The 537126-nt window shown below is 43.6% G+C and overlaps 14 protein-coding genes across 32 annotated transcripts; 7 read left to right on the forward strand and 7 right to left on the reverse strand.

The window, feature by feature from the left end:
• The first annotated feature begins 211 nt into the window (after window positions 1-211).
• Window positions 212-92255, forward strand: CECR2 (CECR2 histone acetyl-lysine reader). 2 transcript variants are annotated; one of them, XM_072360198.1, is made up of 19 exons: window positions 212-426; window positions 46624-46718; window positions 68126-68309; window positions 69032-69171; window positions 69674-69778; window positions 70429-70478; window positions 72857-73026; window positions 73751-73828; window positions 78540-78696; window positions 81698-81827; window positions 82106-82143; window positions 82230-82321; window positions 82561-82687; window positions 84098-84528; window positions 85710-85838; window positions 86066-86876; window positions 89283-90672; window positions 91551-91650; window positions 91940-92255. In XM_072360198.1, exons 1-19 carry the CDS (start codon window positions 244-246, stop codon window positions 91943-91945), a joined length of 4416 nt encoding a protein of 1471 aa, XP_072216299.1. In that variant the 5' UTR covers window positions 212-243; the 3' UTR covers window positions 91946-92255. The 2 variants fall into 2 exon arrangements, with proteins under 2 accessions (XP_072216299.1, XP_072216309.1); XM_072360208.1 differs by lacking the exon at window positions 73751-73828.
• A 12672-nt stretch (window positions 92256-104927) lies between these two features.
• On the reverse strand, window positions 104928-114686 carry ATP6V1E1 (ATPase H+ transporting V1 subunit E1). The gene is made up of 9 exons (XM_072326712.1): window positions 114095-114686; window positions 112222-112287; window positions 111166-111275; window positions 110635-110701; window positions 108803-108892; window positions 107497-107565; window positions 106967-107061; window positions 106096-106183; window positions 104928-105559 (listed from the first exon to the last, which is right to left on the reverse strand). Exons 1-9 carry the CDS (start codon window positions 114125-114127, stop codon window positions 105497-105499), a joined length of 681 nt encoding a protein of 226 aa, XP_072182813.1. The 5' UTR covers window positions 114128-114686; the 3' UTR covers window positions 104928-105496.
• Window positions 114665-155029, forward strand: BCL2L13 (BCL2 like 13). The gene is made up of 7 exons (XM_072326711.1): window positions 114665-114854; window positions 119561-119747; window positions 128217-128327; window positions 129253-129409; window positions 132281-132350; window positions 137883-138026; window positions 148980-155029. Exons 2-7 carry the CDS (start codon window positions 119627-119629, stop codon window positions 149787-149789), a joined length of 1413 nt encoding a protein of 470 aa, XP_072182812.1. The 5' UTR covers window positions 114665-114854; window positions 119561-119626; the 3' UTR covers window positions 149790-155029.
• A 179-nt stretch (window positions 155030-155208) lies between these two features.
• Window positions 155209-172368, reverse strand: BID (BH3 interacting domain death agonist). Of its 2 annotated transcripts, none has more exons than XM_072326713.1 (6): window positions 171957-172368; window positions 160831-160897; window positions 158784-158997; window positions 157876-158021; window positions 156413-156616; window positions 155209-155942 (listed from the first exon to the last, which is right to left on the reverse strand). In XM_072326713.1, exons 2-6 carry the CDS (start codon window positions 160837-160839, stop codon window positions 155931-155933), a joined length of 585 nt encoding a protein of 194 aa, XP_072182814.1. In that variant the 5' UTR covers window positions 160840-160897; window positions 171957-172368; the 3' UTR covers window positions 155209-155930. The 2 variants fall into 2 exon arrangements, with proteins under 2 accessions (XP_072182814.1, XP_072182815.1); XM_072326714.1 differs by lacking the exon at window positions 171957-172368 and adding an exon at window positions 162332-162380.
• A 2136-nt stretch (window positions 172369-174504) lies between these two features.
• On the reverse strand, window positions 174505-333841 carry MICAL3 (microtubule associated monooxygenase, calponin and LIM domain containing 3). 12 transcript variants are annotated; one of them, XM_072361551.1, is made up of 37 exons: window positions 325494-325862; window positions 278022-278397; window positions 273575-273782; window positions 272353-272469; window positions 271561-271662; window positions 270833-270988; window positions 270199-270299; window positions 269329-269586; window positions 268640-268755; window positions 267225-267351; window positions 266669-266762; window positions 265478-265625; window positions 264537-264733; window positions 263586-263698; window positions 263054-263116; window positions 262149-262322; window positions 260879-260971; window positions 245685-245871; window positions 242711-242790; window positions 241797-241884; window positions 223000-223195; window positions 216947-217185; window positions 215765-215854; window positions 212618-212755; window positions 210549-210611; window positions 207483-207587; window positions 206739-206861; window positions 206263-206354; window positions 202808-204656; window positions 201817-201911; window positions 196196-196303; window positions 195393-195486; window positions 191116-191166; window positions 182846-182911; window positions 180455-180554; window positions 179549-179622; window positions 174505-179464 (listed from the first exon to the last, which is right to left on the reverse strand). In XM_072361551.1, the coding sequence occupies exons 2-37, from the start codon at window positions 278283-278285 to the stop codon at window positions 179280-179282; spliced, it is 6354 nt and encodes a 2117-aa protein (XP_072217652.1). In that variant the 5' UTR covers window positions 278286-278397; window positions 325494-325862; the 3' UTR covers window positions 174505-179279. The 12 variants fall into 12 exon arrangements, with proteins under 12 accessions (XP_072217652.1, XP_072217643.1, XP_072217641.1 ...); XM_072361542.1 differs by lacking the exons at window positions 191116-191166; window positions 210549-210611; window positions 325494-325862 and adding an exon at window positions 333780-333841; XM_072361540.1 differs by lacking the exons at window positions 191116-191166; window positions 210549-210611 and having other exon boundaries at window positions 325494-325861.
• Window positions 333842-349504: 15663 nt separating this feature from the next.
• Window positions 349505-356378, forward strand: PEX26 (peroxisomal biogenesis factor 26). The gene is made up of 5 exons (XM_072344821.1): window positions 349505-350188; window positions 350476-350616; window positions 351461-351774; window positions 352813-352959; window positions 353568-356378. The coding sequence occupies exons 1-5, from the start codon at window positions 349935-349937 to the stop codon at window positions 353669-353671; spliced, it is 960 nt and encodes a 319-aa protein (XP_072200922.1). The 5' UTR covers window positions 349505-349934; the 3' UTR covers window positions 353672-356378.
• Window positions 356379-357118: 740 nt separating this feature from the next.
• On the forward strand, window positions 357119-361288 carry LOC140256340 (tubulin alpha-2 chain). Its single transcript, XM_072344806.1, has 5 exons — window positions 357119-357299; window positions 358003-358216; window positions 358896-359044; window positions 359456-360136; window positions 360995-361288. The coding sequence occupies exons 1-5, from the start codon at window positions 357297-357299 to the stop codon at window positions 361286-361288; spliced, it is 1341 nt and encodes a 446-aa protein (XP_072200907.1). The 5' UTR covers window positions 357119-357296.
• A 3527-nt stretch (window positions 361289-364815) lies between these two features.
• LOC140249804 (tubulin alpha-8 chain) lies at window positions 364816-371091 on the forward strand. Its single transcript, XM_072331998.1, has 5 exons — window positions 364816-364878; window positions 368050-368272; window positions 368764-368912; window positions 369474-370154; window positions 370543-371091. The coding sequence occupies exons 1-5, from the start codon at window positions 364816-364818 to the stop codon at window positions 370828-370830; spliced, it is 1404 nt and encodes a 467-aa protein (XP_072188099.1). The 3' UTR covers window positions 370831-371091.
• Window positions 371092-373503: 2412 nt separating this feature from the next.
• On the forward strand, window positions 373504-384876 carry USP18 (ubiquitin specific peptidase 18). Of its 2 annotated transcripts, none has more exons than XM_072345810.1 (11): window positions 373504-373722; window positions 376299-376511; window positions 377553-377649; window positions 378123-378268; window positions 379345-379424; window positions 380254-380400; window positions 380911-381006; window positions 381561-381731; window positions 382215-382346; window positions 382800-382849; window positions 383363-384876. In XM_072345810.1, exons 1-11 carry the CDS (start codon window positions 373656-373658, stop codon window positions 383409-383411), a joined length of 1248 nt encoding a protein of 415 aa, XP_072201911.1. In that variant the 5' UTR covers window positions 373504-373655; the 3' UTR covers window positions 383412-384876. The 2 variants fall into 2 exon arrangements, with proteins under 2 accessions (XP_072201911.1, XP_072201919.1); XM_072345818.1 differs by having other exon boundaries at window positions 373538-373722; window positions 382258-382346; window positions 383363-383522.
• Window positions 384877-403318: 18442 nt separating this feature from the next.
• LOC140251541 (aldo-keto reductase family 1 member B1-like) lies at window positions 403319-412161 on the reverse strand. 2 transcript variants are annotated; one of them, XM_072335467.1, is made up of 10 exons: window positions 412000-412161; window positions 411292-411459; window positions 410720-410836; window positions 409585-409662; window positions 409095-409217; window positions 406108-406214; window positions 405871-405952; window positions 405250-405333; window positions 404432-404514; window positions 403319-403946 (listed from the first exon to the last, which is right to left on the reverse strand). In XM_072335467.1, exons 1-10 carry the CDS (start codon window positions 412063-412065, stop codon window positions 403904-403906), a joined length of 951 nt encoding a protein of 316 aa, XP_072191568.1. In that variant the 5' UTR covers window positions 412066-412161; the 3' UTR covers window positions 403319-403903. The 2 variants fall into 2 exon arrangements, with proteins under 2 accessions (XP_072191568.1, XP_072191578.1); XM_072335477.1 differs by lacking the exon at window positions 412000-412161 and adding an exon at window positions 411643-411936.
• A 4650-nt stretch (window positions 412162-416811) lies between these two features.
• LOC140251568 (aldo-keto reductase family 1 member B1-like) lies at window positions 416812-423285 on the reverse strand. Its single transcript, XM_072335513.1, has 10 exons — window positions 423072-423285; window positions 422504-422671; window positions 422097-422213; window positions 420837-420914; window positions 420161-420283; window positions 419580-419680; window positions 419346-419427; window positions 418752-418835; window positions 417919-418001; window positions 416812-417465 (listed from the first exon to the last, which is right to left on the reverse strand). The coding sequence occupies exons 1-10, from the start codon at window positions 423135-423137 to the stop codon at window positions 417423-417425; spliced, it is 945 nt and encodes a 314-aa protein (XP_072191614.1). The 5' UTR covers window positions 423138-423285; the 3' UTR covers window positions 416812-417422.
• Window positions 423286-424519: 1234 nt separating this feature from the next.
• On the reverse strand, window positions 424520-430627 carry LOC140251550 (aldo-keto reductase family 1 member B1-like). The gene is made up of 10 exons (XM_072335488.1): window positions 430497-430627; window positions 430050-430217; window positions 429038-429154; window positions 428411-428488; window positions 427661-427783; window positions 427143-427249; window positions 426903-426984; window positions 426603-426686; window positions 425552-425634; window positions 424520-424977 (listed from the first exon to the last, which is right to left on the reverse strand). The coding sequence occupies exons 1-10, from the start codon at window positions 430560-430562 to the stop codon at window positions 424935-424937; spliced, it is 951 nt and encodes a 316-aa protein (XP_072191589.1). The 5' UTR covers window positions 430563-430627; the 3' UTR covers window positions 424520-424934.
• A 4203-nt stretch (window positions 430628-434830) lies between these two features.
• On the reverse strand, window positions 434831-440666 carry LOC140251559 (aldo-keto reductase family 1 member B1-like). The gene is made up of 10 exons (XM_072335500.1): window positions 440527-440666; window positions 440080-440247; window positions 438922-439038; window positions 438450-438527; window positions 437721-437843; window positions 437215-437321; window positions 436971-437052; window positions 436371-436454; window positions 435914-435996; window positions 434831-435310 (listed from the first exon to the last, which is right to left on the reverse strand). The coding sequence occupies exons 1-10, from the start codon at window positions 440590-440592 to the stop codon at window positions 435268-435270; spliced, it is 951 nt and encodes a 316-aa protein (XP_072191601.1). The 5' UTR covers window positions 440593-440666; the 3' UTR covers window positions 434831-435267.
• An 8008-nt stretch (window positions 440667-448674) lies between these two features.
• BPGM (bisphosphoglycerate mutase) lies at window positions 448675-466840 on the forward strand. Of its 4 annotated transcripts, XM_072347748.1 has the most exons (6): window positions 448675-448819; window positions 449239-449331; window positions 450901-451015; window positions 453637-453854; window positions 455558-456210; window positions 463701-466840. In XM_072347748.1, the coding sequence occupies exons 4-6, from the start codon at window positions 453814-453816 to the stop codon at window positions 463877-463879; spliced, it is 873 nt and encodes a 290-aa protein (XP_072203849.1). In that variant the 5' UTR covers window positions 448675-448819; window positions 449239-449331; window positions 450901-451015; window positions 453637-453813; the 3' UTR covers window positions 463880-466840. The 4 variants fall into 4 exon arrangements, with proteins under 4 accessions (XP_072203849.1, XP_072203868.1, XP_072203860.1 ...); XM_072347767.1 differs by lacking the exon at window positions 453637-453854; XM_072347759.1 differs by lacking the exons at window positions 450901-451015; window positions 453637-453854 and having other exon boundaries at window positions 463701-466839.
• The last annotated feature ends 70286 nt before the right edge of the window (window positions 466841-537126 follow it).

Genomic DNA, 537126 nt, shown 5'->3' on the forward strand with positions numbered 1-537126 from the left:
CGGCCGCCCGCGGCAGGGGCAGCAGCAGCGCCCCCGCCGGCCCTAGCGCCCCGCCGCTCCGAGCCGCCCCGCGCGCGGGCGGCAGCGAGGGGGCAGCGCGGGGCCGCCGGGGGGCGGCCGGGGGGCGGCGTGGCGCCGGGGGGCGGGCGGAGCGCGGCGCAGCGCCGAGCGGCGGCGGCACGCAGCCGCCCGCGGGGTGAGGCAGCGCTGAGCGGGCGGGCGGGCAGCCGGAGGCCGCGGGAGATGTGCCCGGAGGAGGACGGCGGCTGCGGCGGCGGCGGCGGCGGCGGCGGCGTGGCCGGTACCGGCGGCACTGAGACGGCGGCGGCGCTGGACGAGCTCCGCTCCTGGTGGGAAGTCCCGGCCATCGCGCACTTCTGCTCGCTCTTCCGCACCGCCTTCCGCCTGCCCGACTTCGAGATCGAGGTGAGACCCCGCGGCCCCGGCGGCGGCGCCGTGCGGAGCGCTCCTGACTCGCCCCTCAAACTTTCCTCGGCCCCGCTGCCCCCGACGGGCCCGCATTGTTCGGGGTCCGCCGCGGCACACAAAGGTGGTGGCGGCGCGGGGCCGCCGTGGGGTCCCCGTGACCAAAATGGAGGCTGCGAGGGGCGGGCCTCGACCCCCGGGGTGCCCGGAGCGGGCCCTTTGTTGGGGCGCGGGGGTCCCACCTGGGCGGACCCCGCCCGCTCCGGTCGCGGTACCGCATTGTGCTCGCACCTCCGCCCGGCGCACGCCGCGCTCCGCAACTTTCTCGTGTTTTTGGTTTGGGGTTTTTTCTTTGGTCGTAGTTGTTTAACGCGCGTTCCCTCGGTCCTTCTTGCCGTGCGGGTAGCCGGGGCTCCGTGCGCGTTTCCTGCCTCGGCTAGAAGTGTTGAGGACGGAGCGCGTCCCGGTGGGAGATGCCCCGGCAGGACCCTTTTGTGCCGCCGGGAGCGGCTCCGTGCGGGCACCGCACCGTCACGCGGGGCTGCGGGGCAGCGGCTGAGCCCGAACGCGAATTCCGGAGATGCTCCGAAGTTCCGCGGGATGCTCGAAGAGCCCGACTCCTCGGTAGGGCTGCGGATCTCTGAAGAGGGGGAATCCCTTACGCGGTGCGGGAGCTCGAAAAGGAAGAAGGGCTCTCAATGATGCAACTTCTGGCCGACGGGAACTCCCCTCCCCCTCCTATTGATGCAGACCCATCGCGGGGAAGCGCGGGGCTCGGAGGAACCCGAACGTGCGGTGACCGCGGAGCCGAGGTGGTGCGGGGACCCCTCGGGCTCCCGGCGCACGTTTCGGGGGTGGGGGGGTTTCCACCGCTCTGTTCCCATCTCTGGGACGGATCGCCCGGGACGAGGAGCGCCGGGTGCTGCCTCCCCGCTGTAAGCTTCACCGGGAACGCGCCCCGTAAGGGATGGAGTTGGAGACCACAGCTCCCATCGGGTTGTGTGAGCGCAGCTGTCAGGGGCTGTCTGCAACATACGGGCAGCTCCTTCCTGTTCCCCGCAGCCCTGCCTGGCTGACTGTCCCCGTTGTGTTCCCTCCCATCCAGCCCCATCCGTGGCACTGAGGAGCTCTGCAGTGGCACGCGGAGCCTCTCTGCCGTATGAACCGGGTGGCTTTCAAAGGGGCTGCTCGTGCGGTTCTGCTGTGCTCTCAACGAGCAGTGCTGCACGTGGCTTTTGGGTTCACTTCCCCTTTGGGTTCGAGCCTGCTGCCCGTTCTGGTGTCTGAGATGGGCTCTGTGATTTGGGGTGTCCCAACCAAACGGAGGTGGTCGTCTTCCCAGCCACTGGGGAAGCAGAGCAGCCAGACGTGGAGCGATGTTACGCACCAGCAGCACACCCTCTGTTCAGCTTTGGTGTGTCTGTGAATACGCGGGGATGATTTGTGGTATCCCTTCCCCAAAAGCCACCGTCCCTTGGCAGGGGTGGGACTTGAGCTGCAGCGTGGCAGTGCCCAAACTGAGATGCACAGTGAGGCTTGTGCAGCCGTGTTCCTGCATCCCTCGGACAGATGCTACCAGCTCCCTGCGGTGGGATCTCCTTGTCCCAGGAGAGCAGAGCTCTCCTCCCCTCACACCTGGCTCTGGTGGCTCTTCAACATGATTGCAAAGGCAATAGTTCTAGCACTAGTTTTAGCACCCCCCGATGCTTTTTGTAACAAGAACCCTCCTCAGCCCTCCCCCTTGCCCTGGTTTTACCTTAAGGTTCTGCTGCATCGATCTCTGCAGAGCCTCATTTTCCAATATGCTTCAGTGAATAAGAAGGTGCCGTTATCTTTTGTGCTGATGGCTCTGCTGGTTGGCCTGCCTGTGTTGCAAAGCAAAGGCCATCTGAATCATCTTCCTGCACCTAGCAGGTTCTCCAGTGAGAAGTTTGGGGACTTGGTTAAAGCGAGGCAGCACGGAGCTCTTACATACTCTTGTCTCTCTAAACACAGCCCTTATGCCCAGCGCTTGCCGTCCCAAAGAAAGTGAAGCCTCCAGGTGCGGACTGGCCTTTGCAGCTGTAGACTTGGCTGGCAGATGTTTCTCCTTTTTCCCTGGACTAGAACAGCCTGAGCTCCCTTGAAGATGCATCCATCAGGCCGGGCGCCGGGCATTGTTCGGGGTAGGGGCAGCCCCCATGCTGGCTCACTCTCGGCAGATGCAGGCGCCTGGCGAGCCCGAGGCCCCAGCGCTTTTCAAACCGGGCTGGGGAGGGGGCAGCCGGCACCGGGTCAAAAGTTCAGTGGGGCAACCTCAGCGTGCCGGGACGCAGCCGGGTCCACCCGTGGGCCTGCCCGCATGGCCGGGAGCGCGGCTGTCACCGCGTTGTGTTAGTAAATTCCTTCCCCCCCCAACCCCCTCCTTTACATGGCCGCCTTGTCAGCCATCTGCCGTGCCAAACTTTCACGCCGCTTCCAAAGTGGGCTCTTGGCTACGCTGTGCTGGTCACGGCTGCTTTCTGGGTGGCTTTAGAAGCCAGCGTGGGTTGGGTTTATCCTTGCCTACTGTAGCAGCTCTCTGGGGGGAGGAGGTCTGTCCAAACAAGCCATTTAAAACATATTATTTTTTGTATTTTTATGGCATGCCTTGCCCCGGTGGGCAGAAGGGATGCGTTCTGCAGTCGGGTCGGTGCGTGTGATGATAGGAAGCCATTTGTTTTCCTCTTCAGGACCGTGGGACACCTCCCGTGACAAAGTGTCTCCTGGCCACGTGCCCTCCCTGCCGCGACAGAAATATCCTCCTGGCAGCTGCAGGGATGTTGGGGGTAGAAAAATATTGGGAGAATATTTAGCAGTGTTTCAGCACAAGTTACAGAAGAGCTGGAGGGGAGCCAGCGTGGCATGGCCACCCAGCTCCTTGTCGTGCACTGCTGGGAGCTTCGGCCTGGGTAGGTTGAGGGGAGGTGAGTTCTGAGAGCGTGCTTGGAAATAGTCAAAACACTGTTGTTAACTGCGTTTATTTGGAAAGGGGGAAAAGCCACATTACATAGGGAAAACATAAATCTTTTCCTGTGGTTTTTAAAAGCGCCTTTGGGCAAATTGCCTCTGCTGCCGTCTTTGCTATGGCTCTGAGATGCTTTTCCTTCCCTTAACTCATAGTTTGGGCTCCACATCTTTCTGTCAGGAATACGATGTGGCTTCCACACATCAGTGGCTGCTGCTCCCATGGGTCCCAGGGGGAGGAGGAAGAGTGTGGAGAAGAGGGGATTTGTGCTGTGGCTGTGGAGGGAAGAGCACAGAATGAAGATCTGTTCTGCCTCCACAAACCAAGCAGAGCTTGAATAGGCAACGTTGTTAAACTTGTTCAACTTTTGGCACGTTGGGGTTTTAGCGCTTTGGTAAATGTGCCCTTTTCTAGGATGGTGTAATAAACCTTGACTTCCACTGTCCCATCACGTTAGGTCCTATTTGAAACTTCTCAGTGGAGCCCCATGCTCTTTGATCTCTATGAATGTCCTTTGTGATTCGTGGCACCAAACTTCACGGCCTTCTTGGTGGTCAACCCTTGTGCACAGCTACCAAAACTTTGTGCTAAGTCCTCGCCCCTCCATCCCAGTCCTGGTCCAGCACCGCATTGTTTTTGGTAGGACAGCAGCAGCTGCAGCACCTGTGGGTGTCTCGTTGTGTCCTATTGGTAGCCAGGTAGCTTCTGATAGGAGAATTTAGGATCTGAGATAAATGCAACAAGTAGGCGTAACGAGTTGACTGAAATGTAAGTGATACCGTGCGGGTCAGCTCTACTCATGCAAGGTAAGTCGGAGCTGGTTTCGTGGCCTTTTCAGTAAAGTAGTTCAGGCACGGGGATGTGCCTCTTGCCATCTGCCCATAGGTGGTACGTGTCTTGGAAACTGGAATACCAAGTGAGGAAATAAATGAAATGCTGGGTGAGCTCCGTTTTATTGTTCCTTCTGCCTGCCCCATGTGCATGTGTTGGACTTTGCTGATTCTTCAGCATCTCGTTGCTCTCCCCTCATCCCTTCCAGCAGCAGCCCTTACTTTGCCTGTCTTGGCTTTCGTTGCCTTCCTTATTCTGTTAATAATAGAATCATTAGCACTCTGAATGTCAGTATCGGGCTCTAGAGTTCATTGAGATTAATGGACGGGGAGGCAGAGAGATACTTCTCAGAGCCGTTGTTTCAAGTGGTCTGTAAATTGGAAAGCATTACATCGGTTTACGTTTCAAACGCAAGGCACATTTTTCACAACCACAGATCTGGAACTTTTTAACAAGTGTTTACATTTTCTATGATGAAACTGTACTATAATTGGACAAAATAAGCGGGATAGGTGGTTCAGGGGGCTGGTACATGCATTAAAACGTTATCTTAAGCCCCTGAAAAGAAACAAGAAGTGACTGAGCGCAGAAAAAAAGGCTGCCTGAACAATGGGGCAAGGAAGGTTATTTTGACAGCAACATTTTGAATGGCTCTGACTTAGGTGACAGGGAAGTCAGAGAACGACTGCATTGGTGGAAGGCAGAAGAGAAAGAGGAAGCAAATAAGAACTTCAGAGATTTGGATACCATAGGCGGGGTTTGGTAGCGCAGATTTGCTGCGGTGGTTGGAGACAACTGCCTCTCCCGGCTGCACAGCTGAGTGGAAGGAAATCCTATCTGTTAGCTGCCGCGTTTGTGCGCCCGCAAGTTAAACGCTTTAAGCTGAATTTGTTTAAAAACCAATTGAAGATAATCTGGTGTAAATCTTTCCCCACTAGGAAAAAAAAAATACGTCTGTGTGTATCTATGTTCTGTATAGCAGCTTAAATATGACTTAGCGGTTTGCTTTGTTTACAGAGCCTTGACTGCTGCAAACCTGTACCAGTTTAACGAAGCTGGTGCAAACTCTAAATGAGTCGTGGAGTTGGTTCTGCTTGGAATTTGCTACAACTAAACCGGCTAAAAGTAACACCTTAAAAGTGTTGCAGCTTTCTGTGCGGACCTTAACTGCGGGCTTTCTCTCCTTGCAAATAATACCGGGGAGCTGTGCCATTCTGCCCCTGGCATCTGTTAAGTGCCTGCATGAAGGGGGAAGAATTAACTTTTGTAATGGCAATGGATGCTTTCATAGACTTCTTTCAGGCAAAATCTCCCCCAAGGAAAGGGCTGGGGAGAAACGGCAACGGCAAGGGAGGTAACAGTTCCCAAATTAAAAGTTTCTAGTCTAAATCTTATTGTAGGTATTTATGAAAACTATTTTTCCTTCTCGTTACCAGCAGAAACAGCATCTGCCGTGATGGCGAGAACAATGCGGCCCAGTGATTCCTCCTTCCTTACAGTAGAGAATCCTGTTAAACACACAACACTGTGCCTTAGAGTGTATCCTTTCAGCAGGCTTGTTCCTTTTAATGGGTGCCCATTCCTGGGGTCTCCATTGTTTCACCAACAATGGCACTGGGGGCAGCTGATTTGGTTGACAGAAAATGTGTTAATTTAACAGATCTATTCCCTTTAGCAAGTCTCCTTCCTATTGTGTCCCAGTTCTCCCAGTTCCTCGGAAGGAGGGCTGGGGAGCGGGCTCTCTGTGGTGGAGTGCTCCTGCAATTAGGGGGGGGGGTTGTGGCCTTTTGTGTAAGGAGCAGAAAACAGCTGATGGGTAAAAGTGATTTTAGTGCATTTTGCTTGCTTCCAGAAGACACGTTTTCACTGTATTTTCCTGCTTTTGTGTGTGTGCGTGCTTTTAAGTTGGCCTTTCCTGGGGATGGGGTAACAGCTTGGCGCTGCAGGCCTAGCGTGGTCCAGGCCTTTGCTTTGGAAGCACAGCTCAGAGGTGGCCGAGCAGCCTTGCAGGGCAGCTCCTTTATGAACTCTTTGCGTTTTATAAATGCCTAGCTGAAATACCAGCTTCCCAGTGGAAAAATAGCACTGCTAGTATAATTCAGGGCAGCAAGCACTGAAAGATGTGAAATATGAGGGGGAGGGTTTCTTAGACCACCTCTGTTCTAGGACGGGCCACTGGCTTGATTGAACACCACAAGCTCTGGGTGTGCTGAAACTGGTTCAGCTTTTAACAGCACTGATGTAGCTGAGTGCCCTACAAACAGTGTAGGATGGCATGGGTACTGCTGTGCTGGGTGGGTCCTGGAGCTCTGGTGCCACAGGTCCTGTTGCCACCAGGGAGGTCCCCTGTCCCTCAAGCTCTTGCTTTGCCCCAGCATTGCTTCAGGTGCTCTGTACTCTTGGTGTAGTTTGAGTGCTGGGGATGGGGGTGAAAGAAAGAGCCTTGGGAGATGATCTTCCTCCTCTTTGGTAAAGCCATTTGTCCGCTGATTCTTTCCTGTCAGGCATGGTCTAAAGGAGATGGAACTTTGGGCTACAAAGATGGGGAAGGGTTTGGAGGGCAAAGTGTGCAAGGAGTGGCTGAGGACCCTGGATTTGCTCAGCGCAGAGCAGAGGAGCTGAGGGGAGGCCTGATGGCGGCTGCAGCTCCTCAGAGGGAGCGGAGGGGCAGCGCTGAGCTCTGCTCTGTGTGACAGCGACAGGGCCCGAGGGAACGGCATGGAGCTGTGCCAGGGGAGGGGCAGCTGGGGGTCAGGGACGGGGTCTGCACCACAGGGCGGTGGGCACGGCCCCAAGGGCTGGAGTTCAAGAAGAGTCTGGACACTGCGCTCAGTCATATGCTCTGATTTTTGGGTGGTCCTGTGTGGAGCCAGGAGTTGAACTCACTGATCCTTAGGGGTCCCGTCCAACTTGGGATGTTCTATGATTCCATGATTCTGATTCTTTGCACAGCTTAAGGACTGGAAGGCAGAGCTGTTTTTTTTTTATTTGTGGTAAGCCTTGTGCACTGGGAGTTGTGGCAGCAAAAAATAAAATGTTTATACAGCCACAACAGAAAGCAAACAGGGTTTGGTGGTTGCTTTTTCTTTTTTCTTGCATGGGTTTTCTATTTGTTTTAGGAGGCAAAGGGTGAGAGTTCAGTTTAAGAACTTGACTTTTAATAAAGCTTGTCATTGTTACTAATATAGAACAAATGATGAGCATGGGAGAAAAGTGTAAGACTCCCTCTTCTGGTGTGCTCCAAAGGTTTAAACACTAAAAACCAAGTTGGGAAGGAAAGGCCAACAAGCAAGACTCCTTCCATGTCTCTGTGTGGTATTTTTGGACCTCACTTAGGCATAACCTTTGCTGAGCATAACTTACTTCATGACATTTGCATAACTAACGTGAGGACACTCTGTGAAAGTGAAATGTGTTTTCAAATACAAACCACATAGCACTTAGAAGTAAAGTATGTAATGATTTCATACGGGTTTCCAGTTTGAGCATGGAGGGCGATAGTCTTGTGTGTCCTCACAGCCAACTTCTCTAGAGCTCCTTTCTGTCCTCCTGCCAAGCTCACAGCTCATGCCAGGCAGCTCACCTGCCAGCCAAACCCTGCACACGAGCACATAAATGTGTTTGAGCTGACAGGAGGAGCCGGCAACGGTGAGTGCCCCGTATGGAAACTGTGTGCCCAAGACTTGTGCAATCCCATCACTTTTGGTTGAGGCAGGCAAGAAGGCAAGAGTTATCGATGGGTGATAGATGGAGAAGTGCACCCAGGAAGTAATGCTTAGGGGTTTTGAGGCAAGCTTTCTAAAAATCTTTATGTAAAGTGTTGTGTTGAGTACCTTTGACATTCAAAGGATTTCAGTGGAGTAGGGGTGTGACCATTTTGTTGATATATCTAGTGGAACCTGAGGCTGTGAGTTTTCAAGCATCCCGCCCCTGCTCTTTTTGCTAATGGTAGTAAAATAACTCACCTGGATTAACAAATAATCAGTAGTTTTTCTTAGAGCTTTGTTGAACTGGGACCAGTTCCCCAAGGTGTTAGGTGCATAGCTTCACAGAGGGCTGTACCACCAGGGGGGAAACAGTGACACGGGAATGGAAACAGGCAGTGGGGAGGGGAAGGGCTTTTTATAGCAGACTCTTCTGCTGAAAGCAATGCTTATCACCTCGCATTTGGGGCAGCAGGTGGAGCAGAACTGAACAGGTAGTAAGAGGTCATGCAGCAATTGGGTCACCTGTGGAGGAGCCTAGCAGACCTCTCTGCAAGGTTTTGGGGGTGTTTTCTAGTACTAAGTCAAAGCATGATGTATTTTCTGTAGTTTCTTTTCTTTTTGTTAGGGAACATTCTGGTTAGAAAAAGCTTAACTTAAAAGCGGATGGTCATCCTTTAAACTGCTCTTTAAAAATTCAGATCTGACCACGCAGTTGAAAGATGAAATGAACTGATTTAATCTCTCTGCGGCTGACAAGCTATTGAAAAGTTTGTCTGATAACTCTTTCTTAGAATCTCAGTTTTTCTATTCAACAAAGCAAACCCCCAAATCTTTGGGGTTTTGTTTCCTCCTGGATTTCTCCTGGGCGCTGTGACCCAGCACATGTCAGCATCTTTCCATTGGGACTTACTTGCTGTGCTGGAGAGGCCTGATTGTAGGACAGGCAGCCGTGTAGAATAAACACGGAATAGCAGTCTCGGTTTCTTTTCTTTCAGCCTGATACAAGGTGCCGAGGCACAGAAGACTATTTTGCCCTTAAGATAATTGTGTGTTGGAGAGGATCAAAGGGCTTGAGGGTTTTTTTGGTTGAAAGGGGATTTTCTCCATGGACAGCTGCAGTAGTGCATTAGTCCTGCAATGGATTATCTTTCCATGATCTGTAGGATCTCGACCAGCTATCAGGGGGCCCCACTGAAGGCTGTTGCTTGGGGGAGGCAGAGTGAAAGTCTCCTGTAACAGGGAGCCCCACAGTGCCGGGCAGCTCGGACCGCTCGGCTCCCCCTGCCCCCGGCGGACTGGTGCTGGATATTCTTAGCCTGCAGATAGTGTCTGGAGCATGGAGAAAGGGAACGCAGCGCTCGGTTATGATTAACTGCAGCTGATGCCCTACATCCACCCCACTCCGCAATGGAAGTGCTTATTAAGGAATGTGAGAAGGGAGCCGATTCCAGCTGCTGCGGTGTCCTGTAAAGGGCAATGTGTAATTTGGGAGGGTGTTACGAGTCCCTCGGTGGAACAAACTACTCGCTGTAGTAAGTGGCTGACCTGCCAAATGCCTGGACTTTCTCATTTGGGCAAGTTTTGGATGGTGGCTGCTCCGCAAATAGCCATAGCGTATCAAGGGAGTCCCTCCATGCGTGCAGATGGGGATCTACATCCCATTCCTCCCGACACGCAGTCGGGTTGGACAGGGCTTGGACAGGGCTAGGTGCTATCAGAGGTGGGGATCAGGTCACGCTGCGCCTGCCCAGCCTGCTTGCAGTGCTGGGGGAGCTGGGCTGGAATGTGCCCTGGCACGGGCTGCCAGCGAGCACTGGTCCCCAGGTGCAGTTGCTTGTGCTGAAGTCAGGCTCAAATTGCATCTGTGTGCTGGTTAATGAGTGGTGGAGTGGGACCGCCTCGCAGGGCCTGTTGTGTGCCTTGCCTGAGGTTGCAGGGTGCAGGAGCACAGGTTAATAATACTATCTTCATCAGCAACAGACTCCACCCTCAGCATCTTTAGAATCTTCGGCTAACTTCAGTGACACGCATTTTATAACTTCTTTCTTTTTCTTTACGGAAAAAACCCAGCTTTGGATTTCTGGGCTATTTTTTTTTTCAGGATGCGTATTTAGGAAAACTCGTCTTTTTGTAGTTGCAAGTAGGACTGGTTTCAGAATTCAAGGATGAGCGTGGATGGCCATATGATGTTGTGCTGTTTTTCCTTGGAGGAGTAACTACAATTTATAATCACTGCCGAGGCTGCAGCCAGTTGGCAGGAAGGCTGTTGTGAAGGGATTGATTATTAGTGGATGCTTCACTGTGCTGTCCAAGCCTGAATTTCTTGATCTAACCAGTTTCCTTCGCTTCGAATGGCTGCAGTCAGCAGAGAGGAGAGAGATGCATCTTCCCATTTGGCAGTCCTATTTCTTGTTCATGGGATATGCTCGGGAAAAAAGGGTCAGCGAAAAGTGTCAACACTTCAGCGTTCTCATAGAAAGCCAGCTGTCTAGCTGACTGTCTGGAGGCTGCCTGCAATTTTTCTGCTCCCTCTTGGGATTCTCTCTGTAAATGCATTCATTTTAAGTGCGGTGGCTTAACAAAACTATGTCTGTTTGGTGCGAGCATCCTGGAGGCTGTGTTTCTGTTCCTGGGTAATGCGCCAGGAGAAGTGTCACCAGGAAGGTGATCTTGCTTTCAGAGACGTGTACCTGCCCTGCAGAGCAAAGGCACGCTGGCAGCTGCAGCAGCAGGAGCTGAGTTAGCATTTATACTGGCAGCAAAGGACATGGAGAAGTACAGTTGCAACAGCAGAGACTGGGACTCTGGCAGCATCATCACTGGCTTCTTTCAGGAGATACTCTGGGGGGGGACTTGGTCACGCAGACCCACACCCTGCTGCAGCTAGAGATTAACCTAGGCTGCCTAATTAAAGGTTAGCATGTGCACAGTTGTGTGCAAAGCAGTGGTGCTGCTGTGGCAAAGTAGCAGGGCTTTGAGAAGGAGCAAGAGTGCAGGGCTGCTTGAGAACTGTCCTGTGCCATGCAGCTCACTGTAGCCAAGCTTCTGGCCTAGGGGAGAGGCTGAGCTGCTGTGGCTCAGAGAGGACAGCTGAGCTAATGCTTAAAGAACAGAGACTCCATGCCAGGGCTTGGAAGGACGAGCCTAACCCTCTGCTTCTCCTCCTGTCCTCCCCCACTGCCAAACCCCCTCTTGGGCTGCGTGGAAGTGTCCCAGTTCTTGCAGCTGTGTTAATTGTAATGGGTCATTTAGTCCTGAAATCCCTGTTTAAAAGGGGCAAGTCCTTGCCTCGTGTGACAGCTGCCGCCTTGCGCTTTTCCCCAGGCTGGAAATAACTGCATATGACACAGAAGCAGAGAGCAGCATGGGGGAGGGAGGAGGCTTTCTGGCTTCCTCTTAGTTCTCTAATGGCTTTGCTGTGTGATTCTTTTCCCATGTGGACCATAGCAGAGTCATGCCCCACATATTTAGCAGCTCTCTCAGTTGGCAGTGCCTAGGTGATAGGCAAAGGGCCCTGCGCTCTCTGGGTTCCTGACTGATATTCTTGGCCATCTGGGAGCACAAGCAAGGGGCGCATGGTGGTGATGCTGGACACTTGCCTGGAGCGTTGGGAGCCTCTCTGGAGCCAATGTGCTTGCCTGCCTGGAAGGGAGAGCCGTGCTATGTTCTGTGAAATGGTGAGAGGAAAGGCTGAAAGATTTTCCTACTGCCATCCCCTCCCCAAAATCTCAGAGCCTGGAGCCCATGGAAACATGGCCAGCTTTTCCTTCGAACTGAAGGGCTGCCTCCTGATTGGAATGACAGCTTTGAACTGGAAGACATTATTTCATTAGCGTGCTAATCAGATACAGAGATTACCTGATTGGCTACTTAATAATTAAATGAAGTTGCCTGTAATTCTTTGAGCACACACAGAACTAATTAAATTAACCCTTCACTGCCCTGTGTGCCTGGGGTGCACTTGTGTGAAATGGAGAGGGCAGCTTCTTCAGTGTGGGGACTGCAAGCAGGAGGGGGCAATGGTTGTAATGCAGCTAGGCCTGGGCTGCCAGGGTGGCCCTTTCTGGTCAGGAGCCTCACAAGGAGGAGTAGGTAGGCAGTTTCATCCTCCAGTTGAGCCGGGGCTTTGTCTGCCTGGCAGCTGATCAATATGGATGGATGGTAGTGCTCTACCAAAAAGTTTTATCTTCTAATAGCCTGAAGAGCACACTGAGTTGATGCCCTGGTGTGTGCTGTGAGCCAGCACGGCTTTGTCTCACACGATGAGGAGCCAAGCCTTAGAGAAGAATGATGGACTTCACAGTTCTTTAGGAGAAACAGTCAAGTGGGGATCAGCAAATGTTCTCCTGCACCTCCAAAGCTGCCTTCCCTCTCCTTTGCTGGCACAAAGCCCCATGCAGCCAGGTTACCCCCCTGCATTTTACAGTATTCCACTGACCAAACTTCGTGGTCACCCATTTCTCTCTGCCACTTCAATGGCTGCTGGTGTAACTGCATTTTTCACGTGCTGACAGGAATACAAGCATATCTCCTGCAGTTTGAGGAGTGCCCGGTCATATTAATGACATGGTTTTGTTAAAGATTATAAAGTGAGTGTGAAAAGAGTAGTAAGAACATTTTCCAGCCCTGGTGCTGCACCTGATCTTTCAGCTTCTGTGATGCCAGAGGTGTGGCACACTTTGGAATTGATACTGAAAGGCTAAATTTATAACTCTTGCCTATACTTGTGAGAATATCCGTATGCCAATCGAAGACACTGTGATTATTTCATTGCTAGGTGACCTGTGGGCATCTACGCTTTTCCTTTCAGCTTTTAGCCCTGAGTGTTGGGTTGATGTAGCCACCTTATAGTAATGCAATGCTGTTCTCTTGCTGCTGTCGCCTTCTAGACTTTGCCCATACATGTTAAAATGAAACTGTCAAATTAAGCACGTTTCACTGTCATCCAAGACTAAACTTGGCAGAAAAAAAGCCATTGGACCTTCTGGCCCAAGTTAACCACGGCTGGCTTCAGCTACCCCGGTAACAAATTGCTGCTCTCCCATTTGGGACATGTAGGATGGCTTTTTACTTTCCCGTGGTCCCTGTTGCAGGATGTGTCCCCTTCCTCTCCCCTAAGGACTGATGGTAGCAGCAGTGCCTTCGGAGTCTTTAGTGGAGGGATAAATAACTAAGCCACTGCTTTGTGCTTAAAATCCAGCCTCCCCGTGATGAGCAGCCTGAGATGCCAGTGAGAACGGATTGGGAGACAGGAAAACAGGGATGGTGCAAAACAAAAGGGCAGCACTTGGGGTAATGAGGTGGCTGTGATGCCCCGTCCCATCGTGAATGGTCTCCTGTGAGACCAATGATCCCCCGTGTTGGCTACCTATAGACTTGGGCTCGCTGATGGGGTTTGAAAGATCAGGATGTGCATAGACTAGTGCTGGTGCAGCAACTGGCTGGGTTTGAGTGTTATTAATATGTGATGTTGCTTTGTTGTAAAAGAGAAGTGAGTAAGGCTTGGCTGGTCTGTTGTTGCAATAAAAACTGTTTTCTGAGGAGATTTCTGAAACAAAGAAGATCCTGGCATGTGGTGGAAGTAGCCATTTAAATGCATCTGGCCATAAAGACGGTGCCTGCCAGCAATGTCGATACCAGAGGCGGAGATGCACTCATGTGGGTGAAATCCTGCTCCACAGGGCAGGGTCTGAATGCCAGAGATTGGGCCTGGGGATGGAGCTCAGGGAGGCTTTTTACTTCTTCTGGCCTCCTCTTTGTTTTTGTTTATGGGTTTACAAAGTCAGATTTGCATTTCAATGCCGTACCTCTGAGGCAAAGGCCCTTGGGGTGCCGTGGAAGGCGGTGGAGCCGAGATGGTTTGGGATTACTGGCTTGTCCTACAGAGGTGCTTCCTTGGGGCTGGAAGAGCAGAGCCCGAGGGCCTCGTCTGTGCTGGGAATGGGCCCAAATTGCAGCCATCCGTCCAGCTGCTCTGTTGCCAAGTCTTAAGGTGGATGGGCAATGTCACCCTGACCTCTCGTTGGCCTTATTTTCAAGCAAGGAGTTCGGAGGAAAAGGCAAAAAAGAGCTGCAAATCCAGAATCTGTTTGCTTTCTCCTCCTATAGTTGCTGATTTTATAGAAGACTTTACCTCTCCACAGATGTGGCCTTACTTTAATCCTTGGAATCCCCCTTCCACAGTCCTATTACTTTAACAAAACTGGGCTGTGAATGAAGCAGTGATGTTTGCCCCTCTCTTGCTCTAATGAGGAAAGCCCATTTCAAAAACCTCAGTTTGCAGCTATCAGGGAAAAAGAAAAGAGTTTAAAGCCTGAATTTCTCCAAACTGGTTTCACTTTTTTGGTTGTGTGCGGTCCAATGCCTATGTCTTCATTCCCATGTAGGATTTTGATAACTTACTGCTACGTGCTGCCTCTGCTCTGGCTAGGACACCTTCATCCCTGCTTCCCTCTATGCTGCTGTTTGTCTGCTGTCTGGGAGAGAAGTCATCCAGGGTGCTGCTGAGAGAATGGGGAAAGATGAGCTGGAGGTATTGTCCTGCTGGAAGGTGTTAATTGGTGCTATCAACCACTTGTTTGATTTCTAGACAATCGCAGCAGTGCTTGAAGTTGTGCCCGAGCCAAACAAATGGCGGGGGCTCTGTGCGTTTCTCGTTTCTCTTTTGAGTGATTATCTCCCCACAACCACCCCAAATAATTAAACTAAAACCAGCAGTGCTGTATACAGGTGAGCCAGAAGATGTACCCTGCGTGGTGGCTTGGAGGGACTGGCCGTGGAGCACAGAATGTATAGGGGATGATGAAATGCATGGAGCTGCTTCTGGCTTCCTTAGAAGCAGAGGAGCAAACGAGAGTGATGTTTTCTTCTGTGACGTTTCCTGGCTATTGGACAGATGCTTGACATTATCTAGGACAGAGCCTCTGGTAGGAGAAATACCCAGCTGCCAAATAAAATCTCTTTATCTGTCCTCTGGGACTCCTGCCCAGAGGGAGGGCAAGCGAGAGCCTCTGTTCACCCTGCAAGAAGGGGTACAGGTCTGACCTGTGTCTCCAGAAGAACAGCTTGCTCTTCTGCAGCTGAAGAGGAGAAATCCTGTCCCCTGCTGGTCTTTCTGCCAGACAAAGCTACATCAACCCCGATTTCCCAGATAATTTTTTCCCCCCACTTTCTGAATGCAAGCAGGTTGGAGAGTGCCGTGTGGTACAGCTTCTCTCCGTTTTAGCCTGGGTATATTCATGCCTCTTTACACCATCAAGTTGTCCAAAGTGTCTTGGATGTTACTGAGCCACACCTCTTACCATTCCTATAGACACATGCATCTAGCTCCAAGTGCTTGTTCATCGTGCTCCTTCGATCATGGTGGAGTGGAATATTGCTATACTAGTGTCCTATGGTGGGCGTAATGGCTTTGCTTTTTGCTCAACCTTGACCCTGTGTGGTGTGCAGATGGTTTTGCGCTATGTCATGCATGGAGAACAGACTGAAAGACAGCAGCTGAACAAAGAGAGGCAATGCTAAATGGAGACTGAGATGCTGGTGGTGTAAATGATCTGTGGAGGGCAATGTTACTAGAAAGCTGTTCAGGACTTCTCTCCTCAGGAAAGACTGATAAGGAAACCCCCATTGTAGAACCAGAGAAATACATAGGAGGTCAGACTAGAGACTTCCAGAGACTCCTTCTATTTGGATCAAGACTGTTGCCAACAGTGGATCAGGTTACCTGTGGTCTGGAGGATATGTCGTGTTTTCCCATGTACTTTTTTCCTTCTCCCACTTGCACAAAAAGAGAGCTGAATTGTTACAGAAATTGTTTTGGAAGAACTTCAGCAATGCACAATCTAGAACTAACCTAAAGTTCAGGTTGGAATGGAGAGGAGCTGGATTAGGTTTGGTTGGGATGGGGTTTGGTTCTGAGGCGGTGATACATGTTTGGCTGGTGTTTCTTGAAACTCCCTGCAGGCTGGGATTGGTAATAAGGGGCAATTGTGAACTACCAGTTCCTTTTCTCATTCCATGGGGAATAGCTTGTCTCTGAGGGATGGTTGTTGCCTATGCACTGGCACCTCACTTTGGGATTGTCACACAAGTACTCAGAGCAGGACTTGTGGGTAAGGAGCACATGAGATTGCAGCGACTGCCTTGTCAGAAACATTGTGGACCAAACAGGAAGATTTTTATTCTTGTAATTGAGAACAGATAACCCAAGAATTCTGGCTGTTACTTTTAGTCCCAGCATCACTCTTGGCACTTCTCAGGTGTGCACAAATGTTTGTGGGGCCACTCTTGGGTAGATCAGGGAACTGATATGGCTGGTGGTATATTAAATATATATATATGTGTGTGTGTGTGTATATATACACACCCTGGATTTAGTTTTGTGAGCTGGCTTAAAAGAGTGGCACAGCAAACAGTTGTGGTGCCAGCCATTGCATGGTGTAGAATTTGGAATAAGTTGTAGGGATGAGAAAAGGGGCAAGAATAACTTAGTGTTGAAAGTGGACTGTCATGTCAGACTGATTGTGCAGGGTTTTGTCACCGTCAGTGGAAAGAAATTGATCTTTGAGCGATGAGGAGAGTCTATTTTAGACTCAAATGAATCACTCCGAAGGTGTTTCTTTCTGTGGGGGTGATGGAGAAGAACAGAGTGCACCAGCTTAGGCTAGACACCCAAATGCAAGCCTCACCTTGTGAGTTTTAAAAACGGAAATACCAGCATACCTTATTAATGTCCATAATACCTCTCCTTCCTCACTGTTATTGTAAGTATAGGAAATGTCACCAGCTAGAAGCAGAATCCCAAACTTCCAACAGGGCAGGTACAAGCGATAATGAAACCATGAAAATTCAAATGCTAACTATAATGTAACCATGTGTCAGCTCTGGGGAGGAAAAAAATGTCTTAACTACTTGCCTTTGGGTGGGTTGCCCATAAAAGGGGCCGTTCCTGCATGCTTTTCAGCATTTGTGTCCCGTAGCGAGCGCTTCAAAGAGCAATATTCTCTGCATGCCTGCTAATGTAATTTGTACTTGAGCTCAAGTGGTAGCAGCAGTAGAGAAGGTGTCTGTTTCAAAACACTGCCGTGACATGATAGCAAGGGGTTTATTGTGTGTTATTGTTTTCTGTGTTGAAACTGATGCTAAATGATTACAAATTCAATTACTTGACAGGAAACTATAGATTTACAGTTGTCTGTGCAACCTTTACTCCATCGTCTTGTACCTGCAGATGACGATCGTTTCTAATTACAGGGTCACATGCTTTTTCCATGGGAGAATGGCAGAGCTCTCTTTGTAGGACAGATGGTGCTGAGAGTATAAATCAAGGCTGAGCACTGAATGAAGCTGTTATATGGTTCTCACCTCATTTACTGAAGAAGTTTGAAGGTGGGCAGGAAATGAGAGGCTGGGGCTGCTGCAGGAGAAGAAAGGACTGTCTTTCAGTTAAGCGCAGGCACAGTGCCATGGCTCTTTCTCCAGTGGCAAAGCAGCTTTGAGGTCCTTGTCTCTCCCCTGTTTTGCTCCTTGCCCGAGAGATTCCAGCCTCTTTTTGTCCACCAGTATTTGTATAGGGAGGAAAGAAAGAAAGATGACCCAGGCTCCAGAAGCAAAGTTCCTGTTTTATTTATTTATTCATTTTCACTAACTGGAAAGCTTTTGGTGTTCAACCTTGTGCTGCAGCCTTCAAGGGAATGAGAGATGTAAAGGAGTGAGTTCTGGTTTTGCTGACAGAAGCATACTGATACTCAGTCTCTGCGCTGCTCTGTGTTGCAGGTTTATACTAGGTAGTGCTTGGTGGCATTGCTGCTTCAGTGCTAAACTCTCTGAAGCATCTCAACTATGTTGGTAAGTTCTAGCTTTAGAAAGCACTGAGGGCTTGCTACTGAAGTTGGTAATGATAGCCGGAGCCTGCCTGTAGTCCTCTGAGCAGCTTTGAGCAAGGTGCCTTTATCTCCCTTGCACACACACTGGTGTGTGCTGCTACCTACCCAAGCTGGAAGAACAACACTTAAAAGTCTGTGCAGTTTTAAACGCTGCCATAGAACTGCCATGCAGGAGGGCTGTGGGTCTGTTTTTGGGTTTGAAGAAGGGGAGACCAATCTCACACTGAGGTGCAGTGACTGGCTGCTTAAATTGAGTGGTGAATTTTGTGAGCATCAATTGTTGGTTGTTTTTTTTTTTTTCTCTTTTCGATTTCTCATCTGTCAGATCAGATTAAAAATCATTAACTTGTAAATGGGTTGAGAAAAGAGTTCATGCTCATTTGATTGAGATACTATGCGGAGGGCCACCGCAGGAAAAGGTCTATGAAGCGATTAATAGCTTATTTGGTGGCCGGGCTTGGAAGCTATGTAGCAAATTGAACATAGGGATACATAAAGAATGAGAAGGATAAAAATCAATATTGAACAGCTGTCTCTCCTTCCTAGTCACACTCTCCCGTGTACTGAATGAAGTGTAATGGAGAGGTATGTGATTACTCATTTAATAGCTATTATAAAGGGTATGAATAATGGGACAGACCTCAGGTTGTTTTTACGGTCTTTAAATGTAGCTTTTGCTTTGCACATTGTCACCTGAACTGCTATGGAGAATCGGCAGTCTGTGGAGATGATGCAGAGGAGGTAATAATAAGTGAGACTGAATGGAAATGTAAGAAACAAACAAAAATACTCCCAGTTAACAACGACTTAATAGCAAAGTGCAGCTTTGGTGTTTTTGATAGGTTTTCTGATAGACATACCTCAGATCTTGCAGTTTCTTTTTAATAACCTTTGTAGCCTCAACAGGTCTGTGGTTTGGAATAATGCTAATTTCCACGTGTCTGATGGGCTAGGCTGTGTGGTATGGATGTTCTCGACAGCCTGGCTAGTGCTGGAGCTGCTCTGTCGCCTTGGAATAATAGGATCTGGGAACAATTAAGAGGCAGAGTAATCAGTTCCCGGGGGCAGCAGCGTACCCTCTTGCTTTTCAGCATTCCCTCGTCTGACTCATGAACTCTGTTGATTGACTTGGGAAGCAAATGAATCCGGCTCTCCTCCGCAGGAAAGAGTTATGGAGGCAAGGTGCTGAGAGGAATACATCACATCTCAGGCAGCTCCTGCCCTCTCTCCTGTGAAATGTGTGGAATTTACAATGGCTACTTAGCTGCTGGAGGAGCAAGATTACTTATTTATTTGTTTATTTTTGGCCTTGAAGTTTTGTCCAGCCTTTAAATTAAGGGTTGTAGCCAGGAAACACTTGAGTGGAGAGGAAAATCTTGTCAGTTTGCTAGAAAACCAGTTGTAGCTAACAACTATAGTTGTGCGAAAGTAAAGGAGCAATAAGGTTTGCGAGTACCTCAGATACATCTTGGTGGAAGAGTGGAAATGGGTTGTTAGAATTTGCAGCTTCCTGGGCGGCTTTCCTCTTATTCAGCTGTCCTCGGGCAGGCAGCGATCTCTGTCTTGGGGTACAGGTAGATGTACCCGGTGTGACACACCTCTGTATGTCTGCACTTCTTTCCTGCCAGGAATGCTGCTGGTGCTGGTGGTCGGTCAGCGAGTGTGGCAGTGCCCTGGGCAGGTGAGGTGCAGTGCGGTGGGTTATGTGAGCTGCCACATGCTTCCTGTGTGACCTTGGGCAGCTCACAGTACGAGCCAGATCATCTGCCTTCCAGTCCTACATGTGTAAAACACAAGAGCCTTTACAGCATGAGAGCGCTCAAAGCATCTATTTTTTTTTTCTCCTTTAACATCATTACTTAGTTCTTTTGCCAAAAGCCTCTTCCTTTTTTCCTTTTATTTTTTTTTAAATACTGCATGTGATGATTATACGCTCTAGAAAGTTACTTGTTTCTCATGCACATGGTGGGGGGGGGGAATACACCGTGCAACAGACCAAAGCACATGCAAAGAAGAGACTAACTGCATGAGTGGGACTTGCCTTTAACCAAATTTGACTTATGATATCTTAGGTGCAGGGCTGATAGAAGAGGACAGTGGTAAATCTAACTCCCTGAGCCCTAGTTGAGTGGTGGCTGGGAGAGGGAGAAGAGGCAAGCACACAGAAAATCAATTCCTGCTCTCTGGAAAACATGCATGCAGAATGATAGTGGGGCAGGCGTGGGGGCGTGCAAGCAAGTAACATCCCAGAAGCTGGAAGAATAAAATGAAAAGGCAGCAGGATCAGCACACAGATGAAAGGCAGCCCCTTTAACATTTGCTCCTGGACTCTGGCAACTCTCAGCAGTTGGCTGGAGACTAAGCTGGACGGTCCTGTGGAGCTTCAACAAAGGGACGAAACAAACCCCCGTCCCCCGGGGCCCCCCTCCCCGACAACGCGTGAAACAACTTGATAAATGATTGCTCTGTCAAGGGACGCAGGGATGGAGACGTCTGGGAGCGCAGGGGGAATGCGTCCAATTCAGGCTCATGGGGAGCTCGGGCTGGGAGAGGGAAGAAGAAAGAGGGGCGGTGGGATCCCTAAGTATGCAGGGGCACCGGTCCCCAGCAGGGCTCGGGGCTGCATGAGGGCTCAGCCCCCACCGCCTCTGTAATGAGGGTGGCAGGAAGCACAGCCCCCCAGTCTGGTTGATAGCATTGAAAGCTAGAGGGGAACTATTCAGGGGAACATTAATTACCCTAAAACAAAACCAGGAGGAGTTCGCAGCTGGGGCCCAACACTTCACATTCCCCTCCCTCCCCGGCTGCTCCTCTAAGGTACGTGTGCGCCAGCCCTCAGCTCGGCCTCCTTGCTCACACTGTGGAGCTCAGGCATGCAGTCCGTCGGTGGCTGCCTGTGGGTCTTTCAGAGGTGTTGATGGTGTCCATGAAAGAAGCCAAGTGCCGCCACCACCACAGAAAAGTGATGGCAGCCCTCCGAAGTCTTGGTTTCCTATGTCGTCATTTTGTGGCCAAATGTAGGAATCATAGCAGCTGAAGCCAAATGTTGTCTTGCTTAACCTAAGATTCTCCACCAAGAACAGGCAGTGGGGCTGTGTCATTCTCATTCTGTCCTGCTGGCCTTCAGAAGGGGTATGGCAGCATTGGTGTGGTGTTTCCTCCCTCCTCCTATGGGACTGGAGCAAAGGACTTAATTTAGAGCAATCCTGAGTCACTGGTTAACAAGCGCTTGATCCAGGGGGCAGCTGCTGCTACCGCTTGCAAGGTGACCCGTAGCTCTGCTCCTGCCTGTCCCAGGCCGCTGATCGTGAGAACCTGTTGTCAGGAATAGGGAACCCAGCAACATTTATAACTACAGTGAGTTTAGGGCAAACTTCTATGTCCAGTTAATGGAGAGGAAGGGCCTGAGCTACGTTTTGTTCTTGTTCTGGGTATCAGGTTACTGTCACCTATCCAAGCAGAAGCTGGCCCCATATCTTGCTTTTGTGCCACTTTGGCAATATGTGTTAGCAAAAGTGACTAAAATGTGGAGCCTGCATGTTGGGGCATTTGTCTGGAAAAAGGCTCACCTATGGTGACAGCATGGCATTCATTTCATACTGTGAGATGTGGAGTCCTCAGTGCAAGAGAGACATAGACCTGCGTGGAGTGCATCCAGAGGAGGGCCACAAATGACCCAAGAGATGGAACATCTCTCCTATAGGGACAGGATGAGAGAGCTGGGGCTGTTCAGCATGGAGAGAGAGCAGGAGGTTCTGAGCTGACCTGACTGCAGCCTTACAGTATCTAAAGAGGAGCTACAAGAAAGAAGGGACATATTCTTTTGCAGAGTCTGCTGTGATAGAACAAGGAGAAATGGTCTCAAGCTTAGAGAGGGTAGATTTACGTTAGATAGAAGGAAAAAGTCTCTTACAGTGAGAGTGGTAATGCGCTGGAACAGGTTGTGCACAAAGGTGGTTGATAGCCCATCCTGGGACACTATCAAGGCAAGGCTGGATCAGGCCCTGGGCAACCTGATCTAGCTGTGCATGTTTCCTGTTCGCTGCAGCGGAGTTGGCCTAGATGGCCTTTAAAAGCTCCTTCCAACTCTCGGTATTCTATGATTCTGTGTGATTCAGGCTGCTAACACTCCAGCTTGGCAGTAAAGGTAGAAGCTAAAACTAGTGTACTCAATGCGCTTTTGCACCTCCTCAAACTCACCTTGTTTCTACAGATAACTAACACATTTTGCCACAATTTATAGGAAGGTTATTTTGGAATAGCTCTGGATATGGCAGGAGAGCTGTGAGAAGTGCCACTGTGCAAGAGTCCAAGCAATTCCTGTGTAACCTTGCAGGGTAGGCACTTGTGCTCATTTGAGGCTAAGTGAAATGATGTTCCGCTGAGTTAAGTAAGGACCTATTTATAGTGTAGAGAGACTGGTTCCTAGTGCAAGCACTGCTGCAGATTAGGAGGATAGGTGATAGGGAATTAGTCATCCCTTTTAATGCACTATCTAGCAGAGAGGTGGAACTGCTGGTCACTATGTCTTCTCAGTCCTGCAAAGACAGTTGTCGCTATGGTGTGTTACAGAGATGATTTGCAGCTCTGATAACTTAGATTTAACTTTTGGAAAGAGGGTACTGTTTGCCAAACATGCCTTTTATTAGGGGGGGAGAAAAAGGCATTGTCTAGATAGACTGTGTTGTATGGGTGGTTGGGAAAGGAAGGGGAATGCTCAGGCAGTAACGTTCCACAGAGGGACGGAGAAGATAACTGAATACAACAATTACTCTTCAAGCCCCTGAGATGTTTTAGCACAAGTTGTAGCCTTACTTAGTGGTAGCGGTATTTTGTTTTGTTTCTTTCTTTTTGTTGCTGTTGTTTTGGTTTGGACTTTTTTAAGGAAGTAATTTCCTACACAAAAAGGAAGTATTTCTTCACGCAAGACATAATTAAACTGGAATTCATTGCCACAGGATGTTGTGGATGCCAGAAGTCTAGATGGGTTCAAAAAGCAATTAAACAAATTCATGGAAGAGAAGTTCATCAAGGGCAATTAAACACAAAGATACAATCTCTGGCACAGGAAGTCTTAAGCCACAGCTTGCTGGAAGCTGGTAGGGGGAAGCCTTATGGTATTCTTGCGCCATTACGCACCCTCTGAAGTATTTGCTGCTGGTCACTGTCTTAAGACAGGATGTTGGGCTACATGGACCTTTGGTCTGACCCAGCGTGGCAGTTACATTTTTACTATGAAAATACAGCGTTCAGGGATTTGCGTGTCCATCTGGAATGTCTCAGCAAGTAAAATGCAGAATGAAGGCAAGGTCTTCTTGTGGCACAGGACAGAGCTACCCTTGGAAGGGAGGAAGGAAGGGAAGCAGGCAGAAAGCAGAGGCAGCAATGGGGAAGGAAGGAAAAGCAGGCCACTGCTCAGCCACTGTCCTGCTGCCACATCGTTTGCTACCCCAAGTGTGCAGTGTGATGTTTGGAGACAGGCTGCAGGCACTTCACATACCTCTACAAAATGTGCGTCTGCACGAGGCCCAGTCTTCCAGAAATCTGCCCTCATCTGCCAACTGCTTTCTCTGTGATGTTCAAAACAGAAGCAGTGTCTTTTATAATGCACTTAAAATGAGACTCAGTGCTGATTAACAGGATGGAGATGCATAAAGTTTAAACAGAGAACAAGAAAGATTTAGGTTGGGTATTAGGAGGAGATTTTCCACACAGTGGGTGGTGACGCACTGGCACAGGTTGCCCGAGGAGGTTGTGGATGCCCCATCCCTGGAGGCCTTCAGGGCCAGGCTGGATGTGGCTCTGGGCAGCCTGGTCTGGTGGTTGGTGACCCTGCACATAGCAGGGGGTTGGAACCAGATGATCATTGTGGTCCTTTTCAACCAAATCCATTCTATGATTCTGTCATAAACTAAGTATTCACATGGAAAATAGCTTGAGTTTTAGCCTTTCCTTTAGTTTTATGCTTCCACTAGTTTTCTTTGGTTTGGAAATGTAAGTGAAATGGTGATAATACAACATTGTATTTAGTGCTGTCCTTCAAGCTAGATAATGCATGCTACTTTGTTAGTAGAAAACATTTGATTTGTCTCAATAATGTTGCCTAATTTATGTACAGAACTGAAAAAGCAATAACCAAAAAACCTCAGATCCTCCCTTCCTAACCTGAGCAAACCTGTAATTGTAAGCCAGGCTGCACTGTGAGAGGATATAGCTCAGGGTTCCACAGGAACGAGAATTAATTTGTCTTAATTTCACTAACGATTCAGAGAAGGAAACAGGCAGCGTATTAATTAAATTCATGGGTGCTTAAAATACTGCACGTGTGCTGCTCCAAAGTTCAAGAGCTCAGAGAGATTAAAAGTTAGATAAAGAACTTAAGGTTGGAAAGCCTATGCTATCATTTTTGGATGTAAATAATCAAAACCAGAGGTGGCTGGTGGGGACACTCGATGTGTCAGAACGAATGTGCCACATCTTGCAACTTCTGGCCAAAACCTTTCAGCACGTAACATTTTACTTGATGTTTCACTTCTTGACGATGGTGTTTGAAAACATCATCTAAATCATAAGAGTCGTTTGAGCTGGAAGGGACCTTTACAGATCATCTAGTCCAATTGCCTTGCAATGAACAGGGACGTCTACAGCTAGGTTACTCAGATGAACCCAGTGCTTATGATAGTTTAAATAAATAAATAGAAATCTTGTGAATCTAATAGGTAACGTTTTTTTTTCGTAGGCCCGACACTATATTTTCAATGTTTTAGGGCAGTAAAGCAGACAAGCAGTTCTAGAAAGGTTGTAACAGCTTGATGTTACATGATGTTTTCTTCTTAAATCTGTGCTAATACAAAGGAAAGCTACTGGCTGCGTATAAAGGGATGTTGTACTGTAATATGTATTAATACTGGCAGTAACCCCTGCCCTTTTCTGTGACCACACATGTGATGTGCCTGTTTCTGAATACCTTAATAAGAAAAAGACATAAAAGCTTGATGGAAGTCATAGAGTATTAACAGTAATAACAATGGAAGAATGATCCTATTGTAGAGGAGGATTGAAAAGCCTCAATATATTCAGTGTTCACCTGTATCTAAAGGATGCACCAAGGGAACCAAGGAAATTGGGTGATAAGAATAATAGGCTGAGCTGAAGGAGGAGAAAATTGGTTCTGAACATGAGAAGGTGCTCCAAAGTAGAAACTTGTGAGACATTTATACTGAACAAATATGTTAGGGAGAGAAATGTGGCTGAGAGTATCCCCTGAACAGTCCTGAGTCTTGTGTGCCTTCTGTCTCTCTGAATTTTGTGACTGAGTGAATTTGGAAGCAGGGGATGATTAATGTTACGGATCAGTGGCAGGTACAAATCAGCAGGCGTTGGGTTTATTTGACCACATAGAAGAGTGGGCACACTTCAGACATGCGTTATTTTGGCAGAATTGGACAAAGTATTAAACAAGTGTTTCTGGATTTACTGGAAGAGAAGGAACTGGACAGCAAATGCACTGTGATCTGGCTGTGTGAGTCAGTGCTCCTGGCTAGCTGACTGTGCCCAGTGATGAGTTTTTGATGGAGATATTTTCCCTCACCAATACTGGAAAAAGACCAAATCCTCAAATTCTGGTGTATCCCCCATAGCTGAGTGGCTGTCAGGGGGTTAATCTTACACCCATCTTGCTCTTTGTCCACTGTGCTGATGTTGGCCACATTAGGTGACCTGCAGGGCAGACTTGCACCCCTCTCTCCCACACTATCAGCCCTTCACCCCTTTAGCACCGTGACAATGTCCACTCCAAGTTGTATCTATACATGATGTAGTTCAACACCAACTCTTCTGCTATGCATTCTGATCTGAATGAATGTGCAGGTCTAGGCAAGACACAGGCAAAAAGAAAAAAGCATCTGTTTGATTTGGATGGAAACACTGGTGACAGCAACAACAGAGTTGATATCACCTCCCGCTACTTCCAAAACCAGGCTGAAGGTTTTAGAGTATTTTGTGTCTGTTTCTCAGCATTTTTTCAACTAGTCTGTGGTGACTTAAGCCATCTTTTCCTTGAACGCAACTCACACAATGAAGTTAAAACCACGTCTTCTCCATTTCCTTCCTCTTTCATTTTGAGGTACTTTCATGTCCAGGGTTTGTCCGCCTCCTGGCATTGAACTTTCTAAGCAGGTTCTGGATGGGGCCACTGGCCCAGCTTGTTCTCGTTTCCTGTCCTGAGCAATGCCTAATATTAGGTATCTTGGAAGAAAGATAAAATCCTGCAAAGGCAAGTGGGAAAACTGCAGAATTCTCTTTACTCCAATTGCTGACATTGTTGATGCTTTGTGGTTTTTAATCTTATTGAGGTTAGTGCTTCAATAAATACCTTGCATAGAAGAGTTGTGTGGGTAAGTTCTGTCTGTATGGGTGATTTTCTTTCATCACTTGTAAATCTATTGTCTCTTATTTAGTTGGACAACTGCTTGCCTCTGTCTTCTTGGGAGAAGAGGAGGGTGGGAATGGAGAATAAGTGCATCCAGATGGCTTTCTTTTCCTGCTTTATGTATCATGTGCTTGGATCGCTTCACCTCTTACTTATCAGCCTTGAACATAGCCCAGAAATTTGATAATCGTTAACATTCTTATTCAACAAACTTTCTGTTTTTTTTTTTTTGTTTTTTTTGTTTTTTTTTGTTTTTTTAATGGATTGTAGGCCATCCAAATTTACACGAACTGGAGTTGAACAAGCCTGTGTTTTCTAATGTGTGTATTTTGTAAATAAAATTAGAGCGGCTTCTTTCTGGAGCTCTAATTTTTGTCAGTTCCTCCTGGAATTCTTATATTTCATATTTATACAAAGACAGCTGGGCTGAATGTAATGTTTGAGACTGAAATCGTATTTTCCATATGATTGTTTCTCTCTAATACAGAGCTACACATCTGGTTTGTGGTTTTGACAATGGCTGGATACTAAGCAGATGTTTTTGCTGTGCTGTCCATGAGGGCACTTAGATCTTTGTCCGAATGGTTGCAATTAATGTAGAACCCATCCACGTCTACAATGAGCTCCAACTCCTCTTGCCAATTTGCATAACGTTGTACTTGGATATACTGAAACGCATTTGCTCTGACTTGGGTAGATCCTTCACATTTCTTTATATTTTTAAATTCTCCCCACTTTTAACCAACACAGAAGAGCATCGTCAACCATTTTTTCCCTATTTCACGTTGCGTGTGCCCCTTTCCAGATCATTTAATATATTAAATGTTGATCATAGTATCCGCCCCTGGGACTTCCCCCATTAACCCTCTTGAAAACTGGCCATTTATTCGTGCTGTTCGTTTTTCCTAAATTGGCTTTAATCTATTGACAGATGTTTACCTCTCACCCCATGACTGGTTTCCTTAATAGGCCGCGGTGATTAATATTACCAAAGGCTTTTTGAAAATTCAAATTAATTATACCTACGAGTCTCAGTTCTCCTCATAGAAAATATGGAGGTGCCCATTTTTCTTATGTAAGTACCATGCTAATCTGCGCCTCCTGTACTGCATTAATATAACTGTCATAACTACCCTGTTGAGCCATTTTACCAGGTACTAAAGTAGGGTTTATAAGTGTCCGTAATACCCAAGCCCACTATTGCTTTTCGCTCATGGATGTATAGCATTGCCTGCCCTGCAGCTTTGTCACCTCCTATTTAATTTTAACGATCAGGCTGCCAGCAAAATATGTAATGTGTGGCTTCACTCTTACGTTATTTGAAAGCCGGGCAAGTCCTACCTGGGCCAGTTTGTTTCCAATTTAAATTAATTTTATGTGACTCCAGGCAACAGAGGCAGGCTGCCCTGTGCTTTTTACAGCTCCTGCTTTGGAGCTGCTGGCTGCAGGCAGCACGGTGGGGCTCTCAGCAGCACGCTTCCCTTGTGCTGACCTGGTGGGCTGAGCGAGTGCCATCTTTCTCTCAGGGTTCTCATTCTGGATGTTATTCAAAAAGATACTCTGAGCAACTTGGTAACCCCCTCTTTTCTTCACATTGTTGGGAAGATTAAGCAGGCTTGTTAAAATGGTGTGTTTTCCTTTCCTAATTTAAACAAGAAATTCATCTTAATTCATCATAAAATATTTTAATATTTTAAAGCAATATGTGCATTTAATATGCATTTATTTGGGTTCATTTTAATAGTTTATGACAAAATTATAGCCATTTCTTCCTGTTTCCAGAATAAATTGTTGGTTTGATATCTTTGTGAAAACACCATTGAATGGAAGTTTCACTTAATCTCTTGAAATTTGTTTGGTGATGTGGTTTAGGGCTTAGTAGGCATAGAATCACAGCATGCCTTGGGTTGGAAGGGACCTCTAAGCCCACCCAGCCCCTACCCCCTGCCATGGGCAGGGCTGCCACCCAGCAGCTCAGGCTGCCCAGGGCCCCATCCAGGGCCCTGAGAGGATGGAGCACTGCAGCTTCTCTGGGCAGCAGTTCCAGGGCTTCACAGTCCTCTGAGTAAAGGATTTTCTCCTAACATCTAACCTGAACTTCCCCACTTTTAGCTTCAAACTGTTGTCCCTTGTCCTATGACTGCACACCCTGATAAAGAGCCCCTCCTCATCTTTCTCGCAGGTCTTTAGACACTGGAAAGCTGCTGTAATGTCTCCCTGGAGCTGGACCTCATCTCCAAGCCTAGCTTTCTCGGTCTGTCTTCATGGGGGAGGTGCTGCAGCCCTCTGAGCATCCTCATGGCCTCCTCTGGACCTACTCCAACAGGTCTGTGTCCATATGCTGGGGGCAGCAGAGATGAATGCAGTGCTCCAGATGGGGCCTCTTAAGTATTAAATTATTAATGAGCCAGGTGTTCCTTACAGTGCTTTGCACCTCAGACTGATTTATTGCAGTTAGTCAACTGACCTGCTTGGTTTCGAATCCTCTGGTCCTCAAGGCTGTAGGAAGCCAACGGAGAATCATCTTAGAAGGATATTATTATTCAGAAATTGATAGGGGACAGTAAGCTTTCAGTTTGCAGCTTACTGTTCTCTTATGTATTGAGTTGGGTTGCCGCAGGTGGCTGTGAAAGGAGTATAGAAAGGCCGTAAAGCACAGTGGAGAAAACATGACCAGCTGGTTGGTTTTAGAAGTGAAAAACTGGCCAAGCCTGTGTGTCAGCAGCATCAAGTCATGGGGAGACAGGCAGAGGAAGGTCGCACCAGCCTGGCAGTGCTGCCATATGGTTCCGTGTGGAACTTCAACCACGATGGGAAACAGGCAGAAATGTAGTGTGTACTTCATGCCACGCACAGATGGGATCCACGTTTGTCAAGGCTCAGCTGATCCTACTGGGAAGGAATCTTCTGGACTCTGCTTTTCTGTTTTCCGCCTGCTCAGTCTGTGAGTCTTTTAACGCCTCTTGGCAAATATTTGTTTTTGGTGTTCTTAAACATAATCTTAAATGGCTGGGAGTAGTCAGGGAAAGTTTTGGTACTTTCTGGTTAGAGCCATTTCATGTTTAGCTATAGATAGGTCCAGTTTTAAAGATATTGTTCTATCTCGGGTGCTTGAGTACAGTGCTTCAGCAGATAAAAACAGCCTGTATTGCTGTTTTCACAGCTTTTTCGCTGCTTCTTGGATTACAGTCAAGTCTGTTTGTATCTTTTCAGCTCCTTAAATGCTGCCTTATGTTTTGTCTGTATCAGTCAGTATCTGTTCCCTGTGCACCTTATCAGCTTTCATTTCCCTGGGTCCTGAGATGGCATTGTTTCCCTTCCCCTCCGCTCCATGCTGGGGCTGCAACCTGTGCTTCATGTGCTCCCAGTAGCTGGTGGTCCTGGGAATGCCAGTGTTTGATGCTTGCTATCCCAGCTATTCTCCTGCAGACACTGTGGTGCATTTCAGATGTTTAAAGAATTCAGCCTTACAGCTTTCCCATGCATTAAGGAGATGTTTTCTTAGTCTTATGCAACAACAAAGCAAAATACCCAACATTGTGAAGAAAGTGTGGCAAGGGGGGAAATGAAGTCTAATCTCCCTGAGCCTGTCCAGCGCCTTAATTATGTGCTCATCTCACTGCCTCATCTGAGATTTGTCTCCTGACATTGAACAAGCACGTCAAACTGCATTTTTCATCTTTCTCTCATCTCTACTCGTAGCTCAAGGCATTGGAGAAGAGTGGAGTTCCTACATGTTGGGAATCTCCTTCAATATCATTCTTTTATCCCCTCTTTGCCCTCTCCTTTCTTACATCCCAAGTGATGTAAAGTCAGATATCCATTCCCTTCTGCATCTGCATCGAAGTTCTCTATGTTCATACATATACACGCTGTGAAAAATTCCATCCCTACCCTCAGTATTAATACTGCTGCAGGAGTTTTTTGGACCTTGGTGTTTTTCCTCCTCTGTGACGCTCAACTCCAGGCAACCAATGTTTTCTGCATTTGTCATTTAAGTCACATTTTTTCCTGTTTGAACTTTGCCATCCCCAGCCTGATTCTGTACGGAATACAAACCCTTTTCTGCCCCGTACACAAGAATGGATGTGCAGGGTTAGATCAAAGGTCCGTCTAGCCCAGCATCCTGTCTCCTATTGTATGGTGGATACCCGGGGAAGAGTGTCAGAATAGGGCAGTTGAGCAGTGATGCTTCCCAAGACTGTGTGCTCAGCCTCTGGCTCGTGTTTGCAGCTCAGTAACTGCCTTTTGTATTGAACAGCCCATGATGGATTATTTTTTTTTTCCTGACAATTTTCTTGTTTCTTCTGTGAACATGTGTATAGTTTTAGTATCTGAAATATACCATGGCAAAGAAATGGACAGACGATCCATTGTGTACGTGAAGATGTGCCTGTCTTCTTCTTTAACCTGATACTTTTGTCTGATGTCTGTCCATTCTTTTCCTGAAGGGCCTACAGGCATTTATTAGCTATGCCGTTCCTGGTTTTAAAGTCTTTCGTTGTTTTACATAATTGTTTTTCCTGCAGAAGCTTTTATGCTTTTCATCACTATTATTGCCCTGCTCTAGATTTCACAGTTCTTTTTTATCCCCCAGATGTGGGGACAAGAAATGCATGTGTTACTCAAGGTGTATGATACACTTTCTTTATACGGAGGTATAATGATGTTTGACTTACCTTTCCTAGGCATGCCCACTATTATTTGCCTGTTTTCAACAGCTTCTACTATACTGCCTTTTCTTTCAGAATAGCACATGCTGCTGCCCAAGCTATATCTCTGCTGAGACTTCTCATGTACTTTTGCCTTTGGTCTGGACTCCTGAGATACTCTTCCTTCACCAGAATTTCCTATTTCCTCTGGTTTCTCTCTTTTTATGTTTCCACTGTGTCTGGAAGAGCTTCCTTCCTCCTGTGCTCCTATCCACCTGGATCTCTAAATTCCTGCCAAAGATTCATGCTATGAAGCCCTTCAAAAGCATCTGCTCTTTTTTCCCCCTTATCTAGTGTACCAGCACTGTCAGGCAACTTTCTATTATGCTGGAAATAAAAAGTGCCTCTAAGATTCAGCCAAGCTTGCAGGATGAAAATCTACGTATGTATATCCAATCCACTCTTCTTTCTTCTCCTTTTCTCTTCACCATCTGTTTTTTAATCTGGTTTCTGTCTGCATTAAAGTATAATTTTACACCAGTGCAGATAATTTCATGTTTAGCTCCAGTTTGTACCGTCTGAAGTATCTTGCATTAATAAAGCTTAATCTGATCACACTGGTGGGTAGCATCCCAGGGAAAGCAATTGTACAGGTTTCTAAGCAGCAGTCCAGGGGAGTCTGGGGCCTCTTCTATTCTTGTCTGGGAGTTTTTAGAGAGAATTCACTCGGATGATCTGTGTACCTTATGCCTAATAAGCCTGATGCTTCTTGTCTGTGTTGGAGCCACATCACCGCTGATGTGCAGATGTACAGTGTATTTGTCTTCCAGACACATCTGACTGTATGTAGCCTCAACAAATGGTGAGCACACACGCAGGGGCTGGAGGTGCAGCAAGTGCATCATGTTTGCTGCTTACATTTGTCAGCAGGGAAGTGTTAGTCCAGGGTTGTCCTGGAGGATGGCACTGGAGGAATGTAATGGAGGAATCTGCCATCAGGTGCCCTCCTTCATAAGTCCTGGGTTGCTTTAAGTGCTTTAAGTGCAACAAAGGAAATGCAGCATGAAGTTGCCATATTCCCATCGCAAGTTATGAAATCACCTCGATGCCTTCTGTTCCCTAATAGTGTGGCATCCCTTGCTTTTTCAGCAACAGGGAGTTGCTATGGGCCGTGTGTATTCGAAAAATTGGGTCTTGTGCTTAAGAGGTGCTCCCATGTGGACTTTATAGCTCAGATGTCTTCCTCTAATGTGTACCTTCATACCATGTCAATTTATTTATTCCAATGTAGGCTGAGCGTGCAGCTGAATGAAATCGAGCTACAAGTGGGTTCATGCAGCAGTCAGAAGCCTGGTCAGTGAGTTGTTAGATACAGTTTTACTGCTTTGCATTTGGCTTCCTGTGTGATCCCGGGCAATTCACTTAGCTTTGCTGTGAGAAGTCCCCGTGGCTGATGTGAGCTCGAATACCATAAAGACACACAAGGTCCTCTTGTGTGTATGTCGCTAGGCTTATTTGGAGACTGATGATGAAGTTAATCAAACTGACCCTTTTGTCAGCTTTTTTGCATCCCAAATGATCTTTATGGCTGGAAAAGAAACACACTTTGAAAATTTCCATATAACTGCATCTCAGTAAGATCCTTGCATAGGCTGTGCTTGAATAAGCGATGTTAAACTTGCATTATTAGCTATTGAATCTAGTGTTTATGATGATATTGGCAGTGTGATCTGCATCTCTAGTAAACAGGGTGCAGAGCCATTCTGATGTGAAAAAGGGGACAGAAACAATTGGCAACCCCTGCTGCCAGGCAAAGGAAGTATGAACAGGACAGAGGGAATGGACAAAAGCTTAATCTTTCTCTCTGTTTCTCTAAGATTTTGTGCTAATCAATTTTAACTAACACAGAAACCAGTTTTAACTAACACAGAAACATGGAAATCATGAATCTATTCAGCTACTACACGACTCCCAGCAAAATAGTTTACAGGCTGTTTGTGCCTTAGCTGTTCTCTTCCATGCTATGTCACACCTAGCATTTATTTCACATCTAATCCACTTCTGTGATCTTTGCAGGTTTAACAAAAATCGAATTACACTTGAGACATTGGGGCACACTTTCTTTGGTTACCTCCTTTTTACGATAGCTGTAGGCATAATATGAAATCATAGCAAGGAAGTCCAAAGACTGGTGATAGATACAGTCAATACGCTCATCCTTCTCCACCCCCAAACCCTCCCTAGGAATTGGGACTCCTGCTTGCTGCTATTGTGAGAATTAATCCTTCAGTGTTCCTCCCTGCTTTACCTTCTCTATAGCCAATAAGCACACAGGGGCCAGGAGGTTGGATGTGTGTTGGAAAGAATGAATAGCAGTGGATCAAAATGCTGTCACTCTTCTACAACTGCTGTTGGTGGTGGTGGGGGAAGTAAATTGCTTTCCATTTGAAAAATAGGTATGGTACCTTAGTTTATACCAGTTAGTGTGACTTCTTTGGGATTTCAGTTCCTTAGATCGTGGGGAGAGAGAGCAGGCAAATTCCTGGCTTTGCACCCCAGCTAGAAGTCAGTGTGGGAATAGGAAATAGTTCTGAATGCTGATCCTTGACTGCCAGCTGTGGATATGCTTCTGCATTGATTAAGGCTGCTCGTCATAAACACATGGATCTTTAATTCCAGGACTTATTTCAGGGGAAAACAAAGTAACAAAGTGTTGTTATGCTGCTGTGGTCTGATAACTTTCTTCTGCATGAATAATTCTGCAATGAGCAAGTTTTGTAGTTTGAATGTGATGTTGTTGTTGTTGTTGTTACCTTTTTCTTCTCCTTGGATTGGGTAGAAGTGGCATGGAGGTTATTGGGTTAAAATGGCTTCCTGAGGTTTCAGTATGCTAGGAAGGAATGAGTTGGGAGCAGCTGTTGGCACTTATATTGCTGGAGTCCTATTAGTGAGGCTGATTCATAAGAGATGTGAATCCCAATTGGATTCACCTTTCAATACAGCAGGATTCAGCCCTCTGAGGGTGACCAGGTCGCAGTCACATATGCCTGTGGGCAGGTAGGTCTTTGGGGCAGAAGCAGAGTAGGAATGCATTGATCAGAATGTTGGTGTAGAACACAGCTGTAGTCCATCCTGAAAGACGCAAGTCTTTGAGATGCTGTGTTGCGTAGCACAGGTAAGGCTCCATGCTCCCTCATTTAAGGGAGTTTGGAAATGATGGGATTACTTTATACCCAGGTGTTCACCAGGAATTCTGTCACATTTTAATCAGTCCCAGCTCCATGCAGCATACAGTGCAATTTCAAACAAACAAGGTAGTGGCGCAAAGGCAAACCCTTGTTTTATTTGCACGTTTTAAACAATACTAACATGTTGAAAGCACCGTGTGAAGGATATGTGAATTTGCTCAGTTTTGCTCCTTTTGAATGCCTCCTTTGGGCAGAAACACCAAACAGAATGAGACATTCATTGCAGAAAAAGAAGTCATTTGTAACGTTGTGATTTGGGATTCTTGAGCATATGAGCTTCCTGATGCTGTTGTCTGTGGGACGTGCTGTTCGGAGCAGGCCAGCATAGAAAAGAGTATGCCTGCTCTCCTGCTTTGAGAGCTATGTAAACAGCCAAGCTGATTCTCGCTGTCTTACAAATATTAAGCTTTATTCATCTCTATTTTGTGTGTATTGAAAAGCAGAAGAAGATTGTCAGGTGGGTTGCCTGAAGTCACTCGGCCTGACAAAGCTGGGAATAGGTTTCCTGGCTCCCACTACTGCACTTTAAACCACAAGATTAGTCTTTTTTGAAAAGGATAATCTGTACGTTCAAAGAAGGCTTTATAAAGCTCCCATTAACCCTGGTGCCATATACCTAGTGAAGAATCTAATTTATGTTCTGGCAAATGAAAGCAGTTTCCAAGACCTTAGTGCCGCAGGTCACTGTCAGACCTTCAAGGTCTGTTGCCACCAGTTTAATTTTTCTCCCGCTTGGATTTGCCTGTCTGTCATTTCTGGGAAAGGAGGAAAAAACTGTTCTCCTGAGGGAAGGTTTCCAGAGACACCCAGTTGCAGAGAGCTGAGGACAAGGTCCGCTTGTGGTTTTTTGCTATGGTTAATTAACATACAGAGTGGCTGATGTTTCCATTTGTTCCTTAAAAGAGAGAAAGAGATGCTTTCTGGCAAAGTTCTTATTCTTGCCTTTTATCACTTGATTGACATCCAGAGATCTGAATTGCAGTAGCCGACCTCTGGAAGTGTCCTTTCAAACTAAAACAGCTTACGAGTTTATCCCCAAGTCCCGGTGCTACCTTATCTGGACACGCTGCGGAGAGGTAAAGAGTTCCAGTTTTATTCTGTTGTCTCCATTGAATGCAGTGTCTGAGCACTAGAGAAGTATCAGTGCATCAATCTCAGTGTTGCTTTACTCAGAGTTTGCCATTGCTTTACATGGCTGGGCAAAGATTATCTGACTGGTTGGTTTGGGGGAGGAGAGAGAGACAAACAGAAGCGTGGCTCTCATCGCTGCTTTCATGAAGTGAGAATAAAGGCCACGGCTTCCCTGCTCCCGTGCTCTACTAATAACACTAGTACAAGCTGGTTATGTAATTATCTCTCACCATCATTTTCTCCCGCTTTGGGCAGATCCCCTATTTCATCCAGCTGAAGAATTCAGGAGAAAAGAAAGGCACTGAAATGCAGTCCGTAGAATAAGTGTTATGGTATTAGACCTAAGGTTCTTGTGCATCTGGACTATCGTTCGCTGGCCTTGCTCTCAAATGTTGGCGCTGCTTATAATGTCTGTTTAAGAGTGTAGTTAGCATTAACATTTATGAACGTAATTATTACTGCGAGCAATAATTTTCTGTTTCTGGCTAATGATTATTATTGCATAAATAGCCAGCTGTTTGTAGCAGCCTGGGATTTTATTGGCTGTAAAGGCAGCATTAAGTTAAGCTGGAGAAGAATTCCTGTATGGCATGTATGTTGAAGACAATTCAACAATCTGCGCTTTGGAAAGACAGAGAGCTACAAACACTCCATCGCCTCTTTTATAGAGCGCTGGTGCCAGATGTGGAGTAAAACACAGAGCGTCCATCTCCTGAAGGCACGAAGGGCTCTGTTTCGTTTCCCTTAGCTAACACAAACGTGAGCTGGGCTCCTTCCAGACCTGGTAGTTCATTGCCACATCTGGCCAAGGAGTTTTGCTCCCGTCTTTATTAGTGTTGAGTTATTCAGAGTATGTCACAAGGAACAGCACTCAAGGCTTTCCGCTTTGCTCAACCACCTAAGAACCCTGTGATGCTCAGCTTTTCACTTCGTTTTTCCTAGCAGACCTTTCTCCCTATCACCATTCCCTTGGCTGCAGTGAGTGGGATGTGAATTCCTGTGGGTCCGTGGCTCTTGTCTCAGCTGCTCCCAGCAGCCACCCCGATCACTAGGCAACGCTTCTGAGTCCCTGTTGGGTTTTACACCAGCATCCTCTGGAAGATGAGGGCTCAGTGGAGCAGGACAGGTCTGTGCACTGAGCAGGAACGCTGTAGGATTTCTGCTGGAGCTGAGCGGGTGGCTGAGAGCGTGTGCTGGATGTGGGCTGGGGAGCAGTTGCAGGGGGAGGGATGCCTGGAGCTCAGTCAGGGCTTTAAAAGCACAGGGGTGCTTTTCCAAGTACCTGATGGAATACAGATGTTAGGCTGGGCTGGAGGGAGAGTTTGAGGACTGAAAGAGGTAACTCCTAGTGTACGTGGTGATACTTGAATTCTGCAGTGACGCTTTAAAAAGATGGCAGAGTTGTATAAGGAGCCGTGACTCACGTTGCAATAATCAACACTCAGGACACCATTTCTGGTGACCAGCCTGTCCCCTAGGGTATGCAGCCCGCATTCAGACAGCGGCATCTGTTTCGTAATGTAACTTAAAACTTGCTTAAAGACATTAATTTTTGTATTGAAGCTTGTCTGGACTGTGCAAGCTTGGAACAAACTCATGGATTCCCTCAGACAAGCAAGGGGATGCTTTTGACTATCCAGAATACTCCTAAGACAGGTATCTTAACAGTGTAAAAGAGGAGTATCAGTTATATTTCCACAAGCTGATAAGCAATAGAATACGTGCGCATTTTTAATACTTATTCTTAGACCTAAGCCTCTTGCAAGCAGGCAGTTTGTGCATCTGCGTGGCTGACTGACCGCATCATCTGGATGGATATCAGTAGGCAAATTGTGTCTCTGCGAGTTTTTTCTTTGCTAAATTAACAACAAAAGGCTGGGAGTTGGATTTCAGTGTGCCACCACCACAGAATTCATCTTTCTGTTATGTGCAGCGGTAGAAATCCGTGAAGTACCTGTGCATAGCTATAGGCTCTCTCCAGCTGTTCTTTTGTTTGACCCCAAGCGAGGAGGAAGAATTTTTCCTGCCAATAGCACTTTAAGGCCAATCTCCCCGCTGAGCCACAAGCCAGGGTTTGTTTGCACTGGGTACTCTGCGGACTGCACTCAGCAGCTGAAGGGGAGTCAGAAGAATAGCTGGCTGGGGAGATCAGATGAAAGAGAAAAGCAAGGCTTTACGGCCTTTTTTATCTTAATGCGTTTCACCATTTCATCCTGCTTTTTCAGGGAAGGTTGCGCGGAGACCCTTTTTTCCTCGTTCAAAAGCCAGGCTGTTGTTTTCATTCGGGGGGCAAAAGGGATGTCAGGGAATCACCTGAATTCTCAGAGGAGGATCTGTGCTTTTTGTTTGTTTCTGCACAAGAGAAGAGAGGTTTTTCACAAGGTGTTTATCCTGGAGCAGCTCATACCACCCTGGCAGGTGGGGGGAACCCTGTGAAAAGCCAGAGCACTTCTCCTGCCTGGGACAGGAAAGCTTTGATGGTTCCAGTGTGAAACAGCTGCATAGCTTGGATGCCATGCTGCATCAGCAGCGCGTGGTGGCAGAGAGGAAATGCCTGAGGAGCTGCGGGTGTTTGTGGGCTAGAAAAGTGGAGGTTGGTCATAGGTATGTCACTGTGGAGGTAGCAAGAGTGTTGGAAATTCCCTTTAAGAAGTTATTTTCCCAATAAGTCTTGAGATCTTTGCAGGAACTTTCGCCAAGCAATCCATTCCAGATTTTGGCATTCATCCTTTCTCTTCCCGGTGCTCATGCTGAGCAGATGAGCGCAATGGCCAGACCTAAAATGAAGAGCATCTACAGTCTGATCTCATCCTCCCTTGCTGCCTTTGGCTGGAGTGGAGGAGGAGCTTTGAAATCGGATTATTACTTCGAGCCTCTTGGCTTTGGAACTACAGACTGTTCACTACGTTGCCAATGGGCTTAAAAGCTTAGCAGAACTCCCACTAGGTGCCCAGGAAGCCTCTTACCCTCAGAGGCGGTGACATCGCAGGATCAGCTGTTCCTTATTTATCGTGCAACAGAATCATCTGGGGAGGTGTCTTATGAGCCCGGTGGTGTTGTTTCCAGAAACAACATCAAGAGCAGGTAGCTGTGCTGATGCTGTGCCTGCCCATGTGATTGCTCTCAGCCAAGGCACAGTGTCAAACAGTTGCTAAAATTGTTTGTCTTCAGCCTCTGGTGGTACTTAGTAAGTGGGAGCATCAAACCCAGCATTTATGGAGAGAGAAGGGTTGAAGGTGTCTAAAACACCACCCTACTGGGGGGACTTCTAGCCCTAAAACAGTGAAGTCTACTAGTAGGTTAGCAGTCTGAATCATACCTGTGCAACTACCAGGAGAGATTCTTCCTAGGCAGTAATAAATGGTATCTTTCTTATGGAGAGGCAAACAGGATGCAATTCAAGTGGACTTTGTTTCCTCTCACACTGTTGTCTTTGGAGGTTATTTTCAGATAGAGGAGTTGAACCTGTGGTTTGGGCAGTAGCGATCATTTATTTTATGGGAGTGTTTTCATTTGTTTTGGTGGGGTTTTTTGTTGTTTTGGTTTGGCTTCTTTGGGAGGGCATGATCCCAGTACTGCTTCCGTAAAAGGCATGGACCCCTGATTAGAAATTTAAGCAAATCAGTGCTGAGCTTGCCTTGCTTAAATGCCTTTCATGGGCTTCTCGGAAGTCTTCCATGGGGTTTGCAAGAGGTCAGCAATCCATGGGCTGGTGACCATTGGTTCAGCAGAGGCTGAAATTTCTGTCTCTCTACCATGTGAAGCCAGCTCAGTGCCCAGTGTGATGCCTGCTCCTCAGCCAGCATAACTGGCTTATGGTAAATGGTGTAGATTATCTGCTCTGAAGGAAAAGGGGATTATTTTGAAAGGGAGAAATGATCCTTTGGAGGGGAAATAGCTCAATCTCCAAATGCTTTGTCTGCTAATAAAACCGCTTGGAAAGAAAGATGATGGCAGTGGCATCAAGTTTTGAGCCTTGTGGGCTCTCTCTTAGCCTTGCCACAGAGTGAAGTATGCCCTTGGTAATGGATGTGATACTTTCTCCATCTGTAAAATTGTCCTGTATGTGGGTGTGTGTCCCCACCTCCCTTCCTTCACAGGTGCTGTAAAGCTTTATTAAATGTTTTAACAATGCTTTGATGCTCAGGCATGAAAGCTACTCTGGAGGTATAAAATACTAATGCCTAACTATTAAGCAGAAATGAATCCCTTGTTACATCAGAACATCAGATGTGCCCTGTCCATCTGAAAGGTTACTTTGTAGGGGAAGAAACTGAGCGAGCAGCAGTTTTACATCTAAGTGCTGACAATGCATAAAATTTGTAACAAATGTAGTTCTTGTCCCAAATCGGTTACCCTGCAGGCAAGATGATCTAGAAGGAGAGGAAAGCGTTATTATCACCAGTAGGCTGCCGTGGGTCATGAAGGAAAAGGACCGATCGTTCTGAAATCTCTTTTCAGTGCAGTTTAGCCACCCAGTGTGAGCTGCTCGCATTTGTTTGTATTGCACAGCAGTGAAAAATCCCAGTTGCAGAGCAAGCTGCAGCGTGCTGTGTAAACAGGGGAGGGTCCCTGTCCCCAAGGGGAGATCAGAGGCAGCAGGTTAATGTGGATGGAGTACAAGACACCACTGTTCTGGCTGCAGGGTAGGCAACAGCACAGTGGTCTCAGTTCCCCAGCAGCCTGATGCTTGTGCTGATTTTTAAGCATTCTGATAGAGATGCAAAAGAAGGACAAAAAAGCAGGGTTTGTTTATAAATCACACGTAGAAAGTTGTAGTTGTACCATGACAAACATCATCAGCACTGCAGAGGGTTTTTATTTTGAGACATGCATGGGACAGAGTGAAAGGAATCCAGTGTTTGTGCGATCCCATCCATAGCCAAAAGGAGCTGCTGGGAGAGAGGAAGGCTTATGCTGTCTGCACGGCTAGCACCATGGGATTTGGTCTTTGCAAAGAGTTGTAACATGGAGGCAATATGATAAATTCTCCCCGGGTTTCTGCTTATAACAGTCTCCCTAGTATGAAGTTGTCGTCTCACACCTCTGCTTGGCCTTGGCATAACATTATGTCCCTACTTACAACAGGCTTGAAATAGCCTTCAAAGACTTCTTACAGAAAGCTGAGGGAAGGACTAGAAGGTCTCAGAAAGCAGTGATGGACATTAAGGACTGAACTGAAGAAAAAAGAAAAGGGAAGCCCTTTGCTGCTCTAGCTTTTTCACCCTCCCCACATGACAGTCCCTTTCTAAGTGGGCAGATTTTCTCCTCCATCAGGTGTGTGCTTTTCGCCATGACATCTCAGATGCTGTGCAGAGGCTGCTGCAGCAGTGAGTGTCACTGAACTCCTTCACCTTGTGCCCCTGGAGTTAACAGAGAATGCCAGCTCAGCTTGTGGTCCCCAGGAGCCAAGGTGAAGATGATGATGTTTCTTTGAGGAGAGCTGCCAGTTCTCCACATGATGCAAATACAGACTGGAAAAGCCAGGGGCCCTTTTCACATAGGGAACCATACAGTCCTGGAGCACCACACAGAGAGCCAAGCATGCAGGCTACACCATTGCCCCCAGGACTGGGGCAGCTGGGAAGAGAACATGAGGCTGTAGCAGTGATGGTCCCAGCACTGCAGAAATACCAGCCCCATTGTGTTGCCAAGCTGTCTGTTGGGTCTGGGGAGTTGCGAGATATGCAGTGTGTCAGGCTGGGAGTGTAATCTCCTCTCAAATATTTGGATAACGGTTGGTGCCTCCAGCCAGCCACTGAAATTGAGATAATGTGGCTGGGAGACTCCGTCAGGACCAGGAATTGTAGCTGCTTTCTATGGCTTTTCTTGCAGCCATCTAGACCCACCGCTGCGTGAGCTACTGGGGCATGGGGCAGAGTGCAACACACTCTGCCTCCTCAAGCTGGCAGCCTCAGTAAGGTTCATGTTTTGAACCTTTACTTCCATACAATCTCAGCAATGACAACAGGCTGAGTGCTCTGGCTGCTGGGGAAGATGATATCAAAAGGGAGCTGAGTATATCTTAGAGGCCAGCTGCATTGACAGACCCAACAGGCTCATTCCCTTTGCTCTGGGACTGCGTCTTGTTTTTTTTCTTGTGCTGACCTCTTTTTGTTGCTTTGGTTGGATGGGCTGGATGTGCTTTGCACTGGAAGGAGGATGCATTTGCTATGCTCTTGCCCAGTACCAGTGAGGTGAAGGAAAAGTCTTGGCTCCATTTAGCAGTAGTGTTGCAGTTTCTGTGCGTGAGTTAGGGCTGGCTCAGCACAGCCCACGGGTGGCTTTCTGTGATCTCCTAAACCCCTCAGCAAAAGCCTGTTGAGTCACTTGGGAGCATTGCAGTAGAAAGCTGATAACAGCAGCAGTCTAGAAATAGAGCTGAAGGGATTGGGTTTTTAAACTGGTGACTAACCTGGACAAGGCTTAGCCAAGCTTAAACTGGTTATGTCCCATCAAATTCAGCCACAAATGATTTAGCCCCAGTGCAGAGCTGAAGTTTGTGTGGTCCTGCGTGGTCCTGTGCTGCAACACGTGTCAGGCCTCCCAGCAGTTTTGGAGCACATCTCCTAAAACCAGAGCCATCTTCTAAAACAGAAGGCTAGGGGCCTAGTGAGGCCTCCTCCCAGCACACCAGGAGCCAGAGCCACCCCTGCCCGCTCCTTTCCCAGGGAGCAGAGGAACGGGTTCATGGCCTCTCGCCTGGCCCGGCTCACCCCGCTGCGGGCCAGCGCTCCTCGCGGGCAAGGTGGTCACCCTTGCTCCTGCGGCCGCTTTTTCCCAACAGCCACTGCATGACTCAGAGGGGATTTAGTCGAGGCTGGGGGAGGGAAAGACGTTAAACAGGCTTTTCCCTAATGAGGTGTGACGCCAGCTGGAGAGGGGGAGAATCCTGCTTTTCTCCTGTCTCTTGCTCTCTCCAGCTACGGGAGGAGGAGGAGATGTGTCCCCCCCCCCCTTCCTCTGCTGATTTGCTGCCTCTTCTGTTTCCTTTCTGTTCTGTCCCCAAAGCGTTTTGGCAAGGTTCAGATTTCTGCGCTCACAGCTCAGTGCTCAAAGAGAAAGGGGAAAAACAAAAGGGTTGCAGGCGCAGGGGGGAGGGATGATGGCAGGGAGGAAGCCCAGGGCCCGTCTGGAGCGCAGGGATGGGCGCCCAGGGGCAGGCCCTGCCCTGAGGACCGAGGCCTGGTGGCCTCTTTCTCCTGGGAGTCCCTTACCCTGCTTCACCCACCTCTGTTCTGTAGACTTTGCAGGATGCTGTTGGAGGGGAGGGCTGGGAAAACAAGGTTAATTCTTCCTCTTCCGTGATCTGGGCTGAAGCAGTAGGTGCAAACCCAAGAGGATCCCAACTTTGTGGTCCAGAAACATTGAGATCTACGTGTCATGTTCTCTGGCACTCCCACAGCAGCCTGTGCGCATGGGGAAAGTCCTGCATTCAGGTGTTCTGGGGGTAGAAAGGCAGAGAATTGCACCTAGGTAGAAAATAGTAGTGCTGAGTTGAATGGGGCTCAGAAAACTCCAGGGAGACCTCACTGTGGCCTTTGAGTACATGAAGGGAGCTTACAAACATGAGGAAGAACAACCTTTTACATGGCCTGAAGTGATAGGACTAAAAGTGGGGAGATACAGGTTAGATGTTAGGAACAAATTCCTTACTCAGGAGGTGGTGAGAGGCCCTGGCACAGTTATCCAGAGAAGCTGTATCGCCCCATCCCTGCAGTGTTCAGGGCCAGGTTGGATGGAGCCCTGGGCAGCTGAGCTGCTGGGTGGCAGCCCTGCCCATGGCAGGAAGTTGGAACTGGGTAGGCTTTGAAGTCCCTTCCAGCCCAAGCCATTCTGTGCTTCTCCGATTCTCTGACCTTTCACACTGGGAAAGTACATCTCACTGCTCCTGCCCTGTCACAAGCAGCAACCCAAGAGAAGCAGACCAGAGCTTGATAGGACAGTATCAGTATCTTTCTCCAAGGCTTTGCAGGATAGAGCGTCCTTATCTTTTTCCAGGATGAATGGCCACCCCTGACAAATAACCACTGCAGAGGTGGCCAAGGGGAGGCAGGGGAGGCTGATCTGCCCTGTGTGCCCATCCTCACCCTGCACCTCAGGAATGTCCCTTATCTCCCTGAGCGACCTGCAGGCTCCCAAAATGTAAAGGTCACTGCTGGGCCTGGAGAACAATCGTTGGCAATACAGGACTATCTGAGGGGATTGTGGACGCTGTTTAATGAGTGCTAGTCAAACAGCAGGCTGAAAGGGCTCACGGGAAGCAATTTAAATATCCCTTCCTACAAAAGGCTGTCACATCCCAGCAAAGGCAGGCTAGTGACTGACGGCTTTAGTGCACAAGTATACTATGGCTGAGAGAAAGGGGGAGGGATATCCTCAGTTGGAGGCTTACTGTTTTCCCCTTTCTTCTGACTCCTCACATATCTTTTGTTTACAAGGTCCTTGTAATAACTTACCTTACCTGAACATTTCTAGAGGTGTCTTAGCACATCACATACCTTTTTTTCTTTTTTTTTTTTTCTTTTTTCCTTTCCCTTTTCCTTTTCCTCTTTTCCTCTTTTCCTCCCTCTTTTCCTCCCTCTTTTCCTCCCTCTTTTCCTCCCTCTTTTCCTCCCTCTTTTCCTCCCTCTTTTCCTCCCTCTTTTCCTCCCTCTTTTCCTCCCTCTTTTCCTCCCTCTTTTCCTCCCTCTTTTCCTCCCTCTTTTCCTCCCTCTTTTCCTCCCTCTTTTCCTCCCTCTTTTCCTCCCTCTTTTCCTCCCTCTTTTCCTCCCTCTTTTCCTCCCTCTTTTCCTCCCTCTTTTCCTCCCTCTTTTCCTCCCTCTTTTCCTCCCTCTTTTCCTCCCTCTTTTCCTCCCTCTTTTCCTCCCTCTTTTCCTCCCTCTTTTCCTCCCTCTTTTCCTCCCTCTTTTCCTCCCTCTTTTCCTCCCTCTTTTCCTCCCTCTTTTCCTCCCTCTTTTCCTCCCTCTTTTCCTCCCTCTTTTCCTCCCTCTTTTCCTCCCTCTTTTCCTCCCTCTTTTCCTCCCTCTTTTCCTCCCTCTTTTCCTCCCTCTTTTCCTCCCTCTTTTCCTCCCTCTTTTCCTCCCTCTTTTCCTCCCTCTTTTCCTCCCTCTTTTCCTCCCTCTTTTCCTCCCTCTTTTCCTCTTTTCCTCTTTTCCTCCCTCTTTTCCTCTTTTCCTCTTTTCCTCCCTCTTTTCCGCTTTTCCTCTTTTCCTCCCTCTTTTCCGCTTTTCCTCTTTTCCTCCCTCTTTTCCGCTTTTCCTCTTTTCCTCCCTCTTTTCCGCTTTTCCTCTTTTCCTCCCTCTTTTCCGCTTTTCCTCTTTTCCTCCCTCTTTTCCGCTTTTCCTCTTTTCCTCCCTCTTTTCCGCTTTTCCTCCCTCTTTTCCTCTTTTCCTCCCTCTTTTCCGCTTTTCCTCCCTCTTTTCCGCTTTTCCTCCCTCTTTTCCGCTTTTCCTCCCTCTTTCCCGCTTTTCCTCCCTCTTTCCCGCTTTTCCTCCCTCTTTCCCGCTTTTCCTCCCTCTTTTCCTCTTTTCCTCCCTCTTTCCCGCTTTTCCTCCCTCTTTCCCGCTTTTCCTCCCTCCCTCTTTTCCTCCTTCCCTCTTTTCCTCCTTCCTTCCATTATTCTTCTCCTTTCAAGTGTATTTTGTTAGAGGGCAGGAGATTGCCAAAGTCCTTTACAAACAAAATAAGTCAGTGCCTCCAAAATACTAGCTGATTACCAAGAGAATTCACTTGGTGATTATTATTTACATAGCATGATTGCTGTTTATATAGCAGTAACATCACTCCATCTGAGTGATGGCAAGCAGTAACTGTACTTTTTGCATCAACTTCTCATTAGGCAGAGTAGTCATCTCAAGGCCAGAACTGAGATTCCTTGGACATTTCCTATCTCGCAGCAGGGATGCTGTGTTAGGCTTAGGCTGCCCCTTGTTCTTTCTCTGCCTCATGATTTCCCGTAATAGATGTGTTTAATACATTCCTCACAGGGCAGGTGTCAGGCTTCTGTTTATTGAGCACCCTGGGTACTCTGCAAAAGGTAAATAAGAGTGGTGTTCATAATGAAAATATGCTATTAATACATTTCCAGTTAAAAAGAAAACAAACAAACAAAAAACCCCTATAAGCAGCATTTAATCTGCAATCTATTATCAATAATTTTATTACTGTCATTACGGAGGTCTAATAAAAAAGCATTTTCCCTTCCTTATTGGGTAAGTGCCAAAGCGTTTATCCTTTATTCTTTGGTCATTAACCTTTACTCTGTAGTCATTAGTGTAGCCATTTGTGTCTGTTGAGTAACGTTCAAGTAGGAGTTCGTATTAGACTCGTTATTTACTCTGAAACTCAAAAAGAATAGCTTCTTATGGTTATTTTTCCATATCCAGTCTTGTTTCTAAGTTAACTGCTGGTGATCACTTCAGTAGGAACTGGATTTTTCAGACTGTGAGTGATTTTCTGGAAAACGAACACAATTGTAGCTAATCTAGTGACATTTTGCAAGTAAAGCTTGAAATCTCTTGGTGAAAACCACCCGTTTTGCACATATTAAGAGACTGGCTGATTGGTTGGACTAAATGTTTCTAAAGGTATTTCCAACCTCAATGATTCTATGAATCATTGAAAATACCAAATAACTACGTTTCAGAATATTATCTTTCCAATCAGTGAGTTTATGCACCACACCTTTATGTGACCTCTACTGTGCTGAAATAAGCTGTAGTACTCTCCACTGCACTGTCAAGGGTTGGGGGCTTGGGGATGGGGTTGTGAGGTTGGACATCTCTCCGCCCCTTCTTTCTATGTTCTTGAAAAATGTGATGAGAAATAAATTAAAAACAGGCATTTTGATTCTTTCTTTGAGGAATTTTCTTGCAAACTTTCAGCCTTTTCTGCCTATCTGTCCAAAATTCCTCTTTACGAGTGGCTTTTTGGACCATACTTAAATGAACTCACTAGTCATAGCGAGTAGAAAACAAAGAACGAAGATGCTGATTCACATCCTTCAGCAGAACACAGAAGAAGTCACAGACTTCTATTAGGCCATAGCATCTTAACCTGACTGAACCATATTCTTCTGTTTCCAGAGGAAAGCTGAAGAGTGTCATTCAGTAGAACCCTTTCAAGGCCCTCATGTAAACTCTTGCAGTGAAGAAGTCATAGTAGTACTGTTAATGATAGGGAAGTTTGGCTTACCCAGTGTATGCCTTCCTCCTGTATATGTGCTTTAGGCTGCATGGCTCTTGGTCCTGATAAGCTAACAGTATATTTTGAGGAATTAGTTTGATGGCTGGATTTTTTTTTCTCTTTTTTTTTTCACTCATTAGGAACTGGAAGCTGCTCTTCACAGGGATGATGTGGAATTTATCAGCGACCTGATCGCCTGCCTTCTTCAAGGTTGCTATCAGCGCAGAGACATCACGTGAGTAACCTCGTTCCGTGGCTTAAGTGCTTTGCATGGGAGCTAATTAACAGAGGCAGAGGGATATTTCACAGCTTTGGAGTGATGAGATAGCACTGATCAGCAGTCGCTAGCAATCAGGCTGGATTCTTCACTAAGTGAAAGGGAATTCTGGTTCTTCTGGGGCTGAGTTGCAGGTTATTGATTTTATGGACCCATTGTTAAGCAAACAACTTTGGGAGAAAAAAGATATTCAGATCATATGCAAACCTGTTTGATGCTCTGCTGTGGTGCTAACGCATACAGAGAATGTCTGCTCTTGTGTTCCAGACTCTGTTTGGTCAGTTTAATGATACCACAGTGAGTGTTTAAATCATCACACATTTGAGGGATGTGGTTCAGTGGGTGTGGTGGTGATTGGTTGATGGTTGGACTAGATGATTTTAGTGGTCTTTTCCAACCTTAATGATTCTATGATTCCATGTTTTCAATGTTTTATATGCGTTGCTTAGAATAAAACTTGCTGCTCCACAAGCCGTTTCACTTGCATGGGAGACCCCACTGCATTACAAAGAGAACTGTAATTTTCTTGGAAATAAGAGGAGCTGGAAAGTGCTTTGACATGTCTCTGGATGTTGAAACATCAAGAGAACACTTTGTCAGTGTCCACTTAAAGTAGCTTTCTGAAATGAGACTGTTGTAGAACATCGTTCTTTGAAAGGTCGCTGGCTCCCACAATGAAATGTGCTCCCAGTGATAACAGCGCTCTTTTATTTGGTCTTCTACCGTGAATCATGTTAATAAGAAAGCATAACTGGGGAGACAAAGGCAACTTGGCAACAGTTGCTGTTGCTTAGAAGAGGTACTTAGGCAAATACATGGGCATAGCCATAGGTGCTTGTACACTATTTTTAATCAACTGTGTATGTATATATTTATATATACTTATACCATATGTGTATATATATATGTATATATATATGTAGTAGTCTTGCACTGCTGGGTTAACAATTGGCCTATGTGGATTTCAGGACTTGAACATGGCAACTGTACTGTGTTTAGAGTCTAAACGAACTTGATGTAGTGAGAGGCTTGATTGTAAAGTGACTACAATGACATGTACCTCCGTTATCAAAGTAGTCACGGAGCAATGTAGCCCTGCTTATAAACATGCCAAGTTTGTTCATGTGGAAAACACTGGAAAGTAGTAGTTCAAGTGCATTGCTTACCTTCATCTGCTCACCTTTGTGAAGCAGGAAGATTTGTCTTTGATAAACTTGATGAAATCAGCATTCTGAGGTTCTCCTAAGCTCTCAGTACCTACAAGTGTTCACTTAGCAGTTGCACTGTTTACCTGACTCCCCTTTCTCTTGTTATTTTAATTAAGAAAAATCAAGCATGATTCATGAGTGAGTTGCTGGCAAGCTGTTTGTCTTCTGGGGAGGTTTGCACATGTACACGTGTGTATGCACTCACGTACAGTAACATGACTCACCTGGCAGCTTAGCAGCGTGTAGTGATTCAATATTGTGTATGGGTTCCACTTTGTGTGCATGTAAATATAGGCTTGCTTAACTCTGAGCTGCAAAAGATATAAGAAGGTAATGCCACTGCAGAAAAAAAGAAGTGGTAACCCAAGCATGTTTTTGTTCAGCCTAGTACCTTCACAACTGTTGCTCTGTCCATCTGCATATAAAAGGTGATGTAGGAAATGGTGAGCTTACCCCTTTCCCAAAAGATTGTGCTAAGGAGAATATGAAGAGGAAGCCAGCTCAGCCTTTCAACAGCACCTCCTGTAGAATGGGGTAAATGAATAGACAGGGGAATAACAAGAAAAGTATTTTTCCCAGAGGAGGTGAGGAATGGAGCACAGAAGGAGCAGAGCACTGGGAATGGTGGAAGGAATGTATCTGGAAAACTGGAATTAATGGACCTCTGGGAAGGAGGGTTCTGAAGCATAGGAGAAGCAATAGGAAAGTAGGCTGCCTGGAAACAGAAGGAAAGGTGTCATATGCAAAAGGATGCTATGAATAAAGAATCATTAAGATTCAGTCTAAACCTTAGGCTTAATCCTAGTCTAGTTAGTCTAATCTTAGACTGATTTTTAGCCAGAAGACTGTAGATAAATGAAAAACGATGGTTTGGATATACTTAAATAAAGTTGACCTGCTGCTTGTTTCATGCTTATGCTTATGCAACCAGCCATGGTGTACTTATTCAAAATAACCCTGTGTTTTTAAAGCCTCTCATTGTTCCTTAAGATTCATTTTGATCACCTTTGTTCTTTCTACTCAGAGCTCAACTCCGCCAGTGCACAGCTTTTCTAATCTACTCAGTTTGTCTCTAGTTAACAGTAAAGAGTTGAGCCTCTAATTGGCCTTTTCAGTGCTCAGTCAACAAAAATGTGCAAGTGGAAGAGGCAGAACTTATGTGGAAGATCAGCTTAGATCTGTCTTCTTATGATAGACTAGCACTCCATATTTTTCTGTTACAGACAGCTAGGAGGTGTGCGTGTGTTGCGTGGGAAAAACCAGCAGTCTCACAGACCATCACAGTGGCATTACAATAGCAATTTCTGCAGTCATTTGTGTTCTGCATCCTTATGCTGAAACCCTGAGCTGTTAATCTTCAGGCTGTAAACATTGCTCCCTTTTGCACCTAGGAGGGGAAGGTAGGAGCTTGCTTTCATCCTCAGTTTGGGGCTGGAACACTGAGGCATAAGATGCTTAATAAAACTTCATGTAAAATGTAGTTTACCTGCTTCTCAGAGGGTTTTTGAGGTTTAATTAGTTTTGTAGTCTTACCTCTTTGATGGCCAAAATGCTATCTGTCTATGCTTTCTCACAGTCTGTCTGGGAGTAGATTGCAGTCCTTGTCACATCTGTTTTGATGGCATGCAGAACTTACGGGTGAGCCGGGTTGCCTGGCTTTAATCATGCATCATAAAGGGGTATAAAACTGTCACATACCTTTGCTAATTATAACGTGCTCTCAAGTAATTTTGTAAGTGGAACCTAGCAGAGAGTCCTTCTAATACACAATTTAACATACTCTAATTTGATTTGCTTATTATTGAGGGTAGTGGGGGGTGGGGGGGGTGGAGAACAAGATTAATAATTCTATAGGGTTCTGTGATTCTTGGTTTTGAAGTAGAGCACTGTGTTTGGCAGCTTTTCTTTGGTTTTGATATTCTTTATGACAGAATTATATATATATTTTTAAAGGAATTGCATACAAGAGGGACTGTTTTTCACTTGGCTTGATGGTTAAGAAGTCTTGACTCTCTGGTAACTTACAACTAACTTCCTTTAAGGATATCTGCATTTCGCCACTGAGGTTATTTACTGGGATGCCATATGTTAGTCTTTAAATTGTTATTTATCATAATCACAGCAGTTGGGAGTGCTCTTTGTTGACCTGATTCTCAACACATTAAGCTTTGTAGAAGTACAGGACTAAGAAGATGGTAGCGTGCATTTCTGTTTTCCAGCATCTTTAGCAGTGACCCAATAGCTGTTCTTGTTTGGCAGCAGGCAGGCAAATCACTTGCCCAGAACAATTTCTCTCTTTCTCTCCTCCATCCCTTCTGATCCAAAACATTTTTGTGTCATGACATGCAGCTTTTGTTGTTTTGTAAATGCACTTAATAGCGTTCGCATAGCATCTATACCATCTGAGTACTAACACCATAGAATAACTAACACCCTTGAAGCCTTCTTCTATGATCTCTCTTCCCAGTCTTATGCTATAGGCACAATTTGGTTTGATGTCAGCGAGTTTACCCATACGTTTTTCCAACCTTTAGCATTTGTGCACGGACCTTGAAGTGTCTGTATTTCTTTTAATTGCTTCAAAATGCAGCTGCCTGGAGAGCGGGGAGTGGCAAGGTAAAGAACTCTTTTCTTTCTAGAATTTGGGGTTTGTACAGCAAATTTTTAAGGCTGTTTTTAAAAACAGTCATGTTTGCTTCAGAATCTCTTCGATACAAATTGGGCAGCTGCATAGTCCCTAGGGGCTGCCACTTTACTTCCAGCAGGAAATGTGACTTGATGACTTGTATCAAGACAGGAAGATCAGAGCTTCAGCTAACAGCAAAGGCCACAACAGGAGCCTTCTGCAGCTGTTTTAAAGTCAGAAGCGACGGTGTGACATGGTTGTGTACACTCAACTAAAATAATCTAGAAAAAAACTCCCACTGTTCAACATTTCTTTAGGTGAAACAACAGCTCTGTTGTTGCACTTTTGCTATGTTTCAACGCGATGGCATAAAAAATTTCAACAACTTTATCATGCTTCTCATTGGGAAATGTTTTACGTGCAGTTGTATTCTCTTGAAGGAACATTTTAATTACTTTTTCTTATAGCATGTGTCACTTTTTTCAATGTGGACAAAGGTGCAAGAAAGTGAGGAGAGGAACAAAACAATCTCACAGCCCTTGCTGTGCCCCATGAGGCTTTGCTTCTTTTATCTTGGAAGACTGGTCCATCACAGTTGCTGAAAATTAGATAATTGACTCATGGCACCACGGAAGTCCTTTGCTTACTTAAGAACCTCAATTATTATTTCTTATTTGCCCTCCTAATGCACTGGAATTTCTTCTTTCCAAGTGGATAATGTGTTTTGTACCTACCTTCAGTTCTTTCTGGATCTGTAGATTAACCTTGGAGTCTTTGGCCTGTAGTTTGTGCTTGCTTTGCTCTAATGAAGACTTTCCGTAACTCCTTCCCTGCCCCCATTTTTCTGAATTATTCCTCTCCTCTCCTTATTTTTGAGGCATTGAGACTCCCAGTGTGATGACTGAAGAACTATATTCCTTCTCTACTGAACTGACAATTCAGAACACTGCCTTTACTCTTACTTATTTTCTAATGCTTGTTCTGTAATCAGGTATTTGAGTGATCATCAGAAAAAGAGAAGGGATAATCTGAAATCATCTAACCCATCGGGGCAGAATGCCTGCTTTTGTGTTTAATAAGTCTGACTATTTCACTTCTTGTTTTTGCCATGTCATTTTCTGTTCACCCTCGCTCTTTATTCTATGTGGACTTTGTCTTTGGTAAAAGTGCCTTTGGTAAAATGCCTTACCTCTTGAAATTGCTCTTTTGCAGATTTTCTGTGAGCTGCATCCTTACAGAAACTGCTGTATATTGGTTTGATGTAGGGAATAAAGTTGCAGATTGTCTGGGATTGCTGGTAAACCGGTGTCAGGTTTTCAAGCTCATGGATATTGTGATGAACCAGGCTGCAGAAATAGCTAAGCTGAAGTACCGAGACAGTCTGAATGGATCCAATGCCTCAGTTGGTGCCGTAATATCTGGGGCAGACAGTCTCAGCCCTGTCACAGTAGACTTGGGGAACAATACCTTTTGGAAAGAGTTTACAGCCAATGCTTGCATTTGTGCCAGTGACCTCGATTACAACAACTGTTTCAATGGCCCAGTCACAAACCACCTCACTAACTCAGAATCATATTCATGAATGCCAAGTGAATATCAACAAGATCAGCATTATTTACTGTCTGACTTTTAACAAGTGCTGTGTTGCATACATCATGGAGATTGGTGGATGGCCTCTCAAATTGACCCAGTATCATCAGAGCAGGAGATATCTTGAGGGGGCAAGGGAGATGAAGTGGTTGCATTGCTCATCTTGAATCTAATATTAGCATTTATTATACTAATAGTCAAGCCACGCGAGGTGAGGCTTTTAAAGGGTAAAAAGTGAAAATGAAGCAGCTGGCAGGTATTGGGAAAGGAAGGATGAGATTACAGCAGTAAAATAACATGGTCGTTCAGAGATTAATGAGTAGTACAGTAGAATAAAATTAGAGTTTGAATATAAATAAAGCTAAGTAAATGATTCTCAGGTGGGTAAAATGAATCTTTAAAGAAGAATCTGAAGAAAAGTTGGTTGTGTGCTGTGGAAGTGCTACTCCATAGGTGTGATGAAGAAAGAATGAAAATGGAAGAAAAGACGGTGTGTGTGAAAACTGCATTATTGTCAGGGCAGATGGATGAGAGATGAATAGATTGGATAGCTGCAGAGAGGGAGTTATGCAAAGTATTGACGGGAAGGAATTAGTGGCTAAACTTTAAAAGGATGGATAAAGAACAGTCGGTGAAGGGCTCTGGAAACTGCAGTGATGTCATAACGCTGCTGTCATTGCTTGAAATATGAAATGGACAGCTGTGTGTTTAAGTTCTTGATGTTGCAAACCAAATACTCCTGAGAGGAGGAAGAAAGCGATGACAAGGAAATAAATTGAGAAAGCATGTGGAAAAAGTCTGATGTTCAGGCATAAAGGAGCAGACAAAGAAAGAACGATGGAGAAAGAGGAATGGGATGTGGAAGTCCTTTGCATAAAGCCTTTGTCCTCACTTCTGAGACTTGCGTTTCAGGGTAGCAGTGTTCCAAACCACTGGTGTAGGATTTTTGCTCCAGCACATCTGTAGAGTTAAGCCACCTCCCAGCACCTCAGCCACGTTCTGAAAACAGTCTTTGGTCCCAGGATAAAAGTTCTGAGATTGTCTCCTGGAGCCTTTTAGCCCCAGCGAGCTTGATGAACATCTGAGGTAGGTACTGGCCAGCTATGAATCTCCTACAATCGGTTTCTGTCCAAAATCAGCTTTGCTTTTAGTTTTACCTTGTTTTATCTTCTATCCTTACTCAGTTCCCTTTTTACTCAGCCAGCCTGTGTGATTTAAACTTTTGGAGAAAAGAGGCAAAAAGAGGAAAAGCCTGTTCTGAAATGAATACACAGAAAGTGGTCCTGAAGATCTATCTGTATGAACTTGTTCTTATTGTCCCCCAAAATACTGTAGGGCTGGTTCTAGGACAGGAGTTTGGTAAGCTTGTTTGCTTCAAGACCACCCCTATGCCAGGTAATCTTGCCTCTCTTCTTCTTAATTGTATCTTTCTTTGAGTAGCAAGGCAAATAAGGATTTGTTTCAAACGGATTTGTGCCATAACACACAAATGTGTCCTATTTCCCACAGTCATCAGCACAATAACTCCAGCTTCTTCTCCCCAGTGCTCATCATCACTATAATACCCTAAGGTCCTCTCTACAACTCTTAAACAATCAGAATAGTTTACAGTGCAGCAGCACTGTTGAGCATCCTTATGGCTATAATTTGGAAGTATCCTTTCTGTTGATGAGCACTAGGAATGAACAATGCAGCATTAAGCTGGCTCCTCCTGTTCTTCAAGGACCCAGGAATGAATAGTAAGTAACGATCCCCTTCCAGTCTGAATGTGAAGCACAGTGAGCATCATTCTTATTTGCTCTTGCAGAATATAAGAGATATATCTTTGTCTTTCTTAAGCTGATCAGCTCCAGCTCCCAAGAGTTTTAACTGCATCTCTTTGGAATGAGTGTTACTATCAAATAGCAGTAGTAGAAAGAAAAAGGTACAGAGATGAAAATCAGAAAGCACAGATGAAGCCTGGGGGGTGCTTTTAAGGTAATTGGTGGGAAAAAGCGAAATGCCACTACAAATGGACCAAAGCCTTTGCTGTTGTATCAGGTCAGCAGGTGAAAGTCAGGCTTTAGGTATGTTCCATTGACCTTGACCATCCAGAAAGTTGTGTTCATCCCTACTGAGACAGGAGGTACTATGCCTTAATCTTCATTTTATCACTTCTGGAGCAGCTTGTTGTTGAGCATGCGCAGTGTGTGGTTGGTTGCCAAGGTCACAGAGTAAGCCACAAAAAGGAGAGGAAATAACTCGATAATTTAAGAGTCAAGCTGTGCACCTGGAGACAGTGTGGCCAGAGCACGGCGATTCTCACACATAATTGTGTCTGTGTGACAGCAGAGATTCCTGCCTGAAGGGCTGCATGTCTCTTCCAGGTCAGATAAGTAGGCGGCACTGGCTATGCACCTAGCCTATGTGAATCAAAGCCTCCCTTAGGCAAGCCCTTCAAAGCCATAGCTGGTGGGCCTCCCACTCTCCCCAGCATTACCACTGACACCAATGGACTGAGCTAGCTTTCCCAAAGGCACTTGTTTCCCTCTTGAGCACCCAGATCCTTCTCTCTCCCTTTTTATTGTATCTAGTAACTTGTGAATAGTTCTTGGGTTAGTTAATAAATACTTCTAACACTGTTTCTTTTTTCTTCTTTTTGATCCCTCGAGGGACAGCCTTTTGTTATTCAAAGCCCAAGGTACTTGACAGAGGAGCAATGCAGAAGCCCCCAGGCTTCAAACACTTGTCTTTGCTGTGGCATCATTATGCCTAGGAGTGATTCCCTCCTCAATGCCTGATAAGCCTGAGATGGGGAAGAGCTGCCTGGAGAAGAATGTAGCATTCCAGACTCCTGAAGGGTGCTGGGAGGCAATCATCTGTGCTGTGACTGGGGGAGTTTCTCTCTTACCTGCTCTCAGGTCAGGGCCTTTCAGGATCAGCACTCCACCCTTCCACCTTTGTCTGACTCCCTTTAAGAAATCCAGCCTATTTGCAAAAGGTAGGCATCTTCCTTTGTTGAGTTGTGCTCAGAAATATATGGGATAGTTTTGTTTTGAGGCATAGGAACTGCTCCTTAAGCTCTAAAACTAACCCTGGGAATTGCCGTATCTCAAATTTATTGCCTTGTGAGCGTGTGCTCCAAGGAGAACCTCAGTTCCTTGCTTTTCAGTTGCATCCAAAGAATGACATAATTTACTGATACCGTTAAGTCTGTCAGTGTCATCAAGCCTTCTGCCTGCTGATGTGCTTGTAAAGTCTCCAGTTTGACATCAGTGCTACTTAATCTTCTCTTGGTGATCTAACATTTCACCAGCAGACCAGCTGTGCCCTTATAGATTAGTGTATTCTCTGCCTAGTGCATCCATACTCAAATCTAAGCAGTAGTAATCTTGGCATTGCATCGCTTACTTTTCTGACCATTGGTACCAGCACGTGCACTAGTGCCTTTAGCACACATCCTGGTGCTGATGCTGATCCTCCAGACATCTCTTCGTCCTCTTGACATTTTGTTACGTGGTTTCTGATTTTGAGCCTGGCAGAAGAGTGCACTCTGGAGGCTCAGAAGATTCCTTCCACTTTATCTTAGCATGCTGTCAGGGAAAAATTATGTTCCCAGTCTAGCTGCAGTGATGGATCTCTTCGGGTAAGGAAGCATTGACTTCTGACTCTCCTCAGCTCTCCAGCCCTATCTGCTAGCATACCAGAGAGTTCACTACTTAATGAAAGCCATTTTCCCTGGCCCTTCTTTAGCTGAGATCAATGTCATCATATGATAAGAGATGGCATACAATTAGGCTTTTCCCTGGAGATATCCCTCAAAATTACATGTCACCTGGACACCAAGCTTCCTTCAGGCATGATACAGAAAAATCTTCTGTTCTATCATTAACCTTCTGTAGGGGCTTGGGTGAAATGTCATTCTCTGGTACTTTTCCACCTTGAACATAGTGCAGAATGGTATCACACTGTTCTAGTACCAACTCTACTTTCCTTTCTGGGTAAAACTTTGGTAACTGACACTGCCTCTTTCTTGGGCTCCCTTGGCTAAACAGATTGATTCTTCAAGGATGGTAAAGAGCATCTGACACTGTTGGGGATGTGCATCTCATCTCCTCCATGGCTGAAGAACTGACCATCAATGTGATCATCTCATGTTATTCAATGCCTAATATTCTGCCTCCATCAATTAACAGACTTTTTTGGAAACAGTTATTTTATAATATCCAGCGCTCATTTCCAGGAATGATCCTTGCTCTTAGTGCAGCTCCTGACAAAGAAGCAGAAACCATTCATTGCTTGGCTGATACTCAAGTCGTCTTCCCACTTAAGCAGGATATCTGCTAGACCATCCTTCCAGGAGTTTTCTGAAGGCCCGTAGACGTTTCCGGATGCGTAGTATTTTAGAATCTCAACCGTATCTCAAGGAAATGAGATTTGTATTTCTAGGCAAGAAGAAGAAAAAAATAGCTTCAATATTATCTATTTTCCTGGACATGCCGGAGCGGTTTCCACGTTTACCACGTTTCAACATGGTGGTAGGCAAGTGCATAGTAGTGGCTGTTGAGAGTTGATTTCCTCTTGGAGTTTAAACCTCTCTTTGCTCATCTTCTGGCTTGTACCTCACACTTGAAGGCAACTGATTTGTCATTGCAGCTTTTGGTTAATGATTTCAGGGTTGTATCTTAATGGTAAAACTGAATAAACTATGGAGTACATAATATCTATGGGGTTAATATGGCAAAGCTGAGCAGGTGGGTTTAAACACACCTTTGGGTTGAACATGGTCAACCTGAATCAAACTCAGGAATACTTGTGGAAAATAGCACAAATCAATCATATTTATGCAGTATTGCAATAAATGGGGGAGAAAAAAGATTTTATTAAATTGTCTCAAATTACCTCTTTGTAAAACTTTATGGCCAATATACTCTCTTTCTATCTAATGCTACTCTGAGTCATGTCTTTGCATGTTCACATAGCAATTACTATGTGCTCAGCACAGTGAGGTTTCAGGATCTTTTATCTAAATTAGTTTATTTCCCCTTTTCATCCCAGTTATCCAAAACCATTGATTTGCTATTATAAGTTTTCAGTCGAATTGCAGCATCAGTAATGGGGGAAGGAGTTCCTGCTGTCTGTACCTCTTTAGCAAAATTCTGTTTGCATTGAGAGCATAAATTTTCCCTTCATGTAGACTCAGTCTTAGCAAAGGGTTGAGCTGGCAGTGAAAGAGGTATGTTTTAAGTAAGTTTTACTTGGTCTCATTAATATTCTGTTACTTGGTCTGGGCAGTATATACGTTCTCCTTCTCATCCCTTCGACACCCAGAACTTTTCTTCCTTTGCCACCGTACACTTTCAGCTATTGTTTGGGATGTTTATGGCTGCTCTGATTTTGTTGCTGTTCATATTCTTATTTGTTCCCTTCCCTAGTCAAACAACAAAAACATGCTGACAAACCCTGTTCCTGCCTAAAGTTCAAATGCAGCCAGTGTGTATATATTAGCCGTATATGTATTCCTCATCCTTCTGGTGGGCATAACCCACCAGACCTGAATAACTCTACCCTTCTGTCCTTTGGTGCTTCACATCTTCACACAAACTGCTTTCTTTCTCTGACTTGGCCAATTAGACTGCTGTTCTATTGAGACAGAGAAATGGATGCTGGGCGTCTGCTTGTTTTCTTATTTTTGAAGTGGAGACAGAGCAACAAGGAGGCAGATAAAGACAGTGAGGAACAGGTTGGCATATATGTAAGAAAGGCCATAACTGTTTGGATTGCATTTCCTTTATCAAAAAGCACTTTTACCTTCTCATATGGAAGGAGCTAGGGTGGAGATACAGCATTCCTCTTCGTTGTCTCCCTGTACCTTGAGGTGCTAGCGGTAGGACAACTACACGTAACACTTGTGGCCTCTCCTGCTGCTTCTGGGGTTGGTGATGAAAATAGGGCAGCCCTGACTCACAGAAGGGTGCTTGGAGCTGCTGCAAGCAGGGAGATGGAAAATGGCAAGCCAGTTCAAAGTAACAGGTATGTGTGATTTCTCTTGCCAGTGCTGCCTTTCTCTCGCAGCCCAATTAACAGGGGTCACAGAGCACTGATTAGCTGCCTTGGCGGTTTGTGAACATAAAACAGTGAGAAACCCAGGGTGAATGGGGGAGAGAAGATCAAATAGACACTTATCTCAGCACTCCTGCCTGTCCCCAGCATTTGCCAGCCAAAGGGAAGAGCCTTTTCAGAGCTGGCTGATACAGGACAGCATTCTATCAGTTCCAGTATCTCTTCTATCTTCTCTAAGCAAAACAACAAACAAGCAAGTCACTCTCAGCTGTTGTGTTGTGCAAAGGGTGACTGCTAGATAAAAGCAGAATCACAGGAAAAAGCATGGGACTAGAGTCAGCTAAAGAAAGCTAGAATATGCCTTATTGCCATACTGGCTCGTGAGGTGAGTCCAGCTCTTACATTTGACTTCCTCTTTGAGAGAGCAGACCTACTGTCTCACGGTTCTCACATGAGGGAAAATGAGTCTATACAAGATAGAAGGCAGCACACGTTGGCTCATAGTGGGTAAAAGGGTGTCTCCATCTAATCCATGTGTTGGTGACTGTAACACTAAAGAGCCCAAGCTGGAAACTTGCTCAGTTGCCCAGTTTTTCAGTCATGCCTAGTGTGAGAAGTCTGCATGTGCAGACCTGGAACCTTCCTGGAAGGGGTAAGCAGCTGTGGTGACCTTGTGGTTTCTCCCTCTTCCTTTGTGCTCCCCTTTTTTGGGGTAGCAAAGCAACACACACTTCTGCTGTTATGTCCAGGTTAAGTGGCTGCACTTGCTTCTGTCAAGCCAGCACATGCTCCCGTGGTGTGATTCTTTATTAGACTAGACAGCCCACATCAGCTCTCCATTCTCTCTGCCTCCCTGGAGACATTGCCTCGCTCCATAGCTGTTCCTATTCTGCTTCTCTGAGGGATACGGCATGTCTGCCAGCTCACCTTCCAGCTTCTCCAGTGTTTATTCTATGCAAGATTGCTTGAGGTAAGATGGAGGAAGATGTGGAGCAGGACTGGAATGCTCTTAGCTACTGACAGCCTTGGTTTTTCTGAGCTAAGTCTTCTCCTAGAACCATAGAATATTCCAGCTTGGAAGGGACCCATAAAGATAATCAAATCTGACTCGTGGCTCCACACGGCATCACCAAAAATCAGACCATATGTCTGAGAGCTCTGTCCATATGTTTCTTGGACTCCAGCAGCTTGGGGCTTTGACCACTGCCCTGGGGAGCCCGTTCCATGCCCACCACCCTCTCTCTGGTGCAGAACCTTTTCCTGATATCCAGTCTTGAAAACAAACCGTTAAGGATTTCAACTGGGAGGATGGTAGATTCTGTGGTATCCAACAACGCCAATTAGATTTCTGTTGTAAAATCAAGCAGCCCTTCTGCTGGAGAACCTCTTGTCCTAACTTTGTGTTGCCATGTTGGGCGAAAGGTCCTAAATTACACCAGAACCTTGCTGTCTCCATTAAGCATTTCTTCAGCCAATTTGTAATGGTGGTCTCAGTGCCACATTAGAGCTCCGGAGAAAGGTTGTGGGATGGGCAAGTGAGTGGCAGGGAACAGGAATTGCAGGGGTGCTGACCTTACTCTGCTGTCCTTAACTTCTGTAGGAGTCTTATCTTTTAGGGATGTGGAAATCTCCAGCAACTCATATTTCAGACTGCTCAGTCCAGCAGTTTGACCAGACTATTTTTTACTGTCTATTTTTTGTTCTTATGGTTTCAAATATAGCTATGTATTACAACCTGTAACGTAGAAAGAATGGCTTCCCATGTTCAGCAAAGGTAAAGACAGAGATCAGAGCACTGCGATTCTTCTGTTTTCTTTTTCCTCTCCTTCACTGCCAACGCTCCTGAATGGCCACACAGGTACACCACAGAATTGCTCGGGGTTTGGGCAGCGTCTGCATTCAGAAAACTTGTTCTAGCTGAAAGTGAAGCAGAGAAGGCAAGCCTATACGTGCATCACGTTGGCCTCGTACAGCAGTCTTTGCTCTCTTTTTGACTGTGGGAGTATGAACTTCACTCTGGAGGTGTGATCAGTCCAATTTCTTTTGTTTTTCCTGTGTTGTGGTCTTATTCAGGGCCCATTAATGTAAAACGTCCTCCTTTTCTTTGTAGCCCCACGTAGGTCAGCTGGTTTTCTCGTGGTATGATACCTGGGAGAACACTGAAAAGCAGGGCAAGGCTGGGTGTTTGTTTCCTCTCTCCTGGGGCTCTGCAAGGGTTGGACCTTGCTGTCACCAATTCAGTGAGGCCAGGAGTTACTTCTTCCCTCATGACTGGTCTTGGCTGGATTTCACAAGGTCAGTCCCCACCAGCAATGCAGGAAGCTGCTGGCTGGATTGGAAACAAAACATGGGCGTTAAAGCTTGAGGTCATGATTCATGGATCTCCAGCTCCTCGGTCATTTTGCTCTGCTGCAGTGAAGTGCTCAGAGGGGAGGCCTTTCAAGGTGCTTGTTGCCCTTGAGCCTCTGCCAGGCTGATCACAAGCTGGCCAACAGTTTGAGGAATACAAGCTTCATGTTGGCTTGCACACCTTCTGGGCGAGCCGTGCGGGGTCACAGGGCTTGGAAGGACGCAGGGCTTGGAAGGAAATAGGCAATATACCAGTCTGACCCTTTTTTTCATCCCCAAAGGATGAGGTAGTGTCTTTTTTCCCCCTGCATCGTGGCTGACTAAGTTTCTGAGTAAGGTAAGTGGTTCGAAGGTAAAGTGCAAGCTGGTCCATAAGCCTTCCTCCCCCACCTCAGATAAGAAAGCTCATTAATACAGTAAAAAAAAAAAGTCTCCATTGTTACATGAGAGCTCAAGGTCAGGCTGGTAGTAGTAACTCATATTGCTTCTGAGGTCAGCCTAAGCTTTCTCTTTCTGACAAGCCGGGATAGATTGATCATGGGGGCCCTAACATTATTTTTTCTTCTGAAATAGGCTTTGCTTCTCCTGACCCTGTTAATGATGTTTGACTGAGGTCATCCCGGCAAACCCTGAATCCTTCCCATTACCTTCTACTGGACTTGCCTTTGTGCTGAAGCATTGTATGCTTGTTAAGAATTAAGCTTTCCTGATCTCTGCTGCAGCAAAGAAGCTGTCTTCTGTGTGGGAAGGGGGAGTGGGGCTGTGTGGGGAGAGGGGGGGGAATATCTTGAATGCCATCTGTCAATTAATGCTCTCATTAGCACCTGAGTGACTCCCATCACCAAGTCAGTGCCTTCTTGCCAATTCAGAACTTAAAAGGTGCCAGCCCATAAGGTGAAATATCTTCAGTCCATAAAATTAATTCCATGATAAAACGTCTGTTCTGATGAGACCTTGGTTTTTCTTGTTTCTTTTAACTGAGAGGCAAATAATAATAATCTCGTTCACTGTGAATTAGATGCCCCAAAAGTCTATTTTCACCTTGTAAATGCAACAGTTATGGTGGGTGGCTGAGGGAATCCAAGTCTTTTTCAGCTTTTAAAGCTTTTACCAGATAGAGATAGCACTTCTGTTATTTTTCTTACCAGCTAACTCTGCAAGAGGAAACACAGGAGTAATTCTGTTCCTGTTTAAATACTCTTTGAGGAAAAAAAAAATTGAGCTCTCCCAGTCTTGCTTTCCTTTTTCTTCTTTGAAGATGTCTTCAGTGATGGAGGAGGTCTATAATTGCTGTCTGTCATCCTCTGGGTTGGTCAGGGTCCTTGGTTTTAATCTTGGGTGCAGAACACACTCTCTGGGATAAGACATAGGTCAGGCTTGCCATTTTACCAACCCTTGTAGCTTAAGAGTGTTCCAGTGTTTACTCTCCCATTGCATTTTGTAAATTAAATGAAAGGAGACTTAGAACACTGTCAACACGATAGATATCCTAACTAGTGGGTCCTGGCAATTATTCAGCATCTGTACTTTCACAAGGCTTATCTATGTGTGCCAGCAGTATCTGAGCATCGGTGAGAGATTTTTGTCTCCAGTGTTTCCAACTCCTTATCCTAATGTTTCTTTTAATCCAATATTTACTCTCACAGGGTTGGGGCTTTTTTTTTGTGTGCTTTATTTTTGAAGGTTTGTTGTTGTTTTTGTTGTTGTTTTAATTGGAGTGGTGAGGGGGAACAAAATTGGCAGCAGTTGACCACATAGGGAAGCGTGCAGTGACAGTAATTCCATACTTGGGCCATGGCACCCTGCCTGCGGGAAGTGCAGATTGACACAAGGACTCTCTTACTGAATCAGTGTTTGTTTTTGCTTTTGTTGTTTTTATGGGTTTGGTTTTTCTTTTTTTTTTTTTTTTTTTTTTTTCTGGCTTGATTTTGTTTACAGTTTCCCAGCCAAGATTTGATGTACTCCGTAGACTTTAAAGCTAAAAGCACAAGTGGCTCTGCTTCCTTTTGAGATGAGGATTAAAAAAAGACAGCAAACAAACCCCAAACAAATAAGTGTAGGTGTGTATTTCCAGCCCTACTCTTCTTGGGTTTGCTCAGAAGGGATTTCAAGTTGAGTTTGCCCTACAAGGTTCCCATGGGGCTGGGGTCCACGGGGACAACTATCCTTTCCCAGCTGAGCTCACCAGGAGCTCCAAATTAATTTTTCTCTGCATCACGTCAGCCCTGTGAAATGTTCACTTCGTCCTTTGGCAGTGTCCAAAGGCAGCTCTGCAGGAAGCATGTATGCCCTGGGAAGGGGCTCATTCTACACACTGTCCACACTGTCTTTCTGACAGCAAAGTGTGACCCAGTGCAGCAAAACCCCAGGCAATAGGAAAGGTGCCTTGAGGAGTGGGACGAGCCCCAGCAGTGGCAGACTGCTGAATTGGGATGGCTGGGTGGAGGAAGGAGTGCTCAGCTCCCATTTCCTGGAGAAACCTCCATCTTCTGGGACGGAGCTGGTCGGCAGATGGCTGAGCCGCGGCACTGGGCTCTCTGGGGGTGTATAATTTCTCTGACTGTTCTGGACGCTGATACCCATGTTGGAAGGGAAGCCCCTCCTTAGGCTTGCTCCCGACGTCTTTATGCTCTCATTTTTTTGCAGCTGCTGCTAAAGATCACAGGCAACTTAAGCCAAAGCCTTGCCTGGTACTCTTGTGGATTGTCTGCAGTTATTTCTCCCCTTTGACACTGATGTGCTAGGTCACATCCTTCCCTGTGCCCCAGATTTCTTTTTATGTGCACAGAGGTCCACAATGTATGATTAAAATTTTCAACCGCAGGTACAATTCAGCTTGACCTCTTTGCTAATCATTGCAAGAAAAAAATAAGGTAGGGACCTCTGACAACAGCTCAGGGGGTTCAGAGCACAGTCAGGGATGAAAAATTACATTGGGCTCATGAGAGAAATCAGCTACATCCACTTGGGGCGTATTGTGTAGATAGTCATGCAGTCATGTATTATTCCACCACTTCCCCGCTACAGCTATCCAAATTGCTTTACATGTTGGGTGGCAGCTTCAGAGTAGGGGATATTGTAACAAGTGAGGGAAACTGCCTTGGTTTTCTGAAATATTAAAGGTGCTGCAGCTAGTGAAGTTGGGATGGGGAAGAAGACTTGATGTATGAAGGAAGAAGTTTCACAGTCTCAGAGTGCTCTGAGGTAATTAACTCTTCTGACCTTTTGTAGGTGATTTCTTTAATAGTTTTCTTTTGCTAATGAAGTGCATGGGAGAAGCTGTTGCTGTGTGGCAGGGGAAGGGAGAAGGGCAAGAAATGGTGACAATCACTGCGTGCCATGGTCGCTCCCTCAAACAGTTTCTAGGAGCACCATCTTACAGAATCACAGAATCACAGAATGACCCGGGTTGGAAGGGACCTCAAGGATCATGTAGTTCCAACCCCCCTGCCTAGCAGGGCCACCAAGCATACGCCTTAACTAGATCAGGTTGCCCAGAGCCCTGTCCAACCTGGTCTTGAACACCTCCAAGGATGGGGCATCCACAACCTCCCTGGGCAGCCTGTTCCAGGGCCTAACCACTCTCCTAGTAAAGAACTTCTCCCTAACATCCAACCTAAATCTTCCCTCTTTTAACTTAAAACCATATCCCCTAGTCCTGCTATTATCAGCCCTTTTGAAGAGTTTACTCCCCTCCTGGGAGTAAGTTCCCTTCAGGTATTGAAAGGCTGCAATGAGGTCACCCCACAACCTTCTCTTCTCCAGGCTGAACAAACCCAACTCCCTCAGCCTTACTTTCAGTGAAGAGCTGATTTTCCTTTGTATACTTGTTTCTTGAAACAGAACGTGTCCATGTACCAGTTCACTCCTGTGTGTTATTTGTAGGGAAAGGACATTTGTCACTTAATGTTGCTTCTGTTGATTGAGTGCTGTTACAAGTCTCAGTGATGCTGGGAAGTTTGGAAGAAGACGTATCTCTGTCTAAACTCAGTGATCTCCCTGCCTTCTTCTTGCCTACAAAAAGGGGGTTTGAAGGTTCTCAACTGCAGCAGAGACACCTAGGACTGCCAAAAGTGCAGGTGTGTCTTGGTCTTATTTGGAGCTTTAAAGAAAGGTATTTGACAACTGCATCCAGGTCATTCCACTCCAGGACCTTGTCTGTCTGATTCTTGTGTTCTGATTTTATGGTTAATGCTAAATGATTAGTCTCAAGCATTTATGTTTTATATGGGGAAGCTCTCCAAGGTCAGAGGTCTCACAGATGGCAGTGCTCCCTGTAGATTTTCTCTTCCAAACCAAGGGATCTGTTTCAGAAACCTTTTTCAAAGGGAAATTTAATGGAGACCAGCCAAGAGGAGACCATAGGTGTGGCAGATAGGTTGAAGACGAGCACTCCACATTTGTCTGGAGAAAAGAAGCCAGACCTCTTGAAGAGGGAAAATATAAATTGGGTAAGATTGAGAGTGATTGGGAATGCCCTGGGACATCTGGTTCCCATCTCTGGTTCTCATTTCTATCCTTATTCAAAGTGACAAATGCACAGTAGCCGTCTTTGAAAATTGATGGGGGTAGGAACTCAAAGTACTCTTGAGAACAGAGCTTGTAATGTGTTGGACACTGAGTGGATGGCGGAAATTTCTAGTGTTAGCCACTTACGTGAAAGTCAAACTCAAACCAAATTGGATAAGTCAACAGAGCCAGTCCCCAGAGAGAATGAGAGTTACAGAGGCAAAGATTTCAGATGATCTTTTGGAATTGTGGGGCTTCCTGGATCAGTTTTCTTTGAGAGTAACTAGTATGGTAAAGCAAGATCAATGAGCTCCTGTGAGTAGTAAGAGAATCTGTCCCTATTTTTTGATGGAAGAAAAAATTCAGCCAGAAGGCTAACAGGTCAAAACTCTGTTCCCTTTGTTGCTTCTTCCAGGCATGCTACGTCACCACTAGGATCCTGGGAAAAACGTGGAGGTTTTTTTAGTCAGTTTTACTGTAAATAGACAGGTTATCTATATCAGAGCTAATGAAATAATCTTCTGCCTGGAACTCAGGGTGCTGGAACTGAGATGCTTTTGGAAAGCTCATATTCCCCTTCCACAATGGACTTAACATCTGAATATAGGTGTTGGTCTGCTTTCAGGAGTGGATATTCCAGTCACTGTTTCTATTCTGAAATCTTGAGTTGAATCTATATTTCTTTCTTTCTTTCTTTCTTTCTTTCTTTCTTCCTTCCTTCCTTCCTTTCTTTCTTTCTTTCTTTCTTTCTTTCTTTCTTTCTTTCTTTCTTTCTTTCTTTCTTTCTTTCTTTCTTTCTTTCTTTCTTTCTTTCTTCCTTTCTTCCTTTCTTCCTTTCTTCCTTTCTTCCTTTCTTCCTTTCTTCCTTTCTTCCTTTCTTCCTTTCTTCCTTTCTTCCTTTCTTCCTTTCTTCCTTTCTTCCTTCCTTCCTTCCTTCCTTCCTTCCTTCCTTCCTTCCTTCCTTCCTTCCTTCCTTCCTTCCTTCCTTCCTTCCTTCCTTCCTTCCTCCCTTCCTCCCTTCCTCCCTTCCTCCCTTCCTCCCTTCCTCCCTTCCTCCCTTCCTCCCTTCCTCCCTTCCTCCCTTCCTCCCTTCCTCCCTTCCTCCCTTCCTCCCTTCCTCCCTTCCTCCCTTCCTTCCCTTCCTTCCCTTCCTTCCCTTCCTTCCCTTCCTTCCCTTCCTTCCCTTCCTTCCCTTCCTTCCCTTCCTTCCCTTCCTTCCCTTCCTTTCCTTCCTTTCCTTCTTTTTGAATGTAGTACCACGCTTCTTGCCAAGTCAAAGTCATTGCTGTAAGTTGGATTGGGGTATAATGAGGAAGAGGTAGTGGGAACACGTGGCTACTTAAGGTAAATGTATCATGCTTGAATATTTCAAAGAAAAAGCATAGTTTCAGTATTTTTTGTCCTATTATTAGTACTCGAGACTGAACAGACTTCACTTCAGGGTAGTTCTTCATTGTGTTAACTAAACATCATATGTGTAGGGAAATGTTTCAGGTTGTATATGCTTGATTGCTGGTATTAGTGGGACAAAACGATTACACTCAAATTGGAAATACCAATGATCTGCTTGTGTCATGCAGAGGAAACAATCTCTGGGCTGCAGAAGGCATTAGATCTGGCTACATTCAAGCATCTGTTGTTAAACACAACCAGGAGGCTGATAAAACTCATCCGGTGAAAGGAGTTGGCTTTGCGAGGTCAGCTTCCATTTGACGTCAGAAAGAAGCAGGCTGGTGGGGAACAATCTGCGGGGTGGTAACATCAACTTCTCTCCATCTGAGGAGGGAGGGAAACGCTGCCAGGTGGACGTGGCTTGAGGAATCGCGTGGCATCTGTTTCCTTGTTCTTGCAGTCGTTGTCCCATCGTGGTTGTTGTAAAGAAGTCCAGTCTTTCCCAAATGCATTAACTCTCCCTGTCTAATAGCTAACTTCCTATTGACTTTTAACAATCTTCCAGTTGGATCCTCCTCCTCTGTCTCTTTGCGTAAGAATAATAGCTTTTGTAGTAGTTAGAAATTTCTCGGGCAAATGCAATTCTGTAGTGCTGGCACAGTTCCATTAATCATATAGAGTAATGAGTTTGTGCCAAAAACCTATCAAGTTGAGCTGCCTTTTTGAGAGCTGGTGGGAGTGTGTACCCAGTGGTGTTCTTGCCGGCATATGGACTTCCCGTGTGTGCAGGAATGGCCGGGGTATGGGAGGGGGAGATCCCCTTCTCTGTGCTCAGGGCACAATGCTTAACAGACTAAGAAAGACTGGATAGTCTCGGGTGTCAAATTGATATAGATAGATCTTGAGAAAATTTTGTACGGGCACATGGGGCACATGGCCTCACCAGCCTTTTCTTTCATACCCTCCCCTCAGATTTTCAGCAGTCAGAATAAGCTTTCCTTAAAATACAGGCGGGAGCTCTTTGAGCTTTAAGTTCCATCAGGAGCATGTGTCAGATAGGAACATTTATCCTCAACACCAGATGAGGGTAAGAAATGCATTTCCTTGGATTATGCGGTGAGCTGCTGGCAAAGAAAGGGGGATTTAATGTGGCCTGGCTAGCAAATGAGGAAGATCATTTTAGGGGTTGGTGTTCAAGAAGAGCTCAGATGTTCAGTTTGATCATTCGGCAGACTAGGGAGGTAAGTGCTCTGGTCTGAACCTCACTCAGAAAGCACACGTTACCCTGCCGGGATTGCTGCACAACAGGCCCTGTGTGTTAACTGGGCCCTGTTGGTGTAACTGGAAGAGGGATGGGCAGGAAAAGGAGGCACCTTGGAGTCCAAGGGGAAGAGAAGAGGGGCCATGGCAGGAATATAGGAGGTGTATGGCGGCAAAGCTGAGAGGAAATAGTGGTGGTGGAGACAGTCAGCTTCTAAAGTTTCAAGCCACTGGACCAGTGCGTAGAAAATGATTGAAGGGACAGAGGGAGGAGCCTGGCTTATCGATGGCAGATGTGAGGAGTGAATGGAAAGGTGAAGAGTTGATTGTTCCAGGTGTTTCTGTCATGGCAAACTACATTACATGTGGATGTTTGTTTCCTTGGTTAGATCCCAGACATTTCACAGCTACCTGGAGGACATCATCAACTACCGCTGGGAGCTGGAGGAGGGGAAACCCAACCCTCTGCGAGAGTCCACCTTCCAGGAGCTACCACTGCGCACACGAGTCGAGATCCTGCACCGCCTCTGTGACTACCGGCTCGATGCAGATGATGTCTTTGACCTCCTCAAGGTACACTGGGCAGCAGGAGTGGGGACAGAGGGAATGGCCTGGCTGTGGGGTAGATTAGGGAATTTTGGGAAGGATATTTTGAGGCCAGGATCTTAGTGGCAGTGCCATGGGTCAGCAGTCCCCCATCTTGTTCCCCAGCTCTCACCTTGCAGAGGATCCAAGGCAAAGATGTAGGACTTACTTCTGAGGCTCTTGCTCTGTGGGGATGTGTTTGTAACACAGAAGTCACCAAACAAGTTGGCTTCATTAGCTACTCTTTCTGAGATGACTGAATTTGGAGATGCTCCAACTGCAGTGGCGGGGCTGAGCGAGCTGGGTCTGTGTTGCTGAGGGATGGTGTGAGATGAAAGGATAGGACTGAAGTGCACTGGGGGATGGGGGAAGAGTGGTGGAGAGGGGGAGGGAGCTTCTCAAGGCTGTACATGGCTGTCGCCAACACTAATTAGACCTTCACTGTCAGGAGCACCAGAGATGAAATGTTAAAACGAGAGAGGCCATTCAAATTAGATGCCAATCTCAATCCCTCCCTGGACGGAGAGCGAACGTTGCCTTCCCCCTGGAGAAACATTTTCCCAGATCAACCCGGAGGAGCAGCTGTACTGCTGTTGTGGCATGGTGGGAGGGAGGGAGGTGTTTGCGGAGGGGTGTCATCATCTTTTGTGTGACAGTGTGGCTGCTTTTCAACTTGTCACCGTCTGGTGGGGGGCTCCCTATGGGTGCAGGGCTTGGACGCTGACAGCCTCCGTGTGGAGCCGCTGGGTGAAGACAGCAGCGGGGCTCTGTACTGGTATTTCTATGGCACACGGATGTACAAGGAGGATCCAGTGCAGGCGAAAACCAACGGGGAGCTGGCTCCAGACAGGTAACGGACCCTCAAATGCCCCTATGCACAAGGCATGGTGGGAGGGGGGCAGCACAGCCAGCTTGGCCGGAGGGGTATCCGTCTGACTGCTGTTGTCACGGGAGGGGGTGGCTGGGAATGCAGGGCTGTGGCAGCGTGGGGCAAGCACGAAGTTGCCAAGCAGACTGTGAGCTGCCCTGCATGGCACAATGTGCTGGAGCCAGCCTGCAGCCTTTGTGGCACCAGCAGAGCCTGCTGCTGAGCGATGTCGCCCGATGTCGCCCGCCCCGCCACATTCCTCACTGGCTGCCCCGCACCACACCGGCGGCTCCCACAGCAAGCTCCCAGCAAGGGGGAAACCCTCATCTTCTCCTTTCCCTCTCTGTCCTGTGGCTGCTCTGATTTAATCCCTCCTTTGCTTTGGTTCCTCGCAGCTGTTCCAATATCCCTGCCCTTCTCTGTCCCTGCCAGCCACAGTTCCCGTGCTCAGCAGATATTTCATGGTGTTTTTGCCATTCTGCAGGGGATGTGGGGGACAGACAAATACCCCAAACGTTCCTGGGAAAACAGGCAAGAGACGAGGACGACCCCCAAAGCGGAAAAAACTGCTGGAGGAAAATTTGCTGAGGTATGGAAAGATAGCTCCTACAAGAGACATGGGATGCATGTGTTCCCAGAGGAAAGTCTCTCTGATACTTCTTGCAATTAAAAATATGATGTGCTTCTGGGGTTCCCCCGGTAAGTATGTAGATGTCATGCAGCCATAATTTCAATGCATCTCTGAAGTGAAGCAAGCTCAGGCTTGGTGGATGCTTTGATCACTTTCCAAAGAAAATTCTGACAGAGCTGGAAGCCAAGCTTGGTGAAACACTGGGTATCGCTCTTCCAGCTGCCTCACTTCTGATGCAGTTCCTCTGTGCAGTGTTAGGGGATATGCTCCTGATAAAGAGTACATTCACTGTGCAGCGCTTGAAGCCAAAATCTTAGCCACTTGAGTCAGTACACGTTTTGGGGTACTTCCCTTGAGTATTAAAATACTGCCCTTGCCAAATTCCAGCCTGCATCCCTCACTTCTTCAATTTTTTTAAAGCTATGATATGTGTAAGTATGTATGTGTGTTTCCGTATACATATGCATTTAGAACAAGTAGGTTTTTTTCCATGGTTTTGCTGTGTTGAATCATTGCTGCAACCTCATTCTTCTCTTCAGAAGCAGCTGCGTTTCAGTGATGTGAAGTAATGCATTTATTGTATAACTCCTTCTCTTTCTTTTTGGTAGGGAGAAGGCAGAAGAGAACTTGCTAATCCACGAGACTCAGATAAGAAATGGTAAAGAGATTTTTGTGGGGTCGGGGTTGATATGATCAGCTAACACAGCTTTTAAATTATCAAAGCCTGGGGAGATGCCTTTCTTGGGAAAGGGAGAGTCCGTCTGTCAGTGGTCTGGCAGAGTCTGGAAGGAGGGTTAGCGTTACAGGCTGCCTTGCAGCTGGGAGCCTGGGCACCTGACTGCTTCCTATCTTATCGTGGATTAGTTTGGGATGAAAAGATGTAACTTATTGGGTTACATGAGGCCTTAGGGGCCCACCTTCTCACTCAAGTTGATGGAGACAGGCTGGGAATGGTCCTTGCCTCTCTGGGGGTGAGCTGAACACAAGCCCCTGTTTATAGCAAGCACATTTTTCTTTCATGCCACATGCACGGACTGGGAAGAGAGTGAGGTCAGTGATGCCAAGACAGGGGAGAACCTCTGATTCTCCTCACCTCTCCCTCCTGATGGCTGTTGGTGGCTGAGCTCAGTGCTGTAAGTGCTGACTAGGGTATACCCAGCTAAGGGTTAATGAGGCAAGCAGAAAAAGAGAGTTGGCAACATAATGTGCAACTGAGTCTGAGGGGGCCTGTGCTCATTTGTCATACATGAGAATCCCTAGGCTTCCACATAACTCACAGGCTCAGCCTGCCTGTTCCACCACAATAAAAGGCAACTGTGGCATTGTCTTACCGTGCCTCATTCCCTTCTGCTTTTGTGCTTAGATTTCCTGGCTGCTGCTCTGGAATCGAGAGGCAGAGCTGGAGCTATGTGCATGAGGCACCGTGGGTTTTATCATATCATTGTTTACTGGCAAATTGTGCCATTTTAGCTGTGGAGTAATCTTCTGGTGGCACAAAGCAGCACGTTGGTCCTGGCTGCTTTGGAAGCCAGCGAGCCACAGGCAGCTGGCAAAGGAAGGGAAAAAGAGGGGGCAGACTTGGGGGAAGCATGCAGGTAAGCCCCAGTAGGGTTGGCTGTAATAGCTTGAGGTGTCACAACCCTCGGTCCTCCTCTGTCTCCTTTGGCCCAAGGAGACGGCGTCACAAAGCCAGTGTGACGGAAAGTTGTGTGAAGTTGCTCCTTTGCCATCTCAGTTACATGAACGTGAGCTGCAGCTGATGGCGAGTTCAGCTGTGTGCTGGCTTGTGACCTGGAGCTGCCATGGCATTAAGGTGTGTGACCAAGGGCAGGGGGCCAGAGGGAGGCCACAGCTCCCTAGCATTCCTGGGGCAACCTAATAGCTTGTGTACAGGAGCTGCTGACAGTTCAAAACCACAGAGGGACCAAGGTCAGGTTCAGAGAGAAAGAGGCTCTGGTTTTTGCATATTTTTACTTTTTTCACTGTTAATTTGCTTGAAGATGCAGTGAGAAACCGCATGACGTCTTCCGGTGGCAACTGTTGCTTTTATTCCAGTAGCCAGACATTAGCCTGGGTTTCCTTGAAAACCCCTCAGCCCAAAAGGATTTGAGCCAGTGTTTTCCCCCTCCCCAAACGCAATTCATCAGTTCTCTGCCTAGAGAGTGTCTTGGGGCAAAAGCATGCAAGTCGTAACCCATGAGGCTTCTCTTCTCTGAGTAAACATTTGTGCAGCAGGAACCGCGTTGCCTCTTTCCAGGTGGGTGTTCCAACCCCTGTGTGAGAGCCTTTCCTTCACCATTAATATTCAAATGTTTCACACAAAGCAGAATGGTCCCGAATGTCTTGGTAGTTGGGACATGCTTCAGAGCAGTGGGAGATCTGCTTCAGATCTGACTCTGGATCAAGCAGGGATGGGATGTGAACTGTAACTTCCCCCTCATCTGGCAGCCCGATGAACCCCATCCTTCACTTCCTCTTCAGTTCTTTCAAGTGCCTGCAAACAAAATGTTTCATTTGGGTAGGATGGGAGGTTTCATTCACCGCAGCAAAGGTTTGCAGCGCTAAAAAAAAACAAAAACCAAAAAGTTGGCTTATTTCAAATAACATTCATTTCCAGTGTTTTTATTCTGCTGCCAGACTAAATCAAGCATTTGCATTACTCTGTGTCCTGCTCTGGCTGACAGCCTCACCCCCTTACCAGAAACAAATGAAATCCTTTCCTCCGGTATGTCATAACTGGAACAGAGGGTGCCGCGCTGCCAGCACTTCTTCACCTATGTCATTCCCCTGTCTTGGCATCACTTGCAGTGTCACTAGGGGAGGCAACGGTACTTCAGTGGGTCAGGAGTTTTGGGTCTACAGCAATGATTATTTGTTCTCGTTGATGGCGCTTACCCTGCTAGAGCAGGTTTCCCATAGCAGTGACCCTGGACATTGTCTCTTGCTCTTCCCAAGCCCTGAGGGCAGGAGAAGAGAAGGGATAAAAGTTCTTAGCCATAACTGCTGTGGAGATAACATCCTTTCATGTTGTTGAAGGGTCCCAAGGGCCAGGCCGTGGGACATGGTGGCTGCTGTGCCAGACGGAAGAGGAATGGAGGCAGGTCACCGAGAGCTTCAGAGAGAGGACTTCCCTTAGAGAGCGGCAGCTCTACAAACTCTTGAGTGAAGACTTCCTGCCAGAGATCTGCAACATGATTGCACAGAAGGTGAGGAGACATGACATCCTGTTTACCTCTATCTGACCACTTCCAAGAGCACGGACGTTTGCTGACAGAAGGAGAGTTGACCGTGCAGACATCACCCCGTCCTGCTCCCACCTCCAGCTTGCAAGCGCCCTGGATACAGGGGCTGTCTAGCTTACCTAAAGGGAGAAAGACTCTCCCTGATGAAGTGGTAGGGCTAGGGATCTGATTCATGATTGCACATCAGCATTGGTAATATGGCTGAAGGGGTTACTGTCTTCAGCTGTATTCTGTGTCCCTTTCTTGCTAGCGGGGAATCTGTCTGCTTTGAACTGCTGCGATTTACTGCCTAGCTATTCTATGCAAACTGCCTCTGATTTCACTTTTACTGCAGTTTCTCTGCTGGCTCTACTGCAGGGGCAGTTGCTGCTTTGGCTGTCCTCTTTAAGTCTGCTTGAGATAGTGTGTCAGAGCCTTCAGACTCTGATGGGTTCTGTCCACTAAAGGAATGTTTTCAGATGGGTCAGAATGGAAGTGGGTTCCTTCAGCTGGAAGGCTTTGTAAAACTGGGCTCTGCAGGCAGCATGGTACTCTTGGACTGAGTTCAGTGTGTTTGCTACCCTTGTAAAGCTGACAGGGATTTCATGGTCACTTCTCGCCCCCAGAGTTTCTCCTGCTACTGTCACTGATGTGCCCCTAATTTCCTCCACTCTCTTTTTCTTTCCCTCAATTCTCAACCCTGTTTCAGGAGAAGCGTCTACAGCGGACAGAGTTTTCTCCCAGGTGGATGTCTGACCATCAGCCCATCAAACCAATCAAGCAGGAGGTGAGGGGGGGTGCGAGGGGGAGGACGAAAGAGGGAGGTGAGAGCAGATGCCTCCTGGGGGAAAAAATAAACCACAGCATCGCTATTCAGTGGGAAGGAGCCGTTTGAAAAGTGCTCGTGCTGAAAGAAAGATGGGTGGTAACGCCGGTCAAATGCAGGCTGACACTCAGGGTTTCTATGGCGAGCAGGGAGGTGCTGCCCTCTGGATCACGGAGGTAACCGGCCTTGCCGCAGAGGCTGGTGCAGCTGCATATGGAAATCTGCGCTCAGCCTGGGGAATTCCACTTCAATGAAAGTGCTGGCACATTCGAGGCAGTTCAAAGAAAAGTTGAAGAAGGATGAGAGGGCTGGAAGAACTGGCTTACAAAGGGAAATGACAGAAATTCAGCCAAGGGAAAAACGTGAGGCCGCAAACACATGAGGGTGTAGATAGTGCGGAGAGAGAGAATGACTTGATGCAGCGCAGAGCTGAACTAGGAGGAATCAGATGGAAACAAAAGTCACAATTTAGGCTGCTTAAGGAAATGCTTGTCAGACCAGTTCAAGCAGCTCTTTCCCTGCCTCCTCACCCTCATCTCCTCCACCCTGTTGATGGCATAGCGCTGCTGCTTGTGTGTCTGTGCAGTGAACCAGACCCAGGAAAACGACTGGAGTTAAATATAACCTTTTTCTTTGGTCGGGGTTATTTTTAACGTAGATCAGTTTTCCAATTCAGTTCACCACGCAGCCCCCAACAGTCACGTTGGCACAGCCAGGGGCACGGTACGGCGGAGATGGGGGGTCTTTGAACTGGCAACTGCTGCCCAGAGAAATCAGTCAAGCAACACAGGATTAGCTTTGGAGGAAAAAAGTGGCTTGGTTCTATCAGGCTGTGGCATAATCCCTCAATGCAGATGTAATGAAAGCGCAGTTATCTGGTGTTTTGTCCCAGAATGCTGTCAAACCCTGGGAAATAGAATGGCAGGGAATATTCCACGTGTGTCAGGGTTTCCTGCAAAACAAAGGAGAAAGTACAGCTCTCCACAATAAATATGATTACTTAGAATACATAGAGGAAGGAAGAGCCTCTCATCATGCTGGAGATAAAAGCCTGCAGAGAGGAAAATAAGACCCTGGTGATGGTCAGTTTGGGGCCAGCGTTGCTCTCTGCAAAGCCCCCCATCCAGGAAGCACAGGGCCACATGTTTGTTCGCAGGCAGCAGAAATCCCAGTGGAGAAGGGGAGTGGGAAACACATGGAGCCTGAATGATGCTAATCAGTACCGCAGGTGCTCCAGGTCTGTGGCTGCAGAGGGTTGTTAATTGCTGCCTGTGGGCCAGTGAAACCTTTTCCAGCAAGCGGGGGCCCTTCCAGCTCCTGCCCTGCTGGTGAGCAGGGAACCAGGCAGCACCAGGGTGGTGAATCTCCAGACGGCACTGCCAGCCTCCTGCAGAGAAGTGGCATTTGTGTGTGCTGCAGGGAGCCAGGGAAGGTGCCAGCATGTCTGATAGCTCACTGAGCGAGGGGTGGGCAGCAGGAAAACTTCTAGGAGAAAACCCACGTCCTGTGCAGGGGTAACCCCCAGCTCCGTGAGGTGGATGCCACGTTTGTGTGAGATACAACTGCTCCATAGGCTCCTAATCCTGCGGGGGTTTCTCAACAGGTGGTTCAGATTAGCTCCTCATTAAGGAGCTGCCTGAGCAGCACCCTCATTAGAGCAGTGCTATAGAAATTGGAGCAGGGAGGGTTTGAAGGGCAAGGGGCATCTGTGCCTCCGGTTCCTCCTGAAGTCTGATACCCACTGTCTGAAAGCAAATGGAAAGATAGAAAATTTGCCCTTTTTGGGGTCTGGGGGAGGCAGCAATGTTGTGTCCTGGAGTGCTCTCTGGCGGAGGGAAGGAGATGGTGATGCCGTGGTTGCAGATGTGTGGGTTGTTTCATGAGAACGTGAAGCCAGAGAAATGTTCTTTTCCACCTCTTCTTTCAAGAAGAAAGTTTAACTTGTGTTAGTTTCTTGCAATTGTTGTACCAGTAGTTATCTGCTTCTCTTGGATCCAGTATGAGTTTGGGACCTCCTGTCTAATTTTGTTTGGTTTTGTTTGCTCTATTTTTTATTTATTTTTTAATCCTGAGATATGAGCCCTGTCAGCTCCAATGGGTGTCAGTGGGGCAGCAGGCAGTAGGTCCCTCTGAAAACCAAGCTATTTCTGCATCTGCAGTGCCTTGAAGTGCCCATCCCAGCATTGCCACTGCTGCACGTGCTGTGACTGTGGGCATCTGCTGCAGCCTCAGATGCCTTCTAGATCAAGTTTGTCATTTCTGCTTTTCCTTTATCTTATGAGATCTGTTAGGATGACATTGTCTACTTCGCCTGGAATTGACTGCCTGCTTTGTGAATACCACCTTTGTGGTGAGTCAGTCTGGAACGTGGCGTGGATTCTGTATTGCGCCATTACAGCATACAGTGCTCAGTGCACCCAGCGGGCTTGGAGAGGTCCCGGTGTCACCACTGCTACTTGGATGTTGTGTTTACGATTCTGTAGGTATTGAATGATGGATGCTGTATGAATCTAGGGAAAGAGGAGGTCTTACCTGTGTACCACCTGCACAAATCAAAGTGGCGTGCCAGGCTGGCTTAGGTTTACTGGCTAGAGAACCTAAAGGCTGATGGTCACATCCTTAATTAAATCCTTTCTGTGCTGACTTCTGGTGACTGGTTTCTGCTCTCCTCTTTCTCTTCCGAATGGCTTCAGAACACAAAGGGTTTTTTTCTTGTTTCTATTATAATGTAAGGATTGGACAAGAAATTCAGAAGAAAACTGTTCCAAAACTGTCGGGATCAGCTGAAAAGCTATGTGCAGTGTGTGAGTAGAGAATAGGATAGTAGAGTGGTTAAGGAAAAGGTGAAAGGAGTAGAAAGTGAAAATGTAGAGCCTAATTCTCTAAGTTCTTAATCTCTTGTAGGTGATGTACCAGTGTCAGTAATGGGAATCCTGTTGTTTATGTATTGATCAGTAGGTGAAAGCAGCTGAGAAAGACAACTGGAATGATTAGGAGTCTGGAAGGATTTCTTTACAAGGAAACATTTAACCTAAGTACAGAAACGCAGAAGTTTTGTTGCAAGTGTGAGGAAGCCCATAAACACTGGAATGTGGTTGAAGAAGAGGGACATTTATGTCAACCCTGCAAAGCGTAATTAGGCATAATTGGATGGAATGAGAGGATGAGAAATTAACTTTGGACTGAACATGGCTAACCTAAATGAGTGTGGGCTCACAGAACTGCTTCCCTAGGAAAGCTGTAGAAGCGTTAAGTACTGATAGCTGGCAAAGATCTAAACAGGGAAAGAACACAGGCGGAGTTCCCTGGTGGTGAGATCATGCTGTGGGTTTTGCCTAAAAAGATCAGCACAGAGTAGGTGTTCTTGCTGTCCAGTCTGTCCCTAAATGCAGGGCATGGTCCTGACATCGTGAAGAATCTTGTGCTAGGCGATACTTTTTGTAACTGCTGGTGGTGGGAGCATAATTATCCTCCAGTATTTCTACTGGGGACAGTTAGATAACATGCAATGCTCATTGTGGGAAGCTACAGGGGGATATTGTAGGGTAGCATTCTGTAGGGGGAGGAAAGGCAGAGAGGGAATGAATGTATGGTAAAACCAGACAACATTTCTAGGCATTTACCAAAACACTTTGAGGTTTCCCTTCTAGATAATGAAACAAGTACAAAATAGTAACTATGGTGCCAGATTTCTTTTTTTTTCCTGTGGATTCTAATAGGCCTGGGGAGGTTGATGGTCTGAGCACCAGCCAAGGAACTCCAGCCGATTGCTAATCCTCAGGAAATGCCTTCTGCCTAAGTGACAGTTGCTGGTTAGTCACTGAAAATGAAGGTGAACAGAACTGCACGCATATAGTTCTTTTCTAGTTGACATTGCATGCTGATCAGGCACACGTACCTTGATCTTGCAGAAGTCAAAGAGTTTAATTAAATTAAACCAATAAAGGTTATTCCACACTGTCGTATACGTACTTTGCACTTTATTGGAGAAACAGGAGCAGGCAATTCCTGGTCTGGGAAGTGCATGGTTTTAAGTGGGATCAAACACAGCCTTACAGCCTGCTGGGCACGGGGAGGTAAGGAAGTAGGGCAATAAAGAACCAGGCGTGCTTGAATGAGAATGCTGGCCAGGGGACTCAGTAGAAAAAAACTGCCCAAATAAACGAGCAAGAGCTAGTTTAGGGGAGATTAGCATACAGAAATACAGTTTGAAAGGAAACACAAAAATACCTTGATGTAGGGCCACACTGGCCTCTTTTTTTGTCCCAAGTACTGTGTATTTTATAGTAGAGCCAGGTTCAGCAGAGTAGTTTTTTCTGCTTGTTCTTGTAGCTCAAGACTCGGTTAATGGAAGGAGTAGAAGGTGTTGCATAGAGATATCAGTAGCTAAAATTCTTTGCCCAGAAGGGAAATATGAGTTATACATCTCTGATGGAGCAGCAGTTTGTCTAACCAATTACTTCTTCCTTCTCCTTGGGTCAGTAGGGTTTCATTGCTTGACAAGTAACTTTCCTTTACATCTTGCTTTTCATCTGAGAATTCATATGTACAAATCTTTTTGTTGTTGTTGTTCCAGCTGTTCACTGTGTCTAGTACTCAAAGTAAACCTGCCTCTGTTCAGACTTGAATAAGACAGTGTATTACATATTTTCTGTGCACTGTTTTGTCACAGGTAAACCCAAATGTGCTCAGTTCAATGGAGAAGCAGAGGCGCAGAGAGGAAGAAGAGGAGCGTCAAATCCTTATAGCAGTGCAGAAAAGGGAGCAGGAGCAGCTGCTAAAGGAAGAGAGAAAGAGAGAAATGGAGGAGAAGGTCAAAGCAGTGGAAGGTACGTGCAATCAGCGTGAAGCAGAGCTGGGAGATTTCAAAGCTGAGACCAAGGTCTCGAATTAAGAACTACCATTTGCATTCCACTCCTGCAAGACAGGGAGATATCTCTTCTTGGACTTGGCTCATACAAATTGGCCTGACAGTAGTTTCGTTTTGCCTTGTCTTCCGTCTCTGTGTTGATGACTGTTGTCTTAGTGCCTTTCAGTTTTGTTTTCTTCTTTGAGTTATACTCATTTTCTCCCACTATTCATAGTTTTCCTCTGCTTTCTCCTTCCGTCTTCCTGCTGTGGTCCTCATGTATTTCTCTGTGTGCAGGATTAGCTGACTTAACTCTTGCTGAACAGCCATTTGTCCTTTTGGCCTATTGCGTGATGCCCTTTTACAGGGCAACAGGGAAGGGGGCGACATGGGAGTAGCAAGAGTAGAAGTTTTATATTGCTACTGACCTCATCTGCTAGAGAACTGAAGATGAGAGGACCAGACTAAACAGAGCACTGGCAAGTGACAACTTCAGTTCTTTTTTGCCACAGTGGTTGGCTGGGCTGTTGCAGCACCAGGGAAATGCAACGTCTTCAGAAAACTGTTCTCATTCTGCATGGCAGTATCAGTATGGTGAATCCTTACATTGATAAAGAATCAGAAGGAGATGGGGAAAAAAGTTCTTGCAAGCTCCATAAACTTCCCAATATGAAACAGTTTGCTACCAGATGTTTGGTAGCAGACCAGATGTTATCTAAGAATAGCTTCTTTTACCTGCTTACTTTCTAACCTTTTGAGAATCCAATTACTTACTTGGCCCTCATATATTTATGGTTGCCAGTCCTGGCTAATCTGGTGCTCTAAATTCGGAGTCATCCAGCTTCCAGATCTGCCACAGACATCTGTTTTACCTTGGCATATTGCATATTCTTTGTACTTTAATTCTCTACCAGTGGAGACAAAATTAATCTTGAAGATCCTGAAGATCTGCAAAGACAGATGTGATATTCAGTGTTGGCCTGGTATTGTTTTCTTGTAAGCTGTGTCAGTTTTTGGGTAGACACAACTACTATGCCATCTGATGTACTAGGGCTGCTCAAGATACTGGCATGGGGCTGGTCAGTAAATTGTTTTAAGCTGTTTCGTATTCATTAGTGCTTCCCTTTATCGGCATGCCTGTATTTTGGTTTGAGCAGTTTCTTTCAGTCTAGTTCAAATTTTTCCCCAGTAAGTTTAAGTCAGCTAAGTCAAGAGAAGTCCACTTTTAAAGTGATGCAAAAGTTGTTTGGAAAGGTTATTTAAATCATTTGTTCAGTTAAAACGCTTCAGTATTTTTCATCCCTAGAAACGGCAGCTTTCCAGGAAAAACTCTGGCTTCTTAACCATCTTTCCTTATTGTCAAGCACATCGACCATCAGCATAGCACTGTGATAGTTCTTACGATGAACAGAAAGTCATTTGAAAATGAAGTCATTTGTTTTGCTTGGCTCAGACTGTTTTTTAAACTGGACATCCCCTGACTGAGCTTTTAGGGTAGCAAAGATTTTATTGTGTTTTGCCTTCTTTTGTTAAATCCCAAGCGATTTTCCGAGGTCTTTCATAGAGAGCTGATATGAAACACAGAATGGAATGTCTGTGCTCTTTGAGACTTCATCAGCACTTCACCTGGCTCTCGTTTTTGGATTCTGTGCCTGTTTTCAGATGACTTTCCTCTTTCCAGGATGGGATTTCACTTCCCTCTGCTCCAACACACAGCCTATTCAGTGACCCTCCTGCTGGGCCCATTTGGACTTTCCTGACTTTAACTTAAGCAGTTTTCTAGATTTCTACCAGAACAGAACATTAGTCTTCGAGTTCTCTTCCTAGATGCTGCTCAAACGTTACCTCTCACATACCTGACTTCCTAGCTGTCTGAGGTACTTTTTAGGGCATTGGTTAGCTTTTTATTTAGCAGCAGAATGTCTATGGAAGTGGTGACTCTAATGTTAGAGTAAGAATTCTAAGAGCATACAGAGAGAGCTATTCTGGAGATGCCCGTTTCTAGTTTTCTTGTCCACCTGCTCTCCATCTCAAGCTTTCTTTTGGCAGAAGAGAGGAAATTCATACCCTTCCACCAGAGCAGGTGCCCCAGGTGGGGCCTGTTTTCTGGGGTGTTTTTTCTGTATCATCTCTCCTTGACTATTTTCATAGACAGTTCCGCTTCAGCAGAAGGTTGATAAAATTGCAGGTGTTTAGCAAGTCAAATGAATTCAGATTTGCTTTAACAAAAAGGAAATGAGGGTCATAAGAGTCCATAAACTATATATTATGAAGCAGTCTGTTAGCCAGCTGTCTGGTTGCAAACCACAGGTTATATTACTAACATTGCTTCTTCCTGTCTCTCACCTCTTCAATGAGGCCTGTCTCAGTGGCCTTCCAGTGTGGTGGCTTACTTGCCCTGGCTGTGAAGGCCCACCTGAACAATCTTCCCAAAGCTAGCTCTGGTGATGGAGAATATTACTGACCCCAGCTACTCAGTGCTGCCCAGATGGGAGAACTTCACTCATCCTTCAGCACTGCTCTTTATCAACCTCAGTGCAAAACCAGCTGCCTTGAGTTCACGTGGCTGAGGAATAATTGCTCCTTCTTGACAGCATGGGAATAGCAGTGAACAGCTGCATGGATGGTAGCTTAACTAGCCAACTCTTTCTATTGAACTGATCTGTGCCTTAGTCTGTCTTTTGAACTTCTCCCTTTGTACCATGCCATGGTCAGGAACTTTTCTGGAAACTGGCTAGGAGAGCATCTGCGTCACAGTATCATGCCAAAATTGCTGATGGTATAGTCAAAAAAAAAAGGGAAGAGATGTGTTTGTGGTGCATGGAATTCTCGCAGCTCCTCTGTTTGTTTGCTGTTTTTACTGAACGAACATTTCAGTGGAGCTCTTGAGAGCCACAGGAGCTGCCTGAGATTTCCCAGCAAAACACTGTTGTCAAGGAGTGCTGAATGGCTTCTTTGCTCATCTCCCCTTCTTGCTGCAGAACGAGCCAGGAGGAGGAAGCTTCGTGAAGAGCGGGCCTGGCTGCTGGCACAGGGAAAGGAGCTCCCTCCTGAGCTTTCCCACTTGGATCCCAGTTCCCCTACCAGGGAAGAGCGAAGGACCAAGGATCTGTGAGTAGGCAGCTGTGCATGCAGCGCACCCGTGCAGTGAGGCATTTGTAGGGAGGGGAGTAGTGTGATCATTCATGTAAATGAGGAAGGAGAAATGAGGTTGGAGTGCAGCAAGGAATAAGGTGAGAAACATCTGGATTTGTTCCACGCTAGAGGAGTGTTCGAGATGAGGCCTGTTAACATCATGGCACTGCATCTGTTGTGGAAGGGAAGATGAGGCAAAAGGAAATACTTTGCATGTCCTAAGCCTGTATTCACTGTTGTTTTTTCAATTACAGTTTTGAACTGGATGATGAGTTCACAGCCATGTACAAAGGTTAGTTGTCCTGTCCCGCTTTTCTTCTTTGAACGACTCCCCTGGGCACGCGTGTCTAACAATTGCCTGTCTTTTGTGACTACCAGTTCTAGATGTGGTAAAGGCTCACAAGGATTCTTGGCCTTTCTTGGAACCTGTTGATGAATCGTATGCTCCCAACTACTACCAGATCATTAAGGTAGGGAAGACAATCCAGCTTGCCTGACTGATGCTCTTTGTTGACTGGGGTGCAATTATTTATTAGTGCTTTGAAGTTCTGTGGGCTGTGTTATCCTCAAAGTCAAGGTGCAGGTGTTCCTTTTGGTCTAGGAAGTGTGCACTGAGAGTCTCTGCCCTGCATGCCTTTCTGTGAAGAAGCTTGTAATTTATGTAACACTGCACTCACTGTAACTTAAGGGAAGCTTTGTTGCGTTGCAGGCCCCCATGGACATCTCTAGCATGGAGAAGAAGCTGAATGGAGGTCAGTACTGCACCAAGGAGGAATTTGTGGGCGATATGAAGACCATGTTCAGGAACTGTCTTAAGTACAATGGTGAAGGCAGTGGTAAGAGCAGTAAGATGTTAAATTCATCTATTTTCAGTGCTGAGTCAAAACAAGTACTGATCTCTCCCTACTCACCAGAACTGGATTTATGCTTACTCTTTTCCAGGGTATTTTTGAGAGTCTGGAGGAAAAGAGTAGGAGCTCCTGAGTAATAATAAAGCCCGGGGATTAGGTTTTTAGCACAACTGCCATGCTGATTTGTGGTCTGACACAATGGGACTCATGTGTTGGTGGATAGTGAAGATGGAACGTACAAAATCTGTTTTATTTTTGTGGGGTTTTTTTGTTTGTTTGTTTGTTTTACAAGGTTGTTCCTTTGAGTGCCTGCATATGTTTCTGTGCTTCTTTGTCTCATACTGTCTAACATATACTGTGAAGAGCAGAGGAGTCTGGTCAGTCCCTGATTGCAGAGTAATACAGAAATCTAAGAAATGAGCCTTTGGGATGGAAAATGTATCTTTTTGTTTAGCTCCCTTGGATGTTGAATGAATAACATGAGTCCACAAATGGAAAACCCTGAGTTTAATTGCCATGCCAATTAAAATTCTGCATGTTGCTTAGGTAAGAAATGACTTCCCATATGGTGGGTCATCACTGCACACTGTCTTCAAAGTGAAATTAGCTCGAGCTCTTTAGCTTGTCACTGTGGGCCCCGAGTAAAAGCATTCCTGTGCTGCCACTGGGAGAGCTGTTTCCCAAGGAACTTCTGGGCTGCTTCAGTAGAAACAACTGGAAAGTCGTTTGCTTCAAGCCCTTGTCATTGACACCTCTCACATGTCTTTTTTTATTCTTATCCACTCCAATGAAATGGAGCCCCTCTGAGCAGAACTGTACCGTGGAATGACACAATTATGACACCGATATTTGTAATAGCTTTTTTCTGTCGTGGTTAGCAGATGCTTTAAAAACTGCACATGGATAAAATGTCTCTGTTGAGTTTATATATTTTTTTCCTCTGCCCTGTAGCATAAGCAGAGATCTGAACTGGTCCAAGAAAAGCCTCTAAAGATAATCAGATAGGTCTGGAAGTTAACATTTCTTCTCTCAGCACTGCTGGCTAGCTGTGCAGGTCACACATCTCTGCAAACAGAGGTGGTGTCCGTCGTAATGTAATTCTTGGCACTATTCTGGGACATTAGCTTAACGCTGACTGTGCAAGCCGTGCCGCTAGCGGTACTTTGTCATGCCTGTGTGCCTGTCCTCTGGTGGGGTTACTGAACAAATCTGACGTTGCGCTGCTTATCAAGTTTAAGAACATAAACCAAAGTCAACTAGATAGAAACAGAAGTCTTTCTCTGAAAAAACTCTGTAGAGATCAATTGGCTGGGGAAAAAAGGAAAGTCCAACGTTGCTTAACTGTTCTCCTCTATAAAGTCTGTCCCTGACATTGCTGAATTTTTTTCGTGGCAGAATATACCAAGATGGCTTACAATTTGGAGAGGTGTTTCCACCGAGCAATGATGAAGCACTTCCCTGGGGAAGATGGAGACACAGATGAGGAATTCTGGATCAGAGAAGATGGAAGGCGGGAGAAGAGGAGCCGGCGGACTGGCCGCTCCAGTGGTGGCAATGTTTGGACTCGGTCACGAGACTCAGAGGGACCAGGCAAAAGGCAGCAGCGCCTGGAAAATGGAGGGAAACCTCCACCATTTCGAGCTACTTCTAGGGCTCCTGCTTCTTCCTCCTCTTCCTCGTCCTCCTTCTCCTCATCCTCTGCGGAAGATCCAAGTGGAAACCCCATGCAGCCTCCTCGAGAAGTGGGCCCTTCCAATGGGAGAGGTTTCCCCCGCTCGCTGCAGTATGGCGGCATGCCCAGCCCTGTGCCACATCCTGGCCAAATGGTAAGGAGTGGTTTCTGATGTTTTTTTATCCATCAAGCCTGTGGAAGCAGGGAGGAAAAAAAAGAGAATAAAACTCTGTGGAACGTAGGAAGGATATTTTCCCAGAGATCTGAGGGCGATTTCTCAAACTGAAACTTTTTAGCCCTTAAATTTTACCTGAAACAGTTGAGTCTTACCAGGTCTCCACATAGTTGGTTGGGGAAAATGGACAGAAAATAGTTACTGTTAGGACAGTATGTTGAAGCTAGAAGAGTAGCTACTTCAGTAACCGGAGGCTGTTCCGGATTCCTGCCACAGTAGTGAGGAGCGGTCTGGTAACATTCTATGTCAGTAAGTAGCCACATATGCTTGGTCAGCCTCTGCTCCCCCACTTCTATTCTCTCTTCAGAGAGGTACCCCATGTGCATGTAAAGTAGTCACATTTCCTCTTTTAACCTCCAGTTTATGATGCTGAGCAAGGCAGCCTTCTTTTGTCTCAATTGTTTACAGATGCCTGGTAACTTTGTGCCATCTGCGTACTATTGCATTTCGTGCTTTGAGTATTCATAAAGGCTGTAAACAAAACCACACACAAGGCCACCCTGGGCTGTAGCAGTGACCTCCCTTTAGCCTGACGTTTCTTCTCTGAGGACCACCTGTTCTGCCTGTTCTATGGGCCTCTCTTCACCCATCCTTCACTGTCTTTTCCATTTTAACCAGTGATGTCTTGTGGTGCAGTGTGACAGCTGCTCCTCTGAGATCCAGGATACCCCCCCACTTTTTAGCTAGGAATCAAGTAACATTTTTAGGGCCGTTCTTGTGATGCAAGCGGTGGAAGCAAGTAGGAGAGCTGGAGTCAGCTATTCTTTTGAAAGCAATCCAGCACGTTCCCTGCCATTCTGCTCAAATGCTCCGAGGAGAGGAACACTGTCCCCTCCAGTCTCCTTGTTTGCTCCTAAATAGCTGGGAGTTGGGCAAGTGTACCGCAGCTTGAGCCCAGGGACACGTGAGTGAGAAGGAGTGGGGAACTGTCATCTCATGAGAAAGCCTATGGGTTTTTCATGGTATCTCCAACAAGCCCGTCTGCTTTTCTGAGTGGTTCTTTTGATCTTGACTTCTCCATGCGTGGAGCAGCTCTGCTGCCTTTTTACATCTCACAAATGGTTTTATTTCTCCCTCCCACACGCCTCCTTGTTCCCCAGAGACCAGCCGTACCGGGAACATTTGGACCTCTGCGAGGATCGGATCCAACAAAACTCTATGGCTCTCCGCGAGTGCCGGAGCCCCATCCTGGAGACCCGGTTCAGCAGCACCAGCACTTTGCTATGCAGGTAAAAACAAACAAGTGGGAGAAAACAAACAAAAACCCAAACAACACCACAACCCATAGCTTCCAGAAACGCTGCTATTTGCTTGGCTAATAACGAAGCAAAGGCACCCTGCAGGTCCTCATTGCTCCCCTTGGTGCCTCTCTTCAGGGCAATTTGCTGGCACACTGGTGATGGTGCTTACCTACTTTCCTCCACCTGATACTCAGCCACTCTCTCTCCTTCCCCAGCCGGCCGTGGGACTGAGTGAGCACCGTGGGCACAGGCTGGCCACTCCCGAGAAGCAGGTGTGTGCAGGGCCGACCCACATCGCTGGTCTTGGACCCCGTCCCAGCGCCTTGCAGCTGGGATGCATGAGTGGACCCCCTCCTGATGCCGTCTACTCACCAGCGCAGTTCCAGCAGGGATTCCTTCCTCCCAGGCACAACGGGCCTCCAGTGAGACCACCAGAGGGTTCGGAGATGCCACCAGGACACATGTACCGGCCCTACAAGTACCTGAACCGCGGGCACCCTGCCCTGTGGAATGGCAGCCATGGAGCCAGCAGCCAGAGTGCAGTGGGGGCAGAGGAGAAGGCACCCATGGGGCCAGCACCCTCGCTCCAGCCTCGCACCATCGGCCATATGATGGAGCCCCGGGCCATACGGCCACCTCTGCCTCCCAGCCAGTGGACTGAGCAATCAAACTTTCTACCTCATGGGGTTCCTCCCTCAGGGTATATCAGGCCACCTGGGAAAAACACCAGCCAGAGGATGCCACAGCCACCAGCTGCTCTTTTCGGGGGACCGCCTCAGGTTCAAAAAGGGTGCCAGGGTGGGGACTCCATGATGGACAGCCCAGAGATGATTGCCATGCAGCAGCTGTCATCCCGTGTGTGCCCGCCAGGCGTGCCTTACCACCCTCGCCAGCCACCCCCACCGCACCTTCCTGGGCCGTTTCCCCAGCTGGCTCACGCTGCCTCCACTGGCGTGCCACCCCCAAAGCCTGTCATGGGGAATGGGAGCTCGCAGGATCAGACCATGGAGCCGGAGAGCAACCAAGGTAACACCCCAGGGCACTGACCCGAGACCACCCTGCAGCTTTTCATCTGTCCTCGCTGCTGCCAGGGACTCTGGATGTAGAGGATACAGAGGATCCTTCTAGCTGTAGATGTCTGTTCATTGCAGGGAAGTTGGATTGATGACCCTTGAAAGGTCCCTTCCAACTCAAAAGATTCTATGATTTTTGTGCCTATGGAGAGCAATGAGCTGTGCCCAGTGGATGGGCGCTCACAAGGAGTAGCTTTACTGCTCCAAACTCTTGGCATACCAAGCATAGTTGTGTTGCCAATGCACAAAGCCTGTATCTGCAGATCTGGTTTTATTCAGGTTTGCACCGTTAAAGAAGTAGGAAATATGTTCTTTCAGACTCACCAGAGATCATTTTAAACACTGGCAGAGGCTCAGCAGCAAAAGCGAGTTTTAATTCTAGAGATGAATGAAATTACTGATCAAATAGTTGTGGGGCACATCGTTTATACGCATACTTTTTCTTTTATCTATTTTATATATTTCCTGCTTCAGCCATCACTTAGGTTTTCCTAAGATTTTTTTTGCTTCACTGTAGCCTGCCAGAGGTCTCCTCCTTCCCAGTTATACCTGCAAGTTATCAGTTTGCCTTTGGGTGCAAATGCAAAGCACAGCCTGTGATGCTTCTTACAGCTCACTTGGATTTAATATAAGAATTGAGTCTGCAGAGAGTTAGGTAAGGAGAGTAGATGTTGTGTGAGTAAATGGTTTAAATACACTTCTTTGAGTATCTGTCAGTATGACTCTCTGAAATGCACATGTGCCTCGTGAGCTTAATGTCTCAGTACCTTCACAGAGGAGGACTGCCAGCAAGGCGCTGAGCAGCCATGTCAGTTCAGATGGGATGGCGACCTGTCATATGTGCCACCACAAGTTTCTTTCTAGTGGAATTTCATTCATTCTAGCTGGTAATGTAGAGATCAAAAAAACCTTGAACCTAAAGTAGAGATCAAAAAACCCTGGAGATCAAAAACAAATATTTCATTAATTCTAGCTGGTAAACTAGAGATCAAAAACCTTGTATTTTTTATCAATGCCTTGTGTGCCTTGCAGTAAGAAGAAACTCTTTCCTTGTGTGGCATTGCTTAAAACTCATTATCATTTAGCTGTGCTGGATGTAGAACAGAGACCAGGAGAAGAACACTGGGTGATTTCGTAGAAGAGTGGCCACATCTTTTTACATAGTAAATAATGAATAGGACAAGGGGGAATGGCTGTAAACTAAAAGATAGGAAATTTAGGTTAGATATTAAGAAATAATGCTTTACTCAGAGGGCACTGAGGCCCTGGCACAGCTGCTCAGAGAAACTGTGGATACCCCCATCCTTGGAGCTGTTCAAGGCCAGGTTGGATGGGGCCATGGACAGCTTGAGCTGTTGAGAAGCATCCAGCCCATGGCAGGGGGTAGGAACTCGAAGGTCCATTACCACCTCCGCCTTTCCGTGTTCTCTGAATCACAGTTGGTTAAAACATGGCTGTGATCAGCTTTTCAGTACCTCAGTTTCTGGCAGTGCTCTTGCCCAACTGCAGGCAAGCAGGGTTTGTGGCCCAGAAGGGGCAGTACAACCTGAAATCAAAAAAAGCCCCAGCTTTTAACTCACTTTCTTGGGGAACGAGCAGTATTTTCCAGCGCTACCTTTCCGTGAGGCAGCCTCTGCATGCCCATCTGTTGTCAGACTGAAGCCATGTGTGCCATGTTACACTGATGGTGATTTGCTGACTACAGTGGGGTTGTATCTTAATGGAAATAACAAGGATTCAGTTCACATATGCCATCTTTCACAGAGAGGTGTGTACCCTCGTGAGTAGTTCTAAAAAGAGCTCTTGTGAAAGAACAAGCTCTGAAGAGGTTGCCCAACTTTACAGAAATGCCCTTTGGGATTTCTAAGGGTCTGTGAAAGAACAGTTCTCCGTTGGCTGTGGGCTACAGGCCCACAAAGCTCACGTTTATCCTGGTGCTGTGTTCTGGCCATCATGTGAATAGAGTTGAGTAGGGGTGAGGTATTTTAGGCTTTGAAGTACTTTGAAATCTTTGATGGAACCATCTTCATGACTTTAGGAAGTCATTCCCTTTCCTTTTGCACAGTTCAGCACCTTGGGGTTCTATCTCCATCCAAACGTTGAGGATTTGACAGAGCTACCCCTCAAGTTTTTGCTGAGGCTTTGTGTCAGCAGCCGTAGAGGAGGGAAACCCATCATTAATGATGCTTCTGTTCTCTCTGACAAAAGTAGGCCCTGGGAGGTTGTTTTCGGTCGTCTGTCTCAGCTGGCAGGAATTACTTTTTGACCAATTGAATTTGGGTGGGCATGGGTGTGGGGTCAGGAGGGCTGCCTTCCAAAACAAGACCAGCACCTGATGTTTCCCCCCCTTTTTTTCCAGTGGAGCCACTGGCAGGCGTGGAGGAGAAGGCTCAGTGCATTGGCATTCCCGACAGGGCCTACGCCAAACTCCTACCTCATCCCAAGCCTCCCCTGCCCATGGAGTGCGCCCGGCGCAACTTGCCCCCAGATGGGGAGGGAGATGGCTCCAGTCTGAAGAGCGATCTGAAGGCCAACCAGAGCAAGGGCACGTGGCCAGCCGAGAGCAGCTATGCTGGCCCAGGTGCCCAGGGGTGCATGAGGGACCTGGCATCCACTCCTGAGCGAGGAGGACCCGTGTCTGAGAACGGGGCAGTGGGTGAAGGGACAGCAGAGAGCAAGGGGCTGGCTGGAAGCCTGATGGAGAAGCCCCTCTGCAGTGGGGGGAAGGCTCTGCCCGAAGCGGCTGTGCCTTGCATGGGGCAGGGCACCAGCCTTTCTGCCATGGATGCTGGCACCGTGGGGGCTGCCCCCAACCAATTCCACCCTCTTTACATGCCAGGTCTGGAGTACCCAAATTCAGCCGCTCGTTACCACATCAACCCGGGGCTGCAAGGGTTCAGCCCGGTGATGGGCGGGAAGCCTCCCCCAGTGTCCCATCCACAGCATTTTCCTGCACGGGGCTTCCAGCCAAGCAACGCCCACCCCGGCGTCTTCCCTCGCTATCGACCGCACCAGGGCATGCCCTACCCCTACCAGCCCCAGCCTCAACCTTCCTATCACCACTACCAACGGCCACCCTACTACGCTTGTCCGCAGGGCTACTCGGACTGGCAGAGGCCTCTCCACCCCCAGGCCAGCACTAGCGGCCACCCGCCCTTGGCCAGACCCCCTTTCTCTGAGCGGGGGAATGTGAGCAGCTTGCAGGGCTGCGAGGCGCTGAGTGCTGCCCTGGCTTCTCCCAGCCGCATGGACGTAGCGAGTGCCAAAGAGGTTTCTCCAGGTGATGGGCGGGATCTGGGGCCTGAAGATGAGAAGTCTGAGGAATCCCAGGAGCGGCCAGAGAGTCCCAAAGAGTTCCTAGATCTGGACAACCACAATGCGGCCACGAAGAGACAAAGTTCAGTGGCAGCAGGAGAGTTTCTCTACGGAGCTCCCTCACCTCATCTGGGTTCGGGAATGGGATTTGGGCCATCAGCTTTCCCTCCCCATGGGGTGATGCTACAGACTGGCTCTCCCTACGCATCCCGGCATCCAGCCAGTCATTTCCAGCCCAGGACGTATGGATCACCCATGAATGCCCACCTGTCTCATCATCCAGCCCCTGGCCAGGCTAACGGCCTCTCTCAGGAGGGACCCCTGTACCGCTGCCGGGAGGAGAACATAGGTCACTTTCAGGCCTTGCTGATGGAGCAGAGAGGCAGTGGAGGTGGCATGGGGGGGCCACCCCAGGACTTGTATAGACCATCAGGGTAAGAGCATGTTTTCTGTGAGAAGATGAGGTGGGAGGGAGTGATGCCTGTGTGGCAGCATGTGTTGGGTATCCTTGAAAGGCTCAGACTGAGGTCTCAGGAGCTGGCAGGTACTATGGAGGGCTAACAGATGGCTCTTGGGCCCTTAGACCTTTTCTGTGAGCTGCAGAGTCTTACTGTGGCTTTTTAAACAAGTAACGTTAACTATCATGGAGACCTTTAGCTTGTCCTGTCCATTTCCACACCAGGGCTTTGTTTTATCTGATGGTATGTTGTTTATGTGTTGTCTGGTGTTGTGCATCCCTTAATCAAAAGGTCTCTTACCATTTTCTTGGCAAGAATTTTATTGCATCCATTTGTAGCGGGGGGAGTAGCTAACTGAAGTGCAAGTTAGCCTTGTTATGAAGTCTACTTCAGTGTCACCCCTTTTTCCTCTCCTCTTCCTTTGCCCTTCCTCTCTGTCTTATACTTCCCTTAAAGAAAATGAATTCTCATAGAGATTTTGCATGTTACGTTTTATTCCCAAGTGGAAAAATTCTACTTGGAAAATCGCCTGTTCAGGCTTCATAAATGTGCTTTAGCTTTTACTACTTTGCCATAGCTCCAGCGTGACTGAAGCAGCAGACCTTGTGAGGCAGGAGAGAAAAACGTGCTAAAGAACTTTTTCTCCTAGTACTGAGAGGGCTCGGCTTACAACTAAGTCATTGCAGGGTGGAGGGAGGGGATTAAAGCTTGTGTTTTGGGGAAAAGGCATAAGGGAGAATACAAGCGAGATGCATGATTCTGTGTGAATGGTGCATGTATGTATTCATCCAGGTAGATGGGGTTTACTCTCTATATTCGTGTGCTAAAACTCTCTCCATTAAACCTGACTACAGAATGCAAATGCATCAGGCTCCTTTCCCGAAGATGCCTACAGCAACCATGTCACGAGAAGATCTGACGCCACAAAAATCATCAGCGTTGCCTCTGGATCAAGTAAGGGCCAGCAAGGAGAGCAGGGCTCAGATGAGAGCCTTTTTTTGCTCTGCCAGTTAAAAGGAGTAAAGTATTTGCTAGCAGTGGGAAGCATTGGAGGAAGCTGGGAAGTGAGCTTGCTGAAAGGCAGAGGAGCTGGGGATGTCTGTTTTGTCATAGTGAACTGTGCTGACTAGTTGACGATCAGCATGGGTAGTGCCAGCTTTGAATTAATAGCATGAAATTGTGAGGTTGCTCCTTTCTAAGGCTGCTAGTTGAAGGTCTCCAACTCCTCTTTTTCTTCTTCCAGAGCTAGTCTGAGGAAGGAAGGATCTTACGAAGATGAAAGCCACACGTAATTTGGACAAAGGGGAGGAGGGACAGGCCTTCCTCCCGCTCTCCCCTCACCCAAGCAGCATGTAGCTTCCCGGGTCCATGGATCACAGCATCCCGATGGTGTTTGTGCTGGAATCCCGGAGTGGTGCTGGGCCCCAGCCGACCGGCCAAGCAGCCAGCTTGCCGGCGCAGGGCGAGCATCGCCAGACTAGTGGCTTTCTGTGACTGGAGACTGCGTCTCATTCAGGGTTTGAGGGATTTTGGGGTGGGGAGGGTGGGGGTGGGGGCTGGAACTTTCATTGACTGCTAAACTCAGGTATATTTTTCAGGGTGGAAGAGGACGATGATGGAATTTTACTTGTAGTATTAACGTGTGTGTTTTGGAGCTGGATCCAGTTTACAGAATTTAACCTGTTGCCTTTTTAAATAAATTTCTGTTGTTGGTGAATGTATTGTACATAATGGGGGAGGGGGTGGGCCCAGCTTGTAGTGGGCTTAGCACTGGAGGAATCCGTAACTGTTTACAATCATATCACACTGAAGTCTTTCAGGATAGGGTGAGGGTCTGGGGGAGCGGGGAGAGGTCAGGGAACATGCGATGAATGACTTGCTGTCCTCTGCAGCTGAGATGCCACCCGATAGTTGTTTGGCTGAATATCAGGAATTGCTCAGGAGCATAACGTGTCCTCCTCTTCTCCTCTTCCTCCTTCAATCCCACCCCTGCTTCTGCCCCTCAGGATCCAGGGCCTGAGTGCGCTTCCAGCTCCTGTCATCATGGGAGGAACAAGGAAACCAGGACCAGGAATTGAAACCGGCACAGGATGCTCACAGTGTTGTCCCTTCTGCTAGTGTAGTACCCCTTTCCCTGCCGTTCTCATAGGATTAGTTTGTGCTCATGGAAACAAAATAGGGTGCAGTTGGTCATCTTGGACTGCTTTTGGCATAACCAGTGCCTGCTGAGTGCAGAGCAGCACCACAGAGCAAGTGTTGTGCAGGGCTGTACTCCCTGCTGCCAAGGGGGGGGAACTGCACCCCTCTTTAGTTTCTCTGTCCTTTGCTATATTCATCTCTGGGCAGCAGCAAAGCAGAAAGTAAGCTGAGATCCCTGACATCTCAGTTGTCTGTGGAAGTAAGAGCGTGAGATTGGTTTGAGGGAACAGTTTGCTACAGCGTGAGCTGTTTGTTGGCCTGAGGAGTTGGGTTTGGTTATAGCAAGTAGCAGGTGATTCAGAAAGCACCAGTTTGAAATCCAGAGTTGACAGAATGGCTCAGGCAGTGAGAGACAAGAAAGCTGTGTGCTCAAATGGAGCCTATTCTCCTCCGTCTTTGATGCTGTAGAAGCAAGTACCACAGGTTGGTGGCAGCTTCCCTCCAAGTCAATACATAATCTGCAGGGACTCTCCACCAGCAATGGCACTGCACGGAGGGACCCCTGTACCCCAGTCTTTGGCTGGACACTGAAGTTCAAGTGTAGGTTTGACAAGTAAGTTGCTTAGAAATCCCATCTGCAGGTGTGCACCTACATCTTAGAACTAACATAGCTGACTGTCTTTGGGGAGAGCTGGAGTAAAGCCAGGTAGAGTTGCTACACTGCAAAGCTGGGCAGAAGGATCTGTTAGAACAGCCCCAGTGCAGGCTGCAGTTGGCGTTGAAGGGACAGCAGTGTTGAGGGCAGCAAGCTTAGGACAAAATTGAAAACTGTGGCTTCTCTTTGTAAAGCAATCTTTACAGATCTGGAGGATCTGTACAGTTTAACTCAGAGCAAAGTATCTGAAATGCTGGGAGCGTGGATGCGTGTTCTGCAAACAACCCTTGCCGTACTTCAGCCTGTGTCTTCTGCATCACGGATGGTTACCTAAATACTTGGAAGTGCCTTTCAGCTCATGGTGAGCTTTGTGGAATAGGAGGTTATAGATCTATTAAAAAAAGTCAAAGCACTCTTGATCTTCAGCTGGAACTGGCACTGAAAACGTGGTCGTAGGGGGCACGGCATCTGGATGAGTACCAGCCTGAGGTCAGAACAGGAGCAATAGGGAAGGCAAGGATTGCTTGTGGTCTCCCTGGAGGAGGGTAATGCAGAGCAATGTATTCATGTCACTCAAAAAACTATGGGAACGCCATCTTTCTCATCCTCTGCAGTGCTGTAGAACAGTGAGTTACCAATTGGACCTTCTTCAGAAGGGATATTGGGTAAATAACTTTGCAAAGCTTCCTGTAGGTATTACTTTTTTCATTACTATTTTTTCATGTGGAAGACGTGTTTTGTAATTGCAGGTGTAAGTCACTCTGAAAGTAATGCCTCCTGTTTATTTCCTCTCTTTTCCTGCATGGAGGAATCCAATTCTGCACTTCTGCTTCATTCGCACTTCCATGTCAGATGCCCCTCTGTCAGACTGCCCCTTTGCTGCCATCTGTCACACGGCAACAACGTGTGACAGAATATTGGTGGGAAGGTTTAACCCCTACTGCCGTACCACCAACATCCAACTTCATTTTCCCAGATCCTACAACTGGCATTGTGGGCCAGCAGGATAAAAAAGGAGGCATTACTTTCAGAGCAGCCCTTGTAGGTTTCAAACCGGGATTGCATGATAAAACAAACACAATGTTGAGCATGCCGGACTCTCCCAATGCTCTTGTGGTACAAGTGGCACACGGTGCTCAGTCCCGTTCTAAATGCAGTTGTATCATCATCTGCTGGGACTCTGGGAACTTTTGGCATCTTCGTAGCCGTAGGGCCCTGGCAATTGAACCAAGTATTTTGGGCAGATCAGTAGCTGAGGGTTCGCAGGGATTTGAGCCACGTCCAGCAGAAGGCTGCAGTCTTTAAATGCCGTGGTGTGACCAAAGAGTGTGGTGGCAAGCCACGGCACCAGCCTGCGATGAGAAGGACAAAAGAGGAAAGTAAATTGGAAGTTTCAAGGCCCGGCTGGTTTGATCTGTGACTTTAAAGTACGTGAAGACACTTTACTTGGAACAGCTTCCAGTTCTTTCTCATCTGCCGAATGCCTTTGCCATGCACAATTCTGAAGCAAATCTCCTGTGTGTATTTTTGTACGTGTAGTTTCTCGGGGTCTTGGAGAAGCTATCAGCTTCTTGATGTCTTATCTGAAAGCTCAGCACGGGGGCTGTCTCTCATTCTGCTGACTGAGGCAGCTTCTCTCTCTTTACAGCCACACTTCTCCATTTAAAATGAAAGTATAATGAGAGAACGACCCGCATTTGTCTCCTCCACTGATGGCTGTCAGCTTTCTGTGCATTCCGCACCCAGCCAGGGCTATCGCTCTGCTCTCTGTGGCTTTGCTCTGCTTTTCCTTCTTGAGGAGACGCTCCAGGCTTAAATTGTTCGTTGTGGCGTTTTGGAGAAGGTGCTGCGGTGTGTTGAGGGAGAATTGATGTCCCAAGGGGTGGAACAACTGTGGGCTCTGCAGCGGTGTGGCTGCTTAGTCCATGCATACTTTTGCAGTGTGGGTGTACTGAGCTGCACGAGGCCTTGCCCATGTCTGTGGCTGTTGGCTTCCGCTCACATGCAGTGCTTGAGAGTCCATGGGTACTTTGTAGTTGTAATGCTGATGGCCTTGTGTCCACTTGGGCTTTATCTCCTTGTTCTGCAGTGGTGGAGGAGGTTTGGAACAAGTCTTTTTCTTTCTAAAAAGCAGATGTCAGAGGAAGGTGCATGCAGAAGAGAGACAGAACTGCATCCAGTAGCAGAAAGGGGAAGGAGGGAGCAATCAGGGCTAAGGAATCATTGGGATTGTCACCATCTCCAGCAGGTCCCTCTGTCCATTGCTTTTGTTTGTTTGGAATCACGTGGCTCACTGGCAAAAGGGCAGTAATTGGGAAATCTGCACCTGAGTAGAAGTGGAACTGACTGGGTGGTTTCCTCATTGTGGGCAGCATTGGGCCAGGGGCTGCCTGGGTCTCTCTGGGATCTTCCAATCTTCCAGGGCAGCTGGAAGTCATGCAGCAGCCCCCTCCTGTCCCAAGGCAGCCAGGCAGTTGCAGGAACCAGGGTGTGGGCTTTTGCTTTTGTCCCCCTTTGTGTCCTGCACCAATGCTTCCCTTCTCCTTGCTGCCCAGTTTTCATGCTCCTTCCCTCTGTGCTTCACCATGGCTGTCAGAGGCAGAGACATGAGCTCACCGTCCATGGAGGGGCAGAAGGTTCAGCTCACCACCTGTCTCCTCTTCATATGCATACAGAAAGCAGGCAGGCAGTGCACATCACCCTCACTGTGACATCAGGGTGTCCTCAGCATCTGGCAGTGCCCTCCTACCTGCTGGGCTCACTGCATGGCGCCACTGCAGAGTGGGATCTGCTGAGTCTACCTCTGTGGTAGCTTTGGTTAACACAAAAATGCTGTGTACAGCCCTGAAACCTGTTACCTCTATTCCTTGCAAGCTCAGTGAGTGCTGCTGCCTGATTTCCTCCAGTGATAACAGTGTGCAGCAGTGTAGCTCCCCAACCTTCCCATGTCACGGCAGGGAGGGGATGGCTCCAAATCACAGCGCAGGGCTTCAGGATGTGGTTGGGAAGCGAGGTGCTTCCTGCAGCCCTCACTGCCACATGGCTGCTTTCCCAGTGACCAATGGGTCTGTTTAGGTCAGGAAAGGAACAATTGGAGCTGAGCCCGGATTCAGGGCTGGCAGGAGGGGTGCCTGTCGCTGGCATACCCTAACTTTATGCCTCTGGGCCAGGGGAACAGCCAGAGCTGTCTGTCTTGGCACTGGGAGTGGGAGAGCTGATTTCACTGCATCCATTTTCTGCAGTTGGGTGATGTTGGGTGGGGTTGGTTTGCTTTGTTGGTTGGGTTTTTTGGTTTTGTTTTTGTTTTGTTTTCTTTTTGTATCATTGTAAGTTTGTAAAGAATGTAATCTGTCTGTCGGGGGCTTATGGAGGACACGGGGGCCGTTCTCGTTCTGGGTGAGACTGTTTTGAGAGTTGCTGTGTGTTTTGGTGCTGGGTGGGGAGGGGCCCGGCAGCCATGGGGGCAAAACCTGGCCCCGTCAACCCATCAAGACTATTATGGGGCAGCAACCTCCCAACCTGAGTGTGGAAACCCTGCTCTCATCCTCAGGCGGGGGGATCTGAGCACGCAGGGCTCTCCGCACAGGAGGGCTGAAACCAGCAGCCCCAATTTCTCAGTGCAAGAACAAACTTGAGCTGCAGCTGCCACCCCACACCGGCCCTCGTGCCCGCCTCCCTCCCCATCCCATAGAGCACAGTGTCAGGGATCCTCCTCTCTCTCCTGCTGCTGCAAGGTCGTGTGAACTTTCCTGGTCAATACTGGAAAGGGGAATGCTATTTATTTTTATATTGTGTATATTTTGTCTTGGTCTGCTGATTACCTTTGTTCCCCAGAGCGACAGTTACCTCAATAGTTAGTTTAATACTGTGTGTTGGGTAATTTTTTTAAAGAACTTTTTTAAAAGCTTGATCCTCGGAGGTCTGTAGATTTTATTTCCATATGAATTGGTTATTTTGTATAAAGTACCTTCTTAAAATAGCAATCTCCCTGGCTGTGCTGTGTTTTCTTGTCTTCCTTTGCAGGGGCAGCGGGTGGGCCGGAGCTCACAGGCATGGCCATGGCCAGGCAGGGCCATACTGCCTGTAAGCCATTTCTTTCCAACCCAAGGTATCGCTGCATGCCCACCTGGGTTAGCACTGCTGAGAGCTCCCTCTGGCCCCAGCAGGCTGCCAACAGATGCTGCTGCTCACATCTCCTGCCTAACAGCCTCCCAGGGCCCATCTGCCCTACTGCAAAGAGGTGCACACAAAGGACCTCGTGCTCACAGGCCAAAGCAAGACCTCTTTCTGCTGCTGTAGCTCTTCTGTCCCTCTCTGTGCCCTAAGACTGGCTGCCAGCAAGGATAGGAAAATAAACCAAAGCAAATGACCTGACCGGGAGCTGATGATGACTCCCATTGTGTCCCCGCTCCCCGGGTGTTTTGGGAGCCCTGGGGCTGGCTTTACTCTCTGTCACATCTCCTCTCACGCCCGGAGTGATGAGAGCAAGCTGTCCAATTTAGGCTGGGAGGAATGCGGCCGCTGCTGCAGTCCCAGGAAGCGTGGGTCAGGGGCTGGCAGGGCGCTGCTCCTCATCCTTGGGCGCTGACATTAATTGGAACCAGTCCTGATGGGGGGGGGGGGGAGGGGGACATCACTCAGTGCCCTGCAGCTGCGGCCAGGACAAAGCCCATCTGTGCTGCAGGAGCTGCCATGACCCAGCCTTGGCAGGATGCTGGCAGGAGCCCCACAGGCAGCAGCAGGCCGGCCATGTACCCCTCCTTCCTCACCTTCCTTCCTAACATCTGTCAGCACCAGGCTCATATCTCCCCTTCCCACCGTGGGTGAGGAAACCTGGTCCTCAGAAAGAGCTTTTTCTGATGCGTTCAACTCCTGTCTTCCTTTCTAACCCCATTTTCCCCACAAACTAGGATGCTTGCCTCCCTTTTGTCCAGCCCTATCATGGCAATCAGCAGCTGGTCCATGTGGGTGCGGATCAGGGGTGGCTGGACTCAGTCAATCCAGTGCCATGGGGATCAGCTCTGCACATGGAAACAAATAGCTGCTCCTGCAGTGAGCTCCAGCGTGGGATTTGCATGGACAGACATTACAGGATAGCATTGCTAGAGCTAACAGGCAGCATGCCCTTGGGGTGCCCAAGGAGGAAGGAAGAAATGGAGTCTCCCAATGGGTGAAGCTTCCAGCCCCAGGAAGCTGTGTGTTCCCAGCCTGGTGCCTGCTGCTTTTCTGCATATTCCTTTCCCTGTGTGACTGCCAGCATGGTGGGATCACAGAAGTTAACCCCCCCCCCTCTCAAGTCATGACTGCACCACTCTTTCCGGGGCCAGTGGGCACAGGTTGTTTGCAATTTCCTCAGGCCGTGACCTTTGTCTTGGCCGTGGCAGAGGAGAGTCCATCCATCACCCTGCTGGGGCTGGGGGCTGGGGCAGGGCCACATCCTGCACGGCTCCACAAGGAAAGGCCCAGGCAAAACAGCTTTGCTGCTGCTACGGGACATTTCCAGGCCACAGGACTTGGTGTTTCATTAGGAAAATAAGCAGCAAGCCATATCCCTACCCCAGGATGCAGCTCCCACAGGTGCCTGACTCCACACTCGGGTTCCCAAGGGGAAATCCATCCCAGAACTGCCGGGGTGTCCCCTTTGAAGATGTCCCTGCATACAGAGCAGCATTCCCTGAGGACACAGTCTGTGCATGCAGGGCAGCCCCGCACCCCTTGGCTGCCTGCCCTCCTCTGATCTCCGCTTCCCCAGGGAGATGCGTCCCGACCTGCTTCCTGGCCTCCAAACACTGCTTCCCTTGGGAAGCAGCCCATTCTGTGCTCAGGATGGATGCTTTCGGGACATCCCACTGCCCACATGTCACTCCAGCCACGGGCTTCCAGCACCTCAGTGCCTGTACCTGCACCAGGAAGGAGCTGTGTGCTGACTCCCAGGCCGAGCACTGTGCTCTATGCTCCCAAAGTGCACCCTGGCCCATTCCACACACGCTTCACGCCATTTCCCAGCACGCCGATGGCTTCTCAGGCCCACGGGAACAGCGGGAGTGGGGCCAGGTGCCATTTTGCCCCCACCATATTCTGTAGGGCTGATGCCACCTGCCTGCTTCGGAGGAGGGGGAGCAAGGAGCATGGGAAACAGCTCCACTCCTGCTATGGGTTTTCACCCCTCCCGCAGTCACACATGTCCCCAAGCCTGCCCCGCAGGCAGCTGTACAGCGGATGCCCACATGCCAGATGTCCTGGGAGATCAAAGTTGCAGCTCGCCGCATCCTCATTCACACACACACCCCTGTGCCTCCCCAAAGACTTAGAACTTATGCTCTCTATCTCCTCTCCAAGATATTTCCCTCGCTCCCTTTGTTTGCTTTCCAAGCCCCGCTCCCCCCTGGCACGCAGCAGTGGGGGAAGCGCCCTTTGCCCTGGCTGCCAGCACCAGGCCCCAGGGCTGCAGTCATGCAGCCACACATCCCCATGAGGCTTATGGGGGGGGGAAGGCGCACAGACCCACCAGCTCTGGGCTCTCCCTGCACTCCCACCCCATGCAGCCACAGCTCCAAGCCCTAAACAGTATCGGGACCCCACTGCCTTTCCCACTGCTCATTTCTCTACCCTACTACTACTGGGGGGTTGAGGCACGGCTTGGGGGCTCCAGACCGCTGCCAGCTCTGCCCTCGAGCACACGCAGCCCGTGTGTAGTTGAGCCTTAATGGGAAGGGGAAACGCGAGATGAAAAAGGAGCGATTAGCAAAGAGCAATAAAACTGATCAGATGCAGGCAGATATGTTAGCAATATATTAAATAAGGAACAGGACCAAGCCAGATGGTTGCACCAACTTACTTTACAGCTCCAGACGACTTAGCAAGAGGTCACTTAATGGAGCTGCAAGACAAATGGTTTGGGCTTGATGAAAGCAAAAGCTTTGTGCTTCCCTCCTCATGCAGATGGGGCTGAGGGACATCCTGCTGCAGGACAGCATCAGCAGAGCCCCAGCAGTGCCCCAGCAGTAACCACGCTTTGTTTTTGGTAGGGTTGCATTGTTCTCTGCACTGCAGCTGCTCTGGGATGAGGAGAAGGATGTTAGATGAGGGGTTGCACGCAGTCAAGAAGAAACATTCACAGAGGTATCTGAGCAGCATGGCTCAGAGCTGATCATCAGCGCTGAAGGCAGGAGAGAACTTCATTTTGTGATGTGAAACTTTGGGAGCACTTTGAGATTTACGCTAGGTTTTTCAGTGCCTTTTGCTCAGAAACGCTGAGCAGCAGCATATACAGCCTGCTGTGTGTGTGTTGTGAGAGTGATGTTTCTCCAAGGTTCCAACTGAGACTGTTCCGCACTGCAAGGTTGCTGTGACCATCTGGGTAAGAGTGACCTTTGCTGGCAAGAAAACGTTGCTCCTTTAGACCACGTCCAGCCAGACTTCAAGGCACTGCCTCAGTGTCTGATGCCTGCAGCCATGGTGAGCTCCAAGGAGCTGCAGAGATACATTGCTACCCCAGTTCCCACCTTCTAAACTGCCCACATCAGGGCTGTGTGAAGAGCAGTCACCGGTGAAGACTGAGGCAGAAACATTGCTGAGTAGCTCAGCCTTCTCCTTGTCCATTGTTACCAGCTTGTCTCTATTGCTTACTAGGTGGAAATACACTCTCCTGGACTTTACTGTACTGACTGACGTGCATGTGCTCGCTTGTGCATCAGTCACACATTGTGTCTCTCTCTGATTAATGTTAATAACTCTCAGTGTGAAAACTAAGAACCAAAGGAAGAGTTTTGACTGAGAGGCGCAGTAAATCTCCAGCACTCTGTGGCTTTTTCTCCAGCCTTATTCAACACCTTCGTCAATGAACTGGATAAAAGGGACAGAATTCACTCTCAGTAAGGCTGCTGATGATACAAAGCTGGAAGGAGCAGCTGGCACACCAGAAGGTTGCACTGCCATTCCACAAGACCTGGACAGGCTGGAGAGAAGAGCCTGATGAGAGAGGAACTTGATGAGGTTCAATGAGGGTGAGCACAGGGTTCTGCACGTAAGGAGGGACATCCACATGCATCAGCAGACTAGGGGCTGAGCTGCTGGAAAGGAGCTCCACGGAGAAGGACCTGGGTGTTCTGGTGGGCAACAGGCTGGCCAGCAGCCAGCAGCGTGCCCTTGTGGCCAAGAAGGCCAATGGTATCCTGAGGTGCACTAAAAAGAGCGTGGCCAGCAGCTTGAGGGAGATGTGATCCTCCCCTCTGCCTTGGTGAGGCCACATCTGGGGGCAATGGACACAAAACAAAACATAAAAGGTTCCACACAAACACAAGGAAAAACTTATTTGAGGGTGACATGGAAACAGGCTGCGCAGATTGGCTTTAGAGTCTCCTTCTCTGTAGATGTTCAAAATCTGAATGCTTACCATGCAACCTACTGTAGGGGATTTTCTTTAGTGGAGGGTTGGACGAGATGATCTTCAGAGGTCCCTTTCAACCCCCATGATCCTGTACTATTCTAAGCCTTCTACTGATCACTTAAGAGCCAAATTTTCCACTGCCAACTATGCAAAGTAAGTGCATCGTTAGCTCTGCTTCCTTCTTACCAACACTAGACACAATCAGCCCTGTCCACTCATTCACAGTCTGCTTCTGCCATCACTATATTCCTTTACCCGACTCTGATTTAACACATCCTTTGTTCCCTACTTGTCTAGTTTCTTAATGTGCTGATCTGGCACAGTGTGTATTTACCATGCCCAACTGGGATACTTTGCATGCTTACAAAAAGCTGGATAAAGATCAATACTCTCATTGATTTGACCTCAGTCATCGGGTTGATCACTAAGAAAAAACAAAAAACAGCTGTGCATCCTGATTTGTTTCCATCAGCAGCGCAGTTCAAATAACCAAATAGTGCTGCAGCGACACCTCAGCAGGAACTCCAAAAATCCACCTGAAATGTGGCTTTTTATTTCACTTTTTACTTCTAAAAGCCTGCATCCAAACGCTTGAGAGGCTTCAAGACAACAGGGTTGCAACCTATACTAGGTAAGCCAGGATTGGATATTCCCCTTTCTCTGCTAAGATGCTAAAATTCAATGAGATGCAGGCTAAGGATGCTGCAAATAATGCAGACATTGCTTTTTCTAATAGAGTTCTGTTATGTGTTTGTCTCATGATTACAAGCAGTCAGCACTCCTAACACTCTTGGAGGGAATTGCTGGTGAAGTTCTTGTCATAGCTGACACGGCCTAAGTGCAAAGTGCCTGCAGCTCTGTTAATAAAGGAGAGTAGGTGCTTCAGTTACCTTGAGTGGTGGGTACTGAACTCCGGGCTCAGACTTCAGATACAATAAAGTACTCGTTTCATTTCTTAAGGGTCAGCTTTGAATCACTGCTGCCCATGTGATTAACTAACAAACATCTTTCCCCCAAACGAAAATCATTCCTGATGCTGCTTTTGCTATGACAGTGGTTATTTCCTTCTCTTTCCTGCACGGGAAGATACAAAAGGGAAGATGCAAAATGAACAGAGTATACTGTAAGCAGTACATCCAGTATCTTCCACTCTGAGCTCCACAGTCAGACAGTAAGTTTTCATTCTGCTTTTCAAAAATAGGCAAGATTGGGGTTTGTGAAGGTTTTACTCCTTCATGAAAGGAGCAGACCAGCAAATACTGTATAAAGAATCGCTTTCTGTCACAGCAAGGCATGTTTACGTTATCAGTGTCAGAGATGGTCTTGATAATTCCTCATGTGTTTTTTCTCCTTGAATAAAACCTACCTGAATACTACAGTGTTGTCCATCAACATGGGGTAACATACAACAGAGCTGCCTGTCTCTTTTGTGTGCTGATCTTCACTTTATTCTGCCCGTGACTTCAGCTACACGCATTGCACTATTGCCTGTATCAGCATTCCCTGGAAGCAGCAGCACTAGGATAATGTAAATGCCACCTTTTCAAGGCATGATGGACAAATCTAAACCATTCACTTCTCCAGCAGTCACCAACAGACCTGCCTAAAGTTTTCGCATCAAGTACTGATGAAGAAACTTCATTGTAGACATTGCCTATCAATGTCAAGAGCACTAACTTCTCATCCAGCTCTTCAAGATTTTGCTTCGATCCACTGTACTCTATTTTGACACAGAGTTTCTCTTCCTAGCTTTAGCTATAGAGAAAATAAAGACCCAAGTAAGTTCAACTGCACTATCAAAGCGCTGGTAGATACCCAATCAATGAGCTCAGTGAACCCATTGGAAAGAAGAAAGAAAAAAAACCAGGTCTGTTCTGAACAATACTACTTGAGGCAGGAAGCAACGCAGTGAAGCATGCATGCACCCAGCTTTTCCTTCACTACAGGTATGTCACAAATCCACAGCCCAGGGCTTAGTCAGGGCGATGAATCACTGACAGATGCAAAGATGAAAGCTGAGAGGATTATCCAAGTATCTAGAAAGCGCGTAACTTTAGTCTTGTTGCCTAGTCATAGAACCACGTAACAAAAGGCAAAGCACTGCAAGAATAAATACCGTAGCCACGTATATGGAAAACAAGAGCTGATGCCTAAACACAAAAGGACTACTAATAAATAAATTAGAATTTTAAAGAGTACTTTACATGTACATTACTTTGCATGCCCCTCAGCTTGAGAGGAAAGGGCCTCAGGTTAAAAGTACTGCACAATGCAGCGTTGCTGCAACCCTGACAAGTATTCTTCATGGTACAACACAGAATCCCTTCTACTCCTGAAGCATTGCAGTACCTAGAGAAAAAGACATCAAAAACATCCAAGCTGTAATTTGGGCTGTTTCTTATTCCCAGGCAGTAAGCCTCACAACTAAACACTAGTTGAGGAGTGAGGTACTCCAGCAGAGGCTTTTCAGTGTGGCAAGTCACCTAAAGAAACTTTCTGTCCTACAACATAGGAGGTGGAGACAATACCAGCCAGCCCTGCAGAAGGAAAGAATGAGTAAGCGTTAGCAAAGCCTAACAGGTTAGGAAGTGAACACAGTTGTGTTACTTCAATGTGTAAGGTGTTAAAGGTTAAGTTAACGGAATAGTTGTAACACGCAGCTGCTGTTCCTGAAGTCCTCAAACATAATTACTACAGGAGCATGGTTTGGATTTTTGCACGGAAGCAAGAAATCTGTAACTGGCAATAGATAGTTATATCTCAGTAGTGCAGGGGTGTTACTCTCTTGTGAAAAAGATCTGAAGGATCAAATAGCAAAACTATTGGCTCACTTTGAAGAAAAATCAAGCTCTTACCAGACTATTATGCAAAAGGCTTGCCTATAAATCCCATATTATTTAATCAATTAGCCTTAGAGTACTCCATATACTTGAAATCTAGCTTCACAGAACAGCGTTTACACAGAACCCCCAAGCAGTAAATCCTCATATACACAAGGTCACTTTTCAAAGGTTGCTGCCAATCATCCAGAGAGAAGCCACAAGCAACTCCATATACACACACACATTTTTATTTTAATAAATAGTGTTTTACAGGCTCAGGCTTTTTGTTGTTGTTGTTTGTCTTTAAAATCACATATACAGAACAGAAAACTGCCTGACCAAGTAACAAGAACTGAGCTACTAACCCTGGGAAGGAATGCATGCCCTCTATAACACTGGAGACCTTAACTGAAAGGGGACAATCCCATGGGCAGCAAGGTAATTTACATCACAGATTAGACAACTTGAGAGAAATGTGGCCAAAGTAAAATGAGCGACCATAAATGGACCACTTGTCTTTACAGAGCCACAACAGTGCAAGGAAAGCAAAGAGCCCAAAAGCCTCCATCTTCTAGTGTCACCCCTGGATGCACATACACGTCTTCACATCCTTTAAGCTATACATTCTAACCACAAGTGGAGAGGCTAAGCACAGCAGGTACGCAAAATCATTCCATTGAAGAAGTGATTGGATGACACAGTAACGTTACATTTTGAGATTTTAAATTAGCAGATGCTTTTGCATTCCCTCAGTATGGCAGTGGAACAGATCCCACCTTTTATTATTATAGAGGTTTAGTCCAAAAATTTCCTGTTGGCATTAGCACCAAAGAGAGCCACTCTGATTTCTGGCATCATCTGTTGAGAAAGGGTACATCAGTTATATGCAACACAATTGCTGAGCATTACCCACTACAGGAATTGTGCGATAGCTAGGTTAGTCTTCAAAACTAAGAAGGCAATTCAACTGAGCTTCCTGAAGCTTTCATATTGCCTGCTAGCCTGTAGACAAAGGATTGCTTATACTGCAGCAAGAGGAAGAGATGTCACAGCTAGTATGTCCACTAGGATATAACAGCATCTGAAAGCTTCTCATACTGAAGCTAGCTTCAATAAATAAAGTGAACCTCAGTATACCAACATCTTGTCTACAGAAGCCTCTCAATACCATCTCTTCCTGAGTTTTATGCTCATGCTTAATCCGAAAAGTATATCTTTGGGGAAAAGCCATGTTTGTACTTATTGTACAAGCAATAAGTAATCATGTTTCCCTTCAAAAAAACAGCTTCTTGTTATCCACGCTGAAATCTGAACCCACACAATATTAGGATTTAATTACAAGACAACACCAGTTAATTATTCCTCTTCTCACTTTAGCTGTGAGAGAAACTCACCTGCTGGGCTACGAGATCCAGCCGACTTTCCAGGGTATTAGAAACCTTAATTTTACCGTCACTATTGTAGATTTCAACACCTCCAGAACTAGAAAGGAAAAATAAAAGGCATGAAATCCAGGACGTATCCCAAAGATATAACGTGGCAAAGATATTATCCCAAAGGTGCACTTATTAGTGAGCCAGAGGTATAGGTAACTTTCTGTTGTAAACAATCATTTTTTGATCATGACTTATTAAGAATCAACACAAAGTGATGCAGTGAAGTAGTAGAGCAAAGCATCTTCACAGCAACTGAGCACACAGCTACATACAACGATACTCATTAGCGTGATGTAAATACAAGCAAGCGCTATGAAATTTGGCACTTCAAAACAGTTTCAGACTTTGTATTTTATTATTAATAACGTGCTTGCAGGTTTGGGAAAGTGAAGAAGAGTACCTGAAGTTCTGTTTGCTTGTTCATACATAAAATGATCAGTGATTTTCAGAATAGGCAGCTCTGTTCCATGTTAATTATAATTATCTATGGAAATAAAGCCTAGCAGGCCTAACAAACACAAACTACATGTGTCATTATCCTGCAGCACTATGCCTTCCACCTTAGGACTCAGTCTGCTTCCTGGCTACACTTGCATACTCCCACTCTAAAAGGCCAACAGTTAATCAAGCTTCTACATACAGTTATTCTACACTTCAGTACTGTGCAACAGGCTTGAGGTAGCAGGAAGCTTTTATTAATAGTTCTGATCCACTAGAACAGCAGTAGACACTGCAGGGATGTTACACTCATCACTTTCTAAGGTTGTTCCAATAGCTGTATTAAGTTTGGGCTCAGTAAAAAAACAAAAAAGACTCCCATTTTCCTTACATTTCCTCTGGCAGGAAGTTGTCTTGGTCAATGTGAATATCCACATCCCTTTTTGTGGCATTTTTGTAGATAGGAATGCTCTTCTGTACAGCAGCCTAGGACACAAGATAAGCATCCAATTAACATGGGTAAATGCACACCATTAGGATCTGGTTGCTTATTCATTCGGAGTTAAAGAAAAAAAAGAAGGGATTGAGGTGTTTTGTTTTGTTTTCTAATTAGGCAATCAGTACAGCTTTTGAGCCAAGAACAATTATTATTATTATTACTATTGTTGTAGTGGTCTGTAGTTTCCCAGGTAACACCCAAGCAAGGAAATGATACCCAACTTGAAATGTATATTCATTTATTATGGGGTCCTTTTCGCTCTTCACTTTTTCCTCTTACACTGTAACTGCAGCAGAAGTGCAGCTTAATGGCATGCTTGCTTGTTTTCATGTCACACATATGGGATCTGAGCAGCAAATACTTTCAGCCAGGTCTCAGCCTTCATGAGCAAGGATACAGTCATACCACTGGTGGTGTCTTACCTTAACCATAGGGAGATCTTGTTTCCTGCACCGGACAACTATTCTAGGCTCAAGCAGCTGGTAGAATCCCTGCACAAGATAATCACCACAGTATCAGAAAATTGTCATTTTAATTGTCCCAGAATTATTTAACCCCCAAATAAGAAAGGAGCTGATCTATTTGAAAAACAAGATCTGACAACGCTAGCCTGTCCCAACAAGTACTTTCCTTCTAAGCTCACCCTATGCAGGTAACTCTGAGAAGGTGGCAATGACATCCAGGAAAGCTTTTAACTACAGATGTGCTCCCTGTTGGCCTAAAGTTTGGAACTCAAATGCAACTAAACGTGCATACCATAAGATTGAGTTGCCCAGATAGTATACATGATTATAAAAGGTTGACCACTGTCCAATCAAACTGAGCAAACTGTCATTTTCCTGTGCAGGTCCTGAAGAAGACATGTTGTCGTTTCAGTTCAGTTCCTGTATCTCCTGCCTTGTAGTGCCTGTATTAATACATGACTACTGATCCTTCAGCAGATCAATCTAACAAATCAAGATGGACGTGGCTACTTTGAACAAGTAAGACAGGTTTGTTTCATACACAGCTAAATGTGGCATGGAAACAAAAACAGGGAACTGGAAGCACCAGCTGGGAAGACTATTAAAAGCACTCTGCCATTAAGCTGCAGACAGGAAAGTTTGTGGCCGGTTTCTCTCAGTTTATGGCAAAAGGACTAATTCACACCAGATGGTGGCACTAGTGGCTGCACAAGTGACCTTGGTCAACACTTCTACATTTTTAGCATATAAGTTCGGGAGCTAGAAGATCGTATTGTAGGTAAAGCAAAATTTAGTTTCATGCTTTGCATGTGTCACAAACGTATACAATACTGCAGTGAGTACATCAAAGCCAGGACTAGCTTTGCAGGTAACTACTGACTTCTAGGCTTGAAGAAACAGCTTTACCCAAAGCTTCATCTGAGTGGTTCATTTCAGCTAATTACCACAAAAGCTTAAAGCATGGATCCTAGACATGCACATTACATACAATTTATGCATGCACATCTGCAATCATTCCTATAACGGGAGCCAGATGCCTGGTATACTATATTTTACACTTCAGAATAAACTACAGCTGTACCTGTTCAGAATCTAAGATCAAAAGATATAGCAGAAGTGATGTTTAAAACTCAAAGATCATCCAGCAACGTTTGATCTATAGTAGCTGTATCCAACTGTAACCTCTAGAGTTGGTTTCATTTGAAGAAAGACACCTAAGCGAACAGAGCTGCAGTCATTTATTTGCTATGATTTAAATATATACCTGTAGAACTAGTCCATCCAGCAGTATTTGGTACCTGGCAGTATCCTTCACCACCCTGGCAAGTCTTAGCTTGGCCTCATTCAGCAAATCCTGCATTCAGAAGAAAAATCAGATCAGCAGAGCCCATCTGTTTGGCATTTGGTTTCATGCCTACCAACTTTCTGTACTCCTATTATAGCTATCACACCCTGCCAACACATAAATGTACACTCCAGCTGGTGTTCATCCAAGCTAGACCTTCATCTATGTGCATGGCACAACATCCTTCCCAAACAGTTCCCCACTCTCTGCCCTGATCTGAACCCAGTATAACCAGAAGCAGCTCTTTTTTTCCACGAAAAAGAAACCTTGGTAGTAAAAGGATGGTATTCATATTAATTCACACAGCACCTGCGTAAGTTATAACTTGTTGTCTAATCTAAACTAATAAAGTTGCCCAAATCACTATTTTTTCCAGCTTTGTGATCAAGCAAAGAAGTCTAACCTATATTTTTATCAAACATTAAAAAAATAACCCACACAAATTTTGTAACCAGTGAGTTGAAAAATCAAAAGTCAAAGCTTATTTTTAATTCAGAGTAGATGCTCTCGAATGTCTTTGTTCTGTAGGTCAGTATCAGAAGAGATCGATCACATTTCTTTAAGATTCAACTCAAAGTCAGCTCCTAGAACTGAACCATTCCTATAATTACTTCAGAAGAAGCAACCGTATGATTGGGTACAAAACCTTCCCTACTGTTCTGCCTTACAGTGTTTAGTAGAAAAGTGCACTTTAATGCAGTCAGTTGTAAAGCATAAGACTATCGCAATTCAACATCGTGGTCAAAATACAGTTAACACTACCGCCTCTAGAGTAACACAGCATTTCTGGAAGGGATCAACTTTGTTCTTCGTGAAGAAGAGTAAAGAGCCAATAAGGGAAGGAAGAACAACTAGCTTGTGACTCTAAAGGGCTTTAAATGAGGAAGAGCGTTATGTATTACTCAGAAGCATGAGACTGAGTCAGCTGATACATGAGGAAGAGATTACCCAGCAGAGACACAATACAGCTAGTTCTTTAGCCGCCCCCTTCCTACTCACTGTCAGTACAATCAAAAACTTGAAACTAGCTCTTTTCTTCTGCTAACTCTCCTTTTTCATAGCAGCGTCGACTCAAACATTACCAAACGTTTTACATTTGACCTGCTTATCCTACAGCTCAACAGCACCACCTAGCTAGAACACAGAACGCTCCAACTGTTGGAGATGGGATGAGAAAAGTGGTGGTAAGTAACTTCAGGCTGCACGATGAGCAAAATAAGGATACCTTGCACAGAGACACTAAACAGCAGCCCGCCTTGGTAAATGATCACTCACCCTACACATCCACACAGAGACCGGTTACTTACTTAGCAGAAAAAGAAGCAAACTTTTCCATTTACTAAGGATGAGAGAAAAAACAAACTGGAAAACAGCGCATTAAGCCACACCAACCTTAATGGCAGCAAACAGAACTTCAAAGCTCTACGGTCTGTAAAAGAGAGTCCTTTCGAGTCCTTAAAAGAAATCAGCTATTGTCCCAACAGTAGATAAAACAGATGCCTGTAATGCTCCCAGCAGAGAGCTGTTTCCCTTTTAGAATAAGAGGCAATAGAAACTGTGAAAACAAGCTAAAGCAGATTAGTAAAAAGCTGGATCATCATCATCAGTGACTTTTCAGTTTACCTGGGAAAGCCACCTCCGTATGTAGATGCAAACATTACTCAATCACAAACCATATTTTATTTCAGAGAAAGAAGCTCATTTCCCAACATGGGATCAAACCTTGGCATGTTTACTGCAGACATACTCACAGAAATAAGGTCATCCCTTGCTTTGAGGACCTTCAGTCTTGCCTGATTCATCAGGTTGGACATCTGACTGCAAGTTGCATGATAAAACTGAATCAGCCCATCAGGCTTTGAGTACAGACAGAAAAACTACAACACTTAACTGTATACATTTAAAAGTAGCAGTAAAACAGTGCTGCTTAAATATTTAACCTGTGCCTGAACTCGTGTAAATGATTACAATGCAGAACCCCATTGTTCAGCAAAGACCCACCAAAACTAAGCCTGACACAATCATTTGTGCCGCAGTAACAGTCCAAGCTGCACCTTTAGACATACATGAAAAACCAAAATAGATTTTTTCCACCAAACCTCCAACCAATTACACAATTGCTGCTCACCATTGATAATTAAATGCTCAGAAAAATTAGAAATTCGCAATTAGAACTCACTACATTAAGCTGCAATTTGTCCACTTACCAGAGCTTCAGAGAAAATCAGTAATAAGAGGAGAGCTCAGGCTCTGAAGCCAACCACCTAGCCTAAGCAACTTACATTTTCTTTTGCTGCTCAATTTGTTTCTCTTTCTTTTCATAATACTCCATGATCTTCAGCCTCTGCGTCTGAACAAGGCGACCCTTCTCAATGTTGAATTCTTCTTCGGCCTATAGTAAAAATTACAGAACTGAAGTGTAAATTGATTCTACGGGCTATAAGAATCAAATGAAATGGCCACGCGTTAAGAACACGTTCGCAGATAAACTAGGATCATGTAAATTATGGCTCCCTATAAACAAAACATCAATACTCAACCAATACTCGAGTCAAAGAGAACCTTACTAAGATACAGTTTATTTCATCAGTATATGTGTGAGAATGCCAGAATTCTACAAATAATTCAACCCATGCCTTAAACATAAATGTATACTTAAATATAAATGTATGCTTTTGTTCCCCTGTATACTTACTAACACACATCTACAACTGAGTCTGTAGGTAGCTACACAGGCTTAGTACAGTTACAAACCTGTTTACAAACCAGCTTTCACCAAGGTAATTCAAATAGTTAACTTCCATATTTTTTTTTTCCCCCTTTTTCCTTGCAAGCTCGATCACAAACATCCTTGCTTTGATTTCCTACTGACGTCTAAGCCTAGCATACACTGGAAGCCAAGCCAAATTCAGAGTAAGAAAGGAACAGCTTGCTACAAGAAATCTTAGCAGAAGTCTAAATTATGCAGGAAATTTCCTCAATTCTTTGTGTTGTCAAGTTATGTAGAAGAGCTGGGGAAAGCGTTCCACTTACTCCAGTCTGTTCACATTGCTATTCAGCTCTCCTGTTTGCATAAATGTATAAGTGAACGAAAATGTGAATTTATTCATATCCAAGAACTGCTAAGAAACCTGGGCAAAAGAACAGCTCCAACTGAGTTACCTTTGTAAACAGATAAGAAACATAAACTGCATTTGGTAGCATCATTTTTGTCATACAATAATTCTTAAGGGAACTACAGAAAAGTTTCTTAGGGCTGCTCTGAGTGCAACTATCAAACTAGGATATCAGAAGCAGTTCCCCTTTTGCGCTTACTGACATTGAACTTCCACTTTTACCTTTGCATCTATTTCTTCAGCCTTTTCATTGGCTTCCTGCTCAATGAAAGCCATCATGTGCTTGATCTGCAATGAGAGAGAGAAAAGGTATCTTCTGTTAGAAAGGATTTTGATGAGAAGCGTATCCTTCAGAAAGGCACAGATGGCACCTGAATGAACCCTGCTGACAGAGACCACAGCAAGCACACGACAAGACGTTTAGAGACTGGTATGCATGCACTATCATATTCAAATGTAAGATACTTTTTGAAACTGCTTTACAGGACCAGCAGCTCAAAGACATACAATCCAATTGTATTAAGTTCTGCTTGTTTATTTTACACCATTTTGTGACCAGGTTTAAGTTTTGGTTCAAATCTAGAGCAGACTATAAGGAATCATTGCCCAATCAAACTGCCATATACGTGAAAAAACAGATGGTAAAAGGAAAGCGGAAGATTTTAGGCATACGCTGTGGAAGAAATGAACAGGTTTCTACATCCTCAAAATGAAGTCAACCATTTTTATTTCAATTCTGCTTTGCAGCACTCGGGATTGCAAGTCCACATACAATGTCAATGTCTTATCCTGCTTGCCTGACTTGGATGGCTGATTGAATTAAGCTTTAGTTCTGCTTGTATTAAAGAGAGGATGAGAGAGGCGGATAAAACATGGACATGTATTCAGCGAACAGCCTTGTATTGACGAAAATTATTATCCTTTCTATGGGAAGTCCTAGATGTCAGGATGGCTTTAACTACACGTGACTAGCAAGGTAAGACAGAAGAACTAAACATCACTGCCAAAAGAAAGCAAGTATATTATTGAGAAAAATCTCTTACTTACAGATGATTTTCAATGTGAAAATTGTTGAAAGCATCGTGGCAAGTAGTTAAGAGTTCAGATGCCCAGCAGGCAAATTCATGCCAGGATTTATGTGTAGGCAGAACCACTGTGCACTGCTTTTTTCCAGTCAACAAGATCACCCTAGTTATGTTCAGTAGTGTAATACAAAAGTTATAGGTGTGAAAGTCCACTGACACTGTGTGTTTCACATATCCACAAAGCCCAGACTAACCCATGAAGTCTATCACAGAACCACAGAATGGCCTGGGTTGAAAAAGGACCACAAGGATGATCCAGTTTCAATCCCCCTGCTATGTGCAGGGTCGCCAACCACCAGACCAGGCTGCCCAGAGCCACATCCAGCCTGGCTTTGAAGTCTATGCTCAAGTTGAGCAAGGCCAACACGAGGTCAGAAGGAAAGAGAATAAAACCAGAGAGAACGCAGTGCAGCAATTCTCCTTTTGGAGAAAAGCAACCCACTGATTTTACTTTCAATGTGATGCTTCCCTGCCAAGAGACTATGTTTACTGAATGAGAATGTGAGACACAAAGCGCTCATGATGCAGAGCACACTCAGGAGCTGCCAGGTCCGCCCGCTGCCTGCAGGACCGGTGCTGGCTGGATCTGTGCAGCTGCTAACTGCACACACAGCGCCCAACCTGGTGCCGGGCAGGACTCTAGGCAGGGGCACTATTTACTGTCAATAAGGACACAGCGCTCTGGCTCAGAAAGAAACGTCCAATGTTCAGACTTCAGCCTTGTAAGTTTCCATTGCAGAAGCAGCCCGGCTTGCACCACTGTGCTTGAAGGTACAGAAGTGAAAAGGACAGAGAAGCGCTCAGTTCCAGCTAGCTCGAATAAGCACAGCTAAACAGCAGTGCTTATACAAGGGCAACGTATTTATCAGCCTCAAGGCACAGTTACGCGCTGAAGACAGCAGCACACCCGGGCCGGCTTCAGAGAGAACCCAGCTACAGCCTACAGGCCGCTGTTCCGCCGCCGCCACCACTACCCCCAACCCGCCGAGCCGAGCCGAGCCGAGCCCTACCTGCTTCTGTACGTCGGCATCGCTGAGCGCCATGGCGGCGGCGGGCGCGAAGGAAGGCGCTTGGAGCCCGAGGAGCGGCGGTGGGAGCCGGCGGGGAGCACGGGCGGAATCAAATCCGGTTCGGGTCACAGCTGCCGCTGTGTCACCGCGCCCCGCCCACTCTCCCCTCCCGACCAATAGGAGCCTGTGTTTTCGTGACGTCACCGAGGGCGGGGCATGGCGTGAGGCAGGCTGCCATCTTGCGGCGGCGCTGGGCTGTTCTGGCGGGCAGCCGGTGGGTGTCCGGTTGTTTGGAGCTTTGCGACCGCTGCTGGTTTATGGCACGGCTTGGCGCGCGTAGCGCTTCACGCTGACAGGCGGGGAGCTCCTCCTGCCCTTCTGCAGCTGCGTTTACTCAGACAAACAAACAAACAAACACACACGGCAGCTGTTGGTTACGCGCTAACTTCCCCCACAGCATCGCCGCTACCCGCGCCGCTTGTTCCTACTTCCCCAACCGAACCACGCCTTTCCCGGCCTCCTCGCCCTTGCGGCGGCGGCGGGCGGTGACACGGCGGTGACGCACCGCCTCCCCCCGCCCCTCCATCATGGCGGCGGCGGCGGCAAATTAGGGCAGAGCGAGCTCTGCCCGGTGCGCGCGCGCGCGCCCACCACCCCCGGCGGCTGCGGCCCGGCCCGGCTCAGCGCCGCTGCTCGCCCCGCCCGGCCTGCCCCTCTCCCTCCCCTCTTCCTCCTCCCCGCCCTTCGGCGGCGGCCGCAGGTGAGGAAGGGCCGGGGTTGCGGGGTGGGGGGAGGCGGGCGACGTCCGTGCGCCGGTTTATTTCGTTATTTTCTGCGCCCCCCGCCGGCCGGGAGGCGTGCGGGTGGGGGGAGGGGGCGGGCGCGCCCCTGGCGGCCGTCGGGCTGCGGCCGCTGAAGGGCGGCGGGAGGAGAAGCGGCCGCGGGGGGATGGATGCGCGCCCGCACCTGGCCCCGCACCCGGCGAGCGTGCGGGATGAGGGCTGCGGAGTGCGGCCCGCCGCCTCCTGACTCATCCCGGCTCCGTGCTGCCGGGATATAAATATCTCATTCATCGCCGTAGTAACGGAGTGGCTTACGCTGCGCTCCCGCAGAGCCGCGCGGCTGCTCCGACCCCGTTTTGTGGTGCTGTGGGTGCCTTCGGGCCGAGGGGCCGGTGGGGAGCGATAGGAACAGCGATCCTCACCCGTTAGCAAAGCTGTGCAGAAGTGGCTTGACAGGTGGCTGACAGCTCTGAAAACAGAAGCTTTTCAGAGGACAGCCCGCACAGGTCTTGGTTTTCTTTCTAAAGAGCAATCAAACGTCGTGCCTAACATGCACACTTAATTACAGCTCCTTCTAAGGTCAACCAAAACCACCGCCCAGGTACATGGCCGTCACGCTTCCCAGTGCTACTATCCATTACGTGACACTGGGGACCAGTAATGGATACAGCATTGATTCATCTCCAGTTGGGATCGGCGTGTTTGGACTCAGTAGTTCTCAGCTTATTGAAAGCAATCTCTTAGTCATGTACTCTTGGAAAAGTAGGACGAGGAGTTTGTCTGCCAGCCAGCCCGCAGCCAGGTGCTGTGGAGGCCCTGCCTGCTAGGGGAGGTGTTTATGAGGCAAACTGCTGCAGGGTTGGACCAGTCCGCGCACGTATCTCATCCCAGTCCCCTACTCAGCCCTTCTGGCGAGGTGGTGGAGCGCTGGCTGGTTTCCATGAAGTTGGCGAAGGTTGTGGATTTGTAGCTGCACGTCTTGCAAGCAGCTCCTCACCGCTGGGTATGTCTGAAAAGCAACTCCCGTGTAAATGTGAGGCTGTGAGTTAGAGACACGTGTGGCCAACTGCTAAAGCTGGGAGCAGTTACCTGTCACAGAGAGATAGACCAAACCCGTGAGCTTCCTTAAAGTGACTTGAACTCCAGTGCTGCAGGTTTGTAGCCTCTCTAAATCTCAGTGTCTGTGCTCGGCTCAGCAGTTGCCGACTGAGACCATGTGTACTTTGAAATAATTCCCCAACGGCAGGAACTTTACTGAGGTGAGATTGTAGCTGGTAAGTGAAGCCTGACAACTTACTTCGAATCTTGGAATGACTCTTTTCGAGCAAGACTTAGGTACTGTCATTGCTGGGGCCTTAGTCTTAAAAATACAGCAGTCTGTACTGTGCTCTTGGTTCTGGATCTGTTTTTAGCATGTTACGCAGAAATTGGTCGAGGTATTGATCACCTGTTATTTATATAAGCATACAGCAAAATAGTTTGCAAGGCTACAGCTCCACATGCACACGGCATGTCTGTGATGTGCAGCAGTCAGATGTGCGGCAGCCCTCGGCAGCAGCTGCTGAGTTGTTCTGCTGTGCAGTATCGCTGCATTTTGGCTTTTGAATGGTGTGTAGCAAACGTGGCTAGAGGCACACTGGGATTTTTCATGGGAGGACTGAAATATGGCCGAGTCCCCTCTCTAAGGGATTATGTTGGCCGTGTTCATGGGTAGATTTGCATCGCCCTTTAACTAACATGTAACTCTTCTGTGGATTAGGACATGACAGATTGCTTGAGGAAATGCCAGACTGAGTAGGGCTGCCGTGTTCAGGTCAGTTGAACGGCTCAGCCCACATAGAACAAGCAGCATTGGTTGGTTAGAGGAATAAAGGGCAGCAACGGCTTGTCCAGGGGTAGGTTTTTCTTCCCCAAGGGTGCAGAATTAGAGATCTTGTGAATTACTTCCTGCAGAAAAAAAATATCGCCTCATTGTGGTCTCCTTAGTTTTTGAAGAAGCAGTACATAAATTTGCTGAACCAGAAATGACCTCCTTGCTCATGTTTTGAAGGGCTGCGTATTCCTGCAATGCCTTGTTTCCTCTGATCCACTACATCTCCCAGGCAAGATTTTTGTCTTATTCTCTTAAATCATTTCTGGCTTCTTTTACATCTTGCTCCTCTAGTGGAAAGCTCTCCTCCCTCTGATCTGGCCGTTCAAGCTGTGTGTCCTTTTCTAATCCCACTCATTCCTGAAAAATGGTCTTTTCTGCAGTACTTACAGTATCCGAGCCAGTATTTGTGTCTTTTTGAAAACAAAAACAATAGTTAGTAATTGAACATGAGTAATTTGGTTATGGTGTTCTCTGGAAGGAAGACCAGTGAGTGATTTTATTGAAGCATGATTCCAGTCTGATGTTCTTTTTTGTGAAGCTTAAGATAGTCCTTCCGTTCAAGTTCCTAACTGCACCTTGTCATTCAGTATACAACTACCTCGCAAAATACATTTGCCCAAGGGGTTACTTTTTCTCAGTTGAAGTTGTTTTCTGTCCATTGCTTTCCCAGGGAAATATTGGCCACTGTTTAAACAAGCTGTGACTCTGACTCTCTTCCCTCCACCCCCTCCAGAGGTGCTGAGCTAAGCATGCTTCAATGTTCATGAGCTAGGCCTCACTGCTGCATGTGGATCACTGTGCTGGTATAGGGTCTCATTTCTGTTTCAACACAATTTTTTCTTCTTCCCTTTCATTTTCTCTGAAAATCAGTTTTAAAGGCTAATATTTATGATACGTTCAGAGCCGGTCTTTGGTATGCATCACAGTGTCTGGATTTTTGTAGACCACCCATCAGGCTGATTCTTTCTGGACAGGTCTGTACAGGTTGGCTTGAAGGGCTCCCATTCACTGTGTAGGCACTGCAGGGAACGCTTTAGTTTCAGGACTGTGGATCTCTGTGAGCAAAACAAAACTGAAACATATTGAGATGCTTTTGCTTTTTGGTGAATGGCATCTTTCACATCTGGTGACGCAGAGGTTGCAGCTGGGGATCTGGCCTGAGGAATACATCTATTGTTAATGATCCTGAAGTCTCCTGAGTATTTCTTTCCAAATCTCTTGTGTTTATTAAAAGCTCAGTTTGTGATATTGGCTGAAGGGTAGCTGCGTATCGTAGAAAAGTCATGTTTATCCTTTGCTGTAACTTCTTGCGTTTCTGAAGCATGATATGTCAAGTGTTTTCTTGAGTTTTTGACATTGATTCTTCCTGTGTAAATCGCTGTTTCAGTCCTAGCTGTAGCGAAGACTCAAGTGAATGTTTCTGGTAAAGGATTTCAAGAATTTGAAATACACGAGAAGAGGAATTGCCTCCCAGAATGTAGTCTTCAGGAAAGTATCCTCCTCTCTTTACAATAATGAACAAATTGCATAAGGTGGAGTTCTTACAGTTTAAAGAAGGAACTCTTAGCCGATTTTCCACCAACTCTTTTTCCCGTTACAGCTTTAGGTTTTAAACTTGGCTTGAATATTTCTTCTAAACATAACCACACTCTGAAGTGTGGTTGTAAATTGTAAATTCTCAAACTCCTTCAGTATCTGTTACGTTCCTGTTCTGTAGTGTGAGCGTTTCTGTTGGCCTTCCAATTGGGCATCCATTCTGATGGCCAGGTGTGAGCTGCTGCTTATCTTGGAGTGACTCTTTGAAGTGATGGAGAGCTTGATGTTGAAAATTCATTTGAAAGCTCTTGTTGCTGTTGGGTTTATCAGCTTGATTGGAAGTAGTTATCCAGGCTGTTCCTTACATAAAATGCTAGAACATGTTGGTTAGTCTGACACTTTGTTTCAATCTGCTGTGTTGCTTTTTCCTCACTTACATGTTGTCTTTTGGGATTTATTTAATTTTTCCTTGTCACTGATGACTGTTTCTAATTTCTATTTCCCCCAGCTTTTCCCGCTGTTCTTATTTGGGTGTTTGAAGAAGCAACTATACCAATAGTGAAATAAGGTCATTCTTTGACCAGATGTTGCTGTTAGATACAGATTTCTATTTTATGAGTATTATTGTCTGGTGAGAAATCCAGGACACACGGCCATCTGTTCTTCCAATCCCAGCAATGAACATAGAGTTTTCTGTGTTGACCGTGTGTTTTCCATTGCTGTTGGAACAGTAAAATGAGGTTGAGACAACTGTGGTTGAGACAGTTCTCTCTTTTCCTGCGATCATTTCTTTTTTGCCTCGTAATATAGAATCTGAGAAAGCAAAGAGTGAGGAAAATACCCTTGTGAGGCTTAGGGGAAGGGAGTTTCCTCTGAAGTTGTCCTTTTTATCTCTAACTGCAGTTAACTGAGTCTTCAGAGACCTTCAAACCTCTTTGCATGACTACGCCTGTGTTTTTGTATGTGGTTGGGTTGGGAGGTATTAGGAGGCAGATACGTGGTGAGGAACTCTTCAATTTGCTTTAATGTGAGAGTATGTATGCCAGGCAGGAGTGAGAAATTCCACTGCTAACTGCGGTCAGAGCACTAGACTTGAAGGCATTTGGTTTTACTCTGCATAGTTTTTATTAAAATAAGAATGCATAGGATATAAAGGCAAAACTCTGGATATTACTTTATGATTGTTACATAATTCTGTTATGTATGAGTTCATGACCTATTGCAACTTTATAAAAAAAGAAAAGAAAAACAAACCACTCTCCTCTTTCCTTACAGTGTTCAGTAACCCAGAGAAAACCCTCCGTGCCCAATAAGAGCACTGACACGTTGCAAGCCAACCCGATGGCGTCCTCTACTGCTGTGCCTGTAGGATTTCACTATGAAACAAAATACGTAGTTCTCAGCTACCTGGGGCTCTTATCACAAGAAAAGCCACAGGAGCATCCTCCTGCTTCAACTCAAGGTAATATTTCACGTGCCTATTGACATATACAACTGTTTTTGCAATTAGCACTTGAGCTATTTATGCATGTATGCAGAATGTCAGCCTGTTTTGTGTTGTCCGTCTCTCACTTAAATGAATAATAAAGTGAGCAGTAGGAGGTTCTGATCGGAACAGAGTTGTTTTGTTCAGTTTACTGTTTTACTTTGAGCTAGGCCAGGGCTGACTGGCATTTATGAAGGTAAAAAAAAAGTTTTATTAGCTGTCTTCAGGTTAGGAAGGATAGATTTGTGTTACCGTTGTTGAGCAGTGTTGGGAATCTCAGGCCATGCTTGCTTTTTGGGAAAACAAGTAGAATTAATGAGGGGTGAGGAGGTGTTTACTTGCATAAAGCCTGAGTGGTGACTTAAGCAATCTCATGTACTAAATAGTTTTGCCCAGTTATGTTAACACTTCTGTTGTTGTCAGTCAGTGGCAGTGTAGGGATGTGAGACTTAATCTGGCCTACACTGCGTCTACTTATTCGTTTATTTTTAAGAAGCCGAGGACTGCATGGAGTCAGATGTTTCTTCCAGAACAAGTTTATATATGTACAGGAGGTGAAGCAGAATCAAATAAGTTTGACAGATTGCCTTTCATGTTCTAGGTTGTGAAGCTTCCTTTATCTTGTGTTGGCAAACGTTTAAACAGCATTGTGTATCCAGATTTTTTTGCTGTTCTTTGTGATGTATCTGTTCCTTCAGAAGTCCTGATGAAGCCACATTTAAAGAAAAATATTGAGCAAACATTTGAAAATATCTACTCTGTTACTTACTGAAGTTACCTGTCGGAATTGAGAAATGCTTGAAGAGAAAAGAGAGCATCGGAGTTAAGGCAGAAATAGTGGTATCAGTTTGGCTCTGTAACATATGCTGGTTATGTGTGTAAAAATAAGCTTTGTATATGTGAGATGTGTCTGTTTCTTCCATTGTGACTGTGTCTGCAGCCCATGAATGGAGAGACACCTTCATGCCAATATGCTGTTTCACAAACCTATTTGCTGGAAAAAGGGGTTATTTTAGGAATAGCGACTCATACTGAATAACCCATCTGGGATAGCTTCTATAACTGGTAGTATGTCAAGTAAGTACAGAACTGCAGCGTGGAAGAGTCTAAATCTATAAATGAAAAGTTCAGAAAGGAAACATAGTCTTAAAGATTTCTTTCTATAATTTGGTTCTAGTTCCCTTTGGAAATGGGGAGGAAACCAAACGGTTTGTTAGTACTGAAACCACTAATAAATATTTGAAGTCAAGATCGGTATTAAAACTGCATAGAGAGGAAGCTACAAACGCTTAAATACAGTTTTTCTGATCAGTTAATGAGACTTTTAAAGTACTGAGTAAAGATAACAAATCTACTGTTCAGACACGATTTGGATACGTTAGCTTATGTGACAGCAGAGTATGGTTGCATTTGCTGTTAAAATACTCAAAAGTGTTGATAGTTTCATCCCTTTCATTCATTGCTCTGAAACTTCTCTTTAAAGAGGAAATTGTGCATTTCCCTTACCCAAACTCCCTAACCCTGAAAGTCAATGAAACTTTTCCTCACTGTTATGAGATCTGTCTCAGTGATGTTATCTCTTTATGATCAACAAATGTGGATAAAATATTTTTTCCTTCTTTTTTCCACCTGTCTCTCATTGTGTTGACAATGCCTTGGATGGACTTCATCCTCTTACTGAACTAAGTGTCAAGACTAATCTTGTGTTTAAGGATTTGTTTCGTTCTTTCTGAACCAATTTTTCCTGTTGCTTTTCTGTTTTCTGTGTTTCCAGCACCTTTCGTTTGTCTGGCAATTACTTTTGAAAGATCTTTTCTCCTACTTCTTTTCTCATTGCTTGTAATTGAACAGTCAGCTACACAGGCTGTGTGTGGCAGCAGCTATTTGTCTACTTTAAAGAGCTGTATGCATATTATTTGAATATCAAGTAGCTACATGCAGCCTGTATTTTTTGTTGGCTAGCATGTGGCTGGTGTCTATGAACTGAAAACTGCCAAAGCAGTGTGCTCTGTATGCTTGTCCCCTAGGGGGACAGTGAGAAGAAGAAGCCCATAATGGATGTTACCTGTACTTCCTAGTGTGCTGCTGGAAGACAGCTGGGCATTACAGTTACAAGCGTGGTATAAGCGGCCTGCTCGGAACAAGAGATGTGAAAGCCAGTAAATGAAAATGAATGGTTGTTGTTTAGGATCCCATTGTGAAGAAGAAACTTCTGTTTTTCGTAAAGAAAACACGAGGCATAATAAAAATATGACATTACATCATGCTTGCTGGTGTGTTTTTCATATGTTGTCATCAACCATAGAAACAGTACCTCGACTGACCCCCAGTTCATTTCACTGATGGTTTTTGTGGTACTTTAAAACACCATTCACTAATCTTTCTATTCTTCAGGGCTGAATGCTTTTATTTACAACTTGAGGAGGTTCTGATACGGAGTACCTGGCACTGAATCTTATTTTGCCTTAGTTTGCTTACTATGCTGGTAGACCTTCCATGGGCGACAATTTAGAAAGCGATGTTTGACTGTTGCTTGTTTGTAGTTCTGTTGCAAAGCAGTTATCTGTTTAATACGTGTCGTTCTCGTGAAGTATTGACTTTGGTTTTTGATTCTCTCATATGCATTTCTTTTAGATCTAAGTCTTTACTCTTTGATTTCTTCATCTGTCTATAATGTATGAGGAGTATCCAGAAAGGCTGACTTCACCGTTATTATGTTAATCTTTTCAGTCTCCTTTTTCCAGTGGAGGGTAACACTCCTCTAGAGCGTGGGTCAAAGCAGGATCCTAATTATAGCCAGCTTGAATCACTCATTGGAGGATCTTCTCTCTTTCCATTACATACAAAATGCCAAAATATGAATATATGTATATACCATCTATAGTTAGCATTTGTAAACCTTTTAAGAATCTACTCCTGCACTGGTATCCCGGATTTCAGTGGAACTTCTACACTCCAGTTAAACTAGAGTCTAATGGTGCTACTTCATCTGCTACAACTGATAGGAGAAATTGAATGCATTTGTCCATTCACCCGCTGCACTCATCTCCCTAAAACCTCAGCTTTCTTGCATATCGTATTAGAGAGTTCTTTCTCTATGTCTTTCTATTCCAAAAACTCAGATAACAGTGAAATCTTTAGGATACTTGTTTCTCATTTTTTTTCAGACGTATCTTTTCTGGAGTGATTATTTCCAGAGAGATTTTATTTAGTAAAGAGAAACCTCAGACAAATTACACGGATATCTACCTCACTGTATTTCCTTTGGGATATTTTGACTGGTTTAGGGTTTGTTGCGAGAAATATGGCTACAGTTACAGCTAGCTAAAAAGACTTCTGGCTTCAGACAAAGGTGGACATTTTTAAAGTCGATCTCTGATCACTAGCTTGAACATTTTATTCAGATAACTGCTGTTCACACGGGGACTAAGAATAGAACCGTCTGCAGTTATCTGGGCTCCTGAAGATTCATTGGACATAATCTTTTGTCATTACGGCTCTATGGTTATCCTACAGTTGATTTCAGTGCAATGCTCTCTAGTAGATTTTGGTGTCTCCAGAGGGAAATCCAGCAAATTTAGAATTGAGACGTAATTTTAGAAGTTACTTTTCATACTGTTTTGGCAGAACAGTCATTTTGCATAGCACCCAAAGTCAGCCTCCTTAGAGCCTATTAGCGATGAACTCTGCTACTGACTGGTAGGTTTTCTTATAGGTGAATAATGTAAGTTGCTCCAAGAAACCTGATGTAGTATACATGGTAAAATACTGTGTAAGTTCATACGATCTGAAGCAACTGGTAAGTGTAATTATATGTGTGTGGAAGCTGTCAGTTACCTGCTTATTAAATCGTGAGGAAGTGCTTTTGTTTTTCCAGAACTCTTCTAGTGTCTGTAAGCACTGTTTCAAACACTAAAAATAATAACAACAATACCAAACACTGGGAAACATTTTTACATCTTTTCACCTGATTACAAAATCTTTGCAGCTGGTCATAGTTCTTACTTTTTGAGTGAGTTGAAATACTTTGATTTTGTGATTGATTTATATTATAAATGCTTCTTTATGTTTAAAAAAGGAGCGATTTTTAGCATATTTTCTTTCTTAATCTACTTTCCCATTATTTGACTTCATTCCATGTGGTAAAGATTCTCAAGGGAAGTGTTTTTATCTGTTTGTTTTTTCTTTCCTCGACTGTCTCCCGAATAAGAAATCTTAATGTCATCCCTTAACTCATGTAGCACGCAAGAGATTTATAGTCAAGGCTGTTATTACATGGTAGCACAGATGACAGAAGAGGTGAACAAAACTTAGCCAGTGTTGTGGTTTCCCTGAGATGCATCTTATCCATGCTACTTTTAATCCAACTATTTTGCACTATGTTTTGTTGCCATGCGAAGTGCTCTAAATATTCAAGCATCGAAGCCATTGCAATCATATCCCACACACAAATCTTAAAGCTGAGTAGTGCTGAACTGGGATAATGGAAGAAATTGGTTTTATCTTTATTCTCTTCAGTTTGAAGTGAGTTCTGTTGCATCTCAGAAGATAAACATATAGCTGTACAGAACTGATAGGCTTTGTGCATTTTGGGTGAGCTCAAGGCTCCTTAGTGGCCATCCCATATTTAACATTACTATCTGTTTTATGTGGTATTGACCATCATGATCGGGTACCTGTCGCAAGATTTTCTATCAGCAGTCGGCTTTTGGAGTGTCTTTTGTAGACTATCTTGGTTTTCTTTGTACTCTTAAGTTCTTAAGTATACCCTGTATCTTCTTTTAACCTTTGTAGTGCCCTGTTGGTCTATTAGGAGTTAGGGGAGTTTTTGAGATATTTTTAACTTAGCTGTGTGACTGATTTCTTAGAAACTTTCCTGTCAGGGCAAAACATACATACTTGAGCTGAAGGGTCAAGGTCTGAAAAGATTCACGTTGTATGTTGGAGCAACTCAGTGGTAGTGGGGGAGGAAGGAAAGGGAGCTTTTAGGATATGACTTAGAAAAAGAATGAGACAGTCCTTCCAGGAATATGAGTTCTCACTTTATTAAGACTCTCAGCCAACAGTAGACTGCTAATTTACAATGTCTCATGTCGGTTTTGGTTCTTCTTATTTTTGGACTTTTTTTAAGTTTAAGTAGAGTCTTCTTATGGCTTGTAAAGAGCTGCTTTTAAACATCTAAAATCAAAGGCTTCCTCTATGTATGGAGGTCTGTTCTGTAGAGTTTGCAGAGGTGATGCATATGCTTTCCTAAAAAGGAAAAAGGCAAATACATCTAGAAAGAGATTTGCTATGTTCTTGTCTCTTCTCAATGATTGCAGAAATTTTAGGTACTTTCTTGTTGTAAAAAGTCTGAGGTATTAGAGAAGTATTAGAGTCACGCTGAGAGTAAATTTGTAATTGAACGTTGAATATATGAAAGTTTGTGCAAAATCTTAAGAAAGAACTCAGAAATGGAGTAATTGTTAAATTAAAATGGCTGGCACCACACAAGAGCAGTCTGTGACAGGCTGTCCTGTTGAAAAAGAAAAGAGGTGAAATGCCTTTAGTCTCTCCTTATAGCTACTGTTGTTTTGCTAGCTTTAGTTAACACAAACACTGTAGAATTAGTGCTGGTTCTCTAACTAATGAATGGCTTCCCATCCCTCCTCCTCCAAGGCTGAACCTTGGGGAACAGGTTAGTCTTGTATTGTTACTAAACTTCCAGAATGAACGGCCTTACTGGCAGAATTTTACTGCACTTCTGCATTTGTTGGTAGTGGCAACAGTGTCTGAATGAGAGCCGTGCTGTGCCTGAGGGACTTTTTGGACATTTTTTCTCCTACTTTGCATGTTACCTCCATGTACATGAAAAAGAAAATCCTAACAACAACAGAAACCAACACTTGTGCAGAAGGGAACATTTGTTTCCTAAATAGAAACTAGAATGCACTTCTTGGAAGAACATGTAACAGAAGTTTGCTCCGTCTTTGCATTGGAAAGGGGCCTTTCAGAGTCAGATTAGCAAAAGCCCTTAGTAGGCAAACCTGTAATTTGAGAAGCATTCAGTGTTTGTATATCTTACAAGTGCCATTTCTGGTGTGACTGTTTGCAATATTAAAGAATGAACATCTACCAGGAGCTATTTTTACTTCTTTCTTCTACCTATTTGCCTACTGACATGGAAGTTGTCTTAAAAAAAAAAGAAAAAGGTGTTGCTTGCTTAGGAGCTTTGCAGTTGGAACACACTATTCTCCCAATACTGCGTGCATTTTTAGTTGTCAGAGTCAATATACATGAGATGCAGAAAGCTGAAGTCCAGGGATAATTAGGGTAATAAACAGAGCAAAGTCACTCTTCTGGGAGGGGTATGGTTTTGGTTTTTTGGCACGACTGTTTAGTCAGGTGCTATTGGAATCAGCAGCAGCTGCAGAGTTGTGGGTGTTACAAGATGGAAGCCATTGACTGCTGTACTGATTATCTAAACAGCTCTTTTGTATGCTGGCAGCCGTGGAATTTCTCTTCCTTCCATTTTCCGGGTGACTTATTATAAAGTATGACAGCTTGTCATGTGTGATCATCATCACATCAGTCCCGTGAGAACAAGTGCTCTTCTGAATACCCTCGTCCTTTTGGTATACAGGGTGAAGCACAGGTTAAAATAAGAGTTTGCGCTTGCCTGGACTTGTTGCACTTGACTGGGAATCAGTGGTATGGTTTTTCAAAGAGAAAACGTTAAAGGGGATTGACAAGGTGTCAGTGGGTGTCTGTTCATTAACCAGAAGGAGGAACAGTTTGCTCCTCTCTGGAATGTATGGCTCAGAGTGATAGAACAGACTGTTTGAGAAGGGATTTCAGAAGCAGAATGAAGTTATTCTGGATGTGATGATGGTGATATAGTTGTGAGGTTAAGTAAAATAGAATTTAACTGACTATCTGTTGTTCCTTTGGACTGTTCAGTTAAGGAAACGTAAACGTTTTACACTGACCTATGTGTTAGCTGGCAAAAACGTGTCTCACAGCTATGTGTTGAAATCACACTAATCCCAGAAGGGAATTCTATGCAACATAGAAAAGTAAGAGAGCTAAGAAACTGTGTTTTGGGTAACTGTTGAAAGCAAGAGAGTTCAGGGCTAACAAGGACTGATTATCCAAGCCCAAATTATCCTAAAACTTAGGGAAGTAAATGGCTGGAAGTGAGATTAGCAAAGAAAAGTTTTGTGACCAATTTTGATTCATGTATTTCAGGAGTAAGTTGATGCAGAACTCACTTTTAGGTACATGTGGATACAACATTTAGCTCTAAGTAGGACGTTTAGACTAACCTCTGCTCCAGTACCTGTGCCTAAAAGCAGCCAGTAATTTGCTGTACTGCCTTATACTGAAGGAGTTGACAGTTAGAAGGCAACTCAAATGTTCTAAAATACTTGTGCCTGTTTAGAAATAGATTGTAGTTCCTCTTTATATATATATATTATATATATATATATATAATATGTATATAGGTATATGTGTGTGTATATATATATATATGCACAATGTAATAATGAAGATGATTGAAATTATATATAATCTTGAACGATATGACTGAAACAATTTCTTGTGACAAATAACACTGAAGATGTACTTGTGATATTTGGGAATGTGCAGCCATTTTGTGTCCTTAAATGATGTAACTAGGAAATGAGGATTGACAATTGACTGACCATTGTGGGATCATTTGCATCTGCTGTTACTTATGAACCCGGTACTAAGTGATTTAATTGTGGCCTGCGGGCTCCCGACAAACAATGAATTGATGTACAATTGATGTCAGGTCAGAACTTTTCATTGACAAAGCAGAGTGGTGTCACCTTGTATTCCAATATTATTCGTATTTAGTAAAATAAGTTCTTTCCTTAGATTGCTGCCATTGTTTTTGTTCATTTCCCCCCTTCTAGGGGCAGCAGCCTCTATCACGGGTAAATCTAGATAACCCGATTACAGTGGTTTTGTATGTTTTGCAGAGATCAATGTAAACTTTGTATTTTGCTATTTAAAATAAACAGCAAGCTTAAGTTAAGATTGGGAGCACCTACATTGTTCTGCAGTTTGATAATGAGTGAATTAGTTTTCATGATGGCTTCTTCATGTGTATTTTGGGTTGATTTTGGTCTTGAATTCAAGCTAAGTTTGTTTTTAAAGCTGTTACGTACTCTGCGGCTTTACAGGTCTGAATTTCTAATTTATTATTATTATTATTATTTAAGATTCATATTCTATCTTCCAGAAATCTTGAACTTTGTGTTTCGTAGTTCATATCATAAAACTTACTTAATAAATGCACTGAAGGCGTCACATATCGTGCTGCTTTCTGAAATAACATTTCCACCTTGAATTCCTTTACTGTTATTATTTCAAAATTGTGTTCCATTATCTACTTTATTTGAAATATTACATTGGAATGATTTCTCTTGTTTCTTCTAGGGACTCCACAACAGCTTATGGCACAACATGCTTCAGAGAAAGAGGCTTTGGAAAAGATTAAAATAGAAATCGAGGAGGAGCTAAAACATCTTGATGAAGAGATCTTGGAAGGTGATCTTCAAGTTTTTCCCTTGCGAGTGATAATTTCTATGCGGTATAATGGCAGTTAATTTGTAACGAGTACTCTTGTTAAAGAGATACTTGGACGCGTTGGAATCTCTTTACATCCTCCCTCCAGCTAAGATTTCTGCACATTGTCACATGAAGTTAAATGTTACTGTGTGGAGTGGTGCGTTCTAGCCAAAGCAAACAATTGAGCTGCATTTATTAGACTGCTAGAAACAATGAAATGTAAACAGCCCTTAAGCTGCTATGTGACAGAAGTGTAAATGTACCGGAAGGACTGGAATTCTGGGGAGTGTGGACTGCAGCCATCAGATTTCTCACCTCCACAGTCTGCTTTTTGGGGCATGCTTGGACTGGGAGGCGTGGCTTTAATGGGACTGCCAGCAAGAGTCAGTTTGGAATCAATCTGCTTTGCATGTGTTTCAGATGGGGAGTATGAACTAGAATGATTCTGTATCTAGTTGTATTAATCCACATAGGCCTTTCTGGGAAATTCTGAACAGAGAAGACAAAGGTCTATGAACAGCATTGTTTTAAAGAGAAATGTTGTAGTACTGCTGCAGAGGTCCATAGGTGGGCAGATTTTAACATGGAAGAGAGGCTTTTTCAGTGCTCCATCAGGACTGGCTTAAAAATTAGCTTAAAAATGGGAATATTTGCTAATTTGCTGGTTAGTTATGAGGTAAGGGGAGAGGCAAGAAATGTACCTTACAATCACCTATGACTTGGAAGTATCTCTTCCAGAATGTATTTGGAACATAATTGTTTTACAAGAATTTGTTCAAAGCATGCTCTGTCTATGGAGTTTTGATTTCTTTCTCCATCACATGAATTGTGTTTAATTGGTGGGATGAGAAATCTGAGACTGCTGTTCTACTGTCTACTTTATTTTGTATACTTTTTCTTTCAGCTTTTACTACTACAGGATTTGACTGCCACACTTCCCCAGTGTTCAGTCCTGCCAATCCAGAAAGCTCAATAGAAGATTGCCTGGCTCATTTAGGGGAGAAAGTATCCCAGGAATTGAAAGAACATCTGCACAAAGCACTAGAGAGCTTGCTTAGCAAGTGAGTTTCCATTTGTTTTTTCAAAAGGGAGGGTGTTTTGATTTTGTATCATGATTGCTACTGAAATGCTAAACATAACACTACATTCTGTACTGCATTTCTCTTTTTCGCTGTCCCTTTATCTGGTTATGTGCTTGTTTTGTGTTTTAATGTGTGAATGCTTCTTTGGATTAATGTAAATTCTGAAAAATTTCTAAGCTTTTATCATTGAGCTTCTGAGACCAGTTCAAGTATTTTGAGTAGCTGGTGAAGCTAGCAGCTGAAAACTGCCAATTGCCATTGCCAATTTCATGAATGCTGGGCTGTGCCCGTATTAACCTGCCCTACCTAGTAGTTAAGAGCAGAGCTGGAGGCTTAATAAGTAGTCTGACCCAATCTCAGTGGGAGAATTGTCTTGAAGGTAAGGTGTGTAGATGCTTTATGGCAACCTTTCAGGACATGCGTCTGAAGCAAATGTGACTCCGTGAGCTAACCTTGGGGCATTAGGAGCTGGCCTTCCAGTTTAATTTTACTGTTTGAATAGCACATGTACTTGCCGTGCTAGTGTCTCGGTTAATGTCGTTTGTGAACTTGTAAAATTGCTGCTGTTGCTTGTTTTTCTAATATGAATTACTAGCCTCGTTTAAATGGATCCACATGAAGTACTCCTTGCTGTTCTGAATGACTTCCAGAATGTATTTGTAGAGAGCTGGAGCTGTGGAGTGCTACGTTAGGACAGTTACAAATGCAGTTGTAAAGACAGCATTATCAAATAGCAATCTGCAGCTGTTTTATGGATTCACTTAATATGACTCAAAGGAAGCTGAGAATTACTAGTATTATTCTTTCTGCTGTTCATGAAGTGTGTCCTAGATATCAGTGTCTAGCAAAAAACTCTGGTCTCATAGATGGGGTTAAGCATATACCATATGGGCTTTGAAGAGGCATCTCACGTTCTTGTGAAGGTAATTCCCTTCATGGCAGACTTCTGCAATATTATTGATTTGAAAGTAATTCCCGAGGAAACATCTTTAACTGTCAGGTTTCTGAAGAGGTTTGTGGAGTCGCTGTCCTTGGAGAAACTCCAGAGCTGTCTGGGCTTGGTCCTGGGCAACCTGCTGTAGGAGATCCAGCTTCAGGAGGGAGTTTAGACCAGATAACCTTCAGAGGTCCCTAACAACCTCAGCCTGTGATTCCTTAACTAGCTTGTCTTATTGTAGAAGCTGTAATGGTTGTTGACATTTGATGTCCATTTCTATTTAAGACTGATGAACTTGGACCTGGATTCAACATCAGAGGTCACGCGTAACATCTGGCTAGACAGATGGAGGAGGCAGTTGTCTCTTTTCAATGACTCATCCACAGGAAAACTCTTCATTTAACTTTCAGCAATCGATACATATACTGTCTGTTTCTGTATATAGGTTTAATAGGGTCAAAATGCAAGTTTAATGTTGTGTAAACTAAAAATCATTTAACATCAAAAAACGCCTGGTAAGGTGCAAGTTTTCCTTTAAGCAACAAAAGCTGTGTTAGTATGTTCCACTGGAAATGGCAGACACGTATCTGGTTTAACAAAACCATGCATTTAGATGTTGTACTGAGGGATATGGTTTAGTGGGAAATATTGGTGATAGGACAGTTGGACTGGATGATTTTGGAGGTCTTTTCCAACCTTAGTGATTCTGTGATTCTATAAGCAGATATATGAAGTCTGAAATGCCTATGAAAATGCGGTGGCATGCCTATTTTTTTGTGTAGTGAATGTGTATTTTTTTGTGTAGTGAACTGTCCAGACTCTCAGGAATATCCTTCCTGCAGCTGTTGTTGCTCTTCTTATCCTACTGATTCATTTGGATTTGCATTCTAAAGGGATTAATGTACCAAGGAAGTTAAGAGAATGCACTTAGAATGACAAGCTCAAATCATCTTTTTCCCAGTGTGCTTCGGTTTTGTTCTTTCACCAATGTTTCCTACTATATTTGACAAAATACTTCCTTATTTTGCTGGTATTTCACATTTTCCTCTCACGTGTCTACACACAAATACCTTTGTGTTATAATACAGCAAGCCTGTTAGATTTAGTAGTGTTTTTGAAGTTCACTAAGCAGTTAGCATTTCTTCTCTCCATCATCAGATACCACTTTCTCCCTTAAACTGAAGTCTAAAATTGCCTTCTGTCTTGGTCTGCCTTCAGGACAAGACAACTGCTTTTGAGGCAGTACGTCTTCTCTTATCACTTGTCAGAAAGTCTTCGTTGTTGCTGACTGTAAGATACTGTTTGATCTTGGAGGGAAGAGAGTAATTTCATCATCCCGATTCAGGGAACCTAGGGGTGTGATAGATTTAAAATGAGAAGTCTTGTTGAAATGTCTACTGAAATACAACGGGGTTTTTTGTGTGATCAAAAGTGCTCTATCTCTTGCAACTAAATCCTTGAACTCTAACATAGTGTTAATGCTGCCAAGTGTTTGTTGGTTCATAGTCTATAGTGTTTATAAAAGTTTTACTCTGTATTGAGCCCCATTTTATATGTGAATTTCCTAGTGGAGGTTTATTTTATCTTTAAAGCCTTTGATTATAAAAAAGAATATGAGGGAGATGAAATTTTGGTCGCGTGTCATTGAACCTACTTATCTTATGTCCTTTAATTTGTAGACTATCAGATTGTTTTAATTCTCACCTAACCAGTTATTTGAAGTTGTGTAACTGGGAAGAGGTGATGCCTTCTTGCCCATCTGCTGGTGGCGAAAGATGAGAGTTTTTAGCTCTTGAAAATTACTTGCTGTGATATGTGTGAAAAAACCTTGTTATCTGAAAACTGAGAATTTGATTTTATTCTTGTTCTTTTGTTTCCTTTTATAACTTTCAGTGTTGGTTTAACTTCTGCAGGCCAGTAACATATCAAGAATATCGAGAGCGCACACAAGAGACAGCTGCGCATGCCAGCGGATGGAACAAGGTACTAAATAAGTGACTTTAACTTTGATATCTCTTGCATCAATTCGATGTCCACAGTGTTTCTTGCAAGAGGCAGCTATACTTCACAGAGGGCTAAGATTAAAAAGAACTCGCTTGATTTTAATGCAAATAATTTGTTCTTTCTTAACAGGGGATGTAGACGTACTGTGTAGTTTTTTAGATAACCAAGCAGAAGTGATTTAATTGAAGCATTGTCAATCTTCTTTTATAGTGAAAACAACTATGTAATCTGGTTCTTGAGGAGGTGCTTTAAGATTCTGCCTTTTACAGGAGGTGAATGGAGCTTTGTTTGTTCTCTACTGCATCTCCTCTTGCAACTGTAGCCCTGCATAGATTGATTTGGAGACTTATGATTCAGCCTCCCTTGCTGTTGCATTTGTGCAACCTGCGTGCTTGAAGATAGTTCTAGTTCTCTATCAGCTTTTGATGGAGAGAATTAGCCAGAAGGTTTCTTTATCATCTTTACTTACCTGTAACATTTGTTGCAGTCTACAAGCAAACCTGAGTGGAAATTTTGTGTAATAGTACAGAATCTGTTCATATTCTTTCTGTGGTAGCTGGATGCTTCAGGAATGTTTAGCAGTTCCTTTAATAATACTTGTTTTGAGGAGATGGAATATATTTCTTGGTTTAATTTCCTTTTAAATTCCTTTACTGTCTTAAGCAGAACCGTGTTTTATAACAGAAGAGATCTATGTACCTTTCCTTCAACCTTAACGTAACTTAATTTTCAATCTAAAGGAGAAGCTTTTAGAAAAAGGTGGTAAAAGTAGCAAGAAACAGACATGCAGTGTTAGGTCTAATTAGCAGGCATGTGTAGCAGCAAAATGAAGTAGTGCTGGCCTTGGGTCTGTGGAGATCTGAAGAATATGTATATCTTCTATTGCACTTGTTTTTGTCAGCTTGCTAAGAATGACACAGAAAAACTTTTCATGGTTCCCCGATGATCCTGGACATGACATATCCTTTAATTGCTTTGTTGGAGCAGAAATAGAAAACATACAGTAGTTGTGGCAGATAAGAAAAGGTTAAAAATCAAGAAGGGTTTTCCCACAGACCTTCGGGCGGTACATCTGTGATGTACAAAAATGGTTATACTTTTAGTAGCCTACAAATGAGAATCTCACTTTAAATTTCTGACTCTTCAATGTTGAAAAGAAAATTGTATGGCCCCTTTAAGCAACTTGGACTTGGTGAGAAACTTAAGTTAGAATTAACTGATTTTCTGCTGTGATTTCAGTTGTTATCAGATCTTGTATATGTTTGTGCGTGTGTGTGTATAGATATCTTTCACTGTGCGTGTTTATGTCAAAAAGCTCTTCCTATTTAATACATTGACTGAGATGTGTTCAGAGAGCCACATCAATCCCCTAATGGCACAGTATCTCTGTGGCACAAGGCAGACCCAAAGCAGTGTTTGCAAATTTTACTTGAAGTTATGTGTATATGAGACACAGCATGAAGTAAGCGTGTACTTCTGGGTAGGTGTTGCATTAAAATAGTGACGTTAGTTAGTTGCAAGTTGAACGTGAACAAAGGCTTGATCTGCCTCTTTTACATTTGGGAAGGTGTCATTTTTAATCTTAATTTCACAGAACCTGTTCATTATGCAAGTTTGAACATAAAGAAGATGATTTGAGATGTAGCTGTTATTTTTGCCGCTTAAAAATGTGGACCTTTTCCAGAGAGCAGTGGTATGTTTGAACTGCTGAAGGGTTATGATTAACTTACAAGAGCTTGTCGTTTAAAGGAGGGATATTTTCAGTCACTAAAATGTGAACGTTCATCTCGATGAGAAAATATTGCTGGGTGAATGTATGCACAGGAGCATCTGTTCATCCACTAACATCACACAGCAGCAAAGTTTACCTGTAGATATTTGAAGCACTGGTTCTCAGTAATAGAATTTCAAGAGGAAAAAGAAAAATACTTCGTGTGTTCCTCAAAGTTATGATGTGGAAGTAACAGATACAGTGATGGATTCTGTAAAGAAAAGAATAAGGCTCTCTTTAAAATAAAACCAAGCTAATACCACACCAAATTTAGAGGGATTTGTATTTCTGCAATAAATGTATTTTGAAATCCGGTAGTGAAATGCTTCACTGTTGAGTTTTTATGCTTAATATTGAATATGATGTAAATACTCTAAATAAACAATCCCACTAGTTTGCATCAGATAAAAGGATGAGCAGTACCAAAGCTGAGAGTCAGCGGAGGCAGTAGGTAGGTTAGCAGTCATCTTACTGATCTTGCATTTTTGTTTTACGAATCCTTGATTCCCATTACTCAGTAAGAACTAATTTAGTAAACAATTAGGTGAATTTTTCCATTGAAGCGGTCAAAAGATGCACGGAAATGGCAACTACTTTTGATGCAGCTTCCTCAAAATCTTTTTGGAACGTTGTGCTATTTAATTTTTGTTGTGCAGACATTTAGGTTGCATTACGGTAGTGCGGGATTGCAGAAGGGCAAGTGGCAGAAATTTTTCCTTTACACAACCAGAAATCTTCTGATAGTAACTGTTTAATGATTCCCCGGAAGTTTTCTCCTGCCAGCTGTTTGCTGGCTTGCTCCGCTTGGTTTTGTCTTTGTGTTTCTTCAGTCAGAGTATACATAGCCCCTAGTACACTTTCACGTGTACTTTTCATGCAGTTTGCAAACCTGGTCCTGCTACTTCTGATCTCTAAGATAGAAGTCTTGGTAATCTCAATGGGAAAGAAAAAGCAGTCTGTGTTTGTTGGTCTGCACAAAACTGAATATCAGTGTTTGAATTTGGTCCTTGGTTCTAAAGGCCTACAAAGGACTCTAAACTGGGGGAGGAATGAATAGATTTAGATATTTAAGTTGGCAAAGGAAGAAAGCAATAGTTTGAGCTCCTTTCATTTCCTAAGCAGCCTCTTTTTCTTTTTTGCCTTTGATTCTTTTCCCTCCAGCTTAAAGTAAATGCCAAATATTTTGATATCAAGATGTTCATGCTGTTGTAGAATTAAGTGGATGCCCCCAAAGCTTACCTAGTCCTGACAGCATGTTTTCTTTCCTTTAATCCAAAAAGACTGAAGTTTCCTCTGATGCTTACCTCACCTTGACCTGCTGCTTATGCTTATTCATGTAGCTGTAAGCCAGCAGCTTTTCTGTCTCTGGTTCAAGATTAATTACAAGAAAATAAAACAAACAAGCAAACAAATAAGCAAACAAACCACAAAGCTTTCAAAATTCAAGTGCCATCTCATTTCTAGTTAAGCGACTGAAGCGTTAACTGTTTTTCACAGAAGAACAGTAATATAACCTGTCCTTTGAGTATTGGACTCTGTTATTAATCAGTTGGAATGTCTTAAATTTATCAGATAACAGGCATTTTTAAGACCTTATCTATTTTTAGGGAGCCATCTGAATGTGACTCCACCATGGATTTAATACAAACGTCAAACCCAGCCAAGTGCCCGCTCTTCTTATCCTTCCTCCTCCAGCTTTGAATCCCAAGGTGTGATTTCTGGGAGTAGTAATGGAAGATATTTACACAAAAGAAGATCAGGCTGAAGGAGGTGGAGACTGGAGAAGGAAGGGGCATTTGGAGTTCAATCTGAGTAGAAGTATTAACCTGGATCTACCTTGTGTGGGCAGGAAACAACATTCTGATTCGCAGCATTCTAATGATCCTCTTCAGCGTTTACAGAGAATAGAAGTACAATGCAGTTTTCACAAACTAGATGCAGTAAAATTAATAGTACTTTCTCTTGTATGGTAATAAAGCGAATTCAGATGCTAATGGCTTCAGTTCATACCGGTTTTTCCCAGACTTGTCTGTCAGTGGTTTATGGGCCGGTTCAGGCTGGTTCAGCCCGGTTCTGTGACTAGTGGGGCAGAGGGATTTTGCAAAATCCACGCCTCCAGAGAAGGGAAACGGGGGGGACCCCAAAATAATTAAAAGCATCGGCAATGATCTGAGGAGAAACAAACTAATTTGCTAAATACGGTATCGGAATGCAAGGCAATTAGAATTGAAGCTAATAAAGCCAAAGGAAAGCAAGAGAGCGTCAGATGACCCACCACTACCTTATATGTGTTCCCCCCTGTGCAGGAATGATATCAGCACAGCAAACAGTCTTCTGGGGAACATAGTGTCTTCTCTTTGGTGTGTGGAACTGGGGCATTAGCACTTTAATTCCCAGTGCACTACATGATGCGATGATGTGGAACGCTGATGATCATAAAACCGTGACACTGTCAAAGTACCGCATGAACTTTGCCCAGATGGCCGCTTGCATGAAGAACAAATGTAGAATTTAAAGGTTCAACTGCGTGTTGTTTGGGCAAACTATAACATAATTTCAGAAGGAAGTGTCTGGAGTTATGTTATATAAAGGAGGTGAATTACTGCATTTTCCAGAGGAATTCACATTTAGGCTGTGTGTTCTCTTAAGCTCAAAAAAAGATGCAAGGAGAAGAAGGGGTAGGAAGGGAGGTGGGGATTTCTGTACAAAGTAAATTTGGCAAAGAAGAGAGAGTTCAGTGTAGAGAGGGCTGTGTATTTATTACTTGAATTAGGCCTGTAATCTTATCCCTTCCTTTGCCTGGTGGCAGTGCTGGGCCTAATGCACCGCAGGGTGTGGTTGGCTTTCCTAACTGTCAGGGCACATTGCTAACTCCTGTTCGGCTTGCTGGCAGCCACAGCCCACAGTCTGTGGGGCTGCTCTCCTGTCTCTTGTTCCCCGCTCTCTACATACAGCTGGGATTGCCCTTTCCCAGACTCAGAACCCAGCGCTTGCTATTATTAAGCATCATACAGTTGCCCTCCCCTCCCATTTGTCAACATATCTCTGCAAGGCCTCTCTACCCTCGAGGGAGTTAACAGCTCCTTCTCATTTAGTATTATCCACACTTACTTAGTGCGCATTTGAGTCCTGTGTCCAGTTCACTTATAAAACATTAATGACAGCTAGCCCTAAAATAGAATCCTACAGAAACCCACTAACGTCTTGCTGCCAGCTTGATGTAACTCCATTTTTTTATAACCATTTGAGCCCAAGTTGTTCAGTTACATCCTATCTGAAAGCAGAATGTAAACTTCTAAGAAGACTGTCTTATGCAATGCATCTATTAAAGAATGAGTATGAATATGCAGTTTGTAAGCAATTTGGATGCATAGCATTTTAAATAATAACATTGTTTTTTGTCTCTTCTGATGTCAAAAGTTCTGGACCTATTTTTGCTTCTTTTACCTGAATCTTGTGTTGTGGAAACATGGTACTTAAGAAACCACTGCTGTCCTGTTCTGTTAAACTGTCAAGTTACACCGTGATGTTTTGCTTTATCAGATTTAAGTGCTCCTTTCCTGTTTTGTATTGTATTTCTGCATCTTGCCTTCACAACAACGAAACGTATAGTGCCCAGATACTTTGAACTTCCAAATTCAGACTGTTTCTGTAGGCCATGTAAGTTCTTCTGTTTTACCCGTCTCAGTAGTATTCATAATATTTTCTGAATTTTTTTTTGTAATTGGTTTATTTTTAAGGTCTTGGTGCCCCTGGTTCTGCTACAGCAATTTCTGATGGAGTTAACCAGAAGAGGCCAGGAACCACTGAGTGCGCTTGTGAACTTCGGGGTGACGTATCTAGAAGACTATTCTGCGGACTATATCATTCAACAAGGAGGTTGGGTAAGAAGATCAAGTTTAATTTCCATGTTTTGTTCAAAGCTTATTTCTAAACACGGTGCTGACATTGAAAGATAAGAGGAGCTGATGGGAATAAGCCTATGAGAGGATGCTTCAGGAGGTTAGAACCATATTGTTCATGCAGTTGGAAAGGGGTCTCAGGCAGTAATGTATTTCACCTCTCTACCCTAAGGCAGAATTGACTTTTACCCATTCATTGCTTTTGTTGACATTAAAGATCTGTGTGACTGGATGTCACTGTTTCCCTAGGCAGTTTGTTCCAGTACTTTGCATGTCTGGTTTGTTGAATTGCTGTTGATATAGAAGATGTCCTTAGTAGTTTTCATACACTGCATGTTGAGATGCTGATACACTGCCACATGGTTGAGCTTTTGTTTGAATGCTCTTTCCTGTTAATACATAGAATTGTGTTTACGTGCAAGATACTCTTAACAAAAGAGATACTGTGCCTGAGAGCATCATCCTTTTAATCTTGTCTGAATGCTACAGCGACTGCTGGAAATGGTATATGCTTTTTTCCCCCCTCTTAAATTTCAGAGGGTTTTTAGCAGATAAGTAACTGGGGAGCATCTAGTACAGAAATGCCAGGAAGTACAAATTAATAATAAGCGACAAAGTAACTAACTTGGAATGAATTTTACATAGGAACAATCAAGATCTTTTTGTGCTGCGTTTCCTTGTGGAAATCTTTAGATTCACGATAAAGCAATGTTATAGCTCACAGATGTTGAGCTGTGTCTTAAAGGGAGAGCTGTGGTAAAGGAGGTTGTGCTTTAGATTACTGGGTTTGAGAGGGATACCAGATTTGAATGGAGTTAATCTGGGATCAGGAAAATGCAAGTTGATTTATTATGAAAAATAAAGCTCTTCAGGAAAACCCAGTGATTAAAAAGCATTAGTAGGAAAAATCTCATTTGAATTGCATCTCAGTCGTGAGTTTACCTGAAATTTTCTGTAGGAGTGGTTAGATCCAGCATTTCTGTGTGTCTGTACCTCCTGGAATCCTTTCACTTCTTGGCAACTGTGGGTAATAGTTTTCAACCTCTTGAGGGTGGGGTGGGAGGGTGGAGTGTTTAAGGGACAGAAAAACCAAACAGCATGCATCCCACTGACCTTCAGTCACTGACAAATGCATTTCCATTTCAAAGTCTTTTTCTCATGGGGAGGGCACTTTTGATGGTTGTGGTCTGAGCACCGCACAGTCTTTTGCTTACTCCCTCCCCTTCCCAGTGGGGTGGGGGAAAGGGTCAGGGGAAAAAAGGGTAGAACTCATGGGTTGAAATAAAACTATTACTAAGGCAGAGAAAAGGAAAATGATAACACTTATGACAATTTATATATGTGTGTCTGTGTGTGTATATATATATATATATATATAGCAAGTGTTGCACAATTAATTGCTCACCACCCCCTGACTGATACCAGGCTAGCCCCCCTGAGCAACAGGAGAGAGAGAAAGAGAGATGAACCCCCAACCCCTTCAAAACTGCTTCCACATGATATTGTACAGCATGGAATATCCCTTTGGCCAGTTTCAGTCAGCTGTCCTAATTCTGTCCCCTCTGAACAACTTGGGTCCTTTGCTGAGAATGGCCCTGGCTCTCTACAGCACTGCTTAGCAGCAACTGTAAACACTGGTGTGTTATCAACATTGTTTTTCCTCCTAGAACCAAAATATAGCATCATACCAAACACTCTAAAGAAAAGAGTTCCATCCCAGCTGAAACTAAGACAACAACTTTAAGAGGAGTGGGTATTAGTGTTATTTTGCTTTTGTGGTTTGGTTTGTTTTTTACCTCAGGAAGGCAGTGATCTGTTTTCTAGCCCCTATGTGAGGCCTGCTATAAACATACTTAATACAGCACAAAGCCTCTAAACACAGCAGCTTTCCAGCATGGCCTCTGAGGGAGGGGGATGTGCTTTGTGTTTGTGTGACTGTGCATGTATGTACAGATCTGGGTAGTCTGTGTTTAATGGGCTACAAACTTGTCTGTATACATCCAGTCAGGCATAAAATCAGACTGACATAAGCAGTGCAGCAAACAAGCCAGAGCTATTTTTGAAACAGCAGAAGAGGCGAGGAAAGAGGCAAGGTGATGAAAATCCTTTCCAACCGAATGAACATAGCCACGCTAACCCTTTGTGAGTTGCTGTGGGTGTGAGGCTTGGGGCCTACCTTGTTTGCAGCTTTACTTGGAGAAAGGGAATGTATAGTTTTACTGTCTTCTGTTTCCTGTAAGAGCGTTCATTTGCATAAGGGTGACATGCTTCTCAATTCGTTCTGAATCTGTGGGATTGTATTCTGGGAATATCCGTGCGAAGGGCAGGGAGTGGAAGATGCGTGTTTTGGAGCAGGGCTGGGGGAGAGCTGCACAGCAGGCTGTTAGCTGTTACGCAAGTGTTTTGAATTCTTAAGAGAGGCATCTGCCACAGGAGCGCTGTGTGCCAGATCAAACTGTCGGTAATTCTTTGCTAGTGCCGTAAGGGCAGTGTATAAACCTAGGAGTCTCTGGTGAATTACGGTATTATGACAGTAAGAGGTTCAGGTTTTCCGTTACTTCAGAGCGGTCCTTCTTATGTATGACAAGTACTTTTGCTTAAAACTGAAAAGATAACAGAACAGCCTACCTAGTATTTTGTAGATGCGGAGCAAAGGAGAGCTTTACAGGAACCTGTTTTTCAACGGTGGACTGAAAGAAGTCTGTAGGCTTATCAGGTTCTCTTGCATCCCTTGGCACCATGTAATTTGGAATTGTGCTCAGTTTTTTGAGTAAAGCCTATCTTTGACAGAAGAAAAGTAGCCAGTTAGAAGAGCAACAGCTATCTGAGCCTATCTTCTTTCCAAGCCACTGTTCTGCAGAGTCAGATTATTATGGAGTTGCATCATCCAGTGGGGCTATTTGCTGTATAACGCTGTGCTGCTGCTGTAGCGCTTGAAGAGCTCCCGAGATTCTGCCTGCATACAAGGTTTCAGGCTATTCTGTGGGCTTGAGAGCCTTGCACGTCCAGGAAAGCATCTGACCGAGGACGATGGACAACGGTTATGAGAAGCAAAATTGCTAGCTCAAGGGAATAAAGGCCTGAAAAAATCAATAGTTGGGAAATAGATTTCAGTAAATGAACGTGGCTTGTGAGAAATGGGGAACCTGACATGCTAGCGGTAAAGCCTCTAAGGTGAGAAGCATCTTCTGGATTTTTTTCCCTCTGTCATGTAGAGATGTAGTGATAAGACAGTGTGTTGAGCACTGAGTGTTCCCCTCCCATTCTTCCTTCGGGCACTATGATTTTAATTCCTTTCATTGTTAATTTTAAGGAAGAGTGGGCCTGGGTCGTGCAATGATTGCTTGGTGGGAGAATGGCTGGCATCTCTTCACTCTGAAGTGCATATCGTATTTTGATATTATGATTCTGGCTATTGTGTAAGTCTTCTAAAAGGGCTGCTTGTCTTCAATGTGCTGTGTATTGTGTTTGGATGCAGCTGTCACGTAGATGTCAATGAATGAAGAGCTGAAATGGCTACTCCATCTGGGTTACAATCACACAGATTTGCAGGTAGCTGCAAGCTGCGTTCAGAAGGCTGTAGGAAAGCAATGTAATCTTGCTTTTCTTCTGGACATTCTCTGTCTCATACTAACTGCAGTGAAAGGTTTTGCTGCAGCACTCACATTTACTCTGCTTGACTTTAAGTATGATCTCTCTTTGGAGCAGAAGCATGTTTGGCATTTCAAGTGCACTGAATAGCTATGTGTGAAGATACACATTCCGTTCTTCTGATGTTGTTTTGATCCCAAATGAATCCTAAAATCCCGTTTCCTGATCGTTTTGAACCACCACAAACCAATTCCCAGCTTGATTTGGCAGTAATTTCATTCTTCTGTTTCCAGAGACCAATGTTAGGGCTCGACAAACTGACGTGCAGCGTACACACTCTCCCCTCCCATCTCCTCCTATCCCCTCCCTTTCCCTCCCTTTACTTCCCCTCCCTTTTTCCTCTGTCTGACTTCTCCAGGACTGAATGCTGCTGCATCAGAAGCAATTCATGGTCTCCTGCAAAAGTGCACAGTAAGGCCAGTCAGTTGGTAAGGTTTTTTCTTCTTCCTTCCCATCCCTCCTCCCAAATCATTTATTTCTTCTCAAGCTCTGTATATTCTGATTTTCAGCGGCTAGATTTCATGTATCTGAGGATGCATATAAAGAAGTATAAGATTACTTGGAAGCTAGGTGCTTTTTCTCAGGTTCACTCTCCTGTTACAAGCCCATCTGCTTTTCAGTTGCTTGAAAGACGTGAAATAAGTGCATGGTAAGGCTCAGCTAGTAACCTTCCTTCTCTCGGTAGGAGGCTGCTGTTTGTATTTTGGACCATAGCTGAAATTGTCTCTGCCCTCCCAGTGTTTGTGTCTCAGGATGTTCGGATCTGAATTTGAGTTTAACTAGTCGCTGCATGTGTTGAAGAGGACACATTTCCTTGGAGTACGTGTAGTGTTAATAGTTCCCTGGCTTTGGAAGGGCCGTTCTTTCTCTCCTTTGTTTCGATTTGGGCTTTTTTGCTGTTTTTGACGTTTTCTTTGCTGCTGTTGATTGAATAATCAACGTGCTGGAGTCTGTTAACTATCTAGACAAGGGGAAAGAGGCACTTGTCATCCTGGGGAAAGGAGGCAGGCAGCTTGCGCAACCGGAGCAGCAGTCCAGGTGTCTGCCTTGAGAATGACAATGCAAAAACAGACAGACCTGCTACGCTGGAGGAAAGATAAGTCAATTTAATATGGTAGAGATGCAAGAAAGGGCAATCTAATTATACGGGAGTTTTCCTTTCAAAATAATTATACTTTATTTCTGTCTTGGAAAATGCCGATGAATTATACACTTCTGTTTGTGTGTAACTTCTGTAGTACAGGAGCAGATTTTTTTAGGCACTGTGGCTGAAAGAGAAGGAACTTAAACGGTGAATGACTGAGCAACTGGGTCTCCTTTTTTCCTTTCAACAGCTTCAAATCAGGCTGTCTGAAGAAGTCGTCTCTAAATTACTGATTTTGCTTCAGCATACACAGCTAAGACTAAAGCCTTATAAGCCGTTGCTTTGGAATTGGCACTCTGCAGGTAGTAGAGGTTATGCTGGAGGGCAGGGAAACGTAATAGGATCATTTCTGTAGGCTGTTCTAGCCAAAACAGACCTTGAAGGGGATGAAAGTAGTGGCTAAAATATCAGTGTGATATTATTTGGTTCAGATGAACAACTGATTCTCTTTTTTCCCCCCCTATTCTTTTAATAGAAAGTTTCAAGTCTGATACAGTTCTGTTTGTGTATTCTGCTCTGTTTTTCCTGTCTCCACCTATCTTGAGTTTTGTGAAGATGAATTCTACAGTGAACGAATGTCTCGGGGGCTTTTAATACTACTATTATTTTTTGAACCATTTAAGACCTGAGGTTTGTGAGCTCTTGGTTTTATAATAGTCCATGTCTCTGAAGGACTAGCACAGTAATGCTGTCATGCCTGAGATCAGAAGGGATCTGAAGAGGCATGGCATAGCTGGGCTGAATCCAGAGGTAGAGGCTGGATGCATTCTGTAGCTTGAGTCATTGGGTCGGTTGGGGGTGAAGCCGTCCTGACTCTGGTAGCCATCTGTGGCACAGCCATTGCCTGCCTAGCCCTCAGAATGGGTGGTGCTTCCCCAGACCAAGGGTAAGGCTGCACCTCTCTTAGAGCTAGAAATCATGACAAGCGTACTCTCAGCTCTGGTGAAACTTGTTACTGTGGGAAACTTGCTTATTTCATCAGAGGGAGCTCTCTTGGGATTCCAGGATGTGGGCAAGTTCGTAATTCATTGCCTCCTGTTTTTCAGATGCTAGATTATAAGCACAAATGCAGCTGATGGTTTCCTATTACTTATGTTGCTGCTGTGACACTGATGTGTGGGAAAAAATTACTGAGCCTCATCTCGTTTCTCTTTGATAAGTTATATTACAAGGTAAAGTGAAAACTCCAGCCTGAGGAACTTCTTAGCTATGCTGAGCATTTTGAATTATTTTTGTCATAGTAAATATTGCTGTTCTGGAACATTCCACTTTCTGACAGCATTGTTTCCAGTACTGCAAGGGGTTTTCTTGGGGATTTACATAGAATCTCAGAGTTACTTGGGTTGGGCAGGACTTGAAAGATCACCCAGCCCCCTGCCCATGGGCAAGGCTGCCTGACCTTGAGTGCCTCCAGGGCACCCACAGCTTCTTTGGGTATCCTGTGCCAAGGCCTCGCTGCTGCCAGTGTGAGGAATTTCTTCCTTTTATCCAGTCTGAATCTATTGTCTTTTAGTTTAAAACTGTTGCCCCTTGTCTTCAAGGGGCTTCAACCAGCAGCGGAAGCTCTTGTGAAAGGTCTTTCCATATTTCTTATAAGCACCCCTCAAATATTGGGTGGCCGCAGTGAGATCTCCCTGTAGCCTGACTGAACAAGCCCAGCTCTCTCAGCCTTTACACTTAGAGGAGGTGCTCCAGCCCTCTGATCATCTCTGTGCTCTCCTCTGGACCCATTCCAACAGCTCCACGTCTTTTTTGACATCTTTCTTGTGCTGTGTTTAGGCCTGGATGCAGTACTGCAGATGGAGCCTCACAGGGCAGAGCAGAGGGGGACAATCCCCTTCCGCTCCCTGCTGCCAGCCCTCAGTTGATGCAGCCCAGGATGCTGTTAGCCTTCCATGAGGCACACTGCTGCCTCACGCCCAGCTTTTAACCCACGGCAACATCCAAGTCCTTCTCTGTGGGGCTGCTCGCAGTTCATCCAGTTGCAAGGAAAACAGGAAAAAATCAGGCAGCGTATTGACAGAATAGATTTCATTTTTCCCCCCGCAAGGTGGCACTCCTCTCTGACCCGTATGCACAAAGTTTTGGCCTGTTCAGGACAAAATCAAGATCTATGGTGTATTGCTGGATTGCTCGGCTCTACAGCTTTTCTGGGGTCCTTTCTGTATTTTTGAGGCTTAATTTCAAATGATTTGCCCGCTCAAATCATTCCCTGTGTGAACAGTTAGTTGTTAGTACTGTAGACCAGTCAAGCCTTTCAAGAGCATTAAAACACAAGTAAAATCGTTGTGTTTAAAGTTAACGGGAGGTGATGTGAAGGAAATGGTGTAATGCTAGTCAAGTTGGGGATAATCTGGAGGACTTGATTTTGTCTTTCTGCTTGCCAGTCCTTAAACACCTCATCTCCTCGCAACTAGTAATTCCTACTCACAGCTTCCACAGCAATTAGAAACAGGCATTTCAGATGCATTTACTCTTGTGGACTTACAAGGCTGGGCTTTTGAAGCATTCTCTAAGGTGCAGTAAGCGCTCCATGAGATGCACTAATGGGTATCTCTGTTCTTTAACAACACCTCCATTACAGACGTAACACTATTTTTGTAGGGGGAAAAAAAAGAGTTATTTTTATCCTTGAGACAGTCCGAATTTTAATTTGAACACCTATTTCCACCGGAAACAGCTTCACATAAAGGAGATTGTAGATCATCCTCCTTGTGTTCAAGTTAAGAGGGGAACTGTGTGGTTCTCCTTCCCCTTACCATGACTTGTGCCAACTCTTCCCTCAGGTGGCAGTGGTTGGAATTGGGAGTGGTGGTGCAGCGAAGGATGTCCTTGGGCTTCTGTGGGCATGTGTGACACTGCTCTGTAAGAGTGCTGGAGGAAAAGCACTCTGAGTTCACAAGTGTCCCATCCCTCGTTTCAAAGAGCAGAACTTGGATTTTTCTGGTCTGGAGCAATACATGATCTCTTCATTTACAATAGATGAAGCAGATAAAGAAGGACATCATACGTACATTATTTACCATTAAATCAAAACAGGGTGGTTTATATAAGGCCCAAGGTTATTAAAAATCCTTCCAAACGTTCCATCCTGACCTGAATTAATCTGTTTGTGGGAGCTTTGCTTCTGGGCCACATCTGTAGATGAATCAAGGGAGCCGTCCTAACTGTCATTCAGTTTTTATTGCAGCTGCTTTAGAAGAAAAACACAACACACACACACACAAAATTCAAACCCCAACCAAATCAGCAGTAAATCCTGCCTTTATCCTCTTAATTTGCTGAATTAACTCTTAATTCAGCTCAAGAAACATTAATCATCTGTCCTAAAGAATGCCCATTGCTGTTGGACTTCATCAGCTTGTAATGAAATAGTGGAATTATGCACTGACGCTCAAGATGTGGGCTTTCCTTCTGCTTTTCACCATTGAGCAGTCAGTTTCTTCAGGCTATGGGAGTTCTGTCCCCGAGGCACTGACATGAAAGTGAAATTGCCTGTGACAACTTGCTGCAGAAAGGGCTCCCCTGAGCTTCATAAGGCTCTAGTTTATAGGGAGACAGTGGCTGAACACTTCCTTTTCAGTAAAGCGTGGGTGTCTTAGGCCCATCCATTCTGATGAAGGCAAGGCGGTTGTGTGGTTTTTCGCATGAATTAAGGAAGGCTTTGATGCCCGTATTCCCACTATGCTGTCCCTTCTTCATTCCCTGACCCTCTCCAAAGCAGTTTATCTTGTTACCCCCAACACGTGCACAGATCTTAGCTGTGTTTCATGAGCTGTATCTCTCCAGTTGAAAGTGCTTCAGCAAACGGTATGGCATTTAAAAACTGGCCCAACATGGGAGTAACTAGTGCCTCATCCTTACATGTCGGCATTGCTTCCAGCAATCGTATCACACTGAGCTAAGGTATTCTGGGGGAGCTGCAGGTCTGCATGGTTTCTGTGATGGTACTTTGTGTCATTTGTTCATTTAATCTTTACCAAACCATTTGTGGGTGCCCCATGAAGGACAACTTCATCGCAGCTCTCACCAACAGCATTCAGGCCCTGTACATCTGGAAGCCTCTGCCTTTACTTCCACTTCTTGGGTCTTCTCTTTCATTGCCCTTACATTACAATGCTGCTTGCTTCTTCCTTTGTGGCAGAGCTGTTTTGGTTTAATGCTGTGCAGTGCATTTGGAATAATGGGTTTCATAGTGAAGCACAACTTTCGAGAGGGTACCAAAGCATTGAGTTTCAGTCACTGCTGATAGAAGAGCACTTGCTCTGGATTTGCTGGTGTATGTGAGGTGTACGACCACTTGATAGATGTAATGCTTTATTACTTTATATATCCTTCTGAATCAAGACTTTGTGTCCATCTTTTAACTACGCAGGAAAGGAACTCATCACTTTGAACCTTCCTTCTGAAGATTGATGTGTAGTATTTCTTTGTAGGGTTTCTTAGCTTGTTACCGATCCAGGTGATCTGCATAGATACCCAAGCAATTTAGGAAGATAAGTTCCTATAGCATCCTGCCAAATTCTTCTTTTAGTGCATAATTATCTTCTAAAAGTCAATGGGCCGAGGAGATGAGATTCAGATTCTTCCCCTGCCAAGATACATTGTGAAGTCTTTATGTTCCCAGTGCAGGATGTAGTACAGGATGGCACTGTTGTACTGAAGGGTCCGGAAATGAGACCATTGAATATGGTAAAATGGCAAGGTGTTGTTGGGGGATGAATAGAGAAACCTCACTCCTAAGCTCACTCTGAGGTACGCTGACCCCTTTTCACAAGGTTTATTGATGCGATGATAATTCATGCCATGAGAGATTAAAACATTACTGCCCGTGAGCTCCCCAGATCTCTCAAGTCCCACTTTAGTGCTTTAGCCAGAGGTTTGTTCCTGCTTCATTTGCTCTTGCTTCAGTTAGTGCAAGTGATGAACAGTGTTTGCCCTTTTCCTCCTGTGCCTGCATGCTCTGTTTAGTTCTGTTTTGTTCTGTTGGTGTGGAGATCCTTCCCCCTTCCAGAGGCTCTGTGCAGGCTCTTGCTGCTCAGGGAAAGAGCGCTTTGTTTCTGGCCTTGCTGTTATCAGCTCTGCTGATATGCCCACTGAAGGTTAGAAACCATTCACTTGTAGGCACTGAATTCCTTGCATGTTAGGAACTAAATGATGACTGGGAGTTACCAAGGTTGAAATGCGTTTTCATTCTCTGGAAGGAGGAGGGCATTGGGATAGACAGAGCGTTGTCTGGCATCAGTGTGAGCAAGAGCAGCTGCTGGCCTCCATCTGCCCTCAGTCGCACATTGGAGTGTCTTGGCAGACCTAACTGGAAACTGATCGGGGTTAAAAACAACTCACCAAGATAAACAGTGTGTTTATTTTTAATTTGGATTTGTTCCTCATACAGATCACTGCTCGGATCCACACAAAAGCTGTGGGATAACCAAGGAGGTGTCTCAGTGCCATAGGTAAAGGACAAGCAGAACCAAAACCCAAATTCACAGGTGGCAGAAAGGGTTTAAAAAAGAGGAGGATGGCTGCCTGGAGTGCTTTAGGAGAACTATTGGTTGTGGAGTGGAGAAGGGAGAAGGAAAAGAAATGGATTTATTTTTTTTCCAGTGCTTCATGTTACGATGGGACCATACGGGAAACCTTGATAATTGTGAGAAGAATTTGTACAGGCAGGGCTGCGGTACTGTAGGAACTGGCAAAACATTCACACTGGTTTTGTTAGGAACAAGGGGGTAATCAAATCTTTGCTTCTGGTTTCACAGACGCTTCCTGTGTGGCATAGCAAACTCTGGGGTTCCCCTCAGCCCCTACTTACTGACCGCTGTTCCTGTTATCACACCCATCTTAGTTTCGTCTGCACGTATTTTTCCGCTTGTAATTTTCACCTTGGGACAGATCTCTTCTGTGGTACAAACTCAGCAGCCCACCCGTGGCTAGTGGCTCTGTTCTCTGGGTGTCCCAGTTGCACTGGCTGGGTTTTGTAGACTCTTCCAAAATGTAAGTTAGATGAATCCTGCTCCTGCTGAGGCCCACTCATTTTGCTCTTGGCTTCATTAGATTTCCAGGCCTCCTCTTCCTTCCCGGACAGGGCACGTAATGCTGAAGCCATTGCTCACATGTTGTGTCCTTTTCGTTCGTAGGGGACGGTCTTTAGTTTGGAGTCTGAAGAGGAAGAGTACCCCGGCCTCATCGCAGAGGACAGTAATGATATCTACATCCTGACCAGTGACAACTCAGGCCAAGTGAGCCCCCCGGAGTCCCCAACAGTGACCACATCGTGGCAGTCAGAGAGCCTGCCCGTCTCTCTGTCAGCAAGCCAGAGCTGGCACACAGAGAGCCTGCCTGTTTCCCTGGGGCCAGAGTCCTGGCAGCAAGTGGCCATGGATCCTGAAGAAGTCAAGAGCCTGGATAGCAACGGCGGGGCTGAAGAAAGGAGCGAGAACAACTCTTCCAACTCTGACATCGTTCACGTGGAGAAGGAAGAGATACCGGAGGGGATTGAGGAAGCAGTGGTGCCAGCGGTCGCTGCAGAGAGCGTGCAGGCAGCATTTCCAGAAACCCCAGCTTCTTTACAGGAAGCAAAACCTCAAGCTGAAATTGTTGCCGTAGAAAAAGCACATCCCTCTGCACGTCGTACGAAACAGGAGGAGAAGGGAAAAGCGGCCGAAGAGCTTGTTGAACCTGAAATCCCTGTGTTAAGTAAACCTGTCCCAAAGTTAACCCCATCGGAAGAAAAGGCTGCACCAGAACCTGAGAAAATACTGCTTCCGGGGGAAAAAAAAGTAGGGAAAGAGGGCCCTTTGGAAGAAATAGAAGAGAAATCCTCCGCTGCAGAGGAGAAGCCTATCTTACTGCCAGAAGGGAAATCGATATTGCTGTATGGTGGGGCTGCTGCAGTGGCCATATTGGCTGTGGCAGTGGGAGTAGCGCTGGCGCTTAGGAAAAAGTAAAAGAGCTCTCTTGAGGAGGTGGTGGGAGAGAGAGAAGCGAGCGCCATCCAATTGTTGTAGTTGTGTTACCTAAAGGTTGAGCTGCCTGCTGTGTAATTGGACGTTTGAGTAATGGTGACGGGGTGAGGTCGTTCAATAAGCCTCCAGCTATGGACAATCACATTTTTAGTAGAATTGGGGCGGGGACTGGTTTTTCCTGATTAAAGTACAGGGGTATTTTTAAAAACAACAACAAGACAAATAATAATAAATTCTGCAAATGTAAGAACTGAAGTGCAGGTGCTGAAGAAAGGGGTGCTCGTACTCGAGGAACTGGAACAGAGAATCCCTGGGGAAGGGTAGAGCCAACTGCTGCCAACCCCTGGAGTTTTTGGCTTCTCCGAGCGACTGCTGCTGCAGCTGTGCTGTCCTGTCACTTCCCCGTGCTTCCCGAGCCCTTCCTAGCCCAAGTCCTGCAGCGAGAGGCTGGTCTCCTTCTGGCTCAGCTTCCTCTCAGGTACTGCACTGCTCCTTGTAACCTCGCAGGTTCCTCTTCAACCCCAGCGGGAGAGTGCTTATCCTTACCTCTTTGCTCCCACCCCTTCTGGCCCTTAACAGTTTCCGAAGCCCCCATGCAGATGTTGCCTCTCTGTTGTAGCGGTACTCGCTCTGAGCACCCTGTGTTCTGCAGGGAGAGGTGCACACAGCGCCTGCGGCTGTCGGGCAGGGTGGGAGGGCCGCTGTGCTTGGCTGGTGTGGGAATCCATTTGCTGTGCTCCCGCCCGCCTCACTGCCGCCCTTCAGATAGCGGAGACGCACAGCTTATGCTGGATGTGGTGCCGTTTGGTAAGCACTTGGATACCAGAGTGTATTCAACAAGGGGGTGGCAAAACTGTGTGCAAGGAAGGCCGATGCCTCCTGTTTGATTCGCAGGTTCAACGCTCTTTTGTCCTGTATCATGCTGCAGTCTGTGTTGTCTTTCACAGGGTAAGCGTAGGGGGAATGTAGTCCTGCTGTGGTCTTGGCTGCGACAGAATCCCGCGTATATAAAGCAGTGGATTCTGGTCACTAAGCAAAACAGCATTAAACACCTTTTCCTATTCGCCCGTTCCCGAGCCGACCCAGAGTGTTGTGCGGTGCAATTTCTTTTGCGACTCTGAATGTGTAACAGTTAGCGACGTTTGCAGGTTCACAAATGATCAGGACGTAGCTTTGGAAAAAGCAAACCCCTCTTCCTGCAGACAGAACGTTTCAGGAACGTGCAAGGAGAAGCCTTGAAGGCACAGCTGTACCAACAGGCCTGGCAGAGCTGGTTGCAGGCGTTCCTTTTGGAGCATCTTTGTGTCCCTCCTGCTCTGTGCGGCAGCTCTGTGGGTAAGGTCGCAGATTGCCTGGGCAGTAGGACTGATGCATCTCTGAGGGCTGATGCTGGCACTGTGGCTTAGAGCAGGTGGAGAGAGGGGGAAGGGGACTCAGGATAACGTTAAAATCAAAAGGTGAGCTTACAGTAAGCTTACTCTTCATAAAGCACAAAGACAAGGTACTTTATCTCTAAACAACCTTATCTAGAGTATTTCCTGCGATGAGCCCGTTTCTTATGGCATCTGATAACCCAGAGGTTTTTAGCACATTCTCTGTCTCGGCTTCTTGTTGGTCCCATCCCTATCGCACTCACGCTGGTAAGTCAGTAAGAAGCTGGCAGCGTCCGGGGAATTCTCTGTATAAGGTTTTTTTGAGAATGGATTTTGTAGGAAACTTCTCAGGTTTGGATCTGTGTGACTCTGAATGCTGAAAGGAAGGGCTGCTCTGTGGGTAGCCCTGCTGGGAGGGGAGCCCCAGCTCAGGAGCTGCGAATCAGCGGTGTGTGGGTCAGAGATGGCTCTTCTGTGTTTAAGAGGGAGTAAGCTGGCCTTAAGAGTTAAACAAAAAGCAACAAGAAGAAGAACCAAAACACGTACTGTGTTGCAAAATGGAATTGACTTTGTATGCTCCTTTTGACGTGTAAGAATGTGTACAGTTTTGCTTCATTTCACATCCCACAGTGTCCACGGATGAGTGATGTGATACATGAGGGCAGCTGCTTGTTGCCCTGTGGCAGGGGCTGCTTTGTGGTCCCACAGGCTGGGATGGGGTTTCCCCTCTTAACTGCTGCTCTGCTGACGGCTGTTCTGTCCATGCTGTTCCCTGTGGGCGTGGGGCTGCTTTAACCCCAGCTGCATCCTCTCTGTTTTGAAGGCAAGGCATTGACCTGGGGGAAGATGCTCCATCTGCAGCTGCTCAGCAGGTTGTGCATTAGTCCCTGGATCTGCTCTGAAGCAGAGATAGATGCTCTGGACATGCTGGAAATAACCTGTGTGCACGTGAGGGTGTGAAGTCATTCTTTGGCTCTTCTCTTGAGGTGGTTATGTTGCTAGTAGTGCAGGAGGTGGGTGCAGGGCAGATGACAATACGTCTACCAGGGAAACATCCCTCATTGACACCAAGGGCTCAGTGGGGCGTTAAATAAGAAGTGTCTTCTTTCCTATACAGCAGCAGCAGCAGCAGTAGGGAAAACAAATGCTTTGGGGATTGTTTTTGAAGCATTTTCATGCTGGGGTGAAAGAGCCAACTAAGGGGTATTGTGCAGCATTTAGCGGAGTGCCAGCTGCATTTTGGTTGCTTGGCTCCTTCTTTACATACTTCCCATCTTTAGGGCCGTAGAGAAATATCTGACAAATCAAAAATAACATCTACCTTCTTCTTCCCCCATTCCTTTAACCGTGTGTGTAGACAGGAGGGCTGTCATGTGTTCCCTTTCCCTCTAGGAACACTCCATTAGCTGGAAAGGTCGCTATAGACTTGAATTGTGAGCCTGTTGTTCTTGGTCAGCACTGGAGCAGGCCCTGGGGGAGTCACTAGAAAGAAGGTTGTGTAGCCTTAGTAATGGTGTTCTTATTGAGCTGGGTGCTGGGCTCCTTGCCCCATTGCAGGAGTGAATTAGGGAGTGGAGGGGCTTTCTCCTATCTTCGAGCACTCTGAAGCAGTCCATAACAGGCGGTCTGAGTGCCTCGAACTGGGTGAGGCAACCTCTGTTTAGTGGATCTCTTGCAGCTGGCGGAGGCAGTGGGCTGTCTACTTAAAGAAAAGCTTCTAGAATTGCTCTCACTTGTGTTATTTACTTACTCCCTTCCCAAAAGTGCCTCAATATGTCCTTGAGTGGCCTGTACCTTAACAAAGGATCTACCTTCGACCCATTTGTTCTTCACCTTATCCTTGTCTGCAGCACATCCTCAAGCTGAGATGATAAAACAAAGGGCTGGACCTGCAAAACGTGTGAAACGCTGCACTCTGCGTGCCTCCGTGCACAGCTGAGACCTGCTGGAAGCCACAGGTAGCACAAATAAGGAGCTGTCAGGAAAAAGGCTTTCGAGATGAGCTGGAGTGCAATGAGATGCAGTGGAAGCGTGGTCTTTTCCATTCTGCTTCAGGGTTTGGACAGCAGCAGCTTAACTGACTTCAGGATGCTGTGGTGCTGGCAGCTGGCTCTTTCTTTCCTAACCTGCCTGCCTCTTGTCCTGGCTGGGGCTGTGCTCTGGGGGTGAAAGCTGTAGCGCCAAGTGCTTTTGCACAGGGCAAGGTCTGTTGCCAGAATCCCGTTTCCTTTTAATGCAATGTAGCTCTGAGCACAGCTAGGCTGACGATTTGGACTGTATTCTTAAACTAATCAATGCTTTCCAATGGTCACAACTGGAAAAGTGTTCAAGTTAGGTTGGAAAGTTTACCCTTTCATTGTAATGACTTAGTAAACAAAATAATTGAGGTCATAAAGGCTTCCTTCCATTGAACCCACAGGGGTATGGCAGTCCTAGCAAAGCCCTGCTAAGGCAGGTGTTACTATCAGTCAATCAGGCAGAAATCAACACGCTTCTGGCAGCACAGTTGTTCCTTCACCAAACCAGAACAAGCTCATGCTTTAAGATTTGTCTCTAAGAGTGTAAGTCAGTTCTAGATTGTTAAGCTGTGAATGTCTGGGAGGAGGGGAGCAGTGAGCACCCACCCCATCCCCCATGGGTACATATAGCCCAGGTCTTCCATTGAATGTCTCATTCTAGGCACAAAACACACTGAAGGCTGGCTTGTCCTGTATGTTTTCTACTCCAGTAGGTCACAGACAGGAGAATGTGTTTCCCAGCGAAGCACGGAGCAGTGAGGCGCTTTACTGCCTGTACCTATTGAAGGCAGAAGCTGTGCATGTTTGGCTCAGTCTGCTTAACTTCAGTACTAGGAGGCTACAAGAGCAGCAGCGCTTTGACTGTGTGCATCTGTGCTGTGCTTCAAAGTGCAAGCTATGTATTGCCATTACAAACAACCCAACAAACAGGGTGGGAGGGGGTCACATGTACTCCACCAGCAGTCACTCTGGTCCCCCGAGCTCAGACCCCTATGGAGCAGGATGTACAGCGCTCGCTTTATGCAGAGGCTCTGCAGCTGCTTGTGGTCATGGCTAGAGAACAAGAGCTGCAGCGTTACCAATACAGCCAGGGGAACCAGAACACATCGCTCAGCTTCACCTCCTGTGTTAAATGACTTGGTCACTTTTTTCTACTTTGAGCTGACCCTCCTTCAGTCTCTTAGGTAGGCTGACTTGCTTCCTCCTGGGTAGTTTTAGGGTATGCTGTAGGAGAGAGGGAGCTGCAGTTAGCTTCCAGTGGAAGCTGCTTTTGATCTCCCTGCAGTATCTGCAGGGGAGACAAGGAACACTATAGAGTTGGGCAGAACAAGCTGCAGAGGATGCATCGTATTGCTATACCTTTAGGGGGTCTTTCCCCATTTTTATCTTGCGTTATAAGCTTTTATTCAAGTGTAAAGCTAAAACCCACTTGAGTTCAGTAGCAAAGGCTAACGGGATGGACTCCACGTGCATGACCAGGGAGGTCTGCCACCAGGCTTCTGCTGGCTGCCAGCAGGGAGTGCAGCTCCTGTTCCGGAGAGACCGGCCTGGGGGAAGAGACCCAGCCTGGGCTGAGGGCAGCCCCTGCCTGCCCCAGGAACTGGTGGTACTATTCCTTTTAATATGCAAGTGCAGCTCTGTTGGGGAAAGCTATCTAAAGCTTCTTGTGCCATTTGGTTAATACAAGCGTTTCCACCTTTAAAAGAAAGTTCTTTCCAGCTTCATTGTTCTAGAATCAGTTGAAGTGAAGGGGTATGTACATTTTTCCCTCTGCCACTGGGACACTGCTGTACGGCCATGCCCCCGGGTTGCACTTTAATAAATGGTACAGTTTTCAAAAACACGGAGGTTGTCTTTTCATTTGTTTCTCCTCCCCCTTCAAGCTCCATTACCAGCAAACAGTGAAGGTGGGTCTCCCTCTGCTGCATGCAAGGCTAACAGCGAACAGCTCTGTCACCAGCAGCAGCAGCGTAGCAAGAAGGCTGTGAAGCTGCTCATGTTGCACATGTATGTCATGTCCATTTTTATTAAAAAAACCAACAAAACACTAATAAAAGGACATTATTCACATGATTTCTTCAGAGGCAGCTGGATCACAAGTAGAGCCTCAGCCACCATTATGCGATGGTGCATATATCAAACAACCTGAGTCCAAGTCTGTTCACCAAACCTGAGATGTGAATACAACGTGCTACTGACCAGAGACACCAGGTATCCTCATTCATGGCTGGCATCTTTTTTCACTCCAGCAAACCGCTCTGAAGCCAATGACCACCTTCCCTCAAGCCTGTCTGGATACTAACCCCCATCCAGAAATCCACCCTTGCACCTTGCCCAGCTGCAGCACAGAAACCTGCAGGATGCAGCAGTTGGTGAGAAATACTGACAAGGTGGGCTCAGCACCCAGTGCACTCCCCCTGGTGGTGTGAGCCAGGGCTGTACCTGCATTACATCTGCTACCAAGAACGAGAGGGAAGCAAAAACAAAGAAAAAGAGGAAAAGAAAAAACACCTACTTTGTAAAATGGAGAAGAGTAAGCACTATATCTTACAGGTGCTGGCAGACCAGTCATGCAGCTCTCACTACCATTGCTACTGTGCTAGTCTACAAAAGCCCACCTACAAGCTCTGCCTTCCCTTTCACAGCTGTGTCTCAAAAGTTACGAGCAGAAGAAGTTTCTGAGCAGATCAAGAAGTTCAAAAGTCTTCAGGAAGCCAGCGGCTGGAGATCTCTCACTCCCGCAGCTAGGAGGAAAGAAACAGAACCAGCATTAACCACAACAGCATCTTCTTGCAGCCACAAGCCCTCTGGCTGCCCACCCATGGACTTGGGCAGCTGCCAGGGAGGCAAAGCAGCAGCAGCCTGTGCACCCACAAGGGCCCCTGCGCTCTACACAGAACCATGCCTCAATGCTGCCACCTGCTGCGCATCTGTTAGCCCTCTGCCCTGCATTCTGCGATAGGACTGGCTTTAGGGGGGGGTCCCAGGAAAGCGAGCAGAAGCTGATCACTGCCCTCAGCCTCCCTCCCTCCCTTTGAGCATCAGCCTTCAGGGCTCACAGGTACCAGCAGCTCTTCCCTGCCCAGCCCCCAGAGCCCCAAGCATTACTGGAAAACCAACAGGCATCTGGCTGTGCCCTCAGGCAGTAACCAGGGCCAGCAAAGAGACCCGCTGCGACTTGTGCTGAGCTGCAGAGCTGTTGGATAGCACTCACCATTCTGACAACATAGTTGTGGAGGTGTTGGTTGATGTAGTTCACAGTGGTGCTGAAGACACGGTGTAGAAGGGAAGGCACTTGATTTGCCACTTTCTTAGTTAAGAGCATTGCTAGCACCAACATGGCCTTCTCTTGCTCCAGATCTGATGGGATGGCTCTGGCAAGTCCTTCCACTGCCTGTGACAGGCACCGTGTTATCTCCTGCATAGAGGGAAGAGAGAATGTCAGTGCAGCAGCTGCGCACCTGTACAGACCCATCATAAGCTGCCACGCTCCTTCCCAGGCTGTTACACACACAGGTGGCAGCAAGGATGATTGAGGGTCTCAAAACTCAGCTGCTCACCCCAAAACCAAAACCCAAAGAAACAACAGGCAGCACTGGAAAATATAGTTGAGCGCCTTGCACACTCAGGGTGCAGCAGCTCAGAATCTGCATCTAGACTGCCAGGTCCTGAAGTAGCCCAAGAATCCAGGGCTCCCAGGAGAGGGGAAACCTACCTTGATCTTCAACACAGTGAGTATCAGGGCTACATGCCTAAGGGCAACCGGCATGGAGAAAAGCTTCACAGAAGAGTCTTCACATAGGCAGGAACTAGAGAAGGGGTCCAGGCACAGAACTAACACACTTCAGCTTCCTCACTCCCCTCCCCACAGAATAAAAATCACTCCAATCCTGCCTTTACAAGCCAAGTAGACACTCAAATGAAAGACAGCACTAACTTCATCACAGGCAGAGAAAAACAAGCAAGCCAAATATCCAGTTACATAGTTTTCTCTTGAAGATGCCAAAAGGCTCTAGGGAAGCAAATTGTGGCTGCTGATTGAGATGTAGGTACCTCCCTTGCAGAGCAGTGAGGCACGTGAGATGCTGGACCATGGATGCTAAGCCTTATCCCATCATAAGCTGAGAGAGAACCTGCATTGAAGCAGCAGATGTGCCACCCAGAGCGGCCTTTTCAACAGGTAACCCATCCCAGCACAAACCACTGCTACTCCCAACACTGACAGCCTGTGAGCCAGAGGATTAAGGAAGCACCGGGTCTCACTGTTTGCCAAGTCTCAGCATTCAGCAATAAACACGAGCCAAACTTCTGCCGGGTTTGTCCACCTGCCAAGCAGCAGACATTCAGGACCCAGCATCAGAGTTCAAAGATCTTAAAAACCAAATTACCTCTGGAAGTCAGCCCTGCTCCAACAACCTCGCCTTCCCTGCCTGCAGAAAGGGACACAGCCCAACCAGCTCACTTCGCAGGGCAAAGGCTGCTGCAGCATACAGACTCACCGTATCATTTCCTCTAACAGAACGTCATATCAAATATTACCATTTCAGATTAATTTTAGAAGTGCAGTAATCCAGGCATCAAACTAGCAAAGGTGTTGCAATCTTACTGCTGCAGCCACAGCAGGAAGGACTCAACGTTTAAAAAGGGGAGCTACCCATCAGGTTACTTTTCACTCACCTCTCTAGGCAGATTCTCATTCAGAAAATGTTGCACTAAGTCATTCACATCTTTTGCTTTGATTTGTTTATCCAGCTGGTCTCCGATCTCAGCGAGCTGAGCAGCAATGGTCCGGACAACTTCTTCATTCACCTCAGGGCCAAGCACTGCCAACACACACAGCAGGATTTGGTTCACAGGCTGCAGTCACACCGGGTTCAGCATAGGTATTGCATTTTGCCCATCTCCATTGCCAACCTCCCTGCACCCCCTACATCTTCTGCCAGGATCTGTGCCACGAGCACCATGTAAAACTTAACATCTCCTTTTGGCAAAGCTTCCCGTTGTCACTTTGGGCCGTGAAATCAATCCATTTTGTACAATGAGGTAATATTTACTATAGCAGTTACTCCCTACACTGCTTCACTACATCTATGTGCCAGCTGGCACATCGTGGGCAAGGTGCAATACCCAATGCTGCTTAGGGCTAGTGATGCAAAAACAGTACAAGGAACTATTTAAGAGACTGCCTCTGCCACGTCAGTACAGCACAAGGGAATTAACTCAGTACCAGAAAAAGAGCCGCTCCTAAATCCTAGCCCAAGTGCTGAAACAAAACTCCTTGAGGAGCAATGGGAAGCTTAAGATCACGTTACTTAAGGACAGAAATGATTAGTACCAGATTTGTAGCCCTTGTCTCACATGCTACAGACTGTGCAGCAGGACAGGTGAGCAAGGGAGCTGCACTGCCAAGCATTAGCTGTCTTACCCCAAGCAATAAAACCCCAACCAATTCAACCACCAGCCGTGAAGCTTCTCAGAGGGAATATTGCCAACTATCTGTCACAAGACAGTAAAGAGAGAAGGGGGTAGAAACAAAGCCCACCATGCTCCCAGAAGGCACGTGGGAAAGAGAAGCGAGCACTCACCTAGCTCACCGTTCTGCAAGTGGCCACTTCGATTCCCATCGGTCTGAAGTTCCCCATCACTGTCGTAACAGTGAAGCTCTTTAACAGAACACAAGATGGCCTGGCTTCGTAGGAGTGGCAGCTGCTCTCTGAACTCACAGCCAGAGGACTTCACATCCAGAAAAGCAAAGAGCAGCATGCGTTCCATGTGGTTAGATCCATCACTGCAGATATCCTACATGGAAGAAGCAGCACTGTTAAGCCCATGTCCTGCTGCGTAGGTTTGTACAGATGCTGTTTTTCTTACAGTGAACACCTTTTCCTGGTCTCCTTTGGGTATGCTGCATAATAATGCCCAGTTTGCACGCCCTGAGCAAATGCATGCTAACTCCTAGATGCAAACACACAACTGTGCTGGTTAACACTGGCTGGCTCTGGTCTTACAAACCAGCAGTTGAGGTGTCAGTTCAGCTCTTGAGTGGCAAGGATAAAAATCCCTGATCAGGACTCCTGAAACAAAGGTGAATACTCTGCACAAGTGACCCACTTCTCTAATCACACATCTGTTTCAAAGGTTTTCTCCCCTGCATTTGGGAATTGGGCACTCGACTTCCTGTACAGAACCAAGCCAACGGTTCTCCATTTAACTTTAATCAGAGCACAGCAGTAACAAGGTGGGGAGCAGAGATAACAGCTGCATAAGCCTGCAAAAAAAACAAAACAAAACTGAAGTCTGCATTCCTTTTCTCTCTTGAATGGGATCTAGACAAGCTCCATAACAAACACTCAGATCACTGCATGGTCAGGCAGCTGCTTGCAACAATAGCAAGACAGCAGACCACTGGTGTCTCATCTCCATTCACCTGCAGTAAGCAGGCACATGCTGTCCTCCAGCAGGGCAGCACAGTCCACCCAGGTGGCTTAGGCTGAGGACATCCAGCAGGTGGGCTGTGATGGATGCAAGAAGTCCTATGGGAACACAGGGCCTCAACCAACCAAGGCCCCTGCAGGAAAGCATTAGACTGTCCAGTAATCCCAATGAAGCAGATGATGGAGCATGATGTGTAGGCACAGAAATGAAGTGACCAAAAAAAACAATCCTTACTCTCGTGCCCAGAGTATCTGCTCATGCAATAAGGAGGTGCTGAGGCTTGAACAGAACTACCTAAAGGAATCAAGGTGAAAAGAAAACTGCCTTGCCTATTGCATAGGGGAATGGGTCATCAACCAGGATGAGCCTAAGAACTGAAGCAGTATACCCTTGAGTAAGTGGAACCTTCCAAGGCCTCTCCATGTCTACATAACTCTTAACAGTACTGTCACAAAGTGCAGTGATGGCCGACACAACAGTAGAAAGATTGTGATAAATGTGTTAGAAATAATCAAGGACAAAATGTTTGCAGGGGAGACCAGGCAGAGGAAGGGCAGAACAAGGGCAACAAGCCCGGAAGCAAAAACAAGTGGGAAATAAGGTATGATCAAAGATAAAGCACACCTTCCACCAGTGAAGTATGGGTGGCTACAGACTATAGTGAAGGTCACTGGGGCACCACATTTAACAACCCATCTGACTTACCATGTTTCCTTCCTCAAGGCTCATTGTGGGAAAGCACAACAAAAAGGGTCAGAACTGTGCCTTACAACCACGCTTAATGCTAGAGGGTGACAGATGTTTCAACGTATTTGTGGGGTTTGCAACACGCATATGATAAAACAGTAGCTCTGAAATCACATTTATTACAGTGCTTTGTGCAACATTAATTTGATCGCAGTGATGGGTCAAGCAGATAATTTGATTTATTAGTTTCAGTGGTTTGCTACTTAATAAACATCATTGCCTCTTAAATCAATTGCATCTCACGCCTGCAGTCTAACGGGAGCAGCTTGCAAACTAAATGGTTCCATCCACCTTCTGTCTGTATTCGTGATGGAGGGGTGCAGCATCAGAGACTCCAGCAGGAACTCTGAGGAAGATGAGAAGGGCACAAGCCAGTACTTTTTGAGACTCAGCCCCTTCCAGGTACTTCTGAACAAGCACATAAGTGAAGTGACTTCATTTGAAACTAACCTGTTCCATGACAGATTCAGAGATAGAACAGCTCCTCACGGTCTGCTTCAGATCAGAAGTCCTTGTCCTGCAAGAGTAAGAAAACGGTAAATGCAAACAATAAACCCCAGCACATACATACCTTCAAGCAGCACCCACAAGTACTGTAGAAACTGACCTTTCTAGAGATACATACATCTCTGGAGAGAACTACACACAAACAAGGCTGGGAGAATAGCAGCTGTTCTGGCAGGAAGGGCCCTAAATCAGGTGAACCAGGTAGGGGAAAACACCTACCTGCCATTGATATGCAGCAGATACTGATGCAACATGACCTACAAATGGGGCCAGAAACTGTGTAGAAAGGGGTGGGGAAGGCCCTTTGTAGTGCCAGGGCAGGAAAGTGGGGTTATCACACAGAAGACTCCAGCCCTGTAGAAGTAATTCATGTCTCTTGGGTCTTCCAAGTTCCTGATGACCTACTGAGAGCCAGTGAGCTGCTCAGATCTGCGTGCACAGCCGTGCACACTCCTAAGTGAAGTATCCAGGTGGCATTGCAACACATCTGTAGGATTTCAAGTGCCCCCACCCCACACACCCAGAGATATTTGTGTACACTCAGGCTTTGTTTCCGTCTATGTTCCTAGATATCTGTTGAAAAGGAAAGGCTGGATGAAGTGCCAAAAGCTTCCAGTCACATCAACAAAACTAAGCCTGCAGAGAGGTTTGATTAGAGGATGATCACCAGCTACCCGGACTCATGATAACACACTACATTTTAGAGCAGTAACCCTCCACAACTGTGTTTTAAGCAATTAGGTGTGCAGGTGGGAAAAGAGGGAGGAAGTGAAAGCAGAAGTGCATTCAAACTCTGAAGGAAGCCACAGTAACAGCTTCAAGAGACCAGGAATTTCCCAGCTCTTCAAAGACTCCTAGAAACCCCCAATGCCAAAACACAACCTGAAATACATCTAAAAAGCACAAGGGCCCAGAGGCAGCCTTTCAACCATGAAGTCTTTTTCATTCAGTCATCACGCTAAGCTTCTAGCTTCCTAAAACAAATTCAACTTCTGCTGCTTTGCATTGCACTATTTCTGTGCTCAGTTCAGATCCCAATTGCTGCCACTCACCCCTACCCCAAGGCGCATGCTGGCTGGTTAGAGACACTCAGTGGGGACCTGGGACCTGACAGGAGCTCTGGAACAACACAGGACTACCTTTCTCCTGGCCTTTGTCTTTGCTGGAGAATAGATATCTATTAAGGTTGGAGAACTTAACGTTATACCCCCACTTCCCTCTCGGTCCCAGGGATGCTTTGTCAGGTCAGTGGCAGGACTGTGGCTCTGCATAATAACTCAGGAGCTGTCCCAGAAGCAGCTACATCACCCTCTTCCCACAGCACAGATGCAAGCGTTCTGCAGCACTGACGGAGGTGCGACGTAACACAAGCCACTACAGCTGCATGCAAGCAACTGCCCAGATGTACAAGTGAAACTAGCCGAGTAGCTTTCCTCTTACAGACCTTTACAAGAAGTGGACCGCTGCTACCCAAGCCCAAGCAAACTGTCAGAGGGTGAGTGCCTTTTTCCTTCTTGGAGGGGAATTCCAGAATGCTGCTGGAAGGTCAGCTGAGCAGTCAGGGGATAAGCTGCCAAGGAAGAACACCATGCACAGACAAATGGAATCCTGCTTGAAGAGGGTGGAATGGAAATAAGAATTAAGGCACCTCTTTGTAGCGTTTGTCATCTGTCACAGCCTCCTATGGAAAGCTCAAAATGCTGCTTAAAAACCCCAAATTCCCTCATTTTTATTCATGCTGCTAGGAAACCTGTTTGATTCAATCCAAGCACCTATGAAAGAAGCAATCAAAGGCAAATGTACCATTGCCTTCTCCCATTCCTTGCTCTAGAAGACGAGAGGCAGACTACTCCAGCCCAAATGAAGGAAGGGAAGATGGGCATTCTACTCTATTCTCAAATCAGCAAGTATAAGAACTAACAACGGGGAGATCCAGATCTATTCTGGGCACACCCATGGGCACTTTCCTTCCCATGCAAGTCCATAGGCATTTTCCTGGGTAAGGCTGGAAAGGCAGAGCATAGGAACTTCACACAAGCTTGTGCAAGTGCACTTTGTGCTTTTCAAAGACAGAAGGTGTTAAGCAGCCCTTGCCCTTGGCTTCAGATTGAGATTTTAAGACCTCTTTCAGTGGATGAAAGAACCATTGAAATGAATGAATGAACAGAAGATGTAGTACCAGAAAACAAACAAACAGAAAATGCCTACAAACTCCATCTCACAGTAAAACTAGATAATCTAATAAGGCTGCTTTATAGCTGCTAGAAGTCTTGGAAAGTATTCACAGGATCATTTCAGTTGGAAGGGATCAATAATGGCTGTCAGGCCCGACTTCCATGCAGTGAACAAGGACACCCACAGGTAGATCAGGTTGCTCAGAGCCCCATCCAGCCTGACCTTGCATGTCTCCAGGGATGGGGCATCTACATCTCCAGATAACCTGCACCGATGCTTCCATATCCTCACCGTAAGGAATTTTTTTCCCTATATCCAATCTAGATCTCACAGCACACCCTGCTAAAGAGCCAGTCCCCTTCTTTCTTAAAGCCCCCCTTTAGATATCGAAAAGCCACTAAAAATTCACCTCAGAGTTTTCTCCAGGCTGAACAGCTCCAGCTCTCAGCCTGTCCCAATAGGGGAAGTGTTTCATCCCTGGAATCATTTTTGTGGCCCTCCTTGAGACGTGCTCCAACAGGCCCACATCTCTCCTGTACTGATGACTCCACATCTGGACACAGTACTCCAGGTGAGGCCTCATCAGCACAGAGTAGAGGGGGCAGGATCACCTCCCTAACCTTCTGGCCACACTTCTTTTGATGCACCACAGAAGTTCACTAGGTTGGTCAGGCAGGACTCATCCTTGATGAAGTCATGTTTGTTATCCAATATCACCTCCCTCTCTCTCCAACAGTGTTCTGCTCCATGACCTTACGTGACACAAAGTAAGGTTGACAAGTAGTCAGTTCCCTGGGTCACCTTTTCTACCCTCCTCAAGAAACGGGCGCAACCTTGCTTTTTTTCCTCCCCTCCATCACTAAGGACTTCACCTGACCTCCATGGCTTGTCACATATTGAGTGACGTGGTGACTACACCAGCCAACTCCTTCAGGGTTCTGGGATGCATTGTTACTATCTATACAGTGACAGATCTTTACCTTCTTGTTTCATCTCTTTCCATACAAGTGGCCACTGTCCGTTCAGTTATTAAGTGAGCATTGAAACAGTGCCAAACAGGTAGAAAGGAATTGCTGTAACTTGAGGGAAGGTAACATCTATGTTGGGGAAGAAGAAAACAAGCAGGCAAACAGTAACATGGAAAAGAAAACATAAGGAGATAAATGGTTCGGGAAACCCCTCCTGGATAGTAAAAAGCTGCTTCTATACATTAATGCAGAGTGTACAGTGTGCCTCACCAAGGCTTATTCAAAAGCAGAGAACAGCAAAGTTAATTGAATTCCTCCTCCTAAAAGTCACCACATGCTACCACAGGCCTGCAAAGGACACGACAAAACAAGCACTTCTCGTAAGTGAAAAGTGACCGAACACTGACAGGTTTTACGCAATGAGATTGACCTCAAAAGATGAGCTCTGAGAGTCTAAAATAGCAAGCTATCACTTCCCTATAGCTCTTGAACACAAAACTGCCTCGGGAGAACTGTTTGAGGAGTAACCAGACCAAATTGAAGTTGTTCAAATCCTTAGAGGTTCATGCAACACACACACCTTGGGCTTCCCCTGGATTCTAACAACTGGAAGCTACCAAGGTGATGGTTTACACTTCATTCTTAAGCTCGTACTTCACAAGACATCACTTCTGTCACAAACAAGTAACTGTTCATCTGCTATGACACTTCTCTATTCACTCCTTTCCTGCCTCCATACTGTTCTGTCTGCCTAACCAGCGCAGGCTGCACAGACGCCACAAACACAGCAGCAGTCAGCAGTATACCCATTAGCACAGGGTACCAGCACTTATTGCACTCTCACACACACCAGTTCTTGCAAGAAAGAATGCTGTGGTTGCTGTCTCCAAAGCAAACCTTCCGGGCTTCCTTCCATGCACACACCACTTCCGAGCTGGTGTTAAGTATATTCTGAGTGACACTACAAGAGTTACTAGCTCCATAAGGAGAGCTGTTGGGGGGAAATTCTCCATAGCTCTGCAGGCAGTCATAGAAAAGCAGGACCAAGAATCCCTATAGCAACAACACTAACCTAACCCAGCTTTCATCCCATCTTCACACCCCCAAGACAGCTCAAGAAAGAACCCACACCATGAATAATACCCCTGGCTTGCCACCACTTTCCCTTCAGATCTTTCACCTCTCCTCACAGCTCAGACAGCAGTTACTATTCTTAGCCCTATCAGACACTGTCTGCTTATGAAAGCAGACTCCTCAGCAGCAGAGCCACATGCCGGTAGGACTGCCTCCTTTAACAGCTTGTCTAGATGCCAAGACACATCCTGTACAAACACCTGGACAGCCGCTATCAAAGGACTTACTGTGAGCTGTCAAGATATTAATCTTTGTTTCAGTTTTGGGTTAGGAGTGAATTCAAGTCTTCAAAGCAGAATAATCCATCAGTCATTGAGAAGAACACTTACAGCCAGCGCATTCATTTCTCTGTCTGACAACTGCAAGATAAGCACCTCATTTTCGGTAGTCTGAATGACATCATCATTGGAGTCAACTCTACTTGTCTCACAGGGAGACGTTTCATTGCTGAGCTGCAAAGCTCAATACAGAAGCAGTTCACAGACAGGGAAACCAAAGCACCTGGAGTTCACACAACTTGCTCTGCCATTTGACAGGTTAAAAATCCCCACTTGAAACCATGACCACTGTATTTCACTGTGTTCCCAAAAGCACGCCGCAGGCAAACTGCTTTACATGATGAATCAGCAGTACTGCAAAGTCATAAGAAAACCATAGCACGGACCTACCAAGTTCCTTATTTGAGGACTTGCAAACAGTACCTGACTACCAGCCTTAACCCCTCCAACAGACAGAGCAAGCAGAATCCACATCAAACAGCACGAAGTCTCAAATCCCCATCACCTTGCCACACACTTCCTAGCCCAGCAACCCAAAAGGAACCACAGAGCCCAGCTGACAGCTCCTCCCCCATACTTTTCTAATCGTGGAAGAAGCCTGACTGCTCACATGGCAGTTGCATACCCAGTTCAGACTCAGCAAAGAGGGAGAGAACGCACAGTTCAAGGGAGATAGCTTGAGGATCTGCAAAAAGAAGTCTAAATGAGGCAAGTGCAGACGTTACCAACTAGGATGTTATCATGACTATCTTACTATGTCTAACCCTTATAACTACTCAGCCCACCAAGGGTATGCCAGCTTGCACCAGTGCCCAAGACTTTGCCTCTTCCGTGACCCCCCGCCCTCCTAGAGAAGATTTAACTGTAGGCTTAGGAAAGAAAACTTGGGGTGAAGGGAGGGAAACAAAGGCATTGCTAGGTGAAGGACAGGCTGAACAAACCCTTTTGTGCATCTACAGGTGCACGTGTGCTGCCATGAAACCAAATGGCTGGTTTGGTATCACCTGGTTAATACCAAAACAGCTAACGTGGAGTTTCTCAAGACTTGCCTATCACAGGCAACAGCTTTTAAAGTGCAGGCATCCTCCATGCATTTGCCTTAGAGGGAGGATGCAGCATCACCTTCATTTCAGATGTGTTAAAACTCTGAGGGGGAAACAATCCTGTGGCCCAGCACAGGACAAACCCCATCTCCCAGACACTTGTGATTTATTTGCTAGACACTTAAAGATCCCCTGCCTGTCAAGAACTGAAAAGGCTGCTCACACTCACCCATCCCTCTCACTCTCAAGTAGGGGCACTCATTGCTCGAGGCTGTCAGCTTTTGTTTCTCTTGCTCTCAGCTTCAGATTGCTTCCTCCTTCAAGATGTGTGAATAATGCCACCTCCAAGCAAACCAGCATGGAACGAAACCACACTTTGCTCATAACATCGCTGAAGGAAAAACACTCTGAAAGGTGCTGAATACTTCCTGCTCCTAACAGCTTCATTGCTTCATCTCCCAGTGTTCAGTGGCACTAAAATGGTACACAAAGACCTGACACCAACAAATGCTCACCTGCCAACCTCCTTTGCTAGATCAGTTTCATATTCACTTCCTTAGTACAGAGGAAGCATCACAGCCTGAACAGTTGAAGCACGCACTGTGAACTTGAACTCAGTAACCCCTAGCAATTTGTTTGATGGGAATCTTCTTACCCCCTTTTTGAAAGCAAAATGGGACCGCAGACTTCCAAAGACATTTTGGAACGGCCTTTTCATTTAAGACATATTTAGTCCCCCCCACCCTAAGATCTGCTGCTGTTTCACGTTATTTCTAGTTCTGTGCATTTGGATGGAGACTCTGCTGTGAATCACAACAACCCTCTCCTTATCAGATGCAATAACTGGACTTCTTAGGAAGAAGCACCACCCAGCTTTCTCGACAGCCTTCATTTTCGTTTGGCTTAAAATACTCTCATCCAGTCCATAGGTGGCACATCAATGACAAGGAAGGAACACAGGTCCTCTTTAAAGAGTTAAAAAGAAAAAAAGGCATGAGCTTGCAACCGCTGTGGTTTCTGTATCAGATTGGGGCTGGAGGCAGCAGACAACACTTCCTAGCAATCTTTAGAAGCCAGCCTACAGATGCAGCTGGGCTGAAGTTCGGTGAGCAGGAAGCCTGTAGATGGAACTGCCACAGAGCTCTAAGCCAGGGCTTGGATTGAGTCAGCTAGAGCAGGATCCAAAAGGAACTGGTATAGCCACATCTCACAGAAGGTGCAAGATTTAATCTTGACGACAGTGCACGCGTTCATTCTGAACTAGGATTATGTATGGGCAGACCAACTTGTAAAGTCAGAGACATAAGAGTTTTCATCCAGTTTTAGAGGATGTTTCTTCTGGGGCACAAGCTTGCACTGCAGCATGTCTTTACAGCTGAGCAAAGTGCTTGCTCCTTGAGAGGGCAGACAAATGCCACCTGACAACAGCAACTCAGAAATAAGGCGGCACTTGGATGAGATCAGACAAGAGCTGGTAAGGAGCTGGGATCGGGGCGCTGGGCACCGTAGCTGCTGTGCCATCTAGAGGACAAAAACATCCTCCTTATTTGAAATGCCCATACTCCTGTCAACATCACCAGACAAAAGAATAAGCAATGCCACTTCGCACTGTAACAATGCAATTCATAGCTGACGTTGGTAGTAAAGCAGAACATGAGTAACCAGAGTTTTCTCTCCCACATTAGAGGTGTGCAAGGAAGGAAACCAACAAGGAAAGAGCCTCAGGGACACGGGCAGCACTAACAGCTCTGCCTGTGGTTACCTTCAGACCACATGGTCAAACAAGAACTATTCTTGTCCATGCTTGACAAATACCCGGCCTTGTCTCAATACCTCAGAGCTTTCCCAAAGCACAGTGCTTTTTTATACCTGCATCCTTCCTCCTAAACATGAAGCATATCATAGCTGTAAATGTCTTTCTTTTACAGAGAGTCACGTATAAATGCAAGCAGACCCAAGGATGATTCCCCAGGAGAAGAGCCTGATGCTGTTCCTCTGGTGAGGCTGGATGTGCTGGCTCTCAGGGGAACTCTCCTGTTGTGTTGCATTCCCAAATCTTGCTCCTGCTGCAATGACTGCACAGATGGAGCCAGTGGAAAACAAACCCTAAAGGAACCTCTTAGGATGGCTACTTGGCACTGCTTGGGCTCCCCAGCTGTAGGCCCACAGGCACAGTGGAGTTGTGTGGATTTTACACTGAGCAAAAGCCTGACTGTGCATGCAACAATGCAAGCCATTTCACTTTCAGTTTAAATGGAAGAGGAAGCACGAGCTATTCTGTCCCAGAAAGTGAATGTAAAACTAAAGCGCAGCAACCAGCTGATCTAAGTGAGTTTATACAGCTGTTGAACTACGGTTATGGCACCAGCTACACCAGACTAACAGAGTTACACTGACACAATACTGAAGAAATAAAAAAAAGGCATTTTCATCCATTTAAGAGATGAAAGAAACTGCCCAGTGCATTACAGACATGGCCACTGCCCACTCTCCAGGAAGCTGCAGTGAGGACGCAGCAGAAACAAGCCAAAGGTCGGGTGATGTCAGAAAATACAACACAGGGTTCACTGACAAACAAAAACGCCACAGCCAGGTGAGCAATGACTGCACGCAGTTTAGCTGCCCTGCTCATGCCTTAGCTGAAGCTGACTGGAAGGTCTGAGACTTCACTTGAAAGTTAAAGGAGTTCGGAGCCACACCACCACCTTTCCCCAATTGCAGCAAAAGTAACATTCCACAGCTTCACTGCTGTGTACAGCCTTTTCCTTGCACTCATCAACAAGCACAGCCCAAACCCACTGTGACCAGGAAGCACGACTTGTCACCTGCAAGAATCACTGTCTGGATGCAAAGAGCCAGGAAAGCCTGGATCAAGCGCCAAAGTTACTAAATGCCCAAAGCAGTCCCAGCAATACTTCAACTAGACCACAGGGCTGCTGAAGGGAAAGGGGACTGAAGGATTCTGCTGCAAAACCAGGCGCTGTGCTTCACCTTTCTCCTCCAAAGACAGGGCAGGGGCGACCCACATCATCTCACCCAGGAGAAAGCTGGTGCCTAATGCCCACCACCACCAGCTCCACAGTGCTCTATTCACTTCCCATCACAGCTGATATGAGGTCAGGACACTGCTCCTATAGACATCTGGTACAAATCTAAGCAATCACTGAAGCTCAGGAATAAACAGCTTTGAAAAAAACAAAGAATGAGAGCAGACACCCCACATGATTCACTTTACCTTTCCTTGGCCTGCGTCACAGTCAGACCCAATCTCTGTGGTGAGGACCAATGAAGCACACTCTGTAATCATTAACCAGTAATTTTTCAGTAACCCATCCCACCCCCGCAACCCCAAGATAAGCCAGCCAAAACTAACAAGGGATCCAGCTTTTAAGCAGGAGCTTTGCACCTTCACTCAAGCTATGAGTTCAACTTCCTAAATCAGAAACATCGGCGTGTATTTGGTTTTGTACAGTATGCAGATATGAAGATTGTACACTATGTGGAGCTGCACTTATCTAACACAGACCAAGCCACAGCAAGCTAAGAGAAAAACAGAGGAAGGTGCTAAGCAAAGAAATATCAGATTTGCTGGTAAGTTCTGAGGAACTGCTAGCTGGAGGAAATGAAACCTGCTCAATTGCCATCAATTCCCTCCAACGGAGGTAACCAGAGATTCAGTTTATTTCCCTACCCCCACTGCTTATTAGTTCATACCTGAAGGCAACAAAACTGTTTTATCAAGGAGCCTACCTCAAATAGCTGAGACACCACAGTTATGTCAGCAGGCTCTGCACACAGCTATTATGCCCCTACTCTCCCACCAACACCCCATAACCACAGAATCATAGAGTAGCCTGGGTTGAAAAGGACCACAATGACCATCCAGTTCCAACCTCCCTGCTATGTGCAGGGTCACCAAGCACCAGACCAGGCTGCCCAGAGCCACATCCAGACTGGCCCTCAATACCTCCAGGGATGGGAATCCACAACCTCCTTGGGCAACCTGTTCCAGTGCATCACCACCCTCTGAGCCACAGCTTCCAAGTGTCAGGTTGTATCATAAGATCTCCAGAAGCAGCAGCCATAGGATTTATGTGCCTGCCTGCTCCCAGATTAAGCACCTTCACTCTATCACGGAGTAACTTCTTGCTCTCCCAGCTCCTGCTCAGTGTGGGTGACTTCTGTCATCCTGTTACACAGAAAAAACAATACACGGAAGCAACATGGTATAACTGACCCTATCTAGAAGTGCTCAGAGCACACACGCGGCCTTCCCCACTTAGAATTCTCAACTCTCACTGCTTTGGGAGTTTATTTTTTATAAACCAACACCAAGCTGAACTCATTGCCCTCAGCTTGCTGAATCTGGGTGTGAGAAATTAGTGAAGGGTGAGCAGGAACCCAACAAAACCACCTTGACCAGGCGTCTTATCTTTCCTTCCTGAACACAGCACATATCACCACATAAACAAGGATGAGCCAAGCAGGCAGGCAAGATTGCCACATCCATACTCCCAGCAGCAGGCAACCAGCCACAGCAGCCCTCTCCACCTACACTCATAGGGCTGGCTGGTCCCTGAGTCTGGCCAGCCAGCTCCTCATGATGAGGAGTGAGATCTAGGAGGAGAGGTTGCAGAAATTCAGGCAAACGTGTTATTACCAGCAGTTTATAGGACACATTCCACATGGTCATGTACAATGCCATCAGCACAAAGAAGGCAGCAAGGAGCGGATACTGACTTCAGAGAACAGGCTGGAAGAGACCTCTAAGATGATCCAGTCCAACCCCTGCCATGCCCACATCCCTCAGTGCCACATCCACACGGATACTGAACACCTCCAGGGACAGCAACCCTACCACTTCCCTGGGCAGCTTGCGCCAAGGCCTCACCACTCTTTCCGAGTAGAAACGCCTCATAACATCCAACCTGATTTACCCTGAAGAAACCTCTTGAAAACGTTTAAACCTGACATCTAAGTTGGCAGGAAGAGTTCAAAGACCACACGGAAAACCCTCCTTCTCCACGAGGCTCTCCCACATAGATACGCTTCCTCAGACACCTGAGAGCTTTGCCGTTCGCTTTCATTTCGTTACAGAACCCCCGGCCCGCCGAGCGCCTTCCCGAGGGCCCGGCCCGGCCCGCCCCCCCCCAACGCGGCAGACAAAGGAGCGGCGCGGCGCCCAGCGAGGGCTGTAGGACGGTGTCGGCAGGCGGACCGACGTGAGGGAAGCACGACGGCACGGCAGGCACGGCACACCCGGAAGAGCAGCAGCGACGGATTGCGGGAGAAAGTAAAAACAAGCAAACAAACAAACAAGGGACCCGCTGAGTCCGGCGAGCAGAAGGGAGCGCTGCAGGGAGACGGCGGCATTCGGTACAAGCAAGAAGCCGCTTCAAACCCGTTTCCGCCCCAGCGCTCTCCCCGGGCCGCTCCGGCAGCAAGAAGGCGGCGACCGCGGCCGTACTTACCGGGTGTAGCGCGGCTCTCCTCACGGTTCGCGCCCGCCTGTATTTCAAGGCCCCGGCTCCGCCTTCTGCTGCGCTTGGGGAGGGTGGGGCTCGGGCTTCCCCGGCCGGATGGAGTCGAGAGGGATAGAGAAGGAGGGCGGGAGGGAGGCGGCAGCGTGAGCGCCGAGCAGGGCAGGCGGGAGGGGTGAAGGCGGCGGCGCGGTGCGCGGGTAGGGGTGGAGAGCCGCCCCGCGGGGTTGTGAGGGGTTGCAGCCTGCGGCTTCCGCTCCTCCCTCCCGTCACTTGTGTGTCTCTATACGGCGCATCCAGCGTTTCAGCTTTTTCTTGTGTAGCTGTTGGAAGCCAAGCTTGCTGCTGCTCGCCGCCGTTTTCCTGTCGCGCTCGGTCGCCTTGCAGCGTGCTGAGTCACTGCACCCCAGCGCTCTGCACGTTTGGAAAGCCTCGCTCCCTGCCTATGGTTACACCGCTGCTAACGTGCTAGGAGGAAAGTCTCCATCCAGCGCTATCAGTAACACGAAGCTGGAGTCTTCCCCCCTACTGCCGATCATAGAATGGCCTGGGTTGAAAAGGACCACAGTGATCATCGAGTTCCAGCCCCCTGCTATGTGCAGGGTCACCAACCAGCAGACCAGGCTGCCCAGAGCCACATCGATGCAGCCTGGCCTTGAATGCCTCCAGGGATGGGGCATCCACAACCTCCTCGGGCAACCTGTTCCAGTTCCAGCCAAATCCCAACATAGCTCTCTCCCCATGCTCTTCTTGGAGCCCACAGCGTGTTTGCAGTTTTACTACATCAGCTGCCAGCCCTTTCCTTAGCCAGCAAAGCCCCAGGGGCTGGAAGGGGCCCGGCTCCCTGACCCACACTGGCCTGGCTCTGAGTGAGGCGGGCAGCCTGGGGTGTGAGGCAGCTTGGAGGGAATGAAAGCCTGAGTGTGGCAAGGTCGGAAGTTCCTGGGGGTGCTTTGGTCAGCATTGGAAACTGAAAGTAACAGCTGTGCCACGCCAGACTCTGATGACAGGATTTGCTTTGTTAGGGGGCCTTTTCTGGGGTTATTTCCCTACCACACCTGGCTAATCTGCACAGGAAGCGTGACTGGCCTCCAGGGTCAGTGTAGCTTTTTGCTGAGGCGAGCAATACAGGATGCTCTCTCTGTGGGACTGGTTGTTCCATTCCTAGTTTATAAAGTGGGAGAATCTGTGGATATCTAATTGAGATCAGACATCTTTTGTGAGTGCTTGGTGGGCACAGACTGAGAGGAATCCCCTGAGTGTGCAGTGTAATTAAAAAGGCAGATGAAATGTTGCAAGGCTGACTTCCTTAAATATGATAGGGAGCCTCCTGTGTCCAGGGGTCCAATTGTCACTTGCCATATAGCCAATCTTTTGGCACCGAGACTAGCAATAATTATTGCTTTGTGATACCGGGGTGATCCCTTTCAGTTAGCTGCAGCTTTCTCTCATTATTTTCGAAAGCAAGAGACCAAAAAAAAGAACATGAGAGCTGTCAGGTTTGGTGTGTCCTGAAAGAACAGCCCGTGTACCAAGCTGCAGGAATGAAGGAGCACGGTGTCACTACTGCCACCCTTCAGCACAGCCTGGCTCCCAGCCAAAGAGGAAAGCCCGAGGCCCAGCATCCCTTTCTGTGACCGCAGTAGGTCTGCTTTCAAACAACCACTTCACAAACACCAGTTTTTCCTTTGTTTTGATGGTGGTTGGGCAGGCAGGCAAGTAAGATTCATCGTTATGGTTTTCCCCGTCTGGGATTTCCCTCCACATCCTGTGTGTTCTCTGCGACTCAAATGGCACACTTGAGTCTTATGATTTGCTTCACGTACTTGATGACAGCAGTGCTGCTGACTGGATGCTATTCCTCTGGGCTTCAAGTTCCTGGAGTTTGCAGGACACAACACCCAGCACCTGAGCTGAACATCTGTTCTTTTCCAACAGGAGATTTTCAGATGAGGCATTTTCTTGACACGTAAGCTGGTGAGGTTTAACATCTGAATCCTTCCAGTCTGCTGACTGGAACCTGCTCTGGAGCTGCAGGTAATATATCTTAGCTAACTTTCCTAAGCTGCCACCCTGCATATAAAACACAGGCGTGCAGTAGCAGAGGCTTAAAACAATGTGGAAAGTCAATGGAGAGGTGCTGATGTCAGTCCTTGTTGTTTTAAGCCCAGCTATGCCAAGGTTCGTGCAAGTACTACTTAGGCTAAGGAAGTGAACTACAACTACAGAACCCAAATCCTAGTTCCTACAGTCGCCTTCACCCCTTTGTGGTATTTATGATTGTTTCTTTTCACAAAAGAGGCAATGTACAATTGGAGAAAGGTGTGTTACATATGGGGGCTGTATCAAGATCCATTTTGGTTTTATGTCAGATAACTCAGATGGGCTCTAAGTGTTCCAACAGTAACAAAACGAACCCAAAATGCAGCGCTTGGAACACCTGGACTTTGATCTCAAGATCGCCTTCCTCCAACTCCTGGCTTCCTCACCAGCTGTGGGAGTGGACGCATGGGAAACAAACCGTAACTCCACGAACAAAAAGAAAAAATAATTAATGACTTTATTTTTTTTTTCCTTTTTTTTTTTTCTTTTTTTCTTTTAGTTCAGTTGGCCGTCTGAGGTGCTAAAATCTCAACACCAACGAAGCAAGTGTGCATAAAAACAGATGATCAAACAACCAAACAGAAAAGAGGCTGGAACAGTTTGGGCTTAGTTTGTTTTTTGTTTTTAACAAGTAGGGTAGATATGCTTTTCCGCCAACACTCCATACATGCCAACCATAAAAGCCTTGAACAATCTGAATATCAGAGTTCACTCTCATTCAAAAGGGAAGATGCCAAGGCAAAAAAGCCCTTCACCTGGAACAGACTTCACACACACGCACGCATGCACGCACAGATACAGAGCATATTTAAATTACTGCAATGCCATCACAACTTGGCATCCTCCACACCTACTTTCAATGACATCCTCATCTGCCCGCTACCCTGTCCATAGCAGTACTGTGAGCGATCCAAAAGTGGAGGCTTTTGGAAAGCTTCTAATCTCTTTTACTTTACAACAGTCAAGAGCAAGTGATCTCTCTCTGCCAACTATGTACAGGCTGGTTACTAGTTTGCTTTAGAGTTCTCTTTATTGCAGACAGTGATGATTTAAATTCCCAGACAGCCTTGCTGTGGCTTTTCAGTTTGCACTCAGGAGATTCTGTGATGCAACACCTTTCTTGTCCGCTGGCGCTTGGTGTAAACATTTAATTGAAAACTCATTTGAAAAGAGCGTTAACCAAACAAGGTGTAGCTGTGAACGTTTTAGGAACAGCTGCTATGAAAATAGAAATGCTGGCTGCTCTAGATCATGCAGTCTAGACCACTTATAATAATACTTCATAATGTTCAGGATTAGGATGTATAAAAATATGAAAAACCACCAGAGTGCACACAAATGTGGTGACCAGCTCTACGCAAGCACCGTGTTCTAACAGAGGCCTAGGCATTGCACAAACTCAGGTTCTTGACCGCAGGGGTAACCCATGGATCCACCGGTGTCTTTACATACAAACAAATATTTACACAAAATGCAGAGACAGAGAGTAGCACGGACTACTAAAACTTTGTCGTTTGCTCGAAAATATGTTGAGCGACGCAGTTTGTATCATGCCCTAGCGAGACCATGGGGTTTTGGTTAGCTGGGAAAAAAACCCAAGGAGAGTGTTGGAGCTGAAAGATGCTCTTGTCATCTCCCCACGCGTAGTTCTCTGAAGCTCAGGATTTTACAGCCGTTTGTGAGCTCACATGAAAAGATGGGAAAAGGAACAGAACAGTATTTAAAAAAAAAAAAAAAAAAAGTATTTGTACTGTGAAAACAGCAGATTGAGTGTTTTGGCAGTCTTTGCTCCCCCATCCCTACTTGCTTCCTGGGTGTTTCCAGGAGGTGATATCATCTCCTCCTTTCCCCTTAGGGGACTGAAGTGCTTGCCCCATCCTCAGTGTGCCCATTTGGAAACTAGCTCTGTGACTCCTCCCATGACATGGAAGAAGGAACCAGCCCCTGGGGACTGTCACACAGGGGTGTACAGGCAGATGCCTAATACGTAATTCTAAGAGGCTGAGAGCCTTTTCACTTCCCTCATGTGCATGATGGACACACGTCATTGAATACACATGGCTGAGTCATGTGCTGCTTCCCACCTGGATAGCACAAGGAGCTAGAACGTCCTACTTGGATTCTTATACAAATAAGGGATCTTGTGGACACAAGAGCCTTCTTTAGCTTTAAAAATACAAAGTTTGAATTAAAAATATTCAGACAGTAAAAAAACCCAGTATCTGGTATGCAAGTTATATTCTTAAAGTGCAACTGAACAGCAAATACAAGTTGTGCCTTTTAAAACCATTTGATATAAAAAGGCTTTTTAAGATTTCCTTCCACGTACTTTCAATTACTTTGTGTGTGCGATGTTAGGTCTCCGCTTTCATTCTAAGTGCTGCAGGGTGTCAGCACAACTCAAAGAGTTCAGTTTTAGGATACGCATGTTTCCCCTGCAGGAGGGCATTCCACCCTCATGTGATATGACTCAGGCAGTGAAAAACTCTGGCCCATGTCCCCCAGCACGAAAAGGGATGGGTATTAACCTGGTATGTCTTCTTTATACAGCTCACATTCAGTGATCTTTTGGTTAAAATTAAATATGGTCCATATGCACTACCAAAGGGACTGAGGCCAATTCTCTGCGCTGGACAGTTCACTGTAAACTACTGAGGTTCCCTCTTTCTTCTCATCTCTGCAGGTTCCACTGGCCCCTCACGCAGACTATGTCACCTACTATCATTACCAGTTTGACTCCTACAGCTGGCCTCTGCACTGGCAAATAGGGAATACTCTGCTAACTGAATCCTGTTAGCAGGCCGACGCTTCTCAAGAATATTGTCCAGTGAGGTTAGTGTAGGGCTAGGACTTTCTAGCATGCATAGTTACTAAGTAGCACTGAAGCTGCCAACCTGCTTTGTTTCACAACCAGTTTGTAGTTCATTTGTATTGCCTTAGCTGACAATGGGAAGGAGGGAAAAAGGGGCAACTCCTGAAGTGTAAAAAACAGCCCCGCTCACACACCTTGGAGACCATCCTACCCATTCTTCCTCAGCATGAGATACGTTCATCCATCAGAGTTGACCTCAGCCTGTAGACTGCTGGCCTCTTTGAAGGAGGCAGAGAGTCAACAGCAAGAAACCATGATAAGAACATCTATCCTGGGGCAGAGAATTAAAGGATGTTCAGCCCTGCTTGGGCATCCTGCACCAACAGTGTATGTTCAAGCTGAAGGAGCCACCATGCTGTATGAATATGCTTGGGAATGGAACACCTTTCCAGGGCTTCCTTAACATGGAAAGAAAATAGGCAACAACTTAAGGGGAAAAACAAAAATGAATCAGAAACAATTTCTTAACACATCACGTTAAGGATGGGACACAGACCCCACACACAGTGCTATTTCAGCTCTGTGCAACAAGTTCAGGATGTAGCGTGCTCCTGAATCTGTCCAACAGTGGATGGTGCTGAACTGCTAAGTGCATGACCTGCGCATTACTTAACGTACAATTATAATGAGTACCCTCCTGGCTTAAAAGCAGCAGCTTCACCAGCTGAGCCAAAAGGAGCTTCTTCCAACAGATGCAGCAGGAAATGTGCTATTTTTGTTTCCATGAAAGTCCCTCTCGCTGTATCTCAGGAGTATGAAGGTCCCCTCCTTCAGTGAGAAAGGGACACGTGGGATATTTCTGCCTTACATTTTTGGCTTTCTCGTTATAAAAAAAAATTAAATTTAAATAAATTATAGGTTTATTAGTCCAACAGAGGGGTTCTGGGATGCAGAATAAAAGTATGCTAGGAACGCAAAATAGATTCTTACAGCTCCACAAGTGTGCAGGATTTTATCATAAAGGAAATCTTGCTAGGGCAGGATGCGTCCATGGGGTCCATAAAGACTGCCCTTGCTCTGAAAGAGGGACCAATCCGCAGTAGTGTCGTCCTCTAATAGAGTTAAAACACTCCCCCATTCCCCCTCGAATATGTGTAACATTAAAATTATTATAAGAACACTAATAAATAGCCACAGGTAACAACGTCCAGTAATTTAGAAGTGGAAGTTGTAGGATGCAGCAGGCACACACACCTATCACTCATCCATTATTTTTTTTTTTCCCTAAAAGATACAAAAATGAATATTCTTTCAAGTATTAAAAAAATAAGTTAATCGACATAAAAGGGTCAAAGTGACTGAGGGCCCAGGCAGGTCTTAAGCTTCGTTTCCAATGTGCAAAAACAAAATATAGAGGAAAAAATAAAAACACTGAAAAGTCTTAATGGTGGTTTGAGTCACTTAAGGGCTTCTCCCTTTTAGGAGCTGAACAGCCAGGGAATGCTGCTTGGTAACACCCCTGTCCCAGTGCACACTCAACACTGTCCCACAGTCAGTTTTTCCAGTGTCAAAACAGTCGCAATAAAAACAGAACGAAGAAGCCCATCAGCCTCTGAGCTGTGGCCAAGAAGATGAAGGCCAGCAGCAGCCGTCTCTCCAGTGTGTAGCAAAGCAGAAGGGCATCTTCCGTCTCTCTTCTTCTCCCCTTCTTCCCCTCCAATAAAGACTTAGGAGACTATAACAGGGAGTGAGTCTTCTGATGCCCAAATCTCTTTAAAAGCCGTGAGGCAGAGAGTTCCATCACGCATAACTAGTAGTATCTTCTCTGTCTTGTATTTCTTCATATCCATGCATAATGACCAACTGCAGTTTCTTTGGTGGGGAGGAAGACTAAAGCAAAGAAGGTGCTGCTCTGGGCTTCTGGAGCTCTCCTGGATAAATGACTCCACCAAGCAGGTTGCTACAGGCTGCTGTGGTTTTCCAGAGAGGGTTGTTACTTCCCCTCCCTTTTATAAGAACTGCTGTAGTAAAAATGGGAAAGGAATGGACTGCTATAAATCCAGATTAGTTAAGGGTTCTTCTTCCCTTAACCTCCTTCCCCACACATGGATTATTCCTCTCCCAGCTACCAAACAACAAAAAAAATGCAGTCAATTGTACTGAACCTCAAGGAGACTCCACAGACTCGACTCTTCAACATGGCTTGCAGACATGTAAAACTTAAGCTTCTGGAACCAACACACTTATCAAAAGGCTTCTGAGTGCTTCAAACTGAATCACTGCATGCTGTCAGACCCTTTGGAGATTTCCCCTTCAACATTTTCCTATCCATGTAATTCTGGCGAACTCAGGGTAGGCCAACTGGAGAACACAAACCAGAAGAGGTAAATGTGTCGAGCTCAGGACCAGTTCAAGCTAAATCCTTTGGAGAGCATGACTGCCTCCAGGTCCTTGTCTTCCTCCTTTTCTCGAAGCCGTTGCTCCTCAAGGAGAGCCACGAGAGAATCTCTCTGCTCTACTACTTCTAGCATCTCATTCAGGATCCTCTTCTCCTCTGAGAGCTCCTCGTCTGTCTTTAGATGATCTACAGAGATATCAAAAACTGTCAGCACACGCAAGACAAGAAATATGCACATACAAACGATGAGGTAATCTTTATTGCTCTCACCTTCCACCGCCATTCTCTCCCGGAGTTCCTGTTGTAATCGACTCTGCCTGTCTTCCAGTTCTAGCTCCCGAGCGCTGGAAGGGAAACACAACAGGAGTCCAAGTTCTGGGTGTATTCAAATGCTCTGTACAATTGCTCCATAACCGTTCTCAATTTCTGCCCACCCTCTAGATATCTGCTATGCATTTTATCAATCTATTTTAGAAGACCATTGAAGGTACCTAGTGTATAGAACTAGATTTTTAAAGTACAAATCTAAGACAGTGTGAAACACTGGGAACAAGCAAAACTGCAATCGCTGTAAAACCATACAACATCATCTGCTATTTGCCACTCCAAAGACAAATTACTTCACAACTAAGGTCATGCCAGGTCATTACCATTTCAATTTGAATGCAGATGACATCTTGGGACTTTTCTGACTCAAGCACCAAAAAAGACACCAAGCTTCCACACTGCTCAGGCCAGCTGCCTGAAAGCTCCCAGATTTATTAAAGGAGAAAATCTGTTATGTGAGCCCAAAGGAGAAGCACTGGAGTCCCACAACAAGCAGAGAAAAGGGGCCATATGACAAAGGTAACAGAATTAAGCAGTTTGGCTACACTTAGAAGCCATTCGTTTCTTCTTCGTCTCTCAGTAACATGTGAACAGTATGTGTTTTATCCAAAAGCAGCTTGGAAAGGGCTCAGAACTGAACAAGTATCCTTACTGCACACATGCAAACAGCTGGAAATTTCATTCCTTATTTCTTCTTGCACTCTTTTGAAAGTTTGATCCCTGTCTCAAGCCAAGAATCAAACTGGAAGACTGCTGACCTTCAAGCATTAATAGGGAAGACGGTACTGACAAATCTTCCACTGCTACTTATAAAGTAATCCCTCTTTTGAAGTTTGCACATTGACTTACAAGATCATCAGTTCGGACTCGTAGCGAACCAAGGCATTCTTCTCCTGCACCAGCTTGAACCACTCTTGCATCAGCTTGGGATCATCCTTCTTTCCCATGCCTGCAAAAAAGAAACTTGGTAAGACTGAGGCAAAACACCACACAATCCTCACAAGCCCAAATGGCAAAAACAACAATGGGGCAAAATGTGCAAAGAAAGCCGAGCAAGATGCTGCCAGAGCACTCCCAAGTCGGGTCCATTCAGTTTGCCTAGAGCGCATAAAAGAGTGGAAGTCATCTCCAAAAGGATTCTCTTGTCTTTGGAGTCTGATTTGTATTAGTATTTTTTGCTTTCTCATTTTCTTGTGATTGCTTGTTTCTTCCTCACATTCACTGCAGAAAGCCCACACTTCTGTACGTCACTTTTCCTTTCATTAGAAGAGCTTTATAGTTCCTTGTGCCAGCTACTTTAGTGTGCACTCATCAGAAATTGAATCAATTGCCACTCTACATCTTATTTTCTTCAACTGTACGTCCACAATCTTATATTTTACTGAGAGAAAGTAAAATCTCATCTTTTTCAATAGCTAAATGAGTGGTTTTGACTGCTCCTCCTAGCCACATGCATCTATCCTCCTTGATGATCCCCTGTGCACAGTAAGCACAGAAACTACTTCAACTGTATTGTACATCAGTACCAGAAAGAAAGAGAAAACCCCCCGACACATTTGCTAATGTGAAAGTGGAAGCACCACATCTTGGGCCATGGTATGTCTTGGTTGGTATTTGTTTTTAAACCAACCCATGAATTTATGCAGTGGAACACTGATCAATCTCACATCTGTCAGAAGTTACCTCGAATAAACTGCAGAATTCTGTTCCCAAAGCCTTTTGTTGATTTTCACCAAACACAAGGGCTTACCAGGAAAGTTCCTCCTGGCAGTCCCTTGTTCTGGGCCACTGAATTCACACTGAATTAGCTGCAGATGAGTGCCTTGACTCTTACCCAACGCCAACAAGAACCCTGGCAACTCACCTACCTGCACAGAAATGGAAGCCAGAGTAAGGCCTCAAATTGAGCCCTAGAGCATTTCCTGAGCCCTACAGCGTTTCCTACCATGTATGCTAGGCATTCTAAAGTAACTAACAGCCCTGTCTAAGTTTGTTATTAAGGGTACGTACTATCTACACCAAGAGCAAAACCTATTAATCAGTCATTTTGATTCCAAAAATAATCATGCAGCAAAGCTTGCTGTTTAAACTCTGGGAAACACTACACAAATATCACGTTAATGACTACTGACGGTCAGATCTGTGACCTGCCTTCATCCTTCTGGTCTCAGAGAACGGCTGCACTGGAGTGAAGTAAAGGCAGGCCTACAATTCCTTTGAACTGCAGCTTAGTCTGAGAACATCTGCCTTTGAAAAATTGACAGAGCAGACCCTTGGGAAATACCAGACCCAGCTGTACAACCCTAAGAGCCTCCAGCTCTCTGGGCTTTATATCAGTGCGTTGCTCATTTCCAAGCATTCCTTTCTAAGCATCTCTGCACAATATGCCCATATGGCGGCAGGAGAGGGAGACGGTACATGCAGATGTGCAGTGCAGTGGCGCATGAAAGCACTGGGAAGTCTCCCTGTCCCTTCCAATGCCAGGATGTACAGAAAACAAATGCCTCTAAGAAAAAAGCCAAAAAGACAGCACTACTGACCTATGGAATATATTAAGTACTTTTAAACAGCCAATGAGCAGAGGAAGAATGGTAGGATTGGAGAGAGAGCACTGACAACTGATATGAGGGAGCACCATGGAAAGCAAAGTAAGTGGTTAGCAAAATTACACCATGAACACACAGACAGCCCCCTTCCCCCATGCCTTGGCAATGGAAACTCTATGGCAAACTCCATTTGGGACAGTTAAAGAACTCACTCAGCAAGACGGATGAGGAAAAACTGGTCTAACTTTATGTTTGTTTACTTTTAAAGTTCACAGATGTTTTGACAACCAGTCCTTTAAAAAGACACAGTATTCCTTTAATCCATGTATATTCATTAAAAGGCAATTTAAGGAAGCAAATTTTCTTCCCTTACCCCACCTTCCAAACATCTTTCAGGAGGAATGGAGAAATCGAAGCCACCAAATGCAAACAGAAACTTTTGAGTGTGATGTTACTGCTCCCACCACCGCTCCACCACGCCCATCATAGCACAGCTGGGACTAGCCAAAGGGATACTGTACCTTTAGTAACTTGCCATAGGCCCACATAGCTGGTTACCAGGTTGCTACTGAGAAGGCTGGTTTGGGGAAACAGCAATAAAAGGCTGGGGACCCTGTGGTCACTAGCTGACTAGTGCTGCTATGACAACCCAGCTGCGGTCAAGGAGAACAGGGAGCGTGTGAGGTTACGTTACCTTCGTGGGCACAGCAAGGGCAGAAGGAGAGAGGTCTACGACGTGGTGTCCCGCCATTGGGCTCAACTTCAATAGGACCAAACGAGGAAGAGGAAGAGGCAGGAGAGGAAAAGGAAGTTGGAAGTGGAACGGAAGAGAGGAAAGGGGTGAAATAAAAGACAAGCAAAGGACAAAAAGCGTAAGAGTGAGAAAGAAAGGAAACACAAGAAGAAAAGAAAAAATACAAGAAATGGAGAAGCAGAAACAAGGGAACAGTCTACAGATGAATAATGTCTCTAGCAAGCACAGATAACAGATAAGAGGTAGGCTGAGTATCGGTGAACTCTTACTGAGCTGTACAATTCCTAGACAGGAGGTTATTGCTGACTTTTTCCTAACGTAAATCTCCAATCCTGTGGTCTTCAACTGAAAAGTTTGTGAACAAGATGTCAGGACGAGCAGAGATAAATATTTAACTCCTGCTGATACATCTCAAATTTCAAGCAGGGTTACAAAAAGTCTCTCCTTCATGCATAAGACTCCAGCTGTAAACAGCCAGCCCACCTCACAGCTTTAACAGTACCATGGTCTTATCACCATGGCAGCATCCACTGATGGAAAAAGTATCCTTTTAAATGGAAAACAATTCCTTCAGGTAGGGAGCATCACGGGGAGAATCTGATTCATGTGGAACCCATCTGCCAGGATCAGCCATGTCAAGCATGGTGAGTACATGTACTCAGGTTGGATGCTTAGATGAGAATCAACTTTTACGTGGATAAAAAAATGATTCATGTCAGTGTCTGTGGGGGGAATGATCACTTAAGGGCACTGCAAAGATAAGACAGTGAATTTAAAGCTGTCCCTTGACATTCTCATTTCACAAAGCTTACAAGTCCTGCTAACATCAGTGACTTACTGAATATTTTCCATCATCACAGTCACCAAAGGAAGGACAAACATTTCTCATCTCTACAATGGTTCAGCTGCTTCAACACTTAGAATCTGCTCTTCAGCTGTACTTAACATTGCAGAGATAAACAGTAGGGTACCACTTCAATAGTTAGAGGATAACACATGCACTAAGGAGGTGATGAGCCTGAAATATCAAAGCCAGTAAACTAAAACACTTGCTACTCTTAATGAAGAACCTCATTTATAAATGGGAGGAATTCCTGTTTGGGAAAAGGACCAGAACAATAATATGCTAAGAGTAACTCATAATGTGGAGAAGCCAGCAGTTTGGAGACAGCTTTACATAACTCTTGACTAGCAGCAATCTGGGAGAGCTTTAGAAGGGACCATCACAGAACTAGACCAGCACATGGAGGACGCACTGGAGTGAGAGGGAGAGCACATCAGCTTCAAAGCCTGTGTCTGAGCAGCAAGGCTTTCTCAGACAGGAAGAAACCTCTGCACTGGGGGCAGGAAGGGGCAACATTAGGAGAGGTTCCACAGTTGGCCACACGACAGTTACAGATAAAGCACCGTACCAACGTAAGTTGACAGTACCAGAACCTTAATTCTAGTTATTCGGTCTTCCAGCTTCTTCACTTAAAATGAAAAATGCTAGGGCTGCTTTTCCTGTGATTGCCGTTTCACAGGTTTAGGTTACAAAAGCAAAAACAAGTCCCCAAAGCACTGAAATATACAGGCTATCCTCTGTGAAGAAGCTTCCATATAAAGTAGAGCATGTAGAACATTATGCCCACTACATTTTTTGTTTCACATCCTACCTTATTCAACATAAATATTTCACCATATAAGCCCTTACACTCTAATTGATGGTCTACCAGTTCTTTTTGGGGCATCAGGAAATAGATATTTAACTATATGGAAGAATCCACTTCAATTTCTCAGGGTCTGAGTTTTCATTCAGAATTCCAGGAGGTGGGTGATACTGCCGACTCAAACACGGTTGCATTTCTGAATTTCAAACTGTGGAGTTACAGATTTGGTGATGAATTCTGAATTTGCCAGACTTGATCTGAAAATAAATACCTGATATTGAAAATGCCATTCATCTCATTGCAACTATGGCCGCAAACTATCAACTTTTGTCATCAGTGAACAGAGTGTCACACCCCAGGAAAAGACGCCAACTTTGGTCCCCAGTAAAAAGCCATAGGTCTTACACAGCAGAGGACAATAGTGCAGGCACCTCCCACATCACGTCTTCTTCCTTTGGCCTCAGTTGTTGTCCTGTTTTTTAGCAGAAATATAATCCTCTCCTCTCCTGTCTATGAATAATGTGTCCTTGAATCAAGTTACAAAGTCTATATTATCTATACTCCTGCTACTGGATATATTAATATTGCTATTCATTAACGTAATGAATACAACCTGCACTATTAAGATATTTTCCAATTATTCCAGTTGCAAATTCCAGTTGCATTAATGAATACAGGTTACATGATTGTTACAGCTGCTCTGGAAACAACTTCCATCAATCCATGATGAGTAACAAGCCACGATGATTAACAAGCCTTTGAAGTGTTCCCTACTTCCTGGAGGTCCTGAACAGCGAGGGCAGAAGTGAAGTGCAGCTTGAAACTTACCTCACTGCATCCATTTATGTCTAAACAAACTCCTGAGAAGAGCCCGAGCACCTCACTGGGTACTACAAAAAGACTGCACTGTCTAACCTGCCTTGCCTTTCTCACTCATCCGATTATACTCAGTAAATCCTTGTATGTCTTTTTATTGCCCCCAAACCATCAGTAAACTTACAGTAGACATCACAGCCTTCTCACTACTGTTTAGTGAAATCACCAGCTCATAGGCTCATAGCTCATAGTGATCATTACTGCAAGGCAGTTTTCCTGGTCAGAGAGTCGTGGACAGATGGGAAAAACCCTCTTCTTTTCAAGCAAATTAAAAAACAACAACAAAAATGATGATTCTGTTAACATGGCCCCTACCACAAAAAAAAATGCAGCCAAGGTCAGGCAGCACAGGCCTTTATCCACAGCACTATTAGCTATGGGCTGCCCTGCTGATGACATTTGTTCCAGGCCTACTTCTCTGTGCAACCTTCAAAGCAGAGGTCAGCAGCCCATAACTCAAGTAACAGAGATGGCAAGCAGAGGAATTCAGAAGGGTGCACAGGAAGACAGCCACATCCCACATCCCAATGACTTGACTGGAATTATCTCGCTTCTGCAAACAGTGCTCCCCAGATCTTTCTGAGTTAACACAGCCATGACAAGAAAGACGTTGCTTACCACAGCACACTTGAGAGACTGCAGACTTTGCTGAGTCACAGAATCACCAAGGTTGGAAAAGACCACCAAGATCATCCAGTCCAACCATGAAGTGGTGGAAATCAGGAGCTAATCCAAGAATAAAGGCCAGAGCTCCTAAGCCTTGCCAAAACAAGGAAGAAAAATTTTATAGAACCTATGAAGATACCCCTTCCTTTTCACTCTATCTTGTTCTTTCTTGCACAAGCTACACAGGACTCTGGTCTTCTTATTTTATTTTCCTGTTGTTTAAACGTCAACATGTAAGAATGGCTTCTCCTGTTTTGCTGTAGGTACATAATACTTCTTCATAATCAGGAGGGCCGAAGTAGAAATGGTCAATCAGGAAGAGGAAAGCATAGCAGAAAGTTCTGGGTGGCAGATGCCATTACCATCAAACTTATGGCTCCCCATTCTTTGTTTGCAGAAGCCCTACAATGGGAGAGATGAATTGCTGAGCCACTGCATGTCACAACTACATCAGCAGATGTTCTGCAGACCAAATCCTCTGCAAAATGTGCATCCAGGGGGCTATCTGTGAACTAACCAGGGCAGTTCAGAAATCAGCAACACTGGGTAGGAAATCCAGCTCTGAGGCTAACTTCCGTTCTCATGCATCACTATGCTAGCATTTGGCCTTATAAGCCAAGATCACACTTTACAAAGTCTTACTCTACTAACAACTTCCATGTGCCACTTAACAGCAGATGAAGAACTCTAATTTTATCTCAGTACTTATAACACAGTGCTCAATACAGATCACACACAATTGTAGGCAGTATAAAATTGAGGGAAAGGATTCTGACAACTATCTGGTAGGTACACCGTTCAAGATGTCTGACTGCAGTTTATTAAACTGTGTTGATATGAATGTGCTCTGAAATACAATCATTCTAAGAAACCAGAGCAAAACTGACAGACTGCTGCACTGCCGTGCAAACTGAATGCTGTCTTTAACCAGCAGGAGAAAGTGGGGAAAAGAAATTGAGGTGGGCAGGCTAAAGAAACCTGGAAAAGCAATGGCTGGAGCTGAACGTGCAAATGACTGCATAGAAGTCTTCTGCATCCCACTAGACCTAAAGGCACTTCAAAGTGCAATCACAACTTGCACAAGGCCCATGCTGGCCCTGTCTTTGTTTCTGTGTGCACCTGTGAGCGGTATGCAGAAAGAAGCAGGCAAATGATAACTGTTTGCTTACAGTACCTAGCAAGTACTCTCATTACACCTAGCAAGTTCTGCTTATCAGATGCTCTTTCCTGCAAAGAAAACACGTCACAGATTTGCTTCAGTGTCAAAAGCAGCTGCAGACTGAAAAAGTAATGTTATCTTATAACTTCAGCCTTCTTGCAGGAGAGCTTTGTTTGCCAACAACAGGAATTAGGACTGTTCCCACTTTTGTACATCAGACTCTGGCCCTGCAGAATTAGATCTGCACGTCTTTAAAGAACTTAGTGAGCCCAGTATTTAAAATAAGCTAATAAAAAGTGAATTCTTGGACACTGTACTTCAAACAAAGTATGATGAGTTTTTAAAAACACAATTTCTCTTCTTTCCTGTTTACCTGATGTCCAGCAGAACCCTGTCAAGAAAGAATAAATGTCTGAAATCAGCACCGTCAAACATACCAGCCTTCTTCCTGACTCCAGCCAAGAGGAAAGCGCAAATGGAGTGTGGGGCTGCTCCCCCAGTGATTCCCTGCTGGGTGCAAGGAAAATGGAGTTGTCTATTTGAACACAGAGGGAACAACAAAGTTGTCTTCCAGAGTCAGACAAGGAGCTAAAGTGGGACAAGGAACTGGTGGGAAAGGAAGATCTGAGGCTGAGACTAATTGGGCAAGGAGACTAAGAATGCTAACTTCTAAAGGAGAAGAGGCAGAGAGGAGAGGGGAAAATAGGCAAGGGGTGGAAGAAGACAGATCCGAGAAGATATGAGCTAGGGTTGTCCAGAGAAAGAATAATGGCAGAAAAGGGAAAAGAACCCAAAAATTTTGTGAGAAAACCACTGGCAGGAATTGAATCTGGTAGTCTTGAGTCAGTGGGAACACAAGGGGTAGAAGACCAGGTGGGGAAGAACAGGAGGACTGAAGGGTAAATATTAGGATTTCTTTGTCAAAAAGATAGGGATTAAAATTAAATGCCTGAAAACAGGAAACAAACTGAGAATGATGATGGAAGTGGTGTAAGGAGGTTTGGATGGAAAAAGATGGGATTAGGACAAAGATCTTCTGGAAAGTAAGTAAAATGGATGGAGTGCGTATCCACCAGAGTACTGTATCCTTCCAGTGCCTGGCTCAGAATCCATGTTTTCAAGTCTCACCATTCCACAGCTGCCAGCAAACACCAGTGAGATCCACTGACCATGTCCCATTTGCTCTCCATGAGGATCTACAGAGATGACATCCTAGTGTTGCTATCAGTTACTCCATAAGGGTAAGCGGCAGAGTTTTCTGCAGCGAGCCTAAAGGTTATAAATCTGTTGATAAATCAACGTAACACACAATCTTTATTTCAGTTGATTTAGCCACTTTTGTAACCTTCTTTTAACACATCTACATATACAATACACACAGGAAAAACTACTCAGAATTGAAATGTGACCATCTGAAGCATGAAATGAAACACGTGCTTTAGAGCAATGGTACATGATATTTTGGAACAGGAAGAGTGGATTATGACATCTGAGTAGAGCAACATGGGTAGCCAGGATAGCCAGCTGCAATCCTGTACATTGGGATTTGACCAGGAGGTCAAGAGTTACCACACCTTGCAGAAGATGTTGTTGTGTAGCCTGTACCTACCAAAGGAAACCTAACTCTCATTACTATAAAGAAAATCCTGATAAAAGTAATGTCCTCATCACTTGAGAATAATTACCAACTAATAGATAACTTTGCAAAGTACTTCTGTAACTTTGCTTATTGTTCTTCTGACAGTACGACTCACAGCTATGCCCGTGCCTCAGAGACATAAATTACCCACTGAATAATTAACCCACAATGCTTACAGAGCTCAGCAGTACCACACAGCCCCACGGGGTTTAACAGCACTCCACCCAGATGCAGCAGCCTGCACAGACACATCACTTTGAGCGCTGAGCTCTAAATCAGCCACTGAATAGTGACAAGTAGCAGCATAGCAATGTATCCCCTCTGGCAAAAGTGTTCTGGCAGCCCTTAGAGCAAATCAAAAGCAAATTAAAGAGGTAACAAAACTAAATTATAAAGCCACATACTCAGCAGGCTCTATTGGCTCATTGCATTTAAAGGGATACTGCCCAATGTTTGGTTTTTTTTTTAAGCTTCTTTAGGAAAAGGTATTTCTGAGATGAGCAAAATGATGTTTTTAAGTGTATCAGTCTTTTTACTTTTTAATATCAATGTTGCCTCTAACTGCTTGGAGTCCAAATGAATAAAGTCACCATCTAAATAAAAGCAGCTTGTAATAGAAGCCCATAAATGACGACTCTGGAGTGACAGATCCAGCACAGAGAAATGGAAAAAGCAAAAAAAAAAAAAAATGAAAAGCAAATTCAGTTTTTTATTATTTGAGACTTTCTGCAACGCAGTAATTTTTAAGTGACAGTGTCCCTTTAAGTAAAGATTATTTTGCTTTTCTTAAAGCCACCATCAGTGATTTTGATGGGACTGCTGTCTCTAATGAGGCATTGGGAGGAGGAGGAGGAGGATGGGGAGGAGGGAAGGGTCTAGAGGAAATAGCATTAGATGGGGAAGGGGATCTGTTAGGAACAATTCAGCATCAACCCTTTTACAGCTCCCATTTCATGTTCACGTGGGTCTGGGCACACCTGATTTCACCTGAAATTCATTGAAAACAATGAAAGCAGAGGGAAGACCTCCAGGGATCTGTCTTGGGTCAGGCCTGGAGCATGTGGACCCTCCATCCTGCTGAGCTGGATGCAGTGCAGCCCCTCAACAAAAGCACAGCTTGATCAAGCAACTTCATATTCTGACAGCAAACAAAATTAGAGACTCTCCGATGGCAAAGCAACCTAGAAGGGTTTGCCTTCTCTTAGATCCACTGACAGATTTGTTCACTTTGTAAGAACAGATTTACATTGTTAACTAAATAAGTCAAGGGAATTTTAATTTTCAAGAGGGACAAACGTTAAACAAGCACCATTTAAAGAGCAGAAGTTATCTGCCTAACTACAGGATTCAGGAAGTAGCATTAATTAAGGAAATGGAGAACCACAGTGCAGACTGATAGCCACATTATAACTGTAAGGTGAGGAAAAACAGAGCTAAAAGTAACATTAATTAAAGAAAAGAAGAATCACAGTGCAGAGTGTCAATCACATTATAATCATCAAGCAAGGAAAATAAGAGCTAAACACTCCTATGTTTGTTACTTAAATAAGATACAAAAAAATCAAGTTACATAGCAAACTTAAAAGCTGTGTAATGATGCAAACGGAGGCAACTGGAAACAACAGACTGCACCAAAACTGACTGCAACTCTACCTGTAGATTCTCATCTTAGCCCTACAATAAGACAAACCAAGAAATAAGAAATCTGTCATCTACCACTGTTTCCGAAGTACCTTGAGGATGCATTTCTTGTGAGCTCATCAAAATACCCTCTGAAAGGAGCAAAAGAGCCTCAGAAGGAGAAACAGGAGGCAAAGGCATAAATAATCCTTTAGAGCGCTGCAGCTCTTGGGAGTTGGTCAGATCTGCCATTCCCTTTGCGTTAATATATCTCCCTGAAGATTAGGATGGTAGAATTGGACTTTGCAAAGGAGAAACAAAAGTCAGAACAGCCACTTCTAGCAGTGAAGGTGGCTGGAGTGAAAACTATATAAATTCCAAAATAATGATCAATATGGAAAATACAAGAGGGAGCTTTACACATGGTTTGTGGAGTATGCCAGGATTTTCCACTTCCTGAGCTGCAAAAGGGGTTCTGCCAGTCATGTGCAAGGACTGTTTCTTCTTGATTGTGAGCCAAGGATGGGAGAAGTAGGTGAAGGGAGGGGTGGGAAGGAGTGTCAGCAGGGTTAGTGTCAGCGGGAGGTTCAGCTATACATACCACCCAGATGCAAGTCGATGAGGTCACTGTAATAAGACTCTCCCCAATAGTCTATAACAAGGAATTGGTGAAGACAGAGTTATTGAGTCAGATACCCACCCTAGCCCCACACAACCAAAGCAATCTATGAGAAAAAAAGACATACAGACAGACAGAAACAAAAAAGACAGAACAACAAGAAACATGCACCTATGTACGTTTGCACATATATATATAATACATATAAAACTATGTCTGTTTATATGCATATATGTGCATGCGCACATATATGTATCACAAAAATACATTGGGAAGATGAGGAGAAAATTCCCAGCAGGCAGGCATGGATATCCATAGAGAAAAATCAAGAAGTTTACAGACACTTCACTCTCTCATTCTACACCAGCACTTGACAATGATGTCTTTCCTGTTCCTGCTGAGAAAAGCAGAACTATTCTTGTTGTTTTCATAACTGTTTAGGTCGGCTGCAAGAGGAATAAGGTATAAGGTGTAAGGATTGACTTCTTGGAGCTGAGTGTGTGGAGGATGTGCACGTACAGAACACGAGTGACGGGCACTGACTGAGTGCTGACACAAAGTGTGGCGAAAAAGGTTTCTGCTAATGCAGTACTTATGTGAGAGAAGAACATAAGAGGGTGTGAAACAGAGACAAGCCTGTCCACAGCTGCTAGAGTCAGGTACGCCGTGAGTCTAGCACTGCAGTTATTCTTTGAGGAATACACATGGGAGTACCGAGAGCACTGTTTCTCACTGCATGTGATTCACTTGATGTCAAGAGGTTACTCTTAAATTTTTCAGAATCAATCTGGCAATACAAGACATCTTAAAAACGACTGTCAACGTTTGTGCTCAAGGAGAACAAGGGAGAAGAAGTAAAAGGTTCAAGAAATTTCCAAGTTGACATATTTTTCAAGGTAATGATTGAAAAGTCATAATCATGTCCAGACAGGCGAATGCACTTTAATATAAAGCAGTGTTACGTTAACAGTGAGCCCATTCCAGCTGTCTCCTGGGATGCTGCAGAAAAACAACGGGATAATTTTTTTTCCTGAGATTATCTTACTTTACCTTGGCAGTGAAATGCCACCATGCAAAAGAAAATACAAAACGAAAAGGGAAGAAAAAAGATACAGATGACGAAAGCTTGGCCCACCTTGTATACGACAAACTTGCCACCTTAAATAGAGCTTCCAATTTCAGATCATTCATTCTTACTACAAAAGTGACTGACAAAGGGTGAGATCTTCAAAGATATTAAGAAGAGAACAATTAAGGCAACTGAGTGATCATATGGTGTGAGACTATTTTCTGAATCAGAAATGAAATGTTAGGTTGAGTGTTCACAGCTTTTGAAAGAACAGGAGGCCAGTTGCACGTCAGCTCCCCTGAGGCTGAGCCAATTTAAAACAGAAGAAGTTACACAGAAAGATGCAATTATTTTGTCTAATTTAAAGTTGACAGTGACCTGCTAGCATCATCAAACAGAACATTTCAGCCTGACAGCAATCAGATAAGGACTGTCGCTTCTGGAAATAGTACGGAACTGTTCGCTCTATTGCTGGGATCTAAACTGTACCAAAAACCGGACATTGCTGTGAAAAAACACTGACTATTCTGATCGGTATAAACCACCTACTAAGGCTAAAACAAAATGGACGGAAAATAAAAGCAAAATTATTCTAAGCAAACAAATCCTTACCCAGACTATCTTTTTTGTTCTCACCAGTCTAGCTGAAAGATCTGCTTCTATAAAGGTGGGAAAAGGTCCAGAGGTCAGAGACGTGGACAATTAAGTTAATGAAAGACCTCTACACAAAGAAAAATAGAAAGATGATTAACAGGGAACACTCTGAAAGATGATAAGAGACTTTGGAAAGGATCTCAGTCTATCTCTTTCTACAAAAGAAAATGGATCATTACGAAATACAAAATCATGTTTCTTATGTCAGGATTTTCAGCTATCTAGAACTAGGAAACTATACTAACATTTCCAAAACTTCCTATTTAAATGTTCAGGCAGTGAGTGATTTGCTCTCTCCCTACAGGGTGGGAAGCTGAATAACCCACTAATTGCAGAGCCCAGTATAATCTTCAAGTTAACACTGGTGGCTCTCTAAGGGACAGCAATTTCTTTGACCCTGTCTTGCAATCCTTCTCTTTTTATGAGGATGGAGTATGTGCATAGGAGGCATACTTTCCACCCTCCCCTTTCTCCCACTTGTACAAGCCTATTAAAAGGATTCTTTTTTTTTCCCAGATGATGACAACGTTGACCTTCCCCTTTTGTTTAGCTTTTGTTTACAAAGTTTCATTAGGGAAAAACTTATCAGAGATAAGGTATGACGCCACATCTTCACACATCAGTACTGCTGAATGCAGTGGTCACTACCCAGGTCAATACCCAGGCAATGCAGTTGAGAAGAAGACTGGAGACAGAAATTAATTGCACTTACAGGATGTGATGTCACATACTTTAAACAATAATTTCTATTATTTTATTGCAAACTTACGTGAAGTATATAAGCAAGAGTGGTCAATGATGGAGTTTGGTTTTGATCTTCAGTTAAAAAAGGCTATGCTTTACATATACACATAGATTATTATTTTTCCCCATCAAAATGTGTTTCTTGTTAATCACAGGATATAACTGGAGAATTGGAGCTTGTGAATTCTTTATGATGGAGTTAAGCCACTGTAATCAAGAGTAAAGCGCACCTTACAGGCTTCCTGAAGAAAAGAGGTTCATTTCACAAAGTGTGACCTACAATTCCATAACTTCACTGGGAAATCCACAAATGCATAAGCTCATCCAAGACTGCTTCCATTTTGGGAGAGCTAAGTTATATATGAGTAAGTTATGCAAAGGTGTAAGTCTGCAGCCTTCCATACAAAATACCAGCTCTTACTCTTGGTCTGGACTATTATTTTTTTGGCATTTTGAAGGATGTTCTCTCATCTGCTAAGATTTTCAGCTTGTTCTGACATGTCTTACATGAACGTCATTTAGCAGCTGACTATTCAAGACAGACTTCCAGATGTAGAAGAAAAAGAGGAAGTAGAGATAAGTGTTAGTAAGTGCAGTAACTGGCAGGCCAGCAAACAGAGTGGGACTACACAGAAATACACTGCATAAGGAAGGTGGCACCACCACACAGGAAGTTTTTACACAAGGGTACTTCTTGAACCCACATATTAAAAACCCAGTCAGATCACAATACCACTCAAGTCATCAAGATCATTTTCCACACTTGTAGGACTTATTTGCTTTGGTAACTACTCAGACCTGCTGTTTTAGCATGCCTTCACGGAGTAGCGAACACAACTGAACTTGGTGAAGTGATTGGCAAGGAGTCTCAACAGACTTTTCCTCTGATGAACCTTCACTGCTTTATCTTATACCATCTTCACAGACATAGTGGTCATTCTTCAGTCCAAACAACAAGCCAAATCATTCTTCCCAACAGTTCCACTGTGATCATTATCATTACTGATCTCTGGACTTCGTAATCAGGTACATAATCCTGGGCATAATCCTGTCAGATATATGCACACTGCATTTGCCTGCTGGATATTTGACTCCATGCAATTAAAGGACTCTTTTTTTTCCATATCATTACACTACTATCAGCATTACCTCAACCAAGTACTCCTCCACTCATTTTTTGCCAGATCAGGTGAAACTTGCTTAGTATAATTACAAGTACAGATCAACATTCATTAAACAGCTTGCCATGGATACCTTTCAGTACGTTTGTATTTCTGCTCTGCACAACTTGTCTGAAGCAATCAGTGTGCTGGGCTGTGCAGTGAGGAAGATGTTCTGTGATGGTCCCTTGTAAGGACACTACCTCGATAATCCAACACAATAGAGAAAGCATACGCAAAATCACAGTTACTTTCTTCATGTACAAATGGGGTTCTTCTACTGTGATAGCTGTGAATTGCAGCTAAGAAACCCCTGTAATTTTCTAGCTGTAAAATCCAATAATATGCAGAAACAGACACCCATTATTAATGTTAATAATTGGAGGATTACTTCCTGAGTCTCAGGCAAAGACAAGCAAACTAAGTCTCTGCCATTAGAAAGGTCCAAGGATTAGAGGAAATACAAGAATAACAAGGCCTCAGAAAAGGAAGAAAAGGGGGAATGGATTCATATTGGACTCTAATTCTAGGCTACAATAGTCCAAATGCCTCTAAAATCCAAGCACCTATGGGCTACTGCACAAGCATTTGATAAAAAAACATTAAAAAGCAAACCAAGCTCTGCTGGATACCTGCTTCTCCCCGAAGGGCCTTCTCCACAGCAACCCCTCTCTCCTCTAGTTGTCTCTGCTTCTCTTCCACTTGTTCAAGCTGCCGCTGGATGATCTGATGAGAAATGAGCTTATCAGTAACAATTCTCCTGTTCTGTCTGCTGCACATGTCCAGCACCGAGTGACTTCAGTCAAATTAGCTGTTTGAAAACCAAGTATTTGCATCCAACAACACACTGCCTTGAAAGCTAGCATCACAGTTCCCTCCAGTGAGGATACCCCCATCTCTGCATCCTAGCATCTCGTTTTACAGACACCTGAATACTCAGTTATTTGTTACAACTGAAATCCTCCACCTAAATGCGAAGTAAAAGGTGTTGCCATTCAGTCAGCTGATCCCCTTCCTCAAGTTTTAAACAAAACTCATCTCCTATAAATGGTGTGAGCAGATTCTTTTGTGAGCTGAGTTTATTTGGTAACACCTCACCTACCAGCATAAACTAGGAAAGCAGTCACTGAAATTATCTGACTACAGCTCTTTTGTTCAGTGAGTGGTACCATATTCATCTCCAGGTAAAAAGGTGTTATGGTCTCATTTGTCACTTTTCTTGCTGTTAAACTACCTTGACAGGTTCCAACAATTTCTTCCCATGTTTCAGAGATTGCACCAAATTTGATAGAGGAAGTAGGAGCAGAAACAACCATGTAAAACTAGAGGGAGTTCTGGCTCTGGATTCCTCCTCTGACATACCCAGTGGACTGTCAGGATCGCAGTGTCTTTGGATAGGGTTTCCTGCCATAACAAGAAGATTGTGAGACACTACCTGAGCTCTGTGTAACCTCTTGAGCTCTTCTTGCTTGGCTTGTCTGCGGGCAGCTTTCTGTACTCGTCGGGTCAGCTTAGCATTCAGTTCCTCTTCTGTGTAGGCTCTCTGGAGGAAGGAAAAACAGCAGACTTTATTTCCATGCCCAGAGGCAATGGGGGAGGGAAAATGATTTTCTTTTCCAAAACCGCAGAAGGGAGGTGTTCTGTCTTTGTCATAGCTGTGTCAAAAGTCAAGCTTCTGTAGGCAAAGGTGTTCACAGTGCAGTGAGCATCAATTTCAGGTTCAAATCAGGAGTGAAGAAGCACACAAAGCCAATTGCAAAGCTGTGATTTTATATGATGTCCCACTTCAGTCTTCTGTTGCTATCTGGAACCTCTCCACAATAATCAAATCCATTTTTAACCTATTTCTCAACAGATCTAACCAAATGGACTTAATTAAGTCAATGAGTACCTTATAAGGGGATCACCTTGATTTCATTTTAGAAGATAAAGGCATATCTACATGAACAGTTACGGCAGAATAAACTAAGAGATCAATATAGACTGATGTAGTTATATTGGTATTCTGCTCTCTTCATAGAAACCATTTTATTCTGGATGTGAAATATCTGTATTAGGGAGTTATACCAACATAACTGGTAATGACTACCTGTGTAAATTTGTGCAATTTTTCTCTGAATCAAGAAGGCAAAATGACATTTGAAAACAGAACAGTGTTCTGGTGTGAGAGGGTAAATCCCATCTCAAGAAGAATGCAACAAAGCTGTCTGGTATAAAACAGAGCAACCAACGCATAACAAGAATATCACAGCACCAGAAGTAATCCAAAATGAGAAAGGCTGCGTTTATAGAGAAAGAAAGATACTCCTCCTTTTCTCCCATGTGAACTGGTTTTCAAAATATCTAAAAGTCTAAATTTTTTACTGTACTGAAAAGTAGTTGAGTATCTTTTCAGGTATACTAGATGGTTTGTTGTTATCTAGGTGTGCTGCCTCTCATCACCTTTAGAGTGTCAAAGAAACTTCACAACTGCACTAAATGACCTATAGGGAAGAGAAGAAACCTCTTCCTACACACATGTATGAAGCCTTTATGGGATTGCTGGACACATGTCTTCCACTTCTGGAAGTATCTTCCACACTGATAGTTAAGTTTAAGGACAAAACATTAATATGGGACACCCTGAAGTTTCCTTTATCTAGTTATTGTACTGCCGGCTGATCACACCATCTCCTTTTTATTGTTCTCAGTGAGTAGAGGTTTATTTGATCAGTCCACAGCTCTACTAAAAACTCTTAGGATAGGTGATCAGCAAGCACCATTATTAAAGCTCCAAGAAGTCAATACTTTGTTGGAAAGTTAGAGACAGCATGACTTTCCTATCCTACTCAATGCTGTTGTGACTGTCACGATAGGCCACTAATGATTTCAGAAAGCAGCAACATTTCTAAAACAGAAATGCAACTTCAATCTGGATTTTAGCTCGATACAGAATTTCACAGAGATTTCAGTGAACCCAAAGATTGTGAGTAATTTTGAAAGGAGTGGCAATCCGCTTCATGTTCTAAGTATATAAAAAAAAGAATACACATACATATTTAGCTCCCTACCAACCCCATTTGTTCTGAAGCTCAAAGATCATCCACATTACTCTGTGCAGCGGTGCACTGCTGGGCGTTGATATTGCATGCATTCTAACATGTCAGACAATTTGGAGCTCAATGTGTTTTTGGTAGACAACCTCTACACAGATTTTGCTGCCCACGTCTGCTAACATCTCACGCATGCACAGTCAATGTTTGTGATGTTAGTGTACATGTGATGGATAGCTACGGATTCAATGGGTTAATATAGGGGTATACATGCAACAATGGCCAACTACTGGGAATGGAGATACTACCTTTGACGAATATGATCTCTTGAATGCCAAGGCGTGTGGTACATAAATCGACTTTAAAGGGGGAATGGTAAAGGAAAAAAAAATAAAAAAAACATACAAAATGAAGCAAAATCAGTTCAACATTGAAAACAGATGCATAGTAAAAAAACAAAGCTGTTTTTAAATGCAACACAGAATTGTGCAAATGCTGAACATGGCCCAGTCTGATTAAACACAACAAAACCGTTGTGCATAAAATCCAGTTTCTAGCAGTCTCCTGAAGGCAATTAGCTTTGGCAGTCCCTTTCAAGATGCAATCAACTTGGAAATACTGTTTTTCTAGAGGAATTCTTTGGCCTTTATCCACCTATGGATTTAATATCCACTTGGGCAGGAAGTACACATACACATACAAAATTCTGGCATATGCTATGGAATAATAGCTTGTTTGCTGGGGCATGTTTGGTCTGAACTTGCTAAGCCAATCACATATTACTCTGTCACACAACTCTCCATTTATACTGTTTTACAACCTTCCATGGAGACTGTGTCTATTTCATGGTTTAAAATAATTTCTACTCCATCAAAATAATCATTTGCATTTAAATAATGTCATAATCTTCCTCGCTGCTTTCTGACTGACTGGAGAAACACCAGATAGGCTCAGAGTGGGTTACAAGTCATCTCCCTGTTTAAGAAAAGAACCTCTGGAGAACCTAAGGAGATAAAATGGAGAGGAGAGGGAGAGGGAGAGGAAGAGGGAGGGGGAGAGGGAGAGGGAGAGGGAGAGGGAGAGGGAGAGGGAGAGGGAGAGGGAGAGGGAGAGGGAGAGGGAGAGGGAGAGGGAGAGGGAGAGGGAGAGGGAGAGGGAGAGGGAGAGGAGAGGAGAGGAGAGGAGAGGAGAGGAGAGGAGAGGAGAGGAGAGGAGAGGAGAGGAGAGGAGAGGAGAGGAGAGGAGAGGAGAGGAGAGGAGAGGAGAGGAGAGGAGAGGAGAGGAGAGGAGAGGAGAGGAGGACCATTGCCTTCCCCCCCAAGAATATTCTAAGTTAAACTGTACCTGAAAATAAGGCAAGTAAATACCTAGAGTCTTTAAGAGAGGGTAATTTGTCTTGTGTCATGAAGTACAGAGGGCATTATGCCATTCTGGGCAAACAGTCAGCATTTTGCATTTTCACATTGAAATAACTAAAAACAACCACAAATGAAAAGCCATAGAACAACTTAAGCACGTATGCAAACATCAGTAAAAAGCAAACTACCTGTGAGTAAAGCACATCTGATCACAACACCACAACTGCAGAGGGACAATGACAAGCACGCACAATGACACACCCATACACAAGGAGCCCACAGGGTATTCACACTAGGAACTCTTTACAAAGTGCTTCTCTTGTAAGACATTACACTGAACGCTGCTGAATCAATTTGCTGCTGATCACGAAGAACAGGCTACACAGAGCAAGCCACCTGGGAAGCAAGCTCACTACAATTACTGAAGCAAAATTTCAGCTTAGAGAAGGGGTTCACATAAAAGTTATGTGCCACATAGGAAGTAAACTTTTACCTACAGTAAGTACCTTGTAACTTAAAACACATAACATTCCCACCCCAAATCAGTACAAACCCAGTTTCGTCAATCCCAAAGTTCAGTTAGGTTTCTTTTGACAGCAACACATTCCATGTTTGCACCTATGTTTCACATCCTCAGACAGGATGCAATAAAATTAGATAAGTGGAGTTCTCTGTTTCCTCTAAACAAATCCATTCTCCAAAACCGTTCCTTTAGAAAGCAGGCAGATGCTGATCCAAAGATCTATTCTTAACATAAGCTCAGCAACAGCAAACAGGAGCAAATGAGACATTACCAACATACATTTGGCAAAACTGGTGAGATATTTTGAGTATTAGGATCCCCAGCCATCTGCCACCGTCACCTATCCCCACAAAGCTTAGTGACTGGTTCTTTTTCTGCTAACACCATTTTAAATGAAAGTAGCTCAGCATAGAAAAGACAAACACACACAAAAAACCCTATGGGCCATCAAGGCATACTCAAGTCTGAAAACAGGCGTGGACCTTATTTCAGGCCTGCTTCCTCCTGAAGGAGCACACAAGGTAGAACAGTAACTCTGTAACTCTTATCTGAACCCCTGCTGGCACATCTGTCCCCTGCTAACCACAGGTACCTCGTTCTTCTGCATCTCTTGGAAAATGCAGAATTTCTCATGAAACACCTTGAAGGCATGCAAGAAGGAATGAAAGGGGAAGAGGAAAAAAAGGAATAAAAGAAAAAGAAAACAATCTTCCTCCCAGAAGAGATCTACAGCAACTAGGAAGAGAAACTGAAAGACAAGTAAGTAAATGCAAAGAAATTCTTATTCTTCATCAAGTCCTTCCACCAGCCTTATATATACACAGAAACACAAGACTAGATGAAAGGTTTGAGACAGGAGGTACAGAGCACTGTGTCTGGGACACTACCCTCTGAGATAATCTCTTCCTGAGTTATTTAATATACGGACCAGGCTCCATTGAGAAAGGACAGGAAGAATCCATTTTTCATTCTGTAGTACCAGGAGGGCCAGTGGAATCCCTGCTTATTCTTTATACCTAGCAAAGTCTGTCTTGCAGAGCTTAGAAGCCAATAAGAATGAAAGAAGCAGAGCATATCCTTACGTTTTCCACCAGCAGTGGAACAGTGCCATCCTAAATTGAAATAAGTAACAGCATCTAGCTATGGCACTTGGTTCTCATGTTTTTTAAACATTGCCAATAGATGAAAAGTATTTTTCCTTCTGGGATTTACAAAGGTGCACCGATGTCCCCTCTGTTTTGTTCAATAACTTCATTAAAGTACCACTTAAAGTGAAACTATTTTAGACATTGCTATGTCTTACACCATTGCACTACTGAATTAGCTCTGGGAAGTTTGCACAGGAACAAGAAGTTTCTCAGAAGAAGCAGAGTTCACACCAGGCCACACTGGGATGAAAACACCACGCTAAGGCTAATCACTATATACTGGGATTTCAGAAGGGATCACTATGTATTTAGTCTTTACATTTGTTTTCTTTACATCAGATACAAGGAAATACTCAGCAACTACCAAGAAGTCCTCAAACAAAACAAGGTTAAAGTAGGAGAAACAACTGATGTCTCATCTGTCCTTCAGGCATAAGAAGGTACTAATACTCTTTGCCCAGGAAAAATATGTAGGCCTGCACGAGTCACAAAGTGCAAACCACAGCTTACCTTTCAGTTGACAATCTGTCATGATTGTGCTCTTGAGGCATAAAAAAAGTATACTGCTGCCTGTAGTTTGCTTGGAATTCTACCTCATCATTCTACCAAAAAGGCTGGTGAAGCAAAGTCCTACAGTTGGAGCCTTACAACAGGTGAGGACTACCTTTTTGCAATGACATAACAGTCAGTGAAATTTAGTCTTCTGACATTAAACTGTTGTTTTCTGCAGATTACTGGTATGCTCATTACAGGGACAAGATTCACTATTCAGACCGTGATATTCAGATGTAAAACAACTTAACAGTGAGATAACAGACCCTTCATATTATAACATTAGTAAGTAGCTTGTAATTGTTAATTAAGTGAAACAAACCCTTGGTCAGCTTCCACGAAAGCCTGTTCCATAGAAGAAACAGTAACAACAACAAAAAGAATCACCTAAACTCCTGCCATGGGTCTGAGACTCTGATTTGCATGATACAAGATCTGCCTACCTCTCGCTTGGATTTTTGGGAGGAGCGTTCCAGAACATCATCGCTGGAGAGGTCAGAGTCCTCTGAGAAACTCAGGTGTCGACGGAGCTGCAAATCTGAGAAGACAGGAATAAGAAGGGGAAGTTAGAAAAATGGTAGCTACAAGAGCTCATTTCCCTCTGTAAGCACTTTGGATCTCAGCTGGCAAGCTGCTTGAACTTCAAAATCACAGTTGTTTATGCCACACTTAGCTGCACTGCCTGTGAGTGCACAGTCAGCACAGAAGCACTGTCCCACAGAATAATAGTCACTAGTTAGAAGCTTCAATCTGAGTGGGCATCACTTTCTGCCAACAATACTAGAAGTCATGATCATGATCCTTCCGTTCTGCTGCATCAACGCTCTGATGAAACATCCAGCACTTGGGTGACAGCAGCAGGCACCATTCTGGCTATTTGTACAAGGCCAAAGAAATGTAACGTTTGGTTTTGATCATGTTTACGGTTAACTTATTTATTGTAACACAACTTGCCATTAAACATTTCTGTCTGCACCTGATGGCGTGTGAGAGATTTACATGAGGCTGCAGAATCTGCACCTTTAAGTGAGCAAGCAGTTGTCAGATCACCAAGAACACAGCAGTGACTGCATCTCTGCAGCCTTCTGTATCCACATTACCAGGTTGAAAGAAACAGAAACAGAACATCCAAGGAAAAGGTGAGGATCAGATATAAAACAAAGATCTAACATCACAAACACCTGACTCCAGTAAATACTGCTTATTTCTCAAGCCAAGCTTAAGGCAGAACCTGGATGTGCCTTGTACGTAGCAAGAGTGAAACTTCTATTTAAGGACCCTTTTAATTCCATAAATATGCAGCCACACAACACCAGTTGCTGCTACTTACCCTGATCTTTACCACTAGCAATGAGGAGAGGTGCCATTCAACACAATATCATGATGACAAATTTACATTCAAAGATACACAGCTGTATCACATATCTATTATACCTGCAGCTGTTATCAGCGGAGATGGTTTGTGCTTGCCAGAGTCCACAGTAGCACTACTTGAGGGAGTACTTGGGCAGGATTTGTCATCAGCTTTCTTCTTGTCTTTCTTATACCCAGAAAATACAGACTTCCATAATGACCTCGTCTTTGTTGCTTCCTCTGCCCCACCACTAGATTTGTCTGAAAGCCTGCTGTCATTTTTTGATTTCTTCTCCTTTTTGTTCTTACGAGGGGAGAAAAGAGAAGTTCTTTTCTTACTCTTCCCACTGGAGCCCTCTGAAGAGGTGACGGATCCTTCAGGTCCAGCCACATCAGCAGCAGGAGTGGAGAACTTCTCACTAGCAGCATCATGCTTTAGTGTGGACCCCTCTGCTATTTTCAATGCCGAGTGCTTTGGAGAGTCATAAAACAACTCTTTGGTCTTCAAAGGCATAGAAGATGCCTTTCGTGCCCTTGCAGCTCCAGCAGCTGCAGCCATCTCCATATCTTTCATCTTACATAGCTGTTTAGCCATGGCATCACGTAGTGCTTGGCTCTTGACGGACTTCTCTCTGGCTCTCATCCTTTCTTCAGCAAGCTCCTTGGCCTCTGCAGAAATTTCAGGCAGCACTCTCTTCTTCTGGTTAACCCCTCCCTCCATAGAGGGTGGACCACCATTTTCCTTCACCAAGGGCAAAACAAGTGGTTTCTCTGGCCGTGGCCTACTGGTAGGAGGTGTAAAGAATTTCTCATGAAGGCTTGAGTCCTCTGTCCTGTCATCATATGTGTCCTCTACATCATCAGCAAATGGAATCTCATCCACACTCTCTGCAAAAGACTTTCGCACATCATCTTTTTTGGCCTGCGCTGGTTCTTTGACAGCAGAGGCTGGCTCATGGCGTGGGGGAACGGGAGGCGTTGATGCTGGTGTTGGAGGTGACTTGGATTCAATCTCATTCTGCCAAAGTGCTTGATACCTCCTTCTACGCAAAGTAGCCGGTTCTTCATCTTGGGGAGGTGGTGGTGGGGGACTTGATGGAGGAGTAAGCATAGTAGAGTCAGAAGTGTTGAAGCTCTGGCTTGCCAAAGTTCTCATGTTAGATGAGCTCTCTTGAAGGCCAAGTCCCGAACTGCTGGATACATCTCTCTTAACTTCATGGGAACTCCTCAGTTCTTTTTCTGATGGAGATTTTGGAGTGAGCAGAGAAATTTGCTCACTTTCTAACTTGGACAGTCCTTGCCTTCTTGGGGCAGGCTGTGGCTTCACAAGACGCATCCTTTCATCCCCTGTGACGCTCTCACTATTAAAAGTCTTCAGAGGAGCTGTCTCAAGGGCAGGAAAGTTTGATTCTGAGCGTTTGTTTCTGTCTACTGGGGTGAGTCCTAAACTCCTCCGGATTTCAGCGCTCTTCATCCAGAACTCTTCTACAAGGTTACTACGTTTCAGAGCTTCTTCTGCAGTGGTAGGGCTCCCCAGTTTCTCCACCTCGCTATCCTGGTTCCTAAGGACCAGTTTAGCAAGAGGAGTAGATGTTAATGCTGGGCCAGGCTGGAAACATACTGGAGGCTCCACTGGGGATGGAATGGATGTTTCAGCGGAAGGCAAAGGCTGTGAACAGATAGGCTTTTGAGAAGATGTTGGAGATGAAGCCAATTTTGGTGCTGCTGGCTGAGATTCTGGCGGAGACGTAGGTGCAGTAGTTTCTGGTGATGCAACTGGCTGAGATAACACTGGAGAGCGTGGCACAGAAGGGCTTTTAGCTTTTCTGTCTTTGGGAATGTCATCCTTTGGTCCTTCCTCAAGAAGGAAAAGCTCAGGGAAAAAGCGTGCCTCTGGAGATTTTATTGCAGCCAAGGGATCCTTTACATCCTAATAAATACAAAAAAGATATATATATAATATATAATAAAGTAGTAGTAGTCACTGGACACATTAGAATGCTGTTCCATTTTTGCTGCCAAACCTCCCAAGTATTAAAATATGGAAAAAAAAACACAAATTGCATCTTGCTCCCAGACCTTGAATGTCATTTAGGATTCCTCGTCGGGTGACATCCAATTGTTTAAAATTATCCTTTGTACTCAACAATAAGGCAAATTTAACTATTGGAACAAAAAGAATGCTAAATTCCAGAAATCCATCTCTATCTTTTCCCACCTTCTCCCTTCCAACTCAGTACAGAATCTTAGAATCACAAGGTTGGAAGGGACCTACAAGATCATCTTGTCCAACCTTCCCCCCATTACCATTGCTACCACAAGCTACTAGTAAGTAGTATATTAGGTAGCTAACAAGTATGTATCAGTAGTCCCTCACCTCAGACAGATTTCATTCAACTCTCTCGAGCTCTCATCAACACAGCACTTTCTGCTGGCTTGCATCCACTGCAGCTGCAACATTTTTTTAAAGCAAGGGGTGCTTTAAGAGTTAATTAGGCAAACTGCCATATTACTCAATAGTAAGATTCTTTGTTTGAATATGTAACCTTTTGGCATGGGACTCTTCTTACTGAGTTCTGATATTATCTTCCCAATGGTATCTTTTGCACCAGCTTTCTTCTAAAAGCCGGAAGTTTAGTTCAATGGTCACAAAACCACTAGAGAATGAACTTCTCTGTCTGCATGCTCCTATGGCATATTAAACACTCAGCTCTTTAAGTACTGCATTCAGGCAATTATCCTGATGTGAAGTATAACTTTGTCTAACAGAATCATTGGGTTGGTCTGAAAAAATAATCACCCTCCATTTTAACAGACAATGTTGTCAACAATTGCTGTCAGCAAACTAGCCTTATCTCGTCATCTGTCCATTGTGCAAGTAAAATGGTTCATAACAAAACTCTCTAGGAAAGTCAAATCATTAAGCAATTCTTCACAAACACTGGAGATAAATGTTTGAAATAAACATCTTAAGGGTCATGGACTTTCTGCTCGTGCATCCTATTAGCTGGAAACGCCACAGTAAGCTTGCATGCCGACTTCAGGGCTAACAGTACAACATTAAATAACTCAGCTTCCTTCAGCTGAACTATGTTGTTACCATGGAAAACGTAAGCACTTGGTTACTACGAAATAAGTAATACAAATAAGATTAGTACAGAATCTGTTTTTGGTACTGGTATCTGGTTTGATACCCAAACCAGGACAAACAAGAAACAGCTCACTGATGACTTCCATTATGCGTTATATACACAATATACTTCTTGTTAACATTGAGCTGAAATGAAAATATCCTCTTTAATTCTTTTTGCATTTTGTGATGGGAACTTGGGTGACTGTGACAGAGCCACTGTGCTCTACAAGTAGGGAAGAAAGACAGTACATTATTTTTGAAGTCTACATAAAGCCAAATTTCAAGAACACCAATTATAGAGACCGGAAAGCAGAAAAGAACATGGCTGTCAGTTCTCAATGGCTTATCCAACAAACTGAACTTCAGGTCCTAAGTAGAAAACTTGAATGATTCCTCTCCTTACCTCTACTTGTTCTGCTTTGAGACTATCAGCTGGAGACAGAGGAAGAACAATGTCGTTAGCTGACTGGTTAGGAGCGGATGGCTTGCATGGATCTACAGAAAGCAAAAATAGGTTTAAGAAAACAAATGAGACTGCTGCATTCTGAATTTTTAATGTTACATACAGCAAACAGTGACAAACTCCACAGCGCCTTACAAATTCTAGGTGAGACATCTGGAATATCACCAACATTTTGTAAATGTTTAAAGCTTTTATATAAAAGCTTCTACAAGAAGCAGTGATCAGATGGATTCTCACTCTTTCCAAAGCTGTGATCAATGGACTCACAACATTCTTCATGAAGTGTTTATGCAGGCATATACCTTGCCACTGAGAGAAGTTGGTTCAAATCCAAGAGATTTATAACATTAAATTAAGTGTATAGACTACCCAGAAGGCAATTACAATCATTCAAACACTGGTGGGAAAGCTATTACCTTCTGTCACACTGCGAGAAGCATCTTCTGCTCCTTCTTCATCTTCAGAAACTTTTAGTCCTGGCTCCTCTACCTCACTTCGATGTAAGCGAAACTCGGCTTCTGCATCAGATGGGATGTCATCTGGTCATTAATAACACGGGTTGGGCAGGAAGGGGGAAAAAAAAAGCAGACATTGTTGATGCAAGTCCATCAGGACATCTGATCGTTATTTTCAAAATCTTTCCTAATGCTTTCTGTTCACACGCTGCTCATCACCTTCATAACATGAACGCCGAAGTGTTTTACGTCCTTTCCTAGTGCTGAAACAGTCACCTACGTAGCATGTGATAGATCATTACTAGAAAGTACTAAAGAGGTAGTTGATGTCACAGCTTCTCAGTTTTCTATAAACTTCTTAATGTTTTCGGGCATGTGCAGCTCTTTCTACACTAGCAGGAGACGTTTAGTACAATACTATGACCTCTTCACAAATTCACTTTTGTTTTTGTTATTCATATTGACCATGAACACAAGACTAATCCTCTAAATAGCAGATGGGGAAAGGATACAAGAAATTTATTCTACAACACACAGCACAGAGGTTCTTCCATTTCTTTTCGTCCTTCAAGCCTGGCTCCCTCTAGACTATTTGTAACTCCAAGTAAAAACATGATTAGGCTTAAGTACCCTCATACGAAGTGTTTTATATCAATACAATTCTGTTGACATAAGAGGCTCACAAGATGCACAGAGGTACCCTACCGTCATCCAGCTCTGCACCCGTGTCTCCCTCTTCACCCGCCTGCCCTTCAGTGTCTGCAGGCTCTGTACCCAGCTCATCCTCCACGCCATTATCTTCACACGAAGCTAGAATATATTCCAATATTTAGAGAAAAGAAGAACATCTATACAGTGAAAAGGGTATACATTAAACTGAAATCATAGCGGACGCATTTATTTACTACTGCCAGAACAAGAAATTCTCAAGTGTGTCAGCTAGAAGGACATAATATGAAAAGAAACTTTCATACTCAAAGAAAGAAAGGAATGCCTGCCCCTTGGGATCCTGTAAGGCATTTGCAGTGAAAGCTGCCAGGACTTTCCTGAGAAGAAGGCCTTCTGAAAAAAATTCATCAAGAAGGGTACTGAGAGGCCACCAAACCAGCATGAAGTTTACTGTTTTTCCAGTAAATCACTATCATAGCACACGTGTATTGGGTGAAAACTGAAATCTCACAGTGTACCACAACTATGCATCTAGAAATTGAAATGGGCTTTTGTGGAGGTAAATCAGAGATTAGTAGTCTAGCACTAGGACTGAACTTTATTACATATGGAAATTTATCAACTCTGGGAAGCTGTGGCTTTCTTTGGCATTTGACACTGGCAAATGTAGCAGTATTTAGCCACACGAAGAGAGAAGACCAAGCTACAAGGTCCACATTTCATTAATATTCAATATTAGGATAATTTAAAGACAAACAAACAAAAATAAAACAACCCCACAAAAGAAGACCCAACAACAACTACAAAAAAAACCCCACAACCCACAGCACCCTGACCCATCTCTAATGCTATGAATGTTTTACTAGGATTTTCTTCGTTAAGCATTTCACGGAATGCCATACATTTCAAATGTCATTTAAATATAAAGAAGCACTTCCAGATTTTTTACAGTAGAGTCAATGAAGGACATTTTTAGCTTTGTGCAGCAGGTCATTTAGCTCTGTTATATAGCCACCTATTGCAAATGCTTACGCAGTCAGCATGTGTCATCATGCACAATGTTTGCTAACTATACACACAGCACCAAGTCCTACAATGATGATTCTTATCACTCTTTTACAGTAAACCACACATTGCAAGCCTCTGGACCTGCATGCTCACGGCGTCACACTGTCCTTTCTAGGAGGGCTCCTGGCAGTCTCCCACAGTAGAGTTGGAGGCTGTTTCCAGTAGGAGTCTGGATGCATTCCCCCAGTTATGGATGACAAGGAATTTTAGCCCTGTGAATGTGGATCACACTGTGCCATCTTTCTTCAGAGTCAAATAGCGGACACTGATCTTTTCATTTGCCACTGAAGATTGGGCATTTGGGACCACAGATACATTACCATTACTAACTATGACAATCCCAAGAATAAACCAACCCTTCCTAAAACTGAGGTCTTACAGTCTCTCCTCTTTCTCAGTTTTTCACTGGTCTCAAAATAAAGCCTTCAGTGAAGGGTTTGTCTTCCTCATTCAACCTCTTCCACAAGGTATTTTTTCTATGCTTTTCCCCTCTGTAGTATTATGACAGACAAACAAATGTGCTAATTTATTTTCTGTCAACTACTGTGAAAAGGCAATTGTGCTTACTTGTCATAAAACACTGGCCTATTCCCTTACATCACAGGCTTATAAAATACAGAATCTTACAGAGTTAGTACACAGGAGACTGAGTCATGCAGCAAAGGCTGAACTTCCCAGGGTGGCATATATAGATGTACTGAACAAAACCAATTGTGTCTGATTGTTGATGAAGTATGCACTAGCCCATGTTGTTTGGGGAATAATAATGTCACGGGATGGTTTTATGACAACAGCAAATGTGAGTAATCTTAATCAAAACCCATAGAAATGTAACCTGATGTTAGGAAGATCTGATTCCACTATGTACACGTCTATCTTCAGATACAGAAACCACGAGGGGACACAATACACACAGGGAGTGTTGGAAGGAGAAGAGAAAATCAGCTCTTAAATAGGTTGGTATACAAACCTCAAGCGAAGATTATGGATGCACAGACAAGGAACATCTTGGAGCAAGAGGGATCCCATTTTGAGGGACACGGAGAACTTGCAGGTGGTCGGTTATATTATACATATATTGTGCATATACGTATACGCAGTTAGGATAAGAAGCAAGAGGCCAAAAGCTGTCACACAATAACTCAGAAGCTACGCACTATGGCAGCCAGAAACTGGGATCAGCACTTTGCTTGTACCAGCTAGCAGCCAGGAGCAGGCTGCACAATGTGAAGCTATCTTGTAAACCACTGCTCTCTTGCCAAAGAAGCAACAGAAGCACAGGTATATAGATGGGCTAGCTATTCTGATGTGCCAAAGCAGCTTAGCAGTAGATCTACTACGTGCCCATAACTACTTCTGTTCCACTTGTTTAGATACTTGTACTGCTTACATAAATCTACTCTCTTAACTCTAGTCCCACAATCATCAGTTTTGTAATAGAGTCTAGATGACTGCATAACAAAAGCAATGGAGCTTCACCAAGCATTCTTCAGCTTTGCTGAGGCTTGCCTACATACATGGATCCCCAAGCCAAAGCCAACAGCAATCATTATTCTTACAGATCCCAACTTCAACCTTAACCTTCTTTCTCGTCTTCTTCATCAGATAGCTAGTTTGCAGCTGCTGTAGATAACTGCTATTGCTTTCAGCATCCTTAATCTTCATCCTCTTAATCTTTTGACTGCAAGAAAGCTCTATGTTCCTTTAGTCAAGGAGCTGGGAGAATAAAAACTGGTCTATTTTTCAGTTTACAAAGAGAACTGAAACACTCAACTAGGTTCCTCCCTTGTTATACCAAAGATAACCTCTCTGGCCTCCCTTCAGAAGGGTTACAACAAACACTGAGTTCATGCAGGAACGGGCCGTCTGAGCAAGGTGTGCATGCACACTCCCCTCCCTCCCTCCACTTCCCGTCATGCAGTAGCGATAGGGCTGTAAGTCCAGGGTTAAAGTACCAGCTCAGCTGCTGAAGGCATGGAGAAGAGACGGGCAGGGTTATTGTGCATTGGAATACATTTAACATCACCAAACTACCTCCAGGGACCGTCTCCAGCCACGCCTGTACCGCCTCATGGCGTACGGAGGGAAGGTCGGATGCTGAATTTAAAAAACAACAAATTATAAGAAGTCAAAATTAGACCATCAGTAAGCATCTAAATCAGAAGAGAGACAAAGGGAGAGTCTTCGCTGAGAAATACAGGAACAAAACCTGTGAGATGTTAAACAACCGATTCTAGAATTGGGATTAAAATGGAGATATCAGACAAATGTCAGGGGCCAAATCTTTAGGCTCCGCCATGTTAGAGGAAACACACGGTGAGACAAATGCAGCATCTGACCTGCAGGTTGCTGCTGCTGTGCTTCACCTGGAACTTTATACAGGAAGGAAACCCGCAGCTGAGGAAACTGAGCTGCCCGTGTTTGAAGGCCAGCGGATGAGGAGGAGCACTACAGTGCAGTGGTAGGGGCTTCTGTGCGCCGCCATGCTGCCCCAGCCTTCAGAACAAACCCCTCCGCCACTGCTGCCCTGGTAAGCTCTCCCAGCACCTGATAGCTTTGCTCAGCCAGGGACAAGTTCGCCTACTGAACTAAGATGGAGATCAGAACCTACCCACAAGTGCTCTGTGACAGCCCCTGCAAAAAAAAACAAGCTACCTGTACTGTATCAGAGTGCAACTGAAGGCACTCATCTACTGATCGAGGTTTTCCTACTGTGGCATAATTTGGAGGGAAGAGAAGGAAATATTATTGTTCTGCTTCCCAAGAGAAGCTGGAAAGACCACAATCAACTTGGAAGGACCAATGCTGGCTTCCCTCTATTTTGCTGGCAGGTGTACAGTATAGAAAAGTGGAATTATAAAATGTCAACAGAAAGGTTTCAAAACCTGAAGCTGAAGCAAACTCAGTTGTGGTAAGGTTTTGAAAATACACTGACTTATCTCACTTGTTCTTAAAGCAAGAGCTCTAGGAATATTGAATATTACAGAGAGTGGAACACTGCACGCTTCTTACTTGAAGGGAGCTGTTTTCACACCAGAAAATCCCAATGCATCCTGCAAACTGCAACTGTAAGTGCAGCTGAACTGAACTGGAACCATGTATCAAGTTGGATCGTGATTTTAAAAAACAACAAAAGAAAAGCCATCTACAAATACGAGGAAAAGATCATTATCTGGAATGGAATGTGATCAGGCAAGATGAGGTAAAGCCCTGGGCTCTGTAATACAGATCAGTCATGAGCCGAATCTCATATTTCCTGTGAAAGGCATCCCTTCTCACAACACACTTACTCCCCCTGCAATTCTGCCATAGTAGTTACAAGACTTTGATAGAAGACAGCCACTCAGTAACAGCATTGCTAGTTTTAACTAAGCTCGGCATGAAGCACCTACAACACACTTACCTTAAGATGCACTGTAATGCAGTCTAGAATGAGGGCTGCAGGGACTCACAGAAGGTGTTCATAAGACGGCTAGACTGTTAGCATATTCCCCTTTCAAAGTTTTCCTTTAAGCAACTGGCAATTCAAAAAGCTCACACCTCACTTTACAAAATAGATATACTGTCCAGTCTTTAGTACAGGGAGTCAACATAACACATGGTGAGATACGCTAGCCTTTGGAACCCCACCATTCAGCAGTGATACTGGATGCAGTTACACGATTTGGAAAACAGCTGTGGAGAAACAGGCTCAATAGAGAAGCCAACTCTGATCTTTGCTGTAGCAGGTACACGGTACAACCCTTACACTTTCTCTGAAGAGGCAGAGTCCTTGGTGCCACAGAAAGCACTGCTACCCCTTTAGTCAGTTACCAGGACCTGATTGCCAGTACTCTGTACAGTGAGGAAGAATGCTGTGGAGTCAGAGCAGTCACACACAAACAGGTCAGAAGTCACACCAACACAGGGCTGAGAAAGCACTCATTTTAAGTACACACTGACCTGAAAAGCAAAAAGTTTAACCAAGTGTAATTTCAGAAAGCAGTTCCTTTGGATCACAGCTGTCCCTGCTGTCCACTGCTCTTGAAGGGCACAGAAGCAACAGGGTTAAACAGCTGCAGCTGTGATCTAGGAACTAACGGCGCAGGGCAGGGGAAGATTACCTCTGGAGGTGGAGGACTTGGAGGCTGGGACCATTTTTTCCTCCTCCTCTTTTTCACGGATGTGTGTCCAGTGCACATCTGCCAGAATCTCCAGAGGATCAACCGGATTTACAATCTGCTGCAGCCTAAGGTTTCCAGCTAGCAGATGGAGGAGGGGATGGCATACCGGGACGCAGTCAGGGGGGAATGAAAGACAGGGAGGAAGAGATGGGACAACAGTGGAAAGGAAAGGTAACACATCATAGGAAAGGAAATAAGAAAAAAGAAAAGAAGGTATTACTGGCTAAGACAGTTTGCAAGACAGAAAAAGTTCAGCATTGTGTGTGCACACATATACTAACACAGAGCTCTTCAGACTCCCCACCAAAGCTCAGTAATGCCATTCCAGAGGCAAAGAGATGCTATCAAAACTGTCATTGCAGATTATGTCTATTGCAAGCAGCTTCACTGAAATGAAAGACATTCCCTGGGTGTCCAACAGATACATAAATACCAATGTAGCAGAAATTTCCAGCTCCTTCAGCCTATTCTTCATGATTATTGCCAAAGACATCTTGCTTTTTAAGGGACAGTCTGCACTGTAGCTTGAGGCACCAAAACAAAAGCTCTTTCATGCCCTACTATTAGGTTAAGTACTCCTATTTATGCTGGATAGTATCTCACTGTTAATTAAATTACATGACGGGTCTCAGAGTTTGTCGTGTGTGTGGATGAGCGTGCACACTTAAAATAGTAGAGTGTGCAATCCTGCTACTTTGCACTGAAAGGCTTCTTCAAAGGGTACAACTTTTTCTAAAAAGAATATCGGTATTTTCATTATGACTTAACAGTGTCTCCACTTCCTCAGAAGGGACTTCCTCTTACAGAAATGAATTCGTTTAAAGTAGATTGCATTACTCCCCAGTTATCTGCCTATACAACACTCAGACATGGATAGTCTAAGAGAACAATGAGCACACTACTGAAACAACTGATAAGCAAACTGCTTAACTGCTGCAAAACACCCGTGTTGGAAACATCTAACCTGCTGCATACTGTATTGACAGACCCTACCTCTGTTGCTGTCGGTTATGGGACTACAGCTCAGGTTTTATTTACTCATAAAAAAACCAACTTGTTCTATAGGGAACAAGGTGTTCAGTGTCTCCTGTAGTGGTCTTCAGAAGCAAATGATCCATTCTGTAAAGTAAAATGCCACTTACTTCATAAGCAGTAAGGCAATTTTTAAAACAGCTGATTACCCCTACGTAGGGCCAACACTGTTTTGGCAGTTCAAAGCCTCAAAAACAATTAGGTTTTAATGTTGTGGACTAGTGCTTGAAGGAAACAAGAAACATCAGCAGCATTTACAAGTTGCACTCATCATTTCCTGCTGTCTTGTTTTAACAAAGGTCCTCTTTCCCAGCCATGTTTTCCCCAGAAATGACACAGTGTTTGAGACTTCCGTTTCGGAAATGACTGTGTGTGACATTTGGCATCGAAACTGCAGAAGAAACAGGCAGAAGGAACTGCAGGAAGGACAGAATTACCTGTTGGTTATTAAAGAGGAAAAGGGGTCAGATGCACAAACTCAAATGCAGAACAGAATTTGCAATTTAGCCAAGGACTGTAACCTCATCAGAGAGCTTTCTTATCAACCAGCACAAACTACAGGACATCTTGCAGGGACAGAGGTCTGGGCTTTTCTCACTGCAGACCAAAGCACTCACATGCAGGCCCCAAGATGAGTACAGTTAGCATTTGCATCGCCAAACAAAATTTTGTGTTAAACGGTTTAGGTTTGCCAGCAATGGCGGAGAAGTATATAGTCACTCAGCAAGGCTAGGAAAGAGCAGGTCCCACGTGATCTCTATGTTTTAAAATGGCTTTCTCTGGGATTTAGACTAGCATAACATACCTCCAGTTACCCCCATAAGCCTCCAAAGAGAGGCCTGGGCCTGTCCCACTTAGGACATAGGTCCTTTTCACCTTTTCCAGTAAATTAATAGCAGTTTAAACAGCACAGCCAACTGTGCAGGAGTGCTGCTTGGCTGACAGGCAAACCTGATACTTGCTTAAGATCTAAATGCTTGAGAATTTCAAGAGACACTTGGTGTAGCCCTCTTTCAAGACCACCTGCTAAAAGTTCTACAGGAAGCTGGATGCTAATTCCACTTACATACGGAAAGGCAGCTTTCCCCTCCAGGCCCACCGCAGCACCTTCTAAGAAGCAAGCAGTCTGGATGTTTAACTTTAAATGGAACCACTCACTAATCAACTCCTTGGAATCCAGGTCTAGAGAACAGTAGCAGCTACAACGTCTTCATTTCTGCTCTTCAGCCATCTTACTAATACTTCTCATTCTTAACACCAGAAAAGTTAATTTGGAAAAAAAAAAACAACCATAACATAACTGAAGCTAAGCTACAGTTGTTACAACCATATGCTGCAAAATAGGCAGTTAGCTGATGGGGTATGCCCTCTTACCTGCGGTAAGGCACTTGGGTTCTCCTCTTTTGAATTCTGGCTCTAATGAACCACATTGAGGGACTAAGGGATTAACAAGCTATTAGGACCAAGTGCTTCAAAAAAACAACCATCAGAAATAAACTGCAACAAAATGTATTATGGAAAACAGCACAATTAGTTAGATAGGAATGTCAGGTTCATCTTATGCACACTATATGATGGAAATGTCCGAGGGATTTCCACCACTTGATTAGCTTCCCAGTAGACTCTCCCCACAAACACTCATTCACAAAAGACAATAACAAAAAATGCAAGTTTGCTCACACAATCGCAGTACTTTGGATGTGTCTCATGTGTCTGACATATTGCATAGGTATGCAGTATGTCTGTGTGTGTATGGACCAAACCTGAAGCTCCTAAGTAGGTGGGGGGTCATTGTTCATGCACATTACAGTCTCAAATTGCCCAGGCTTTCTAGATACTCTCAAGTGCTGGGCAACTTTATTTTTTTTACCTAAATTCAGTGCCAACGTCAGGACTGGGGCACAGGGTTTTAATCAAGAGATGAAGGTAACAACTGCTATCAAATCGATATTTAGAAAGCTGGTAATTATGTAAAACACAGAATCTTTTCATGTGGGACCTGCTCTTTAAAACATTCCCCCATACTTAGGGGAAGTGGAAATAGCATATGGGTACCTTTAAATGTACCCGTGTCCTCTTCATTTGAGAGACGTTGAAGCCAGAGGCCTTGCTGCAGCTCTTTCTCCCAAGGGCAATACTCCCCCTCTACAGCAGAGGGAACCACACATCCACATATCACATCAGACACATGTGTGTACACATATAAGCAATGGAGAGAGAGAGAGAGAAAGAAGGAAAGAAAGAGAAAGGACAGCATCAGAAAGAAAGACTGACTGGAAATCCACCGAGACTCCTTATTCCTACCGTGCGTAGCAAGAAAACTGCTCAAAAAAGCAAATCCATTTGCCTGAGATCACCAAGATTTAGTAGACACTAAACATGCATGTTACCGCATTAAAAAAGCAGTCCTGACTTTCACAGATCCTACATTTAAAACACAGGCAAACAACCTGCTGATCTGGTGAGCAAAACTGCCACTAGGACCAAAAATAACAGGACCAGTGTTACAGTAGGTAGCCAAAGCCCTTTGTGAAGAAGCTCTTTGGAGTCTACCAGTCTTCACAGAAGGGAAATGCAAGTATAAAGACAAAGACAAAATCAGTGAGAAAACTGGAATGGTGGTGAAATGCTGAAAATGTCTGTTCTTAGCACAAACTGCATTTTGATGACTGAGACAAACACACAGGGGAAAGAGTCTTTGCCTAAGATTTTCCACAGAAATCCCTCAGAGTGAAAACAAGAATCCTCTGAACTCTCTGAACTTCTCAAGGTTGTCCTTTAACAAAGGAGAGCTAAAAGCAGATTCTTCTGGGATGTTCTGCTGTCAGCCAGGGCACTACCCCTGAGTGAAGCACCCCACAGCACTGAAAACACTGCCTTCACAGTGCTTCCAGTTCTTGCCGTCAAGGAACAAAGAACCCATTCAAATCCAATTCCCAATAAAAATAATAAATAACGATGAAACAATACATTGTCACAAAGCTTTGAGTTGCGCATGTTGGCGTGGTGTATGGACAGCATACTTGCTTGTACTAGCACTGCAAGCGCTCCGTGGGGTAAGTTCTTTCTGTATCCAGAATGGCCAGTTTAAAGCTCGACAGTAACTCCCTCAAAAACCAAAGTAATATAGAAGTGAAAGGAGGAAGTTTTCCAAGGCTCGTTCTGCAGAACAAGAAGCATACAGCCCTGTCTTCCCTGTTGTCTAGTGGAAAAAAAAGACAAATCAACGTGTCTAACCTTCGCTAGACTCCTCTTCGTACTCCTCATCGTCCTCCTCTTCCTCATCTTCTTCTTTGTCATCATACTCAAGATTTTCCTCAGCCTCAATCTCTTCTTCACTCTTCCCCTTCAACAGGGCATGGATGCGCACAGCCTCTTTCCATGGGACACCTCCCAAGTCTGAAGGGGGTTGCTGAGGCAGCAGCAGTTCATCATCTTCATCTTCATCTTCCTCCTCCATCTCAGACTCTGAACTACTGTAAAAGTTTAATAAATAAATACATAAATAAATAAATAAACCACTAGTAAATGTTTCCCAGATCAGCCCTGGATCACTGACAAGTCATACAAGCCATTTCAATACATAAAAGTCCGATACACACAATGGAAGCAATAATACTGGTTTTCTGCTTTCAATATTTCATAGGCATTTTCAGTGACAGCACCACCTGTGGCCTGCAGTATGGTCCTTTTAAACAAGGTGACATTCAAGTGCTCGTGAAGCCATGCCCAAATATTTGTGCAGTATTCATTATTCCAGTGCGTGATCACACAGTGGAGAGAAGTGACCTTCCTGATACCACATTGCTTCGGATAAGCTGGTGCAAGAGTGCTTGGCAGTATCATAATGCAGAAGGTCACATCTTTTGATAATGGCAGCTTCTGCTAGCGTTTTGGACAGCCAAGATGTTATTGGCACTTGCTGGGGACAACTACAGAAGACTTTATGAATAGAAAGAACACACAACACAACTACCAGGTGCCAAAGGATGTGAGAGCATGTGAGAGCTAAGGAAAACTGGAGAAAAAATGCAGAATTCCTCACTTTTCTGAACAGAATCATAAAATGGCTTGGGTTGGAAGGGACTGTTTGATCATTTAGCTCCAACCTCCCCCTGCTACAGGCAGGGACACTTCCCTCTAGACCAGGTTGCTCAAAGCCCCATCCAGCCTGGCCTTGAATGCCTCCAGGGAGGAGGCATCCACAACTTCACTGTACAGCCCGTTCCAGTGTCTCACCACCCTCACAGTAAAGGATTTCTTCCTAATATCTAGTCCAAATCTACCCTCATCCAGTCTGAAATGATTTCCCCTCATTCTGTCACTACATGCTCTCCCCAGCTCTCCTGCAGCCCTCCTTCAGGTACTCTAAGGCTTCCTCTTCTCCATGATGAAAAGCCCCAGCACTCAGCCTGTCCTCATAGGGATCCTTGTGTTGGAGGTCTCAAAACTGGACACAGTACTCCAGGTGAGGTCTCATGAGAGCAGAGCAGAATCACCTTCCTTGACCTGCTGGTCACGCTTCTCTCAATGCAACCCAGGATACAGTTGGCTTTCTGGGCTGCAAGCACACATTGCCAGCTCATGCTGAATCCTTCATCAATCAATACTCCCAAATCCTTCTCCTCAGGGCTGCTCTCAAGCCATTCTCCACCCAGCCTGTATCTGTGCTTGGGAGTGCCCTGACCCAGGTGCAGGACCTTGCTCTTAGCCTTGTTGAACTTCATGAGACTGATATGGGCCCAGCTGTCAAGCCTGTCCAGGTCTCTCCTGGATGCCATCTCTTCCCTCTAGCGTGTCAACTGCACCACTCAGCTCAGTGTCATATGCAAATTTGTGGAGGGAAACAGACAGAATTATCATATGTATCCAATTAAGTACAGAGTACAGTGACAAGAAACCATAAGAAGCAGTTTAAGGATCATTACAATGATGAGCTCATTATTCTCACAGTGAAGTCTAAAACATGCAAAACAATAAACCATTAGTGCTGTTTAGTAGGCATCTCTCTTTGATTCTAGCAGTTCTTCTGTATAGGCAGCAGGGACAAGAAATTGTTTATATAACTGTCCTTGTCTATACGACAACACTGCATCTAGCTCATTCTTACATGCTGACTACCTAGAGATACTGGGAAGAAAGATGGTCGCATGTCAATGGAAAACAAATGTAAACCATATTGCCCTCAGAGAATGCATCTACATGGTGACAAAGTATTCTTTATTTTTCCTTAATAGAACGCTGTCAGAAAAGAATTATTTTTACTAGAGCAGCAGATGGATGTTTCCCATATAAATCTTAGTTGGCCCAAATTCACCTCATTCAAAGGACAAAGCTACTCTGGCTAAAATTTAGGCGAATCACTTGGGAGCAGCATTCTGCTGCTGCTGGTTCCTTATGGAAATTAAATTGGCATTCAGGTCTAGAAAATATAACTTCTGTCGCTGCTGTAATTCCTTTCCCCACACATAAGGTTTTCATTATATGAGAATTATATGTGACAAACTGATGCTTTACAGTAACAACACACAGCAGCACCCTTTATTTTGTATTGTAGATAAATATTGTCAGGCTTAGAATGTTAAGCTACTCTACCACAACATGAACCTATCATATTTATGTTATTTTATTCAGCTGCTAGTATGAGAGACTGGTTTTGATAGTGGAGTTAATGAAGAAAACATTAATTTTTCATGTCTTGACTGTCACAGGCTCTGAAAGCTGTACTGCATATATATATATAATTATTTTGACATTCAAGAAATGCTAAAGTTATTTTCACATTTTCACAGCATAGATTGAATACTTATTTTTAATGGGCTATCTCTTTTTTCACATGCTAAACACAGCTGCATGCCATGGACGCCATGTATATTCCAGGAGAATGGAGCATATTCCAAAAGCTTTACACAGGTATGCTCACAGAGATATAAGTGATGTTTCCACCCTCCCTGCTCCCCGATTAGCAGCACACTTTCCTGCCCTTTAGTATGGAAATAAACCTGACAGGTGCTGCATGCTGGCTTTTGTTCATGGGCTGTCAGTGAGGTTTACCGCTGCTCCAACTGTTACCATGACTGCTGAGTGGGACAAGCTCTTCAACCAGCCTGCTTATCTCATGTAATATTGACGACACGCATTCTTTACCACACAGCTCACTTTACCTTCCCTGGCTTTTATTTATAACCTGCTTTTTGTTTGACCTTTGAATACTGAGAAACGAGAATCTGAAAGAGCAGTGGGATGGCCTGGTATAATGGGCATTCCTTTCAGCTTGCTGATTATGTGCCACAAGAAATAATTCAACAGGTGACACTTTTCTTTTTTTCTTTTCCTTTTTTTTCTTTCTTATAAAGCGGAGGTCAAACAGCAAAGTTGGTTACTTTATGGAATTCTATAACCAGTTGCATAGCCCTTCAAAGAGATGCTCCTATGCAGATGCAGTGCAGTGGAAAGGAACTTGAACTGTGGAAGTGAACCTCTTCCATTCCTTTGCCATACTCCTTTCCTGACTCAGAGCAAGGGCACAGCTGCCCAGAGAAGCTGTGGGTGCCCCATCCCTGGAGGCACTCAGGGCCAGGTTGGATGTGTCTCTGGGCAGCTGGGTGGCAGCCCTGCCCACGGCTGGGGGTTGGGACTGGATGGGCTTTGAGATCCCTTCCAAACCAATTCTGTGATACAGGCCAACACCACATGCACTGTCCTGTCACGCTCCTTTGAAAGGTCACCATAACAGCGGATCACACCACAAGTGCAGATGACTTATGGTGCATTACTGCAAGCTTAAGGCAACGAGTAAGGCATGTAAAGAGTTTTCTCAAATGCTGCATAGTCAGTCTTTGAAAAAATGTCCTTAGAATACAATGTTCTGTAGTCTTCTCTGCAACGTGTATGCTCATGAGCACGTGCACATACACGTGTAGGGAAGCTGCACGCCCAATGGCACTGTCTCTGATTTGGAGTTCATATGCAGGTGAACCTTGAAGCTCAATCCCTCACTCCTTAAGACACAGAAGGAACAAAAAGTCCTGTATTTCCTCAGCCTGCTCCAAACCCTGCGGCTCTGCACAGACAATGATGATGATCAAATCAGGGCTCTGGTTCGCTTGCTGCAGGAATCACTGTTTTTTCCTTTGCTTGTTGAAAAAGTGCTGAGACTTCTTTTTCCTTCCCTTCCTTCTGTGAAATACCAGGCAGTTGATACAGCCGAATAGAATACAACACAGAGCTACAGCATCTAGAACAGTGTTTGCCCACACAGCCTTATTGACGCTCTAACTAAATTGCTTGCAGTGTTTGGTTTTGAGACAACATTTTCTCCAGGTCAAACTGAATGGGAATTTGGTAATTTTTTGCCTTCCCTTCTATCACGAGTGTGAACTTCCCTACTAAACACTACTTTGAACATGGAAAATCCAGCAATTCCATCTATTATAGGCACAAATACTTAGTTCAATTCAAATCACAAGGCTAACTAAGCATACGACAAGGCCCACAAGAGGAAAACAAGCTACCTAACCTAATAAAGTAATGGCCTCAGCCTCCACAATTCTGCAGAATAACTCATGGAGATGACAAAAACATCAAAGTTTCACTTTTTTAACTAATTCTTCTGCTTTGGAAATCTGCCATTTGCTGAACACGACCACCAAGTCCTGATTTACTGGAATTGTGACAAATAATAATAGAGCTCCATACTACTGAATTTTGGTTTAGAGCTATGAACACAATGGACCACAAACCGCACAATATTACTAATGCTTAAACTGTCCCACTGATATAATTTCTAGACCTGATTTGGGAGCTAAAGGAGGGACCAGTAAGGGAAACAGAGTTTGCATCTGCCTTTGAATTCTCTCATGAGTACTCAACCAGACCAAAGTTCTCAATTGTGTAAAATAAGCCAAAATAGCATCTCCTAAAGAAAAGAATATGTAAAGAAATTAATTGTAAAGTATTATTTAGGCTTTGGAGAAAACTGCTATACAAATTATCAGCAGTTCCTAAGCACTTCTATTAAGCTACACCTTCATGAGTCCAAATCTACACGCTCTCTGTCTAGACTGGCAGAGCTCAGGCTATTAGCAGTCGCCCATTTTTAGAAGCTTCCTCTTCAAATTTATATTTCTTACTACCTATAAGCATTCTAATGCACATATCTGCATTCTTTACCACACCAATTCAATTTCACATGCATAAATGCAGTAAAACCTTTTTTTTTTGTTGTTGTTTTGGCAATGTATGCTTAGAATACGTTCATAGTATCTCAGCCCAGAAACCAGCAACTGCACTGTCAGAGTTTATTTCAAGAAGACTGATGGACAGAATGAAAGCTGAAAATGTAAGGCCGTTATTGTTACAGTGATTCAAGAGACTTAGAAACTAAGAGACACTTAAAAAACGTGCAAGATATTCTTCATCAAATATTCTCTCAGTGCCTCCTGCAACAACTATTTCCATCAGCTATACCTGCAAATACTTGGATATTTTCACACCACTTGTGACAGTGTAACATACTTTTTAACAGCCGTAAGTACCCCTTCATAACTAAGATCTCTAGGCTTTGCATCAGCACTCTGTCAGGATTATGCGTGTGCCAAGCTTGAGTTTTTTAGCTAAAAACGTTGTTGAATTGTGATGTAACAAAGAAAAAAGAAGAGAAGAGAAGAGAAGAGAAGAGAAGAGAAGAGAAGAGAAGAGAAGAGAAGAGAAGAGAAGAGAAGAGAAGAGAAGAGAAGAGAAGAGAAGAGAAGAGAAAAGAAAAGAAAAGAAAAGAAAAGAAAAGAAAAGAAAAGAAAAGAAAAGAAAAGAAAAGAAAAGAAAAGAAAAGAAAAGAAAAGAAAAGAAAAGAAAAGAAAAGAAAAGAAAAGAAAAGAAAAGAAAAGAAAAGAAAGGAAAAGAAAAGAAAAGAAAAGAAAGGAAAAGAAAGGAAAAGAAAAGAAAAGGACAATTTAGGAACTCTTCCATTTGAATCCATGTTCTGTTTTCTCAAAAGAATCATTTGTTTAAATAAATGAATGATTACATTCTGAAATTCTTTTCCAACTTAGGACTGAACTTCATGTCCCTGTGGTACCACAGTTACCTTCTAAGAATGGCAGAAAGCTACTGAGAAGAAATTACAGCATAAAATAACGGCATACACACGTGGAATGTTTTCAGGAACTTTAGAAAAAGCAACCTGGTCAGCAGTGTGTTAAAAATAACACTCAATACCTCAATAACTGAGTGAGCAACAGGCAATGATCTGTTGGGATGGATATAAAAAGCTCATGGACAAGTGTACTGACCTGCTGGGCACATCCTCCTCTGCTCCTTTGTCCAACACACTGCTCAGGTTATGCTCTGCTAGTGTCTCTTCAGGAACTTCTTCCAGTTCCTCTTCCCGTTGCAACGACAGTCGGTAATTCTCCAGTTCAATTCGCTCAGGTGTGCCACGCAACCGCTTAGCAAGGCTGGGCTCTTCCAGCCCATTGACATTAGGACCTAAAGAATAAGTCAGTGAATGAACAATAAATGCAACAGTCAGAACTGCAGTTTATGAGGAAATTGAGCAATTGGGAGAAACAGGGTAGGAGGCAGAGGGAGGTAAAGAAAGCGAGAGAATACCTTACGTCATTATCCCATTCGCCACTACTGGCAGAACCTGCTGGGAGCCAGACTGCAAAAGGGAATCTGAGTGTTTTGAGATAACAGATGCTAAAAAGAACTTAAAATGTCCTAGTTGAGAGACGATTTAGCTGCGAGAACCTAGAGATGCAATGGAGTCTGCACTGTCTGGCCACAGACTGGACATGTTCTCTGAGACAAAGTAGGAATGCTATGGGGCAAGCCTGCTACACAATGTTAAAACAGCTACCGGTCAAGCCAGGTAGAGCTATAGAAAGCAAGAAAATATGACAAATACTTGAAGGAGAGGGAGAAGGAGGAAATGAAAAGACCTGCTTGCACTGATTTTTCAAACTTTTATTTAGACATGAATCCATTTATTTTTTCATGAGAGTCTGTGATGAAATGAACCACAGCAAAAAATCAAGGTGAGATGTTGACAACCCCAGCATCAGGAAAACCAGGGGACTGTAAGCACACGTGAACCAGACAGCTGGAGAAAAGGTACACAGAAGCTTCGTTCACTCTGACGCTCAGTTAATTAAACTCTAACCTACACTCATCCATCTCTTCTTTAAATCTTACTATCTTAACAGGGAGCCACTGTTTACCCAGCTTACCATTTACAGAGCCTAATCTTTCCTAGGTTCTGTTTTGCTATGCTAAACAAACCAAGCCTTCCTCTCATGAGATAAGCTCTTCAGTGCACTGATCATCACTCCAGGTCTCCACACCTGTCCCTGTTTGGATTAATCTTTCCAAAACCTGCATGATCTGAATGATGCACAGCTTTCCAGATGAGGTCTTATCAGTGTAACATACAACCCTGCCAGAAATCTCACATCTGATACACCCTGAGAACACATTTGCCTATTTATATGCCACATAATACTGGGAGCTTTATTTATTGACTGATATTCAGATCTTTCTCCTTCTCTGCTTTCAAATGATAAGCACCTTGATGGCAGCTAAAATTGTCAACACTTTCTTGGTGCGTGCATGACCTGGTACTTTCTAGTATTACATGTCTATTTTTAATATTATAGTCCGCATCATTTTGCAGTTCTCAGTGTATGGCATGCCTCTCCTCCTCTGCACTGATGAGGGCTGGAAATGTTGCCTCAGCAGTGAGCTTCATTAGCAGATTTCTCCTTGCTGGTCAGTCTTCTTAGCAAAAGCATTGCAAAGATCAGTCCCCAGATCCACAGTCTGTAGCTGTTACCCAACTCTACTACTTCCTTTTGGAATAAAATTGCTGAACTCCCATTCAGAGCCAGCTCCTCCACTACTTGGCACTTCATCTACTTCCCCCTCATTTTATCCAGCTTATTTCCACATGGCCATTTTCAGGTACGTTACTGAAGTCCAGACTTTGGATGTGCTGCATTTTCTGCTGGAGGCTAGATTACTTCATCAGTAAGAGCTGTCAGGGTAGTTAGGCACAGTGTTTGGTGAATCCATGTTGCATTTTATACCACTTACCTTCATGAGTTCAAAGAACTTCATTGCAGAATTTGAAGTCTTTATTTACTCACTCAAAGAAGAAGTTTTATCTACTGCTTACATTAACTGATGTGTACTTGTTCAGATCTCCTTTTCTCCTTCTTCATTCACTTGCTCTACTGGCTGTATCTAAGACTGCACTCAATGTCAGACTCCTTGTCTGTGGACCCAATTTTGCTTCCCCATCTCATTAGACTAAAGAATGCTCTCCTTCCTTACCTTTGCACAACCTAACCCAGCTTGAGCTTTCTGAACATTTACTTTACCCTCCTTCTTTTTGACCCCCAAGAGAACTTTTGTTTTTTTCTCTCCATTCTTTGTAGTTTCTCAGTTTATTCCTATTATAGCCCTTTTTCAGGGCAATCACTCACCCAGGAACACGTTAACCTCTCACACTGAAGACTTCATAACCCTTGTCATAACTAGAGGCATTAATCCCTCAGTCCTTCTCCAGAAAGATCAAATCTCGTGAAGACAACCGTTAGGACAATTTTGCTCTCTTGCTCGGTGTTACCAAACCCCTCTGTAATGTGGGCAAGTGGTTGCTGTGCCCCTGGGCTGGAACTACTGAGCTTCTTTACAGTGTAAACCCCAGCTGCTAGCTCAGGTGGAAGGTGGGAGTATCACCATCTATTTCCAGGGAGACTGTGGTCTCCATCATTTCCTGCTGCTAAGCCTTATGTTGTATTAGTGCTTTCAAAGTTTAGTGGAACTGATCTGTCTCCTCAGCTGGGATTCATGCTTCATTTCATTCTCTCTAGATGGTGATACCACCTCAGCCAAATCTATTTTTATAAACTGTGTTACATTCTCCAGCCCTGAGTTCATAGTAACAGGAGAAATGACCTGGAATACTGCTCTGCCAGTTCTGGCTGACAGGGGAAAACCAAGGACTTTGGGTAATGGAAGAGCATCGAGGTGAGAGAAAACAACTAAAGAATTCACAAAATCAGCAAAAAACGAGAGCTCTTCTACTTGGAACTCTTTATACACAACAGAGCATTCAACTGGGCTCAGCTGTTTCCATAGGAATATCCTTTCACAAGCTGCCTGTTCTCTTCTGATGCAGCCCCCAACATAGCTGCAACATGCACCAGTGTAAGAAGTGATAAAAACAAACAAAAACAAAGATAACTTTTCCACCATCTGATGTTCTCTCACTCCTCTGATTTTCTAACTATCTTAAGCTTTTTTTTCTTGTCAGCCTTTTCAAAGCTGGAAACAAATATTAAAAAATCATTCCGTATGATTAAACTATACGAATGGAACATCTGTTTATATAAAAGAGACGCTCATTTCATTGATAGAGTATCTGAGTTGGGGAGAAAGATTAGCAGCAATAACACTGAGGCAAAAGAGGACTGAAAATCAAGCTGATATCTCTCCATATGCTTTGCACTGGGGTATTTAATCTTCTAGGCATGTTATTCAATAAAAACAAAGGATTACCAGCCTTCTAATCATGAAGACTCAGTACCAGTATAAACTGTACAAAGAGCATCAAACCAATTACCTCCCAGTACAAAGTGTAAGTATGAGCAAATCGATCAATAAAACTATGTTAGAAAAAAATGGAATGATAGAAGAAGAAATAAAAAAAGAGAAATCTACATATACTTTAAGGCAAAGGAGCGTACTCAAACCAGGATGTCCACTAGGCCTGAGAAGTGCTCTCTGCCTCAAAATCCCAATGAAATAGAAAGAAAACGCCCAGCAGTTTTTAAGTTCATTTCTATAACCACCCAGTTCAGATGCAGGATTGGTAACATTCATTTTACTCTGTACATAAAACAGCTCTACACTGGACAATATAATCCAGAAATTCAACTAACTTCAGCAAGGGATTTCTAAAACCTTGGTCTATATAGACACACTTTGTATACAAGACTTGGTTTTGTTTCTAAAAGGTGCCATAAAGGCTTACCTGACTAATTGCAAAGCCACTGTCATTGTTACCCAATGTAAATAGGAGAAATGCTGACAGCCACCTGCCTACACCATGAAGCCATCAGTCACCAAAGGGAAAAGCATTACGGTTCACAAACCTACCGAAGGGACAAAGGTGAGAGTTATAGGTATACTTAACATTGCAAGAAGATGAGCAATTTGTCCATGTTGCACTACAGAGTTTATCGTTAATTTGAAGCCACAAAAGAAAATTAAACTGGCACAAAGAAACCTGAAGCTGTCCCACCCTCACATTTTCCAAACGTATATGATGCTGCATGCATGGAAAAAGTCTTCCTTTCTGTGGAGTCGACAGCCAAGACTTGCAAGGACTGCCAAAAGTATGGCTTATTCCTAAGCCACTGCAGTTCAGTGCTCAACCTGTCCAAGCTGAGCACAACTGATCTTTGCATCCAACGAAGGAATGATAGGACAAGAGGAAACAGCCTCAGTTTGCAGCAGGGGAGGTTTGGGTGGGATATTGGGAAGAATTTCTTCTCAGAAAGAGTGGTGGGGTATTGGAGTGGGTGGCTAAGGGAGGTGGCGGAGTCACTGTGCCTGGAGGCGTTTAAGGAAAAGATAGATACTGCACTAAGGGACACGATTTATTGGGCAATATTGGTGGCAAGTGGACAGCTGGACAAAATGATCTTTGAGATCTTTTCCAATCTTAATGATTCTGTGATTCTATGTTTCTAAGGGTTGCTCCAGAGGAGAAAGGCTGCTCTCAAACATCATGTTGTATTTGCAGACTAGTTTGTTGCCTGCCAGTGGGAAATAGCTGCAGAATACATTCATCATTCCTTATCTGACATTCCACCTTGTCAGTGCATCAGGGCCCAGAGCCAAATGACTGAAACTGGTCACAACTGAGAGAAAAGGAGATGATGAAGCTGCATATGCCAGAAAAAAACTTTGTATTACTGGCCAGGGAGGGGAGACACCTGAAAGCCAAGAACAGCTTCTGATGCAACCAACAGATCAGCTGAAAATTCACAAACAACATCCAAAATAGGACACATTTTAAAATCCAGACCTTTATTTTGGAAGAGCAACGGGCCATGAATGTTACATAGATCATCCAACGGGAACTGTTTTTCCTAACAGGACAGGCCACGTAGCTGTTGCTGTTGCATGAAAGCTGCCAGAGTCCTTTATTTATCTCAGCCCTGACATTGCCTGCATCCCGTACAGAAAATCGTACCATCAGAGATAACATTCCTACACCAAACTGCTCCTGGAGTCTGAATGCATCCTTTCCTCTGACTTGATTTCAGCAGCTTTGGGGACTATTGGAAGGTTCAAGAATCTCCTGCTGGGAGAGGATCCCATTTCTGTTTTTTTTTCCTTAGTAGTTCTTTGTCCTATGAAAGCTACAGATTAATTTGTGAACCAGATGAAATGTTGCCAGGGTTACTCCCTGACATAGGACAAATACACACAGGACAAAACTGGGGATTTGAGAACAACATCTTTTTCCCCATAGGGAAACTACCTGCCTTGCTCAATGCACTTCTCTGTTATTTTCCTCCAGTTTATTGTTCATGACTCATGCAGTACCTCTGCACTTCCTTTTCTTAGTCAAATCTGGCAAGACTGCAAGCTCTCTACGGTAAATGTCAAATGTGGAGCCAGCATTTTGCACAGGCTCAGATGGAGCCTTTGGGGAGGAGCAGCAACTCAAAAGAATCTACCAAGACAGACATATAACAGAGGGAATGAATTTATACATTTCTCAGAAATAAACCTCCATTCTGGACTTCACATATCTTGTGCTTTTATAATCTGAAATACTATCTGCTTGTATTCAATCCTCTTTTCCAAACTCTTCAATTCCTGCTATCTCCAGAGCTGTTTGAGAACACGGCTATGTCAGATAAGACAACTGCTATGGATACAACTGCATATCACAACAAAACACAGAGATGGAAGATGGGAACTCTTCTGTGGCAGTTCGAAGAAACTCAGTGAACACAGAGTCAGAAATGCTGAATGTTCTCCAATTCCATTGCCATTAATTGGTAAGAAAGATCTTGGAGGATAAGGTTTCTGAACTTTGCTTGCAGTCCAACAAACACTATCAATGAGGTATACAGAAGAACACAAATGAGCTCTAAGAGCATTTTTGGCATCTCATTTTCCGTAGGTTTTTCATGTCAGATTGAGTTTCAGTTTTTTCTCAGAAGTTTCACCCTCACCCTCTTCTATTCCGTTAACTGCCTCTTTGTACTTCAGCTCCACTTCTCATCTCAGGGCCTCAGAATGTGTTACAAGTCTTAGCATATTAAAAGAAACCTATTTTGGAAGTAGATAAGTACCATGTAGGCATCGCACAAGTCCGGGCACAGAGATTAAATACCAGCAAGTCAGTCTCACAACAGATGAGTGGCAGTGCCAGAAACAGGATCCAGAATGCCCAATTCCAACACTTCCCCTCAGCTTCACTTTAAGTCAAGACAAAAGACGCTGAAATAAGAAAGGGGCTAAAACACACCAGATACCAAGGGTCGTGATTATGTGGAGCAGGTTGAGCAAAGGGACCTCCTATGTGATGCTCACAGTGCTCAGCACAGTGTGCTCTAAAACAGAATGCTTAGTACTGAGGCACGCTGTTGGATGCTATACATACAGAAATGGTAAATCAATTAAGACATCCCATTTAATGAAGTGTAACTGACTTCTTTTGAGAGACGTAGCCAGAAATCTTTTCTTTAATCCTGTACAAAATTAGTATCTAACCACTGTTAGGAATTTTGGTACTGCACAGTGTGAGATAAACTAAACATGCCACTGGCAACTCTTAAGTTGAACCTCAACAGAACGTTAAATGTAATTGTTGAGAGTTTGGAAGAAGTTTCAGGTTTTTACACCCACCCTTTAGAATTTAGTTTCTAAGAAAAGTGTCTAGAAAGCCAGTGGTAAGGGCTGTGGTAAGAGCCCAACAGGACTGGGGAATTCCTGTCACTGCTCGTTCACGCAGCCTCACTTTGCATGCTGCAGAACTGTGTGCTGCCCGGTAGCATCCCCAGCACTTTGATAAGCACATCCTCAGAGACAGAAAGGGTGATAAAAAACCTAATTAAACAGAGACAAAAACGTATTCATTTGAGTATAAATACACAACAGTCATCACCTGTCAATGCTTTTTTGATAAAATGCCTCATCTTTGTCTCTCAGCCTCCAAGGGTTTTCCCAAGCCCTCAGGGAGCCTGAGGAAATACTCAGCTATAGTGGGAAGACACCACATTTTTAATTTCCTGATGTCTGCACTTCCAGCTTGATCCATAATCCACAAGTAAGTTATCCAATGGTCGTGCACAGGATTGAAAATGAGCTCAAACCTGAAGGCAACACGACTGAAATTTGTCTGTAATGCACACTCACCAAATCTTAATACTAAGTAATAAGTAACTAAACTTTCTAAAAGAATGTGTCTGGGACCTCTAATACTGCTTCAAATCCCAGTCCCCAAAGTGTCACTGAAGCAATTCCTCCTAGCAAACTGGGGGACTAAACAGAGAAACAGGGAGATTAGAATCATAGAATCATAGAATTACTCAGGTTGGAAAAGACCTTGAAGATCATCAAGTCCAACCGCAGCCTAACCAGTAGCCTATCTCTTAAAAAACAACCACAAAACAATACCACAACAACAAACCTCTGCTAAATCATATCCCTGAGTACCACATCCAAACGGCTCTTAAACACATCCAGGGATGTGATTAATGTGAGCAGAAAAAAATGTTGTTTGATTTAAATACCCTCTAATGCAGAAGTACCCAACAGAGAGTTATTACAGAACCAGGACCTCAAAACTACCACCACGTGCAGGAAAAACTGTCAGATAAAATATTCAAGGAACTCTGAAACAGATATTCTAGAAACAAACGTGAGGATATAAGGACATAAGGCCTCCTCCATGCATCCCACAATTTCCAGCTACAATTAACTTCTTCATATCTCAGATACTGTCAGAAAACATGGGACCTGTTCTCTTCATAATTACAAAAGTGAACTGGACTGACTGCAGAACGAAATGTATCTTATTGAGGCGGCAGCATTTTCCACCTGTTCCCGCAGAGTGTGATTAAAATAGGCTCTAAGAGCTGCCAAAACAGACTCTGACAAAAGGTTGCTTCCTACAATAGTGGCAAAGCAGGAGCAAAACAGCTGTGGATTTGATCAATCTTTCCTTTCTTCATTTCCAGTAGAAGCCAGCAGACAGGAGTATAATCAATCGGTTTTATTTCCAGGTCATCTTTACTTCACACTTGTGTCTTGAAAGCAAGTCAAAATTCACCTGCAACTTCAATACCACCAAGTTATGCCTGAAAAATACGTGGTGTTCTTCATACGCAGATGCATGAAGCTGTGTTATTATGTAATGAAAGTTTAAAGCTCAAGAGATAGTTCAATACAGAAAAGCTGTCCTCACTACAGCAGGGGTATAGAACAATCCAGGAATGTATTTCTGGACTCCTGGAAAGAGTCCAGTGTTGCAGACAGTGGGAGGAGAAAAGGAACAGGGGAAAGGAGGTTATTAGGTCACCTAATCCAAGACCCAGTGAACACCGCTAAGCTTCACTCTTCTTAACACATCTCTTCTGGCACAGAATCCTATCACCTGCAAAACCTAGTTTTTTACTTCTGCTCAAACAAGTAACAGAGTTGGGTTTTTATTATTTAGTTAATTATCGGTGTGAGTCCATCATCCGGGAATATTGGCAAATCAGTGACATATTACCTATCATTTTCCCATTTAGGAACATCTGGGACACCTGAGCTCTCTCCAAGTGTCTTGATCAGCTCTATCACTTCTCGCTTGGCCTTGTTTCTATTTCCTGAAAGAAGCTGAGTGTGGGAAGGCTGAAGAGCCCTGAAGGATAATCTGGCTAAAGATAACATCACTTTGCAGGCGTAAATTTTGTCCTGGAAGCTATTAAAGGCATGATACCTCAAAGGGTCACCTAGGATGAAGCACACCCAGGAACTGGCTGGGAGAAGTAGGAAGGGAGAGAAAGGCCACATTCTATGCTAAAATCACCTTGACTTTGGCTCCGACTTTTTCCAATTTCTAATGTGAAATACATTCTTTGTACCATAAAGTGTGTTAGAAGTTAACATCTAAGAGCTGATCATTCAAAAATAAGCCAAACAGCAACCACTTTTATGTTAAGAAAGACAGCTACCTTCTCTATAACAAGACTTCAGAGAGCTTATTCATCATGGCATCCATCTCTCACCACTCATTCCTAGCAGTCCCCTGGAATCCCTCATCTCAGCAAGAGGCATCAGACACGGTGGTTCCCAATGTGCATGTAACACAACACTGAACCAGGGACACTTCAACACTTCCATCTGACAGCACTTGAGGAGTCTATCAATACAAATCATGCCTACCTTGTCCTTTTTGTTATTTTTTTTTTTTTCCAAACCTGCTCTCCCAATCCCAGCTTGGCTCCCAGAAAATGTTTTAATCATTAAAGAACAAAATAACCAGGAACCAGAAATTTGATCATATATAATAAAAATGTCTGGAATACTGTTTTCAGTTTCCCATTCCAACTGCGATCAGTTTCAAAAGATAGCTTCCAAATGGGTATCTTCTTTCAACTACTGAGCTAATCGCTCCCTCTTCTGTTGCAATTTATTGCAGATTTTCATAATTACCGGATCTCAGGATATATTTAGATAATAACCACATTCTCATTTAATTTTCTTCTTCTTCTTTTTCCTTTTCTCCAAGAAGATGAAGTGTTGCAAACGGAACAGACTCAAATTTGAAGCCTGTGGTTAAAGGAAAATATACTGGGTAACACTTGTCCTAAGTTCTATACTCTCCAGAAAACGTCAGCATTTGTTCTCTCATTTCTTAGTGTCTGCATTTACCCCACATACTCTCGCTTAACTTGGAAAGCAACAGAATGTTCCAAGCAATCCAGAGCTTCATACCTTACTGTGAGGTTTTTTTTTAACCTAACCAAGTTCTGCTGTATAGGTATATCTAGGTGTATTCAACATCCAGGACGTATTCCATAAGACACATATCTGATTAAAGATAGCTGACATATCAATTCTGATGCTTTAAATCATGGAGTTACCAAAGTCTGAAAGCATCTGAAACATCTCTTGGGTAGAAAAAGTCCTATTTTTGAACACTGCTACCCCCAGGGCAATTAGACAAACTTCTCTAACAGCATATAGGACAGTTATGAAATTTTCCAAAGAAAGAAAACGCAGACTTTTGGGATGACAGCAGCAGGGGAAATGTCAGACTAAACATACATTTTTGAGAGAAGATGTAAGTAACTAAACAAAGCACCCAAGTGCCGTCTCATCCTTAAAGAGCATCTGCCCTGTTTTCTTTGGAAAGCCTAAGCTAAGCTCTACATCCCCGTGATCAGCTCAGCAACTGCTATTCCACCTTCTTCCATAAATATACTTCGCAGAAGCAGGAGAATGGGCTGACTGTTGACTCTGCGGTATCCATTCCTTCTCTTCAAATATTTTCCCTTTGGTTTTTGTTGTTGCCTTGGGTGGTTTGCTTGTTTTCTGTTTGTTTGGGTTTTTAGTTTTCTTTTCCTCCCCTTGTTTTCCTTTTCTATTTGAAGATACAATACGAACTGCACGTCTTAGTATTTCATGCTGCTGCCCATAGCAGACGGTTAAGTCATTACTGGATGGTTTTAATTGGTGCAGAGATGGACATGTATTGACTCATACTATTTTCAAAGTACCTCATGCGTTCTCACCGTTATTTCAGAAAATTAGAGGAAAATGTCAAAATTACTTTCTACCTTATGAGATGAAGAAATGAAGTCTAACATACAAAAACTTGTACACAATAGGCTTTCTGCACTACCCTACTGGTGGGTGTTACAAAGCAAAAGGTCTATGCCGATGTTTCTCTTGACAAAACTGGTACCAAAATGGTTTTGGACGCATGGTGGAAAACACCTTAATATTCCTTAAAGCTTAACTCTTACAGTGAAGTTCCCAAACTCCTGCAAAGGGTAACTAGTTCACCTACAACGAAACTGATCTGTTTCTTAAGGGAATGAAACATCCACATTTCCCACAGACTTCTGTGCATTTGTTAATGGGTCAGCACCTCAAATGTATTGAAGTCATATACTCACACAGTTATAATACATTGTTTTAAAACTTGTCTTTAATAAGGAACCAGTTATATAGTGAAGTTGAATCCTTTCTTTGCAGCTTTATAAATAAACAGAAGTTAGCAACCACATAAGATCTTCTGTGGATTATTAATTTGGTGACTGAAAGTGAGGATGGTAGCTACAAAGAAGTACATATGCCTGCCTACCTTATCTGTAAGACAGAGATCATTTTTAATCTATTTAACAACTGCTACAACTACTACAAGCCTTAAATAATGCTAAAGACTCTCAACAGTGATGGATGTAAGTTACAGACTGCGTGAGTCACAACTCTAGAATAGCATATTCTGAAAAATCAACGTTTTCTCTTTGCAGGACTAAAGGCAAGAAGCATTTACACTCAGCGAGAGCTTGGCACAGCCCAAACCTACTCTTCTTCCTCATTTTCAAGCCATTTCGTTCGCAGAACAAAGGTTAAAAATCATCATATTTGACATAGTGTGTTACTTGGGGCTTTACTTACAGGAGTTTCCTCTAGAGTAAATAATTTTCAGGTAGATCTTAGGTTGGAATGGGAGGGAGGAGGAAGGGTGGTGGTGAAGAGAAAAATGTATGTTAAATTTTGTTTCACAAACTAACTAGGGTGTCTTTAACACAAAATGACTTTTGAGTTGGTGCTTTCCTGCAAAGAAGAAAATCTTAGATGTAGCAGAGTTGGTGTTTCATGTTGCAGTTCTACACTCTAATACTTAAACGTAACTACACAGGCTAAATCAACCCACATGTTTCACAGTTAGGTGCCCAAAGGGTAACTGCTTTTCCACCCTCTCAGTTGCTAGTGATGAGGTAGGGAGCATGAGAAAGCATGTGAGCTAAGACGGAATTATTCTCTAATGCAGACTCATCTGTATACCGTTGAGAACAAGAATATGTAGCTCTGAACTACAATACCGCTCCACATGTTGGCCATGGGGGTAACATAACAAGACAATCTATCAGTGGTTTTGAGGAATGGAGGTCATCTCCTCGTGCCACTTCCCTGAGAGGAAAGAGCCATCCAGCTGGAACATAAGACACTGGATTTGGCTACAAGGCTCCATGTTTCCTCATTTTATGCCCTTCCATTGCTTCTAATGTCCCATAATCACAGCTGCAGCTCTGCAAACAAGAGGAAACAAATCCTGCCAAAAAGCTTACCTGTCACACCAGATGCAAAGGCTATGCCTCCCTGTTCCTCAGTGTTGGCTTACACTCACTCACACTCTTCCTCTCCCTCCTCTCCCCTCACAGATGTATTTCACTGCCCTGTTTACAGAGAGAACTGCAACAAGGCACACTGAACAAGCTCCCAAATCAACAAAAATCCACAAAGACACAACACTGACAGCATTTCTGCAGCAAAACAGTATGACATTTAGCATGGGAGTCCTTAACAGCTTTTCTACAGAACTATGTAATGCTGTTTGGGCAATGTATGCCCTGCATGTTGAGCAAACCACAACGTGGCAGCAAAAGAAAAAATATATATAAAATTAACATTTAATTTAGCCTGTGTCTGCCAGAGCATAACTGCCCTTGTAAGTCTCTGTAGTACTTTGCAGTTACACGTGCCATGGAGCTCCCCAGAATGTCTTTGGGAGACTATTCAAGCTTGCTAGATTATTTCACTCTCCCCCAAACACTTATCCCCCACAGCACTCCTAACCTGGGACTAGTGGAAGGAGGAAGGGGGTGACAAAGAAAAACTCAGAAACCTGAAGGTTGTTTGGAATTTATTCCCTTGAACATTTCACACAATTGAACAAATCATGTCTTGATTTCACAGCAACAAGAAAACCAAGTGTTACATAATTTAAGGAGACACACACCCAAAACAAAATCAGGTTAAAAACAACCGCATAAATTAAGATCTTCAACGAAGCTATACAACGGAGACATGAAGCCTTTCTGAGCACTAATTGTCTCACCTGAGTATCAACTTTCACCAAGCTTATATAAACTCCCTCCATTTCTCTGAGGGAAACTTAACCTCCTCAGAACGGTTATTTCTTAGATTCTACTTTTCAAAACAAACCACCAACAAAAAAGCCCAGAATAACAACCCACGGATGTTATAATTCTGGAATTAAAAACAAAAAATCCACCACCTTTACACGGTGTTCCTTTTCTAAGAGACATAAACGTTTAATGAAACTCTTAAAAGTGCCCAGAAAAATTCATATCATCCTTCAGAAATTACACATACAAACAGTTAACAAGTATTTCAGTGGAACAAGTCTACAGGTCTGAAAGCTAGAGAGAAAGGTGGAAGAAGGAGGCCTTTTACTCCCAAGAAAAAGTGTTCTTAGCAGGATCCAGCCGTGAGCACAAACCAACCACACTGCTATTCTGGAAGCCCTTTCTCAGTCCCCAGATGGTTTTATCGGGTTTTACAGTGAAGCTCTACTAGCTCAGCTGCTTCTCAACCCCTTTGAACAAATAAACCAGCAATCATGCCTTTGCTTTTCCAAATTTTCTGGGCTTCAAATTCTCTTTTCATTTACACCAAAGCCACCCAAATCCTGATAAGAACACCGACAAGGAACATGATGGACTGGGAACAGTCAAGCACATCCCCCAAGAGAGTTTCCTGGCTTGCTATTGAGCAATGATTCACTGGGCACTGAACCTTGGTCCTAATCATGCAACCCACACACCCTCCTCAGCTTCCAAAAATACAGGGGTCTGGTTCTTAAGTTTACATTTTAAATATTCCAGCTCAGAAAAATAAATCTTGCATTAGATCTCTCTGGAGCTGTATGAGGCCCCGTGAAAGGGTTCGTTACCATGTGCCCTGTCCTGCAGAACACAACACCACTGTGTCTTTAAATAGAAAACTTCAGGGCACCATAGAAGGGGTACTATCTTTCCTCTCATTGTGGTGGTGCATCTTGAAACATGCACTTTTATTTTATTTTATTTTATTTTATTTTATTTTATTTTATTTTATTTTATTTTATTTTATTTTATTTTATTTTATTTTATTTTATTTTATTTTATTTTTTTGTGGACCAGAGGAGGTGGGGAAGGTATATGGATGTGTTTGTAAATTGCAGTTTAGTGGTTTAAAATGAAGGCACCACAAACTGAGCAGCATGCCACAGAATTAGCTTACTTTATTGCCTGTAACGTAGTGCTTGTGACACACTGAATTAAAACAAACATGGAAAACAATTCTGAATAGTAACAAGAAGGAGTGGCCAAGTGGAAGCCTTTATGAAGATATGTTTATATGCACAAGTAAACCATATTGCTTTGAGATGAAATATTTTCAGAAGGCACGTTCAATGTATGTAGATCTGTAAAGGGACAACATCAATGAACAAGAAGCCAGTTTATATACAGAAATGCATATAAAAATGTATTTGTACTTCCTTAGGCGTAGAAGTATGTGCAAATAATATTGTATGCATTCATAAAGATTTGTGTAAACTTTATGGACAGTTATGATCCTTTTGAAGATGGGGCTCAGATAATTTACTTTAAAGGGCATAGCCTTCAGAGGAAGCAGCCACCCTTTTCTAGATCACCTGGTCACCAAAAGAGCTCCCTCAAGTAAAGTCCACATTTGTTCATTAAATGCAACACATAATGTGTTTAACAGTCTACCATAAATGGTTTGCTCATAACACTGCTCCCTGAAAATGTTTAAGGCACATCCATAGGAGGATTTTTAACCTTTCATATTGCATCTGTCTCATGTATAGGATATACTCTTGCGACTGGAAAGCAGTATGCATTTGTATTCAATACTTTGTATTGAAATTTTCAGGTTTGCATACTACGGCTTACAGTGAGTTTCTTACATTTTTTGCAGGTCAAGTAACTACCGCAAAGATCTCATGACTTGCACTTTATTGCTGAGCATTCTGTAGTACGAGTTTCCCTAGCAGGTCTTTCCTTTATGAAGTTCCTACTGCTGATAGGGTCAGAAATGTATTGCTGTGAGAACACAAGCCTGGAATAGGAAACACAACAAAACATCACCACCTAAAGCTGCCCCAAAGAACGTTATCATAAAGCTGATATGAGTAAAGACTGTTCCAAGTCCATCTGCCAAGAAAGAGCTGAAAGTTTGAAAATGTGTTCTTACAGACCTTTAGAGCAAACAGGAAAAAAAACAAAACAAAACAAAAGCATTTACATTAAAAGCACATTCAAATCATATAAAGTACTGTAAATAATATTCAAAAAATCCAAGACATGGTGGTTACAGATTATGATAGGGAGAGACAGTTGAGGAGCAAAGTGTTTTTTTTTTTCACCTTGGCAATAGCAGCAATTTTGGCACAAAGGCAAACGCAGAAGATAGAAAGAGGCAGACAGAGTACACAGGAGGATTACAGAATCTAAGACGAGCATGCCACAGTTCAGCAGAACCAAAAGCATAGTACCAGCTTTCCCCAGCTTCCCTTCCAAGGAGAGAATGGCATCAACCACTCAAAAGCTTGTTGCCACTTTCCCACCCAAAGGGGCTGATCAACACTGCAGGAGCCAGTTTGAACATAACTCCCTGAAAACATCCCTTGTGACACTACACAAGATGCCACGTGGGCTCTCTGGCAAACCAGGCAAACCTTCATCAGAATGATGTTTCTAGATGACTGCTACAAAACTCTACTTGCTTCTCACAAGTTGTACCCTGTAACTACAGTCACTGCAATACAAGGGATGGACAACCCGTGAGGGACTGACATCTTTAGCAAAGTTAATGCACGCCTGTCAGGTTAGTACCGCATCACAAGAAAGTGCTTGTTGTGGCCAACTGTACCTAAGCTGACCAAAGCTGAACATCATTTTGAGTTTGAACAGATTTTAATTATTAATCTAGCTACAAAAAGAAGAGGAGAGATTTGGTGGTAAAGAAGGTACTGAGTGTAGGGGGAAAAACTGGAAAATTTACATTTGTTCTGGGGCAACTAAAAAGTAGGCCTGGCACAAGTCATCATAATGGTCACTGAACAAGATAATTCAGGACTGAGCTTAACTCAGAGGGTGTAAAACTTAAAACTGGGGGGCTTTTGTCTTGTGCACTGCTTAATTGATGTTTCTGCTGTACACCTTCCTTTTGCATTCTAAGCTACCTTTAGAACTCCATCAAAAATTAAACCTACACATTGCATGCTCTTCTTTTACTTAATCATTTGAGAGGCAAATTACACTCCTCATCAACGTCTGCCTCACTAGTAAGACTGGCTCGGACCTCAAGGTATGAAATCACTACTGCCCAACTTCAGCTGTTGCCTTAAAAAAGGCCAGTTTTCAGATATACAACCTGATAATGGTGAGTCTACCAAATGGGTAATGTGAAGCATGGAAGACTATCCCCAGTTCAGAGAGCTTTTTGCTTAAGGTATTCTTCTATACTTCGGTGAAAGTAGAATGCCTAGTTTCTCACATAGAGAAGTTAATAAATTACAAGAAAGCATGTATGCACATAGTTCAAGTCAGTAGTTAAATAAAGATGTAATCTTAGAGACTCCCTTTGATATTCAGAAAGAGTATCTTATTCTTCCACTGTATCATGAAGCTTTGCAATTCAAAAGCTGAGGTTTTGTGGGGGTTTTTTGTGTGTTTTTTTCAAGCCATACAGAACTGTAAACATATTGCAGGTTTCCTGATCTACTGTGCAAGAACTGGAGCTAAAGACAGGTACCTACAGCACATGACCATTAAACTGACTAATGGAGAACTGGCCTGCCTTAATGACACTGCAGTTGGCTTTTAAAACATATGGCATTTAGCCTGCCCTCCTGCTTCTTAACCCTTGTTAATCCAGTTGTTTTAAAATATACATACAACTTGATTCATAAAGAAAATGAAATCTCAGCTAAAAATCACATTTTCTAGCAGAAAGGGGTAGATAACAGAAGCAGAAGGTAACTCTTCAACCATTAAGGGTGTTTCAGTCATGCACAATCAACAACATATTACGCTGCCGTAAAGATGAACTAGTTTCATCCAGCTGAGTATGCCCTAATGATGTGCTTTGCACAGTACAAGAGCCAAAGCTTTAAAGCTCCAAAATACTTAAAAACAGTGCTACAGTTAGACACAGCAAACTGGAGACCTAGATTTCAAGTCTTGCTGTTTGACAAAATGGTGCCTGTTCTACTTTTCTTCCCTAGAAATATTATAACCCGTGTAACTGTGCCATCACAGGTTCCAACTATGCCACCACTACATAAGGAGAGATGGAAACACCTGGCCTAGCATTTGTCCTACTTAGTGATCACGTAGATGCTGTTTGCTGAAGGCTCATCTAGAAATGCAAATAATTAAATTTGATCTGTTGGAAGGACTAAATCAACGAAAGGAGACCGACAGCAACTGTACTGAAATACTAATTGATACACACAGCCAAACTCTCTTGAACTTCTCATCATCAACAGCTTCAACCCATAACCCACTTTTCCTATGACATAGTCTGTGAATTAACAGCTCCAAGAGATATCTTTTTCATACATCTTAAAGAATATGCTCTATATTAAAAAAGACTATAAAACCAAAAACTCTTCACCTTTAGAGTATGCAATTTAAGCCTAGCCTACAGTACAATAAATTGCTGTCATTATCCCACCTGTCAATGGCATTCTGGACATGTCATTTTTCATTACAATTTTTCGTTCCCCCATTCTGCCATATGGAAATTCCATTAACAGACAAAACAGCGAGTGTAACTTCACTTAAGGAGTCAACTACACACAGTAAGAGTGACTTTCTGTCTGCGCTCAGTTACCGTCTTAGAAATGCTTGTAAGAACACTACGTAAGGTCAAATATAAGCATGATTTTTATCTGCCTGAATGTTGTTCATGTTTCTTCACAATCAGCACTGTGAAGTAACTCATTTCTGTATTTTCCCTCTAAGCATATTCTCCCTCTAAAAGCACCTAAATTCCTTTTTCTGTAGCATTCTAGAACCGACACTAGAACCAAATCTCTTTCTGACTCACTAAGCGAGCATGTGGGGGCTGGGCAAACGAGCATTTGTAGCAGAGTCACTTCTCCCATGTTAGAAGGAATTAGAATTTTAATGTAATAGGCAAAAATACTTCACAGTAAGACACACACATTCTCTACCTCGTTCCCAAAGCCACGGCCAGGAGCAGCACAGAATCTGGCAGTAAGGGAAAAGCACCATGACCTGTCAGCACCACGAAATTCAAGAAGTTTAAGGAATCCCATCCCATTAGCTGTCACAGACACCCAGAATTCCAAAGGAGACACAATCCAGAGATAATGGGATCGTCCCATTCAAGTACCAGATAAATGAAAAGAAATTTGGGAGAATGAGAAGCCACTCCCAGATTTCAGGCAAACACAGAAATCCCATCTGAGAGGTATTCCAGTGTATCAGAACTTGTAACTCGAGTCAACAGTGAGGTACATACATTACAGACAAAGCTTCTTTATCTGGGTCCACTCAGAGGAGACCCTTAACTGAGGATCTGTGTTTTCCTGGAACTATTTCAGACAGTGTCCTTGAAAGAAATGAGAATATCTAGGCCCCAAAGCCACAATGCAAAATAACATATTGAGAATTTCACATAACACACAGAAGTCACACGGCACCCCAATTCACACAAGTTATACAGCTTATAAAGATGGGTCATGTTAATTCTTAACGATCAGCAGACTGCCCACAGAACTCCCCTAAGATCTGCACAAGAACTTCTGACTGGACATAGAGAAAGGGAACCCCAAAAGCCATCAGCTGACACATGAAAAAGGAGTCCAAAGGGTTCTGGGCTACCTGGTGCCCAATCCAGGAAACTGTGCTTTGCAGTCGCTGGCTTGCCACCCTAACTCTGTCAAAGAAGCCGAGAGAGTACTGCACCACCCTGCTAAAGAAGGAAGCGGAGCTACCTGGGGCCCTCTCTGCTGAGGAGGAGATGGAATTTGCCCGTCCACTTCCATCACTTGCCATGGTGTCCTGCAGAGGTCCTTTGGTGTCCTGCAAGAGTGAGAAAGTGAATTAAATCTATATTAAAACTGCAAGCACCTACAAAATACTCCTTTCATACAGCTTTAGCTTGTAGTAACAAAATGTGACAGGCAGAAAGATCACCACCACAAAGGAAAACATCATCTAAGGGGGAAGGTCAGTTTGTAGCGTTCAATCTTAACAGAACTTTCATGCGAAGAGTCTACCACAGAGCTTGCTCACACAGAGAATGCGAAAACGTTGAAAAGTCAGTTGAGGAGACAAATTAAGTCTAATATGCCCTGGATTATAAAGACAAAAACACAGACACCCTTCTGTATTACACAGTAGGTCTAGGTCCCACGTTTAAAACACAAATGCTTCCATTACAATTATATAGGGAAAAGGATACCCTTTCTTTCCATACAATTTCACACTAACAGACAGCAAACATTCAGAAAAGACAGAGTGTCATCTTTACAGATGCAAGGGAGTTAGAACTTCAAGTTTCAGAAGAAACGCGAATAACTTGTTTAATCTTAAGGAAAAGCAAAACCAGTCACGTAAGTTATTTAATCTCTACATGGACTGAATAAGCATTTCAGTATAACAAGAATACAAATCAAAGTACTGTTCTAAGTGGAAAAGTACATTATTTTATAATAAGAACCATGAAAAGTGATAATTGCAAGCTTTTAATGAAAACTTATAGAACTGTAGGACTTTACAACATAATAATGCTGTTAGATGCATTCTGAATTGTTCTACCTTCACAAAAAGAAAAGCATATTTACTCTTTCAGTATTAAGAATCAACACTTATTAACCTGACATGCCAGATGAAAAGAATGAGTTACCTTTCCTGACACTGCTGGCCTCTTCCTTTGAGCATAACCGGAGAGTCGGTAACAGTAGTGGGGCTTACAGTAGAATTTACCTGCAGACAGAACATTAACGATGGTCGACAACGAGAACACAGCACCTTAACACAATATAAATGTCCATCTCACGGCAACTTATTTCCTGTTGTCCTTCCTTCCTCTAGTTTAATCAGTATGCATGGAGACAAGCACTATCTGAAGTTCTAACTCCAGCCCTCCTCACTCCCCCGCCTAGCTAGCTCCCCTTCCATTGGGTGCCTGACAGCCATTGAGCATAATATCCTATCAAACACCAAAGCAAAGCTGTGAGGCTTGTGTGGTATCACATGCTAACAATGCGGCAGTGTGTGAGGAACAAAGAAATCATCACATGAAAAGCTGGCAGAAGCACTTTTGGAAAAAGCAAGAATGAATACAACCAGCAGAGGAAAGAGGGAGAGGAGGGCATTAACTCCCAGAGAACCACCTCTGAAAACACACAGTAATTACGTGTGGAACAGGCAATCGAGCATTGAGTCACTTTCACAATTAAGACCAGTTGTGACACTAATCCTTTAGTAACGCCCCAGAAGTCTAGATGGGTTTTCACCAGTATCTGAATGCTGTCCTAAAGACAAAGCAGCACTAGCGATACCCCACTGCAAATAATAACAATAGGAGCAAATTGATGGCACAGTTATCTTCCCATGCACCTTTCCTACCATATCCTGCTGAGTGCATACAGCCCACAGCATACCTTCTTCTATCCTGTTCCTACAACTTTCCCAACACATTTCAGATCTATACTCTGACCTTTGCTGCTTTCTACAGTTTGTCTGAGCTAGTATTAGCACAGTATTTTCTAATGATTTGTTTTGTGACAGAAAGGTGGTGAAAGTTGTATTTCGAGAACTGCCTGCTTAAATAAACATTTGTTAATGTTGAGTCCTTCAAATTGTTTCAGGGGAAACCATCTGAAAAGAGAAACAGTGAAGCCCTTATATACTCAAGCTTTGAACCAGACACTGACTGTAGAACACTACAGGACACTCTCATTCCGAAGGTAGAGATGAATAGCAACCACACACATATATTTTATCTTTCAAAACAAATCCATAATGAAACATGAGCTACATTTTCACAATGATTAGTGGCAGTAACATATTTCCATTTGGTCATATTTGGTGTACGTACAATATGAATTGTCAACCATGTAACAGTTACTTCAGAATCAATGCTATAGGTGTGCTGAGACTCCAAGCTTTGTGTGTGTTTCATTGTGAGCTATCTGGCCATAACTGTGTACATAAGCTGGTTGGCAGAGGAAATCTCTAAGTCTGGTGGCAAAAACTGTTTCATCACATACAACAGACAGAAGAGCTCAGCTTTGCACATTTAATCAGATACCCCATTACCTCTGAATGCACAAAATAACAGCAGTGCTCAACAACTGCTTTGTCCCAGCTTTGATAATTGATCAAGCTGCTGGTTTTACACACTGATTTCAAAATTATCGCTGGCCCCTTTAAACTTACAAGTCAAGTCCGCTGTCATTCTGGACAAGTAATAATGGGTTTTCTATTCCCTACTGGGTGCCTGGTTTGATGATCCTAAGATTCCTCAATTCTTTGCGATCCAAGCCCATTACTAAAGGTCGCTATATAATTCATCTTCAATACAAATATTATGTTGGTTCTTTTTGCCCCATAAGCCTAGCTGATGTATCCATGGCCATTATCAGTATTTTCAATAAGATTCACCCCAGTTACACAGATATCTATCCATTTTAGAACTTTTCAGTCTGCAGAGAGTATTCTGGAGTTTCATCCTTTAGCACACACCTTACAATTTTTACTTCATCTTTGACTTGATCAATGTGGAAAAGTATTGTTTGTAGCACTTTTTCCTGTTACTTTTATTTCCTCACTAACATTTCTGATGTAGAATCCTCTCTGTCTTAATACCTCACTAGTTTTACATCATTTTGTACATATTCTGAGATCAGAGTAATGACAAATGACAGCAGTGAAAGCAGGTAAAAGTCATACTTTTTGATATACATGAAGCTTTATCTAAAACACCTAACTTCTTTAGAAAATGTGAATTTTCTGCTAAGAAGCAACAAATACAACAGTGCCACTCTTTGAAGGATGTTACTCTTCAGAAGTGACGTGCAATTTGAAATCAGAATTTTCAACACGCTTATCTTCTGGGTGATAAAATGAGTTTCAACTGCTGCTGTACCGTCTGGATTTTCAGGTCTGTTACGTATATTTAATGCTTCCCTTAATCCTTTGCATGTTGGACTCTCTTAACTCAGTCATCAATAAATTTATAAGTTTTGTAATTGTATTCCTTGCTCCTCAGTCTATCAGACACAGAAAGAAAGAAATACTATTGAATCATCTGTAACTACTCAACTTCCACGTCCCATTTTTCCCCACTAAAATAGAACTTAGTCTGTTACTATCAGATATCATAGCCCCTGATTATGAACTTCCTCTTCTTTTATATCTACAATGTAGAGCTCTACTGTTGTGTTCTCTTAATAAGTAAAAGCTGTTTATGTCTGCCCTCAACATGTCATGTTCTCTTAAATAAAAAACAAACTAAATTTAAAACTAAACTCATTTAAAACTAACACAAGTTTCCTCATTTAAATGGCATTGAAGGAACAGTAAAGGATCTAACCTTAAAAGATAGCCGCCAAACCATTTTAAAGCCCTCAACCACTATTTGTTTTTTTCCATTCCAGCAGCTATTCTTACATTAACTCCTCACAGCTCTCAGCATTACCTGGCCAAAGGAAATCCACAGAGCTTCAACAGTTTCAGAGAATATCTCTGGAACTGAAGTTACTCCACCTCTTAACTCACCAAATAATTCGTAAGCAAACAGCGAGATGTGAATTCACTCGACAAACTTCCAGGACAGTTAAGAGAATTCTAGCAAAAAAAGCAATTTCTCTTACCATCTTCAATATCATAGGCATAAGATGACAACCGCAGAGTGGTGGCACAGTATTCACACTTGAAGCAACTGCGGTGGAAGAACTTGCCTTCAGCACTCAGCCTTTCCATCACATAGACTCGCTTGCGGCAGAAGTAACAGACATCACTGCCTCCCAGGTTCTGGGGGAATTCCTTTTTGAGCGAGCCCTAAACAGAAACAACCGTGATTAAATTTGTGCATGTCCATTCTCACCAGGACCACGTGGTTGTATTTTCTCTTCATCTTTGCAGAGATATGAGGAGCATCTGGATGCCGCTGTTCTTTGACACACGGATGCTGCAGCGCTGTGACAAAATTCACAGTTTTAGCCAGGAAAGCAAAAACTAACCTTGAAGTCCAGTGAAGGTCCTAGGATGTCGTGTCTATGTATGTGAGGAGTAAATTGGGCTCTGGATGGAAAAGTGGACACATGTACTATTAACAGTGACCTTGAAATAAATGACTGAGGGAGGCATATGATAGAAAGGCAAAACCATTAAGGGACCCCTCAAACTGCAATTCTTAGATCAAAAATAGTACCTCCTCAAGTAAACAAAGATGTAGCCGCAGTGGATCAAATACATCTTCACAAATATGACCAGCAGTTTGTCAACTGGTTGTAGCTAATCCTTGAGTGCTGAGATTAGATTCAGCAATTTGCAGGGAAAATGAGGACAAGAGAGAGGGTGGATGGAGAAAGGGAAGTTAAGTCTTTTACAAAGCTGCTATGGATTCCACCAGCTGTACTAACAACTGGACACTCACAATACTTCGGATCTACGGTACATCTAATCACAAACACACATCATCTTCTGCACATCATCTTACCAGTTCCTTCTTGTCTAGAAGGGTTTTGGGTTGCTCTTTCCTTTGAAGCTGATTGGCTATCTGCTCAGCCAATGAGCTCACTCCGCCTGTGTACATCTTTATATACTTCTACCAGATGGATGGAGTAAAACAAAAGGGAAGTGAGAAAAGAAAAAGAAATAAAAATTACAAAAATGACTAAAATGATAATAGGTTAGGTGGTGAAAAGGTGCAGAAAGGTGAAACCATGCCAAGACAGTGGACAATATGGAGTGACAAGTAATAACAGCAAAGCTAGTGTCATCAGTAATCACTGCAACGGTACAGTATCAACTGCAGCTATGAAAAAGACGGTTTGCATTTTGTGTTCTCTACGTGCTCTGGAAATACTATGATGATGAAGAAAGCCAAGTTTTTTCTTGCTTATGGGGCACTTTGCACCTGGAAACCCAAACACATTCACTTCTCAAAGATGAAACCAAATATATAGGCTAAGATTTTAGGTTCCAGGTAAAACTGGCATCAGAATCAAAGACATTTTGGAAGACATGTCATAGAGACTAATGTAACATGCTGACTGCAACAGTTTATTTATATGCTTAGCACCTGAAACAAATTCATTTAAAGTGCATTCACAGAGCAGGAAGAAATCCTGAACTCAGGAACTCACAGTCATTCAAAACTATCACTTTTTCCAAAGCTAAAAATACACAGAAGTTTAAATGGAAAATGGTGGCAAGAATCTCATCCAACACTTTAAAGCCATACCTACAAACATCTGGAACATGTATTTGCTCAACACTGAACATGGCTTTATGACTAGGCTTTTCTCCATCATGGGTATTGACTGACACAATAACTGTGGATAGCTAAAAACTCTCCAGTATTCTGGAGAAACCCAGGCATCTTGGCAGTTACACTAGATGGTCTAAAGTGAGTGTTTGCAAGCCATGTTCAGTCACTGCAGGAGCAGAGGAAGTGATTTTCAACGGAAATAATTTCAGCCATCATCAATAATTACATGGTTAAGAAAACGATGTGCTTACATCCGTGTTAGCTTAATCACACTGCACACACCGCGAATTTGACTCAGCAGAGCAGCAAAGAGCACGCCAAGCAATTTTTCTTTTCCAAACTAAGAAGTGTTATGAATGTTTCTAGCTGGAGTCTCCTCAGGAAACAAAGGAGCAGAGAGACACTGCCTTCTGGCAAGTGCAAAATCACTAGGCTAACAGTATCTTGAAGGAAAAGACTGAACTCTTCTCTCAAAATTCCCATTACCATACTAGAACTAGTTATTTCCCATAATTAACAAAGCAGCGTATGTTTCACAAGTGTGGTTATTAGCCCTTTAGAAACGTTTAAGACCTTCACATATTCAGACATGAGAAAAGCAGGAAGCGTCACAAAAATCTGCAATCCATCACAGGATGGTATTTCAGAGGGAAAGGGGTCTGAAAACAGCATGCTCGGACATCACAGATGGTAGTTGCTATCACTGAAGTCCTAATTCCTCTAGAGCTGTGTCACTACAACAAAGGAGGTTCATTTCTGCCCACAAAGAATTTATACTCGCTCATCTCACAGGCTTGCCTACTAAATCCAGCCCAAAATGTTGAGCACTTGCAGTACTTACGTATGCAAGAAATAACACAATTTGTCTTTCAGAATTTTCAAGCTTTTCCAGGGGAAGCAGGTGCTTTCAACAGAAATTTTCTTTCAGCTGGAACTGCATTTCAACTGTACAAGATCTGATTTGAAACCTTCATCCAACCTTAACTGCAGGTGCTTCAGGATCTTTACATTTCTATCAACACATATAAAGGTTTGTGCCTGAAAACTGATTACGCCAATCTTTAATCACAACATCTGGGACAATTTGGTGCTGGAAACATAATTGCTGAGCTTGATTTTAGGTTCTGTGGTTCTCTACGTATACATGACAGTTGGTCTCATATTGGATTTTTAACGGAGCACTTTAACTTTCCTTGGGCAAGTATCTTCAAGATATGCAACGCTTTGAAACATTTTCAATGGTGAGCAAAGAACCACTTCAGCTTAGTTCAAATCAAATTCCTATTGTTTTCCTGCATGACAGCTGCAACTAGATGAAATTCCCAGAGATTTTTCAGAAAGCCAAAGTATTCTGTATTTCATACCATCAATTAAGCACATACACACAAGCCCATTCTGTAGTTTGGCCCAGAATCTCAACAAAAGCAGCAAGCAAAACAAGAAAGCTTTATTCCAAAGCTAGACTATTAGTGCTCAAAAAAAAACAACAACAACACCATTTTGAGAGTGAGATGTACCAGAAGCTTTTACATTTGCACCAAAAGTAGCATATATTTAATTTCAAACTACTTTATGGCTGACAACAAGCTATGCCACACGCTGCCTGATTTCTCAGTTGTGCATGACTATGCACAGACATTGCATTTTGCAGGTGAAGTGTTGCAAGCCTAGCCATCTCTTGTGGTTTGTCCTTGGCCGATGGGCCTAGGGTGGTTAAGTGACACAGCCGAGTGCACCTAGCAATGCTCAGGCCAATGCTACCTGTCGAAGAGAGTCAGATGAAGGTGAAGAAGGGCGATTAGAAGAACGGAGGCTAAGGGAGAGCTCCCACTGGTCAACAAAGAATCGGCGAGACGGTTCAGTCTCAGGCTAAAAAATAAAATAAGAATCACCAACAATCATACAAAGATATGAAGGAAAACCAAGTGAAAATAAAAACAAAAATTCAGGCCCTTCTGCCCACCACAGAAAAATAATATTCTGCATGACATTTGTAGGAAAACTTGGGAAAAAATGTCCAGTGCATCTTTAGTTTCTCCCTAGTGAGGCAGAGTATGTTATTCTTAATTTGTCCTTTATTACATTTTAAGTCACTGAGGGACATTTGGAAGCAGTTACCTACTTCCACAGATGTCCAGCCTCCTGTAGCCCAACCAGCTAAGCCACTGGCATAGATCCCAGATCAATTTCCTCTGTTCCTCCTGTATCTCCTGTTGTTCTGTATTACTGGCTCAAGACACTAGGATTGTATTTCAGGCCACATGAGACCTCTTCTACATTTTAACTATAAATGCAAAAAAAAAAAGAAGGATCCAGCTCTCCTTCAAGGTGGGAGAAATTAACTTGTAACCAGTGCCTACAAGTAGCACTAGTACAAAATTTCCAGTACAAAATTTAATGTAAGTAGATTTGAAACACCACAGTAAAAATAATTAAACAATATAATGCAATCTGCCATTTCTGCTTATCAAGTGGCAAAGAGTAAATCCTTAACTGAGAATGTTCATCCTTCTGAAACAGGTCCTTCACATGAGGACAGAAGATATGGGCTTCCAACATACTTTCCTCATTACCTTTATGGCTAATTAATGCCCATCTTCCAATACAATCAATGTAAATAGGAGGAAAAGAAATGGTAGCTAGACATATCAGACAGTACTGGTAGGAACTCTGCATTCCTTAAAATTACTATCTGGAAGAAAAAAAAAATGTAAATTTCAAATATTTGACTTCCTTTTAAAAGAATATTATGTTTTACGTTACAAAAAGGACAAAAATAAACATCGTGAAGCTGCTTGGCCCACAAAAATAGTCATTTATAGCCACTTAGAAAAATCTAGCTTTGAGATTAAACCAACTGAGCACAATACAAAATAGGTGGGTTTTCAGAAATACAACTGTACATTATACACTGATTTTCTGTACATAAGATCATCAATACTTAATCAAATTGCTTTTCTGAAAATTTCTTACTTTCCCTGAGCTCACTCTTACTACTCTACTTTTTCTTAATTTCCTTCCCTAAATCCCACACTGTAATCTATCACGGCCTGCAGTGTTCCAACATCTGTTTCCTTCTTTATCTCTGCCTTACCCTCTTTATCCTTTCCTCCACTTTTTGTTCTCCATCTTTACTATATTTTCTCTCCTCCTTAATTCAACACTGTAGAGAATTAAGATTTTTTTCTCTGCAATGCAATACTGTTAATCTTCTCCACCCTCAAAAAGAGCTGGAATGTGCTAGATAGCAAGAAGAATACAGGAAGTAGATGTCTGAGTCCAGATGTCAACTTTTGCACTATTATTTCTACACAATAATGAAACACATACGGGCATGCTATCCTTGGATCATGCCTGAGATCTTCAGTTGTGTCACCCATTAACAAATAGATGCTGGTCTGTTTAAAGGAGTCTCCTTACCCACACTTACATGGTTTCTTCTATGACCGCAAAACCCTATCTCAAATCCAGTCAAAGGGTCACTGTTCCTTCCTGGAGAACATCTTTACTGATTTTAGTCAGCAAAGACTGCATCCCCAAAGAACAGCAGTTAAGAGTGACCTACTTGTTACACATTTCATTTTGAGATGGCTTGGAAAAGTTATGTCCACCATCACTTAAGTCAACAGTGTTTGCTAAAAGTACTCTCCAGTTTGCCAAAGGCTGTAGAAGATAACCAAAAACAGAAATGGGGCAAGGAACGAGGAACAAAAGAAGCCACGGTTCAAACTGGCACACTCCCATATGCCAGAGAAGACAAACAGGAGAGAAAATTAAGCACAAAAACAAACCAACCCAAAAATGCACAGCTGAATCAAAGAAAATTGACACAAGCTGCCAACTCTGTTGTTGGAAATAATAATACAGGAAGCATGGGCACAAAAGTAGTACTTCAGAGCCAGGAGTTATGCTTGGAAAATGCATGTGTTCTTGCTTCCAGCAGCAAGTAAAACTGGGGAGCAACTGACTGGAAACCGAGCACCGTGAGATGATTTGATCCGGAGTCCAGGTTTTCAAGCATGTGCACTGAAGCTTGGAGGCTGCTTTTTACCCTATTGATTACACTGTTTTGTGAAACAGAAGCATTCATCAAGGAGAGTGTTAAAAGCTATCAAGTCTGATAGAAAATACTACACCAAATAAACTTGCTCTTTTGTTTTTATGCACAGGACTGTGTGCAGCAATGGTCCCTGTATTTCGGTGAGCTCTTCCACCTGTGTGACCCCAGATGCCAGCAGTACACAGACTGACCCACTGGTACAGCACACAGGCAGCTGGGCTGTAATCACCTGATGCCTCGCTGCAGGCCTGGGCTCCAGGAGGGCAGCCAGCTGACATGCCCTTTGTTCAACATTCTCAGGCACTTGGTCATCAGAAAACAAACGAGGAGATCTCTGTGAGATAAGGAAGGAGGGAGGAAGTAAATAAACTGGAGGAAAAGGAAAAAAAACAAGTCCCAAAAGGAAATCCAGACAAAAGGTATGAAATTCACATGCAGAGCAGTGAAAGAAGCTCCCCTCAGAAGACTGTTTTCGTTTCTGTTGTGTACTGGATTACTATTCTAATGGTGTGCTAAATGTTGAACCTCCAGGCCAGGAGAAAAAACAGCTGAATTAGACACAAGCTGAATTCTTCACAGCTCTCCCACAGCCACAACAGCTCTCTGGCATTACCATCCAAAGAACCCCCACCACTCTACATCAAGATGTGGCTTTATCGTGCACAAAGGAACTGATTCACCAACTCATTCTATTACAGTTCTTTTTTTTTTGTCCAGGATTTCCTTTACGCATCTAAACCCGCATATATTTGTGTTTCTCAGATCTTCTGCACAGAAACACACATTTTTAGGCTAATGGATTTCAGTTTTCATAAAGAATGAATTAGTCTCCTTAAAGATGCTGGTAGTATATTAAAAGAGAATGCTGTACTTACCAACGAGAGGATGGTTAACGAGACTGGCTGGTTGATGCAAAGCAGAGCAAAATCAAACAGAAGTTTCAAGTTTGCTTCTGCACTTGTCTGCACTGCCATGTCAACACACCCCAGTCACAACATTTCACACCTCTGCTATTCTGGTCCTTCATATCTGTCTTGCTAACATGGAAAAAAGACCTGGCTTGGGGCCTGCTGTACAGAGCAGGAGTACCACTTGCAACACCACATAGCCTTCAGCTAATATGTTTGTAGTATTCAAAAGTAAATGGAGCAGGACCTACAAACCTGTGTGAAGAAACCTCAGGCTCTGTCAAGAAAGCCAGAGTTCTGCTACATGGTGCTGAAGCAGAACAGAAAACTGGGTTTACACCCAATCAGTGAGAAACATTTTTCCCATTCAAATGCATTCATAATACTCTCTATTTTCAGCTGCTTTCAGTTCCACCTACTCCTCTCTACTAGATCATTTTCACTAAAACTAGGGCCTATTATAAAGCTGTGGGTTCTGTGTCACTGCAGACACATGCTCATTCATTTTCCACTGCCTGTCAGAAAACATTCGGCCCACAAGTGCCTTTTGTGTAGAACACATTTTTTGAAGTTGTAACAGTTTTATAGCTGGCTATCACTTATGACTTCATTCATTAAAAGCCTTTACTGGAATGTCAATTAATTTGCCAATATGAATACAAATCAACTCATTCTTTTGATTGCCTCTCTCTTCCTTTCCCATGCTTCTGCACAATACTGAACCACTCAGACAGCCCGCTGAGTATTCTATTAATAAGAAGGTTTCAAAGTCTCCATACTACATAATGCCTCATCTTTGGCCTGTAGGAGGCAGGATGGAATGCCAGTTGTTTAACCATCCAGAAAGCAAGCAGCGAACACAATGCAGCTGTGTTCACATGAATTAGCACAAAACATAACTCTTCTTGTTCTGCTGAAGCCATAGCATACTTCAATAAAGAGGTGTAAGAAAAAAGAAGAACGGGAAGAGATCAAGTGCCAAATACATGGCAAAATGAAAGCATATAGCAAACTGTTGATGAAGGCTTGTTATGCGTTTACGTGAGCATCACACAGAAAGAGTCACTCCTAATTGCAGTTGCAGCGTGTTAACAGCAGCATTAGGTAAGTGTGTTTCACTACATGGTACATTTGCTCCCTGAATTGCACACATCCAACACGGCATTGTGTCATCAGCATCCATGCCATTTGTTCATGCTGTTTACCCTTTCCTGTCTGGGACTCTGCTCCCCAGGATATCCAGCACCAGGTTCCCTGTATCTCTGCAGGCAACAAATTATGATCTTAATAACAATCACAGACTAATTTCCTAGTCAAACAGACTTCATCTTACTTCGTTGACAATGCAAGCAGAAAAGAAGTCATAATGAAAGATAAGTATTTTATTAAGAAGAATATTCTAAAACTGACAATAATGACTTGGCTCCTGTAGGGAAGATTTAAGAAAAACAGTCTATATATCCTCATATCGAGTCAGTTAACCACAGTTAGTACAATAAAGATAGTAAGACACTCAGTACAACTCATACTGTGATGTTAGGTCAAAGGAAGTAAACAGAAGTTTAAAAGAAGTGGCAGAAAGACTCCATTAGCCGTGCAGAGAGAGTTTTAAAAAGACAGCAGTGTAAGAAGGACACACATCCACCTGACCTGCCACGAGGCCTTGCGCCAAGACAACTTCAGAGAAATAATGAGGGGAGAAAAATCTCACCAAAGACTGACCCCTCAACTGGCTCTAAGGGATCAGCTCTGTAGCACACAATGAATATATTTCTCAGAATTAAAAGGAGGAAGGTTTTGGGTTTTTTTTAGCAAAGAGACACACAAAAATTTTCAGTCACAACACAGAAAATAGTGAAACATATCTGGACTTCAGTAAGCTCTGGTGACTGAACTAGGCACATGAAAGACAGGACAAACAAAACACTCCGAGAAGAGAAGAAAGGGTAGACAGAGAGCTAAAGGGTCCTCAGTTACTGAAAGCCCTTTATTTCATATGGAAAACGATAGCCCTATAGTAGGTTGAAAAGTAAGTTTCACCACTACCTTCACTTCTCTATCTGCAAACTTGGGGAAAAATTGTTGTTTTCTCATAAAACTTATCTGTTAAAATCTTCAGAAGGCTTTCACAAGAGGAAGGCTGCTAGCTATATCACAATATCTACTGATACAATTCCCCATTACAGTCAATTCATTTGAGCTGCAGATTTTGTCCATTCTACCCAGACACGCATCCCCGAATCCTTCTTTGCACCGCGCTGTCCACAGTGTGCCCAAGAAATAATTACTCTTCTGTTAGGACAGTTTTAAATCAGATCAACAAGCCACCCCAATTTGTCTTGCAGGTGCACAATCTGACACAGAAGAGGTGGCAGAGAACACATGGGTCAGAAAGGAATGGCCCTTCTCTGCTCTCCTTAAGGGTAATATGCATTTATAGAGTTGATAAGCCAACAGGTGCTCAGAAAAGAAACATTATCTATCTTTGGGGAAATTTACTTGTGTAATTACTATTGAATGTATGGGATGTCTCTGGCATTGCAGCTGCCTTTTTATCACTTAAAGATTAGTTCAAGGTTGATGAAGGAGTGGAATTTATTACTGCAGTAGAAAAATTAAACAAAAATAATACAACTGAAAGAAGCAGGATGACCATTTACAACAAACAAGCATTTAAAGATTTCAGGGAATATTTGACTAGAAAGACAACAAATACACACATCTGGCTGCACATGTATTTGCTATGTGCAGAACAAGGCTTACATCGAATCCAGACTAAAATAGACAGAACGCAAAGTCTTGTTGAGACAAAGGACTGAGTGTGGAGGAAACAGAAGGATGAAATCAGATGTATGCAGGGCACAACAACGGTTCACAAAAGCACTTCATACAAGTAAACTTGAAAGAGTTTCACAGATAAAAGAGGAAATTCTCAGTCACACTTGTATAAACAAAAAGCAGAGATGGAGAAAACTTGTAGTTTCCATCTCTGAACTACTCCAAAAAGATTAACTTCTGTGTAGGAAAAAGGAGTTTTTTCTTAGACGGAGGCATCTCATTGGATTTCTAAGCAGCATCTATACGCTTTAAGGGTAGACTTGACCCTTCAATTTCCTTTCTACTTTGCTTCAACTCAAAACTGAAGAAGGCTGCTGTGATTACCAATTACCCTACAGTGAAATCTCAGAATCTCCAGTGCATCAGATCATAGTGAGAAAACACCATACCGTGTGTCTAATCTAAGATTTTGATGGAGCTTTATCTACACGTGAAAAAAGGAAAATTGGAAATGTATTTATAAATGGGATATCTGGTAATTGATTTAGTCACTTGTACAAGCAGTAATGAAGAGAGAGGGACAGAGCATGCAGAGGGAATCACCTGCAGCCTGGGATATGGTGGAGAGGAAGGTGGAGTGGAAGAAGAGAGCATGATCACTTTTTTGGGGCAGGTCCGAGAACGTTCCTTACTCCTCATCTTTTTTTAAAACAGAAAAAGAAATAAAAAATTATAATAATGGTAGGAAAGCTAAGACAACATTTCCATTCATTGACTTTGGGAGGACAGGCCAGAATGTGTAAGCTGAGAGACTGCAATCTTCTGCTCATACGTCTTACTAATGATCTAAAAGCCACATTTTACTGAAGCTGAATGAGGTAAATTTTTCTCCTGTATTCACACGATCACGTCTGTTTTGCAGAATAGTCTACAAACAGCCAATAAACATGTAATTACAGCAATAACCAACTAAACCAACCGTTTTTGACTCAAGAAGTTACTCACAGCCAAATATACAGCTTGGAACTCTCAACAGCGGAACTGGACTTCACTTTTTGCTTCATGAAAAACTACTTATTGCTGTGCTCTGCAGAGCTTAAGAATATCCCTTGCGTTAACCTAATTACTCTTGCTTGCAGTTCATTAGCAATACAATTCAAGTCACGGTGCTCTGTTCTCAGCTTCAAATCCATTTCCTCCGCCTTACAGATATTAAACCATCTCAGGTAAATTAAATTGCACTTTGCCATTCTACTAGATCAGAAATACAGCTGTTTTAAATGCAATATGTAGACATCTAGTAGTCTGAAGACTGCACAATGCAGTTATATCCTCGTTTTTACACACCAAAAGAACACCCCTTCCTAGTTCTCTATGTCACTGTTATGGATAGCCTTTAAATGTATCTTCTGCCTGTTCTTTTTACCAGAGCATTTCTGGTAATTGTTGCACTGGAAAAAATAAAATTATTAAAAAAAAAAATCTCCTGTACCTGGAACGGCTGTTAGATAGCCTTTAAAGAAAGAGCATGCTGTATATATATACATGTATATATATACAGATGTTCACTGTGGCCCTGACAGCTGAGCTGGCACTAACGTCTTTCGGCTGTTCTCTTCCCCTTCAGCAAAAAAGTCAATTCTAATTCAAACAGATGCTACACGCAGCTTAAACTAAGCCACATGACTTTGCACTGAAGTGGATGGGGAACATTTATACACTCAGCCTTGAAGACACTAATTTCAAGCAGAAAGGGTGGCAACTCTTTCAACCACTACAGCTGTTTATAGGCTGTCATCTAACAGCAGCCTAGTTTGCATTTCAGATTTCAGTATATCCACAAGGTTGTGTAATTTTCCACAGCAGATCATAATATATAGCATTAGATAGGATGTAAGATCCATTGCTGAGCATGCAAAGAGAAAGATGGCTACAGGAATGAGGAAAGAAAATCCTGTCAACATATTCAAATGAGAAATTAATTAGGAAAAACAGTATTGGTAATGTAAGCTCCTTCTGCTGAGATTTCAGCTCCAACTGACTGTAGCCATTTCATTCATTACATGTCTTCAAAAATCACAATCATAACAGAGCTATTGAGAAATGTTTATATTGCTGCACTTATATTTCAGGGAACCATCTCAAAAGAACAAGTATCAGACCTCCAGAGGCAGAAGAGATCTGCATTATACAGCATGGGATTTCCGTCTTACAAGCAACACATCAGATGTCTTTGCACACATCAGTGATTTTAGCTTGTGCATTACATTCTTCTTGTTGTGAGGACATCTCTGAAACTATGGCAGAAAACTGCTGAAAACTGTAAACCGAGAGTCTGGAAAATCAGGATGAAATTCAGTTTAATGAGCTAGTCTCCCATACCATACTCAAAGAGTCATATATTCTTCTGGATAGACTATATGGCTTCATGATCCTAGAGAAGCTCAAAAAATATGACTGCCCAAAAGCATTGAGAACAGAAAGCAATAGTATGCAACATGGAAGATGTTTTTGCACAGCAAGGAGTTAATTTGAGATTAACCATCACACACAATCCAGACTTGTTAAGGGATATTATGATCATATAAAAACATCCTCATATTTCTACTGCGCACATACACAAGCATTATCTTAATGCATTACTAGGTGCTGCTGAGGGGCTCCTAATAGTGTGAACCAGCTTTAGACAATACAGATGAACATTCTCAATGTGTAGTTCAACAAAGAAAATACTGCAATCCAATTCATGAGGAAAATGCAGGCCACGCTGAATGCACAGAAGCAGTCTGAAGAGGTTTCTAATGTTTCAAGGTTATGCCTTTGGAAGAGAGAGAGCACATCTTGTGATGAAAGTAAAGACTGCTTCAGAATAGATTCTGCCAGGACTTTATTCGTATTTTGTTGTATCAAGCCATCCCTAGCCTACCTTTACAACACACACAAGAGACACTCTGCATTATGATCTGATTGCATTGCTGGTCTGATAACTCTTTTAACTCTAGAGCAAAGCAAGATCTTAGACTTAAACTGATAAGCAAGTACGGCTAAGGAAGTTCATCTGTCAGACAGTGGCAGACCACAGCCCAAGGCAAATGCAAATGCAAAACCAGTGGTCCAAGATACAGGGCCAAACCTATCAATCACAGCATAGAAAACCGCCCTTCTCCCAAGAACCCCTTAGGACCTCAACTTCACCCTGCCTGTGGCCAAGAATATTAGGCAATAAGTTGTTTCCCTCAAAAGCAGGTCACCACTTTGTCCCCCTGGAAACCGCTTTGCTCCTCTTCAAAAGACTCCTCGGTAGAAGGCTTCCACTATGTGATATACTTTATGTGGAGTCACTAAAGGAAGATTCTGCTTCTGAACTCTGATGCCTGTGCCAAACAAGAGAACCCTTTCCCATACCTTCATGAGCAGCTCTTCCTAAATCAGCTCTTTACAGCAAACACAAATGCTTCCTGAAGAGTTTGTCAGGAGCCACACCACTCCTTTATAGCATCTCCACAACACGTACAGGCATCCAGCACCAATTCCACTCCTGGTGATCTGCGGCCCAGTGAATAGCTTCGTAGCTAGTGCTTAACGTCACTGCAGAAGGCTGTTTTAGTACTGTAGTAACGCAGTCTCACAGCTATCAGATTCCACATGCCTAAGCAACTAGAATTAGCAGTCTCAGCAGTCAGCTGAAGCACTGCTTCAACAACAACTTCCTGCAGGATGGATTTCTGTCCCAGTTTGACAAAGCTGTCTACTTGGTTCACTGGATGGCTTCTAGCCTCTTCTGATCTCCCATCAGTCCAGAATAAATAGTTCCAAAGGCTTTTGGATAGAGACAAGTGATGTTCTTCATTTCCCCAAGTCCTAAGGAACCTCTGGAATGGGGACATTATGAATTGCTTCTTTGATCCTAATTCTGCAGACTGTGCACCTTGGAGATCCACTTTTACTCTTCATTTGATCGTCAAATTAAAATCACTGCAAAATCCAGCATAAAATCTGCACCCAAGAACCAACCATCTTCTGTTGACACATTAAAGCTCACTCAGGTAAGATTAAGCAAATACTTCAGGAGCAATCATGAATGGAAAACTACCCAAAGACAGCTGACAATGTCATGTTAAATAAAAAAGTCCTTGGAAACTATAATTATTAAATAAAGTTTTTTTTCAAGGATCTGCCCTACATTGCAATGTATATGGAGATGGCTATCAATGTTGAGGGAGACCATAAACTGTATAGTTTCAAACAAGAACAAAACCAATAATAAACTATTTTTGAGAAGAAAATCATTCTCATAAAAATGGGAAACAAAAGTTTGTCCTTTTTGATCAGTTGCAATAGGAGGACAATAAGAACTTCAGTGTTTCACCGTAAAGACTAGATTACAAGGCCTTCATAAAGTTTTAACAGTAGTTTCAAATACAGCTGTCAAGGCTGCAGGGATGGGATCTTCCCCAAGTACAAAATCACAAATCTTAATTCAACTGAACTGAGAAATACAACCAATGCAATCCAGTTTTCTTTTCACTGTAAGGTAGAGGGCACTACAAGCAGTGCTCATCAACTGCACTGGTATTGTACAGCTGTCTACAGCTTTTCTGCATCATTTCTCCCCTGTGTGGAAATGTACTCTTAAAATCTGAAACCTGCCTTAATCATGGATGATGAGTATCCACTTGAAAATACTCATTAGCTTATAAATAAAACTTTGAAGAGATGGCAAAAGAATTAACAAGTCATGAAAACCAGACATAGTGTTGAAATTTTTAAGACAGTCCTAATGACAACAATTCCATTGCTTTGAGTCTTCTTCTTTGGAAATAAGTCTTCTAGATGATGGCAGTGGCCATGACATGAAGCACTACTTGCACTGAATAAACATAAAGTATATCATGAATCCAGAAACATGCAGAAAAGTCAACTTCCAAAGTACTGTCATTTTCTTCCTCTTGACTCCACAGTATGCACTGATCACACTACAACCAAAAGAAAAAGGTGCTTCTCTAAATTATGACTGCCAGAAAAATATATCACAGCACTCTCAGAAACAAGAGAGTGTGATTTTCACAGGGAAAGATGGAAGCAGAGGAAGCAGTAATATAAGTATCCGGTCTGCCTGAAAAGAATGACTGTCACAAGCCTTGCTTTTGAAAGTGTTCTCCTGAAAAAAAAAACCCATGAGTAATGATAATGAGACAAAACACACCAGGGAGAAAACAAAATATGATACCTATTGATTTTTCTTCTGCTGATCCACGTTCTGTCACTCTCTGTGGCAGAGAATCTAAGATATGCATAAACTACAGTATTACAGGACTTTGCAACACAATGAAGGTGATAAAAGTGGCAAGGAAAGCTGGGTCACAAAGAAAGGGAAACCACAGTAGCTGAAAAGTCTCTTCTAACTGCAGAACATTTAACATTTCGTATGAATAGAAAAACTGATAAACAATTTTACTTCTTATATTAACAATGAGCTTCAATAATTACCAATTCCAGAACACTTTTAACCTCTCTGGCTGCAGTAATTGCCTACATGCTCTCTATTCTATTCCACGAAAATAATATGAAAATACCTCAGATAATACAACATCTGCATCTGCAGGCAAAGTTTCCTGCATCTGCAGGCAACCACTGAAGCCCTAAAAAGCAGGAACAAGCATAAGAGGCAGGCTTTGATTTTATTCATTATAAATTAAACTGTTAAAAACAAGAGGCTTGCATTAAAATGATTGGTTTTGCTGGAAAAGGATTGGTTTAAAAAAGGACAGTGAGAGCTGGTGTTGGGCACAGGCAACAGATCATATTCATAATCAATTTCTTTACCTGTTTCCACTGGGGTATAGGAGCTAGACGGCCCTGCTCTCGTCTGCTGGATGGTTGATTGTGAACACGTTCTTGATAAGGCAGGACAGGTTGCTGCATGCAGGTTGCAGGGCAAGAGGGTTGGGAGCAAGGAGGAATGATACAACAGCAACAAAAATTTGAAGAAAGCGTAACAAATGGGAGATACAGTCAGACAGACAAACATTTAAGAAAAAAAAAGAGGGTAGGGGAGAATTCATTTAGCAAGTCATATATGAAAAGGGAGAGGATATTTAAATAAAAATAAAAATAAAAATAAAAATAAAAATAAAAATAAAAATAAAAATAAAAATAAAAATAAAAATAAGGGTGGGGAAATTCATATTTTCTGGACCTGCCCTTTGTTTTCATTGTTTCTTCAATTTAGCCCAGTTATTCAAGACAGCATGCAGTGGCTAAGGAAACATTTTACTGGTAAACAATAGGATAAATGTCACCATTTTGAGATTATCCTATGCTACTAACAGTGGTATGCAATGTAGTGTATGTATACCTAAATTCAAACTAAAGTAGTTAGATAAGGTCCCATTCACCATCTGGCCAGAGCAGCTCAGAGTTTGACACAAGCTATTAAGATAGAGTAAGCACTAGAGCAAGAACTCAGGCACTTAAACCATACTGAGCCTTACATTGCTGATGCTGCACTGCTAGCGGTTATCTTGAAGTGACTCAACATAACTTCAGATATGACTACTTTGCAGTTGCAGTAGTTCAGATGCTGTACTGAATAACCAGCAGTCACCAGGAAGCCACATTTGAATTGATATAAACATTCTGATTGTATAGAACCTCCAGGTATTTACCTGCTATGCTTATGTACAGATAGAAAACTTAATCACAGTTCACAAGCATAAACACATAACCTGATAATGAAAATCTTCAAATCAGACACTAAATTAGAATTCTTAGAGGTTAGAAATGGGATTTTCCTGGACAGCTTTTCCAACAGCAATAGTAGTTATAAATGAAACCTAATTACTGGTAGATATTTTTGAAAGAGACGATAAAACATCACACTGGCAGTAACAGGAAAATGGACTTTCATTAGGAAGTTCACTATCTCAGACCCCTAAATTTAATTTTTTTCTCTTTTGCGTAACCTTCACTCATCCCTAAGAGAGCCTTTGTAGTAGAAAAGCACCATTAGCTTCCAGTCTTGAGGAATTCATTTTATTACTCACAATTTTCTGTCATGATTCCAAAATACTAGAATTTATTGAATATCTCCTACCTGTCTTCGTAATGTTGAGGATTGTACTGGTGCATTCTCCTCAAACTTGGCCAGTAGCTGGGTTGCCATGGACTTGACTTTGTTCTGATTCCCAATGGCAGCATCAATCCTCCTCTCTGTCAGGGCACTCACCAGTGTAGGTCTTTCTTCTCTGTAGCTTCGAGGAATGTCCTCCTGTCAGTCAGTGAGATCGACATTTAACAAGTACATCCAAATTACCTTTTCCACTCTTCCTCTTTGCTGTAATAGGTTTCTACACTGTAGAAAACAAATCTACCACTTTTCATTTAAAACCTTGCATTTTAATTTTCTTTGGTCATCAAGAGCTGCGATAAACTTTCCTCATTTTTTCAACCTTACTTGATACATTTACCTACCGAAGACACCACAGTTGAAACAACCTCATAAATCTACCGATGTAAACCAAATGGATATCTTCACAGCTTCACTGACGATTCCAAGTATTAAATTTTAGCTCACTTACACCTGTTTGGCTATAAGCACGTGATCTATCTGAAGGACTACCTTGTGGAGCATACTGGATATGTATACATTTTGCACTAACTGAGACTACAGATCAAATATGAATGAATCTTCTGCTTCCTGAATGACTTTACTAAATGAAGTTTTATTCTTGATGCACTCATCAAATCAAAGTAAATTGCACTAAAAATAGAATATGAAGGAAATGCAGTATTTCATTTCTAGCGCACTCTTCTCTTGTAGGCATCAATAAAGTATTTTCTCCACAAATAGAACAAAGCATAACCTTTGAAGAATAATTTTAATTTAGAAATTCTCAAATAAGGCCTATCTGGTTATAGAAAATAAAAGGATTGAAGCAAGAATGAAGAATGTACCATATATATTTTTCTCCATTACACCTTCCTTGTTGTAATACTTACGTCCTCAGATTGGCTGGTTTTCCTCCTCTTTCCTGCACCATCCAATTCCTTTTCCTTTTTGTCCTGAAAATAGAGGGAGGAGGTATGAAAACAAGGATAAAGACTCTTGTACATTTCTGGCCTGAGGTAAATGTCATGAGTGCACTTAAGCTTTGCAACACAACTAATTAATTCTCTAAGGTCATTCTTTATCTGTTTAAGGAGAAGGTTTGTTGTTGCTGCTGCTGTTTGTTTGATTTTGTTTGTTTTTCCCTTTATTCTCTTTAGGGATTTCTAGCACTCATATTGGAAAGTCTACCTGACTGAAGTATATCCCCAAATTCTTCCAAAAAGCTAGGATTTTAAGACTGAAGTATCACAAACTGAGAATGTATATTACCAATGCAATTCTGCAATTATAAAGGTCATGTATTGTCAAGAGCTGATGAACATGTGGTTTACAGTAGATACATAGCAGACAGACAGATTTATTTCTAGTACTTGGACAGCAGCATAAGAAACACAAGTGTTATCAGACCTGTAGTACAGTTACCTTTGGAGTGCGTTTCCGAGATATACTTTGTCCCAGTTTACTGAGGAAAGAGATTGGAGATTTGGTACTGGCAATTAGGGCAGCCTTTTCTTCTGCATTCAGATCCACTCTATCTGTAAGTAGAAGCAGGTCGGAGAAGGAATGCCAAGAAATTATTTCTGAAGTGCTGTTATTAAATATATAACATAATGCTTTCTTCATTTTGCCAAAATCAATTCTCCCTCTAGGTTTTATAATGACTGAGAATGCTGTGTTTGTTCACTTTTGTATTTGAAGAGCATCATCATCATCAGTATTAATAAAATGCGTTTGGAGTTTTGGAAATAATACCTAATCGATAACACACAATATATTTTAAAGGCTATTAAACACATCTTTTTTTTTTCACCAGAATTATATACTTGAAGACTCTTAAGATGTTACAAGATCATCAGTAATAAATATATATATATATAGAATTATTATGACACAGAGATGGACAATCTTTGCTTCTGTTAGGCAATTACATTCTTCAGTTCTGATCTGTCTTTCATTCCTGCCTCTCCTTGGCCTGGAGTTACTCTCACCGTTCATGGATGGTAAATAACAGCTATAAACCTTGGCCAGTTTTGAAATTGCCTACTGAACAATTACTAACAAGGCATCTCATATTAGTAAAGACTGATGAAACCCTAATAGCAGCAAGAGAGAAAAGAAGTTGCCTAGTAGCGCTGAAGTGATTTTAAACTTTTGAGGACATTAGTGTGAATTTATTAACTCCTCTTTTTGCTCCTGATATTGCTAACATGGTTAGTAGCAAAAAGGATATCAACAACAATAAGAAGGTAACTTTTTGTAACATAAAGTTATTGAGTAACTGGTTATAAGCTTGTGTGGAAAAAAGCATGAAAATAACACATATTCACTCTGCAGCTGTCTTTACAGATCATAGACCTGCACCAAACTCCTTACCACTTGAAGAGATGGTGTCTTTGAACATCTCATAGAACTGCGTGAGGTACATCACCATTGACAGCTTATCTGGTTCCCCGACAGATGCCATTTCCTTTCCAGTCATAATGGGAGATATTCCAAACTCCTTTTCAGCAATGTCAAAGGCCAACTGGTTATTCTTCTCCACATTGTGTTCATCCAAAGAATCAAAGTCTCTGCAACAGGCAGGAAGAGGGTGTGTAATGAATCAAGTGGAAACCAGTCTTCTGAAAGAATTCGGGTGTTGTTGGGTTTTTTTTTAATCTCTCAAATTTACTTGCCAACAAATTCTTTTGTACTGTAGAGTTGATGAACTTTGCTCATACTTTTTCTTTTTTTATTTGTTATCCTTTCAATAAATCTATTTTTTTTTCGCTTTTAAGAACCTACTGGTACCTCTGCCAGCCAGTGTTTTCCCGTTCTAGAATGAGGTAGCTATTTTACCCACTACAAAGTTTACAGGCAACAACCTCCCTCTTCAGACAGTGAGTCACTACATCTACAAGGGGCAGCCTCAACTTTAAAAAGAATTACTGTCAAAAAGGAGATTATGAAGGTCTGTGTACAGACTTGTTCACAAGAAATTTAACTGAACCCGTCAATCGTTCCTGACTAATTCCACACAGAGAAGAGCTTTCTGACAATAATGCAATCTAGTCCGTACCAATTTGAACTTTAATTCGGTCAAATCATCCATAAAGGAAAATGACAACATGTTTACCTTCATATTCATTAAGCTATTACAACCTTCCACTCCGCTGGTGAATCACCGTGCATTAGCTTCCATCAAGCTTAATTGAATTCATTTCAATCCATTTCTTCGTTAGTCACAAATGCATTGCCTCAGTCTCAATAGTACTAGTTTGAAATAAAACTACTGTTCTGCTCTCCCCAGATCTTCCAAAGAGCAAATTACTTACATTAAGTCTGGACGGTATCTGTGGATAATGGCACACAAAGCTAAGCCACTTTTCCATGACATCGTGAGATCAGTCACATTTACACCAGCATACCCATCTGTCTGCCTCTGGCACCAGCTGAGCAATTTACTAGAGCGAGCTACAGACTCTGTAAGAAATCACGCTGTTAAGCAGAAATACACAAAATCTCTTTTCTGAATTCTAACTACATCATAAAAAAAAATACAAATCAGCAAATAAAACTTTCACGTAGAGGATAAGCTCCTTCTACAACAGACAGCATGGGACAAAACTACTGTTATTTCTTTAAAGACTATCACATCTAGTTTAGACGCAAGAGAGGATTTTTCATTTGCTAAAAAGTATTTACCTATGTTATAACTTGACATATAATTCACCCTAAAAGAACCCCAAGACTTATAGAGAAATCACAAAGGCTTGCTTTAAATATGACCTGAAAGAGTAGTACAATATTCTCTGAAGCCCAGATACTGTATTTCTAATGGAAGAACTGCAAATGTACTTTTGTAACTCTTTCTTTTCTATTGAAAGTTTTCCATTAGAAGTACTGACCTGTTTTGACCTTGCCTTACTGCAAGATCTGACAAGATTACAGCCTAAAGGGATATGGTTGCAGGCCAAAGAATGTATCCATAGACTATCTAGATTTTGAGCAGTGATAGGAAGCTCAGCAGCAAAGCACTATTGAGGGAGTCCCCAAACACTATCTGGACAGAATATTGCAAGTAAGGTGATGTTTCATTTAATTAAGCTGGGAGTTGAGATTAAGTAAAGAACAGTACGAACATGAAAGACTATAATAGACATACCTTCTGTTACTTTTATTAGAATGTTGGGTTTATGATTAGTGTGAATTCAGAATAGCCTTCTGCGCTTTAATTAAGGATATTATTATAGGATAAAAGACATGAAGAAAAATGCTTGTATAAGGAAATCTGCTCTAAAATTTTAACAGCATTACAGAGGTGGGAAATTAGGTAAATAAAAGTATATTTGCATGTTAATTGAAACTTGAATGATTAATAAAAAATCAGATTGTTGACAAAATAATTGCTTTATCTAAACCAAAAGAAGCTGGCTAAACAATACACTAGAGTCCTTTTGCTGCATGTGCCCTGTGCTGATGCGGCATCAGAATATCAAAAGGAATGGAGCAGTAACCAGACCTACCATTCCGAGTCAGCTTTGGTGTCCTGGAGTTCACAAAATTCTCTATTTCCAGGTGTATGTCTTTCAAGTCTCCTGTATTATACAAGTGGCGTACCTAAAATGATACAAAAAAGTGACCAACAGACTGTGTACCCAATAGATACAGGAAGAGCAGGAGGACAAGCAGCAGCTATCTCAAGGCAAAAGAGCAAGTATTCTTATGTAGCAGAAATCTCTAGCCCAAAAAGTCCAGACCAAGGAACAACTCATCAGTACTGAACAGTCTAGCTGACTGATGCTGCTCAGTGGATATCAGACTGCAATCCTAAACTGGTACTAGAAAATGCAGGCAAAATCAATAATACAACTGAATTAAAAGCACATTTTTAAGACTTCAAAACTGAACAAATTAGGAATTTAGTAAAGAGGTCAACTCTTGACTGATACACCTGCATTACACTGCTTCCAGTTATACTGCCACAGTCATGTCACTATCCCTGAAATACTAGCATAGTTTCACCTAAGAAAAGACAGTGCAGATTACAAACACTCAGAAGCATCACTTCTCTCCAGTTACCTGCTGTGGCCGCAAGAAGTTGACGTTGATATTGGGATACCGGGTGGCTGGATCAATGCTATAATGGCTGAAGTTTTTACTCACATTCTCAGGGGTGGTCTGAGGCAGTAGTCTATAAATGCTTTCCCTTGGGGAGAAAAAAAAAACAAACACTTTTTAATTTGTGGGCTTTTTTTGTTTTGTATATCTATATCTATATCTATATCTATATCTATATCTATATCTATATCTATATCTATATCTATATCTATATCTATATCTATATCTATATCTACATCTACATCTACATCTACATCTATATAATATATACATTTTGTGTATATATATATATATGTATGTATGTATGTATATATAAAAGATGCAACACTGTTAATATCGCTAAATCAATTCTGGAGAGAAAAAACTTAGCTAAGAATCCTTATCAGTGCATTTACATTTGCAATATAGTACTACTTCAGAAATCAAAAGGAAGGAAGAAAATAATACACTGACCACAACTAAAAGGGTTCCCCACTACAGAAAAACACTGACACTCTGAAATGACTCAGAAAGAGGACTGGAGTACTCAGCCTGTGGGGAGAAGCCAAAACAAGTGGATTTGGCCAGCCTGAAGGCTGAAGAGAGATGGTATTGCTCTCTGCAAATGTCTAATGATTTCTGGCAACAACCGCAACATGATTAACTTTTCAGAATTCAAAAAAGCAGAATATTAAATGTTTATCATAGATAGAATTTTAAAGATTATACTACAGTTCCTAACAGAAGTTGCAGTTGTTTAAAATAGGCTCTTACACATTGATTTACTGACTCCATTTTTTAATGACTTGAGTTCTGATTCTAAGCAATGACCTTATGTCACCAGAACAAGTCTTAACAAAAGATGATAAAAACATCAAGAGCGTGACACTCCAAAGAAAGAAACAAAGACAAGGTGTTCTTTGGCTCACATGAAACAAAGTGACCAATTATCTGAAACAAAAAACAGGTCACAGCTTCCTTGAGAGAAAACTATAAAATATATTTACGAGACAAAAAGGGATGGCAAATATTTTTGTTTCTCTTTTTAAAGGCACCTACACCTTCATCTGGTTTGCTATTGCAATGCTTGTGACAGTAGGTTAGGCTCACTTTCTCTATATACTGCCGATAAGCACCGAGACTCTCCACCTAATCAGTTTTGTACAACTAGTACCAAGAACAGCTGCAACATTTATTTCTCTTCTATTAATATACTTTAGTTTATCAGCTCCTTTGGATATTTTTCTTTAATTCCGTTATTGCTACAAGCACCCTCTAAAAACAAGTAGGAATCTGTATTTCATATTCTGTCTATGTATTTGTACTGGAAGGTTCTAGAATGAATGACAAGATATTGGAGGATTAGAACTCAGAATGTAAACATTATTTTTTATTACCTCTCTGCAAGAACTTCCAAAGGACTTGCTCCGAGTGACCAACTTCGTACCATCCAAGCAGAGTCCATTGCAGCTAAAAATCCTCTAGCTATTCCAGTTCCCATTGGCCAAAATGGCTGATATTGTAATTTACAAAAAAAGATGAGAAAGGAAAAGCATCAGTTAGGGAAAGCTTTAAATTAATATCAAGAATATAGTCAGGGAATAAACTGCTGGGAAGGTTTAGCTCAGTAATTAGCTCAAAACTCTACTCCCACTGGGCCAGAGGAAGCCAGACAAAACATGAATTGTCCATGAGGTCTCCAATAGCCAAACTCTCATCTATTTCCAACAACAATTCATTGCCTTAAGTGCCTTAAAAGCTACTTTTCAATACCACACTTTTTAACCAACTATAAAATGCTAATTATGAACAGGCTTAGAGTATGTTCCCATACAGAATGTAATTGCCTCAATAAGAAGCACATGGAACCAATATAAGAGACATTTCTGTACACATTTTCTTAAGCAAGATCATTTCCATACTAAATATTCTGCTTTCCCAGGACTCCTACCCTTCATTCAAATCTCCTACTTTGTTATACAATAAACAGCAGCACTTCTCATAAGAACTATCTTATAGGCAGTGCATATTTCAGTGATGGGTGCAATGGTTTGTGCTTATGCTTCGATAAATCTAAAAGACAAACCTCCAAGAGACTGTCCCCAACCAACGCCACAAGTAACTGGTGGCCATTCTGCTCTCGCACCAGTGCTGCATTCTCTGATGCATACATGCACGTGAAGTCAAACATTGCCACATCTGGCTGCCCATAGTGATTGATGGCGAAGTCCAGTGATGGCAGCTGCTGATTAGTGGAAAAGTCAGCTGCTTCTCTGGCATAGTTTAGCAAAGCTTCCTGGTCCACATTCTCCCGTGAGAGTAATAATTCCGTATCAGCATAATCCTGACAAAGTGAAACAAGTAAAAGTGAGACAGCCAAATCCACAAGGTTATTTTAAGACTGGCATACATAAAAGTTGACATGAAATTTTATACAAATCCACTGATAAAGGTCTGCCCTTCAATTCTTACATTCCTAGCAATGTTTATCATTTGGAGTAAAAATCTGTAAATACCACCAGCATTTCTGAGTGTGAAAAGGCTAAGAAACTTCTGAGCTTTTCACTTCACACAAAAGGAGCAAGACCTCAATCTTTTTGCATTCACTTGTAGACAAACTACCTTTACCTTTGCTTCTGTCAGCATCAGACAAGACTTTCTTTACTCCCCGCTTTTTCATTTTTATAAACGAATAGCCCACATAAGCCAACAGAAGTTATTTCTGTGTACTCTTTCTTAGCATGCACAAAACACCCACACTGACAAGTTTAGATGGCATAACAGTCTTACAGCACTTCTAATGGCTGAAAATGCTTCAGAAGGGCATTAACAACAAATGTTAGCGTTCTAAAATACACCTGTGTAATAACATTATGTGGTGCAGGAGGAGTGTTCCTTCAGTGTATTTAAAAGCAAAATTCCCCCCAAATCTTAATATATAAAAGTTAATACCCACATGCCGTATTACGCCTTTATCCAGCAAGCTCTGTTTTTTGGCAGTCATGACAAAGTAGTGTGTATCATCTTTATAGTAGACGATGTTCTCTAAGTCAATACCTTGTGACAGAACAAAAGATAATGAAGGAACAAGCAACAAATGAGCTCTATTGAAAGAAAGTAAATTGAAACCATATGGTTATAAGACCTTAGAGAGAATGGCAGGCAGCCTCCTTCCATGCTTTCAGTGAGTTTAAAATCTGTATCTTCAACAAAACCAGAAACAAAGCAATTCAGCTGTATATAGCTACCTCTTTTGAAAAATGTATTCATCATCACACTAAGTTTTGCATTCAGATGTGGAATGCAGGAAGCAAACTCAGGATTCAGGCTTCTCTTATGAATGGCTCAGATTTCCTGAAAATCCTTAGGGAAATAAGTTCTGAACAAAAATGACACGCATCTGAATGACACACATCTGCTTTGTACAGACATATAGAACAGCTGCAAAAATGAGGGAAATTAGATTTCAAAGAGAGACAGAAATGACTGACTTCCTTGCACATGACTTTTGTTTACTGACTAAATATTTTGATACCTGAGTTATAGAAGTCAAACAGCTTTAATTGGAAATTTGACAATTGCTGACATACCGGTGGCTTCTCGTAGATCCTGGAAGAACTTCTGGTTGAATATGAAAGCCACACCACTGATCTCTTCTACTTTGGCTTCAGCTGTGGTGTTACGATTGATGAAGTTTGCTGTGATAGCAATCGCTAGTTTACCACGGAACTCTTTTCGGCGAAACCCTGCAAGAAAGATAAAGGAACAACGCTGAAGAACAGAGCGCAGCTTCAGAGAAGGCTCAACACACCGCAGACTGGTGCCCTCAAAAATAAAGGAGATTGGATCTGATGTATTACAAACTACTCTAACAAAAAAAGCAAAAATCGCTTCATCAGAAAAATAAACGTTCTTGTTTAGGAAAAAGGCTCCCCATTCTTTCTTATCTCTTTCCCTAAAACTGCAACTCGCATAAAAACATTAAGAGAAAATTCTCTACTACACAGTAGAACATTCAGTGCTTTCAGCTCCTACTCCCAAAATTGAGAGATGCAACACAATGCAACTAAGGAAAAAAATGTGGGAAAGATTATTCAGGTCAAAATACCTGATTTTTGTGCTAGTGGATAGGAAAAGGAAAAAGACAACCCAAGTGACTTTGTTAAGCATAGCTTTCTACACGGGCTTTTTATTTCCTTTACATTTAATCAAATGTCTTAATTTTGACTGGGATTTTGAAGGCCACTTTTGTTCATATCTACTCTAACTAATTTAAGAATTAGTTGCATTGTAAAGTGAATTATGGGCACACCGTTACCTTCTAAAGTGTTCCTTCTGCCATCCCCTCCAATGATTACTTCAAATTCATACTCTGATACTGGATGGGTTTTTGGATGGACCAACGCACGCCAACCTATTCCTGTCAATAAATTCTAGTTTAATGACAACGTAAACAGTGCACATAGTAGAACAGGCATGTAAAAACACTTTTTGCTATCCATAAACCCTTTCTTACACGGTCGGTAAAGGGATATCACAGCACAGCTGTACTATTGACAGGGCTATGGCTGACTGTCATAACCATTCCATGCATATCAGAGAATGTGCTGTGGTAGACAGAGCCCCAGTAAACCCTTCCTGATTATCTTCAAGGGTCACTAAAACTTTTATAAGTGCTTTACTGTGTATTCCATTAACAGGATGCCAATAGACAAACAAGCCACCACTTCCCATAGTAATCAGACAACAGGTTTCACAGAGATGCAAAAAGCATAACAAAGACCATTCACAGTATAAATATCCTCAATAAACAGAAAGGAAGGAGTTGTTTTAAAAAAAGATATTTCCTAATTGTAATAAGTAGGCTTAAATATGTTAGGAGACATTAGGAACTACTGTGTCTTAGATTATTTTTGCTTAGTACTTCAGGTGATTGTGTTTTACTAGAAAGAAGAAAGCTCATTAAGAACTCAAGCAAAAGTGTGTTGAATATTACTGTCATTAATGGAACATGAGAAACAGAGGAGTCATATGCAACATTATGGAGCAGGAGTCTATGTAACCAACCATAACTTCCCCTTTCTCTACAACCCATTTCAATACTACTTGCTTTCATTTTCCTGATCCTCCGGAGGGTAAACAAGCCCTTGAAATTCCACATTGACGTGGATCTCTATTCCCAAGATCAAGGCAACCTTCAAAAGGATAAGTTGGAGTTGACGGATACCTGAAAAAATACAATGACAGAAAAATAACAGAAAAAGGGCACAAGTGCACACATCTCTGTTTGACATTACTAATAAACTGATTTAAAGGCTGGCTGCTGTTTGCTTCTTCCAACTGTGTGCTCAGCACTTCATCCAGGCAGCACCGGTGGGTAATAACACGGCATGCCAAGAAACTCCCATGTAGCAGAAACTCCAACCTTTCTCAAAGAAGGTAAATCCTTTTTTAATGTTTCAGTCTCAAAATCAGCAACAAGGGAAACAACTAGAACATGCACTGCAGGAGAGGCAGGGAAGAGAGCACAGGCAGGACTGCCCTTATGTCACAGATGGTAACCAGCCATTTGATCAACTTGTAATACTAAGATGCACCTTACTGCTGACACCACTGGGTTAGTGAGGGAATATTAAGTTTCTCATCACCTCTTTCCGTTTAAGTTAGTGTAGGTATCAGGTGTGAAAGTGACTGTGTGCAAATCTGAAGGGAGAATAATAATTCTAGGGAGGAAACCTCATTGTCATATTGCTGATACTGAAATGAAGAAATGCTCCACCTAGAAACAAAATGTCGACCGCGCTGAGACACAAAAGAAGACAATATGAAGCGCTGGAAGAATAAAAAGATAGGGCAAACAGAAGAAGAAAAGTTTCAAGACTGAAGTGACAAAGGTCTTCCTGTTTCTACCATTCATTTTCCCTCTCAAAAGAACAGCTTTTGCACTGTCCAAGAAATTAAATCTTATCTACTATGATTGTGCCAATTTATACTTCCATTTATGCCCTGAGGTGAACACAGACTGATGGGCACTAACCTGCTTGGTAAGTTTTTGGGAAAGCTTTTTTTGGGGGAAAAAATAATAATAATAATTGAAAAATGGCAATTTCTGCCCTCAGAAAGCAGAAGGTATAAAAGATAACACGTACACTAGAAGATATATACTGCATGTTTGATCATGCCATGGCGCAATCTATTTCTTTCATATTATACCATACTGACACAACAGCAGTGGCTGGTGCAGGATGCATTTTCATGAGATGCTCCATGCCTCAGCTACCTCACCCTTTTCAAGAACAAGTGCTGCCATGTCAAGCAGCAGCTCTACTTACTGATATGGTCTATGGATCCTGCGCAGAATTTGCCATAAAACTTCTTGGCGCCAAGACCCCTCAGGTCATGTATGGTGAATGGCCACAAATGCAGAACGTTATTGCGGGAAAAGGCATCCCTCTTTTCTATGACCACCACCTTGGCTCCCAGGAATGACAGGTCGATGGCTGTACGAAGGCCACAGGGTCCAGCCCCAATAATCAGACACTGCAAAACAACCAACCACAAAGTAACTGTACAGTTCAAAGAGGAAAAGGGTATTTTCAACCCTACTTTTAAGGGATTAAGACCATAGCATGCTCTCCAAGCCATGTGAGCACCTGGAAAGCAGCGATATTTCTGAAGGCTTCTTTCTCCAGTTCCAACCACGTCTTTTCTGTTTTTAGGAAAAGGTGAAGTAGCCTTTTTTACATATGTGATCATTTAGAATAGCACAGACAGCACTCTGACTTATACCCATACTGACACTTCTAAGTATTGCAGCAAAGGAACCTCCAAGGTAAGTAAACACGAAGTAAAAGTGAACTCTGCATAATTAGACCATTTTTATCAAAATACATTTTCTTCGTTGTAACCTTTGTCATTTCAAAGGTCTTTCATCTTCTCCCATCTTTCTCCATTCTATTCACGAACAGTTTTAGAGGCTAATAAATGACTTGAGAAACACTTGCATATCCAGTGCTGAAAGTACTTCTGAAGAAACAAAGGAATACAGGAAGATATTTTATTTCAAGATTAAAAAACCAAAATATTCAACTGCCCACAGTAAGTGAAGTCCACAGAGAAAGCTGGAATGTGTGTATTCATATTAATATGGTGCATAGTCCATTTTGTCATATCAGTTCTGTACTGTTTTTCTATTGATTATGAACCAGACACACTGGATAAAGACTCGCCAACATGGTGGCTGTTTCTACCATGTGAATATTTTCCAGATCCCTAAGTACCCTTACAGCTGGAAAACAAAGCTCTTTAAGAAATTCTGAAGTATGCTAAAACTTCATCAGAACCCACCCTCCTGATTATACAGCCTATCCCAAAACAAAGCTCTTTGTTCTTTGATAGTCCTCATAAGCCAGTTTGTACAGTTCCCCACATATTAAACGTGTTGTTCACTGGGTTACAGATTCTTCAGATGACGTGAAAATGCAAACACAAAGCCTGAATGAGAAATAAAAGCACAGTCTGCAGCAGTAAAGAATTAACAACTAACATGCAAACACTAAACAAGGCTACTGTGTAAGATAACAACACATATAAATCTGAGGGCAGAGATATAAGTCTAGAGAAAAAGGAAGGGAAAGATAACAGCAGTTTATTTAGTAGTTTTGGGAACCTGAAGGCATAAATACAAAATGCTAGCCCAACCACTGAGGTATTAGCAGAGCAATTCCAAAACAGACCTGCATAGTGAACAGGTGTCCAACTTGTAATCTGTTAAAAGCAACAATCAATTAGGAACTACTGCATTCTTCCAATTCAATATTGCTTTCTTCGTGGTTAAGTGTTTCTCTCAAACACCACTTAGTCTTTCATTTTTTAACCTTGTAAGAGAATGAGCCGAGTGTGTCTTATTTAAATAGGTAATGCATCTAGGACTTTAGATGTTCTGGATCTAAAATACACAATACACAGCGAAGCAATTCATGGCAAAGGTTGACACCTTTTTTTTTACCTCCACAAGAATATTAAATAGTGGTGTTATAAAACACAGCAAGCTTCAAGCATAATTAAAACAGAAGAAAAGACTGTTTCCTTTTCCACCCCTACTGACTCTTCCAGTTTCAGATCTCTTGTAGAAACCTAAGTTCTGATATTTGCATGGGCAGCGGTAAGCATGAAATGTTAATCGGAGCCAAGTAACTGTCGTCCCTTCTTCCTTTGCTCCACAATGACTCCAAGCAACTGCTGTAGCTCTGTGCACTGAAGCAATCTCACTCCTCACAATCAATTCTTGCTCAAGATCGTTCAGATAAGTTATATTCAGTTTCCAGTAACAACACCATGGTAATGTAACATTAAATGCAAACAAATCCTGAATTCTCTAGTTCTCAAGTGGAGGATTACCTTTCTGTTCTCTTTTGAGCTATTCAAGCTAAATAAATAAAGGGGCTAATGTAAATTTTTGGTAACTATTTACATTTGGACAAATCATCACATCCAGCTCTTGCTTTCATGAACTATACCCCCAACCATCTGAATTCCAGTTAACCTGGACACTGGCCATGTGATGCATGAAGCACCTATTCTGTCCAGGGCACTTCACCCCAGCACGATTTTAAATAGTCAAGCAGCAATTAAGCTCCAGAAAGTGAGACCTTCATATGATCAAGTACACAGAAGCTGAGCTTACTAAAGAAATGACAGACAGCAGTTTTAAGAAATGGGTAAAATCTTGATCTTTGTTTTAAATTCTATCGTTTCCACACACCCACCTTAATGTCTGTGTTATCTTTTTTAATTAGTGTTTACAACTTACGTTAGAAATTAGGAATATAAAACTGAGATAGGAAACATCAAATCAGAGATGATTCAGTTCTCAAAAGGCCTCCACTTGGAATAGTTGCAATTACCTCCTACGAGTTACATATAAACATTTAATGGCAGAAACTGGCAGGGCAGGAAGCAAGTAATTAACAGAGATATATGAAAAATATGAAAAAATACACTTGAACGTCTATCATTTCTTTACTTAAAAAAGCAACAAAGTTTGTATTTAATGGCATGCCAAAATCATTTATCATAACAAGCACGTACTCTTTAAGATGTACTACCAGAAAGTAATTTTTGAAACAATTCCCTTTCCTCTCAGCTACCTCATTTCACTGATCAAATTGACTTGAATCTCAAATCCACAGTCCTGCATGTTCCCAGGTTGGGATATGTAAGCATGGATGTTATTTAACTTATCCACTCTTTTTAGTTGCATTTCTACAGAGCATCTCACCAGCAGCTTCTCAGTGACACTGGCAAATAAGGCTTCCCTCCTCTTCCTTATTTCCTTCACTCTCCCTCCTTGCCAAGCACACATAAGAGAACTGCTATGCCATATGCCCATCCCTGTCTTTGGTATGACCCAGCTCAGTGTGAATTCCATTGACCACTACTGCCTATCTGCCTCACTGTTTTCGTGGTTGATCGGCATTGTATCTGTTAACTATAATTGGACGTAACAATTATGAACAGTTTGTGGAAAGCATTATTTTCACAAGACACAGAACAATGCACCTTGACCTGTTAGTAGTTATTACAAGTGTTATTAGAGCAATTACTTATAACTGTCACTATCTATATGAAAATGGCAATCAGCAAGTGGAAGAATCAAGGAAATAACATAACTTTCTAATATCTAGCTGGAAAGTACACCTGAGTCCATATATATGAAATGACACGTTATATCCCAAGCAGGATATATTTCCCTCTCAATTCTCTTTTAGAGGCATTAGTATTTAATTCCTTGTATTCTTTCTCCAGAAAGCTTAATGTACAAGAGAAAGAGAAGCACCTATTGTTCTAAATGAAGGAGGGGAGAACCCTGTTCAAATTTTATCATAGTCCACAATGTCTTTCTTTATTTTATCACAAGGAAAGTATATGATCACTTGAGAAAAAAACTTATTCCATAAATATTTTGATGAATGATATAAGTGTATTTCAATAACAGAATGAATAAAAAAATAAAGCTCATACTGTAGAGTTCAAGAAGGGCGCACGTAGCACGCAAATATCAGCTCACAACTACCCAGGTAAAATAAACTGGAGAAGGTGAGTGAAAGCAGGAATTCCTTACAGTAAATACCACACATATCGATCATCTTAAATGAACTGGTGTGAGTTTCCATCGCATTTGTATTTTAGTGGGTTGATTTTTATTTTTTTCCTCATAAATACAAGCAATTGCTTTCTAAATAATGCTGAACTGAATATTTACCAATTTGGCACACTTTCCTTGAAAGTAATGAGAAATTTCCAAACGCATATATTGTGCATCTACACCCCAACAACAAATTTTATATCCACAGCCCAACAACAAATTTCATATCCTAGCTATTATCTGGTGTTTCAAAGTAAAATAAAATAAAACTATAACTCAATCTCACCTATGGCACTGATGTCACAACAAAGAACAGAAATCTGCAGACTGATTCTCCTGAATAAAATGCAAATATTTTGTGTTTACCACTTAACCTTCCCTTTCCCTGTTCAGGTGAACAACCAAATCTGGTAGTCACAAACAGAATTTTCATTCGGAGTAAAATGAAAACAAATTATGGCTGTATTGTAAATAACATAGATGAAAACATTTCTGAATCCTCCTCGGGCTTATACTGACACTAGACAAATGTCTTTCAACAATCAGTTATTTTTCTTGTGTATTCCAGAGATGAACAGAGAGCTGTTCTGATTCCCACAAACAGGTCTCTTACTAAGGATCGCTTTCCTTACCTTCGTGTTGGCGCATGCTTTCCCCTTCTTGTAGTCCTTATGGCTGCCCCTCTTATCCAATTTGGCCCACAACGCTTTGGCTTTCCAGTAATTTAGCTTGGACTTGAGTTTGTGATAGAAAGAACGGTAGTCCTTGGGCTTTAGTTCTAGGTAGTCACAGAGCTCCTGGAAAGCCTTGAGAGTCCCCTTGCACGTTGAAGCCTGGACAAATCTGTCGAAGAGAACGTGAGCCTGGTTCACCTTCTCATTCTTACTCTCCTCCATGTTTCACGCTCGGCAGCTGCCCTGCAGGGCAGCCGTTCTCTTCCAGTCTGCCAGATTTCCCAGTGTTACTCTGCTGAGCCACTTTCACCTCTGGCTTACAAGCATTATTAACCTATAAAATAAAAAGAAGAAAATGTAACCAAAGTTGCTCTTATTTTTTTTCTTTCCAAAATCATCCTTGTGTCTGAGCCGAAGTCCAGATTCTCAGTAACGAATAAAGAAAGCATCAGTCCTAAATAAGTCAACTAACCAATACCCCAGGCAGTCCTGCTGAGCTGACTGAAGCTCAGCCTTCTGAAGCTCACCAGCCCTCTCTTCAGACACTGGGACACGTCTTCTCTATCAAAGCACAAAAGACCTTACCTGAGCCATACAACCTGTGAGTTTGAAGGCCTTGCCTTTGTGCCCTGCCATAACGAACGCAACAATGGCACTGCAGCCCTAGAAAGAGGTTAAACCTAACAGCAATTAAATGCTTAAGAGGTCAACACTGAAAAAAAATGCCAGCCTGTGCTGCATCAAGCAGTATAGATATCTATTTCACCTAGAGCCTATGGGGATATTTCCTGTCTTGGTAAGCAGGTAGCCCAAGAGATAAACAGGGCTGCAGTACTATCCATGTGGGGTTCTCAGGTTGTTTCCTCTGTTCTGTGGTTTTCAACATTGTTTGATACGCAGATCCCCACATTTCAGGTGGTAGTTGGGATCCTCAGCAGATGAAATACGCTAATGGGAGGTCTGCTACTCTTAGTTGCTTTTCTAGGATCCCAAAGAAGTACAGAATTGCTTAGAGTACAATTTCCTTTAAAGAAAAGCTATTCCACTTTATATATAAAAAATCTTCCTTTTATATACAACCACACACATATAAGTACATATATACAAATAAGGTATAAACCATTACTCTAAGAAAGAATATTTCTGTTTATCTTTAGATAGGACGGTAGCATGGGAACATATGCTGGAACTGTGGAAAGGAAAACTGTTTTGAGGTACATTTTCCTGTGTTTTTTTGCAAAGGGCATTAAGGTAAAAAAGGAAGTATGTGGACTCGGATAAAAGCTTTTAGATTCTCACCAGCTCTTTTCCTGCTTCCAGCAGACAGGAAGCCAAGGCAAACATTACAGCTCATGTCTCTCTTCCCCTCCACCAGGACAGCTCTGCAACAGTTTATGTGGGCACTACTGCTTCCCAGCCAAGCATGGTATTTATTGCTTGCATTTACAAATAGCAGAGGAGACTCAGAAACCTTTACATACATCCCTGAACTGTTTGGTATTAGAAATAAAAGTTCCTGGAGAAGCCACAGAATAACAACACATTATACCACACAGTGTATTTCTGACTTTATTAGGACAGCTGCCTTAGAGGACTCAGCACAAACAAAGCTGTTTTTCTATGTTGATGGGCATTGATGTTGTCCACAGCACTACCGCTCACTAACCAGTATGGAATTAACTTCTTTCCTTACTTTTAATCTTAACTTTGCTATCAAGCGTGCTCCGGGCTTGCACCTCAGGGTGACCACCATGTTTGGTGCTTTAAACTTTCACCCCCTGTTCCCAAGAATGCTATAAAGAGCCCCAACAAATCTCTTATGTTGAAGTAGCAATTTCCATGCATCTGGTAACAGAGATGAAATAAAACACCTACAGTCTAAATCCATACACCTCATTTACCAGCACAACACTTCAAGCTGGATACTATTCTGTTCATCTCCCCCATCCCTGACATTCTACCACCCAAAACCTCTAGAGCAGCACTTCAGGTGACTAATGTAGCACTTCCTAAGAATAACCCCTAGAAACTACACAGCCTAAATGCAGCAGCGTGGCAATTTAAGCCGGTTGGTACACAGACGATTACCGATACACAAGACACAAGGACAGCCTGAGTCTCATTTCCTGCTCTTCCTTCTGTTGTGTTGTGTTGAACCCTGTTGTATTTTCACCAAAGGAGCAAAGTGGTACTGACTCTGCACTGTGTACAGATTAAAACCCAACCTTCCATCACCACAGGAACTCAGTGCTTTGTGTTCAAGCCTGGCCAAGTCAGGAGACAGACCTGCAAAAGCAGGTCACTTTGTGAAGCACAACCAGAGCGGCACGTTAATTTCACTGTTCTGCCTACATCCCATTTCACACCGGCTGTTAAGTTAGTTATGCCCACAGGTCAAATACAGAGGCTTCAGTCACTGTAATTAGTCACTCCTCAAAACTCTGCATTCTTGATGTATACACCCAAAGCCTGTGAGCAACATGTCAGAGAGCACGGAAATTACAGGAGGCAAAGCAAGGGCAGGCAGGAATTATTTGCTAGGTTTCCAGGGTATTTGTGTGCCTTGCTGGCCCTGCTGCGAGTCTGCAGCATCCTGCATGTTTTGTCTCGAGGCAGCTGATTGCTGACTCAGAAGCTCTGCAAATCCCTTGGCTGAAGCGCTGGGAAAGAAAGACCAAGTCTGTGAAAAAATGCATGCAAGAGCAACATTCATGTTGCTATTTACAATAATAGCAAGGGGTTGTCACTGACGCATGGCTGAAAGTACGCTCAGGATCTCTGCTCCTGCAGTAAGATAAAAGAACCCGATGAGGGACAGAAACAAAGGATGAATAATTCCAGGTGGCGCTTCCTTCCCCTTCCTGCAGTCACCAAAGGCACGTGAATATTTTAGCAAACACATGCATGATAAAGAAAGCCCAATGCCTGCAAAACTCACCCCAACTTGTATCAAATGGAAGAAATGGGAAAGGATTTTGTAAATGACACTCACTGTGAATTTGGTTACAAATTCCTGCAGTGCTGCAAATCCTATATCCCGAATACATACCTCCTTTTACAGGAACCATCCTCCTACATTTTCAATCCGGATTTAGTTAAAAGTGCTCATTCAACTAATGATTTGAGCCTGGAAAAGTAAAATATTTTGGTATAGGAATGCATTTTCCAACATTCTTCCACAGGTTTTTTTTCCAGCACTAACTACTGACTTAATTCCATCTGAACTCACAGATTGTTCTTTCTGGCTCAAAACAGCATTTTGAGCAAATAAAACATTCGCTGCTTCTGAGTGAGAGATCCTTTGAGCACCATGTCAGTATTTTCTTACTTTTTGATTATTTTACAGCTAGGTAAACACTGCAGATGCACCCTTGACAGACAAATCTCTGAAGGGCCAGCGATCAGTAAACTACAGTACTGTATGAAATCTAAACAACTGATAGCTCCAATAGCCCCAATTTCTATTGATTTCATCCTTCCCATAGTATTTCTAATTGCCCAGCACCATCCCATGCCCCTGTCTCCTCTTCATGGCCCCTCACCTTCTGTCTAAGACTCAGCAACATGCTCTGGAAACTCTGAGATTAGCATAGTACAGCAGCCAGTACACACTTGCAACTTGGCTAGCAAAAGCCTAAGAACAGATTACTGTTAAGCTATGCTGCAGACAGTGGGGACACCTATTTTTGTCTCTCTCCCCTACGTAGCCACCAGTTTTCTTGTAGGAAATGAATTACCTTCAAGACTTTTACTGTCAAATCTGGATGAAATGGTTCAGAAGTTATTAAGGATGAATTGAAAAGCAGATGGACAAATGACTGCAGTCTGTAAGCCTTCCCTCTTTAGGATACCACGCTAACAAAAGTCTTTATTCCAGCAAATGAAGGAGCTCTGCTTTCGTTTCCAGGATTTGATTTATTTATACTTTTGGCTAAAACTGAAGAAATGGTCTTTGCTACAGTATGCTGATTGCATTGTAAGTGATCCCAGATATCAAGAAGTGCGGGCTTTGGTTGGCTGTAAGGGCTGGGGAACAGATGGCAAAAAGAGGACAACTTTGACAAGAAAAGCTAAAAAGCATTGGCAATTATTTTAGCTCTATATCATGCAGTCAAGAAATGGGAAAGCAGGAGGACAAAAAGGTGGGGCTGTCATTGTGCGCAGCTTCCCTTTTAGACCAGATGGAAAAAAGAAATGTCAGTACTGCACATGATCAAGTTTGAAGATGGTAGTTAGAGCTACCCTCATTCATAACATTAAACACTCAAGCAAATACAGTAGACAATAAATGTTTGTGGCTTATGCACCTATCAAAACCTGGTTTGAGGGGCTTCTGCATACCATATGTAGATGAATCATTTGGGTCTCCATCTATTTTCTTTCTAACTCCGCCAAGCTAGAGCAAAAGTGGGAGCAAGAGGGATCAGATGCCAACTTGTTGCAAACACAAGAACCCATTCCTCAGAATAAGATCGAAGTATTTATACAAACAGGTCACAAATTGTCACAGAGAAAGCTCGATTCAGTAATGATTTGAAAACAGATGCAAATTATATCGAAGAACATGGAAACAAATACAGAGGCATTTACAGATATTTGGTTCCCAAATTCACATCAATGGACTGCATAAAAATATGTAGATTGTTCATTCCTAATCCTTTCCTAAGTGCCATAGAATGTTTACTGAAACATTAGAACTACAAAGTAAGACCTTTTATCTACATAAATTCAACAAATGTGCTACTGTGCTGCTCTGTCATACACTGCTCTTTGATCAAATCGGGGTCCCCATAGTGAGTGAACATCAATGTCAAAAAAGGAGGCCAAAAACCAAATCAGATGTCTTTTCTTCCTTTGATAAAAAATAATGCCCCAGTATGTTCTACCTGGGATTTTCCTTCTGGTACCTGGGGAAAAGCTGCTTATCTTAAGCATTGAAATTGTCGTGTATTTGACCATTTTAGACTGTTTCTTTGAATCATAAAGCAATAACTCCATAGACAATAAAAGAAGAAAGAAAAAGGCCGTGGAAGAAGAAGAGGTAACTGCCCCCTTATTAGATGGTAAAGGAATGACAGGCCATCTGGATGGCTGTCATACTGTTCAACAGGCTTCAATGATGACTAGTCTAGAGTCCCTGAATATACCCATGGCACAGCCATATACCAGGGAGACCCCTCATAGCACAAGTCTTTGCATAGGGCCAACAGTAACCAATGCAGTGATTCCTTCTCACCTAGAACCTGGTTAACTGCATGCTTGAGAAGCTGAGGACATTCAAGGCATATCTTGGAACTGTCACCATTCTGTAAAGAACCACATCATTACCCATAAATAAAATTTATTTTCTGAAAGAAGACTTAAGTACTTCTAACTAGAATCAAAACTGTGAAAACAAACTTTTTGGAATGTATCTTTCAGGACATGTTATATGTGCAACTTTCCCTTTAAAAGCATTCCAAAACCCCGAGACATAGGACAGCAAAGGCTGCATTTATTATTCATATGGTGACGTTCATGCATATCCTACAAAGTCTATGAAAGTCTTCCTGGTACAGACACTACCATGATAAAGCACTAAGGACATGCAGCTACACATCACCATCACTGTTTCAAAGACCATATGGCAACAAGGTGCTCAGTGACAAGCCTCCTGCTCTGGGAAGAAGGCAGCACTCACTTCCAAAACATATTTCTTCACAACAATTACTTCTTGGTGCACCTGCTACAACACAGCGCCAGCTTCTGCTTCCACTTCCTCACGGATTTTACCACGATAAATACTGGAGGATGCTAACCCTACCAAAGGACTCACTCCATCTCACAGCTTGCCACATCCTCCTTGCCTCAGAAACCTTAGGAACTCATCCTGTAAGAGCAATGCTTCCTTTTACAAGTCCCCCGAACCCCCAGACACTTGACAGCAAAGGCTTCATTTGTTACCTGCATGGTGAAATTCATGCATCTCTCACAAACCCCTGGGAGAAAACAGGAACCCTCAAAACACAAATCCTTGTGTTTCAATACAGGAAGCCCTCAGCCTACAGACGTGCCCATAAGACCATACCTCAGACCTGTAGGAAGTCAGACCATTGGTATTTTCTGATGAGCCGTACATACGTAACTTGTAAGTCAAGCGTACAACCACTGTGCTCTGGGTGAGGGAGACCTCAGTGCTGGGCTGAAACACCTGGAGGCTTCTTACTCCACCTCTTACTAGGTAAGGAGGTCGAATGCCATTCCCTCATTTGAACCTCCTTGAAGCTGAGCCTGATATTACCTTTCAACATGGACAATCATCCTAAAGTTAGTTCTATCTAGTTTGCAAGCTGAACTTTACTCCCCTTGCTCTTCATATGCTACCTGAGGACAGCTCCAATATAAAAAAAGCCCTGTTAAGAAATGACTGGAATGACAATTCCACAATACTTTACAATTCCACATTGAGAAAAAAAAAACAAAACAAATCAGTTGGCTTAGCACAGCCAGACATAAAAGCTTCTAACATGATACAAGGGACAGATTTTCATCTTTCTGAGCCAACATGCTATGGCACAAGAAAAAGAGGTTTTCAGAAAAGCAGTACTGAACATTAGAAAAAAGAAAGAGCTGTTCTGACATTCAATTGGAATGTTTGAGCAGAATGAAGACCGGAGGCTACACACAAACTGTAGTGACCTCTGCAGCTCAGCAATACAACTCCTCGGAGATTTTCAGGTTCTGCCAGCACTCCGATCACCCCAAGCTATCCCATGGCATGGGAGGACAAACAAAGCCCACATTTAAAAAAACATGAGATATCTCATAAAAGAAATCAACTATTTAATAAAACTCACATTTTGTCTTGTTTTTTAATTGCATGAATGAAGGTCAGATGTGTCTGAATCTTCTACCTAAAAAGGCTGCAACAATCGCAAAAGATAACATAGGAAAAAATCAACGTGGGCAAAAAGACAGACACATATGATCTGCAAGTCACAAGAAGGAAAACATTACTGTCCTTTCAGGAGCTCATCAAATGTTTCATATGAAATCTAGAAAGCAAAAAAGCCTAACATCTAATGTAGTACGTGCTTGCACTACCGAAGCTCATGCCTCCAATTACATGCACTCGTCTCCACCTCTGTGCTTCAGATCTTCCTTTCATCATCTAATTCTGCATATACAGGCAGGTAAAGGTTACTCATCACAAAGAAGCACGTGGTCCAATCTTGGCTGAACTTAACAAAGTCACCTTCATTTGGGTCACCAAGGGAGACATCTTAACATTCAGAAGCAAACTCTACAATTTGTCATTTCTATCAGCATTTATTCCAGTCAAAGCAGGTGGCTGCCTGGACTTTGAACTCCAAGGCTCCCTCCCCAGGGGTATGGTAAATACCAGACTCTCACAGTCCAAAGAACAAATATTTTAGCTATAGACCTTAAAAATGTACATGGAAAAGCAAGTTTTGTGTGTGCTGCTTCCAACTTTCCGCTATTACAGAAGTGGAAAAAAGGAAAGCGGTTTCTTGAAGAGGGAGAAAGGAGTCAGAAAGCAGGATTAAAAGATACCTAATTCCAACCTATTCACATACTCAACTAGCTCAAATAAAGTATATTGTACAAGGCAGTTCAAATGGATATTTAATAGCTCTATCTTGTGTTTCCGTAGCAAAATACTGAATACAGAAAGCAGGTATACTTAAATGTTTTTGAATTGTTTTTGTAATGCAGACATTGCAAGACTATTTTGGGAGCCAAGAAACCTACGTGAAGACATTTGAATAAAAAAGCCATAAAAAAATTCTCCAACCCACAAACCACTTCATTTAGAGGCTGCTGAATTTTATAAACAAAACAAACCCCAATGCTTATTCCGTGAAAAGCCCAGGAAGGGTTGGGACCATCCTATAACCCGTAGGTGCAACCTCAACCTTGCCCTTTATAATTGCTAGGTAAAATATACACAGAGCTCAGAAAACACCTGAGGAAATGGACCTCAAACCTAGACCTTGAGAACTGCTGCCTCCTTCCACTGACTGAAACGATCCAAGAGCAACACCTCAAGGGCTCAGCTGCAGAATAGGACCAGGCTTCACTTGCTACTTGTTGCATGCCTCCACTTGTCACTTAGTGTTGGTCTATCCGGCACTCTATCACAGCCAAAACGTCTGTATCTGCCACTGCCCCCAGCACACACGCTGCCAGCAAACCCAAGCTCCATCAGCCCGGCCAACTCCCTCAGTTTTTTCACTGCTGCCAAAGAGAATCACGCTGCACGATATCAGTGTACCCTACTTACATAGCCCAGCTAAGGATGCTCAGTTTTCCTCTCCCCTTAAAAGTTGCACATGAAAATGTGTGCTGTGTAGTCCTTCTACATATCTAAAGCAGAAATGAAAGTCAAGGAACTCGATCCAGAGAAGGTGCAGCAGGTTTCTTCTTGATGCTCCACGGGCCACCACAAGCCTCTTTTGTCCTTGCATGTTAATTAGTCATTAGATTAGACCATAATATACTATTAAGCAATTTCCCTTTCTTTTGCAAAAGCAGAGTTACATACCTCAGCAAGAGCAATACTAGCCCGACAGAGTCTGAATGGGACGCAAAACAGGATTTGAAGGGAACTAGGAAGAGACTTGATGATCTTTACTGCATCCCTTCCAACTCAGATATACTATGGTTCTATGAACTGCTTCTAGCAGTTAACACATGTATTCATGATGGAACTCACTTGTGCACGGGGCTTCTATAGGTAACAAAGAAAATGCTGAACATCTTCAATGGACACAGTAATAAATCCCAACTCATTAGAGCACAGGAAGAAAAGAGAAACACACGCACACAAATCCCATAGGTCTTATTACAAAAATGAGATCCTTTCACTGAGCTCTCATCCATAGGTCCCACAAACATCTGCTATCACATCTCCTGGGCTGACTTCCTGTAGATAAGAAAAAAACCTCTATCGTACCCTTTCCTCAAAGCATTCCCTTACTGTACTTACAGCTTGGAGTCCATCTCTCATCACAGCAGTAAATATTATATTGTTAATAAAATCAACACAAACTCCAACCCCTCGCAGCTAATAAACTTCACTGAGAGACTGTCAAGTAACGACTGATCAAATCAAATGCTCCATTACACAATCCTGGGTCTAACCCATCATTCATTTTCCTCACAGGTAACCAGAAAGCTTTTATCAGGAAACAGGAACAGGTTGTAAGCAAAAACTTAGTTGACAGTTTGGCAAATCAAGGAGTTACATTTTCTCACGTTACAAAACATACCAAAACTTATAAAGGTAATCCTGATTATAGGTGGAGTTCTGAGTATCGCAAAAACAAAACTCAGAACGTTGAGCTTTCTGCTCTTGACAGAAGTTAGTTCCATTCGTACATACTGTTACATAGCTTAAAAATAGCAACCACTCAGTTATGTTCCCCACTTGGCTGGACATTTGACTCTCAGTAAATGCTGAACCAGTTTCAACCGGCCAGATAGCGATTCCCCTCAAGCCCCCAAACACACAAGAGATGCCTCTCTCAGCAAACACATTGCCAAGCTCAATGCCTAGAGCAAATGAAAATCTGTTAGGAAATCAGTCACAGAGGAAAGAGGTGGAGGTGGTTTCGTGATTTGCTCTCCTCTCCCTAAGGCTTTGGCAAGCACAGTTTCTGAAATAAGATGGCACTCATCATTTCCAGAGGCAAACATTACCAGTCTGCTCAAATACAGCTGCACTGGTAGCGACATGAAAAGACTTGGTACGAATTAGTCAGAGATTTAATCCAATCTAAGTGTAAGGATGCCATTCAGCAGAATTTGTTCCTAGCAGTGAGCACACACAAAAGCTTCTCTTTGCCTTTCATCCTCAAGGACTTTCTATCTAGTCTTTTTAATTCCATCCTTCTTGGAATGAATGCTATTCCTCTGCAAGGGTATCTGGGGGTCTGAGGCAGATATCCTTAGCTGAACTTCCCAGCTATCACACAGCGATAGGAGAGGGCACGAGAACTCTTTTCACTTCATGCAGTTCTGAGAGATCCCATCAAGGGAGCTACGGTAAGTTTTTGTGCAAGACATCTACACATAACACTTTACCAGCCCACCATTACAGGTCACATAGAACTATCTGCAGTGAAGTGGCTCTCCAGCATGCTCTGACAGCCCTGTGCTTTGCCACTGTGCTCTTTGCAGGCTGGAATTTGTCTTACGGGGAATTCCCAGATCTTCACTGACAGACGATTCAATTCTGGACGCTGGGCTCAAACTGAAGAATTTCCATAATTCCTCATTTCGTAACATGAACCTCCATCTGGTATTTGAGTACCAGCCAGACTGGTCTTTTTTTTTTTCAAAATGCTTTTAAATGCAACAAGAAAGAGCACAAGAGACTAAAGGCAACAGTGATGACTCTCGCAGGGAGAAACACCACGAAGTTGCCACCAGTTTAGGTCATAACTTCAAGATCAGAAAGCATATATAAGAAGAAAAAGGCTGAAATTAGGAAATACTTCTTTCAGCTTTTTTCAACTGCTGCCTTCAGGCTCAGCCTGCTGCTGACTGACAGCACAGCACAGCTCCGCAAACCTGGGGAGACCAGCAGCTGAGGCAGAATGTCAGCGTGAAGCGGCTGCTTTCCTGGAAACCTGCTCAGTGCTCCTACACAACCTTCCATGCAGTTACTAAAAGGTCCTTTCCAGATAGAGCAACCTGAGGCTTTCAACATCCAGAAACCCCTCTCTTTACAGTTCCTCACCAGTAGTAAACAATTCAGTATTCATATATTCACCACTAGCTACACTGATGTATACACTGCTATCAAGAAGGGTTTTGTCCAGTGTGAAGACTGAAATAATGTGAAGAATTTATTCCTAATTAGATTGAAGGCCCCCACTGCAATTTGAATCACAGAATCATTAGGGTTGGAAAAGAACTCTAAGATCACCTCGTCCAACCACCAGCCCATCCCCACCATGCCTACCAACCACGTCCCTCAGTGCCACATCTGAACAGCACTCGAGCACCTCCAGGGATGGTGACACCACCACCTCCCTGGGCAGCCTGTACCAGTGCACCACTGCTCTTCTGAAGAATAAATTTTCCCTAATGTCCAACCTGAACTTCCCCTGGTGCAACTTGGTGCCATTTCCTCTCCTATCACTATTACCTGACAGAAGAGGCAGACCCTCACCTCGCTACAACCTCCTTTTAGGTTGTTGTAGAGAGTGTACGATAACTTGACCATTTTTCATGAATATATACAGCGAGGGAAGAAAGATGCCAGGGAAGCGCAACAGTTTTAGGCAAACGGAAGGGTTCAGTATCTCAGCCAGAATCAAGGTCCTTGGGCAATACTCCCCTTCACCAGGTCAGTACAGTGTGTGTGGCGTGGTCTCATATCCAGTGGCCATCTGTCTCTGGGAAGGCTCCTGCACCCTGTCCCATGTCACATACTCTCACCCCTTCCCTTGCCCTCACAGTGGTGATTCTGTCCTTGGAGTGACACAGAGCACAAGGTAGGTCTGCAGAAAAAGCCAAAATTATTAGTCCTCCACTGCTTCTGGTCTCTAAACCAACATAGTGAAAGATCAAATGAGCCCCGATCCCATTGGGAAGGAGGAGACATGGTAGTTGCCATTGTAGAGAAACATCCCTTATAGCATAATGTCCTTGGTATTTATATGCTCGCTGTCTCCCCTATCCCTCCCCATGCATACAGCTGTTTGCATCCCAGTGCAGCCATTGGGTTTGGGGTGGGAGGGTTTAGGTTTTTTGCTATTTATTTTTGCAAGGAGGTACATGTAATTTGATGAAGGTCTATAGTTGTATAGCTTTAACGTGTATTTGCCCAGGTAGGTTCTCATATTATTGCATAATAGGATGAATGTTGCACGGTTATGCCCCTTTCCTGACATTAATTTTATTCGTATCCCATACATTCTAATTCTTTCTACAGAGAATACAGTTAAAAATGAAGTTAGTCCCAACAGAGGATCATCCCGTGCCCCATTCATTCAAAAACAAGAACACTGCCTATCCCCCCACCTAATTCCTTCCTCTTCCAACTATAATTTGCTCCTTTTTGTTCCAGAGGCAGATGCTCTGATATGATACAGTATTCAGCCTCAGCATCACTCCTTTTCCCAGCTGAAAAGCATCTAGGATAAGCAGTCTATCACGTATAGAGACTTCAGTTTTATGTTATGCAAGCATGATGCATTCAGTGGAATACACAATGCCCCAGTACAGGCTATTAATGCTTCACAGTGCATTTGTTAGCAATGGGAGTGGAGCCACATTCATCTCCAGGTGAGCTTCTTGGGGGATTCAAGAGGACATGTGGAAAATCAGCAAACTTTCGGTCCTAACCACAGGAACAAGTAGGATGAAACACTGTCAGGGCCATCGAACACCCATCTGGACAAAGTGGAAAAGAAGCAAGTATGATATTTGGCTGCAGCACGCCCTCCAAAGGAAATGTAATGTTAACATCACTGCTTAGGAGACTGATAAAAAGGTTCAACTGGAAGCATGCACAGTTCCTTCTCACAAAGAGGTACTGGAGGAGCATTCAGCTCATCAAGCTAACAACAAAGCTATGGGTCAGACCTCTCAATTTTCCCCGCTTCCTACCACTTTTCTTTCAAGATAGTCAAAGTGTGTGTAAGGTTTCAGACTGAAACACAATGCTTGAAACCAAAGAGATAAGGTTCTAGAGCACACTCCCATGAGAAAGGAGCAACACAACGAAAGACTCCATTTGTTAATAGTGTAGAGGTTTCTGAGACTGGAAAGAAACACACTGCAAACCAGTAATTCGATTTTATTGTACTTCCACAGATGTGACAGTATATGCACAATTAATGTCCCAATTCTGAATCAAACACTCTAAACCATGACCACAAACATTACATTAATGCTGTGTAAGATTATCAGCTTTCAAGGTTCATGAAGACAAATTTTCTCCATCAAAGTAGCTGATCTTGTAGCCATTTCTGTAACTGTCTGTCCTCTAACTGACATGTGTTGTGTGGGGTGCGAAGAAGGGGAGAATGGTGATCCTCATATATTTGAAACCCCGTTTCCTTGCCAAGATGGAAGAAATATCACATCTTCCCCTGTTTTTAAAAATAACAGCTTTGAAAGCTGAAGAACAGCACGGACTTAGGGATCCCTATTTCGCTTATGGTGTAGGGCTTAAAGAAACAGTGTCATTAACAAAGTTACTGGGAGAGAAGAGGAAATGGATTCATTAAAATTATCAAGAAAATTGCTTTTGGTAGTTCACAAAGGTGCAGCAACAATATACTAAAAACTGTTGGTATAATTATTCTGCATGTTGACTTTGGAAAATAAAACTTGAGTGTTGTTTTACCCCAAAGACACAGAGCTGCTATGCAAGGAAATGGAACATGCCATTTATGCCACATCTCTGTTTGTTCCTGCAGCTAACAAAGGAATGTAAGATGACTACAAGCTATACAAGTAAAATGAATTCACCATGTTACATTAGGGAGTTTAAGGGATAAGTACTGTTCCACTGCTTCAAGCATGTACTACAGAGATCAAGGGTCCATAATCTCAAAAGAAAAGTTATTCAGTGTGTGTGTGTTTGACTTGCTCTTAAAAATACTTAAGATACACTAACAGCACAGTTAATTCAGGACTGCTCCAACCTGGCCCTGAGCGTGCTTGATTTTTCCTTTTCCATATATGCCACATAGCAGTGACTTCATTTCCATTAGTCTCCTGGTTACCCCACAGTGGATGTGACAAAAATGCAGCCATTAAGTAGATCAGTAGGAACCTAAATTTACCAGAAAGATCAGTCTTTACATGTCTTTATAAGTCCAGTCCAGAGGTGATGGCACATTTATAACCATTTATAAATTATAGGTTGAGACGTGCTAATATCTTAAAGAAACAGAACAAAACAGCATCAAGCTTACAGCGTCCAGCTGTAAACTATGTCCCTGACAAACATAATACAGTAGTGTTCACTGAACAGAAGAGGTGGTCCCTTCTGTAGTTTGAGCCCCCACTTGCTAACAGTGCGCTCCTGGGCGTCCCTCTGTCCATTATACTCACTGCCTTTGGAGAAAGCATGCTGCTAGCACAAAGTATGGAGCTTGCCTTTGCAGAGATTATGCTGCATAATCCCAAGGTTATTCAACATTTAGTATTTCAGTAACTCGCAAGACACACTGTAGAGAATGCTGGTGGTATCCACACACTTCCGTTGTATTTAGCCCAGAACACCCTGACTGTGTATGTCAGGATCCAGGCATTAGACTCCCATGTAACTCCACTCTGGAAGACACAGCAATTTGCTTGCACGACAGAGACATTTAATAGTTACACCACATTTCCTTAACATCATATAAAGTAACCTAAGAGCAGAGTGAGGCCTAATCAAAATGGCCAAGATAGGTACCTTGCTATTACGTGCTGCTCTCCAAAGAAGAATTCAAAGCAGTGCCAGAACCCGCGAGAGAAGCTGACTGTACTGTGCAACAGTTACTTGTTGCAAGGTAGACATGGATGGAAAACATCTGCAAAGAAGCTCAATCCAATCTCTGGGGCATTTTGCCTGTTTTCCCCCTCCCACATAACCACTAGAAGAAAAAAATCACATACCAACCTGCATCCATAATCACTACTACCCCATCACTGGTCAGTCCAACAGATTCTAGGTGTAAATAAATCTCCCCAGACTCAGCAAGCCTTAAGGATAGATGACAGCAACAAGTGAACAAAACCCATCTCTCTTTCACTTAAATAAGATGCTATCAGGCTGGAGCATCCCAGAAGGATGGATCACTGTCAGAACTCTCCTACAGACAGGATTTAGCAAGCAAGCTTCCAGCATGCTCTTTTGGCTTCTTCCACTGAATGAAAGTTGAATTCCAATCATGGAAAGACAGCACACGGGCATGAAAATTCTGTTCCGATTAGGCTACACTCAACAACAAGAGCTGGTACTGAGCTGACTCTGGCAGTATGTAACTGGAGGCCTGCCATGCCAATAGCTTCTCCGGTACATCTGGCTGCAGAAGAAATAAGAATATTTTGGAGAGGGGAAGTATTCACGTTTCCTTTCTCTTCTACATTAAGTATGTTGATTTGGATGTTGATTAATGCAGCGCATCAATCCGCCCCGTTTAAAACTCTTATTTAAGAAGTGGGGAAATTTGGGAGTCAAATAGCCACAGAATAGTACAGGTTGGAAAGAGCGTGTGGAGATTGCTTGGCACAATCCAACTGCTCAAACCAGAGTCAGCTGAAGCAGGTTGCCCAGGGCTTCACTCAGCCAGGATTTGAATATCTCCAAGGACGGAGTCGTGAAGAACACTCTAAACCTAATGTAATATCCCTTACAGACAGATAGGCATATTTAACCTCCAGGCAGATTATTTTTTTATGTAACAAGAGAACAATGGTAGCAAAGAGATGCTCAAGTCTCAGTAGATATCACCCTAAAAGGTAAAAGCCAAGAGAGCAAAAAGCAGCAAGTCATTTTTTCCTGTATATTCACAAAACTCATAAACTCTTCAGATTTCCTTCTCACCTTGAAACAAAGTGTAATGTTCATTCCCAGGCCTTGTGGAAGATTAAACAAGGGAGCTTAACCCATAAAGATAACACAGAACTACTGCCTTGTTTTTGGGATTTGTAGCTGTGAATCTCATTTCATGCACTTCTTTCTAAACAACAGTAAAACTAAGCCCACGGGTTCAACTAAGCTACCCTCTCCTCAAATAGAGTTCTTGCTGGTCAAGTTTCGAGATATCTGAATTGGCAGCATACAAGCTCTGGCAAATTCAGAATAATAACATTGTCAAGAACCTCTAGATTACTGAGTCTATCATGTTGCTCCAGATGTTGACACAGGACGTGGAGCTTCTTAAGGGCTGCAGTATGAAAGAGACACCTAATGATATCAGAAAGGATTATTTGCAACCACTGGTTTAAAAATACATTTCCAAGAGTAGAGTGCAATTCCTGGCAGTGAGGCTATAGGGAATAGCTGTTCAATTGGCAACCAAACCACAAGGTTTTAAATAGGCAGTTCAAAGGCAGAGATTATTCCCTTATCCTGTGCTGTCAGTGCTACAAAGCTGTGAGGAAATGTAATACTGATATACAGTCAGGAAGCAAAAATGTTTACCTTTAAACTTAAGTTCTTTTAACTTTGTCTTTACAAAGCCACATCTTGGATTACTTGTAATGTGTAAAGATGGTTTAAAACACGGGAGACGAGTACAATACAGTCAAAGATGTAACATCCAGTTTCAGTGCAACCAGGCTTTAGCTCTTGCAAGGTTGTCATTTTAGATTTGCTATATGACAAATGCATTCATTAAAATGAGGTTCACTTATTGGGTGAGAATCTGTTGAGAGGTTATGGTGGCAGTTAATGGTAGCTACGTACAAACGCTTGGGAAATCAAGCTATTTTTGCTGAAGAAAAAAACCAAACAGGATCAATCACAAGGGAAGGCAGGTTTTGAAACCAGCAGATTTGTCTCTACGAAAAGTTCATTTAGAAGAAAGCCTGATGTAGTGGAAATCTATTACACACATGCTTGCTAGATGGAAGAAACTACCAGGTCAGCCCTCAGATGTCCCTGGTCCTTCTTTCTTTCCTTGCTCCCCTGTAGGAGGGTCTGGCAACAAGATTTCAGAAGATTACCAGGTCAAAGTTGGAACTGTATTTCAGCCAGCAGTCTAAAAGTGAAGTTAATCACCTCAGTACCATTAAGGACTGAGACAGACTGCTTCCACTAACTAGCCAGTAATTAATCACATGCCATGTAAACAGAACCTCTGAGTACGCAAGTGAACAAGTCCCTGACAATTGTTATTTGAGGCAACAGATGCTGGGTGATACGGAATCTACTTCTCTGCACTGTTCCACACAGAACTGTTGCAGCTTTCAACTAGACAAGACTACTACAAGCCCTGAGCAAGAGAAAGCTTTCCAGACTTCATCGGTCTCCCTTCTCACTGCATGCAGTCCAGGTAGCAGTGTAGACAGCGCTGCCACATTACCACCATCCAGAGTGGTTCATAAACTTATGAACTTATGTCAAAAGTTAGAATAAAACATCCCAAGCAACGATTTTAGCCAAACCTCGTGTTACAGAACAAGAATTCAAGTTTTTAAGCTATGGAGGCCATCTCTGCTTGTGCAAGTATTTACTGAGTTTCTTCTGCATGTGATGTATCTATGGCCACTCTCCTCTTTGGATAAAAAGCAAAGCCAGTCTGATCACAGGGAAGTGATTTTAAAAAACAAGGTTGTTCTCATTTAAAGAGACATTCTGCAATGATCAAATAATTCATCTCCTTTGCTCCAAGAGTTGATCTGAGGGTTTCTTCTTGTTGTTTGGTTTTTTAAGTGACATGTTTCCTCAACTAGTAAATAAAAAACACACCTCAAAGAGATGAAATAGGGCTCTGGAAACTCTTGAACACTTTCCTGCTCCTGCAGGAAGTTCATCCTCGTACAACTCTTGAAGCTCCGTTTCAACCCCTGGCCATTAAGATTGAAAAGAGAACAGGAGTTTTTAGATTCCTTACCATTGTTAAGTTCCAACAAATTAAGACTTCAATGTTGAGTTGTCACATTCACTGTTTAACGAGACAAAAGTAGACTGACTTTAGGAGTATAGATTTGTTTATAGCCTTCATTAAACACTCTAAAATTCTTATCCAAAATGTTAAACACGTGGTGGCATTTATAGTTAAGATATTAAACTACACAGTTTATATAGTATATTTATATAGTTTAATGTGTCATTATGATACAATACCCAGTTCTGAGATAAGATAATCAACAGACTGGCAGGAAACGCCATAGATTTTCTTTTTCTTCTACTTTCCTTCCTCTGCTTTTAGATTCTTCAGCAAAATAGAAAGGAGAGGGATTCCTTTCAGTACCATCTCTCCAATTCAGATTGCCAAAGACAGTACAGAGAACAATTTCTAGGGTTGAGACAAAAGAAGACCTCCAAAATCAGCTGCAAAATTTGTAAGGCTAAGGACACCTCCCAGACTATTTCAGTCACCAATAAACACACTAGGATGGTACTAGAGATTGCTGAGGTAAAAGGTCTGTTATCCATCACCAGCAAGCGAGTTGCTCTGAACTCTGTAAATGGTCCTCAAAGGAATCCGTTGTTACACTTTTTCCTACCTCAACTGTATGTCAAGAACAGAATAAGGAATACAGTCTATTAAGCATTTTTTAATGTCTTGACATGTTTTCATTCTGTATTTTAGAGTTCATTTGAAACATTAAAGTGCACATTTCTTAAAACTGGACATTTGAAACACAACCTCAGTCAAACACGGTAAAGAAAGTTCAGTACCTGCACCCAAAACAGAAGTGCTAACAGCCATTTCTGCCTTCAGAAACGCTGAACATGCTTGTTCACCAAAACCAGTTCCTCATTTTCACAGCTTTCTCCTCTAGTCCTGTGGTTTCATTGGGTTTACTCATATCACTCAATAACATTAAGCACATAATGATACTGCAGAAAGGAACACCACCACTTCTGCGGTTGTAAATTTAGCCACATACCCTTCCTGTTAAGGCACAATTCAAGGCAATAACTAACAGTACATGCATCCACGATCTCCAGCTGCCAGAATTCATGCTTCAGCCAATTTAGGACCATGCCACCACAGAAAGGGATTCATTTTACTTCCCTCATTTTGGCTCTAAAAATGAGTTTAACTTGAAGACCACACCAGCACTACCGTCCCCTAGCCTAAGAAACAAGACAAGCCTGTTCAGTCAGATACGATCCAACTCCCCACAGGCTGTGCAATTATCATAACAGAAACAGAAGGGGAAAAGAAACAGTTTGCGATAGACTCACACCCCATAGGCAACAGGGTGATATTCAGCTGTTTTAGGCAAATCAAGAAAACACTCCGTGGATATTCATACACTTAGGGAAGAGGCTGCAAGAACAATAGTGTCCCTGGTTTTGCAAAGTCGCTGAAAATTGCTTGTTTTAATCACTTTTAAATCAATGTCTTGACAGAAGAAAACTATTTATTACTATTTTATTATTGTTACTGCACACTTAGCAGAACTTCATTCCACAATCTTCATTTGCCTTTTAAGTACTACAGCTAACTGGCTCCCAAAAAACCTGGAGGAACAGCAACTCATGCAATCCAAAGGGCTGCTGTTGGGAACTGTGACAAAGCAGTAGAGAAAAGCTCGCACCCACACCAGAAACGCTGTGGAACAAACTGAATGTTTGCTCTCATATCGACCTGGCACACTCTCAAGGGAAGTTGTGGAAGTCTGTTGTTCAAAGCTTTTAAAATTAAGACTATTTAAAGAAATAACAGCAGAAACAAAGCATAGCTGTCTAGATTATATTTCCTATAGTTTTAAAAGAAAATTAGACAAATATCCACAGCTTTATTTTTGAGTAAGGGCGATAAATTTGTGAGACGTAAAACATCCCAGTGTGAGATGTTTAAGGCCTTCACACAGAAAGTCTGCATTTCAATGTTGTCTGCACTATCCATTAATAATTTCAGGGCTCAAGTAGGTTGGATGCCCGGCAATAGATGAGTTCAAAAGTCAGCACAAATATATGAGATTTTCCTTACCTGAGCGTCCCAAGTCATTCTCCCTTCAAGCCCTCACAAGCAGCTATAGAGCCATCAACCAGACAGGACAACCTCCTTGCTCCTATTTCTTTGGGAATCTCAATTCAGGGAATACCCAGCGTCTGTACCAAATGATGGGCATGTTTTCACACAAGATTTTCAGAAAAGGTAGTGTTAAGCATGGAAGAAATGAGCGAGCACACAAAGGAGAGTACCTTCACAGCCCATCTATGGCAGCATTACACTATATTGTGTAAAGAGTTCCTGAAGGAAAAGAATTGCTTTATCTTGGTTATAAGTAGTTATTTGTTTCCTGGCTGTGTCACTTTACTGTGAGAGCCTGCGTCGCTGCTCTCTATGATGGAAAGCAGAATGTCTACTAGCTACTAAAATAACAGCTTTCTGAACTCAAAAAACAAACAAACAAAAAAACCCACAACCAAAACTGCATCCTGTCAGACAAAGTAAATTAGAGGCTTACACCTACCATGTATTCAAAGCTAGAAGACACTCAAATCAAAGCTGTGTCATACCACCCATTATGATCGAGTATAATTGCATTAGTACAACAAACAGTTCTACCTCAGCCAACGTTGCCATCCCTCAAAACCAAGAACCACAAGTCAGTATAATTTTGGCAACATGCAATTCTTGTTCTCATGCAATTACCACAAGTTTACCAGTCACAGCTTTTTTATTTATTTAAAGTCTTCCTTGGGCAGCCAGGAGCACGCCAGAACTGGATGTGAAAACAGCCACCTTATCCATATCTGCAACTAAATCCCAGGAGCTGCTGAACATTGACACATCTTACCTAAAATCTGAGACGTGGCCACAGACAGTACTCAAACATAACCACTGACTTTTGTACTTCCTTTTTCCTCCACATCCCTGCCAGTTTTTCTACCCGTATTCATGCTTTTAATTCATGTGACACAGGTTTCAGAACAGTCTTTCAACAATTCCTGGACATTCAGACCTGACTTTGAAGTCTCCCAGGAGATTCCCCAGGCATCAACCAGGCAAAACACACACATCCCTATTGGGAATGCATTTATCCTCCACAGAGGACTGATTTGTAACAAACAAAACTAACTTGATGTAATAAGAATGGTATAAGCAGAAGGTCACTGTAGCTATTAAGGTTCTCAGTGCACTCATTTGTACTCAGTGTTAATCATACAGTATACAAGGAAAGAACAAATTAGTGAGATTTAACTTCACTGGTTAACTAGAGTTGGAAAGGACCTCTGAAGACATCTAGTCCAACTCCTCTGCAATCAGCAGGGACGCCACAGCTACATCAGGTTGCCCAGGGCCTGATCGATCTAGCCTTACCCTGGAAGTCTCCAGGGATGAGGCATCAACTACATCACTACACAACCAGTTCCAGTGCCTCTCTGCCCTCAATGTAAAAGATTTTTCCCTTATATCTGACCTAGATCTACCCTCCTTGAGCTTGAAATCATATCCTCTTGTTCTATCACTACAGACCCTGCTAAATAGTCTGCCCTCCTCTTTCCTCTAATTCCCCATTAGATACTGAAAAGCTGCTATCACCTCTCAGCCTTCACCATGCTGAACAGCCCCAGCTCTCTCAGCCTGTCCCCATAGGAGAGGTGTTCCATCCCTGGGATCATTTCTGTGGCCCTTCTTTGGAGGTGCTCCAACAGGTCTGTGTCTCTCCTGTACTGAGGACTCCACATCTGGATGCAGTGCTCCAGGTGAGGCCTCACCAGCACAGAGTAGCGGGGCAGGATCACCTCCCTCAACCTGCTTACCACTCTTCTTTTGATGTAGCCCAGGATATAGCTGGCTTTCTGGGCTGCGAGGGCACACTGTTGGCTCATGTCAAGCTTGCCATCCACCAGTACCCCCAGCCCTTTTTCAGCAGGGCTGCAGCTGCACTCAATTCTTTCATCCCCCAGCTTGTATTGGTAACAGGGTTGCCTCAACCCAGGTGCAAGATCTTGCAAGATATCAGAAGCTTATGTACTTTACTCACAGATAACTTCTCTCAACAGAAGAGGTTTCTTGAGCTGATACAGCCCTGAAGGGTCAAAAATCCTATTTCCATAGATTATACTTATGCACTTTTAAAACTTACCTGATGTACCACCTTCCGCCAGCAAACTGCTCAAAGTGCAGAGCTTCAGAGCATGCCTACTCTCCTGGAATATGTTGTGTTGAGGAGAATGTAAACCATCTATGCTATTCTGTCTTTCATGAGGTGAAGTTGTACCACAGAACAGCTAAAGATAGCACAATGATTATATGTTTGCAAGGAAGTAGCAAGTTAAGCCTTCCCTAAGCAGACAGAAAACAACTACTGCTCGAACAAAGATGATTTTCTACAACAGTCTTTCCTATTTATTTCCAAAGCCAAAATATATGATCCTCAAGATCCTTTAAAGGGTTATGAGTCAGCTACAAATCCAGGTCAGGCTTTTTTTTTCCTTTATATCGGCAGGGATTTTTACATGGCATGACTGAATCTAAGTAACATGCTTAACAAGTGCACCCAAGATCCAGAAATGAGAAGTTTTAGAGAAACAGGAAGACAAATTCAGCTGGAAACAAGCCTCCTGCCAAGAAAGCACATTCTGTCCTCACTATAAAAATCTATTTACTCATCTTCAAAGCAGCAAGATGAGGGCATACTCACAAGTGCTAGACCAGAGAAAGCAACAACTGCATGCAGCTGGTATCGTACAGTTAGCGTTCAGACACAATGTCCATACCCAGTCCTAGTTTAAACCCTACTTTTTGCCAGCTTGCCACCGTTTTAAAGTAGAGCTCCTGTAGCCTCTGCAAAATCTACATTATAAGGAGCTCTATTTGACTGCGACACAAAACTTGTCTGTTCCCTAGCACTGCAGCATCTTCCTCAGATGATGATGATGCTGTCACTTACATGGTACAATAAAGGAAGCTGCTCCAGCATTTTTGCTTCCATACTTCATTACTTCTCCAAATCGATAGCACAAATTCTGCTGGCTACTCTCCCTCCTTCCAGTCGCACTCTAGGGAAATCGATGCATCTGAATTATGTACACTTACATCACCACCTACCAATCCAAACAGGACAGAGTTCACGCATTAAGCCACACACCCTTTGGAAGATAATGTAAGAGGTGCACATATCAAGCAGAAATCTATCATCTCTGATTTTAAAGGGCAAGGGTAGATCAAGAGAAACAACATACAAGTGTAATATAAGTGAGCTGCTGGACCCTTTGCTGAAGCTCTTAGAGCACACGTATAGTTCAGCATAAAGTGAATGTTATCACTTATTTTTTTTCCTCCCTGTCTTACACAGTCACGGGTGAGGTCAGACAGAACCATGCTGATGTGGCAGCTGTTCTCTCCCTTGAGCAGATGATTTCATGCCAGGAGCGTATGTTTCAGCCTATACACTTATTTCAGTCAAAGAAAATATTCCAAACCATCGTGAGTTTAAAAAAAGATTTTCTGACCACAGTGTGGCAAGATCGGGGTGGAGAAGGAGAGGAGGAAAAACAACTTTGTTTAAAGACAGCTTTCCAAGTTCACATTTCCAGCCAGAAGCAGCTTTTGGTACCACTATTCTCAGTAAGAAACTACAGGGCCAGTTAATTCAATTTGTTTTTATTCCTAAAGAATAACTAGGTTTGTATGAACGGAGCTGTCTAGCTAGGCTTACAGCATGCATGCGGGAAAGGGGATGAGCTGGGTGGAGAAGCAGCCTACAAAAAGAAAATTACAGTGCAAACACTGTTAGTGCAGTACAGCATTTGTTATCACCTCAACTGCTCAAGCAAATTGTTGAATTAGATCTCAAACAGTGGAAACGGGTGGAGAGAAGCACGGTACCATCATGTCCTTTGTTCCACAGCAGGCAGAAGGGCAATGACATTCCACGCAAAAGTCCATAGGAGGCCAATGGAGGAAGTGTTCGTTTCTTCCCAGGAGTTAATTACAGTGAAGGAAAGTCAGCCTCAGTTTCACCACAACAAAAACCAACTCAATGAAATGTATGCACAAGACCAATCTAAGAAAGACCCTGGTCTGGAAGTCAAATGGAATTCAAGGACTGCTCACCCTGGCCACGAAAGCGCAGCTCTAATGGTGCCTTGCTTATCCTGCAGCATTATTATTATGGGTTTCTATTTTTATCTGGACAGTAAGATGTACATGAATACAGTTACAAGCTTCTCACTGCTTTACCCACTAGTTTTGAAGTTCAGAAAGGAATGCATAAACACCCCATTTATCAGCTATACAAGCCTGACTGCTCAGTGCCTGTTACTCCCTGTGTGCCTACTTCGTTTCTTTGGATTATCATTGACACCTGCTTAATTCTTTGACTCCAAGATTATTTGCAAGTACCATTTATGGTAGTTTTGCAGAAACTCGTGCCTGAAGAGCCTGACAGATTGCCAGCTCACTTCATTAAAAAACCTCCCGTGGTAACGGCTTTCTTCCACTGCTGACTAGGGCTGTGTTTGAACTGGTGACCCTAAGCTGAAGTGCTCCGCATGTCAACAGTCAGCTGTGCCAAAGCAGCCTGTAACCTGTGAAAATGGGGAATTCTTAACACAGAGCCTCCTCTAACCATGGCAGCTGTTATTCCCCTAGAAAAACAGAAGAGCTAATAAATACGTTTTTACGGTAATCTGTAGGCAACTAGAAGGTGCCAAACTTTGGTTTTCAAACAGCTTGTTAGGAGAAGGCACTGTGAGGGCGGGGTAGGAGGTGGGATAATTCCGTGCCAGGCAGACAGCACAGTTCTCTCTTTGGGTTGAGTAAATCTGGAAATAGCCTATGAAACCTCTTCTAGTAGTCCTACTGCGGATCAGCTGCCAATCAGGAACAAAAACAGGACCCAAAAGACCACAAACAGACCACTCGCCATTCTAGTTAGCAGCCTGAAATGCAAAGGAACCAACAATAGAACAGCAGACAGGCTCCACCCTTGCTACAGCAGTGCAGCCGGCCAGCAAGTGATTTATCAAGGCTCCACAGCCTTGTAAACTGGAAAGCATTCTTCAGGCTCCTGCCAGCTGTCTCAACTCAGGTTAATACCAAAACACTAGTTACAGAGCCTGTGACAGGCTTCACTGAAAACATGATTAGAAGGTGCCACACAAACACATCAGCTCAATACTTCTCTTAGATCTAAGGAAGCTGAGTATTAGACCACTGGCACTACTTTCATTAGCTTTAATTTTTTTTTCCTCCATAGAAGCAGCTTTGTGACTTCTCTTACACCGTTCTCAAGCACAGGGATGCACAGCTGCCTCACCAACTTCTGAAGGTGGAGAGCAACACTAAGGACAGTTCACAAAGAACCAGATCCAAAGGGTTCTGCCGGCAGAACACCAAGGGCATCCAAAAAGCATCAAGCAGTTTGTGTGCTCTGCTGCTTCGTAGGCTGAGCTTTTTGCCTGGTCACATGCTGAACCCTACAAATGCATGTGGTAAAGGCAGCCCCAGTCCCAAGTACCCTGAACACAGTAAGCTCTGCATCCAGGCCAGCAGTTACAGAGCTCAACATACGAAAGCTCTCCCTTCTGTTAGTGAACCTAAGAGATGCACAGAGGTGCTAAGCTTTGAGTGTTACAAAAGCATCAGAGCTGCACTTAGCTTCCTCATTCTTCTGTATTACAGCCTGTAAAATGAATCACAGTGCACAAGCACCTGTTTGACTGCTCAGAGAGGCCTCTTCCAGCAGTGCTCCCACATGCACTTCCTCTCTCCAAGCTGCGCTGCAAGCCTTGAATTAACACTCTCCAGAGTTGATGTGTTACTAACCTTGACAGAACAAAATAAAATGAGGCAAATGAGCAAGCCTTTCAAGTCTAATTTCAGACGCTGTTTAGATGCTGAAAACCAAACTGTTTGATCAGGGCACAGAAAAGCAGAAAAATGGCTTAATCCTGAAAAGATTCTAAATAGACAAGGAAAATACTTGCAGTATAAGTAGTTCTGGTTCAATACTGCTGCCTCAAGGGACTAAAGATTACTACGACAGGAGTATGTCTGAATTTGAAGCAGCTTACCCGCCCTTTTGAGCAACACTTCGCCCAGAGATGAATAGGCCTACAGGGTCAGGCCTACTACATGAATCACAGTAAAAAAAAAAGCCTGTCACTCTCCTGCAAAACACTGTCCTTGAAATCTCACACAAGCAGTAAGCATTTTTAGACTAAGTGAAGGTTATGAGAAGAGCAATGTCATTTGCAAATGAGCTCTCTGGAGCAGGAAGCATCTGAATTTGAGTTCACTGCTGTTCAAAACAACTTACCTGGCACTTCCTATGAAAGCTTTACACAACCTGGCAGTTACTATGAAAGCTTTACACAGTCTGTTTAGTCAAAGGTATATTTTGCATATAAGAAGGTGCTGGTTTCTAGAAACAAAATACATCTGCCGCAGCTGAGCAACAAACACAGGCACTGAATAAGGCTCCAGAATAAAAAGAATGAAGACGAAAAAGCTTCCCCCCTTACTGGGCACATTTTGGGCATTGAGAAGAAATGAAATGGAAGATACGCTGTAAGGAAGTGAGAGGGAATAGAAGGAGGGACGGCTCCTTTTCAAGGATAGATACAACTACAATTTCAGTTCATGCAGTGTAACCATACAGATCACATGAGCTTATAGTGTGTGTGTTTATATGAATACATACACACCCCTTGCTCACCACAGACAAGTGTGGCAGTAGGACTGAGGCTTCTGATGATTGCAGCCCCACTGCCTGTTCAGGATGCCAGCAGTCTTCTTCCAACTGATGTCATTGAAGCTTCAGAGCAGCCAGTATCCTCATTCATCAGCTCTTACACACATAATTCAATAGGCAGGACTCAAAAGTAAGGATGACTGCTGGCCCTGTTGTGCTATGGGCAATTTGAGATTCAACGAGGAAATATTCCTCTCCAGCTTCCAAATTAAATTTCAGCAGAACTAGTCTGTGTACCCCGCACTGTTACACCAGCAAGGAACAACAGGTCAGTACAGGAGTCTCCTGGGAATATCCCATCAAAAACCTCCCTGTAAAGCTCCTCTCTCTTGTTCCCTCTCTGAAAAGCCATTCCATGGAAATAATTTCATTTCACTGAAACATTCTTTTGGGGGGGCTGGTTGGAGAAGCTATGAATATCATGAATATTTGGGGAAAGGCAGATTTCCCCTTCCCTCATGCACACCCTTTTCTCAGACTACAAAGCACACAAACTTTGGATACTTCGTATTCTGAATCAGGTATCTGTTTCTTCAAAGTTCCAGACTTTAATTCTAATTTTGCACCTTCTTATGATTGTTCTACAGACATACTCCTTACCCTGCTTGGAGAGCTGAATACTGAACACAGCAGCAATTGCAAGGCTCAACATTTTGCAAGATCACACAGTTAATGCTTTACCATAAACTACATCCTTCATACAGCTTTTATGCAAGTTAAAACAAAGTATGCTTTTAAATAATTGTTTATTTAAGAATAAACCAAAAAAATATTTGATGGCATGCCTTGAGAAAGGAATAGTACTGGCAAGAAGTCTGCAGCCATTACTCATCCGAGATAAACCCAGCTTCTTCCAGAATGTGACCTGAATGTGACACATTGCCATAGCTGCAGACTCAAAACTCAAGCTACCGCTAATGATTTTGTACGTAAGCACAAAAATTACTTACTAAGTCTACTACTTAAGTCTAGAACCCAGCTAACTGATCTAGCCCAGAGTACATCTAGTATACCTGCATCACTGGCACAGAACAAAATTGTGTTCAAGTCAAAGCATACAGTGAATTATTGTATACTAGCAGTGGCTGCCAAGCTCCACAGGACCCAAAGAATACTGATAGATATTACACTGTATGTATCAGTAACCCACTGTCTGTTTTAACATGCTTAAAAGCCAATATTTTAACATATAATTTGAGCATACTGTTGCTTGGCCAAAGAAGTCTGGGGGCTAACATTAAAATGAGGCCACTGGAATCATTTTAGCTATCATTAAAAGATAGCCTATGTTCAATTTGCAATCAGTATTAGCGTTAGAAAAGAGCCTCTACAGACTCTCATAAACTAATGCACACTTTCCACAGAGTAGTAGAATGTTAAGGGAGGTGTATTTATTTATTCAAACTAAGTCAAGGATTTTGCTTACCTAATGGCACTGAATACCAAATCTATATATCACCCTTTAAAAAGAAGGGAAGGAAAAGCTAAATGCATACAGCCGCTCTGTAAGTTGAGCTGAGCTCAAATCAAAGAAGAAAACAAAAAGGGCCAGCAATCAGCTGACCTACACAGGTTCTTCTACAAGATGAGATATTCACTAATGTTATGCACCAGGCCTTTCTTTTTTGGTGATGCTCTCATGAAGCTTCTCTGTGGAGCACAGCAAACCTACGTGGTTCTTCATGATCTAGTGATCTAGTCCCAAACACTTCTTTCTATCACCAAGAACCACAAGCACTTGGAAACCTCTCAAAAAATACACTGCAAACCTGTTCTCCCACAAAACATTCACACTGCGCCCTGAACTTGGAAGAGTCTTTCAAGTAGCATTGCTCAATCTGGTAGGAAGTTTTTACAGGAAGTACTGAACAGTTTGGACTGCAGGTGCTTGTACGAGGTTACTTTGCCTCCTAATGTGATAGGAATAATGGTGATAATACCTTAATGGGAAAGAAAAAGCCCTGGCTGATATTTACAGCTCCAATGGAAGAACGGAAAACATAACTGTCTTTTCTACTTGCCGTGGCCCAAAGGAAACTCCAACTTCCTTCCTATAAACCTCCATCAAGGGTTTTGTATAACTTTAGATTAAGATTCGTACATAAGAAGATATTTCCGATTAATGGCTAGGGAATAGGACTTCCAAATATTTAAGATCCAGCAACAGCCTCTCCTACTCACCTTATAGAACTATTTGTGAAGTCTGAACTAATCAATAGAGCCCATTCTCTCAATGGTTACTAGGTTTACTGTGTAAGTAAGAGAACAGGCCTGGCTAAATTGCAAAACCGTAAGTTTGTTAGCCTAACTCTGGCAAAGATTCATCCTACAAAAAGAAACCTCACTGCAAAGTCATCTGTGTCTATTCCAAAACATCTTTACTTTGATATGAATCCATTCTATCTAACAAAAAGGCTCGTCAACAAACTACTTTCTTTCACATGAGGCCACAACAGACGAAGGTTCCTGAAGCAAAGCAAACCTTCTGAGCCTCTTAACTAAGATAACATTATCCTAACATTCAAAGGGGGACCGCTAGCCTCAGTGCTAGGAAAATTAAGTCACAAAGAGCATCAACACACAGACTCTTAGAGCTGGGAGTTAAAAACTCTTCCTTCTACCCAAAAATAACCCTGGAAGCCCTTTGGCTGGGATGATTCAGGACCTTTTCAAGTCAGTGTACCTAGCAGGGCTTCAGCCACCTCAGCTCAAACCTCAGTAAGCCTTCCCATCTCTATACTGTGATTGTCAGTTCACTGGCAGCAATTTGCTGGATACTATCCCAACCACCTCAACAAAGTAAATAGTGTAAAGACAGTTACTTTAAAACAGATCATCCAACCCTGCAGAAATTTCCTCATATTTTTACATAACCAGAACCCCAGCAGGAAGTGTCACTACCGAGATGGATAGATTTCTTTCTTTCCACTAGGTATTAAGAGCAACATAATATCACTAAGTGCACCTTACAAAGCAGCCTCCTCCCCCAGAATGGTGCAGAATATGAGTATGCGCTCTAAGAGGGCAGAAAAACCAGTTCCTGATCTTCTGCAGAAGACCAATTAAACAAGCTAGTGCATTATAGAGAATTCTCCTCAACAGAGAAGAAGATATCCTCCTCCTCCTCGTAAGATATTTGATGCACTGGGGAAAACAAGTCAGGAGCAAACTTATGTAGATGGCCTTTCCCCCAGTGCACAACCTAGCAAACAGGGCAGTAAGTTTCACATGGACTCAGATGGAGACTCTCAGCTCTTCTTCTGTGACCCTTCCTCCCCCCCTCCATTGCCTAAGAAATATCACACCGTGATAAACGTTTCATGTTTGACAAAACACACTTAATTCAGCTCCTAGCAGTAATCTGCTGAAGCAGTTAGGGCCTTTAAAGTCCAAATGAACTTAAAGTTGATTAAATTGTTTGTTGCACACACGAATCTTTGAGAGGCCATCAAGCTCACCTAATGTAAAGAAAAGGCTATGACAACACTCAGAAGGCTAAGTATTAATTCCAGGGCAATTTTTTTTCCCTAAAAATTGAGAAGTTTCTCAATTTAAAGTCACTTTTTAGTTCAACTAATTTGTCCAGAGTCCCAGGATTCCAAGGGTGCAGGCCTACAAAGCTGGGATTTTAGAAGAGCCTAAAATTTCCACACGCCTAAGTTTCACCAAATGTCACCGCAGTTTGGATCCCATCTCCTTAGGCTCTATAGGAAGTCCTGCAAGACGTGTTCTGCTGTGAAAAGGAAGCTGCTCCTGCTGTTGACTGCACCCAATTCCAAAAAGGCTACCTCTGCAATGCTGGAAACGCACCTAAAAGGAGTGGAGAATATCACATTTTCACTATTCAGGATGACATCAATACACCTGATCTCCGTACAAACCAATTCCAGTGATTTTACTGCAAGGAAAGCTTGAGGCAAAGTCCTAATCAAGGTCATTTGTCAACAATTTAAAACAAACAAACACCTGCAGTAAGTTCTCCCTTTCTGCACACTGCCCCTTTGCCTCAGCCCATGCCATCAACCTTACTTTCTCTTTCCCAGGATGCCAGTCCAGACCTTCTCCCAGCAGCATGAATTTGCTTGAACAGTTAAATGGTGCCCCATTGAGAGAATACACACACAGACGCCACACTGCATGCAAACTGAGCTCTCCCCAGCCAGTAGCACCACTTCAACATACCAACACAGCTCTGGTTTTTCAAGAGCCTCTATCTGTCTTCTAACAAAGTCCAGGGCAAGCTGACAGCAGCTGGTGATAGAGTCAAGCCCACTCCCAAAAACTTCAAGCCTATAGTTATCTTCTTTGCACAGGGTGCTTTGTGCTCCAAACATGGAGTTGTCCTACCATGAGAAGAAAAAAGCAAAGCAGCTGTTTTGGTTTATGGGCTGTGACCCAGTAAAGTAGACAGCCCTAACATGTAAGGTAGCACTACGAACATTAGGGCACTTATGAGGAACAGGATGGGAAAATGTTTGTTACCTGCAAAGTCAGCACGATAACTTCTGCACCTCACTACTGACAAAGAAGGTTGGCTGTATCCTGTCCATTTAGGGGAAGAATTAAAGCTAGGATTTTAGGATTAAATTCTGCTCCGTTGCATTCAAAATGATGCTTTTAATGTATGCAGTGAAATACTTATCTCATTTGTAACGAGGCTTGTATTTATTTACAAAGGTTTTAAATCACATTACTGCCAAAAGTAATACTTAAATCCAATTTATGTAGTCATTTTGTAAAGAATAGAATAGGGCATCTGTGTTAGAACTGGGCTAATGTCAACAGGCCTGTCCTCACTTACTGGGCACAGTAACCTCACAAAGTCAAAAGAAACTGGTTTATGCTTTTGCTTCTGCTTCATAGAAGTTGAACCAAACAGTACTACATGTCCCAAACCTGTTGTTACTGCCGGGCAATCCCCAGCTGAACAGTTTCAACTCCACAAGCAGAAGAAAACATTTTTTCTACAAACCAAACTGCAGCAGTAATGTACAGCACAAAGCTTCGGAGAAGCTCAGAGCTGGTGTGCATGCTGTCGTACCCATTAAATTCAGTATGTTCACTTGTTATGGTGGCGTTTATAAATGTCTTTTCACTATAGAGGAAAACCAACTATACAAAAGAACATGAGACATCATCAAGCTGACAGATCTCAAAAATTTGCTCTGTTAGGACAATATACATCTTGCTTGAAACCTGCAAGCAGTAGAACACTTTCAAAAAAGCAAGATGCTCAAGAAAACTGAGTTTCTTCATTGTTCCAAATGAACCTTCATTGCATAGCCATAACACAAGTGGTAAGCATAATATGCCTGGGAAAGAAGAGAGCAATGGAAGTTCAAATTGCAGCTGCTGCTGCACATACACAAAGAGATGGAGAAAAACAACATCAGTCTTACTAACCAGCTGCATGTACTGGGTAGTGCTCCCAACTTCTATGTAACAATAATAGGAAATGGAAGTATCTTGCCTTTTTCACAGAACATACAAGTTATGAGAACAGAATGAAGACTGACTATGCATTTTCCAAGAAGCCGCTCTCTTTCACAGAAAGGCAGAAGAAACTTGCAGCTGTGTATGAGATAGCCTCCTATGCTTCAGCTGTTTCACTAAAAACTAACCAAAGGGAACATTTGGTGGGGAGAAGTCACAGCTTGCTCCGGATACCAGAAAGAGACAATAAGTGTGAAGCTGACACCTGTCTAGGGTCCCAGAATAACTTCAGTGGAACACCTGAATCCAGGTCTGTGAGGAAGGCCTCTTAGGAGAGACAACTATCAGTGCAGTATATTGAAACCGTTCCTCAGAAAGAGCAGGGAAGTAACTTCTGCCACAAATTCCTGCCGCAGTGCTGTCTAGACTTACAGACTTCATGTATAACACACCCATGTCAGAAAGCCCAAGGGACTGACAGCTAAGGAACAATGCCCTATCAAATAGCCACACAACAGACTGTTGTCACCACTGCATCAGAGCAGGAGATAAGTGGGAAAGGCCCCCTTTTACTTGCCCTTAACCAGAGATCTTGAGTGCACACGGAGGCTGAAGACACAGCTCAATCCCAAAACAAATACCTCAAATGCCTCCAGCCAAGACACCAAGTTCCAGCTTAGATTTGTGGCTTCTTTTCAACTAACTGAGTTAAGAAAGGACTTAGTCCACAAGACAGAAATTACAACCAAGTTTATAGCAGCAAAGCCACACCAGGAGGAAGAAAGGAGGAAGAAAGGAGGAAGAAAGGAGGAAGAAAGGAGGAAGAAAGGAGGAAGAAAGGAGGAAGAAAGGAGGAAGAAAGGAGGAAGAAAGGAGGAAGAAAGGAGGAAGAAAGGAGGAAGAAAGGAGGAAGAAAGGAGGAAGAAAGGAGGAAGAAAGGAGGAAGAAAGGAGGAAGAAAGGAGGAAGAAAGGAGGAAGAAAGGAGGAAGAAAGGAGGAAGAAAGGAGGAAGAAAGGAGGAAGAAAGGAGGAAGAAAGGAGGAAGAAAGGAGGAAGAAAGGAGGAAGAAAGGAGGAAGAAAGGAGGAAGAAAGGAGGAAGAAAGGAGGAAGAAAGGAGGAAGAAAGGAGGAAGAAAGGAGGAAGAAAGGAGGAAGAAAGGAGGAAGAAAGGAGGAAGAAAGGAGGAAGAAAGGAGGAAGAAAGGAGGAAGAAAGGAGGAAGAAAGGAGGAAGAAAGGAGGAAGAAAGGAGGAAGAAAGGAGGAAGAAAGGAGGAAGAAAGGAGGAAGAAAGGAGGAAGAAAGGAGGAAGAAATCACTTCCACTGCGCTGAGTGATATTAAAAAGTATATCCTAGGGCACATTGATTTCAAGAGAAGAAATCCATCCATCAAGAAGGATCACAATTGGATGTAGTGCACTGCCTTTATCCAGAGGCAAACACTGCAATAGCAACAGGATCACAGACTGCCTTGGAAAATGGATGGGCATGCATACATTGATCTTCAATTATCGACTCCAATTCACTTCAAGTTTGAAATTACTGTTATCTGACTGCCCATTTAATTAACTTGTTTCTGCTGTATGAGAATGGCTCATGCACTGATCTTCCCTGCCTCCAGGTTTGTTTAGTGTTCCCCCTTCCATCTATTATTTGACACCTTAAGAAACCAAAATGTGTGAGTGCTGCCAGAACCAGAATTGTACAAGGATTGCTATACTTCACATTTCAGTATGGCTCCCAGCATCAGCTGATGAGACTAGTCAGTTTATAGGGAGTTCATGGACTGAACATGCATGTAGGTAACATTTTATTAAGAAGGCATTAGTTGTGAGGTTTGCAGGAAGAGGACACCAGAGGGAAGAATCGCAATCAAGTCCATCTTTGTCAGTCAAGTTCAGCATGTATTACAATGACAAAGTTAATAAAGACGGAAATACTTGTTCCTTCATTTCCTGAAACAGCATCAAATGATACAAAATTACAGAATGGTCTAACTAATTAATAACTCAGGGATGGCCCGAGGAGTGCAGAATGCTGTATTCCCATTTCTTCAATTACCCACACAATAGTAAAATCCTAGTTTACCTAGGAGCCTGTATTCCCCCCTGTGAAGCAGCAGTCTTTCAACATTTACATCAGAACCATGGTTGTGCCAACAGGAAGGCTACAGACATCAAACACTGATGCTCTTGCTACAACAAGAAAGAAACACAATAAATAAAAGGAATAAAAGTAGCACAGAGAGACCATAAAGTACAAGGGCAATTTTAGCAACACTAAAGGTGTCAAGGAGGGGCTTCAATAATGTCGTAGATATAGCAGCAAACAAAACATGCTATTAATTTCGGAAGCATTTTTTGAAACTACTATGAATTACAAATCTCAAAATGAATAAATAAAAGGCTAATGCATGCATCCCTAAAAGTAGCTTTCCCAACATGCAGTCCAGTGAAACTGCTAACTTCACCCATTACTCCAATCTTAAATCACAGGGCACGCTGAAGACAGTTGTTGGGCTGACTCCAATGCTATTCACTTCTCCATCTGTACCATTACTAGGCTTGACTACTTGGGGATGTGGACAGTGTCACACAGCAATGGTTCCCATTCAGAAAGTCATCAAAATAAGAAAGTGGGAAAGACTATTCAAGATTGTCACAAGTAGTAATTACACGTAAAAAACAAACAAAAAACAAAACAACCCACCTAGGGTTCATGACTCTTTTAAGAGGGAAGGTAGACATTACTTACTTTAAATACTGTTTTGCAAGTATGTTTGTACACACACTACATGCCAAGTGGCACAGTTACAAGTTATCACAATTTTCCCAGGCCTGCATCTATTCACACCCACACTATCTTGCAAATTCATACCCATATGCATATGTGAAAACAGATGTAAGGATTCATTAGTATATGCATAAGTTGCTATTTCATGCCCTCAAACATGTATATTCACAGACACTGATGGTCTCCTTAGCATACTGATCCCAGGAAGCGATGAGGATTCTTATCCTAGCTGTGTCTAAGCTCACAAAGGTCACCTACAATACAACCCTGCAGTTCATGCATTTCCCTTCAAAAGCCAAGTGGATGCAGGCTTTTATCCCTTTTATAAAATGGCTGGAACAAGTCGAGATGAAAGGACTTCAGCACAACGTTAGATCAATAGTATTCTCACTGGTTTAAAAGGTAACACTACTTTCCCAGATAAGAACAGGCTACAGACAGAAATCCTGCAGTGCTGCAAATGCCTATCTCAACTAGAGAGCAAAGTACAAGAGAACAACAGAAAAGCAACTACGAATATCTCCTGCACATTGCACCGTGGTTCATACACAAGTTTTGTGCAACAGAAAAGACAGATGGATCCTTGTTTTCCAATTTTATTTCCTTTCAATTTCCCTTTGGGGCTTTTTTCTGTATGTGAGTAACATTTGGACCTATCAAGGTCAGGAATCAGTTTCTTCAGGCAGTGAGACAGATCACCTCGTTTCATTCTCCAAGTGTGGTGTGTCTGTACAGAAAGTTTTTTTCCACAGAACTGCAGGGGTTAGAATGGAGATCAGTGAATCCAACCCCCCTGCCAAAGCAGGTTCACTAGGTAGGCATCCAGGCAGGTCTTGAATATCTCCATCAATGGAGACTCCACAACCTCACTTGGCAACATGTTCCAGTGCTCCATTACCCTTACTGTAAAGAAGCTGTTCCACATGTTAGTATGGAACTTCCTATGTTAAAGTTTTAGGTCACCACTTCTTGTCTTATTGTTAAGCAATACCAAGAAGTGCATGGCTTCAGACACTTGCCTTCTACCTCCCTTCAGATATTTATAAGCATTAATCAGATCCCCCCTCAGTCTTCTTTTCCTCAGGCTGGACAGACACAGGTTGCTCATCCTTCCCTCACAGAGGAGATGCTCCAGGCCTTTTATCATCTTTGTGGCCCTCCGCTGGACTCCTTCTAGGAGATCCCTGTCTTTTTTTAACTGGGGAACCCAGAACTGGACATAGTATTCTAAATGTGGCTTCATCAGGGCAGAGTAGAGGGGGACGATCACCTCCCTTGACCTGCTCGCCACACTCTTTTTAATGCACCTCAGGATATCATTTGTCCTGCTTGACCAAGTCAATTCCACCCTACCACATCATAAACAAATCCTGACACATAGCGTCTCCTACTTCATTTTACTTGAATGCACCATCCTTAGGGTACACCACCAGACAGGGAGCCCTCCTGGATCAGTGCAAAGCCCTCTGAAAGAATCAAAGGGGAACCACTTGGCTACAAGCATGTTGGTACAACCCAAATGGTACATGGAACATGAATCCATTCATCTAAAAATTAGTTCTTCAAAAAACTAAAACAATCCCAAACTCAGTCCTAGCATTCCAATCATTTTTACCAGGATGCTTTGAGACACTACGTAACAGGAAAATGTAGTTATTTCTTCAGTTATTGGAAGCCTCAGGTTTCTCCACATAATTGGTAACAATTAAGAATGAACAACTAGTAGACACTTTGCCAGCACAAGTATTTTTACAGGGTTCCTCCAAAGGAAGGGGGATTTTTCTTCACAAGACCAGCTGATATAAGCAGAAGTGGGCAAACTCACAAGCACAACTGAGAAGTTGACAGAGCTATGAGGGAAAGCAGACACAAGCTAACAGGGAACTTTGGTCTCAGAGACAGCAGCCCCATCACCAAGCCATCCCCACCTAACCATTAGCGCCATTACAACCTCTGTGGAACTGCACTGTAAACCAGACCAGGTTCACTATCTTTTCTTCCAGCAAGGCTATTTTTAAACTGAGATCAGTTTTCTGATTAGACTTCTCATGCTGTCCTGGGTGACAACGAGATGAGAAAAGGACACAGCACCCCAGGATAAAATCCAAGCAGATGGAGGCAGAAGCACTGCCCACCACACTTCTGCAAAACACACCCTTCTAATTATTCCCCTTGAGCATTTAGCTCTGATGATTGCTTCTATTGTTTCAGATGTGAAGGACCTGAGGACCTCAAAGCCCATTTATTTACCAAAAAGTAACCCACTTCACTAAACAATGTAGCTATAGGAAAGCTGTATATAAAGTCTATTAGGAGAACAAGGAACTCCTGTCTCCCTTTAGTACGGTCAGATTTGTAGCCTTGCTATTATCAACGTTTAATTCAAGAGAGGTAAAAAAAAAATGAACTCTCAAATCAAGCACCATACTCATTTTACCCCACTGGCTCTGCTGCTGCAGTCTAGCTGAGAAAAGTCCTGGTTTTAATAATGCTGGAAAGGAAAATCATTTTTTAAGTGAAAAGCACAAGTCAAGCAAGAGAGGACTTTTGTTTGTTTGCCACTAGAGTTGCCTTTTTATTTAAGAAAACACAATGGAAAGCATAAAAATCTCAGAAGAATGAAAGAGGAAATAATGCCCTAAAGGAAAGGAGCACAGAGGCTCCAACAGGAGGCAAGACAGGCAAGAACTATTAGGCTGTAGCTCGCTAAGCTGTGCAGGCTCAATGACCCCCTCCTGCTCAGAACTTATTGCATGATTATGCATAGGCTGCCATCTTGATCATGCAATTGCTCCAGTATGCCTGCTAGACATTTATTTTTTCCTGCTTGCAAGGCCTTAAGCCAATTCAATACCCACAACACGCGATTTGGCACACCTTTCAGAAGCCTGGGGACAGAAACATTTATAACATTGTGCACAGAGGTGACAAGATGTAGCTATTACACTTTCACTGAAAAATCAAAATGGATCTCTACAGAGAGACAGAACATTTAAGCTGCTTCCCACCCAAACAAAAGGCCTCCCAGAAAAGATCTTCCTAAACACAAGTCACACCTACAGTGTTTCACTGGAACGGACATTCAAGGTCACTCATCCCCCCCCCCCCCCCCCAAACCCTACTCTCCCTCCAGTTGGTTTCTACGGATCCTCAGATACGAGACCCTTTGAAGCTTTCTCTTTTCATAGCACCGCATCCAAGCACCAGCACGAAAGCCTGCTGTATTTTGCAGCCTCTACCATTAACCAATGCTTCGTCCCACATTCACCCAAATTCTCAGTAGCGGCATGTCAATTTAACAGACTTCCCCCTGAATTTTGGAACAAAGCATGCCACATATCAGATGCTCACTCACCCAGGAGCTCACAGCCTGTCACTACAGGGGAAAAAGAGGTGGGAAAGAGCTCCTAATTCTTCTGTGTTTGGCTGCACAGCTCTCTCCCTCCTGTGCGCTGCGTTCTGTGTAACCACTGCAGTGCTCAGAGCAAGCAGGCTCATGAGAGCAGCCGGAAAACAGCCTGGAATCTCCAAAGCTGAGCAGAGGTGTCCATCCCAGCTCGAGGGTGGTTCCTGCACAAGAAACCTATCATCTACAGCTCCTTGGCCAGAGGGAGGGTCACAGTGACAAGTGGCCGATGGAAGGCGATAAGTAGGGCGAGAGAATAATAATAAAGCCAGAGAAACTGTGTGACTGCATGCGTGTGTGTGTGTGTGTGTGTAGGAGGGGAAAAGAATAAGTGGAGCAAATAATGAGTGAAAGAATGGAGTAAGTATACAAAGAAAATTATTTATTGAACAGACTGATTGTGCTGCTGACCTCAGTTCATTCCTCTCCAAGTTTTAACTGCTTACTGCCAGGGCTCTGCTCATGCAGTAAGCTCACTGCCTTAAACTCATGCCCATCACCACTCTAAGCTGCCACAACCACATCCCACAGGTGAGAACACATTCTGGCAACAGACCGCTGCTCAGTTTCAGTGCTCTAATAAATTGTCACAAATTAATCAATGCCTCCCCACTCTACTCCCCCAAAAAAGCCCTCCTGAACCCAGAGCTGACGAGATTGCCTAGGGTTCATATCACCACTATTTTTAAGACCTTCACAGAAAATAGAGCTAAATATCGCCAGCTTATAAAAAGCCAGATGTTCACCGAGCACACCTTTCCACGGAAAGGACTGCTGAATGCAAGTTAATCCCATGGCCATGACCTTGCCACCTAAAGATTTTACTGCCATAATAAACTCCACTGAGCCTGCATGCCTTCGCTGCGCATAAGTCACTGTGAACTCCCATATATGAAAAGAAAGTTGCATTTTGCATGACAGGAGCTACTCCAAGTGGAAAGTGCATTCTATGTGGGGAAATGGGCAGGGAAGTGGCATAACTGACATGAAATACATTTTAAATATTACATATTTTAAGTCATTATTGCATTTGCAAACCGGATCACCTGCTCTCAGGTTCCCCAACACTGGAGATATTCAATGATATTGCCGCCACAAAGAAGCATGCAGCAAGTCCCAAGAAACAATGCAGTGTAACCATTAACACTATAGGTGATGATTGTGTTGTACTGCCTAGCGTTTAATTTACAGCACTGAAAAACCTCAAGCCCATATTGCTGAGAAGAAACTTTTCCAAATACAGCCAAATGCTTTGCAAACAGTCTGAAGGCTGTTCTGTTCTTTTGTCACATGTCAAAGGACCCAGTTAAGTCACACAAATTAAAACAGAAATCTTGCAGTTACCACTGTAGCAAGTGAAACACAATTCTAGTTTTAAAAGAAGTCAAATCAGCTTAAGCTAAGACAACTGTTAGGTGGGCCATGCTCAGCTGCCCACTCTTGCTTCCTGAATTGCCATAGTTAACACAAAGGCAGAGTAGAGGGGGACAATCACCTCCTTTACCCTGATCCTGCTGGTCACCCCTATTTTCATGCAGCCCAGGATACTACTGGCCTTCCAGGCTCCCAAGCGTACACTGCTTGTTCACGTTGAGCTTTTCTGCCAGAACCCCTAAGTCCTTCCCTGCAGAGCTGCTCTGTGTCCATTCATCACTCTGTCTGTACTGATGTTTGGGATTGCATTCCATTAATAATCTGATTCACCAATGAAATGAATCACAGAACGGTTAGGGTTGGAAAGAACCTTAAAGACAATCTAGCTTTGTGAAGTCATCTAGACATAACATGATTCCAAATGAAATCAACACCTTAATGAAGTATAAAAGTTGTACTGGCACAGCTGAACTGAAAACTATAGATTAATAAAATGATACAGGAAAACAACATGATGAGAACATTTTGAAGAATAAAGTTATGAAGCCATCTATTTGTGAAGTAAAGAAGTCCTCTCCCAGAACGTAGTTTCACCAATACTGTCAGCTAGCATTAGAGAAAGGAACAAAGTAAGGCATTTTTTCACCCTCCCCTTTTGGTGGATTACTAAACACTTTAATTCCTTCTATCTTAGCGCTGCAGCATTTTACAAGACTGTTGCTTCAGTAACTATTTAAAAATAAACTCCCGAGAGTGCAGATAGCACTAAAACAAGCCTCTCCAGACTGATGAGACATCTAGACAATTGTCCGCAAAAGGGCACATTAGCAGAAGACTTCTGAAGGGAAGCAGACATCTCAAGTGACACTACCCAAGCAATTTAGCTGTTTTAGATCACAGCTGAGACTATGCCATTTCTAAATTAACATTAACTGATACCCTTCTCATCCCTCCCCCCCAAAAAAACCCAAAATCCAGCAAGCTGCACAGCTAATCCAGTCCATGAGACGGACACTGCTCTTACGTTTGTCTTTGTAAAGAATCTAAAGTTCAGCCCTACTAGGCCAGAAGATCCTGCCTCCTGGGGAGGATCACTGGCTAGGAAGGGGACAAAAAGAGATGGGAGGTTAAAGAACAGCCAAAACATAAATAAACAAGCAGACCTGGAGGAAGCGAGAGAAGAGCTACCTGCTTCACCTGCAGCACACACAACAAGAAGGATCTTCCTTCTGTGCAGGAGGGAATGTGGATCAGGAGTCTCTTCCCCTCATGAACCACACAGTGAATACACTCATGACCACAACCATATTATGATAGTATCAGTAGACTGCGGCTCGGCACATAAGCTGACATTTGGAATAGTTCAGACTTTAGGAAGTCCCAACACTTACTGTCTGGGTAAGACACTAGCTCAAGGAATACAAACAATATACGAACAACGTGGTATGAGTGCAAAGAGCTGTCTGAGAGATAATTCAGCAGGAAATCCACTCAGTGTCACAGAGACTGACCAAGCTGATGGAAGCTGGAAAACAGAGGATGTGCCAGAGACCTATGGCTTGACTACAAATTGGTTACTCCAACACAAAGGTTCCTGCATAAACATACACCTCTCATGGACGCACAGCTCTTCAAATACCCACAGCTGACCTTTGGCCACTTGAGGAGCCTCCCACAGAATGATCTGTAGGTCGGTTCACATCTCAGAATAAATTCACTGTCAAATAAATTGACATATTGAATGCACCAAAGTCAAAACTTACCAGCATTTGCCATTTAAACACCAACAGAAATTTGTATTTGTGTTCTTCTACTCTCATCTGCCTTATTTAAACAAATACATACACATATTATATATTCAGAGCAGGGACTTGTTTTCCATGCTTTAATACAGCATTTGGCACAGCAGAGCCCTAGGTAAGTCTCCAAGTCAAAGTGTAATGCAACAGGTGTTATATGTAATGCAAAACCAACACAACTAGTGCTAGGACAGAACAATGGTCCCAGTTGTACTCCATCTGCCTTCTCTAGAGAGTGTGGGATGATAATTCACTATGGACAATTAATAGCAGCTATCTCCTGCTGAGGCTGTCATCTTCTGGGTAACTGCTCCATTTTCACACCAACTTCCATGTTTTGAAGTACTGGATGCAGACCATGCATCACAGACACCCAGCCTTCCGACATGCTTTCTGCACTTGCAAGCATTTCTAACTCTCCCAGGAAAGTCCATAACAAGACCAGTGACGCTCGTGAGATCCAGAAGGAACCTGAAACACCAGGCATGCAGCACTGACCTCCCCAGGCTCACCAAGGAAACCATACACAAAGGCTAACTCTGAATTAATCTTTCTTTACAATCGAAGCAGGAAGAGGCACAGCTCTAGAGAATTCTCAGTGGGAGCCTCGCTTAATTAGCGATTTACCTTGGCTAAGTGAATCACCAAAAGCATGCCACATACCTATAAACCATTTGCCGTTCCTGGCAACCCAAGGCAGCTTTTCCCTCCTAAACCAAGCAGAACTCTGTTTATAGCAGCTGGAATACCATACACAGTGCATGCAGGCTTGCTAAAGAAATAACTTTGCTCTACAAAGAAAGATTAGTGAAGCATTCTGCCATTTCACTGCTTAAAGCAAGAGGTCTGGGCAAATATTGCATCTTTCTGTGCAGATCACCACACAGCAGGGATGAGAAGCCTCCCATCCTCCAGTCACAAGACTGTGGTGTTGCAAGCATCCCAGCAGGAGACCCAGAGTAGTCTGTTACATGGGTGGGTACCAACTGTTGCTGGTTTTAACTGGGTTTGAGCCAAATTTGGTTTCTGTTGCCTCAAGTTTCATTTCTTGAATGAACCCTGAAAAAAAATCCAAGTGTTAAATAGTGCAAATCTTTGCAAGCTGCAGGATCATACAGAAATGGAGCGGAGGTTCTGCTGTCCTTTTCACAAAACCTGATCAAACAGAAGCCCACTTCAACAGCTGTATAAGTACATACCACATGTTGGAGAGGCTAACAGAAGGGCAAGAAGGAATTCCCAATAGAACCAACACAGTTCTACCAGGACCACAAAGAGGCCAATGTCAGATAGGACTTGCACAGCCACAAGGCTTTTACTGGCATGGCAGAGATAAGAAGATATGATCCCACAAAAATAAGGCTGCTCTCCATACGTGATTTCTCTTAAGGAAAAAAGCACCTTCCAGCAAGAAGTCTCCCCACAGGCTTGAAGAGTTCTCAATAACTCAAAGGGCACTTGTTTTCACTACCCATTAAGTCACTTCAGTTCAAAAGTTACTCGATGATTAGCGGGATTATATCTTAAGACTTCCTGAGACACACCACAAAAAACTCAATCCAAAGAATAACACAGCCATGACTATAAAGGATACAACTAAGGCAAAGCCTTAATGGAAGACACTTTTTCTTAATACAGGTCTTCCATGCACTGAAATGCCCTCTTCCTTCAACCACAAGCAGCTCCCTGCAAGCCTTCCCTCACTTCAAAGCACTGAAGATTCAGAGGAATTACTTCCAAACAGCAGGGCAGAAAGCAGTAATACAGAACAATTTCCTGCTGGCCAAAGAGGAAGTTGATGCAGCAAGCAGGTTATTGCCCAGATTTTAATTAAGCTGTATGGCTGGAACAGTGATGCAGACAAACACAGCAAAAGACCCAAACCATCAGATAAACATTCCTAATGGTGGAAATAATCAGCACAGAAAATGGAAAACTGCAGGACTGAAGCACTGTCTTGTAATGTACAGTAAGAAGCTTCAGACTACCTAAATCAGAAGTCTACTGTGTAGTATGCTACAAGGAGCAGAAGAAAGCACACCTCCGGCACACAGACTCCAACTCAAGGGACAGGATGATTGCCAAGTGATTTCAAAGAAAGAAGGGAGTACAGCAAAAAGACTCATGCATTAGTAGCAATGCGCGGTAGCCACTCACACACTGCCTAGCTGTTGCAGTTCAGCCAGTGGTAGAGGATGGCTCTAAGGACTTCCCTTCCAGTTCTCAAGGCAGAGGATGAGGCAGCTCCATTGGTGTTTGTGAGACTCCCACGATGAGAGAACAGCACCTGAATGTGCCACTCCTCTTTCAGGATCAACAAGGTAGAGACAAAATCCCATCCCTGGAGACATTCAAGGCCAGGCTGGATGTGGCTCTGGGCAGCCTGGTCTGGTGGTTGCTGACCCTACTCATAGCAGGGGGGGTTGAAACCAGATGATCCTTGAGGTCCTTTCCAACCCAGGCCATTCTATGATTCTATGAAAAGGAGGCTTTAGTGCCAACTTGAAGGTTAGCAGCTCTGACAGGTGGGACTGTGTCAGATTCTCCATAGCACACCACTCTCGATGCCAGCTGAAACTGACCAAGAAGAAAACCAGCCCATGCATGTAGCTGCAGGACCCATAAAGAAATGATTTTGTTTAAAGCCTTAATGGCAAGCAAACAAAAACACCTCTTTCAGTAAAAATGGTCACTGCTTTGAATAGGTGAGTGTCAAAAAGAAAACCAGACACAAAGCAAGGACAGCCTAGACTAGTTTTAACCACACGGCTAGACAAAAAGATCATATCTCAGAGATGCCACAGAGAAAGAAAGAAAGAAGTTAACATATAATCCAGATAAAGATCTAGGGAGAAAACAGAAATGACAGGCTGAGAGAAAGGAATGTGGTAAAAAGGTTCTCCCTACGATTTCCATAGCTTTCCTCGGAGCCCTTTTTCAAAAATGAAATGCAGTTTGTCATGTTGTCTACTGCAAAAACAATAGTTTCCAAACAGCTGATCGCTGTTGGAGCAATAGGGTTTCTGCCCTCAGTAAGAAGCTATGCTGCTATTGAATATCTTTAGCAGAAAAATTATGAATTCTCCTTGAGAACAGTGGGATGAAACCGGCACCTCTTTCCTGAAATTCAGATGGTTCTATTGCTAATTTACTGCTGTCTAAGAACAGCAAGAGCTTGCACTTCCTTTCCTAGTCACACCTACAGTGTTTGAGTGGAGACAATACAAATGCCTCAGAAAATGAAGAGAGAGACATCAGTTTCCTCTGGCTGCCATGCCAAAAAACTGCTGTTTGATCAAACTGAAAAGGAGCAGAGAGCAAAAGAGAAGCTGTCCAAAGAGGTGAGCAATCTTTCTCTCCTTCAACTGCATCTTACAAAAGGGCACTGAGTTTCTATCATAAGATGCTCAAGAGCATCACTGTGCCTCTTCAAGAGGCAACGTGGACAGAATGGCTAAGAGCTACGATCCATGTCAGATTACGGTTTACATCAAGAAACCAAATGCTATTAGAGCCTTACCAGCTACCTACCCTAAGTACCTCAAAATTAGTAAGAAAAAGCTGGAACAGATGAGTAATTCAGTGTCTCCATCCCAAAAGCTTGGTTGGAATCCAAATGTTTTCACACCCTTCACAAGCCCAGGCTACACACTGATCTCTCACACACAGTATCGAGAGTGCATGCTTGCATTCTCCCAAATGTTTTTCCCTTTCTTCCCCCTCTTGCACAATTATAACAGAAGATGTCATTCAGCTTGGGAGGGAGGAGGAGAAAAAGGAAGGAAAGGGTGGTGATTTGATGTGCCTATATTGGCTCACCTCTTGCTGTCTGTTATTTTGGTCTCCCCTGCTAACAAAGAAACAGCGCCTGCCTCTTGCACTTCATCACATCTTTTCCAAATTGCAGAATGAATGCTAGATCAGTATCATTACTGCTTTATTGCCACCTCTATAATTGCAAGCAGCATCTCTGCAGCTGGCATTTCAGTTACAGCCGCATAATAACAAGAGACCAAATAGGTTAAGACAAGCCCTGACAGCACATGTATCTTACTGGTGTAAGTGACTCTGCGCTAGAACCTCAGATACCACAGATCATAGCCCTGACTAAGAGCTACTCGGATGGAAAACTGTAACCGTAAGCTGAAGGATGTTTCCATCCCACACTGTTAAGATGTATATCAAGCGGCAGAGAATGGATTCCTAGAACACACTGCTGGATGCTGCATGGCTGAAGCAGGCTTTGACTAGACTGCAATGGGATCAAAACACCTAAGCCTTCTCTAAGGGGACAGCACTGAATTAAAACTGTAACAACAGTGAAGGTCTATACACGGGCTCCACTGCTGCTCTCACCAGCAGTTTTCTGGGGCAGTCAAGAAGTGGTGCCATCTGGAACAAAGACAGACAGTACCAGCACGGACAGTTCTCCCTTTACCTTGAGCTGCACTGAATACCACTCACCACTCTAAGATTACACTGGCAATACAGACACTGTGTGTGCAAAGCAGGGCAGGCGGGGGAATAAAAAAGGAGAGTTAATCCAGCAGTGGATTAAGCTAGTGACTGAGAAGTCATTCTGAAATCCTGCAAGCAGAGAGAAGCAGATCCAGCTGAAGACCAGCGTTGCCCCAACTTTCTCCCAAAGCAGAACAGCATCAACTCTGCACTACCACGCACATACCGGTAACTGAAGCCCTCACACAAGAGTAACAGCACTGCGGTCTTTAGGGAAGGAGAGCAGCACCTGCAAACCAGCAAAGCTTTCTCAAGAGGCACATTTGCAGAACGCTCCTAAATGCCAACAGAGGAAGGTTAAAAGCAGGATATCTAAAACCACGGAAGTAAGCAAGCCTAAAATAAAATGTCATTCTGACCTCGGCCACCAGTGTTCAGGTTTACACCAGGAATACACCATCACACACCACTTACCAGTCCTTTCTTAACACACAGCATTAGTCAAGGACGGGATTTATACTCAGACTTCCTGAAGACAGACGTTCAGATAGGAGTAATTCACAGCCAGTGCGACCATTAGTTATGTTTTCTGCATATATACTTGTCGTGATGGTTAAAAGGAAAACCTTAATGCTTCTATTAGCATTAGAGAGGAGTTTCCCTATCCATTGCTTTAAGGACTGTCAGATGTCCAGGTCCATCAATTAGCTACAAGGTGCGCCTTTTGATTGTAGACTAAGATATGAATGAATGCACACCTAGTGAGCACTCACATACATCTGTTCTCACCTGTAAGTACTGCGACAAGCTCCAAGCTATGTATAAACGCAGCTGTTCTATAACCACAGTCTGAATTCTTCATTTTCAGCTGCAGATCAGCAAGCAGAGGACTTCTGGATGGCTTAAAGCAACACTGTTGCCTTCGATTTAACAACCCTAAGTCCAGTTTCGTGCAAGTGAGCATCCACGGGATCTCACAGTGGTGGAAACGTTCTTGAGATTAAAGTTAATTCCCACACAGCCAGTTATTTTTACCAAACACATCCGTGCAGAACAACCTACCCAAACACAAGCCCTGGAAACGGGACAGTGAAAAATACATAGAATAAGCACATTCTCGGCAAGAAATGAAGAAAGACAGTATTGGTAGGACCACAGAACAAAGAAGGCTATTCAGATAGATGCTTAGGTACGCTCGAAATCTCGAGTATGGCTTTTAACTTGTCACTTTCAGACTGTAACTGTAAAAGACGGGCTCCGACGAGCTGTCAGTTCCGTGCCTGGACAGCCCACCGCCAGCCTCTTCGCTCGGCTTCCCCTACACCCCCTACAGCAGTACGGGCCGGTCCACGCGAACCGCAGAACCAACGAGAGCGCTGAGCCCCCGAGCCCTCCCGCCGGGGAGAGGAGACCCGCGGGCACAGAAAGGAGCGCAGCGGAGGCACGCGGCGGCTCCAGCAGCATCGCTCCGTTCGCCCCGTCCCGCGGGCAGCGCCGGCCGGCCCGCACCGACCCCACCTGCGCGGCCTGCCCCCGGGGCGGCTTCCGGCAGCGCGGAGCGGCGCGGCGGGACCGCGGGCTGCCGCTCCGACAGAAGGAGCTCCGCGCCGCTTTGTTCGCGCCTCAAGCGCATCCCGAAGAACCCGAACGCGAGATCCCGCCCGGCCGCGGGGGCGCCGCGCACGGCGCCGCGACGGAGCGCGCCGCGATACTGCGGCACGGCGCGGGGCGAGGTGCCGAGCGGCGCCCGGAGCTCTGCGGCACCGCGCCCGGCCCCGTCTACCCGACACCCGCCCCGGGGCTCGCCGCCCTCCCGCACTTGCCTTCGCCTCATGCCGCCCGTGGCGCTGCCGGCGGGGCTCGGCGCGGCCCGACTCGGCCCTGCCCGCCGCGGACGGAGGGGCGGCGGCGCGCGCGCGCACACCTTGGCAGCCCGCGCGCCTCGCTCCGTACCGCCCCGCCTCGCGCGCCGGGAGCGGAGGGCGCCGCGAGGGAGGAGCGCGTGGCGGAGAAACGCCCCCGCCCGGCGCCCCGCTCTCATCGGCGGGAGGGCAGCGGCTCCTGCCGCCGGGCACGCGGAGCGCCGAACGGGAGACGCGGGCGGACGGGGAAAGACGAGCGCGCGGTCGGGCGCGGCGCGCCGCCACAAAGGGACGCGGTGCCCCCCGGCACCCCCGCGCCGCGCGGCGATGGTACGCTCCCCGCGCTCCGGTCGGACAGGACCGGCGCCGATTGGCCGCGCGGCGGGGCGAGGCCAGGGCGCGCCAAACCCGGCCGGCGGAGCGGAGATGAGAAAGGAAGGGGGCGGGGCCCAGGCGCCGTCGCTTAAAGCGCACGGGAAGGCGCGGCGGGAGCGCGCTCTGGTAACCGTTGTGGTGCGCGTGCCCGCCTGCAAACGGATATACCTCCCCGGGAGGAGGGCGGGTGCCGCGTTTCCACGGCTCTCCCTGCCCGCTGCCGTCACCGCCACCCGCCGTCTGCGCTCCCCGGCTGGGAGCTGCGCCTCTGCGAGTTGCGGGAGCGCCTCGGCTGCCCCCGTTAACCGCCGCGTGGGGTGGGAGGAGAGCGTGGATCAGAGCTCGCCGTGGCTGGAGAGGAGCTTATAAAGGCACGGCGAGGAAGAGCTAAATATATTTTTGTTTGGGGCTGGCTCGGGAGAAGCTTGGAGCTGTGCTCATGGCAACATCCCCTGTTTGGATCGCGTCGTGCTCTCAAATCACTGCTCGCGTGTGTGAGACCGAGAGAATTACGTCAAGTGGATGCCTGGCTCCATTGTCACAGAGTAACAGCGTAACGTTGGGCACTGTCAGCTGGTTCTTATGTGACAGAACAGCCTATGTTGGAAATCACCTCCAAGAGCAAGTCCAGCCATCGTCCTGACATACGGAGCGCCATTGCTAATCCGTGTCCCTCAGTGTCACATCCACACATCTCGGGTACCCCAGGGATGGGGACTACGCCACTTCCCTGGGCAGCGTGCTCCAATGCCTGACTGCCTCTCTGTAAAGAAATCCTTCCTGATATCCGATACAAACCTCACTAGAGCAACCTGAGCCTTATTAGCTGTCACCTGAGGCCAACACCCTACTTGCTACAAATTCCTCTCTGCAAGTTTTAGAGAGTGATGAGGTCTCCCCTAAGCTCAAGCAATTGATTTATTCCCTCCCCTAATTGAATCAGCTCGGAAGACCTCAGTCCCTCAAGTGACACTGAGATAACAGCATGGGTAATGGGTGGGCAGGGAAATGACAAAATCCTATTCTTCAGAAAGGTTCTGAGCAGAGCATACAAATGTGCAATACATGAGTATGTAGGTTTGTATGTACAGGCACACTTCTAAATGGTCTCAGAAACTACTGCTTACTAACTGTTCTACATCTGGACTAGCAATCAGGAAGAGCGCTTTCTATCCAGCATTTATATATAGCCAACGTGTCTGTGTGCTTATATGTATTTGTATACCATTTATCTATAAATGCTTTCACTCTGTCTGTACCACTGTGTGTAAGCAGTACCACATAAATATGCTGTCTTTGCCCACGCTCTGTTGACTATGCCAGGGGAGCCAGCTGATGTGCACCTGAACAGAGCAGGGATGCAGACTGGTACAGAAGCACTATGAATAATCCAGGAATTAGGAATCAAGAACAAACTCAGGATTATGTCATAAAAGCAATGGCAATACAAAAGTAGCTCAGTGTTCCTTTCAACAGGCCTTTCCAGCAGAGGTATTTCAAACATCTGTCATATCCAGGTCCATATAGTTCCAATCACATACCAAAGCCACAATTGTTCAACTCTACCTTAACAGAAGATTCGATCTTCACAACCTATTAACGGTGTGGGGCTTGATTTTGACATGAAAAGCAGTCAGGTACGACAATAACATGATCCAAAACAAAATGGGTATCATTCACAAAAGATGCACAAAATGAGCTCATGGCATGGCTGTGGAAATTCTAACTACAGTGTGGTGCAACAAGTATCAACCTGAAATGCACAATTCCCAAGTCACTATCTATATCCCTGCCTGAGAACAGATGGAGGAAAGCCTTCAGCTGATACAAACTTGGCTCAACCCACTCTAATTACTGATGGAGTTTCCATGAGCATAGAAATTAGAGCTACCCGTTGCAATCACTAGGGAACCTGCTGAGTCAGTTTACGTGGTGGAAAAACTGGCAAAGATGTCTGTTCTCACCTGAGTGGATGCATATGTTCATACACGTGCAAGTACCAAATGGCAGTAGCACCTGATTCAATGAATATTCCTGCCTTTGAAACCAACCATGGTTAGTGGGGTAGTAGTTCCCTGCAGGTGAGGCAGCAGCTCTTACTAACTTGATAACCAAACAATCAACATTTCCTTCCCTACAAGGACGTGAGATGAGGATGCGTTAGATTATTATTTGTTAGAATATGGAAAAATGGAAGTAGGTGGAGGAGAGGGTTCACTTACAGCAGTAGGGAAGACTTCTTTAAATGCTCTCAGAGAAGCCAATGCTTATGGTGTGTCCATTGATTACTGGCTGAGCACTTGGCCTCTGAACAATCAGGAGGGCTGTCAGTTTAACAGTAATCTTTGTAAAATGCTAATAAGGACCCAACAATTCCCATTAGGGAATTGAAGAGCCATCTGCACTCAGAATGAAGCTGTCTATGGCATCCACAGCAAGACTTGTTATACATTTTGCCTTGCTATCTCGGAATCCAGCAACAGAGAGCCTTAGTCATATGACAGGGTTATTTGCATCATTACACTGTCATATTCCCAGAGGAGTTTTCACAATGCACTGTAAGAGGAAGAGTTTAAACAAGTAGAACTAAAGCAAAAACAAAGCACTGTGCTTCCTTTACGTGTCTCTTTTTACTGCATGCATGTGGTGTTCAGAATGGGAGGAGGGTGGAAAGCAATACCAGAGAGAACTTCAGGCTAATAAAACACACCCTTGAGGGCACACAAGAACAAGGGGCTGCAAGATCAGTACAAAATAGGGTTATTCCATATTAAAAGAGCTCAGAAAACTGAAATTCTGCACCTCAGCCTAGTAGAATACTGATGCTCCAGGCTTGCAATGTGCAAGGTGAGCCCATTGCTGTGTCTTCCCTGAGGCTTTTACAGTTCTGCTGCTTAGCACTGGGCTAGATAACAATCACCTTGCCCCAGCAAAGTGGTGACTCTCTGTGAATGAGTGCCTGCAAGCACTACAAAACTGGGTGCCTCTGGTGAGCTGACCAGCAGTTGAGGCAGTAATCCCAAACCAAACCAGAGGAAAAATATGTGGTTCAAGGCTGAGTTCTTGAAAGCTGGAGCTGCTCCAAGTAAGGTCACGTTATGGCACAGTACCCTGTTTTGAAAAATCAATATATAAAAACAGGGCCTGATTTATATATATATATATTTTTAATATTCAGTTTCTAAAATAAATTACTAAAGGTTGAAGAAGGCCAGCTGCAACTCCTGGTTAGACAAGGATTATAGCAAGGAAGACAGTTACAGAAGGAAACCCAAGGAAATTGTTAGTATCTTCATTGTATCAAAGCTATTTTCACAGTAAAAATGTCCAAGGAATCTTAAATTCTCTTCTGAAGACCTTCCAAAACGCAGAACTTGCCAGGTGCATGGCCACCATGGGAATTTGTAATCTCTTTAAATACCGAAAACAGCAGATTCCATTATAAGCACACAGTCCTGGAGCAGTATGGGACACTTTGGGAATTACCAAGTAAAAACACAGCGCATGGATTATCAAATGAGGAGACAACTGCTGAATTACAGGGCAGGCTGGGAGGGATGCTGAGAGGTCATCTAGCTCCATCCCTGTGAAAGCACTTCTGTCCTATCTGTTTTACCCTTCAAGACCTCCAAGGCTGAAAACACCAAGATCTACCCAAGAGAGCTGTTCTGCTCTCACGATTATCTCTTTTTGCTTTAGGTAGTGATTAACCTGTATCTCTTTCACCATAGCCTGAATCTACTTCTTAGTCTACCCATCACAGACAAAGGATCATTCCTTTCACCTCTGCAGCAGCCTTTCAGTGCATGAAGACTTATCATGTCCACCTCCTGACCACCCTCGTGGCCCTATATCTACTGTACAGGAGGCCTTATGTCCTATCTCGTGGCCTTATCTCCTGTACAGAAGTGTTTCTGCTAAAAGTCGCTGCATTTAAATTGCTGCCTGCTACAGGCAGTTTCATCGGGGATCTCCCTGATGGATCGATTACACTGCCTTATTTTCTGATGTTCACATCTATTTGGATTGCTAAGGCGTATTTGCTTTGTGTAAAAGTAATATGTATACAAACCAGTGGCTGAATGTTTCCAAAATAAATGATTCCAGAAGAAGCTGAGGGACAGCAGAGAAAGTCCAGCCTACAGAAGTCTTAAAATGTGTTGTCTTCTGTGTCAGCTGCAGCAGCTGTTAGTAGGAAGAATCAACTTCTGGGAAAAATATGAAGAGCTTAATCCCTAAGCAATAACACAGGTGTTCGACTTGTGTCTGAAATACAAGGCAGAGGTCATCAAATACCCAACATCCTCTTGGATGCCAGTGGTTATTTATTGCACGAGCATTTGAATAACTGCAATCTTTATAAAATGAAGCTATTTAACCCTTTCTGCCACCCCTGAACACGCAAGTACACACTAATCTTGAATGAAGTTGAACGATAGGGGTTGCAGCTGAATTCCAAGTAAATTACTAGCAGTATTTCAATAAAAGAAAAGAAGCCTAACTCCCTTAGAAAAGCTATTTAGTGGATCAGCAAGAAAAATGAAGGCTTCCCTCAGTAAGCACTCCTCTGGTTTGACAGGGAAATAAAAAGCCGGCCTATTGATACAGCAAATTTTGAGCATTTAGAAAAACATTCCTAATCCTTCAGGCTAAGCAAATGCACATTCAGGTAGGAACCAATAAGGACAGTTTCCTTGTGGCTACATGCAGATCTGCTGAGTATTGAATATAGACAGTAATTGAGAGCATTTGAAGGATCAGAGAGGCTCTGGATCTGTTCATACACCCCATAGGCAATTTCACTGCTCACAAATAGTCCAAGTTGTAAAACATAAAATTGCAGTTGCTTTTGCTGCTACTACTCAGGACTATATGTATGGGTGACAAACACACAACTTTCACTTCACATCGCTTCACTGCATCATGCTATGCTACACTACACTACAGTTGACTATAAGTAGAGATACCTCTACTATAAGTAGAGATAACCCAAAACAAAGGCTATCCAAGGACGGAAAACTTCCTCCCAAAATTGTACAGGACACTGAGGGCCACAAAGAGTAGCCCAGATGAGTTTGACTTCATGAATCCTTATAGAACAACAACAGTTGGATCTGTAAAGACATGCAAGATCACCTTCAATTAGCAGAATGTATATATACAAAAAGACAACTATTGCCAAACTATGCAATTAATAAACAAAAACTCAAGAAATACAGCACTTCCTTTTATGCAGCTAGACCTTGGGAAGGACTAGAAAAATTGATTTAAATATATCTTGGTCAAGCACAATGGAAAGAAAGGTCCGTGATGTCATCACTGAGACATATAATGGTTCTTGAGCTAATTTGGGCTATAACGGTCCTGCTTAAGAGCTGCCTGGGCAGGACTCCCCCTGAAAATGGTTTACTTGGCATAGCATGTGCTAAGGTCTAGAAGGCACATTTAACACTTTTGAGTTTAGCCAAAGGCATATTTTGTGTACTTGTTGTTAAAGCAACATCATTTTATTCCTTTAACAAAGCTGTATAGAGCAGCTTCCTTGTGTTGCCAAGAAATAACCAACAGGCCTGATTCTCAAACAAGTCTGCAAGTCTTCTTCAAGCTGGTAACTTACTCATGGTTAGGCTCTCTTTAGCAGAAGGCTCTGGGGTTGAGAGCCTTACTGTTTAGCAAGTACTATTAGACCTATCCTTTGGCAAACTATAAGGAAGACTCTACTTATCTGCCATTCAAATTCATCACTGTTTACAGAAGTATTAATAGTAAGAGGAAAGTAAATCAATGAAGTCACTTTATTGATCCTGAAAACGTGGAACTACTATTAATAAAACATGTTTATGTTGTTTTATGGATAGGTCAAAGTCCCAGTAGGGTGTGTTTGTTTGTCATTCTAATTTATGCACAGTTTCATCAACAAAGTATTTGTTACGGCAGTATTGTATTTATTCATCTCCTGTTGCCCTCCCCCACAGCCAGAACATCTGCTAGATGTTTCTGAATCTAAGCTTGTTGGGATAGGGCCCATTACTTTTACATATTTATGAACTGTGTGGTACACTGGCATTCATTCAGCAAAGACTGCTTCCCCAGGCTCATGTAGGAATGACATAAACCGGTACTGGCTTATGTGCAGGAGGTCTACATGTGCAGAGTTCACAGAGGGGCTGGAAATCCTGTTACATGCAGAAGCACTTAACCTCCACTGCTGAAAAGGAACAGAACTATCTGCTAATATCTGAGTGAGGCAAGAAGGCCAGAAAAAAAGGAAGAACAGGTACTTATGATGATCTAAGGCATTGTAATGAAAAGTAATTTGGTAAAACTGAATGAAAAGAGACATCTCTTAGCATCAAAATACTTTCAAATCTGAAGAAATATTCCAAACCAGTGAAAGATACAGTGCTTGTGTTAGTTGCAACAGAGTGAACAAAGCAGAACACAGAACTGGTTCTTCGGGTGGAAAAATGAACAAATAAATCATTTCTGATTTCTGTTTTTCTTGTTGTAGTCCAGCATCCCATGCCAACACTCACACAGGCCCATCTTTATGCTGTTTACACACTGAAGGGAGTGTATTCTGCCTTCATTGTGTGGAGAACTTACACATGTGACTCCCATTAGCACAAACAGAAACTACGTTCATAAATTTCCCTTTTGTGCACAGACTGAGTGGGCCTGTCACTATTTGCTTTTCTGGATGGGTTGCAAATGGTACCTTTCCAAAGTCAGAGCAGTAATATTTTCTAACCTTATGAAAAAGAATGCAGCCCATCTCCTCTCAACTGTGAGAGCCATCTATGCTTTGAGGATCATCTGTCTGCCTAAGTCCGTGCCAGCAACAGAACACAAGCACAAGCACAGCCTAATAGCCTTAATGAGATTACAGCTACAGATGCCCCAGTGCTGCTGTCTGGCCGAGGAACGGAACAAGCACCAAGTTCATCTGGAGAATAAAAATCCCCTTAACTTGCATGTGATTGGGTTGCAGTTTGATCAGAATTTCAGAACTACAGTATGTGAGATCCATTTGATTTCTTTTTTCTTACTTTTTTTTTTTTTTTTTTTTTTTTTTTTTTCCAATGCATAATTTTTCACAAAGCAGCATATTCGTATAGATCTTGGGATTTAAGTCCTATTTTTCAGATAAAATCCTAAAACTGATGCTCTGTAGCCATAACGCATCTAGAGATGCCTATTATTAGCTATACTAGATTGATCTCACCTTTGACCTTAGTATGTTTGTCTACTGTCTGTTTGTATGCTTGCCTATGATATCCATGTTCTACAGTGGAGTGTGGTGGATCTTTGCCAATATAATCTTTTTTTTTTTTTAATCAGCAGTTTATCTGATGCACCTGTTTGTAACTCTATCCTACGTACAGAGAATACTCTCTCTGCACCTGTTCCAACCAGTGTTTGGTTTACTTACTGCTTAAATACCTAATCTGAACAAAAACAAGTACGTAAGTGTGTACAAAAAAGCCTGGAATTGAATGAAACAGCTGACCTTTGGATAGTACCATATCAGCTGGCTAGAATGCAAAACCTGGTATTAGTGCATTAAGGTACCCATTGTGCCGCTCTGACTGCAGCCTGCAGATGTTGCCATCCAGATTTCATTGAGCTTCCTGGGTGCCAGTAAGAGAGAAACCCACTGCAAATAGCTAACTCTGTAGCTCCTGCAGGACTGCAGGAAAAGAAAATCTAGTAGCAGCCCCTTTGCAGATTTTGAATGAGGACTATTTAAAAGTGCTTGAACAAAAGAAAATTCCTCCCCTTACAAACAGGAAAACCCAAAATATCATAGCATCAAACAGTAAGTAACATTTTCAGCAGAAGGAAGGAGAGGCCAGCTGGGTCAGTACTCACAGAGCACGGCTGTAAGGTCACCTTCTCCTGGCACAGGCTAGCTCCTCCCCGACGGGTGCTCGCACTTCACCCACCTGTGCCACAGCTGCCACCCAGAGCAGAGCTCCCTCGCTTCCCTCGTGCCCTGGCTCCACATAGGGTTCTCAGATTGCTCAAACAATTTGCTCTTTTACTAGGCTTGCAGGATGAACTAAAAAACTAAGAAAGAAATGGGGTCTGGGATGCAAAGCTCCTTCTGTGCATCTCACAGGGTACTGGGGAGATGGTGCGATGATGGCTCCGACTGCCACTTCGTCACTGTTGCTGTGGTAACGGAGCAGTGGTCTCCTGCGGCCTGGTAGCAGAGGCAGCAGCACGGAGAGCATGCATTGCCCCCTCCTCTGAGGCATCCTCTAGCAGAGGCAGGACCCCAGCACCTAACACAGGCTCTGTCACACAGAGCATTTCATCCCATATACACACTTTGGGTTACTCCCCTCATGGAGCTCTACGGTGCTTTTCAGTCTCATTTGTATGGTATAGAGAAGCTGGCACAAACCAGAGAGCCTGTCACTTCCTCTGGGAAATACCATGTCATGTGAAAACAGGAAAACAGCAACCTTGTTCTGGTAAACATCTGAGCATCACTGCATTATAGACTCACAGAATGGCTTAGGCTGGGAGATACTTTAAAGCCCACCCAGTTCCAACCCCCTGTGGCGGGCAGGGTTGCCACCCACTAGATCAGGCTACCCAGGGCAACACATGCTCACCAGTATTTGAAGAACAGCTAGGATGGAGGGAGATCATTCTGTCCCTTTCAGCAGGTGAATGAACAGCTGAGGCAGTAATGGGGTTTTTCTCTGCCAAGATTTTCCCTGCCAACATGACTTTGTGCAAGTGTGTCTGTGAGGCCCCATCCACAGCTACAGCAAAGCTGCAGGGCAGGGAGAGATCCTTTGTTCGTGTCCCCTGAGCTGAAAAGTCTGGATGTGATCCCTTCTGAGGCTTAATATTGATGTTTTAAACTTGTTTTAAACATTATTATTACAGCACTGACATTAATGGTAATATGACAGGACAGCCTACAGCAGTAGAGACCTGCAAACCCTGTGCTCTTTGAAGAGAAGTCAGGACCACAGAGCAGGCATTACTTTGCTGGATGATGAACAATTCAGGTTTGTTTAGGAAAGCAAATCCTTGGATAGTTAAATAATACCACTTGTTTACATGAGATTATTTATCTCATCTTCTTAATAAAATGTTGGTAACAGTTCTTCGTTGCTTTCCTTATTATTCTCTACTAATGCCAAGTGCTTCTTTCAAGGTAATGGATTTCCTCTCTCAGGACACCAGTAACAAACACAGCTTTGTGTGCACGTAGGTGGTACAGACAGAAACAAATATGCATAAGTTAAAACCCACACATTTGTTCTCTTGATTAAATTTCCTGTCCTCGCTTTTAACTCAGATTGTTTGAACTTTTCCTGACGGTAGCTTATCACCATTTGCTAGACAAAGACAGGTCTCTAGATGCCAAATTCCAAATATTAAAGATCACATCATGACAGTGTATTAAATACCTTTTTACCCCAATATAATGGGAAGCAGCAGAGACAAGACCAGCTCAGAACAGCAGTATCAGCCAGAAGGGTTAGAGTGTACTGAACCATATTCAAACACTGTGAGTAGGCTAAAAAAAATCAAGAATAACAATAACAAACTTATTTTACTCTTCTTTGCCTCTGGCTTCAGATTCGGTTTACAAGCTAAAAGGATTATAATTTAACTCAATTTAGGAAAAGTTACATTTCTCTTGTGCTTCTGTGACTTTAAGCCATGGGACTCTGAGAACATCACCAAATAGAGTGGTGGCCACAACAGTGCTGAAATACTGCTTTATGAAAAGTGCCTCAGCAAAGCAGCTAAGCCCATCTAGAGCCAGTCCCAGTAAGTCTGGTGCCTGCACAGTGTAGATGCTGGGCTTTAACAGCATCCCCTCCCAGTCCTTGCATGGCAGCTTAGTGGCTTGTTTAAGCTACAGGTATACCCAGAGTTATAAGCACCTGGCTCCATACAAATATAAGCTTACTAAAAAAATAGAAATGCATGTAATAAAAACCCATGTTATAATGACCACTTTATGGTCTCTTCCTCAGTAATTTTAAATGAGAATGCAATAAGTTCAGAAACTGAACTGCATGCTTAATGTTACATAGGGGAAATACTAGCTGGTAGATATAATTAGATATATCTATCTTGCTGACACACACACACACATACCAACATTTTTATGCTTGGCTTGGTGGAAAAGACTTGCTGCCTCTGGGTGTGACAGCACAAAGGCACTAAAAATGAAGCTGTCCCCCCAAGCAGGCAATTCTGAGAGGGAACAGTGCTGAGTAATGAACGTCACGGAGGGATGTCAGGGAGAGGAGGTGGCTAGACTTGGCCTGCAGCATTGAGAAGCCTTTTCTGTTTGCAGCTTTATCTTCTCACAGCCTGAGCACTAGCTAGAAGTATTTAATGGGATCACGAGGGCTGTTGTACCATTACTCTTGGAGGAGGGTATAAAAATGACAGCAGCTAATAAGCACCATTTTCTCATCAGTCGCCTCATCAGACTAATTTCGCAAACAGAAAGCTTTAGAGGCTAAAGGGCTGGAAATGACATTCAGACTGCTGAGTCCAGGCCAGAGCCTACACATCTCAGTCTCAACCACAAACAAAAAGAGAATTAAATGTACATCCACAGGAGGGCACAGATTTCATAAACTGAGCTGGAAGGCTAACGTCGGCGCTTTCATTCTTCCTTAAGTTTAAGAGGCAACAGGAGCAGCAACATGAATGTCCTTTTGTCTACAAATGTCCAAACCACATTCCTAGGTGTGAAGTTCCCTCACAGAAAGGACTGCCTTGTCTGGAGTTCATGACTGAGGACAGCAACAAACCCTAAAAAGCCAACAAATGTGGTGGATCAGGGTGGAAACAAGCCTGTAATTGAGAAGACAGTCCAGAGAAGGGGTCCTTGTGTCTGAAGGAGGGGGCTGGCTGATATGAAATGGAGAGATGCGTGTGGTCCAAGAGCAGGATAAAGGCAGGGAGTGTGTTTATGCGCGTAGGCAGGGAGTGGATTGTTTGTAGTGGGAGTGCGTGCATATGATTTAGAGATGTCACAGTGGAAAAAGATCTTGTTGGCCTTTTCACTTTTCCTTTTTCTAGCCACTGAAGGTTTGAGAAGTTCAATTTTCCAGACACAGCAACAAAGTATCTCTTATAGTACTGTCATCACCGGTCACTAATTAGATAACTCTGACACAAAACGTGTGACAAGATTTATCGTTCATCTAAACACTGAGGTTCAATTTTGCTCATAGTGTCCCTCTCCAGATGTTTTTCTTTTCACATCCATTTCATTTTTTCCACTGTGATCTACAGTCAGCCTTATCGGCAAGCATCTATGCAGTTTTCCTATTTTTAAAAGAGGGGAACACATTCGCTCTGTTTTTGCTTGAAGATCTGTGGTGCATAGCTGGTAAAACTCAGAGTGAGATTTCAAGGCTATTCTAAGTTACCACCTAACTAAAATAGATTATATGCTAAGCAATGCGAATATGCTAGGCTTTTAATTTATTTATTTATTTATTCCCCAAAACATTTCCATATCTGATATTCATGAAGATCCTTGTTCCTGCTTGTCTATACTCTTATTAACTGCAGCTATGGCCATGCCTGTTATTGCTGGGTTTCTGGAGAGCTCAGCAACTCAGCAATTTTATAACAGCATTATATATAATTCAATCAACTGTTCTTCCCCACATCTAGATCTCACTTATTAATGGGCTTTCTTTCTAGGCAGTATTTTCTCATCTCTCATCACCATCCAATCTATATTCTTGGAGGATGAATGTAATTAGTTTTGCAGTCCTTCTGCCAAAACTTCCACCAACTTCAGTCCGAAATCTGCCCAAAGAATGCTTAATGATAGCCTGTAGGAGTTGGTCCTATTTCTGTACACTGGGAGCAGGCTGAGTGAACACAGGTGGGCAACGCAGTCCCACGGGCTCCTGAATCCCATGGGAGGGTTTAACTCACAAGTATTTTAAGAGAAGTATGAAAGAGTGGGTTGGGATGCATGAGAGAAGGAAAATGAAGAACATGGGGGAAACAAAAGAGGGTGGAGAAGCAGAGATTAAAGCAGAGTTAAAGATTTTCTATGGTTAACCCATGTTAAACCCTGTTTGGCTGTGGGTTTGTTTTTGTTGGTTTGGGTTGTTCGTTTGCTTGGTTGTTTTTCTATTAATCTTTTCAAATAACAGAAGAGCTAATTTTCTCTCTCTCCCCTTTTCTATCAGCAGACAGCTGTGTAAATATTTTAGCATGTGATTGTGGAAGCACAACACTAAAAACTTCTGAGTTGTGCCAAGAGTCAAGTACAGGAAAACAAAAGGCAAAAGCCTGGTGTAGGTCTCACTGCCAGGACTGTCCGTCCCCAGGAGAACTGCACAGAGGAAAAAGGGAAGAAAAAAGGAGGTCTAATAGCTTTCATTGCTTACAGTGACAGTATCCTAGGTCATAAGGAAACACAGACTTGGAGTCTTTTATAAGACAGGTAGCAAAGGCATCAAAGCAATTAGCAGTCTATTAAATCTCTGCTTTTCTAGAGTTGTTGGTTTTATCTGCAGCACCAAGTGCTTGCATTGTACTTGTACAAGATACCAAGTTATCAGGTTGCACGTACACTGAAAACCCAACTTACACCTTACAATATGTGAGCCTTTGAATGTGGGAAATCAATGCTTTGTGCTCAGTCTGAGGCTACACTGGCCTGGCATAAAACACTTCTTCCAGCAGTTTTGGGGGTTCATCAACAAAGAAGTGATCCAGGTCAGCCAACTAAAGATGCATTTCTTCACAGGTTCTCTGAGGAGTTTATGCCACATATGTGTGGGCAGCAGGCGATAATGAAAGCCTAAATACGTCACAGCCAGGAATCCAATTGCACAGTGATTTTCTGCCAAAGACTCCTATCTTCTTACTGCAGGAGAATGACTTTGCCCTTAAAAAACTCAGCTTTCACTTGCAGTATCTTGACAGAACAGTTTTATCTTTCCCTACTGCTTAAGATAAAGCAGTAGATATATAGCCATGCCCTATTTTCCTGCAATGGAAAATGCTAAGTTTTGCAAAGGAATGTGCAAAAATTAATCTTGCTAGGGAGCAGTGGAAGGAGCAAGATTTCTTACCGAAGCTGGTCATAATTCTCTGCACTGGAACATAGAGCTGGCTATGCTGCGTGTCAACTCCTGTTCTACAGAACTAGGCAGGTGGTTATTAAAACTGCAATAATTGCACAGTGAACACACTGCAACCCTAAAGAAAGACATTCTTCTTTCCATCAAAGACAGCAAAATCATTTCATCATTTCAGGAAGCTTTCATAATCCACACTTCCTCTAACAATTTTCATTCCATTTCACCTAATTACCTGAATTATTAATTAATGTTAATCAGCTAATGTTTTGCACAGTGCTTTGGCTTAGTAAAATACTGTATAAATCCTTGGTATGAATGATTAATTAGGCTGCTATTTGTTTTACCACTGTTGCTTTCTATTCTCTCACTCTTTTCCACACTGCCCTTCAGAGGCAGTGGCCAGGATGAAGCCAGCGCTGCCATGGTTATTGTTTCCAGCCTAAGCTTTGCAGGCAGCAATACCATCAGGTCATGGCTGTTTGAAGATGGTAGCTTTTCCAGCAGTGCCATTTTTATGGAATCTGAGTGAAGATCTCATGCCCCTTAGCAGCATTTTCACCTTGCCACCAGGCTCAGATTCCAGCCTTAGCTGCAGCTATCCCCTTACCACATCTGCACAGTGAGGAGACAGCATGACAGCAGGAAAAAAAAGGTGGTTGCAGCTTCCCCCAAAGGGAGATCTATTTCCAAACTGACTCCTGGAAATATCTGCAATTCTGTGATTCCTTCAGAAAACCTATCCAATACTCGATGGCAAAGAGACTACAGACTACAGCAGAGCTGCAGCCAACATAGCCCCAAATGACATGACAGAGAGAAAGCTTCTCTGTGGCAGAAATTCCACCCTTAGCAAAAAGGTTTGAGGCCTTCCAACTTCTCCACAGCCACGTATGACTCTGAACAGGCCATTTACAACTAGATGTAGAAGTGTTTCCTTTTGGGTGTCTCACGTTCTGGTTGTTCCGAGAGACAGAGACACAGTTTAAAAACAAGATGGTACACATCCCTCCAGTGGAAGTCAGCAGGCTTCATAGTCATTGTCTCTGCAGATCAGATGAGGTAAACATACAAAAAAACTTGGTTTGCTTTGTTTTTCTTTAGCTGTCAACCATACAAATTCTGCTTTATAATGGAGAGGCAAGTCAAGTTCTTTCCTCCTTACTCATAAGTAATGTTCAACGGGCCAAATCAGGCCACAGTGATGCCAAAAATATAACTCTTTGGAACTTGGTAAACAGTTTTGTTGATACTGCTGAAAATGGAGAATTGTTTTCTTAGTGTGTTGGCTCTTCAGAGCTAATGACAGCTCATTTCTTTGAGTCACTGAGCTTGACAGACCCAACTGTGAGTGCAGCCTGGGCAGGCAGAACTGTTGAATTGCATGATCATCTTATGCTCCACTTTAACTCCTTCTAGAGTGTCCTAAGCAAAAGGCTGTCTCACATTCAAAGACCTCAAAGTCTAGAAACAAAGACCCTGTGTAACTCTCTTTTTTCTTGCTAGTTCACTCCTAGACAAGCACAGGACTATTTCTAACCTGTAACATTCATGTATTGTGCTAGGGGCAAGACTTCCCTCCCTAAACAGAGGTGTTGGGCTGTGAGGAAGAGAGCCAAATCTTGTGAAAGAAAGGAAAGAAGGGAGGAGAGCACCCAAATCATTCTGCCTTCTAATTCCCCCTTTCTTTTGTATTCTCGCATTGTGAGCAGCTCTGGGCATGGTTTTGGAGAGTGAAGCCCTCCTTTCTTCTGATCCATCTCATCTGGGACCTTGTGATGTCTGGACCATTGCCAACAGCATCAGCTGCTAGCCAGGACAGGTAGGCAAAGTATCTCCCGCACCTCCTCCAGGTCAATCTTGCAGCCATGCCCAGGGGCCTGCCCAGCAGGGGTGCAGAACAGGCCTCCACGCAGAGAAACAACAGGACCTGCAGCAATACAGCAGCTGGGGAGCACAGAGCCGGAGAACAACATGGAAGAAAAGCAAAGGGAAAGAAATGGACAAATGCAGGGAAGAAATAAACAGAAAATTCCTAAAGAAAATCTCTTTGAGCCATGTAACGTGTTTTAATTTAATTTCGGGTTAAAGCGCCGGAAATAAGGCACTCTTGTCCTGAGGCCTGTCTGTGCACGCAGACATGGAGGCTTTATACAGGCAGCATGGAGAATGGGATTGAAGTCTATGCATGATGCATATGTGCATGTTATATATATGCAGTACCAACAGCTCTGAGAAGTGCAGGATTGTGAGTCAAGCCTTGCATCATGATGGGCTTTTGATCTTTAAAGAAAACAAAACAAAACAAAACAAAACAAAACAAAACAAACAGGACTGTGAGTACTTGTGCTGAAAGCATGAAGGTGGAAAAAAATAGGTGAGGACGAACAGCAGTGATTGCTGAAGTTTGTCTGTCTGTCTGTCCACCTGCACTGGAGAAGGAACATAAGCTGGGTTCTCAGCAGCTGTGTAGGGTACTGCTTTACACAAAGAGAACTGCCAGTTTGTGCTGTTATGATTGATGGACTTCTAATGAGCAAACACTAAGGTCGGATCAGTATACAGTAAGAGGACGTTGATTTGCTTTTGTATTTCGTGATCAGAAGGCAAGGAAGCAGGCTTACTGGGGATGGATGGGAAGAAGAAAGGAACTGTAGAGAAGAGTTCAGATTCCTTTACTAAATGAAGAAGGAAGCAATATATGGAACTTCCTTACATTTTGCTACAGCACTCTGCAAAAAACAGCAGACTGGTTTCCATGGCTCATTAACTGGGCTATTGCTGTTTCATGAAGATCAATGTATCATTTAATAGAAAGAGGCTTTTCAGCTCTTCAAGATATTATCTGTTGATGACTACCACGGTATTTATAAGCATATCCATCAGTGTAACAGCAGGAAGCAATCCTCTAGGGGGCAAATTGGGTGGATTCCCCCCATTTAAATGCCATTAGGGATGCAGCTTTCTGTATAGGATTAACCACTTAACTCAGTGAATCCTGAACATCATTGGCTATTGTTCATGAAAATTGATGATCTCCAGGGCTTAGCTGTGGGATGGTTGACTTGTTTTCACTGTCAATTATCTTTTCAAAGAATAAGGTTCTTTGTTAACCTCTGACTTGCTGAGCAAAGTGAAGGCAGCCTAGTATGCTTCACAGTTCTTTTCTACCCTTACAATTCAGGCAGCTCTAGAGACTGAGTCCCATGATTGTCCTATTTCTGGCCAGTCTGAATCTTCAGCTGTCACATGAGCAGTGAGAACACAGAGCCAGCTTTGATCACAGCAAACTTGGAAAACAAAAAGCAGTGGTTTGGAAGATGATGGCACAAATTTTGTGCACATAATGCAAAGTGTTTTAATGCTTCCAGCCCAATTTTTGGTAATGACTTACAGAGCTAAGACTATTTTGCAAGTCAGTTTATTTGGGGATTTAGTATTCTCTGATTCCATCTTCTAAAATTATCTAAGTATCTCTCTAATACTGAGTTTCTTCTGGTGAACACACCTTTTGGCTTGAGAGAATCTTGCAAGGGGAGCTTGGAATAGGATTATTGTTAGGGAATGTTAACTACTGCTTAATGTTACATGAGAAATACGAGAAATACAAGATGCTGAGTCCTGGCATGGATAAGTGTTCCTGAGCACAAATTACACATTTGAGCTACTTATCGCTCTGTTTCCAATTGTGAAAACTATCAGCAGCCACTTCTTTTCAGGCACTCTCCCTTTTCAACTAGCCACTACCCCCTGATCTGCCTATTTCTCTTAACTTTCCACATGCTACAGGGGCCTGTGTTACACTGGCCTCCACCCTAACAACTTGGTTGTTCCTGTACCAGCCTAACACTCCAGCAGGCAACTGTAATCTTCCCCTGTCTACTACCCTTCTAGTGCTTCCTCACAAATATACTGCATGATAAATGTGAGGGCAGGTGCTTTCTATCACTGAGTACTAAAACTAAGTTCCCAGGCTCTGGCAGAAGACATCCAAGTTGCCATCCCTGCAAGACTAATCAATGTTTATGCAGGGGTCTCATTTCCATTATTTAGTACTTGAGTAGTTTTCTAGTATGTACAAGTGCAGCATACTTGTTGGACTGGATGATCTTAGAAGTCTTTTCCAACCTTAACAATTCTATGATAAACTACAAAACTAATACACTTTCTCCAGGGCAGTAAAGACAATGACATTAACTGAGAAGATGTTCAGAGAAACTTCATAGGATGAAATTTCTATTCAATTAACTCTACATCTCAAATGACTTGAATTAATTCAAATGCTTCATGTGTGCCTACTCGGGACACTTTTAATGTTTAGCTAAATCAAGACACTTGTACAAGTTTACAAATCAATAAAGTTGGTTTTAAAAGCCTGCATTCATATGGTTTTTCAGCCATTCTGGAAACACTGGGAACAGCTTAGGAGGTTATTTTTTCCATCCCCATGGGCACTAACATACCTTCAGTGCCCTGACCAGCCTCAGCTAGGGCTCTCACCCTGCCCCTTCCTCTCTGCAATCCAGAGATAGGAGTTCCATTTAAGCTCCATCCTGGGCACCCACATCTGGCCTAATAATGTACGTTGTGTTGTAACTGTGCACGTCTGAGGCCTAGTCTCTATCTTCTGAGTAGACCTTGGACCTGTGTTGCAGTCTTATCTCCAGCTGCTCCTGGCATGGACCCTGAACCTAATACATCACCATGCCTTGTCTCATGCTGTTGATGAAGGCTGTTATCAGCGCTCAATGTTTCCAACCCTCTTTGGATCCCAAAGATGTGACTGCACCCTGCTCAGAGGGCACTGCCCCTGCCTTCCCTGTGCTCACAGCTTGTCCTCCACGGAGCGTTCTTGCTGTTCTCCAAAGCTCTTCTCTCCACAGCCAAGCTGCTCCCACACTGGAGATGATGGAAAAGATCTTGTGAGCACCTCAGTGCAGAGTCCAAAAGCCAGCCTGGTCCAAACTCTTCTCAGCAGCAGCTTAATAGCAACCACTGACTTTGCAGTGAATTAGTTGACAAGAACTAACAAACTGTTGTGTTATTGCTCTCCACAGATGAGCCAGCACTGGTCTGAGGTGAAAATCATTCATGGTGGGAACACCATGCTGAATTCCCCAGCTAGATTTGCCAAAGGACGACTGCAATGAGAGGCAAGAAAGTTATAGCTTAAAGTTCACTTTGGCTAAACCAAAAATACTTAAAATGCAACTGTTCAGATCTATGGAAGAGTTTCAAAACATATTAATTGTAGTTTATTAGCTTTTCCATAACAATTCAAACAAGTTCTTTCAGACTGTCTACATTGAGTCACTGTTTGGAAATAAATATTTTGGATCTAACCCTAAATGAGAAATTATTTCATATTTAGTAATACAGGCTGTTTTCAACTTTCTCTGCATGCAGGCATGCAGAACAAAAAAGCAGTTGAAAATTCTGGCCTTTCTTTCCTGTCTGCCCAGGCTCAGGATGCTTTTAAAGGAGAGACAGCGGTCAGGTTCTGGGCTGCCCTTCCCCCAGTGCCAAGTAGTAAACAAGCATGTTTAAGGCAACATAAACTAATTAGACACCTAATCCTACGTTTGTCTCCATCCAGTACTGCTATGACGCGGCTGAGAAAGACGAGAAGGTCCAGCAAGAAATGGACAGAGAGAAAGAGAACATTAATTTGCAGCAGAAATAGGAGGCAATATAATGCCCTAGGCATTAACTTTATACAAACTATGACCATACCTCTCAACCCAGTAATGTTCTAAAATAGTACACAGATCTTCAAAAGGAGGCGAAAAATCCTACCATAAAAAGAGTTGTTGCTTTTTCATTACCTACGTAAAAAAGCTTAGAGACAAAACAAAAAAAAGTAACAGCTTCTTAATTAATATATCAAGTTTGTGAGCAAACCGTTAAGCAGTGAAGCCCTGACTGACTCCCTGCCACAGCCCAAGTGCTGGAGGAAAGTGCAGCAGCACATTTGCCCTGAAACACAAGACATGGGCTGCATCAGTGAGCAGCCCCTTCTCAGCTGATGGTCTTGAGAACCGAAGATGCTGTTACTGAGCAACCTGCAGCACTGCTGGCTTTCCTAAAATAACATCTAATTACAGCCTGTGTGAGCATCGCAAGATTTGGCCAAATAAGAACCAGGTCCAGCATGCTGAGGTGTAAAAGAGTTTGCAAACGTCTGTGACATTTTCTGCAATTTCCACTTCACAACGCTGAACATGCAGGGCCTGTTTACAGTGATAATTATCAGGAGGTTGTAGCAAACTTGCATTCAAAATGAAGGACGAATATCTGACAAATACTGATAAAAACCCAAGTACTGAGAAGCTACAAAGCTAGTTTAAGATGTTGTGATTTGAGAGAAGAATTTTTTCTTATTTGCCATATGGTGTCAGTATCTCCAGGATTCCCATTGTCAAGCGTTTCTCCCAGCTAGGAGAGCACATCGTTTACTTTTGAAAAAAAGAGGAAAGAAAGAGATTTTATGGATAACAACTGATTTCAGCAGGCGGGACTCTGAGATATGAACAGTTAGAAGGGCACGCAATTCTGAATCAGTGATTGGAGAGAAGCAGTAGCAGGCAAACAGGATTTAACTGACCCACGCTGGTGACAGCCTTCAGTATTTTCTCACAGGTAATAACTGGTTGCAGAAAAGAAGCCTGAGGCTTTTAAATGAATGGCTCACCTTACCGTGATGAAATGCCCCACCCAGCACCAATTATTACTATTATACTGGTAACAGCTAAAGAAAAAGTATAACAGCTGTTATACTTTGCTGTTCTGCCAAGTCTGGCATTTTGTTTGATATGGAACAAAGAAAAAAGCATAATTAAAAATTGACCTTTGCTTCGGAAACCCTCCGCCATCATATGAGAAAAACACAAGTTACTACAAGTTAGGAAAACAACTCTGTGTTTCCAGTTTTCTGGTTTCCAGTGTTTGCACTTGACACAGTGTTTGTGTCTCTGATGAAGGTTAAAACAGGAATTTGCTCATACTTTAATGTCATGTGATATCCCCCAATTGGACTGTGACTATGATTACCTCCATAGTTTTCTCTCTTGTCTTCCTCCATCTTTGCCTGTTATTTATATGGGTTTTCGTAAGGCCAGTATAATAGGTTAGTGTTTTAAAAACCAGTAACTAGGAGCATCAGCAGGCGATCTCAAAAGCAGGTGAGGCGCCACTTACTAGTTCTAGGTTTCAAACAACAGGTTTGATTCTGTCCCATACTAAGTAAAATAAGAAAGCAGAAGGTCATGCTTGGCTGGCTTATTGGTGCTCAACAAGACAGTGCTCATTTTCACACATCCAAGGGCTCTAACGACAGCCTGCCAGGAGCCAGAGGGAGCCCAGAGCCCAGGTGAACTGAAGGGAACTGCGGCCAGCTACTTTTGTGTTTAATAGGGATGCGCTGCTCAGGGAAATTACAAGCGAATTACAGGTTCTGGTGTGTAATGGCCTAGCCAAACCCAAACAAAAACATGTGGTGCAAGGGACAGTGCTGCATGCTGGGACCTCGTTGCTTTATAAATAGCTACAACATTCTGCAAAAACAACACAGTTTTCCTAGAGAATGTCCTTTCTTCAGCTGTGTTTACGATGCCTTTATATAATGTGTGACTCTGCTCTTTGTTTTTATATGGGTGTAAAGGTGTTCAAATCAAGTCAGAAGGCCTCATTGTTTCTAGCTCCTGGTCTCCTTAATGCTGCTAATCCCATATTAACAGCCTACTGACACAGAAGAGACCACAGAAAGGAGTGACTGCCAGCGAGCGCCCCTGGCCCTGTGACCGCATGCTGGTCAGATCTGGATTAATACTTGAGGCGATTTACCCCAGGAGGCCTTGTTACAGGTGCCTGTAACTCTAAACTCTCCTTGAACTGCTCTGGGGGAGAAGAAGAGAGCAACATGTACATTAACAGCTGATGAAATACAAACAAGGCTCTTCTGTACCTCATCCCCTTTCTTCTCTTCTATAAAATCAGGATGACCACAACCAAAAACCCTAGATTTTGGAGCAGATGTGCTGAGGCCTGGCTCACCCACCACACAGAGCAAAATCCACAGTGAAGTCCTTCCTCTCTTACCTGTCACTGACAGCAGATTTGCTTGAATTTAGCTTTTCTGGTTACTAGAGATTGTTATCCAGGAAGCAAGATGCAGCCAAACACATTAACCTCGTCTAGTATTTTTGTAGTGATATTGCACGGCTGTATAGGTGAGTCCAGGTACAAGAGTGACTCTTACAGCCTTAAAAACAGTTTACACCATTTGCACTTAGCGAAAGCTGGAAAAACAGCACCATTCTTATTAAGCATTGAGCTCCATATGATAGCTCAGTTTACCATTCTAAACTGCCACATGCATCTCCATGGCCTGGCACAGCTCCTGCTTTTACAACCAGCTGTGAGAGGTCGCAGGCCTGGGCTGGGGATTCAGCACTCCTCGTCTCTCCCGGGATGGTTCTGTGGCAGAACAGTTTCATTTAGCTTGTTAACCAATCGCCAGTAACACAGGTAATTGCTCCTGAAGTTCTGTAACTGAGTTACTGTCATTTGCAGGCCAGAGACTTGCCAGGGTTTGGACTTCAAGGCACCACACTGTCCCCTCTAGGAAGAGCGGTGAAGTACAAAAACACACCATACCTTACAGAGACATTAAGTTGACCCATAATAATAATAATAATTTTAAATAATAATAATTATTATTACAAAGCTGCTTTAGTTTCTTAGTCAACAGCCCCACAACTCACACAGCTGTGCTGCTTAGTGCATCTCCCATCTCTCCGCTGCCCTTCTCTGCCTCCAAAGAAACACACTGTTGTTGCAGCTCACGTGTCCTTTCCACAGTCCTTTATTAATAAAGATCATCTGCAAGGAAGCGGGATCTGACTCACCCCACAGCACAGCTGCCCCTGCTGCTGTTTTCCCACCTGAAACAACAATTCCCTTTCCAAAGTCCCTTCCATCGCCACAGCAGCCAGCTCCGCTGTCACCCAGGCAGCGCTGCGCCCTCCTTCTAAACAACAGAATATTCCTGGCTGCTCTCCCCAAGAGATGTTTCTGAAGCAAATCTTTGTGTGTGCAGACTCACCTCCTTTTCATGCTGTCTCGCTCCTTTTCAGAATCTCAGTGAGGATCATTCGGTGAGTGCGAGGCTTTTTCAAAATTGATTCCTTATCCATATTAGGGAATTTGTGCTGGGCACTGGCTGGTACAAGCCAGAGTCTTCCCACAGTGCACTTTGGGACTTGTAGTTCCCAAAAAGGAATGTTGTTTTCCCAATTGCAAGAGCCAAGCAACGGTCACAGAAATCCATAAAGCTTTTATCTCTGCCTTTGCTTAGCTGCTGGGCCCTGCGTTCTGCACAGTCTCTGCGCTGTGCCTCTGGCTTAACATGCGTGGGGCCCCTTCCACAGCCTGCAGCACAGCGCACAAACCGACATGCTCTGCCGAAGGTGCTGCTGTGGGTGCTTGTCCATGCAAGCAGCACCCAGGGAGCAAGCAGCGGGAGCAATGAGACTCCCTGCACCTTCTTCTGACATAGAAGCTCCCCTTTTAAACTCATGCTTCACTCTTCAATGCTTTGCATTAGTATATGTGTTTTTTTTAATTACTAGTGGACCAGCATTGCAAAAAGTAGCGTAATAAATCGTGTCTCTTCCTGTAGAGATTCATTTTATGAAGAGGGCTTTCAGAGTGCAATAGTTATTTTGCAATTAGGACACCCTACTGCCTCCAAATATCAGCTAAATAAGAATGCGACGCATTTTATATTGCTGCTGTGCAGAACCAGCGGAGATGCTGTTACTATTACCCAACTCCATTTCATAGCTTCAGCCGCCTGAAGCAGCAAGCTCTCTGGCTAAGAGATCTCAGGGGAACATACTTTGAGGAGAGAAAGGTGTGTACCCACCCCACTAGCAAATTGCATCAGCCGTGAGCAAAGAGCGCTCGGCTCCTTGCCACCCCAAAGCCCTCCTCCCGCTGGCAAGGAAAACCAATGGACTACGGCTGTACTGCCTCACTTCACAGCAACCACCTCCTGCACTTAAAAACTGATCTGGGCAGGCCGACATGCTTGTGGCTGGTGACACCTGGTGGTCTCGACGGGAAAGGCAATGGCTGTCGCCGGGCCATTCCCTCTTGTCCTATTGCAGTTAAATTGCGCTGGGGGAGGTTCTAGCTGGGTATTAGGAAATCTTTGTTCTCTGGAGTGGTTCTGCATTGGCACAGGCTGGTCAGGGCGGTGGTGGAATCACCATCCCACAGGGTGTTCCAGAACCGTGTGGATGTGGCACAGAGGTCCCTGTCGGTCCCATGGTCGGTGGGCATGGCGGGGATGGGCTGATGGTCAGACCGGATGATCTTCGTGGTCTTTTCCAAACCTTAGTGATTCTGTGATTCCATGAACGCGTGGTACTGAAGCAAAACCAGAGACATCTCAACACCCTGAGCAAATGTCTCACGCAGGTACAAAAGCCTGTGGCATTGCTGGGCGGCACGGATCTCCATGGTGCTGCTGGGCCAACAGCTCTCATAATTCTCACATAGCTCCGTACCCGGATTTCATCAGAAACCAGCCTATATTGCAGCGCAAAGCAGGCTTTACCAAACAGACTGCAATCTCCGGGGTAGCAAACACAAATCCTGCCCTCAGCCCTTTGGCCCCACGCCCAACCCCTTGCAACCCGTCCTGGCACCACAGCGTTTAACCGCGGCTCGTCGGACCCTGGGAGAAGCCGTTTTTAACCGACTCTTCCGCGGGGAGCTCGCGGCCGGACTACGTTTCCCGACGGGCGGCGGGTCGGAGGACGTATCGGCCGGGGGCGGCCCTTCCGCTGCGGTGAGGCGGCGGCGTCGGGGATCTCCTACGGCTTGGCTTCCCGGCTGGAGAGGAGGGCCCCGGGAAGCGATGGCGGCGCCGGAGCCGGAGCCGGGCGGGCAGCAGGTGGCAGGGCTCGGGCCGGGCGGCGAGAGCCCTCCCGTCAGCCCTCCAGCAGCCGCCACGGGCGACGGGCCGCCGGCCTGGTCCCCGGCTTCGGCGCAGGCGGCCTCTCTGCTGGAGGAGGCGGCGGAGTTGCTGGTGTTGCAGCGGGACTTCGCCTCCGCCCTGGAGCGCTGCGAGGCGGGCTGCGGCAGCCTGGGCCCCGCGCCCGGCTCTGACAGGTGCGAGCCGAGCGGGCTCCGTGCGTCGTTGTGCCGCTCCTTGCGTTGGGAACTCCGGTTTGAGTGTAGATAGGAAGCGTGTGGATGCCAGCAGTGCTTGCTGCTAGAGAGAGGGGCTGCGTGCGTGCACCTGCCCGGGTGTCCTGAATTCCCGTTGTTTGGGCGGTGGGAGGGGGCAGGGGGACAGGGAAAGGAAGGGCAAACGGCTGGCAGAAAACTACAAAGCAGGGGTGTAGCTCATAGGGGTGGATAACGTGGTTCTAAGAAGCCCTGTTTTGTTTTAACAGTTGTGCGGAAGTGAAATGCTCCCTTTGTGTGGTGGGCATTCAGGCGCTGGCTGAGATGAACCGGTGGAGAGAAGTTCTGTCTTGGGTCCTGCAGTACTACCATCTCCCTGAGCAGCTGCCTCCAAAAATCCTGGAGCTGTGGTGAGTGCGGGCTGCCTTGCACAGAGGGCCGGCATTGATTAGATTGAATAATCATAGAATCATAGAATCATAGAATTACTCAGGTTGGAAAAGACCTTGAAGATCATCAAGTCCAACCGCAGCCTAACCAGTAGCCTATCTCTTAAAAAACAACCACAAAACAATACCACAACAACAAACCTCTGCTAAATCATATCCCTGAGTACCACATCCAAGCGGCTCTTAAACACATCCAGGGATGGCGATTCAACCACCTCCTTGGGGAGCCCATTCCAGTACCTAACCACCCTTTCTGTAAAGAAGTTCTTTCTAATATCCAACCTAAACTTGCCCTGGCGCAACTTGAGGCCATTTCCCCTCGTCCTGTCACAAGTCAGTAGTGAGAATAGACCTGCCCCACTCTCACTGTAAGAACCTTTCAGGTACTGGAAGACAGCAATAAGGTCTCCCCTCAGCCTCCTCTTCCTCAGACTAAACAGCCCCAGCTTCCTTAGTCTCTCCTCATAGGGCTGATTCTCCAAGCCCTTAACAAGTATTAATTACTTAATAGGCCAGGCTTGAATAATTACTGGTATTCTCACTTCATGTGCTGTGAGGATGAAAGTGGAACTTGGGGCAGGCCTGTTCTCAGAATGAAAAACAACAAATAAAAAGCAAGGCTGTATTTCTGTATTTATTCAACCAACTTTAAGGGGATAAAGTGCAAAACTCTAAGGGAGAATTGTTCCTCTGGGAAATCTCTGTGCCCCAGGTGTAAACATTGGCACCTGTCTTCATGGGAAGTGCCGACTGTCTCAAACTGCACAGAGTTATTACCTTCTAATATTTCTTTCCTGTGTTGCAGTATCCTTTTATACAGCAAAGTGAGAGAGCCCCAAGTGATGCTGGAGGTTGGCAGTGCCTGGCTGAGGGACCAAACCAATAAGAGCCTCCCTGAGTATGTTTCGTTGCTGGAGCTCTATCTGCTGCATGTGCTGCTTCCACTTGGCCGATTTGAGGGGGCAGAAGAGCTTGTGTACAGCTGTGATGTTCTCGACAGTGAGCAGAAGCTGGCATTTGTTGAGACCATTTGTGAAAAGCGATGTCAGTGGACTCAACAGGAAGAAATGCACTCAACTCATGATAAGCAGGAAGACAAAGCAACAGAGACTGTTTTGGGTAGGCTTTCCCTCTGCTTTTTGTACTCCTCTATGAAATTTCAAGGTTTAGAGGTGCACATATCCTAAAGATTACCAGAATAGTTCCATCCGGACTGTGAATGGTCATCAACATCCATGCATTCTGTGTCATTAACTGATTAACTGTCTGCTCTTTTCATTGTAATGTGTGATGGTCCATCCCAGAAAGTCTGCTTGTGCCCTAGCGCTATTGATGACGTGGCTTTATCAACCACTCAAGGCTTTGGACTGTGTATGGACAGCAAACTGTCACTGGTACATTAAGAGAGCGGAAGGATGTTCCAAAAACGAAAGCTGTTCACAAGCCCTGTGATCACTGAAGCTCTCTCATTTCTTGATCTTTGAAACCAGGTTGAGACCTGCAGCTTAGGAAAGAAGCAGTGCTTTATTTTACCAGTTGTGCCCTTGCTTTTTCTGAATTTTCTTAAATGACTTGATGGTTTCAGTTCAAATACAGTTGCATATTGTGCATTGACTCTTCACATCTGGCTTTAACAGATTACCTGACCAATTGTGTTCATGCATTAATTACAAAGAATAGCAAGTATTAAGTCTGTATTAATACTAGTGTTAGACCTTACCAGCCTTGAGGAATTCATACAGGGTAGCACAGAAGGAAATAGTGATTTGTTTACTGACAGTTATAAAGCATGTTTACTGCTTCTCTGTCTTCTGTTAGTGGTGAGGCCCACATAGAAGAAGCCACATCTGGCATTTAAATCTCTGCTTCTCCAGCACTGTAAATCACTTTAAATCCCAGGAGAGAAGCAGGCACTACTGTGGTATAAATTCATATGCAAAATGAGCGTAACAAATAATATTACAAAACTCTATTCTTTGTTCTCTGTGTAGAATCGACAACAAAAAAGACCATAATCAACCAAAACAGAACATGGAAAACACCTCTCATGTAATCAAACTAAGAACGGGGTCTTATTAGTATTAATTTCTTAGTATCTGTGTGATTGTTTTAATCTATTTTACTTTGCCCCAACAGCTTTTCTGTTCTGTGTTTTAGGTGCTCTGTCCCAAAAGCTCTTGACTATGCTGACGTTGCTACGAAGAACACTGAGGTCCATGTCAAGCCATTTCTATTTACTTCCTTATAAAAAGATGCTCTTGGCTACTTTTCTGCTATACCTGGTAGTGGTGAGATTAGACCCAGGTAAAGTATTAAGATCTCTCAATTTTTTTTTATTTTATATATATATATATATTTTAAGATTTAATTGTGGATATAGAGAACTTACAAGTGATGGCTGAAGCTGGCATAGAATCATTGAGGTTGGAAAAGGCCTTCAAGATCATCCATCCAACCATCTACCTACCACCGGTATTTCCTCACTAAACCACGTCCCTTAGTACAACGTCTATATGTTTCTTGAACACCTGCAGGGATGCTGACTCAACCACCTCCCTGGGCAGCCTGTTCCACTGCCTGACCTCTGAAGAATGGGCTGGTTGTGTGATACAGAGGCTTCTGGGGTGTGGAGGGATTGCATGTTTTTCATACCTGGAGATGCCCCTTCTGCTGGGTGGCAGGTGCTCCATAGCTGTGCTGAAAATTATGTGTTGGAAAATACTGAAAAAACCTTGCTAGGCAAAGGAGCAGAGAGGGTCTGAAAGCATCCAGGTGAGGGCCCGAGTACTGAACTGAACAGAAGGAAATAAGACATCTAGGTTTCCATTAACTGTAGTTGAATTAGTCCTTTCTTAATATGTTTGGTCTGTTTCAAAGGGTAGAACTATTTTGCTCTTTGTTTTGCTCTGCAGCTTCTCCTACATCCCTGCCGTTCATTTGCAAACTGGTGCAGCTCTTCCGACAGGCTTGGGCAGCTGTGTTGTCTCCAATCCACAGGCCTCCAATTCAAGACTAAATGTCTTCTGCCTCTGCTCCTATGTCAGCTTGTCTTGAGGACTTTATGAAGTTCTTCAAGGACCTTTGAAATCAGTGTCCTAGTGCAGATGACCACCTGTGATCTCCTGTGAAGTGGTCCTCTCCTTCTTTCAGACAGGGATTGGTCGTGTATTAATTCTGAAGCCATGCCGAGTATTCCTGACATTACTTTGGCTATTCAGCACCATTCTGTCCAACACCAGAGTGAAGCCACTCCTTTTGTAACCTACAACTAATTAAGATCCTCCTTTTGAAACACTTTACTTTGGGTGTGGCTCTTGAGTGAGAGTTGCGTAGACAGTTATGAAGCATGATGCCTGTTTGGAAGATGGTTGCATCCTTGCACATACGATGCAGTTCCCTGAACAGCTGAAACAGTATTCCTGGAATCAGGAATGTTAAAAGCAACAGAGTAATTAGGCGGAACATTCTGTTGAGCCTGATGACATCTCAGATCCCAGTTCTTTTGACATGGGGCTGAGGACAAGCACATGGGAGAAAAAACACTGCAGGAAATGAAGCATGTTGTGTTTCGAACACCATGGTTTCTCTTGTGACTGATGCCTCCTCATACAGGCGCTCTTGATTTTAATCATATCTATGGCAGAAGGCCTAGGTGGTGTGCTACAAGTACTGTTGTGCTGCACCTACAGATCTTAAAAATGCGGATGACAGTACCTTGTGCTTGCCTGGTGCATGGTAATCTGTAGGAGCCTGTGCCACTGGTAATGACATTTATTATTTTTTTAAATTATGTTCCACATTATTGTTGTCTAGTTGAACCACTGAGCTTGTTGCATTGTTTTACTCTTTCCCTACCTCTCGCTTCGTTTATGAAGATGTCATCAAGTCCTAGTATGTCTAGAAACCTTCCTCCTATGCCCATAAAGTCCTAGTTTACATGGTAACCATTCAGCAATGCTCTGTCATTCAGAGCAAACAATTGTTTGGTAGAAACTCTGAGATCCCCACAGCAGTGGCAAGAAAGTTACTGTTTTTACAGAAGGTCTTATCAGGCTGATGCTGTTTCTGATCACCTGGGACAGAGATTGGAGGTCTGCAGGAGAACAATTAATTCCCATTGATTGACAGTGAGTAAGTGCCAAGGGAGAGAGCACCATTTCAGGATTGCTTCTAACATGCTGCATGTGTGCAGGAGAAAACAAGTTAGAGCCATGTGGCAAATGTAGCCAGCTATCCCAGCATCTTTGCCAAGGTGATTCAGGCTGACCAACGCCCGCCATACAGAAACAAAGCCTCCTTTTTGGTGGGCAGTTTCTATGCAACACACCAAGCCTGTATAAAGTAGCCAATATAGGTCCCACTGCAGCATCTTACCATGGTAGCCTCCTTGAAATCAATCATTTGTTCCTAGCAATAGCTCTGCACAGGTAGTGGCTATTTCAGTTTTCTTTACAAGGATAGCAGCCTGTTGTGTGCTCTGTCACTTTGCAGCCTACCAGGCTACTTGGAAACGTCTGTGTCTTTACTGCTAAAAGTCATGCTCTGTCTTGATTGTTCTTGAGTTATCCTGATAGAGAAGTACTCTGGTGTTAGTGTGAGATAAAGCGGGGCACCCATGAATGCAGAAAGCAGTCATCACCTTACCTAGTTATCTCAGGTAAACAAAAAATTGGAAGTACAAGACATTCCTATCCTCTCTCCCCTGGAATTTTTATCTCCAGTTGGACTTAATGCCTGGACAAGTAGCACACAATGCTTCACCAAATTAAAAATATATATTTATCATATACTGTGTATACAGGGAGGAGCAGTTCTTGATACTGCTAGATGATTTATGTAATCTAACTCTCAGTGTAGCCACGCTTCCCTGCAGCCAGCGCTTGGTGGAAAACCAGGCAGAATCCAACACAGAGGGTCTGGCTGGAGTTGAGTTCTTCCAGAAATTGACTGCATCTACTGGCCACCTAGTTGCAAGACCTTGCTCTAAAGACTTGGTAAACCAGTTCATGAAACAATAAATTTACCTTTGAAGTCAGACTAAATTCTAAGCAATACCTGACCATTCAGCTAACAACCACGTTTTATATCTCGATTTCTGTTACTTCCAGTTAAATGGCAGAGCTGCATTATGGGGACTGGGTTCAGAGGGCAGACCATATGTCATGTGTAGAGCTCTGTTAAATATCATAGCCATTCATTTACCAGAACCCCAACTTGTTTTTATTGGTACGTTAGCAACCTCCACGTCTTTTGAGTGCTACTGATACTGGATTTGAACTGTGTTTAGCTCTCCATGAGAGGGATGAAGGCAGAAACAACCAATCTTTCTTTTTTTGCAATGAATGCTAAACCTGCAATATTTCATTTTCACAATAAAATGACTACTTATTTACCTCTTTGTAGAGTTGCTTATTTGTGCTGTGATGAAGTGTATCAAAGCTTTAGCATTTAATGTATTGATGCTGTAGAGCCTTGAAATAGGTTCTGGAAATGTTTCATGTGTGTCCTCATTGTACAAATATATTGGAATCAGGTAGCAGACTTGCTAATTAAGTAGAGATTTACGTGTCTGCATTTTCATGGGAGTTCAGAAAGTAATTACTTTCTGTGAAAGATGCAATATATATATATATATATATATAGAATATATTTTAGTGTTTCTGTGTACTTTGGGATGAACAAGATCAGAACTACTGAGAATAAAGTGCCTGGTACTTGTCTTGTTCTTTGTTTTTCTTTGCATTGTTAATGTATCGTGGAGGGAAAAGATGCAGTTGTGTTAATTCCATTGGAATCCTACCACTTAAGGCTTGTTCAGAGAGGATATTTGTGCTTGCCACGTGCATGCAAACTGGTATCTCCAGATGTAACAGCAAATATTCTGCTTTTTTTTTTGTTCTAGCATCCTCTAACTGGATGCAAAGAACTTTCATGAGCCTACAGCGTAGGCAGGTGGAGGATTGAAGAACAGTTGTCTATAACCAGCTGAAGGGATGCTGCAAAGAGAAGGAGGAAAGAAGATAATCCCATGGACTTTGCCCACAGACAACCAAACAGTTGGCCAGGTAGAATTCCTCATAGTCCAACCTGCTCCCCAGCTCATTTTGATCACTGGAACTTGAGCAACTTGACTGTTGATGTAACGCTGGCGCGGAGCCTCTGTTGTCACAAGGACAAAACGTGAAAATAAAGCCACCTTTTGGAAGGACTAAGGAATTCAGAAGTGATAAAAATACTTAAAAACGAGTTATCAGTAGCAGATTCACCAGTTGTGTTTCGATGAAGGAAACAGTTATTGAACGACACATCTGTTACATTCTGCTTAGAAATACCAGCTACAACTTTTTTTTTTTTTTTTTAAACTACCATTCGGTACAGAAAATAAACCGAGAAGATTTGCTTAGGAGCAGACTGTAGGGCTGGGTGAAAACTGGCTGTGATGTAACAGGTGGGTGGGTGCAGCGGGACAGTTGCCAAGGAGAAACTGTGACCTCTTCTCCCACACTGTGACACCACAGGGTCCCAACTAGCAAAGCATGAATGCCAACCCTCCCTTGCACCAGGTTGCTTGAACAGCAGCAGGAACATCAGTAACCAAAGCTTCTCCTTCCCATCAAGAAAGGAAGCACACAGGAGGAACCATGGTAACAAAAGAATGGTTATTTTATCAGATAATGAGCAAAGAGTTGGGCCTTCGTTTTTCTGTAGTCTGAAAAAGATCTGAAGGACAGGGGGAAGATTTATGGAACCAGGAAAGAACTGTAATTCCTGTACTGAGCTCAAGGAGTTCTCATTTGAGAGGTCAGGTGAACCTTAATAATGGTTTTCAAGCTTGGCTTGAAAAAACATCCTTGAGTAACGAAGAGATTCCCCACAACCTCTTGTAAGGTTAATATTAGGGAGTCACTATTAGTGTTTGTTCCTTGCTCCCCCTCAAGCACACAGACCCTAGACAGAGCTGTGTCTTCGCTTGTATTTTTCCATGTTAAATTCTGGCATTCAAGCTAGATACTCAAACTGGCCTTAACAACTCTTCTTTCATTAAAGACATCACCTTCTTAAACAACCAGAGTCTCAAAATTGCTTTTGGACTACCTCAGACCTGCAGCTATTAAGAGGAGCTTTAACCTATTTGTGTACGACTTCAATGGAACACAGTAGCAAACCTAGGTTTGAAACTGTATACTACTATACTGTTTTTAAATAAGCATTGGAATATTTTTCCTTGATTCCAGACTGGTGGAAAATGTTGTAATCTTTGGTTGAGGTTTCATGTATGATCAGTGTATAGACTATTAGGGCATTAACTGTTTCTTCTCACACATCTCCCTTGTCCTTCCATTTCAGCGCGAGTGTATCTCTGTCCACATTGGCCAAGCTGGAGTTCAAATTGGCAATGCGTGCTGGGAACTCTTCTGCCTGGAACATTGCATTCAGCCAGATGGCACCTTCAGCGACCCACCCAGCAGCGATGACTCTTTTGCCACATTTTTCAGAGAGACGAGCATGAGTAAATACGTGCCCCGAGCTATTATGGTGGACTTGGAGCCAACTGTAGTAGGTCAGTATAGAATTAATCCTGGAAAACTGAAATGAATTAACCCTTCCATTTGCCAAAGCTCAGACCACTGAATGGCCTGTCTTCACCTTCAGGGATGATCCCAGCATCCACATAGAACTGACACATTTAGAGGTTTTAATAGCAAGTATCATTAAAGGATGCGACTCTCAATGAAAAGATGAAAACTAACTACACTCTGTCATGGATGCTTTAAATAATATTAAAATGAAAAGATTTCTACTGCCTAAAGCCACACTGGTTGAGTACAATTTAACTTTTTTAAATAAAACTTTGTTTTCTTCACATTCACATGGAAAACAGGAACATGAATCACGAAGCAGGAGTGTCCTGAAAGATGTTTTACTCCTGCAGGTCTCTTCTAATAATTCCCCTGAAGCTTCTGATGAATCTACATCTGCTCATTTGGAAGAGCTGAAATTTTATCACACCGTGGCACAAACCTCATCTACTCAATTAATTTATTGGTACAGCACAACCGTTTACACTCAGCTAGGAGCCCAATTCTTCTCAAAACTGAGACCATCCCAGATACTGCTCATTACTTCAGTACTTAACGTTCGCCAACATAAAGCACTCCATTTGTTTTGCAAACATTATTAACTTTGGTGAACCATCTCTTTTAATTCTAAGCTTATAATTCTTTTTTTCTCTTGTTCAGATGAAGTACGAACTGGCACCTACCGGCAGCTTTTCCACCCAGAACAGCTGATCACTGGAAAAGAAGATGCTGCAAATAATTATGCACGTGGCCACTACACCGTTGGCAAAGACAAAGTTGACATGGTCTCAGATCGCATCCGCAAACTGGTATGCAATATTAGAATGGAAGGAAGGCTGTTGATGGATGAGAAGTGAAAGAAACATGTAATGCATATTTTTGAGAGCAGCTCTGATTTTGCTTTCGATATTGTTATGAGCTCAGAACAGAGCATTACAGTTCTTCCATGTCCTACCTTAGGTTTCAAATTAATGAAGACTTAAGTGGAAAATATAAAATATTGATGTACCATTGTTATACTGACAAAAAAACCAAACCAAAAAACCCAACAATATTATTCTAGTGATATTCCAGCCTGAGATTTACAGGCTATGGGAGTTTTTTCTGGAAAAAACTGCTGATGCCCTTACTGTGCGTTGGTTTTGGGGGTTGCTATTTCTATCTGAGTGTAATTTGAAGATACATTCACTTACTCTTCCCTTTTTCCTGTTGGCCTTCAGGCTGATGCCTGTTCCGGACTGCAGGGATTCCTCATCTTCCACAGCTTTGGAGGGGGCACCGGCTCTGGCTTTACCTCTTTGCTGATGGAGCGCCTCTCTGTGGAATATGGAAAGAAGTCAAAACTAGAGTTTGCCATCTACCCAGCTCCTCAGGCCTCCAGTGCCGTGGTGGAACCCTACAATTCTGTACTCAGCACACATACCACCCTGGAACATTCGGATTGTGTCTTCATGGTGGACAATGAGGCTATATATGACATCTGCCACCGAAACCTAGACATTGAGCGCCCAACGTACACTAACCTCAATCGCCTGATCAGCCAGATTGTCTCCTCCATCACCGCATCGCTGCGCTTTGATGGTGCCCTCAACGTGGATCTGACAGAATTCCAGACAAACCTGGTGCCCTTCCCACGCATCCACTTCCCCTTGGTGACCTACGCCCCCATCATCTCTTCTGACAAGGCATATCACGAGCAGCTTTCAGTGGCTGAAATCACCAGCTCCTGCTTTGAGCCCAACAACCAGATGGTGAAGTGTGACCCACAACAAGGGAAGTACATGGCTTGCTGCATGCTCTATCGTGGTGATGTAGTTCCCAAAGACGTCAATGTAGCAATTGCTGCCATCAAGACCAACAGGACACTTCAATTTGTTGACTGGTGTCCGACAGGCTTCAAGGTGAGAATATCATGAGTTTCTTTTTAAGGGCAAGATCAGTCTAGCTGAAATATTGTATTTTAAGCTTTAGATCTTGCATGCTTTTCGCTTGTGAAAATAAGGTACCTAAGAAAGCTATAATGGTATAACTGAGCTCCAACCCTCCTTCAGGCATCCCATAGACAGAGACTCCTAAGTACTGAAACAAGTGCAAGCATATGTAGTATTTTTATGCTTAGTAACAGGAGGATGTGGACCCTATAAATCTTTAAACTTAAAGAAACTGCATTATAGAGTTTCTACACTTAGTCCTATTCAAGCTTTTGAGACTAGAAATTGATTTGCACTCAAAACAGTACATTGAGTGACTTAAGACTTAACTTAACTTACTGTCCCAGTCAGGATCTTTCCTTACCTCTTTTCCTTCTCCTGACCAGTGATTTACAGCTTTCTAAGCCTTAACAGTTTTCTTAACCTATTGTAACCATAATGCTAAAACATGATGGGGAAGTACAGCAATAATAGCAGGGTGACACAATCCAAAGCTGCAGCAAATGAGGACAAGCCCAAGTGCAGAAGCCTAGGATACAGAAACAAAGGAAGAAAAATTGCTTTCCTTTGGAAGGTCTCATTTAGGCAGGAATCTCCAGCAAGATGCCTTTGTGTCCACTGCCAAGCCTTAAATGAGGTCTGAGAAAGGGTGGCTCCACACCCTCAGGTCACTCAGATACAATGCATGCACCTGAGCTTCCCTGGGCTGGCCCTGCCTTCCCACCAGGTGCTCAATCAGTGGTTCAGGCTGTGACTCAGCATTTCCACTACAATAGCCTACTTGTTTAACTCTTTTTTTAATGAAACCATTTTATCCGCTGTTTGCAGGTTGGGATCAACTATCAGCCACCCATACCTACACCAGGGGGTGACCTAGCCCAGGTTCAGCGAGCAGTCTGCATGCTCAGCAACACCACAGCCATTGCAGAGGCCTGGGCCAGGCTTGACCACAAGTTTGATCTTATGTATGCCAAGAGAGCCTTTGTGCATTGGTATGTAAGTGAAGGCATGGAGGAAGGAGAATTTGCAGAGGCTCGAGAGGACCTGGCAGCCCTGGAGAAGGACTACGATGAAGTGGCAACTGACTCATTTGAAGATGAAAATGAGGCAGGGGACTCTTAATGTTCACCGTGCCTTTTTTTCCTGCGCATAAAATGCTTTGTTTTTCTCTGTGCATAAGATTGTCTGTGTCTCCTTATTTCATATGGCTACCTTTTTGCTTGTCTCACACACAGTATGTTTCTGGCCCCACCTGCAGTACTGTGTCCGGCACAGGGCCTCTAGCACAAGAAGGATGCAGAGCTGTTGTAGCAGGTCCAGATGAGACTATGAAGATGATCAGAGGGCTGGAGCACCCCCTCCTACAAAAAGAGGCTGCAGGAGCTCTGCTTGTTCAACCTGGTGAAGAGAAAGCTCCGGGGAGACCTTATAGTGGCTTGAAGGGTCTTCCAGGAGAGATGGAGAGGGACTTTTCACAGGGGGTGATAGGACAAGAAGTTTTAAAACCTTTAAACAAAAAAGGTTTTAAAAGAGGTTTTTAAAAGCTACTGCAGTGGTGGTGAGACCCTGGCACAGGCTGCCCAGAGAAGCTGTATGTGCCCCATCCCTGAAGACATTCAAGGCCAGGCTGGATGGGGCCTTGGGAAGCCTGAGCTGCTGGCTGTCCCACAGAAGAGAGTTGAGCCCAAACTGGATGGGATTCAAGGTCCCTTCCAACCCAAGGTGTTCCGTGATTCTATGATTAATTCTAAGTTCATTGCCATTTTATTAGACTGTAAACAGGGTGAGTTCACTGCTGAATCACAAGACAGTAAGCGTGGGATACATCATCAGCTGATCATTATTCACTTTGCTTTTAGAGGCAACACACATCCTACTTTTTGCTAGCATATCCTGAAAGGAATTTTACTTGTAGAACTAAGAATCCCCTCTTGTTTTCTATACTGTCATTTATTCAACGCAGAGATACAATCATGCACGTGTAATACTACTTGAGGTGTTCTGTTGCTTCCAGATGTCCCCTGCAATTACTACAGACACTATGCAAAGGGATGTTTCTCACCCTTCTCAGTCTTTATTTCATACTAATGAATACTAAGCAAAAGGAGTGTTGGCTTACCTTGGGTATTAGCTAAAGCTGGCATCACCAAATGGAAGTATAAAATCAGGAGAACAGGGACAGTGGGGAAAAATGGATGGCTTGGGCATCTATTTAAGAAAGGCAGAGGAAAGGTAATAGAAGGTAAAGCAAATCATAACTGTTTGGGGGTAACTGCCAAGCAGCCCTGTGTGTGAATAACACCTGAAACAAGACAATAAGCCTGCTGTGCTGGTATCACCACGTATGTCCAACTTGCTTACGTGCTCATGCTTATCTGGCAGGTTTCCCTTAACTCCGATGAAGAGACATCCTGGGAAGGATGGAGGACAGAACAAAGTCTTTTAATATATACCACAATACCACTGTAATGCTAGATTTATTAGTGATCTTTAATAAATAAATTTCTCTGGAAAAAAAAAGTGTTTTACCTGAAACATATACACATCATATACAACTAAAATCTAAAGAAAAGCATACATCATAGAATGGCCTGGGTTGGAAAGGACCTCAAGGATCATCAAGTTCCAGCACCTCTACCATGGAAACATCATAACCAGAAACATCACTGACATAGACCGCCTTTTTAACCTGCAAAATGAACAACATTGGTCTTTGTAATGCTATGGTGGGATGATAATAGCAGGGTGGCAAAGCCTTTGGCTACAACAAATGAGAACAAGCTCAAAAAGCAGCTGCCATGGACACAGAAATAAAGGAAAAGAGCTGCCTACCTTTGGAAGGCCTCAGGTAGGTAGTAACCTTCAACAAGAGGCATTCCCATCTCCCCTGCCAACCCTTAATTGAGGTCTGTGAAGGGGTGGATCCTGGCTCTACCCCTTCCAGTAACTCAGGTGCCCTGCATGCACCTGAGCTCCCCTGGGTTGGCCCTGCCTTCCCACTGGGCGCTCAATCTCTGTTTTGGGCTGTGGCTGAGCATTCCTGCTACAGTCTTTATATTGGAAACTTGTTCTGAAATTGCAACGCTATAGGAAACAATTCTGTACCTAATTCTAGGATTTACAACATATATGGAAATGTTACATATGGCCATTTTTTATTAAATACATAAAAAGAAAGAAATAACTTTTGAAACTGTATCCCGAGAAGTACTTTGTGTTCCTTTATTTAAACTCTAAGCTCCGGGTTATTGAAAATGCTGTTTTCAGAGAAGTGTCTGTTTTTAAGTAGAGAAAAACAGAGATGGATTTTTTGTGAGGGTTGAGGGTTTTTTTGCTGTTGGTTTTTCATTAAAAAACAAAACAAAGCACAGAAAACCTCAAAGAGGCTGATTTTGATAGTAGCATTCTTCTGTGTTGTTATTGTATAGCACACCATCCTCCCCAGAAGTGTTCGACCAGTGAGAAACGACCCAGACTCTGCTCAGTGGGGCACCAAAGATTACTGAGTCTGCGGGTCCTGGACAAGTGAGGTGGGCAACTGTTATATTAACACTGATTTCAAGAGGTGCTCTCACTGCCTGTACACAAGAGAGGAGAGGGGCAACAGAAGAGCAGAGAAAGTACAGATACAGGCAACATTGCAGATGTTTTGGTGATTCACAGAGCTCTTTGGGCTTTTGTAGCTGTGATATCTGACATGTTGGCTCAAAGAGTGACTAAAAGGCTCTGGGTAGCAGACTGCCTTGTACTTGTGCTGAGACTTTTTCCTGAGCCGATTCTCTGCACAGATGCTCTCTCTGGTGGAGCTATGACTATTAACATTTCACATTGCCCAGAATGCTGAGGCTTAACTGGAAAGTATGCAGCTCCTTTGGAAGAAGAGCATGAGATCTACCTATTCTTCAGCCTTAAAGTTATGGTCTGATGATTTCCTGCAGCAGGTAAACTGCCATGAGAATCTTCCTCTTTAAAAGATATCTTTGGCTCCAGGAATCTGAAGCTTTCCTCGCCAAAACCAGAGATGTTCAATTTGCAGGTTTATGTAAAGAACACCCAAACAAGAGCATACCAAACGCCAGCTGATGTAAGATGGTACAAACTACTTCACACTGTTAAAATGTAAGATTTACAGCAAAAGATAGGTGCTGGTTGCCAACAACGGCAGAACAATCCATTGATGTCATCACATCAAAGCAGACTAACCTAAAACTTTGTAATTATACACTCAAATTTCTGCTGATTAAGCTTAACTACGAACCGTATATTTCTAAAGATGGCGTACATAAATATCCAGATTCAAGAAATTAAGAGTGCCTTTCTCTTTGTGACCTAGGAGCTGAAATCATGAGGAATTATCTGGCCACTGACAGAAGCTGCTTCTTTCCAGTGCTGAGCTAGTGCAGAAGGAGCAAACAATTTAACGGTGGAGGCAACTGTCCTAGTTCAGACTGCGAGCATCTGTGTGATGCCTTTGGCTATTTCTTGCAATAAGCAACGCAATGAGAATCAAATTCCTTTCTGTGTTTGGACGGACAAGTCAGACTTCATATTGAATGCTGCACTGTGCTGCTGACAGTACAGCCCAGATGGATGGATGGAAGGAGAAGCAACAGAACTAAGCAAAATATTAACAGAGAGGCAGCCGGAATATGGATGGAAGGAGGCCAGCCCAGCATTTAAGAGCACTGGCAGAAGACACTTCGAAATGGGAAGTATGTTTACTTTCCATTTCTTAGTTTTTGCCTTTTCTTTTGTCCTCCTCTTTCCCACTCATTTGTTCCTTTACGACCTCTGTACTCCATACTGGAATTTAGGAATGATTCTTATCTACGTTTGCATGCTGTCAAAACAGGAAATTGGGATAGCATGTCCCCTGCATGTGACACGTATTTATAGCACTCAGAAATTACAGTGTGAGGCACGTTACATGGCCACATTCAGATTTAACAATCATGCAGAATCGGAAGGGACTAAATGTGAAATGTTGGGCTATATCTGAGCCCTGACTGTCTGGCTGAATTTGCATATTGGGGGCGGCTGGGAGGGCAGAAGGCGGTGATGTGGTAGGCTGAACTGCGGAGTCTGTGACCTATTGCCCAAAGCACTGTGACACTGAAGAGCAGAAGCAGGTGCCCAGTGAGGTTCAGTGCAGGGCTCTGCAAAAACCTGCCATCACTGATCCGAGAGGGAAGGAAACACCACTGGAGACACCATGGTAAGGGGGGATGTGGGATCACCAGTCATACAGGGACTGGGAGGATTACGGACAAGGGCAGTCAGGGGGACCTGCCATTATCACCGGCTTGAGCCACAGTGATCTCACACACTGGTTATGATGTAAAAGGTAAGGAAAGCTGTGTCAGAATATCTCAGTGGAGCTGCAAGGTGTGCAGAGCCAGGATTTTCTTCAGAGAGTCTCTAATTAGTGGAGTTATAAAACAAAGTAGATCTGGAGTTTTACTTTTCTGCTAATCCCTGTTGTGGCTATATTTTCTCAACACGTGTTCATTTACACATGAAATAATAATCCTTTCCCTTACATTTGTGCCTGTCTTAAATTAACTTAGCCCTGATGTCTGTACTATTCACAGCTGTACAACGTATGTGTTTCTGGAGTGCAGGGAGGTTTCTATATGTGTATGTGTTCAAGTCAGTTAAACAGGATCTTAATTCTATTTATTTATTTTTTAATAAATCCATAGAAATTGCTCAAAACCTCTTATAATGTGAAAAAATAATTTCACGTGCTACACCACTTTATACGAGATGTATTTCAGTATAGAAGACTATGTTATTTTCTGCCAGTACAGCTGCAAATCCAAGATGAGAAAGCTTATTTCACAGGCAAAGTACATACCCTCCCATGCCTTTACCACGCCCCAAAGCAGACTGTGTAAAAGTCAGGTCTACAGTTTGTAAGACAGGTCCCAGTACGTTAGTGATGGTGTGAAATGTGAGTTTGGAGGAGGCTCGTAATTGAAATACCATGTAGAAATCCGCTTACTCTGCTTGTGGTTCGGAAGAAGGGATGTTATTTTTCCTACTAGAAGTCTAACATCATTTTTTAAGCTGTTCACAACTCAGAATTAGAAATCTCTTTGTTGCTGTCTTCTGCAATTGCTGGGTTAGGAAGAAACAGGAGCTGAGGCCAGGAGTCATGGCAGAAAGCCTGGCCTAAAATGCAGAGTTAAGGCACTGCTTCAAACCAGTGGAAGTGGAAGCTCTGTCTGAAAGGAAACAACCTGAGTCTGCAGTTTTCAGCTGTGGTCCTACACTAAGCTTTACCGTATTAACATTCACATGCTTTTGCAAATGAATTCTCACAGTCAGCAACTTAAAATGAGCGCTGAATCGAAATAAAATGTTTCCTCGGATGAAATACTTAGAATGATCTTCTGTATCCATCTGAACTTCTGCAAATGACAACCTGTGGCAGGAGCGACTTCTAAGGAACAACTTGCTTCTGAAAAAAAGATATTCAGTTCTGTTTATAGAATGCAAACACTGACAATCTGTGAGCAAAACTGCTCCAGAGATGCTGCTGCTCATGCACTCTGCCGGAGGATTTGGGTTTTGGGGTAGATACATTTAACTGTCAGATCATGGGATGATTTTGCAGGATAAGCAGTTATAGAATTTGACAGCAACAACAACAAGAAGTCAACTGACCACATCTGCTCTTGCATGACTGGATATGTCTACAATACAAACCCAAGACAAATGGGGACCACCCTCCTGCCTTGAGGCCAGCTAGGATGGCCTGCTTTGTATTTATACATCTCTTTCCTCCTCCAGAAGCAGGCAGTGTTCAGCTAGTTGCTCATTGGAAACCATTCTCAACAGTAAGCTGTCCTCTGAATGGTGCCCAAGCAATACCCGAGAAAGTAGGAGCTGGCATAAGCCAAAATCATGCCATTAATTATCAATCAGTACAACCTACTTTTTCTCTTTTACTCACTAGTATAGATAGGGACAGTGATACCACAAATACGGAACACAGAAGATTAGAATTACAATTGCTCCAAAGAGAAAATGAGGTTGAAAAACTCCATGTGGTCTGTAACCACCTTTACTTACAAACTGCCTTTCCCTCCATGCAAAGTCATATTAGTCTGGACCAGCTCAGAAGGCTCTGCTTTATAATTTTCTTTCTGAACTTATGAAATCCAGCACCAGGCTCCCTGTGCTTATTTGTTGAGACTTTTGAGCAATTGCATCTGCTTAACTAAGCCTGGTGTTACATATGTTGTGTTCCTTTCACTGAAGTTCCAGGCTACCACAGGAATTATACTCAGAATTATGTAAATAAGCACATTACAGGCTGTGGCGCTGACTTAATGAGCAGTGAATCCGCAGTGTAAAATGCACAGCTTGTTCAGGATCTTGAAAGAACATTAACTTCAACCAAAAGAATCTGAAATCATTTCCTGAGGTGAATGTTGCTGAAAGCAGTTCCTCCAAGTTTCCACTCTGGTGCGCTAACAGAGGGTAAAAGGATCAAAAGACATCACCTGTCTTGGGTTACATACGGTTGAAAAATACCATATGACTGTGTCAGGTTCCAGCCAGAAGTAAAAATAAAGTGGGATGTGTTCCTCTGTACAGCCAATTCATAAGAGGAATAGCGGGTTTTGTGGAACTGAAATGATTATTTTTTGCTTGTTTTCATGTATTACAGCACAAAGACCTTTAAAGTCTGCCCCAGTCATTGGCCTGTGTATGTACAGCCTCCATCATGAAGCTGAACAAACAAAGGAAATGCTGCCAGTGAGGGTTAAATATTGTTTTGGAAAAGTAATATTCTGGGGAAAAGAAACTTAGGAATAAGGAATACTAATGCACATTGGTTTTCCTGACCTTATCTGTCTGCTTTCTCCCTTTAGCGTGAGTGCATCTCTGTTCATGTTGGCCAGGCTGGAGTTCAGATAGGAAATGCATGTTGGGAACTCTTCTGCCTGGAGCATGGCATTCAGCCAGATGGCACCTTCAAGGATCAGCACAATCAGCTTAACTACGATGACTCTTTTACCACATTTTTCAACGAAACTGTCACTGGGAAGCATGTGCCACGAGCTGTAATAGTGGACTTGGAACCAAGCGTAGTAGGTCAGTATCAACCTGCAAAATGGAAAAGGGTTTGCTCTTCCTAAGTATCACCACAGTGTGTCCCCAGTCTCCACTGGAACAAAGAAGCACATCCTTTTTACTGTGTCTACCATGAGAGGCTGCATGACATTAATTTTACTGTGACACCAAGTGTCACATTCTGTCATGATGCTGTTATCTCTAATGGGTATTACGGACCTAGGAATGGCAGGATATCCCAGCATAATAGCTACAGTATACACAGTTGACCTTTTTTTGTGGAAACTCTTAATTCTTGGTTTCCTTTATCATGACATTTTTGTCATTTGAATTCTGCTTTTCTTCACTTTGGATCCATTAGCTTTCCCCCCTCAGTCAGTATATGTTTTTTGGGTCATTTTTGGGTAATTACATCCCATGACTGAAAGCTGGCACTGTTGGCCAACAACAACCAGCTTGTTGGCACTGGAGCGTGGTCATGCAGCTTCTTATAATTTCTCTTTCTTGGTCAGACGAAGTGCGAGCTGGCACCTTCAGGCAACTTTTTCATCCAGAACAGCTGATCACTGGGAAGGAAGATGCGGCTAATAACTATGCTCGAGGCCACTACACTATTGGCAAAGAAAGCATTGATACAGTGATTGATCGTGTTCGTAAGCTGGTAAGTCCCAGTAGTTTTGTAACAGTGCTTTGGTTCCAATGAAGGAAGACGTGCACTACAGGAAAGCTGAATCAGTTCAGAAAGGAGACTACAAGATGTAAAGAAATATCATTAACACTCTAAGAAAGGAGACCAGTAGTCACCTCCCAGTTGTGTGGATTCAGATATTCTTACGAGATGTTTCTGAATATGTATTTTTTCATCAATTCTATGCAATTCATCAGCAATTCTATGATTCGGTCATTAGCATAGCTCTAAAACACCAACACTGACATAGAAGGATGGATTACACAGTTCTGTGTTGCTGGTTTCAGTTAGATGAACTGAAAGAACTGTGGAGTTCAGGGAGAGAAGCTCACTGTTAAGAGGCTAATTTTTATGTCAAAAGTCGAACCAGTGAAGGAAGCAAATAACGAGGTTATCACCAGCACTTTCTCAAGAAATACTGACCTGAAATATGTGCTGTATATTGCTGAAGATTGTTCTTTCCTTCATCTCAGAGTAAGCAAATGCAGTAGACGTAGTCTTTTACTTCTTTTCACTTTATCTTTTGATTTCCAGGCTGATGCCTGTTCCGGACTGCAGGGATTCCTCATCTTCCACAGCTTTGGAGGGGGCACCGGCTCTGGCTTTACCTCTTTGCTGATGGAGCGCCTCTCTGTGGATTATGGAAAGAAGTCAAAACTAGAGTTTGCCATCTACCCAGCTCCTCAGGTCTCCACTGCTGTGGTGGAACCCTACAATTCCATCCTTACCACACACACCACCCTGGAACACTCAGACTGTGCCTTCATGGTGGACAATGAGGCTATATATGACATCTGTCGCAGAAACCTAGACATTGAGCGCCCAACGTACACTAACCTCAATCGCCTGATCAGCCAGATTGTCTCCTCCATCACCGCATCGCTGCGCTTTGATGGTGCCCTCAACGTGGATCTGACAGAATTCCAGACAAACCTGGTGCCCTACCCACGCATCCACTTCCCCTTGGTGACCTACGCCCCCATCATCTCTTCTGACAGGGCATATCACGAGCAGCTTTCAGTGGCTGAAATCACCAGCTCCTGCTTTGAGCCCAACAACCAGATGGTGAAGTGTGACCCGCGGCATGGAAAATACATGGCTTGCTGCATGCTCTATCGTGGTGATGTAGTTCCCAAAGACGTCAACGTAGCAATTGCTGCCATCAAGACCAAGAGAAATATCCAATTTGTTGACTGGTGTCCGACAGGCTTCAAGGTGAGAATATAATGAGTTTCCACAGGGTGCTGACAAACATCATTTCTGCAACAATACAGACAGTAGTCGTGGAAAAACATTTCATGCAAACTAGTTTAAGAAACTGAGTGCTTTTAACTGGGAACCAACTTTCTGTATTAGTTTGTATCTTATTGAAACTGTATGCTCTGTGCTGAGTAGTCCTTAAGACAGCTAGTAAGTTTCCAGTGTACATTGAACAGAAAAAGTATACAGCAATTAAAATGATCATATATCTATTATGTTTTATTGTGTTTGCCATTTGATAGTGGTACCACACTATCACAGCATCTGCAACTTTCTTCATTTTTTCAACTTCCTGACTGCTTTCTGCCCTTGCCTCTTACTTCTCTCATATTCCTACTTCCAGGTTGGGATCAACTATCAGCCTCCTACGGTAGTTCCTGGGGGAGACCTAGCCCAGGTTCAGCGAGCAGTCTGCATGCTCAGCAACACCACAGCCATTGCAGAGGCCTGGGCCAGGCTTGACCACAAGTTTGATCTTATGTATGCCAAGAGAGCCTTTGTGCATTGGTATGTAAGTGAAGGCATGGAGGAAGGAGAATTTGCAGAGGCTCGAGAGGACCTGGCAGCCCTGGAGAAGGACTATGAGGAAGTTGGAACCGACTCATTTGAAGATGAAAATGATGAAGAGTAATATGTTCCTAGTGAGCACAGAATTGTCTCTGTATCACTGTATTGCATATGTCTATGATTATGTCACACCTTTGTAATGTATACCAATATAGGAGGAGTCACATAAAGACACACGTGAATCACAGGTAAATTGTCCTGTAAGATATGATTAGCTGTAGTAATGCTCCACCATTCCCAGAAATGTACAAAGACTTGCTCTCCTCTCTTGCGCATTTAATGTAAATGTAAGTTTTTTAGAACTCTAATACATGCTAAGTAATGTATACTGTTTACAAGGATGGATAGTGATAGGACAAGGGGGAATGGTCTTAAACTGATACAGAAGAAGCTTGGGTTGGATATGAGGAAGTTTTTCACACAGGGGGTGGTGATGCACTGGCACAGGTTGCCCAAGGAGGTTGTGGATGCCCCATCCCTGGAGGCATTCAAGGCCAGGCTGGATGTGGCTCTGGGCAGCCTGGTCTGGTGGTTGGCAACTCTGCACATAGCAGGGAGGTTGAAACTGGATGAGCAGTGCAGTCCTTTTCAACCCAGGCCATTCTATATTTCTATGATTAAAACATGATGATCCAATATATACAAGCTTATAATGGATTACAGTGAAGCACTATAGTTTTCAAATCTAAATTTGACATACCTTTGCCTTTTGCTTGTTGGCATGTCAAATAACAGTGGAAATGGAGAAACGGTTCCTCTGCTCTGTGCTTCATTATCCTCCAAATGACCTTCAACTGACTGATACCAAATGGACATTTCACTCTTCTTTGAAAAAAACACTTCTGATAAAGCAAATATTTTCATCACAAATCTCTTACAGACTTGGGAGATAAACTATCTGTGTTCTGAAAGCAAATATTCCTTTTGGTTGGGTCCAAAAACTGGCTGAATGGCTGAGCCTAGAGGGTGAGAGGAGTGGCAGACATGCCAGAGGGTTGTGCTGCTCTAGGTGGCATTGTTTGAGATGGAGGGTTGGACCAAACAACCTCCAGACGTTGGTTCCAACATTAACCATCCTGTGAGTCTGTGATTCTGATATCTTCCTCACAGAGATTTCTATTTATGTTGACAGTTACAGTATGCAAGATACTCATTTAAATACCCAGATCACTAAAATACTGAAGTGTGCACTTATGGAATACTAGAAATGCTTTTTTTTTTAGGAAAATATATTCAGGATATACATGATTATGTATTTAAACTGAAGCAACATGAAAAGGTATTACTCAACCCAATGGGATTTAGACTCTTAGACTCATTGTTATCTCCTAAACCGGGACCAAAACCAGTAACAGAGGAAACTTTACACATGGGACACTGTCAAAAAAGAAATGGGGACAAAAATGGCAGGCAAAGTTCTTGCTTTCTTCTTTGAGAAACTGCTGCAAATGATGCAATGAAGTTGTGGTAGACACCAAAGCAGAGTGGAGTACATTATAAACCCTAAACCATGGGATGTGGAGTTCTTAACTCCCAGAATGCTTTTCAAATCTCATCCTGATTATCAATTTTATTGTTTATTTTATTATTATTATTATTAGCATGGACACTTAGGAATCAGGATCCCAGTTCTCTCAGTAGTCAATGAACTCTTTAGAATGATTTGGAGCTTTTCACTGCCACTGCTACCTTGGCTGAAGAGCTCTTGGTGTGAGGGCCAGGCTGTATGAGCAGAGTCTCACATTCCTGGGCTCCCAGGGGCTCCATCTATTTCACATAGATAGCAGAACACCTACTTGACTGGTGACAGGATGAGGGGAAATGGCCTCAAGTTGCACCAGGGTACATTTAGGTTGGACATCAGGAAAAATTTCTTTACAGAAAGGGTAGTTAATCACTGGAATAGGCTGCCCAGGGAGGCAGTTGAGTCGCCATCCCTGGACGTGTTTAAAAACCATTTGGATGTGGTGCTCAGGGACATGATTTAGCAGAGGGTTGTTAGAGTTAGGTACTATGTTAGGTGCTAGTACTATGGTTAGGTTGGGGTTGGACTCTATCATCTTTAAGGTCTTTTCCAACCTGAGTGATTCTGTGATTCACACACACCATTTCTCCAGCCATCAGGGCAGCATCACTCACCTCTCAGCTCTCCTGTCCCCTTGTATGGTGCAAAGCTGGGCTGGTAGCTGCTCCCCAACAAGCAGAACATCCAAGCAGAGCACCACACTGCTCCATTCCTCCTGCAGGTGATCTGGAAGAAGAGCCTCAAAATGCACTGGAGGAGTTGGTGCCTGAACTCCTGCTGGTCTGGATGCAATCGGATTCACTGAGGCTGGACATTATCCAGCATGGGCTGGAGCCTGAGCTACCCTGTGGCTGAGTAGTTTTGCTTACCTTTGCACTGCCATTCACCCATACCCTCCTGGGGACCCTGGCTCACTTAAGAATGGAACTGGTTGTACTTCGAGGTTTCAACATGCAGTAAGTTTAAGCAAGTAAATAAGTTAAGCAAGTAACTTATTTGGGATCGTTTTAAACAAAGTAGGATGCTGTGGGCGTTCGTAAGAGTTTGTCTTTCTGGTTGCTTTCGTAGCTAAAAAGAACAGATGCTGTACCTAACAAAAGCCTATTAGTACGCCCCGCCCGCTCCTGGCGGCGAGCAGGGAGAAATGAGCGGCACCTCGCGGGCCGCGCCGGAGCTCAGTTTCACTTTCTATCTGGGGGCAGAGCTAAACGGGAAATGAAAGCTCGGTGGCGTTGCTGGCGCTGCTCGCAGCCCTCTGACGCAGCCGGGAGGAGGGCGGCACTCTTTCAGGCAGCGCTGCCCGTGGGACAGAGGTGCCCACCGCGCTGCGGGTGAGCGACTGATGCGCCTTCCTGGCCCGCTGTATGAGGCTCCGAGGGAAGGCTGAAGGTCGGCCGTGGCTCCGAGCGCTCGAAGGTCTTGCAGGAACTGGTAGGAAACCTTTCCGACTGCTTGTCGTTATGGAGAGCCGCAGCCGTACGGTGCCAGTAGAGAGATCCCATGCACAGTGTGTCGGGGTCTTCTTGACTGCAAACTCTTTACTGTGCTTATTGGTGGGGGGTGAAGTCGAAGGGGTGCAAATAGTTGGTGTTTGTAGCGGCTGGAATGGTTGCTTTTGTCTGGTTTGGCAGAAATATCCTTTAATGAACAAATATATGTATATATATAAAGGGAAAGAAAAAAAGGGAGCTGAACAAACGTAGTTCAACAGGGGAGTGTCAAGTCTCATTTCAGTCACATCAAGAGAAGTGCAAAGAAGGGCTCGAGTCCATCTCTGAGCCCTTCAGCTCAACTTCAGAGCCGCCATCATCTCCTCAAGGCCACGTAGAATTCTAGAGTGGTTGTCAATGGTTGTTAACTCTTGATCTCCCAGTGCACGACATGATGTTATGATGTGGAATACCAATAGCTCAAAATCATAAAGCCATGACAGTAGTTTAGGTTGGAGGGCACCTGGAAGGTCATCAAGCTCCAGCACCCTGCTGTAGGCAGGGTTAGCAGCCACTAGATCAGCTCCTTGGGGTGGCCATTATCTCCTGGAGTCATAGTCTGTCCCCTTAGCAACCTGTACCCCACGAGGATAAAGGAGCGATGATGGTGGGAAGGGTGACTGGCAACCAGGGACAGAGGCCATCCTCAGGTAGAGAGGACTTGGGTGGCCAAGGGGCAGCAAGACCACAGGGATGCTGGGGCTGAGAGGACTGTGGTACAGAGGTGTAAAGGGGCCACGGGGATTTATCGTGGATGATCGGTATCCTGATGGGACAGATAGGCTGTGGTGCAGAGTGAGTGAAAGAGCTGACTCTAAGCTGACTGAGAGGCTGGGCAAGAGGGCTTGCAGATGATGAGTGAAAGGTAGAAACAGACATGGCTGCTGCTTTCTGTCTGCCTGGAGTTAGCGTGGTCACTTGGCTCATCTAAGCCACGTGCGGTACTGACTCATGCTCCTCATCTGCCAGGGAAACAGGGACCCTGTCCCTGCAGTAAGAGGGGACAAATCAGGGTTAAGAGGGGAATCTGCTCCCCAGGTCCTCTATCCATGCACCAGATTTCTTACACATTTATACAGGAAAAGGAAGATCATGTGCAAATCTTAGGAATACTGTATCTTTTATATCTGAGACAAGGAAGTTCCATGCAATGGTTGAGAAGTTCAGGTCTTGTTCTTGCTCCCAAGCCAGGGTTCTTGTTAGCAGGGCCTGGGTGCCTGTGGGAGAGTTACATTAAACCACAGTCCCAGATCCTTCCATCACTGTAGATCTCTGCTCCTTCCCGCACTTGTGTCCTTCTACCTATTTCTCAAGCCTCCCAAAGCTTCCTAGCTCTGAGCTTGCTTATTCATCCCACCCTTAAACCTATTAAAAGTTGTGTCTTGCAAGTTCTCCTCATGTCCAGCACACCCACAGCTGCTGTTCCGCTCCCTGTACTCTGCTAATCATTTTCCCTCCTTTCTGTCTCCTCCTACATTCCCGCTGGCTGACAGCATTACTCACACTCTTGCTGATACACAACAAATAATCCCACTAGTTTCCACTGCACACCAAGATGCACTCCTTCTCTGGATGAAATTTCAGAATCCTGAATGCCTGGTTAAACCACTTTCCAGGGTGGTTCTGACTGCTTTGCAAAAGAAGAAACTGAATCTAGTTTAGCTTTTCCTGAATAGCAGTTCAGATCACTGCTTTGCCATGTAAAATGCAGTGTTCTCCAATCTATCTTTCAATTTCTGAGTTTCTTTCCGCCCCTTCCCCCCCACCACTCAAATAAAACTCTTCAGCAAATTGGATGATGTGAATCCGGGTGTGGGACACTGTGATTTTAATTTCTTTTTAGTTCAATGATTGTTTTGAGTTTTACTTACAGTGTCAGTTCCTGAATCATAAGAGTTTGTTAGAGTAATGATTCATTCAAGCTCGAGGCGTTGCAATTGTTCTCTTGCTTAAACAGTTCCTTTGTGACCACTTGAAGAAGCGTGAACTGAAAATGATATGTAGATGCTGAAGTGCCTTTGAAAATTGAAATACAGAGTGCCAGTGTAGGGCTGTGGTTGGTGCGCTTAAAAACGATGTCGATAACCCAACCAGAAAATAAATGCACATCAGCTCAAAAAATTAGAGAAGGTGAGATTTTCTCCTTTGAATACTCGGGTGTTTCTTTTACTGAACAGAGGAGTTCTGCAACGTCTGATGGTTGAACGATTATATTATTCACTGACTGGTGGACAGGTAGGTGTGCGCAGAATTCCCTTGGTTAGGTGGAGCTGTTTCTGTGGAACCGGGGGATCATATATTTAGTCACATAGGGAAGTCAGGATGTGCAGTTGCCAACAAGCTCCATGTCTTTTACCTCGCTGATATACTGGCCAGTTACCACGCCCATAGTATTTTAAATGTACCAATCACTGCTGCGGTGATCAAACCAGTTTTATTGACATTCCATCATTTTCATCATGAAAATATGAAATAGAAAGACAAATTGTGTGTTTCTGAATGTTCCCTATCTTTCAGATCTTTCTATGTCCTTCTTCAGTCCTTCTGTGATTGTGCGTACGATACTATTGATGAGTCAAAGAGGTGGGCATCAAGAAAGCAAGAAGAAACTAGAGACATCACCAAGTGAGACCATGAAGGCAGAAGAAGAAAATTATAAAGAAGACAGAGAGCTGAAGAGTGAAGACTGGAGGCCACCATCAGTCTTCGGTGTTGCAGACTTAAAAAACAGTAATCAAGTTTTGTTTTTTCTTTGCACACATATTTGCTGGCTCTGATGCCTTTGGTTCCATTCTCTGTCTTTGGGCTTCATTTCTTCCTTTACCCCTTTGCTGAGGAATATGCAGATAATTATCATTTTGCACTGTCAAGTAACCATTTTGGGTTTTGATAGGGACTTACACAGAATCACAGAATCACAGAATGACTCGGGTTGGAAGAGACCTCAAGGATCACGAAGCTCCAACCCCCCTGCCTGGCAGGGCCACCAAGCTTTGCCTATCGATTTGCTAAACCATAGAGTAGGTCCTAGTTACTATCCTGTGTCAGTAGATTGGCTCCCAAGAAGCTGCCTTCAGTATTTCAGGTGTACATTCTGTTCAGTATCATGTAGATCTCTCCTTACCACTGACTGTACGTGTTTCACAGCTGTTCTGAGTTTCTGTTCCATTTCCTTTCTCCTGACATCAGACGATAAACTTTTCCTTTCTGCTGGTTTGCTGGTATTGCTTTGGGGCACAGAATACACTTTCTTTCTATATGCAGTGCAAACAGCTGTGAGTTACTTTTTCCACTTCTCTCAGGCTAGATCCTTTCTTCAAAACTGAGACAAAAAATATAGCAGAGGTAGACTGAAAGGGTATCTTGAAGCTTGTGTAGTAGACACTTAACGCGTGGTCTCCGCATGCAGCTCCTTATTCTGTTGATAAGCCTGGCTGTTTAAGAGGCTGAATAAAAATGTTCATACAGGCAGCCTTTGTCATCTGTCTACTTTAAGCGTGTTATGAGAGGACTGAAAGTAGAGGAACCGGGAGATGTCTGAGCATCGTAATCCAGGCTGACTTGGATTTTCCTTTCAGTTATTAAAAGAAAACAGTGTTATCTGCTTGAGGAAAGTAGGCTGGGCCCTCTCTCAGGTCTGAGCAAGATGCTGAAGCTGGGCACTGAATGGCTGAATATGTACAAAGATGAATTCGCTATCGTTAAATGGTTCTCACTTTCTTTTCTTGTCACCTGTCTTTGGACTCACTTCCTGTTTTCCTGTGCCTACAGGAGCTGTTGGACTGTACAACATTGGACAGACCTGCTGTCTGAACTCGCTGCTCCAAGCGTTCTTCATGAACATACACTTCACAAAGATACTGCGAAGGTACTGCCTGCTTCAACTGCCTGAGATGGTTCTGTTGTTGCCCCGCTGCCTCTGGTTCTTTTTTATATGGAACATACATTAGAAGGACTGACTTATTAAGAAGTGCTACATACTTCCATCTCACTCAGAAAGATCTCTACCTTCTTGTGCCTCTTACTTTACAGACTAGGGCCTACAGAGGCAAAAGTTGTGGTTTTCTGACTTGTTAGTCATCTCTCATGCAATGTTTGCACACTGAGAAATTGCAGGCTTGAACTTAAAATCGTAGCTTTGCTTTAGAACTGTCATTTTGCACTGTGGGCTGAGCTAGTGCAGGTGTTTGCTTCCCATCTTTCCTTATTTTGCTGAAAACACGCCCATGTGTTTCCTCTTGAATTGCTATCTGTGCCATCTACCTCTGCTCCTTCACGTGTGATATCTAATATTCCTCCTTTGTGCTGCTTGGTTACCATTCATTTTACTTCTTTTTATAGGATCTCAGTGCCAGTGTATGGTACACAAAAGGAGAATAATGTCCCATACCAAATGCTTTTGCTGCTGGAGAAGATGCAGTGTGGAAAGCAGAAAGCAGTTTCTCCCACAGAGCTTGCTATCTGTCTTCTAAGACACAGAGTGGAAAGTAAGCAACCACTTTCTCATGCCCACCTCTGCCTGCAGGCTGGGAATGTTATCAAGCAGTAGAAAGCGGTGCAGGCCTTGGCATCTCATTGAGAGATTCAGAAATGCAAGGAGTAGGTACATGATGATGCAGTGCCCTTTATAGCTACCTCCCTGTCATGAGTGAGGTGCTATGTCTTACTTCTGAGTTACTTTGCTGGTGTCTAAAGGATGCAAAGGTGACTAGCCTGCTAGAAGACTCAGCTGTTGATACTGGACAGAGTGAAAGGGTTATGCAAGACATAGAGAGGATGGCTTATGGCTTGATTTCTCTTGCTATACTATTGTAATAACAGTGCAACAGCTGCTATTTCTTATTAGAAAGAAGGGATCAGGCTGGAAAGATACTGAGCTCACCCAAATCCCCAGGGATCCTATTCCTGTTCCTTGTTACAAGCGCTAAGAGAAGAACTCACTGACCTACCCTCCCATCTGGACATGGGCATGAATGAGAGAAACAGTTATATGCGCGAGTCACCAGTAGGGATGAGGCACTGAGGGTAGTTGTGCAAATATGGGTGGTGATTTGCATACAAGTGCTCTGATCTTTATATAAACAGCCAAAAGAGGGCAATTCTGAAAGGGACAGTCAATAACCAGCCCAGATGTGTATGAAGGAGGAGCATGAGCTAACCTTAGTATTTCTATTAATGTAATTCTTCCCTCTGAGGTTTTGCTTTCTGCCCTCTCTATTTCACTTAAAGAGAGATGCCCAACTCAATGCGGCATCAATCAGGCTTATCCTCTGGTAGGTTATAGGCATATGCTAGGCTCTGTGTCCTGCTGACAGAGATGTTCCTCTTGCAATGCGTAGTTCAATGGGGTAATCAAGCCCTCCCATCTTTTCCCACTATTTGCTCAAGTCATATGAAGACACTGTAGCTTGTCTCCAGACTAAGCTCTGTCCCTGGTAGAAGGTGGCAATGGAAGAGAACACAGGTTCTAATGGGGAAGAACAAATCTTCCTTTGCCATCTGTGGAAAACATGCTTGGCACTCTTGGTAATACTGATTAAGTTTGTGTTTTCTGTTTGTCCAGTGTTTGTACAGTGTGATGCTGCCCAACTCTTTTTGACTCTTTGGAACTTGTTAAAGAAGCAGATGAAAAACCCAGAGCTGGTAAGGATGGTCAGTGAAGTGAACAACGGGCTCCTTGGCCTTTGCCATATGAGCGTTTTTCTGTTTCTCCAAGAAGAATCCCATTCATTGTCAATTATCCTAAATGAAATTCTTGGAGTTATCTCCCATCTAAGTATTCCCTCTCATATTTAAATGTGGACAATCTTGATCTCATGGACTTCATCAGTTTTAATCACACTTCTATTGCTCCTACATTTAGAGCATGCCAGGTTCTCCTTTCTAACAGGAGAGTCTATTAATAAACGATAAGACTGATCTTTTAGCAACACCAAATGTAGTGAACTTGCATGTCTTTACTTCCCAAATTTCTGTGAGAACTGACATGTCTTTACACAGTTCCTTCATTCTTTGAAGTCAGCCTTGTACATTTCATTACTCTTTCATTACATGAAACATACTCTGTGTACATTTCATAACTCTTGGTATGTATGTGACAGTTCCTCCAAAGAGAATGGTGTGAAGTAAGAAAAAAAGGGTCTGTTCCTCAAACCAGTATCCTAGTTCTGCTCACATACAAGACAGATTCCTGTTACTATTCCAAGCAGAACAATAAAATTGCATTTAAAGCAGACATTTAGCTGTCCTTTTATAGGAGATGTCTTTCACCTCTGTTAGGGGGGGAGGGGAAAGAGCTGTTCTCCTTTAAATGGTGAGAACTGTCTACTCCACAGAAGTCAGCCTCAGATCTGGGTTCAAGCCTTGAAGTACCAACACTTCATGAAGTGACATGTCCCTTCCCACCCACAGAGGGAAATACCTCAGTTCTGTTCTTCACAGACCTTGTTTTGGCCATTGTTACCTCCTCCAGGTTGAAAAGCTGAGTGATTTGTACACCATCACTGTGCAGGAGCACCTGGCCTGTCAGATATGCTCTTCTGAAACAACCAGGAACAGCAGCATGTTAACCCTTCCAGTCCCATTACTTGCTTCTGACTCTTGCATGCTGAAGACTCTGGTAAGTTCAGTGATAGAAAGAAGACTCCCCTCTATTCAGTGTCAGAGACATCTCCCTGTAGGACTGGTGTCTCCCAGTACTTATCCAGAGAATCTCAGCAGATTATCTGGTTCCATTTTCTCATTCACTTTTTTTTTTTTTGCTTGTTTTGAGGGCTTTTAAAATTCTCCAGAAAAAAAAGTCTGTTCAGTTTTGGAGAAAGAAAATAAAATCTTTGAAGCTCCTTTTGGAGGGGGCTGTTGACTAAATACTCAGTGGGATTCAAAGACTTACACTATGTGGTGATGTGTACTGGTGACAGCTTAGCTAGCGTAGTGAAGTGCCCTAGATAAGTTTTAGTCCCCCACCAGGCACACTGCATTCGCCCAGTGCAGCGTTCTTTTACTGTTAAGACAGTACTGCTATTTGATATCCAGATGTAGAAGTGATGGTGGCTGTTGCAAATAGAAAGTGGATGTTTCAGGTGACAGTGGACAATAAGATGAAAGAAAAACTGGTCTGTCTTCTTAGGAGGAGTGCCTGCAGTGCTTTTTCCATTCCGAAGAGCTGACTGGTCACAACATGTGTTTCTGTGAACACTGTGGAAAGAAAACACCTTTCCAGCAGGTAAGCAGAAGTGTTTTCCTGTATGTCTCTTACACACAGAGCTCCCTTTAGAACTGGGAAAAATAGAGAAAGAACTCAACCATACCAGTTGAAGAGATCAACAGCTCGAGGCTGTGTTGGTATAGCAGCGTCAGCTAGGTAAAAGCCATGTGGCAAGATCCCTGCTGTGAACGTAGCTCCAGTGACGAAAGAATGCTTTCATGGTTTTTAATATGTCACCTAGCAGTAGACAAGAGTATGTTACTGGTTCTGTGCATACCTTTAGGAGTAGGAGAGTGTAGGGTGATTTCTTTTCTCTCCTTCTCTCTGTTGGGCTCTATGTGTTTACAGTATTGGTCTCTGCCAGCAGATGAATTAGCTGTTTCATGCAGAAGCAAGTGCGTTAAAGAGAGAGGTGTGTAAGGGAAGAGTGCCTCAGCCTGAGGTTTGGAAGGGACTACTATGATAGTAGATGGGCTACTATGTTACAATCACTGTCTGGCAATGGCTGTTTCCACCCCAGCTCCCCTGGGTTTGCTCCTTGATTCTAAATTTCATTATTTATTCCTTTCCAGAGTGTGAAGCTAGTCCACCTGCCACAGACTCTGACCATACACCTGAAGCGCTTCTGCTTTGGAAGATCAGCCTACATCCACAAAATCAGCAATTGTCTGTCATTCCCACAAGACCTTGATTTCAATGCAGTCTTGACAGAACAGCAGTACCAAGCATATGACAATGAAAAGGTGAGATAATCCTGATGCCCTGTCTAAAAGAGGCAGATTTTCCTCTGCCTTTAGCTCGAATTTGATAAGAAATGTATGTCTCAGATTTTACCTGTGCTTGGTGTTGTCTGACATCTTATTGTTTTGACTGGTTCAGGCGTTATTCAATTTCCTGCCTCCAAAGTTAGTTATATTAACTGGAGCTTCTGCCATGAAGCCAAAAACCAGGCTCTGTGGTTCTTTATCTTTCTCCTGATAGCAATGAGCATGACTTCTTTCTTCCATGTCTAAAAGTACTATGGGAAAGATTTCAATGTTGTCGGTTTAGTTGACCAAATCCAGACCTTGAGGTTAGCAGAACAACAGCTTTGCCAACCAGCTGAGTGGTCAGCATAATCTTTGTCTTTTTTTCCCTTATGAAATGCACTTTCTTGCTGTCTTGGTTGCTGCTTGTCTTCAACAGCGGTAAATGAAAATTGCCTTACTGAAAGTTCCTCTTTACAGGCTTCCTGGCAGTATGAGCTTTTTGCTGTTGTTGCTCATTCAGGATCAACTAGCTGTGGACATTACTGTGCCTATATTCGAAGTCTCACCGAGTGCAAATGGTATTGCTTCAACGATTCTCTTGTTGAACAGGTAAGGAGACAAATCCACACTTCTTTTGTAGCTTTCCAGACGCTCCTCTAGATCTCACTTAGTCTGACTGACTGCTAGTTAAAGAGAACCGGGAGAGAAAAATGAGGCTGCAGAGCTTTGTGCATCTCTTTCCTCTTCTACAGCGGACTCAGAACTGAGGTCAAGATGGCTTTAGCTCAGGACCTCAGGATCTGCATTGCATTTCCCACAAGCAGCCACTGACTGTATACCCTACATTATGCACTCTAGATCTGTTCAATGCATTCATTTCTTTCAGAAGAGGCGGAGGAACAGATTTTCCTCACAAAGCATGAGCAACAAATCGTTTAATTGAAATATTTGTAGTTCCTTGATGTAGCAGTTGTGTCACTGTCATGAGGACTGCTGTGCTGGTATCACAGTATGTCCGTCTCAAGAGTTTTTACCACCCTTACCTTCTGTGTTTTGCTTCAGGTGTCGTGGGACGATGTTAGAAGTACCTATGGGCATTCAGACCTCAACTGGTAAGGAAACACCTCTTTGTTTTTACTTAATGCCACTCTGGGGTCTGCAAAACGATGCAGAAAAGAAAGGGAGAACTAATGATAGGAATTGCCCTTTGCCTGTCATGAGCTGGGGTTGTTGGAGTGCATAGGGAGCATTCTTGTCTTCTGGTTATTTGACACAAATGTACTGGCTGCTCCTGGAGCCTGAAGTAGTCACAAATGGTGCTGTAGGAGTGGTGCTGTTGTGACTGACCCTTGATCCTGCCTAGCATTAGGTACATCAGTCAGGATTCCTCCATGCTTTGTATGTTGATGAATCATAAGAAAATGAGCATGGAGAGAGAGACTTCCTCCTATAAGCTATAGTGCTGCCAGGGAGGTTAGCATGCTGTCATAGAAGCACTGGGTTGGGCCGCTTCAGCTGACCTGAATCTTAAAAAGGTGAGCAGGAACAAACCTGGAGTGTTTTTTGCAACCGAAATCAGTGAGATCTTCAAACATTCTCATTTTGCTTTTTCTTTCTTTCTGCAGGGGACAAACAGCATATCTCTTGTTTTACATGAAAAAACATTCCCAATAGCCTTATCTGGCTGTAACAGAATGTTTTCAGAAGCTGTGCCTTGCCCACAGAGCTCAACATTTGCAAGCCAGAGTGGATGTGTGCAAATGCTCCTCAAAGAAGAACTGCACTCCATCAACAGCTGCATTCAGTTTGTTGGCTTTGTTTTTTTCCCCACAAAAGAAGTACGGGACAAACTCAACTGGAAAAAGGACCTTAGAATTACTGCGTCTAGAAATCTCTTCTTTCCTGCCATGTGATTATTTATTTATTGTATCCTTCATATTTGTGTGATTCTTTGTATTAATTTTTACCCAGGTTAATAATAAGGTTAGTTCTTTTCTCTGTGACTTAACATGCTGGCACCTAGATTTCAGTACAGAAGAACTTTTTGGTCTGAAAGCCTGCATGGTGTTCCAAGAGAGCACGCGGTACAGCTGGAGAGCCATGGCAGCTGTAAGACCAAAAGAGCTTTTCAGGCCATTTTTGATGACGGCAAACTGGGCAAGGGACCCTGAAAGTCTTGAGAAACAGCTCTAACAGGGATCAGGGCCCTTATCACACATGCAGCAGTGATCACAGTCATAGAATGGTTTGGGTTGGAAGGGACCTTTAAGATCACCTAGTTCCAACCCATTGCTATAGGCAGGGACACCTCCCTCTAGACCAGGTAGCTCACAGCCCCATCCAGCCTGGCCTTGGACGCTTCCAGGGAATCATACAATCATAGAATCGCGCAATCACCAACGTTGGAAAAGACCTAAAAGATCATCCAGTCCAACCATCCACCTATTACCAATAGCTCCCACAAAACCATATCCTTCAACACAACATCCAACTGAAGAAGAGATGCTTACTCTTAAAATACTTCAAGGAAATGAATCACTGAGGAATTGAGATGTGATTGGAAGCTGGTGTCAGCATAAAGAGATGTTTTAAAACCAGGAGCTATTGTAATAGTTCTGATGTAGGAGATGAGTTCGTATGCATTTACATAGATGATTATTGCTTTGGCATACCTATCAGGCATATCTGTGTATTTAGTGGAAGTTATTCACCACAGTAGTCAAAGATTATGATAACACACTCTGTACAATGCAGGAAGAGATGGAAAAAAAATGTCCTGGTATACTTGAACCTTTGGGAATTTCCTTTTTCTTCAAGGGATTGCCCGCAGGAATTGTATTGCTCTCTACTTTCCTTCTCTGCTCATGAAGTTGAAAATGTTCCTCAAGTAGTAAATGTTTTGTATAGTACAAGTTTGTAAAGAAAGTGAGGCATTTTCAAATCTCCTATTGAATCCTGCCACGCTGTGCTATTGGTTCCCGTGGTGAGACTATGCAGCTGGAGGGTTCCGATCTGCTTTTATCCTTTATCTGGGAATTGCTGAGATATATATTAAGAGTCTTTTCAGTCTGTATGTCAATAAAAAGAAATCTCTGATTTTTGTTTGTTGCATTAAATAGTATGTGATAAATTCCCTAGCAAGTCACCTTTCTGAATTGTTCTTGGCCTGGATTAATCTGAAGACATAAATTGCCTGGTAAGGGCTGCTCAGTTCCCACAGGTGATGAGCCTCTTCCACTTCCATCTGCAGTGCAACCCAACTACTGAAGGCCCCTGTGGGCATGGTGTTCCCTAAGGTGCTAGAAATTGGAGCCAAGTCCCCAGCATGGTTCTTCCAGTAGTGCATGCTACACTTGCATGTTTAACACTGATGAAGAATAAGGTATTTCTAACAATTTGGGTTCCTAATTTCCTGCATTAGAAGCTGGAACACCTCAGAGAGAACAGGGATGCTGTAAGAGAGAACTCATGCTATGTGGTCTGACCACAGCTTGTGTGAGCTTTCAGACAAGAACAGTGGCCGACAAGAACAGGGATTTATCATCTTGCTATAAACTTGCAGTCACCCTGAGCTCTCCTCTCTCCTCTCTGGTACTTATCCCTGAGCAGAAGAGGTAAAATGAGTGCCCTACTCACTTCAGGACTGCCCAAGTTTATGACCTGGATTAAGAAACACGGAGACCAGTTCTGGCTCTCTTTATTATGGCAGGTTCCCAAAAACTGCACGTCCCTGAGGTCTGCACAGTTGAAGTGTAAACTGCTTCAATCACCATAATAAATGTATTTGAAGTCCTGAATCAGCACCTTCCGAGGTTAGAGGATTCCTGGCTCCTAACCTTCCTTACGCAGCTGCTGGTGTAGCTCGGGCAAGGACCTAGCATGGGGGCCTGAGTTCAAAGACAACCCTCAAAACAAAGAGTGAAGGTTCCAAATAAGGATTTTCTCAGCTCTCTCACAGAATATGGGTGTCAGATCCAAAATTACAGCTTCCCTATATCAGCTCTGGTCCTGAACATTGTGCTCGTGGGGTGAGGAGAGGGTGAAGCAGCTTCTTTGGTCAACCTCAAGGCAGGGAAAAGGAGGTTGCAGGGCCTGTCAGCACATTTGTGGCCCTGACCTGTAGGCTTTATTGCTCAGTGTGAGGCAATTACAGGTTTGATAAGCATCAGGGCATCATGTATTTCTTACAAGTGTGGAACACACATAGCATGCAGGAGCTTGGTTATGGGGAGAAGGAGATACTGTGCATCTTTGAGGATGAACATGATTAACTTCTCTAGTTCTAAATAGCATGCTCCTTTTTGACCTCTTTACTGCTGCCTTTTACAAAATTCAGAGCAGCACAGATCTGGTGGCTGCCTGTAGTACTATATCCAGAAATAGGCTGAGCATGCTATGTGAATTAATAACTAGTAGTAATATAGCTCACTGTGCAAACCCAGGGTCACTGCTTACAAGACTGTCTGGGAAACATACACTCACTGTGGCCCTATGAAAAACTGCTATGCCTGAAAGGTGTGTGGAAATAAAGCATCAAGGTTCACCCTGCATAAAGAACACAAACTTCCTTTTTCATCCTTCACTCTGTGGAACAGAGTGCAGCAGGAAATGCCAGGAGGCTCAAGGCTACTCAGAGCTCATACACTGGAGAAACTGCACATCAGAAGTAACGAAGATAGAGCTAACAACTGAGAAAATTAGACTAAACCTTCCCAGGTCACCTTGCCCTTGCACTGGAGATACAGTGAATTTATTGTCAGGGTCTGTAATCAGTTTCTATTGCTTCCAGATCCCACTGGGCCACGGGAGGAGTGGGACTGCATTGCATACAGATTAAAAAACTTCCAGACCTGAGCTGTTTTTGCAAAAAATCACCTTGAATGCCCCTGTGTCTGCCTACAGCTGTTAATGGGTGTGCTAGATAAACAGAGCATGGGATGAAGTGCTATGCAAACCAGCCTGTGCTGAGATTCCATGCCCTGCAGTTATAACCTCACACAGTGGCAGGGTGAGGAAAAACACCTCCTGCCTTTCTGCCTGAGTTCCCAACACAGCCCTAGAGTCCCCTCAGAGGAGTTGGGATTACTGACCCTGTGCTAGAGTCACTGTGCAAATGAAACCTAGCACAGGTAGCAAGGTCCTTGAGAAACAAGATGAAGCCAAAAGAAGACTGGAGAGATAACTGTAGGTTCTGGTAAACCTTCATTTCCTTTTTATGGGTTTGTTTTGTGATTAGCAAGTCTTAATGGGAACAGTCTGTGAGATAGGAATAGATCCATAGCAAAATGCACAGATTCTCTGCTTCATCTCTGGCAGACACATCCTCGGGTTCAGATATTCCTCAGTTTCAGTATCCCCAGTTTCCATACACACATAAAAACCAGAACATTTTAAAATAGACATGTATATTTTTGTGTAATGTACAGTCGTGTGTATTCTCTGAAAGTTCAGCATGTTGTCAATCTACGGATTATACATGAAAGAAAAAAAAAAAAAGAAATATATTTTTTAATGCTTTTCTTCAAGTATAACTGTAATTTACAAGAGTTACTTATCAAATAGTTACCACTGGTGTTCCCCTCACAGTGTGCCCTGAGCTGTGGCCACCTGAGGGGAGGAAGGCCCTGCTGAAGTTTCTCCTGACAAGGTGGCCTGTTCTTTCAGCTGTACATAGAGGGCAGTGCTTTCCTTGCAAGTGCAAACAGACCTCAGATAGCCCTTTGGAGATATTTTGTGAAGCAATTAGTTTTCAGCCCAGACTCCTTGCTGTTTCCCACATGGCTGGCTTATATTCGACCAGGAAGCTTGCATTTATCAGGCTCAGCGGTGTTTGCACTTGCCCGTGAAAACAGGCACAGGAGTCATAATGCTTTAGAGGACTTAAAAAGTAACACGGATTTCTGAAGTAAATGTGGTGAATAAACTGGAAGTATCTTCAGTGTTTCTGAGGTAAATCTCCTGAAATTAAAGGAAAAATCCCACAGCATAATTTACAAGCACAGCTGCTGTGAAAAACTGAACAAGGGCTTAAAGGCAAATCACGGAGCCATAGAATCATTTAGGTTGGAATGGACCATCAAGATCACCAAGTTCAACCATCAACCTGACCCGGCAAGTCCTACCACTAAACCACATCCTTTACGCCACATCCACATGTCTCTTAAATACATCCTGGGATGGGGACTCCATACTTTCCATTGGTAGCCTGCTTGACTACTCTGTCTGTGAAATAAACCTTCCTAATATGTAAACTAAGCCTCTTCTTGAGTACCTTGAGTCCGTTTTAACCTATGTGGAAAGTGACGCTTTCAGCTGTCATTTGTTTGGTCGTGATAATAAAATAGAAGGTAAAAAGGTGGGCCATTCAACAGAAACATCTCCGTGTCTCATCCACCTACCATCTCCATTTCTTATGACTGTGGGTTGGGACTCCAAGTGGAAGGAAACAGTACTAACTCTGCCAGAGCTTTTGCACAGATATGAAAGATGGAAGCTGGACTTGCGTCTCTAAAGTAGACAAAGATTTTCACTCAGACTTAAGAGTGCTCTGAGGCAATTGTTGTTTTCCTAAACAGACTAAGGACTGAAAGCTCTGCCTCCCGTGGCTTGCACAGTTTGATTCAGTATGGCCCTTGGCCACCTGATTGATGCTGCTGGCCTTTCAATGGAAGTATGGAAGCTCTTTGTGTGTATGCCCAGTGGATGCTGAGCATACCCATGCTCAGTCTCATGGACTCCCAGTTTTTTCACAGAATCACAGAATTGTAGGGGTTGGAAGGGACCTCTAGAGATCATCGAGTCCAACCCCCCTGCCAAAGCAGGCTCCCTACACCACGTCGCACAGGTAGGCGTCCAGGCGTGTCTTGAATATCTCCAGAGAAGGAGACTCCACCACCTCCCTGGGCAGCCTGTTCCAGTGCTCCGTCACCCTCACCGTAAAGAAGTTCTTGCGCACATTCGTGCGGAACTTCCTATGCTGGAGTTTCAGCCCGTTGCCCCTAGTCCTGTCCCCACGCACTACTGAAAAGAGACCAGCCTCGCCACTATAGCTCCCACACCCCAGGTATTTATAAACCTGGATCAAGTCCCCTCTCAGCCTTCTTTTCTCAAGGCTAAACAGACCCAGTTCCCTAAGTCTCTCCTCGTAGGGGAGATGGTCCAGGCCCTTCACCATCTTTGTGGCCCTCCGCTGGACTCTTTCCAAGAGATCCCTGTCTTTTTTGTACTGGGGAGCCCAGAACTGGACACAGTATTCCAGATGAGGCCTCACCAGGGCAGAGAAGAGGGGGAGGATCACCTCCCTTGACCTGCTGGCTACGCTCTTTTTAATGCACCCCAGTATGCCATTGGCCTTTTTGGCTACAAGGGCACACTGCTGGCTCATGGCCAACCTGTCGTCCACCAGGACGCCCAGGTCCCTCTCAGCAGAGCTCCTCTCCAGCAGGTCTTCCCCCAGCCTGTACTGGTGCATGCAATTATTTCTACCGAGATGCAAGACTCTACACTTGCTTATGTTAAACCTCATCCGGTTTCTTAGTGCCCAGCTCTCCAGCCTGTCCAGGTCTCTCTGAATGGCCGCACAGCCTTCAGGCGTGTCAGCCAATCCTCCCAGCTTCGTGTCATCAGCAAACTTGCTGAGGGTGGCCACTATCCCCTCATCAAGGTCGTTGATGAAGATGTTGAACAAGACTGGACCCAGCACAGACCCCTGGGGGACACCACTAGTAACAGGCCTCCAGCCAGACACCGCACCGCCAACGACAACCCTCTGCACTCTGCCAGTCAGCCAATTCTCGATCCACTTCACCGTCCACTCATCTATCCCATACTTCCTCAGCTTTGTTATAAGGATGTCATGGGGGACCGTATCAAAAGCCTTACTGAAATCAAGGTAGACTACATCTACCGCTCTCCCCCCGTCCACCCAGCTAGTGACATCTTCATAAAAGGCCACCAGGTTGGTCGAGCACGACCTCCCCTTGGTGAACCCATGCTGAGTACTCCTGATAACCTCCTTTTCTCCCAGTTGTCTGGAGATGGCATCCAGCACAAGCTGTTCCATCACCTTCCCTGGGACAGAGGTGAGGCTGACTGGCCTATAATTACCCGGGTCATCCTTCTTGCCCTTTTTGAAGACTGGGGTGACATTGGCCATCCTCCAGTCTTCAGGCACCTCCCCAGTTCTCCAAGACCTTTGAAAAATTACAGAGAGCGGCTTAGCAATAACCTCCGCCAGCTCTCTCAGCACCCGCGGGTGCACCCCATCAGGTCCCATGGATTTATGGACATTAATGTTTCCTAAGCACTCACGGACCACCTCAATTTTTGTTGTTGTTTTTGTGTTTTTAATGAAAAAAATGCTGCATTTATGCTTTCATGCTGAGAATATCCTGCACGTGGGGGCAGCAAGACGCAAAAAGGGCCTGAAGGACCTGAACTGCTTCACTGGGCATCTGAGGCTCTGCCTGTTGAAATGTGGTGTTACCCTGGGGCTGTTCTTTGCTGTAACAGGCAAAGAAATGCCAGAGAAGGGAAAGTTCATTGATGACTGGATAAATGATAAGTGCGTAACACTCATATCTTTGAAATGACTTCTTGTGAAATGTTGGGCAGTGCTCTGAAATCAGGCAGCACACCGGGTCCTACTGTCAGGACACAGGAGCCTCAAGACTAGAGTCAAACAGGTTTGGGATTTTCCAGCATAGACTGCTATTCTGCCTGAGCCTTGTAAAACCATTGTGCAATTTACGCAGAAGTTTTTCTGCTATGAGTGATAAACTGTCCAATGTAAGACAGTATACAAACAGATAAGGCCGTGAAGTAGCACTACCACAACATCAAGGATCCAGACTGTCACTGCTGATCATCTGTCTTGAAGATAAAAGAGGTTTGTTTGATTTTGAAGAATCACTCGGAAGTAACAAAATGGATCTTGAGGTGACAAAGCTCTACTTGCTATTTATTTCTTAACTCTTTCAAGTAAGGGAAGGCCTTGCTTAAAGGAACTGTGGTTCTTGATGAATCACACTGTGGCAATGTCGAAATACTTCCAAAAGTGTATCATTAACAGGTGAATGGGGAATAACCCTTTGTCTATTTGATTTTTTTAAAGATATCAGCAAAATTGCATCAGAACATTTTAAGAGTGTCAAACCATCAAATATTTTGACCTCTGACTAGATTTTATCATCATTACATCCTGCAAATGTTAATATTAATCCAGAGAAATGCTGGAAGGTTATAAATTAATGGGAAATAGGAACGGGACATTCCTTTTTAGTTAATATCTCCCTTTATCATACTGTGTATTGCAGCAAATTGTAGTAGATAAGCCATCTTTCAATCTTAGAATTCTATGGCAAAGTGAAATATTCTCTGTAAGCATGAAGTTCTTTGAACAGATGAAGGATCCCTAAGGAAAGCTTAGATCTATCTGTAATGGTGGCACTGATTCACTTTAGATTCCCCCTGAAACCCTACAGAGACAGAGATTTTGACCACATGGTTTGGCCTTGTGCATCAGGCAACCCCAGTGTCACCATTTGTGCTCAGGGAAGTGAGATGTAGGCTGCTTTCCTCTCATGAGGAAAATCTGCAGGCTGCAATTAAGGCAGTGAAGGGCAAATAATGTGGGTGCATGGTGAGGATGAAGCAGGACTGGGAATTCTTTATGATTCCTCCTGTGGGCAAAACAAAGACAAAAATCTTTGTGACTTCTTCTAGTGATGTGCTTGGGAGAGGACAGGCAAGACTGGAAATGGTTATTTGAGGGTGTGTGAACTCCTCAAATGCCTTTTTTCTTTCTTTTTCTTTTCAGAAAAGCAGAGATTATGGTGTACATAAAAAGCTGCAGCCACAGTCAGTGTGATACGTGTCAGTGAAATGCTGTCAGCTGCTGCTATTCATCACAGAAGTAAAAAATTAATTCATTTAACCCTTTCAGTCTTGATTGTTTGATGACAGCAGATACTAAGAAACCTAAACAGCAGCTAAATAGGCTGTAAGTGAAAATTATGCCTTGCATGGGGTCTCTTAGGGCACTGATGCTGATGAGCTCTCTGAAGGAACTGGTTAGTACAGTAATAGGAACCTATTAGGACTACATAGAAGGAAATTTTTGGACACGTGATCTCTGTCACCACAAAACATCTCTTGTATTAACGCAAAGAAAACACAGTCCAAACCTACTGAGATTAAATAGTCAAAGCTATTTGATATCAGGGTTCCCACGTAACTGGAGCTACAACTCTCTGTGTTTCAGTGGGACAACAGGGAGTCCTTTTCACTCTGACTACGGAAGTTGAAGTTTTGTCCAGTGAGCATAATATAAAAGATAGATTATTTTTTTCTGAAAACCATCTTGTGTTACTCAGCTTTGTGTACTGACAGGATATACCGTCACTGCTGTTCTTCACCACTCCACCTGAAAGGAATGCAGATCACTCCCTGCTGTGGTTCCTCCCAGACAGCTCTCTCCAGCACAGAACCACAGAACGTGGCTCCAAAGACCAACACTTGTACAGCTTTAAACTTGGTTTAAACATGTAGGCTCGTGGGAAAACAAAACAGAAGAAGAACAAACCTGCTGCGGTTTCTATGTGAGGCTGCTTTGAATTAAGGTGAACCAAACGCCCTTTGGCTGGACACACTTGAAGAATTGAAACCATTAAAAAAAATAAGGTGATGGATGGAGATGTAATTAAGCTGAATGTAGGCAGTGGTTGTTGCTTCGGATCATGTTTCCTTTTGAAGTGTCATTTTCCAGAGCTGATAACCCAGCTGTCAAGCAACACTTCGGCATCTCTGAGCCAAGAACGGAAGGGTTTTACTTTTCTCTTCAATACCAAGTTGTGCATTTTACCCAGGAGGTGGCACTGTCTGTAGTGGTTTGTAGTCCTCTCGCGTCCCTTGTTCTGTGTTGACGAGTCAGCTTGTTGGTGTGCAAGGCCAGAAGACTTTCCAGAAGTTATTCAGGTTCTTTTGCTGCCAATGTCTCACACTAGAAACTGCTTTTTGCTTTGGGGAAAATTAGAACTTATTTCAAGATCCCTTCGTGCCTGAATGGGAGCATTCAATCCTCACAGAAGGACAGATCAGCTCAAGCAAGTCATCCATGACTTGCAGTCAGCGCCAAACTGTTCCCTTTATTCCAGAAAACTATTAAGAACAAGAACTGAATTGGAGCACCTCAATATTTTGTGTTCTAAAGTCTCCGGATTTGAAGGGCAGTCAACTTGTTTTTCTGTTATATTCTGTTTTTCTCTTGTTTCAGTCTCCCTAAGGAAAAGCAAGAGATGTGGTGAAGTTTGCAGTCAGTGCTGGCTACCACCACTCCACCACTGTGACTGCACCTATGTGTGCCAGAATGAGAGTGAGACCAGGGCTGTGCTATAAATATAAATTGAAGAGGGCGTTGTGAGGCAGGAAGACCTCTTTATTTGGGTAACCCATCTCATGCACGACCACTGGCCCACAGATGGAACTGGGTTGGGAGCTAGCTCCTCTCTCAGGTGTAAGCATGATGTGGATGGAGAGAAGAAAGAGGTCAACCCTTGAAGACCTGGCTTGATGTGAGAGGGATTTTTTTTTGTAGTCCATATCCATTGTCAGCTATGGAGACAGGAACTGAGGCTGTGCTCTCAGCTGCCTCTGAGATAGGAAGCACAGCTATTGTATTCGTGCTCACTCCTGCTGCGCTGCTGGGCTTAGCCTGTTAACTCCCGGGTGTTGTTTTGTTTTGTTTTTTCCCCCAACAACAATGGTAGGAAAAATAAAGTAACTTCTATCTACTGGAAACTGGGGGTTGATATCCACCAGTTTTGCTTTTTTTTTTTAATTCATTTTGTTTAATCCTCATTTAAATTTCTTGATATTTATTTATTTCTTTTGCCTCATTCCCATTTTACTTAGCTGGCCGGTAGTGCTGCGAATAAAATAAGGTGCACATAACTGCAGCTTCCTCAGGATGAGGAGCTGTCCTTTATGGTGGGCCGCTTCTGTTCATGCCAAGTGCCCCCTGCTCGGGATGATCTGCAGTTGTAAGGCTGGGAGAGAGAGTCCCCTTCAGCTGTGGTGTACCTTCCATCAGAGGCCTCTGGTGAAGGAGGCCTGCTGGAATACACTTGCTGCCCTCCAGCTGGATTATTTGGATCTCTTCCTGATACATTGGCCCATGGGATTCAAGGCATGTGAGGCTTCGACTCTCCTGAGCCCTCTGTCAGGACACTTCTTTTTTGGGGATCTAATGACAAGCATTGTTAAGCCTCATTAAGACATAATGACATCATGACATAATACGGAGCGATGAGGAAGAAAGGTAAGGTGCTGACTGTTTAAGACAGGTTTCATAATACAAAATCACCTCACTTTCACCAACGCAGCATTTCCTTGGCATGGATCAAACCACCATCCAGATGACATTCCTCTTAAAGTCTGGGATTTGGCAGTCCTTTGCTTACCCAGGATCAAACAGTTGTAAATCCCCTTTATTCTCTTCTTTCTCTACCCCCAGGTTAAATAAATCCTCGCTTCCCCATTGTGTCACATCCCCAGACTTCCCACAACCCAACTGGAGCACATAAAAGTGTCTGCCCTTCCTCTGCCCGCAGGACGGATTCTCCAGAGGCAGATTTTCTTGAAGATTACTGTATTCATGCAGATTACTGTTCTTGGCCACTTCTCTCCACAACACAAACATTAGCCAGGATATCCACTTGCTTGTTGGGTTTCTATGTGATTTCTTTACTTAATCATTCAGCTTACTTTAACCCCACTTTTATTTTGCCGTGATGGGTAGGTGAGGAGCCATTTCCTGCAGATGATAAGGTGATAATTCCCAGTGATACTGATTTGCTCGATACATGGGAGGTTTGCCCATCAGCTGAATTAAGACCTACAAGATCATCTAGTCCAACTGTCTTCCCTTTACAATACCTACAGAAAACCACTAAACGATATCTCCTAGCTCCAAATTGGTTATGCCAGGCTGCTGCTTATGGTAGCAATTTCAAGTGCAAAGGATTTATGATTTGGTAAAGGTGTTTGTTTTTCTGATGGAAAGGCAGGACATTATTTTTCTCCTGCTCCTCTGTTAGAGGTGCCAAACTAATTAGAGCTGTCAAGTGGCTTTATTGTTAGTGTGAAATAGGAAACGGGAGGCATGTAGCACTGCTCGTGCTATAACAACACTGCTAAATGGTGCGGCTCCTGTGGGAAATTAATCAGTAGTGATGATCTGGTTTTCTGTTCTGGCTGTTGGGCTGGCTGAACACAGCCACTCTGTTCCATCTACGGGCTTCTTATTATGGGAAAATTCTTTTGTCAGCTGAGGAATTATTGTAAAGAAAACCCCACCTCTGCTATTAGGGAGCAGAAGGGCTGCTTGGGGGAGTACTGCAAAATGGTGGCGTTCTACTGAAATAATCGTAGTATGATAATTGTTCATCTGGAGCAGTGCTATCATTTGTTTATACAGTGGCACATGACACGAGAGCCTGACTCTTTGATCAAGGTGCTGGCATTCACTGTGCTGTACTACTGCCACATCTCAACTATGAAGAGCTTTACCATTACAGTGCTTCTGCAGGCACTTTTTCCATATGAAAAAGGGAAAGGAAGGAGGGAAAGAGGAACGGAAAGGGAAGGGAAAGGCAAAGGGAAAGGGGAAGGGACAGGGAAAGTGAAGGGGAAGGAAAGGGAAAGGAAAAGGAAAGGAAGGGGAGGAAAACAAAAAAAGAAAAAAGATCTTAATGCAATAGCAAATCTGATTCTGTGTTATTTCTAGGCTATGGCAGAACTGGTGGATGTGGGGATGGTAAAGGTCATCAGAATCTCCAACTGTAAACAGATGGATGGGCTCTTGAGCAAACCAGATGTAAAATACAAACCTGCCAATAATCAGGCCAATTATGCTTTAGCTCATCAGGACCGGTATCACACCTGTCTGTGACAATTAGTGTCTTGCATTTAATGGAGCATCCCTGGCCGTGGAATAGCTTTTATGTCAAGGCTGTGGTTTTCAATATCCCTGTGAAAATACACTTGTCTCTGGCTGAATTATCAAGAAATGGAAAGTTGAGATTGCTTTTCTCCAATACTGTGCCCCAGGGCTGGAAGAAAAGAGGCAGCATGACTAGATAGAAACAGAGCCAGGCTACACTATGGGACCAAGGTAAATGACTAAGGACAATAAGACAGCCAGATACTCCAGCTGGATGCAAACAGCTGGACCTTGCAGTTCATTGATATGGGGACTATGAGAGACCGAGAAAAACAAGGCAATCAGCTGGTTAAGGGAAAGTAATGTAAGAAGTCTGGGAGTTGTGAGGCAGAGCTGAGAAGGGAAAAACCTGCTTGTGATAAAAGGACACCAGCACTGTAACTTGATCACAGTTTCATTGTTCACCAAAAACGCTCATCCATTGCATGCTTTCCAGCATTTCAACACACACAACACTTTTCTACTTCTGCTTTTTTTATATTCTTCCTGCCATTCTACTTACATTTGCCTTTCTGCAAATGGCAAATCAGCTGTTTGGGACCTTCATTCAGGTTTTTGACTTTGAATTGGATAAAGGTGGAAACCTTCCTCAGTTTCAAGAAGAAATACTGAATCTGTGCATTAAGCAAGCAAACATCTCCTTCACCATCTTCTCCTCTACTTTTAGGCAGGACTAGGTTATCAATCAATATCCTCTCAACAGACACCCATTAATAGCCTCACTTTAAAATAAAGAGGGAATCTCAGCCAGACCTGATCACATCTATATCTGCTGTAACCCAGCAAGCATCAGGGTTTGTTAGAACACTGTCCACCTTGTGCAGATGGGTAGCACTGGGATTTATGTGGAGTTAATGTATGCCGAGGCACCTCTTAATGGATTTCAGGTCAGTGTCTGAAAAATCAAAATGGGCTGGAAGCTCCAAAATAAATAGGCAGCTTTTCTTCCTTATAATTATTTTTTTCCTGTTTCCTTTGTCTGCTTTCCATCACAGACAGTAAGCATAAATAAACTCCATTTTAAGGAAGAGTTTCAATTACTTTTTTCTTTTGTGAAGAGAAAAGCTGTACCCATGCAGTTTCCTTAGCATTAAGACAATATCCACTTAAGTCATTCAGTCATATGCTCTTTTTCTAGGTGCAAAACCCACAAGGATTAGCTTTTTTTCCTCCCTGGAAGACAAACACAGGCATTATCTTCAGATCCTTCAGGGATCAGAAGGACTGTGCTTCATCATTCAAGTGATTTGTAACACCCCACACGTATCAAATCACAGCATTAAACCCAACACGTACCAAGATGGAAGAACATAGTTCATGGGAATACTGAAGAGCAAACTGAACAAGCACAGCTTTGCTTCTTTTGTTATCAACTACAAAGTTCTGATCTTTTGCCTGTGTGTTTTCTTTAATCTTGTAAGTATTTGTAGTTGTAACAAAAGACGTTACCAGGTTGCCCAGAGAGGTGGTGGATGCCCCATCCCTGGAGACACTCAGGGTCAGGCTGGACAGGGCTCTGAGCAACCTGATGTACCTATGGGTGCCCCTGTTCATTGCAGAGTTGGACTAGATGGTTTTTAAGGGTCTCTTCCAACTCTAAGGATTCTATGTATCTTATTAGTGTTTAGTAATGACAGTTAAATAAGCTGAATAACCCAGAATCCATGGGACACACAAAAAGCAGTCTCTGTAATAAACACAAATCATCACAAGTTTTAGATATTCCCCCATTTTGTCTGTATTTTTTAGACAACAGGTTAAAACACTTTTAGCTGTTAATATAAGACCAGCCCTCCAACATCTGAAGAACTTTATGTGGTAGAACAATATACTGTTTCAGATTCTCACCAAGTCCAGAACTGTGTGATCGACTGAGAACACCTCAGAGGGCACTACTGAATTGTATTCCTGGGGCAGCTTTCTTAATGAAGTTTCCTATTTATGAACTGCTAAACACTAACAAACTGGTAGGAGATTTGTATGTTTGGATTATCATATCTACAGAAGTGTGTAAATACTGCCCTTATCAGTAGAATAACTGCAGTAAAGGCTGCAAACTTCTTCCAGCAAATCCAAAGTCTGATAAAGGAAACAGAAGAATTATTTTATTTGGCAGAAAAGTTGGGCAGATTTCTAGAAGCCAAGAGTACATTTGCACTCTCCTACACCACTCTCTGGATAGTAGTACCTTTCTGTTCTGATCCAAAGGTTGCTAGTGTTGTTTTCCACAGGGAAGGAAAAAAAGAGTTGCTTCAGCCTATACACCTGCTCAAAATTTAATGAAGTGTTCATTAATTAAGACTTCTTGCTCTTGACTTGTAACACACAAAACTCCTATAGCCCCTTTGGTTCTTCCAGTCCAGGAGAAGAACAATGAGGATCAGCTGCGCTACCAACAGAGCTAAAGGATGATTATGCAATTAAGGTTCAATGTTAGGACATAGATTTCATAGATATTCTTAGCAACTGATTTTCTCTGAACCTGAGGTTTTTAAGCCTGTAAGGAGGGGGGGGGGGGGGGGGGGGGGTTGGGAAATGTTGACACATTTCAGCTACTTTAGCCTTCTGTAAGATGCTTTAATAACAGGTACCCTAGAACCAGGAAAGCAATGCTATCAAACTGGATTTCAGACCCATGCTTATCAGCACTTCATGCCAAATGGTCATAATGCAGCAGTATGGAAGAAACAGGTACTCTTCCCTCCCCACCTTCCCCCAACTAATAGGTTAAATTGAAAAGGTCAGGTTACAGCCTATCATTGTAACCACAGTCTGAAAACAAGCCATGTGGAAGATGTTGCACTTCCAACTGCAGCCAGGTTCTATCAAAAAGATTCCAGGCAGATTCCTGAGCTGTTCTGAAGCATCAGAAACAATATTCCCTCAGTGCTGCAGTGCACAGCCTATCCTGCTTCACAGGAATTTTCTAAGAACATTCCAATTTAATCACAGTTATCAAAGTTATTTACAGGATGTTTACAGACTCTGGTAGGCAGGAAGCCGGACTAGATCACAGCAGCTGCATAATAGTAAAATAAAAAAGTCCAAAACAAGCTAGAAGCCAGAAATTGTTCACTTGTTGTACAGACAATAGATAACTTCTTTCCCAACTGCAGAGAGCTTACCAGAAGTAAAAAGAAGAAAAGATGTGGGTGATATTAATTACAGAGAATAAAGTATCTTCAATTTTGCAGCAGCGCTGCAGCCATATTACTTCATGGCAGCACATCCTTCTGACAAACTAGTACTGCCTTGCAGCTGTCAACAGGAACCTGCTATAAGCTGCTCTGAAAGTATACTTCCATAGCTTTTCTTACTTTAGAGTAATTAAAAGCAACAACACACGTTTCATTTGTTGTAAGGGAAGCATTCTGCACTGAGGTATTTCCACCTACTGACAAGAGCCATTTAATCACCATCTTCAGATTCTTTTGAAGTCTGTGTTGACAAGTGAGTGTGCGCTGGCAGGCATTTAACCCACTCCTCTTTCTAAGAGAACTACAACCAATTAACTAGAATGCTGCTGCATGTTTCTAAACAGCAGTGTGCAATCTCCCACCCTCTTCCCAATGACCTATGGAACATCTGCCTATTATTAATCCCCAGGCTTTATGGATAGATGGCACGGGGGCAGATATTTGAGAGTCCACTGTTCTAGCACCTCACAGACCTGAAAACATCAAGGCCACCTCTTAAAGGCAAGAGAGGCAAGCCAAGCTACCACAGCATGCTTCAGGAAAAGGAGTGCTCTCACAGCATGAGACACAGCTAATCTCCCTAGTACCCATTACCCATTCATGCAAGTTCCTCAAAGGACCAGCAGATTCCCTTCCTGTGTGCCAGTTTCCTCAGCAGCACAACCACCAGCTTTCTATTGAAACTATAGCAGAATTCTTTGTTTACCCCCAAATCATTTTTAATCTCCCTCAGCAATGCCACAGAGTGCTTAGGGCAATCCTGCAGATGCATCTTTCCTAGTCAGCAGTGAGATTATCCACACCACTGGACTGAACATTGTAAATAGAAAATACCTTAGCTTGACATTTTGCTTTTCTATCACAGTACGCTGTCCCATGACTTGAGCTTTCATTGTGCAGCTCATCCACTCTGGTATAGTTAGCCCTTGATTAAAGGATTCAAAGGGGCTGGGTGAAAACAAATGTTATTCCCATATTTCAAAGGGAAAATGTGGTAACATAGATAATAAACAGATCGTAAAACTCACAACACTTTGCCAGTTATTGCTTCTCTGGTTTTCTATCCACTATCCAACTACTAGAATTCCAGGCTTTCCCACATCAAAATCCATATCATACAAAAACAATGAAAAAAAAACATACAAACCAGCACAACAGATCTATTCTACTACATGAATTTCTTGCATTTAACCCTGCACAGAAAGTTCACAGAACCTTCTATCATAAAAAGACAAATAGAGAGCCAAATAATACAATCCACTGCATGGGAATAATTAATATAAGCTGTGGTTAAGTAGGCTAAGACCCTCCTTGACCAGACACCAGTGCAAGGAGCTATGCCAGAATGGATTGGAAAAGCATGAAAGGTTTTAGTGTTGCTTTTCAGGTTAAATGAGCAAGGTCCAACCAGAGTAAGGCCCAACTCCATACTTTTTAAGTGACCAAGGACAAGATCCAGTCTAATACATGATAAAGCACTACTGATGGAAGTTTACAGATGATAACCTACAGGATTAAGTGATTAAAACTTGTCCTAAGTCAACTGCCCTGTGTCTAAGTTAAGCAGCAGTTCTCTAACATTTTCAACAGTGAATGCAGATTACAGTCCAGAGGATTTTCTTTTCCTATGCCCCAGATCCCACAATCTGGCACAAGTATTACAATACGTACCTTTGTCAGACTCAGGAGCTCAAAAAGAACAGCCCCCTCTCTCATCCCCAGAGGTAAAGACAGTCCAAGTTACAGAGCAAAGTGATTCCAGCCAGTCCACCTGTCTGCTTGTATCCCAATATCAGAAGTCAAGCCTTTTTCACCCAAAGGAAGATTAATGGAAAGCTGAAACATATGCCTGCAAAACTGCTGGTGGTGTCCTATCTCCAGATAATCTGATACTGACAGCAGCTTCTTGTGTTCTCCTCTGCTACACAAAAATGCCTTGAAGAGGGACCTGTGTCCCAGATAAAGCAGTTTAAGGTTCTTCACTACTATGGAAATGCATCTTTTCTCTCAGGTGCATTTTCTTTTAACACACACCACACAAATACTCCCTAAACTATCACTTTAAGCAGTGAGAGGGCAGCTGAAAAATCAAATCTGTGTAAGTGCTGACTTTATTGGTCCTAGGACTGTGTTTGTCTCCAGCTCTTGATCTTTGCTGTGGGCTGATCTGTCCCCTAGGGGTGCTTCAGTATCACACTGGGGTAGCTGTTGCAGCAATGTCCTGAGAAAGCCTGGTTAAAAATGCCAACAAGGTGGAGCTGAGCCACATGTTCTGAAGCTGAGAAAACAAAAACATTACACTGGAAGAGCTACAATATTATATTTGTCCTTACAAGTTTCTTTGATCAGAAACCCAGAGATCTGTCAACTCACAACAGAAAAAACAAATGCTGTTAACAGTTGTAGCAGGAAGAACTCAGTTAGCAGGAACGCTAGGCTCCGGATATCTAGTTCTTTGATCATTCCGCTTTACCTTTTAGGAGATAAAAAGAATTCTATGTCCTAGTATACTTGTTACAGTAAAAATAAGTTGCTGGTTTACCCCCTACAATCTCTACATCAGATTACAATGAAGACTGCTGTAGTCCAGAAGACTGGCTCTCCCCCTCTCTCAACCTTGTTTGATTATACGAGGCCTCAAAGAAACAACTGAAGAAAAAAAATCAGTATAATTGACAAGGTTTTCCACCACTCATTCTCTTCCTAATCCTCATGGTCTGAGGAGAAAGCTTGCTTTGCATTCAAAGCTAGGCATCACCATCCCTTCCCTCAGGTGCTTCTGTTCCTCCTCTGTTCCCACTCATACACCTCACCAAGCATCCAAGCTCTCTGTCAGAGAAGAGCTGCACTGTGTCTCAGAATGACTCCTTCCAAATTCTTTCCCCTTAAGTCATCCAGCAAAACACAGAGCGCGTCTGTTACAACAGCCCTCCACTCAGAGGGCTACTCTTCCTTCTGCTGTGGAGCAGTCAGTCCAAGAGTCTTCTCCAGTAAAATTCCTACTCGGAGAATGGAAAATTTCAGGCACGCATTTTCATAAAGTTTGAGTGAAATAAAAACAGAGGAAATGAACAGAGCCTGATGTACTATTTCTGAATCCCTCATCCCCAGTGTAACTCCTTGCTAGAACACTCAGTGCAAAGATTTTATTTCCAAGTAAGTCAACATTGCCCCAAATAGTTTCCTGTCACATCTCAGACTAACCTAAGAACATCAGCTGTTCTGCTTTTCTTAGATGCCTCTGGGCCTTTGTTTATTGCATTACAGATAAACAGAACCACTTTCAGAGCTAGTTTTTATTCGTATTTGCTTTTAAGCCCAGAATTCAGTGATTATAATCAATTTACTTTAAGAGAATCAACACTAGAGGAAAATATTGCGTTGTCACTGATTCTCCCCTCCCTACTGTGCTGTAAGGCAACTCAGCCTTGTTTCTTGAGCCTGTTGTAAATTATTCTGACCAAAAATATGTTGCACAGTCTGGCTTTGGGAATAATGGAAAGATTTGAAAGCAGCACTGAGATAAAGAGTATTTTTCCCCTGTCAGTAGAATAGTTTGTATTACTCAGACTAAAATTTTAGAACAGTATGAAACATTAGTACCTTTTGTCAGCACCAAAAATATATATCACCTACTTAAGGAATACTATGAGAACAACCACATTTGCTGTGTTTCTTCTAACATTTCATTACTGTAACTCTTGAAGTAGCTGAGACCCCAATTCAAATAATAACTTTAAGCCGCCTCAGAAGGCACCAACTTTAACATATTCATTGGCATATATTGTGAGAGCTATAAATAAAACTAAATACCTCATCTTTTAAGATGTGGGGATAAGCTTACTTCCCTCTCCTCCCAAAACAGAGTAGTAGCTTCTGATCTACCTGCTCATGATACAAGAGTTTCTTGGAAATACACTGTTACCCCCTATGCTCATACAAGCAGCAACTGCAAATCTTTACTGCATATGTGATATTGGCCTGGAAGACACATACTTTACAGTATTTAAACCCATAAACTTCTGTCTGGGTTTGATGTTAAAGGATTAAGTTTTCTACTAGCCACAATATACTATCACATCAGTGAAACAAAGATTGATTTAAGCATTAGTATCTTAATTATCAGACATATCAGAACAGCTGTATTTATAAGTAGGCTGCTGCATAGCCAAGTATAGATCCATGACCACAGGTTCACAACACGTTCCACATATTCAGTAGCTTAAAACAGTAGATAACCTCTTATCTGCAATCTGCTACCAGTTGCTGTGATTTCTTGGTTTTCCCTGTGCTTGTGTAATCTCCAAAGATAGCTAACATAATACAGTTACTTTAGCATCACTACCATTACAGTGTTGCTGAAATAATGATCTCATTACACATAGTAATGAAACTATATTTTATTATAAGCAAAATCAGCTTTTATATCACCAAGAAAACAGGACCTTTACACTTCTCAAAGAGCTACTCACGTAGCAACTGCTGTACTTAGAAATCAACTGGTACTTCCAATTAGAAAGAAGCACAGAGTAACAAAAAAACCAAAACCAAACCCAGAAGTCATTAGAAAATACCTGATCTCAACTTGATTATGCAAAGCCTATCATATTCTGGTCCTTCCTGACAGTAGTCACTAGCTCCGGTTCACAGTACTCCAAAATAAAAGTGAATGGTAGTTCAACCTCTCTCAGTGCTTTCTGCATACCAATTCCAACACGCAGTTTGGCAAAGACCACTCTACCACAGTCCATACATTATGCTCCTGAGAAACACTCTAGCATCTCCTTCTTGCAAAAGAAACAAACAACAACAAAAAAAAAGTCACTGGGTAGATACACTGTCTTTGTGTGTGGGCGGGGGGAAAAAAAAGAAGAGCAGGAAGGCTGATGCAGTGAGAATGCTATATAGACAACTCATAGGCAACAGCAGAAGCATATCCAAGAAGTCAGGAGAAGGGCAAAAAACCACCTTCAGTACTCCGCATTAAAAGGGTACTCCTTATGATTTCGGGACCTAAAAGAAATCCAAGAGGAAAGATTAGTCTAGTGGCTGAAAGTTGCAGCTGTAACCACTGCAAAGAACCATCAGGTTCTTTGCATACAGTTCATCAGGAGCAGATGAACTGTATTAAGGCAGAGTCAATCTGTTGCAGACTTCTGTTTCCCACAGTGGTGGACTGCATTTGTAAACAGAAAGACTCGTCCTAGCTCTGAGCACATTAGGCTGCATGTAATATTCCAACATGCTGTGGAATCTAAGCACTTTGCAGGTAAGTTAACTGTTTACTGCCTGGAAGACCTTTCTGCAGCCTTAGAATTATTTAGTATCTGGTACATCACAGTTTGGTTCAGGATGTGAAAATTAATATTTTACTGTGTAAAATTGAGGATGAACTCTGGAAACTGAGCTTGAATATCCTGAATTTTAGCAAGGTTTAGAACATGGAATTATAAACAACATTTTAAGAGAGTAACAGCATGCAAAATGCTGGCACTTACGTGCTCATTGCACAAGCTCTCCAGTTTCTATTAAAGCTGAGGATAGTTGCCATTTCTTCTTTAGTCAGTTCAAAGTCAAACACCTAACAAGAGAAACAGGTGGAAGTCACTGTTTTTGGACAAATCAAGGACTGTAGGCAAGAGGCATAAAATCAGAAGAAAAACCAAGAAGTCCACATTCGAGGTAAGCTGGCTAGAAATAATGCCCACTTCCTTCATGAAGGAAAGAAAAGGAAATCCAGAGATGCCTTTCTTCAAGGCATCAATGGTAGAGGAAATCAAAGAAGCCAGAAGGTGAAGTTGACATGCCAGCTGTTCAAAGAACTTTGGTGTACACTTCAGTGTTATAAAATGCCTCCATCCTCTTTTTGTCAAAAGATGCATCTTCTGGGCCCATTCCAAAGGAAAAACTATAAGGCTTCCGTACTCTACTTAATCCAGCTAGGCACCTTGCTGAATTTTAATGACTGCTTTCAGTCAAGTATCACTTAAATCAATACTATTTACGAACACAAGGGCTTCACTGTTTACTCTGCATTAGTCTTTTGTGGTGTGCTACACTTCAGTGCCTGTAAAACTCCAAATGCCAATTCATCTGCAATATGCAGGATAGAAGGCACCACATAAGGTGACCTAAGACTTTCAGCAGGTATCTTGGAAACAGTGTTCATCTCTTCTCCAACTGCAGCCCTCAGTACAGGCAAATAAGAGGAAAAAAAAGCCCTGTGCTCTTTCTAAGTAGGACTTGGGAAGGCTGAGAAAGGCTCCCTGCTTGCTCTTTGTAGAAAAGTGATACCAGGTGACTTGTAATTACTAACCTTGAAGTTCTCCACAATGCGCTGTGGTGTGACAGACTTGGGAATCACAATCACATTTCTCTGGATGTGGAAGCGAATGAGAACCTGCAGGAGCATATCACTGAGTCAGAGAGAACTGCTCTTATTCTGTAAAACACAAAACCTACTCCAACAGCCATTTGCTGTTAACTGTACAACTGAGCAGGACTAACCAATCACAGCAGAGCTACATTTCATATCACACCTGTACTCTAAGCAGAGCTTCCTCAAGTACAATCAGAGTGGTGTCTTCCTCCTTTTTTATCCTGTTCCTGTGGTACCCAGATGGCTTCTCTGCTATCTAGGCTTTTAACAGTCTATGCAAGTGTTTATTTCTCTGCAAGAACTTGAGATGGGTAGACTGAAACATCTGAAGGTGGGTCAAGAAAGCATTTCATATTGATGGTTTATTGAACCTTTTTGAAAATACATTGTAGACTGTGCAATAAAAAAGCTGCATTACTACTTCAAGTGACTGCAGCAGTTCAAAGGATGTGAAAATCCAGGCTGTCCTTTACATCTTTTGTGTCATTAGTTGCTCTAAATAATAGCAACACAAGCTGTGTTACAGGAAGCAGCACCTACCATCCAGCACCCACCTACCTGTGCTGCAGTTTTGTTGTGTTTGGCTGCAATCTCTTTAATCTTGGGGTCATCCAGAAGAGAAGGATCCTCTGGCTTAGCCCTACACAAAGAGCAGAAGATCAATGGCAAGAAACCTTCACAGAAACAGCCAGCCTACTAACAGATATCTGTATCATGATGAACGATCAATGGAACAACTTGTCATTTCAAAGCTGTTAGCATAACCCATCCCACTCCCTTGCAAACTGGTCTTACCATGGCCTGTCAGGAGAGCCAAGGGGGCTATATGCTGTCACAGAGATCCCTTTGGATTGACAGTAGTTGATCAGCTTCTCCTGGGTCAGGTATGGATGACACTCAACCTAGAAATACAAAAGTGCAGAGAATGATGCAGCAGAACTATTTCCATGTTCCATTTATTGATTTTTTTAATCCACACAAAGTTTTCTTTGTCCTAATTTATGCCTATGTGACATTATTAGGCAGCACTTGTTTCCTCCATGCCAACCCCTCCCCTCACTCCCACTCTGCTCCTTATAGCAAGTCTCCTCACAAATGCAGGGGTCCAAGGACAGCAACACTTAAAACTTTCCTGATCTATACTGTCCATGATGTACTGGACCATATTTATAACTGCTTAAGTAGAACAGTTCAGTGAGACATGCACACAAACAACTGTAAAGTCACAAGAATAGGAAAGCAGAACAATACAGAGTACAAAGTTCTCCCTACTTAATTATGCTGTAAAATCATTATGCTGTAAAATCATTATGCCTTTACACCTACTACACTAGCCTCAATTCCGGTTTTGTTTCATTCCTTTTTTATCAGCTTCATGTCAGTACTCATGCCAAATACTTCCAGCCTGCAAATGTCAAGTGGCTATTAATTGCTACGGATCCTAGAACTTCAAATTATTTTCCATTGTAAAATTACTATAAATGCATGCGTGCTTGTGTTTCCAGAAGGCTATCAGTATAACATGATACAGAGTCCTTAACAGTAGATCTGTATTCTGTTAGGTCAATGCATTGATATGCAGTACAGAAGAGCTACAGTGAATGAACATGAAATTCTGATACTTTTCATAGATGGATCTGTGGGATGGTCCCATACCAGACAGCACTACTCTTTTAGCAGGCTAAAGAGAACCTTCTGACTAGACTACACTGTCATTCTAGCCTTCAAGGTAGTGATGCTTCACTTCAGAAGTCCCTGGAAACTTGTGCTGCTGGCAGGCAGAGCAACAGTACAAGTCGTGAGATCAGATTACAGCCTCGAGTGCTTTATTTATGGTTCTAGCTGTTTGCTGACATGAGAAGCCTGCACGGCTGCTCCTCTTCTGAAGCGTGTTGGAGTATTTATTAAATGCAACAGGATGTTAACTCAGTTCTCAGGGTAGCTTATGCATATTAATGTTGCTTCAGCAGCTTCTCAGAGTAACAGCAATTAAATTGTGAATGTTCTCCACTGTTCAATAGAAAGAATTCAGAGCATATGAATGATGCAGTCACTCCTATGTGCCCACTAGAACTCCAGGTGCAAGACTCCTGAGCTGCATTATAAGTTACATCTAGACCATGGTGAAAAGCCTCTTTAAGGTACTGCAACCCATACTGTGACAACAATGAATTACTAAAGAATCAGTTTTCCTTTGGGAACCGATTACTAGTATTATGTCAATAGAAATACTACCTTGCCAAATTAATATCTCAACATGAATGAAACCAATATACATAGTAACCGCATTCATAGTTAAGAACAGGAATCTCAATACATGGAATTACTGGACTATGCATTGAATGCTGACATAAAGGAATGTTTCCAAAAAGCACTATAATCTTGCATTAAGCCAACCAGAAACAGTTAATAACAGATGAGCTCCTAGGCTTGCAAGCATTTCTGAAGAAGTGTTAAGTTTTGAAGGACTGAGACCAAGACCTATTGCTCTGAGTTTAACTTTATTATGGTAATCAGAGAGCTTAAGTAAACTTGTAGTGTGACATAAGGTCAGCATCCTCTATAGAAATAGCGGGGTAATCATTAACTACAGTGAAAGCTTTCTTGGCAGCGAGAGGTGGTAGGTGTTGAAAGGCATAATAAGACTTAAGTATCCTAAAAGTCAAATGGAATTGATTATGAAAATACTCTGTGCAGAATCACAGATTCCACACTTTTAAAACTACATATGCTCAAGCTATCATAGTAAGTTAACAAGTTCTTATAATCCAGTTTCAGTAACAGATCACAGTCCTTCAAGTACCGTGGCAATTTATTACTGGTCTAGATAGATTCTACAGGGATCTGGAACCTGTCCTCTTCAACAGCCTGTGAAAGGCAGTAATATCATCAGTTTTGAAATGGTTCAGACTGAGGGGGAAATATAGGACCAGACAGAATACTCAAGGCTTGGCTGCTACTTCAGAAGGTTAACAAACCTTACAAAAGTCAAGAGAGCTGCATGCAGAGCTCTGCACCCTGGAAGGAAGGCTTTCCAGCAGTGACACAGGCTGGAGCCTGGATGCATGGAGAGCAACTCTGCTAGAAAGCAGCTGGGAGACAGCAGGCTGAGCTGAACATTAGCCAGTAGTAACCTGTCAGCAGTAACCTGTCAGCAGGAACACAGACAGCACATTACAGGAAGTGATCGTACCCCTTGACTCAAGGGGTAATCAGACCACCTCTAAAATACAGCATCCAGTTTCCCTCTTCCAAGTTCTTTAAGTAGAAGACTGACATTCTGGCATTTCAGCAGAGGGACACCAGGATAGCCAAGTTCTGAAGCATGTACTTTACTAGGGTAGGCTGAGAGCATTAGGCTTGTTCAGCCTGAGGAAGGGAAGGCCCCGGGGCTCCTAGCAATAGCTTTCCCAACAAAGAAGTCCATTAAAAGTAAAGCCAAGCTCTTCAGTGGCACATTGTGGAAGGATAAGAGACAGCAAGAGTAATCTGAAACAAGACAGGCTGGGACTAGAAATGCTAGAAAGAGCAGTCAGGCAGCAGAACACACTACACAGAGACTATTCATGAACAGTCATAGAGTGTACTTCCATTCAGTTCCTCCAATTTTAAGTCATCAGTTATTGGAACTGACTTCTCTACAGAAGAGCTAAAAGAAAGAAAATAAATAATAATAATAAAAATAATAAATCACAAAACAACTGTCTTGCTCCCTACCAAGTTCTTGTGCATATACAGAGTTTTGTTCTACTTAAAGGCTGTTTTAAGGCTTATCAGCTTACCTGGTTGTTTGCAGGCTTGTATTTCAGCCCTGGCTTGTTCAAGATTCGTTCTATCTGCTCATGGTTGAAGTTGGAAATTCCAACAGCTTTTACCAGACCAGCATCCACCAGCTCTTCCATGGCCTAATGGCAAGAAGAGCAAAGTCATCACCCAGTATGCATGACAGGGTCTGAAGAAGACATTCTTCCTGACATGGCTTATTTCCTTCACGAGAAGCACAAAGCGTTTAGATTTGCAGGGCTCATGTCTGAGGGAGACACAAAGCACTGCTACATTTATACCACACCTTCCATCTCAAAGATGCACTCCTTAAGACTGCATATGTTCATACTAAGTTGAAGTGGAAAGCAGCACTTAACAAGGCACCATGGTACCAGTGAGCTCTGCAAAGTAGCTCTGCAAACATGAAGCAGACTGGAGATTAAAGTTAATGATGACATGGAAGAGACTGAGGACAGAAAGCATAACTGTCACTGTGGCTAAACTTACCTCCCATGTTTGTAGAAGATCTGTGTTGCCAGGTATTGACATGCCTTTGTCATCTGTGGGAAACAGGTCCTCTCCTGCCTGTCAGAGAGAAAATAACAGAAACATTCCCTGCTAGGAATATTAACAGCAGCTGAAGAGCACATCACAAACCAAATACTACTCATCTACACACTTATTAGATAATGAGCACATCAGTTTATATTCTTCAGTCTAATTTTGTTTTCATGTGGGTTTGTGGCATTTTTGCCGGCAACCATGCAAAGAAGGGCTGGTCCTCCACTGCATGGCAACGTTCTGTGGCTCACCCAAATGCATATTAAAAAAAAACACAATTATTCACTTGTAAATTCATTGCGATTCTACAAGTTTACTTCCCATGTTACAAAAAACGCACAGTTCTTATGCAAGCATAATGGCATGTTTTATTGAATGGAATGTTGAAACTTCCTGTGCACTAGTATGGACAAGATGCTAAGTATGAGCCTGGTTCAGAACCAGGTGTTTTCTGTTGCCAATACCACAACACATTTTCACTTTGATAGTACTGCCCAACAAAAGTAATTTCAAAGAGAAACTACTTTTCAAAACGTGCATCTCAAAAGCAACAATGAAGATAGAGATTTTTTTTATTATGCCATAACAGATTAAGCTTAAAAGTTTTCAGACAGACATCAATTCTGTTCTACTTATTGAGTAAAAGTTCAGAATTAAGAAGCTTCACTTTTTAAAATACAAGCTCCGTAGAACATTAAGGCTCCTGCAGCAAGTCAGCTCCACCTCTGTTGTACTAAAGGCTCATTCATGAAAGAGAAAAATAGAAGCAGAGGAAGGAATTTCTGTCAGACAGCAAATTACAGCCCTCTCACCAACAAAGGGGAAACCAAATCTTCACCAGCTGAACATACTTCTGATTTATAGAAGACAACACCCATGTTACACTGTCTTCCTTTTGATAGTTACCTATGATTGCAGTAGGGAAGATTGCTTCTAGTTCTAAGTTTATCTGCTGTAAAATCAAAACAGCAGAGGATGCTGTGCAAGCAACATTCGCAGGGGTACAAATCAACTGAGCTGTAAAACTGTACAGTTCAAAACTGCCAAGTGCAACAAACAGTGCCAATGCCTCCTACCATACCTTAAATCCAAGAGGCCAGTGGATGAGGTAGAGATCCAGATAATCCAGTTTCAGGCTGGCAAGTGTCTTCTGGCAAGCTCCTTTCACCAAAGATTTTTCATGAAACGTGCACCACAGCTGGAGACAAAAAGCCAAACCACACCATGATCTCCTGGGCTAAAGTTCTTGGAGCAATTCTTTTCTGCCTAGGAGAAGCCTCCTTTGGAAACTGATGTGGAATTAGATCATGTTATTGATCTTCAAATGGGGCTTGCTCTGAGGACAGGAACACTCCATGACACTGAGGGCAAGAGATGCTGTGGCAGCATACAGGACTGAATGGGTTTATGTCAGGACAGCAGAAGTAGGCAGGAGGAATGAATTAAGACATTTTATAACTACTACAAGGTCAGATTCTGTATAAAACTGGGCAGCATAACTTAGTGCCAGGAAAGCTGAAAGCAACACCCATTCTACAAACAAAAGTTCTTAATTCACCATGAAGAATAATGTAAAGGAAGAAGTTCAGAACCATGGAGTTAGTGTAAAAAGCAGGTCTCCCCCCCACGGACTGCATTGTACTAGATTCTCACCTTACTGACTACAAAGAGGTCCTCTCGTTTCACAACGCCCTCCTTGATTTTCTTCTGGATCCCTTCCCCAACTTCATTCTCATTCTGGTACACGTAAGCACAATCAAAGTGGCGGTAGCCTGCATCAATTGCAGCCATCACTGCAGCTGTTACTTGCCCCGGTGGGGACTGGGGAATAAAAGGGAAGAAAGAAACGTCTAAAGAATGCTCAACAAAACATCCTGAAGATCTTTTCCCAGTAAAACAAAACCCAAGACGGCCACCCCACCAAAACCATCCCTCAACAAAAATAAGCAAAACGAGAAGTAAGCAAACAAAGCAGTTCTCCCTGCAGCATTCTTCACTCCGTACACGTCTCCAGCAGAGGCTCCCATGCTCGGAGCCGGCCTCCAGCTGTTCAGCGTCACCCCGCTCCCGCGCAGGGCCCCGCAGAGCTGAACCGAGGCCTCCTCCCTTCCCCCCACTGTTGCTAAAAGGAGAAGCCCCAGCAGCCAGCGGCCGGGAGGGGCCTAGCCCTACTAAGCTAAGCCGAGCTCCGATGCCAGCCTCGCCAGCCTCACCAGTCCGGCCCGCGCTGCCCCGTTCGCACCCACCGCCCCCAGCACAGGGCCGAGAGCGAGGCGCCGAGCCCCCCCCTCACAGCCCACTAGGGGCGGCACAGCCGCGCACCAAGAGCCAGTCTCGGCTCGCCGCTTCCCGCCCCGTTACCTTCCAGGTGCCCAGACCCAGAATGGGCATCTTAGCACCGGTGTTCAGTTGCACGTAGGTCGCCATGGCCTCACACACCGCTATGAGGGAGACACTCCCTCAGAGCCCTTTAAGAACCGCCTGGTCCCTCCCCGCCTCAGCTCAGAGGCGGAGCCGGCGCTGTTCCCCCGGGACGTGTGGCTGGGGTCTGGGACTGAAGCCGGGATGGAGGGGGCTGTGTGTGCGGGCGTGGGACTGGAGCTTTGCAGCTTCCATCTGGGAGAAGGGCTGGTGCTCAGGGCGAGTCCAGGGGAAAAACAAACAAACAACAAAACAGCTAAAGAGCAACGGCAGTTTTGGTCTGGATGTTGGGAGGGTTTATTTATGTTTCAAATACCTTTCGAAAGCTACAGTGTGCGGGTTTTTTGGGTTTTTTGTTGTTTTTCTTGTACTGTGGCTCAGAAGTGGGTGATGAAACGCAGGAGGTCAGTGTGCCCAGTCCTGCTGAAGGCTGCAGGCAGTGGAAAAAAAGCGCCCTGTGAGTGGGGCTGCGCTGCTTGCTTGCACGTGGAGCGTGGCTTCGGGTGCCTCTCCCGCAGCTCCGTGTTTTTTGCTCCATTTAACTAAGGGTGAGCTAAGGTAATTGGTTTTCCTCTTTAATGTTCCTCCTGGTTTGTGTCAGCGCTGTCAGCCGTTCTCGGCAGGATGTGATGTGTTTTCCCTTGGATCGCGGGGCGCTTATATAACTGGTTGCTTATCATTCACCATTTGGTTTTTTTTTTTCCCCTGGTAGTTTCTGGAAGGAGGGATGTTGTCTCTCATAAGACTTCACGCAGAGGTTCTGCATTTTGCTTTGCTCTTGGTTCACCCGATGGGCAGCTCTGCCCACATCCAGGCTGCTTGCTTTTCCCCAAGGCTGTCTGTCATGTGGTAGCGAGGCCTTGGGAAAGAAGAAGCGCAGCCTTGTGTCACTTGCAGGCTGTCCTTGGTGATGTGCCCGCTTGTTTCTGCACAGTGAGAGCTGCAGATGTGGGGCTGTGTGTGGGAGGGCTTTTATTTTCTTCTGCTCTATGCACAAGGTTTCTCACTGAAACAGGATATGTAACATCACGAGTTTCTCAGTCTGCTTTGCTAACTTTGCCTTTTAGTGATAGTAATTTCAGTGCAGATGGTGGATTCAGAGAAGAGCAGTGATTGGTGTCTGCAAAGAGCTGGGCCCAAAGTAATGGGGTGGCAGGGTCACGAGGTACAACCCCCTCTGTTGGTAAGGGTTTGCAGCTGTGGGTGTTGGTGATACAAGCAAAGTTGAAGGCAGTGTTGTGAGGAGACAGCATGTGGGCTGCAGGCTGGAATCACAGCAAAAGTGAATTCACTGATAGCAGTGGGAACTTCTTCCTCATTTGGAGCCTCTACAGTGTTTATCTTGTGAGGTGGTTCAGTTCAGCTCTGGGTGTTGTTAAGATAGGGTGTAGATCTGTAGGTCTCGACTGAACCTAGCTGTATAAGACATTGGCCTCTTCCTTGCACTGAGTTAACTCAGAGACAGGAGCATGTTGCAGTTGCTTTCCAGTTTCTGTTAATCCCAGGTGCTGCACGTTGTTGAAAGAGATGTGGGTGACCAGCCAAACACTGAGGAAATGCTGTGGGCACAGGGCAGGAAAAGGCTGTGAGCTGACCTGGGCTGCTCAGAACTAGTTCAGCCCAGCTCTCAAACCTTTGGGGTGGTAGAGCTCTGGGCAGCAGGGTGGGCTGATGTCACCTGCCATATTGTGCCTTGGTGGGGATCCCCACACACAGGAGGAGGGGGCTCACTGCTGAGGGCACAACAGCCTGGTTGTGCTGGATCAGGGGTGCTAAAGCACAGCATAAAGGATGGGTGATGGATTGAAGGCCTTAGGCAGCTATCCTCCAGCCCCTGAGTTGCCCTTATCTCATGAGAGGGACCGGGGGACTGATGTAGCTCATACTGCACACTGGAGAAGCAGAGACTTAGGGCAGGAGAGTGTAGGTGTTTGGTGGAGAGGATGGGGAAGGGGAAGGAAAGGTATGTACTGAATGTTTGTGTTCTTCTTTTAGTGTTCTTTTTCACTCTTAGTTCTCAAATCAGTAACCAGAAGCTTGTATAATTGGCAGTAAGTGAGTTTAAGATTTCCCTGAGATAAGACCGCTCTGCTAGGGATGGTTGCTGTTGGAGAGCATGAGCAACTCTCAGTTCTGCTGTCTCCCAGGCAGGAGAGACTCCAGGGCTCTGGAGGGAGCCATGATCCCAGTCCTGAGAATACAGGGTGGTGTGTGAAGGTGGTCAGAGATAAGGTACAGATGGTGTGCAAAGTCAGAGAAAGGAGAGACCTGTGGACACCACTAGGATAAGAGGCATTAACAAATGTTCAAGGTGAAGGGGAGGCCATTGGTCAGAAGTGGGCAGTTAGTAGTGCTGAATGGGCCAGCCTGGAGGCTGTGCATCAGGGTGAGTGACCAAGTCAGAACAGGACTCCAACACCCTGGGGGAGAAACAGGTCTCGTGCTAACGTAAAAGCAAAGCTCTTTCAGGCACAACTAACTGCAGTCCTTATGCAGGCCTCTGGAGATGAGAGAGCGTGTGCATGCCCAGTGTGTGAGCACACGCTCAGCAGTTCTTTGCTCACATTGAGATTACAGAACTGCTGGACACTGGTAGCTGTGGCTGTGCTGGGAAGCTGGTGCACATGGGGTATGGCTTTTGCAACAGGAGAAGAAAGCAGAACTCTAGACTGTTAGGACTCTGCTGCTTGCAAGTGCTGCCCTGCACAACAGTGGAGTGCTATGGGATCTGCTAGTGAAGAGCTATGTGGAGCACTGATCCTGCTTGTCCCACAGGTGTGATATGCCTGCAGAGGGACTGGGAGCAAGAAGGAAATAACTGCAGTTGCTTGGACCACTGGATTGTGTTGCAGCCAAGGGGGAAAGGACCCTGAAAAACTGGTAACTGAGACTGGCTCAAAAGCTGTGAGGGCTGGGTAACAGGCTGTGACTGCCTGATAAGTTGGAAGAGGGCAAGGACATGTTTGTGCTGAGGGGAACATGCCAAACGGCAGTGTGAGGCTGGCAGCGTTATGAAGGATGGTGCTGGAGTGCCAGCGGTGTGGCTGGTGTTCCAAAGGGACTGAAGTGCTCCAGCTCCCACCTGTTGTGCTGGGATTTATGGATGTCATGTAGGCACAGGGAGCTAATGGCGGAGTGGAACAGAAAACATACCGTAGATCTAGCACAGAGGAAGGGGCTGAGCTCGGTTAACGTTATAGGATGTGGGAATGTACATCTCTCAGTGAAAAGGAGGGCAACAGTTGCCATCTGCGTGGACGCCGTGTTCCGAGGCCGATAACGCGGCGGGAGTGAGACAGGCGGGGGCGGCCCCTGTGAGGAACGGCCGCCCTCTGCTGCCCGCGGCGGGAACGCGCTCCACACGGCGGTTCTTCCTTAGTAATTCCATATGCAGCTCACAATTTGTTTTTCTAACAAAATACCACGTCCTTCTTTCAAGCAAAACACTCCAGGAATGACAACAACAAACAATCCCTGAGCATATATCCTGTGATCTCATTTGTAGCAGGAGGACAGATGCAGTAACAAAGCTAGATAAACAGATAGGAAGAATATTAAACCGAGCTCCAGGTGAAGACATGATAAGACTCTCTTCAGTATCCTGTAATATTCGGTGAACGTTTTCCTCTGGAAACAAAGGAATTAATATCACTTATAAAAATATTTTTTCTGTATCAAACTGTATAGGATACTTCAAGGAGCTGCTACCCCTTTTCCCTGAGAGTTTGGGAAGCCTGAGAGAGGCTCCCTGCTTGCTCTGGAGGTTGCAGGATGCCAGGTCACTTGTAATCACTCACCTCAGAGTTCTCCACAATGTGCTGTGGCATGACAGACTTTGGGATCGAAGTCATATTGCTCTTGATCTGGAAGATAAGGAGAACGTGCAGACCACTGAGCCTCTTACTACAGGTCTCTTCTGAGGGATGGCTGCCCTCCAGTGGCTGTAGGGAAAAGCACAATGTGGTTTTCTCGATCCCAGGAGAGCTAATGGCCATGACATGCAGATAGCTAGCTCTGAAAAAACAATTATGAGGAGTGTGGTGTTTCAGATGGGAAATTTTAAAATAAATAAAAGACAAACCCCACAGAAAACAAAAGGCCATGCATGAATCCCTTGTAAATTCTAATGCTTTTAAGTAATACTCAGTATGCCGTGAATCCATTAACCCAAGGCACACTACAACCACAGATCCTTGAAATACCATGCGGTTGCAACACCTGCTAGCTCTCTTAGTACTGCTCAATGACGCACCCTCCTTTTCTGCATCCTCCTCCATCAGGGAAGGCTTCTCCAGGGAAAGCTTTACTCATACACAAAGCTAGTTAAATCGGTTATCATGCTGTCACAGCCTGAAGGGAACATGACACTTATTCCAGTTGAGTGTGTCAGACTTTGGGCAGCAGCCCAGTATCAGAACTTTGAAGTGGAGGGTGCAAGGTGGAACTCCTATTCAGTGTTTGGTAACACTGCTTCCCCTCTCTATACAATCTCTGTTAATCATAGTCAAATGCCAGCATAGGCTGCTAGTTAAATCACTTTGCAGTAATAGCACCATACAGTCTTCTATCAGCTTCCAGTTATGGTCTCCTGGTGCTACTTAATACACAACCCATACTAAGGTATGCCACATCTGCTGCTGCCACCATCTGCCGTGTTCCACCAACTAAAGCATAACGTACTTAGGTATTCAATTCTTGATCAAGATAAAATCTTAGCAGTCCCATGACATAGTTTAAAATGCACAGTAGTTTCAGATGATACTTTTAAACACAACAGCATTGGTTTACAAGTTTTTCCACATTAGACAAGAGCTTCTAAGCCATTGGTAGTCCAACTTCTTTATTTTTGAGAGAATACAAACAAGTCACAGTTCAGTTTTGGTTGGTAAAGAATGCAACTGCAATAAAGCCACTATGCATGTGGGTCAGATATTCTTCATTTCAAGAAAAAACTTGAGGTTGTGTTCTAGAAGTGGATAATTGTCTTTCATCTCCACACAGTGATTACATAGCTCATTCTTTCATGACAAATTCTGTGCTCAGATATCATTACCCTGCAGCCTTAAGTAGTGTTGACATTAAACAGAAGATTAAAAATATAAATCAGTTGCTAGTTAATTCTTAATGTTCTGGTTTGCCATCTCAGCCAAGTAAAGACAAGTACCTAATGAGTAAAGAATTATTACAACCAATTATAACCTGCATTTTGTTCTTCAGAGCAACTTTACTATTTTGTTCTAGCAAGGAAAGTCTCTTTGCTGTCAGGATAGATACAGTGTACAAGTACATAGTGGATCACTGTAGGTAGCGGGAGAAACTCGTTAGACCCTACAGGCTTGCAGGAAGACAGGATAAAGCTATTTTCAGTATTCAGCATTGAAAGGATACTCCTTGTGGTTTCTGCACCTGAAGGAGAACAAAGATGAACAATTACTCCACAGGTAAAAATAAATGCTATACAGTGCTATAGTGGATGGATTATTATTATTATTAACATTATTAACTACAGAACTAATTAAAGAGACTCCTGCTTTTACTAGTCTGTAACCATTTGCACACAAAGACAGCAGTTTCTGACCTTTAAACTAAAGCTTTGTCTGGGTATGTGCTTCCATGGTGCACATTTGCAAGTGGCAGCTCACTCTGCCACTAGTCAGCTCTATAGAAGCTGCCATCAGTTTACTAATATCTCAACAAGAAAAAGAAATCTTAAGTTTAAAACTTGCTAATTGCTTCACTTCTCTAATATGGACATAACCAAAGTTACTAACTAGAACCTTCTTATATTAGGAACTCAATGGTACTTGTAAGAAGCACTGAAAAAACTAAGAATTTGAGGGAAAAAAAGCTGTCACTTACGTGACCATTTCACAAATTCTCCAGTTTCTGTTTAAGCTGAGAATAGTTGCCATCTCTTCTTTAGTCAATTCAAAGTCAAACACCTAACAAGGAAAAAAAAGCTGGAAATCACCTCACTGAACAAATCAAGACTGACAGCAAAGCTCACAAACATAAAGAGCAAGTCCACAGGGGGAGGGATGTTGGTTACGAATGGCTTCAAGGGATGGGAGGGGAAGGAAAAGCCTGCTTTGGATGCCCATGACAGAAAGAATTAAACAACAACATCAAAAAAAACCACCAACCAAAACAAAAAAACCCAAAGCTGCAGTTACATATATTTGCTGTTGCAAGAAGCTTCATACGCATTTAGGTGCGTTCTGCATTTGTTGAAGATACATTTCTTTCCAGTTCCAAATAAAGATCTAGAAGACTTCAATATTCCAGTATACTTATGTTTCTTCTAAAATCCTGATGTCCAACATCAGGAAAATACCAGCAGCTTAGCTGGTTAGAGGAATACACTTCACTGACATTGGGTTTCTTAGCACTTCTTACACTATATAAGCTTCTCTGGCATGCTACTGCACTTGTGCTCCAAGCAAGCCCTCCAGGCCAATTCACCTACTTTCTGCAGAATAGGAGACAACGTAAAGATAACCAATAGTGTTATCAGGACACTGTTTCTAAGACCTCTGTCAACCTCTCTTCTGCAGTTGTAGTTTTCACCACTTCAGCCTTGACTTAGCCCTCAGTATAGGTAAACATGCAGATAGAAAAGAAGGAGGACTCAGGAAGGCTAAGAAAGGATCCTTGCTTGGTCTGCAGGGGAAGGGTCACTTGTAATCACTCACCTTGAAGTTTTCTACAATGCGTTGTGGTGTGACAGACTTGGGGATCACAATCACATTTCTCTGGATCTGGAAGCGAAGGAGAACCTGCAGGAAAGGAGACCATTGGAAGGAAGGACAAGTGTTTTTGCCACAGAAGCTGTGTGTTCATCAGATGTTTTTGCCTGAGATACAGGCACTCACATAGAGATGAGCTTCAAATCATTCCTGTCCTTGTGGTGTAGATAGTGCTTCCTGAAGAGAAAAGGGGGAAGTGACAGAGCCCCTCGTGGGAAGTCTCCTTTCACCTCGCTCATCCAGTTTTGAGATTATGAGTTCCTTATCTTACCATCTAGACATTCAGTAATTTATGCAGGCTTTCATTCTCTGCAACAGGGCCTGAGAGGGGACATGGGAACTGAAGATGACTCAAGAATCTTCATTGAGGGCCAAAGATTTTCTTCCAGCACATGCAGGCTGGCTGCTATGCAGGCTGCAATATTGCTTGTTAACACTACAGAGAACCACTACGGTTTACTGGGAACACATAAACCTGAAAGAGGGTATATAACCCTGTATATTTTCCTTAATGGATATTATTTTCTGGTGCCCACCTACCTGTGCTGGGGTCTTGTTGTGCTTTGCTGCAATCTCTTTAATCTTGGGGTTATCCAGTATGGCAGGCTCCTCTGGTGTGGCCCTATAGAGAGAAAGAAGAAATGGCAGAGAGCTATTCTAAAAGGTTTCTACCTAGAAGGAGTAATTATTGTATATACTCACAACTGCACAATTTCTCCTTCAGAAAGTCTGAAAGTTTTGAACTTAAGCCGTGCTAACCTGTTTATAAATTACCTTTCAGGCCGTCCAAGGGGACAATATGCTGTCACAGTGATCCCTTTGGATTGACAATAGTTGATAAGCTTCTCCTGGGAAAGGTATGGGTGACTCTCAATCTGCCAACACAGGAGCAGACAGGTAGTTGCAGAACTACTGTAATGCTCCAGAGATTTTTTTTCCCCCCCAGATCTTAAGTTTCCTAATTACAGGCTTCCTTCATCTTTGCCTACAGGTGGGCAGTGGGATAATACGAACCCATAATTCTGCAGGGCACTAATTCTTATACTGAGTCCTTGTATGCATTTGGGAGTTTGTTCTGAGAAGTTTCACTAAAATCCTTGGTTACACAATCACAGCTCACATCTGTGTTCTTTATCATCCAGAAAGAATGTTTCACAAGGAAATATTCCTCTATCTGTAAACAGTGCCACAGCAAGGTGAGAAAGCTTCTTAGTCCTTTCAGTACCCAGAATCATAGAGTGGGATTTGAAGTACATACTGTGAGAGTCCACTTTGTTCTCCCTTTTTCCATATTCTCATGCAACTGTAATTAGAGCTTCGTAATTCTTGACAACTATTCACTATTAGCAGCTTACCTGGTTGTTTGCAGGCTTGTATTTCAGTCCTGGCTTGTTCAAGAGTCTTTCAGTCTGCTCATGGTTGAAGTTGGAGATGCCAATGGCTTTTACCAAACCAGCATCCACCAGCTCTTCCATGGCCTAACGGAGAGAGCAGCGAAGTTACTATCCATTATGCAAGACAGGGCCTGAACACATTCTTCCTGATGTTCTTTGTTTCCCTTCACAAGAAGGGAGAAATAACTGGTAGGCTTGCCCAACTTAACTCTCTCAGGGAGAAGTGGGTACTGGTAATTTTCACACTGTCTTCCACTGTCCTCCACCCAAGCCCAAAAATCTTTGTTACGACTGAGAAATTCATGCTGAATTACACAAGGAAAAGTAGATCAGTCTATAATGTACTATTGGGACAGCAGTGGAGAGCTATGCTCTATGATGATGACAAGATTATAACCCGTTTTTATCTTTGCAAAATACCTGTACTTGAGTAGTTCAAGAACTGTACAATTGTATGGTCAAGCAAAGAACTATTTCAACCCTCAGACTGCTCTGCAGCTCCCCTGGAAGTGATCTGAATTTACTTCTGTTCATTCTTTTTAAAGAAATCTGCATCCATGCAGGAACCACACTGTGATTACTGAAATGTCACTGCTCGGGACAGAAGACATGATTCTGTCACTGTGGCTATGCTTACCTCCCACGTTTGCAGAATATCAGCACTGCTGGGTATAGACATGCCTTTGTCATCTGTGGGGAACAGGTCCTCTCCTGCCTGTCAGCAAGACAGAAAATGCTTTAAAAGTCACTTGAGAAGTTTGTCTAAGACAGCAACAGCTCAGGACTAAGACAGCTTAAACTTCTGGTGCAGCCAAGAAGTCTAATTCTTTCTACAGTCATTTCTTCCAGCATTGAATGAAGAATTGGAAGTATTTCTGGCCAACCAAGGCAGATATTTCGGCTGGGTTTCTCAAAGTGACAACTCACTTAAACACCTGTGGGGAAAGAAACCACTCAGATCCAGACTGAGGTAAGAAATTCATACATATCACTTCACATGGTGGTCATTTTCACCCATTTATGAAGAATGGATTCCCCCCTCCCTCCCCAAGAAGTATATCACGGGACTTAGCTTTCAATAAAGGCGATGCATAACTTTGGGCAATACTAAACCAAGTCTGTTGAAAAGAGCTATTATGTACTGTGGCAGTTCTTCCACGGCAAAACTCAAGAATGCATTATCATGCCAGGGAAGTTAGAAAAGCCTTTGAGTGCAAGCTGTGTAAACACAGCAAGACTGAACTGTGTCTAACAACTGAAAATGTCTCCTTGCAGCAGCAAACTCATTTTTATGGCTTTGCTAACAAAGCTAAAATAGAACATGAAGTTAAGCAGGTCAGAAGCAAAGGGCAGGATGGAGACCACTCACAATGAAGCAGGAAAAATAAGGTAAGACTAGAAACATCAAACTCGGACATCAGTCTGAAAGGCTTGAGCTCCACAAAAGCCTCATCTTTTGCAATGCAGGGTTTGTGGAGCAATAGGAAGGCTCCCACAGCAAAGGTTACCTCAGACTATACTGAACTAAGGACTCGGTGATTAAAAGCAGAAATGGAAAACAAAAACATTCTCCTTATTTGATTCTGTAACATGCAGAGAAAATAACCTGTCAGGCAGCAAAACGTAGCCTGCACTCCACAAAACATGATTTTCAGAGAAGCACATTTTGGGTTTGTAAGAGAGAGGGAAAAGAGCCTCGCCTGTGCCTGCAGCTGAGACATCCGCCTCCAGTTTTGTGTCTGTCACAGCCTCTGATAAAAGGGGTATGCAAACAGCATTCTTAAGGATAAAGATCAAGGGTTTTTCTCAGCACTAGTAATTATCGGGTTGTAAAGCCATGTAAGTCTTCAAAAGCAGTGATCATGAAAAAAAAACACGTGCATCCCCATTATCATACCTTGAACCCAAAAGGCCAGTGCATGAGGTAGAGATCCAGATAATCCAGTTTCAGGCTGGCAAGTGTCTTCTGGCAAGCTCCTTTCACCAGAGGCTTTTCAAAAAACGTGCACCACAGCTGGAGATAAAAAGACAAGCCACATCATGACCTCCTGGGTCAGACCTCGAAGGCCTCGCATTCCTACCCAATGGCTGCAACAGAACCACTATCAGTAGACATCTGAGAACTATAAACTGTAGCACTGTGGTTATGGGATGAAACCAGAGGTGTACCAAGAGTCATTTCATTTGCACTGTTTCACCGTGACACTGCATAGGAATACTCCAAGTCTTGAGATTTTTTTGTTAATTATAGCATTATCACTGGTCAAGCAGGCCAGTCTCTACCCAAGGCCATCAGCTGTTTACCTTACTGACAATGAAGAGGTCCTCTCGCTTCACAACACCTTCCTTGATTTTCTGCTGGATTCCATCCCCAACCTCCTTCTCGTTCTGGTACACATAGGCACAGTCAAAGTGACGGTATCCAGCATCGATTGCAGCCATCACTGCAGATTCTACCTTACCCGGTGGTGCCTGGACAAGATAAGGATACAATACATTATGGCTTGGGACCCCTTGCATGCTGTTTCTGAGGTAGGCAGAGAAACACTGAAAGAAAGACATTTCAGAGTTCTTCCAATACACTTTTTTTTAAGCCTGTGCACACGGCATGTAGAGGCACCGGGGCTAGAGCCAGCCTCCAGACATCCACCTGCTGTTCCCGTGCGGGTCCCAGCTTCGTCCAGCAGAGGCCCCGCAGAACCAGACCGAAGCTCTTCCCCACGCTACCGCCCAGAGGCCGCAGCAGCTGCCGGCCAGGAGGGCTTCAGCTCGGCGGAGGCAGCTCAGCCACCCGTACCCAGAGAGGGAGACACAGAGCCGCCACTGCCGGGCCACCTCCTCCGGGCGCTATAAACCGCGGGAGCTCCATTACCTTCCAGGTGCCCAACCCCACCATAGGGATCCTAGCCGCGGTTCCCAGCCGCACGCAGGTCGCCATGCTCGACCCGAAGTCCCCTGTCGCTCGCCGAGGCCTTTAAGCCCGGCCCCGCTGTGGGCGCTGCCTTCTGTCGCCTAACCCCGGAGTGGGGAGCTCCGCCTTCCTGAGCGGTACCGCTGTGTGCTGGTGGGCTGGCCCGTGTGTGTCGTATGTGGCCCGGTCTTGCCTCTGCTCAGCTTACGTCTAGGGGGACGGACTGGTGCTAGGGAGGAGTCAAGGAAAACTGAGTTAAAAAGAAGTTTGTTTTGGATGCTGGGAGACGATTTTATTTTATAGTGTTTATAAAGCAGCAGGAAAACAGTGAGTGTTTCTGGGTGTCACAGTGATCACGCCATCCCTTTTCTCTGGATGCCTCTCCCACGCGACACAGCCAGGCCCTTTTTGCTTTGTGTAACTGAAGGTAGAAAAGATGATGAGTTTTTAGTCACAGCGCAGAAGGGATGGGAGTAGGGATGACAAGAGGTGAGCTTTAGCACATGATGTAGATGTCATTTAAATGGTAGCAGAGTAATGCATCCATTTGCACAAAAGTTGCTCAGAACCCAGATGATGGAACGAAGGGTGTATTTTAATGTTTGTACTCACGGGTGCAGAACTAAAGCTGTGTGTGACAGCATCGCTGCTATGGAATTTCCTCATCAATCTCTTAGCAGATTGAATTGTATATTATGTCCTGAAGAGTTTATAATGTTGAGAAGGTGAAGATCTTTCTTCTCTCCCCTTTTCATAAAAAGCAAAAGAGTAAAGAGTGTTTCACTGGGTATTCCTATTTTTGCAGACACATTTAGCAAGGTCAGAGCATGAAGTTTTCCAGCCTGGCTTGTACCTAAAATTCTTCACAGAGTGGCATTTGGGTACATGTAGTGTCCACTTCATTCTCCCTCTTTCCACACACTCAAGCAACTTGAATCTGATTTTATAATCTTAATAATTCTCCCTGAAAACTATGCACTGGGGTCACTATTAGTGGCTCACTTGATTTGTTTGCAGCTCTATGACCATCTACTTTATTCTCTTTATCTCACTGTCATTTTCCTTACAGTGATCTCTGGCTGACATTTTAGCTGTTTTCCCCCAGTATGACAAAGTTCCATTGCTTCTTATGCCATAGTGAGCAACTTTCTGTTGCAACACACTATAAGTCAAGCCAATTTACATGAAATGCCAGAAAATGTCCTTGCACCTGGTGTATACAAAGATAAAGGAAGTCTAAAGGTGCTTCAATGAAGCAAGGATCATTCAAAAACAAGACTAATTCATGTACCAAGCAAAGCTAAACTAGAAAATCTTAGAACGAGCACAAATAAATTCCTTTTTGCGAAACTAATATAGTGGTCCTTAAATTAAGATATATTGACCCCAATTGCAAAACCAGCCTATTTCAAAGTTAATTTTATTTAAAATAAGGGAGATTTCTTATGCAATGGTGGATGTCTGTTTATTTGTGTGGTACCTCAGCCTTGGTTTGTGCTGATGCAGGACTGAAGGCACCTGCGGAATAGTGATTCATGCATTCAAGATGTCCTCATTTTCTGCAGAGCAGTTCTGCCCAGAAACTTCAGAAATCCTCCTCTCTTCTGATAAGCAGAAAATTATTAGACCCCACGTTTTATTCCATTGGACAATACTCCTTCCATCTTCCAAAGACTGAACTCTGACAAAATCTATGGAATAAATGTCCTTTGACTTTGACAGCAATAGTGCAGATGCAGTAATGAAGCTGGATACACAGCTCAAAGCTAGAGGAGTGGCACATGAAACACCAGAGGTTCAGAGAAGGCCAGGTTACAAACAGCATCAGTATTCTGCATGGAAAGGGTACTCCTTGTGTGCTCTGGCCCTGAAAGAAATAAAAAAGAGAAAGTTCTTTTAATGGCAAAGTCATGTGTTACATAGAGATGTGTTTGGTGCGTGGAGGATCTGCCATGGGGGGATTTTAAGGGGCCTTGGGCAACCTGATGTAGTGGTTGGCTTCCCAGCCAATGATGAGGAACTTGGAACAAGGTGATCTTTAAGGTCCCTTCCAACCCAAGCCGTTCTATGAGTTTATGATTCTATGATTCTATAACTCTGTGATCTAAATTGTATAATTGCCAGAAGAACTTGTGAAGATATGCATTCTCATTTCTCTAATGTGGAGAAAGGCAGAGTAATTTCTCAGAATCCATCTTCTGTAGTTAATGTCAGAGAATTTCCTGGAAACTGAAATGTTTTTCGTTTTTTCCTTTACTTTCAAAATGAACATATTTACCTGTCTGATGAAAAAATATTTCTGGGACATACCTTTTATTATTTGAATTAGTAAATTTTCACAATAAATTGAATTTCATGCCGCCTAGTAGCTCTGACAGAAACTTCACTGTAGAGGTAATTCAGAAGGTAAGACTTGAAAGTAACAAGTTGATGTCACTTACTGGAGCACTTGACAGATCCTCCAGTTCCTGTTAAAGCTGAGAAGAGTTGCCATCTCTTCTGTAGTCAATTCAAAGTCAAAGACCTGATAAGAGAAAAAGCTGGAAATCACCTCTTTGAAAGAAATGGAACAGCGAGAAGGAGATAGGCTGAGAAAGTGGATTCAGAGTGAAAGATTCATTTTCCATCATGGACTGCTGACTTAAGAGATAAGAGGACTGCACTTATTATGAACACAAGAACTATTTTATAAGCATTGCTTGTTCTACATAGGTTGCTCCGGAAGAAATGCCTCCTACTTACTTTCCTGGAAAGTACAACAGATACAAAGAGCACAATAACACTAATTGATAGAGGAGATTTCGCAGCTATTTTTCAATGTAGTAACTATCATTAGCAGTGCATTTTCACTAGTGATGAACAAGAGCCTGCATGCTGTGCTTATATAAATCTGTTCCAGCAGAGGAGGTGCAGTGTTGTTTTGCTAGTGCTGAAACTCACCATCTCGTTGTGACTTTGATCTAGACTTTGATCTCCATAAACATTCAGCAATTGTAGATGAATGTTAATGGCTGCAATTTTTTTCCCTGCATGCAGGAATTGATTTTCATGCGTTTTGCTTTGTGTGCACTTCCATTTCAGGTATCAGTATGTTAGACTGCTCCTCTGCTGCTGTTTGTAATGTAACAACAGTACGTAATAGAATCCTATTGGGAAGGTTCAGCCCCTACTGCCATACTACCATCATCCACCTCTGATGGTGTGGGCCAACATAATGAGATGAGAGACAGTGCATTATGAGTAGCTCTCATACATCAGATTTTTCTTCCTTGTTACAACATTTGGTCTCCAATCAAGCTCTGATTAATCCTTGAAGCCACAGAATAAGTAATGCAATAAAAGTCCTCACTAATCGTATCCTTTGCTTAGCCCTCAGTAGAGATAAACAGAGAGAAAAAGTCCTGTGGTCCTATCTGAGTAGGACTTGGCTGAGAAAGGCTCCCTGCTTGTTTTGTGGGGAGAACTGATGCCAGGCCACTCGTGTTTGCTAACCTTGAAGTTCTCCACAATGCGTTGTGGTGTGACAGACTTGGGGATCACAATCACATTTCTCTGGATGTGGAAGCGAAGGAGAACCTGCAGGAAGAGACCACTGGATCAGAGAGAAGGCAGGTGGAGATGTTGCCGTAGGAACTGAGCATGTTTAACAGCAGTTTGCCTGAGCTACAGCTACTTTTGTAGAGCTGCCTTTCAAGTCATTCGGGTGGATTTAGGTTTTATCTCCTCCTGAGGTATTATTTTTTGTAATGAATGTGTTACAGAAGTAGTACCCACCATCCAGCACCCACCTACCTGTGCTACTGTTTTGTTGTGCTTGGCTGCAATCTCTTTAATCTTGGGGTCATCCAGAAGAGAAGGATCCTCTGGCTTAGCCCTACGCAAAGAGCAGAATATCAATGGCAAGAAACCTCCACAGGCACAGCTGTCCTAGCAAAAGCTATCTGCATCTTGATGAATCATTAATTGAGTTGTAGAAGCAATAGTTCAAGCAAAATTTATGCCAGCTCCCTTGCAAAATGCCAGTGATCTTACCATGGTCTGTCAGGAGAGCCAAAGGGACTATATGCTGTCACAGCAATCCCTTTGGAATGGCAGTAGTTGATCAGCTTCTCCTGGGTCAGGTATGGATGACATTCGATCTGGAAACACAAGAGTGCAGAGGATGATGGTGACAGAACCTTTGAAGAGTTGCTGTGTGCAAATGCATATCACCTAGTGCATGCAGAAGACATACATCCTCCATTTTCTCATAAAAACCTATAATCATGTAAAGTTTTCACCCAGTTTGTCAACAGGGTTTTCATCAAACTCAGCTCCTTTTTCTTTATCTTTTCAGAAAGAATGTTTCTGTAAGAACTACGTCTGCATTTGCAAACTGTGGTTCATCAAAGTGAGAGACAAAAATTGAGTACCCAGAAATGCTCATACATCTGGATTAAGCATAAATGCCTTCTTCACACTGTTCTCCTTTTCCATATCCCCATTCAATGGATCAGGTCTTCATAGTCAATGAAGACCTGAAGTGTATGTGTGGTCACTCACCAGCTTACCTGGTTGTTTGCAGGCTTGTATTTCAGTCCTGGCTTGTTCAAGATTCTTTCAATCTGTTCGTGGTTGAAGTTGGAGATTCCAATGGCTTTTGCCAGGCCAGCATCTACCAGCTCTTCCATGGCCTAGCAGAAGGAGGAGCAAAGTCATCATCTGGTATATAAGACGAGTCCTGAGGATGCTCTTCTGTGGCATGATTCCAGTTTTCTTAAGATGCACAGATTAACTGTTAAGACTCACATTGCTCCCTGATTGAAATGCGGGAGCCATCTCCCCCAGGCTCAGAGTCTCACTTGATATTGTGAAAAATCACACCACATTGAATGAAGAAAAGGACAATGATACTTCATAATATCTTGTACAAACGTAGAAAGGTTGTGCCCCAGGCTATAGGTAAGCTAGAATGTCTTTATTCCTGCAAAATGTGTTTGAGCATTTCAAGAACAGCCTGAGGACTTGTGGTGAACTGGACAGTTGTTATGGTCAAGCTGAGATCTTCTTTCAAATCTTGTGTGGTCTGCAGCTTCCCTAGAAGAAATTTTGGTACTCTCTGTGGGTTATTAAACCCTCAGAGCACAATAGTGTGGAAGTAATGACTAAGCATGCAGACATCTACCTTATATTACCTTTAATTCTTTCCAAGTAAATGTATGTACATGAGAGAATAGTTCTTTGATTGTTGAATGCAATGAAAATGTGGAAAGGACTGTAAAAGACAGAGAAAACTGGGCTGCTTCTGTGGTTGAACTTACCTCCCATGTTTCTAGGAGGTCAGTGTTGCTAGGTATAATCATGCCATTGTCATCTGTGGGAAACAGGACATCGCCTGCCTGTCAGAGTAGATAAAAGATGTCTGTAACATTCCCTTTAAGGAAGCTGGCTTCATAAGAAAATCTAACAGGAGTATAGGAAGTAAAAGCTAATAGTACATGAAAAAACCCCGCATGTTAATTCCCATCATAAAAGGTACAGTCTTCAACCACTTCTTTTTAATCTCAGCAATGTCATGGCATTCTTGCTCTCAGCTGTCTCAGTTATGTCAGGAAATTCTGCTGGATCCCTCATTTACCCTTCCTGCAGAGGGTACATTTCAAATTCTTTGTAGTTGTGTGAGGGAGAGCTGTGTAAGATGCTTGCAGCTGGGAGGCTTGAGCTTTGTTCAAGTTCTTCCTCCGTGTTGGGGATATAAAGGCCCCAAAGCAGTGTTCTCATAGTGACAAATCCAGAGCCTGGCTCACATGGGCAAAATAGAACTGAATGAGCAACTCCAGAGAGATGTAGTATTTCAGGACAGGAACAGCAGAGATGCTGAAACCATAGCTGGCAGTTCTGAAGATCCCACCCAAGAAAGTAAGTCAGTGGAAATGCCATTACTGTACCTTGAAGCCAGAAGGCCAGTGGATGAGATAAAGATCCAGGTAATCCAGTTTCAGGTCGGCAAGAGTTTTCTGGCAGGCGCCCTTCACCAGATGTTTTTCATGAAACGTGGAAAACAGCTGGAGAGAAAAGGCCAAGACACGGTCATCAGAGAATTGTGAGCCACAGTACTGAAAGAAGAACTGAGTTGCTCCACAGTCACCTGCCATCACAGTGCTCATTTCCTCTTCTGTTCGTCAGGGTACCAGTAGCACACTGATTGTGCCTCTGTATCAACCCACTACCTCATGTGATCTCAGAGCTACCTGTCACTGATTTCTAACCTTTCCAGTGCTACCTGGCCCTCCATCTCTTTTCCTGCTCTCCTTCAAACCAAGGGTGCCCATGCTGTGCAGGTGGTGTCTGAGCTCCAGCATGAGCTGGGGCATGAGGTGCAGGGCCATGTCCTTCCTCATCCCACAGCACTTCTTCCCTTCTGCAAAGTGCCAGGCTGTGATGCTGAAGCTCACAGTGAGTTGGGTGGAGGAGGAGTGGCTGTTCTTCAGGGATATGTATAGAAGGAGCCATTCACAGGGAGAGAATGAACTGAAGAAAGGAAGGGAGGAAGGGCTTCCCCTTGGCTGTGGAGTCAGATCCCTGTGAGCACAGTGTTGTCTTCTCTAGGTGAGTTCAGGCTGAATGGGGAGCAGCCTGTCAGTGAACTGGGAAGAAAAGAGGGTTTCTGCCCTCCTTTGCTCACAACTCAGCAAAACTGTTGTCCCTGTCTACCGGGTGCAAGAAAATCACAATTGGTATGAGGAATGTCAAGCAGTATCAGTGATCATATTCTTCCTGAGACCCCATAGGGACTGGGGTGAAGCAGTAAGCTTGCATCAGGAGTGACTGATGATAGGATGATAGGAGCAGCTTCATCCTGCAGCGTGAAACTTGACTCTAAGCTACCTTCTCTGCAGTGACCATAAGCAAAGCATTTCCCAACCGCTTCTTTGTGATGGAAGGCCATCAGCTGTTTACCTTACTGACAATGAAGAGGTCCTCTCGCTTCACAACACCTTCCTTGATTTTCTGCTGGATCCCATCCCCAACCTCCTTCTCGTTCTGGTACACATAGGCACAGTCAAAGTGACGGTATCCAGCATCGATTGCAGCCATCACTGCAGCTGTCACTTGCCCTGGTGCGGACTGAAATCAACAACGATTACTTAATAAGTTCATAGCAGTGCAGTTTGAATGCCTGTTTCCTAACAAAAGAGGAATGTGAAAACTACTTTACAGAGAGTAACCCTCCCTGCTACTATTTTTGTTGCAGGAGCAGTGCTCTGAAACTCAGATCCTGCCTCCAGGCATTTCTGCACAGCTCCTCTCTCACGCAGCCCAGTCCCACAGCCAGGCAGAGCGGAAGCATGCGAGCTTGGTGCCAGGGAGCTCTGCAGTACGAAAGCTTTTCTCTCCAGCTGTTACCTTCCATGTGCCCAGCCCCAGGATGGGCATCTTGGCTCCGGTGTTCAGCTGCACGTAGGTCGCCATGGCCCCTCGCGCTGCCAGGCCAGCTGTGTTGTGGCTGCTTCCTGCCCAGCCTGTTTAATAGTGACGGTGCTGCCCCTGGGCGGGGGGAGGATGGAGGAGCTGCGCTTGCTCTCTGAGCTCACACGTGTCCAGCAACAATGCTGCACATTTTTTTCAGCTCACACAAGTTAATGTGTAAGCTGAAGTCATTCAGGAGCTGGAGAAGTGATCACCAACAGAAGGCTTGGCTGTGCACACCCGATAAGCCTTTACTCCCAGTCAATTTCTTTATCAGAAGGAGAGCTGTGTGTTGCTGTGCTTTGGTCTGGTTTGTGCTTGTGCAGGGCCTTACCCCTAGGCACAGTTTTTTGCATGCATTTTTATTGTGATTTATAACACTTCTAAATGTGTCTCAGTTGGTTACTGCCTCTTTGAGATAGTGGCACTTTGTCCCATGAGTTGGCATTATTAAAGCCAGAGGTTGCCCAACAAAAAAACATTCAACTGGAGCCCCAAGGTGTGGCATGGAACGTCTCATAGAGCCATGCTGTGCTGCTGCGCTCTTAGCTGGGAGACTCAGGTAAAGGCAGGGCCTATGCCTCAGTCCCACTGTTTTTGTTCCGACCTGGCAGAGCCTGGTGCCCCTAAGTGCATCTGATGGTGCAGACGGTTGGTGAAACACCTGGGGCAACTTAATGAAGTTGTTCCCTCTGTCCGCAGGTAATGTTATCTGCACTTCACAGAACATAAGGAAAAACATTAGGAAACATAACATAAGGAAAAACATTTTCTCACAGAGTGGTCAGGCACTGGAATGGCCTGTCCTGGGAGGTGGTGGAGTTGCCGTTCCTGGCAGTGTTCAAGAGGCATGTGGTACAAGGAGCTACGGGACATGGTTTAGTAGCTCGTGGTAGCAGTGGTAATGGGAGGATGGTTGTACCATATGATCTTGTAGGCCCTTTCCAACCTTGTGATTCAATGATTCTATGATAACAGGAGCTGAGGCACATGATAAACATCACTGCAGAGCACGTGTGGTTAAGTTCAGAAGTCAAAGTGTATCCTTGGTGTTTTCATAATCATAAGAGGACCAAATTTCTTCCTGTGAATTGTTCTTCTCACTTGTAATTCTTCCAGTTTATTGGTACAGGCTTCATCAGGCATGTCCAACCTGCAGCCCGTGCCCTGCTGCTGCATCATCCTGGTGGCAGCTTTGCCCCACGGAGCAGCCCAGCCCTGCCCCGGGACACAGGGAGGGCACCGTGCAGTGCTGACAAATAATATGGCACTATGGTTCTTCTGCAAGGAAATCATGTCAGTTGTCAAAGAGGACAATTTCAAAACACCTGTGCAGGAACACGCTACCAAAACTGATGGCGAGTCTACTCTGCAATGCATGGAAAACAAGACTGATACAATGTGTCCTGATCAAACAAGGGATTTTTCTAAGATCAGTTTGTCTCACCTGCCTGTGGGCAGGTGAACTGAAGAAATAGGAGAACCTATAAAAAAATTGTAGAGTAAAGCTGCTAATTTCAAATTTTACACTTTGACGACAGATGAAAGTGGTAATGCTTCAGACGTGGCTCAATTTGGCATTTTCATTAGCGGTGTCGGTAAGAAATATAATGTCACTGAAGAAATTGCTTCTTTGGTGCCATTGAAAGGCACAGATTGATTTGCATGAGAGAGTGAAAAAATAGATGAAAGCAATTTTCTTTCACATTTGTCAACAGAGTTGATGTAGCTCCCAATGGTGTTCCAGCGATGGTACAAAAGAGGGACTTAAAAAATTAATAGAAGGTGATGCAGTTACCTCCAGTAATTTACATTTGATGAACTATCACTGCATCAGCACCTCTCCTACGTAGATAGGTTGAAGGAACTGGGCTTGTTCAGCCTGGAAAAGAGAAGACTACGAGGAGGCCTCATTGTGGCCTTCCAGAATTTAAAGGAAGCTTATTAACATGAAGGAAATCAACTTTTTACACGGGTAGATAGTGGCAGGACAAGGGGGAATGGTTTTAAACGAAAGGAAGGGAGATTTAGATTAGATGTCAGGGGGAAGTTCTTCACTGAGAGAGTGATGAGGCTCTGGAACAGACTGCCCAGAGAGGTTGTGGATGCCCCATCTCTGGAGGTGTTCAAAGCCAAGTTGGATGGGGCCCTGTGCATTCTTGATCTAGCAGCTGGCAGTCCTGTCTGTGGTTGTGGGATTGGAACCTGATGATTCTTGAGGTCCCTTCCAAAGTAAGCCATTCTGTGATTCGATGATCAGACGGCAAGCAAATTTGTGCTGTCATTTTTTTGTGCTGTCATTTTCTGAGCAACACCAAATGAGGTGTTTTAGTGACAAAAGGAGTCATAACTTGCCATCAAGAGGGTAACTGAAGGGACATGAAAGAGGAGGAGGGAGTCAATAAACCTGTGAGACAGGAGCCAAGAAAGCCCTGGAGGCACTACTGTAGGTGGTAATGACTTCAGAGAGGATATTTAGGCTCACTGTTCAGTCAGTATGGTGAAAATATGCTGCTCTACTAAGATATTAATTAGGAGATGCTTAGTGTCTGCAAATGGCTCCAGCTTTCCTAACATGTCTCATTTATACTGCTCTTTGAGTACATTTGAGATCAGAATAAAGAATACAGACAAGTTAGGAGCTGGAAGGAAATAAGTCGTCACTTGAAAGACCATGTCACAGATTGTCCGTATTCTGTTTAAGCTGGGAAAGAGTGTTTCACAGTGTGTTCCTCTACTTGCATACAAGGGTTTATCAAGGTGAAGTTTCCCAGTCTGTCTGTGGTATGCATTGGTTTGTTTAGCCATAAGGAGTAGCACATTAGTTTAAGAACCAGTGTGTTAGTTTAGCAAAAGGAATCCATGAGTGAGAGTTCCAAAATTTTCCATTTCTACTTTAGTGGGTGAGCAGTCTTGTTTTCCTCATTAATTTTGCTCTGGGGATTTAATAGAGTATCTTTTGCCTCACCGATTTTGCCTCACAAGAAACACAGGAGTCGTAATAGATTATTTTTATCTGAAAAAGAATGAATATGCATGCCAGTGTACTGCAGGTGTGTGTCTGAACTGTTACATGCAGTAACTGAGCTCTGAGAAAGCAAGCTTGATGATTAAGTTGCCTGGTACGTATCGTAAGGAATTAAGGAATGCCACTTTCTAACACCACATTGGAGTTACAGAGTTTTCTTCCTGGATTTCAGATGACATTTGTGCCCAGATTCTCAGCAGAGTGGCACTTGGAGAGCATGGAGTGTTCACTTTGTACTCCCTCTTTCCACATCCTCGAGCAACTTTAATCAAATCTTCATAACCCTTGAGAACTACACACCTGGCTTGACAATTATTAGCTTTATTGGTTGTTTGCATGTTTATATTTTAGTCCTTTTCTTGTTTTGGATTCTTTCAGTCTTCTCACAGTTAATGCTGGAGATTCCAATGGCCTTGACCAGAACAGCATCAACCAGCTCTTCTGTGGCCAGAGTGGAGCAAAGTCATTATCCATGATGCTAGGCAGGGCCTGAATGCACTCTTCCTGATGTTCTTTGTTTCCCTTCAGGAAAGAACTGGTGAGCTTGCCCAAGTTGATTCTCTTGTGGAAAGTTGAGTATTGGTCATTTTTGTCCTGTGCCTGACATTGCACCCATATCCAAATCTCTTTGGTTAAACAGAGAAATTCACACTGTGTTATACAAAGAAAGTAACACCACCCATCCGGTATTTCTAGCCAGCATATCCCAATCATGGCAGGTATTTGTGCTGGGCCCCTCAAAGTGATGACTCACCCAAACACCTGCGGGGAAAGAAACCACACAGATCCATGCACAGGCAAGAACAATGCTTGTACACATCAAAGTAGAAAGAGATTAACATTGTCAGTGGCAGCAGTTATTGGGCAGTAAAGCCATGTAAATCTTCAGAAGCAGAGGTCATGATAAAGCCAAGTGCGTTACTATTCGTATTCCTCAAGCCCCAGGGGTCAGTGCATGAGGCAGAGATCCAGGTAATGTAGTTCCAGACTGGCATCCAGCAGGTTCCTTCCAGCAGCGGTTTTTCAAAAACTGTGCACTTTGCAATCAACTGTTCCCCATTTTCATTTATAAGGATGGCCAAGAAAGCCCACGACCACCCCGTCCTCTGGGACATGCAAAGAGCAGATTGTATTGTCCCAAGGTGCTCGAAACCTCATCTTCCTCACACAGAGAGAAGTGTGAGCTGAACTACAGGAGCAAGCACTGGTTTGTTCCAAAGGCACGAACCACCAGCCAAGAAGAGAGGTTTAACATTCACAGGTAGTTTATTCAATTTCAGAAAGAAAGCTCCCTGCCACCCCAACCCCTGCACCATCATTTCAGCCAGTAATGCTTTCACCCTTTAAAGTTACTTTGCGCTGGGGCAAGACTGAAGGCACTTGCTTAATAGTGGTTCAAGCTGTCCTCGTTTTCTGCTTAGCAGTTCTGCCCAGATACTTCAATAATACTCCTCTCTTCTGATAAGCAGAAAATTATTGCATCCCACATTTTGTTCTGTTTTGCAATCCTCTTTCCATCTTCCAAGGAATGAACTCAGACAAATCAATGGAATAAATGTCCTTTGACTTCACTGGCAGCAATAGGGCAGATGCAGTAACAAAGCTGGATACAGAGCTCAAAGCCAGAGGAGAGGCACATGAAACACAAGGGGTCTATTGAAGGTAAGGTTACAAAGAGTATCAGTATTCTGCGTGGAAAGGGTACTCCTTGTGTGTTCTGGCCCTGAAAGAAATCAAGAAGAGAAAGTTCTTTTATAATGGCAAAATCATGCGTTACACAGAGATGTGTTTGATGCACAGAGGAGCAACTGAAGGGAGATTTTAAGGGGCCTTGGGCAACCTGATGTAGTGGTTGGCATCCCAGCCAATGACGAGGAACTTGGAACAAGGTGATCTTTAAGGTCCCTTCCAACCTGAGCTGTTCTATGATTCTATGAGTCTGTGATTTTGTGATTTTATGATTTTATGATTCTGTAACTCCATGATCTGAACTATGTAATTGCCAGAAGAATGTGTGAAGATATGCATCCTAATTTTGTAAGGCAGAGAAAGACAAAATGATCTGTGAGAACACATCCTTTGTAGTTGAGGTTAGAGAGTTCCCTGGAAACTGAGTTGAAAATTATTATGTGGTCAGCTGTTTCTTTCCTTTGATTTCAAAGTGAGCATATTTACCTGTCTGTTGCAAAAGTATTTTTCTGTTATCTGAATTAGTCACTTATCTCAATAACTTGAATTTCATGCTGCCTAGTAGCTCTGACAAAAACGATGCTGTAGAGGCAATTCTAAAGGTGAGACTTGAAAGTAAAGAATCAGTGTCACTTACTGGCTCAGTAAACCCATCCTCCAGTTCCTGTTAAAGCTGAGAAGAGTTGCCATCTCTTCTTTAGTCAATTCAAAGTCAAAGACCTGACAAGAGAAAAAGCTGGAAATCACCTCTTTGAAAGAAATGGAACAGTGTGAAGAAGATAGACAGGCTGAGAAGGTGGATTAATTGTGGTGGATCTATTTTATGTCATGGACCACTGACTTAAGAGATAGAGGAGTGCACTTTTTATGAACACAAGAACTTCTTTATGAGCACTGGTTATTCTATGGCAGGTTTTTCTGCTGTGTTACTGTTCTTAGCCTCCAAAAATGCTCAGAATCATCCTTTAGTAGAGGTAAACAGACAGATAGAAAAAGCCCTGTGGTCCTATATGGGTAGGACTTGGAAAGACTGAGAAAGGCTCCCTGTTTGCTCTGTGGGGAGAAGTGATGCCAGGTTGTTCGTAATTACTAACCTTGAAGTTCTCCACGATGCGCTGTGGTGTGACAGACTTGGGGATCACAATCACATTTCTCTGGATCTGGAAGCGAAGAAGAACCTGCAGGAAGAGACCACCAAATCAGAGAGTAGGCAGGTGGTGTTACCACAGAAACTGAGTGTGATCAACAGTGGTTTGCCATATGTGCAGCCACCTTTATTCAGCAGTGTTTTAAGTCATTCCTGTGATATGACCTGCTCCCTGATGAGCAAAAAGGGGAGTGGTGGGTCTCCACATGGGAGGCTTCCTGTCCAATCCAGTTTTGAGATAGTCGGTTATTTTCTTTCTTATCTGGACTTTCAGTAATTTCTACAAGGCTATCACTCTATTTAGCAGAACTTGAGAGGGGAAGTGATGCTTGAAGATGCGTCAAGAATCTTTTCTTTGTTTATGGCCAAAGAAATAAGAGTTGCATGTATTGCGAGCCATACAAGGAACAAGCTGCATCACTAGGGATAATCAGAGGAGTGCCACAAGTTGTAGAGAACGGATTTATGTTTTATCACCTCCTCAGGCATAATTATTTTTAATGACAGCATTATGGGAAGCAGTACCCACCATCCAGCACCCACCTACCTGTGCTGCACTTTTGTTGTGCTTGGCTGCAATCTCTTTAATCCTGGGGTCATCCAGAGGTAAAGGATGCTCTAGCTGAGTCCTGTACAAATAAAAGAATGTCAGTGTCAGGAAACCTCCACAGGAACAGCCAGCGTAGAAAACAGATATCTGTGTATTGTGATGAATGATTAATGGAGTTGTAGCAGCAAAAGTTCATACAGGATTCATGCCGGCTCCTTTGCAAAATTTCAGACAATCTTACCGTGGCCTGTCAGGAGAGCCAAAGGGACTATATGCTGTCACAGCAATCCCTTTGGATTGGCAGTAGTTGATCAGCTTCTCCTGGGTCAGGTATGGATGACATTCGATCTGGAAACACAAGAGTGCAGAGGACGATGGTGGCAGAACAGCTGTGATATTGCTGTGTGTCAATAATTATCACCTAATGCAGTGAGAGGCTGTCTTCTGCACAAATGGATTAATGTCTTGGTGATAGCATGCATCCTTCATACGCTCTGAAAAACCTTTATCTTGTAAAGTTTTATCCAGTTTGTCTGCAGGGGTTTCACGAATCCCTGCTGTGTTTTCTTTATCTTTCTAGGAAGAATGTTTCATGAGTAAATACATCTGCCTTTTTATACAGCAGTTCATCAAAGTGAGAGACAAAAGGTGAGTATGTCAGTGCTTTTTGTACCCAGAAATACACATAGATCTGGATTAAGGATAAACGCCTTCTTCACATTCTTCTCCTTTTCCATATCAGCTTACCTGGATGTTTGCAGGCTTGTATTTCAATCCTGGCTTGTTCAAGATTCTTTCAATCTGCTCGTGGTTGAAGTTGGAGATGCCAATGGCTTTTGCCAGACCAGCATCCACCAGGTCTTCCATGGCCTAGCAGAAAGAGGAGCAAAGTCATCATCTGGTACAGAAGACAGATCTTGAAGATGATCTTCTGTGACACAATTCCCTGTTTCATGAGAAGCACAAAGTAACTATTTAGACCCACAGTGCTCCCTGATCTAAAGGCTGGTACCATCTCCCCCAGGCTCAAAGTCTCAATCCTTGACATAGTGAAAAAATCACACCACATTGCATGCTGTACAGGCATGACTGGGTTGTGCCCCAGGCTGTAGGTAAGCTCAGAACCTAGAATGTCTTTACTCCTGCAAAATGTGTTTGAGCTGTTCAAGAACTGCCTGAGGACTTGTGGTGAACTGGACAGTTGATACAGTCAAATTGAGAATGTTTTCCATCTTCTATGTGTTCTGCAGCTTCCAGAAAAGAGATTTAGGTTCTCCCCATGTGTTAGACACTGAGAGAACAGCAGTGTGGAAGTAACGATTAAGCACAGAGAAATGTGCCTCCTATTACCTTAATTTCCTTCCAAGTAAATGTGTATGCATGAGAGAACCGTTCTGTGATGGCTGACTGCAATGAAAATGTGGAAAGGACTGTCAAAGACTGAGAAAACGGGACTGCTTCTGTGGTTGAACTTACCTCCCATGTTTGTAGGAGGTCAGTGTTGCTGGGTATGATCATGTCTTTGTCATCTGTGGGAAACAGATCCTCTCCAGCCTGTGAGCATGGAATAAAGATGTTTGTAGCATTACCTTCAAGGAAGTTAGCTTTGTAAGGAAATGCAACATGAGTATAGGAGGCTAAAGCTGAATGAAAGAAAAACAATCACTTTAATTCTCTTTATAAGATAATAAAATTTTGAACCATTTCTTCATTTTAATTCAGGCAGGATCAGGGCATCTTTGCCATCAATTAGATCTACCTCCCCCATTATCAAGAGGACAGAAGACACTGTGCATGCAGTGTGCATGTGGCTGAAATAGAACTGAATGAGCAGCGCGAGAGAGATGTGATATTTCTAGACAGGAACAGCAGTTGTGATGAAAGCATTGCTGGCAGCTCTGAAGATCCCACCCAAAAAAGCAAGCCAAAGCAAATGCCATTACTGTACCTTGAAGCCAGAAGGCCAGTGGATGAGATAGAGATCCAGGTAATCCAGTTTTAGATCAGCAAGAGTTTTCTGGCAGGCTCCCTTCACCAGATGCTTTTCATGAAATGTGGACCATAGCTGGAAATAAAAAGCCAAGCCATAGTGTGATCTCCTGGGTTAAAAGTCTGGGTGCCCTTTCATAGGGAACAGGAATGCTCCACCTTCTTTGGAAGGCCACAGGGAATAAAGGTATCTGACTCTGTGGGCAGAAAACTGGATGCCCAGGACCTCATGTTCGTTGTGCAGCAGAGAAGTGTGAGCAACACTGCTGGAGCAAGAACTGAGGTGCTCTACAAGCACTACTGCTGCAACACATGCCTTCTCTGCTGTGCTCTGTCATCATGAGTGTGCCAGTAGCACACTGGTAATGCTTCTGTATTAACTCACTACCATGTATGATCTCGCAGCCGTGCGTCACTGATTTCTAACTTTCTTGTTGCTACCTGGCCCTCCATCTCTTTTCCTGCTCCCCTTCAAACCAAGGGTGCCCATGCTGTGCAGGTGGTGTCTGAGCTCCAGCAGGGGCATGAGGTGCAGGGTCGTGTCCTTCCTCATCCCACAGCACTTCTTCCCCTCTGCAAAGTGCCAGGCTGTGGTTCTGAAGCTCACAGTGAGTTGGGTGGAGGAAGAGTGGCTATTCTTCAGGGATTTGGATAGAAGGAGCCATTCACAGGGAGAGAATGAGCTGAAGAAAGGAAGGGAGGAAGGGCTTCCCCTTGGCTGTGGAGTCAGGTCCCTGTGAGCATAGTGCTGTCTTCTCTAGGTGAGTTCAGGCTGAATGGGGAGCAGCCTGTCAGTGAACTGGGACGAAAAGAGGGTTTCTGCCCTCCTTTGCTCACAACTCAGCAAACTCATTATCCCTGTCTACTGGGTACATGAAAATCACACTCGGTGTGCAGAAAGTCAAGTGTTGTTTCCAGAATCAGTGATTCATATCCTTCCTGAGACTGCACAGAGATTAGTGAAGCAGTAAGCTTGAATCAGGAATGACTCTAAGGCTGTTTTGAATGCCTTCAAACAACAGCATAAAGCTTGTCTTTAATCTACCTTCTCTGCAGTGACCACAGGCAAAGCATCTCCCAACCGCTTCTTTGTGATGGAAGGCCATCAGCTGTTTACCTTACTGACAACGAAGAGGTCCTCTCGCTTCACAACACCTTCCTTGATTTTCTGCTGGATCCCATCCCCAACCTCCTTCTCGTTCTGGTACAAATAGGCACCATCAAAGTGGCGGTATCCAGCATCGATTGCAGCCATCACTGCAGCTGTCACTTGCCCTGGTGGGGACTGGAAACAACAACGATTACTTAAGAATCTCAAATCAGTGCAGTTTGAATGCCTGTTTCCTAACAAAAGAGGAATGGGAAAACTACCTTACAGAGAGTAACCCTCCCTGCTACTATTTTTGTTGCAGGAGCAGTGCTCTGAAACTTAGATCCTGCCTCCAGGCATTTCTGCACAGCTCCTCTCTCATGCAGCCCAGTCCCACAGCCAGGCAGAGCGGAAGCATGCGAGCTTGGTGCCAGGGAGCTCTGCAGTACGAAAGCTTTTCTCTCCAGCTGTTACCTTCCATGTGCCCAGCCCCAGGATGGGCATCTTGGCTCCGGTGTTCAGCTGCACGTAGGTCGCCATGGCCCCTCACGCTGCCAGGCCAGCTGTGTTGTGGCTGCTTCCTGCCCAGCCTGTTTAATAGTGACGGTGCTGCCCCTGGGCGGGGGGAGGATGGAGGAGCTCCATATGTGTTTGAGTTCTCACGTGTCCAGCAACAAGGCTGCGGATTAATCTCAGTTCACACAAGCTAATGTGTAAGCTGAAATCAAAAGTCACTGGGCATGCCACGGCACAACCTATGGACTTTTCTTTTATCTTCTTCTTTTTCAAAAGGGGGGTTGTGGGTGGCTGTGCCCGACAGGTCTATGCTTGTGCAGGCCCTGCCCCTGTGTACAACTGCTGGCACGTATCTTGGTGGAGACTGACAGCACACTTCTGAAGTTTGCCCTGTTGGTTTCCACTTGTTTGAGTTAGTGGCAGTTGACCTGAGGCTGCCTTACCGTGACTCAGCAAACTGGAGTTCCAAGGCAGGAGACTGCTCACAGATCCATTGCATGCTTCTGCCCTTGTAGCTGGGAGGCTTGGCAGGATGCAGGGCCTACCCAATTCCCCAGAGCCTGCAGCCCCGCTGGTGACCTGAGTTGACCTGGCAGAGCCCAGTATCCCTGCCTACGGGTGTAGATGGATGGTGAGAGACACAGGGGGAATCTCTACAGATGCCCATGTCCCCATGGGCGAGAGGTGGATTAATGCACAATTCTGAGTGGGAACTGAGGCACCGATCAACCATGACTCATGCAGGGCATGCGTGGTAAAGCTGAGAAGACAAAGTAGGTCCCCATTTTTATTTTTTCCAGTCTTGAGAGGACCATCGTTCTTATAAACTGTGTGGAAAACTGCATGTTCTTTTCACTCTTCATTTTTCGCAGTGTATTGGTACAGGCTACAGGCAAGTGGCCAATGCATTCTTTGGTGAAAAAAGGTGACCAGTAGCAACATGATGTAGATGTCATTTAATTGGTATCACAGAGTAATGCATCCTTTTTGCTCAAAAGTTACTCAGAACCCAGACGGTGGAACAGTGGGTGTATTTTAATGTTTGTACACACGGGGGCAGAATTAAACCTGTGTGTGACAGCATCGCTGCTATGGAATTTCCTCACCCATCTCTTAGCAGATTGAGCTGTATTCTGAAGAGCTTATAGTGTTGAGAAGTTGAAAATCTTTCTTCCTACTTCTTTTTGCTAAAAAGAAAATAAACAGAAGATGGCTTCTGACTGTAACGAAGGTAAGGGATCAAAATTTTCTGCTATAGTTTCAAGAGATATGGTGTGAATTTTGAAGGGGAAGCTAGCAAAAAATTGCTAATTGAGAATTAACAAACTGATTTTCTGAAATGCCTGATTCCTTAATTGGGGTCACTAAAAAGTTGTCCTTTTTCCCTTTTGTCATTTGCACTGAGAAGTAAGACAGCTTTTCCTGCTTGATCTCACTGGACTATCTGAAGGATGTTCTCAAACCAGACATTCTAAGAACTGTTACAGTTGAGATAGAAATCAGATCTGTCTTCCACCTCCTGCTAGCCAGGCACTTAAACTATAATATCCCAGGGGAATATTGTGTATCCCAGAGAAACAGAGAGCCTGTCCAAAATGTGGAAGGGATGGATTTATGATAATTGAGAGCACAGGAATGTGGTCAGGACCTCCTGCTTGTTTTGACAGTACCAATCAGTGTGTACTGTGGACTGCCTGTATATGGTGGAAAGCAGTGTGAGCAATATGGAGTTGGGGTGTCAAGTACACGTTAGCAGCCAGAATCTACTTGCATTGGGATGTTTGCTGTTGGTTCAGTGGGATTGGAGGAAGGTTTTTGTTAAAAATTCCACCAACAGTGTCATTTATCTCTTTCTCCAGCCAGTGTAATGCCAGACTCTGTATTATTTTGCATATTATCTGTGGAGTCCTCAGAGTAGCTGGATGTCAGGATTTCTGCTGTGTGTACAATGCAAAACAAGGTGTGTTTGCTGTATATCCCCAAATGTAATATGTTTACATTTTCTTCTCAGTCTTGTCTATATACAAATCTTGTGTGTTTCATTATTTTGACATAAATGTCTTTCTTTTGGACCCATAGCACTTGAAGTACATTGCATATTGCTTTAACTTAAATGCGTTCCTGCCTACTTCAGTTGTAAATACAGAAGGCACTCTCCAGTAAAATGATATCTTTCCTCCCACAGAGTTAGCATTAATTTCATAGCATCAGTTTTTGAAAAATGTTAAACTGCAATTTCCTTGTGCAGGTTAGGACTGGTTTCTGTGGAAGCCAAGCATGTCAACGTCTTGCATGTCTTCTCTGAAGCTCCTAAGAAGAAACCTCCTGAGAATAGACTGGAGAGGTGGATTAATGCAAGACTGGCAGATTCATTGCTGGATTTTCTCTAGGTCAAGGCCTGTTAAAAGAGCAGGTGCTGAAGCAGCAGCAGAGCCATGTATTCTCAGTTATTTCTGTGGAAGAGCAGGCTTTGTAGCGGAGGAAGTAAGCAACTGAAATCGAAGGACACCATAGCCAGCCTCCAACCCAGCCCACATGCATACTGAATATCTGATTGTTCCAGATGTATGTAACTGTCCAGTAAGTGTTTGTGGATATACACGGTTATCAAAGGAACAAGGTTTTCCTCTCTCATGTACACAGACAGGTTTTCCAAAGCTCATCACTACTGAGAACAGTGTGCTGTTTTCTTTGCCAAGTGGAGGGTATTGTTCTCATGGAAAGATATTTTGTGCTCCTTTTCAGGTTTTAGCAATTGGCTGTGTCTAGTTTTGACAAGAAAAGGAATGCTCAGAATGCCTTAAGAGTGTGGGAAGTTATGTTTTCCATTTGTGAAACGTGAAAGCGTTGACAATATTTTCCTCATGTTTGATAAACAGAATAAAATGAAGCACTCAGTAAACACAAGCTTATCTTGATTAGGGACAATATGAAAGATATCACTGTGTAATCTGTGCAGCGGGAGCTGAAAGGAAATTGCTATATAAGCCAAACTCACTGATAACAGGGGGAGCCCAACTGGTTTAACTGAGTTACTCAGGTTTTGTGAGTTGCAAGGGCAGAGCCTCATGGGGTCTTTCTGCTGACACACAGCAGGACCAATGACTGATATGAACCTTTAGTGGAGGCTTGTGAGGTCGTCATGTCCCAGACCAGAACATATCTGTAACTTGAAGGGCTGAGTAGAGGTGGTGGCCACATGTGGGTTGATGCAGAAGCCGGATACATTAATTTGGGCTGCATGTGATTCCAGCTGCCCTGATAATCTAGATGTAACCCAACTGCCATAGGGACTGACTTTTCTGTGTCCAAAGTTTATGAAAGCCTGTATGTTTAAAAGGAGATGAGGTGTTGGTCTGAGAGCACAGACCTCATTTTGCAGTATCCTTCTGGAGGTATTACAACGATGACAACAACAAAAAGAGATAACAGCTCCTTATCAGATACGTACTACTTCTGCAAATGCCACTTTAGAAAGGGCAGCACCGTATTGCTCATGCGATATTCTCACAGATCCACTGAGATGAGCTGAGCTCAGAAATTTATTTGGTACACGGTAGATGCGCTCTTGCACAGAAAAGTTAGAGGTGGCAGTACTTAATATTTAAAGAACTTGACCTATTCAAAGAGTCAAATGCTAGCTAGTACCTAGTGTCTTTGGGAAGCAGAAACGTTTGTCCTTTTGTTCAAATACAAAAGGGAGATGCTGAAATACAGGAAAAATATTTTTTCTTCTGTGGACAACTAGAGCTGATATAAATAGAGCAATTCCAAAGCAAAAAAGAATAAAAACCAGACACGGAGTGATTTAACTGAGTAGATTTCCATGTGAAACAGGTATGAGATGAAAACTGGACTTAAAAGTTCTGTGAAGTTGGTTATCCTGCCTCCACATCCAAGCATGATTTGTTTGCATGAAAGGCAAGTCTTGGCTGCTTTGCTTTTCCACTCATGCCGCTTTTTCATTATAGAAATGGAGGGGGGGGGGGGGCAAAGAATGAATGAACTTGTGATGTACAGCTGTTGATTTAGGGACTTAACTCCTGAGGTTGCCTGGGAAACAGTCCTGTAGGAGAAAAGCATGATTTTTTTTGGCTTTTGTAAGTCAGGGGCAACACCACTGCATTCCTACAAGTTGCGGTAAGGTAGAACACTGTGACTCAGTTCTGTTCTTTATCCAACCAGGACATATTGAACAGATTTTTTATACAGGAAAGTCTTTTTGTTTTGTTTTGTTTTGTTTTTTTTTTGCTCCATTTAAAACCAAACAAAACATCAGTTAGGCTTTTTTTTTTGTAAACTGGTGTCTGCAAGAGAGCCTCGTACCACAGAAATTAAAGCAGCACTGAACAAATCTTTGATTTTTAGAGCGTTTGTGAGAAAACAGACATACTAAATGTAGATGTGTAGATGGAGGTAGCTCTCCATGAACACATCAGCAAGTTTCTGCTTAACCTACACTGTAACGAGGAAGAAAAATGTCTTAAGCAGCTCTTTAGAGATGAACTATTCATTTTAATTGAAGGACGTTAGCACAAGTAAACTTGAACATGTCTATTGCGTGCTTGTTGTTCTTGCCATTCTCTAAAATGATGGACTTCCCTTCGTTATTATTATTATTATTATTATTTTTGCTGTTGGTTGTATTTGCTCAGATTCGCACGTGCCATAACCATGCTGTAGTATCAGCACTCTGCAGTCTGTTTTTTACCTAACTTATCGTGCCCTGACTAGACACCACCCGGCTGCTTGCTTTTTTTAGAGGAGTCGCATTTGAATTATCTCTTCCCAGACAGTTTCTTACTGACGTCTGATGTCTGTGACACTTTGTTTATCATGGGGGGACAAAAAAAGGCAGATTCATCATGAGATTTCCCTTACTTTTGATATTGTTACAATAAATTCATCTGCACTTAAGTGAGCTTCCTAGGTCTTTGGAATGCATTTCTTGGTTTAAAAGTGAGAACTGGTTGTGAGAAATTGTATTTTCTCAGCTGTTGGAATCTTGTAGAACTTATTTTAGAGTTCTTTTGGGATTAGGACTGTAAGGTGGGCTGGATACCTGCAAGTCTTTGCTTTAGAGTACAAAAGCAAAGCGCTGGGTCAAGGGAACGTTGCAGGAATGTCCTCAGCCTTGGGCTCCACACACCTTCCTGTAGTGTCTAGGCACCTGTTGTGGTGCAGTGTTTAACCAAAGGTGGCTCAGAGCTGTTTCCATATACTACTGTAATGGTTTTGAGGGCATGGAGAACGAAAGGTTTTCCTTGTGTATGTTTTTCCATATGTACGTTTTCAGCTTGGGATATGCAGAAATGTAATATTTTTTAAAGTTAAGATTTCAGAAAAACAGATTATTACTATTATTCCCAGAAAGCGTTCCAGGGCATATCCAGAAACTTCTTTCTTTCCTCAAAGCAAAATCAATTACTACTTCAGAATAAAATTACCACTACTTAGCAATAGAGACTATATGAATTGGTTTCCTGGCTTGTCTTTGGAGTGTGATGCCCCCCATAGTGGCTTCCCTCTATCTGCTTTGCATACAATGAAATGAAGGCTGTGTTGTGTTTTTCCTCCTTATCAGTCTTATTTAGAACTAATGATAAAGAACATTTACATTTACTTAACTGAAGCTATATTACTAGTGACCAACTCAAACTTAGTTTAAGTGCTTATGCACTCCCCTTTTATTTGAATAGATTTTCCTCCTAAGCAATGGAGTTCAAGCGAAACAAAGCAAAACAAAACAAATAGAATACTTTGCCTTCCACATGGCTTTATGCTTTTGGTTTTGACTAAATGAGAAAGAACTCAGTGGGGTGAAGCTATTAGTTTCCTCCATACCCAAACAGGATGAAAGCCTCACTGTATTTACAAATGAAAGCATGATTGCATAGGGGACTCATTAAACAAAAGGTGAAAGAGGCCCTATGCAGAGGAGCTTAAAGACTAATTGGTGCATGAAGGAAGCCTCACTGCTCTGTAAGGTTTACCTCCAAGTTTTAGTTAATAACAGGCTTGGTTCAAGATGTGGTTGTGTGATATACTGGCAAATGGGTAGGTGTGTGATGAAAAATTACTGACGCATAGGTATGTTTGAGCCAAGAAAATGTTGAGAACCACTTGTCTGATGAACGCAAGATGCGGTGAGTGGCTGTAACAAAAAGACAGGTGTAAGACTGGTATGTCCTTACCCAATAAGTGCTCTCTCAGCTCTGATGGAGCCCTATAGTGCTTGTATTACAGACCAAAGCTCTGTGTGTGGGTGATGCATGAAGGAGTTCAGGCAACCAGCCTGTGCCGTTGTTTCAGGGACAAGGCAAACAGCTTCCAGTGTGTTAATGCACGTACATTTGCATGGGACTCAGCTAAATATGTGGGTTTAGAGATCAGGCTTGGATGAAAATGTATTGATATCTTGTGGACTTGCAGCCTTTCTAGGATGGAAAAAAAAAAATAAAAATGAGGGTGATTGAGATGGCAGTGACTAAAGTGGTCATTTAAACCAGATTAACTGAGTAAGCTGAGGCATGAAGGCAAGGAGACTGAAGGCGTGGATGAATATGATGGCTGTGGTATTTAAAGAGAGATATCCCTCCTGTCCAGAAAGTAGGGAAGTTAACACACGGTGTCTATCTGTCCTTCCTGCAGCTCATTTCATCATGAAATGATGCTTGTGTCTCGTTTGCACTGGGGGTGGTTGGCAGGGAAGTCGATGTAGCCAGAGTGATTTTAGGAGGTAATAGTTCAGAATCCTCCAGTGGAAATAAGGGCATATTTATCTCCTTGTATGGAGTACGTTGTACTCCCAGACCTCTCTGAGTACAAATCTGTCCTTGAATGGAAGATAACCATCAGATAAACAGCACAGAAGTGATTCAGCCCTAGAAATGTGGGAGAACAATAGTGTGGATAAATGCCTGAGAGCATCTAGAACTTTTGTAGAGGAAAAACAGTCAGAGTGTTGAAAACAGCCTGAGTGTACGTGCATCCAAAAACAAGGGAGGGGTTTCCTTGGCCACACATTTGCGGGGCAGAAGGAGTGGGCATGTTCCTGGCAGAAACCAAGGGTGGAAGGGAGGGGCACAGTTGAGGAGGGAATACACAGATTCACGCGGTATAGGAAGACACCTAAGAGGAAGTTTTGGAGAGGTTTCAGTGTTATTAAGAAGTATGAGGATTTTGATCACAGGAGCTTCTTTTGAAGGTGGAATTACTAAGGGAGACAGCTCGTATATCAAGTAGTGCTAAGCAATGAGCTCAGGGCGTTCTGGAAATTACTAGGGTTTTGTGGCAAATACTGGATCTAGCTTTGAACAAAGGAACTATTGTAAGAAAATGTACCAAGGGCATAGAGCATCATCAGCAGAGAATGCTCCCGTTGGCCACAGTTCTCATCAGCCATTAATTTGCCTTTCCTCCCTCCATTCTGTTTTCTTTCGTGCTTCCTCGCTCGGCTTCTGGCCGTCCTTTGGAGTGATGCAGTTGCTTTCCTGCCCAAGCAGAAGCTTACGTGCTGAGGGAGTTTCCTAGACCGCTTCAACTATAAACATTGCAGCTTAAAAGCATCTGCTACGGCCTGGAAGGGTTCCAGAGCAAAGACCCTGCAAAACACTGCCAGCTGGCCTGCTAGATAATAGCTGCCAGAGGAGCGGAGCTGTCTGCAAGAGCTCTGAACAGGATGCGGCTTGGACTTGGAGCTTGAAATCATGTTGTCTGGCTGCTTTTGCCACGCTAATAAAATGAGCTTAGTTGAAGACTATTGGAGATAATGCTATCGACTGGCTGTGGTTCAGGTTGCAGCCTGGTGACCCGTGCTTGTGACTGCATCTGAGCACGTAAGAGGTGTTGGTAGTGCTGACTTTGGAGCTGCCGTTTCTGTGAAGAGCCCACCATACGCACCATGCCCACGCTCATCAACAACACCACACATCCATGAAGCACCAAGCTAAGGAATCCCCCCGCCCTCCGACCTGCCCCTGCTTCCGGCCGACGCCAAGCTGCGGTGCCCGCCCACTCTCCCGCATCCGCAGTTCTATTGGCTCCCTCCGGTGCTCATCCTCCACGGCGGCCAATCACATCCTCAGCTTCGGCCCAGGCGTCACGGGCGCGCGGACGCTGGGGGTTTATTAGGCGGCTCGGGGGACCCTGGCTTTCCGGCGGCGGGAGGAGGCTGTGGTGGGGTGACGGGTCGGGTTCGGAGCGGGGCTGTGGCGTTGCGGACTGGCCGCAGCTTGCTGCCGCTCTCCGGGTGAGGCTGCCGGGATTGCGGCCGCCGATTTGATGGAGCCGCGGGGGGAGGGCGGGTAACGGTTGTGCTGTGGGGGCAGCCCGGGGAGTTCAACCAGCGGGAGGGGTTTGGGGCCTGGCCACCCCGAGGCTGGGTGCGGGGTGCGGAGATGGCCGCCTTGGCCGTGATGGGGAGTGGAGGCTGTGAGGGACAGCGGGGGATGTCCTGCGGCATTAGGAAACAAATAGCCTTCCTTTGTTGGAATAGCAGCAGTTGTTCGTTTGCATCTTTTTGGGAGAGGGAAACGGGTAGCTTTCCCAACCCATACGAGGGGTTTGTGCTCTGCTTTCTTCTAGCTCTGAAAGCAAATTATGATCAGCGTAACATTTGCGGTTGCATTCTTTCTGTGTGAGCATTGGCTGTCTGTTCCCTTTCTGCAGGTAACTAGCAGAGCTCCTGGTGCTCTGTGTGGAAAGAGTAGCTTTCGAGTCTCTGCTGGCATTTGTGTAGGTTGTTCCTTTGCTATAGGAAAGGTGAGTAGGATTATTTCCATGTGTTGTTGCTCTGAGGCTTTTCATTTAAATGCTTCCATAAGTGGCCTGATATTTAAACTACCTTGTCTGCCAGTTCTCTCTAAACTTGTTTCAGAGTGATGGTTTTGCTTAATTTTTTGTACAGCTGAACACTGTCCCCAGATGATCTTAGGCTTTAGGCTGAAGTACCCAAATAGGAGCATATATGAAACAGGTGCGCCTCTATTGTTGGACCTTGTTTTTTGCCTTGGGTCTGAAGGTGGCCTTGTGAATGACTCTTATTTGTTCTTGTGGACAATCGTTAATCTGAACAGTGGTGTATTAATAGAGATTGAACTTTTTTTGTGGCTATATTTTATGTAGTAGTTCATAGTGAATGCATTGTAGCTTTAATTGCAGCAGTGGGACACTGAAAAAAGTACTTTGGATACAAGTGCCATCTGATTCTCCTCCTTGTTAAGTGTGATATCTTCAAGTGTAGTTCAGTAGTCGATCTGATGTGACAGATAGGAATGTAACAACTAAATCCCAACAGTTGATGTCTTTGCAGACCCTGCAGCTGGTCATTGTGAGTAGTAAGTGAAATGTACAGAAATGTATGAAGGATTTCATCTGAGATGCTGCTGCACAGAAGATTGTCTGTAGTATTTACTGGTTGTTTGCATGCAGATGAAACTCTGGCAGTCCTCAGAGGTTTTGTAAAGCTAAGCTGTAGCGGTGATCAGAAGTTGCAGCTGTGGGAGCTGTTGTATTGTGTCCTTGTGAGAGTCTTCTGTCACATGGCAAGGCATCCTGTTCTGGAGCTGGTCAGTTTGCTAAGCAATGGATTGTGGTGTGCAGGGTGGTTTCCTGAGCTGTGTGAGCCCCAGGATAGCAGTGAGGCCTGACAGAAGCTGCCAGCTCTTGCAAGAAACTGATGAGACTTGGGTAGCCAACACCAACCCTAGAAAAGGCAGCTCTGGGAAGTGCTAGTGATGGCAAACAGGGGCAAGAAGGGTGTGGAGGTTTGTGTATCCTGCTTGTTTGCTGGAGTTTGCATGGTTGTCATTGCCTAGATGGGATATTGGACTTAAAGGCTGCAGCTCCAACTGGGTTGTCTCTTCCACCTACCAAACATGCCTGCAAAAGGTGTGCCCAGCTGGAGGACCTCCTGCAGCAGATGGCTGAGCTGCAGGAAGTGGTAATAAGGCTGCGTGCTGTCAGGAAAGATGAGGAGAGAGGCAGGTGGCTCCATGTGTGTTCTGCCATGAACTCACAGCCAGAAACTTCCCCTCAAGATCACACAGAAGAGAGTGAAGCTGAAAACACAAATATAAGTATTACAGTAAGGATCAGCAGGAGGCTTTCTGCATTGTGTGAGGTGCCCCAGAACTGCTGGACTGTAGAAGAAGGACCTGTTGTGTCAGGGAGAAGCAGGTGTTGACTAAGTCAGCTTGATCTGTTCCCTGTATAATGACCAGTCCAAACAAGAAATAGCAAAGGGTGGTAACAGTAGGGGACTTTATCCTGTGGAGATAAGAGGTGTCCTTTTGCTAACCTAGCCTGTTAGATTTTTATTTTATACTTTAGGGCTCTGATAAACCTGCTGGAACTGATGGGGTCTGTCTGTCAGAGGAGAGGAAGAGCATCTTTGCTTACAGGCTTGTCAAGCTGATGAAGAGGACTTTAAACTAAAGCTGCTAAGGTGGGGGAACTTCAGTCCACTGGGCTGATTGGTGCCCAGATGTCCAGGGCTGGGATGGTAGTCAGAGGTCTTCAGGGAAACACCTGAAGAGAAACACAAAGGAGTTCCTGCTACTTCATCCAACAAAATATTTTCATTGGGTACCCAGCTTATGTGCCTCTACACAAATCATATGACTTGGGGGGGAAAAAAAAGATAGGAAATCATAATTAAATCTCAGGGCTATGATATAATATTGGCCTCAGTGAGACATGGTGGGATGACTCACATGCCTGTAGTGCTGGGATAGCACTCTTCAAGAGATTTAGGGAAGGAGATGAGGTGGGGTAGCCCTATGTGCTAGGGAGTACTTTCACTGCATGGAGCGAGTGATGCTGATGAAAGGATTGAGTGTTTCAGAGTAAAAGCCAGTAAGGCTGATATTATGGTGAGGTTCTATCATAGACCATCCAGGCAAGATGGAGAGGTAGGTGCAATGCTCTGTAAGCAAGTAGAAGTCTCACAATTGCTAGCCCTCGTCATGACGGCTGGAAATCTGGGGGATTCATGGAATATGTGGATGGTGCAGGTGATAAGTGAGCCCACTAGGGAAGTCACCTGCTGTTTGGGAACAAGGAAGGACTGATGTGATGGTTGGAGGCTGCCTCAGATGCAGCAATCATGAAATGATCCTTGGTGAAGAAAGATGGTCAGCAGAACTCACACTGAATTTCTACAGGGCACTTTTCAGCCTGTTTGGGAGACCTGGCTGACAGAAGTCCTTTGAAAGTGGTTATGAGAGGTGAAGGAGTCCAGGGAAGCTGGACCTTTTTCAAGAAAGAAATTGTGAAAGCACAGAAGCAGCTGATCTCAAATGCTTTGAAAGTCAGGCTGGTGGGGGAGGAAGTCTGGCCTAGCTGAGTAGGACTTAATTGGGAATTCAAGGTGGAAAGTTCTATGAACTGTGGAAGAAGGAGCAGGAAACATAGGACGATACGGTTGTTGTCAAGCTGTGCAGAGATGAAATTGTAAGGGCCAAAGCCCAGCTGGAATTCAATTTGACTAGTGCAGTTAAAGAAGATTAAGTGATTCTGTAAATATATCATCAGCAAAAGGAAGATTAAAGAGAACTGATTACTTATTGGATGTGAGAGGAAATGTAGTGATGAAATATAAGGTTGGGATACTTAATGCATTTGTTGCCTCAGTATTTTTAAGGTCAGTTGTTTGCAGGGTACCCAGCCCCTTAAGTTGGAAAACTGACAGGGAGTGAAATGAAGTCCCTGTAATACAAAGGGGTGACCTTCTGTATCTTTTGAATGTTCTTAAGTCTGCAGGTCTGGATGGCATTCCAACTGAAGGGGCTAGTGGAGGTGCTCCACAGAGTACGTGCAGTAATTTACCTTTGGTCCTGGGTAGCTGGGGAGGTCCCACCTGACTGGATATTAGTTAATGTAACTGATCTGCAAGGAGTGTGGGAAGAAGGATTCAGGCAATTGCAGACCTGTCAGTCTGGCCTCAGTACCAGGGAAGATTATGGAACAGATCATCTTGAATGCCATCACATGGCATGTGTGGGACAGCTCAGTGATCAGAAGCAGTCAATGTGGATTTAGGAAGAGCAGGTCCTGCCTGACTAACCTGATCTCCTTCCATGACAAGGTGACCTGCTTAGTAGATGAGGTGAAGGCTGCTGATGTTTACCTGAATGGCTAGGCCCAAAGGGTGAGTGGAGTTAAAATCCAGTTAGTGGCTGATCATCAGTGGGGTTCACTAGAGATCAGTCTTGGGGCTGATTTTGTTTAACGCTCTTATTACTGATCTGAATGGAGGGTATTGAGTGCATGTCTGCTAAGCTTGTGGTCAATACTAAGGCAGGACTGTTGATCTGACTTGCGGAGGAGGGTCTGTGTAGGCTGGATGAAAGGACTGCATGTAGGCATGTGAAACTGAGCAAGCGTAAGTGGTGGATTCTGCATGGGTCATAACTTCATGCTGTGGTATAGACTAGGGGAAGGTAGATGGAATGTTGCCCCTAGTAAGTGACCTGGGAATGCTGATTGACAGCCAATGGAACATGAGCCTGTGGTGTGTTTGACTGAGAAGGCTGATTATATCCTGGCCTGCATCAAAAATAGTGTGGCTAGCAGGACAGGGCCAGTAACTTTTTCACTTCTGTACTTGAGAGACCACACCTTGAAGTGTTCAGTTCTGTGCTCCTCACCACAAAGGAGTGTAGTAGTCAGTTTGGATGTATGCAGAGAAGAACAGTGAAGCTGGTGAGAGGATCAGGAAATGAGATTTAATAAGGGCTGGTGAAGGAATCTAGGGGTTACTTATTTTGAATAAGAGGAAGCTGAGACCTCATTCCTGGGAGAGAGAATGGGGGGGGATTTGAGAAGGTGAGGTGGCTGACTCTCAATGAGTTCTTTTCCCAGGCTATAGATGTATCTGGGATTGCCCTGATCCAGGTGTGGTGCTTTGCACTTGTTCTCAAGCCCCATCAGGTTTACATAAGTCCACTTCTCAAGCTTGCTCGGGTCCCTTTGGATGGCATTCCTTCCTTCTGCTGCATCAGCTGCAGCACTCAGCTTCATGTCATCTGCAAACTTGCTGAGGGTACACTTGATCTCACTGTCTAGGTCTTTGATAAAGATGGTTAAAACACCGGTCCCAAGGCTTTTCCCTGGGGGACACCACTCATCACCGTCCTCTACCTGGACATAGAGATGCTGACCACAATCTCCAGGCTGTGACCATCTGAACAATACCTTACCCACTGAATAGACCAAACTTCTCTTTCCAATTTAGAGATAAGGATGTGGTGTGGGACCATATCAAAGGCTTTGCAGAAATCCAGGTAGATAACATCAGTTGCTCTTCCTTTGTCCACTGCTTCCATCTCTCCATTGTAGGCTACCAGCTTGGTGAGGCATGGCCAGCCCTTAGTGAAGCTGTGCTTGCTATCTCAGATCCCCTCATCTTGCATGTGCTTTAACATAGCTTCTAGGAGGATCTGTTCCACGATCTTCCTAGACACAGAGGTGGAATATATACTCCTGAGAAGTCTATGCTTTTAAATAAATGTCTGTGTTGTAAGGATGAGTGCTGATGTTGTGGTGGGTGCTTCCCAAGATCCTGGGTTGTGTGGGTCTAACCTGTACTACAGATCTCATATTTAGGGGGACCAAATTTGAGACACTTGGAGTGGGATTGAAGCATCTCCAACTGATTTCAGATAATGGAAGTTCCAGTAAACATTTAATTTGTGGAAATACTAAGTTCTATGTACAGAAATCAGTCCTTAAACTGGTTTTGAGAGTAGATTCTTAAAGGTTGGAAAAGACCACTAGGATCATCTAGTCCAACTGTCTAATCTAGTACCCAGCGATAATACTGCAGTCTTCTGGTGAGGGCAGTGTTGAGTTTTTTTTCCCCTCTCTTTCTGTCCTTTCCTTTATATTCTGTGATATCCTGGGTCAGGGTGAACACATGGGGCTTCCAGGACTGTAGTGCTCTTAGATTTCTCAGATGTAACACAGTTGACTAGAATATGTTTGGCTAAACTGGAAGAGTTTGAGTGTTTAGTCCAGTGCACACTGAGGACAACCCAGAGCTCATTCTTCCGTCTTTCACTGGAGTAGATGCTGCATTTAATGAGTTCAGAAAGTGTGCCACATGCAGCTACAGCAAATGTAAAAACATTAACCCTAGTTTATAAGGAGGAAGAAGAAGGGAAAATGGCTTTAAAGTCAGGCAGGGGGATGTTTCAATCTGTAAGATCAGCTCTGAATTCTGAGATGAGCCTAGGTGGTTGTGTGCTGCATCTCAGAGGTCACAGGTGTGGAGGGATGGTGGTGGATGAGGAGACTGGTTGTCTGAAGAAGAATGAAACAGGTTGTCATAAGGGGGAGTAGGGGGCGAGTGTGAGGTAACAAGTTAGAAAGAGTTTAATTACAGTCAAATTTCATTTGATACAGCTAATAAAGTTCTGTGTATTGCAAGTTCCAGTTCTGTGGTGGCCCTTTCTGATTGCTCTGGCACAGACTTGGTTACTGGCTTGTGCCTGCATTCCATCAGAGGTGGTGTGGGGCTGGACATCTGTTACAAGCTTGGCAGCTCTGTATCTTTACCTCTAATGCTGTAGTGAGTTACCACTAGAAGTGAGGTCTGCTTTGTTGGTTGGGAACCAGTGATTTGAGTGAGGTTCTCCTTAAGTGCTCGAAGGAAATCTGTAGGCAGGAATAGCTTGTTTGAATTAGCATTGGGCTGGATGATCTCCAGAGGTCGCTTCCAACTACTAGGATTCTGTAATTTTGTGCTGTTTACCACTAATTAATTGGTTAGGTGGGCAGGCCCCAACCAATTAGGTGGAGAATGGTGTTTGTCGTATGTTTGAGGATGGAGAGAAGTGCAAATCCAGGAGACCTCTCAGGTGAAAACATTTAGCAGACATTTAGCTTTGGTTGTTTTGATCCTGATAGCAGTTTGCTCTTTGCTGTCATAATGCAATGCAAGCAGTAATATATGTGGGTTGTGTTTGTATGTCTCCTTTATGCCCAGATGCTTCGTTATTAGATGCCAGACCAGTCGTCTGTGCCAAGCTGCAACCAAAATGACTAAGTACAAGCTTGTTCTCCTGAGGCATGGGGAAGGAGCCTGGAACAAGGAGAATCGCTTCTGCAGTTGGGTGGACCAGAAGCTGAGCAGTGATGGAATAAAGGAAGCTCGAAACTGTGGCAGACAGCTTAAAGCTCTGGGCTTTGAGTTTGACCTTGTCTTCACCTCTGTACTCAGCCGCTCCATACACACTGCATGGCTGATCCTGGAAGAGATGGGCCAGGAATGGGTCCCCATCCAGAGTTCTTGGAGACTGAATGAACGCCACTATGGTGCGCTGATTGGTCTCAACAGAGCAGAAATGGCTCTGAACCATGGAGAAGAGCAAGTGAAAATATGGAGGAGAAGCTATGATGTTACTCCACCTCCCATAACTGAGTCGCATCCCTACTATGAAGAGATATACAATGACCGTCGATACAAATGCAGTGATGTGTCTCAGGATAACCTTCCGAAGGCTGAAAGTCTAAAAGATGTGCTCGATAGACTCCTTCCCTATTGGAATGAAAAGATAGTGCCAGAACTCAGAAGTGGTAAAATGATCCTTATATCTGCTCATGGCAACAGCAGCAGGGCGCTGCTCAAGCATTTGGAAGGTAAGGCTCTTCCTCATCTTCTCTTCTTATTCACCTGTTTGTAGTTTTTCATCTTGCTCTATGGCATGTGTTGCTCATCTGGACAGTGTAATGTTAAATGTCTGTGGCCTACAAAGAGAAGTTTTGGCCTATTCGAGCAGAAATCAAACTGGGGTGAAGGGGATGAGGAGCAATCAGTTGGTTTATTGTAGCTGAGGAGCAGTACGGTTGGTTCCTTAGCTTTCCAGTGCTCATTTTAAACAAGTGTATTCAAGCTAAATTTTCTAGTTAGTCTAGGTACAGCCTCTTCCACTGTGTGGGTTTTTTTGCATATACTCAGCTGTTTTGTCAGAAGGGTTGAAGTCACAGTCTGTTTATTAAACAGGCAGTGCTGTAATGCTGTAGAAGAATAAACTGTCATGGGTTGTGGGAGACATTTGTGACTACATTTGAGGCTTCATTGCTGATTCTTTACTTATAAAAGCTGCTGTGACATAGAGTTCTATAGAGGGTAGGTACTTACTAAAGCTTATGTTATTTCCATATATAGAAGATGCCTACCAGTAACAGCTGAGCTAGTTGGTTGATTATCTGGGACCTGGAAAAGATGCAGCTTGCTGTTTAAGTCACTGCGAGAGTTTTCCTTCCCTCCCACCTCTTTATAATGACATGACATCTAATATAAGCAATTCTGAACTAGAAGACAGGCTGCAATAATTTCTTCATGGGTAGAACAGAATTTAGTGACTGCACATGTACAAGAGCAACCTGTTAGAAATACAGTTGCAAGGCTGGATTGTGCCCATTCAGTTTTTCCTAACTATAATCCTTTGTGTAACTCTATAGCTGTGACTGCCATGCACTTTTTGCATTCAGGCGTGCTAGAACAATCAGTGCTGCTGGTGCTCTAGTAGGATTCAGAAGCCCAGAGAATGAGACACCTAGGTGGTTTCTGGAACCCCAGAGGCAATGAATTGGGGTGCAGATTAACTTGGATGCAGGAGGAAGGCTGTTTCAACCAGTTCTGCTGATTGTGGTCAGCTACTCTGGAGCTGGACCTGATGTAAGAGTGCTTGAAGCTTGCTAGCCTGTTGTTACTGTAACACCCACTGTGAACTGAGCTTTCCTTCGTGTGAACTTTCTATGATACACTTAATATGTGCTATACTGAAGGGTAGCATCTCAGCTCCTTTGTCTCAGCTGGAGCTGCGGTGTTTCTGTGAGAGATTTCAGTGAGAAAACAGGCTTCAGATGCCTCAAACATCATTCCTAAATGAGTGATTGGGTTGCCTTACTACTAAGTTACTAATTGAAAACTGTAGCTCAAATTTTAAATGGCACTAAATGTGTTCTTTCTACTTGATCTGATGAAATAGCTTCGGTGTTTTTGGAATAAAACTTCTCTTAGATTTCTCAGGTTATCCTTGAAGTTCCTGTTTCGGAGACTTTTCTTTTGAAACAGGCCTGCAGTTCTCTGAATCTGAATGTTCTCCTTGTTAATTGGTAAAAAGAGCTTGAATTATGGTGGCTTTCCACTTGTACACACACAAAAAAAAAGCCAGAGCAGCAGAATGTCAGGCTAACAAGGGTTTGATTGTAGGTTTGGGTTTTGTTTTTCTCACTGCTCGGAGTAGAACTCAACAGGATAAATGTAGGATCTGTCTGTAGGATGTCACAGTTTGTTTGTGAGATGATTTAGAAGTGAAACTGTGATAGTTTTGCTGTAAACAGTATTTAACCCAAACTGCATGGTACTTTTGTGTGCTCAGATGAGAAACAGCAGCTGCTGAGAGCTTGCTCTTTGGTTCCTCTGCTGAGTAGAGCTTTCAGAACACTTTGCTTTATCTCCAGGTGATCTATGCAATGCTAGAGATCACTGGCACAATTAAAAGCTGGTAAAGCCAAGAAATGGCTTTCACTTCATGCTGTCAGGGATGGAAAAGTTCTTTACAACTTGTTCTTCCTCTACTGAGAGTTGTCTGTTTGCCAGTGGAAGTGTCAGGTCTCAGTAACTTTTTGTTCTGTGCCACTGCTAGCACTGACTGACCTGTAACTTGCTTCTTACACAGTGCATTTTTCTTCCATGACGTACCATATATTTGCACTGAAAGAGCACTGGCAACAAGAAGTTAATGAGGACATGTAAAATAAGTGTCAGACTCATTTGGTTAACGTCATTTCTGAGTGCTAGACTTCCTACTGGTTGTGAAAATACCAGTTGCTAGAATCTAAATAAGCTTCTTGGATGCATGGTCCATGTACAGGCGATTCTTACATGTTATTTGATATCTTCTGAGACCCTCATCCTTGTGAAGACAGCATTAGTGTAAGAACTGTGTCCAGCTTGTCTTGTTGGACAGCAGTATAACGGGTGCCTGGCAAAATGCTGTGCTGTCTTTTGGCTTAGTTTTTCTTCCATTCTGACTATTTATCTCTGGGGTTGGTATTAAGTACCTCCAGATGAGGTCTTGTTGCATTCCCTTCCTGCTGAAAGGATGCCATCTCTTGGATATGGTGTGGTGGTCACTGAGCCTTGTCATGCAATTATTCAGGGGAAAACAGCTGTTCAGGAGGGTGGGGGTTATCTATCTGAGGAAAGATGTGGCTGTCCCACACCTTGTGCTTGGCTGCTTGGGGTCACAGATAAAACAGTTCTGCAGCTGTGCTTGTGGGCAGGCTGATGAGTGGGAAGATGAGCAGGGAGAGCAGTGCCCTCAAGGACTTTGCTTTTTTGCTCTACTATGGGTCCATTAGCTTAAGTGCTGGAGCTGTGCATTGTGATTCCTGGGGCAGGCTTGAGTTCTCGAGGACTACCTAGTAAGATTATTTTGCTGATGTTTGCAGGCTGATATCCTTAAGGAAAAGCTACTTACGTGATTGTGGTGCCCATGGGCAGTTAAGAGAAATCAACTTGTTACAATCCAGTAGTTCTGCTGAAAGATGCACTTGCATCCTCCTCTAACTCATGCTGTTCTCTGTCCCGTTTCTGCTGTTTTTCTTGAGCTTGACCCTTTGTATGAGCAAACTTGGCCTCTACTTTGGTGAAAACAGCAAGAAATAGATTAACGGCTGTGGAAGTACAACCTGAATCTCTGCTGAAGACTCCTGGGCATTTTTCACCCTAGCTGTGTAGGTGACAGGTAATGTTGATAGTAGCAGATGTGATGTCTCTTTCAGCATGTTAAATCTTCAGGAGTTTATGGCAGGCTGTGATTTCTTGGCTGCATCAGAGTACTTTAGATTCATGGTTTGTTTTCCTGCACTTGGGAGTGGCCTCTGTAATGACCACTGTAAAATTCAGGCCACGATCAAGATCAGTTCATGTAATGACACAGGAGGGAAGCTTGGCAGGCATAAGGGTGAAACAGATGTGGATAATATGCTGCAGCTGTGGCAGTAGCCCACCAGTCTTCCTTCTTGCCTTCAAATGTGCATGGTGACATTAGATGCTGCAGAGTTCAAGAGCCAAATTGTAACACTTTGCCTATTTTCTTGGTACTGGAGCAGGTCCTCTGCCAGCTTGCAAGCAGCTGGTATCCATTTAAGGAGGGCAGAATCTGGTCCGGGGTGTTTAACTTAATGAAAATACTGATGCTTTAGTTTAAATTTGTGGGAGGGATACAAGGAACTGATTTGGATCCCAACCACAGGGTGGCAGTTCTAGATTGAGCCCTTTGTGACTGAATTTTAGATGTGTGATCCTGCGTGTTTTGTGAGATGAATCAACTGTAGTTGACACACAAGGGAGGAGGGCTGCAGCTGTTCTCAATAGCTGTTCACAGGGTGGCTGAAGTTGGAGTTGCCCTCTGGTCCATCTGGTTCAAGCCCTACTCAGAGCCCATGTCCAGATGGACTTTGAAGATCTCTAAGGAAGGGGCTCTGCAACATGTGAGCTACCTGTGCCAGTGCTGCCTTGTTTTCAGGGGGATCCTGTTGTGTTCTTCACTTTGTGCCCTCTGCATCTTGCCCTGGGATTGGGTATCACTGAAAGAAGCCTGGATGTCTTTGTACCTTCCCTTCAGGTATTCATAGACACTATAAGATTCTCTGAGCCTTCTGTTCTCCAGACTACAGTCCCCATTCTTCCCTCCTTTCATTAGAGGAGAGATGAAATGCTTCAGCCCCTCAACTGTATCTGCTGCCCTTGTTTGGACTCTTTCCAGTCTGTCCATGTCTCTTATACCAGGTAACCTGGCAGCAGATGCAAGATTCTAGGTGAAGCCTCACCACCTGAGTAGAGGGGAAGGATCACCTCTTGACCTGCTGGCAGTGCTTTGCCTAATGCAGTCCAGGATGCCCTTAGCCTTCCTAGCATCAGGAACACATTGCTGGTTTATGCTCAACTTGGTATCTACCAGGGCCACAGTTCCTTTTTGTAGAGCTGCTTCCTAGCTTGATTCTCCCCATCATGCCCTGGTGCTTGGGGCTGTTGTCCTGGTGCTTGGGGCTGTTTTTCCCCAAGTGCAGGACTTTGCACTTCATGTTGAACTTGGTGACTGTTGACCTGTTTCTCCAGCCTGTTTGAGATCCCTCTGAATGGCTTCAAGGCCTTTTGGTATATCAGCGTCCCAGTTTCCTCACTTTCAAGGCTAGTGAGGTTATGCTCTGCTCCATCATCTAGATTGCTAATGTTAGACAGGCCTGGACCCAGCTCCTGGGATACGCTGCTTGCTACTGGCTTTCACTTGATCCTTAGACCATTGATTGCCACCCTCAAGGCTCAGCTATATAGCCAAGTTTTCAATCAAGAATTTAATTCAGCTCTTCAGAATGTAGTTATTCTTGTGTTCCTCAGACTGTAAAAACAGAAAGAGAACTTAAGAACAGGTGAGAAGGAAAGAGACGCTGAACCAGCTCTTGCAAGAATTGGCTTTATGTGCTTATAATTAAACCTAATAGGGTTTGCCTGTTTAGGACTTGGCAGAGTGCAAGTATTTCAGAGCACTGAAAGGGCTAACAGAGGTGGAATTTTCAGGCTTGTAGTGTCGTGGAGAAATGTACTTCATCATAACTCTGATCAGTTAATCCTAAAAGATTGTCTACCAGTGAAAGTCTCCCCACTGTATATTTCACACCTTTTTCAAAGGAAGTAGCCTGTGATTGATCATCTGGTTCAATTAAATGAAGCAAAAGTGAGCTGGGAAAGAATTCTGAACGTGACTTTGAAAGCACTTCTCTGTGAATTCTCTAAGATCCTTATAATGATCGTGTACCTAAGTGCTTTCTGCTGTACAGATGCTGCTAAGGAACAATGTTTAAAAGGTGCTCAAGAGATAACATGGGAAGTATCTGCTTAAAGAATGGGTTTGGTGTCCTGAAGGAGACTCCCTCAATGCTTTGGCAGTGTGTGTTCTTATAATTTTAAGTAGGCAGGACTTTAGTTTTAAACCTTCTCAGGAGAAGATTGATTCTAGCGACCTAGTTACCCTTCTTCCCATATGAGATGTAATGTGGTTGTGACACCGTCCAGGTCAGGTGAAGTGCAAGAAAAGGTCACTGTGCTATAGTTACAGCTCATGAAGTAACTGGATAGCAGTTTAGCTTGCTCTTGGAATGACCAGAGTGGTAAGAAATGATCTCCTTACTGTCTTCTTAGGATGTTAGGAGGGAGCGTTCTCTGGGCATTTTTTCCTGCAACTGAGGAGTTTGTGTGGCAAGTCTGATGGACATTTTGTTTCCTTGAAGAAAAGTGCTCCGCAGATACAAATCCAAAGGAGAAAACTAAGTGCTTGCTGCAACTTGTTCATCCCAGGCTGTATTCCTCCTGCTTTGTACATCAACACTAGTTGACATTGGTGTGGTCACTGTGTTCTGTCTCTGAAACCATCCAGCAACAACTACTTCTTTAATCCAGCTTTAGAGGAAACCCTTTAAATATCCTGCCTGCTGACCACATTCTGCGGTTAGCCTAAGTTCTCCTGCGTGACTTCATCTGTTTTGTTTAAATCTCTATGGTTTAGTCTGGGAGGCTGAATTTCAGAGGTGGGCAGAGCACTTCCTAGGGCCGGATTCCCTGTGGGTACATGATGACATTTGAATGATAAAATCTGTGTTTAAGAATCCTGGAAAATAAGAACTTGGACAGCCTTGGCTGCTTGTTCCACAAACCAAATTTCTTGAGGAAAAAATTCTTGTGCCCTGGTTGAATGGATTCTGTTTTCCTCACTGACTTCTGTATAGTTCTAAACTTGATAAGCTCCTTAAGTGCTTTTATGTAGGTCTGTGATTCGATTCGTAGATGAATTATTTACCCTTTTAAATAGAGATCAGTTAGACTGGCAGAGTATGTGACTTTTTTTGGTACTGATAGCTCAATACAAAACAAGATATAAACATCTTGCAAGGGTTTATCTGTTTTTCTTGCTCCCTTCTGAAATGAAGCGCTGATTTGCAGCCAACCTGACTTCTCAGTCCAACCAAAACAGGAATAGGTCACTGCAAAAGTTTTGTTTGTGTAGTCTTGTAGCAGCAGCATAAAATTATTGTCACCTCATGATTACTTTTGTTTTTGACCTGATGTCATACCACTGTGGCTAAGTGGCTAGACTTTGTTTTTCTATGTATGTGTTGGCTCTGCTTTTTCTCCTTGATGTGAAAATCACTGGTAAGTTTACACTCCTGTTTTGAGAGCCACCTGTTCTGTCAGCTGGCTTGAGAGACTTTCCTTCTTGTTTTTAAGTCTAGTTCATGTGGTGTTGTAGTTTTAGAAGCTTAGTAGTGCACTTACTAACATAACCAGCACATAACCAGCAATTTTGCTGGCCTTACAGCCCCACAGTACTTTAAAGAGGTAACATTTTCTCCATAGGTGCACCTGAATAAAGTAGAAAATGCATGAAAATGCTCCAGATTATATAAACTGACTTTCTTGCTTTTCTTTGCATTTTCCTCACTTGAATGTGGGAGTGAGTATCCTGCATGTCATTCTGGGGCTTGATGTCATAGATTTCTCTTTAGGAATGAATTGTGGTAAGCGCTGTTTTTTACGTGCTTACAACTATATTAAAAACCAGCAGTTACAAGGTGTTGCATTTAAAAGTTAAGAGGAAAAATTAACCTTAGTATCCTGTATCTTTAAAGAGGATGTTTGTATTGATTGCTTCTATGAGACCTTTTTATGTTGGGATAATACATGTTGACTCTAATCCTCTTGAATTTTGTGTGTATGATTTGAGAGGAAGATGTAGAAAACCTATGCGTAAATTGTCCTATATTTAAAATATATATACTCTTCAGGGCAATCTCCCCTTCTTCAGTTCACTGTATACCAGGAAAGAAGAAATTGTCTTCAGGTTGTTGGAGATTCCCTCCTATAGCTGTTCTTAGAGCACTAACCAAGTTGTGGTCTAGCTGGGAATGGGAATTGATCCTTGAATAGCTGCTGTTGCTGAAGGAGGCTGGAAGTATGTTCTTAACTGCTTTAAGACTGGTTAATCTCAGAAATAAGGCTGAGCAAATAAGTAATTCGGAAGTTGTTGACTGGTGTAACTCTGGGTTTTTATTTTTGGCAGGTATCTCCGACAAGGACATCATCAACGTTACTCTCCCCACTGGTGTGCCCATACTTCTTGAACTTGATGAGAATCTGCGTCCTCTGGGCCCTCACCAGTTTCTGGGTGATCAGGAAGCTATCCAGGCTGCCATCAAAAAAGTGGAAGATCAAGGGAAAGTAAAATCTGCTGAGAAGTAAAATCCCACTGACTAACAAAGTTACTTGCAAAGTGTGTGGTAGTTAAGTGATTTATTTATGACTGCTAGGTTGCACTGTGTGGAAAAAAATCTCAATTTCAAGCACTAATTAGAAGGGACAGTTGAATCTGTTTGGCGAGTGAACCCTCTGCCTTTCAAAAACTGGAATTCAAATGGGATTATGGATACTGAAAAAGGAAATAATAACATCATTCAGGTAATGGAAACGTGTAGGGCAGTTTCACTCAGATCTAGGTTTTATGGTGGCCCAGGAGGGGAAATAAAGAGGTATGTTGTTGCCATCTACCAACTACTGCACCTGATCTGTTAGTGGAGAAAAAAGCCCTGTACAGCACCATCTTACTGTACTACTAATTCCAGGTAGTTACAGGAACTAACACTGTTTATCTCTGACAGACTGGCATGACTTTTCTATCAATTGCCAAGCCAACTTTTTTCTGTATAAATTCCTTCAGTCTTTCCAAACACTTTCTATTATATCTTTCTATTGTATCTACCTTCTTTCTGTAATTTAAAGGTTCCTCGAGGCCAGCTCGTGGTCCAGAGGTGAATTTTATAGAGATGCTTGGACTGTTAGAGCTACTGCAATCTTTTACTACGCTATTCATTCAGTTTTTAAGGAACCTAGAAGGTATCCCTCTTCCTGCACCACCTTTGCAAACCATTGCACAACTATGTTTTGCTGGTTTGCAGTAGTGGGATTTAACTCAAACTTTAGCTGGAACCTAATTACAAGTTTTCTTGCTCAGTGAGCAACCTTAACAGTTCTGGAACATAAATAACATGTCCTGGAGATTGGAGAAACTTGTTAGAATTGTTTTCTTTTTTACCTCAATGAAACTGGAAATATGAAGCCCCTCTCAAGCTTTTCTGAGTTGCAAAGAATAGACAAATCTGTTCTACAGTAATAATGCTGTGGCACTGTTGGTAGACCTCTCTGGTGGGCAGAAATGCTGCACAGGATGCGTAAGGTGTATTACTAAATGCAGCTCATGTAGCTATCAAGCTTAGCAGTGATGGAAGTTCTGCAGCATCTGAAAGTGGTTTCCTATGAAGCTCTCCTCATGGTCATAGCTTGATTCCTGTTGGGTGTGACTGTAGTGCTTTGGGTACTAAGATTGAGTTGGGTGTACTGTAGTGTGTTTCGGTGTCAAGACAGTCCCAAATTCACTCTCAAATCTGAAACCATTGTTACTTTAATCTTAAATATGACACAGTGATTCAACATTTGACCTTAATTACCAGCATCAGTGATACTTGTGTATGCAGTATTTGAGCTGAATGTGTTTTCAGCATGGCCCAGCTACAAATCTCAATAAGCTAATAAGTTTCCTTGGTATGATAGTATATACACTCTGAAAACCTTAGAATAACTCCTGTTTGCAGTGAGCAGTTTGGTAGCAATTTTGTAAGTGTGAAGATGGCTTTTCCTTTGAGGAGAGCAGTGTGACAATTTATGCTTCTGACACAAACTCTAGGGAGACTTTCCAGGTCAGATACCAACTCATGCTGATGTGGTAGGAGCTCCATGAAAGATGTCTTTACTTAATAGTACTTCCTCTCCCATGAACAATGCTTGGGCTTTTCTTGGGTTTTGTTTTAGTTGCCCTTGCGATAGGAACAAAGTTACTTGTTTGTTTTTCTTAAGAATAAAGCTGGTAGTAAACGTAAAGCTGGTAGTTTTCTTTTTCCTTTGTACAAGCCAGGATATCAGTCTGTTTTTCTCTGAAACCATATTAGCTCCTTTCCTACTACTATATTTGTGATACTCCTTGACTTTCTAGGTTTTTAGCTTTCTATGTATAGTGACTCAAAATCTTAGTCAGTAATTGGTGTTAAGGAGTTGCATTGTTGATGACAAAACATACTTGTCAATGCAGTGAGGGAGGGACTGCTGGCACAGGTTAGATTTTTCACTAAGCATTCAATTATGTTTGTTACCAAGAAAAAAAGTGACTTCAGATTCATTAACAAGACAACCCCAGCCACATGTCACCTGTAGGAGCAGCGTGTGTCAGGATGTGGGCTGAGGGCATGATCATCGGCCTATATCCTTTTGGTGGTGTGGTATTATGATGTTGGACTTCTTGAGGACATGAGGCAAAGGTGGAATCTATGTGGAAACAAATCCAGCTGAATTGGGAGATGCTCTGTCAGAAGAAGAGCACTGATATCTGATCTCTTCTGGGCTGGTTATGGGGAACAGAAAGGTGGATAAGTGTAAAGAGAATATTCATGCTTCTTTCTGCAGCTGGAAGTGATGCAATTGACCGAAAACAGCCTTTCAGAGCCTTGGATGGCCAGAAAAGAGCAATGGAATGCTTTCAGGTGGCACTGTTTCTGTAGTGCTTCTTGAGGCAGGAATGGTGTTAGTGCCCTGGGGGGTTGGGCTTTGTTTGCTTTCACTGTGACTCCAAAGATGACAGGATTTGGTATGCACATCTGGCAGCAGTGCCACCTCACGAAAGTATTGGATGGAGCCAGCTGGAGACTTTCATCTTCAAGATGAATTCTAACACCTTGCACTACTTGTTTCTAAATAGTTTTATAATTAATCTGTGTCTTATGAATCATTTATATTGAAAATAAACCAGCTTTTAGCAGTTGTATTAGGAAGAATGCCTGGCTTTCGGGTATAACTCTATTAGAAGAAAAGAGGATCTTGCTGCTGGTGGCTTTACAAATCAAAGTGAGTGGAAGACAATTTTCTCCATGTTTGAATATGCATCGGTGCCTCCAAGTCTTGCAAGGGTAGCCAGTGTCTCTACAGTTGACATGATGGATGTGGTTGATGTGGATTTTCTTACACATTTTAACTTCTGGTTCAGTAGCAAGTAGCTCTAGAATTCTCTTGAAAACCTTTTGTAAATATGGTGGAGCTGACAGGTTCTTTGTAATTCAATAAATGCCCCTGAAATGGAATTTAACTTGGTCTTTGTCTTTCTTCTTTCTGCTGCCTTCCACTTTGTTCCCTTTCTGGGGCTGATAGGTAAATAAAGCTGTGACCTTCAGTGTTCTGGAGCTCATATCAAGCAGTCCTTGATCACATATCATGCAGTCGGTTAAAAATAGAGCAAATACAGTCTCATCTTTGCATGCATGGAAACTGCTGAAAAAGAACAAGCACCTGTTTGAAATAGGGGCTTTTACTTAGGAACAACAGGTTTCAGAACACAACCTAAACAAATGTTCACTGTTGTACATTTGCTTTTTTGTAATAAGTGCTGTTTGATGTGTTTAAAATGGTGGCTCCTGAACGTGAAGCCAACTAAACTCTCCAGTGGGCTCTGGTGTCAGACCTGCTGGGGGCTGCTGCTTGCTGTTGATCTTCACATGGAAGACTTCAGATGATGTGTTGGGAGGCAGCGAAGGCCTTAAAGGTGGAACGTTTGGATGGAAGGAGGGAAGAAACAGCTGTATAGCTGAAATGAAAAGCATACTGAAGAAACACATTTTTAAAGCTGGTCTTGTGATGGTATTGAGTCATTTCCATGCTGCTATTGAATGTTGTTTTAGTTACTGTGGAAATGCTGCTAGCTATCAGAAGGTGTATTCCTACTCCCTTGCCTCCCACACAAATCAGCTTTTGTACTTTGCCTTGCTTAAAATTTGTCTTTGCCAGTTAGCAAAGTTAATAGCGTGTGGCAATTGCTGTCTTGGTGTTGGCTACAGTCTTTCCTCAGCGTGAAATTCTTGTCAGCAGCAAGTAAAGAAGGTGTGGTTGCAATGCTGCTGCTCCAGAAACCTCTGAGCAGTGGTGGAAACAAACTCAAATTCAAGTGAGAACTGCAGAGGTTTGGAGAGGAACTAGCCTTCTTGTTATCTGCACAAAACAGGGGCTGCTGCCTTTTCCTTCTGTTATTGTGGCCAAAAGTTGTAGGGCTGAATACAAAAGGGAATTTGCCTTTAACTTGGCACAGAACTTCATTCTCCTTGGGGGCAGGCTGGCAATGGCACGAATGAAGTGCTTTTCCTTCCTACTGCCTTATTAGCCACCTCCTGGGTCTTCCTGGGGGTAGTCCAGCAGAATCTAGCAATCCTGTTGTGCCCTCGCTCCATAGAAGGAAGAGGCCCTGTTCTTGCTCTTCAAATTACGCTGACGGAGCAGGGGAGGGCAGCAGACACCAGGCTGTGGATATCGCTGTGCTGAAAAGCCAAGCTTTGCTCAACTGAGTATCCTGAAGTTCCCTTCAGATCACTGTTTTTGAAGGGGAGGGGGCAAGTGACCTGCCAGTGGCAATGTAGGTGCAGCTGCAGTGAGTAGGACCCCCTGACATTAGAGGTGCTATCTGTCAGATTGCTCTTAGACCGCGGTCATAGATGTGCAGAAACGCAAGTGGACAACAGATGGAGCACGTGCATTGTGGTAAGCGTGTGTAAGAAAGCAAGAGCAATTTCACACTCCGGTGTGCTTGCAGGGGGAGCAAGGCATGTTCAGTCTCTCTTGGAAGGCAACGTGTTCTAGCTGAGCCGGCCCAGCCCTGTAGTGTTTAAGATGGCACAGGCATGGCTTAGTTCAAGTGTGGAATAAATTGCAGTCATCATCTAGGTTGCTTGTACAAAGTGATGATTAGTCTGGCTCTCTTCTTGCATCGGTAGCTACATGGGGCTAGGGAAATCAACGAGAGCAAGACTGTGCTGTTAGCAGGCACCTGGAGCCTGAAACCACAATCCCAGTCAGTGACTACGCGTTAGTATCTCTGCATGTGTCAGTAGAGGTATGGGGAAGTTGGTGTTGCATGAGAAGGGAACCTCAGCAATGAACCTTAAAAGTGAACCTTAAATTCCCTCCAAAAGTCCCAAGCTCTAAATAAAAATTGGCAAGTGCCACATGGGACTTCATTTCAGCCACTCATATTCACTTTCCAAAGGACCACATTGGCGCACTTGACCTATCTAAGCGGAGTGAGTCAGTAGGTGTAGCTGGTAGAGAAAGACTTCAGCAAAGCTAATTCCCAGTCTTGTGCTGCAGTCCCTGGTGCCACTGCCTTTCCTAGCATGTTGATATGGGAAAATGTATGTTAGTGTGACGTAAAACACATGGTTTTTGTTCTTGGCATTTGCTGTATACTTCAAACCGTGCTGAGGAGTGCATGCTTTGCTTTCTTATGCACAAATAAATTCCAGATTTAACAAGCTTTTCTAGCAACTAATACTCAATTTTTCATTAGGCAATAATAAAGCAAACTTTCACAGGTTCCTCGTTGAAAACCTTAGGAGATGTACTGACATAAGTCTTGTCTTTCAGTACTGCAAATCTTGTTCTGTACTTCATCTTCCACGTGGCTGGCTCAAGTGATTTCCCCAGCAAGCAGCTAGGGATACCTTCTGTGAGCTGTAAATCCTTTCCACAAGCTGCTGATACGTAGTTCCTGAGAAGACGAGAGTATCACCTTATCGCTGCGTTGTGGATAACTGAAGCATCTGCACAGAGTGATAATTAGTAATATAAGATCACGTTCCTCTTTGTTAAGAACTGCATGCTTTCTCTTACAAGTATGTTTTGTTTGTCTCTTTAGTCTTTGCTACGTTACATAGTTTTAGTTCTCCCTGATTCCAGAATGGGCTCGATCTCAATTCAATTACAGGTTAGCAAATAGAGTAGGCAAATGACTTCTATTAATATTGAGTAGCATGCACTGGTAATACTAGAGGCAAATATAGGCAGATAATGATTACGAAAATGCATGACTACTTTAATCCATATATAAATTAGAGGATAAACTTTTTTTCAGTATTCTACTAAGCTTTTAAAGTATAATTCATATTATCAGTCACGTGCTTTGTTTGTGTCACAGTGTTAAGCAGGTTACGTGTGAACATGAATTATTAGGAGCCTTTACTAGGTGTTTTGGTATTTAATGTTATAAATTGTCTCATCACAGACAAGTCCCTTATTTCTCCCATCCATCTGTGAATGAGGGGCATTCAGAACTCGCTGCCTTGTGGGGCTATTCTGCTTTCATTTGGAGTTGAGATTCTGCAGTGTGTAAGGGGACTTGTTTGGTAGGATGTAGAACTTCCAGCTTGGGATTCGCTTCAGTACTTTGGCTCTTGTTTCAATGCATACGTGTGAGAGAAGCTCTGTTAAATCTTTCTGCTCTTTGGGAGCTCTTGCCTGCAAGTGCCTAGTAATGTCAGTGTTAAGCCTTTTTGTCCTCAAAAAGAATCTGACAGCCTGTGGCAGAAATCTGCCACTTCCATGGCTGTGCTGCTGTTGTATTTCTGACAGTTCATATTGATGTTGGTAAATCCAAACTTTCCCTACATTTGGAATAATACAATAGTTTTTAGATGTGCTCGAACTGACAAATAACACAGAATCATTAAGATTGGAAAAGACCTTTAAGATCATCTAGTCCAACCATTGCCAATATTGCCCACTAAGCCATGTCCCTTAGTACCACATCTACCCTTTCCTTAAACATCTCCAGGGATGATAATTCCATCACCTCCTTGCGCAGCATTATCACTCTTTCAAGGAAATTATTCCTAATGTCCAACCCAAACTTCCTCTGTCACAACTTCAGGACGTTCCCGCTCATCCTATCACTGTTACCTGGAAGAAGAGGCCAACCCCTACCTCACCACAGCCTCCTTCTGCGGAGTTATAGAGGGCAATAAAGTCTACCCTGAGCCTCCTCCTGACTGAACAATCTCAGTTTTCTCAGCTGCTTCCTGCAATACTTGTGCTCCAGATTCTTCACAGCTTTGCTGCCTGTCAACAAGTGAGGCTCCAGAGCCTCACCTTCTTGCACCGAGGGACCCAAAAATGAACACAGTACTTGAGGTGCAGCCTCACCACTGCCAAGTACAGATAGACAGTCATCTCCCCAGTCTTCCTGACTGCAACATTTGTGATACAAGCCAGGATGACATTGGCCTTCTTGGCCACCTGGGCACACTGCTGGCTCATGTTTAGCTGAGTGTCTACCAATGCCCACAGATCCTTTTTGTCCATGAAGCTTTACAGCCACTCTGCCCCGAGCCTGTAGTGTTGCATGCAGTTGTGACCAAAATGCAGGACCCCAGAATCCTCTGTAGGGCGTTCCTACTCTCAGGCAGGTTGACAGTTCCTCATGACTTGGTGTAATCTGCAGACTTACTGAGGATGCACTCAATCCCCTCATCCAGATATTAAACAGGATGGGCCCTGATACTGGTGCTGGGGAGTACCACTTGTGACTGGTTGCTGGCTGGATTTAACTCCATTCACCATCACTCTCTGGGCTTGGCTCTCCAGTCGGTTCTTTACCAGAGTGTACCTGTCCAAGCCATAGGCTGCCAGCTTCTTCAGGATGGCACTGTGAGAGACAGTGCCAAAGGCCTTGCTGAAGTCTGGGTAGTCTACATCAACAGCCTTTCCCTCGTCCACCATGCAAGTCATTCAGTCACAGAAGAAGATCAGGTTGGTTAAGCATTACCTGCCTTTTGTGATCCCCTGGTTGGCCCTGCACATGACATGTTATCTCACTCACAATAATCTATTCCATAACCTTCCCTGGCACTGAGGTCCGGCTGGCAAGCCTGTAGTTCCCTGAATTCTCCTTACGACTGTTCTTATAGATGGATGTAACATTAGCAAGTGTCCAATCACCTAATACCTCCCTGTTCACCAAACTCACCCAGCCAACTGGAGAGGGGAAGCTAAGGTTGTTTCTGATAAGGAGATACCTCCAAAGCATTTTATCTTCTATCTTCTTCTATGTCCTTAATCAGCTTCTGTGCCTTTCCTTTCTTCCATCCTAGAACTTTCCTCAGCAGCTCTGCACATCACACCCCACATCACTCTCCTCAGCATCGTGCCCCCATTTATTTCAGAGCTGCTTGAATTGGTGCTTAGGTGGGAAGATAGAGGAGGGAGTGTGCAAAGCGTTTGAAAGAGACACGTATTCAAAAGATCCTGGGAGATGCTGTACTGTGGTATGGATTTCCAACTGGATAACGGTTTGCATTTTATGGTCCTGTCTGCATTCCTGCGATGCATTGGGGAAAACGAGGAATTTTTTGTATTTAAGTGGAAAAAGCCACCCGTGCGAGAGAAACATTAGATGATCCATTCTTCTCTTAACTTCTCTCAGCTCATTTTGCTCTTTCAGTTACTCCAGTGAATCTCTCTATCCCACAAGCAGCTATTCATGCACAGCAGTTTTCCAGAGCTGTCAGTAGACCTACTTGTGTGTAGCAGGACCAGTTGGATGCAGGGGGAGTGTGTAATGACCTGATGGATGTTGCAACGCATTTCTGCTGTGCATGAGCTCAGCAGCGCTACATGACAAATGGTTTTTACTGCTCTGGCTTGCCAAAGACTTCAGTTTGTGCCTCCACCACCACTGCAGAGATTTGTGGTTGCTCACCACCTCATGGATCAGGTCTTTTGTTAATGATGTCTCTGAGAACGTGTCATGCTTGCTTACGGACGCTGCTTGATGTTAATTCCATCAGGACTCAAGGATAGCATGCTAGGAATGAAGAGGAATTGGTTGAGTTAACAAAGGGAAAAGCCACTAGCAGAAATATTAGTGGTGCTATACTAGGTATGCCTGTACTCCCCAAAGGCTAAGGGCTGTTGAAACACAGTGCAATCTATTTTCCTCTTTTATATACATTTGCATTTTGTTTTCATGGAAAGAAGGGAAGGAAAGGTCTCACAAAGCCCAGTCGTTTGCTCTTGGTTCAGGTGATGCTTGGTAGGTTTGCCTCCAATGTCTTTAAGTGCTGCACACAATAATTTCCACTGAAGTCAGCATTTCTGGAAATCCAGGTCACTTAAGTTGTCTGACAGGGTGTGGAGCCTGACTACGTGACCTGCTGCAGCAATCCAGGGCAGTGTGGGAGGGAAGGATGAGGCCAGGAAGGGCCTTTCTCATGCAGGTCCTGCTGCTGAACAAACAGATCACGTGGCTTTCGTGTTTCCATTGATGACAACGGAACTCCTGACTAGAAATATAATAGCAGATTTTGTGCTTTGTGCTCATGTTTTGCTGTGTTTACCTTGGTTCTTATGACCTGGGATCCTGATCCTTCTTGCAGGAAATGGTAGAAGGCTTTAAAATGCAGCTACTACAGTTTGTCAGGGTGTTTCTTTCCATATTCCTGTACCCTTCATGAGAGCAGCCTCTGATGCACAGGCAGGAAGAGGGCCAGATGTCATAGTGTGAGTAATCATCAATTCTAGCTTGTTCAATCACATACGCAGTGAAGTTTCAGAAGGCATGGGGTTTCTATTCCACCTTCTCTTTTGTATGGGCCTGGTGGAAAAGTGGGTAACTCCAGATGCATCTCGGTGATGTATGAATAGCTGGCCGTAATACAAAGCTGGATCTGGAGGAAGAGCTGTCTGCTGATCACAGAATCACAAGGCTGGAAAGGACCTATAAGATCATCTAGTCCAACCGTCCTCCCATTACCGTAGCTACAGCAAATCACTAAACCATGTCTCAGAGCTCCTCATCCAGACAGTCTCAGAGCTCCAATACAGACATCCTGATGCAGCGCTTCAGGTCGTGTTCCTGATAACTGTTTCCTTTACTGATGGGACAGGCTTCCATTCTCCTTGTTGGTGTCTGCGGTATAAGAATCCTTGCCTGAGTGAGGCCCTCCCTTGTCCCCTTTTATTGGCAGTGGAGTAACAGGCCTCAGGATGTGAATCATTGGACCTCTTTGTAACATTGCATTGAGGTGAAATTAATGGTGTCTTCCCTCCAGTGACTAAGAGACCTCCAGTGTGACTAGGTTTAATTTAGCATCTGCTGTACAGAAGCCTACAGCTGCTCAGAGGCATCCCTCTTGCCTGATTAGAACTGCTTTCTGTGCTGCAGGGTTGATTTTGGCAATGCGTATCCATGCAAATAAAGCGGATGGGTACAAATATGCTCAGTTTGCCCTAAAGATGGATTTGCTGTTTGTAAAGATGACCCTGTAAACTTGTTCTCCAGTATGGACTTGATGATTTTGAATCTCCTTTCCAACCTCAGTGTTTGTATGGCTACTGCTCTTCTACCCTGTGTGTGGCCATGGGGCAGCCCCAGCATGCTTGGCAGGTTCATACAATGCCCAAAAATACCCATGGGGATGCATGCAGGCTCCCTTCTGGACTCACACCTCAGCTGCAGTGTGAGCATGTCCATGGTGTCAAAAGATGCCTCGGGGACACGATGCTCCTCCTGTTTTCAGGCTGTGAGTGTGTGAGTTGGAAGAATTACACCGAGGTAAGTACAGCGTGACTCAAGAGAGCAACACGTCCACATTTCTTCTTAGGAAATAAAGTGTTCTACAGAATGACATTGTTCACATAGGGCAGTCCCCTCCTAGAGGGCACTGCGCTCTCTTCCCTCTTTATCAAAGCTCTACGTGTTTTAAAAGTTCTTGTGTTGAAAGCTGCAGTCTGAGTAATGGAGGAAAAAGTTTGGGACTGCATACTTAGCTTCCAGAAAATGCCCACATGAATGTCTCTGATTAAACTGGAGCAACCACAAGGGAAATTCTCAGGACGGATGACTTCAAATTCAAAATAAAAATGTAGCAGGAAATTAAAAAAGAAAGGCCTATGACCAATACCCATGAAGAATCATTTGACCAGTGTCTAGAATTCAGCTGCATAACAAATCGAGGCAAACCACCAAGAAATATGCATTTGTTATGGTTTTTCAGTTACATTTCTCAGGCCTAAACCACATTAAGTAAATAAAGCTGATTCAGGGAATTAGTGTATTAAGGTTTTCACTGGTGTAATTGTAACTGCAAAACATATTTTACAGTATTAATGTCAGCATTCAATCATTGCTTTAACTCCGCGCTCGGTATAATTGGGGGCACCTGATAATTAAAAGCTCAATCCTGATTCCTTGATGCTTTCAGAACTTCCCCGAGCCTGTCAGTGGCTGTTTGTATTTGATGTGTGAACAGCTAATAGAGATTTGAAAGCTGAAAACTCAAATTGTTCTGACAGAGATGTCTCTCTTTTGTGTCTGTGGGGAGACGGTGAATACCTACCTGTCGTGAATAAGCAACAAGTCACAAACTGCCCTGTTTCAAGCAATGGCATGACTCAGAAATAATTTCTTAGGAACTGGGAGGTGAATCTTCTCCATTGGGTCGCTGGTACGTTTGATCTTTTGTGTTTACGAAAGCTGTGTGGCACTGTTGGGTGCAGAAGCACACTGCTGCCACGTGCACAGTGCTACTCGGTGGGGCATCTGGTCACTGAAAAATGCAGTGGGGAAAAGAAAATGATATTTGGTTCTCTTTATAAGCCTGAGAAAACAAATAATGCAATTGCAAGCCCAGCACCTCCCTCTGCTTCCCCTACCAGAGCTACAGGGAGCAATGAGGTCGCCTCTCAGCCTCCTCTTCTCCAGGCTGGGCAACCCAAGTGTCCTCACTTCTCCTCACAGGATGTACCTTCTGGCCCTGCTAATGGCTTTGTTGTCCTCCTCTGGATACTTACACACAATATTTAAGGTGAGGCTGCACCAATGCTAAATAGAGTGGGAGAATCACCTCTTGTGATTAGCTGGCCATGCTGCATGTGTTTTGCTGGATGAAAATCTGGATGTGAGCTAACAGTACTGTATACTTGCGGCCCAGAAGGCCAACAGTATCCTGGGCTGCATCAACAGAGGGCTGGCAGCAGAGAGAAGGAGATGATTGTCCCCCTCTGCTCTGCCCTGTGAGGCCCCACCTGCAGTACTGTGTCCAGACCCGGGGCCTCCAGCACAAGAAAGATGTGGAGCTGTTGGAGCAGGGCTAGAGGAGGGCCATGAAGATGGTTCAAGGGTTGGAACACTTCTCCCATGAAGACAGGCCAAGGGAGTTAGCCTTGTTCAGCTCAGAGAAGACTCCAGGGAGACTTTATTGCTGCTTTCCATTACTTAACAGGAGCTTGTAAACAGGAAGCGAACCAACTTTTTACTTGGTTTAATTGCAACAGAACAAGGGGAAATATTTTTAAGCTAAAAGAGGGGAGATTTAGGTTAGATATTAGGAAGAAGTTCTTTACTTTGAGGAAAGTGAGGCCCTGGCACAACTGCCCAGAGAAGCTGTGGGCATCCCAACCTTGGAAGCACTCAGAGTCAGGTTGGATGGAGCCCTGGTCAGCTTGAGCTGCTGGGTGGCAGCCCTGCCCATGGCAGGGAGGTTAGAAGTGAGTGGGCTTTAAGGTCCCTTCCAGCTGAAATCACTCAATGATTTTAATGCACCCCAAACACAGTTTGCCCTCTTGGCTGCCAGAGCACGCTGCTGACCTATTCTGAGCCTGGATTTCTTTTCCTGCTAAGCTGCTCCCCAGTCGCTTGTTTCCTTGTCTGTGCCTAGGTCTGGTATTATTCTGTCCCAGGTGCTGGACCTGGCATTTTCATTTATGGATCTTCATGTTACTTAGGACTGTCCAATGCTCCAACCTATGTAGATTTCTCTCATCCCTTGAGAGTCAACAGCACCCCCTACGTTAGAACCATCAGCACATTTGCTAAGGTTACATTTAACTCCCGTGTTCACATTGATAAAAACGAACAGGACTGGCCCTACAACTGAGCCCTGGGAACACCACTAGTGACCATCCACCAGCCAGCTGCAGCCCCATCCACTACAAGGCTTTGAGCTCTTCTGTCAAGCCTGTTTGTCACCCAACGCAGCATGAACCTGTTTGTCTTGCAGCGGAGCAACTTGTCCAGAAGGATACTGCGAGGAACAGTATCAAAGGCCTTTCAAAAATCCAGAAGGATTACTTCCACTTCCTTCCCTTCATTCACCAAGTGGGTGACCTTCATGTGGGAGATAGACAGACTGACAGGGCTGCAGATTCATGAGTTTTTTTCTTGTGCCCTTGTAGATGGGCGTAACATTGGCTCTGTGGGGACGTGCCCGCGTGGCCAAGATCGTTGGAAAGGTGCTTAGAGGGATCCAGTTAAATGTTTGCTAATTTCTTCTCCAAATGAGATTTCCAAATATATTCAATGTTAGAAAACGTTTGTGATATTGAAAATTGAAGTTTATGGTATATGAGTGCGCAAATACATTAAAAACATGATGTTGTGTACGAGACAATATAGCACCGATTTTAATGGAAAATCATACATCTTGAGTACGTTGTCGTTACTCCATTAAAACTGCCTGTTTCAGTGTGTTTGTTGTTTGCACATAACGGCTTAGTCTTTTAGGTGATAGGCCAAATTTGTTGTTTTATTTTTTTTTAAATGAAAGCCTTTTAGTGCTTCCCATCTCCCTGCCCCAACAGCCAGAGATGAGTTGAATTTCTCAGAACTCAGGGTCCTTTTGTTTCCTGAAGGCTAAGAACAAGCATGAAAAACATCAAGTGAGGTGACATGTATATAGCAATATATGCATTTCCCCACCTTGTATAAGCTCCCAGTTTGACAGTATAGGATTTCAAGGGGCTGTATAATGCCAGCATAACAGTAACACACATTGCTTCCCCTCTTTGAGTGTGATCCCTCTCTTTTGGGGTGGAATCAAAGACTAGCTCAGGTTGGAAAGATGCTAAGGATCATTCAAATCCAACCGCAACATAACCATAGCAAGGAGTGAGCTGGAGCTCTTCTGCTGTGAGAAATGGATGGCAGAAGCCCCTCAAGCTTTGACACTGTGCACAAATAACTGTTTATTGGTCTTCCAGGCAGGCACTGAGTCCTGTTAGTTTTAACGATGAGAAGACTCTAATTGCTGCTGCTGATTACAGGACTGACACTGTATGCTCAAAGGGGCTGGGATGTTTCTAGGCATGGTGAGCTCCTGCACGCTCATGGGAACGTGCAAAGAAAGCTGGTAGTGAGGTAGGACAGTTCCTTTCTCTCAGCTTTTTTTTTAACGGCTAGATAAATATAAACAATAACCAAGTAAGCAAATCATTCTGGCCTAAATAGGATGAGCACTTTAAGAAGCAGAATGGCAGCAGCAGGTTCTCTATGAAGTCAATCAAAACCTGCCTGCTTGACATCTTTATGCGGTGTTGCCAAGATTTTATCCAGTTTCTGAACATGTAAGAGTATGTTTCTAGGGCCTTGGGGCTACTTCATTCAAAGTCAGAGCTCAGGATCACAAGTAATAAAGCCCAAGTTTTGAATTCTCAGCTCTCGTAGGTTCAAAATTTATCAGAGGCAACAGGCCTGGTGTAGGACTGACAACTGTGCTTTCCTGATGAAACAAGGTAAGAGATAAAAAGTAGTAGGCAGAGATAAAAAGCAGTTCCCCAGAGACCAGAAGATAATGAATAAATGTGCCTCTTCCCCTTGCATCACTCTAAAGGCAGTATAAAGTTTGCCAGTGAGAATCCAACCAAACATGAGTCGGAAACCCAGTCTCGTATTTGTTCAGATACTTATTGAGATAAAAGAGATCATAAAGCGGTTTGATGCTGCAGCAAGAGCGATCCTTTCCTACCATCTCCTGAGTGACTTGGAAGGCTCTCAGCAAGCCCAGCTGTGCTTAGCTCTATAAAAAGCAGTCAGGAGCAGCATATTTAAAGAAAAACCAGCATGTGCTACTATTGTCAAGAGCTGATTAAGTTTTTTTTTGTTCCCCTTGGAGCATTTCAGAAGACCAAAGTGTTTTTTTCATGGAGAAAAGAAATGAAATGAGAAACCGCAACTTTGGGGTAAAAATATTTTGTTTATGAAAACTGGAAATGATTTTGGGAAGTGGTTTTTAAAGATTCTTCTTTTAAATAGAAAATGGTTTCAAGAAAACAGGAGAAAACTCAGTTTTAAGACCAGGCTTCTTTGTTTGAAAGGAAAGCGTTTTGTGAGGGGAAAAAAGAGGAAAAAATGATGTTGTAATCTCCTACAAAAATGCTTGGCCTTTTTTTTGACATTTCTTTGCCTTTGTTTGCATCTTTTTCCTCATCTTAATTGTCGTAGTTCAGCCTTCCCAAGATGCATTGTTGTTTATCAAGGAATTGTGTTAAATACGTCATTCTTTCACAGGAAGGTGGCAAAGAGGAACGTCGCTGTTGCAAAACAGCATTCCTGGGTGCAAGTCGCCCTGCTAAAGCTCCCTGCAAGGCAGATAAATATACTATAGAATATTTTCATCCCACAAAGAATGTCTGCGATGAGTTGTCTTTTCCTTTCTTAAAAGTACACCACAGATGTCATTGGGCCAAAACATTGTTCTCAGATCAACTGCTTTCTGCATTGAGAAACTCACTGTCCCCGTAAAATTTCAGATCTCCAAAGACAACTGAAAGTTTGGATGATGCTGGACAGTAGGGTGGAATAAGCTGCTTTATCTACACATGGATATGTTCTGGGCAGAAAGGTGACTTTTTCTCCTTACACATCACCAAAGACTCACCCTGATTCTGAGTTATCAGATACTGGGGAGAAATGCAATTTATTTTGAAGACAAGACAGTCTCTCTTGGATTTTATAACTTTCTGCACTAGTAGAGTTGTTTGCTATTTGTACTATTATTTCCTTTGGCAGAAGCAGAAGTTGACAACAATAATTTAGATAGCTTAACGTTAAAAAATTAAAATAAAAATTAAGCTTTTCTAGATCCTGATTTACTTGTTAATTATTAAACTTCAACCCTGCAGAGTGATATTTTCCACTCCAGATGTTTGTTTCAGACTGGAATGTCAAAAGTCAGATGTATCTTTGGAGGATACAGGGCAGCTACTTCATTAGATTCAGTGGTTTATGTCTTTACTGTAGATCTAATGCTGTAGGAAAACAGAGAGAAGCCCCAGCAATGGCTTTAACTGCTTGTGATGAACTGGGCCTGCCAGAAAGCCTGCAGGAATGTTCATTCCAGTATCAACAGCTCCTGTCCCGAGAGGCACCGTGGTCCTCCAGACCTGCTCAGCTCTCTCTGAACTGACATGACTTCATGCTGAACCCAGCAGGACTTTATTTAATGACTGAAAATACTATTCCTGCAAGGGAGAACTATCCATACCTATTCAGAGGTGCCTATCATGCCTTCAGGTAAAATCCAAGGCAGCATGTGAGGTGCACATGTACCACCAGTGACTAAAAAAGGGAGAAAGCTCCACACAGCAGGGCTGCTCTGAAGAAGAGAAGTGCTTTCACCACTGAAAATCACAGTTCCTCAGGAAACAAAGGTGGTGGGAACATGAGTTATAAAGATCACATGAAGCTCCTCATAATAGACTCTGTGACAGGAGGTTGTGGCAAGGTGGCAGGCAGCCTCTTCTCCCAGATGACAGTGATAGGATGAGAGATGGAGAGGTTCAAGCTGGATATTAGGAAATGTTTCTTTTCCAAAAGAGTGGTGTTGCAGTGGCACAGGCTGACCAGGGAGGTGGTGCAGTCACTGTCCTTGGAGGTGTTCAAGAACTGTGTGGATGTGGCACTGAGGGATGTGAGCAGTGGGCATGGGTTGGGGATGGGTTGAGGCTGGACTTGGTGATCTTGAAGTTCTTTTCCAACCATAATGATTCTATGAATTCTATGATTCTAACAGCATTCTTGAGAATGGAAACTAAGAAATAAATGAGTGGCAAGAGTTGTACCTAAAGCGAAGATCTTTACTATACAAGTATTACCCAGGGAATTCCCCCAGTTATCAAACATCACTTAGCTACTTCAGCATGACACTGGTGTTTCTGGAATAAACCTCAGAAAGAAGAACAATCACTACCTGTGGTTTTCTGAGTCTTGCAGATGAAGTTTCATGGTCCCACTGCTGAGATTCATCTTATAATGCTTGGCATGCCTTCTACTGTCTAGATACTTGTGCTCCATCTAGTGAATACATTTATTGCTCATCCTGGATCAGCTTTGGCTGTGGAGATGGCCTGGGGAAAAGAGATGCAATTTATGAACTTGACCTATGCAAAAATGGGAATTACCCAGGAAGATTCTAAGTTTGATTTTACTGGAAGGGTAAGAATGACAGTGATTGTAGCTTCCAGCTGCTCATTGACATGTCTTTAAATTCTTCTTAAAAGACTTGAGGGTTTTTCTTAATGAAGTTTCCCACAAAAATCTATTTGTGTTTATACTCAGTGGGTGGATTTACTTGTTATGTGAAGCAAATGAAGGGGAAGAGGTAAAATGAGAAAAGCTGGTTCAAGTACATTATCTGTATCTGTTACTGCCCATCTTTACTGTTCTTGTTCAGCAGCCAAAACACATTCCTCTTTTATAAAAGAAGGAACACAGGGGCACCAGCTCACAGCTCTTTAATGCAATAAAGTTGTCTGGAGATGTATGTGAGGGGCCTCATGCTGCTGGGCACTGATGAGAGGCACAGTGTGCCAGCATGGAGACATTCCAGACTAGCTCTGGTGCTTGCTGAAGACCCCAAGAGGTCTGGGTTTGCTCCTTCCTTCTTTCTTCCTGCTGTCCTGCCTCTCAGCCTGCTAGCCTAACCTTTGCTAGACATCTCTTAGAATCACAGAATTGTTGGAATTGGAATGAACCCTTAAAGACCATCTGATTCAAAGCCCTGCAGTGAACAGGGACACCCACAGGTAGATCAGGTTGCTCAGAGCCCCGTCCAGCCTGACCTTGGGTGTCTCCAGGGATGGGGCATCCACCATCTTTCTGGGCAATGTGCTCCAGTGCCACACCATTCTTACTGTAAAAAACTTTGCCCTTATATCCAATCTAAATCTCCCCTCCCTTAGTCGGAAACCACTTCCCCTTGTCATATCACAGCAGACCTTGCTAAAGAATCTGCCTCCTTCCTTCTTAAAACCTCCCTTAAGGCCACTACCAAGTCTCCCCAGAACCTTCTATTCTCTAGGCGGAAGAGTCTGGTATCTCATGCCATGTTCCACCTTTTCTTTTTCTCTGTTTCCACATTGAAACTGTGAGTGGGAAGTTGAAACAAGGGGCCACGAAAGGAAAAGCTATGGTAATTTTTACTGAGAATATGCTTTTGGGGTCCTGTTTGATAGTCATGAAAGAAAACCGCTCTTTACAGTTTTCCATCTCTGGGCCTGACCCAGGAACTAGCAGACCCCATAGTTGTACCCCACAGCCTGATCTACACTGGACACTTTCCTCTTGCTGCCGCTTTTGCTTTAAACCAGGTTCTTGTGTCATGGTCCTGCTGGGTGTTGAAGCCTTCTGTCTGCCCCCATGGCCCAGGCTGATGGCCTTGGTTGGTGAGGTGGCTGGTGGGTGCCCAAAAGTGCAATGGGGCTCACCCTCCACCACCTCTCTCCTTAGTTCCTGGCTGGAAGCAGCAGAACTGAGAGCCATTTGCTCTAAGTGTGCATGTGTTTTATGGCGTGGTGACAACATGATGTGCACATTTCAACCAGATGTGATGGCTGTGTAGCATAGTAGCTGCAGGGACGCTCAACTGAACAGTATTAAGTGCCATTTTCTTTGGGTAGAAGTATCCTGATTTTATTTGAAAACCCCTGTTATTAGTTCTGAGTTTGCTTAAGCTCACAAAAGAGATATACATGCACACCATGTATTAAAAAACAAACAAACAAAACCACACACAAACTGTTTTGCAAGTATACGGCTTAAATACATAGGGCTTCCATGGCTGATGGGATTTCTGCTTTCAAGTGAAAAAAATAATAATTAAAAAAAACAGACTTTTATGTTGAAAAAAGATTTATTAAGGAAAATTCCCTTCTCCTCAGAAGAAGCACAGAAAGATATCAGTCTTGTTTTGTGTATCTTACGGCCAAAGTTATATAGGGCTTACAGAGACTAGCTGACTGCTCTTGCAGGGCATCTGCAGCTCTGTTTATTAGTCTAGCAATAAATGCCGTAAGAACAGCATCTGTGTGGTGCTCCATGCTGTTAAATATCCTTAGAGCAATTACTTTCCTCAGTACCACTCCCCCAGTTTTTTTAACAGTAAGAATTTGTGCTATGAATTCTGGGGTGCAGGGGCTGGAAGCAGTGGCACACGAAGTCTGGTCTCATATTTACCTTTCCCTGCAGCTACGCCCTGGGGTAAGGAGGATGGAGCTGGGCCACTGCTGGCCTGGGAGAGTCCCAAGGCACACTGAGTTAAAGGAAACGAGTCAGTGGGCACAGTTTTGTGTCTTCCTTATCTCTATTGACTCTGACTGGGTGCTATAACCCTGTTTTCTGTAGCAGAGATGACAATATGATCTTGACAATAAATGCTGTGTGACGTTTACTGCCATTTTGCGCCTACCCTTAGTCAAATTTCAGGTCAGGCTGTTGGTTTCTCCTGCTCACAGCTTTAGACTAACACTGCTTCTTGGATTCTTCCATTTTAGACAGCTTTTGTTAATAGTTGCTGTTAGGTTACTTTACAGCTCTGTCCATGAGGCGGCTTAGTTAATTTGTCAGCAATACCGTCCCTATGGACATTACAGTGGAAAAAAAAAGTAGGTCATTACTTACTACTTCTAAGGATCACGGGTTTTTCAGTTACTTCTGTGGTTTGGTGGCTTGCACAATCTTCACAGTACACAGTGAAAACATTATGCTCTTATTGTATGTGTTCCCTGTGTGTGTGAGCCTGATTGAGGGGTTCCATAATCCTGCCTATGGACTTCCATGAACTCCGTGGTCTTCAACACTGTCATTAAGAACTCTGCACTTGCACTCCTGATCTAGCGAGCAGAATAGCATTTGCAGGTAAAAAGATACAAGTCAGAAATCTGCCTAAAGGAAATCAGAAAATCTGCTCAAGATCTACATCTCTGAGATAAGGAATCAACAGGGAAAAATAGAGGGGAATACACGTGGGGAAAAGTTTGAGATGAATCAGAAATTGTGGAAATCTGCCTATGAAACGATAGTTTTACTATGATGCAACGCTAAATGCATTCAGACTGCAACAGACAGGCAGCGTAAAACAAAGTACAGGAGCTGACTGCTGATTTTTTTGACCCTGTGGAAGACCAATGAACATGCTTTGGTGAAGAGCAGCAAGGAGAAACCCTCAAAGGAGAAGCCTTAAAATTATCAGACTGCCTGAGCCTTCTGCTGAAGCACAGGAGCTCGTGTGGAGCCCACGAAGATCTGTGCCACTCCTGATCACTGCTGGCCCTGGCTGATGCTTGAATATACCTTAATAGGGTTTAGATGAAGGCTAGAGATACTTGGATTGGGAAGCTGTGTCAGGAGAGGATTAGCTAGCTGGGTGTTAGGAAAAGTTCTTCACCAGAGTGTGGTTGGGTTCTGGAACAGGCTCCCCAGGGCAGTGGTCATGACCCCAAGCTGCTGGAGTTCTTGGACAGTGCTCTCAGACACAAGTGTTGAGTTTTGTGTGGCGCTGTGTGGAGCCAGGAGTTCGACTCAGTGGTCCTTGTGGCTCCTTTCCAGTGTGAGACATCGTAGAATCATAGCATGGCTTGGGTTGGAAGGGACCCTAAGGATCATCAAGCTCCAACTCCCCTGCCACAGGCAGGGCCGCCAACCTCCAAAGCTGGTACTTGACCAGGCTGCCCAGGGCCTCATCCAACCTGGCCTTGAACACCTCCAGGGATGGGGCATCCACAGCTTCTCTAAGCAGCCTCTTCCAGCACCTCACCACTCTCTGAGAAGAAATTCCCCCTGACATCCAATCTAAGACCTTCCTCCTTGAGCTTAAAACCTTTGTCCTATCGCTATCTAATATGCAATATTATACATATATGCTATGATTTTGGGTTTCTAAGGAAAAGAAACAATAGAACAGGACTGAGAACTGCTTTTAAGAGATAGAAAACTGTCCTGGAATCTTTTGGTATTTAATGCTTCAATTTACCTAACAGATAACCAGGCATTTCCTGCCATGAACACAACCAAAAGTTTTAGCTGTGCCTGGGAAAACATGGGTGAATTAAAGAAGCTCAAGTGGTTCCTTCACAGAAGCAGTGAGGAAGATGGATTACAAGAGAAGGCTGGTGAATTTACAGAGCTCCTGGGGAGAAGAAAGCAAGATGTTATGGCTGGGGTGACAGCTACTGAGCAGACTTTTGAGGTGGCTAATGTACCAGAGAGCAAGCCATTTATCAAAAGCAAAAGGGACTGTCTGCGGAGCTTTTTAAACATACCACTGCTTCCTGAAGAAAAATTAACCTGTCATCAGATGAGCTTTTTGAATCTCTGGTCCTTTGAAGGTTTTATGTTAGAGGACATTCACTTCTCTCGACATAGTCAGATGATCCTGGGATCAAATCTGCCCTGCAGACTAGTCAAGAACATTTGCACTGGTATTTTCCATGGGAATGGAAGTGCTGAGGGGCTGTTGAGGCTGTTCATATGGTGTCTTCTGCTTGGGCTAGGCTGAAAATATCAGATATTTAGGACAAATAAAAATAATTCAGGAAGAGATAATAGGTCAGATGTCCTGAAATGCAAGTCCTGCTTGGGGGAACTGAATCAGGACACATTCCTCTGGACACGGAATATTTGAGGGAATCTTTGCAGACCACAAGCTCCATCTTTACTGTCATGTGAAAGACCCAGCCTCTGGCCACAAGAAGCAATCCAGTCTTCTGATCCAGACTGCCTGGGAATCACTGTCAGTAGCTCTGCCAGGGCTTGGTTTCCCCCTGGGAGACCTTTCAGCTGGGCTCCATTCTGCTCTCTCTGACCATGGCTGAGATGACAAACTCATAGCCCAAACTGTCTACGACAAATGAGTTGTTGGCAGAACCCTGTTTCATTCAGTGTGCTTAACAGAAGAAAAAAACCCATGTATTTTGATTTTCTCTTTTAGTATCCTAAACATTCCTTTTATGAGGGCTAGATATCTAAAGACATTTCCTTATAAGTTCAAAGAAACTTTATGGAGTCTACATGTGATCTGAGTTGTGAAAAAAGTACTATTTCTTAAAATACCATCAGGAGGGAAATTGCCCAGCAAGCTGACTCTGGATGTGACTGATTCCAAGTGCCTCCTCCTCCAGCCTGCATGGTCACTGCTGCAGACAAAACTGTCCATGCTGTGGTTCATATTCATACTTACTCATATTTTGGATATCCTGATCTGAGGCTTATATTTCAATTTCTTTTCAGGAACAACATGACTGGAACCCAGAGTGTCTGGGAATTCAAAGACTATAACAACACCTCTGAATATACAGGGATGAGGAGGCAGAATTCCTTCATATTAGCAAAATCAGCTTGATAACACCCTTTCTTCCAGTTACTTGCCCATCTCTCTCTTTCCTGGCTGGATCTTGGCTCAGTGTTGCAAGTTTCATCTCCAGCCCCATTTCAGTTTTCTGGTTCTCCTGATGGGACCTCTTGGATGGATCTGAACTTTGTTGATCTCTTGCCCTGTCTGGGGCTGTTGATGGATCCTGTTACCAGCCCCTCACCCTGCCCACAGTTTCAGCTCCCTTGGGAGGGTGCAGCCCGCATGGGGCTGGCTCCAGCCTCATCTCCACTTAGAAGCAGCCCCGAGTTTGTTGCTCCCTGAGATCAAACTAGTGCCAGGACAATCATTTAGAACATGAAGAGCTAATACTATTGGTACTTGGTTTTTATGCTTGAGAACATAGAGTGGATGGCTTTTTTTTTCCACACTGGTTCTAAAATGTTAAACTTGGTTATTCATTTTTATTCAAGTGTTTTACTCTTTCAAAGAACTGAGTAGTGCAATTAGGCTCAGGATATTTGAAAGCAGTAGAAAAGTACAAATACTATTGGCAGCCTTTTGTTGTTATTTTTGCAATTTATTTAATTAGTAACTAAATTTAAATATAATTTTCCCACTCTGTTTTTTATTCCAAATCTTTAATGTTCTCCAGATCCACTCCAGGTTCACTAGACTGGATAGAAATTAAGGCATTATTTTGGTCCAGGGGAAAATGCCATGCCGATTGAGGGCATTCCTTATTTACTTACTTTTGCTCTTTTATTTTTAGCTGTATTTTGCATTGCATTTCTGCGTAGATGTGTGTATTTTAAAATTATTTTAGACTTTTAATATTTATCTGGCATTGATTCTTGGCACTGAAGTTAAAGGCTGGAGTTGAGCAAGCTATGACATTGCTGCATTAACACAACCACTTGAAAGTCTCTGCCATGTACTCAGCTCTGCATTTGTCAAAGCTCTCTTCAAACTCTCTACAAGATCCTACAAAATATGTTCATCAGTTGGCCAGGAGGGAGAAAGAAAGAGTGGTGAGAATACCACTCACTCATTTACCTGGGTAGCTGTGGTCCAGAGTTTCCCTACTGAAATGCCAAGAGATCAAAACTGTTTCCTGTAAGGGAAACTTCAAGGCAGAATTATGATTAGTAAACACGAAAAGCAAAAAATGTTATTTTCAGTATGTTGTAGACCAAAGGAGCCCCCTGCAAGAAATCTATTTTACTAAGTTGGAGTGCAGAAGGAATGATTGCCTCTGCTTTGTTCAGGCATGCGCTTCCCTCCATGCTGCCCAACAAGTGCAAGTTTCTGTCTGGGAGGGAAACATGGAGGGAAAGTCTGCATGCATTGGAAATGGAGATCCTTGCATTTCCCAGTTGGACTCTCTGTGCTTTGGGAAGACATTCCAATCATCCTTAAAGTGGCAATGTTCTTTTCTCAAGGTGTTGTAGGTCCCAGGCAGAGGTGTCTCTGAATGCCTTTGCTGATGTTGATGCACCCTTCTCAGGTAAGACCCATGATCACTAGAGGGCTTTCACAGCAAAATGAAGGCCTGCTTGTAGCTCTAGTGATCCCCATGAGATGAAACCATGGAAAAGGATGGAGGCCTGAGCTGTCTCTGTTCTTCTGGGGGCTTACAACAGAGGGTAGTCTTTGTGCATCAAGAGCCACAGACTGCTGTCTGGACCTCACTGGTGTGGTCAGGCCATTGCCGCAACTTACTGTCCTGGGTTACTGCACAGGCAGAAGAGCTGTAACTCTTGTGGATTCCACCAGAAAATGATGATCAGAGAGCTGGAGCACCTCTTTTATGAAGGAAGGTTGAGGGAAATGGGCTTGTTTAGCTTGGAGAAGAGACGGTTCTGGGGAGACCTCATTGTGGCCTTCCAGTGTTTATATGCTCCCTTTAAGGGAGCACATCAACAGGAGGGGGAACGGCTGTTTACAAGTGTGGATAGTGATAGGACAAGGGGGAATGGTTTTAAACTGATAGACAGAGAAGGTTTAGGTTAGATATTAGGAGGAATTTTTTCACTCAGAGGGTGGTGATGTACTGGAACAGGTTGCCCAAGGAGGTTGTGGATGCCCCATCCCTGGAGGCATTCAAAGTCAGGCTGGGTATGTCTTTGGACAGCCTGGTCTGGTGGTTGGTGACCCTGCCTATGGAAGGGGGGTTGAAAATGGATGATCTTTGAGGTCCTTTTCAACCCAGACCAGTCTATTACATGAGAAAACTGATGTAGATGGGGAAAAACGACAACTGTGCTTCCAATTCCTTTCCAGTACGAACCATGACACTCTTACTGACCTGGAGCAGAGTAAGGAGGGTGAGAAGCCCTGGTGGCACAGTGGGTAGCTGGCAACACATGTTCACAGAATGGGACTTCTTTCTTGTTATTAAATTAATGAACAATGAAGTACTATAGATATTCCTTCTACATCTTAACCACACTTAGAGGGCTTGCATTATTAATGCCAAATATAATAAAAATGTTTTCTAATCTTGATTGAGTTTCTGGTTCTCATTTGTTCCCTGGCATCTTATGTTTCATTGCCTCTTTCCTTCACCCATGTTTGTATTACAGTTCTTCCTTGTGTGTCTTTGACTACAGACATATGGGCTCTGTCCCTTTCAAGAACTTTCTTTAGATTTTCTTCTCTTCTGATGATTAATAAATGTATTTTGAATTTTTGCTCTTCCTTTCCTTCTTGAACACGTTAGTTTGTTTATTTACATGTGGAGGGACACTGGAGGAGTATGTGGGGAGGATCTTTGGTTCCTCCTTCTGCTTTAATTGTCTGTCCATTGTGTCCTATCACTTCCTCTTTTCTGTACTGAGGGAATCTGCGCTGTGCTAAATACAGCACAATGTAGCTGATGCCAGGTTGTATTATTCTATGTCTTTTGCTTTTGGCTCACTGCAGAGATGGAGAATAACGTGAGCCTCGCAGATTATTGGATCTACAAAACTCTCAAATGCAGCAAATGAAATAATGCAAAATCCTGCACTGTTGTGTCTACACTTGCACCTACCAAGAACATGGAAGCAAGAAATCAGAGGCTAAGAGAGAGGACATCTGTAAAGAGCAATATGGCAAATGGATCCAGATCTTTGCTGGGGGCAGTGGGAGGTGATGAAGAAAACGCTGTGATGAAAAATGCCTTCTAAAAATCCCATGTCCTTCTACAGATACAGATTAGTACAGACTGTTGTTTTTTCTTAATTTTTTTTTTTTTTTTTCCTAGTGTGTGATCTAAGGGATTGTTCAAATATTTCACTGAGACAGTAAAATATGTAGGAAGATCACACAGTCTGAAAGCATTTTTACTGAACTTCTTAAGGGAAATCTCCCTGACAATTTTTTGTTGTTGCTGCAGACTGCAGAGGTTTTACCCATGTAGTAACACTGTGTGTCAGCACAGGACCATGCCCTTACCTCACGAGAGATCCCTCAGTGCTTTTCAGGCCATATATAGGGATGGTTCTCTTACCTCTTGGGCAGAAGGCCATGCCAGCTGCACTTCATTGCAAACCTGGCGAGGAAAAGGAGCACTCGTTTTTCCTCTTGAATGACAATGGAAACTCTTATGCTGGTAGAAATGTGGTTACCTCAGCCATGATTCACGGGGCTCCCTCTTGGAAAAGCAACATGCTGGTGAATGTTTAATAGCCAGAAATGTTCAGGGTGTCTGTCAAATGTTTTGGCTACAGGGCAGGCAATGTTCTCTTCCCTGTCCCTGAGAGGCCACCGGGGGGTTGATTTAAAGTAGCAATAAGCACACTGCAGGGCAGGAAAAGGACAGTGAGCTTAACAGCTGTTTGCCAAAGTATTTTATTCATCAGATGAGCATTTCTGACCCTTGGCTGATGTGCTGATGGTCACTTTAAATGCTACCTTGTGGGTCAGAAGGGCTGAGACACTGGAGGTAACCCTGGTATTAAGTCTTGCTCTCTAACCATCTGCCTTTCATCATCAGTACCTTCCTGATGATTTTCTGTTCCTGGTCCTACTTTATCTCATCCAAAACTGAGTGTTTCAAAAGTTAAAGTAAGGCGTTTGAGGACAAAATAAAAAATACCAAATTAAAAAGATAGGCTAATGATAGAATAATAGAACTATAGAATCACCAAGGTTGGAAAAGACCTCCAAGGTCACCTCTTACAACTGTATATCTATTACCCATATTTCTGCACTAATACATATCTCTTAGTACCACACCTAAATGTTTCTTGAACACTTCCAGGGATGGCATCTGAACAGCCTCCCTGGGCAACCCATTGCAGCACCTTCCCACTCTTCAGAAGAATAGATTTTTCCTAATATTCAACCTGAACTTTCTCTGGCACAATGTTAAGCCATTCCCTCTCATCCTATGGCTGTTACGTGAGAGAAGAGGCCAACCCCCAGCCCCCACCTCACTGCAACCTCCTTGCAGGCAGTTGTAGAGAGTGATAAGGGCCAAAAATGGGCCCTGAAGAAGAGGACTAAAGGTAGCCCTGGTGGGGGTGAGAAGCACTAGCCTGGGACTGAAGGGAGGCTGAGGCAATGGCCAGTAGCCTGCTTTGTTCACTTCTCACCCTTTCTACATAGGCAAGGAGGCTGCTCTGCTGTTCTGTTTTTGGCTGTGATGCTGCCTCATACCACAGCTAGTGCTGGGCAGGCCTGAGTGACACGGTTGACCAGAGAGATTGTTGGAGACTGGGAGCAGAGCAGAGGATCAGTGCCTCCTGGTGTTGTGAGCCTGAGTCTAAGCAAGAAGCCATGACTGTTTTGATGGCAGTCTGGAGGCAGACGGACAGGCTGTGTTCAAAGATCAGATCTCTAAGGGATCAGGAAGGTAGAGTTGATGGAGCGTGGAGGGCAGAGAATGCATAGAACATGGGTGAAATGCAGACCCCAGGGAAGAAGTGCTAGGAAAAATCTATGGCAGGAGGAAGAACCCCTCTGCATCCAGCAGCAGCTCATGGTAGTGTGCTCCCATGGTAGAGTGACATTTTGTCAAAATCTGGCATGGAGTCGGGCACAGGCCAGAAGAGGTGGAGGACTGAGGTCTTCCTGTGACCAGGTTCACAGATCACGTCCCCATGAAGATAGGCTTTGGTAGAGCCCCAGCAGCCCCAAGGGCTGTGCAGCATCTCCTCCAGCAGAAGGTGTCTGTATTAGGTGGTCTTGGTGGGAATAAGGCCTTCCAGTGCTTTCTGTTCCTTTACTGAATCCAGTACTGGGTGGTGGGCAAGCTTCTGAACAGAGTAGTATGACCAATGACATGTACCTTAGAGGTCTGAGGGCCCACCAGCTCTGCATCAAACCCAGCTGGGGTTCTGCAGAGAGATGTTTCCTAGAAAGGGCTGAGAGTGTTTTGGTGGTGTTTGTGGATCAGGAGAGTGTTAAGTGGTGAACTGAGGACAGGACCGGGAGAAGCAGCGTGAAGAAAGGTCTCTGTTGTCTGTTTTGGTTAGGAAAATACTTTTGTGTTTGGAAGATGATCCAAGCCCTGAGGAGAAGGACCTGATCCAGGCTCTGTGGGTGGTGTCAGCCTTCCCTGGTTGCAGAGATGGGCCAGCAGTTCACAACAGAGTGCATTTTTGTGTGTGCTTGGTCTACTCCAAAGTGCTTTTTCTTTTAAACCTTGACGTGTGCTTTACCCTGTGGGAATAATGTTGTTTGAGCTGTTTTGATCGGCTCAAAATAGAAAACCAAACACGACTGAACTTGTGTGTAAAACACAGTGGTGTGCGTTGGCTGCACTGTGCTGGCCTCGCGATGCAGATCGGGCAGACAGAAGAAGTGGATTTGGTTCTATTTGTTGTTACAACACTTGTTTTAGACAAAAGGAACATATGGTGTGTGCAGTCACGGATTTGGGGTTCTATGCCCTGGCAGATGCAAACTGTGTGAAACTGTTTCCTCACTGGCGAACAATGATGCAGGTAAGGGGAGCCTGTAGGAGAGAGAAGAACTCACTGCATACTCACAAAGCAACAGAGGCCCTCTTGATTGCATTTATCTGCCAGCAGCCTAATTCCACAGAAATAACGTGTGTTAGCATCAGGCTGTCCATGTGTTTGGTCAGCCCTCCCCAGTGGTGGTTCTGCAGAATTTGGGGGGGCACCAAGATGCTTTTCACCATCCTCTTGAGCACAACACCTGCTGGCAGGCTAAGGACAGCGGTCTGCTTGATTGAAAGGGGTCTTTAAATGGGGAATGCCAGCCCACGGTGTTTTGCGTTTTCTCCCATAATGACTCATTTTTTCTGCTTACATTATGATGAATAGCAATTTGTTAGTTTGCCAGCCTTGGTGTAATACATCCCTGAATTAATGTGACAGGGGTTCCTGGTTTGTTTTTGTGTGCATGTAATTTTTAACTGCAGTTGGCAGAGTGGTAACTGGTTACTTCAAGTCAGTAAACTCAGTAGTGTGCAGTATGATTTTCTCCCTTCTTTCTTAAAGTGGTGTTGGACAGATATGTGAAGTTGCACTTTCAGAATGTCTGCTGGTCTGTGCTTCTCTGTGACAGCAACTTGTTCTACTATAGACTTGGTAGAGTGAGTACTGTAGCTATATAACTTAAATGAAAAGACAATGAACAGTTTCCTTCATCCTCCATAACCAGGAGATGATGATGATCAGCAGCTATACTAAAAAGGTAAGTTGGACTTTGACTCCTTTTGCTGCTGGTTGTAGACTTGCCAAGCCCATTCCTATCTGGAAATAGCTTATTGTTTTTGTTGGCAATTTAGTGACTTAGTCAGTTCTAGGCATCTGGCTACTGTGTAATACCAGACCAATCTTTGCACCTACAATAGCTAGTCACATATAGGTTGGAGAAGTGGCTGCTATGCATCATGAGGATTACAGCAAGGACTCATTTGTCTGCGCATCAACAGGCTGGTCCTTCATGTTGGTATCTGTCCTCCTTGACGCTGACAGGCTTGCACTGTGCAAGCATAGTCAAAAATTGGACTTGACAGTTCTTATGGGCCCCTTCCAACTCAGGATATTCCATGATTCCATGATTCCAAGATCTGTGCAGCAACGATTTCTGCACCATGTGCATTGCTGAGGGTTACAGCTAATGGAGTGGGAGTTCAAGGTACATCAATATGGATAATGCTGGATTATGCTCAACCAACACTATGGGGTTTTGTCACTCATCTGCAGCTTTGAGCATAGGTGAATGGTTTGTTTATCCTCCGTTACACCAAATGAAAACTGTACAAATATTGTCCTTCATAGAAATGTCAGATGCATTTCCTGATGAGATCCCACAGGAAAGGACAAACACAATTGTTTGCACCTGACAAAGTTAAGAGATAGGAATCTGTTTAACGTCTATGCTGCTTAGGTTCAAAAATAAATGCTAGTCTCCAGAGTATGATGTGCTATCATTTTAAAGCTGTGAGTTAGTATTTCCATCCATTGTGTTGAAAACCTGTTGCTCTGTGGGGACAAAAACCCACAACTTTCTGTGCTCAGAGTGAAGAACAATGCTCAAACAAAGACACAGCTTTTTCTTTTCTTTCTTTTTTTTTTTAACTTAAGTTATCCAGACCCACCATGTAAAACATTTAAGAAATCCATCTGAATAGAGAGCATAATGGGTGTTCATGTTGTGCTCTATCACTTTCAAATGCCAAATACCCTTGGCAGCCTTATTTTAGGTCATGTCACTGGGGAGGAGTTGACATCTAAGCAGGGAGGACCCAGCTTGTCATCTGACGTGTTGCAGTATGGATAAAGCAAATAGTCATGAGTCCCCATGTAGCAGTCCTGCTTTATGGAGCTGGCAAGAAATGCTTCCTCTGCAAGTACCAGCTAAAGAGCTCAGTGTTGTTGTGGGAATTTCTCTCTTGTTTTATATTCCCCAAATCCACTTTTGGCACCTCCAGCAACTACAGTGTTGAAGGGATAAATGCAGCTCATTAGCAGCCTAATCCAAAACCCACGGATGTCACTATGACTTTGTGCCAGCTCTGGGACTTGGGTTTAGCAATGAGCCATCATCTTCTCTCCATGTGTATGCATACCTGTGATTTAACTCTTGGGTAGTACCACTATGTGCACTCTCTCCAAGGAGTACAACAGGGTTCAAAGCAGTGGGTTTTACCTCCCCCTCTCATAAGGACCCATCCTTTGTTTTCCTCTGTACTTATTAGCCATAAATATGTAATCTAAAGTGAAAACACATTCCCTTCTCTCAGTTTTATTCTGTGCAATGTTATGACACATCCCTTGGATATCTGCTTTGTTAGCTGTCCTCAAATTAGTGTCCTCTCAGCCCCAGGATTTAATGCTCATGGGTCCTCCTAGCCCTGCCAGATACAAAGATCAGCGCTGTGCATCCAGCCAAAACTGCAGCCCAGGGAATGCTTCCCTTCCCAACCTTCTGCCCCACAATTCATCTTCTCAGCATCTCAATAGTGGGTCAGTATCCCTGCAGCTAGGAGAGCTTCCTTTCCTCCTCCACAGCAGGAGAAGTGACTGGCACCAAATTTACTTACTTTTACCAGCAGAATCTGGGGCCAAAAATATTGGGTCCAGGCTTGAAATGACTTGTCTATCCCTCCCAACCAAATTTGCTTTAGATGCTTTACCAAGTTAGATGCAGGTCTTCAGTGTTATCAGCTGAACTGAAGTTATGGTATGACAAAAGTCTGAGCATGTTTTGCCCCAGTGAGCTGACCACATCCTTCTCTCTGGATCTCAGAATCACTAAGGTTGGAAAAGACCACTAAGGTCATCCAGTCCAACTACCAACCCATCCCCACCATGCCTGCTAGCCAAGTCCCTCTGTGCCACATCCACATCTTTCTTGATCACCTCCAGGAATGGTGACTCCACTACCTCCCTGGGCAGCTTATTCCAATACCTTACTATCCTTTCTTAGAAGAAATTTTTCCTAATACCCAACTTTGCTTTCCAGTTTTACTCACTCCTGGATACACAACGTCTCTTTAGGAGACCTGATGCCACCACAGGCTGAGCAAAGATGCTGCAGAAGGTGACTGTGTTCTGTCTCATGACCAGCAGCAAGAGCTGCATCTATGCCATGGTCAGTAAACACTTGTGTGAGTGACTGGGTGTCCAAGGCCTGCTCCCAGGATTTACATCAGTGTGAGAGATACCAGGGTACAGCTCCTTGTGATCTGGGGATTTATGGAGCGGTTATTTTAATCACATGATTAGCATTTAGATAAACAGTCAGTGAGTAACCAAGGCATGTCCCCCAACTGTAGTGGGTCAGACACACCATTTAAGGGAAATGAGAGGGGAATAGCCTCATTCCAGCTCCAGGCTTATACCAGAAGCGTTCCAGTGCTTGGCCTGAGGCACTGGCAGGGAGTGGAGCCTTGCAAACTCTTCACACATTTCTTCAGCAAGATAATTATGCAACTTCACTGTTATACCACCATCTACCAAGCCTCACCTTTACAATATGCCAATGCAGTTTTCTCCAGTAACTCCTGTACATGCCTATGGACAATCAAAATTCACATTAGTTATGCATGGAAGCTCTGTCTTCTGCTTCATGCAGAAGAATGTAGTCAGCTAAATTTGGCTTTGAAAGAAATCCTCATGCTTTTCTCACTTAGATATTTGCATTTTAGAAACAGATGTTCCTTTCTTTCTTTTTTTGTGGTCGCCAAGCAATCAGAGTAATTATGACAGTGCATCAGAGTGAGTGAGTGAAGGGGAACTTTTGCATGCCTGTCAGTCAACTCTGCTCTCATGCCTGATCTGAGTCTATTTCTGCACCCTGACATTTCTTTTCTGTGCTTCAAGGTATAAAAGTTAAATTCAGGGTAAATTTAAGCATGGAGAGAATGGATTTTTGGTATCATGATGCCAGTCTTGTCTTTTAATGCATGGAAATTGCTGCCTTGTCTCCTGTGAAGTCAGTTTATGTGAAGGTCAAAGTCTTGCAAATATTCAATTAGGAGACCAGTCAAGTATGCGGGATTAAGTTGTTTATATAACTGTTTGCAGAACCACAGTATGAGTTCACAGGCAGGCATGGGAGCCTTGATTTCCCAGCTGATCCATAAAAAGGGTCAAGCACAGTATACTGATAACCCCAGTACACTGACAAACTGACTACTCCCAGTCCAGTTGTGACTGGAGCTTCCAGTTCCAATTCCCTGTTGTTTCTCAAGCTTAAGCTGGAGACTGATGAGTCTGTGGTATGTGTCACGTAAAAAAAATCAGCCACTTCACCAGGTCCCACTGCACAGCTCTGTGCATACGTAGGCAGTTGGGTATGTATGAGCAGATTCTGCTTCTAGTGAGCTTCCCTGAGCTCTGCCAGGGAGCAGTGTGGTGTGGGCTGAGAGAGCTGGAGAGAGTGGAAGAGGCCCCACAGAACAAGATCTGAAAATAGGAGTAGCATCACCCTCAGCGTTTCCTGACATCCCTTTTCTTTGTTTCTACTTCTGGCACCAAACTCCTGGTGGAAGCTGGGGATTGCGCCTGGCTTTCAAACCAGGACTGCTGGATGACAAAAGGAGCTGAGGGAGTAGAAAGTGAAAAGAGGAGCATTTCATATGTTCAAATTTCTGCAGTTTAGTTTTGGAGTGTTGTCATCTTTAAGGTAAATTTTTTAAGACTCGGGAAAAAGATAAAAAAGAAAAAATAATAATAAAAAGTACCCCAGTGTGCTAAAAACTTCCTGTTCTGGTTGGGATGAGTAGAGATGAAGGCATCAGTGAGCCAATAGGACTGTACCCAGCCCCAGTGTGACAGAAAGAGGAGTGGCTGCACTGAGTTTGGTTGTTTCTCTATGGGTAGCTGGCACGGGAGGGTAGGGAAGTCCCTCATGCTCTTGTATTTCTTAGAAAAGCTGTTTTGGACAGCTCATGGTTGTGCTGTTGAGAGTATGTGACTGTTGTCTTTCGAGATGAGAGATGCTGCGTCAGTGCAATATATTACTTTTGTTGCTGTGCTTCAATTTGTTTTTAAGCAGTGGTATCCATACTGGAGATATTAATAGACTGAGTTGTCAAAGTGGAGATTCTTTGCTGCTCCTGCTGCAAAATGCTTACCGTATTCCTGTTGCTACAGCATGTACAGCTATGTTACAGCCAGTACAGTCTGTTTTTCACTAAGTGCATCAGTGAACAATGTTTAAACAGAGTTAAAAAAAAAAAGAAGTACTGGAAACAAAGAGATGACTTATCATTTGCAACTTTAAAAAGGAGCCTGCAGCTATAAGAATCTGGAAATAATATAAACTTAACCCACAGGACTGTTGCATTGGTTTTAGAAGAGCTTACTTTAAAGCTGGTATGTGGGCTCGCTAAGAGACTGAGTAGTTGGCAAGGATGCTAACGATTTATGGAATGTGTCTTTGGAAAGGATTAAGGCATAAAACATGTTGCTTCTTACCAGCTCTGAGCTAGGAATATAGCTCTAAGGGGCAAGTGTTAAATTTTAAGAATTCAGTATGTAAAACTTTTAAAGAATGACTTTTTTTTTCTTCCCTTGTCCTAGTGCTTGGGATCAAATTCAGTCCAGACCGGATAGACTAAAACTCATTCCCATTTGACGTCCAGGAAAAGGTCAAGAGTTAAAGAAGTACTGGCAGTGGTGCAGCAGTTCCCAGCTTGCGTAAGTACTATTTGTGATCTGCCCAAGACAACAGTCAGCATTTTAGCTCCAAATGTCCCAAGACTCATATAATTGTGTCTCTTCATTTTCTCCCTCTGAGATGCTTTTTAAAACTGCATTGCACCAAGTAAAAGCACAATTAAAACTGAAGCCTGAGAAGTAGGTTAGAAATCTAAAAGCCCTATGAACTGGTTGGGAAACTTTTTATTTCCTATGTTCATTTGCCCTGTAATGACTCTCTGTCTAGATACTCACACTCCAGTCCCTCACTGTGTCATCCTCTTCCTGTACCATGCTCTGTCCTAGGCTCTGTTTGAAACGTCAGCGACACATCTCTCTAATTGGCACCATCTTTCTCTAAGAGAGATTCCCTGTTACTAATGAAAATAACTCCATATTTTTCCCTGTGCGTGCAAGTGGATGTGTTGTTGCATCTGTGTGTGTTTGTGAAAAGCACTAAAAGAGGACTTGCTGCCAAACCTCACTTTCTACCCAGGAGAGAGGAGAGGCATGGTACTGTTCTCAGCCCTAAGATCAGCCCTCAAGTGCTGTCTCCCTCTGTGAAGATGGATCCACATGGGTGCACACAGGGAGTGGTCCCTCAGCAGCAGAGCTGATCCCATGATAGGCTTTGGACATCAGACAGATGCTGTAGTTTATGTTGGATATAAATTGCATAGATTTTCCCTGATGATGTGTGCTGTGTCATACCTAAGTGCAAGGGTAGATCCAGAAAGCTGCAAAGCAGAATCTTCCTTTTTGTCATGGAGCATAATCAAGCCAGCTGCTGCTAGCAGAATGGGAGCTATGGTTATTGAGCTTCTCACAGTACTGGTAGTCCTAAGTGTTTGCAAAACTGCAGCCTCTTGCTCAATGTGAGGGTAGATACTATTGGAAATGGAAGACACAAGATAACTTTTCCGGAATGGACAGCGTCCCTTTTCTTGCAAGCACGGGTGCCATGCCCAGTGATTTCTTCCTTCTCCATACACTCACTTGGCTAACATAAAAAGAGACATGGTTGGCAGTGACAGTGTGGTGTGAAGGTATGTTGTCTGCCAGCTGTCAGCTTTTATGCAAATCTCGGTGACTTCAGGGGTGAAACCACAGGAAGGAGGAATCTGAGCCCCAGCTGCAGAGCTAGGAGCTTCGAGTGTGGAGGTGTAAGATTAAAGTGCAGACACTTCTGTGTAAGGTTTATCTATCCCTGAGAACGCACATGGAGGGGAGCTCAACTTCATTAATTTAATAGAGAGGTAGTCACGTTACTGGAGGTGGCTGGCTGGTGGGATATCTGCCCTGGGGCTATCCCCAGCAAATACTGGTGGCAGCCAGATGGCAAGAAATCCATGCAACCCCATTGCTACTGTGCCTATGCATATTTATAACAGCAGGAGACAATAAAACATCATGTATTGGAATAAGCAAGGTCATTTACATAAAGCAAGGAGACTTCTTTACAGGTACAGAACAGTTTCTCACAAGCAAGTATTTTTTTTCTAGCTACAGGGTGAAGCTAGAGGAAGTTTACTTGTATTCCCAAGATAACATGAGCCCTTTCTCATGGGCTGGTCACCCATTCAGGCTGTATTCTTTCACACAGGAGGATCTCCTTAGAGGGTCCAAGTTATTTTGGAGGGCTTCCACTGACTACGGCACGGGATCCTTCCCCTAAGAGACTCATTGGATAGGGTGGGCTTGGTCTAGGAGTGAAAACATTAAAGCCTTCCTCTAAAAGACACACCAAATATCTTTTTATTTTTGGTCTAATTTTGAAATCCTTGATGGTTAACTAGCAAAATTGTGATAGTATTTGTGTATGACCTTGTTCTCAGAATTTGGCTCCAAATTATATGATACTAAAAGCTTAACTTTTTCTTTTCTTTCCTTTTCTTTTATAACTTCTGATAGAAAAGATAGCATCAGGCGCTCATCATGAGGGCCATGAGAGTACTCACAGGCTGTAATTTCCCTGATTCCCTTCAGTTAGGGCCTCCATGCACACCTGTTTGCCCAGAAGTCTCACTTAAGCTTCTCCCCAGGCTAGTAGGCCCTTCTGGATTTCACTGTGGGAGTGTTGGTCTCCAGCCTAGAGTCTGGCTTTGACTCTTGGGCTCTCCTTAGATTCAAGCTGCTGGTGTTGGGTTCTACAGCCTGTCTCCTTGCACCTTTGTAGTCCTTAGCTTGATTCTTATCTCCTGCTGCTCTGAGGGGATTCCCTGAACATATTTTGGATTTGGTTCTCTGCTTGCTGTGCCAGGAGTTGCCGATAGCTGCTGTGCATTGCTGAGGTAAGATGAGCATGTGTAGCTAATAGAATTAAAAAGATGAATCTGATAATGATGGTGCTGGTAAAACTTTATTTTTTTCCTTTCATTTTCCCTTCCCTATGGATTCACAGTTATAGTATTCTGCAGTAGTTCCCCATTATCTTTCCCATGCAGGACACTTTGAATGGTCTCTGGGCATATCCCAGTTACAGACTGTGATATAAAACAAAGTGATGTCTCTGGTTTCAAGCTGCAGGTATGCTGCTTGGATAACTAGAAGGTTGAACAGTGCGACTGAACCTATAAACTCAGGTGCAGCCTTGCTCTCAATACAGGTGCCAGTTTACACCCATGTCCTTAAATCTGGTTTGTGTTATTTTACTTTTTTGCTTTTTGTTTTTAAATTTTATTTGAGAGTATTTAGTATCTTTTGAGCAATTCTTTCAAATTGATTTGAAATTTTATGAATAACAGGATTCCCTATGTGAAGGCAGTGATGGATAGGCAGAAGGCTGCAGCCTGATTCCACACGTGGTTAGGCTGAAAGGGTATCTGTGCCTTTAGTGAGTGACGGTTTGGGTTGAATTTGTATTAAAGCAGGATGAAATAATCGATTTACTTACACAAGTAACTCATTGAGGCAGAGTTATGTTTCTTTTTTCTTATCTTACCAGCAGATTCTACTGTTCTATTGCTTCAGTCTCCTTTCTTCTGACATCTCCATGCAGCGTAATGCTTTTCCCAGACACTTCTGTCAGAGCATGTACACATACCAAACATCTGTGTGCTGTTTTTACTGTAGCCTGTTAATGAACAAATAAAAATTGTTCTTGATGGAAATATAATTTTGGATCCACTGAGGAGAGCATGCTCTAGGGTTAGCATGATATAGACATATTGTCTACTGGAGGTGGTGCTGTCATCTGGCAGAAACGATTGTGGCCCTCAGTATGGCTGCAAGGGTGTTGGGTGGTGTGAAGAAAAGGGTTTGGTTTAAGTTCTTGAATCTTTCAAGCAGCTCTGTGTTGGCGGAGTTTTAACCAGCTATGATAGCTGAGAGTTCAGTGAGAAGAGTGTTTTTAAATGCCTGTAAAGGTACTGGATGCACAACTGTGGCAAGGGAAAGCTCTTTGAAACAGTGAACACCTGGCCTGCACCAAAAGGCAGATGAAGGTGAAGATGATGCAATGCATTTGTGAAATCTTAAGTGTTAATGTCTGCCTTCCTGCCTTCTGCATGAGGGATCCTGGCCTTGTACAAATGTGGGCTACTGTGGAAGGGCTGACTGCATGCCCAGGATGGCTTGTGGAATATGCTCTTTGTGGCCTTGTTTAGACTTTCTTGGAAGGGGCAACATTGGCAGGGTGAGCTGCCTCATGGGAAGCTATGGGTATGAGAACCAAACTGTCCTTTCTTCTGTGGAATTTACTGCTCCTATGACCCCTGGGCCCTCTGGAAAAGCTAACTAAAAGGGTTATTTTTCTGGCATTTAATGGGAAATGGGATTGCTTCACATTTACTTAAACAGGGGTCTGGCAGCAACCATAATTCACTTAAACATAAGTTCTGAAATACAACTCAGAAGGAACTAATTTGTCTAAGATGTGGGTTTACAGATCTATGTGCTTAGATACAGACTATGTACCTTAACACGATGCTGAGTCACCAATTGAGTTGCTCAATTCCAGTACTTCATTTTCAAAGCCCTTTAAGGACAAATAATCTTTAATGTGCCGTTACTCTGCCTCTCTTATTGCTGTGCCACTAATAATGTGAAATTAAATTGATTAGGTGATATCATTACCTCAGAAAAGGGTTACTACCTTGCCTTTTCTGATATGATCTAATTATGGGTATTATGGTTTATTCTGGCTAATGTTTGGGTTTGAGACAGCCATGTTTAATTTAAAAAAAATGTAACTTTTATTGCAAAATCTGCTACAAATAACTAAGTTATTTACCTGTGAAGGGATTTTGTTTATTCACTTGAGATAGTTGATATCTGCATTGTGGACATGATTGTATTTGATCATTGCTGGACTTCTGGGTTCAAGAACCAAATCTATATCTGAATGTTCAGGCTAAAAGATAAGAAAGGGTAAGTGCATCAGTGAGCTTGTCCAATACTGACAGCACTCTACATTCCAATATTTTGAGTAAGGCTCCTTCTGTATTTTGTACTTGGCTTAAGCTAATGAGACTTAAAATAATATTAAGTTGTCTGTTGCTGTTTCCCTGTTCAGCTGTAAACCTTTAGAACTATGTTTAGATTCTATTTTTTTGCCCTACAACAATAAGGTCATTTTTTTATTTTTATTTTTTTCTTTTCCCAAGGAAATCTATAGTTCTCCAATGAGCATTTGTCTCCAGGTGCTCCCAAAATATTGCCAATTATTGAGGAAACGGGAAGTAAAATATTATTAGACCTTCTGATTTCTAAGTTAGGACAATAGACCTGTTAAAGTATTTGTAGTTCCTGTGGGAGTAGTTGATATAGCCTAGTAGCCTGTGGGAATTGGGCATGAGGGTCTCATTCAGATCTTTTTATTTCATGCATTAATTTTTGCTTTTTGAGAAAGCAGTGATTGCTGCAAAATGGGGAGAGTGGATTATGTCTGATGTTTCTGTATAGAACTCTCTTAATTAGTATTTTTGGGCAACATGGAAGACATCATTTTTCCATTTATTGTAGACGGCATGTAATGGTCTGCTGACTACTGTCTTGATGTTTGGTTCTGCCTGTCTTTATGCACTTTGTGCCACTGTGTCCTCTTCAGCATTATCACAGTATCACAGTATCGTGCGAGTTGGAAGGGACCTTAGAGATCATTGAGTCCAACTCCTGGGATTCGAGCCTTTCTGTGTAGCAGAGCGGCAGTTCTACCACTTGCGCCACAGGGGGGATTTGAACCCCGGGCCTCTAGTGTTGCAAGCAGCACCTTATACCACTGCGCCACCGGAGACACACTAATTCTTATTTTCTCTGTCCTGTGACACCTGAGAGCACTATGAATTCCCCACTGTTCAGTGTTCTGTGAGGATAAGAGGAACTGATTTCAAATCAGAAAGAGAATGTAGGGCTCTCACATAGCTGAGGTTCTTGCCTAGGTCATGCAGGAAGATTTTTTTTCAAAAGCAGGAGCTTTGTTGGAATCCTGGTTTTCAGGACCCATTTACCCTGGGGATATTTTGCAGTCAGTTATAAGAGGCATTCTAAAACTTGGTGAAGGCTTTCCTAAACTGCTTATGTGTTTACAATGTTTTTTACTCCGAATACACAGATGTTATTGATTTTTTTTCTCAAGAATTATCTTAATTTAAGCAAGGTCCAGTCAGATAGTAAATAGTTCTACCTGAACCAATTCTAACTTCTGTGAACCCATGCTTCCAAAACAAAGTGAATCTGTTTTTTTTTCCTGCTCTAACTGCAAGAGAATATGTCCTTGCAGCAGAGGACATATTCTTTTTATCATTTTTTTGTTTATCAATAGTGCTTTCAGAGTCTTTTTTTATTATTATTATTTTATTTTTTTATTTTTTTAAACATGTGCTATATTACAGAGTACTTTTCTAATTCTTCAGTAGTCTTTTTCTTTTTTCCAAGCTAGACAAACCAGCACAATCAATATTGGATCTAGGGTTCTGCTTACCTGCTATTGCCCAAACCTGTAGACTCTGTTTTCACTTAAGCTTTTTAGTTGTGTTTTGGCAGCTGCTCTCACTCCAATACAAAATATTCTTGGAAATCCAGTACCTTGTTTTTCTGTTATTTAAATTATGTCTTGCCTTGTAGTTTGATGAATTTAATTAAAGCATTTCCTTACACACATGGTGTCCTTGTGAACAGGTAATAAAAACTTAAAACTAGGCACGTGTAATAAATACAACAGAAGATTGCTCCTTATTACATTCTTCAGATAAGATGAATGTTTATATTACCTGGAGGAAGACGTAATGGCATGAGCTGGCTTTAAACACTTAGGTAGCAAATAATGAATAAACATATCGTGAGGAAGTTATGACCTAGTTTGAAAGCTTAGCAGTAAGAAAAAATGGAGATAACCAGGTATCTTGACTATTGTATAGAAACACTGTCAAGCAGTGCCAAAATGTGGGATGTAGGCAACCTCTTCCAGAACCAGTGATGATGGGTGCTACTCTTCAGGTGAAGATCACCACCTCTACATCTGTTGGCAGGAATGACTGCTTCAGTGAAGTGAATCAGGTTGGTAAAAATGTGGCAATAGCTCTGCTTTGATAATGAAAGACTCCTCTGATCTGCAGTGGGTCAGGGAGTGGTGTTAGGAAAGGTGGAGGGAACTCTCCTGCATGGACAGAGATGGACTGAAAAGTTGATTCACAACTTTTGACTACCTGCCCCTAGTCATTCTGTTATAATAAGATGTGAGCACATAAAGAACCTTGCAAAGAAGTAGAATGCAGTGTGAATGGCAGCCAGCTGTGAAACCAGACTGGCCTGAGTTGCTTCCATGCACTAGCAGTGCCTGAGCTGTTGCTATGTCTAGTCTGCGTTGTTTGCTCCGCACAGAGGTCTCTAACAGTGTCTCCAGGACTGGGCTATTAATCTAGTTAGGAAATAACAACCTTCAAGGGATGTTTTAGATCTAACCCATTTTCTTTAATTATAGAGCTTTCTGTGCTCCTCTCTCTTGCTTGTTCAGGTGCCTTTAGCAACCTAGTTTTCATGCCAGCACTTCTCCAGCTACTAACACAGCAGCTGCAGTGCTTTGGTGGTGTTTTTCTGCCCCAAATCCAGCTGAAATGGGTAGATTCCTTTCAATCTTGGGTCTTTTGATCAAGCTCTTCAGAAACTGAAAACTCCTGCCTTGGGTGGGAGGCTTGGGGATGGTAGCGGATGGGTACTCTCGTGGTCCTGATGTCATGTTTTCTGTAGGTCAGGTCCTTGTGGATGAGGGCAGGCTAAGACTGCAGCCTACCCTTGTGGAGCCAGAATTCCCTCAGTAGGGCTGGATTGTTTTATAGGCAAGGTGAAGTATATCTGTAAGTAAAACAAGCAAGGGTTGATTTTAGATATCTAGGGCTGAAGAGTGAGGCTGGGAAGGGAAGTTCTAAGGCTATAATCCACAAATAGCACTACTGAAAGCCAGCTCTTTCTTATAGGGAAACTCATCTTGTTTCCAAAGGAATGTGTGTGTTATCAGTGTAGATGAGACTAGTGGTCTGTCTAGACTGCTAGCATCTCTTCAAATGGCCAGTATTGTATACATCAAGAGAAAACTGCAAACAGAAGTTGTGGAATAACTGCTTAGGATTAAGAAGTGACTGCTGTGAGTCACATGTCCTTTTCCCATCCTTGAATACAGCTTTGTGTTGCTGCTGCCATCCAAGTAGCAGGAACTGCACTTGCAGGAATGTGTGACTATTTGAGATGTCTGAATCTTCCTCCAGTCAGAAACTAACCCTGTGACTCCATGGTGGATTCTGCCCTTCTGTCAGGTCTGGGCTGTTTACCTTTCCTCTTTTGCTCTCCATTCTGTGTGCTCTCTTAGAAAAATTACTAAACAAAGGCAAAACAAGCCTTCACATGTTTAAGGAAAGACAGTTAAACAGTTATAACAAATTCAGTAGGAAAGTTGCAATGATATTCAATATACAGTCAAGAAAACCTGAAAATTGTGAAGCATGTTGGTTCAATTCTGTTTATGCTCTCTGTGAGCCATGTAGTGAGCCTTACTTGAATTTTTATGGCGTTACAAAGCAATTTTCTCAATCCCCTTAAATATAAGTGATTGTATTTCACTCTGATTGTGATATTATATGGAGCTGAAATGGCAATTTAGCATTTTAGCAAGATGATAAACTCCAAATATAAATAACCTCTTACTATAAAATGTACTTCCGTAGATTCTTCCTTCATTCATAACTCCAATTGTGAATATGGAGATTATTTGATGCTTCACTTTGAGAAGTAAAAAATAGTTTACCTAAGGTTGAGAGTAGTTCAGGAACTTTCCTTGGGCAGCTATTGTTAGATGAAAGCAAATACTTTCATATTTGAAATTCTCTGCAATTATGTGCAATCTTGATGTAGTAGAAGTTACCTTTTCCTGATTTTAGGACAGTAAGAGTAACATTCAGTGCACAGACTGTGTTACTAGTAAGAGCAAAGAGAGAAATGTGTTGGACAGCAAAAAATGTTTAAACACCTTAAAGGCAGAGTAATCTCACCCAAAGGGGTTGCCTCCATTTGATCTCTTGATACAACTGCAACCATTGTTGTAGTTGTATGTACCAAGGAAAAATATGGGGGAATTACTCATGTACACAACTGAAGGACTGCTGAATGGAGACCACGGCACTTTAGGAGTGAGAGTTAAGTAGCCCAACAAGGAAGCTTCATTAAGCTGCCTACAATCAGTGATCAATAGCTTGTTTTTTCTGAAGTGTCAATATTTGTACCTTACAGTGATTTAAAAAGTATTTTAAAGCAAGAATTTTGAGGGAAGAAAAAGTTGGAAGAACTTGTTCTATGCAACAGTGTTAAATTTGTGAAAATTGGGTGTCTGAATGCTTTGGACATTAAAAAAATAAATTGTTGGGGACATGGAAGGAGCCTTTTCACACAGAGGAGGGTGTTGTTCGAAGTGATGAAAGCACATACTGCTTTTTTTTTTTTAAAAAAAAAACAAAAACAAAAAACACCCTATTTATAACTTTGTAAGTGTGTGTAGTGCTGCTGTCTTTGGCCATGTCACTTTTATCATATTTGCAGGGCAGTTACTAAGCTGTTCTGTTTTGGAAGCACAAAAAAGGCTAAGCGGACTGTGCAACCTCCTCCCAAGCGCTTGTATTTCAACAGGACTGAAAAGATGTATTGCATATGTCCATTGCATGGGCTGTTATTCAGAATCTGTGCTGTAGAAGTGGTTTTTGTTGTTATTGTTGTTTTTGGCTTCAGTAGATGCTGGAGGGAGCCTTTGACAGTATCTCAGGCAGTATCAGTACTAGCTGTGTGTAGCAGAAATGCAAGTTATGGCTTGAATCAGTGACTGAGCACCTGGTGGGAAGGCAGGGCCAACCCAAGAGAACTCAGGTGCATGCAATGCACCAGAGTGACCGGAAGGAGGTGGAGCCAGGATCCCCCTCCCTGCCAGACTTCAGTTAAGGGTTGGCAGTAGAGGCAAGGATATCTGCCTGGAGATTCCTTCATACCTGAGGCCTTCTGAGGGCAAGCAGATTTTTTTTTCCCCCACTGTTTCTGTGCCCACAGCTGCTGCATTTGAGCAAGTTCTCCTTTGCTGCAGCCCAGGATTTAGCTACGCCGCTGTCATTGCTGCACTTGCTGTTGTGTTACAGTGTTACACAGTGTCTTCTATTTAGTACATATGCCAAATTAAATGAAGTGAAAATGCATCTAAAATACACTTACTAGCTGAATGTGCTGGTGGGTTCTTCCCCTTCAACAAGCTGAAAGGGAATGCTTGCTGAGTAACTTGTTATTGATCAATCATTCTGAATGTTTTCTGATTTGGAACTCTATGAGCAGGTACCCTGTGGTTCACCATTTTAACACAGATATTTTAAGAATATAGCTGTCTATGCATGGGTACAGTCATAAATCTGGATGGCTGTTGGACTGTAATCTACAAGTTTGGAATAGAGACAACAAAGTGGTTTTTTTTTTTTTTTTTTTTTTTTTTTTTAGTATTTCCTTGCTGATGCTGTTAGGAGCACAACTATTTTCCTGCTAAGTTGTTAGGATTAATTATCTTGGTTCTAACCTGCTTCAGGGGAGTGGGCTTTGGCCTCTTTCAGTTGGGGGTCATAAGTGCTCCTATAGTATATACAACACTTTGCCTACAGAATAGAATAGTTGAAGGGATCTTCAAAGATCATTGATTTGAACTTCCTGATATCCAACCTGAAGGTAAAGCATGTTAATGAATACACTAAGTGCCTCTTGAACATTACAGGCACAGGGCACCACCCTCCTCTCTAGGCAGCCTGTTCCTAATGTCCAACTTGGCCTTTCTCTGGTGCAACTTTGTGATGCTTCCATTTGTCCTGCTATTGGTTCCCCAAAGTAGAGCCTAGCACCTCCTTCTTAATTCCCACTCCTCAGGGAGTGATGAGGTCACCTCTCAGCTTCCTCCCTGCTTCAAATAATTTGTTTCTAGCTTTGTCCTGATTTTTCTCTAGAGACATATCTTTTAGACATTTTTGGGCATGAGATCTCACCATCCTCAAGTGTAGGAAGCTGGGAAGGGAAAATAAGAGACCAGCATGGCTGAACTGGGACCTATTGGTTAAACTGGAGAGCGAGAATGCACAGGCAGTGAAAGTGGGGACAGGAGGGAGGAGTATTGGGATGCTGATAGGGCAAGGCGGTGGTTGAACCATGGAAGCACATGGCAACAGATAGACTGTGTAGGGAAGGGGTCAGGAAGGTTAAGTACCCTCTGGAATTGGTGACCAGGAGGAATTCACTTGGTATTTTGTGACTGTTGTATCCTTAGGTGACCAAACATACTTGAAACTCTCCTGTACTGTGAATATGAACAGAAAGGCTTTTTTTCTGTGTGTAATCCTTGTCTCTGAGGGGGATATGATGGTGGTGATTCCCAGGGAGGCTGGTATGGCTCAACTCTAGTTGCCTTGCTGGTGATTTCCATCAAGGACTCATTTCACCTTTCTGGAAAGGAGCTTCACTTCTGATAATGACTTTCTTGAAGTGTTTTTATTTTGAAAACTTTGGAGAATTTGCAGGGAGAGGATGTTGTCATTGCTATGTAAGCTTTCCCAGCTTGAGTAACAGCTAAAACTGGTTCAGCTGACTCAAACTGCATGAAAAAGCAGAAGAATAATTGCCAGTATTTTTCCTAAGCCAATACTTGAAAGTTGGCTTGATATTCAGAGCTGTCAAATGACCCTTAATCCAAGGTTATTCAGTGTTCAGACACTGGTCTTACAGGTGCGTACCACATTCTTGAAGATTCTAGTGGTTGTTCTTACATATTTTTTTAAATTCTTCCTGGTGTGACTGAATTATTGGGAAAGCATGTGATTTCTTGTAGGTGTTGTAGTTACATCAAGTGCTTTTATGTCATGTGTAGCTCTGTCTGGTCTCCAGTTGTGTTGATGGCACTAGTTGATTTAACTCTCATCACTGAAACGAATGTGATTTATTTGTGAACTGAGGTAAGCATGAGATACGGTATTGGAAATCTTTCTCTTTCATCAGTGGTGAGAAATAAGAAGAAATAAATGCTGCCACTTTCTCATTAATACAGTTACCATGTGCTGTTAAACAAGTGCTGATATATTTGAGAGACTTATATTATTCATTAGGCAGATGCATTCATTAGTGCAGTCATCATAAAAATAAACAGAGGAGTGTCCAGTACAGGGAAAATTTCAGGGAACAAGAGCTCACATTATACAAGGCTATGATAAATGTCTCTTGTGGCATAATTCTAACTATTACCATCTGTAATTCCTTGTTGCTATAGCAACTTAAGTAAATATTAAAAATAGTCTGAAACAAGGAAAAGCACAGCGGGGAGTGTCTGTCCTGAAAGAAAACAAGCCCTCAATGTGACCAAGTAATGGCAGCAAACAGGACTGGGGAAAACTTCAGGAATTTTAGCTCAGAATTTTCAGTCTGCAGAGATGGGTGAGAGAAGGTTTGTTTGTAAGCAGTTTTAGTTGTGCTACCAAAACATTATCATACGCTCAGTGCTGTACTTGTCACCTCTTTTCAATGGTAAACTAGAAGTAACAGTACTTTAACTTGTAGGAGATTTGTGTCTATAAATATAGGCAAGGTTTTTACATTTTCGCCAGATTTGATTTTGTTTTTGTTGAGCTAGGGATGAACAAACCTTTGTGATGCAGTTCTCAAGTTACAAGCATTGCAGTTGTGTTCAAATGTTACTGTTAAATAGTATTACGGGTGAGTGGTTAGGCCAAGGAGAAAGCTTAAAATGAGGCTCCACTTTCATGTCAGGTCATTGCAGGAGATGCTTCCAGTGTCTTGCTGGAAATTGCAAGAACTGAGAGCAGTGCAGCAGGAAAAGGGCACTATAGAGAGAATGAAAGAGGATGATGTGATGGAAGGGGGAACGAAGGACTGCTTAAGTTATTTAGTGTTGGAAAATGGCTGAATGCTCGAAAAACCCATTAACTTTGCTCTTTTATGCTTAAGTTGATTAGGGAAGCCCTACCTCTCTGAGTGAAGAAAAAAGCTTTGTGTGGAAAGAGAAGTTCTGCTGAAGGGAACTGGTTGTTCAGGATGTGTCTTTGCTTTAGTTTAATTGGAAAGAAGATTTGTTTCACTTCCTTGGTGAGCATTTCTACTCTTGCATGCTTATTAGCATTCCCTTCGCAGTTGGCAGTCACTTCAAGAGTGATTTATAGTAGGACATGAGAAAACAACTTAAGATGTGATAGTAGGCAGTAGCAGGGAAACCTAGAGATAGCTGCTGCTGCATAATGTTCTGCAAAGCTCTATACACAGTACGTATACCATGGTGAATTTGGTGCAGAAGATCTGTTTGGAACTTGCTAACCAACACAGACCGGTATAGAAAACAGCCTGGGAATCCAGGCGCCAACAGCACAAAATGAGGGCTCTGTGGCTACACTTACGGTATGTGAGACCAGAGGAACAGAAGTCAGAAGTTTTGAGCATAATGTCACTGATATGATAGGCAGGTTTTTATCTCCAGTCCTGTTTTTTGCTCTAAGACGGCAATAATGAATGTGAATTCTAAGAGGCAGTGAAATGTAAAAACCTGGATTTTTTTAGGAAGGCTCAGATCCATCAGAATTTTAACTTTTTGAAGTGTCCTTTGAGTTCAAGTTATGGCTACTGTATTGCTGAGTTTTTCTAGGCATGTTTCCCTCTGCCTTCTGAAACCCAGTGTAATGTGAGAGCTCTCTATATTTGGCCAAATATTCTGATCGGTGCTGCTCTCGGCCTGCTGTGTATCTGGAAGTTGTGGACACTTCTATGGCACAAAACCAGGCTGACTGCACAGCTTCTGTGTGATGAGTCAGCGGCTCTGGAAGTACTACACATTGTTGACTATGCTCAAGGTAGTTGTTGTGTATGCTACAAGCCTGAAACATCTTCAACAGCAGGCTCACTGCCCAAACCACCCATGCAAGTCACTTGGTAAGTCCAAGCCTTATCATTTGTCTGTGTATTTTTTCTGTTCAGCTGATCATGAGAAATGTGGCATTGTGTACTGTTCTGTGATATGATCTAAGAAGTCTCTTCCAGTCTTCTGGGATTTGGAGAACTGTACCACTTTCTCCTCTCTGATACAGCTTTTTCTAGGCTTGCAGTCCTAGTCCAGAGTAAAGGGGGAAAATGCTCCTAGGATTCCTTTTCTGAGGCTTTTTTCTTCTTCCTGGTCGATTTCCATGCCAACCTCACAGAGATCCCCAAATGCTATCTGACCCTACTTCAGCCATTAAAATAGCTTATTCAAATCTTAATCCACTTTACCTAGGCTGCAAGTACACCTTGTGTCATAGGAGTTAGAATACCGTTCAGCTTTGTGAGCCGCACTCCTGCAGTCTTTATCTTCCCTCATTCAGCTTGTTTAGTTTGTGGGGAATCCATGCTCATGCTGAAGTGTTTTCTGGCATGTTGCAGGATGGAAGGGTTTTCCAGGAGTTCAGGAAACAAGCCAACTGCTTGGAAGTTCTGATGGGAACGCTTGTTGGAAGGTGCATAGAAAATAAAACTTTCATGTATCTGTTTTAAATGGGCCATTATTCAATCGTATAGCTAGCTGAATGTGTTGGAGATGCATATATAAGCCTGCTTCCTTTGACTGTGCTCACTGCATGTATTAGCACAGGCTGCATTCTTGGCTGTCTCCTGTTACTGAAGATAAAATTTACAGCCTGCATGGATGCTTCAAGATGACAGAAGGCTGCATAGCAGCCTGAGATGGAAGAGTTCACTTGGGGAATTTTATCTCTTTTTTTTCATGATGGTGATGACATAATTTTTAGTTCAAGAAATAGGTCTTATGCTGATGTACTGTAAGCTTTTATGCCAATATCTTTATGTATTATGTTAGACAGTCCCTGCTGTAAAGGTTTCCAATATCAACTATGTTAAGATTTTTTGATCTCTCTGCTTCACAAAAATTCCAGTGTTGTCAAATGAATGCAGGAAGGTGATGGGAATTTAAGTGATGTGCAGAAGACTTGCCATAACTTCATCAGGATTTACTAGCATTGGTATGTAGCTAGCTGACTTTTTTTGGCTGAAATAGCATCATAACTGAGACCAGCAGTCAGCAACACATATTCTTTATGCATCTAGAGAATTCAAATTATTGTTTTATGGGGGAAGTGATGGCCATGCAGTTAGGTGTTTCCATCTGTGCAGTCCTCTATATGAGCACAGTGGTAAACACGTAGCGTTAAACATGTTTAGTGCAGATGTGGGAGGTGAGTTAAAGTAAATCTTATTGTGTTTATGGTTCTGTTGTAAAATTTTAGTTCTTTGGAAACTTTGCAGAATTTTACAGAAGTTGCAAATATCTGCTTCCTGGAGCTGTGCCTTGTTTTTATTGTAGCTGAGTATTTAGATAGTCCAGAAGTTGCCCAACTCCCCATTTGCATTGGAGCCTAACATCAATTAGCTATGAACTGGTGCAGTCCCCTTAATTGGAAGTCCTTACAGTGTCTTGTCACAGATAAGGGTTTTGCAACGTACATGTTTTTGAGCAAACTTAAGCCCTGTTTTGCATGAGCTGAAATTTATTCCAAAGCCAATTAAAACCTCCTTGCAGTCCACGTGCCTGGATACATAGAATATATGGTTCTGTGAGTACTTGAAAAACTCAAACAGAACTTAGTTTTTCTTACTGAGTTTGGTTTTTGCAGTTAGGAGCTCTGTTACACTGTCTTTCCTCTGTGCTATTATTATTAAATTAAAACTGAAAGATGTAAATAACTACTTCCAAGTTCCAAAAGGCATTTCCTTCCTTATTATATCCCCTTAACTTTCCATCTTGTACAGACTGCAATAGTTTCCATGCACACTGTTCAAGATCCCATGGATCTGGAGAGCTCATGGCGACTCTCATTTTATTCTGCTGAGTACTTTAAAAGTTGTAATGAGACTGTGGTAAAGTTAATGGGGCCTCCTGGTTATTCTCACAGTACTTGTAAAATTACTTGGTGTCATGACTTCATATCCAGATGATTGTATAAAATTAGGGATATTCTTAATGTTGGTTCTTGGAGATGTATGTTTTAATTCATTGGTGCTGTGAAAATACAATCATTTTATCAGAGAGATAACCCAGAGTTTTTTCAAATGCTGATGAATACCATGCCAAGTCTTTTTTGTGTTCAGTAATAAAGTTCAAGGCATAATGCACTGGACGCATGGGAAAAAATTATTTCTTGCTTATAGGTGATTGATGTACTGACACTTCTATTTATTGTATCTCTTGCAGAATATTCAGGGCCTTGTGGAATAAACTTGTGCTCAGAAAATGCTGACCACCTTAACTATTAGTTTCTGATCTATGATAAGTAGTGCTATATATAAGTAGCATTTGTTGCATTAGATATACTTTTAATTAATAGGAAGGGGAGGAAGTGAAAAGTTAGCATAGTTTTAATAAGAAATGCTTTTGTTTTTACAGATATTTGCTGCTTGCAGAACTAGGCAACATTATACTGTCTTATCAGTGAGGTAACTTCAGATAACTTTTTATGGCCTAAAATTATCAGTGAAACGTACTCCAATTGTTCATGATCCACAGAACTGAAGGATGCGACCATAATCAGTGTTTTTGTACTAGCTGCCAGTATTTCTTTCCTCTTGGTATGGTTGACCAACATTTTGATTTGCCTGGACCACACTGAGTGAAGACAATTTGCCTTTGGTCACATCTATGTAGGCTGCTCTGAAAGTAACCCTATTTTTTTTCCATGGTAGCTACAACAGATACAATGGTCACAGTAACTGTTTGATAAAGAAAATTCTTGACTACAAAAAACATGTTTTGCAATAGTCGCTGCCATCAGCTATGCATTTGACCAGAAATGAATATGAACAAGCATGCTGTACTTGTCAAAGCCTGATCAGCAGAGGGGTCCTGTGGTTGCCGCTGTTGAGGTGCACCATCCACTACCTTGCTGGGCTGGTCTACATAAATATTTCATTAGCACTGATGAGTATCAATGGACCTAACTTTTTTGGCATGCAGAAATTTAACTATGCATGTTTGCTTCACACAGGTGCCTCTGTGTCAGATGCTACTTTATCAGACTACATTTCTGCTGCATGTTGCATGGCAACTAGATGTTGCACGATACTGGTGGTATGGCAGAAGAGATTGAAGGTTCCCATCAACATACCCCTCTGACATTGTTGGCCAACATAATGAAATAGGAGGCTGTTGCAATTGAACAGATCAAACACCCCTTCTTGGTTTCACAGGTGAATTGCTTTTGCCTATGCTCTTAGGGCTGACTGGGTCCTTTCCCCAGGTGCTCATCAGTGGTTCAAGCTGTGACTCAACAGTTCCCATACAAAGGCATTACTTTCAGAGCAATCTTCTATTAACTAGTGCATTTATGATATGCAATCACTTGTAATCGGAGGCAAATGTCATGTGGTCTCAGTAAAATGCTGGTCTAGTTTATCTCCATTGTAAGAGGCTACTGAAGTAGAAGGGGGTCCTTTTTGTACTTCTTGGGTTCATCCCAGGATGAGTATTTGGTACTAAAACGTCATTAAAAACCTCAGGTAAATAAAAGATTGCCTGGTACTGACTAGAGAAGAACATCTTGTAGATAGTGGTAATGGTATATTTTTATGATGAGTAGGCACATGAACATTACAAGATGCATGTCTGTCAACAACTGATCTGTACATATGCAACATGAATTCTTTGGACTGTAACAGATTGTTTGTAGGTCCCTAGTGAGAATATAGTTGACAGTGCTGTCAGACCCAGAATTAACAGGACTGAACTTCTAGCAACAGACCTCCTGGCGATGAGCATTTGGACTCAGTGTGACACATGCCAGAGTCACCCAGCACATGCCTAATGGTGACCAATGGATCACTGAGCCAAGTCAGGACAGTGTGTCTGACCACATGCCTCTGATATGTGGTCACGAAATTATTATTATTATTTCTGTGAGAGGAATGTGGGTGTTTTGAAAGGAAATTTTTGTACCTTTGTATCCTTTCATATTATTCAGGGTTGCCATACTGGCCCAGAAAAAACAAGTACACTGTCTGTGTCTGGGCAGTGTTAGCTTCTTTGGGAAAGTGGATTGTGCTCAGGCTCAAATAGCAGCTGTAGAGTTGCTTGGCATCTTGATGGCTTAGTGAGGACCAGGATTTGTTTGCCATAGAAAAATAAGTTTAATAACAAGTGGGTTAGGCTTAACATGTCCACAAATTAATTGGAAAGTGAATCAACTCTTAAGAAAAATAAGTTTTTTAGATGTTAGAAAATTGTAGTTATAACTAAAACTAAGTACTATTGCAACAGGTTGTAACAGTTCTCTGATAAAAAGTATTGGCCATATTTCACAACAATCTTTGGTTGCTGTTGATAGTACCAGAGAATTACTGTGCAAAAATAAATCCCTTAAAAATTCCTTAAAATGGCAAAGAATAAATGGTATTTAAAAATGTCTGACTTTTCTTCTTTATCTGAAATCCTAGATAGTGTTCTTAATCTTAAAGTTCTATTCTGAGATAGGAAAATATGTAGTTTTTAGCCCTGAAATGCAGACCACAGGAAAACTATTTTACAAGCTCCAGATTTATGCTAATTGTTAATTTGGCATGATTATCAACACCATGATGAGAGAAGTGGCAAGGTGATCTCTTCCACTTGTGTATATGTTTAAACCCTTAAGATATCTGAAGCTGTTTCCTCAGAAGAACTCCCTTTATTATTTTGTAATAAACTGTCAAGGAAACGTGAGAAGCTGCAGAGTATTTTACTAATGATATGTTGTGCCCTTAAGTTGTATTTTATGCTGAATTAGACAGCGGTACTTCTATATAGCATGTACAGTAATTAAATCTGGAGCTCAAGGCTAACATATGGTCTTAGGAGATTGAATTAAGTTGATTAGTAGGAAAACTAACTATAATTTAGAGAACTGATGTCCCCTACAGTATTTTAGTATTTAAATACGAGATTTTAGGAGAAGTCCATTTTTTATATTCACACTAATTTATCATTTTAACTGACGCACTTGAAGCCCAGTACAATCCTAGGTTAAAGAAAAAGGAAGTGGGATGTTAAAAGATCTGATAGGCTGCACCCAAGTTTTGCGTGCATCTTTCTCTACAGGCTTTCATGAAATGTGTCCCACTGTAGAAATAGTTATCCAATTCTCTTCATTGGGAACGCTGACAATAATTAATATGCTTCTAAAGTGAAACAGACTTGGAAACCAAACAGAACTCAGCCTCTTATAATTGTTGAAGCCAAACGAAGAGTAGAAGATAAACAAATACTAAAAGAATGTGAATATTTATGCTTTTTTTCTTTTTTTAAATGCCTCAAAGCACAGATAACAGAGATGAGGTAATAGTGGTGAGCAGATTCATTAATATTCTTTTAAATATGTTTGATAGCTGGTCTAGTAACTTGTCACACTTTGTTCCACATCCTAGAGTGTGAGGACAGAGGAATCAAGAGGTTGAGTATCTCTTGTTGAAGTAGCAGTGCTAAACAAAACAGGAGTCTAAAAGTGCACCGTGAAGTAGCTTTTTTTTGAAAGCTGAGCTTATTCCCCTTTCATCAAGATTCAAATTCATTTGGAGTTGTTTCCACTGGAAGTATGCAGTGACATGATTTTGTAGTGTCATGCAAATGGCAATTGTCAAGATACAAAAACAAGACACTGGAAGCTGTCCTGGAAAACATCATGAAAAGATGTTGCCTTTCTGTATTCATTAATGGCAGTGATGTGAGTGATGCCGAATCCCTGCTTGTAGGCTGACTTTTGTCACCTTCTTTTAGCTTAATTTTTTTTTTTTTTTTCTTTTTTGGTAAAATATTGCTATGGGGAATGTCTACTGTCCAAGCTGAGAATAGTTTTGTTGCAGACATAGTGGTGCCAGTCAATATAGTTTTCAACATAGTGGGCTTAATCCTTCAGGACAGTAGCACTTTGTATGGGGGGACGGGGGGGAGGGGGGGGGAGGGCTGAGGGAAATAAAATATAAATCACCACCACCAAGATACAACCCAGGGCAGTTTTTCTATGGAAAAAGTACTGTTCTTGGTGGGCTGTGTTAAGTACCTAAAGATAATTGTTGTGTCCCAGGAGCAAAACAACTTTGAGAACTTGCTTTTCAGAATGTGACAGTAGGAGTTAACATAGATTATTTCCTTTTGGAACTTGATTTTTGGGCTTTGTAGGTGAATTTTTTTTTTCTCTCCATAGTGAAGGATGGCAGAAAACATTTGTTCTGAAATCTTCTCTAGCTGTGATTTGCAGTGAAAGCACAGAATCCAGAACTCTTTGAACAGGTGGAGGCCCCACAGGCACAGGAGTCCCTGGTAGGTAATGTGCACTGAGAGTTGTCAGTGCAGAATGCTGTTGAAGCACTGGAAATAGTTTCTGGACAAACACCAAAAATCCTGAGTGTTTAAGTCAAGGAAAATCCCCTTTACCTTGCAAGCAGCTTGCAGGAATAAAATGTAGAATCAGATCTGTGTTAAATCACTCTACTTATTGCAGTACGCCCTGGGTAGGAAGAGGAACATATTATCCAGTCCTTCAGTGTATACATTCCAGAAAAACGTTTGTTGAATTTATTTATAGGCACTTGAATGGTGCTCACCATTGCAGTATCATTTTATTGCTTTCAGGGCATTCATGCCTTTAATGGAAAAGGACAGATGTTTTGCCTCAGTTTTGCAAGTGAGGGCACATCACTGAAATTCCAGTCAGACAAAAATGTTTTTCTAAAACAATTTATTTTTCTCCAAAGAATGCCCACTATTCTGCAGCAGCTTTTGACAGCTTCCTCGAATGAAATGAAGTAAATGGTGATAAGTTTCTGCTATACGTTGATTCTTCTCATTTGAAGCACTGTTTCACTAGGTCTTTATTGATCCTGTGAAGGGTCGTGTGTGGTGGGAAGTTCATCTGGTTAGAAAATGTTAACTGCTGATGGCAGTGAGAATAGTATTCAAGAAAATTCTTTTGGTTTGTTAAATAGAGGTGAAGATATTTTTAATAAATGGTTGATGGAAATAATGAAAATGACACACAAATTTTAAATAAAACTTAATGGTAATCCTTGTCCCCTATATTCTTAGAATTTACTGCTAGTTTTTTGTTGGCTACTGGGTAGTACATCGTAAGAAGCCTGAGTGTGCTGAGAAACTTGGCCTCTAGAGTGAGATTGCCTCTCAAGACTTCTAGGACAATTGCTTCAGTATCTTCATATTTTGGAAGGGGATGATTTTTCAGATGTAATACTTATTTTACTTGTTTTTGTGATTGTTTTGGTGTGAGATGTTAGCAGTTCTCAATGGAAAACATGATTTTAATGGAACAGTATTGCTGAAAGCCCATTCTTTCTAAATCAAGTTTTCTAACTGGTTGTTGTGGTTTAACCCGGTAGGCAGCTGAGTACCACACAGCCATCTGTTCACTCCTCCCTCCTAGTGGGATGGGGGAGAGAGTGAGGGGGATGGAGGGAGGAAATAGAACTTGTAAGTTGAGATCAAAATAATTTACTAAGACAGAAAGGGAAGAGAGAAATAATAGTAATGATGATAATAAAATACATATTTACATAACAAGTGATTCACTGTGCAATTGCTCACCAATGTTTACAGTTGCTGCTAAGCAGTGTTGTACAGAGCCAAGGCTACTCCCAGAAAAGGGCCCAAGGAGCTGGGAGGAGAGGATTTGGACAGCTGATTGAAACTGGCCAAAGGGATATTCCATGCAATATTACATCATGCGGAAGGAGATTTGAAAGGGGTGGGAGTCATCTCTTTCCTGCTGGTTAGGGGGCTAGAGCATTGGTCGGAGGATGGTGAACAGTTGTTTTTGCATCACTTGTTATATACATTTATATGTATAGTTGTAACTATTATTCTTTTCTCTATCTCAACGCACAAGTTCTACTTACCCCCCCCCCCTCCCCCACCCCCAGTTCTCTACTTCATTCCACTGGGAAGGACAGGAGTGAGTGAACAACTATGTGATGCTGAGCCATCTGCCAGGTTAAACCGCAACAGTGTTTTAAATTATATTCTCTATTTATTTGGGCCAAAATTATATCTGGAATATGATTAAAAATGAGAACAGGAAAATCATCTAGGAAAAAACAAACAAACAAACATTGTAACTGTTAAGTTTTTCATCTACATTTATTAGTATGTCATGTGTGGTCTCTGATAATTTAAAGGCCAACTGAAAGCTTTGACTCTCATAAAGCATGTACAATGAGTGTGTCTTCTGATATATTTCCTGTTAAGTTTTGCCAGTCTTGAAAGTGTTGCATCTTGCTTAAGAGCCTGAAACTAGAAAGAATGTGTTAAGTAAATGATGCAATGGAAATTCAGAGAGACTTGTGGGAAGAGAAGGAATCTGATCTTGGAGAGCTTTCTGGTAATCCAGTCTGAGAAGAAGAATAACTACTCAAAGCCATATTTTTTTTAGAAATCTTAAAGTGAAATTCCAGTTACCAAGGGAAAAAAAAAAAAAAAAGAAAAGAAAAAGGATGATAACTGATGGTGGAAGGAACTCTTTTTGGTCAGTGAGGGACAAAACTTGCACTGGTTCTACTGTGCTGTTGTGCAGCACTGGCTGGGGAAGCTTCAGTTGTGTGCCCCGGTGGCGCAGTGGTAGAATTGCTGCTTGCAATACCGGTGGCCCGGGGTTCGAATCCCCTCTGTGGCGCAGGGGGTAGAAGTGCCGCTTCACTACACAGAGGGCTCGAAACCCGGGAGTTGGACTCGATGATCTCTAAAGTCCCTTCCAACTCGCACGATACTGTGATACTGTGATATCTGTGACAGTTGTGGTCTTTTCGGAGATGAGCGGGTTTCTGACAAAACACATACATGTATACATTGAGTCTAACTGCTATTTCAGTCTTCTCAGTGAAGATCATGAAGCTGGCACTTAGTTACTTCAGTATTTTGGGTAGCTACATACATGAGGGAGCTAAGAGGAGGTACATAAGAGTAGAACATTATTATGGGAACTTGACATAACTGTCTGGAAAACATGTCTGGAAAGCTGTGGGTTTCTTTTTTCCTCATATGCCTCTGTGTGAATCTGCTTTATTGCAATGCCAATAAATAATTTAAGCCATTTATATTAGACACTCAAGATCCTATTCATTAGGCTACTTTTTGTTGTACTGGTATAAGTTGTTTGGTGGTGGTGGTTGTTGTTTTTTTAAATCTGAGAACTCTGTTGTGGTTAGGGTTACTCTTAGTCTTCATTGGATGGATGCTTTATGCCTTACCAGTGCTCTTTATAACAGCTGAGTAGGGCTCCTCTAAGTGTCATGGTCTATAATGGAAGAGATGAGTGGTCTTATTGCCATGATACATAAGTTAGGGACGTGGTAGCTTGTTCCTTGTTCTATTTATGACTTTAGGAGTCATCTTTAAGCTTGTCCCATACCTGAAGCTCCTTATTTGTAAAATAGGTATAGGACCTTGAGCGAATAGGAAACCTTTCTGGCAAGGGATTTTGAAACAGTTCCAAAACTCATTTGCTTTTGAGAATCAGTTCTGGAAATCGTTATATCAATAGAAAGTAAAAATTACACCACTATCACTAAAAAACTAACAAACAAACAAACAAAAAAACAAATGGATCTTTTAGTATTTTGTGACTATTTTTGCACTTTTGGTAATCTCTTAAATTGTGATGACAGTATTATCCACAGCATCAGGGTTTTTTTCTGTATCATTTGTAAGAGTACAAAGCCAGTGGTTCTCCACTACAGTCTTGGTTTGTTTGTTTTTTTTAGCAGTGAATAAATGGTGGGTTTGTTCTAATTGCTGCTTTACCTCACATGAGTGCTTTACATATAAAGGGGTATCTAACTGTCCAATGAATAGTTTGTTATGACAGATCTTATATTTCTATCCAAACTGCAATTTTACTGTTTCCTCCCCCACTCCCACTTCACACACTCAGATCAATGCATGCAGTTCTCATTTGTCTATATACATCTGTCAGGTTTGCTCTACTACTATATTTGTCATAGTTGTCATCTCTGGAAACATTGGGACAATCTGTTCTGGGTCTGGAATGTGAGGAAAGGGGATCTTTATTTGCTCTTTTGAGTGAGAGACAATGCATCAAAGTCTTGTTGTGACAATAAAAATGTGTTAGAATTCCTGATGTCTCTAGCGATGTCTAAATATAGCTTAAAAGCCCAGGCAACATTTGTGGGGAGCTAATTAAAGACAGTATGGTGGAAAGTGCTAAAAAAGCTGCCAATTCTAATTAAAAGAAAGTTATCTCAGCAATGTTCTTTAGTACTGCCAATTACCCCATAACTGTTAATTACTGCAATTAGTGACTTATTTGTATTCCTAAAGACTTCCTCTAGGGCCTAACCTCTCTAAGTTTTGTCTAAGTGGGTGGATGGTACTACTTCTCACAGTTTCTCTCAAGGCCATGGGCTTACTGACCATCAAACAAGTCCATTGGGGTTTTTCTCTCTGCTTGGGCAAGTTCTGAAAGGTCATTGCTCTGCTATCCTGGTTTAAAAGTGATTTTGTATTCTTAGATAATCTTTTGTTTGTTATACCTTCTGGATGTGTTGAAGTGCAAGTATGTCCTCTTCCCTCCAGCTAAATATTGTCTGGAATAACTTTTTGTTGTCTCTGTTAAGTATTTAGACCTCTTACTCATTTTTTTTTTAGTTGAGCAGGACAGTAGCTAAAATGTGACCAGACCTGTGACCTCATAAACTATGTTGCAGTACATCTGGAATTGAAAGAGGGATGTGAAGGCAGTTGTGATCTCATAGACTGTCCAAATATTGAACAGAAGGATTTTTAATCTTTAATCAGCTTCTGTTATGGGGGCAACATACAGAAAATTACAGCTGCTTTTGAGAGCAAAACCTCTTCTGTAAAGAGGGTTTTTCTAAGTCTCTTCCTAATTTCATCTGAAATAATAAAGAAATCAGAATACCTAGGGGTACTGATTCTCTACTCAAGACAATATGCGAATGAAAGAAACGAGATGGAAAGAAAAGTTGTGTTTTCATATAGAACTGCTCTGATGACTACATCTGTTTTCCATGGTCTTTTTTCACCTTCAGGCTTTTCTTGCATGTGATCAGAGGTAAGCCAGTTCAAGTTAGCTTTGTGAGGAGGCAGTAGGAAAAGCTGCAGCCTGACTTTTAGAAAGCATGTAGTTCTGTCACTTGTCAGCAGCTTCCTTTCCTCTGATACCCTACCTCTCTCAATCCTAGAAAGCCTCTTCCTGAATACATGATAGTATCTGTTCTCTCTCAGACAAATGTCAGAAGTCCTGAAAGGCAGATGATCCCGTCTGTTGCCCTGATGGTCTGTTGGAATAAATGCAGGGAGTTGCTTAGAAGTCACTGTGGCTTTGCTGATTTACATGCAAGTAATTTGTTGAAATATTTTTGTAGGCTGTTTCCATTTCATGTCTGGGAAAGACAATGATTAATGTCTTGTTGTATTTCCTGCTGATATGTGCTGACTTGATCTCTACTGTTTGTTCTAGTTCTATTAATCTACCCCCTGCAAGACTAAGCCATTGTAATAATTTCCCCTTCTAAATATTTCTCAGCTGTAATGATCATCCACAGCAGAGACATCTTCATCAGGACTATGAAAAACCTTATTCCCCAGACTTTTTCTTCTGGAAGCTGCTATTTTTGTTACTTCTTTCCCTGTTTCCTCTTCTCTACTTTCTTTATGCTCGCCAAATCCCACTTTGTGCTAATGTCATGAAACAACTGAAAACGTCTGTCCTCAAAATCATCAGTGTCTGACTGAAATAAAGTCTTTCAGAATATTTGAAACAAACCGTGAAATTTTTTGGTTGATATTTTACTTCTCTGGGTATCACAGCCATCACTACTTTGGCTGATATTCATCCTGCTTAACTTGAGTTCCCAAAGAAGTGTCTAGACTGACTTTTCTGTTCCTCTTTAGTGAGTTGATAGTACTTCCATTGGAAGTCTTCAGCTCAAAGTAGGTTGAATCATCCTCAGGAAGTGCTCATCTTTCACTTAAACAAACATATCTAGGACAGCCCTCATCCTGTGGGAGTGGGAGAGAAGGGCACATGCCTGGGATTTCACAGGGTAGATAAATCCTGCAAGAGCTGTGGCAACTGGAAATGAGTTTAAGGCCATAGAGTGGATCAGAATGCACAAAGCATTCTGCTTTCTAGTAGTAAAGTATCAAGCTGAGGCACTTCATAATTTATGGAAGGAGTTTATAAAGTTTCTCTGGATACGGGGAATTCATGCTGCTTTGCATGTATTCTTATTTACAATAAAGATAATTGCAAGGGGAAGCCACTCTGTTTATATACTCTGTAGTTACGACATGCTCTGGGTGCAGAATACTTGAGTTTCCTTGCTCTCTGTGAGGCAGAAGCATTGTTGGCTCTCATGGCCACAGGGTGTTACTGTATTTGAACAGAGCATGCAGTGTGAATAATTGTGGGAAATTAGGAACAAAGAACATTTGAACTTCTGATAAGCAGTTCAGCTATGCACCAAAATGTAAACATTTGGCAAAACTGTCTGGCACACATGTTTCGTATTTCAGAAGTTGAGTTGCAATTTCTAAAAAGCTTAATGGCTTTGATGTTCTCCAGTTCCTCCAGGATCTTAAATGAATCTGAGGAATGAACTTTCTCTTCTAAGAACTTAGGAAGTATTTTTGGGTTCTTACTTTCATCTTTACTAAAGCAAAGTAGCAAAGTGCTGGGATGAGTGAAATAGAAGAAACTGAAATATACAGAGACTGTTCAGTTTAAGGCTTACTAAAAGCTCTGGATTCTTGTCTGAAGACTGTTTCCATGCAAACATATTAAAATTGAAGTAAATATGAACTGTCCAGGATCATTTGTCCTTATTCAAGTACAACCACATGTAAAACAATTTTGTTGACTAAGTTATGTGTGCATCAAGTCCTTGCTGTACTTCTTCAGTAATGTTTACTCAGTGCTCATGTAAAAAAGCACAACATAATGAAACATCAGTTATTTTCTACGTGAGAAAGCACTAACAACTAAACAAACAAAGTCTGACTCTACTGCTGAGCTATTACGAAAGAGTATTTCCAGGAAAGAATTGGCAAGTAATTGTGGGCAGCTTCTGCTCTACCAGCACAGGAGATCTGCTGTCTTGCTCAGAGCAATCAAACTCGGTCACTTTGAGCTGGGCTCCTTTCTCAGTCTGTCAAACCTGACCTCAAGGAAGAGACCTGAGCGGAAGGAAATTTCCACTGCTGTTTGCTAGTGCAAACATTTTCCTTCACTATGTTTTTAAAAAAAGAGCTCAGTTTGATTTTGTGTCTGGAAGACTGATAGCTTTCCTGAATCTACAAAGTGCTTAAATCTAAGGAGAGTCATCCCAGAATGACTGACATGCAAAAGGAGATATCCACATATAAGTCCAGATATTTTAAATGCTTTTTTAACATAATAGGTGTGTTTCATCTCAGATTTCCAGTGTTATATGTGGAGGAAATTCTAAGTAACAGCATATAGATGTTCTTGTATGAGTTGTCATGTGAAATAATAATTAAGAGAGTCTTTCTTGAAATTGCTCTTTTGTTTGGGAAGCACTTGTAAGTGGAACCTCTAATATTTAGCTCGTTTTGACTCATCAGCTTAGCAGCAGTGTCCTCTGGCCACAGCCCAGGCTCACTTTGTGGGCTTGGCTACAGGAGCAAATTCCAGAAAATTAGTTCAGCATGTCAGTTCACCATGGACTTCCAGACTTTGGGGGGGAGGAATGAATGGAGGCACAGTTCTTGTTCAGGCCATGTGGATTCAAAACTGCCCTCTCATTTACACACATGCTGCGCTCAGGGGAGCTGCACAGGTGTATGTGAAGGCAGAAACAGGCCCTTTTCTGTTTGTTTTAAAAGCAGTGCAGATCTGGACTGTGCAGCCAAATCTGGACTGCTCAGCCACATGCTTTATGTCCAACCAGTAGCTAACTTCATACCTGAGGCTAGATTACAGAATATGTTGTTAGTTCAAAGTGCCTTTGTACTGTTGCCAAACAAGGAACTGGCTGGTTGCTTATTCTCCAAATCAAAAATATATTGTAAAAAGAAACATAACGTAGAATTAGGATTGCATGGTTTAAACATTAAACAGTCAGCAGAAGAAAAAGATCTCTGCAGTAGCGTAAACCAGACTATTTCTGTTACTGTTTTTCCAGCCAGACATGTAGCTTACTACTTGCTCTTGATGAAGTTGTTAGTGACTTTTTTTGTGTGATAGCAGGGAAATGGAACCTTAAAGTGGGCTAATATGAGTCAGTTCCAGTTTGTGACTGCACCAATGCATCTGGTTTAGATTGAGGTTTCAACTGACCTGAAACAATCTCATGAAATGAAGGAATCTCTAGAGACAGTGTTTACCCTAAATGGCTAGACCCAGTGGCCACAGCTTTGTTTTCTTCAGGTGAAACATAGGAGGATGATGCTTGTAGTATCTTAATGACTATGAGCCTAAAGAAAGCACAGGCCTGGAAGCTAAAGAAACTTCCCTTTCCCTTTCCCTTTCCCTTTCCCTTTCCCTTTCCCTTTCCCTTTCCCTTTCCCTTTCCCTTTCCCTTTCCCTTTCCCTTTCCCTTTCCCTTTCCCTTTCCCTTTCCCTTTCCCCTTTTCTTTAGCAGAGAAGTAGTTCGGAGGTATTGAAACACAGTAAGTATGTCTTCCTGTTAATGACAGTTGCATTTTGAGCCCAACCCTGCCTGTTTCTTCTTTGTGAGCCAGATTGCTGGTCTGACTTGGACAACTAGTTTGACTGGGGCCTAGCTAAAGCCAGGCTGGCTGGAACATTGACTGCTGTTCACACCCAAGAAAGGTCATAACTGAACTTCAGGACCTCCCATGAGTTGAATTGCACTAACGCATATTAACACAATTTGAGGCACTGGCAGTTCTTTTAAGTATGTTGGGCTCTTATCTATGAATATCTTTCTGCCCTTGCCGTAAGTTGTTTAGCATGCTTCTGACATGTGTACTTTGGAAATTAGTTGGAGAATTGTCAGCCCACAGATTGTCGTTGTACCTCAAGCAGTTGTAAACGTGTTTTGAAATATGCAAAGCTATAGGTTGGCGGCCCTGTTGCTGCAGCTTAAATGGTCTTGAAAATTGGTCAAGAAGAGCAAGAACAAATAACTAACTTTGGCAAACTGTATTTGCAGATCTTATTCCAGACTATGGATTTGACAAACTCATTATTTAAGATTCCTGATTAACAGTCCAAGAAATGCAGCTTATGTTTTTTTTCTCTTGCCACTCTGCTCCATGCTGCTTTATTTTCATTTGGAACAGATTTTTGACTCCTGGGGAGGAAAAAAGAAAAATTTTGAAAGAGTGATGACTTAAGCTTATGCAGTTGCTGTTGGATAGGGGTGACAAGACTCCTGAGTGGGTGGTGTAAAGGCCTTCAGGAAGTCAGCAGGCAAGCGCTGGGTTGTGGAGCTGCCCAGGAGTGGGTATTCCTATTGATAGTAAAAGTTCTCCTTTGAAGCCTGGAGCTTCGCTGTGTAACAGCTCTTCCACTATTTTCATGAAGCCTAAATGTTTTCCTCTCTTCGGATAGCTACTTCTCATCAGATAGCACAAGACAAACACAGTAGGTGGAAACTTCTACTCAAACAGTTAACACTGAACAAAGTTAAGCTACTGAAAGAAGAATGTCTTGCAGTGGAAAATGTTACGCAGGTTGAGCTAGCTGTAGAACTGATATTGGTATGCAGAAATTAAAAAGTATGGGCAGCTTGTTTTTCTCTGCTACCTTGCTTAAGCTATTTGCCACCAAAGTATTCTTGAGTGAAATTTTAAACTACAGATGAAATTGTAGCTAGCTGGTTTAAAAAGAAATATATAGAGATTTAAAGTGAGACCATCCAGACTTGATGCCAGGGAATAAATAGGCAGATTCTGAAAAAGGAATTTCCTGAGCATTGTGTAAATCACAGGATTGCAAGGGTTGGAAGGAATCTCAAGAGATCAAGTCCTTGCTAAAGCAGGTTCCCTACAATAGGTCACAGAGGTAGGAGTCCAGATGGGTCTTGAATATCTCCAGAGGAGGAGAATTCACAGCCTTTCTGGGAAACCTGCTCCAGTGCTCAATCATCCTTACCATAAAGAAGTTATTCTGCATATTAGTACAGAACTTTCTGTATACAAGTTTTAGACTGCTACACCTTGTCCTATCACTGTACACCACTGAGAAGAGCCTGGCCTCATCCATTTGCCTCCCACCTCCATTATATTTATAAACATTAATCAGATCTCCTCCTTGTCTTTTTTTTTTCCCAAGGCTGAAAACACCCAGGTTACTCAGCTCCTCTTCATATGGGAGATACTCCAGGCCATAATAATCTTTTTGGCCCTCTACTGGACTCCTTCTAGGTGATCCTGCTTTTTTTTGAACTGGGGAGCTTAGAACTGGACAAAGTAGTCCAAAAGTGGCCTCACCAGGGCAGAGTAGGGCAGACTCTGTGCCACTGATGACAACCCCCTGTGCTCTGCCAGTCAGAGTCAGACAGTTCTCAGTCCACTGTCCACTCATCTATTCTATACTTTCTAAGTTTTATAACAAGGATGTTGTGGGAGATGGTGTCAAAAGCCTTGCTGAAGTCAAGGTACACAATGTCCACTGCTCTTCCTCTGTCTACTCAGGCAGTGAAGACATCATAGAAAATTATCAGGTTGATCAAGCATGATTTTCCCCTTGGTGAATGAATCCATGTTGATATTCCTAGTAACCACTTTCTCTTCCATTTGTTTGGAGATGGAATCCAGAAAAAGTTGTTCCATCACCTTTCCAGGCATGGAGGTGAAGCTGACTGGGCTGTGGTCTCCCAGATCCTCCTTTTTATCCTTTTAGAAGATTGAAGTGATGTTGGTTATCCTCCAGTCATCAGGCAAGTCTCATGCTTGCTGAAATCTTTCAGTGGTGATAGGGAGCAGTTTGGCAGTCTCCTCTGCTAGTTCTCTTAGCACATGTAGGTGTATCCTATCAGGACCTATGGATTTGTGTGCGTTGATTTTGGCTAGTCTCTCTCCTACCAGATCCTCTTAGATAGAACAAACTCTCCCTTTACACAGAAACTCTCTCTTATCTCCAGGGTCTGGAATTCCTGAGGACTAGTCTTAGCATTAAAGACTGAAGCAAAGAAATCATTCAGAATGTCTGCCTTCCCTCTGTGCCCTGTTACCAAGGCACCCACATAATTTAGTAGGGGACCCATATTTTCCTTCTCTAGTCTTCTGTTTACTGCAGACATACTTCAAAAAAACCCCAGAACTCTTGTTATCCTTTACCTCTTTTGCAAGGTTTTAATTGCAAGAGGGCCTTAACCTTCCTTGTTGCATCCCTACAGGCTCTGATAACATTCCTGTATTCTTTCCAGGTGGGCAAGGTCCTTTTTCCACATTTCACGGATATATTTTTTTCCTTTTAGCTTACCCATGAGCTCCTTGCTCATCTATTCAGGCTTCTTCCCACCTTTCCCCAGTTTCTCACTCTTAGTAATGTATTGATGTACTGATCTTGAGCTTGGAAGTAGTGGTGTTTAAGTGCCAGTCAGCTCTCATGGGCCCCTTACCTTCTAATGCTGTAGCTCATGGGATACTTTCAAGTAGGTCTTTGAAGAAGTCATAGTTGGCTATCCTGAAGTCCAGGGTAGCAGTTCTACTTCTTCCACACAGGACCTTAAACTTCACCATCCTGTGGTCATTGCATCTCAAGCTTCCCCAAGCCACTGCATCCCTGACCAACCCTTCCTTGTTAGTAAAACCAGGGTCAAGTAGCACACCCCTCCTTATCAGCTCCTCTGCCACCTGTGTGTCAGGGAGTTATCATCAGTGCATTGCAGGAACTGCCTGGACCTTATGTGCCTGGTCACGTTGCTCATCCAACAATTATCAGGATGGTTGAATTCCCCCCATAAGAATCAGTGCCAGGGATCACAAGACTGCTTCCATCTGTTTGTACAAGTCCTCATCAGCTTCCTCCTTTTGATCAGGTAGCCTGTAGTACACACCCACAGAAGTGTCACCTATGTTAACCTGCCCCTTAATGCTTACCCACAAGCTCTCCCTTGTTCATCATTTCCCCCCTCAAGTGGAGCTCACTACATTCTGATTGCTCTCTCACTTAAAGAGCAACTCTACCACCTTGCTTCAGCAACCTATCTTTCCTAAAGTGGACATATTCATCCATGACAGCATTCCAGTCATGTGTGCTGTCCCATGTCTCCGTGATAGCAATAAGATTGTGGCCCCATGACTGCATATGGATCTCTAGTTCTTCCTGTTTATTCCTTATGCTGCATGTATTGGTATACAGGCACTTTATGGAAGCAGAGGGTGTGGGTATCTCTAGAGGGATGCAAGAAGGCTTAAGCTGAGCTGTTGGCAACGTTATTTTCTCTGAGAAGTCCTCACAAGATCCAATTGGACAATTGAGAGGCTTTTCTCCAGAGTTTGCTAAAAAGACAGAGTTACCATGTCCCTCTCTGTCACAAAGAACTCCATCCCCTTCCCCTATCAAATCTAGTTTGAAGCTCTGGTAATCAATATAGTCATCTCGCTCCCCAGAACACTTTTGCCCATATCTGTTCAGTCACATTCCATCTGACACCCACAAACCCTGTCTCTCCAAGACCTGTGCAAGAATGTTGTACTCAAAACCCTGAGGGACAGATGAGAACATTACTTGTGCTTCTGATCCTTTTAACATCTTTCCAAGGGATGCAGAGTCCCTTTTAACATTCTTCAGTTTCCTTACTGTATCCTCTTGTGACCCCTACTTGAGTGGCAACAAACGGATAGTGGTAAAATGGCAGCTCTGATTCCCTGACTTTTTCAGTCAGTGCAAATACTCTGAAAGGATAATCTTATACTTTTGACCCCCAGAAATATGATGACAGACTTTACATGGCCCAATTTTCTAGACTAGCAGTCTGCATCTTTAGCCTCTTTAGCACTTACATGTGAATCCCAAGAAAGAAGTGGGGAAAAATAAATAATCCAGAGCTTAGAAATCTCAGAACCATTCTGCTTTCTCTTCAGCAGCACCGTGCATTATTGAATCATAGAATAGAATTGGTTGTCTGGGGAAAACACAGCAAAAGAGTAGTTGTTAGAGAGGAAAAAGAGATCCTGAGAAAGTCCAAATGGGCTGTCAGCTGCCCTGCTTCTCTTTCTTTTGCCTCTTCACAACAGAAGATAATGTATTTTCTCTACAAAGTGAGACAGCGGCCATTTCTCCAGCATGGTTCCTCCTGGACATATTTATACGTTTGCTTGAAAACTTGTAAAGGTTCCTTTACTTTTCTAACTAGGCAATAAAAAAAGTTTCTTTGGAAGGGTCAAAAGACTTAAGCCTTTTAGGCAGTTATTTTCATGGTGCAGTACTACCCATAATTTTGAAATGAAAATTGAAGCCCAAGAGAGAAAGACCCCAATAACGGGATTAATATGAAAATGAAGGGCAAGAGCCTATAAGATCTGATTGCAACTTTTGTATTAATTCTTCATGTCAGAGTAAAAAAACATTCTGAACGGTAAGAAAGAGTTAGAAAAAGTACTTCTCCAACCACTTCATTTCAGCGCAAGGTGAATAGTAGGAACGGTGTGTCCACCTAAGAGAACACAGTGTAGCTTGGCAGAAACTGTTGTGCTCCAGAATCTGTAAATGTTTGAGCCTGGAAAGTTTTGAAGTCACCTCTCTTGAGCAGATCCCCTGAGTTCAGTAGAGCTCAAAATCCTCTTGGGGGATTTCACGTCTTTACTAATATGCTCTCTCTTAGATTGCTGTTCTCAGTACTATACATTCAAGGTATTAATAAGATGCCCTGATATTTGATTCTTTGATGCAGTGGAAGGCTTTGAATGAGCTAACAATGTTGGTGTCGAGCAGAAGAAAAAGCAGAAGAAATTTGATTTTATTAACTGAGTACATAACAGTAATTAAAAGAGTTGGTCTTTGCAAACTTGGATGGAAGCTGCATTTGGTTTTCTATCTTTGCAGTCTCAAAGTATAGACACTGTTTCCAGTGAGAAAGCCATGCTCTGGACTCTGTGAGTCCTGAATGCAGCCCTGGAGCATTTAAATTCATAGTGGAGTCCTGCTAGCTCTGTGCTTTCTAACTCTGTCCCCTCTGTGTGCAGTAGGGAGTCTGGTTGGAGTTTGCACTAAATATAACGAGGCCTGAGTATGACAGAGAAAAAACAAGGCAAGTGAAATGATGAAAAATCGCATCTCAAACACAATAAAATCAGAGGCCTTTAGAGAGCTGATCTTTGCCTTTACTGGGCAGAATGCATCTTTCTTCTCTTTAAAAGGCAAAAAAAAATTCAGTGTGGCTGATGTCTAGATGGGAGACCACCTGAGAAGTCCTATAAATCACGGAGAGTCATCCAAATGAGTTTCAAAAATGAATCAGCTTGAAAATCTACATATGCTGTTGATTTAACAGGAAGAGGATATTGTATCTAGAGAATTAGTCTGTCTATTCTTAGTTGTCACATTCTCGTGCATGTTTTATGAGGAAGGAGTCGAAGCTGAAAATAATCCCAGGAAACTCTGTGCACGGAGGTGAGGGAAAACAAAAGTCCAGCTTTCCTTTGCTGAGGAGTATTCTACACCTTCAGAAGAGAGAATAGAAATATCTTAGTACAACAGGGAAAGAGTTCAGCCAGTTCCTCAGAGTTATAAAATCCTTCATCACTCACTACTGTCCCTCTTGATTTACACTTAAGGCAAGCCAGCCTCACTCAAGTGCTATGATAGCCAAATGTGTAACAATAAAAAGCCAAAAAACTCATAAAAGTTGTACACGGAGGATGTAACCAGCATAAACAGCTCTCTGTCTAACTCACAGAAGAGGTGTTTGGGGCTGAGCAAGCAGCATATGTGGAGCAAGAAAATAGATATTGTTTTAAGTAAGTAAGTTATAAACTATGCTACTCAATCTAACTATGTAATTGCACTGTCCTTGGTGGCCCCCTACCCTTGTTTTGTACTGGTCTCTGGTAGCACATGACAATTTTGACTAAAACTTTAGAGTGTTTCTATTTTGGCAAAAGGTACTGTTTTGGGCAGACAGGCTGGGTTGCTAAGGTACAAGGACATGGGAGAGACTGGCTTAAGTCTCTGCTCTCCTGCTTCAGGACACAGCTTTTTCTCCCAGGCTTTTCCAGGGACTGGACTCGGTTCATCTACACCTCTGCTCGGTGCCAGGAGATGTATACTTCTGCTGCAATGTGGGGGAAACACAACAGCATTAATTTGAAATGTAAATTTAAGCTTTGCTGACTGAAGTAATAATTCACCTGAGAGTTGCCCTTTTGTGCATATTCCCTCTGAAATATATTGCTAGCAACCCTTTGCCCTTTGGATGCTGCTTGCTATAGGTGAACCACTGTTGAGTATCCTGGGGGAGCACAAAGACTTGTGGGAGAATTAAAGAATGCTAGAGAAGTGGATTTACTTGACTGAGCAGAGCCTGCTGGCTGGAGGATCTGCTGTTATTCTCTAAATTAAAAATATTGGTAGATATGGCTTGCTTAGGCATACAGTCTGAAGTTCTTGACACACTGCTAAAGGCTGCAATGATCAAGAAAATGTATCTGAGGCATAGCTCTTCCTACATCATTCTCTACAGTGTTATTTGTACTGTTTGGGTAGAAAGAGTCTCATGTGCTCACTGGTGTCCAGAGGAAGTGTGAAACAAGCAAGAAGCAGAGCTATGGGTTTTGATTTTTTTTAAAAGTGTTTAGGTAGAGGATCTGCACTCCTGTGGAAAGACACAGAGTAGCTTAGTAGCTATAAAATCTGGAACAAAATATTTTTAATAAGCAGAGCTCTGATGTTTTAAAAAGGCGAGAGTCTGGAGATTGTCTGACTTGTCTGATTTATTTCTACTATGCGTGAGATCTGAAAGATATGCTTTTATTTGTGTTTTATTATTGTGTTCTTGTACCCACTGGAGACATGACAACACTACATTATATTGCTAGTTAGCTCTCAGCAGCTGAGCTACAACGTTAATGGAGCTCTTCCTGCTGATCTTTAAACTTGTTGATTCTGTGAGTGATGTTGGCCCATGATGTCAGAGGTGGATGTTGGTGATACAGCAATAGAGGTTGAACCTTCCCAACAATATTCTGTTACATTTTGTTGCTGTGTGACAGATGGCAGAAGAGGGGCAGTCTGACAGAATGGAGACTGACATGGGAGCGCGTATGAAGCAAAGATGTGTCACTGAATTCCTCCATATGGAAAAAATGACACCCACTGATGTTCATTGATGTTTGCTGAATGTTTATGGAGACCAAACAGTGAATGTGAGTACAGTGGAGTGGTGGGTAGTGTGTTGCAGTAGTGGTGACAGCAGATCACTTCCATTGGTGCAGGCTGTTACAAGTACAGCATGTGAGCTCTTGTTCATCACTAGTGAAAATGCATAGCTAATGGTTGTGACTGTTAAAAGAGAGTGTTTTGTAGCTGAGAATTTGCTCAATTAAATAGCGTTATTGTGCTCTTTATATTGGTTGTAGCTTCTATGGAAATAAATAAGAGGCATTACTTTCGGAGCAACCTCTGTAGATGTGAACCAACAATTCCTCTTCCATCCCTGCAGCCCAGGAAAGCCCAAAGGTTAGGCACCAACATTGTAGTGGTTTCTCTTCCATGAGACATTGTATGACTCTTTTCTTCCCTCTTGTCTACCCTGGGAATCAACCACAGTAACTTGATATAACCTGCACCTCTTTGCCATTACTGTGTCAAGGATCAGCAGTTTCCTTGAGTTAGGTTGGAAGTGGCCTTAAAGACCACCCAGTTCCAACCACCCTGCGTGGGCAGGGCTGCCACCCATCAGATCAGGATGCCCAGGGTCCCATCCAACCTGCCCTTGAATGCCCCAAGGGCGGGCCATCTATCGTCTCTCTAGGCAGCCTGTGACAGAGCTTCACCACCCTCTGAGTAAAGAATTTCCTCCTGATATCTAATCTAAATCTCCCCTCTTTTATTTCCAAACCATTCCCTCTTGTCCTGTTACTATCTGCCTATGTAAAATATTGGTCTCCTTCCTGTTTGCAAGCTGCCTTTAAGAACTAGAAGGCCACAATGAAGTCTCCCTGGAGCCTTCTCTTCTCTACCTCCCTCAGCCTGTCTTCATAGGAAAGGCGTTCCAGTCTGATCATCTTTGTGGCCCTCCTCTGGAACCACTTCAACAGCTCCACATCTTTTTTGTGCTGGGGTCCCCAGGTCTGGGCACAGAACTCCAGATTTAGCCTTAGGAGAGTAGAACAGAGAGAGAGAGAGAGACAATCACCTCCATTTCTTTGCTGGCCAACCCTTTTTTGCTGCAGCCTAGGATACAGCTGGCCTTCTGGGCCACGAGCTCATGCCGTTGGCTTGTGTCAAGCTTCTCATCCAGCAGAACTTCCAAGTCTTTATTTACAGGGCTTCTCTCAGTGAGTTCTCCCAGTCTGTACGCATATCTGGGATTGCCCTGACCCACGTGCAGCACCTTGCACTTGGTCTTTTAAACCTTATTAGTTTCACACAGGTCCACTTCTTGAGCTCCTTCAGGTCCCTTTGGGTGACATCCCTTCCTCCTAAGGAGGAAGTTTAGTGTCCTCAGTTTAGTGTCATCAGCAAACTTGCTGAAGGTGCTCTCAGTTTCCCTATGTCATTGCTAAAGATCTTACAGATCACCAGTCCCAAGACGGACCCCTCTGGTTGCAGCTATCCAATCAGTTCCTGTCACCTGAATATTCCACCCTTCAAATCCATATATTTCCAGGTTAAGGATAAAGACGTGGTGTGGGACCATGTCAAAGACCTTTCAGAAATCCAGGTAGATGACATTAGTTGCTCTTCCTTTTTCTGCTGAAGCCATCACTCCATCACGGAATGCCACCAGATCTACCCTTGGTGAAGCTGTGCTGACTATAATGGATCATCTCCTCATCTTGTGTGTACCTTCACGTAGCTTCCAGCAAGATCTGTTCTTTGATCTTCCCAGAAATAGATGTGAGGCTCACCAGTCTGTAGTTCCCCAGACCTTCCTTTCTGCCTTACTTAAAAATCAGAACAAAGTTTCCCTTTTTCCAGTCACTGGGATTCTGCCTGACAGCTGTGACTTTTCAGCTATGATGGAGGGTGACTTGGCAACCGCATCAGCAGTTTCCTTCAGGACCGTGGGATGCGTGTCATCCAGCACTACAGACTTGCACACATTCGATCTCACTGAGCGATCTTGAACTTGCTCTTTTCTTCACAGTAAGGATGATGAAACACTGGAATAAGTTGCCCAGGGAGGTCATGCATTCTCCTACTCTGGAGATATTCAAGACCTGCTTGGACACCTACCTGTGTAGCCAGCTGCAGGAGGCTTGCTTTCCAGGGGGTTTGGACTTGATGATCTCTAGAGGTCTTTTTCAGCCACTACAATTCTTTGATTCTGTGATTCTGTTATAGTAGGAGGGACTTTGATCCCCTGACCTTTGCCAAGAGGTTTGATAGATGTCTTCTGCAGCTTTAGCAGATTTTGTACATGTCTTTTTTCATCTATGCACCTCCTAGTCATATTATATACAAACTTAATATTCCTGGTTGCCATAAAAGCTAAACAAAGATTAGGAATAATTCATGTTGATAGCAACCCTGGTGTTCCTGTCTCCACAGAGTGGTTGTTTGAGAGTGGAATATTTACAGGCTATAAAGCCAGGAAAGATACCAGAGAAAGATGAATGAAAACTCAGTTTAGAGAGCATGACTGTGGGTGTGCGGATGGTTGCAACTGTGGTATATAGTTTGGGGAAGTTTTTTCCAGGAAAAAAATACAAACAAAACAAAACTGTAATGATGTTTGTTGGAAAGAAGTGCCATGCATAAATTCTCACCATTGTTTAGATACAATAAGGAATGGGTAGGGCAAATCTATGCATCAGAACAGATAGTTGTGGGTAAGGCATTGCATATGGCATGTAGTCATGGACCAAAGTCATTACTGACTCAAAATTCTGTCTTCTTCCTTGACTGTATAACAGGCCTTCCAACTGTGTTTGATCAAGTCTGCCCAGAGCTTGGATCTGAGCTTGCGGCAGTGAGGTAGGGAAAGGGTGCTTGCAAAGACTCATTGCTTTAAACAGGAAGGACATACTGAAGCTGAGTGAAGGTCAAGTGACATTGGAAGCCAGAATGGTTATTATTAGGGAATACTGTGAGAAATGTAGACCTTTTTCATACTTTCTAAAAGCATTCATTATTTTTTTTTTCAATCAGAGGGTATAAAATATAGCTCAAATAAACAGTTCTATACTAACATAAAAATCTATGTAGCAAGACACAGAAAATTCAGAAATGACTGAACTATCTGTGCCCCTGGTTGAGCCCAAGGAACTGTGTTTTCTGCCCTTATACATTCCTGTATCTAATATTCAGAAAACAGAGGCTGGGGATAAATCTGGTGAGTTTTTCTTTGAGATTTCCCGCAGATTTCACATAAATGTATTTGTAGAAAATTAAGAGGAAAACATGATTTTTGATTAAAAAAAAAATAGTATCAGTGGAAAGATTTTATGAAAGACGGACATTCTTAAAATATCCAATCTGAAATGTTTTCTGTGTGGGAAAGGGCCTCTCTCTGATGGTTTTGCCTTGTAACCGGGGGAAGCACAGCCAGCTGGGTTGTTTTTGTTTTGTTTGTCTGTTTTCACCAGTCTCTCATATGATGTATTCTGAGAACTGCCAAGCCCTCTCAAATCTTGGGTGGCCTGGGCCTGAAACAATAAGCGATCCCAGTTTCCCATACTGTTGCACTACGTAACTGCAAATATATAGTTTTTTTCAGAGAGATTATAAAAATCTTCTCTCCCCTAGGAAAAAGAAAAGGATTCAAAATGTCTTTTTCTACTCCTTCTGAGCATATGAAGTTCATGTCTATAAACCAGAACCCGTACCACGTGATTTTTATAATCAGTAATAACTAAGCAATGGGGAAATTGATCACTGTACCAAAGATCTTTAGTTAAACCCTTTCCTGGATATTAGTTATTGCTTTTTCATATATT

Source organism: Excalfactoria chinensis, chromosome 1, assembly GCF_039878825.1.
Source record: "Excalfactoria chinensis isolate bCotChi1 chromosome 1, bCotChi1.hap2, whole genome shotgun sequence".
In the NCBI taxonomy this organism is placed as follows: Eukaryota; Metazoa; Chordata; class Aves; order Galliformes; family Phasianidae; genus Excalfactoria; species Excalfactoria chinensis.

What these genes read in the sequence shown, in the direction of transcription:
- CECR2 (XM_072360198.1), top strand. Translation starts at nt 244, where the DNA reads ATGTGCCCGGAGGAGGACGGCGGCTGCGGCGGCGGCGGCGGCGGCGGC. An exon ending in TATCAGCGCAGAGACATCAC is followed by an intron (nt 46,719 to 68,125) that starts GTGAGTAACCTC and finishes TTCCTTGGTTAG; the next exon opens with ATCCCAGACATTTCACAGCT. An exon ending in ACTACTACCAGATCATTAAG is followed by an intron (nt 82,322 to 82,560) that starts GTAGGGAAGACA and finishes GTTGCGTTGCAG; the next exon opens with GCCCCCATGGACATCTCTAG.
- ATP6V1E1 (XM_072326712.1), bottom strand. Translation starts at nt 114,127, where the DNA reads ATGGCGCTCAGCGATGCCGACGTACAGAAGCAG. An exon ending in ATGCCGACGTACAGAAGCAG is followed by an intron (nt 112,288 to 114,094) that starts GTAGGGCTCGGC and finishes CTCTCATTGCAG; the next exon opens with ATCAAGCACATGATGGCTTT. An exon ending in TGGATGGACTAGTTCTACAG is followed by an intron (nt 107,566 to 108,802) that starts GTATATATTTAA and finishes TATCTTGTGCAG; the next exon opens with GGATTCTACCAGCTGCTTGA.
- BCL2L13 (XM_072326711.1), top strand. Translation starts at nt 119,627, where the DNA reads ATGGCGTCCTCTACTGCTGTGCCTGTAGGATTTCACTATGAAACAAAA. An exon ending in ATGCCAGCGGATGGAACAAG is followed by an intron (nt 132,351 to 137,882) that starts GTACTAAATAAG and finishes TTTATTTTTAAG; the next exon opens with GTCTTGGTGCCCCTGGTTCT. An exon ending in TCATTCAACAAGGAGGTTGG is followed by an intron (nt 138,027 to 148,979) that starts GTAAGAAGATCA and finishes TTTCGTTCGTAG; the next exon opens with GGGACGGTCTTTAGTTTGGA.
- BID (XM_072326713.1), bottom strand. An exon ending in CTTGCAGAACGGTGAGCTAG is followed by an intron (nt 158,022 to 158,783) that starts GTGAGTGCTCGC and finishes GTGTGTTGGCAG; the next exon opens with TGCTTGGCCCTGAGGTGAAT. An exon ending in ATGAGAATCTGCCTAGAGAG is followed by an intron (nt 156,617 to 157,875) that starts GTGAGTGAAAAG and finishes CCCTCTATGCAG; the next exon opens with GAGATAACACGGTGCCTGTC.
- MICAL3 (XM_072361551.1), bottom strand. Translation starts at nt 278,285, where the DNA reads ATGGAGGAGAGTAAGAATGAGAAGGTGAACCAGGCTCACGTTCTCTTC. An exon ending in GGCCAGCAGTGTCAGGAAAG is followed by an intron (nt 241,885 to 242,710) that starts GTAACTCATTCT and finishes TCACTCTTGCAG; the next exon opens with GACACCAAAGGACCTCTGCA. An exon ending in CAAGTCCTCCACCTCCAGAG is followed by an intron (nt 210,612 to 212,617) that starts GTAATCTTCCCC and finishes TTTTAAATTCAG; the next exon opens with CATCCGACCTTCCCTCCGTA.
- PEX26 (XM_072344821.1), top strand. Translation starts at nt 349,935, where the DNA reads ATGGCGGCGCCGGAGCCGGAGCCGGGCGGGCAGCAGGTGGCAGGGCTC. An exon ending in CCCGCGCCCGGCTCTGACAG is followed by an intron (nt 350,189 to 350,475) that starts GTGCGAGCCGAG and finishes TTGTTTTAACAG; the next exon opens with TTGTGCGGAAGTGAAATGCT. An exon ending in AGTGGTGAGATTAGACCCAG is followed by an intron (nt 352,960 to 353,567) that starts GTAAAGTATTAA and finishes TTTGCTCTGCAG; the next exon opens with CTTCTCCTACATCCCTGCCG.
- LOC140256340 (XM_072344806.1), top strand. An exon ending in CTTGGAGCCAACTGTAGTAG is followed by an intron (nt 358,217 to 358,895) that starts GTCAGTATAGAA and finishes TCTCTTGTTCAG; the next exon opens with ATGAAGTACGAACTGGCACC. An exon ending in CAGATCGCATCCGCAAACTG is followed by an intron (nt 359,045 to 359,455) that starts GTATGCAATATT and finishes GTTGGCCTTCAG; the next exon opens with GCTGATGCCTGTTCCGGACT.
- LOC140249804 (XM_072331998.1), top strand. Translation starts at nt 364,816, where the DNA reads ATGGATGGAAGGAGGCCAGCCCAGCATTTAAGAGCACTGGCAGAAGAC. An exon ending in AAGACACTTCGAAATGGGAA is followed by an intron (nt 364,879 to 368,049) that starts GTATGTTTACTT and finishes TTCTCCCTTTAG; the next exon opens with CGTGAGTGCATCTCTGTTCA. An exon ending in TTGATCGTGTTCGTAAGCTG is followed by an intron (nt 368,913 to 369,473) that starts GTAAGTCCCAGT and finishes TTTGATTTCCAG; the next exon opens with GCTGATGCCTGTTCCGGACT.
- USP18 (XM_072345810.1), top strand. Translation starts at nt 373,656, where the DNA reads ATGAGGCTCCGAGGGAAGGCTGAAGGTCGGCCGTGGCTCCGAGCGCTC. An exon ending in CGAAGGTCTTGCAGGAACTG is followed by an intron (nt 373,723 to 376,298) that starts GTAGGAAACCTT and finishes CCTATCTTTCAG; the next exon opens with ATCTTTCTATGTCCTTCTTC. An exon ending in AGAAAACACCTTTCCAGCAG is followed by an intron (nt 381,007 to 381,560) that starts GTAAGCAGAAGT and finishes ATTCCTTTCCAG; the next exon opens with AGTGTGAAGCTAGTCCACCT.
- LOC140251541 (XM_072335467.1), bottom strand. Translation starts at nt 412,065, where the DNA reads ATGGCGACCTACGTGCAACTGAACACCGGTGCTAAGATGCCCATTCTG. An exon ending in ACCTCTTTGTAGTCAGTAAG is followed by an intron (nt 410,837 to 411,291) that starts GTGAGAATCTAG and finishes TTTTGTCTCCAG; the next exon opens with CTGTGGTGCACGTTTCATGA. An exon ending in ATCTTCTACAAACATGGGAG is followed by an intron (nt 409,218 to 409,584) that starts GTAAGTTTAGCC and finishes TCTTGCCATTAG; the next exon opens with GCCATGGAAGAGCTGGTGGA.
- LOC140251568 (XM_072335513.1), bottom strand. Translation starts at nt 423,137, where the DNA reads ATGGCGACCTGCGTGCGGCTGGGAACCGCGGCTAGGATCCCTATGGTG. An exon ending in ACTGGCCTTTTGGGTTCAAG is followed by an intron (nt 420,915 to 422,096) that starts GTATGATAATGG and finishes TCTTGCTGACAG; the next exon opens with GCAGGAGAGGACCTGTTCCC. An exon ending in AGAATTTGTGAAATGGTCAC is followed by an intron (nt 417,466 to 417,918) that starts GTAAGTGACAGC and finishes GTTCTCCTTCAG; the next exon opens with GTGCAGAAACCACAAGGAGT.
- LOC140251550 (XM_072335488.1), bottom strand. Translation starts at nt 430,562, where the DNA reads ATGGCGACCTACGTGCAGCTGAACACCGGAGCCAAGATGCCCATCCTG. An exon ending in TGGGGCTGGGCACATGGAAG is followed by an intron (nt 430,218 to 430,496) that starts GTAACAGCTGGA and finishes TGTTGATTTCAG; the next exon opens with TCCGCACCAGGGCAAGTGAC. An exon ending in ACCTCTTCATTGTCAGTAAG is followed by an intron (nt 429,155 to 430,049) that starts GTAAACAGCTGA and finishes TTTTCTCTCCAG; the next exon opens with CTGTTTTCCACGTTTCATGA.
- LOC140251559 (XM_072335500.1), bottom strand. Translation starts at nt 440,592, where the DNA reads ATGGCGACCTACGTGCAGCTGAACACCGGAGCCAAGATGCCCATCCTG. An exon ending in ACTGGCCTTCTGGCTTCAAG is followed by an intron (nt 438,528 to 438,921) that starts GTACAGTAATGG and finishes CCATGCTCACAG; the next exon opens with GCTGGAGAGGATCTGTTTCC. An exon ending in AGGATGGGTTTACTGAGCCA is followed by an intron (nt 435,311 to 435,913) that starts GTAAGTGACACT and finishes GATTTCTTTCAG; the next exon opens with GGCCAGAACACACAAGGAGT.
- BPGM (XM_072347748.1), top strand. Translation starts at nt 453,814, where the DNA reads ATGTGGTGTGGGACCATATCAAAGGCTTTGCAGAAATCCAG. An exon ending in AAGGCTTTGCAGAAATCCAG is followed by an intron (nt 453,855 to 455,557) that starts GTAGATAACATC and finishes CTTTATGCCCAG; the next exon opens with ATGCTTCGTTATTAGATGCC. An exon ending in GCTGCTCAAGCATTTGGAAG is followed by an intron (nt 456,211 to 463,700) that starts GTAAGGCTCTTC and finishes TATTTTTGGCAG; the next exon opens with GTATCTCCGACAAGGACATC.